The 509,312-nt window shown below is 42.6% G+C and overlaps 3 protein-coding genes across 4 annotated transcripts; 1 reads left to right on the forward strand and 2 right to left on the reverse strand.

Annotated features, from left to right (window-relative positions):
• Nucleotides 1-98,441: 98,441 nt before the first annotated feature.
• On the reverse strand, nucleotides 98,442-127,611 carry TMEM170B (transmembrane protein 170B). Its single transcript, XM_081245743.1, has 3 exons — nucleotides 127,208-127,611; nucleotides 110,905-111,075; nucleotides 98,442-100,666 (listed from the first exon to the last, which is right to left on the reverse strand). The coding sequence occupies exons 1-3, from the start codon at nucleotides 127,524-127,526 to the stop codon at nucleotides 100,536-100,538; spliced, it is 621 nt and encodes a 206-aa protein (XP_081101869.1). The 5' UTR covers nucleotides 127,527-127,611; the 3' UTR covers nucleotides 98,442-100,535.
• A 605-nt stretch (nucleotides 127,612-128,216) lies between these two features.
• NEDD9 (neural precursor cell expressed, developmentally down-regulated 9) lies at nucleotides 128,217-424,870 on the forward strand. 2 transcript variants are annotated; one of them, XM_081245729.1, is made up of 12 exons: nucleotides 128,217-128,368; nucleotides 180,898-181,003; nucleotides 217,976-218,026; nucleotides 222,792-222,918; nucleotides 239,759-240,116; nucleotides 308,115-308,302; nucleotides 397,144-397,590; nucleotides 416,187-416,288; nucleotides 416,775-416,876; nucleotides 417,468-418,694; nucleotides 420,271-420,360; nucleotides 422,551-424,870. In XM_081245729.1, the coding sequence occupies exons 6-12, from the start codon at nucleotides 308,291-308,293 to the stop codon at nucleotides 423,058-423,060; spliced, it is 2,490 nt and encodes an 829-aa protein (XP_081101855.1). In that variant the 5' UTR covers nucleotides 128,217-128,368; nucleotides 180,898-181,003; nucleotides 217,976-218,026; nucleotides 222,792-222,918; nucleotides 239,759-240,116; nucleotides 308,115-308,290; the 3' UTR covers nucleotides 423,061-424,870. The 2 variants fall into 2 exon arrangements, with proteins under 2 accessions (XP_081101855.1, XP_081101854.1); XM_081245728.1 differs by lacking the exons at nucleotides 128,217-128,368; nucleotides 180,898-181,003; nucleotides 217,976-218,026; ... (1 more) ...; nucleotides 239,759-240,116; nucleotides 308,115-308,302 and adding an exon at nucleotides 377,578-377,752.
• A 34,511-nt stretch (nucleotides 424,871-459,381) lies between these two features.
• SMIM13 (small integral membrane protein 13) lies at nucleotides 459,382-479,440 on the reverse strand. Its single transcript, XM_081247626.1, has 2 exons — nucleotides 479,297-479,440; nucleotides 459,382-463,657 (listed from the first exon to the last, which is right to left on the reverse strand). The coding sequence occupies exons 1-2, from the start codon at nucleotides 479,370-479,372 to the stop codon at nucleotides 463,470-463,472; spliced, it is 264 nt and encodes an 87-aa protein (XP_081103752.1). The 5' UTR covers nucleotides 479,373-479,440; the 3' UTR covers nucleotides 459,382-463,469.
• Nucleotides 479,441-509,312: the final 29,872 nt, after the last annotated feature.

Below are 509,312 nucleotides of genomic sequence, written 5' to 3' on the forward strand. Positions count from 1 at the left end.
TCAGGCATAATTTTCTAATTTTATAGAGGAAAAAAATAAGACTCTGAGAAGTCAGGTGATTTGGTTGTAGCCACAGAGTTAAGAAGTAGCTAAACTGGAACATGACATCCAAACTTTTTTTTTTTTTTTTTTTTTTTGCAGTACGCGGGCCTCTCACTGTTGTGGCCTCTCCCGTTGCGGAGCACAGGCTCCGGATGCGCAGGCTCAGCGGCCATGGCTCACGGGCCCAGCCGCTCCACGGCATGTGGGATCTTCCTGGACCGGGGCATGAACCTGTGTCCCCTGCATTGGCAGGCGGACTCTCAACCACTGCGCCACCAGGGAAGCCCCATCCAAACTTTTGACAGTGTTTTTTCAAAGACAAATGGAAACAATAGCAGTAAATATAAACATTCATGAAAATAAATGATTTGACAATTGATGCTACAAGTTCTGATGGAAATAAGAAAGGAAAAATAAAAATGGAGAATTATGACTAACGAGCCTATGGCCTGCTAGGGGAGGCCGTTCTTCAGCTTTGGGAAACAATGCCAACAAAGAACATGAGCTGTCTGTTTGATGTTAGAGAGAATGACATGCATCTGTGACATGACTGCTTTTTTTTTTTCTTTGTTGTGCGGTACGTAGGCCTCTCACTGCTGTGGCCTCTCCCGTTGCGGAGCACAGGCTCCAGACGCGCAGGCTCAGCGGCCATGGCTCATATAAGCAGCAATTGAGAGCAAGTTTCAAAAGTGAATATTCAAAGTGACAAAAGTCTCCAGAAAAGACCAAGAAGGAGCTAGAGAGATCACTGCCAAGGCCCTGTAGTTTTCACCAGCTCTACCCCTCTGTGTGTTCTTTGCTTCCTGTTCTCCCCTTTATAGTTCAGAAACCACCCTGTGTTCCAAGGAACCCTCCTTGGGCAGGATTATCAAAGAGAACTTGAGTTTATGTCAAGCTAACGATGTTATTTCCTTTATCATCATAGTGAAAGGTTACCAGAGAAGCTTTTGAAAGGCAGGATTTAGAAGGATAAAAGGGGTAAGGTTCTCAATGATTTAGTTTGATATTCTACAAATAACAACATTTTGTTGTCTAAGGATATATAAGTAAAAGTTTAATAGGTCTTTGAACCCATGTCTCTGTATGAAAAACCTGAGTGTAGAGAGGGCAGTTTTAAAAAAATATTCAAATGTGTCTGAACACATAATAACATATTTATTAACCTCTTCTAGTTACATGTATACCACATGCAATGAGTAACAATAAAGTTACTGGAAAACCTCTGTGCTAATTTGGACCCTGCCACCATCCAGCTGTGTGATCTTGGAGATATAATTTCACCTATCTAGGCCTCAATTTTCTACTGTAAAAAAAATAAGAAGTTAGAAAATTTGATTCCTAAAAGCACTTCCACCTTTAAAATTTGGTAATTCTTCAATTGGCTAGATAATGTGCAATAGTCAATATTTGGGGAAGACCATCTTTAGATGGAAGGATGTTAGTTCACTTTAATCACAGGTGACCATGACCTTGGTTACATTTTGAATTACATTCAGCTAAGAACATTTTCCAGCCCCTTTCATCATTTTGGGATATTTGTCTACTGTAGAAATACTTATCATAGCCATATATCTAGCTATCTAGATTCCCCCCATGCTAACACACACCAGAAATATAAAGACAGTTAGTGACCAGGTTAACAGAGTGGAAGAGAGGAGTAGCTGAATTAGCAGAGATCTGCAGAAGGAGAGAAAAATAGAAGAAATAGTACACAGCTTTCCCAAATTGACATTATCCATATGCACCACCATTAATTATAATCATCATCTCCTTCTACAGCAAGTATACTGTTTGACCCTATGCCTATGTTTTACTTACTTTTTTTTAGCATTTCTCTTCTCCTTTAGGCTGTTAATTAACTGCAGTGAAAGATTAAAGATCTCCATCCCAGGGTCTTTTTGGCCTGTCTCTGCTCTCTACCATCTTAAAATATTCCCAACACTTTTATGAACAGCGGTACATTTTAGCATAACCAACAAGACAGCCAGCTCTCTTCTTGTCTCTTAACCCCTTGTGTTCAATTTTTACTGCAGAAGAACAAGGCACAGGAATGCTAGACCAGCATCCAAACTCTGTCTGAAATATAAGTGGAGTATCTGGGATATGTGCCCATTTTGTTTTTCCAAACTATGCAAGAGGAATGCATATTCTTGCTAAGACCTTCTTAAAAGCCAACTGTATTCTCTTCCAAAGAGATATGAAAACACATTTTTTAGGGAAAGGAAGAAAGACTTTCCATTTTGTTGTCATTTCTGCTTCACATATTCCTCCAACCAACACAGACTGAACATCCTGTAAAGTCTTTTTCATTGAGGTAACTTCCTCACTTAACAAATGGTATTTCAACTTGATCTATAATTCAAATTTCAATGACGCCCTACGTGTGTACTATCTTACACTATTCTCTTCACAGCCAGAAATCACCTACACATTGCCTTACTCGGTGGGCGTGTGCTTTCACTACCCAGCCTGAGGTCAAGTCACGGTTAAGCACTGCCTCCTTTGTGGAAGTCTCTCCTCCTTTGGATTCGGTGCCTTCTCCTTCTCTTCCCTTCTACCGCTCTGACCACTCCTTCTCTGTCTTTTGGGGGGGGGGGCTTTCTTCCTCCGCCTGCCCTGAAAATGTAGGCGTTCTTCAGAGCTCCATCCCATGGCCCTCCGCTCCACTCGCTCTTCACACCCTTCAGGATTACATCCAAACTCGTGGTTTCACTTACCACCCACTCCATGACTGCTTCTAAATGTATTTCTCCAACAAAGACCTCCCTTCTGGAGTCCACAATTATGTACTGAAATACCTACTAGAAATTACCATTAAGATGTTCCCCAGATACCTCACACTCAGCTGGGCTGTTTTAGTGTGTTCAGACTGCCATAACAAAATACCACAGAATGGGTGGCTTCAACAACAGAAATTTATTTCTCACAGTTCTGGAGGCTGGAAAGTCTAAGATCCAACTGACACCTGATTCAGTTCCCAGTGAGGGCCCTCTTCCTGGCTGGTAGATGGCACCTCTTGCTGTGAGCTCACATGGCTTTTACGTGCGTGCGTGCGTGTGTGTGTGTGTGTGTGTGTGTGTGGAAAGAGAGAGAGAGAGATGTTCTGTCTTCCTCTTCTTTCGAGAGATGTTTTGTCTTCCTCTTCTTTCAAGAGCGCTGATCTCATCACACCCTCATGACCTCATGTAACCCTAATCACATCCCAGAGGCCCCATCTCTAAATACCATCACATTGGGGATGATGGCTTCAACATATGAATTTGGAGGGGACACAGATATTCAGTCCATAACATGGGCCGAAACCAAAGGCCTTCCCCTTCCCGCTTACATATGCTCCACCTCTGCTGTGCCTCATCTCAGTGCAGGACAGCATCACCCATCCAGTTGCCTAACTGGTAACCGGGGGCCACCTTCTAGGTTCTCCAAGCCTGTTTTCTCACCTGTAAAATAAGGATACTAACAGTATCGACTTCACAGAGAATGAGACTAAATAAGTCGATACATGTAAAATGCTAATAAAATACAGGACACAAAGTAAGTTAATGGTAATGTTGCCTATCACACTTTTTCTTAAATTTCTTCTTTTTACTAACCCCACAAAAATGTCTGAGATCTTACCTTACATAATATTCTTTGACTTGCAAACTTTCCCCAGCCCTGGTCTATCTCTACTACCTTGGTTTTGGGCAGTTCACTGCACACATGGTATACTGGAATTGCCTCCTAACTAGGTTTTCTGCATTCTCTCAGCTACCTATCTAATCCTTTCCACACATAGCTATGTGAGTAATCTTTTCAAATTTTGGTTACCATCATCACAGTTCTCTGGTCAGAAGTCTTCAGTGGCACCTCAAATTCAAATTCCTTAGCATTGCCTAAAATTCCCTTCATGGTAGAGCCCCTGCTTAACTCTCTAGCCCCTGTTGGAAGAGACAGTCTACCATGGGTGCTAAGTGTCTCTGCCCTCTGCTGAGGCTGCCAAACTGCAAGACTCATCCATCTCCTGGTCCTGAGCAGCTCCTATAGCTAATCGTTGCATAAGGCAACCACAGCATGACTAGTGTGTAACTGCTCACTCCCTTGGAGAGGGGGACCGGACAGCTGGCTGCTTGCATAAAAAGTGCTGTGCCCCTGGCTCTGGGTTTCTCAGCTGCTATGCAAACACCCACTGAATATGTAGCAACCACCTAGGTCCATCACATCACCCGTGTGGGACACCGAGGGGAAGGGAAACCAATGCAAATATGCTGATGCTCATGATAGGCTTGCTAGACCATTAATAATGAAGTCCTTTGTCTCTGACCCAGTAGCCTTGTGTCACCTGCCAGCATCCACAAGACTGTACCAAGCTAACTTACTAGCTGGCAAATAGGGGGAAATTCCATGTCCTTCACTTTTTGATAGCCCTACCTCCTCCTGTCTCTTGTTCTATCTCTTGTCCTATGCTCCAGTTGTACTGAACTATTTCCTGCCCCTGTGCCTTCAAAGATGCTAGTCTCTCTACCCCAAATCTTATTTCCTTTGTTTTCAACCAGCCAAAAGCACTATTTCCTCCAGGAAGCCTTCCAGACTTTTAGCGTGATTTTGAACCCTTTCTCTCTTCTTCTCAGTGCCCTGTGCAAGCCTCTGCAGAGCTCTTGACACATCGTACTGTGGCTTATTTCACTCATGCAGCTTCTCCACTGGACAGAAAGCTTCTTGAGGGTAAGGGTCATGTTTTATTTGTCTTTGTATGCCTGGTGTCTAGAGACTTGGTATCCTGCAACACTTGGCATATAAATGTTTAATAAATGGTACATGCCTGAATGAATGACTGGACCCTAATAGGCTGAACTCATTCTGAAAGATGAGCTTAGAAATAAATTACCCACTATCTCCCTCTTTGCCCTCCACACATTTCTTTCTCTTTTTACCCTCCCACCACCTTTTTTCCTATTCTAAGCTACACCCTATTCTGTGTGCTTAGCTAGATGCAAACAGACTTAAGTGAGGCAGAAGTATGACTGCAAAGCAGTGAGGTGGATTCCACGCGCCATATGGGAGAATTAATCTCACCCTATATAATCAGTGCCTAAAGAGAGAGACTCAAACTGCCTTCCCTCTCTCAAATTTCCTGAGAGATTGCAAAAATGGATTAAGTAGCAGGGATTAGGTAATGTTTCTATTTTTTAATATTTTAAAATCAATCTCTCTCTCTCTCTCTCACACACACACACACACACACACACACACACACACACACACACACCCTTCTGATGATAAAGAATGGGCCATGGTAAAAAAAAAACAAAACAAAACAAACTGCTTGGCTTCAGACAAATTTGCTACTCTCACAGTGGAAATCTCAACTTTAAATGAGCCCTCTGGGCTTCCCTGGTGGTGCAGTGGCTGGGAATCTGCCTGCTAATGCAGGGGACACGGGTTTGAGCCCTGGTCCGGGAAGATCCCACAGGCCATGGGGCAACTGGGCTCGTGTGCCCCAACTACTGAAGCCTGTGCACCTAGAGCCCATTCTCCAAAATGAGAGAGGCCACCACAGTGAGAAGCCTGTGCACCACAACGAAGAGTAGCCCCCTCTCACCGCAGCTAGAGAAGGCCCGTGTGCAGCAACAAAGACCCAATGCAGCCAAAAATAAATAAATTAAAACAAAAACAAACAAACAAAAAAATGAGCCCTCTTTTCGGGAGACAATCCCCAAGAAGCAACACCATAAACCTAGAAGGTACATCTTGACATGTGTTAAATAAATGCATGAGCTAATAAATAATGTTCATAGTATAAGTGCGTAATCCCATGGAGGCTATTTCAGAAATAAACATCTTCACAGGGAAACTAATAAGATTTTCCTTCCTAGGGAAGGTATATGTCCTCTCCTACTTGCCTAATTACTGTCCTGACTCTCACCATGTCTGTAAGTGTACTAATGATAAACGGCTAGGATTTCATCCTAGTGCACTTGGCTAGTGAGCCAGTTATTAAGCTACTCTCTCTCTACGTCAAACCCATCCTTCCATACTTGGCTTTGTGATTCTGGCACTGACTCTGCAAACTCCATTTCTGCTTTGCCATTCCCTTCAAGTCTGCCTCTTCCATTAGGGCATAACAGAATAACAAGGCACTTGCTCCTTGTTTGTTTACCACTGGTGTCAGTGTCACCCAGCCTCACTTCTTCATAATTCTAAAGAACCTAACTCTCCCATAAATGGCAAAGAGCCCAGCCCCGTGGGGCAGCATCTTCATCGCTTGCTTTCCTGTTCACTTTTGCTCGCAAACAGCACTCATGGCAAACACTCTGCTCTCCTTCTAGTCATGTCATCATGCTTCCTCTTCCCTTTCTTCTCTCCCTTTTTCAGCACTCTGTGAGATCACGGCACTGTCCATTTATAGAACAATTGCTAAAATAGCAACTGAGGTGAGATCAAAAACTAGCAGCCAAGAAATAAATATTTGTGGTTGTGTGTTTAAAAATAACCAATCTGGAATGACATAATTGGAAAAATCCAGATAAAACAACCTTTGCCCTGCTATGAAGTCACAAGTAGCTTTACTGCTGGATGCACTTTTTCCTGATGGTACCACAAATATTTAAAAGCAAAAATAATCTCCTGCATTCCTTAATCTTCCTGCTCTCCAAAACACACTAAGCAATTAAAATTTTTCACTTAGCTGAAATAAAAACTTAAAGCTTCATTAATTTCTTGAAGAGATTATGCAGCTTGGGGGGGGGGATGTGTAAAGAAAAAGGAAAAAGAAAAGCAGCAACAGCGACTGACACTGCTGCCTGAGTTGCTTACCAGGTGAGCACCACCTTGCACTGTGCTCCCCTCCCCCTCACCACCTTTCTGTGTTCTAGAAGGAGATGGAAAACTGATCAACAGCCTTCAGAATGCTGATCAGCAGCCTGGTTGTTGCCCCCAGAGTCGTCTGAGAAATCTACCCTAGGGCTCTTATCAATTGTTCAGGGTTAAACGACTTGAATAAGGATGTCAATAATGTTCTAAGCAACTGTAAATGGCGACTGGTAGAAACGCTAGCTAGAACTTTCCACGGGCAAATGAGAGTCCAGAAAGATCTCAACGAGCAGATCAACAAGATTAATTAGGAAATTCAGGTCCAAACTGATGTGTAAAATAAAGGAAGGTTGGCACATGTGATACAGATGAAGCAGTTTTATTGACTGCAGATTCAATATGAATCATTCATATGACGTGATCATTTATATGATCACACATGATTGCATGTTAGGGACCCCTGCTGTGTGTTCTCTCAGTGCTTTGGGCTGAACCCTATTACAATGCTCATCACACGGTGCTGCAGTTGTCTATCTTCCCATGTACACTGTAAGTTCTCTGAGGGTGGGGACTGTCTTTTTTTCTTTTTCTTTTTAATCCACAAGTCTAGCATAATATATAACCCATTGTGGGAACTTCATGTCAACTCTCAAAATGAAGGGGACAGGGGCTTCCCTGGTGGCGCAGTGGTTGAGAGTCCGCCTGCCGATGCAGGGGACGCGGGTTCGTGCCCCAGTCCGGGAAGATCCCACATGCCGCGGAGCGGCTGGGCCCGTGAGCCACGGCCGTTGAGCCTGCGTGTCCGGAGCCTGTGCCCCGCAACGGGAGAGGACACAGCAGTGAGAGGCCCTCGTACCGCAAAAAAAAAAGAAGAGGTTAAACTATTTCCGTCAGAAAATAAGTCTTATTTTGATGATAGGTTTAAAAAGGGTATTGGTTTTGTTTACGTGGGGAGGATATTGTTTTGTAAATTAAATTAGATAAATCTGCAGCTTCAGGTTTGATGAAAATATATTTTAAAACATGGTAAGAGAAATATTCTTATCAGTAATAAAGTTAACAATTTTTTTTATTTTTCAGCTAGTTCAGGAATTATTGATATCCCGCTGTGTATCCTAATGGCCCACCCATTGAGTTCACTTCACCTTCTAGTGCAAAGGGCCCAAGCCTTTCTGATTCTCAGCTATAAAAATGGGGTTGGGGCAGAAATAAAATCAGTGCAGAAATCTGTATTGTTCTAGCATTATGCCACTCAACGATGGATACAAGAACTAATTCGAGAGAGGAGCACCATTTCAAGAGAAGCATTTTCAATGATATTTTATTTTTTCTGTTTAACGAATTACAATATTGTAAAAGAATTTTATCTTGATCAATTGTGTAACAATAACAATTGCAACAGCTCAATCTACAAGAAAGTTTAAACACAGCCTTATGATCCAGGAAATAAAACATATTTTAAAATTTCAGTTTCTATCTACAATTTTGTCAAGGAGAAGTATGATAGGGTGGTTCAAAAAGAGACTTCCTGGCATGAAAATATATTACATGAAGATAAAGTTCTGTGGGAGAATTGGAATAGAAAGGAGAAAATGGAAAGAAAGAAACTTTCCACAGGAAATTACGCATGCATTTTTCATAATGAATTATGGTTACTGAGTCAAATTGTTATGGTATTCAGATTCCTTTAGATACACTTAAAACAGGTAACCGTTTTATTTTAAAGTGTTAATATCTACAAAATGTCAGAAATTTTATTCTTTGGAACTTTTTAAATCTATGATTTTAATCCTTAAATGTCGATGTTAAACTGTGTGAGGGGCACATAGTTTTTCTAAATTCTTTTAAGGGTTATACAAAAAATAAATTTGCAGACTTATAGGTTGAATTGTGTCTCCCCACCAAATTCATGCATTTAAATCCTAATCCCAGTACTTCAGAATGTGACCTTATTTGAAGATAAGGCCTTTATAGAAGCAATCAAGTTCAAATGAGGTCACTAGGGTGGGCCCAAATCCAATATGACTGGTGTCCTTATAAAAAGGAAAATTTGGACACAGAGATAGACAGGAATGACAATATGAAGAGACACAGGGATAAAACAGCCATCAACAAGCCAAGGAGAAAGGCCTAGAACAGATTTTCCCTAATAACCCTCAGAAGGAACCATCCTTGCTAACACCTTAATTTTGGCTTCTACCCTCCAAAACTGTGAGAAATAAATTTCTGTTGTATAAGCCTTCCCGTCTGTGATACTTTCTTATAGCAGCCCTAGCAAACGATATACAAAGACCACTCTCCTGGAGAAACTCTCTCACTTGTAGACAAGGAGAAATATAAAGGGACGTTACTGCTTCATTCTTTGCATTAGGGGAATGGATAATTAAAATGCGGTATCCCAGCATTCCCTGTTTAGTGCCGGGAATGGGTTCCTGGAAATGGGAATGCAAATCCAGGTCTCTCTGGCATTATCCCTTTGGAGACATGCTCCTGGGTATCTAAAACTGGCAACTGCTCTTCCATTCTTTTCAAATGTCCTAAGGGCATGCATGCTTTGGACCACAGTTTCCTTTAGCTTCTTTCCGTGCAAATATTTGGCAATCTTTGCGGTTGCAGTGGTATTTCTGACGCCCTTCACAATGTCAAAGGACTTCTAGCAGTTCTTCAATTGCAGGCTAATTTTTATCCTTCACATTCTTCTAAATGTGCCCCTTCCCCCTCATCTAGAATTTAAAATCCAGCATGATTCTCTTCCTTTGTTTCTTTGCAACAAGGCTGATTCTATTCCCTATTATGTTAAAGGGCAAAACTGGCAGAATCTAAAATAAAGGACAGCATCAGAAAAACAAGGTGGACTGGCGTGACAGATGGCAGAATAAAGAGACAGACAAGTATGTGATAAAGTGAGTGTGGGGGAAAGACCAAGAGTAGAATCCAGGTTGGGGGTGTATTATAAAAACTTAAAACTTCAACTTTTCTGTATGTTTTCAAATTCTCAAAATATTGGAAAACAATGAAAAAATAAATGGCAGACAGAATGGCTATAGCACAGAGTAAAGAACACAAATTACAGAACATATCTAACTTGGGTGACCAAGGGTGACATCAACTGTGATAACTCATATTGATAACATGTGTGCTTGATATGATGTGATGAAAATGGCACTTTACCTCTGTGATTTTCTTACCACACCCTGTTATCTAGGCCTTCCTCTGTCTCCTGGAGTCTCCTGCTATTTGTTCACTGGGCCGTCTCCCGCAGCCGTTTAACTCGCACTTATTCCTTTAAAAAAAAGGCTTTAGTTGGCCCCCCAAAAGGTTCAGTTCCAAAGTTTTTGGGTTTTTAAAAAATGACATTTTACATTATACTGAAAATTGCCAAGTATTTCCATGTATATGACCTCGTTTGATTGTTACAGAAATCTTAAATACTCCTTTATTGGCTAAGGAAACCAGGACATTGAGGGTAAGCTGAAGGGCATCCCTGACTTGACGCTGGCCATTCTTCCTCTTGTCTACGCAGCATCTGATGACCCTTGTAGCATGTGGAGAATCCTCCGTCTTATAAGGTAAGCATGCCTCTGTTCCCAGCCTCTGCTTCAAAGTACACACTTTTTGTCTGGCTTTTTTCACCCAGCATAATTATTTTGAGATTCAGCTTGTTGCAGGTATCAATAATTAATTCCTTCTTACTGCCGAGTAGTATTCCATTGTATAGGGAGACCACAATTCATCTATTCATCTGCTGACGGGCATTTGGGTTGTTTCTAGGTTTCAGCTATTATAAATAAAGCTGTTTTTTTGTTTGTTTGTTTGTTTGTTTTGCGGTACACGGGCCTCTCACTGTTGTGGCCTCTCCCGTTGTGGAGCACAGGCTCTGGACGTGCAGGCTCAGCGGCCATGGCTCACGGGCCTAGCCGCTCCGCGGCATGTGGGATCCTCCCCAACCGGGGCACGAACCCGTATCCCCTGAATCGGCAGGCAGCCTCCCAACCACTGCGCCACCAGGGAAGCCCAGACTCACATATAAGTCTTTATATGAGCATATGCTTTCGTTTCCTCTGAGTACATACCTAGGGTGGAATGGCTGGATAATATGGTAGGTAATGTTTACCTTAAGAAACTGCAAAGAACTTTCCAAAGTGATTGTACCATTTTACATTCCCGCCAGCAATAAGAGAGTTTCAGTTTCTTCATATTCTCTGCAACACTTGGTATGATAAGTCTTCTTAAATTTTAGCCTTTCTAATAGGTATTAAATATCTCATTGTGGTTTAATTTGTATTTCCCTAATGACTAATGATGTTGAGTATCTTTTCATGTGCTTATTTACTATCCATATATATTCTTTGCTGAAGTATCTGTTCCAATATTTGCCCATTTTTAATTGAGTTGTCTGCTTCCTTATGACTGAGTTTTGAGAGCTCTTTACATATTCAGAATACAAATATTTTCACATTTTCTCCAGCCTGTGACTTGCCATTTTATTATCTTAAGAATTTCTTTTAAAAATCAGAATCTTTTAATTTTGATGAAATTTACTTTATAATTTTTTTCCATTATAAATTGCTTTTAGTATCACATCCAAGAAATCTTTGCCTAACTTAAGGCCTCAAAGATTTTCTCCTATATTAACTTCTAAAAGTTTTAAGTGTTACATTTAGCTCTATGATCCTTTTGGAGTAAATTTTTGTATATGGTGTGAGATATGAAGTTCTTGTGAGTGTGTGTGTGCACACAAGTATTTGGGTATTTGACTGTTCTAGTAGCATTTGCTGAAAATACTATTCTTTCTCCTTTGTACCTCGATAAAAAGTCAGGTGTCTAAATATGTGTAGGTCCATTTCTGGACTCTATTCTGCTTCACTGACACTTTTATCTCTCTTCATGACAATTTTTATCACTCTAGCTTTAAAGTAAGTAAAGACCTTTCTCTTTGCTTATAAAGGCATTTAGTACCATAAATTTCCCTTCAAGTACTACTACAGTGGCATCCTACTAATTTTGATATATTGTGTTTTCATTTTCATTTAGTTTAACACATTTTCTAATTTTTCTTTGACTCATGGTTTACTATTTTATTTCCAAATATTTGCGCAGTTTTCAGATTTCTCTTATTGATTTCTAATTTAACTCTTTTAAGCAAAATAACATACTCTGCATTACCTGAATCCTTTGAAAATTGACACTTATATTATTGCCCAGAATATTGCCTATCTTGGTAGATTCCACATGCATTTTAAAAGAATGCCTATTCTACTGTTGCATAGTGGGTCTTCTAACAACGTTAAATATGTCAAGTGGGTTGATAGTGGCTTTCTCACTTTCTGTATCTTTACTGATTATCTCTCTTCTTGTTCTGTCAAATATTGAGAGTTGGGTATTGAAATCTGCAACTAAAAATGTGGATTTGTCTATTTCTCCTTGCTTTTGCATTTTGAAAATTTGTTACTATTGGCATAAAAGTTTAGGATTATTATGTTCGCTTCATAAATTGACATTTTTCATTAGAAAATGACTTTTTAATTCTTGATTATTCTTTGCTTTGAAATCTACTTTATCTGACATTAACATTGTCACTCTAGCTTTCTTTTAATTGATGTTAGTATGGTATATCTTTTTCCATGATTTTATTTTTCATCTATTTGTATCATTATATTTAATGTGGGTTTCTTGTAGGCAGCAGACAATTGGACAATTTCTGTTTTTAAACTGAGGTATTCAGTTAATGTGATGACTGATATGATTAGGCTTAAAGCCATCATCTTGCTATTTGTTTTCTACCTATTCTTTGTTACACAGCTCCTATTTTTCTGTGTTCTTTTGAATTAATTGAACATTTTTATAATTCTACATTATCTCCTGTGTTGGCATCTTAGCTAGATCTCTTTGTTATTTTAGCAGTACTTTAGCATTTATAGTATATAGTATACATCTTAAACTTATCACTGTCTACTTTTTAGTAATTTAGTCCAGGGCTAATTATTTTCCCTCCTATTGAGGTAAGACCCTTCTAAGCAATCTACTGAATGACCCATTTTCCAGTCAGGCTGAACACAGGAACTATTTGTGGCATTGGATGAGCTCTAGATACTGTTTCCTCTAGCCACCCTTTCACCTTTCAGGAGTTCATTCTCTGGCCTCAGGTAATGTTTGTAACCATGAGTGCTGCTCAGCACTCATCTGAATATTCAAGGGGCCCTTGTGCATATCTCCAGAGTTATCTTTCCGTACAGCCCTCTCCGTTCTGGTACGGCAACCTGAGAACTCTAGCTACCTTGGACTCCCTAGGAGCTCCACCTCCTCAACTCAGGTGTCCAGCTGGCTCCTCCTCCCTGCACTGTAGCCTAGAAACTCTCAAGGCAGCAAGGTGGGGCATTTGTAAGGCTTATCTCCTATTTTCTTTTTATCATCTCTCAGGGATAACTGTCATTCATTGCTTAATGTCCAACATCTTGAAATCCATTGCTTCATATATTTTTTCTAATTTCTTAGTTGCTTCAGGCAGGAGGGCAAATCTTGTCCCTATTACTCCATTTTGGCTCCAAGGAGAACTTCATTCTGCCAATACCCTTCTTTTTTTTTTTTCAGTACGCGGGCCTCTCACTGTTGTGGCCTCTCCCATTGCAGAGCACAGGCTCCAGACGCGCAGGCTCAGTGGCCATGGCTCACGGGCCCAGCCGCTCCATGGCATGTGGGATCTTCCCGGACTGGGGCACAAACCCATGTCCCCTGCATCGGCAGGTGGACTCTCAACGACTGCACCACCAGGGAAACCCCAATACCCTTCTTATCAATTCCTTTCAACTTAAGTATGACAGAGGCACTATCTATTGTTCGCAAATAAGAATTCAAACACATACACATGTACCTCTTGCTTATCTCATATACTCCATTTATTTTCTGGTCCTGTCAGTTTTATCACTTAAACATCTTTTTAATAGTAATAGTGTAAGTTTAGATAGATAGATAGACAGACAGATAGGTAGATAGGTGAGACAAAACTCCTTAAAATGCCTGCAGTGCTCCCCAAGGCCTTGCCCTTCCCCACCCAGCTTCAACCCTGCTTGCCTCTTTCTCTGCCATCCAGCTACAGTAGACTTTTTTCAGAACTCTTGCTCTCTTCTGCCAAAGGCTCTTATTCACGTTGTTCCCCCCACCTACCGCACTATTTCTTACCCCTTTGGGGTGATTCTTTGTCTATTTTGACTCAACATAAGATACCCAGCACCTGGCATAGAGTTGAGCACACAGAAGACACTCCGTATTTTCCAAAAATGAATAAATGAATGAATTAGGTTAAGTTCCTTGACTATGGTGACATGGCAATAAGTTGGGAAACTGGAATTGGGCTTCTGATTCCTGGCCCAGTTATAGGTTTCATGTGGCATTTGAATTAAAAGCTTGAAAGAACTTCTTAACTGCTGTCAGCCTCTCATACCTGTTTTGGAGATGTTAGTAATGATACCCAGCCTGTAAATCTCTTAAAGAGTCAGTCCCTCCATGTCCCATGATTAGTTGCTGGTGCATTTGGCCTAAAGAACTGTTATGCTCTGAGGTTATGTATGGGCGACCCTAGTCTTTAGGAATTTCAGTGGATCCAATCATTGGTCTAAGCATTAGTTTTTGATGATTTAGCTGTGTTCTTTGTGAATTAATGATGACTAATGATAGGGATTTAGAACTGATACCCCAGGTATTTAGCTGTTTTAAATAGCACATTAAACAATGTAACACTTAAAGTTCATGTGCCTTAAAAAGTATTTTATGAAAACCCAGCAGGTGAACTATAAGTGTTGTATTAGTTGCCTTGAGAAGTATTTCATAGCTCCAGAGGTGGAGCCAGAAGCAGATTCTTTTTCCTCTAAATGAACGTGCCCTTCAATAAGAACACAGGCTCATAATGACTGAATAGTATACACATTCCTGTTCCCAAGCTTCTAAGACCCAGTGCCTAAAAGGCAGAAGCATGCAAAACTGAATTTAGCCATGAGTAAAAATCAGATAAAACTCAAATTGAGAGACAGGTCTCAAAAGCATTAAGGTCATGAAAGACAAAGAGACACTGACGAACTGTCCCAGACTGGAGCCGTGACAACTAGAAACAATTGTTGTTGTTGTCTCGGATCCTAGATCTTAGAAAGAACATTAGTGTGACGACTCGTAAAGTTTGAACAAGGTCTGTCAACTAATCAAAGATATTGTGTGTACTGTTTTAATTTTCCTGGTTTTGGTCACTGTACGATGGTTACATTTGTGGAAGCTAGAAAAAGAGCATGTGAAAACTTTGAGGACTATTTTTACCATTTGGTTACAAGACTAAAATTATTTCATGGTAAAGTGTTTCAAACATACCCCAAATGAATTAATAAACAAAAAAACACAAACAGATTACTACATCCAAAGAGAGAGACACAATTTCTATGCAAAGAATGTTATCAATATTTAAAATTTCAGGCAGATTTCAAAGCACAAAACCAAGATGAAGGGAAAAACAGAACTGATTCTCTTGAGCCTAGAGCTCCTCAAGAAAACTCAGTTCTTCTTTAGAGCCACCACCACTGGTCTCACTAGATGCCATAACAGTAGCACAGAACAGACACCTGACCTGTTGCCTCGGGCTGCCCTGCAGATGGGGGCCTGGAAGCCCTAATTCTTATGGGGCCTGTTGGGTATAGGCCTATTTCTTCTCTTTAGAGTTGTCTTACACGTTCTAGTTCCTTTGCCTTTCCATGAACGTTGTAGAAAAATATTGTCTCTATCTACAAAAATTCTTGTTGTAATTTTGATAGGACAAAATTGTACATGTACAAGACACGTACATGTCTTGTTAGATTTACATCAAAGTAATTTATTTTATTTTTTTAGGAATTGTAAATAGTATTGTATTTTTTTTTTTTTTTTTTTGCCGTATGCGGGCCTCTCACTGTTGTGGCCTCTCCCGTTGCGGAGCACAGGCTCCGGACGCGCAGGCTCAGCGGCCATGGCTCACGGGCCCAGCCGCTCCACGGCATGTGGGATCTTCCCAGACCGGGGCACGAACCCGTGTCCCCTGCATCGGCAGGCGGATTCCCAACCACTGCGCCACCAGGGAAGCCCTAGTATTGTATTTTTAATTTCAGGTTCCATGTGTTAATTGCTAGTATATAGAAATACAATAGGTTTCTTATGTTGACCTTGTATCTATACTGAACTCACTAAATAGTTGCAGGAGTTATTTTGTACGTTCCTTGGGATTTCTATGTGGAACAACATGTAATCTGAAAATAGGGACAGTTTTATTTCTTCCTTTCCAATCCATACGCCTTTTAGTTCCTTTTCTTCCTTACTGCACTGGCTAGAGCTTCCAGTTCTATGTTGAACAGCAGTTGTCAGAGTGGATATCCTTGCTTGTCCCCCATCCTAGAAGGAAAAGCTACAGGCTTTTTTATGAACATTCTTTACTAGATTGAGGAAGGTCCGCTCTATCCCTATTTTGCTGATAGTTTTTATCATGAATGGGTATTGGATTTTGTCAAGTACTTATCCTCCACTGATTGATACGATCATGTGGCTTTCCTCCTTAAGCTGTTAACATGGTGGATTACATTGACTAGTTTTCATATTGAACCAGGCTTTCATCACAGAACAAACCCCTGTTGGTCATGGTATATAATTCCTTTAAATTTCATTTACCTTGCTGTTATACAAAAATAATTTTATTCATGCATACTGCCCTAGAATGATCTTTTAAAACATAAATATGACTGTGTAATCACTCTGCTTATATCCTTGCGTTACTTCCAATTTCCAGCTGGAAAAAGATCAAAGCCTCACTCTGGCCCAGGTTGTGGCAAAACCTGGCCCCTGCCTTCCTCACTACCTCACCTTGTGCTGTTTTCTTCTTTTCTTCTGTGCCCCTTCACAGTGTTCTCTCTACCTCCAACACTTCCCCCACCTTTTACCAAATTAACTACTATATACCTTTCAGATCTCAGCTTAGGGTTCCCCCTCTACCCCAAATTGAGTCCAGCTCTTTTTATTTAACCTTCATAGCTTTATATCAATTTCCTCTGCACACCGCTTATATGTGTTATTTAATGTCTTCCTCTCCCACAAGATGTCAAGCTCCACATGGACAGGGACCATTGCCATCTTAGTTTCCATAGTAATCCCCTTACATGGTAAACAGAAGGCATCTAAATACTTGTTGAATGAATGTGTCAAAGAAAGTCTAAGCAGAGGGGTAAGCAAAGGTACACATGTGGGCAGAATAAGTGGGTTCAGGGTCATTGTCCTGGGAGACAAAGCTCAATGGCAGGGTTTTGATCTTCAGATGGAAGAAGGAGTGCTCTGGCTTATAGACAAAGGGGAGCCACTGGCTTCTGGACAGAGAAGGCACCTGAACTTGCTTTTATCAATTGTTATAAACTTACATATGCATTAATATTTAACCTCTTTTCTCCCATATTGATCTCTGTAAGATGATCTTTAAGTAGCAAATATGCTTATTACTAGTTTATGTGTATATATATATATATATATATATATATATATATATAAATTGATTTGATCTGCAGAATCAGCTTTCTGAAACAAAAAGGCAGCTAACAAAACACCTTGGTGATCTCAGAAAGTTAAGAAGATCAGAAAGGATATTCCAAAATTTTGCCAATGACTTTGAAAAGCCGGATCTAAGATCTTTATAAACCTGTTGTGTTCTTTCCCTTAGCCGTATTTGATTCTGATGAAATCTCTTTTCCTCATCTTCTGATTCAACACCTTCCTGAAACTGCTCTCATCTTCTGTTTCACTCCATCCCTTTGTCTCTCCCACATCCTAATCACAGGCCTTCCGCAGTGTTCTGGCCCTCACCTTTGCCTCTCCTCACTTTTTCTGTCCCAGACTGAACATCTCTTCACCCAGCATCCCTGTGGGGATAACTCCCTCACTGGCTACTCTTAATGATTATGACCTCCAGGATCCCGGGCTAGGGGCCAAGTTCTGCAGCGGGTTTCAGGGCCCCTGGATCTCCCCAGTCCTTTTATTCAGAACCCTCCCACAGTCTGCTCCATTGTAATATAGGGCTGGATAAAGAAATCCCTGGGTATGTCATAGGTGGATGGTAAGATTTTATTGCTGTTAATTCCCCATAAAATCTTTTCCTGAAGAAATGGAGAGGAGTCCCAAATACACTGAGTACAGTTCAGCTCTACCTCTGGAAATGAGCTATCTTCTTCTACCCCAAGAGTGAGAGTCCTGAGAAAATGATTCACATTCCCCTACTCCACTGATTCAAGGGAATGTGCATATTGTAATAATTACTCTGTGACTGCAAAATAACATTTCTCATTACCTCCTTAGTGCAAGATTAGCTAAAATAGGTGTGTGTGTGTGTGTGTGTGTGTGTGACTCAGAAACTTTTTTAAAGTTTCCAGCTGCTCTTGTTTGCTCTCTTAAATCTCACCACTGTTTTTCTTTCTAGATGCACAGGTTCCCTATGCACATGTCAGCAACTCCAGAATTTACATTTTTAGCCTTGACTTCTCTCCAGAATTCTACCCCTAAATGTCTATCTGCTTGACAGACCTTCCCACTGGAAAATTAACTGTGAATTCCTTGAAAACAGGAGCAATATCAGATTTAATTTTATATCCTCCATGCCTAGTGCAATGCGTACTACAGAGTAGACACTCACAGATATTAAAAAAATGAATGGATATTATGTAAGACTATGAGATTATGGAATAATGTCTGTGGAAAGCACTTAATAGTCAAATATGTTGCCACTGGTTACTATTTTTTTAAGTAACAAGAATAACAACCAACACTTGCATTACATTTGAAGATATGTTAAGATTGAAGTAATGGATTAATATCTTAAACTTAATTTATCACCATTTTACTCAGTGTGGCTGCAACTTTAGCTCCTACTCCTACAAACTAGTAAAATTACTCTAGTTACTGTCTCTGGAACACATTATCTTTATGTCTTTGCTTCTGTAATCCCTTTCTTCTAAAACTGAATTCCTATTTACTCTTATTTAAGTTTTCTTCGATGATCCATCTAAACTCCCACTTCCTGTATAAAGCATTCACACAGCCTTCAAGCCAACACATCTCTTTTTATCTTCAGAATTCATAAAACTCATGGTCTAACCTCCTAATGGAGAGTCAAGATATAACTATATGTCTAAATTCCAGCTCTAGCACATTCTATGTAAACTTTCTCAGTTACTTAACCTTCCTGAACCTTGCTCCCTGATCTGTGGAGAAGAGATACTAATATCTACTTCTCAAGATTCTTAAGGGTTACATGAAGTAATGTTTATAAAGAACTTAGCTAGCATGTCTTAAGTATTCAATGAAGAGTAGCTATAATGTTATTATATGGCACATACTATTTGCCATCTTGTTTTGTTGTGGACTTTCAATGTATATATTGTAACTCCCTAGATTGGAAGTATTTCTTTGTAATTCTTTTTTTTTTTTTTGTGGTATGCGGGCCTCTCACTGTTGTGGTCTCTCCCATTGCGGAGCACAGGCTCCGGACACGCAGGCTCAGCGGCCATGGCTCACGGGCCCAGCCGCTCTGTGGCATGCGGGATCTTCCCGGACCGGGGCACGAACCCGTGTCCCCTGCATCGGCAGGCAGACTCTCAACCACTGCGCCACCAGGGAAGACCCTCTTTGTAATTCTTTAATCACCAAGAGCTGTGTCTTACTGAAGTGCTTCCTGATTTATTCAATCATGATTGTTATTGTTGTTGTTATTGTTATTATTATACCTCCAGCTTGTATAATACTTTACGGTGTACAAAGCAATTTCATGTACATTATCTCAGTTTATCTTCATAACCATCTAGTGAAATAGGCCAGGCAAATATTGTTAGAACCTATAATTTACTGAATAAGAAATAGACTCAGAGGACTTTCACTTCCATCCAAATTTAATTATCTAGTACTACACTTTTTCTTCCACTGTAAACAAATATAAACCTAGACAAAAATGTGTGAAACAAGTGTTTTTAGTTACTGGAAAATAGGCAGTGCAAAAACTGTAATCACTGAAAGGACAAAAGCAAGTAAGGTGAGCACAACAATTTGGCCAGCTTTCTTCCTGCAGGCAGTTTCTGGACCTTGACACAGGACAAGGGAACCCAAGCAGAGCACGGCAGTCTCAATGAATTGCGAATACAGACATCTGAATCCAGGGAGGCTAAAGTGGTTAGAACATATGGGACAAAGTACTGGAGAAATCAGAGCTACATAGAGAAAATGCTTCAGAGATCTGAATAGGGCTACCCTTGAATTTTTGCTGAATATTAAGTGGTATATATATACATATATATATATATATATATATAGGGTGAATTTCCACAAAGTCAGGCCTAGAACAACTATCATAGATTATAAAGCTGAACAATTTCTACAGTTCATCGTAGCGGTAGGAGCATTTGCATTCCAACCAGCTACACCGAAGAGAACACACTGAACACCAGGACATTAGTATGGGCCCCAGAAGAGCCATACTTTAGAAGTGGAGCTAAATTAACCCTAAAATAACGGCTACCCTCGGGCTGCCTTAATAAAACTTTAAAACAGCCTAAAAAGAACCAAATTGATCCACAAATAACTTAAATACCTGCCAAAACAAAATTCAAACTCATTAAAAGATGAAAAGGGAAAAATCCAGCTCCCAATCAATTCACACCCTCCATCATCCCACCAATAATCCCTGGACAAAGAAGCAGGGAAATGGGACAATCAATCAAGGGGGAAATCAATAAACCAAGACAGGCACAGAAATGACAAAGATGATGAAATTATCAGAAAATAATGTTAATACATCTATTATAAATACGTTCAAGTGTGTAAAGAGAAACACGAATGTCTTGGGGAGAGACACAGAAAATATTAAGAAGAACCAAGTGGGACTTCTAGAGGTGCAAAATTTAATGTCTGAAATTTTTTACTTTTTTATTTTTTGGCTGATAAAACGAGTTAGCATGTTACGTTGCTTGATAAATTGCTGATATACGGGCGCACCTGGGCAGCAGAGGGCCACCTGGGCCACCGGCACCCTGAGCCCCTAGCCGAGCCCCTAGCCCGGCCCCCAGCGCACTGAAGCGGAAGAAAGGGACGCCAGGAACCTCTTCCCAACACAGCAGGACGGCGCAGGCGGTGATACCCGCGAGGCCCCCAGGCCTGTCCTTACCGTGAGAAGGCCGAGCCGTCCTTCACTCCGGGGAAAGTCTCAGCGCGCCGGCTACTCTCCTCAGGATGAGGGGCCCCAGGCCCAGCGACGGGAAACTCGCGGCTGTGCCCACAGAGCCGCCGCCGCCGGTGGACAAAGAACTTAATGAACTCGTAGTCAGAGGCAGGCACATGGTACTCGGCCCGCAGCGCGCGAACGTCTGCAGCGGCGGCCCCAGCTTCGGCGCGGCGTCTGCCTGCGTTTAGGCCCCAGCTCAGGTGTAGGCGCGCGGGTGGCGGCGCCGACGTGGGCTGAGAGGCGCGCGAGGCCTGGGCGAGACGCGGCTGCGCGCGGACACCCGGCAGAGGACCCGCCCGCCTAGGCTCGCACGGTGCCTGTGTCCGCTTCTGTGGAGACACGGTCACTTTATGAAGGCCCAGCGGAGGGCGGGTGAGGAGGCCCCGTCGAGCATGTCTCTCTCCAGCACGTCGAATGGGGCCTGCGCGTCCACAAGCAGAAAGACCCGCTTCTCCGTGTCGGCGTCACCAGGCAGCCCGTGCCCCCAGGTCCCGCTCGGCTCGTGAGGGGGCGGGGCCCGTGGTGGAGCCTCTGGAACTTTGCGCCTGCAGACTCTGCCTGGGGGAAATGCCCCGGTCCTGCGCTGTCTTCAGGACCACCAGGTGCTAGGCGTCATCCCGGAAGTAGGAGGTGGCGGCGGTGTCGTGGATGCGGACCCTGGATGGGATCGCCCCCAGCCCTCCAGGCCGACCCGACATTGGAGGCAGACGGGCTGGTCACAGCATCGTGATCCCGGGCAAGCGGCCGGAGTTGGAGGGCTCTGTTTGGACTGTCAAATGCGGGACCTCCTTCCTTCTGGAGACATCTGGGCATCCTGGCTGGACGTTAACCCACGTGAGTACTCCCCCTCCCCCTCCATATCGGCTCTCTGTCACCTTCTCCTGGGCTTTCTCCTCTCCACTCTTTCCACCTTTTTTTTTTTTTTATGAACTTCCCTAGTAGAGTTCAAAAAATGAGAAAAGATGAGGCCCAAGCAAGTTAAAGATCACCAATATTTAGGAAATTATCAAAGGGAGAAGAGCTTATGGAGAAGCTAGTGAGAAAAAAAACAAACAGGAGAGAGTGGTCTCGTGGAATTCAAGAATTCAGTACAATGTGGTCAACAGGATCAAATATGATTTAAAGAAAAGGAATGAGATCATGTATTATATTTGGTAAAAAGGTCATTGTTGACTTGTGAAGAGCAATTTCATTGGCATGGTGGAAGCAGTGTTGGAAGAGTTACTGAAAAATGGAACGTGAGAATAGGAAATACAGAAAACTTTTTCAAAACGTTTGCCTGCCAGGAAAGAGTTCAAGGGAATTTTGTAGTCAAGGGCTTTTCCCCCTAAAGTACAGGCAAGTCCTAAGTATTTTAAATGTTGATGAGAAGGAGCATGTACGTTCTGAAAAGGAAATGATGACAACTTTTTTATCATTTATCAAGGCCCATGTTAGCTGGACCCAGGACTCAGAGGAACAAGGAGAATCTTAAGTGTCTGGGAAACACTTTTTTTTTTCTTTTATTTATTTTTTTATACAGCAGCTTCTTATTAGTCATCCATTTTACACATATTAGTGTATACATGTCAATCCCAATCTCCCAATTCATCCCACCACCACCACCACCACCCCCATCGCTTTCCCCCCTTGGTGTCCATACGTTTGTTCTCTACACCTGTGTCTCAATTTCTGCCCTGCAGACCGGTTCATCTGTACCATTTTTCTAGGTTCCACATATATCACTCTCCACCGTTTAGCAACACTCACTTAAATGGTGATACAGTTCCAGGCTTCATGCCCTTTTTGCCCGCCTCTTCATGCCTCTTGCCTGTCATCTCATACAGACCCGCCTCAAAATTGAGTGACATTAGATCTAGATGGTATTGATCAAATTGTAATGCATTAACCCTGTCTCAATTCAGTGTTTTGTCCTGGTCATAGAGAGGAGGACTTTTGGCTTTATTATAAAGACAGTTGTTTTTAGAGCTCTTCTATACAAAGTTGAGAGGAATTTGCATGTTTGGTGGTTTATAAAGTTAAAAACTCCACATTTTAGGGGTTCTGTAGTTTTGTCTTTAATGTTATTTTAGGTGTCAGATTTCATCTATTTCTGGGCATAATAAAACCCTTATGCACACAAACAAGATTTTTGGTCACAATTTAAAAAGCTATTCGGGGCTTCCCTGGTGGTCAGGTGGTAAAGAAGCTGCCTTCCAATACAGGAGATGTGGGTTCGATCCCTGGTCAGGGAACTAAGATCCCACAGGCCGCAGGGCAACTAAGCTCGTGCGCCACAACTACAGAACCCACATGCCCAGGAGCCTGCACACCACAACTAGAGAGAAGCCCGCATGCCGCAATGAAGAACCCTCATGCCTCAACAAAGATCCCGCCTGCCGCAACTGAGACCCAATGCAGCCAAAAATAAATTAAATAATAAATAAATCTTAAAAAAAATAAAAATAAAATATAAAAAGCTATTCTTTGATAAGATGATATGTATATATGTATAAATATATAAATACAGGTTTCCCCTCCTATCCAAAAGTAGAGCATTCCTAAGAAACCTTTCATAAGCCAAAATGGTATAAAGCAAGAAGCGATTACCTCAGAACAGATCTTGCTAATGCATACCTAGAGTAAGTCAAGATAAAGTACAGGTGCTCACGGACACAGTTCAAAGCTATGGTGGCTTGATGATGAGATGCTGAATGCAGTTCCCAGGGAAGGAGCTTGGTGATCCACTCTCCCTGCTTGGGCAGTGTACTGCCCCTATAATGGCTTGCTGCAAAACAAATGCCAAATGCTATTTTCACTTTTTGTCTTTTTTTCATAAAACTGAAAATCCTCTTGGATTTCGTTCACTTAGTGTAAACAGATACTCATGTAAGTCTTTAATAATAGCAAAGTGGCATAAAGCAAACTTTTGAAAAGTGTGAGATACCTGTATAAATATTAACATCTATCATGATAAATTATAAATTTTTTCGATGTTAAGAAGTGTGTAGAGTAGTTAAAAAACACCTTCTCTAAAGCAAGTGATGGCTTAATATATGTTTGTCACTAAAACAACTTCCAAGTATCATTAATTTAATTAAGGAAATAGGATGATTTTATACATTTTTATTTTATTTAACAAGATTATATGCATAGTTTTATTTAACAAGATAATACGTCTTTCACTGAAGTCCTCCAACAACCAAATCTAGAAAACTGTGAAAGGATGAGATACTATTTAAATAAGTCAGGCCACTGAACGTTCAACATTGTCTAAATATAATGCAAATGACTAAACAGGATGCAATTTTTCAAGTTCTGAACTCTTCAGTACATAGTATCAGTAGTGTATATATGTCAATCCCAAAAGATAACCAGTGAGAACCTACTGTATAGCACAGGAAACTCTACTCAGTGCTGTGTGGTGACCTAAATGGGAAGGAAATCCAAAAAAGAGTGAATATATGTATATGTACAGCTGATTCACTGTGCTGTAGTAGAAACTAATACAACATTGTAAAGCAGATACTCCAATAAAAATTTTAAAATAAATAAATAAGTAAAGCAAGCAAGCATTGGTGTTATATGTAAATTTCTGATGTAATTGCCTCTTGGGCTTTTAAATACTAAAACTATATGATTGAAAATACCATTTTTATTTATTATTTCCTTAAGATTTTAAGCAAACTGATAAAATGTAAGATTTTAGAAAATAGCCTATTTCAATTAAAGTGACATTTTATTCAAAAAAAACCAAAAACAGAACAAAAGTGTGTGTTTATAGAGCAGGATCCAAAACTGATGAAAAGCTAAAATAGGATAAGCATCTAGAGAATTCACATTCCTAGAGTCAGCTATTATCTCTAATATAAGACTTGGGCCAGGTCTAGAACTATCAAGATCAAGATTGGCTTAACACTAGCTTGTAATTCAGCTAGCACTTGTTAAGGTGGTTCTGCGTAGAAGCCCTAGGGTAGAGGAAGTCATAAGGTATTTGTGTAGGATAGAGTACTTCCAGCTGGTCTCAAAAAGTTCTATTCTTATGTCTTAAAAAATGTTAAATCCACTTGATGGGAATAACAACAAATTAAACAGCACAGAAGAAAAGGTCAGTGCCCTTGAAGACGTAGGTGCAGAAATTATCCAAACTGAGGCACTGAGAAAAAGATTGAAAAAAAAATGAATAGAGCCTTAGTGGCATGTGGGATAATATTAAGAAATCTAACATAGTATAAATGGAGTCCCAGAAAATAAAAAGGGGAAATGGAAATAATAAAGTCATAATGGATAAAACATTTCTAAACTTAATGGAAACCGTAAACTCACAGATACAGGAAGTTCAGTAAACCCTAAGCAGGATGAACACAAAGACAACCATACCAAGGCACATCATAATTGAATTGCTCAAAAGCCAGTGAGAAAAAGAAAACCTTAAAAGCAGCTAGAGGGAAAAATATGACTCATTATACATGGAGAACAAAAATAAGTATTCCCAAAGACTTCTTATCTGAAACAATGTGAGCTAGAAGATATTGGAAGAAAATCTTTGAAGTATTGAAATAAAGAAAAAACTGTCAACATAGAATTTTATATCCAGAAGAAATACCCTTCAAATATGAAGGTAAATTTTTTTTTAGTAAAACAAAAGCTGAGAGAATTTCTCACCAGCAAATCTGTACAATAAGAAATGTTAAAGTTCTTCAGGCAGAAGCAAAATACTAACAAATGGAAACTCATCTCTGTACAAGGCTATGAAAAATGTCACAGATGGTAAATATGTAAGTAAATGTGGGTAAAACTTGTGTATTATAGGTGAAATGACAATATTATTTGAATATATTCTGTGATGATTTTAAGATTCATTTTGTAAATCTTAGAGAAATCACTAAAAAAGGAAAGCAAAGAGATACAGCTAGTAAGCCAATAGAGGAAGTGAAACAGAAAACTAAAAAGTAATTGATGGAGAAGAAGTCAGAAAAAGAGGAAAAGGAGCAAAGAACACATGGGACATACAGAAAACAAATACCAAGATGATAGACTTAAACCTAACTCTATTGATAATTACATTAAATGTGTATAAGTCTAAGCACTCCAACTGAAAGACAGGGATTGTCACAGTGGGTAACAAAGCAAGATCCAACAATTTACAGAAAATCACTTTACTATAAAGATACAGATAGAGTATAAGTAGGAAGAGAGAAATATGTACTATGAAAACACATACACATAAAAATCAGTATTGGAAACCATAATCAACCCTTCTGACTTAATTAACAGTTAAAGAGCACTAGACCTAACAACTACAGAATGCACATTCTTTTCTAGTGCGTGTTGAACATCCACCAAGCCACACAATATACTGGACCATAATGCATATCTCAATGAATTTGAAAGGGTAGAAAACACACTAATACTTTTTGATTAAATTAGATATTAGTAACAAAAGATATCTGGACAACATCCACATATTTGGTCATCAAACAACAAATTACAAAATTTCCAAGAACTGAAAAGGGAAGTTAGAAAATATTTTAGCTGAATTATAATGAAAACACAAATACCAAAATTTGTGGGATGCAGCTAAAGCAGTACTTAAAGGGAAATGTATAGGTTTGAATGCTTAGAGTAGAAAAAGATCTGAAATCGATCTCTACTTCAACATTAATAACTTAGAAAAAGAGAGCATATTAAACTCTAAGTAGAAGGAAGGAATAGTAAAGATAAAAGCAGAAATAACAAAAAATGGATAAACAATAGAAAAAAATCAATAAAAACCAAAAGCTAGTTCTTTCAAAAGAACTATTTCAAAATAAAATTGATAACCTCTACCTAAAGAGAGAAGGTACAAATTACCAATATAAAGAATGCAAAAGCAGGCATCACTAAAGATCTACAGACATTGATAGCATAAAAGGAAAACATTAGGAATGATTTTATGCCCAAAAATTGTCATAAATTGTCAAAACTCACTCAAGAAGAATTAAATAATCATTATAGCTTTATATCTAATAAAGAAGTTGGGGCCGATGGAAAATCATATATCTTGATTATGGTGAACATATCCATTTATCAAACCTTATCAACTGTACACTTAAGATGGGTACACTTATTGTATGTAAATTATACTTCAATAAAGTTGACTTAAAAGGAAGGAAGGGAGGGAGGAAGCTCAGAGGATTTACTCGATTTACTGAAGACCAGGTCCCAAACCAGGGCCCTCTGATTGCCAATACACAGCTTTCCCCACGGGAGCACATTGCCTTGGGATTACCATGGGGGAAATTTAATCATTACACTCTTTGAGATGAGAAAAAGTAATCACGTCTTTTCAGAAATTGCCACTCATCATCTGTTTCTTATCGAATTTCCAAACTTTTAATTCAGTCTGCATTCCGATCTCTGCTCAGGGCAACACACGCATGAACCTGGTGAGTGAGCCCAGACTGGGGTAGACCTGATGGCTGCCCATGGGAGTGAGTTGTGACTAAGTAAGGAGCGTGCTCAGATCCTCTCCTTTGCCTCTCATTGCTCTGTACCACACTCCTCTCCTTCCTCCCAGAGCTGGAGCTAGGACTGTGCTCTCCCAGTTCATGGTCCAAGGCTTTTGCTGCTACACTAGAAGCAATATCTGCTGTGAATGAGTGGTGTTCAGCCCTATACTCACAGTTTATATGGATGTATGTTTAGAGCTATTGGACTGAAATGGACATCTAATTTACTCCACAGCCTCACGGCAGAAAAACCTGCTGCTGCTTTACCCTTCTCCCATTAACATATATATTAACCAGATTAGAAAGCTATCAGCACTCAGTCCTGAGAGCCTGGGTAGTTCATTCAGTGCATTTTACAGTCTCCTGACTGTGCATTTCAGTGAGAGCAAGGAAAGCCGAAAATAAAGAAGGAAAGAGAGTGAATGTAGGACACTGGCAAAGACATGCATGCCAGGATGAGATAGCTTAGGATCTGAGCAACATGGGAGACACCGAGGCATCTAAGAGAATGCACCCAAAATCAGGGGAAAGAAAAACACCTAAACACATGCAGTTGCTGACTCTAATGTTTCCCTTAGAGCATGGGACAGTGCAGTTTGGTGGAAAGTACATGACTTTCAAAACCAGACAAATCTTGGTTGAGTGCTGTTTAGTTTCTGAGTGAACTTGCGCAGGTGACTTAACCTCTTTGAACTTCCACTTCCTCACTATCCAGTGAAAATAAGAAAGTCTTCTTGGTATTATTAGAAGAATTAAAGGGCCATGACACATGCAAAAGCCACGATGCCTATTTCTGTTCCTCCCTTTCTTCTTTTCCTCCATCCCCTCTTCCTACCTCCCTCGATCTATAAAATGGTAGAGATAGAAAAGACCCTAAAATCCTGTACTGCAGCACCCTCCTCATACAGGTAAGAGAAGCAAGAGACTTGCTTGTGTCCCACCGCTGGCCATGGGCAAGGCTGAGATCTCCTGAGTATAGTGTGATCTTTCCACCACGCCATTTGGGGTGGGGGGCACATGTAGCTGAATTAGAAATTCTAAATCCCGATTTCCAAAATGTATACGTGCATGAACTTAAAGGTCCAAATCCAAGGGGCTGTCAAAAAGGATAGCTCTCTTATCTCACGCTTTTCACTCAAGAACCCTGAACTAGACCGTTGCCTATTTTAAAAGCTGCTCTGATGAATAAACCTCCGGTAGACTTTTATAACTCAAGATATAGTTGATGTCTCCCCACAAGCACTGCTGAGTAAATTCTACTTTCTGGAAGGAAGCAGTACCAGGAGTTCCCAAGATGGAGCCCTCAAGCTCCTCAAGGCCCACGACTGTTCAGAAGACCTAGACCTCCTTCAGTCTTTGGGAGGAGAATCCCCTATTTTGTGAGTCTTAGGGGAAATCTGGACTCTGACAGCTGCAACAGAAGGACAAGGGGGCAGATGTTCCTTCTTCCCACCCCTACAACTAGAACTGGGTCACGTGCTATAGACTCTGTCAGTCGGATGTTCCCATCAGACCATGATCCTTAAGAGAGCGATGCTATGATTAGAATTCAAGGCAGCACCAGCAGGGGCAGCAATACAGCATTCATGTGTTCACTACTGTGTCTAGAGCTGTGTTTCTCAATCTTTTTTTCATTATTGCTCTCATAAAGAGATTTTTTGGACCTTTTTTTCCAAATTTCCCCCACCATGTAATTTTAAGACAACAGATATACAGTATATCTGCTTACATACTGTATATATATATATATATATATATATATATATATATATATCCATGCATTATACATAAAGAGTAGAATTTATGTATTTTGCCCCTTCAGGGGTGGTATCACTCCTGTTGAGAATGCGTGGTCTAGAAGGTACGGTGTCCAGCAGGGGCATCCCAACCAGATGTTCCCATGAATCAGTAGTGGCAGTGTATCTTATTCCCTGGCATCTCCGTCCCTCACTCATCTTCATCCATCTGTGAGTTCCCTGGGGTTTTTCCAGTAAGGTCCTGTCTTGGTTTGGATTTGCCTGGAAGCAGATCCTGAGGTAAGAATTCTAGTACAAATAGTTTATTTGGAAGGTGAGCCCAGGAACACCAGCAGGAGAGCTAGGAGGGAGGCAGGGAAAAGGAAGCCACGCAGTTGGGTTCATTACCAAGCCAGTTACCACCGTGGGCAACTGGAGCTCAAGCCCACGGGGTACTCTAGGTGAGAAAGTAAAGAGTACGCCAGAAGCACCCCACCCAAGGGACATGGCAGCTGGAGTGTTTGTCCACCAGTTCCCACCAGTCATTGGCCGAGTGCTGCTGCCGTGGTTGCTCCTTCGCTGCCCTTCTAGTCTGCTGTGCACGGGCAGAGGAGTTCTGGAGGCCAGAGAAAGGCTTGATGTAAAGAACATAAATGCGGGCAGCTAGAAGTCTGGCGTGTGTGCACTGAAGTGAAAAGGGTCAAAGGGACATGGTCAGGGCACTGACATTGAAAGCCAGATGAAAAGCATGAAGTCATGGACTTTAACCAAGGATCTCAATGACTGTGCCAAAAGGATGGGGCCAGGACAGCTGGAAACCAAAGGTGAAGTTGGATCTGAGCTTACTGAATTACCTTATCAGCTTGAACCCGTATCTTCATGATGGCTTTTTGTTTGTTTGTTTTGCATGTGTGTGGACACTGATCAGAAGAGAGCTGGAATGGGCATGTGTGGGAGGGTATAGAGACCTCCAGTTTCCCCAACCCTCAGCCCACTCTTAGCCTTTCTTGTGTCCCTTAGCATCCTCCTCTTCCCTACCTTGATTAGACTCTTCCTGTCTGGCCTGAGAACACACTGCTGCCTTCTCCAGAGGCCAGTAGTTACCTTGGAAGAGGGAGCAGATTCCCTTCATGCTCTATCTCCACCCCATATACAGTGATGCTTGATATTCTGAGACCTGTAGCTGGAGTCAGAGTCCAGCATTTTCCAAGGGAGGAAGGATATTTACAATGTCAAACCCAGTAGGAGATTTGCCCACCAAAAGATTTACAGGACTTTACTCAACTCTATTGGCAAAGTTCTGAAAATGTGTGAGGAAAGGGATCCCGAGGGCTCCTGGTCACGGAGGAAGGAACATCATTTTGATCAAGGTAAATTTGGATGCACTTAGCAATAACTCTGGGTGTAGTGATGCTAGTTGGAGCAGCTGAGAGTGGTTCTTCTGATAGTTTGTTTGCTGGTTAAAGAAGACTTGAGATCAGTTGGGAGTGTAACCTAGGGAAAGTTGAGGTGCCGGAAATGGTGACGTTCAATTAGAGAAAGGAATTCACAGATGTCAAGAGATAGGAATGTGGCTGTAGATTTAGCCCTATAGATGATCTCATCATCAAGGCCTGAGATAGACACCGATAAGGGAAATGCCAGCATCTTTGAAAAGCAGTGTAGTGGCTCTTCTCTGTGGGTTTGGGAGACTGGAAGGAACAGGACTCCTTGATTACAGTGAATGTGAAAAAGTCCCAGGATGGCAAACGGCAAGTAGTTACACTAGAAGAGTCAGATACAAATGGGTATGGTTACTTTAATAGACATTAGGGCTCATTAGAATAGACGGACCTGGTGAGATTTTAGGATATGGTAGATTGGTCATGGAGATTCTGGCCCAGCTTGATGTATGTAACTGAAAAAATTTCAAGTCTTTTGAATCCAGGCTACCACTCTATCTGAAAGCTGGGGCCATTTCATTTTTCTTTAATTTTTATTGGAGTATAGTTGATTTACAATGTTGTGTTAGGTTCAGGTGTACAGCAAAGTGAATCAGTTATACGTATATATATATCCACTCTTTTTCAGATTCTTTTCCCATATAGGCCATTACAAAGTATTGAATAGAGTTCCCTGTGCTATACAGTAGGTCCTTATTAGTTATGTATTTTATATATAGTCGTATGTATATGTCAATCCCAATCTCCCAGTTTATCTCTCCTCCCCTTCCCCTCCTGGTAGCCATAAGTTTGTTTACTACATCTGTGACTATTTCTGTTTTATAAATAAGTTCATTTGTACCATTTTTTTTAGATTCTGCATATAAGCGATATCATATGATATCTGTCTTTCTCTGTCTGACTTACTTCACTCAGTATGACGATCTCTAGGTCCATCCATGTTGTTGCAAATGGCATTACTTCGTTCTTTTTTATGGCTGAGTAATATTCTGTTACACATATATACCACATCTCCTTTACCCATTCCTTTGTCGATGGACACTTAGGTTGCTTCCATGCTGGCTTTTGTAAATAGTGCTGCAGTGCACATTGCAGTGCATGTGCCTTTACTAGTTGTGTTTTTCTCCAGATATATGTCCAGAAGTTGGCTTGCTGGATCATATGGTAGCTCTAAATCCCAGTCAGTTCACAGAGCCACATCCTCTAATGATGGGGGAAAGAGAATGCCTGAGGAATCATGTTCTACTAATATTGCAGGTGTACTCTGTAAATTTTCCTCCTTGCCTTCCCCAAAGGTACTTGTGTCTATTTATATAATTCACTGTAATGGGGAATGTAAAATGCCCAGACTTTTCAGAAATATTAGGTCATTGACTTCAAACCAACAATACTATAAAAGCAGGAAATTAGTGGGGATCAGGCGATTAACAGACTTCTGGAGCGTGGGTGTTGGCCTTTTTTATTTCATGGAGGGAAAATATAATAAACACAGAGAAGAGTGCAGAAATCATGGTGAGTTTTCACCCCTGTAAGAGCATCCATTCTCCCCTTCCATCGCTGAGTTCCTTCCCGACCTGCAGCTCCGTGTCTTAAACTCTGCCTTCTCCCTCCCATCCCAAGGTCTTGAGGTCACTGCTCTCTGGTGTGAACGTTCTTCCCAGCTCCTCCCACCCCTTCACCTCACTAATTCCTCCTCATCCTTCACATCTCAGCTCCAGGCAGGGTCACTTCCCTAAGAAACCTTGACTGCTTTCATTTCCCCTCAAATCTAAGTCAACTTCCTTGGTTCAACAATTCCATGCAATAGTGTTCCTTTCTTTCAAAGCACTTTCCTCAGTTTGTTTCTATACATTCATGTGGGTGACTTGATTAGTATCTGGTTCTTCCACTAAACAATACGTGAGAGAGTAGCATGGACATATATACACTACCAAACGTAAAAGAGACAGCTAGTGGGAAGCAGCCGCATAGCACAGGGAGATCAGCTGGGTGCTTTGTGACCACCTAGAGGGGTGGGATAGGGAGGGTGGGAGGGAGGGAGACGCAAGAGGGAAGAGATATGGGAACATATGTATATGTATAACTGATTCACTTTGTTATAAAGCAGAAACTAACACACCATTGTAAAGCAATTATACTCCAATAAAGATGTAAAAAAAAAAAAAAAGCACCACACGAGCAGAAACCATATGTTTTTCCTCATCACTGTATCCCTGGCTCTTTAGTACAATGTCCAGCATGGTGGGCACTCAATAAATATTTTTCAAATAAATAAATGGTAAATGCATGCACATGCCTTTTTATTTTTAAAGTAAAGTCTTATAAGAATGAAAATTTGACACAACTTGTCCAATATTTTTCAGGATCCTTTGTATGGCAGAACTTTCTTCTGGTGACTCTGAACAGAAGAAGAAAACTATCATCCGCCTCACCACACACACCTGAAAGTGTAAGTGTGTCCCTCCAAAACAGAGCCTGGATCAGTAATGTCACTTTATGATACTCTTTTCTAAATAGGACAAAATTTTAACCAGACTGTAAAAGCTGGGTTGGGGTCTGAAAAAAATAAGATAGTGATAAAAAGGGACAATTGAACCATCCACCATCTCACTGTCCTTTGTTTCAGCATCCTGTGTGCTTGCAGGCCTAGAAGGGGCTGGTGGAAGGGTTTGTAGGCTGAGAGACTGGACTTTAATTGGTCGGCAAAACTCTAATAAAGCTTTGTTTCAAGTCTTTAATTTCACCATACTTCCCTTTTAACAAACTTCAAGGAAATAACTCACCCTGAACTACAGCAGTGTACTGCCAAAGAGCCACCAAATAAGAAATGCACATGTTTCCTGAATTTGAGTGAATGAACCACAACACTCACCTAAAAGGCTTTTTTACTAGCAGGGAGGATGCAAACGAGGTTTTCCTTCACGGTGTTATTTTTCTAATGAAAACATTTGGTGCCACCTGCTGGCAAAATGCACGCTGACTTCTTAGCATTCACAGAATGCAAATACTTTCATTCTCTCAAATGAACTAGATATGAAAAACCCTGATACAACTTATTTGGTAAACTTCTAAGAATATAGAGAATTTACGTTTCTCACTGAAAAAAATTCCCATATGCGATACCTCACCACTTGGGGCAATTTGTGTTCCTGCAGAGGTGTCCTTCTCTAAGTGAAAATGTTCTTTAAAGTAATATATTTTATGCAGAGTTCATTTTTGAGCTAAAAGAAGGAAAAGTGAGAGAAGGAGAAGGAACTGCTCAGAAATTCTTTAGGCCCCTTCCAATCTCTAACATGCTAGGATTCCAAAAGGTTTGAGAATGTTTCTGATACTAACACTTGGCCCAAGCAAACTCACCCTTTCACTTGGAGAAAAGGTTTACATTCCACACCCTTGGGTAAAACATAAATAGACCCAATTAGTCCCTCTGATGTTTTATGAACTGGAAGTGTACTTCTTAACCTACCATTCATTCCTGAGTATGAGAAAAACAAGAAGAGTGATATTTAATGTCTTAACAAACCCATGCCAGGTTACCAATTTTAGCTAGCTGACATAATTAACACAAATTCTGTTTCAGGGAAATCCACCCCTTTATAAATCAACTGTGTTTTAAAATCTCCATATGCACGAGCCATATATTTGAATAACAAGGAGAAAAAAATAATTTTCCTGGAAATGTATAGGTTGATTAGCAGAGACAAGCCCTGTCTGCCTCGTACTCTAGAGGAACATTTATGGTAAAGGCATTATTTAGTGTGCCGGGCGTAGGAAATTTGGTCCCAAGTATCAGCCAGTACAGAAAAACATCTACAAGGCTTAGCAGAGTGGTAGTGTCTCGTGCACTGGGTGGCTCATCACCAGAATTTAAGTCACTGCTTGAGAGAGAACAGCCCCCAGAAACAGCCCAGCGAGAGCCTGAAGTTGCTGAAAGATCTTTTCGTTCAAGCCTCTCTTTTTACAGACAAATAAACGGAGGTCCCAAGAGTTTAGGTGACTTTTCCATGGGCCCTCATCAAGTCAGAGAAGAGCCAGAGATGGACGTGAGGTCTCCTGATTCTGCATTTTCTGCTTCTCCTTCCCCATAATGCTTGTTCTAACCAATGTCCTCCTTTCGGGTGATGCAAAATACAGAGGTGATGGGAGAGGTGGCAAGAGCCACTCTGGAGTATAATAATATACATCACTTAGACTGAATGTCTTTCTCCTTCAAAGAAAGAAAGAAAGCTCTTAATGTAAAGTAAACGGGGAAGGGAGAAAACCCTGTCCCAGCTAGGCAGAGGGCATGCAGCAAAGCAAATGCTGCTGCCCATGTTGTTAAGCATCTACTGTGTGCCCAGGTACTTGTCACACATCGTCTTCAAGTCTCCTAAACACTCTCCAGTATAGCGTGATTATACTGAATAATGTCCTGCTTCAAGAACCTAAGGAGGTGCTGTTTCTAATAAGGGAAATTAATACAGAGAGCTACCCCAGGCAGTGTAACCTCAGTAGCTGTGGAGCTCAGCATTTGCCTTTAAAATGAGAATTACTGACTCTGGGTGAAGACTTCAGTTCAAGCATGAGTCATGCAGCCTAAGAGACCTGGTTTGTTTTTAGCCAAGTGTCGGGTGTGTGTGTTCACCAGCAAAGCATGTCACAGAGGATGTAGATACACACATACACTCATCTGCCTATTACAGCTGCCACAGACGTCTCTCGCCTGACAGAGCAGGGGCTGTTTCCGACCCCTACACATCCTTAAGGAATGTGGTCTTTGTAGAGATCATGGACAGGAAGTGACCCTGAGGACAGTTGCTTGATGTCATTCTTTGGACGTTGTGCCGTCAGCTCCCAAAACTGTCAGGAATGAGGTAGTATCTCCTTCAGGGACCACCGAAGGATTTCAGGAAAGAAACAAGCTGGTAGTCATAGTGCTTCACGTGTGGACCAAATATGGCAGCACCGGTAGGAGGCTGCTTGGTATTGTGATTCAGACAAACTCAGGCTTAAACCGTACAGCTGTGATGTTTCAGGGTAAGACATTGAACAGCATGTTACAACGTCTCAGTTTTCCCATCTGCTTGGTGGGCCTCAGAGCATGATACAAGTAGTCAGTCCCCGGTAAATGCGGCTTCTCGTTCTTTCTCTCTCCAGCTCCCATGATGTGGTTAGAAATTGCTGGTGCCCACCCAAACAGAGGACGGTGGCCTTGCAAAGGGCATACCAGCCCAGCTTCCCCGCCAGCAAGCTTGATGTTTACTACAAAAGTGCTTACATCAGATTCTCAAAAGAGTACATTTCCCCACAGACATGTAAGATTCACTACTATAAATTCTCCCTCGGAGCTCCCAGAACTGTTCCCTCTTCTTCTTGGTAACTGTCATCACTTCAGTCCGAGGCCTCTTCACTTCTCTCCAAATGCTGCAGCATGTCCTCCCTGTCTCCCTGCCTTCAGTCTGCCTCCACCACCCCATTCTCCACGCTGCTGCCAGAGTGAGCTCTCTGACATGTCAGTTGAAGGCATTGGATGTTATTAGTGATCTCCCAGCATCATTTCGCTATCTCCTTTCAAACAAAGCCTGGATTTTATTCAGGGATCCATAACTCCCTTTACCGCCTTGTGTAGAGGAAAGCTGTCCCTCCCTCCATCTCCTTAAGTGTGCCTGATTGGTCTAAGAGTCAGACTATTTGCCGTAGCAGATGGTTTAGTGTTGGTCCACATCTCAATTCTGAGCAGTGATACGTGAAGAAAGGATTTTGGCTGTTCCTTGAAATGTTCATCATCACTCTTATCTGTAGGCCATGAAACGTTCATAACTCTGTCGTGATACAATCCCCCTGCCTTATTCATTGACATGTTTTGGTCCCCACTGAGACTATAAGCACATGGCGTAGACCTTTCCTTATGCTGCTTTTCAGTCCGTTCCTAATGCAATATCGGGCATATAGTGGGCCCTACATAGGTAAAGAGACAAAGATTCTCGTTCACAATTAAAAAAAATATATCCACTTGGTGATTCTGTTTGGCTGCAAACTCTCACCTGTTGTAGCTGTTTTCTAGAACATGACGCCAGGCCAGATTTCAGCCTTCTTTCCTAATTAGGAAATGGTTCCTAAGTGATATACACCAGGAGACCTCTCTACAGGATGTTATGGTCACAACAAACCAAGGTTTTAGGACACCAAAGACAGAGAGACTTTCAACACCCTGTCTTTTCAGCAGAGACAGGATCACGTACTGGCCTGAGTCATCAAAATCAACAAGGCAGGTAGTCAGGAGGGATCCTGGCAACACCTGCAGTAGGATGAAGTGGATTTAAGATATACGGTCTACTCCCCTAATCACCAAAATCATTAAATTAAAAATCCCGCCTGTCCCTACAAAGTCCAAATTAGCAGCCTTGTATATAGACCATTTGCAATTAAGAGCAGTAATTTAGCTTCTGTTCCTGTAATTACAACTTCTCCTGTGTGGACAGACAGATCCCTCATTGTGCCTGGAACAATCACAGCATTCCAAACACAAAGCAAGCCAAAGCAGCATACCCCAGGGCCGCCTCTTTCAACAATCTGTCGCTCAACAGCTCCGTGTTGCAGCCAGCTCGAGGACCCGGTTTCCTGCCATTGTTAGCACATTGAGCCTGGAATTCCATCCAAATGGATTTGACCCCTTTACTAAACAGCAGTGCATATTTCCCTGATTAGTATATTCCTGTGTTTAGACGGGAAGTGGCAGGATTGGGGGAAGTGAAGGGAGAAAGACAAGAAAAATAACAAGAAAAAAAAACAACTTCATTCTATTCATGCTATAATGATAACAACCTGGAACTCTGGCTTCATCCACAAGTGTAATAAAAGTGCTCACCCATACATAAATACACATACATCTATCAAAAACCCTGTGTTATATGTGTGCAATAAAGTAACTGGACTGGGCATGAGCAAGCACACCTGGCTTCATTAATAAACAGTTATTGCTACAGGGCTCTGTTTATTTTAAACAGGAGAATGCAGAAAATTATAAACTATAATCCCTTATGATTGTCCTTTTCTACATGAGTTCTGTTCCCTAAAGATACTATTTCTTCTCATGATGACACTGATTAGGGGACCTTTGGTATTATGCAACTGGAGTGATTCCTAGTTATACAAGACTGCAAGGGCCCTTCTCCACAAAACACTTTCAGACACCACACCCTACTTTTTTGCTGTTTTCTTTAATATTGAAGCATCTATCAATTTTATTGTCCTTTAGGAACTTCCCTGGTGGTCCAGTGGTTAGGACTTGGCGCTATCACTGCCAGGGCCCAGGTTTGATCCCTGAAGATCCCACAAGCCGTGTGGCATGGCCAAATTAAAAAAAAAAAATCGTTGTCCCTTATATCTAGCTGAAACTGCCTCATATAGATCAATACACTATATGTTCTTTAGCACATATTTAATTACCACATGTATAATAAGGTCTATATGTAAATGACCCAAAGACAGAGAAAATATAATTCACCATTTAAAAGCCTATGAAGTTATCAAATTTTAAAACTTATGTGCCTCAAAAGACACCATCAAGAGAGTGAAAAATCAACCCACAGAATGGGAGAAAAGTTTTGTACATCATAGATCTGATAAAGGATTTGAATCTAGAATACACAGTACAGGGAGCTGTTACGACTCAAGACAAATAACAATTAAAAGTGGGAAAGAATCTGAATAGACATTTCTCCAAAGAAGATATACAAATGGCCAAAAAGCACATAAGAGGTACTTAATGTTGCTAGCCATCAGAGAAACACAAATCAAAACTACCGCACATCCTCTAAGATGCCTGTAATAAAGAAGACAGATAACAAACGTTGGTGAGAATGTGGAGAACTTGGAAGCCTCAGACACTGCTAGTGGGAATGTAGAATGGTGCTGATACTTTGGAAAACAATCTGGCGGTTGCTTAAAACAATTAAATGTTGAGTTACCATATGATTCAGCAGTTCTACTCCCAGGTATATACCAAAGAGAAATAAAAACATATATCCACACAAAAACTTTTACATTAATGTGTATAACAGCATTATTCATAGTAGCCCAAAAGTGGAAACAGCCCAGTGTCCAACAACTGATGAATGGATAAATAAAATGCAATAAAGCCATACTACAGAATATTATTCAGCAATAAAACAAAATGAAGCACTGGTACATGCAGCAACAAGAAGCCATCTGCAAAAGACCACATATTTTATGACTTCATTTTATGAAATGTCCAGAACTGACCAGCAACAGAGAAAGTAGATTAACAGTTGTGCAGGACTGAGGGGGCAACATACCTGAATAGAAATTTCTCCAAAGAAAATGCAGAAATGGCCAAATAAGGGTATTTGGGACTGACAGCTAAGAGGTGTGGGGTTTCTTTTTAGGGTAATGAAAACATTCTAAAATTGATTGTGGTGATGGATGCACAACCCAGTGAATATATTAAAGGCAATCTGTACAGTTTAAATGAGTGTGTTAGGTGAATTGTATTTCAATACATTAAAAAAAACAACTGTGAGCTTTCTAAATACTCATAATTTGCTGACAAATTTCATTGAAAGAGCATGAATCTTTGCTGTCTTGTCCTAACATTGACCCTACTCTAAACAGCTAAGTAACCAGGCATGTCCCTTTAGTCTCCGACCTGGGTCCTCACCTTTGAGGTGTGGTGAACAAATGCTTTCTGAGGACCTTCTTACTTCTAATTCTTTCCAAAAACAGTGACATCCCAAACAATTGTGCCGATAAAATGGTCTGACTGTTCTTTGAACTCTCTAAAGTTATAATATTCTTTTCCTTGGTTTTTAAAATTCCACCAAGAACTCCATTGGGTCGTTAAAAATAGTTAATTGTATTTGATTTCAATGAAAGCAAAGTGTTTTAAATTAGCATGATTTGTTTACATGCTGATAACAGCCTTTTTCTGTGTGCTGGGCTGGGGCTGAACTACCAAAATCTGCTTGCTTAGAACCAGGCTCTGGGGGCACCCAGCTGAGGACCTGGGAAGCCCCTTCGTACTCACTCTAAGTAGGACCCACGAGTCCTTCTTGTTTCTCCCATGCTCATTCTTACGTCTCAGGGCCTTACCTATATGGTTTTGAGACTATTAGGTTGCTAGCCCAGCAACACATAGACCTGCAGATTAATCCTTGCCTGTGGGTGAATCATATCATGGTCTAACATTTTTTGGACATGAGTTTTGTTGTTATAGTTTTGCCTTTTTTTTTTTTTTTTACATAATGGTGGTGGCACAGGGTTCTCTGTCTGCTAAGCTGCCGCATAAATCACTGGCCAGATGCCTGCTTGACGCAGTGTAATTCAGCCGAGACTGGCTGCATAGAGGAGGGGACAGGGCCCTTGTCTCCCAAGCCCTCGGGTTTACGGGTGACTCGGCTGCACTGACGTAGAGACTGTTTGCTTTCCCTCTTCCCCATGCCCAGCCCCTTGGCTCTGTTCCAAAGATTCCATATTCCCCATCAAAACAAATGTTTATGTTTTTAAACTACAGGTTCAGTTCAAATCCTATCTTCTTTTTAGAGCCTCCTTGTCTACCTACACTGATCTCCTTTCGCTAAATTCCATTACAATAAGGACCATGAGCACAAAGTGCACAGAATAGGTCACTCGTTATTTAATGCCTGTGAAACGGGCATCTTCAACCAGCTCTTGAGGCCAGAACTGAGTCTAGTGTTTCACCACTCTCCCCCTCAGTGCCTACGTAGTCATAATAGACATTAAATAAACATTTAATTCGTTTTGCTAAACATGGAACTCGGAATACCTACAAAGATGTGGTCCATGCCAATAAGGTGAGACAAGTAAAACGCTCACAGTTCACAGATGTCTGAAAACGGCAGTAGGAAGTTTTCAGAAATACTGTGGTCGTTCCCTACTTATAATCCAGTTAGAACTTTTCTCGAGGTACATTTAAGCATTTTCTAGAAGCAACAAAGTCATCATTTTCCTTCTCTAACTTTTCTGTTGGGATCAGGGAGAGAGGTGGTGCTTCTGCTCATTGTTTCCATTCATTCCATCCAGAGATGAGGTCTCCATCCCTCCATGTCTCCACCTGTCTCCCCTGGTGCTTTAGAGCAGATCTTCACCTATACTCTGAAGACCTCCCCTCAGCTGTCTTCTTATACTTGCCTTTTTACGCCTTCTTCCTCATCTCACTAAATCCTCTTCAACAGTAGCCTTTTTTCCTCACACTCTTTTTGGAGTAATAAAAATGTTCCAAATCTGTGTAGGTAAACTCTACATTGCATATACAATTTGCAACCCTCTGAAAAATAGAATTATTGGAAATGACTTAATTCACTTGGATCATGGACAATTTTTGGAGTTTGGTTTAGTTTGGTTTGGTAGATCACAGTAACCTTCAAAAATATTTGAATGGGCAATAATTAACTTTCCTCTGCAACCTCATTAGCAAGTCATCATGAGAGCAAGTCTCAGGCCAGATCTCATACACAAACAGACACCTATTTGATAAACATTCATTAATAAAGCAGGCTCAGAACAGTTCATCAACTGGTTCTCTAAATCTGACCAAATCCCAACTCTCTGTTCCTTTAGGTACTCTAAACACGTCCTGTAAAATGTTTGCTCATAGCAGATACAGCAGTATTCCTAGGTAAGAGTCAAAACGTTGTCATTGACACCATCTCATCTCTTAAACCAATGACTGGATGTAGGACCAAATAGGGCTCAAGCTAAGAAAATATCCCCAAGGGGACTGGGTCCACTGTTGAGTCGATTCTTAGGTACTGTTCATTCACAGAGAAGGAGCACCTCTGAGCTCTAATTTACACATTTTGAATCCCTTTAAATTCACCAATGAGAAATAATTAACAAGACTCTAGTTTCATCAGTAAAAACCCATTGTTGATACCTAATATAAGAATTATCAAAGCAATGGTAATTGAACAAGGAGGCCTTGTAAAAGATGGGAATGGCCTTTCTGATATAACCCTGGCTGGCCACCTCCTAACTAGGCCTTCTTGATTAGCACCTGAGATTGACCTAAAGTAACACACACAGTTGCCAAGTATTTCTAAGAAACTTGTAGGTATCACAACAAGCCTATAAATTAACATTTTATAAATTGAACCTGTCTTACATGTGACAAAATGCTGGTACTATACCAGGATCACGGTACCTGTGAGCATTTGGAGGGTCTTCTGAATAAGTAATGAAGATGGAAGATGAATGTCCACCTAGTGACATTGCCTGCTGCCCGAAGAAAGGTCTTTTAAGCAATGTTGGAAGCAGAGGGACTACCACTCCCAGCCTGGACTCCCCACTTCACTTGTGGGCCCCATCTCTTACCAAAACGGTTGTGTTTGGTGAACATTTTTCCATACCACTCCAGGTACACACTGAAAAGGCTTGAAGGTCTTAGTTTTGTGGTTCAAGGACCACTTTGAGAATGTAGTGAAAATCTCTTTGATAAAAATGCATGTATGCATGTGCAAAAAGTAAGCTTTAAATACCATTTCAGAGAGTTTACAAACCCCTCACTACCACCACAATCACCACCACCACCATCACCACCATCATCATCACCATCACCACCACCAGTCACCACCATCACTACCACCATCATCACCACCATCATTGCCATCACCACCACCACAGTAACCACCATCACCATCATCATCACCATCACCACCACCACCATCATCACCATCATCATCACCACAATCACCACCATCATCACCACCACCACCGACAGCACCACCACCAGCTTCATCCTCCAATTTTCCAGGAATCCCAGTAAGGTTTTCAATAGATCACCTCTGGTGTTATGACATCAGGAAAACCAGTTCGCCTCCCTGAGCCTCTGAGTTTCATCTTCTCCATAATCTTCTGTCACAGTGCTTCATCCTACTGCATCACAAAACTCTGAGGAGGAAGTGAAGTATCAATTATGGAAGCACATTGGAACTGCAGATTGCTGCGTGAATACATGGTGATTCTCTTAATGAAAGTACAACCCACAGGGAGGATAGGCTTTAGTCCTCTGTGCCTTTCCCTGGACATGTAGGATATTACCTGGCACCAAGTCTGCTCATGCTCTTCTGTGTTTTATCAGAAGCAGACAAGCAGCACTGTTTTCCAGGACTGCCCTTTGCAGTAAGTAAACCTTACCTTGGGTTTCTTCTCCCCTCTCAGAACATTGCCCCATGCTTTTAACCTCTCAGTTTTCCTTCCTCACCCATCCTCACTCAGAGCTGACACAGGGCCCTGAACTGCTGAGTTAATTCACACTGAAGTCATGTGCAGTGTTTACCCCAACAGTATTTCGCATTTTAAAGGCAAGCTGCACTGTTAGGGTTACAGTCAATGCTAAAGAATGAATCTCTAATATTGGGATTCCAATAGCTATTGCACTGGTCTGGGGTAACTAGTTTTTAAGTTAATTGTGTAGGCTATCACATATTCCTCAAAAGCTGAAAGACTAAGTTTGCCATTTGCTTGAAATTTTTAGGGATATAAGATCCTCCTGTATCTAGGCAGGAGTATTTCAAAAGAATAGTGAAGAATTCTACTCATTTTTCTGTAAGAGCACAGCTTTTCCCTAAAAGGAAGGGGAGAATCAGGTCTATGTCAATATTTGTGGTATCATAACCCAAGTTGGATGACATTGGTTATCCCAAGAGCTTCCATTTCCACTAGTCCTGGGGTAAGCTAGCACTCCTGGCCCCCCTGAGCTCATGGCATGTGTTCTGGGTAGGTGTAGGAGGATCACTAAGGGATTGCTCTGGGATGGAAGACCCACGCCCTTACCCCACCTCTTACCTCAAAAGCACTTGAAGATTCAAGGTCAAGAGCCCCATTTACCTGCTCCCACCTGGCCCTTTCCCTCCAGGAGCAAATCTGGACATAGACCCCTCTGTGACAGCTATTGCCTTACTCAATTATTTTGTCTTACGTCAAACCAGCAGCCCGGCCCTTGCTGTGCTTCCTCCCGTGCTGCATTTTCCCCATCCATGACCTCTCCCTGCCCAGGATCCTGCTTGCCTAATCGAGTCCTGGCTTGAATCTGTTTGAGAGCCTCTAGGTCCAACTCATGCCCCTTAACAATTCTAGGCCACCCCAGTCCTGCAGGGCAGAAACAAGGCTCTCGCTGGCTCGGGTTGCCCAATCCTCTAAGCATACAACCAGCTCTGCCCGTTTTTAACCAGAAACTTACATTCCAAAGGAGAAACTTGTATTTCCTGGAAACCAGTGATGATGGTGCAGAGTCTTCTGATGCAATCATGTCATTTAAAGAAAACCTGAGTCTTCATTAATTTCATTTGTCATGTAATCCATACAAGAACCCTGGACCCTGTATTTCCTATCCACCTTCTGTTTCCATCTTCTGTTGCTTCTCTCTCCAAGTTTTAATGGCTTAGCTGGAGTTGAGGCCGTATTTGCTCCTCATGTTTGTTTGAACACTTAGGTTCTGTAAAAATATTTGCCTCCCAACTTCCAAATGACAGATGTCCTAGCTCACTGCTGTTGTGAAGTATCTTGGCAGGGAGAGAATTGGCTTCGTATTTCAAAGAATCCCTTTTCTACTAAAAAGTTTTGGTAGCACCACACAAAAGCACTTATAACCTGCACTCACAAAGTAGAGCCATCAGGACCCTCTTAAAAAGAAAAGGCAATGCTTCATTTTCTCTCAGGCCCCACTAATTAGGTCAGTGACCTCACGCTTAACCTCTCCAGGCCTTGGTTTCCTCATTTGTAAATGGGGGATTTGTTTGATTTTCAAGGTTTCTTCCCGCCATGACCTTCTACGATTCCATCAAAATAGGTCATAGGCAAAGTAAATTGGGCACAGGGATTTTCAGGAGAATATTACGAATCTACAAATAGAGTGTAAGATGGCATCAGTCTCCGTTTGCTAACAACATGGATTTCCATTTGCTCCTGCTGTACTCTTTCCCTGAGTAATTGGAAATAGCCTTGAAGGGTAAAGATTTGATGGGCCTCTAGGACAGCAGGGTTCATTCTCCTGCCTTTAGATTCCAAAGTTCAAAAACTATTGAAGCCACTTCCTCTCACCAGGCAGATCCAGCAGCAGCCATCTCAGTTGGATCCATCTCGATGTCAAATGAAATGAATACGAACACATGTTTTCAAAAATGGGACAAATGTGAGAAGGACCCTAGCTCACCTCATTCATTCCTTGTTTGTTTCACTGGCAAGACAAGCTTCCCCCTTCTGGAATCAAAAGTAGAAGAGAAAATCCATGATCTGTTGCAGCTACCTTTGACATGCGTCCACCCAATCATTTGTTCATTGAGTCAGGGCTGCACTGGGCCCCTTAAGTTCTGAAGGTGAGGATGTAGGCGAGTGGGGGAGACACAGTCAGTCATCTGATGATTTCTCCTGAGCCAGGCTGTGAGTTGACTAACAGAGCTACAACTGCCACTTTGTTCCTACAGCCCCTGACTTCCCAGCACGTTTCTAAGATGTCTCCACATAGGAAAGGGCAACTCAGCGAAAATGTCCCTGATCACTTTAACTGCATCATGAGTCTAATAAAGGCCGAGGGGTGAGCTATAAAGTAGTTAGCTACAGAAACTTGGCCTGTTTCCTGGAGGTTATTTGGCCTTTTCTCTCCCCTAATTCCCTGGATACTGTGTCTGTCACTCTGCTGTTCCTTTGGGCTCTTATTCAAACCCACAGGCTGTGTTTCCATGAACAAGTACTAAATGGAGATCTAAGGTGTCAGTTCCGTGCACCAGTCAAAACAAATTGCCAGTTTTAGCCCTGTCCCCTTACAGAGTTACAGTCACATAGGAATATTTTTGGCTCACAATTCAGTCTTCAGCCTCCACTCCTCCACCTACCTCTTTTCTAATGAAAAACAGTCTGGGGGGGAAAAATGCACATACACAACTAGCTGCATCTTCATTTTGTTTATTGTTTTCTGTGAACAAAAATATAGCTTTTCATTTCCTTCCATTAAGCACATGGTTGTGTGTAAGGGGAATGGCTTGGAAGAGGTATATATGTTCAAGATTTCATAATTCTTTAAAAATATTTGCTGTTATGTTTTAGAATCCTTTCTATCAACTATGGGTTCAGAGAGGTCAGGGAAAATATTCACTGCCAATGATTCAGTTTATAAAGGTCTAGGGAGACATTCCATATGGAGAAAAATAAGACCAAGCAAAGAGGAAAAATGGAAGCTTCCTCTGCCAAAATAGAGAAAGGGCCCTGCAAGAAACCAGGTGACAAGAACATCTCAAAGGAAAAACATTCCCAGGTAGCAAAGGCACATGTACATACACAGACACACACATATACACATATATGTATGGGCACATAAACACACACTTATACACATAGATCTGGACCTAATGGGTGGGTGCAACTATGCTCATGTTTCATGGGCTTCTTTTGTGCTTTGTCCATGATAAACGAGTAAATTGTAAATTCTGCTATAGACACAGAGCTCTGTAAAGGTAAAACAGTGTCTCTGTAGTTGTGTTTTTGTTTTTTGTTTTTTGTTGTTTTATTTTTGCGGTACGCGGACCTCTCACTGTTGTGGCCTCTCCCGTTGCGGAGCACAGGCTCCAGATGCGCAGGCTCAGCGGCCATGGCTCACAGGCCCAGCCGCTCCGCGGCATGGGAGATCTTCCCAGACCGGAGCACGAACCCGTGTCCCCTACATCGGCAGGTGGACTCTCATCTGTAGTTGTTTTTTAAAAGCATGGTAACTCCTGACTGTATCTCTTTTGGCTTTCTACCAGAGATGACTATTCATTTACTCAACAAATATATTTTGTGGTGAACCTCTACCATACTGTAGGCACTGTGCATCCTAGAACACTGGCCTTGACTTAGGGCACTTCTGTCTGGTGAGTGAGATGGTCGCGAAAAGAGATAATTAGAATAAAAATGTTTGGTGTGAAGGAGTGTATACACCACATGTGAAAACATAGATAAAGGATTGACTAACTCTGCATAGAGAAACATTTGTGCTGAGTCTAGGAGAATGAGGAGGGTCTCACTAAGGAAGCAGGAAGGGCATGATGAGCAAAGGGGAGAGCATGGGTAACAAAAGGGGAGAGAAGGAGTGTGGAGTGTTCAGTAGACAGCAGGGGATCCCATGTGGTTGGACTTTACGAGGCGATTCAGATTTTGAAAGTCACTGACCACCACGCTAAGAGATTTTAGCTTTATAGCATAAGCAATATGGCAGCATAAAGGGATCCTCTTTCCCTCTCTTTCTGTCTGTCTGTCTCTCTCCCTCTCTCTCTTCCACCCCTGACAAGCATCACTGTTAATTTAGGGATTTGGTGAGATTTTTGCTGCTGTTGGATAACTTTGGCCACAGTGAGAAGAAAGTTCAGGACGTAGGTAAGGCAGGGAAGTTAGTTAGGAGGCTATTGCAGTACTCCTTGTATAAGAGCTGATGAAAGAAGCCCTGAGTTAGAGAGTGAGAAGAGAGAGGAGGATTCATAGATGTAGGCCGGGAAAGAGCCAGACCATCCTGTGTCCTTCGTCTCCTAGATTCATCTCTCCTGGGGGCATCTGTCTTCTTGGCAGCCCCGTGACTGCAGCGTCCTCCATGACGCTGCTGGGAACAGCTGCCAAGCCCGGTTGCAGAGGGGCGGAAGCGCCCAGCTCTTGCTTTCACTCAGGCCCCTCATAGGATCAGAACTCCTGCCAGGTTCAGAGCATGGGGAACGCGGGTGTCCTTCTCACAGACAACCTTCAATCTGGCTCATTATGAGGATAACACTGGCCGTTTGACTCACCTTTGAAATCAGTTTGAAAAATAAAGAATCCGTTTCCTGGGTTATCAGAAGCAGCTTAGTACTGAGGATGAGACGCGAACCTACTTTTCTGTAGCTCTGTCGTTACACACCAGGATCTCCCTCGCCTTGAGCGCCGTCAATTCACAGTTTCCAACAAGGTGACCCAGTTAGGAACAGATGAGAAGATACCCAGACAGGTTGTCCCACAATTAGAAATAGGACGGCAGTGGGGACGCGGGAGGCTTCTGCGAGAATGAGCGTGAGGTAGGGTTGAGGTTCATCAAACTTGTGAAGGCAGGTTCAGAAAAGGAAGGTGGATGGTGAAAGCCACACGCCCTCACTTCATCCACACACGGATGGTGAGAGCCCTCACCATCCGCAGCAGCCTTCAAACGGGGAAGCACAGTTAATGAGACATCAAGAAGGTTGGCTGACTTCCCATATTTACTTTTTCTTTTAAGCCCCAATCATGGCATATTATTGTTGCTCAGTAAATGCCTTTTGAGTGAATAAGAAGGTTCGACTACACACGCGGTTTTCAAACTGGTCTTTACCAAGGCCTCAGGTTTTCCCAGAGAAGTTATGGGACCTGCGGTAGGGAAAGGTATGCTGGGGCCCAGCAGAGCAGCTTCATCTGTGTTCCTGTGACTGTCTGTATCTTCTCTGATGTCAGGAAAAGTCTCCACAGTAAGACTAGGTGATTGCTGAAATCCTCCCCTTCCTAAAATATCCTTTGGATCCTATGCAGCAGCCAGACCTCAGTGAACTGATTGTCAGTGCTCAGTGTACTCTAGCAAGTCATGGTTAACATAGTTTTAATTCAGTGATGACAAATAAAAACCAGCTCTCTTCCCTCACATTTGGGAGAAAAGGATTTCTAGAAATAGCCCGGTTTAGGAGGAATGAGGCTGCCATCATAGGGTTTGCCCATCTTGCTTTATACATATTATTCTACCTTGTTCTCCAGTTCTTCAGACAGTTGGGGATACAACTAACTGTGGCTTAAGATGACCAGCTCTTGCCTGCTCTCTGGCCGCCACTAGTCCCCCCCAAACATTTCTAGAGAAGCTGGACTTCCAACCCAGAATGACTTCATCACCACCAAGCAATGGGACCCGGATTTTTCTCTTCTTAGGATATCGTGCTAACTCGTTATTTCCGTAATTAGCTTTAATGACCCTCCTCTTCTCTTTCTTTCCAAAAAACACACATTCTCATTCTTGGTGCGGGTGGCAGACCTCCAAGCTTTTGGCAACTCTTTGTTTGACGGAGATCCCAGGGGAGAATTTCAGATGGTCAGCTGAGGGCGCCGAGGATGGCTGTGTGAAGAATGAGGCTTAGATGAGGGGGAGGGGGTTAGGGAGGAGGAATAGAGGGAGAACATAACATTACAGTGGAAAAAGGACTCGGAGAACATTTATTCCAATCCCCACTTCACAGATAGGAAAGCTGAGACCTAGCGAGGTGAAGCAGCTCACAAGGTTGCCATGGTGAGGTCTTGGCATACATCAGCCTATCAAAGCTGGGGCAGGGTTGAAACTGAGACTGTCCTTTGTTGGCTTAGGTGGTGATCTGAACTTTTTGTACTTTTCCAAGTGAAATATGGAGCAGCAGTGTCCAGATTTTTCTGGAAACTACAGTTCATGTCTCAACATATAAGGCATTTAGCTGGTGAGGCCTCTTTTGTAGATACAGCCACATGTTCCTGCTGGCTCTTCCTCAGCTCTCTCTGCCAGGGTGCTCAGGGTCTCCATGGCACCAGTCCAGGGCAGAAGGAGATGGGGAACCCCCTCATGTAGAGAAGGGGCTTCACCAGCACAGCAGACAGCTCCCCGCTCTTCTCCTATGGTCTCCTCCCCGCCACGTGCTTAAGCCTACCACGTTTCACACATGTGATTTTGAACACAAGCTCTCATACACTCATTTGTGAGTCTTAAATTACCAGGACATACAAGCACCGTTCCCTGTTCACTGCCCAGAGGTTCTGTTCCCCCACGGCCTCCGGCCTGGGGTGCGTGCCCAGCCTAGGCTTGCTGAGGGAAGGCAGCAAGACACACTCCCTCAGGCTACAGGGCGGAACTGCTGTACCCGAAGCACTCCAAGAGGAAGAGCCTGAAGGAGCCAGAGCAGTGGGCAGAGAGGGTCCAGGGAGGAGAAGGAAGGACTTTGTCACATGGGGTTAGTTGACACAGTAAGTTCGTAACTGGGTCATACAGAGACAAGCCAGTGAGAGCCTCTGTGATTTCCCCAGAGAATAGAAAGGTGACTTGAGGTCTGGAAATTTAGAAAGAAGAATTTAGAAAGCATGACTACATAAAACTAAAGACATGGGAAGGGAAGGAATGAAGTAATTTGTGTGCTGGGAGCAGAAGGCCTTGACAAGGGACACTGGGGAGCATGTTGTCCAGGGAGCCAAGGGGACCAGTGCCAAGGTGAAGCCTCACGCGGGGGCGACTGCCCAGTGCAGCCCAGTCTCGGAGAGAAGCGCTCGTAAATTCCTCTTAAATTCCCCAGCAGCAAAGGCAGCCATCCTTTCCTTAGGTAACACACTGGACTGCATACGACATAGAAGAAAGAATGACATGGAAAGCTCACAGTACATTGGGCTTTGTATTTATTACAAAGTAATAATCAATACAAGTAATTTATTGTAAAGTAATAAATACAGCATGAACCCATTTTGTTAAAAGTAAGCACACATGTACACACACACATGCACACACACACGCACACAAAACACCCACATTTCCCTAAACCACCTGGGCCTCTGGGAAGAAATGGAGTCACCTTAATGACAGTTACTGAAATTTCTGGCCTTGTGCTCCCTTTGCTAATACGGAACTCCCAGCCCTCTGAAGGCACCTCCAAGTGGTCCTGGAGTCGCTTGCGGGTATCTTTCATCTGGCTCATCACTATGTCTCGGCGCCGGTTCTGCCCTGCTTCAGTGAGGTCTAAGCAGCGTGAGAACAGTGAGGGCAGAGTAAGAGGCAAACCGAGCACGGGTGGGTGGACCCCAGGCCCGGCAGCACCCTCCTCAGTATGAGTGAGTCAGATCATGTCTGGGCCGGTCCTCCTCCCGATGAGCACTCGGCCCACACCTGTTTTGTTCCTCATGCAAACAGGCATCTGGTAAACCCCTCTCACCTAGCTCAGCCAATTCCTCTTAAGCTCAACCTGAGGCCCCAGAAAAATAGACACAGACACAGGCCGGGCCACAAGCTCACACACGTACAAAGACGTCACAGAGAAAACTAGAGAACAGCAGGGAAGGATTGCTTTGTGTGTTTTTTTGGGTGCTGTAGTTTCTTCTCTTGGTTTATATCTCTTCCTAAATTTTTCTCGAGTTCTTTTGAATTACTAATTCAATTTAAATACCTAATAAAAATAAATATAAGCTATTTATAAAACTCCTATGAAAAATGAGTTAAATAGGCAGTCTCTCCTGCATTATGCTTCATTCATTCATTCAACAAACATTGGTTTTTACCTCGTTTGCACTTAATGCTAAGGATTAGAAGGGGACTCAGAGGTGATTTCTGTTCTCAATCTATCACTTATCAAGGAAAGAAAGATACGTTGAAGACATGGGTGAAATAAATTGTGTAAACTCAACCCTGATATTACAATATGATCACAAAAGATTTCTCAGCATCAGTTAATGATCAGTGTGGAACATTATCTCCCCAAAAAAGTTTCCAGCTCAACCAAAGAGTCCCTCAGGGCACAAAGATAATGGGGTTTGACTGTGTGACTGTTTAGGTAAGGAGGCTCAGCTTTTGTTTGTTCACCAGCACACCAGAACCGCTGTCTCCAAATAAATGCTGTCCTTCAAAGTAATCACCATGGAAAGCTGTGCACTCGTTCTAACCATGTTGTTGTTGCTCAGATTATTTTTGGAGCTATTCTTTTGCATCCTTGTTTATAACCAGTTTATCAGCCAGAAAAGTAGTTACTTTTTCTGTGGTCTGCTTTAGAATTCATATTAAAAGAAAGCAGGGGTGGGCTTCCCTGGTGGCGCAGTGGTTGAGAATCCGCCTGCCAGTGCAGGGGACATGGGTTCGTGCCCCGGTCCGGGAAGATCCCACATGCGGCGGAGCGGCTGGGCCCGTGAGCCATGGCCGCTGAGCCTGCGCGTCCGGAGCCTGTGCTCCACAACGGGAGAGGCCACGGCGGTGAGTGGCCCGCGTACCACAAAGGGAAGCAGGGAGAAAAGGTGTTGGGAGTGTCACTGGGGATCAGGACACACAAGATGCCAAATGTAATGGAGAAAACAGCCCAGACGGCGAGCTCTCTGAGGGCAGCCGCAGGGCCTCCCCTGGTGCCTCGCACAGTGCCTGGCAGACAGCTGGAAATTAATAGATACAGCTCGAAAGAAAAAAAATAAAGGCAGGAAGAAATGAGGCAGCATGATGACAATATTATGGTCAAATTGGTGATCCCAATACGTCGTGCTCACCAGGTGTCTGGACCAGCCGGGACTCCTCCCTGTGGAGATGGGCCACCACTATCGAAATTCAAAAGAAAATTCTCCTCTTTTCATCTTCATTTCTAAAGAAGGCACAGCGTCAGGCTTTAACTAAAGATGTTCTCAGTCTCAACGTCAGAACCACATGTTTGACACAGAGGCTAAGGGATGTCAGAATTGTCCTAATAGCCAAAGGATTAGAAGGGGACTCAGAGGATATTTCTGTTCTCAATCTATCACTTATCAAGGAAAGAAAGATACATTGAAGACATGGCTGAAATAAATTGTGTAAACTCAACCCTGATATTAAAATATGATCACAAAAGATTTCTTAGCATCAGTTAATGATCAGTGTGGAACCTTATCTCCCCAAAAAAGTTTCCAGCTCAACCAAAGAGTTCAAAACCAGACATTTCACACTCAGGCCAGAAAGCCCACAGGTCCAGACAGCCTCTTGCGGTGGCTGGAGGCCTTGCTGGCCATGCCTTTCATGCCTGCCCCTCCCTCAGGTTTTGGGGTGGTGTCAGACAGTGACAGCCAGGTCACGGTGCCCTGCCCTCCCGGCAAAGCAGCCACCGGTCTGCGGAGGGGCCCCATGTTGCTCCTGCCTGACTGTCCGTGAATTTAGCTCTCCAGGCTTGGGGCTACCAGCCAGGGCCAGCAGGAGCCCACAGCTCTTTCTGACTTTTTCTCTAAAAGAAAAGGTGTTTCACAATATACCCCTCCCTGGGATGGAGTCAGGAGTGCTGGGAATGGATAAAAGGCAATCGAGATCCACCGCTATATTTCAGTTTCCCCAGAACATGAAAAAGAAATGCATTTCCCCCCCGCCTCCATTCAAATTTGCAGACACCTTAAAATAAAACAATGGCCTGTAAGTACGTCATCCAGTAGCCAGCTGATTTTTGTACCCCAGGAAATCCCTGGAATGATCAAGCCGGTCCTATCTGGCTCCATCAAGGAAATCTTACATGGGCTCAGAAGTCCCCTGAGTGACCCTCTCCACTGAGCCCTCCTTTGGGCATATTATAATTTTTATTAGTAATCAGATCAAATAAAATTATTAATTACATTATTGCCTAATCCTATTAATGGTTTACAATATGACTAGCCCTGTGCTTAAAGTCAATTAGCTCATCTAATCCTCACAGAAATGCTATGGAATGAGGTTTATTCCAATTTTAAAGAAGTAAAAATAAGGTGTGTAGGTGACACCCCAAATAGAGTAACAAATCCACAACATGATGGTGTTACTGATGTGACTATTGCGTATTGTTACCGGTTATTTTTCAGAGTTCCCTGGGAATCGTTATTTTTTTCTCTGTGTGGTGACAGTTGAAAGACAATAATGCCACCTGAGCAGAAAATAAGACCTGCACAGGCACAGGGTATACAGTCGTGATCAGATAAACTTCAGGAACCAGGTTAATCTGACACGTGAGCCAGTCATGGCCAGAGCTTGGCTGCAAGGTACTTGAGTGTGAACTGTATAGGAAGGGAGTAGCCACACGTAAACGTCCCCTACTTAAACGCTGGCCCCTTCCGGCCTCCAGCCTCTCACTTTCCAGCCCAGCTTCCCAATGTTGGCTTCTCTGAGTCTGGCCTGCCTCAGGCTGACTCTGAGGCAGCCTGTGATCTAGAAAGTTGTAAAACCAAAAGAAAGGGATATTTACAGTCCAATTAACTAGGACCTAGCTTATGCCTCACACATAATAGATGCTCAACAAATACTTGCTGAATTACGGACTCTTTGCCAGAAACTTTTATTGGCCAAGTGAGAGCGGCCCCACTCCACCCCACTGTGGTCCTGAGTTGGGCTTCTTCAAAGAGACCCGTGGTGCTGTGGATGTCAGATTATTGCCAAACTGACATCTCCAGCTGGGTCCACCAGAAAAGCCAAGCACGGTGCATGTGGGTCCATGTGCTGACCTCTGCTGGCTTCTCCCACCCCCAGGCCTGATCTCAGGCATGCAGGACTGAAGGGTTTTTTTTTTGCCAGGGTTAGAGGCTTTCAGCGTCCCCCAAAGCTGAGAAGCCGCTCGGGACTGGTCCTGGACATGCACGGAGCAAGCCTTTGTCTCTGCTGCTGCCTGCTGTCCTCTCTGTCCCTAGTCTTCTGGGTGTCCAGTCTCCCATTCCTCTAAATATCCCACTAAAGCATTAATTGATAACTAAGGTAGAATATTTACATTTTAAAAGCAGACTCATATTGGGAAACTCTCACACCCAAAGGAAGACAGTCCTGATGAGGTGATTAGTGAGGATGGGATAGGTGAGGGCAGGAATCCTTGCCTGATTTCCCTAAAAATCATACGCCGGCAGTTATTCCTTGGAACAGCTATTCAAAAGGCTGCTGCTGCTGCCCACACTCTACAAAGGTCGGTGTACAAGGAGGTCCCCATTATAACAGCCTCCACTGAGAGATACCGGGGTGTGTCAGCATCATTTTTTATAAACCATCTGTTTGAGGAGAAGAGAGAGAGGGAGGAGGAGAAAGAGACAGGTGTTCAGCAAATAGTTTCAAGACCTGCTGTTTACCAGCCACTCTGCTGGCCTTGGTCCTGGGCGCAGAGAAGATAAAAGGTTAATGCTGTCAAAGAGCTCATGAAATATAAGCAGATACTGTCAACATCATGTACCAGGTCTTGTGAAACCAATAGGATCAGGGAACACAGGGACAGATAACCCACCCCGAGCCTGGGATTTCAAAAAAGTTTCCCCAGAGAGACTTCACTCACATTAAAAGATCCATGTTTGGCTTGGTTCCCGATCATTTAATGCTGGCGATTTCCCCCACCTGGCTCTCCTCCATCAATACTCTTCATAGAGCAGCTCTCTGTGCGTCAAACCCCTCTAGCTGGAAAGCACCCCAGTTCAGCCATGGAGGACTGACTGCCTATCCTGCCTGGCCCGCGAGCTTCAGACCCATGAAGGAGAGGGATGCCAAGTGTTGTGGGCCAAAGGTGTAAGGGGTAGAAAAAGCAAAAGTTTGCTGAAGCTCAGGAAATGCTTGTCAACAATGTCATCAGACCCAGGTTTTGTGGATCCTGAAGTTCAGACAGTTTAGGGGACCTCTTTAAGAAAAAGAAGTTGAAGAGATTCCTTCCACAAATTGTCAAAAGCCTATTACTTATGAACACATTGCCTGGGTCCTTTGCAGAAAGGAGCACCTTTGCAAATGAGGGACCCCAGAGCTCAAGCTTCACGGACTTCATGGCAAACCCACCTTTGCTCAGAAGCCAAGAAATGGTCTTTCTCCAGAGGAAAGAACTGCGATCCACCCCACCTCCAATAACTTAACCAGCATTGAACTGCAAAGGCAGAGCGGCAGGTTGTCTAGGACAGTGAGAGGACTCCCTCTCCCTGTTCCCATGGGTCTCTAGAAAGATGCCATGCTATTTTTGGAGCACAAACTTTCTTCAGCCTTTCAGTTTGGCCTCTTGAAATTTTCACAGCAAAGCAAATTATAGGACTGGGTGGAAACAAAATAGCTTTCATATTGCTTTTTGTTGTTGTTATTCTAATGAGCCAAGGACAGAGATACTAATTTTTAAACAACATATCAAAAATATTTGCCCTTAATGCTTTTCTTTCTTTCTTTCTTTTTCTTGGAGATTAAAAAGGTTGGAGGTTCAAACACCTTGTATTAATGTCAGGACCATACTTATTTGTTTTCCTCTAACGGACAGCATTGCTTAAGATTAAGAAAAAGGAGTCTCCTGAGCAGGTGGATATTGATAACTCTTATCTTCATCTTTATTATTGTTACTGTGCCTATTACTACTATTAATTAATAATAGCAGCTAGCTCTTTCCCTAGCAGTTCACAAGTGAAATGAATAATGAATGGAATCATCAAATACCCATCTAAGCAGAGTTTAGGAAACAAAGAGTACTGGAAATGCTGGCCCAGTTGAGTTTTTCACTTCAGATCCCTACCCGTGAGGCCTCCCATGATATTCCAGGCCTTGAAGCACCCTTCCTCTTCTAAATTCAGCCCAACGCTTGGAATAGGGCCAAGGCAGCAGGCTAACTCTTTAGCAAAATCCATCCGTCCTTCCCCAACTTTCCTCCTTAAGGAAGCCATCTGCCATGTGACACAATCCTGGCTGGTGATATGCAGGCTGAAGTCACTGGGGAGGAAGAGCCTGCTAAGAGGAAGCTCTTCATTCTGTGGGCCCCTCTACCTTCTTTTTCTCCCTCCTCATCTCCCTGTGGTACAGCCTGGAGGTGCAGCTGCCCTACTGGAAAACAAGGGATGACAAGTATGACGAAGGGCCCTATGTGCGAAGCATAACACAGTGGAAAGACGAAGGTCCCAGTCCCTGGGCCATGGGGAGCCGCCCATCAGCCCTGGCCTGGCCTCCTCAGACTGTTATTATTATTTTGTGAGATGAACAAGTCCTCCTCTCTCGAAGCCACCACCAGTCAATATTTTTGATACTTGTTGCCAAATACATTTCTAATTGATGCAATAGAAAGAAACAACCTGGTCCCCTCTGATTCCATCGTAAATGTATTAGCAAATAATAGAATAAACATAATAGTTCTGTGTTCTCTAGGCTTTAGTCTTCTCTGGGGTAAAATAGGTAACTATCCTTGGCCTCCATCCTCACTGAGCTCCTCTGAGGGCAAAATAATGTACAGGCAGACCTTGGAGATATTGCAGGTTCCATTCCAGACTACCGCAATAAAGTGAGTCACAAATTTTTTGGTTTCCCAGTGTATATAAAACCAGTATCACTGGCATTGGTTTACACTATAGTGTATTGGTTTACACTGTACTGTAGTCCATTAAGTGTGCAATAGCATTACGCCTAAAAAAATATGCATACCTTAATTTAAAAAGTACTTTATTGTTAAAAAATGCTAACCATCATCTGAGCCTTCAGCAAGTCGTAATTTTTTGCAATAGCAACATCAGAGATCACCGATCACAGATCACCATAACAAATACAACAATAATGAAAAAGTTTGCAATATTGCATGAATTACCAACATGTGGCACAGAGACACGAAGTGAGCAGGTGCTGTTGGAAAAACGACACTGAAGACTCACTCAAAGCAGTGTTGCCACGTAAACCTTCAATTTATTTAAAAAAAAAAAGCAGTATCTAAGAAGCACAGAGGAGCGAAGCAGAATAAAACAAGGTATGCTTGTACGTGAGAACACTATGAAAAGTGTTCATTGTACAGCATTAACTGTAGCAGGCACCATGCTAGGAGCCTCGTTTGGGTGCCTGCCTCCCATAGGGTTTTAGGGTCAGCGAACAAGAGGCCCATTTTGTAAGTCTTCCTATTGCTGCACTGGAGAAGGTAAAGGATCAGCTAATAAGACCTATAGAAAGCAGCAATAAAAATTAGAGTGGAGGGTCATAGTGCCCCATTAGCAATGCCAGAAGCAGCACAGATGCATGGATGATCAGGATTTTTCAGGTACAAGCCTCCATTAGCTTGCTGGAGCTTCTGCAACAAATTACCGCAAACTGCGTAGCTTAAGCCAACAGAAATTTATTTCTCACATAGCTCTGGAGGCCAGATGTCTGCAACCAAAGTGTCTAGCAGAGTCTTTGCTTCCTAAGGTTCCAAGGGAGAATCCGTTTCATGCCTTTCTCCCAGTTTCTGGTGGCTTCCAGCAATCCTTGGTTTGTAAGTTGCATTATTCCAGTCTCTTGGTGTTCTCCTCTTTGTGTTTCTATGTCTCCTTCTTTTCTAACTCTTGTAATAACACTCTGCATTGGATTTAGGGACCACCCTAAATCAATTTTATCTCAGTTTGAGCTCTTGACCTTAATTACATTACCTTAATTATCTTAATTACCGTAAGGTACTTATTCCAAATGAGGTCACTTTCTAAAGTTCCACTGGGCATGTCTTTTGGGGGCCACAATATAAACTGCAGTAGTGTCACCTCAATGCTCTTTGACCAGGGTCCTGGGTCACTGGCCCACATTCTTGCAAAAAGGGGAGTCCAAGATCCCGGCTTTGAAAATGAAGACTTTAGTGCCTAGTGCTCTTGGTCCCCTTTGGGAATTAACTTTGCTAAGTGAGTCACCCACCAGAGGTCACTCCTCCTCCTGGAACAGCCACTTCCAGTAGGTGGCTGACTCAGCGTATAAATGCCTGGTCCCTCTTGCCAGCTCAGGACACCGCTGAAGGGCCATCCCTGCTTCAGAGCCCCTCCCACCCTTGGGGTCAGCTGAGACCTGAGGCCTGATGAGGCCGCATTGTTGCCCAGCTTCTGCCTCTGCCCGCACAGGCCTCCATCCTGAGCGGATCAAATCCCTACAGGCAAGTTTCCCCAGTCAAATCTCTACAGGCAAATCTCCATCGCAGAGTCTGCTTCCCTGGAAGCCAACGGGCAGAGCTGTCCTAATTACAAAATGTAAGAAGGAGAAATCTCAGCCTGCACTTAGCAGTCTAAAGTGCTCACATTAAGGCATCCTCATTTTTACAAGAAAATAACTTTTTTCCCTTTTAAACAATCACATTATAAAACAGTTTTGTAAACATAGCGTTAACACCAAGCCAGGTCTTATGTAGCGTCCCCTACTGGCTTAACAAGGGCCTGAAGTGACTTCTTAGCCTACCATGGGTTCTTTTAACTTTTTAACACTTGGCGTAAATGTTAACAACCTATTGTCTGATTTTTATGGACTTTGAAACACTGCTGCCAACCCTCCTGGAAAAGATCTGGTTTTGTCAGCAATTCAGGCATGAATATGAGAATTTGAAAACAAATAAAAAAGATCTAGTAAGCTCATGGGACTCATACTTAAAATAGTTCCCATGTATAAACACTCTCCTCCAACAAAGCCATGTGTGCTCACCCTTCTACAATCATAGGTATATTCATGACCAGATGCATTCTGTTTAGGACTGGAATAATCATGTATAATTTAGATAAAATGACTTTGTGCCAACATCTGTCTGAGTTATGGAGCCATGAATTTGAATTCCATGCCACCCAGGTGGGCTAGGAATTCTGGGTAGTCATAGGAAAGAATTGTAAAGATACTTAAGAATTTTACAAAGAACTGTGTCTTGGAGAAAACTGTATAGTGAGTTCAGTACAAAGGACCTGAGCATCGGCAAGATCAGAGGAGGACTGAGTTTGGCTCAGGGAAATTTCATGAGCTAAGTCCTGAGAAGTCACTGAGTTTCAGTTTGGGCAACTGCAACCCAGAGAAGGCAATCTACAAGAAAGTTCTTGGTCTCAGAATGGAGTGCAGAAAAGATCTCAGAAGGATTTTGTTGTCATAATAAAGAGAACTGGAAACAGCTATGAAAGTTAGATTTTCTAGCCAGTCTTGAGATTTACCTCACGTTACGTTGAATAGCAGAGTGTCTTGGCTGAAGCGGACACAGTGGGCAAGTGGTATGGCGGTGGCAGGCGGGAAAGAACATGAAGAAAATAACTTTCTGTTGTTTAAGCCAGCCAGTCTGTGGTACTTTGTTATGGAGCACTAGCAGACTGGTACACCTTCTCAAGACCAAAGTTTTAAGACACACCTGAGTGTGCTCATGGCGGTGGGACTACATCTATCTGGCTTACCCTGTCTTCCCAGGGCCAAGCCCAGTGCTTGTCCTACAGGATACTCAGTCAGTGTTTGTGGAATAAATGAATGACTCAGGATAAACTTCTCTGGAACTGAAACTTTCCAGGTGGTCTCACTTGGCCAGCCAGTTATATCTGAGTGGCTGCCAGGACTCCTGCTCTGTCCCAAGAGGCTATAAATGCATAGCAGTAGTAACCTGTCAAGGGTAACAACCCTCTGGGGAGAGGAGAGGGCTAACCCTTTGTAGTTGGCTCTCTTCGGCCCTCAGCACAACTGCCTTAGGCAGGTCAGTGCTTAATTAGTATTTCTTTTGATAGTATTGTCGCATGGGCTGGTACCACAAAATCCATGCTTAGTAATACTAGTGCTATCTAAGAATTTTTCCCCTATGTACACATTGCTCCAGGACTGATCCCATTTGATTCCTCCTCCCCATCTATCAATGGTATCCCCAGTCTCCCATGGCTCAGACTCAAGCCCTTGGAGTCAGAGTTGATTCTTCCTAATGCTTGAAGCTCTAAATCCCATCAGGAACAAAATCTTTTCCATTTTGCCTTTCACTTGCCTCTCCTACCTCTCCCTCTCCAGGCTCATCACCATCATAGCCTGGCCCATGCCTTGTGGCAGGGGAATCCTCACTGATCCCCCTTGCAGGCCATTGCATGATGTGTTCTGTGGCCAGACTCACCTTTGTCAAGCCTCAGAAACTCTTTCAAGGGGCCCTGGATAGGCAGTAAAGAAGGTTAATCCTAGTCATTTTATGCCTGGCAGCAGTAGCTAAGAAGTTTGAAGAAGTGGGGAGTGGGAGGCTAGTGAAATTGCTGGAAATATCTGCTACACTAATCTACAACCATTGCTGTGGGGTCTCCTGGAATCAGAAACCCCATTTCCAGATGCTACTATATAAAATGCACATAACCAGATTCACCTTAGCTTGTTGGATACAAGAACTCAGCTTTTACAACCTACCAGAGTTCATATGCAAACTGTTAATTATACGATCTTTCCTGTTTGTTTATTTTTGCAAGAACTGTTATATGATGGGGCGGAGTTAGGGGTTGGGAGGTGGCATGTGGAGGCCAGAGGGACACGGGGAGAGAAGACTGCTCCCAGGAACACAGAGTAATCGCCAAGAACTATAATTCTAACCTTCGCCCTACATGGTTCAGTGGGTTGTGGGCTGGAAGAAGGAAAATGACATCTGTGATGGAGTCCATATGAGATGCTTGACCTCCCCAGCTTCATGCTTCAGCAGGCTCAGTGTGGGGCTGAGGCCAGCAAACAGAGCAGGAAGTACAGAGCAGGGGAATGTTGACAGAAGAAACATTCATATGTTCTCTGGATGCTAATTACCAAAAGCCTATCCTCCTACAGGCTGTTTTGTGGTAAATTTTCTACTTATGTAAATTTTTATAACAAATCAGTCCATTTGGTTTGGTTAGCCATGGAAGGGTGACTTTCTGAACACTGACACAATTAAAACACCTGCCTCTGTCCTGAATTTTTCCTGAGACCACGTTTCTGCATGTGTCACTGAAGTTTCTGTAGCTGAGAGTCCCATAATGGCCCACGGCTGACCCCAGCTCGGGGCCTAGGATCTCCATGCTTGATGTGCAAAGATGGTTTGGAATTAATAAAGGACTTGTGAAAACCAGGCATTGGTTTTCTTGTTAATTGTTACAAGTTTAGGCGGAGGCCAGTCATCCCTGGTATGTCCACCAAAGTCCCTGAATCCTGGAGTTACCGCCTCACTCCACTCCCCTGCCCTCCCCCCAACGAAGCTTTGACCACCCTGTCCCTGTGGATACCCTGAGAGCTGAAGCTTTGAGGGAAAGGCACAGAAAGGCATCTCCAAGAGGATCTGGCTTGGATCATCCGAAAAGAAGGATTCAGAGCTCTACTTATTGAGTCAATTCTGTTTCCTCATCTGGTAAACGGAAAAACATTGTGGCTGATGTAGGACCTCTTCCAGCACACAGATCTATGATTTTAAACTATTGCTCTCTTACGCATTCTTAACCTACTGCTAACACATATTAACATTTATTCATATCATTAATTGACTACCTGTTTTAATTGACTCTGGTACACACACACACACACAAAATGTATGTGTTGGTGAGTGGCGTGCTGGCACGCTGGGTCTTCAGCTGGCGGCAGCTCCATTGCCATCAAACTCTCACCGAGCTATGTGCCAGGAACCCAGCTCAACCCATGGCCCATGAAAGATATCCAGTAAACGTAAATTAAATATGAATGTATTCTATAACAGGGTTTTGAAGTACAACCATTAGGACACTTTACAGTTTCTGTTTTCATCAAAGTTCAGCGGATACAACAGGCTGTTGGCCAATTAAGTGGGCAAAGAAAGTACTGAGTGATACACCAGAAAGCAAGATAAACACTGTTCTCTCTAACGATGCCTGGACTCATCTGCGGATGCCTTAGGTTAGACCAAGTTTACCAACAGCAGAGAGTTTCTGGAAAATCTATAAATATACTTTCTTCAGGGAATGTAACTCTAGTTATTAAAAACCACATGCAGAAACAGCATCTCTACTAACAAGTTCCTGAACACTGACCTAAAACGAAAGATGTGCAAATAACCCATAATACTTGTACAGTCAGTTGTTTCATCTTTAAAACAGGCACCAATGCTTGCTTTTCTGACCAGTTGCACAGATTAAATGAGATAATATGTGCAGAATGCCTAGAACATGCTAGAAGTTCAGTAAGTATGTTTGATGATTATTACATTCTTTTAAGCCTCCACAACCCTTTTTTTGCTTTCTTAGTTTTTCATATTGACTTTATCCCGGTAAAAACACATCCCTAAGGTCTATCAAAAGTATGGTTCTGCCTCCCCCTCTCTGAGGCATTGTTACGTGGTATGATTCCAAGCAGCTCGAGGTATAGGCAATAGGTAAAATTCCACCTTAGCTGGTGGAACACGCTGAAAGGTCACAATTTCAGTATTTTTGTCTTTTAGGCTGTGGTAGACGGAATAAAGGCCCCCTGAAGATGTCCACATCCTAATCCTCAGAACTATGACTATGTGATCTTACCCATGGCAAAAGGGACTTTGCAGATGTTGTGATTAAGTTAAGGATGTAATCACCAAGGTTCTTGTGAGAGAGAGACAGGAGGTCAGAATCAGAGGAGATGTAATGATGGGAGCAGAGGTTAGAGTAATGCGGCTGTGAGCCAGGGAATGCTGGCAGCCCCTGGAAGAGGCAAGGAATGGATTCTCCCCTGGGACGTCCAAGAGGGACCAGCCCTGCTGACACTTGGACTTCAGCCCAGTGAGACACATTTGGACTTCTGATCTCCAGAACTATAAGATAACAAATTGTTGCTCTAGGTCTCTACATTTGTGTTAATTTGTTACAGCAGCAAGAGGAAACAAATATGTAGACAAACTAAGAAACATGGGTCATGAGTCCCAGGAGGGGAACAATCCTTTCTCTCCAAACCCCACATGCAAGAAGAAAAGATCCTTGACATATTACTGTGTCACTTTCTCAGATGAGATTTCTTCAGAGCAGGAAAGTCCTGGTCGCCAACAGGCCCTGAACCCTCCAAGAACATAAAAGAAATATAACTTAAGTCAGGGAATATAAAATGAAGAAGGCAAGCAGTTAGAGGTGTAGTGTGTAAAAAAGTTATAAGCCATCAGGATTGTTGAACTCAGGTGGTACGAGTATAGATGTTTGTTTGTTTGTTAATTTTAGAAAGGTTCAGAGCAATGACATTGTAAGTGGATCACGGAAACTAAGTGAAGGATTTTCCAAGTAAATATTTGAGGAGAATTGGAAAATGATGACCTCAACTGAATTATGGCCTAGTCTTCCACGAAGGAATAAAAGCTCCAGCTTAGAACAGATTAAGGATGTTGTAAAGCAATTGGAAACTATTTGTTAAGAAACAATCCCCTCCTCGCAGGAGTCCTGGAGCTCTTTCATGACCTCATGGGGAGTGTAGCCTGAGTCTCCTAGTCTTTGCTGGCCCCATCCACTGACTGTGAGCCACAATTGTAAACTCCAGGAGGACACAGGTCATTGGCGAGTGTCCTACATATTCTGTGGGGTTGGCAGAGAGACCTGAAGCAAACAGAAAGGAAGGCAGAGGTTGCTGGCCATCTGGCTGACACCCTGGACTACCATTTGGTTTGCATTGTCCTACTTTGCAGAAGTCCCCTGCTGCTTTCTCTTTCAGCAAAATGCTTTTCACACAGAGCTGCTACTTTAAATGGAAGGCTTTTCAGTGGGTCCATCTAATATGTTTTCATTGTGCCAGCTCAGAAAGCATATGGAAAAGGAATCATTAAGAAAGACTTTCATTACATATATATTGTCAAACAGAGAAGCACAGGAGTATCTTGGGTAGGATACAAGTGAAGTTGGTTAACAGTATGTACTTTTGTGGGTGGGATTAGAAAAGCAGTAGGGGGACTTCCATTTATTTGTTCATGTTGTTAAATGGTGATATTAAGGGTGTTTTTCCTTTTTTTTGTTTCATTTCAGCTTTTTTCCCCCAAATACATTTCTTTTCTTAGAAAATAAAATTTTCCTTTTGGCTGAAAAGTAGTAACACAACAGAGCAGGAAACAGGTAAAGTTCTGATTGTGCCCACTGAGTTTCCTGAATTCAGTCCTTTCTTCTTAAAACAGAACTATCCTGGACTAGTGCAGTGAATGGCTGACCTGTCTCATGGACATATAGGACAGTGGACGTATAGGACGTATAGACAATAGCCTCTATTTCAGGAATTCTAGCACAGAGCTTCTCAACCTGAAATGTGCAAGTGAATCACCCCAGGATCTTGTTAAAGTGCAGGTCTGATTTGGTAATTCCAAGGTGGGGCTGAGAGTCTGCATTTCTAACCAGCTCCCAGGGGATGCTGATGCCGCTGGTCCATGAACCTGCTGTGTGTTGCGAGGGCCCAGACCATTGTCAGACCAAGTATCAAGTCATGTGTTCTGATTTAGGGATCAGAACACAGAGCAAACCAGCAAGTGAGAAGCTTCCCAAAGCTTGGACCAAGGAATGCCCAAGATCAGACAGTGGATTCCAAAGCCAGGTAGATAACTGGTGGCTGGAGGCAGTTGCTTGAGGCCCACGGATCTCAACACTGGATGCCTAGGAAGCGCTACCATAGCACAAACTGTCTAGGTTTAAACATCAGCTCTCCATTTCTCTACTGACTTTTACCATAAATGGAAAGGCTTTCCCTGGGAGCTCCCCAGGGATCTTACGCTGCAGTGTGGTCACTGTTGTTATCACCAATATTACAGTAAGGACTGTGATGGTAATAAGCTGGAATGTTTGTTCCAAACGCCAGGATGTTGAGTTCTTTGTGATTACCCTTCAACGAGAACCTCTGGTATTTTGAAACTGACATACTTGTGAAAAAAATTAAATACTAGATGATCAGCCAGGATCTGAGGGAATTTCCCACCCTGAATTGCACATGCCAAAACTAACCAAAACACTTGGTGGTGCTTTCCTTTTTTATTGCTGGCACGCAAGCAATACAAGCATTGAAGTTTATGTGGGAGATACGGTATAACCGCTAACCAACAAAAGATCAAAACAGGCTTTATTCTAGGACTCTCTGTTCTGTGGCTGAGGAGTTCACGAAGGATTTCTACTGGCAGGTCCTTGGAGTGCAAATTGGATTCCTTTAAGCCCCCAGTAGGCTTTTTCCTATAACCAAGACATTAATAAGGACATGGCTGCCTGACATTATCTGTGCCATTGCTTCTCTGCAGTTCCAGCTGTAAAAAGGCATTGCCCATAGCGGGGGTTTCCCTTCTCGCTGAGATGACAGGGGGCCAATCTCTGCCTCCACAGGTCTCTGGCTTCCTTACCAGTCTCTTAGGGCCATTAGGATTCAGAATCATAGAATCCGATTTTTAACAAATTTCGGAAATCATCAAGCATAATCTCTTCAATTTAAAGAGGAGAAACCCAGGGTCAAAAGGAGTGAAGTGCCCAAGCTCATCTAGCCAGTTCGTGGCAGAGCCAGATCCAGAACTCTGTCTTCTGAGTCCAAATCCATGAGTCCACTGCCCTCCCACTGCCCTCAGATCATGGCTCACACTGAGAGGGTGTCCCACCCCGCACATCCCAAAACCCCCTTCAAAGTCAAATCTACCCGCAGGGCATGGACACCATCTCCAGAGTCACTAACCAAGAATCTGAATATCTAAACAGTATCTAATTATCAGATGAACAGTCAAAAAAAAAAAAAACCAAAACCCTCACGGGGTCCAAAAACTGAGTTGACTGCTAACATTGAGTACGTTCATGGATGATTCAGTAGTTCCTAGGTCCTCTTCTGATTCCCAAGGTTATTAGAAAGGTCATTGGGAGGAGGCAGTATTCTAACAATGATTGCATAGTCAGGTTTGATGTCCACATACCTGAGTTTGATTCTTGCTTACTGCCAGCAGGCTTTGAACAAATTCTTCAACTACTCTAGCCATCAATTTTCACATCTTTAAAAAGGAGGTGAAGACTTTTATTTCATAACTTTGTGGAGGAATAAAATGAGATAGACATGACATCGAGTGCATAACACAGTGCCTGAAACATAGTAAGCATTCAAAGATGCGACCTGCTACTCCTCCCTCATCCCCGTCATTACGTATCTGGTTTTCCTTAACGGGACTTCGACCTCCCCACAGGTCTGGTTCATTGAAGTGAACGGCTGACAAATGCTTACAGTTCATTTCAAACGCAGAAGGAAACATGATGCTGGCCCTGGAGGAGCTTTTACTGTCTGCAGAGAAAACAGGAAGATGAGCTAACATGTCGAGGTACTTGGCATGAGGTCTTTCATTTAATCCTCTGGTATCTCTGTAACACACAAGCTATCATGAAGCTCATTTTACACTTGCAGATATGCAGGCCCCAAGACATTACTTTACCCAAGATCACCAATCTACTGAGTGACGGAGCTGACCTTCAGAACTCTTCCCACCTGGAGCCAGGTGCATAGACTTGCCACCTTTCATGCCCTCAGACGCTGATGCCACATCATTTCTTCCAGGGTCCACTCTAGCAAGGAACTGTGTTTCACCGTTCTCTTAGGGAATTTTTTCTAATTTTTTCTTACGGAATTTTGCCCAGGCCGCCATAACAAAGTACCACAGACTTGGTGGCTTGAACAGCAGAAATTTATTCCCTCTTAGTCCTGGAGGCTGAAGTCCAAGATCAAAGTGTTGGCAGGTTTGGTTTCTCCTGAGGCCTCTCTCCTTGGCTTGTAGATGGCTGTCTTCTTGCTGGGTCCTCACATGGTCCTCCTTCAGTCTGAATTTTCTGTGTCCTAATCTCCTCTTCTTATAAGGACACTGGTCATACGGGATTAGGGCCCACCCTAGAGACCTCATTTTAATTTATTTACCTCTTTAAAGACCCTCACTCCAAATACGTCCTGTGATGCTGGGGGGTTAGGACTTCAACATACGAATTTTGGGTGGACACGGTTCAGCCTGTAACACCATCGTTAGCATTACACGTGTGTGTCTCCTCTTAGCTCCTGAAATCCATGGTGTAGAAATGATGGACAAAGGTGAGGGGTGGGGGAAGCAGGGGGTCTAGTCTCTGCTTAGAAAGAGCACAGATTTCTCTTGGAATACCTTTCTATAACCCCTTCTGCCTCCTTGAATGATCTTACTACTACATCATTCCCCGCAGCATGCGTACGCACTTTATACTATTTGTCTCTGCTCAGCACCACCATGTACCCACTCCATAGGCTGTGCTCTGCCCAGAGGTGCTTGGGTCGGGGGTGAATGATAGTTGAATCCAGCCCTGAGTCCACTTTCCAAGGCAGGGGACACAGGACTACATCTTCTTAAGAGTGGGATCTTTTTCTTGACACAAAAAAGCACATTTTTCATCTTTAACATTCATCATTTGTGGCTCAGTGCTAGAATTTCTTCCCTGTCTGTGGGTATGGAGAGAGACAGATAAAGACAGAAAGGGAACAAGTGGGGTGAGAGGGAGAAGGAGCGATGGGAGGGGGAGTATTTGATATCACTCTTTAAAAGTATCTTTGAGGGCAGATTCCTCTTCCTTTACATCTTTGGGTGTTTAATAACTCCTAAAACAGTTACTCAAAGAGAGAGAGAAATTTGCATACATTTATTTTTAGGAAGGTAAACCTGGGCCAGGAATGGCAGTGGAGGTTTCAACTTGAGAGTCTAGGATTTAGATTCCTATCTGTGCTTCCCCATACCTCTAAGATTCTGCCTTTTCTCCTGCTGACCCCTAATATGCCAAGTCAAAATTTTAAGTAAACTCTAAACTCTGTATGTTGTTAGATTCTTCCCATTCATTATCCCTTTCTTCCGTTATTTAGAATCTCAGTAAAGGAAAGGACTGTAAGAGTCTCTCAGAGGCAAGCACACAAAGGAGCTTTAGTCGTCTGCCACTGGCCAGAAGGAAGGGCTGCCTTCCTCTAGAGTCTCACTTAGCATCCTTGTCTCCAAATCCCACCACCATCGCTAGTATCTTTCTTCTTCCTTTGGTCCTACAGCACAAATAAAATGTATTTCTTGCTCACATCATGATGGTGAAGATCAAGTGCTTTCCTGGGCATTTTTGTTCTATGTGGAGACTGGAATCTGGAGAGGAGCTATTGGGAGGAACTGATGTCATGGATGAGGGGACATTGCTGATGCTCTTCATTCCTTTGTGTAGACCCAGCTTTTTATCTGGTATCATTTTCCTTCTGCTTGAAAGATTTCCTTTGATATTTCTAATGGAGCAGGTCTTCCAGTGACAAATTATTTCAAGTCTCAGATGTGTGAAAGAGTCTCTCTTTTACCTTTGTTTTTGAAAGTTAATTTTGCTGGGTATAGAATTTAGGTTGATAGTTGTTTGTTTGTTTTTTCTTTCAGGACTTTAAAATGTTGCTCCACTGTCTTTTAACTTGCGTTGTTTCCAAAGAGAAATCTTCTAAAATTCTTATCTTTGTTCCTTTGTATATAGTGTGTATTTTTTCCTCTGGTTATTTTTAAGATTTTTCTCCTTCTAATGAGTTTTTAAAATTTAAATCTAAATCTAAATTTTTTTTTTCATGGACTTTATCCCCACCACCATTTTTACCCCAGGTTGAATCTGATTATGATATGCCTTGGAGTCATTTTCTTTACATTTTGTCTGCTTGATTTTTGTTGAGTTTCTTGGACCCGTGAGTTTATAGTTTTCTACAATTTTAGGAAATTTTCAGCTATTCTTCAAATATTTTTTTCTGTCCCCACCTTTTACAGCTCCATTTACGCGCAAATAGGGCCACTGGGGGTTGTCCCACAGTTCACTGATACTCTGTTGAAGCCTGTTAGTCTTTTTTTCCTCTGTGTGCTTCATTTTGAACAGTTTCTATTGCTCAAGTCCTCAAATTCACCAGTATTTTCCTCCACAGTGTCTAATCTGCTGTCGGTGCCCTCCAGTGTAATTTTATCTCAGACGTTGTATTTTTATATCAACATAGTTGACTCAAGTCTTTTTTATTTTAAACTAGATTCCATATTTTCCCTCAATATGTTTATTATTTCTTCTATCTTCTTAAATTTATAGATTGTATTTGAAAGGACATGATAGGGTTCCCTGGTCATTTGTGTTTCTTAAAAACATCACTGCCTGCCTTCTGCATTCCAAGTGCATCCTGGTTCCAGTGGGAAGTGCGCCATCCTGGGAAGGAAGTGCCCCTCCTCCTTCCCCGCCCCCACCTGACTCAGCAATAGACGTGCTCACCTTGTGTTTGCTTGGCCTGTTCCCTACGCTCTGTCACCTCATGGGTCCTGTGGAATTCTGTGCTCATGGGGCATCAGGAATGCTACAAGGACCAGTGGACACCCGTATATCCCCTGACTACTCAGGTCACATGCATGCTCTGCGGACCCAATGGACTTCGTTTACAAAACACGAGTTCAAAGAAGATAACATTATTAATGATTTCCGAACGGCAGCAGCAGACTGTTAAAGCAAGTGTGGGTCCCTTCTGTCAACTGCACAGGTCACCGGCTAGCCCTCATCCCCGGGCGACAGAGAGAGGGGAACGCAGGCACACTGAGTACCGTGAGGTGGGAATCACAATTCTGCATCACAACCATGCTTTACCCAGTGGGATGACCAGGGCCAAGGCTCTGAACTCTTCGGCCATCAGAGTCCTTATGAAACGAGTGTCTTATATATGATATTTACAAAGGTCTTATTTCTAAAATGGCATCATCCTGCCAGAGTGAGAGGGCTCCTGAAAGTTCTTTACCGTGCTTGAGCAGGTCTTACTGAAGACCTAGAAAGAATTTGAAGGACACGCCTGCCCCTTTCTTTGGGGTTCCCCTGCTCCCACGGGTGCCACTTAGAAAAGTGAAAAAAACCCACAGCTTTAGAACATATTTGGCAAGAGCAGAATTCTTTCTAGACATTAAGATAAATTCCACACTTATTTTTCCCTTAAATGCTAAAGGTTTTGCAGACTTTCCATAGAGTGGGTCTTAAGCCTGAGTGTAGCCATGGACACACACGCCTTTGGCTTCATCTCAGCGCCCACGTCCGCATGGTGTGGTCACTAAGGCTGCTGTGCCCCTGGACCTGCGGCCTGTCGTGTTCCCTGGTTTCCAGCTGTGTTCCCCGGGCCTGCCTTCACCTCTGTTCTGCACGTTGCTGGTTTTTCCATATCAGGTCTGTGGAAGAACATAAACATTTCTCCTTTTCTGAACGAGACTTCAGTGAGTGTGTGTATGTACGTGTGTGTCTAGCTTCCTAGAAACCAGGGCTGTTTTCTCTTGCCAGGCGCCACAGCGGGCCTTCCTGTGCAGGAGGTCATTTCAGTAAGGACTCGGAGCTTAGTAAACGGAGAAAAGAAGGTCATTCTCAGACAGGATGTTGGGAAGACGCCCTGAATGAGCCTTGCTGGGCAAGAGACGCCAACGGGACCAAGAATGTGGGCCAGTCCCCCAGGAAGTTATTCATGAGCCTGCACTGGATGATAAACAGGCAACCAAAGCCTTTTCTAAACAACAAAAATCACAATGCTCCAAATTCCAGAAAATCCTCAAACAATGACTGGACATTCCTTATCCCCCATTTGCTTATTTGTGCACCAAGTACTTTCAAATAGACCAGAAACTGGAGTCCTGACTTGGGTTTTGGAGCAGGAATGAAGTGTGCGAGAAATGTGCTGGCAGTGACCGTGCCTCCCCAGTGTCATTCCTCCTTTCGGGAGAGCGTGAGTCTCGCTCACTGTGCCAGCCCTGTTGTCCGGAATCCCTTCTGCTTCCAATAGCCACCTTGGGCTGAAGGCCAGCATGAAGCAGCTTTAAGCCTGATCAGCAGGACAGGGTCAAAAGGCAGGGAGATGCTTCTGTGGTTCATGTTACCACGAGATGTAAATTGGTCAGGTTTGAAAGTTCTTCCTGAATACATGAACAGACTATTTGGAGAACTAGAAATTTCCTGTATATCTATCTACCTGACTTGAAAGAGTTATCAAAGCTCCTTGAAAGTACATATTTTTCAATTAAATTGTAATGTACATATGATTATATATGTGTATATATAATTATAAAATAATATTCTGAATATTATTTCATATTCTGAATATTATATTCTGAATATTATTTTATAAATAAATGAAAATATTTGCAGAAAATAAAATGTGTTTCCACAGATAGTGATATATGTTTGTTTATTGGCAAGACCGATTCTTCACAAGAAGGAATAGAAGCACTCGTTTGTCATTTTTCTCACTCGTTCAGTAAAGTTGCACTTGAAAATTTTATTACAATCTTCCCTTCCCCACTCCACCTACACACCAGATGTCCCTTTACCTGCTCTATTTTTTCTACAGTATTTATAACTTCTAATATACCACACAATTTATTGTTTATTGTTTACCATCTGCTTCCACACTCCCTTCCCACCCTTATAACGTAAGCTTTCAAGACAGCCATTTTTGTTGTTGTTTCCTTATGTGTCCCAAGTACACAGAACAGTGATTGGCATACACGAGACACTCAAAATTAAGTTCTGAATGAATGAATGAGTGAATGACTACATCTGCCTTACCTCCAGAAATCAAAAGCATCGGATATTTACACAGAACCAACAAACACTTCTGGTCAGTGTGAATCTAAATGGAAGGCTGGGTAGGTATTGGGGTGGAGGGTACACTCTTGGAGGATGGATGACTCAAACTCACGGGCACGTAATTAAGATGTGACAAAAGAGGTGTCCGGGGGTGGGTATAGAACAAACAGGATAGATTTAAAAAGGATCAATGCAAGAACCTGAAACCACCTGGAACAAAACACAGAAATGAGCCCCCAGAAAGCCTGTGGGAGCCCCACTCTCAGATATCTTTGAAACCAGTTATCTGAAGGGGTCAGTTTCCAGAGTGCCTGCTTGCAGGACACAGGCTGCACAGAAAGAGTCTTTATAAGCTTCCCATGCTCTCTTTTTCTGAGATTCTGTGCATTTCTCAGTCCATCCCAGTGGCAGGAATTCACACCACATCAAACCCCCTGACAATGCCGGCAACACGACTGGCGTGAAAGGGACTCCAGGCTTGGATCAAGGAGAGATAGAAGAGGGTGAGGCTGAGATCAGAAGCCAAGGCGATCAGTCTGGGGAAAGAGCTGGGGGAGGGCTGGCTTTTGCTCTGCTCGCTTGCTCTGGATTCTACCAGACGCACATTAATTCTGCCGGGCTTTCAGCAGGTCTTCCCCTGGCAGCGCTCAGATTATCTCTGATCAACACAATGCATTTTACAGCTCCTTCCACGGCCTGTGATGTAGGGATGGAGGTCTTGAGGAGCCGCAGGGCTCGAGAGCTGGAGCCGGGTCATGAGGTTGAGCCCCTGAGGAGTAAAACAGGGTGGCTTTTGGGTTGAGACCTTAATTCCACCCATTTTACTAAATCCATATCCCGCTCGCCCAGCCCATAACTGATGCAAACTGTGTTATCTAGTGTCTCTTCTCTGCATTCCTTAGGTTGTCTGTTTTAATAAGGCCGGTGAGATCCTTAAACCACCTTTGGGTTCTCTGAATAAGATGTACCTCTGTGGGGTTGTGGACGTGCATTCGTTTCGTGTCACAAGGACGCACGTGAGGGCCTCTTTTGGTGTGGCTGAGCGAGCAGCGCATGCTGTACATGTCATGTCTTCGAGACAGTAATCTCGTTAAGAACGAGGACCATTCTTAATTCAATCATAAATCACCATCCCACCCACAGCAACAAAACTCAATACAGATCTCTTTATAGGCAGAGATAGCTTGGAATTAAACTTGGAATTGAATTTGGGGAGGAGGGTCATTTCTGGCTTTCAAGGCAAACTCAGAATGAGGCAATCCCACTTCCTGTTGGGGGCACTTTCCACCTTGAAAGTGAACAGTAAGCAGGTAGATGACAGTTGTTTAAAGTTTAAACTGTTTTGAGCTTAAACCGTTTTGATCCTGTCATTCAGCCCTGGCAGCTGATGCTGAGGCACTGAGCTTGGGTCAGTACCTGAGGGGGACTTCTGTTTGAAAAAGTTAGCAGCAGCCCAAAGACCCTCCTACAGACCTAATGGCTTAATTCTTACTTTAATCAGAAGGCCGAGGTTTCTTGAAAGGCCTCTTCCTTTCCTTAATTTTTTGACCCACCTGGCTGCACTCATAGCTGATGGTTCTCAGTGCAGTTCGGTGGCTGCCTCTGTCCTGACAGGGCAAGTGGCCAACTGGATCTTAAACCAGCCAGTAAACAAGATGTACTGGAATTGTCGGAGGGTTGGTGGAAGTGCCTGCCAGGGGCAGGAAGCGGACCACGGGTGCAGAGTCGTTAACTCCGAGGTTAACTACCCATTGAAATGCAGTCTAAACCGAGCCCTGACCTTTCTTCAGCAGGTTTTCATTAGCTGCTTGATCTGCAAAGGAATAGAAATAGCGATACTGCACAAGATAAGGGCTGGGGACAGCCTGCCTTGGTTCACTGGGTTCTAGCAAGCTTGCCAAAAAGCTGAAGGGGGTGGGGGAGAGCATCTGCTTTTTAAAAAGAGTCTTAAATTTAAAATTAACGTACCGTATCTTGTTTTAGAAACACACACGCCGCAGCAGCTCTGCTGCCATATTTCTATGTGAACTGTTAGCATGGTTCATGTCAAAGGCCTACCCCACCCTCCCACTGGCCCGGCGACACTGCATTCAACCGGGGCAGCTTCCCAATAAGCCCATTGCCCAAGGCCAGGGTGCCTTGCTCAGAGCAAAAACTCCAAAGCGGTGGCTTCACTCCACTCCATCCGATGGCATTACTCAACGTGGATTTTCAAGTTTCACTTTCACACCGATTCTACCCACGGTTTGTTTTCCTGGGAGGCTCAGGATTTCTTTGCAGATGATTCCCCAGGAGGCCTCCACTGTTTCCCCAGTTCTGATTGCTTTATTTTCAGCCTCTGCACACAGATAACTCTTTTGTTCTGTTCGGAGCCGTCACGCTGACACGGTGTCCTTCCTCCTTTATAATGTCTGTCTTTCTGTGTATTTATCTCTGCAGGCATGTAGCTCCGAAGAAAGAAGAGTCAGCGACGCGTTGATTCCCTGCAGCCTACTTGGCTGTTTATGTCTCTACAAAGCACTCGCCCCCAAAGGAACGTGTACAGCGCTAAACATCCCAGAAAACAAACCATCGCAACATCAGGTAACCGAGTCAGGCACACAGGGAACTCACAGCAAATCTATTTTTTCCTTTGTATGAGAACAAACGGTGCCCAGGAGTGCCCACACTCGAGTGGGAAAAGGCGGGTGTTAGGAGAAACAAGACAAGTGGTGTTGCAATCAGGATTTCTTCCTTTCCCAGAGCTCCTGCACCCGCCCCCAGGGCAGCCAGGCCAAGAACAGGAGAGGATTCTCCAGTGGAAGCTCCAGACGAGACTCCTGAAGGTTCTGCCCTGGAGTTCCTGGAGGTGGTGGTGTGTGTGGAGCTGGAAGTCCTATCTGGCTTCCGATGAGTCCCTTGTAGTTATGCTACCCATTCCAAGTTCCTAAAATAAAGGTGATTAACAGATGATTCCAAAAGGAAACTTCTGGAAGCAGACAAAAATGGGCTGCTTTAGGGTCTGAGGAAGAATGGGGTTTTGTGCTGTTGTATTCTTCCACAGGGCCTTTTACATAGACATGATGAAATTTTAAAAGGCAAGGCACGGTCTAGGTAGTGTAGTCGTGAAAGATGTTGCGTTGAACGACTAACCACAACGGAAATCAAATGAAGGACCAAAGCACTGATTGTCAGCCAGGCGTCCTCCCCTCCCCACACCTCCTTTCCCTCTCTTTCCCACTTTCCCAGCCAACTTAAGTCATCCCGGTGTCTCCAGGGGTTAAGGTTTTTCTCTCAGGGCTAATGTTTTGGGTTGGCCTCAGCCTATCAGTAGAGATGCTATCAGCTAGGAATGCCTGGTAGTGCTCACCTGGGCCCCTGCTACTGCTAGGAGCCCCTGCAGACATTTCCTCCCCCCGCCCCCACCCCGAAGCAGCAGTTGAGACTGGACCAGCCCTTGTGGTTCTTGTTATGGCACACCTCACTGACGACCATCAGGGAACTTTGAAAAGCCAAGGTACATAACTCACGAGTCCTGGGGGCCAACAGCGAGGTCGTGGGGACAGAGAGAGAGAGAGAACACACAGACCTGGGGTTCTGCCTTTATCGGGGTTGAGGGTGAGGTGCCTAGGGTTTCGCGGGTTCACTCTTTATTGGTGAATTTAAAACATGAGTGGGAATTAAAGCACAGGAAGGGGGAAGCACGTGACTCAGATGGCCAGCAGTGTAGGTCACCCAGGGCTTTCTACCAGGGGAGCTTCATGGGCCGGGCGGCCTGGCTCTGATCTAGCTGTGTAGCTGGCAAAGTGTTTATTCCAGATGGATGTCTTTGAAGTGGATGCCTCCGTAATCAAAAGGTTAATGTCATGCACTTACGAAACAATAAAAATGCTGATTGTCTGGCGCTCACACCACAGCTCCCCTGTGAGAAAGTATCACTTCAACCCGAAGGCCAGTCGCTACCACCTGAGCCCCGTCCTGAAGCTGAGCCGCCACCTGTCTTGTGTAGGCAGTCTGCTCACCTCCAGCCAGTGTCCTGCACATTCAGTTCTACCCACAGACGTGACAGGTCGTTCGTCTGGCCACTGTCTTCATCCAGGAGGGCGAATTCTTGATTATTCTGTTGCTTTTCTCTGTCACTTCATGCTCTGCAATCTTAATTAGCTGATAATGTGCTCTGGCCGAGCTCTCCAGGGTAGGATCCAGGGGTGACCCTTATCTATATGTCTCTTAGACAACTCCCAGCTTGGATGGGGGCAGCCCAAGAGTTTGGGAAATTCACAGCCTGGCCCCTAACAACCCAAGTGGGCTGGAACCTCCTCAGGACTTTGAATTTCAGCCAGGATTCTTGAGCCTCAGCCTGAGTAAGGCCTTCAGGATGGAGCTTGATGAGAATGGTCTCAGAAGGGAACCAATATCATTTTCTCTCCTGGCATGAGAGCTTCTCCCCGACCCTGACTCCGCAGGCTCCCTCGCAGAAAGGCTCTGTCCCAGGTGGCAGAGAGACCCCAAGAATCAGCCCTTGGTGTCATTTCTAAACTGTAGTCCAGATTCAGGATCCCATCAGCCTCTCTGGCACTGGTAAAGACATCATTAGCTGCCTGGCCGTTGCTAGTGGAACTCACACAGGAATCCCCAGAGCAGCTCAGCACTGCACGTGTGTTCAGATTAAGTGCAGCAGTGACACGGTCAAGGTCTCGCTCAGCTATAGTCCTGATGCAGTTGAATGTGGCAGCATTTATCTAATGCCTGTTACAGGCAAGATGGTTTGGCCATCACTAAAGGGAGTAAAAAACCAACTGTTCCAGTAATGAAGATTGATACCATACGCAAATAACTACCATAAAGAGCAGAGTGTTTGTGAATAAGAATGTGTGATTACAGACCCAAATAAAGTGCTGTGGGAGCACAAAGAAGGAAGCAGTGACTTCCACTGGGAGGGGGAAGTAAGAAGAGGGAGAGGAGCGAGGCTTCCTTCCTCTGGGCCTTGCAGGCAGCATCTTGAAAGGATTCTTACTGAGTGAGACCAATAAAAAGTCCTTCAGGGTAGCTGTTTGCCCTGGTTGAGGCAAATGGTAGAAGTTCATGACACCAGAGTTGCATATGTTATTTTATGGTGATTTGCCAGTTTTTGAGGAAAGAGTGATATTCAAAATACTTCAGGAAAATATCTAAAAGTGGACGTCTGTGGATTGACTGAATGAGGGTGAGACAGGAGGTCTCGGCAAGAAAAAGAAGGGCTATAAGAACAAGGGATTTTTTTTTAAGATTATTTTATCTTTATTTTATTTATTTTTGGCTGCATCAGGTCTTACGTGCAGGTCTTAGTTGCGACACGCGGGATCTTCGTTGTGGTGCGCAGGCTTCTCTGTAGTTGTGGTGCGGGTTCCAGGCGCGCACGGGCTCTGTAGTTCGAGGCACGTGGGGTCTCTCGTTGAGGCGCACAAGCTCAGTAGTTGTGGCGCACGGGCTTAGTTGCCCCACGGCATGTGGGATCCTAGTTGCCTGCCCAGGGATCAGATCTGCATTCCGTGCATTGTAAGGCAGATTCTTTACCACTGGACCACCAGGGAGGTCCACAAGAGCAAGGCATTTCTGAATGGGGATGACAGAAGGAGAAGAAGGGACAGGTGGTGGAGCCAGTGTGAGGGGGGAGCAAACTAGAGGAGTCAGGTGTGACCTCGTGGAAACTTCGGGAAACAAAACAGGCGTGGCTTTTGCTGACACAGCAGCACTGGAAGAACAGGAAGAGATAATCCGTTCCGTTTGAAACCTGTGCAGTAGGAAGTGTCTGTCACCAGGGGATGCCTAGTAAGGTGGGGATATGATATGCAAGAAGGAATGAGAGGGGAGAGGCGGCGGAAGTCTCCAGACTTTCCCCCAAAACTCGCCCTGCCCTCCAGGCTCCCCCTCCTCACATCTCCTCCTAAACACAGCTTCCTTAGGGAAAGCCTCTCCTCACCCTCCCTACTCACATTCTGATTTAGGTGTCTCGCTGGGTGCTCCCGTAATATCCTGTACCTCCACCTCACAGCACTTACCACGTTTTATTGTGATCGCTGTTTTAATTTTATGGGACAGAACTCGGCCCACAGAAGATGCTTAGTAAATATGTACAGAATAGATGAGAGGAAAGAAGGGAGGGAGAGAGGAGGAAGGAAGGAAGGGTGGGAGGGAGGAAGGGAGTTATGGAGGGTGGGAGGAGGGAGGGAGGGAGGGAGGGAGAGAGGGAGGGAGGGAAGGAGGGAGGAGGGAGGGAGGGAGGGAGGAGGGAAGGGAGGGAGGGAGAGAGGAAGGAAGGAGGGAGGGAGGAAGGAAAATCTGAAGTTCAGAGAAGAGGTAACTCCTAAAAGTGCCAACTTACATGTTATTCACAGATGAAGTCAGAATAAAGGGGAAAAAAGAAAAAAGAGTATATGTGGAGAAAATGGACTCTAAGCCAGGACAGAACCTGCACATTTGGAAAGGAGGAGGATGGGGGGAGGGGACGAGAGGAGGAGAGACACACAGTAAAGGAAACACAGTGAGTTCAAGGGTTAGAGAAGCATCGCGACGGAGAAGGACCACCGCAAGGGGGCACCAGGAGGCTTCAGGCCTCGGCCGGGGGTGTTACAGTGCAGCATGGAGGAGGCGCACAGTGACCACGGGGAAGGAGGGTTTTGGACTCGACCTCCGGGAAGCCTGTGGTGGGAGTCGGGGAGAGAGTGAGGATGGACCCACGCACACCTGGGCTGAGTGAAGGTTCAAAGAGGAAGCACCGGAGTGGGGAGGAGGATGTGACGACGGCTCAGAGGAGAATGGGGCACAGACTAGTCTCCACTCAAGGAGGGACTCTTCATAACCTTTGTGGAGAGAGCCGCCGGACCAGAAAGAGAAGACACATGGTGGAAGAAAGCCAGTGGGTTTGTAGGAGGACTCCAAGTCAAGGTCAGAGGCAAAGGGCGTTGGCCTCGGAGAGGAAGAGGGGGCAGGAAGGAGGGAAGGACAGGCAGGGAGAGCAGGCAGGTGAGAGAAGCGGAGGGCCGCCCTCGGAGGAGCCAAGGTCATTTGCTGAGTGAGGGAGTCAGGGAGGAGGGGCAGCCGAGGCGGGACTGGGTGTCGGGCAGGAGGGAGGGAGGAGGGAGAGAGGGAGGGAAGGAGGGAGGGAGGAGGGAGGAAGGGAGGGAGAGAGGAAGGAAGGAAGGAGGACACGGTGTGGAAATCCCTCTCTGGCTGAATAGGAAAGAATGTTGATGCGCAGGAGGCCTGGACCCCACAGAGCCCTTAAAATAGCAGCGCGTAGGCTCTGGAGGTGCGCTTCTCTCCAGCAGCCCTCAGGTGTCCAGGCGAGAGTGAGCTCGACGAGATTTTCCGGGAAAAGGAAAAGGCTTTGCATCCATTCCAAGAACGGTGCCAAGCAGTGAAGTCAGATGAGCAGAGTAGCTGGGACGACCAAGTCGCTGCCTGCAGGGATGGCCGGCCCACTCTGCCACCTCCGCCTGGTGACCTGTCTAGTTTTCACCCCTGCAGCCTGCTCCCTCTATCCAGCAGTGAGCATCCTGGGAGTCATGACCCCGGTTGTATCTGGGGCCAGCTTTACCGCAAGAAAGAGCAGGGAACTCCCTGCAGGAAGGTACAACTGGGTGTGCACTGGAAATACCTTCCTACTTTGGAATTGCTGCCTATTTCACTGCTGGAGATGAGCCTTTGAAATCACAATGAGGAGACAGACACAGCAAAGAGAGGGGCCATTCATTGTGGTCACCTGTGGACTGGCTTAGACTCGTGCTGACTCCTAAAAGTTAGCCGATATCAGCTGTCCCAGGAAATGAGAGTGGTGCAGGGTCACTGGGACAGGCTATTTCAGAAGATAAGAAAGAGGGCACAAGTGGACAAGTGCTGCAGTGAACTAGACAGCAAGACCCCTTGGGATTTTAGGGTGAAGGGAAGGAAATGGAGATGCGGAGCCTACAGAAAGAGGAGGTAGACTGGAACAAAAGCAAAACAAAACCCTGTATGCTCCGTAAGTTTACTTGGAGTTGACTCTTTGGGGGGCAGTGGAGTATTTTGAGAAAAAAAAAACCTATTATCAGAGAATTTTGCAGAACAGAGAGTGGGATTAGCTCAGTTTCTTCTGTCAAAATAATCCACGCAGGTACAACGGAATAAAGTCAGGGAGTACTGGAGTGAAAACAGAAAATACAAAAATCAAAGGAGGTCTGGATTGGGCATCCAGACCTGCTTGCTTATCCTGCACTCATGTCCCCTTGGGCAGACAGTCAGCAGGTTTCTGCAAGCTCCTCCCTTTCTCCTGAGAACTCAGTTTTATTGAGCACATTACATGTGCTCTCTCATTTAATTATCCCAGCCACCCTGCGAAGCAGGTACTATGGTTCCTCCCATCACACAGATGGGGAAACTGAGGCCCAGAGAAATTTAGTAATTTGTCCAAGGTCACTCATAGAGTAAGTAGCAGAGTCCAGACTCAGATTCAGGCCCATATGACTGAAGTCTGTGCTCTTAACTGGAAGCTTCAGCACCTCCCAGGTGCTGCCTTTTCCTGGAGACAGTAAGGAAAATAAGAAGGAAGAAAGGAGCAAGGAAGGAAGGAAGGAAGGAAGGAAGGAGGGGGAAGGAGGGAGGCTGTATGGGGACATTTTGAGAACTGAGAAAGGGTTCTGCAGACACATTCCAATAGGCAAGGGATGCAGTTATACCAGATGCAAGAGCAAAGCTCCAGTACCAGCCAGTCCAGAAAGATGAGCTTCTGGGCACACAGGCCCCCGAAGTATATACCACAGACTTGGATACTTTTACCCCTGGCTTATCCCCCCACCTTCCTGCCTTCCTTCCAAGTATTACTAACATAACATTCTTTGATAATTTTTCCTTTTAAAGGAGATACTACTCTTACTAAAAGGTCAACCACCTAAAACTACTTTGCTCTGATTTTCCATGAGCTTTTCTGCATGACTTCTTTGCTTCAAGTCTTACCTGGGAGAAACAACTGGAACATTTTCCTCCCACGGAGAGCCGTTTTCCAGGCACTGGTGCCACGGTTTCTCTTCTCCTTGTTCCTTCCCTGCTTTATCCCCTTTGGTCTTATCAGTAACTTTCAGAAGAACCAAAAGAAAGATTTTATTTTTAAAGAGAGAAACATTGCTTTGACATTTAAAGGCAAAGGTCCTACATTCCTTTTTAGTAAATCCCTTTGCAAAAGCAAAGGCAGGGTGCAGTTGCGCGTGAGTTATTGAAATGAGAGTTTTGCTTGGGGCAGGCCCTCCACGTGCCACGGAGCACCTACCTATGGACAGCTCAGCAGCTGTGCGCCAGATAGAGAGCTTTGAGAGGTGCAGGTTTCCCCTGCAATCCACAAGTAGAGCGAGCGTTCTTATGAAACCTTTCGTAAGCTGAAATGGCATAGAGCAAAGAAGAAATGACCTTAAGACACATCTTGCAAATAGATGTACAAAATAAATCGACATTAAGCATCTGTTATTTTTGCTTTTTGCCTTTATTCTTCTTTTTTTTTTTTTTTTTTTTTTTTTTTTTTGCGGTACGCGGGCCTCTCACTGTTGTGGCCTCTCCCGTCGTGGAGCACAGGCTCCGGACGCACAGGCTCAGCGGCCATGGCTCACGGGCCCAGCCGCTCTGTGGCATGTGGGATCTTCCCAGACCGGGGCACGAACCCGTGTCCCCTGCATCGGCAGGCGGACTCTCAACCACTGCGCCACCAGGGAAGCCCTGCCTTTATCCTTAAAATTAAAAATCGTCTTCAAATTTCTTTCAGTTTGCGAAAACAGGTACAGGCATATCTCAGAGATATTCTAGGTTCAGTTCCAGACCATCACAATAAAGCAAGTCACATGGTATTTTTGGTTTCCCAGTGCATGTAAAAGTAATGTTTACACTATACATAGTCTAGTCTATTAAGTGTGCAATAGCATTATGTCTAAAAAACAATGTGCATACCTTAATTTAATAATACTTTCTTGGGACTTCCTGGTGGCGCAGTGGTTAAGAATCTGTCTGCCAATGCAGGTGGCACGGGTGCTGCAACTACTGAAGCCCACATGCCTAGAGCCCGTGCTCCACAACAAGAGAAGCCACCGCAATGAGAAGCTCGTGCACCACAACAAAGAGTAGCCCCCGCTCGCTGCAAGTAGAGAAAGCCCACTTGCAGCAACGGAGACCCAACGCAACCAAGAAAAAAACCTACCTAGGGAGACAAAAGACCTGTATGCAGAAAACTATAAGACACTCGTGAAAGAAATAAAAGATGATACCAACAGATGGAGAGATATACCATGTTCTTGGATTGGAAGAATCAGCATTGTGAAAATGACTATACTGCCCAAAGCAATCTACAGATTCATTGCAATCCCTGTCAAATTACCAATGGCGTATTTTACAGAACTGGAACAAAAAATCTTAAAATTTGTATGGAGACACAAAAGACCCTGAATAGCCAAAGCAATCTTGAGGGAAAAAAACGGAGCTGGAGGAATCAGACTCCTTGACTTCAGGCTATACTACAAAGCTACAGTAATAAGGACAATATGGTACTGGCACAAAAACAGAAATATAGATCAATGGAATAGGATAGAAAGCCCAGAGATAAACCCACGCACCTATGGTCAACTGATCTATGACAAAGGAAGCAAGGATATACAATGGAGAAAAGACAGTCTCTTCAATATGTGTTGCTGGGAAAACTGGACAGCTACACATACAAGAATGAAATTAGAACACTCCCTAACACCATACACAAAAAGAAACTCAAAATGGATTAAAGAACTAAATGTAAGACCGGACACTATAAAACTCTTAGAGGAAAACATAGGAAGAACCCTCTTTGACATAAATCACAGCAAGATCTTTTTTGACCCACCTCCCAGAGTAATGGAAATAGAAACAAAAATAAATGAATGGGACCTAATGAAACTTAAAAAGCTTTTGCACAGCAAAGGAAACTATAAACAAGATGAAAAGACAACCCTCAAAATGGGAGAAAATATTTGCAAATGAATCAACGGACAAAGGATTAATATCCAAAATATATAAACAGCTCATGCAGCTCAACATTAAAAAAACAAACAACCCAATCCAAAAATGGGCAGAAGACCTAAATAGACATTTCTCCAAAGAAGACATACAGAGGGCCAAGGGGCACATGAAAAACTGCTCAACGTCACTAATTATTAGAGAAATGCAAATGAAAACTACAATGAGGGCTTCCTTGGTGGATGCAGTGGTTAAGAATCTGCCTGCCAATGCAGGGGACATGGGTTTCAAGCCCTGGTCCAGGAAGATCCCACATGTTGGTGAGCAACAAAGCCTGTGTGCTACAACTACTGAGCCTGCTCTCTAGAGCCTGTGAGCTACAACTACTGAGCCTGCTCTCTAGAGCCTGTGAGCCACAACTACTGAGCCCATGTGCCACAACTACTGAGGCCTGTGCACCTAGAGCCCGTGCTCTGCAACAAGAGAAGCCACTGTGATGAGAAGCCCGTGCACCACAACAAAGAGTAGCCCCTGCTTGCTGCAAGTAGAAGAAAGCCCGCGTGCAGCAACAAAGACCCAATGCAGCCAAAAAAAAAAAAAAAAACCTACAATGAGATATCACCTCACACCGATTAGAATGGGCATCATCAGAAAATCTACAAACAACAAATGCTGGAGAGGGTGTGGAGAAAAGGGAACCCTCTTGCACTGTTGGTGGGAATGTAAACTGATACAGCCACTATGGAGAACAGTATGGAGGTTCCTTAAAAAACTAAAAATAGAATTACCATATGATCCAGCAATCCCACTACTGGGCATATGCCCAGAGAAAACCATAATTCAAAAAGAGACATGCACCGCAATGTTCATTACAACACTACTTTTAATAGCCAGGACATGGAAGCAACCTAATTGTCCATCAACAGATGAATTGATAAAGAAGATGTGGCACATACATACAATGGAATATTACTCAGCCATAAAAAGAAATGAAATTGAGTTATTTGTAGGGAGGTGGTTGGACCTAGGGTCTGTCATACAGAGTGAAGTAAGTCAGAAAGAGAAAAACAAATATTGTATACTAACGCATTTTTGTGGAATCTAGAAAAATGGTACAGATGAACCCATTTTCAAGGCAGAAATTGAGACACAGATGTAGAGAACAAACGTATGGACACCAAGCGGGGAAAGAGCGGGGGATGGGGAGGGGACGTGGTGGGATGATCTGGGAGACTGGGATTGTCCTATATACACTAATATGTGTAAAATAGATAACTAATAAGAACCTGCTGTATAAATATATTAAAAAATTAATTAATTAAAATTTTAAAAATGAAGTATATGGGAGGATGTGCATAGATTATATGCAAACACTATGCCATTTTACATAAGGGACTTGAGCATTCTCAGATTTTGGTATCCGTGGGAGTCCTGGAGTCAGACCCCAAGGATCCGAAGGACAAATGTATATAATATATGGCCATACTATATATGTGTATTATAAATAAATATATATATATATATATATATATATCTTAACTTTTTATTTGAAATAATTTCAGAGTTACAGGAAAGTTGCTAAAATAGTACAAAGAACTCTCATACTCTCTTTACCCGGGTAAACCAGATTTTAACATTTATCCACATGTGCTTTATCATTCATTCTCTCTTTATATGTAATTATTATTATAATTTATAAATATTAATATAATTTATATAACATTAATATTAATATAATGAGTCGGTTACATACATTATTCCTCTTTACCCCTGAATGTACCAGTGTTTGCCTGAGAACAAAGATACTCTCTTATGTAACCACAGTATAGTTACCACATTCAAGAAATTTAACAGTGATGTGATATTGTTATCTAATCTACAGTTCATAAAATATGGCTATAGTGTATCCCAAAAGTCTTAGTGCAGCTTTAAGCTATTTAATGTTTTAATAAAATGAAAAATGTTCTACCCAGTGCAGATATCATTCATGAGAACCTTCCTACCGATTTATACTAAAAACAAATCATTTGCTCCATAAATTATTTATTGATCTAGCTATTTTTAGTTTGTTTATCACCTAGCACTGAAAGCTTCTAAATACCTGTTTATAAATCCAGGAAGATATTCTGACAATCCTGCTGGTATCACGTTGATTTGAAATATGTGTTATTTTATTACAAATGCAATTAAACAATAGGAAGTTAAAAAGGTAAAATATAGGCTTTAAAGTTTTAGCAGGATTTGGGCTTCTGGGGTACACAAGAATGAAAATGTGGACTAGGAATGTTCTTTATGAAAATTACCCCAGTGCCCATAAGGCTAGGAAATGCACAGTTAACAGCCACACCAGAAGCCAACAGCAAGAGTCACTAACCAGAGTACAGAACCATCTTGTTCCAATGTTCTTCCTTCTTAAAGGGAAGGGGAAAGTGATGTTTTCCACTGGGAGGGTGTGTGTGTGTGTGTGTGTGTGTGTGTGTGTGTGTGTGTTTCTAGTCATTTCATAATAATGTAACACAGAATTGTAGCAATACCACCTACTTACCCTCAGGCATGTTGGATCTTACCTCCCTTTCTTCAGAGATGTCTTACCAAGTCAAGGCTTCCCCCCAGCAATCAATCACACACTCTCTCTCTCTCCTCCTCTTTCTCCCCCTCTCCCTCTGTCACCTTTCCCTCCCTCTCCATTGGCTCTTTTCCTTACGACCTGGAGCCTACTCAAGTCTTTCCCTGGGAGCCAAGTCCAGGTACACCTCACCTGGAGCAGGCTGCAACGGTGGGTGTCGTGCCTGCGGGGAGGTGGAACTGGAAAGTGCAGGGTCAGAGACAAGGGGCCGAATGGACACATGAGGAAGGAGATACCACATGAGGAGAAAGTGAGGCCTTCAGTCCAGAAGGAGAGAGCCTGGGTTGACGGGAGGAAGTTAAAATTAACTTTATAAAATCCCCCATGGAGAGATAGTGTACGGAGAGAAACAATACATCAAAGGACATAAATACATTTCTGGCTAGTAATAGCTATTTGCTAAATGTCTTATTGTCTAAAATAAACTCTCACGCATAAGAGTTTACTTTTACTTATTTTCAGTGCCTCGAGCCCAGGTTGTGTCCTGATAAGAAACATTACAGAGAATTCCCATCCAGCATTCCTTCCCCCAATTAACTAGCTTTAAAAAGAAGAAAGGGAGAAGCTACAAAGGGAATTTTAGTTTTCCAGCTCTAGGCAAAAACTGCCGGGTTGGGGTCAATTGGTTTCACCTCCCTCTGACCGTCTTCTTTGCTTGGGAGGTAACTGGGCAGATTGGGTTTCAAAAAGTCATGCTCCCAGAGCCAGCCCAGGTGGCTTCCTCTGTCTGTTGACGACAGCAGACACTAATGCTAATGAGGAGAATGGAGAGATAAGGGCCTCACCAGCGACCAAATAACGCAACGACTCACGAAGGAAAAAGAGGGTAGCGGCACGGTTCTCTCCGTTGTGGGCAATCAGGGCGGTGTGGACTCAGGGATCCTGCACAAGCAGCTGACCACGCAGCATGCCGGTCACGTTGCTGGGAAACTACAGATCAGAATGATCCCCAAGTGCACGGCTTTACTGAGCACGTCTGCAGCTGTGTTTTATTCCAACAGCACCATCACTTTACAAGTACTGCACTGTTGAAGCCTCACAACAACCTGAGGTAGCGTTTGAAATCATGTCATACGTGCGGAGACTAAGGTTCCGAGAGATCATGTACCTTTCTCGAGCTCATAAGGGGCAGTAATAGGTGGGAACAGATGGAGGATTCTGACTCAAAAGCCCTCGTTCTTTCCCACTAATATCTAGGAAGCTGACACGATGATGTAAAAGCAGCAACAGTACCCCACACGCGCCTTCCGTGAATTTCAGACGGAGGTGTACTTTTCCTTCTCAAAAAGTTTCAGTGGTTTTCCTCTGCCTGTAGGATAAAATTCAAATGTATGTGCCTGGTATCTGGTGTGTGTTTACGTTTCAGTCTTACCTTCCACTGTCTCCCACTTCAGCCTCACCTGTCTGTAACTCGCTTCACACATCCCGATCCCCCCACCTGGGTTTCCGTTGTTCTCCCACCTGGTCTGTCCACGTCCACCCTTTTCCTCTTCATTATGGGCCACCACTTCTGCCTTTAAAAACATCCTTCAAGGCCTGTCCTATTGCCAAATCATCTGTGAAGCTGCCCCTGGACTTCCCAGTCCCCAGGGGTCTCTTCCTTTGCTGAAATGCTGTGACATTTAGCCAGCACCTCTCATGGGACGCTTGCCAGATGCAACCTTGGATTTTATATGAGGGTCCCATTTAATATGACTAACTGGAGCCTGGGCCATGCATAGCAAATGCCATCCAGGGAGCTTGGGCCTCGGAAGTCCCCAAAGGGCGTGTAAGTTAGGAAGCGCCTGACACAGACCTGCCAAACATGACACCACAGGGCTGGGAAGGTACCGGCTATGCAGAGTCCAAGCAAAGGATGAGGAACCAGAGGTCAGCAGACATTGGAGGCCAGAGAGGAGCAACACTGGGAATTAAAAACTCAGGTTAAAACTTAGATATTAAAACCCTGCATCAGATTTAGTGTGATTGAGCCGGAGATCTACCGGGGGATGCCAGGTAGAACTTTTAAAATATGCTTGGCAATGCTTTCTAGGAGTCCACAGAATCAGCAAGCGAGAGATTTCTCTTATCGCGATAGACATTCTTCAGAGAATTCATGGCAATGAAACAAAGCCAAATAGGGTTCCTAACTCAAAGCTTTTCAATGTCTTTAACATGCTTGTGTGAATTGTGAACCTCTAAGACAGGGATGTAGAAGACAAGTTTTATCAAACTCACTTGTCCAGCTAATTCTTTTTCTCAAGAGCCTCTCCCAGTGAAGGCTCTTCAGCACACACTTAATATGTGCTATTTACATTTAGTCTGATCCATGTTTCATTGTGGCTTAAAAAAACAGATAAGCCTGGGAAGTTTTAAAGAGATTGGGCCTTCTTTTACCAAATTTATCATTGTATAAAAAGCCAGGTTTATTGGTAGCTTTGGACAAAAGGATGAGCCCAGACTGGATTAGTAACAGCTAAGATAAACATCAAATTTTTTGAGGTATACGTCATAAAACTGGAACCTCACCAGATGATTTGATACATTTCTCAGGTTGATATTTGATATTTTCCAATATTAAAGGTATTAGCTTGATTGTCCTCATTTTAGCTTATGGGAAAAGTCCTGCTTTAGTGACAGAACCTATTTGAAGGGCTTATCTTGTTAACTTTGGGGACCGTTCTTTTGAAAAAATTCCTGTCTACTTGGTCCCTCTTAATTCTCCATCTACTGTGCGTGTAAAGAAACCCTCTGACTCTTGACCACCTCTGCCCCCTTCTGGACATGGTGAGTGAATACAAGGTTTATATGCATTTGAGGAAGAAACGCTTTAAAATATAAAGAGAGATTTGCAAAGTGGTACAAATTTCAATGTCAGGCAAAAATTCTTTTAGGGTTACTTGTCGGTTTGTTATCTCTGCCTCTTGTCCTTCCATTGTAGATGTGTTGTCATAACGTTGAGCTGGCCTTTGTTTATGGGCACTGTTGTAATCTAAATTTCTGTTCAAGCTTTTAATAGTTTCCCAATACAGTTTCAGATACCACAAACAGATTCCTGATGTCGTGGGTGGATGTGTTTTTTCTTGATCCTGATTCTGAGGTTAATCAGCATGCTGTTCATGTTTTCCATCACAGCCAACAAACCTGCTGCTGGCACACTGCAGGCCTCAGTCTACAGATGTAAAACGCTGCCTCCCATTTCTGTGATACCAAAATTACACTTTTTTCTTTTGGTCTGTTTTGGATTCAAAATGTCCGGGAAGACTTAAATGTTTTGCTTTGACTTGGCAACTTTTCCTGTCCAGATAATTGGTGGTGTGGATAGACCAGTTAAGGTGACACAAGGGTCTCTGAAAATCATGCTGTTTTATTTATGAAAGAAAATATCTGCTCAGTTAAGTGAAATCTTGGCAAACAATTAAATGTGGTGGTACCTCTACTGATAATGAGCATTCTGTCAACACTGTCATGTAACTCTTATGTCTGAAGATGTCCATCACAAGTACGATGTTTCTGATAGAAGAAAACAGGTTAATGCCCCAATAAGATCTTGTGTGAACACATTGGGGCCTTTCTGCATCCTTAAGAGTTAAAAACTCTTAAGCCAAAGCATTGTGGCAGGAGAATGAGCCGATCATGGGTTACCCAGGAAGTGATCAGTTTCCACGGGGATCTCTTCAGGCCTCTAGGCTGCTGCGGCCACTTCAGGTCTGCTCTTATTATTGGCATTTGTCCAAACAGCTGCCCAGTTCTCATGCAAGACCTGTGTTTCACCAGGTAAATCACTTGGATTTTTTTTTAAAAAACAGCAACATTTTTTTCTTTTCCTCCAAAAGTAAGAACAAATTGTGAGGGTAAAATGAGATGACAGGTCTGGCAGTGGTTTGAGAGTGGAAGTTGAATGCCAACATCATTACAAGGACTGCCTTCTCGATAATATAGGCCTTACATAGTTTATCCAGATACTTGTTAAAAAGTACCACAGAAGTTATACTTCAGATTTGGAATGTTCGTCCCTTCTAATTCACCTTGCAAAAAGTCTCCAAGTTAGACAATCTTCAAACAAATCTAAAGATGGATTAAAGCTTAAAACTATAGTAGATATGGCACATGTCAAGTTCAAGATGCCAAACTGGTCCAGGTCTAAAAAAGTTCCAAGAACAACAGACCTATACTGATGTTGTCCCATTGAAAGTTTCAACCTGCCGTTAAGAGAAGACAAAAGCAGTTAATCTATTTCCATGTTTATTGCAGAAGAAATTGTCATAGAGAGATTTAAGTCTAACATGAGCTTTCCTGTGCACAAGGGGTCAGAACCAGGGAGAAGACCCAGGTCTGATACCCTCCCACTCCGTCAACATGCACAGGGCCTTCAAAAGTCTGAAGTCTCTCAAAATTGTTGTTCCCTCAGCCCTACAATGCCTCCCACCCATCTCTGTACCTTCTCATTTTCCACATCAAAGACAACACAAGTGTCTTCTTGTAGCACATCCTGTAGTCACCCACCAATACCAATTCCCACCAAAAAATAAGCAAAAGGGACAGGAGAGGTGTCGTTTTATGAAAATCTGTTGGGTCCCTTCTCTGGTCTCTTAAGTGCCGTTCTGATTGCTTTAAGACCTGGAGTGCGTGTTTGTCTCCGAGGCTATTACAGACCACGCTGTGTACTGAGACTTAAGCTTTTAAGGTCAGACACTCTGGAGCTGAAGAGACCAACACTTCTCTGTGTTTGAACCATTGGCTGTCTCTGCAGAACAATAAACAAAGCCAAGAAGCCCACTTGCAACAGGATATGAGGTGGTGGATGACTGTGTGCACAGCTGACAGGCGAGTCACGACCATCTTTCAGGGGATTTATGTTGGCTGCTTTGGCTTCCTCATCTTGTACATATTTGGTTTAGAGAATGCAAGGAATTTGCTAGCTGAGCAAGTTTATCCACTCTGTTCTCTAACCAGGCTCTTTTTCACTGAGGTCTGTTTCTGAAAAATTCCCTCAGCCAATTTTGCTGCCAAAGCAGCCCATGGTTCAGTGGAACAGTTTAAACCTGAAACAAATCCTCTCTAAAATCCCAGTGTGCACTGTATGGAAACAGACTTTGACATAGAGGTACCTGAACTTATTATCAAAACTCATACGGCAAAGTCCAGAACATCATCATCTTTCTACGTGCACATGACACACGAGAGGAGGGAGCCCATGGGACAGAGTGTTTGCTGAGCCCCCAGGAGGTACTATCCTCATTTACTGATGAGAAAACTGAAGATCACAGAAGTCAAATAACTCGGCCCAAGTTAATATCCTACGTGGCAGAGCAGGACTTCAAAACCAAGTCTCAAGGTGTAAGACTGATTGTGATACGTTGGTATATTCCTTTTATCCCAACAAGTTGACCAACTATGCAATTAAAAATCATTAAAGTATAGACTATTAAAGACCATTATGCATTGAGCTGGAACACAAATTTATGAAGAATACATAAATCAAGGTCCAGATTAATGATTTGCCAAAATCACAAAATTAATGTGGTTTTCTAATTTGTAAATAACCCCTGGACACTGTTTCTTAACCTTCTTTGGAAAATTAGTGATAACATGGAAACTCTTGGTTTTTCTTGTATTTAATTTCCTCACGTGTATTTTTATCCAAAAAAAAAAATAAAATGAATGCATCTTATGGAAATGAGTCCAGAAGTACAGACTGATTTAATTCGGGTTGGTTCATAGATAAGACTGGCCAAGACAAAAGCAAGAGAAAAATAAAACAGAACTACTGCACCATCTAGTGATGAAACTCTTTCTTTGCCAGAAAACCACCTAATGCAATTCCATTTTGCAATTCAATCCCCAACTCTGAGCCTGAAGAATACTCATAAAATTGGCCAAAAGAAAAATGTCTGATAACAATGAATAATGGAAAATTAAAAGCAGATAAACAGGAATAGTGAAGTGGGACAGACTCTTCTGTTAAGATTCTATTGAAGCTGGAGGTGAACCCCAATTCTGCTCCTCAAAGATCTGCCATAGACCCTGTTTACTTTTTTCTTTGTACCCTAAAACTTTAGGTACCATTTTATGAATTAACAAGGGTTCAACTTCAAAACATAGATGACGTAAGTATCCATTTGATAAGTCTGAGATATTCTTCCTCCACAAGAACTCACTCTCCATCAGAAAGCAAGCTCAATGTGAGAACTGAGCATCTTTCTTCTAGATTACCTCTCCCTCTGGTCTTGTTCTAAACAGGTGGCAATAAATCTGAAATTCAATGCTTGCTTTCAATGCTCAGTGAATATCAAAATACCCAAAGATAGCTTTCCTATTACAAATATAAAAATATTACTTCAAGAGCCATAAAGAATAAAATCAAAAGAGAAAATTTCTTTTTAATCTCAAGATTTATATTTTGTTCAAGAACTCTTTAAGACTCATGGTCAGCAAGAAAATATATTTAATAACTTTATCATTCTTACGGTTGAATGAAGAAGTTACCTAGAAAAAAGAAAATACATTTCAATGTAGTAATTACATGAAATATGTCAGTATGTGTGAAAAAAATGTTTACTTCCACTTTCCTTGCACAATTTTTAAAGTTAAGCAAGTTTCTATTCCAGCAGGGTTCGTAACAATTTCGGTGACTGGCTCTGTTGGCCCCAATCTCTTCTCAGGCAGGAGAATTAGTGGAAGCTAGCTGGGTACCTAGTACCTTCCCTTAGGAATCCCTAACAAAAATTCAAAATATGCATAGCTTTGGCAATACAAATTCTGAGTTGATAATTTTGCAAATCCCCATAACGCTGTCTGGTCTTTGTCAAAAATGAGATCTTATCTCATTATAAGAGCTCCCAGAATACTCTATAGTAACCAACATAGCACGGTAGGGAAAACACACAGGTAATAGAGTAAGAAAACCCCGGTTGAGCATTATTAGGTGTGTGACCTTGAGAAGTTCATCACCTTCTCAAACGCTTCATTAGTAAAGTGAAGGATCACCTTCATAATTCTTAGTAATCCCTTTAACCTAAAGGTTACCGTAAGTGTTAAAGAATGCTTATGAGGTGTCTAACAGATACTAAGCACTCAATAAAGGGTAGTCATTTATTAATAAACGCGACAGTAGGCTCTTTAAAACAGTAATTCTTAGAAGTAGATGCTTATGTGGCCTGGCACTGGTCCTTGGTAAAACTATGAACTAGGCCAAGTTTGTCTTTTAAATTCCTTGCTCACCTTTTCAATGCTACCTTCCAAATCCAGTGTAAAACTGGCCCAGAAAACCTGACAAAAGGGTAAGAGGAAACACTTCAGTCTACAGTGAATGAGTTAAAAAGATATGTCGTAAAGAATCAAACACCCCATAAAGCTTTTGAAGACAGGTTTATTTATATATAAGCGCATGAAACTGAATACAGAAACTTTATTAAAATACTGTATATTACAAATTTTTAATCCAATAAATTCTGTGTAATGACATTTAAGTGCTGGATTCACTTTTAACAGTTGTTTTGTGTGTATCAGTAAAGAGTTCACCCTGTATATTACAAAGAGGAGAGACACATGTGGACCTCAGAAATGGTCCTGAGATTAGACAGTGGATGATGTTAATTGTGCATCTTTTCTTTAAAGCAGTGAATTGGAATCTAGATCTTGTCTCTGCAGACCAACTTTCTATAATCAAAAATAACTTGCATATATTTATTGCTGCCCTTTGAAGAAAATGAGTGGTGAGAAATAATTTAAAATAAAGATCAACATTTCTATGCTTACCACAATTAAAATAATTAAAATTCACTGCAAAATTTGTGTTATCCAGGAAATTATGCTATATACACAATGAGATTTGTACATGAATTGGAAATAAAAAATTGCTTATATAAAATTAAAAATCAATAGTATACAATATTTACAGCTTGTTAGGTATTATAAATAAACATACTTTTTAAATAACCCTTCAAAATTAAACTGTATTATGTAAACATGCAGTACACATACTCATACAGTGTGGTTTATAGTCTTAACAGAAGGGGGAAAACTGTGTTCACATAATGTAGGATACTTCATCACATACGCCTTTTTTTTGTTTTTGTTTTTGTTTTTTTTACGCCTTTGTTTTTATGCGTTACCCTTCCAAGGTTTCTTCTTCCTGTCTTTAAGCTTCACAGTACATTAAGTAATTTCTATAGTAAAAAAAAAAAAAAAAAAAAAATCCCTGATGGTAAACGTATTCCTAAAAGTTACATGAAGTGTCTGCCCTTGTACTACAATATAAAGCTCACACTGTTCACGCTAGACTCTCTAATTTACAACAAAACCAAATTTTAAAATTCCACATTTAATTGTCTTGACATTTTCTCTCATTTCAAACTTACTTGGAAAAAGAAAAAACAGACAAATACCACATCATGAAAATGTAATGAAAGCAGTTGTCATCTGTCATAGTCAACGGTGAAATAACTGATTTTTACTAAACCACGAGGACCTAATTCAATTACACCGTTCCTCAGCTCTGAATCCCCAGCAATAGGTGTACCAATCCTGAATCTCGCTAAATTCACTTTGCGAAAGTATCTTAACTTCCAAGGCACTAAGGCATCATTTAGCTTTTAAAAACTGCACTGTGGTTTACTAAATGATTCATCAGTGGTCTGAGAGTTAACACAATTTGAAAGTGAGTTTTTAATACCTATCAGGTAAACTATATTTTTGCTGTGTGAATAAAAACATTTTCATTGATTAACTTTAAGATAAAGTTGATCCCCTCGTTCTAGAATGACTAGAATTGGGAGTTAATATCTTACAGTAGGATGCTATGAATTTTACCTAGCTATAGGACTGAAATGAAAAATACTGTGGAATTTTATATTGGTAGAGCTCGTGTGTGCACGTGTGTTTGAGAGACGTACAGAACTTTTAAAATTCCTCCATCGTAAATGCATCCGATGTCACAAATACCAAGAACGTGTCAACAATTAGACTATCAACTCATCCAGTATTAAAGTAAATCATTTTTGATTACTTTTCAAACAAGTGCCTCTATTTTGCCTTCTATGGAGAAAACTTTAAAATGTTCCTACCCAAAGATACTCATAAATACTTTAATTTAAAAACAAAGGAAACTTTTCACCACCAGTAGTACTGTCAAGTTATCATTCGTTTATACAGGGCTATAAAAAATGATGCTGTTTAGAAATGATCAATATGTGATATGTTTAGGAGAAAAAGTGTTATAGTTAGGGTGATTATGCATTATAGTTCCTCTTCCTATATATTTATGTAACACTGCTTTCCAGTTCAGTTACATACGTAAATACAGTTCCCAAATAGGGACAGTCATGTCACCACTGAGGGGAGGTATATACGGGCACAGGATATAATTTAAAAAAACATGTAGGAGGTCCATGCTCTCTTGACTTGCTTATAGTATTTAATTTTCAGCAATATTATAGCTGCATAACCATAAGGTGTTAAGAACATTCTCTTCTAAACCAGCACTTTGAGTCTATCAACAAATTGTACATATGTTTAAACTTTACCGTATGACATCTGTATGGAAGGGGGAGGAATATTTTTAAGAAACTGCTAAATTAGTTCTCAAAATCAAGAAAGGGTTATTACATAAGTTCAACATATGTGCAATGAATGTAAAGAATGTGAAAATGAGTCCCCTAAGCTCAGGGGAGATGGTTACAGTTCATAGCTTAGTGCTCTCAGAAATTTGGGTGTTTCCACTAATCTAATAATGTATTAACTCGTATATCTCCACATTTACTGAAAATACTTTATATATTAAGCATTACTTCCTCTAAACAAATTCATAGATACATTTTTAGATAACAACTTCAGCAACCTCCTCAAAAACACTGCATTGCCTACACTGAACAGACATCCTTGAGTTAGTAGGCAAACCTACCACCACACGCACAAAAATGTAGTACGATTTCAAAATGCTTTGTGGTAAGTTTAGTCTCACATATAAAGAAACACTGCATTTTGCAAACATGCACTAAATGTACTAAATGTACTCATACAGTGTAGTTTATAGTCTTAACAGAGGGGGAAAGTGTGTTCACATAACGCAGGGTGCTTCATCAAGTGTGTCTGTGTTTTTTCGTGCGTTACCCCTCCAACATTTTTTCCTGTCTTTAAACTTCCCTCTGCTATAAATGCTACCACATGTTAGAAAAAGTTTATCAGTTTTTAATCAAATAATGTCCTTTTTATGCTGTAGAGTCTTCCTCCACGATGTTATAAAAAGGACAGGAAGATAAGGGAAATTACTAGTCAATTTTAACCACTGAGATTCTCACCTGATTATTAAAAGAAACAACCATTTACCCAGTTACCCAAGTGTTGCCAAACTTCTCTGCAATCTAGGTCACTAGAATTTCTTCAGTAACTTTCCACATTCTTCCGTCTTAAAAACAAATGGCAACTCTTTGAAGAGTTCTGATTAAGACTTTCTGAGAGAAACGTGTAATAGTGAGAGTGAAGTAGTTTGAGAACATTTCAGAAAGTCCTCTTAACATCTTGTTACTTCTTGAATTATAAAATGGACATAAATTAAAAACAAAAGTATTTCCTTTTAAGTTAAAAACAAACACACAAGTAGGGCTTAAGCACCTTTGGTCCACGGAAGGAGGGACGTGGCAGACACTGCAGCCCAGTTCTGTTCTCGCCCCGCACGGTGAAGCCACAGGCTGGGGCGGCGGGAGGTACACAGAGGGAGGGGACACCTCTCCACCCCGAAAGCAAGGAGAGTAAGTTGCATGTAGTGGAGATTCAATGAATATTGGCTGAGTAAATCCAAAAGAAGCAAGCAGGATAAGGTAAGGGCTAAATCCCGGCTACTTCTCCCTTCTCCTGTTTTAACTAGTAATAAGCACAGCCTGATACTGAATCCTGCTTGCCCTGGCCATTTCCATCGCCACGAATTCCCAAAAGTGCTCTTAGAAAACTATCTGCTGATTTAAAAAATAAAGAGGTGGAGAGGAGAAGCAACATTATAAGAGAAATTTTTTAGTTTCCGTCTTAAAATATATGTAGGGAAAATGTAGAAATGGAAGAAAACAGTTGAATCTTGCAAAACAATATATTCAATTGGTATTGCAAAGTGTATTTTAAAAAAAATTATAATGACTATTGATCATTTACTGTTAAATACTGAGTCGTCTCTTAGTATCCATAGCGGACTGATTCCAGGACCCGCAATGGATACCAAAATTTGAGGATGCTTATAGAAAATGGCCATTATAGAAAATGGCGTAGTATTTGCATATAACCTATGCATATTCTCCCATATACTTTAAATCATCTATTGATTACTTATAATACCTTATACAATGTAAATGCTATGTAAATGGTGTAAATAGAGTGTAAATGCTATGTGAATAGTTGCCTGTGTGGGGCAAATTTATGTTTTGCTTTTTGGAACTTTCTGGAAATTTTTTCTGAATATTTCAGTCCAAGGTTGGTTGAATCCCTGAATGCGGAACCGCAGATATGGAGAGTTGACTGTACTGCTTCGCCATCATAAACAAAAAGTCAACAAGTGGTGGGAGGGCCTGGATTCAAATCTATGTCACGGTGTTCCATTTGGTTAATAAACTGAGAAAAATCAGAATTGGGGGAAAAAACAGGACTTAAGCTCTCAGCTAGAAGCAAGATATTCTCCCAACTGTTTTAGGATTTAAATCATCTTGGTAGCTCTTGGGGACTCAAGGGCGGGAACCCCATCTTGGTCATCCTTGTACTTACTACAGAAAATGCCAGGTTCAGCACTTTGTACATAGTAGATCCACCAAAAAATGTTTACAAAATTGAATTCGTTGGCGTGTAAGTGCCAGCTTGGGCACATTGATGTGGCAGCCCCGCTCTCCTCATCTTAATTAGAGGTTCTCTAAAGACGTTTTCCAAGAACATTTTAAAAACTATTCCTGTTCCTTACATCACAAATATATGATACACAGGGCAGCTTATTTCTTTATTTCTCACCTAAAGTACAAACAAAACCCTCACATTTTGGGGGGGCAGTAGAAATGTATGCTGCAAATACTAAGAAAGTACATTGGGTTGCAAACTATAACACTGTTCAGTAAACACTAAGATCTAAAGTAAGAATAATTAACCTGCAAACACTGAATATGGCCACCATTTAGGACTCTCCTTATGTTAACTCCCTGTGTTAACTAATTTATAATTAGTTTGGGCATATAGGAGTCTCTTCTCTGAGGAACTGATTTCACTGTCAGCAATATTTTATTAAGCATTTTTAAAAATAACGAAGTGTAAACTGCAGAGGATTTCCCCCTTCCCTCCTGCATTTTTCACAAAGAAAATTTACTGCTAAATCACATGTAAATTTTAAGAAAATTTAACCCAAGTACATCAATAAGGGCTTTTGTTACATCACAAACAAGGATCTCTAGCACTATTAAACCAAGAAAACTCTCCCCAAATTCAAAAATCTCAAAGTTCCTTAAACCTATTTAAAAGATCATTCAACTGAGCAAATGTATCAAACTCTCCACGATAATGTCAAAGTGTTCATTGAACAAAAGCTTTCCAATTAGACTGTATTCATATATAGCAGCTTTATATATATATGTCTATATAATGATATATATGTGTATGTAGATATATATCATTAAATGTTTCTTGTCTCTATAAGAAAACCAATAACATTTTAAAAATCTCATCACAGAAATAGCTATTAAGACATTTCATCAATTCACACTATCAACTGCATTTCAAAACATCGAAATAGTAACAGTTGCACAAAATCCCAATGGAAGCAACTAAAAACAACAAAGAAACCAAAAATTCCCCCAAAAGTTAAAAGCGCGCACACACACACACACACACACACACACACACCTCATAACGTAAAGCAACTTGATAATGAGATAACTGCAGGACACTCTACAAACTGATCCACCTTCTCATACTTCCATTCTAGAGCAGAAACAGGAGTTTCATTCTCTTTGGTCCATGCAGCCATACACTTAATGTGTCCAAGTTATTTTCTGGCTAATTTCAGATTCTGAACCATGTGTTCCATGTTACCTTACCATGGTAACTTTCTGAAACATAAAATAACCATGTGTTAAAATAAATATTCATTTCTACAGATCTCAAACCATTTCAACATGTTACTGGTAATTCCTCCCAAAGAATATGAACACTTTAAATTATTGGCCAAAGAATTTAAAGAATTTAAAGAATAACCAAAGTAAAGGAAGAACACAATTCAAGTCTAACAGAAAAGGAAAAATCAAATTGTCTTGGAAGATTTAGGCCTAAATTTAATTTAGGAAAATGTCAGTAATATAAAGAACACATGAAAACAATTTTAGGCTTGAACATAATAAAAAGAATCAATTTTAAGATTCACTTTAAAGATCTCTAAGAATGCATACTTGCTTCTTGGGTTTTTTAAAAACAAATTTCCAAGCCACAGTGTTATTAAACTCCCCCACCGCCCCAAACTGGCTTCCATACTGGTAAAATACCCCCAACTCCTCATCGGTGAGTTGTTGATACTATTCAGCTTTTTGGTGGAGAAAAGGTGCCGTGGGTAACACAGGTCTTATATTTGAATGGAACCTAATAGAAACTTACATTTTTCCAAATTAGATTATAAAACAGTGAGGCTAGAGTATGCAGATTATTTTTTGGATTGTCCTTAACTTCGTATTTTCTGCAGTTGGCTCTTCCTTTGAGTTACCATATATATAATTGTACCTGGTATTAAAAAAATCTCAGTAGGAGACAAATTCCACCAGGTTCTGTGTTGCCCTTACTTCTTGTACTCTTAAATACAATTACGTATTGCCAAAACCTCTTAAAACCTCTAAGGATTTTTTCATTCTAATAAATGTCATCACAGATTCTAGTAAACTTAAATAACAGCATAAAACAAGAGCTGAACAACTGAAATGAATAACTCAAATATGCATTCAATATTGTATTGATATGCCGAGATTTGTTGCCAAATTTTATAATTATTTACTATATTCCCCATTTTTTTTTTTTTTTTTTTCAGTACGCGGGCCTCTCACTGTTGTGGCCTCTCCCGTTGCGGAGCACAGGCTCTGGATGCGCAGGCTCAGCGGCCATGGCTCACGGGCCCAGCCACTCTGCGGCATGTGGGATCTTCCCGGACCGGGGCACGAACCCGCATCCCCTGCATCGGCAGGCGGACTCTCAACCACTGCGCCACCAGGGAAGCCCCCCAATTTTTACTTAGAGAAATTATAATGCTACCACATACCCAAAGTAAGATAGTTTATTACTCTTCCTATGTGTTTCTTATCTACAAATGAGGCTTCTTGTTTTCATAGCCTAATTTAGGCCACTCTTTAAATATAGTTAATACTCCAGAATGAAAGACTGCTTATGTTTTGTCAAAAATCAAGATATATGCAACAAGTAATATAATCCCACTGAGATACTAGTTGTAAAGATGTTTTCTCCATGAGCTACATGGCAAAAACTTTCTTTAGAAGGGTCAAGAATGCAACGTGCATTTCAGATTTCTTACAAAATTTAAAAGAAAATTTTCAAATTATACTTTTGTGACACACAAGCTACAATCAATGTGTATGACCCATAAAGTTTTTAAATTCATATCAATAGAATGTTTATGTATGAGGGAAACTATTAAAGAGTGTTACTTAAGTGAGTGAAAAGGATGCACCCTATAGATCTACTTTGAGTCCTTAAAAGAGTTCAGCAGTTTTCCATTAAGTATTATGTTTCACGTAGGTAACAATAATGCCTAACTTATATGAAAGCCCTAAATCCCAGAAACGTTCAACGTTAAAAATCAAATAATTTGTCTCATATTAAATGATTCGGTATTCAGCACTCATACGGGATTTAGCATTACAGAACAAAAATCTCACGACACCACCTGAATTCATGTCAAATATGTTCACAGCACTCATCTACATCTACACTTGCAAATTTCACATGATCAATGTTAAAAAAAGAAAAGAGTTTGGCACATATGTCAATTCTTCAAAACGTCCCTGTAACTTAACACAACACTGTTAAGAACGATGATTCAACGCCAGTGTTAACCTGATTGGCAGCTAAACAAGGTGCTTTTTCTCGTAGCTTCACGTAGTGTCATGCGCCTTGCCTGGGACGGAGGCACGTAAGGTGCAGTGCGGTAGTGCAATCACTTAAACACCAGAGGGCAATCTTCCCACACAGCTCAAGACCTTATGTTTTGACCTGCTCCTTCCACATTCTTGTACAATTTCATTCCCACTTGTTAACAATGCCATTTGCAGAGAATCTGTACATCTGCTTCCTTATGTGAAGTAAGACATGCCCACAGAAACCTCAGAGTGTGGCGAGAATCCTTGAAAAGGAGATGATTAATGTCAGTACAGTCTGTCCAACGCCCCACACCAGTGCTTCCAAGGGGGCCATGTTCTTCCCTGCCACTCTGTAAATGCCGGCGACTGCTGCACCTAGATGAGAAAGAGGGAGAGACAAATAACACCTTCATTCATTCTGAGACACGCTACGTGGCTGTAACTTAAAATCTCTTTTCATGTGAGCCAAACAGTAAGTCATCAGTCATTCTCATTTTATAATTTTCTATGAAAGAGTTTCCATGTGATTGGTAAAAGTTACTCTACCATACCACATTTACCCACAAAACTGAATAACAGGTTTCTCTATTCAACTGCAAAATATGTATTTATGGTATATGCTGCTTACTTGCCATAAAATATGTTCATAAAAAATGAGTAATTCATTATTGTAATCTCTCAGCTGGGTGTTAAATCGGCCAGACCTCATCAGCACTTTTATAAACATATGAAACAGTATATTGGTAATTATAAATAATAATACAGAAAACCATATAATTTGATATAATTTCTAAATTATTCAAGAAAAAAGTTAATATTAAAGGAATTTTAATTTATTTCAGTAAAATGAACTAATTCTTAAATGTCGCATAAAAGATCAGAATTCTGACTAATGTACTTCACAATCTACCATATAAAATGGTTTAAGTGTTTTAATAAAGCATACAACTGTAAAGTTATTTGGAGACGAGTATCTTGACATCTAATAAAAGTGGAATATGAACCTGACATCCATCTGTTCTAGGAAAATTTTTTAGATAACCAGCATTTCTGAGAATGAGAGAATCTCAGGAGTTTCAGAGCCCCGAGGCTCGGTTCAACACTTCATCTTATTGCTATAGTATGTATAATGATGTGGTATCTAAGGGGCTGATTTTAAAAGTACATTCAGAAATCATAAAAGGAGGAAACATTTAAACTATGGTTATGCCATCTCACAGGTTGAGATGGCCTTACAACTTTTCTCTAGAAAAAACTGTCTATGTATCCTAGAATGATCAAACAAAAAGAACAGAAATAAATTATTTGAAGACACTGAATTATAATTATTTGAGATAGAAATTCTACTCATAAAAATTAGCTAAGAATTAACTCCAGAGCTCACTTAAATTCAAAATATTATATTTCTCTATAGAAGACATAAATAGGAAAAGCAAATTATTAATTTAAGCCAAGGGCTTTCATATACATATTTTAAAGAAGGAAATTAAAATATATAGTATATTTACAGCATACTGTGTATCTTAACAGGAACTTTATCATCTTAAATATGATACCACTCCTGAGTATTATTACTTAATTTAAAGATGAAAAAAACAGAGGTTCAGAGAGTTTCAATTACTAGCCCAAGGAAATACAGTAAGTACAGAGCTGGAATTTCAATCCAGGTTAGTCTGGCTATAAATTTCCAAATCATTCTGTCATTTCACATTTACACCAAGTGAAAAAGAGAATAAGGAATTCAGAAAATAATAAAGTAACTGATAATTATCTCAATACTAAATAAAACTAGTAGCACCAACATTTACTTAATCAAGTAATAAACTTCACTAGTATAATTAATCATATCCTCAAATTTTAGAATTGGATAACATTCTGAAAATATTTTAAAGATCTTAGCTTTCTTTGTTATCAGAAATTATGTTAAAATAAACCTGAGAAATACTGTCTTTACTTTGGGTTCACCCTAGATTTCCATGACTATCTTCAATTTTAAAAACCACAATTTGGCCTCCATTTCTCCAGCACTAAATTTTCAAAAATGATCCAAAAGGTGAAAAACATAGCAATTACTAGCTCAGGCTGCCTGGGAAGTGCCGTTTTGTTAATTCAAACATCTCATGCTTATACAAAGTTAAGAGCATGGATTTTGGAGCTAGACTTGTGGGTTAAAATCCAAGCTCCACTAATTAGTAGCTGTGTTACACTGAGCAATCACTTAACCTCCCTGTGCCTTATTTCTTCAACTGTAAAATGGGTGGGTTTGAAGATAATACTTGGAAAGTGCTTAAAATAGTGTCTGGTCCCAGTATGTACTCCAAATTTTGGTTAGTAGTTGTTGCAGTAGTAAATGATAAAGGAATTTCCAATCAGTGATTCATCATTCAATAAATGGTGTGGAACAACTGATAGCCACTTGGAAGAAATAAATTTAGGTCCCTACTTCATACCACTCCCCAGAGCAAATTCAGATGGGTTAAAAAACTAGATGTTAAAAGCAAATAAATAAAATGAATTTCACTTTGGAAGGTTTGGTGTTTGAGGAATAATTTACAAAACCACAAATAACCCACTTTTCTTTATACTCTTTCAAGAAACAGACGATAAGATCCTCAACCCTGTAACGTAAGGGGAGAAAAACCACTGTAAAACTCGAGAGTTCCCAAAATCAAGAGAGATATTGATAGTGTTATACAGAAAATAAAACGAACTACGGTTTTCCTCCCAGCCGATCATCAGGAACCAATTTGTAAGTTACAACTTCCCTTCAAAAGCAGCAGATTTACACTAGTTCCCATTGCACTATATAATTTCACAACCCAGAAGCACTAGTCAGAAAAGACTGTTCCAGTGGAACTCTTAATCGATAAGATCTGAAAGAAAACAATTTTGTGTGCCTATTAAATGATTTTGGAAACACTGCTATTAAATATTGAGCAGATATGGAGTATTTATAAAATACATGTAGACTGTTAAAAAACACACACACACAACAAATTCCCAAGTACCACCATCCAACTGAAGAAAAGAACGTTACTATTTCATCTGAGGTTCCAGTGCACTCTCCTCAGTTACATCCCATTCCCTCCCAAATTTGGTTTTTATCATTCCTTTGCTTTTCTTCAGCTTTATTGCCTGCCTATATCCTAAGATATCTATTATTTAGTTTTATAAATAAATGAATTTTATATAAATTGATACTGTAAGTATTTTGGAATCTTTGGCTCAATGTTATATTCAGAAAATTATCCATCTTGTTGTATATAGCAGTAAGTCATACATTTCCACTGTTGTATAGAATTCCAAGTATGAATATACCCCAACTTATTTATCCATTCTACTGTGGATGACATTGTTTCTAGTCCTTAACAGTGACAAACCCTGCTTCTGTGAACATCCTTGTAACATGACCTCTGGCACACATACGCAATCAAGAGTTTCTCTACAATGTGGGTAAAAGTAGAATTGCTCAGTCCTATGTTATGGGCATTTTCAACTTTACTAGGTAATGCCAACTTGTTTGCCAAAGTAATTGTACCAATTTATATCCCAGTTACTCCATATCCTCAGAAGCAGTTAATATCTTAAAAAAAATTTTTTTGTCAATCTGGCAGGTAAGAGATGTTATCTCTGCAGTTAATTTGGGTTTCCCTGATTTTTAATGTCATTGAGCTTTTCTTCACATATTCTTCACATTTGGCCATTAGGGTTTCTACTTCTATGAAATGTTTGTCAAATCTTTTGTCCATTTTTCTAGTGGATTGTCATTTTCTTATTTGATTCATGGGGTTTTTTTAAATATAGTTTGGATATTAATCTTTTTACATTTATATAAGCTAACAAATGTCTTCCCCCAATTTGTGCTTTAGTTTTCACTCCTGTTAAGATGTATTTTGCTGAACAATAGCCAGTTGAAAGAGTACAAATATTGTGATCCTTATTTTCTTGGTGAAGTGTATGCAAGAATGAAGAAGGCAGAAGTGTAATAGGGTGCCTGAAATAAATGAAACATGTTTGGAACTGCCACTGTGAACAGCAGCAGAAGGTATCAATTAGAAATATGTAAAGATCCCAAAAGTATTAAGGGGCTAGAGAAGACTGGCATAGCAAAGATGAAGTGGAGAAAGCAATTCTGCTGAGCTGAGCTGAAGGTAAATAACAGATATAAACCTGCAAGGACAAGGGTGACTAGGAGAAGAGTCACCAGTGGACAGAGATGTCAATATACAGCAACATAAAGTGTCTGCAGAGAGGTGGACCACTGAAAAGTGATTTCATCTGCCCTCCACATTCCTGAGAGAACGCAAATAGAAAGGTTAAGGCAGATTTGGTTCTAATGGTGTTGACTCTCAGTTTGTGTAATCAGATCAGGGGTCAGCAAACTGTGATCCACAGGTCCAGTCTGACTCACCACCTGTTTTTGTACAGCATGTGAGCTAAGAATGGTTTTTACATTTTTAAATGGTTTAAAAAAATCAAAAGAATAGTAATATTTCATGATACATGAAAATTATACGAAATTCAAACTTTAGTGTCCAAAAATAATGTTTTATTGGCATACAGCCATAGTCATTTATGATACTGAACTATCTTTGCATTCCTAGGATAACATTCTTAAAGTAAATGAACCTATACTTTTCCATCCTTCTGTAGTCTTCATCTTGTTTAGCAACAAGATTACTTTGATCCAGCAAACATGCTGTGCACAGTTTTTAATCTTTCCATTTTCTGCAATAATTTGGAAAAAATAGGAACTGTTCCCTGAAAATTTGGTAGAACTCATCTGTAAACCTCATTTGAGTCTGGACTTCTTTTGGGAGGAGGGGTCTTCAACATTCCAATTGTTTAAAAATACTTGTTGTATTATTCATATTTTCTATTTCTTCTTAGGCCAATTTTAGCAACTTATATTTAGGAATATATAGCTGTTTACAAAACTTTCATTTTTTTTTAAACTTTCATTTTTATAATTCTTTATTCTACCTTTATTATTGAGTCTGTAGTTATTTCTTCTATGTTGTTCCATATTTTACTTTTCTGTCTTAACTATTTTAGAGTTACGGCAGCAATCTATTCACCTTATTATCTTTCCAGAAAACCAGTTTTTTGCTTGTTATTAATCTCTCATAAACTCAACTTAAAAAACTTAAATGCATTTCTCTATAAATAAAAAATATATATATATATAATAAAACTAAACAACGTAATTAAAAAAGATACCATGCACAACAACCATAACATAATAAGAGTTTAGGAATTAATAAAAATATACAACCCTCCTATTGAAGAAAACACTTTTAAACTCTAACAAAAGACATAGAAAATGATCTGAACAAATGGAGATATATTACATGTTCCTGGGTGGGATTTAATTTAATATGTCAATTCTTCCCAAATTAACCTCTACAATGAATTAAATCCCCATAAAAATCACAGTTATACTTTTTGAGGAACTCAGTAGACATATTCTAAAATTTATATGAAAGAATAAAGGTTCATGAATAGTTATGTTAACTTTGAGAAAGAAGAGAAATGAGAGGGACCAGCCCTACCAGATATTAAGAAATACTACAAAACAATAGAGACAAAGAAATGAGGCCTTGCTGCAAGAACAGATAAAAAGACTAACAAACCAGAACAGAACTTGAAGGCAGGTCCATGTACCTTGAGAACACAGTACACAAAAAAGGATGAATCAATGGATAGATTTTTTTAGTGATGTGGTAAAAATTGACTTACTACATGGGAGGAAAAAAAAATACACCTGGAATCCTATCTAGTTCCAAACACAAAGATAGACTCTAGACCAGAAGACAAATTATGACCTGAATGTCAGACATCTGTTTTTGTAAATAAAGTTTTATTGGAAAAAGCCATGCCTATTCATTTACCAATGTCTGTGGCTGCTTTTATGCCCTAATGGCAGAGCAGAATAGTAGTGACACAGACCCTCTGGCCTGCAAAGTTTAAAATAGTTACTATCTGGCCTTTTAAGAAAATGTTTGCTCAGTCCTGCTCTAGATAAATTAAAGACTTTAATACAAAGGTAAAACTATAAAATTAACAAAAGAAAATATATCAGAGTATCTTTTGACCTTGGTGTGAAGGAGAACTTCTTAAATAAAATTCTAAATTATAAACCATAGGCAAAAGGACTCTTTAAGCTGATTATATAGAATAAGGATTTCTGCTTAATAAACAACATCATGGATGAAGGTACTGATACAAGACAGGGAAGTTATTTGCAAAGTTCAAAGCCAATAAGACACCAATACATCTAAGAATCATCAATCATTTACTAAAAACAAGAACCCCAAAAGAAAAGCACAGAATTTAAAGAAGCAATTTGTAGAAGAAGAAATCTAAATATATGATAAGAATAGAAAGAGATGTTCAAATTCATTAGTAATCAGAGAAATGCAAATTAAACCAACAAAGAGGTGTCACTTTAGCCCTCAGACTCGCTAAAATTAGACAGCAATACAATGCCAAGCAATGGCTTTATAGAGAAACCCATTTCCTCCCAATTCTGGTATTAACTATCAGTACTAACTAAAATGAAAAATCACTCTATTCTGGAAATAAAAATCTAAGCGGTAGTAAAATATAATAGATATGTATCTATCTTCAGTCAGCCATCATTTGCTGAATACAGATACTTAGCCATCATTTGCTGAATTGAATATACAGCTACGATTGTGCTAGCACTGACAAAATACATTAAGAAAATAAATGCAGTTAAATATCCACATTGGCTAGTTTTCTTAATTCAAGTGTTTGCAGGTCAAAAAATTAGCCAGAAGAAATTTATATGTTTTATTGTTAACCTGGATACAAATTTTTACTTGAAATTGTGTCAGACATATTTGTAAGGATTTTTAAATATAACACTGCAGTTTCCAAAATCATTAGCTTATTTTATTCTTGACTGAATTGAAAGCAGGTAATATATACATACACATCATTAGGGAAGTAGAATCATGTTCTCTTTAAAATTTCACAATAATTTACAGCAGTAAACACACATGTAATACACATACGACTTTTGACTTCCGAACAAGCTGTTCCTTCTTCCTTCCTCCTCTGTTTACGGTTCCACAATTACAGCAGTGGCCCTCGTCAAGAACATCAGCAGTCCCTTTCATGTCTCTTTGTACGCCACCACAGTGAATAACAACTAATTTGGATTTTTCCCTTTGCCACAGTCCTGACACCAACTCCTTTTCCAACCCACTGCCACTAGTCTAGTTCAGATCTAGCCTCAAATTCAGATCCCAGTTAATGCCTCAACTCCTGTTCTTTCCCCTTTTTCCTCCCTTCTTCCCTCCCCCCACTTTCTTCCTTCCTTTCCTCTGTGCTTCCTCCCTCACTACATCCATCTATCCAACCAGTATTTTCTGAGTATCTGTTCCATTCCAGGTACTGTTTTATTGTTGGAGATTCAGCAGTGATGAAGACAGACAAGGTCCCTGCCCTTTCAGAGTTTCTTCTTGGTTCTTTCTTCACATATATTCTACATTCAGCCATAAAATAAATTTTCCTATTGAATTGCTTTGCCCCTTTCCAAGCCCATTCTAAAATATCTAATTGTTTTCCATGACCCACAGAATAAAGTCCAGACTCTGGCTGGCCATCCAAGATCCTTGAGGATCTGGCTCTTTCCAATTGAATTTCCTACTACTCCACTCTGCACATTCGGTGCTTCAGCTACATCTGATTGCTTGTTTTAAACTCTACCTATGGCAAAATGAATGAAGTACCATATGAGAAATTTACAGGTGGAATGCAGCAACAACGAAAACCTAATGCAAGATAACACACAAAAACCAAATAGTAAATGAAGACAGGATGAGAAAATAGACTACTCCCTATTTCCCACAACTATTTTATGACTGTCTTATTTGTGCCACAGGACAAACCCAGAGACATGGGAACAGGGCTCTCCCCTCAAGGCAAGGCATGCTGATCACTCTGGGAAAAGGTGACTGTCGGACACAGAAGGAGGGAGGCCTTGGAGCCATGGAAGAAAAGGACTTCCTCTCATCTCTGGGGCTAAGAACGAACTTAGAAAGGAAGAAGCCCTCGGTGGCGAGTCTTGAAGCAGATCCAGCAGCGACAGCCAGCTACCCTAGCCTCCCAGAAGCCGGCCAGAGTGAACGGCAACAGAAGCTCTGCTGTTCACCTGCAGTGATGAGACCACGCAGCAAAGAGAAGCACCAGTGTCCGGCAAAACCACACGAAGGAAGCGGCTGAGGCCCCTCCAGGCTCAACAGGATGCATCTAAGTTCTGGCTCAACTAGAACAGCAGAACCCCAGGCTGGAGTTGGGGCCTAAGTACAGCGCTAAGAGGAGAAGGTCAGAGGGAGTGAACCTGAGGACTGTAGGACATGCACATGAGGCAGCACAGTAGAAAGCTTGCAAACGGCTGGAGGACACCGTAAAGTGGCTAATTTCTAGTAGGCCAGGGGAGATTTATGTCATAATAATTTGTGTTGAAGAAGGAAGTGCACTATTATGGTCAATTAATCTGCATACGACAGAGGAGGCAAGAATACAAAATGGAGAAATTCAAAAAGTGCTGCTGGGAAAACTGGACCACTACATGTAAAAGAATGAAATTAGAAACTTCTCTAGCACCATATACAAAAATAAACTCAAAATGGATTAAAGACCTAAATGTAAGACTGGATACTATAAAACTCCTACAGGAAAACATAGGCAGAACACTCTTTGACATAAATCGTAGCAAGAGTTTTTTGGATTTTCCTATCTCCTAAAGTAATGGAAGCAAAAGCAAAAACAAACAAATGGGAACTAATTAAACTTAAAGGCTTTCGCAGAGCAAAGGAAACCATAAACAAAATGAAACAACAACCTATGGAATGGGAGAAAATATCTTCAAATGATGCGACCGACAAGGATTGATTTCCAAAATATACAAACAGCTCATACAGCTCAACATCAAAAAAACAAACAACCCAATCAAAAAATGGGCAGAAGACCTAAATAGGTATTTTTCCAAAGAAGATATACAATGGCCAATTAGGCATATGAAAAGATGCTCAACATTGCTAATTATTAGAAAAATACAAATCAAAACTATAATGAGGTATCACCTCACACCAGTCAGAACGGCCATCGTCAAAAAGTCTACAAATAATAAATTCTGGAGAGTGTGTGGAGGAAAGGAAACTCTCCTACACTGTTGGTGGGAATGTACATTGGTACAGCCGTTATGGAGAACAGTATGGAGGTTCTTTAAAACACCAAAAATAGAGTTACCATATGACTCAGCAATTCCATTCCTGAGCATATATCCAGAGGAAACTCTAATTTAAAATGATACATGCACCCCAATGTTCATTATAGCACTATTTACAAGAGCCAATACATGGAAGCAACCTAAGTGTCCATGGACAGATGAACGGATAAAGATGTGGTATATATACACAATGGAATATTACTCAGAATAAAAAAGAATGAAATGATGCCATTTGCAGCAACATGGATGGACCTAGCGATCATCATACTAAGTGAAGTAAGTCAGACAGAAAAAGACAAATATCATATATATCACTTATATGTGGAATCTAAAAAAAATGATACAAATAGACTTATTTACAAAACAGAAACGCACTCACAGATGTAGAAAGTAAAGTTATGCTTACCAAAGGGGAAAGCGGGGGGAAGGGATAAATTTGGAATTTGGTATTAACAGATACACACTACTATATATAAAATAGTTAAACAACAAGGACCTACTGTATGGCACAGGGAACTATACTCAATATCTTGTAATAACCTACAATGGAAAAGAATTTGAAAAAGAATACATATATATGTATAACTGAATCACTTTGCTGTATACCTGAAACACTGTAAACCAAGTATACATCAATAAGAAAATTAAAAACTTTAAAACCCAAGAATTTAAAAGGAAAAAAACATGTAATTGCTACTTCTAAACTTCCAACTGTTCTTAAAATATAAATAAACCGATTTGTCCTGAAATTTATTTAAATGATTAAAAATTAAGACTATGTGAAATAATAATAACTAAAGCTTAAAAATATTTTAAGTATGTCAAAATTAGAATTTATTCCAATTTTAATTTCCTGGTTTTAAAGAAGGCAAATTATCTGTAATATATTTAGAATATACTTTCAAAAAAAGAAAGAAGTGCACTTTTATTTTGTAGTCACAGGCAGATGGCATCAAGGCCTAAGAGCTATATCTTCACTTTTTTTAAATGACAATTATCACTGGCATATTTGTGTGCCTACCTCTCTCCCTTACCACATAGTGAGCTCCTTTAAAGCAGAAACTACATCCACTATAAGATAAATTTTCCCACGAACTGCTTTACCTCTTGACAATTTCTACAAGTTTTTCCATTTCCCCAAAACCTTCCATAATGAGTATTCATACAGCAGAAGTACCAAAACTATCTGTTCAGTAATTAAGTGAACTGATCTTTACCTTCTAGATGAAGTGTGGTTAGTGCCGAAAAATATTCTACATGAAAGATTACACTGTTACATTTACAATAAGAATAAAGTTACCAAAACTGTAAGTGCATATAAAATTATGTGCTTAAAACTAAATCAACTTACTAGTAATCATTGCTCCGGTCACGGAAGCCAGAAATCCGATGCTGACTGCAATGACAGAGATTACTCTCCCCTGCCGATGCCTCTGTAGCATCACGAACATCAACACTCCTGCAGCACCATGGACAAACAGAGAGGAGAAGAGAGCCCAGAGGAAGATCCAGTACCACATCTCTGAAAGGAAAAGCAAAAAAAATATGTTAATAATTCTGTTGAAAAACATCTTAGAAAATCCAGTTTAACAAATAGTGAGCACTCATGGTCTGGAAGAAGGTTAAATGAGATAACATTAAAAACATGCCTAGTACAGTACTTGATACATAGTAGTACTAAATAAATTTTAACAGTTATCATCATCACTAATACTTGATGGGGAAGTCATTCCCTCCATGACTTCAGAAGGTCAAAGCCTCTAATTTCCTCTAAATGTGCCCATCATATAGCTATAATCTATTAATTTCTCTAATAAACCCTCATGTCTGCAAATCTCTTGCAATAAATAAGTTAATTAACTGCTGTTAGATATATAATTTTCTATCTTCTATACTAAGTGCCCAGACATTTTTAAAAACTACCACTTAATTCAAATAATAAGTACAATAAGTACAAAACCTATCTGTTCAATAAATAAATGAACTGATCTTTACCTTCAGAATTCAGAAATAAGTCAGTGATTTTTATCTTTTATGATTTTAAGAATTTCAGGCCATTTCCCTCTTGGCTCTCACCTTTACATACTAAAGAATCAGTCAGGATTTTTTTAATGCTTTGTCTCTCAGGCCATATGCTAGTCCTTAGCAGGAACTCCTCAAGCTCTATCACTCTTTCTTCAATGTAGTCTCAGTTACTTTTCACCGAAGCCTGGTTTACAGACAATTGATGAGCATGCCTTTCATTCTCTCTCTAGCATGCCTTTCATTCTCTCTCTTTTTGGCTGAATGGTGGTTGCCAAGGACTTAGGGGAGAGGGAAATGGGGGACTTCTTATTTTAAAATGGCTACAAACACAAGGGATCTTTGTGGCAATGGAACTGCTCTGTATTTTGACTGTGGTGGTGGATACATATACAAGTGATAAAACTGTACAGAACTAAACACACACACACACACACACACAAATGAGTACAGGTAAACAAGCAACACTTGTGGAATCTGAAAAAGGTTGGTGGGTTCTATCAATGTCAATATCCTGGTTTTGATATTATACAGCAGTTTTCCAAGATGTTCCCATTGGGTAAATGGGGTAAAGGGCACATGGGTTCTCTCTGTATTATTACTTACAACTGCATGTGAATCTACAATTATCTCAAAGTTAAAAGTTTAATTTTTAAGAAGAGAGGATATATAGAAAACAGATTTTTAAAAAAATCAGTTTCAGCCTCCTAAATTCTTTTTTTTTTTATAAATTTATTTATTTTATTTTGGCTGCGTTGGGTCTTCGTTGTTTTTTTTTTTTTTTTTTCTTTTTGCGGTATGCGGGCCTCTCACTGTTGTGGCCTCTCCCATTGCGGAGCACAGGCTCCGGACGCGCAGGCCCAGAGGCCATGGCTCACGGGCCCAGCCGCTCCGCGGCATATGGGATCCTCCCAGACCGGGGCACGAACCCGTATCCCCTGCATCGGCAGGCGGACTCTCAACCACTGCGCCACCAGGGAGGCCCAGCCTCCTAAATTCTTAAGAATTGACACTTAGAATGGACTTACAGTTTGAAATCATTTCAAGGAAGAGACATCTGATATATTTTTCAGTGTTAAAGTACCATGCATGCTTCTCTATGGCATAAGAGAGAGATGCTGGTGATTAAGGAAAAACAGACAAAGCTTGCCTTTTAGAGGTTTTTCTTTTCCAGCTTTCAGAGAAGTAATACTTTCACACTGTCACTCCCAAACAAATAGCTTCAATTTATAAAAAATAAAGACAAAAATGCTTAACTTGCCCTGAAGAATATTTATATTTTAAAAGATACAATTTTCGGGCCTCCCTGGTGGCGCAGTGGTTGAGAGTCCGCCTGCCGATGCAGGGGATACGGGTTCGTGCCCCGGTCTGGGAGGATCCCATATGCCGCGGAGCGGCTGGGCCCGTGAGCCATGGCCGCTGGGCCTGCGCATCCGGAGCCTGTGCTCTGCAACGGGAGAGGCCACAACAGTGAGAGGCCCGCATACCGCAAAAAGAAAAAAAAAAAAAAAAAATAAAAGATACAATTTTCCAGAGTGACCCTAACAAAGCGAGACTATAATACAGCAATAACAGGGTGGGGAGGGATGCTCATCAAGGCGGTTCTGAGATGAGACAGGCACTGGAACAGGCACCTACTCTTTTTTTTTTTTGGTACGCGGGCCTCTCACTGTTGTGGCCTCTCCCGTTGCGGAGCACAGGCTCCGGACGCGCAGGCTCAGTGGCCATGGCTCACGGGCCCAGCCGCTCCGCGGCACGTGGGATCTTCCCGGACCGGGGCACGAACCCGCGTCCCCTGCATCGTCAGGCGGAGTCTCAACCACTGCGCCACCAGGGAAGCCCAGACACCTACTCTTAATAAGAGCTGCCATTTGCCTTGATCCCCAATCCTGCTTCTTACCAGGGCTACCCCCAAAAGCACTTTTATTTGTTGTCCTTATAGTACAGGTAGAGTGAAAATTTTCTTGACTATATGTAACACTAAGAACAGGGATTATCTGACATTATAAGTAAGGTTGTTTGCCTACTGACTATATAGCTATAGTCAGTTTACCTAATAATTAGGAAAATTAAGTCTAATGTCTTATAAATCCCCAAGATATCAAAGAATTATACAACTGAAACAGAATCTCAAATGTCCTCTAATGACCAATCCAGGATTATCCCTCAAGCAGAGTGAGCACAAACAAACTGCCCAAACTTAAATTTTTATGTTTGTTTTTCTTAATCACACTATTTATCATGGAAAAAAAAAACCCTGAATGCTGCTGAGAATATCTACAATTAATTTAGATTTCATGTTGTTACTACTATTTTAAATTACCTGATAGATCAATACAACCATGTCATGAACAGGGCCTCTGAAGACCTGGTTCTACTCCAGATAAACAAGCCTGTCTAAGGTCTGACTCACTATTGGCAAACGCAGGACACCTGGAGAACTGCAGGACCCTAAGAGTAGAGCAAAGACAGATGCCCCAGAGCCCTAGAGAAAGAACAGGTGCTAAGAACGGGAGAGGAGTATGACCACCTTTTCTTAACCTGTGCAGGCTTGTACGGCTAACGTGAACACCCAGAGGCCCAGCTTTCTCTTTCCACCCATATCCCACCTAATCCAAGCTTCTAGCAACTGAGCAACAATAAAAGGATGAAGCCAGAGGGAGACTTTGCTGGTGCTAAACAAAATACAAAATGAGAAATTAAAAATACACTTACAAAACAGAAACCTTGAAGCATGCCGTCCATTCAATTACCGTAATTCACTGAAAGGAGATATTCTGTCTTCATTAAAGCCCTTTCATTATTTTTCCCTGTTCAAGGCTGTCCATAATCTTCATCTTAAACTGAATTTTTGCAGTGTGTTTGTTTACTTTTAGTGGGATAAGAGGCAGAGGAGTAGTGATTTGTTCCCGTCTCCAAACAATTCTAGAAATAGCCCTGATCCCAATCTGTATCTCTCTCAGCCCTGGTTGCCAAGTCACTAAAAATTATCTTCTGTGCTTTTGATTTTAATCTTTGGACAAAATTATTTATGAGAAATGAGTTTCTCTAGATATCTAGAATATATTAACTAAGTAAAAACAAATCAAAGAATGGTACATATTGTATGATCCTTTTTGTTCAAAAGTTATAGGTATAGAGAAACACATAAACAGATTCTAACAATGGCTATCTTTTAAAGATAAGAGAGGAGATGGGTTATATTATTTTATTCTTTACTGATTATTTTTTAGCAACCAGCCTGGTTTTGTTTGTTTTTTACTTTACTGCAGATACACTGTCTTTAAAAGATAGTTTTTCATTCTAGAATTCATCAAAGGAGAACATGCTCTACGAAGCCAATGCTTCTCAACCCAGACTGCTCACAAGAATTACCCACAGAGCAACTAAAACTATCACTTGAGGGGGGACCTAAACAATTTTATTTTCATCAACTCTACCAGATAATCATGACATGCAATAAAGACAGAAATCACCACTCTAGGCTCAGGTTACATAAGAGGTACTTACTAAAAAAATCCCAAAGTCATAAAAACAACAAAACCTATCTCAATAGACAAACACTAGACATAATTTTTAATCCTCTACAGCATATCTAACCCTTCTAACAAAATCATTAGCAAGCAGATACTGAACATTTATATGTATTCAACGTACTCTAAGCCTCGAGGTGAAAATAACATACCAGTAAGACTAAATTTGGGGGCTGTTCATAATTTCTATCTTCTTTATAGAAATGGTCCTCATTATATGTTTAAATAATCTGTGTTCAAATTTGGTTATCTCAAGTTTTTTTTTCATTCCAGCAGATCTAAGGTGTGGCAATCCTCCCCTTAGTTTCCGACACCAGTGACTTCTCAGTTTGGGGATGTGTCCCACACAGGCAGCTTATTAAACTCTCAGGGAGATGATGCATTTATAATTTGAAAAAATCCCCTAGATCAGGGATTGGCAAAGTATGGACCATGAGTCCTATCTGACCACCAACTGTTTCTGTACAGTCTGTGAGCTAAGAATGGTTTTTACATTTTGAAATGGTTGAAGAAAACCCAGAAGAACAATATTTCATGACACATAGAAAGTACAAAGAATTCAAATTTCAGTGTCTATAAAGTTTTCCTGGAACACAGTCATACTCATTCATATTGTCGATGGCTACTTTCATGTTACGATGGCAGAACTGAGTAGTTATGACAGAGGCCACATGGCCCACACAGCTGAAAATATTTACTGCAGTTACTATATATATGCTGAGTATGTTAAATACTGGTCCTCTATAGAAAAAGCTTGCTAACTCCCAGTCTAGATGATTTTGACATATGCTCCAGGGGGTTGGGTTGTCACCCCACACCCCACTGAAAATTACAGTCACAGCACTTTCATATATTATCAAGACCTGGCACTTTGGGTGTTTAACTAATGGTACGTCAATGGCATATATTCTAATACCACAGGTTCTTCAGGGCACAGTATGCAGCTGACGCTATGGGGTACATACACCCATAGTTACACAGAACAAGAGGGAGAAATGTCAAGAAAGATCCCATGAGAATTCGTTGCCACCTGAATTTTTAAAATAAACAGGACTGAACCAAATGATAAACACACTGGAGATGGAATGAGGGTGAGGAATGGGGAGTGGGGCACTCGAAGCTAACGGTTCTCAGCCTTGGCTAGATGTTGGAGTTACTTGGAAGAGCCTAAAAGAAATATCACCCTCAGAAATTCTGACTTAATTGGGCTTCAGAATTTTTTAAAGTTTTGATTCTTATGCACAGCCAAGAATGAAAAACTGCGCTAAGACAAAATGATCTAATCATGGAATTATGTACAACTGAGAATATGCAATTGCAAAACCTCCTGTTTGGCTAAAGCCGAGAAATATGGAGAGAATTGGCTGCAGATTATAGAGGTGTGCTGGAGCAGATTTTGTGGGGAAGGGAGGGTGCTTACAAACCCTAAAGATGTGGACTTTATCCTGAAGCTTGAAGGTTATGAGGAGCCACAAGAGTGAGAGGCCCGCGTACTGCAAAAATAAAAATAAAATAATAATAATCAGTGAATGTAAAAGTAGACAAATAGAAATTATTCAAATTGAAATATAAGAGAAAAAGAGTGGGGGAAAAACAAAGAAGTAGTAGGAGGGAAAAGAGGAACCATCCAAGAGCTATGGAAAAATTTCAAATGGTTTAACATACATGTAATTGGAGTCCCAGATGGAGAAGAAAGAGATAATGGAGAAGAAAAATATTTAAAGAAACAGTGGCTGAAAATTTCTAAAACTAATAAAAGATATCAAACCACAGATCTAAGACTCCCAGAGAATCCTAAGCAAGATAAAGACCTCCCAAAAGAACTAAAAAATAACAAAACAAAAATAAAGCGCACACACACATACCTAGATTCACCACAGTGAAATGACTAAAAAACCAAAGATAAAGGGGAAGTATTGAAGAAGAAATAAGGAAAAAAGAAAGAACAAAAGACATTACACACACAGAGGGACACAGATAAAAAGTACAGCAAACTTCTCATCAGAAGCAACCAAACCAGATGACAAAATACAGTAACACTTTAAAAAACTAAAATGCAAAGCCAGAACCTATATTCAGGAGAAACATTTTTTCAAAACCGGAGGTGAAATGAAGATTTTTTTCCGGAAAAAAAAAAAGAAACTGGAAAAATTAACTGCCAGTAGACCTGTGCTACACAGCATATTAAAGGAAGCTCTTCAAACAGGAGTGTAATACTAGATGGAAACTTAACGTTCCACAAAGAAGTGAGCAACAAAGAAAATTAAAATGAAGGTAAACATAAAAGATATGTTTTCTGGGCTTCCCTGGTGGCGCAGTGGTTGAGAGTCCGCCTGCCGATGCAGGGGACACGGGTTCGTGCCCCGGTCCGGGAAGATCCCACATGCCACAGAGCGGCTGGGCCCGTGAGCCATGGCCGCTGAGCCTGCGCGTCCGGAGCCTGTGCTCCACAGCGGGAGAGGCCATAACAGTGAGGGGCCCGTGTACAGCAAAAAAAAAAAAAAAAAGAATCCGCCTGCCAGTGCAGGGGACACAGGTTCAAGCCCTGGCCTGGGAAGATCCCACATGCTGTGGAGCAACTAAGCCCATGCGCCACAACTACTGAGCCTGAGCTCTAGAGCCCGCGAGCCACAACTACTGAGCCCGTGTGTCACAACTACTGAAGCCCACGCGCCTAGAGCCTGTGCTCCACAACAAAAGAAGCCACCACAACTAGAGAAAGCCCGCACACAGCAACAAAGACCCAACGCAGCCAAAAATAAATAAATAAATAAATAAAAATTTTAAAATGTATTCTTATTTTTAATCATTCTAATATTTTAACCAGATTTAAAAATAAGTTGTTGCGTTTTTTCATTTGAAGCCTCATTTAACATAGAAGTTAAAGCTATTGTAGATATTTTATAGCTGCCTGCTTCCACTTCTTAAAAGAGAGCAAAAACATTAGTTTTTAAATTTAATTGCGACACCTTCAAGAGCTGCTTGAATATACTGCCTCTCTCAAAGCTTACGGCAATACTGTTTATTAGCCACTTAAACCAAATTACCCTTTCACCAGCTAATTATATAAATTTAAACTGTAAATTACAGTACTCATCATTGAATAGAAAAAAAAATTCTTAGAAAAATAAAATTTTAATTTAAAACAATCAGAATATCATTTGCTGTAAAAAAAATCAGGTTAAGGCTATTTTAAATAGTTCAAAATTTGCTTTACATTTAAGCCACGGCACTACCTTCCTAAAAGATGCCGTTCAATTTGTTCTTTCCCATAATCGATTAGTTACTCAGTTATAAAAGTATAAGGGTTGAATGGCAAAATCCAAATCTATTATGAAGTTATAACACAGCAATATACAATAGTTTCAATTTTTATTACTTATATGGCCTTAAGCATCTTAAATTATACATGTCCTACCAAAAAAAGTAACAACATATTTGTTTGAATCAGTCACTGACCTAAAAACTAATCTTTTCAGTGACTGATAAAATGTTACAATCTCATGATACAGTATTTCCAAAGGATCTTTACACTGAACACTCAAGAATGAACTTTTCACATCAATCAGCATAACTTATAATGAAACTCCCAATGTAACAAATTCTTAAAATTAAATCTAAATAAGAGACCAAATGAATGACAGATCAGAAAATAAAAGCACAACTAGGAAAACAAGTAATGCACAAGCACGGTCAGCACAGTCACACCTTTGATATGATGACAGTAATCCTCAGGAATCAGATATGCCACACTGGGGTTAAAAAACAAAAACACAGATAATTTCAGAAGGGGAAGGGATCATCAGATATTGAATCCAGAGTTTCCTAAACCAAGTCTTAAGAAGGCCTAATTCTAAGAACTATTAAATGGTATTCAGAGAACAAAGATTTCCTAGGTCTTAAACCTCACTCTACAAATTAGCATATTAAAGGTCTGAAGCCCCACTTAAAAAAGAAAGCTTCTTAATTTTAAAGACTAAAAAAACAAATTTATATGCAAACGGGTAAACGTTTTTCTTAACTCACAGCAAAATCTCTCAACTTTTTACTTAACTCATTAAAATTTTTAGATCATCTTTCCATTAACAACAATGTGACAATTGTTGTCATTGGATTGTCTTATAGATGCGGAAACCAAAGTCTGGTTAAATATGTGGCTTTTCCCAGGGCATGGAAGCAACCTAAGTGTCCATCGACAGATGAATGGATAAAGAAGATGTGGCACATATATAAAATGGAATATTACTCAGCCATAAAAGGAAATGAAATTGAGTTATTTGTAGTGAGGTGGATGGACCTGTGGAATCTATGGAAAAAAATGGTCATGAAGAACGTAGGGGCAGGACAGGAATAAAGACGGAGACATAGAGAATGGACTTGAGGACGTGGGGAGTGGGAAGGGGAAGCTGGGACGAAGTGAGAGAGTGGCATGGACATATATACACCACCAAATGTAAAATAGATAGCTAGTGGGAAGCAGCCGCATAGCACAGGGAGATCAGCTCGGTGCTTTGTGACCACCTAGAGGGGTGGGATGGGGAGGGTGGGAGGGAGATGCAAGGGGGAGGAGATATGGGGATATATGTATATGTATAGCTGATTCACTTTGTTATAAAGCAGAAACTAACACACCAATGTAAAGCAATTATACTCCAATAAAGATATTTTTAAAAATGTGGCTTTTCTAAAGTACGAGAGCCAATTAATAGCATTCAAGGATAAAACTGTTTACTGACTCATGAATTCAAGGATACTATTGCTTCTTTAGACTCTTTATTTGCATACAAAAATCTAGCAGAACCCAATTTATCCTAGTGGGGGAAGTTCCAATAACTGCACATTATGTAAGTATTTACATAAACATTGTTAATGTTTCGTTCTCCCATATACTTCAGATTAAATATAACTAAACTGTTTAGAATTTTTAAAGTACTACCATTTAATAAGAATTTTTCTCTATAGCTAATAGCTCATATAAATAAACATTTTTAAAAGATAAATTCTAATATTATCCTCTAATGTTAAAAGACAGTCACCTAAAAACACTGGATTATAGCATCCTCTTGGAAATGTCATTTATCTTGAAATTTTAATGTCTTTAGCTACACTAAACACTCCACATTAACTTGCATTATATATCACAACACAGTTACAAATTGATCACAAAAAAGCTTCATTTTTTAAAAATCCAGTGTTCCCAATCCTTGAGCTCTCAGTAATAAAATCACCTTAAGAGCTAGTTTAAAATGTACCTTCCTAGGCCCTGGTCTCAAGGATTCTAATTCCATAGCTGTGGACTGGGTCTATGGACTGTACCCTCAACCAGCCCCAGGTAATTCTGATATGTAGCAAGATTTAGTAACCATATTGGATTAAAGTAATTCATGGTAGGGACTGGAGAGAGGGAGAATTTTATAATGAAAACTTATTAGCGGGACTTCCCTGGTGGCACAGTGGTTAAGAATCCGCCTGCCAATGCAGAGGACACGGGTTCAATCCCTGGTCTAGGAAGATCCCACATGCCGCAGAGCAGCTAAGCCTGTGTGCCACAACTACTGAGCCCACACACCGCAACTAATGAAGCCCGTGTGCCTAGAGCCCACGCACCGCAACAAAGAGTAGCCCCCGCTCGCTGCAACTAGAGAAACCCTGTGTGCAGCAATGAAGACCCAATGCAGCCCCCAAATTAATTAATTATTAATTAATAAAACATATTGGCTACACATAGTTATCCAAGAGCAATATAATACTTTTAAATTTAATCAAGTCCTGGTGGTATTCCTGAACCATCCTCAAAACAGATCACCTCTCCTCTCTCTCCATCATCCCTTAAACAGGTTCTTTCTCTACTCTCTACCTCTTTTGTTGTCTTCAAAGTCCCATTACCTGGTTCTCCTTGAACTCAGCAAGCTGCCGAACTATGACTTAACCTGAAGGTTAGTTCGCCTCAGTACACCATTAACCCCTTATGGACAATGATTGACATTTTCATTTTTGTTTATCAGTGTTTACCCCAGAGACTGGCAAATGCTCATGATCAAGAAATATCCAACAAGATTAATCCTTGAAAATGCTAGATGCTGCTTATTAGTATAGTTCTTCTATATACATTTAATAAAACAATACATTGTATGGCCACTTCAATTATAGTAAGTAAAATGCACGCAAAATGCTTTGTACAGTACCTGACATATAGTAGTTGTTCAATAAATATAGCCATTATTAGAATTATTCATCTGATTCTAATGTAAGTTCAATGCACTGAATTCTCTGGGCTCTCCTCTTACATCTGACCATTCTTAATTCCAGTTTCCTTCCCTGGTTCCAATTCCTCCTCCCCATCTCTGCCTCATCCTTCCTCTTCTGTTTAGAATTCCTTTCTACAGGAAAAATATCCCTAGTTATTCTAACTTCTCTTCCTGAATTATCTTACTTTTCTGGTCCTTTATTCCAATCACTAAACAAAACAAAGATAAATATATTTATATTCTGAGAGTTAACCATTTAAGAATCAAAATCATAGCTTACACAGTCCCAAGACTTATCTGGAAATTGCTTTAGGTTTAAGAAATATCATCTGGACCTTGGACATGGTACCGCCAGAGGATACTGAAATATGATTCAAAGATAATGAGATGGGTATTAGGAAAGTAAAAACCTGAAGATGGCAATTCTAATTTTTGAAAAATTACAGTAGCTTCATTCTCGATAAAACAGGTAAGCCTTCCAAATGGCAAATTCCTATAAAGTACAAATCATACCAGTACTTATTAATTGGCTCAGTACCACAAAAGAGTAAGGGATTTTTCACATGTACTTCAGAAAAAGTAAATTTGGGGTCTGGCACAAATATTGAAGAGTAGCACATTGTCTTTAGGGCTACATTCACAAAACATAAATTTCTATAATTGGACATCTGAAATAACTTTATCTGCATAAACTCACCTCCAATAATAGAGCATTTAGGAGGAGGAACTTAACCTAATGGGACACTAGAATACGTGCAGGGACTGAGAGAAGCATACCTGTTTGGGAGCACCACCAAACGAAATTGCTGGCTATACTAGTATGAGGTGTGAACAATTACAAGTAGGTATACTAGGTACCCAAGTTTTCCCCCTTTCTCTCTTTTTTTTTCTGATAATCACTATTAACACTAAAGTGGCTTAGCAACTATAAAATCTAAAAGGGAAATATAACAGTATGTATGTATATAGTAAAAATAAGCACATATATATTTTGTAAACACACACACACACACACACACACTTGACCTTCATTCCAGTTTGAATTCCCAGCTTCCCGATGTTTATACCAATAGAGAGAGAGGAGCATCTGCGCCCACATTTGCTGCTGACACAGAGAGAGGATGAGCCTGAAGCCAGACTTTGCCTTTTTTCCGAGGAACCAATTATTCCTTTCCCAACCCGAGCCCGGCTCTGTGTTTATCCAGGGGTTTAGGGATCCTGCCTCCTTCTAAGTAAAAAATTCTTCTCTAAACTCTTAGCAGCCAAATTTGGGTGGGAACACAAAGTTGGGAGCCAAAAGAGTTGAAGAAAATAAAAGTAAAGCAAAAGGATACATTTCATTGTAGATCGTTTTTTTGAAGTTAGGTTACCCATAAAACTGAAAGAGTATATACATTCTGACTCTAATTTTAGGTTGTGGTGGGGAAGAGGGATTTAGGACATATTCAGAGAAAGAAAAACTATATGGGAAGGAAGGAAGCCACCTATCTCTCTACCTGAGTGAGCTGAATAAGCATATAACCTATACACAGTTACAAACAATTTAGGAATCCTGAGAATCACACACTGAGGGAAGTGACATACACAAGAGAACTCTGGCAATAGTTATTAAGTGACAAAGATGGGTTCTCCAGGTGTTAATCTCTATATGAAATCCCCACAGTACTACTGTCTTCCAGGAAGGAGAAAAAATAGATTGAACTTGGTAGGATTTCTAAAACTAGATATATAGTAAATATGGATCACTAACTTTTACATAGGCTATGGCAACTTAAAATTTTAGAAAGATTATTACTATTATTATCACTATTCAATAATATCTTACATTGTACAGTATCTTTTATTTCTGGACAAAAATTAGTTCCATTAACCCATTCTTGGGCTCATTTGGGGCAAATACTTACAAAGCTATTCTTAAGTGCCTTAAGATTTATCATCTATCAGACCTACCTGAGTTAAAATCAAATGTAGAATAAAAGCAAAAGGCACAGAACTGAGAGTCAGTGAACAGCAGTTCTAGTCCTGGCTCTGTCATTAAATGACTGTTTGATCCCAGCCATGTATATCTCAATATTTCTAAAAGGAAGTAATCAAACTACATAACTTCTAGCTCTAAAATGTTGGCTAATTCTAATTTCTAGTTGTCATCACTTTTAAAAAATCTATTTCTATCAAAGTAATACATACACAAGACTACTTTCAAGAGATTGGTCTCTGAGATAAAAAGGTCAAAATTCTGCTTCACCTATGGGGTAAGATACAGAGGAATAAATCATACCTGTTAACTGAAAAAAATAAAAGATGAGAGTACATTACCCTTTTATATACTTTGTAATTAACCAGAATTCCTATTAATGAGATTTCTGCAAATCCTTCACAGTCATTTCTTAAGTCTAAATCAGTCTGGTCCTACACTATGCTCCTTTCTATTACCTGTTTCATTTTCAAGTTTATGATGATGACAAAAATGCCTTCTGACTTAATGTGTGTTATCATAATCTGAAAAAAGGTAATAATTTTTCACTTATTAGCTACCAGATCTAAGCAAGTTACTCTTTGCTTCAATGTCTGAACCTGTAAAATAAGGATAAACACTAATCTCTCTCAAGATGGTTGAAAAGATTAAATAAAATACATGAAAGAATGGTAACTGGCACAAAAAAAGCACTTTTGTGTTTTAAAAGTATGACAGTTATCTATATAAATTGCTTAAACACTTTGTGTCCTAGTTAAAAGCATATTCACTCAAACAGATGTAGCTGAAAAATAAGGCAACTAGGATGTTTTAATCATGCAACTGTTAAGTATTGTTTTAAAAGCTCAATTCAGTAAACATGCATTAAGCATATACTACGTGCCAGATACAATACGCTAGGATTCCAGAATTTCATGATTACAACAATGACTCCACCCTCAAAAAGCTCACAGTCTAGAAGAGACAAATAAAAATTATAATGTAATTGAAAAATATAACAACAAAAGCATGTATAAGGAGCAGAAGGAACAAGATGAAGCACTTAATTCATTAATTCATTCTGTTTACAGAGAACAGAGAAGTAGTAGCTAAAGCAGCTTGCAAAGGGGGAAAGAGTAGTTCTGTAGGCAGAGACGGGTTTCAAGCCTAGCTCAGCCATTTCAAGCTATTTGATGTGGGCCAACTTTACCTCTCTGAGCTTCTTTGTAAATCTGCTTTGGAGAGTTACTCTGAAGATTAGAAATAATATATGTAAATTGCCTGATACATAGCAGGCATTCAATAAATAGGAGTTATCTTGTTTTAGAAGTTGTGTGTTTGTTTTTAATAGACTAAGTTCTAAATGGCACTGCAGATGCAAGAGGGAGGGGATATGAGGATATATGTATACATAAAGCTGATCCACTGTGTTATACAGAAGAAACTAACACAACATTGTAAAGCAATTATACTCCAATAAAGATGTTAAAAAATTAATAAACAATTTTAACTTACATCTTAATTATGAAGCTGAAAAAAAAAATGGCACTGTAGGAGGCATCACTTAACTAATGATCAAGCTGCATAGGGGATCGCGAAGGTCACCAGCATGGAGAAGGCCATAATGAACCACATCAGAATGTTACCACTTACGGAGTCTACTTTTTAGCAGTGATGGGGTTCCTAACGTGGTACATTCACCTGCTGGTGAAGCCTATTTCTAATCTATTTTCTCCATTTTTACAGAATTTTGCGTACTCAGACTCTGTTTAAATTTCCTAGAAGAGGTTCCCATGCTCCTCAGTCCCCCCTCAGTCCTGGTTTTGGATGTTCAGCATATCCCATATCCTTTATAAAATGGCAAGTCCAATGAGCAACAGCTGATTATTAAGATTATGTTAGGAGATAATTAGAACTAACCCTGGGTTGAAACTACTATTGTTAGCCTAACGGTTGACCTATGGGAACTGGAAGCCACTATAATGATTCAGAATGTTAAAGTAAATATTTTAAAATATTGTTAAATCTGTCCAAGAGGTAAGTTACATTTACATTTACTCTATGGTTCCCAAAGCTAATTTTCTCTAAATACCCACCGATGAGCTAAGCCAGTCATTAACATATACAAATACACATTCTTAAATCCTTATTTTTCATTTTACTCCAATAAACATAATTCATACAACATTTGAAATATTAACAGTGGATAAACACAAGGAAAGCCATAAGTAAGATAAAGCGGTCTATCTCAAAATTCAATTGAACAATGAAATGGTTCTTATGTCAATGTAGGTTTTCAGAACTAAAAACATGTTCCTGACCTGCAACCATCATGTAAGGTCAGTGTGCTCCAAGCAAAATAACCACAGATTAAAAGTGAGGGCACCATAAATCAATCCAGAATCCATGTTAATCTTATTTATTTATTTATTTATTTATTGCGGTACGTGGGCCTCTCACTGTTGTAGCCTCTCCCGTTGTGGAGCACAGGCTCCGGACGCGCAGGCTCGGCGACCATGGCTCACGGGCCCAGCCGTTCTGTGGCATGTGGGATCTTCCCGGACCGGGGCACGAACCCGTGTGCCCTGCATCGGCAGGCGGACTCTCAACCACTGCGCCACCAGGGAAGCCGCCCCGCCCATGTTAATTTTATATAGCAGTTTCCACATTCAAGGCACACAGCGTCTTTAAACTCAACCTTGTGGTAAATAATCCCAATATTTCTCTATGAATATCTGAACTTCCTGTAATGCCAGATCTTATAATATCTTGTATCCTATCAAGACAGGTTATATTTGTAAAATACTCTCCATAGTCTTAACCAGTTTAACATAATGCATTTTGAAATGCTAATGCTCTATCAAAATTAGCTGTCTTATACATTTTCAAAAATTAAATCCTGAGTATGTTTTTAAGATTTTTCCCTGAGAAGCCCGCACTGAGGAGTCATCAAACTGCAACTGAAATCACTTTCTTGTAAACACTCATCTTTAGCGAGTATTTTTTAAAGTCAGGGTATAATACAAGCATTTCTGCATTAACCAAGCCAGAAGTTTCTCCACAAACCAGACCTACACATTTGATTTTTAAAGTTTATGAGTATTATTGCTCACTTTTACAACCAGAAATTGATGTTAACTACTATAATGTATTAAGTCCAATTCCCTCCTGATAGCCTTGACGTATGAAGGGAAATACACAAAATTATCAAATGTCACAGAAGCAGCAGCTTGGGGCCAGAGGAAGACAGACAGACAAAAGGAAATAGGAGAGGGAGAAGATATATGGTTAAAGCAAAAAGTGCTTAGAATTCACTAGACCTTGACCCAGCCCGTGACCTAATATAATCTACTTAATGAGTCATTTATATCGCAAAAAACACCCAAAATTAACAGTTGAAGCAAATTGATCATTGTGAGCAGGGAATTTAAGTCCTGCATTCGATTTGAGATTTGCAAGAAAGAAATAGAGCTAAACTAGAAAAAGACCTAAAGAGCAAGAAGCGCGCGCGCGCGTGTGCGTGTGCGTGTGTATGGAGGTGGGGAGATAAATAAAGGCTAACTGTACTCAAGTCTCAGCGCTAAAGCTATTCCACGCGTACTACAGAGGCAGGGCGGTCGCCGGCCCTCCCCATGCAGGAAGAGAGGGGAGGCGGGGGTCGTGGATTCTCCCCCAGCGCTTCTGGAGCCGGGGTCTCGGGGGACTGGCGTCGGCGCCCCCAGAACAGGAGCGGAGCAGATCAATTAACACCTTCCTCGCCGGGACTTGGGATCGCGAGCTCCCGAGCGGGGCGCGCACGGGGGTGGGGCGGCGAGGAGCGCTTCCCCTCCGAGGGAGGGAGAAGGGAGGCGAGGGGCGGCACCGCATCCCGGTCCCCACCCCGGGCGCATCAATTACCCGTAAGGTTCCTCAGCACCGTCCCATGGGCCCAGAGGCTCAGGACCTGCTGCACCGACAGGTTGATCATGGAGTGATCGCCCCCCTCCGCCTTCATCTTCCCTGGGGGGAGCCCGCCGCCCTCTCCTCCGGCGCCGGGCGGCGGCGGCGGCGGCTGCGAGGCTCCGGGGGCGGCGGCGGGTGCGCGGCTCCTCCAGGCCGCCGCCGCCGGGGGAGGCTTCGGGTCGCCGGGCTGGTCGCTGCTGCTGCCGCCGACGGGCCTCCGGGGGGTGCCGCTCAGCGCGTCTCCCAGGCAGCCCCCTCCCCGCCGGGGAGACATCGAGGACGGCGGACTGGGGAGGGGAGGGGGCCGGGCGCTCTCCCCGCGCGGCCCCCGAGCGAGGACTCGGGTCGGAGGAGGCCGCTGCCGCTCCCTCTCAGGGGCAGCTCGGAGCCGCGGGGGCCGGGCACGCGAGGAGGCCGAGGTCACGCCGGGAGGTCCGGGGTGATGGGCAGCCGGCAGGTGCAGCCCCCGACGGGGCTCAGCTCATCACCGCGAGAGGACGAGCAGACCCGGGACTCGGAGGAGGCGGAGGAGGAGGAGGAGGAGGCGGCGGCGGCGGCGGCGGCGGCAGCAGTGGCCGCGGCAGCACCTGCCGCCAGCCTGCCAACCCTCCTGCCGCCGACACTCGAGGAACCGCCCCCTCCACCCGCGGCCGCCCCGGGCCGATCGTGCGCGCGCGCACGGGTCCCCACCTCCCCCGGCCTCCCCGGAGCTGCTGCGCATGCTCATTCTCCCCCTTCCCGCGACCCGTCGCCCTTCGACAACCGGCCGGCCCCAAAGCCCTCCTCCTCCTGCTTCTCGCGCGCGCGAGCTCGCGAGGCTGACGGGGCTGAGCCTCGGCCCGCAGTGGGGCGGAGGGAAGCGCGGCCTACGTCACTAGCGCCACCGCCGGGCCTCGCTGCTGACTGGGCGCTCCAGGGGAACCAGCTCCACGCCCTCCCTGCCCCCGGCCCCCCGGCCCCGGGCGCGCGCCCTGGGAGAATCCGGGCGGAGCTGGAGCTCCAGGCTGAGGTGCAGCCGCCACCCTACGTGGCGGGGAGCGAGGTGTCAAACTCCGTCAGGTGGATGCTGTGAGAGTTCACATCTTTGGCTTCGAACGAAATACACTGGATAAAAAGGTTTGGGTACAACTTTTTCTAACAAGTATAAATATCTCAACATTGTAGATTTGTGGGTTTGGGGTTTGGGGTTTTGGGGGGGGGTGAGTCACATGACCTGGGTACGTTAGTACTTGGAGAATATATCCGAAAGCCATTAAAACAGAAACAGACCCACTTTACATCCAGTCCTACCCACAGCAAGAACCTGGGCCTCCCGTGGTTCTGGCATCTGAAATCACCTGCAGTCCCGGGGCTGGGCAGGTGTCCTACACCTCAGGGCCATCCTCGGGGCTACCTCTTTTTTCGTTGCAGTACTCTCTTTACCGAAATTGTAAAAGTCGCCGTTATCTGCCCCCCGCCCAGCTCAGGACTTAAACTAGACCTCTCTCTCTTCCCTTGGTTTGCTGCCTTTCTCCATATCCACCGTTAGCCCGAGGAACTGTCTAAAATTCAGCCACAACAAAGTGAACTCCTCCTTGAAGTCTGAAACCTTTTATCTTGAAAAATAAGAGTTAAGTTTTGGCAGTGACCACATATGCACCAGTCAGCTGCCTCTCCCCATCCTTTTTCAACCGCTTTACTGTCTGAAGAGAAAATCTGCAAAGGACGCCGAAGTTCATGCTGTAGCTAAATCATCAAGTACTTTGGGCAAAACGCAGGAGGGTTGGATCACCTGTAAAGGGTGTTCTTGGGGACCACCTTAAAATATACATATGTATATTTATATACGTATGTATGTGTCAACGGAAAAACTGTACAGCGCGAGAGGTGTCAGTTAAGTTTTATTAGGGGCAGAACGAAGACTGTAGCCGGGGATACAGGCTTTCAGGCAGCTCTGAGCAGCTGCTCTGGGGAGGTGCGGAGGAGGTCAGTATATATGTGACTTTGGTGAAGGGGGCGTATGTGCCCTTAAGCACACATTTTGGCAGAAAGTTGCTGCTGGTCACAAGAAGGTTGGTGCTGGTCACGAGGAGCAGCTGTCTCTGTTAATGATTTTAGTGCTTTTCTAGATGTGAGAAGATGCAAGAAATTGGGCTCATAAATTCTTCTCCTGAGAATACCTAACTGAAGACCTGTTCTGCCAGTTTTTCCTGGAGCACAGGAGGGCCTCATTCCTGAACTCCACCCTGAACTCCTTTCAGGGTTTGGGGAAGGTTAGCGGCTGCAGTGGCTACTGACTTCATTCTTATAGAACCAGAAGGCAAAAAACAATTTTTAGTTGGCATATGTATTGTCTGTTTGATGTCGCAACACAGGAGGAAAGGGAAGAGTCTGCATCACTAATAAGAACTCAGGCAAAACTCATAATGTGGACTTATCGTCTTCTGAGGATTTAGAATTAATGAGATCTTAATTTAAGATTATAAAATAATCAGACTTAAAAGAGGCTTTACCTTTGCCAATTCACTTTATTTTACAGATAGGGGAAACTGATTCTGCAGAATTAAGTGCCTTAGAGAGGTGACGCCACTTCACAGCCCAGTGTCTGAATTCCTAGTCTGCTCATTCTTTCCAGTAGCCACGCCATCTTCCTCACCTCACTATCAACTCCATACCTTTAAGGTTCTGGATGGGGAGATGCAGGTTACCTAATGATTACCAATAAGAGGTTTGACACTATATGATTAGCGGTATTAGAGAATATGACTACATTCAATGAAGGGTTCATATCCAACTCTCTAAGCAGCAGCTGATTAGACTCTCTCATCAGGAACTTTTAATTAGTTTACACGGAATCAGTGGGTTTCTTATTATTACACACTACTGTTTACAACATGGTAGCATGCATTTAAAATATTCAGAACCTGGGACAATGCCTAGCACATGGTGTTCATCAAATATTTGTTGAATGAATAAATGAATAAGCTTCATAGAAAAGTCAGCATTTTTCTTGTTTCACATAATTTTTTGAATGGAACCTAAGTGTTGATTTCTGGAAATGAGAAAGTAAGACACAGCAAGGAAGGCCCAAATCGATAATGCACTTTGATAACCAGTCAATGTTTCCCTTGCTATTCAGCTCAATTCAGTAAGCATTTATTTGGCATCTGTTATCTGTAATAATGTTCTGTGCTAGGCATTATCTACAGGATTTGAAGATTCATAAGGTCTCAGTTCTCTAGGCTAATACCTTGCATTCAACTTGTGTTTGCCTTGATAAAGCTAATGATAAACATAATGATATGTTGGAAGCGTATATTCTTAAGTGAATTGAACATTTCCCAATGGCCAAGGTTAGGAAACCCAAAACTGAAATAATGCAGGTGGAAGTGTGTAATTTCTCTCCTTGCAGGTTTTCAGTATTGAGTTAATACACCAGTCAAGGAATGGTTTACTCACATTCCTGCCAGAAATCAGGGAACACCCCAAATAAATCCTAGAGGTCTCTTTTAGCCCCGTGCCCTTGCACGTGAAATAAATAACAATTCACAAAGAGTTCCTAGTTTATTTCTTACACACAAGTAAGGGAACACCCATAAGTCTTAGGAATCCTATTAATTGTCTAGAGAGGGCCCAGAAGAAAGCTTTCAAAGCCAATTAGAATATAAAATGATATTGATCCTTTGAGAAAAACATTAACTTTGAGGACATCTTTCTCCTTTATTAGCTTCCTTTCTCGCTGTACGGTACTATATCACAGAGTCACATTACATAGGCAACCTAATTTCATCTCGCGACACATTTCAGCAGCTCCAAACTCTGCGTGATGGGGCAGGTTTAAAAGATTCATTATCTGGAAAATATGGTTTGAACACTGGCTGCATCACTTACTAGCTTTAAAATGGGAATAATAATGGTACCTCTTCAGATTTTTGGCGTCATTTAACTAATAGTAATAATCAACACATAGCTCTTTCCTCCTGCCAGACCTTGTGCCAAGTACAACATATTAGCTCATTTAATTTTCACAAGGATGGGTTGAAATTTCATAACACTAATTTAATAGTGTTAAATTTTATAACACTATTAGACAAATTTTTTTTCAAAATCTATACACAAAACCTCACTTCTGCCCAAATCTTGTATCTTCTTCTTATACACGTGCGCGCGCGCACACACACACACACACACACACAAAATGAAAGCACTGTTGGTTTTTTGAAGAAGAATATAAAATTCTGTTGGAAGAAATGACAGAAATAAGAGGAAGAAATGGTCGTGCATATTATTTTAAAATAGGTACTGCACTGAAATTTACTTGTTGAAATGTTTCTCAGAACACCTGTTAAGAGTCAAGAGACATTTCCATCACAGTAAATCAGAAAAACAAGGTATGTCCTATTTTGTCTCTGCAGTAAGATATGGCATACCTAGGGTGCCAGGTCACCATTATGGGGCTGCTGAGGGGTCCAGCCCTGTGCAGAAAAGAGCAGAGAGATGATCCATATTGGCAGTGGGAAATGACGTCCACCCACAGTCATGGAGGGTTAGGAGCATGTTTGAGATGGAAGGACAGGCAGGTAACTGCCCGTGCCACTAGCTCCATTTTCCACCTGATCCTTGTTGTTTTCCCTCCACCTGTGCATACAAACCACCTACCTTCCAATTTCTGCCAGATGCTGCCCAGCCCACTCCCCACTGCCTTGTAGCTCCTTGTTTATTATCCTAAGTCTTTAAAAGAGATAATAGGGGCTTCCCTGGTGGCGCAGTGGTTGAGAGTCCGCCTGCCGATGCAGGGGACACGGGTTCGTGCCCTGGTCCGGGAAGATCCCACATGCCGCGGAGCGGCTGGGCCCGTGAGCCATGGCCGCTGAGCCTGCGCGTCCGGAGCCTGTGCTCCGCAACGGGAGAGGCCACAACAGTGAGAGGCCCCCGTACCGCAAAAAATAAAAAATAAAAAAAATAAAAGAGATAATACATGACATTTGAACTCTAAGAATTCATTCTTTGAGGCCTGAATGTGAGTGTAAAGAAAGACTCTGCTGAAATCACACGCATACAAAATCCTGCATTTGGCAATACAGGAGACTCAGTTTCCCCCCTAAAAACCAGTGTCTGAAATTACCCTGCATCCAGTCTGGTCATATTATGGATGGAAGGCCAAATATAAAACACATAAAATAGTGTGTTGATTAAATGCCACTTGTAGATTCATGATGCATAATCCACACTAAACTCAATTCTTAAAGTACTTACTTGTTGAGCTAGACATCATAAAACATTGTATGCCAAGAACAAAATGGTGAAAATGGTATTTCACTGTATTTTATTAGCGATTTTCTGATTTTAAGTGAGGTGACACATTTTATGTGTGTGTGAAGGAACATATCGATTGCCTTTTCGAGGCACTTCTGCCCATTTTTCTTTTGGGTAATTTATCTTTTAAAAACTTACATGTAGGAGCTTTTAAATATTTAACAAATTAACCATTTGTGATATGTACTGTATACATCTTTTTCAGTTTGTCAGTAGCCTTTTAGCTTTAACAAAGCTCTTTGGTCATGTAGAAATTTCTGATACTTTTGTTGTCAGCCTTTTCTTTTATGGTATCTAAGTCTTCCACCATGCTTTAAAATGTCTTCCCTTCTCAGATTTGATTTTTTTAAGTCTCATGTCTTTTCTAAAAATTTTATGGGTGTCTTTGTTTACACCTGTGGTCCACTTGGAATTTTTTTTAATGTAAAACATTTAGTAGAGATCTAATTTTGTTTTTCCAGATGGCAACTGAATTGTCCCAAAACATTTATTGAAAAATCCATCATTTTCCCACTGACCTAAAACACCAGCTACATCATGTGCAAATTTCTATGTATACTTGGATTTATTTCTGGACTTTCATTTTTGTCCTATCTATCTATTCATGTGTCAGCACCACACTATTTTTATTTTCTTTAACTGTACAATATGCTTCAGGTTGTTCTAAGATAGGTCTTCCTTTTCTATTCATTTTTCAATTTTTTCCTGATTAATCTTGAATGTGTATTATTCTGGAAGAACTTTAAAATCAGTTTCCTAATTCTAAAAATATTACTGGTTATATTTTCACTGAAGTCATGTTACATTTATAAATAAATTTAGGGGATGTTGAGATATTTTAATGTTTTATTTTATTAAGAAATTTGATTTTGAAAAGTTGTTGAATATGTCTCTTTTTAACATCTATGGATATGACAATGTGATTCTTCCTTTGATCCTAAATATATGAGGATTATATTAAAATTTTCCTAATACATTTTCTTTGAGTTTCTAGAGTTGATGCCACTTAGTCATGATCTCTCATTCTTTTAATATGCTACTTAATTCCATGTCTTAATCTTTTATTAGAATTATGTCATCAGTATTGTGAGTGAGATTGATCTGTACATTTCTCTTTAAAATTGTGTTTAATTTAGTTTGTGGGTTTTATTTTTATTTTTTATTTTTGCTGATTAATGTTGTGTTGGCTTTATACAAAATATTTAGAATATTTGGATTTTTCTTTTCCTTCGGTGTTTGGTGAAATTCAACTGTAAAACTGCTGTCAATGCTTTAGGGAAGCAGCTCTTTGTCAATTTTTTTCTAGGTATAAGTATTATAATAATACAAGTATTTAACTTTGAATTTGCCCTGAGCACTGCTTAGGTTGTATCCTGTAGCTTTTGATACATGATGTTCTATTAACATTTTCTGTTGTTATCTTCTAGAAATTCTGCCATCTTACTTTTGATTTCTACTTTGAAGTTATGTAGAAGAGAGATTCTTTTTTAACTTTCAACTTTCAAAGGGAGGCGGTTCTATATTTTTTAGCAGTTCATAGTTTAATTACTGTGTAGCCAAAGAATGTTATTTATACCATTTCCACTTTGAGGGATTTACTGATGTTTTCTTTGTAGCCCAGTATATGATTAATTTGGGGAAGTGAGTACACAGTTAAAGAAGGTGTATTCTCTGTTTTTAGGGAATAGCGAGGTCTATATGAATAAGATCTACCATATTTATTACGTTACTAAAGGTCTTCTATAATCTTACTTATTTTTGTCCACTAGATCTGCTTTAGGCTATACCTTAGGTTTCACTAGACCATGCTACATAACAAAGAAACTTAAAATCTCATTGGTTTAAACAACAAATTTTATTTCTTGCTGGTGTTGCATGAGAGCTGCAGCCCTGTTGCGGTTCCCCTGGGATCTACCTGGATAGTAAATATCTGGGGTAACTGGGAATGAAATGAGAACATCTGGCCCACTGTAAAAGTATAAGTTTGAACTGAAGTTAATAATTTTCATCACTTTTCTTTCATTATACTAATCATATGTGTTAAAAAATAAGAAAAACACCGTTCCTTCCCTTAAAGACCCTAGCATTGGTTTAAGAGAATAAAACATGCATTAGAAACAATAGAAGACACTTAACAACAACCTGTGGCTGAGTATACACTAACATTGTATAATTATGTATATGTAAATGTATGTTTATTATGTATACATGTATAATGTAATGCATAATATGTGTTATTATACATGTATATAGTATACAATAATATTATTTTAATATGTATTATATATAACGTATAGTAATATGTATAATAATATACATATATGTATTGTATATTGCAGGAATAATATATATTATATATTTTACATATGTTACATAATATATGTGTGTAGTCAGTAAATATATTACATATATGTATATATTTATATATGTAATACAATGTGTATACTCAGTTACGGACATATATATTCACTATATATATATATGTATATATATATATATTCCATAAGTGCTGAGGGTATTATAAGAATAAGATAGGATGAATTAGAGCCTTCTTCATAGCCAAGGTCATGTGACCCAGTTCTCAGTTGGGGAAAAGGTTGTATCAAGTAGGGCACTCGGCTCCTTCTCTTAGTTTCTCCATCACTCCTGATGACCAAAGGAATGGAAGACTGTGTCTTAAAATCAAATTAACAGGGGCTTCCCTGGTGGCACAGTCGTTAAGAGTCCGCCTGCCAATGCAGGGGACATGGGTTCGAGCCCTGGTCCAGGAAGATCCTATATGCTGTGGAGCAACTAAGCCCGTGTGCCACAACTACTGAGCCTGCTCTCTAGAGCCCATGAGCCACAACTACTGAGCCTGCGAGCCTAGAGCCCATGCTCCACAACAAGAGAAGCCACCACGATGAGAAGCCCACGCACCGCAACGAAGAGTGGCCCCCACTCACCGCAACTAGAGAAAGCCCGCACGCAGCAACGAAGACCCAACGCAGCCAAAAATAAATTAATTGAATAAATAAATTTAAAAAAATAAATCAAATCAAATTAACAGATGTTGATTGAGCGAGGAGGAAGTTGTGCAATTGTTGAACAGATGTCATCTCTCACGATTAGGCCAAGAGTTCTGCGTAACCAAAAAGTTGTACAACAAAATGCAACTTCCTCTCTGCAACCAGGGCACATTTCTTGCTTCTCAGAGTCTGGCCTCCAAGGGAGCCTCCTCTTTTATTTCAACCTCCTTATATTTGTCCTGGATTTCCAAGCTCAAATAAAGTGCACGTTAGTATTTCACTGTGAAATATGACACAGAATGCAATAGAAGGATGAATAAAGAATTTAATTTACTCCAGCGTGAAGATGAGGCAGTGAAAAATTTGTGTTTCATGTGAACTAAGAGTCCCATTTAAAAAGATCTCATTTTAAGCCAAGTGACTTTTTTTTCATGGAAAGACATTTTATCTTTTTTTTTTTTTTTAAAGTTATTTATTTATTTTTTTGTGGTACGCGGGCCTCTCACTATTGTGGCCTCTCCCGTTGCGGAGCACAGGCTCCGAACGCGCAGAACGCACAGGCTCAGCGGCCATGGCTCACGGGCCCAGCCGCTTCGCGGTATGTGGGATCTTCCCGGACCGGGGCACGAAACCATGTCCCCTGCATCGGCAGGCGGACTCTCAACCACTGCGCCACCAGGGAAGCCCCATTTTATCTTAAATATAGCAGTGCGTACATGTCAATCCCAAACTCCCAATCTACCCCTCCCCCAACCTTTCCCCACAGTAACCGTAAATTCGTTTTCTAGGTCTATGAGTCTGTTTCTGTTTTAAGCAAAGTGACATTTTGTTAATGATCTTTTTTTCTCTCTGTCTGTAATTTCTGGGAAAGTTAAATTGGCGGCAAGTTAAAGATGACCCTTTTTCCCTTTGCTTGTCCTTCTTCCTTTCTGAAAATCTGAACATGATATGAATAGATTATTAGGCATTTTGAAATCATAGTTTATTCCTTTCTGTTCTTTGTAAGCCTTTGAAAAACAAGGCCATTTCCTTCTCATGCATATTGAGGTATAAGAAATAAGGAGGAAAAAATAAAGCCATGTATTTAAATGTACTTAGAAATTGCTGAGTGGACCTCAGTTGGAAATTCACCAGTAAAAATACCATCATTGCTTCAGTGAGTAGCCAGTTAGGGCTTAACTGTTGAAGTATCTGGGGAAAAATTGATATATAATATGTACTTTAAAAAGTTTTGTCAAAAGCCTTGCCTGGTTTGAAGTCATCAAGCATATATGCCAACAAGATTGATACTCTATTTGAAATCAGAATGTTTTCTTTTACATTTGGGTATTTAAGACTATTTTGATAAATATTTGGCACACTTTTTAAAAATGCCCTCAATGGTGCTAATGTTTATAATTTAAGGGTGGACTTGGCATTTGGAAATAGTCAGAAGTTGCTTAGTGTAATGTCAGTTGAGTGGCCAGCCTGGCAAGAAACGTCTTTTGAATAAAAGTGAGGTGTGTCATGAGTGGTGAAACCTTTGTGTAGTTTGGAGCTACCTGGTTTGGAAGAAAATTAAAATGCATCTGAAGTAATGGCAACGCCATTAGAATAACAATCTACCTTCCAGAGTGTCTTCTCTGAAGAATTATATCATTTTGGAACTATAAATGGTAGTAAGTCATTAAAACATGCAATCTATTACTTTATAGTCACATCTCATGAAATCTTTCATTTGCCCTGGATTTGGTCTTTGATGAAGATATATATTATCTCTAAATTCTTTAGTCTGTTCCTCTCTCTGGAGATTTTATTTATTTTCTGTGTTTAAATATGCACACATAGCTCCTATTTAAAAAGAAACAATTGGCCCTGAACCAAGATGGTGGAGTAGAAGGACATGCTCTCACTCCCTCTTGTGAGAACACCAGAATCACAACTAGCTGCTGGACAATCATCGACAGGAAGACACTGGAACTCACCAAAAAAGATATCCGACACCCAAAGACAAAGGAGAAGCCACAGTGAGACGGTAGGTGTGGCGCAATCACAGTAAAATCAAATCCTGTAAATGCTGGATGGGTGACTCACAGACTGGAGAACACTTATACCACAGAAGTCCACCCACTGGAGTGAAGGCTCCAAGCCCCATGTCAGGCTTCCCAACCTGGGGGTCTGGCAATGGAAGGAGGAATTCCTAGAGAATCGACTTTGAAGGCTAGTGGGATTTGATTGCAGGACTTTGACAGGACTGGGGGAAACAGAGACTCCATTCCTGGAGGGCATATACAAAGTCGTGTGCGCATTGGGACCCAGGGGAAGGAGCACTGATCCCAGGGGAGACTGAACCAGACCTACCTGCTAGTGTTGGAGGGCCACCTGCAGAGGCGGGTGGTGGCTGTGGCTCACTGTGGGGACAAGGACACTGGCAGCAGAAGTTCTGGGAAGTACTTCTTGGCATGAGCCCTCCCAGAGTCTGCCATTAGCCCCACCAAAGAGCGCAGGTAGGCTCCAGTGTTGGGTTGCCTCAGGCCAAACAACCAATAGGGAGGGAATGAACCCAGCCGCACCCATCAGTAGTCAAGAAGATTAAAGTTTTACTGAGCTCTACCCACCAGAGAAACAGTCAGCTCTACCCACCACCAGTCCCTCCCATGAGGAAAGTTACACAAGCCTCTTAGATAGCTTCATCTACCAGAGGGAAGACAGCAGAAGCAAGAAGAACTACAGTCCTGCAGCCTGTGGAACAAAAACCACATTCACAGAAAGATAGACAAGATGAAAAGGCAGAGAGCTATGTACCAGATGAAGGAACAAGATAAAACCCCAGAAAAACAACTAAATGAAGTGGAGATAGGCAACCTTCCAGAAAAATAATTCAGAATAATGATAGTGAAGATGATCCAGGACCTCGGAAAAAGAATGGAGGTAAAGATTGAGAAGATGCAAGAAATGTTTAACAAAGACCTAGAAGAATTAAAGAACAAACAAGCAGAGATGAACAATCCAATAACTGAAATGAAAACTACACTAGAAGGAATCAATAGCAGAATAACTGAGGCAGAAGAACAGATAAGCGACCTGGAAGACAGAATGGTGGAATTCACTGCTGTGGAACAGAATAAAGAAAAAAGAACGAAAAGAAATAAAGACAGCCTAAGAGACCACTGGGACAACATTAAATGCAACAACATTCGCATCATGGGGTCCCAGAAGGACAAGAGAGAGAGAAAGGACCAGAGAAAATATTTGAAGAGATTATAGTCGAAAACTTCCCTAACATGGGAAAGGAAATAGCCACCCAAGTCCAGGAAGCACAGAGAATACCATACAGGATAAACCCAAGAAGAAACACACCGAGACATACATTAATCAAATTGGCAAAAATTAAAGACAAAGAAAAATTATTTAAAGCAGCAAGGGAAAAATAACAAATAATATACAAGGGAACTCCCATAAGGTTAACAGCTGATTTCTCAGCAGAAACTCTACAAGCCAGAAGGGAGTGGCATGATATACTTAAAGTGATGAAAGGGAAGAAACTACAACCAAGATTACTCTACCCAGCAAGGATCTCATTCATATTTGATGGAAAAATCAAAAGCTTTACAGACAAGCAAAAGCTAAGAGAATTCAGCACCACAAAACCAGCTCTACAACAAATGCTAAAGGAACTTCTCTAAGTGGGAAACACAAGAGAAGAAAAGGACCTACAAAAACAAACCCAAAACAATTAAGAAAATGGTCATAGGAACGTACATATAGATAATTACCTTAAACGTGAATGGATTAAATGCTCCAACCAAAAGACACAGGCTTGCTGAATGAATACAAAAACAAGACCCATATATATGCTGTCTGCAAGAGACCCACTTCAGACCTAGTGACACATACAGACTGAAAGTGAGGGGATGGAAAAAGATATTCCATGCAAGTGGAAATCAAAAGAAAGCTGGAGGGCTTCCCTGGTGGCGCAGTGGTTGAGAGTCCACCTGCTGATGCAGGGGACACGGGTTCGTGCCCTGGTCTGGGAACATCCCACATGCCGTGGAGTGGCTGGGCCCATGAGCCATGGCCGCTGAGCCTGCGCATCCGTAGCCTGTACTCCGCAATGGGAGAAGCCACAACAGTGAGTGGCCCGCATACCGCAAAAAAAAAAAAAAAAGCTGGAATAGCAATACTCATATCAGGTAAAATAGACTTTAAAATAATGTTACAAGAGACAAGGAAGGACACTACATAATGATCAAGGGATCAATCCAAGAAGAAGATATAACAATTATAAATATATATGCACCCAACATAGGAACACCTCAATATATAAGGCAACTGCTAACAGGTATAAAAGAGGAAATCGACAGTAACACAGTAATAGTGGGGGACTTTAACACCTCACTTACACCAATGGACGGATCATCCAAAATGAAAATAAATAAGGAAACAGAAGCTTTAAATGACACAGTAGACCAGATAGATTTAATTGATATTTATAGGACATTCCATCCAAAAACAGCAGGTTACACTTTCTTCTCAAGTGCACATGGAACATTCTCCAGGATAGATCACATCTTGGGTCATAAATCAAGCCTCAGTAAATTTAAGAAAATTGAAATCATATCAAGCATCTTCTCTGACCACAATGCTATGAGATTAGAAATGAATTACAGGGGAAAAAACATAAAAAACACAAACACATGGAGGCTAAACAATACATTACTAAATAACCAAGAGATCACTGAAGAAATCAAAGAGGAAATCAAAAAATACCTAGAGACAAATGACAATGAAAACACGATGATACAAAACCTATTGGATGCAGCAAAAGCAGTTCTAAGAGGGAATTTTATAGCTATACAAGCCTACCTCAAGAAACAAGGAAAATCTCAAATAATCTAACCTTACACCTAAAGGAACTAGAGAAAGAAGAACAAACAAAACCCAAAGTTAGCAGAAGGAAAGAAATCATAAAGATCAGAGCAGAAATAAATGAAATAGAAACAAAGAAAACAATAGCAAAGATCAATAAAACTAAAAGCTGGTTCTTTGAGAAGATAAACAAAATTGATAAACCATTAGCCAGACTCATCAAGAAAAAGAGGGAGAGGACTCAAATCAATAAAATTAGAAATGAGAAAGGAGAAGTTACAGCAGACACTGCAGAAATACAAAGCATCCTAAGAGACTACTACAAGCAACGCTATGCCAATAAAATGGACCACCTGGAAGAAATGGACAAATTCTTAGAAACGTATAACCTTCCAAGACTGAACCAGGAAGAAATAGAAAATATGAACAGACCAATCACAAGTAATGAAATTGAAACTGTGATTAAAAATCTTCCAACAAACAAAAGTCCAGGACCAGATGGCTTCACAGGTGAATTCTATCAAACATTTAGAGAAGAGCTAACACCCATCCTTCTCAAACTCTTCCAAAAAATTGCAGAGGAAGGAACACTCCCAAACACATTCTATGAGGCCACCATCACCCTGATACCAAAACCAGACAAAGATACTACAAAAAAAGAAAATTACAGACCAATATCACTGATGACTATAGATGCAAAAATCCTCAACAAAATACTAGCAAACAGAATCCAACAGCACATTAAAAGGATCATACACCATGATCAAGTGGGATTTATCCCAGGGATGCAAGAATTCTTCAATATATGCAAATCAATCAATGTGATACACTATATTAACAAATTGAAGAATAAAAACCGTATGATCGTCTCAATAGATGCAGAAAAAGCTTTTGACAAAACTCAACACTGATTTATGATAAAAACTCTCCAGAAAGTGGGCACAGAGGGAACCTACCTCAACATAATACAGGTCATATACGACAGACCCACAGCAAACATCATTCTCAATGGAGAAAAACTGAAAGCATTTCCTCTAAGATCAGGAACAAGACAAGGATGTCAACTCTCACCACTATTATTCAACATAGTTTTGGAAGTCCTAGCCATGACAATCAGAGAAGAAAAAGAAATAAAGGGAATACAAATTGGAAAAGAAGAAGTAAAATTGTCACTGTTTGCAGATGACATGATACTATACATAGAGAATCCTAAAGATGCCACCAGAAAACTACTAGAGCTAATCAATGAATTTGGTAAAGTTTCAGGATACAAAATTAACGCACAGAAATCTCTTGCATTCCTATACACTAATGATGAAAATCTGAAAGAGAAATTAAGGAAACACTCCCATTTACCATTGCAACAAAAAGAATAAAATACCTAGGAATAAACTTACCTAGGGAGACAAAAGACCTTTATGCAGAAAACTATAAGACACTGATGAAAGAAATTAAAGATGATACCAACATATGGAGAGATATACCATGTTCTTGGATTGGAAGAATCGATATTGTGAAAATGACTGTACTACCCAAAGCAATCTACAGATTCAATGCAATCCCTATCAAATTACCAATGGCATTTTTTATGGAACTAGAACAAAAAATCTTAAAATTTGTATGGAGACACAAAAGAACCCGAAGAGCCAAAGCAGTCTTGAGGGAGAAAAACGGAGCTGGAGGAATCAGACTCCTTGACTTCAGACTATACTACAAAACTACAGTAATCAAGGCAGTATGGTACTGGCACAAAAACAGAAACATAGATCAGTGGAACAAGATAGAAAGCCCAGAGATAAACCCATGCACCTATGGTCAACTAATCTATGACAAAAGAGACTAGGATATACAATGGAGAAAATACAGTCTCTTCAATAAGTGGTGTTTGGATAACTGGACAGCTACATGTAAAAGAATAAAATTAGAACACTCCCTAACACCATACACAAAAATAAACTCAAAATGGATGCAAGACCTACATGTAAGACTGGACACTATAAAACTCTTAGAGGAAAACATAGGAAGAACACTCTTTGACATAAATCACAGGAAGATCTTTTTTGATCCACCTCCTAGAGTAATGGAAATAAAAACAAAAATAAACAAATGGGACCTAATGAAACTTAAAAGCTTTTGCACAGCAAAGGAAACCATAAACAAGACAAAAAGACAACCCTGAGAATGGGAGAAAATATTTGCAAACAAATCAACGGACAAAGGATTAATCTCCAAAATATATATAAATAGCTCATGCAGATCAATATTAAAGAAACAAACAACCCAATCCAAAAATGGGCAGAAGACCTAAATAGACATTTCTCCAAAGAAGACATACAGATGGCCAAGAAACACATGAAAAGCTGCTCAGCCTCACTAATTATTAGAGAAATGCAAATCAAAACTACAACGAGGTATCACCTCACACCAGTTAGAATGGGCATCATCAGAATATCTACAAACAACAAATGCTGGAGAGGGTGTGGAGAAAAGGGAACCCTCTTGCACTGTTGGTGAGAATGTAAATTGATACAGCCACTATGGAAAACAGTATGGAGTTTCCTTAAAAAACCAAAAATAGAATTACCATATGATCCAGCAATCCCACTACTGGGCATATACCCAGAGAAAACCATAATTCAAAAAGACATATGCACCCCAATGTTCATTGCAGCACTATTTACAATAGCCAGGTCATGGAAGCAACCTAAATGCCCATCGACAGATTAATGGATAAAGAAGATGTGGTACATATACACAATGGAATATTACTCATCCATAAAAAGGAATGAAGTTGGGTCATTTGTTGAGACACAGATGAATCTAGAGACTGTCATACAGAGTGAAGTAAGTCAGAAAGAGAAAAACAAATATCGTATATTAACGCATATATGTGGAACTTAGAAAAATGGTACAGATGAACCGGTTTGCAGGACAGAAATTGAGGCACAGATGTAGAGAACAAACGTCTGGACACCAAAGGGGGAAAGCCATGGGGGGGTGGGTATGGTGGTGTGATGAATTGGGCGATTGGGATTGACATGTATACACTGATGTGTATAAAATGGATGACTAATAAGAACCTGCTGTATAAAAAAAAAGGTGCCTTCTTGATAAAATGTTTAAAATAAAAATGTAAAAAGAAGCAATAACAACATTTATCTCACCATATGTATGGTTTTTCTAGGACCACTTTTTCCTTTCTTCCACACGAAATTGTTCAAAGAAAAAAATAATATATGACAACATATATCTGAGCTCTTCCAGTGGGGCAGACACTGTGCTAAGCATTTTTTTTTTTTTTTCTTTTTGCGGTACGCGGGCCTCTCACTGTTGTGGCCCCTCCCCCTGCGGAGCACAGGCTCCAGATGCGCAGGCTCGGCGGCCATGGCTCACGGGCCCAGCCGCTCCGCGGCATGTGGGATCCTCCCAAACCGGGGCACGAACCCGTGTCCCCTTCATCGGCAGGCGGACTCCAAACCACTGCGCCACCAGGGAAGCCCGTGTGCTAAGCATTTTTCATATTATATTGCTAACCCTTCCTATAAGTAGAGTGTTAGTATCCTCACTTTAAGGATGAGATTACCAAGAATATTAGTTTACTGGAGCTGCCATAACAAAGTACCACAAAATGGGTGGCTTAAAACAACAGAAATGTTTTTTCTCACAGTTCTGGGGTCTCAAAGTCCAAAATCAGCCCTGTTAGCAGGGCTGTACTCTCTCAGGTTTCTAGGAGAGAATCTGTTCTGTGCCTTTCTCCTAACTTCTGGTGTTGCCAGGCATCCTGAGTTTTCTTTGGCTTGCAGTTGCATATTAATTCCAGTCTCTGCCTCCATCCTCACGTGGTCATCTTTCCTGTGTGTGTCCTTTCCTCTTCTTATAAGGACATCAGTCATATTGGACTAAGGGCCCACCCTACTGTAGTATAACCTCATCTTTACTAGTTACATCTGCAACAACCCTATTTTGAAATAAGGTCACATTCTGAGGTTCTGGGAAGGACATGAATTTGGGGGGATGCTATTCAATCCAGCACGTGGAGACTTGGGTCAACTTCTGTGTGTTAAGTTGCCCAGTCTGGATGGAGCCAGGATTCAGGTAGAGTTGCCATCAGAGCCTGTCCTCCTAACTGCTTCATTATTCTGCACATGTCCACTCGCTCATCACCTCATAGCTCCTTCCCTCCCTTGTCTATGTTATCTGGTTTCCAGTCCCAGATCACTGTTAACTCTTCTCCTAAAGTCCTCATCTTCTCGCTCCTTCACCTTCTTCCAGCACTGGTGATAGCATCCTCCTCCTTAACCACTCTGCTGCCTTATTTCTCTGGCAACACTACCTGAGTCTCACCTACATCCCAGGCCACATGTTCCCTCTTGCACTGGCTCATTTTGTTTGTCCTATGCCCTAAATGTTGGTGGTTCCCAACATTCATTTCTCTGTTCTCTCCTCCACATTCCTTCTTTGATGAATCCTCCCTCATTCTCTTGGCTTCAGCTGTCGCTTCTGTATCATTGACTACGACTGAATCTATGTCCATCTACTTCTTCATGCTGTCCTCTTCTCTAAGTTCCAGCCTCATACCTCCCAACTCCTTTAGACAAGAAGTTCTGCCATCATCTCTGACTCAGATTGCTCAAGATCAGGTAGTTTTCTTTTTTGGAAAGCTCTTATTGGTCCTTCCTATTTGCGATGACACTGCCCTCATTGCCTCATGGAAGGATCACTACAGCAACGCCCTGCTTACCTTGCCAGATGCCAGTCTCCACCCTTCCCAAGCACCTTTCATAACCTTGCCCAGCTAATCCTCCCAAACCAATTTTCATCCTGTCATCCCTCTGCTCAGCAGTTCCCTATGTTCTTCATGTTTAAAATCCTTTGACTTCTCTTTTTTACCATGCTCACCCAGTAGTATTTCCTATGGCTTCCAACGCTAGTAAGGTTAATTGCTCCTCTGCAAACCTGAATGTATTCTCATCTCCATACTTCGGCTTATGTTGTCTACTTAGCCATTTATCCTTTCAAATCCTGTCTCTTCCTTCAGGTCCCAAATCAAGTCAACTCTCTAGGAGGTTCTCTCTGACCATTTCAGCTTCAGTTCATTTCAGTGGAGCCCCAAGAAGGGAATGACAGAAAAGTTGTCATAAATGCAAGATATGCTCTCTCTCTGTATCCTCTGTTCTTAGCTTCTTTGTTTACTTTTTTTTTCCATGTCTCTTTCCCCCATCTCAGAACTTCTAAAAATCAGCATACGCATCACTCTACACAGTCTTGTTTTATTACTCTTGCTCTGTATCTCTTCCCAACTACTTTACCAGGTAAAGGAGGACAAGGGCCACGTGTCTTTTTTATTTTTGTCTATAACACCCATATCACCTAGCAAATGTTGAATATTTATTGAATAATTTTTGTTTGATTCACTTAATTTAATAAAGTTTTACAATAGTTTGAGAGTGTGAAGAAACCAAGTTTCTAAAACTTAATATGTCCTACAGACTGGTTTTCTAAGCTAAAAGTATTTCACCCAAGTTAGAGTCTGCAATATGAATAGTAAAGATAATTTTCTAAATCGTGTGATGAAAAATTAATATCAGGACATTTTAGGGTTGTGTTAATTCTCTGCTATCTTTGGTTTTCTAGACATATCCTTAGAGCTACACTAACCAATAGAAATTATATTGGTAATACTGGAACTTTTTTATTAGCAATGTGAGTGAATTTTCCCTCAGTCACTAAAAATATTTCGTGAAAATTTATGCTTCACCCAAGGCAAATTTCTGAAAACAGAACTCATTGACATTCAGAAGCCAAAAAAACTCAAGTGCTTTATTCTCACACTACTAAAATTATTGACTACCTTGGAAATAATAGTAAGACAAATAAAACTTGATTTCCTTTCTAAGAACAACGCAAAGGAATTAAAATTAAAAACATCTGCAGGAGTCACTGAATATCAAATCCTATGCATTTTCTGACAATGTGCTCTCTCAGATCAGGAAACTATACATAAAAGTTTGACATTGATGTTTCAAAAGAGCAAAGACGATCTAGGTAACTCTACAGTCAGCATCGTAGTGAGTGAGCAGGGAACACTACAAGTTTACATCTAACATGGACCCTCAGATGGAGGGAGTAGATCAGAGAAAGGCCATCATCCATGGGCAAAGCCAAAGGATCTACTGATCATGAATATGTTAGTTGTTTAAGGGATAAAACTTCCCATAGTCCATACTTATTTCTGTATTATTTGGGCCTCTTTAACAAAAACTTGATTCAACAAAAAAAAAAAAGTCAGAAGTTGGTATTACAATGATGGAGGGGTTTCACGGAACCCAAAGGCAGGAACGCAACTGGAGTTCTGGAAGGAAGTGAAACCAGCAATTAACAGCTGGCAGAATCCAGGAAATGCTCTTGGTCCATATCTGCTTCTCCTTTTTGCATTTCCTCCTGTCTTCTTTCTCTTTGAAGACTCCGTTTCTCTGGCCTTCAGTCCACAGTGTGTGCTACAATTGCAGGCAAACTTTCCTCTGGACTTAATTTCGGAATTCCTGTGTGAGAGCGTAATTGGCCCATTTAGTTCAGGATGCCAGAACTTTAACAATCACTTGTGGCCTTAGAACAGATTATCTACTGTAAATTTGGCTGCCTAGAGATTGCTTCTGTGGTTTTTCTGTAACAGGATACTTAAAAATAATTTTGAAATGCTAAGTTTTGTGACCTGCCCTAAATTTCACCAGGGGCAAGAGAACAACTAAACATATGAAATAAATTTAAAGTAACAGTTTAAATTTAAAATAAAATTTGTTCCATGATTGCTTCCCTGAGTCATGCTTGTTCAATAGTACAGTTACATTTTGGAAAGGGGATTGTGAAATGGACAGTTGCCATGGAAGAAGAGTCATTTATGAGTTTGGCAGATACTCCAGAGATAGATGTCTGATGGAAGTGCAGTTTGGATGTAGCTTACAGTTAAAATTTATGTCTTCAGGAAATGCAATTACAAGTGTCATAAAAAGATGTTAAAATGAAAGCTAATATCATCATATTACATGCAAACAAAATCTCAGTCTTGGAGAAAGAAAATTACATGCAAAATAATATTAGGTTAAAAATGCAATATACAATTTTATGACACTATATACAGAAGATTAGAAAAACCAACCCAAAAGGTCAACTTGGGTGATTTCTGGTTTTCTTGTGTAATCATGGATAATTTTGTTTACTTTATACTTTAACATATGAGTTGTCATAAGTGAAAAACTATTGCTTTTAAACCTTAAAAGTGTTATTTTTATAAAAAGAAAAATAACATTTTTGCAGTAGGAATATTATAATAGTGGGAAAAGTGCTTTGATAGGCTAATGTATAAATAGAAAAGAACAACACATCAGATTAGTGTTTTGAACAAGAGTAATGCTGAAGAACATCCAGGTTCCTTTTGAATAAATATTTCCCAGTTGAATATCTAATTATTCCAGTAACTTTCATTAGAAAGATTTTCCTTGTCCCCCAATGTATTGCTTTGGTACCTTTGTTGGAAATTAGTTGATTTTATGAGTGTGAGTCTATTTCTGGGCTCTCTATCCTGTTCCATTGATGCTTCTCAGTCCTTATGCCAGTATCATCACACTGTCTTGATTAATGTAGCCTTAGTAAATTTTGAATTCAGATAGTGTAAATCCTCCAACTTTGTTCTTCTTTTTCAGATTTACTTGCGTCTTCCAATCCATTAACATGGTACATATGTCCATTTATTTTTGGTTTTCCTTAGTTTCTGTCAGCAATGTTTTGTAATTTTTAATGAAGAGGTCTTGCATGTTTTCTTTAGTTTACTTCTAAATTTTTATGTTTTAGTTGCTATTGTAAATGAAAATTTTTAATTTTATTACCATTAAATCAGTAAGTTATAAAAGAACAATTGATTTTAGAATATTGACAATGTATCCTGCAACATTTTAAAATTTGCTTATTAGTTCTAGTAGTTGCTTACAGGTTCCCTAGAATTTTCATACAAACACATTACGCTCTTTACTTCATTTTCTTGCCCTAGTCCACTGGCTGGGGACTCCATTACAACATTAAGTGGAGACATCTTTGCCCTGTGTCCAGTGTGAGAGGAAAAACTCTTATTCTCTCACCACTGAGCATTATATTAACTGGAAGGTTTTCATAAATATCCTTTTTTTTTTTTTTTTCTGGCCATACCGCACAGCATGCGGGATCTTAGTTCCCCACCAGGGATCAAACCCATGCCCCCTGTGGTGGAAGCATGGAGTCTTAACCACTGGACCGCCAGGGAAGTCCCCCATAAATATCCTTATCAGGTGAAGGAAGTTCCCTTCTATTTCTGGTTTACTTAGAATTTTTTGGTTAATATCATGAGAGTTTTTTAAATTTGTCAAGTACTTTTTACACATCTATTGAGAAGATCCTATGATTTTGATCCTTTTATCTGTCAATACAATGAGTAATATCGATTGACTTTTAAATGTGAAACCAACCTTGCATTCCTGGGATAAACTCTACTTTGTCATGGTATATCATTCTTTTAATATATTCCTGGATTCCATTTGTGAATATTTCATTAAGGAGTTTTGCATCTATGGTTATAAAGGATTTTCTTGTAATTTTCTTTAAAAAAATGAAATTTACATTTTATTTAGATTAAAACACATTGTACAAAATTTTTCTCACCAAAATAACAGCAATAATTTCTGTATTATTTTTATATAAGCAAAAAAAATTCCTATTTTTCGCAGGTAATTTTTATAAATCAAAACAAGGCAGGGCTTCCCTGGTGGCGCAGTGGTTGAGAGTCTACCTGCCGATGCAGAGGACACAGGTTCGTGCCCCAGTCTGGGAAGATCCCACATGCCACAGAGCAGCTAGGCCTGTGAGCCATGGCCACTGAGCCTGTGCGTCCGGAGCCTGTGCTCTGCAACGGGAAAGTCCACAACAGTGAGAAGCCCACGTACCGCAAAAAAAAAAAAAAAAAAAGAAAAAGAAAAGATAAAACAAGGCAGTAGGTATGGTCATGGAGAGAAAAAAACAGTCAAATAGATGGTCAGTAGCCTTGGCTTCTGATTCTATCTTGACCATGAAACAAAAGTGTTCAATGTATACCTGCTAGAAGACTATACTCAGCTAAGGTATAAATTCGACAAATGATTGTAAGTAACATCCAGAAGAAGAACCACAGTGGATTGCTTTCTATTTGAACTTCAATTTTCACTTAATGGAGACAAAATCTACACTGCAATCTCTGTTTAGTGATCTCAAAGTTTATTATACTTGTTGGTCATTTCCTTAACTGCCCATTACAGATTTTTAACCACATACTAAAACACCTACTAGTCGATGGTCAGTCCTGAGCTTTATTGCAGTATTTTATGAAATATATTCCTTCTCCCCACACCTCTCCAACATTTATTTCCTCAAAGAACTGGAAACTAATACCTACTAATTTGATTCATGGCAATAATAATGTTCTATTTCAAGTGACTCAACTAAAATTTCCCCGGAGTACCACCAAGAGAGATCACAGAGAAATGAAATGTTCTTTCAATGCTGTGTTCTGAAATGAGAGGTCTTCAGAGAATAAAAGTTCAGACAGCAGCCATTTAACCGGCAGTTTATCAATGTTTAATGCATTCAGTGGAAGGCTCAGAAGCAAATAGTCAGTGATTGAATGGCTGACATACACCTTAGAGCTTTTCTTACAAATATCAACTGTAAGGATAAAACCACTTTTTAAAACTTCTCTTAGGTATTTTCAGTGTTCTTTTTAAAGTACTTGTAGGAAACTCTGGCTTAAATTCATAGTTTGATATATGTGTCTACCATTAAATTAAGATCATATTTTATATCAAGATTTATGTTAAACAAAGTAAAGTTATTTGACCTCTGGTCTATTGAAATATTTCTTAATTATGCTTAAGATGCTTTCATCTAATTTCATTGCTCTCATTCTCAAACTTCATCAAGGAAGAATACACAGGACCTTCAGCCATGCGTAGACATTAAGAAAAAAAATTGAAGTGAGACAGGTAGGGGGCTTTGTACACGGTTAATGGAAGCTCTGTGTCCTTTTCTCTGTGTTTTGTTTGATTCTCCAACAATGAAGGTTGGCAGAGAGTGTGTTGGGAATGGATAAGTCACTTTGGTCCATGTTGGCATGGTGTTGAATGTGAGCTGTTCCAGGACTGGTGCTATAAGAGATAAGCATTTAAGAACTGTGAGGTGCCCATACATTTGTTCTCTATGTCTGTCTCTATTTCTGCTTTGCAACTAAGATCATCTGTACCATTTTTCTAGATTCCACATATATGCATTATTATAAAATATTTGATTTTCTCCTTCTGACTTACTTCACTCTGTATGACACTCTCTAGGTCCATCCACGTCTCTACAAATGACGCGATTTCATTCCTTTTTATGGCTGAGTAATATTCCATTGTACATATGTACCACATCTTCTTTATACATTCCTCTGTTGATGGACATTTAGGTTGCTTCCATGTCCTGGCTATTGTAAATAGTGCTGCTATGAACATTGGGGTGCATGTGTTTTTTTGATTTATGGTTTTCTCTGGGTATATACCCAGTAGTGGGATTGCTGTATGTATGGATACCAATGGGGAAAAGGGTGGGGTGGGAGGAATTAGGAGACTGGGATTGACAAATATACATTATTGATACTATGTATAAAATGGACAACTGATGGGAACATGCTGTATAACACAGGGGAACTCACCTAGTGCACTGTGGTAACCTAAATGGAAGGGAAGTCCAGAAGGGAGGAGAGGGGATATCTGTATGCTTATGGCTGATTCATTCTGTTGTGCAGTGGAGGCTAACACAACATGGTAAAGCAACCATACTCCAATAAAAATTAATTTTAAAAAAACCTAAGAAAATTTAGAAAAAAAAGAACATGTGAGGTGCTATTGTAAGAAAATATCTTTAACGTCCTGAATAATGTGTTTCATTGTTGGGATACTAAGTATTTGTTTATACTAATTCTCAATGGTTAGTTGAGATTATCTTGCTGAGCCCAGAGGAAGTTCCAGGAAATTCCATTTAAATATCAAGTTTGGTGCTGAATCATGGCTTTCTCAAATCAAAATTTACAATAAACATAAATATTTTCCATCTCTTCATAGAGTGCAACTCTGCTGCAAAGAAATATTGGAAATGCGGCCCTGGAAAGTTTTTCCAAAGGCTATTTTAAAAACTAGGATATTTTTATGAACAACAATAATAATTAAAACAAAATCTGTTAATGTACTACAGAGAACAAAAGCTCAACCAACTATAAAGTTATTCTATCTAACATTCGTATCATTATTTATACCATCTAAACACAAAACAAGTATTTACAGGAGTTCTACAAAATTTTCAAAAGCATCATACCCGCCTATTCATTGAGACTGGCAAATTTCCTTCAGTTCATGGGCCTTTTATCCTTCACTGTTCTGAAAGAGGACAGATATTACACTGTTAGGTTCTAAAGTAGTTGGTGATCAACAGGAAAAAGAACAAACATCTTTAATTTCTCCCAAATCAACAGATACTCCCACAACAGACACTGCTTTTGACAACTATGTATTTAAGGCAGAGGAAGAATAGACTGCAGATATTTTGGGGTTGTTTCTCTAAAAGTCTAGTTACCATGAGTTGCGTTTGGGAGAAAGTCCACTAGACATCCTCTAAGCCAGACCACATCAGTGCTCCACGTTTGTCCCCCACTCTTCCATTATCATAGTGTGAAAGTTCATAGCCAGAATTTCTGCATCAACTTCAGAAGGTAGAAAGCTCATATTCCTCTGTCTGGACTGAGATTCACTGATGAACCTCACCAGTACTGGTGATTGATCCTCCCCTGCTATGTCCATCTTATTATCAGTGATAATGGAAGAGGTGAGTCTCCCACTTCCCTGTTTCTCTCCAATGGCACTCTTGCAGTGTCCAGCACCTATTTCTGCTGTGTTTTCAAAAGGGTGGATGTGTAACTGCTACTGTTTCGAAGCACTTTCTCAGAACTGCCTCACCAGAATATCCTCTGCACTCCAGCAGGAGAAAAGATACCTTTAGGGATTTTGTCAGCTTCATGTTAATCCAGACTCGTGCTTTATAAACATCCAACTTCAGATGAAGAGTTTAGCTGCTCCTTGTTTTCATTCCCTGCAAAGTTTAAGGATAAAAATGCCTTCATCCTGTTCTTTACCTTCTTCCTCTGCATTGGAGTGGTGAGGATGGCTATGGTTTCTTTATTTCTGAGTTTGTTCCTGTTCAGAAGTTTTACCACTTCTTTTTCTGTTTGTGTTCTTATTTCATGATCACTCAGTTATTTTTACTAATTTTCAATGTCTCCTTGTGGATTGTTCAGATGACTGGTGAGATCAACTACTGCTGGCATAGCATAATCTCAAAGAACTCCTTTTTAAGTACTCGTTCTACAAACCATAGGTTCTCTTAAAGCATTTGGCAGTAATGTTTGCTTAGCAGATCAGGTGTTTTATCTTCTAAGTCACATATCTTACATTTCTTCACCCACTTCTGGCTTCTGTCCAGATCTTTCAGGAACCTAAAGAAAGTCAGATTGGACTGCATTATCTTCCATGTTCAGTTGGAGGCTGTGCAAAAGTTTGATATTGTTGCCCACCAGCCAGCCAGCCTGCTCTTCCCTCCCCTCCCCCCAATTCAGGGAAGCTTGTCTGCCTGTTGGTAGTGGAGGAAGGAAACTAAGTTAGGTGGGCAGTTTGACATGACTGGTGTTTTAATTTTCTTTTTTTAAAATGTCGGTGTCAGATTTAGTATCAGGGTCATGCTAGCCTCATAAAACACATTGCAAAATGTTTCCTCCTCTTCTGTTTTGGAAAGCATTTGTGTAAGATTGATCTCTTACCTAAATGTTAGCAGAGCTCACCAGTGAAACCATCTGACCCCGATGTTGTATTTGAGAAAAGATTTCAATAACAAATTCAATTTACTTAATAGATATAGGGCCAGGAAAATTTCCTATTTCTTCTGTGTCCGTTTTGGTAAGTTGTTTTATTCAGAAATTTCATCTAGTTGTTGAATTTATTAACATAAATTTGTTTACAATATCTGTAGCATCTGTAGTATATTCACACATTTATTCCTGATATTGGTAATTTTTCTTATTTTTTTCTTTATCAACCTATGTAGGGCTTATCAACTTTGTTATTCTCTCAAAAAGAAAAATAATTTATGTGTTAATTTTCTCTTTCATTTATCTATTTTCTATTTCATTGATTTCTCCTCTTTACTATTTCCTTCATTCTACTTACTCTGGATTTACAGATCTTCCTCAACTTACAATGGGCTTATGTCCCAATAAACCCATTGTGAGTTGAAAATATCCTAAGTCGAAAATGCATTTAATATACCTAATCTACCGAACATCATAGGCTAGCCTAGCCTACATTAAACATGCTCAAAACACTTAACAGTAACCTGCAGTTGAGCAAAATCACGTAACACAAAGCCTATTTTATAATAAAGTGTTGAATATCTCATGTAATTTATTGAATACTGTACTGAAAGTGAAAAACAGAATGGTTGTAAGTGTATCAGTTGTCTACCCTGTGATTGTGGCACTGACTGGAAGCTGCAGCTTGCTACTGCTGTCCAGCATCCCAAGAGAGTATCATACTACATATCGCTAGCCTGGCAAAAGACCAAAATTGAAAATTCAAGTCCTACTGAATGCACATTGCTTTTGCACCATTGTAAAGTTCAAAATTTGTAAGTTGACCCATTATAAGTTGGGGACCGTCTGTACTTTGCTCTACTTTCTCTAGGTCTTACTGTAGACTCTTAGGTCATTGATTTTATACCTTTATCCTTTCCTTATCTAGGCATTTAAAAGCTATAAATTTTCCTTTAGCTGTAGCTCACAAATTTTGATATGCTATATTTTCATTATAATTCAGTTTGAAATATTTTCTAATGTACCTTGTCATTTTTCCTTTACCCATAAATTATTGACAAGTATGTTGTTTAATTTCCAAGTATTTAGGTTTTATCCCTCCTACATATCTTATTGTTGTTGATTTCTAACTAATTGCCTGTGATCGGAAAACATAGTCTATATTATTTCAATCCTTTAAAATATATTAGAACGTGTTTTATGGCCCAGCAAATGGTTTATCTTGGTTAATATGCCATGTGCACTTGAAAAGAATGTTTATCCTGCAATTGTTAGGTGTAGTGTTCTATAAATGTCAATTAGGTTGACAAAAAGGAAGTTTTAGTGTTACTGAGATCTTTTGTCTATTTGTTCTGTCAATTGCTGAGAGAAGACTCCACTGTAATTGTGGATTTGTCTCTTCCTTTAATTATGTTACTTTTTCATCTGATGTATTTGAACCTCTTTTATTAGGCACATACATGTATGATTCTTATGTCTTAATAAATTTATCCTTTTTATTGTTCTAGTTTGTCTCTCTTTATCTCTGGTAATACTCTTTGCCTTGGCATCTGTTATATCTCATGCTAACTACCTATTCCAACCTTCTTAGGTTTTCTGTTTGCATGATTTATCTTTTAATATCATTTACTTTCAACCTGTTTGTATTTTTATATTTAAAGTTCATCTCTTATGGAGAGATTATGTTGGGTCTTATTTTTTTAATCTATTCTGAGAATTTCTGACTACTGTTTGGAGTGTTTAGTCCATTTACACTTAATCCAATTATTGATATGGTTGAGTTTGGACCAACCATTTTACTAGTTGTTTTCCTTTGGTCCCATCATTTTTGTATTTGTTTTTTGATTCTCTGTTCCTACTTTCTTAATTTCTCTTGATTTAATTGAATTTTTTTGAGAATCCCCTTTCAAGGGATTGTGGCGTTTCAGTTATATCATTTTGCATTATTTCAACTGGTTGCTCTAGGAACCACAATATTTACAGTATCCTTAATTTTTCACATTTTTCTTACATTTAATATTGGACCATTTCATACAAAGTGTAATGATCTTTCAAAAAGTATAGATTTTTAAGCTCCTTTCTTTATTTTTTAGTTGTCTATATTTCATCTACAAATTTTATAAATCAAACAATAAAATGTTATAATTATTGCTTAAACAGTCATACATATTTCTAAAAAACTACGGAAAAAATCTTTTATATTTAGCCACACATCTATCATGTTTGGTACTTCACTTTCCTCTGAACATTTGAATGTCCCTTTGGCATCAATTTTTCTCAACTGATGAACTTCTGTGGGTTTTTTGTACTGCAAGTCTGCTGATAAAAAGTTCTCTTAGTTTTCATCTATCTTTATTTTGCTTTCATTCTTGAAGATTATTTTCACTGCACTGAATTGACTTTTTTCTTCTTTCAGCATTTTAGAGATGTCATTCCATTATCTTCTTGTGTCCAGTGTTTCTGACAAAAAAATCATTGTTAAATCATATCATTCCACTGCATGTAATAAATTAATCTGTAGCTAGTCTGCAGTTACTTTCAAGAGTTTCTTTTAAACTATGGCTTTTAGAAGTTTGACTCTGATGTGCCTAGATATGCTTTTCTTTATATTTTTCCTGATTGGGGTTTACTGGACTTGTTAGATGTGTAAATGTATGCCTTTCACCAATTTGGGGAAATTATCACTATCATTTCTTTATATATATTTTTCTCTCTTATTCTAAGACAGCAAGTACACAAATATTAGACCTTTTTACAGTGCCTACATAGCTCACTGACACTTGATTTTCTCCAACCTTTTCTTTCAATTTTTCAACTTAGACACTTTCTATTGATCTATTTTCAAATTTACTTACTCTTTTCTCATTTCAGTCTGTGTCAAGCCACTTTGTAAATTTTTAATTGTAAATACTATATTTTCCATTTATAGAATTTTCAATTGGTTCTTTTTTGTGGTTTCAGTTTCTCTGCTAAGATTTTCTATTTGTTAATCATAAGTGTGTTTTCCTCTAAATCCTTGAGATGGTTATAATAGTTGCTTTAAAATCCTTATCTGCTAATTCTAACATCTGGGTCATCTCAAGGTCAGTTTCCACTTATTGCCTTTCTTTTAGATTTAATTGGCCTATTTGAAATTTACCCTATGTGTATGTAGTTCAGGGATTAACCAGAGATTTTGGCCAAGTTTATATACAGAATCCCCCTCTCCCCACCATGTCTATCACTTTCACCTTTCCAGGATTCCAACCCCCCTCAGGTTCCAGCTGTGTGGTGTCCCCAAACTCTGACCTATGGCTTTCCAAGCCAGTAAGACTATGGATTTCTATTAGAATTTTAGCCACTCAGCAAGCTGAAACTACGGCTTAGCCTCAAACAAAAATCTGTATCAAAACAGGAAAATTACCCTGTGCCATTTACTTCTTTCAAATATAGATTTACTTCGTTTCTTTTAGTTCCTCTGACCGCCTTCAAATTATTATATTTTGTATTTTAGTTAGAGTTTATAGTTGTTCTCTGAGAGTGAGTTGACTGATAGAAGCTACTTTTCCACTACTGGAAATCTATTTGCATTACTTTTTAATTCACTGAGAAATCAGAGATTACTAATTAGTTTTCCCATTACCTCATGTAGCAGTTGCCTGGTGTTGATTGTAAGTAGATTTTCTTCTACTCTACCACTGTAAAATGTTTAATTTATTATTTTCTAAGAGATTCTCTCTTTTTAAAAATTTATTTATTTTATTTATTTTATTTTTGCCTGCATTGGGTCTTCGTTGCTGCTCACGGGCTTTCTCCAGTTGTGGTGAGTGGGGGCTACTCTTCGTTGCAGTGCGCGGGCTTCTCATTGCGGTGGCTTCTCTTGTGGAGCACAGGCTCTAGGCACGCAGGCTTCAGTAGTTGCAGTACGTGGGCTCAGTAGTTGTGGCACACGGACCCTAGAGCACATGGGCTTCAGTAGTTGTGGTGCGCAGGCTCAGTAGTTGTGGCTTGTGGGCTCTAGAGCTCAGGCTCGGTAGTTGTGGCTCATGGGCTTAGTTGCTCCGTGGCATGTGGTATCTTCCTGGACCAGGGATCAAACCCGTGTCCCCTGCATTGGCAGGCAGATTTTTAACCACTGTGCCACCAGGGAAATCCCTTGATTTATTCTTTGATTGATTGGTTGTGTTTATCCCCACATATTTATCAAGGATCTGCTATGTCCTAGGTACTGGATACATAAAAGTGAATAAGGTACAGTCTCTGCCCTCACAGAGCTCAGAGTCTAGTGCTATACTTTTATTACAGTAGTGACTAGAACACATATAGAACATTTCCATCATCCAGAAAGTTCTAATGGACTGTCTTGGTGTAGTGGAAGAGAATGATATGAAAATGCATCACTAAAATATAGTGTGAGAAAGTATAATAGAGTTGTATATAAGGTATGGCAGTTGAGCAGAGGTGATACTACTTACTTGTTATTACAAAGATACAAAGGGGAAATGATTCTTAAGCTGAATTTTTATTGATTAGAAGGATTTGATCAGTCATCCTAGGAAATATAAATAGCGCATCAATAAGCTCTGAAGACTTGAAATAGATAAGGGAACTACAAGAAAACTCCTGACTCTATGTATCTATTTTAGGGTTAGTTTTACTACATAAAACTATTCTGTAGTACTTTCTCACAGGAATTAAAAACATTTACTTAGTTAATTATATTCAAAAGACTATATATTTTGTTTTTTTTAATAAGAAAAAGAAGAGCAACTACAGACATGACTCTGAAGCAACTGCATAATCAAATTTCAATTCATGTAGCCTATCCCTTTGCCAAGATAGTTAGTGATATTGAGGAAATAGCTGTCTGTCAACAGATTTGACTGCCACTGCTTTTAGACAACTGAAAATAGTAAATCTCAGGTGTTAGAATATCAACCAGGAACTCCATAAAAGTTCTTCTCCATTAGGTTTTGGACAGGTAACATATATTTGCTTTTAAATATCTTGTTAAAACTGAAAGTTTTACTGTATAAAAAAAGTGGTAGTAATTTGTATCACCCACCAATTGCAAATGCTGCATGAATGATTAAAAGAGTTTCATGTCTTTGTAAAGAGTTGTAAGAACATAATGATTTATTAGTGTTCCAACTGCTGTCTTTTTTTTTCCTTTTGTGTCTTGACAATTTTTATCATACATTCCTTACTGCTGATTTAGTAGAAGTAGTAAGCAGATCTTAACTTGAAAATTACACAACTCCCTTCTTTAAAGCTGTAGGCTATTTGTTCCAGTTGCCATTTTACTTATTTAGCAAACTTTTATTGATACCTCATTATATGCCAGATATTGTTTGAAACTGGGGGCCCCAAAATGAAGAAGCATAGTCTCTTTCTTTAATGAGTTCATAGTCTAGTGAACATATAGAGAAATATTTGCAGTAAATTTTGTAGTAGAGGGATGTTCAAGTTGCATGTGGTGGGTAGCCTAGGCAGTCTTCATGAAGAGGTTAAATTTCAGTGTGATATTAGGAGTATGTCAATTTTTAAACCTCATTAAATTGAACACTTATAATTTATGCATTTCAATGCATTTAAATTTTACCTGAAAAGACTGTAGAGAGAAATTGAGCTCTAGTTAATAGGATTGCTTTTTACAGGGGTAAGGGTTGGCAATTCTGAGAAGTCCTTCTGTGTATTGTAAGCTTAATTTTTATATATATGAATGATATAGATATAGAAATATGTTCTTAGTGTTAAGCATATTGATTGTGATAAATATACTATTGTTTATAAGGAAAAGTCCTCACAAAAATAATCATTAAAGTATTCAGGGTAAAAGATACAATGACTCCAGCCAGTTCTTAAATAATTCATAAGATATATAAATACAGATATAGGTAGATAAATATATATAAAGAGAGAGAAAGGCAGAGAGACAGAGAGATGATAAAGCAAATGAGGCACATGTAGATAACTGATGAATCTGGATAAAGTTTATTTAGGAGTTTCTCATACTATTTTTGCATCATTTATCTAAATTTTAAATTATAACAAAATTAAAAATTATGGTAAGTTTCACTTATCCTTAAGATATAGAAAACTAGGGACTTCCCTGGTGGTCCAGTGGTTAAGACTGCATGGCCAATGCAGGGGGCGCAGCTTTCATCCTTGGTCTGAGAACTAAGATCCCACATGCTGTGCAGCACGGCCAAAAGATTTAAAATATATATATATATATAGAAAGCTATATTTTAGAAAGAAAACATCACTTCCACAATAATAACAAGAAAGTGCAAGATAAACTATAAAATTATAACTCTTTTTGAACACGTCAGAGAACTAATTTTGCAGGATAGCCAAGAAGTCTGAAATTTAAAGAAGACAGGCCCTTCTAAGGATATAAGCACTGTCACACCTGGGTCAAAGCATGAAAGGAAGAGAAGTTGACGCCATATAAGGAAAATAAAAGAGAAAGAATAGGACAGACAATATTTGAAGTGCTAACGAAAATAACATAAGGAGAAAGACTTCAAAATGCATATCCAGGAAGTACAGGAAACCCCAAGCAGCATAAAAGTGAGAAAAAGACATCCACCTAGACAAATAACAGTTAAACTGCTGGAAACCAAAGATAAAGAGAAAATCTTGAAGGCAGTCCAAATAAAATTACAGCAGATTTCTCATTAGACTATATACAACCCAGAAGATAATGGAGTGACATCTTTAAAATACTGAAAGAAAAAAGAAAAACCTACCAACTCAGAATTCCACATAGATTCCAAGAACTGCCACTTCAGGGAAGTTTTCAGAAGTGCAGTTGTCAGGTGCACACTGGATATCCCCTCCAAAGCCGAAGATGAATCGCTGCATCTTGAAGCCCCACCTCAGAGAAGGAAGCACATTACCTCGTAGGCCTCTTTGAGTTCTGGAGGCAATTCCTTCCACAGCTAAGAACACACTGGGTGGCATGATGGCTACCAGCTTTGAGTGGTGCCTGAAGCAGGACGGGGCTCTGCAGTAGATGCAGACCAGGATGCAGGCCTGTTATCTGTGAAAGGTTAGTCGGGAGGCAGAATATGTTAGGAAGGGTCTCAAGTTGCAGTGTTGCCCAGCAAAAGTCTCAGCCAGCCCAACAGGAGCTCCAGAGCAAAGATTGCCTGGTGGAGGGTTTCCACATTGATCAGAAATGGCTTAGGCCCTGGTACCTCTACTGGGCTCATACACTGGCTCGAGACTGCCTCGTAAAAGCACAGCCTCAGCTCAACTGCTGCGGTGGATCCCAGCGGCACTTCAGTCAAGGCTATCGGCTAATTGTACCTCTCACAGCTCATCTGCTAGTTCTTTCTCGAAGGGACACCTGAGTAGCACCTGTGCGTGATGGCCATACCTGCCCTTTGGAAATAATTCTCTCTCTGCTTTCTACCAAGATGCTGGTGTGTGTGTCTGCGTCTCTGTGTGTCTGCACGCTCGTGCAACTGGCAAAGATTTATTTAACACGTTAAAGAAGGAACTAGCATGATGACAATGATAGTTTAAAGAAGGAGAGGAAGAAATATTATATCTGGTCGGTGAATGAAAAGAATGCTGAAATAAAATTACAAATTAGATGGAAACTGATCAATGTCCTATAAAACAATAAAAGCACAATCTGTAGGATTTACTTTTTCTACTGGACAGGAATAAACTGCAATATATAGATCTTCTATAAGTGAACGTTAACTTCATAGAGCCTGGCCTAATCAATAATCAAACAAAGTTACCTTCCCCTAAAACAGTGGTTCTTAATGGGGCCAAAGTTGCACTCCCCCACCGAGATATTTGACAATGTCTGGAGACATTTTTAGTTATTACAACCGAGGGGAGGGAAGGAGGGGGGGGGATGCTATTGGCATCAAGTGGGTAGAGGCCGGGGATACTGCTAAACAGCCTGCAATACACAGGACAGCTCTTACAACAAGCGATTACCTGGCCCAAAATGTCAGTAGTGCCCAGACTGAAAACCATGTACAGATAACACTTCACATGGCTTATTAGACAGTGCTCCAGTATGACATAGAAAGGACATATGAAGCACAGTTCTGATGTCTCTTGACCTCATTCCCTTAACTGTAAAATTGGGATAATGTTAGTAGCAACCTCATGTAGTTTGGGGGAGAATTAAGTAAAACAATTGTTGATTGTATTTTTACACGAATGGCCACCAAATATATATCCCATCCCAGGTGGGGTTTACGTTCCCTCTCCTTGAGCCTGGGTGGCCCTCTGTAACTGCCTCTTTCAGTGGGGCACAGCAGAGGTGATACTGCATGACTTCTGAGGCTGGGTCATAAAAAGCAGTGCAGCTTCCTCCTGGCCCTCTTCATTGGGATCCAACCTGAAAGAAGTCTGGCTATTCTGGGGAATCAGAGGAGGGTCTACAGAGAGGGCTCTGTAAAGTTAATGTTCACTTATAGAAGATCTATATATTGCAATTTATTCCTGTCCAGTAGAAAAAATAAATCCTACAGATTGTGCTTTTATTGTTTTATAGGACACTGATCAGTTTCCATCTAATTTGTAATCTTATTTCAGCATTCTTTTCATCTACTGACTAGATATAATAGTTCTTCCTCTCCTTCTGTGAACTATCGTTGTCACCGTGCCAGTTCCTTCTTTAATGCACTAAGTTAATCTGTGCGAGTTGCACAGACACACACACACAGACACACACACCAGCATCTTGGTAGAAAGCAGAGAGAGAATTCTTTCCAAAGGGCAGGTACGGCTGTCATGGAGAGACAGGGAGAGGTGCTGGATGTTCCAGCCCCAGCTCTTCCAGTCTCACCAGCTCAGCCACCAGACGTGAACAAATGAGTCTTGGAGATGCCCCAGTCATCATCTGACTGTAGTCTCGTGAGGAACCTCCACCCAGAGCCATCCAACGGAGCTGCTGTGGAATTCCTGGCTTACAGAAACCGTGGGAGATAATAAACGATCATTATTTTAAGCTGCCGTGTTAGTAAGGGACGATGTGTCCCCCTGCCGTGGACAGCCAAAGCACCAATGCTCATCCGGCCCTTAGCGCAACGCTTGGCTCATAGTCCGGGTATGATTGGTCACTTTTTTCCTGTAGTGTTAGTATTTTGTAGTTTTCATTTTTTCATGAGTATTTAATTAGTAATTAGCATTTCATTTGTAGCTTTACTCTGCCTCTATGCCCTAGAGGGCACTCTTACCCGTTGGCAGATGGTCTCAGACATGCAGCTGCAGTTCTCCAACCAAGGCACCAGGGGGAGCCAGCCCCTAATTTTTCACTATCCCTTTCGGAAGGTGAGCTTGACGGAATGGAAAAAGGCTTCAGAACCAACGAATTAGCATACATCAGGAAGACGTTTTCGAAAACCGTCGTAAACACAGTCTAAAAAACAAGAAAGCTTATTTCTGATGAATAACGCTGCCCCCAGACTGGATGTGCAGACAAAGGAGAAGAAAATCCCCACCCACACTTCTTCTTTTCCATTTTAAATGTGGTAGAGCAGGTTGCCTTTTCCTTAATCCCTGAAGAGGAGAAGGGATCTGCAAGCCTATGATTTCTAAACAGCGTTGTACCGAATCTTTACCACATCTAGAAACATGGCAAAAGCAGTCTCTCTGCCGCAGTTAGCTTCTGATGGCGAGAGGGTAATTCTGAATACTGTTTCACAGTGTCCCAAATAATATTTGTACCAATACTTTAACTTACAGATTTTAAAGTTCCCATTTTTTTCTAGGTCTTTATTGTATATACACAGGATTTGATAGTCTAGTGACTGTGAAAATGGACCATGATTATGATTGCAGGAAATTGGGGAACCCAAACCCTTAAAATGAATTGCCTGAACCAAATACATTGAAAGTCTCCCCCTTTTCCAACAAATTCAAAGCAGACTTTACCCATAATCATTCACAGTAACCTGAGAAGGTTGGCAGCCTGCACTGCTGATGATGGTCTGCCTGTCTCCAAGTACCTCTTGAAGGCTGGCCCTCCCCTGAGGTGGCTCAAGTATAGCTGGGGCTTGAATGGAGCAGGGGTTTTGAGAATAAAGAAAGGTTTATGGTGACCTTATCTGATTAGAGCCTTACACTGTGAGGTCAGGACTCTGCAGGCTGGTAGAGTATAAATCAAAGGGGACTAGAGTGGGAGAGAACTGAACTCTGAAGAGCTGATTCTTTGAGGGTGTCCTGTAACTGACTCAACCCCAGCTCTAGCTGACCTACCATCTTGATGATCAAGCACAAGAGATTTGATCAACTCAGATCCTGTTGTTTTGTTTTAATCCCCACCATAGGGATTAAAACAAAGCCAAAACAAACACAAATGTATGGTAAAGGTAGTAGAATGATGTTTTTACCTAACATGTGTCTGTAAATGATGGGATTGCTTTTCGGGTATAACTTATGGCAATGTCTCGTCACTTGGTGTTCAGAGGATGTATATGTAACATATTTATCTATAACACACTAATAATAGCAAACGCTGCCCTCTTTGGCTTAACCACAAATTGTGGACTATGAGAACCTCAGAGTATCTCCAATCTCTCAGCTAGTAATGGAAATTTCTAGAGCGTTTCATACATGCACCCCTAAGAAGCCCTAAAGCTCCCCCAAACCACCTGTAGACCCGAAGTAGCAGATGTGACATACCCAGTGTACTCTTTAGAGGCTGCATGGCTGGGTCCCCAGGTCACTGATTCTGACCGTGAAGAAATGGTGGTGGATGACATTAGGGTGCATCATTTAAAATCCTACGAGAATTCGCAGGACAAGGGAATAACTTTGAGTTGGGAAACTTTAAAGGACTTCATGGAGGACAGCCCCCCAATGAGGAGTAGGGCTGGGCATACAGTGATGGAGTGAAGGGTACTCCGGGCAGGGCTGGGTAAGCTGAGGCATGAAGGCAGAAGTGAGTAGGTATATTTGGGAACAGTTCAGTCTAACTGGAGCATTATATGAAGGAAAACAGCAGCAGAAGGGCCTAGAAAGGATAGATTTAAGTCCTAAATCAAAGTCAGAAATTTTTATCTAGTGAGCTAGGCCAGCTCTATCCAATAGAAACTTGTGCAATGATGAAAATGTTCCAAATACGAGCTGTGCAATATGGTGGCCCCTAGATACATGTGGCTATCAAATACTTGAAATAGGCTAGTGCAACTAATGAACTGAATTTTTAATTTAGTTTAAATTAATTTATTTTTTTAATTTTTATTTTTTTACATTAGGGTTCATTCTTTTTTAAAATGTTAATGGAGTATAGTTGATTTTCAATGTTGTGTTAGTTTCTGCTGTACAGCAAAGTGAATCAGTTTTACATATACATATATCTACTCTTTTATGGATTCTTAATAGTCATATATGGCTAATGACTACCATATCTAGTAGTGCATTTCCAGACAGTGGAGAAAGGACATGATCAGAAGGGTGCTTCGCTTTAAATGACCTGAAAGCCAACTATAAAGTGGATTGTAAGGGAGGTACTCTGAAGATAGAGTCTTATGATGCAACAGAATCAATACGTGGGCCAGTGGGGTTTTTTTAAAAAAGTAAAATAAAAAAGATTTTTTCCAAGAACAAACAAAACAAAACACATAACTGATCCTGTTTAAATGAGGAGGCAGGAATGGTCCCTGTGAGGGGCCACACCACTTTCTTGCCTTCTGTAGGACACCTACAGAAGTCCTTGAGGAATCTCCCTGGGATTTCCAGGAGCTGCTCAGAACTCAGTTTATTAACCACTAAGCCAGGTCAAAGGTAGTGGGGAATTCTACCAGGGTAATAGGGATAAAGAAGAGGAATAAGTGTGAGCAATATCATGGAGGTGGAATCAATAGATCTTAGAGTCTACTTGGGTTTAAGAAGTAAGGCTTAAGTATCTGCACATCTATTTTTTCATTCATCTAAGTCCAAACATTGGTGTTACCTGGAATTCCTCCCCATTACTCAATCATCACAAATATAATAGGTACACAAAAAGAAATGTATTGAATGGAATAGAATTAACACACACAATGCTGCATAGATGTTGAGTGGGGAGAATCAGGATGTATATCCAGGGCCATTGACTCCAAGGCTTTCCCTACAGCTTTTGGTCCACTTTCCATCCCTTGAATAATGCAGTCACAGAAGCCAAGGCAAGAGGCTTTGCAAGTAAGCATGGTCAATCAACAATTTTAAGTGCAGCAGCAAGTTTGAGGAGAAAATGACAAATTGATGTTAAAATTGGAAGGTAATCTCAGAGTTAAGGAAGGTGGGCTCAGAAGTCAGCATGCAAGAATTTCAAGGATTAGGATAGTAGTGGATGAAGGTGAGAAAGTAAAGGCAATGAATACAAACTACTCTTTAGTTTCTTGGTAAATGGAAGGGAAAAGGTGAGATATACTGCGAATAGTTAGCAAGTTGACTGCTGGCTCTACTTTCTACTTTTTTGAAATCTTATAGTACCTAGAACACCTAATGTCATCTCAAAGGAAGTCCTCGGCCATTAGTCACCTTACTTAGAGCCATGTGGTCTCATCATGAGGTTGACAGGACCAGACATAGACAGCTGACAGGAGCCAGCCATTGCTAAGCTAACCAATATCCAATGGGGTGGTTTGGTAGAAGAGGTCTATCCAACAGAGGCTGTGCATGCATACTGACTGCTGACTGGCCAGCCACTCATCCTCTGTGTCAAGGAAGTAGAACTAAAAGACATCAGAGAGACTCAGGGAGCAGTAGAGGTAGAGATAGAATGATCACTTTGTCACCCGAAGTCACTCTGAGTAAAGAACAGCGGATATCTTCCCTGAAGAAACGAGCTGTCTAGAACCTTGGAATTTCATAGTATTTTTAAGTGTTTCATTCTCTGCAAAGCCTTGCTGAGATTCTGTCTTCCTTACTTGCCCTTGTATCCTTATGGAAAAATAAAACAACTCAACAAATGATTTTTAAAAACCCAAGCACAACTCTGTTTCTTGCAATCTGAAAAAACATAACACATAAGTCTGGAAGGCAGAGTAAGGTGGAACTGTTGGCGTCCTTGCAAAAAATAATTCTAGAAAATTCTCACAGTGCCAGGTCCTTAACCAAGAGTCTCCAATGGCCGTAGGCTCAATGGTCCTGTCTTTAGAAAAAGTGCAGAAAATTCATGTTGACCCACCTACTGTCTGGAATGGTGCCCCCTACCCTACTGAGTAGCTTTAACTTAAACAGACTAATACTACAGACAGCCTAAAAGTGCAACCTCAGTTCCTTGCAGCCTATAAAGATAGCAGGCTGAATCTCTCCATGTTAGAAAAGGGAAGATAAGCTAATGAAAAGGCACTATTTGAGAGAGAAAAGAAATCAGAGAACTCTGGAATTGAAAGGTACCCTGGAGACTGTTATGAGCTGAATTGTGTTCCCCCCAAATTCATATGTTCCAACTGCCAGTACCTCAGAACGTAACCGCATTTGGAGACGGGACCTTTAAAGAGGTGATTATGAAGTCATATGGGTTGGCCTTAATCCACTCTGACTGGTGTCCTTATAAGAAGAGAAGATTAGGACACAGACGTGACGTGAGGACACGGGGAGAAGACAGCCACCTGCAAGCCAAGGAGAGAGATTTCAGAAGAAACCAAACCTGCCAACGCCTAGATCTTGGACTTCCAGGTTCTAGAACTGTGAGAGCATACACTCTGTTGTTTAAGCCAGGGGTCCCCAACCCCCGGGCCACGGACAGATACCTGTGCACGGCCTGTTAGGAGCCGGGCTGCACAGCAGGAGGTGAGCAGCGGGCGAGCGAGTGAAGCTTCATCTGCCGCTCCCCCTCCACTCCCCATGGCTCCCCATTGCTCGCATTACTGCCTGAACCAGCCCCCGCCCCCTTGGCCCGTGGAAAAACTGTCTTCCACGAAACTGGTCCCTGGTGCCAAAAGGTTGGTGACCACTGGTTGAAGCCACTCCATCTGTGGTACTTTGTTATGGCAGCCCTATCAAACCATCTAGTCTAACTCTTTCTCTTGACTTCTGAAGAATCTGAGGTCCAGCATCACACAGCTCGTATCAGTGGTAGGTCCAGGCTCCAGGGGTCCTCATTCTCAGCCCAGAGGACGTAACACCAGCCACACCCCTGAATTTGACTTGTGCGCGTTTCCAGAAAGGAGGGAGAAGGATGATGGAAAGAGCAATGACCAGAGTTGGCGTCTAGTCCATTGTATGAAAGGAATGGATGGGAAAATGATTCGCCGGTTTCATAGCATCTCATAAAATCCTATGACTCTTGGGCTACCTTACTGATGACTTTTTGTTGTTTTCTATTCTTATTCCCATTCTTAGCTTTGTTCCTAACTGGGAAAAATGATTGGTTGTAGACATTCCAAAGTGACTTCAGCATGATTTTTAAATACATGAAACCATGTTGGACTAATGGTCCTACACGTAACCAAGGAGATCTTATTCTTTTCTTCGATGTTTACATCTCTGATTTGTTGATTGTATCACAGAACCTCCTTTGATGAGAAAAATCTGGGACAGCTGGGAGATTTGTGGTGGGAGAGTTTAAGTAATTTGTAATTCAACTTTATTTTAGTTTTAGTATCTGTTGTTGTTTTTTAAGCACGTGGACTTTTCAGTTTTTTTTAAGGCAAGGGCCTCAGAATGCCGACTAATTTTCTCTCTCAACCCCGTGTTGGTTTCAGATGACAAGCTTTTAAAAGCACAGCTCTTGTTAGTTTTAGGGAAGCTTAAGACTCATTGTCTTGTCGCCTTCCTGTCCCCTGCTACACTCTTGTTGTTGCCACATCCCAAGATGTTCTAAATCTCTGATTTCCCTGTTTGAGTGGTTGTCTCCCATTTATTTTATTTACAGATGAGGCAAAGCTTTTGAATCTGAATAAGACATGGCTAACTGAGCTTAGTCTGTTGGTATCTCTGGATAATCCTGATGTTACAAAAGGGGGAAATGCCTACAGGCTATTTCTCAGAAAACCCATGTTTTCTCCACACTTCTATAGGTGAATTACAAGCTTCCCTACCTGTTTCCACTGATTGGTGTGATTGATTGGCAGTGCCAGGCATTGTACTGTGAGCCTGGTGGCTGGTGGCCTGGACTGCCTGTCACAAACACCAACATATGAAGCTGAGACTTCTGATCAAGTCTGCACAGACTGTCTGCGATTATTCTGCTCATGGATACTCCAGATCAGAAGCCAGGGGGCCATGGAAACTGTGCTTCACGTTCACTTTCAGCAAATGGAGAGGAAGTAAAAACAGGCCCGATTCATAAGGACTAGTAAGGGATACAAAAGGTAGTGCTTACTTAAAAACAGGATTCAAAACAAACATTCTTTTTTTTTTTTGCGGTACACGGGCCTCTCACTGTTGTGGCCTCTCCCGTTGCAGAGCACAGGCTCCAGACGCGCAGGCTCAGCGGCCATGGCTCACGGGCCCAGCCGCTCCACGGCATGTGGGATCTTCCTGGACCGGGGCACGAACCCATGTCCCCTGCATCGGCAGGCGGACTCTCAACCACTGCGCCACCAGGGAAGCCCCAAAACAAACATTCTAATCAAGGATTTGACTTTGGCACCATAAAGTCGTTGAACTGCCAAAAAAGATGTATTAGGAAACAAAATTCTAGTTTTAATTGGTGTTTTGTTTTGCTTGTTTATTATTTATTTTATTTTTTTTTGCAGTACACGGGCCTCTCACTGTTGTGGCCTCTCCCGTTGTGGAGCACAGGCTCTGGACACGTAGGCTCAGCAGCCATGGCTCATGGGCCCAGCCGCTCCGCGGCATGTGGGATCTTCCCGGACCGGGGCACGAACCCGTGTCCCATGCATTGGCAGGCGGACTCTCAACCACTGCACCACCAGGGAAGCCCTGCTTGTTTATTTTTGACAAAACTATAGAGCACCTTTTAAGTTCTGGTCCCTGAAAAATTTTCTTAGTTATGTGGTTACCAGCAAATCATATGTGAACTAATTAATATTAAGCCTTTCAAATTAGCTTTTTAACAATGATAAACAATTGCATTTTATTCTAATTAAAAATAGAAACTCTTCATACTGAATTTCTTTTATAGTAACTAGGTCCAGATGCAAAACCAATTGCTTCCACTTAATTCCTTATTAATCTACTGCTTTCCCCCCAATAAAGTGAAGTTATAAATTAAAGAAAGAAACTGTATTCCTTGGATTTTATTAACCACAGGTTTTTTGGGGAAGACAAGCAAAATTCTTATTGCTTCTATTTGCAATCACTTAAACCTCCTTGGAGAAGTTTCTTCAGTGCATGGCTCAACTATTTGGAACTCTGGAGAACTTTCAAGGAAAGAGAGCACAAGTGATAAATAGTTTGGAAATGAAGATCAAAACGAAAGCACTGGGAGGACTGGGAATGTTTAGTCTAGAGAAAAGAAGAAGTAGAGTCGTGCTTTTCCTAACTGTCGTAAACAGGACGAGGGTCGTTCTTTTGCACCAAAGAGTTCGGAAGAACAAGTGAATATAGGCAGGAGCAAAGGATTTAACTAACATAATTTATTTTAATTTTTTTTAAAATAATAATGGAATGCTTAGGGACTCAGGAAATTATCCTAGAATCATTTCAGAATACTATTCCACAGATCAATCTGGAGATTAAGAACACAGCAAGACCTACCAAGAGGAGTGGAGAATTAATGTTATTCACATAACAGAGTCAGAAATACTTTCCAATGGTCATTGAAATAATAGTGATGTTTACTTCCAACAGGAATTTAACATTCATCACACATGGATTAAAGGCCTATCCGGCCTCCGGCACTGAAAAATTCTTCATAGCTAACACTTGCAGAAGGCTTGGTCTATGAGCACTGCCCAAAGTGCTTTGCACACAGGAGCTAATTTAATTTTCACAACAGCCGTATGAAGTCGGTGCTATTCTTTTCCTATTTTTGCAAGTGAGGAAACAGAGGCAAAAATAAAAATTAATTATTTGCCCGAAGTCACACCTTGAGGTTATAAAATAAAAGAGCCAAGATTTGAACTTGTATCCTTATAGGTTCTCTGAGAACAAATTCCAGGGTGAGAGTAGACACAGATGAGGCTTACTGGGACAAACACCTATGACGGATAAAGAAGGAAGAGGCAGGAGGAGCGGGCAGGGACAGGCTTCAGACCGAGATGCAGGTGTGATATCTGTGAAAGGCAAGAAGGAAGGAAGGACCGGGTAGCGAGAGCCTCAGGCTCCCGTGCAGATCTGGGAAAGCCTCAGACAGACTGACGGATGGGGAGTCCCTGGGTCAAAGTGGGAGAGTCCCTCATGCAGCATGAATGGTCGAGGTTCATAGCCTCACGTTGCTCAGTCACGGCTGGGGGGAGTCTAAGAGAAGTGTGGTCTGCCACCAGTGCTGCAGGGGATCCGAAGCAGCCACTGGGGGCTGTGCTCCTCTCTCTTGAAGGGAGGTCTGCGTGGGAGACTGTGGAACCCAAGCTGTCTGGCACCAGAGTCCATGCTTTTCCTCATTCTGTTATGCTGCCCTCTCATACCTTGAGGGTGTGCAGTGAAGGATGTAACCCTGTAGCAATGAAAGGCCTCAGCAGGAAAAGGGGGCGCTTTGTTACAAAGATCTGGGGCCTCCACTCACACAGAGCTCAGTGCCAGCAGTGCCCCAAGGTCGTACAGAGCAGTGGCTCTGGTCGTGAAGAGCTGAACAGCAATCTTCCAATCCAAACACACTGTAGTTTTACCCTGAATCAGGCACCTTCGTGTCATAAAAATCTCGTAAAACTTTTCAGCCAATATTTAAATATTTATTCCATACTTACTAAATACGAGGCATTGTGTTACGTGCAGTAGGAAATATTAAGATCTAAAAGCCTGAACCCTTTCATCCAGGGTTTACCCAATAGGGTAAACTAAAAATAACTAAAAATAACCATATATACATGAGAACACGTAAAAAGTGGCACAGATATGGTGCTATGGAAGTTTAGGGAAGAGAGAGATTACTTCCTGCTGGAAAGATTGGGAAAGATTTCATGAAGGACAAAGCAATGGTATTGCTTCCTCAAATGAAAATATGAAATTAGAAGTTTGAAGCTGTCTTTAAAATTTGTATCTGTCTAGCCCACCACCCTCACCCCAAGCACTGGTCTTTAGGAACTGGTGGAAACATATATCGTAGGTTAGAAAATGGGGTTCAGATTATAAGATTGAGAACAGGGATATTCTGGCCATGGTGGAAGGTTGGAGAGAGATCAGAGATGGAAATGGAAACTTAGTGTGACTGTTTATCCCTTTATTTTTTGGTAGCAGTGTCTAATCTTTGAATCCATTCCAAGCTCCTAATTACACTTAAAGAAAGTGCCAAGTTTCATATTCACTGTATCCAAGCTGCACCATAAACGTACAATTTTCTGTGTACCATTTAGTCCCCAAGCAACACATTTCCTTTTGTATATTGTCCTGATGGCTCAATGGGATTTTTCCAGATTCAGATCTCACTCTTATTTATATGGTGGAATCATGATTTAAAAGTACACTATTAATTTGTCAGAAGTTTTTCAATAATTTTTCTAAAACTGTACTTCTTCTGCCTTGCATTTTATTCACTTTTTCTTTTTTGCTTGTTTCCTCAGCTAAGTTAATGTTTAATCGCTCTCTAAACTTAGAGTCATTTCATTTGAGAAAATAAAGTCCTTTTATTTTCTGACATTTCCCAAGGTGGCAGGGCGTCTGGGGTCTGGGGAATGTGTTTCCACCTTTAAGCTGGAGGAAGCTTTGAAAACACTTTAGCAAGTTTTGGATTCTTGTCTGATTAAAAGCTGCCACAAATAATAAGTGGAAGAAACAAAAACAGAAGGTAGATAGGTATGAATATGAGTGTTAAAGATGCTTCTTTATATCCCTGCTCTGTGATTTTAGGAATTATAGAAAACAAATTGCAACCCTTTTACTCAGACTTTATATTTTTATTACAGAAGGCAAAAGATTTGTCTTAGAATACACGTTTGAGACCTGAACATTTCCTAGGTGTGGTAGTGTCTGCTTTCACTTGGGTAGTATAATTAGCTCCGCCACTGAGGGCTGGCTTCACTCCTGTAAGTACCCTCCTTCCTGCATCAGCAGGCTTGCAGCCCTTCTAGATCATTCCCTCTGGAATACTAATCACTTGTCTGTCTCTCATCTTAAAGCAAAACATACAAACAAACAAAAACGTCCTTTAACCCCACATCCCCTTCCAGCTTCTGCCTTTTTCTCTTCTCCCTTTTGTAGCAAAATTCTCAACAGAGTCATCTATGGTTTCTGTATCCACTTCCTCACCCCTGCGGATTTTCCTAAGATGTTCATGTCTACATCCCGGAAAACTTCCATGTTGCCAAATCCAAGACTCTTTTCAAGGTCCTTCTCTGACCCAATCCCTCAGTATCTTTTACCACAGCTGACCACTTCCTTTACTGGAACCTCTCATGTCTTAGTCTGTATTTACCTAGTTTTCCTCATACCTCTCTGGCAGTTCTTTGTATCTTCACTGATGAAGCCTCCTTTTCAGCTTAGTCTCTAATATGTTAGAGGGCCCCCAGGGCAGAGTTCCAGGCCCTCTTCTCTACCTACATTGTCTTTCTAGGGAAATAATCCTTCCTGTCCTAAGGCTTGAGATGTCATTGATATGCCATGACTCCCAGGTTCTCATTCATTCCTGAGCTCTCCTCTGAGCTCCAGACTTGGATATCCAATTCTGTATCCATTACCTCCACTTGGCTCACTAAGAGGTATGGCACATATAGTTAATTTTCTCCTACCCTCCATCCTGTTCCTTCCCAGTCCTCCCAGTCTTTGATAATGGCCTCACTACCTACCCACTCAGGAGTTCAAGCCTTGATTTTTCTTTTTTTTTTTCTAATCCGTCAGTGAGTCTGGTAGCTTCATCTTCAAAATAGATCTCAAATCCATCCACCTCACCTTATCTTCATTGCTATCATGCTAATCCAAACCATGATCATCACTTTGATGACTGCAATTGCCTCTGAATGTCTCCCTACTTCTGCTTCTCCGCCACGAACAATCCACTTCCACACAGCAACCAGAGAGATTTTTTAAAAATATAAATCAGAGCATGTCATTTCCATGCTTTAAACCAACCAGGTATTCCCCTTCCAAAAGCACTTAGATAAAATGCACCTCTGTTCCCCAGTTTGCAAGACTCCAGTTAACTTGGCCCCTACCTAACTCCTTGTCACCTTAAACCATTTTTCTACCTCACTTCCTCTCTCCCAGCCATGTTGGCTGTCTTCTTGCTCCTTCAGTATGCCAAGATGCTCTCCCTCTATCCCTTTGCTTATCTGGCGCCTTCTTATTTGTCTCAATTTATATGTTACTGTTAGCTCCTTAGATCACACCTCCCTGATGACTCCGTTCAAAGGAAGTGCTCTCTCTCATCAGCACACCCAGTTCATTCCCAGTAAAGCCCTCACTACAGGTTGCAATTATAGGCTTGTTTTCTCATTTGCTGTCATTCATCTCCCACAAGAATGTGAGCTCCATAAGAGTAAGGACTTGCTCTGTCTTATTCATACCTGCATCACTGCTGTCTAGAACAATGACTGTCCACAATAGATGTTCAATAAGTATTTGTTGAGTGAATAAATCAGTTTTTAGATTATTCACGCCATTTGGTTTTCCTTGATTGTTTGCCAGTCTACTCCTTGGTAAAGTATCTGAGCATTAGAGCAAGGAACATGTTTCATCTGCAACTTCTGTTCAAAGAGGATATGGAACTTTAATAGATTAGAGGGAGATCCTAAGCTTTTAAGTCTTGGCTTTTCAGCAGTATATCCCTTAACGATGGCAAAAAATCAAAGATTAAGTTATGAGAGCTATCAGAGTTTCACTAGCAAAATTTAATTTTTTCTATTTTCTGTCTGTTTTGTGAATTTTATTTTATCTGAATTTAGAATGTGAGCAAAGCTGTGGAAGGGTTAGGCTTGCTTGTACGTGATTTTCAATCATTGGAATTCTAAAAATGCTACAAAATTAACATTTTTATTTCAAATACATTGATCCCAAGACTATGTGATACTAACTCTTCTTCTTCTCGAGAATTACAAAATAAAGATGCTGATATGGAACTCATTGCAACAATACCTCGAGATATGAACTTGTATCTATGAGACACTGATGTAATGCTATGAGCTCATCATATAAATGGATGCTAAACCATCTGTGTTTTGTGACACTATATCATCAAAAAAATTTTGCGTATAATTCTAAAATAAAAAATAAAACAAATTTTCAACTAACAGGTGTGTTGCTTCAAACATACAACTCAGCAATTCTAAATCCCGACTTGAAACAATGCCTGAAAAGCTGAAGGTCAGGTGAAGATATTACATTTAACACTCTTGAAAATGTCAAAGAAGTACCTCTAAAACGTAGGGAAAAAATGGTAAATTAAATATAAGATGTTGCAGATCAGGATAACAGAGTCAATATAAAATACTTTGTTACTGGAAGAAAAGAAGAAAAAGAGGGAAGAAAGAAGGGCAAGGAAAGGAAGGCAGAGTTTGCTGAAGAGGAGCCATTCCTGAGTTAGTTCAACCACTTGAGCTCGGTCTCTTGGGCTGTGCGATCAAGAAAATGACAGTATTTACCTGCGTGTACTCGGGATTTCCATGTTCTGCAGTGTGCCTCTGCTGTGGAAAGCGTGAAACCGTGATGAGGGCTATCAGGGCAGTCAGAGTTCAGCAAGAGGCTCAAGGTCAGTGTGGACTGGAGAAGCAGGAATTACTCTCTGGACTGAGCTGGACTTCAGCTAAATCTTGTTGGATGCAGTGGATTTTGATAGAGACAGATGTGAGCACTGAGGAGAAAGTGTGAAGAGAGACACATGCACAAAAACAAAATAAAAAAGGTAGAAAAAATAAGTTAGACTTCCCTATCCCTAGGAAAAAGTTTTAAAGGTTATCCTGATTGAAACGGAAACATTTAGCTTAGTCATAGGAAATGAATGGCATGAAGCGGCTGTGGGTTTTAAACTCCAGGCTGCAGGGTGAGAAGGCAGTAAGAGGCTGGAGAAAACCTCAAGCAAGGGCGACATGAAGGAAGTGATGTTTTAGGAAGGGAAAGGATTCATGGCATAAGGCAAGGTGGGTTGCAGGGAGGTAAGCTCGAGGTCTTATCATGATGCCATTTCTGCAATAAGGATAGAAAACGTAATAAATTAAAGATCTGCATTCTGATGATGATCATTTTATTTTATTGAAGTATAGTTGATTTACAGTGTTGTGTTAATTTCTGCTGTACAGCAAAGTGATTCAGTTATATATATATATATTCTTTTTCCTATTCTTTTCCATTATGGTTTGTCACAGGATATTGAATATAGTTCCCTGTGCTAAACAGTAGGACCTTGTTGTTTATCCATCCTATTCAACTAGTTTGCATCTGCTAATCTCAAACTCCCAATCCTTCCCTCCTCACAACCCTCCCCCTTGGCAACCACAAGTCTGTTCTCTATAATCTGTGAGTCTGTTTCTATTTTGTAGATATGTTCATTTGTGTCGTATTTTAGATTCCACAGATAAGTATGGTATTTGTCTTTTTCTTTCTGACTTACTTCACTTAGTATGATCATCTCTAGGCCCATCCATGTTGCTGCAAATTGTATTATTTCATTCTTTTTTATGGCTGAGTAATATTCCACTGTATGTATATGTGTGTGTATATACATATATATACAACACATTATCTTTATCCATTCATCTGTCAATGGACATTTAGGTTGTTTCCATGTCTTGGCTATTGTAAATACTGCTGCTATGAACATAGGGGTGTATATATCTTTTGGAATTATAGTTTTGTCTGGATATATGCCCAGGAGTGGGATTGCTGGATCATATGGCAATTTTAATAGAGATATAGGAGTAATTCCAAGAGGCAGTTTGAAGGTAATGGAAATAGACATTTATCAAGGGTTATGTGCTCTATACTTTACTTAATTCTCACAACAACCCTTCCAAATAGGTATTATTATTCCAATTTAGAGATAACTGAGTTCCAGTAACTTATTAAATAATTTACTCAGGGTCAGACAGTGAAACCAGGTTTGAGAACCAGCAGATTGGATGGGTGGTGGACTGGAGTGAATCAAAGCATTTTCATTTGTTTGTTTTATAAAAGCTGTATTTCTACTTTATTTTATTTTTTTCTCCTAAGTCTGGGAGCCTAACATTCATTTGTATTTGATTGTATATCAAAGACAAGGGCTGAGTAGGTAATGCCCAAAGCTGAGAGTGATGGCCAGACTGGTTTTAGTTTTGCTTCTTCATCCTTAAAACTAGCATTTGGTTTTAGGTGAGTGAAAGATGTTCCTAATAGTAAACAATGGTCTAATAAAGACTTATAATGAGGGATTACCAGCTGGTTAAGGCAAGCAGCCTTCAATAGGTTTGCCCTCAGTGAGTTCCTCTGGGGAGCTGTGACCGAGGAGTCACAAAGCTGAGGCCGCTGGCAAAGGGAGGCTAGCCTGCGTGTCTTCCACCCAATATCCTGGTGCTCAGTGGGACCAGGTCACCCACTTGGGCAGCAATGAAGCAGCATAAAATAAGCTTGCAACACCAGGGTTAGAGAATAAGATGGGCTGAGAGCTGAGGACACAGCACAAGTTTTAGATTCAGATTTTAAAACCTGGAAAACTCTTTTTTCTCTTTTATAAAGAAAAACAGAAGTTCACAGTCTCGTTTCATTACCCACCGGTGCTTTCGAGCCATGAACTTTCCCCCACTTCGGAAACTTCTCTGGAAAATTCATTTCATGCTTGTCTACTCCAGTAAAACCCTTGACTGAACTTGTTACAAAACAGGAGACTTGGCCGAGGGAATGTGAGAAATCACCCGACACGGCAAAGCCAGTTGGCATCCTTGAGAGCTGTGTGCGCTTCCAACTTTTGGTTTACCTGTCTTCTTGGACTGTGACCTCCTCCCAGCAGAGGGGGTGTTCTGATTGTTCCTGTGCCCAGTGACTGAGAGGGGGCAGTCACAGCACATGCATCACGTTCCTTGACACACTGAAGAGTGCCTCTTAGGATGAGGGGGGGCTGTGGATGTCCTGACTTCAGGGCTCTGCCCTCACCAGCGTGTGAGAGGAAGTCTTAGGAGGCTTCTTGGTAACTATCAAATGTCTCTGAAAGCCTCAGCTTGGATTTTTGCTCTTACAAGGTAGTGCCTGCATCATTACCTTATTGCTGCTAATGCTGCTCTTAAACTAATGTGATAAAACACCCCTGTCTCCTCTAGAGCAGATTTTTACCCAAGAATCCTTATACAGATCCTTTGCCAGTCACTTTGCCCTTCTCCAGCACGGTTGTTTCTGAACGTAACTTCTTTTCTTAAGTTCTCACCCAATTCTTACCCCCTTTACTCTCAGAGGGTGATCAAAGTTCTTAAGAAAAGGGAGTATTTTCAATAAGAATTCATTGGGTACCTGCTGTGAGGCAGGAATTATGCTAAGTTTTTGGAGCATAAAGACAAATAAGTTGTGGTCTCTACCTTGGAGGGGCTTATAGCTGGGTAGAGGGAGATAAATAGACAGGAAAACAAGTAAGGGCAGTCAAACCATGTAGGTGAATTAATGCATAGATGTATAGGGCAAAGGGAGAGTAGGGGAAGAGTCATTAATTCCACTTAGAAAGCAGGACAAGCATCACAAAGACCATCTGGGATGAACTTCCTAAATTCCCTTCCCTCTGCTTCCCAAGTCATCTATAGCTATAGATATTCTTACCATCTTTCTTCCTATCTTAGAAGAGGTGTCTACTCTTTTCTAAGGCTGTTCCTTCAAATGGCTCTTAAAAATAAAGTTCATCTTCCAATATAAAAGTGAGGTAAAAGAACTGCAAAAATATGTAAAACAACAACATAGAAAAATTAAGAAAGAGAAAGTATCTCCCATAACCCAGCCGGTTCCTTAACATTGCTGCCGTCATTCATTTTGTGTATTTTAATCTCCTTTCTCGTCCTATGCACATTTTTTTTTTTTTTTTTTTGCGGTACGCGGGCCTCTCACTGTTGTGGCCTCTCCCGTTGCGGAGCACAGGCTCCAGACACGCAGGCTCAGCGGCCATGGCTCACGGGCTCAGCCGCTCCATGGCATGTGGGATCTTCCCGGACCGGGGCACGAACCCATGTCCCCTGCATCGGCAGGTGGACTCTCAACCACGGCGCCACCAGGGAAGCCCCAATGCACATTTTTAAAATAAATTTTATTTTATTTTTATTTTTGGCTGCATTGGATCTTCGTTGCTGTGCGCGGGCTTTCTCTAGTTATGGTTAGAGGGGGCTACTCTTCGTTGCTGTGCACAGGCTTCTCATTGCGATGGCTTCTCTTTGTTGTGGAGAACAGGCCCGAGGCACGCAGGCTTCAGTAGTTGTGGCACTCGGGCTCCGTAGTTGTGGCTTGTGGGCTCTAGAGTGCAGGCTCAGTAGCTGTGGCGCACTGGCTTAGTTGCTCTGCGGCATGTGGGATCCTTCCGGACAAGGGCACAAACCCGTGTCCCCTGCATTGGCAGGCGGATTCTTAATCACTGCACCACCAGGGAAGTCCCTAAACATTTAAATAGGTATAATCATCCCCCTGTAGCCATCTCCATTCCTCTACCCCCCTCCTCTGGGACCTGACTCCTTCCAATTCTACACCTTGACTGTCTTTCCCATTGGAAAGTCCCATTCACTTCCCTACTCACTTAAATCTCACCCATCCTGCAACACTGGAAGCCAAATCACTTCCTTAGCTGAGCTAGAGCTAGACGGTTCTTGCAGATTCTTTAAGGACCCATTCAGGAGATCAAGTCACTTTTCTTGTTGATCCCTTCCTTCTTTCTGCAACTTTTCCCCCTTGACTCCCTTAGTTGTCCATTTTTGAAGTTATTTTGGGTTTTTCCCCTTCTTCTGATAACTCTTTCCTCCTCCATCTCTCCATTAGTTCCTCTCCCTCTGCCTACCCTTTAAAGACTGGCGGTTCCAGGGTCTCACCACTGTCCGTTTCTCATCCCTCACTCCAGACTCTCCTGGGGCCCCTCCTATGATGTCACGTAGTCACTGAGTACTTCCAGACCTGTGTCCCCACCCTAGACTTCTTGCCTGAACCTCAGCCCCACTGGTACCTTACTACTGGGCATCCTTACCCTGGCATCTCCAGCTCAACAGTTACCAACTGGATTCCTCTTCTTATTTCTTAGCTTGGTCAAAAGTATTACCTCCTACTTCATCCACTGTGTCAGGAAAATGGACACCATCTTCATTTCTTCCTTCTTACTTAGGCACGTAAACTCCTCCTACAAGTGTGTCTCAAATCCATCGCTCATTCTCCCTGCCACTTTTAAAAGTCAGACCCTGACTATTTCTTATCTGGTCTATTGGATAGCCTCACTAATGAAGACTCTGTTTTCCATTTCTTTTTACTACACTTTTTCTTCCATGCTATTTCACAAATTACTTTTCTAGAATACAGATTCTTTTTTAAAAAATCATTCCTTAAGGGCTTCCCTGGTGGCGCAGTGGTTGAGAGTCCGCCTGCCGATGCAGGGGATGCAGGTTTGTGCCCCGGTCCGGGAAGATCCCACATGCCGCGGAGCGGCTGGGCCCGTGAGCCATGGCTGCTGAGCCTGCACGTCCGGAGCCTGTGCTCCGCAACGGGAGAGGCCACAACAGTGAGAGGCCTGCGTACCGCAAAAAAAAAAAAAATTAATGAATGAATTTTTAAAAGCATTCCTTAAAATAAAAATTGTTGATGATTGTCTACTGCCTGCACCAAAATTCAAATTTCTTACATAACACTCAAGAGAGTGTGTCCTCGGCCCCCAGAGTCTACTGTTCCCACCCTCCCTTCTTTCCTGCTTGATCCCCATGCATCCTCTGATGTAGCCCCATGTGATTACTGCGTGCTGCCCTGCTTCCCCAAACATGCCATGAATTCTTACACCTCCCAGGACCTACTGTGGTTTCCCCTCTACCTAGAGAAGCCTCATGCATTTGTTGAAATCATATTCATGCTTCTAAGCCCAGCTTAAATGCCACCTTCTCTGTGAAGTCTTCCCAGACCTTGTTTTCTCCTGCCCCCTGGAAAATCAGTGGCTCTCCCCTCCGTGTTCTCATATCAGAGTGGTTCCCAAACCACTAGAATCAACTTTTAAAAGATCCCGTTGCCTGAGCCTTACCTCATATGTTACACCGGAATATTTCAGGGTAAGCTCCGTGCATTTGTAATTTTTGAAATCAGATCTGAGGTGCTCAGAATTTGGCAAGTTCAGATATTTATTCATGAATCAATGCACAGATTATGAAGAGTCATCAAAGAGAACAAGACTTACTTTATTTTGGGATAGCCTGATTCTGGAACAAGGAATTACCTTCCTGATTAGTTAGATTGTCTCCAGGGTCTCTGTCCTTGTACCAGAAACTGAGGTTCTTTGAAAAACCAAAGAAGACAATGGACGAAGTGATCTGCTGTGGTATTTGCATCTTGAGAAAATTACCAAGGTACTTTGGAATAGAGTTCAGACATCCCATCCTGCTGTTCTTTGGTTGTAACATTTTAAATCTCCTCTCTCCCAGGCAAGTGAATGTATCAGGATCTCTCCAGTTCTACCAACGTACCTACAGAGGAGACTAAATGAATCAAAATGAAGTGTTCTCTGCACCACTATACTGGGGTCTGAAGGTAAGTCTGCTGAATACATTAAAAAAAAAAGATAGTATAACATTTGTAAGTGAAATACTCACAATGAAGTTTTTTATGGTTCAGATGGGAAGTAGTGTAACAACTTACAGTTTGTCTTGGAAAATCAAAAAGGTTCTCATTTGAGAACCACTGCAATAAGTTTGCTATTACTGGGATGGACAGGAAATAAGCAAGTTAATAGAAATGTTTTCTTGGAAGTTTAAACTTATTAAATAACATTTAACTATGATTTGTAGGAATTTTTAAATTCTAAAATTCTTTCCTGTGTCACTGAGCCCAGCCATCGTCCTGATCCTCAGGGATGTTAAATGATAAAGTATTTGTATGTTTCATGAGTTGGGTGGTGCCAGAGCTCTCCACTCCTCCCACACACACCTGCACACACCACACACGTGTGTACAGGGACGGATGTCCACGCCCACAACAGCTGGCCTGTCTACAGCCTGGGTCTAGAAGAAACCTGACTTTTTTTTTTTTTTTTTTAATTATTTATTTATTCATTTATTTATTTTTGGCTGTGTTGGGTCTTCGTTTCTGTGCGAGGGCTTTCTCTAGTTGCGGTGAGCAGGGGCCACTCTTCATCGCGGTGCGCAGGCCTCTCACTGTCGCGGCCTCTCTTGTTGCAGAGCACAAGCTCCAGACGCGCAAGCTCAGTAGTTGTGGCACACGGGCCTAGTTGCTCCACGGCATGTGGGATCTTCCCAGACCAGGGCTTGAACCCGTGTCCCCTGCATTAGCAGGCAGATTCTCAACCACTGCACCACCAGGGAAGCCCCAAACCTGACTTTTAAGGTTGCTGTTTTTTTTCTTTTAAATCATGATCTTACTGTTGAATCCAAAACTCAAACAAACATGATATCAGGGAAAGTCACAGCAGGGTAGTTTACGGAGATTAGATTTCTTTAAATTACCAAAACAGTGAGAGCAGGAGGTCCTTAAAATCAACATTTTATAACCTGAGTCATGCTCATGTTTTTGCTCCTTTGCTTAGAAAAACAGTATCGCAGAGTTGACCTAACACTGGCTAGCAGTGCATGGCACAGTTGGAGAGAAGCCTGCAAACACTAAGTAGCATCCGAGGAAGGCTCCTCCTGCCCTTTGGATCTGTGCCAGGCTGAAGTTCTGAGACGCTGGAGAAGAATCCTTTTCTTCACTCACAGAAAAACATTTATATAAGAACAGTGTATTAAATAATATTTTTATTTAAAGGTTTATTTTAAGTTTCACTGTTCTGAACCCTAAAAATGAGCATAGGTGAATAGACCTGCCACCAATCCCCTACTGGCAAAACTGTCTCTTTACTATTCGAAGTTCAGTTGAATACAGTGGTTCTCAGAATGCAGTCCCCAGACCTGCAGCAGCACTCCAGAACTTGTTAGAGAAACAGATCTCAGGCCCCACCCCAGACTTGCTGAATCAGAAACTCTGGAGTGTAGGACCCAGAAATGGGGGCTTTAACTGGCCTTCTAGGTGATTCTGATGCAGGCTCAAGTTGAAGACTACTGGATTCATACAATTCACTCTGTGAAAAACCAACTGGTGTTGAATATAAGCCAACCATATGCCATTGCTTACTGATAACATAGAAAAACCAATAGTCTCTAGAGCACTTGAGCCTTATTCCTAACATTTTTCTCATGTCAAAGAAAAGGGAGTAATGCAGGGATGAAGAAAAAACATGTTTTTCAACCAAGTCCCATTGATGTAAAAGGTGAAAAAATTAATTTAGTGTCACATAAAGATACAAAAAATAAGCCCACTTAGATTATCTTTTTGTTCCTTCCAATAAGAAATAGAACATGTTCAATTTGCCTTTTTTTCCAGTTAACTATGAGGAACAAAAGACAAAGCCAGGAAAAATAACTGTTTTTTATTGTGGTTAATTAAAGGAGAGATACCAGATTCTACAGAAGAGCTTATTTTCTTGAAGGGCAAAGTCTTTCCCTATATTTCCTTATGCACTTAGCACACTCCTTAGTCTGAAATAGGTATCTAATAAATATTCATTAAAATTGACAGAAAAGGCAAATAGGGGAAAAGGAAAAGAAGCAAAAAGAGAAAAATAGAAAAATACCACAGGGAGAAATATAAACCTGAGAGACAGAGAAAAAGATAGAAGCATCTACAAGAGAAGGAAGACACTAGGCAGAAAATAGAAGAAAATGACAGAGGTAAAAAGAAAAGAGATGATACCCTGAGAAACAGAGAACTAACCTGATTTATCAATTATACGAATAAAGCTCATGAACTTCAAATACAATGATGTAGCTACTCAGGCGTGCAACCGTTTCCCTTTTAAAAATTATTTCTGAAACTCTTTGTCCCAAAATGCTGGCCAAGTTTCAAGGACCAAGAAGCAGACTCTTAGGGACACAGGATTCTACCTAAAGAAGGAACACTTTGGGCTTCCCTGGTGGTGCAGTGGTTGGGAGTCCACCTGCTGATGCAGGGGACACAGGTTTGTGTCCCGGTCCGGGAAGATCCCACATGCCGCAGAGCGGCTGGGCCCGTGAGCCATGGCTGCTGGGCCTGCGCGTCCGGAGCCTGTGCTCCGCAGCGGGAGAGGCCACAACGGTGAGAGGCCCGTGTACCGCAGGAAAAAAAAAAAAAAAAAAAAGAAGGAACACCTTTTGTCAAGAAGAGATACTTGGATCTGAGATGAGTTGCTTATGAGACAGCGAGCACCCCGTCACAAGGTATTCAAGCCAAGGAGGACAGGTGACAGATGCTACGAGGAGTGTAAGAGATGCTATATCAAAAGAAAAGGGGGAAGGGGGAGGTTGGTTCTTTTAAAATCTTCAACTTTACTGAGAATATTTCTCAGAGTTTCAACTCATAGCTGCTGTTTCACAGATATGTAAGCATGGGAAACATGGCTCAATGGACCAAAGCCTGTGAATTCTCACCTTGAACCAAAATTCACCTTAACCTCTGAAACAGTCACTACCCTATCTCATGCTTGGTTTCATCTCTGCAGTGAGAATATGACCTCACAGCAGACAGTGCAGATCACTAAGAAAAGTGGTCCTGAGAACCTAAAAAATGCAAATGCTCAGTGATTACCCTTTAGAATTTGTCAATAGTGCTTTATAGCAATAACTGAATAGTTCCAGAACAGTTGTCAGCAGAGTTGGCCTAAGGGAAAAACATGATCTGACTTAAGTGTTGGCAGGAGACATTCTACTCACTCCCAAGGAGGGACCTACTTGTTCAAGAAGCGACATCAGAAATCATGAACTACCGCAGCACACAAAAACAGAGCTGGTGGCCACATCTTAAAAGTCAGAAATGATGATCCAACTCTGGAACATGGTAGTTTTTCCAGTTACTTCTTCCATTCAGGAAAGCACCAGCCCCTCCATACAGCTTAACTGGATACTGGCCTTTCAACTTTTCATCTCAGGCAATAAACAAGAGAGAGCAATGAGGAAAGACAACCCACACTTCCATTGTCATTAGATGTTATACATTCACGTCATTATATAGTTGTTCAAACCCATAGAATGTACAACACCAAAGGTGAACCCTAATGCAAACCTTGGTCTTTGGGTGATAATGATGTGTCAATGTAGCTTCTTCAGCAGTAACAAATGTAGCTCTCTGGTGGAGGAGGCTGATAGTGGGGGAGTCTGAGCATGTGTGGCTTATAGGGGATACCGCCATATCTTCCTCTCAGTTTTGCTGTGAACCTTAAAGTGCTCTAAAATAGTAGAGATAGTGAGAAACTACATGAGACATATATTTGTTTCATATACATGTGTAAAGATGCAAGTATGTCCACATGGGGACATACGCTATCTTTCAATCTCTATGAAGAAACGCCTTCTCTGCTGTCTGGAAAGTCTTCTTCTGAGAGGGGCGGGCCTGGACGTGTGTGCATCTCGTTGGTCCCCTTAGTGCCTCGCTGTATGTCTTCAAAGCAAAGCGTCCTGGGGCAATTTGAAGAAATCTTTCCTTGTGCAGCACTATCTTACCAAGTATGATCGTTCTTGAATCAACTGAGCTAAGTGGACAAATAATATCTTAGCTTCCATGTGAGTATTGTTTTACCAATAAAATAGTGGATTTTATAGCATTTTCTACTAATCAAATTGTTACACCATTAAAAAAAATCAAATCAAGGGAAGAGGCAAGAATTTGATTATAAGGCTCTGAAGACATGATTACACAATTATGGCCTTGGGTCAAGGCTGGGAGGCAGTTCTTTCTGTGCTGGCAATGAAGGCTGATTTATGATGAGTGCTCAAAGTCGTGGTATTCTGGAGCAAAGGGAAGGAGGATACAAGTACAGCCCATTAACTGTGCCCCTGATCCTGGCATTTGGAGTTCCTTCTCCACTTGAAGAAAATACGGGGTTGATTTTTAACAGGACCTACCGTTAGGTATCCAACATAGCATGTCTCTTGTATTTCTGAACAGACTCTGGCAGAATGCAAAAGAGAGAAGAGGCCATCTAATTAAGTACCTTGTCCATAGAAAAATAAAGTGGTAATTAATGTGTTTATGCAGTGCAGGTTGTTATGAAAACACATATCACTTTTTTGAGATCACATTCTTCTCTTGCCTCATAAAAGTTAAGAGAACTAGCATTTATTGAGTACCTACCAGGAGCTAATAATTTTAGAGACATCATTTCCTTAAATGTTGACAACTAAGCCAAGTAGATATTATATTGCTCCCATTTCCAGGTGAGGAAACTAAAGTCAAGAGGATAAAACACTTGGTCAATGTTATCAGACAGTTGATGGGAGAGCTAGGATTCAAAGTTGTGTTCAGTTACAAAACCAGAGTATTTTCTATCACATGTTGTTGCACCATTTTCTAGAATTATCATTTTGGAGTTCTAAGGGAACTTCTTTCATTGCTGGTTGTCAAAAAATAACAATTATAGACATACACACACACACACCTATTCATATATGTGAAAAAATGAGATACAGTGTAGTGTGGTGGTAAAGTGCATGAATTCTGGAGCAAAACTACTGGGGTTTAAATATCTGAAAAGCTGTGTACCTTTGGGCCAGGTGCTTTGCCACTCTCTGACTCATTTCCTATTTGTACAACAGGGATACTGCTAGTGTAATAGTTAAGAATGGTGTTTGGAACATTTTAAGCACATTGCAAGTATTAGCCAATACTGTTGTATCAACAAGGGTAGAACTCTTGAGTAATATTTCTCATTCAGTGCATCTTGCTGGAACAATGAAATTTAGTGCTAAGGAGCTGAAGATTAAAACTGAGATAGGGCTTCCCTGGTGGCGCAGTGGTTGAGAGTCCTGCCAATGCAGGGGACGCGGGTTCGTGCCCCGGTCCGGGAAGATCCCACATGCCGTGGAGTGGCTGGGCCCGTGAGCCATGGCCGCTGAGCCTGCGCGTCCGGAGCCTGTGCTCCGCAATGGGAGAGGCCACAACAGTGAGAGGCCTGTGTACGGCAAAAAAAAAAAAGGAAAAAAAAAAACTGTGATAGATTTATAGACCAATTAGCTTCATTTCTGCTCCATGCCCACTGATTTCCTAACACCCCTCAGCCATGTCAGTGAGGATCATGGGTCAAAAGGACTTCCTGAAATAGAGTGATTTTACACTCTCTACAAAACACCATTTCTTGAGGATCAGACAGTAAGTTAGTCATGAAATGGAATTTGAGCCTTTTACCATTGTAATTAAAAATGCTGATTTCATAGGCCAATGTTTATAGCAGCATTATTTACAACAGCCAAGAGGTAGAAGCAATCCAGGTGTTCATTGGCAGATCAATGGATAATCAAGATGTGGTATATGCATAAATGGAATACTATTCAGCCTTTACAAGGAAGGAAGTTCTAACACATACTATAACATAGGTGAACCTTGAGGACATTATGCTAAGTTAAATAAGCCAATCACAAAAGGACAAATACTGTATGATTCCACTTATGTAAGATACCTAGAGGAGTCACCTTCAGAGACAGAAAATAGAATGGTGGTTTCCAGGGGCTGGGGGAGAGAGGAAATGGGGAGTTATTATTTAATGGGTACAGAATTTCAGTTTTGCAAATGAAGAGAGTTCTGAAGATTGCTTGCACAACAATATGAGTGTACTTAAAACTACTGAACTGTATACTTAAAAATGATTAAGACGGTAAATTTTATGTTCCATGTATTTTACCACATTTAAAAATTGTTTTTAAATACTGATTTCAATCAAACCAACTGTAGCTACCACAGTGGCCACCAGTTAGGGGAAGGGTGTTCCGTTGTTACTGATCTATAAGATCTGATGAAATTGTTAATGCTTTTTCCTGTCAGCAGCCAATCTCAGCGACAGGCTGCAGCTGCTGTCTGTGACCTCCAGTCCAAACAACGGTCCAGGTCACCCACTCTTGGCCTTTGATTCTTTCCTAGGGGAGCTACAAATATGAATGCACGCTTGTATCCCTAGGTGGTCACCCTGTTGAACCCCTTTACGTAAGGGAGAATAAGGGACAGCGCTAAAATCTTCCATATAGGTCAGCTGTGTCATATCACACGGCAGTCAGATGTAATGTTTGTGTTTCCGATGCCATCGGTGGAGCTCTAGGCAACATCCCATGGTCTCTGTGTTTGAACTCTGTGTCTTTGCACGCTATATGAACATCAAGTCTGCATTTGGAACTTGGGCTATTCCCCCCAAGCAGGGTAGGCTTGAGTCCCTTCATTAATCAGGACCACTTAGATTTCTCTGATCAGTGGTTTCAATGTGAGTATTTTAGATTAGATTTGCTGCCTATCGATTCTTTTAAAATGTGTTTGAGTTTCACAAGTATGTGTGAATCTTGGATCTTTTATTATTCCCAGTTGGAAAGGAGGAGTGGGGAGGACAAACATTTCATGTTTCAGCACAAGTTGGAGCCACTTTCAAGTCCAGCATATTAATTAACTAACAAATGATTGTCCTTCATAATGGTCATATAGTATAAATAAGATTCTACTTATTTTACTCATAATTACAATGAATTCTTTCTGCTTCCTCCTCTGACTGCTTCCATACTTCCACATGTGTGTGTAAGGCTGTGTGAGACAAAGTGTGTGTGTGTGGTGTATCTGTTATGTGGCATCCTGAAATTTGAAACAAGGGCAACTCATACTATTGAAAGAGCAGACACTTTTGTTTCTGAGACCTATGACACTCCTACAAGCTTATGTCAAAAAGCCAGCTGTCAAATAGCTTATAGAAAATAAGCTTTACAGAAAATTAAAAGCAACGTGACAGTGTTTCACCCTGAATGTCTCTTGATTCAAACTCTCTTGAAAAGTAGAGGCCAAGTGCCACCTGTTACTGGAAGGAGGCCATATGACCTCCGACCAGACTGCTGCCAGGGAGGTGTGGCCACATCTGTGCTTTCCATCAGCATCCACCTTCTTTGGCCCATGAAGAGACTGGGGCAGAACTTGGTTAAGGAGTGGAAGTTGCTTTCAAAAGACTGAGATGAAAGAACTGGTGGGATCAAATGGTTATAACAATGACTGATTCGCTTCCGCACAATCCTAAGAACTGACCCGTCCTTGACCTTCCAGAATATCAACCTGTCAGGACCGTGGAGAGAAGCCACAGCAAATGGTGAGACCACTGGGTGTGATCTGTGGGTCTTGGTGGTAAAAACAAAGTGACTCTTCCTCTCTTTCAGCCCCCAGACTCTCAGGTGCAGTAGGACACTGTCAGGACTGAGCCTGTGCCCTGAGAGAACTTGGATGGCCCGACTCAGAAACCAGAAGTGGCCTTGGCAGGAACTATCTTAGCAGGGATCACAGACTTTTAAAAGAAGGGGGAGCAAGAGCTTTAAACCAAGTTTCCCTTTACGTTCCGCCAAGGACAGGTGTTTGCTTTGCTCAAAGAGAGATTTCACGCATAGCAAAGAGCAGTAGTGGGATTTTTCGGCTATCATAGCTGGGACTGACTGACACCATCAGGGCATTATCACTCCAGTGGCTTTCTACGAATATGATATTAAACATGTACGTGTGTGTGTGTGTGTGTGTGTGTGTACACAATGCCTGAATCAGGTAAAACCACCACCCACCATTTCCCCAGCATTCTTGGGTATATTTGCAATATTAGGGCAACTCTCTTATCCTCTGGTTATTAAATATTAACACAAGTACTTTATTCACAACATCTCCTTTGATTTTCATTACAATGCTATGAGATAGGCATTATGTCTCCACTATATAGATGGGAAAACTGATGCTTAAAGAAGTTGAAGAACATGCTAAGGTGGCATAGCCAGGAAGTGGCAGAGGTGGGATCTGAGCTGAGGAAGTCCAGAGCTTTGCTCTCAATCCTGCTCCCACAAGATAAGTAGCACACGTTGTATCAGCTGCACAAAGTCACTAAAGAATCCCAGGTGAACATCTGCAAAGCCCATTCACTAATCTTCCTCTCCTTTGCAGAGCTGACCCACAAGCACGAAGTGTGGCATTGCCTCCCCTGCCACCTCGGCCAGTGTCCCTCTGCTTATGCTGATTTCATTCCTTTCCAATATTAACATTGGACCTACCTTCTTTCCATGACCCCGATGGCCAACCCTCCCAACAGCATGTCCTGCATAATAGACTCAGGTGAAAAGTCCTCGCGCATCTTGCCTAGCAGAATTGCTGTCCCTCTGTGGACTTCTCAGGAGGCACCGTCTGTGCAGCCAGAACTAACTGCCCAGCCTCCTCTTTAACCAGGGTTCCCAAATACCACATCCTCTTGACGGCTACACACAAAGGAGGCGAAGTCAGTTTTTTAGCTGCTGATCATCAGCTTACTCTTTCTGCTGTCTCCTGGATTTCTTTATCCTTTCTCTTCTAGCTCTTCAGTTGTCTGGATTCTTTAAGAAGCTGCCCTGTGTTGCTGTGTTCAAGATGATAGATCGATAGATAGTTAGGATCTAAATAGATAGAACAGGGGATGGATAAGTCTTGTTTGTGTATGTATATTATTGATTTGGGTTCCCCCAGAAGCAGACCCTGAGATAAGGATCCACGTGCAGGTAGGAAACACCAGTAGGAGAATAAAGATGTGAGAAACAGGGAAGAGAAGAAAACTAAAGGAGAATAATCAAACAACTTCCCATTGAAGGCAAGCCCCCATTAATTCCCCTGGGGGATTCTGGGAGACTGTAAAACTTGTACTCAAAGTGGATTATTACTATTATCTCAAGCTCCACCCCAAATCTACTGAATCAGAATGTGAATTTTTAACAGTATCCCCTAGTGATAAAGTTTATAGAGTACTGGAGCAGAAAATGTCTCAAAGTTAAACTAACGAAGGGGTAAGAAAGTTGTGACATTTATCCCTCAGCTTCCCCATTTGATACTGGTTTGGGGCCATTTCTGAGGGTATTAATTCTCTGGCACTTCTGGCTTAACCTTTGTATTGTTGGAACAATCAGGCTGCAGTGGCCAGAAAGAAAGTCCTCAGACAGAAAATTAAAGGTATTAGCAGTAAGCAGCTCTTGGCACATACAGCTATAAGTTCAGCTATGATTCAGCTACATATAAATATGATATTAAAGCTGAGATTGAATTGCAATAATAATAACTACCATGACTGTAATACTGATTCAATGTTAACGGTACATTCGGTAGATTGAAATAATAGGATTTCATTTGGGCTTTTATTCTAAATAAAGTAGTTAATTTAACTAGCAGAGAAATACCATTATCACAATTAACTTTAGAAGCACTAAAATAAATATATATATATAGTTTTTCCTCAGTGGTTATTTCAGGCTCTCTCAAGTAGGCCATGAGGGAGGTCAGGAAACGGGCTCCATATTTCATTTACTTATTATAATTCCTAGTATTAACCCTCAGGAGGGCTTGGGAGGCAGGCAACCAGTGTTCTTCACTGCAGTGTCAAACAGTGCACCATACATATTCTGGAGTTCGTTCAAGAGCTGAAATTATAGTGGGAAAAAAAAAGACACTCCTATTATAATGCTAAACACGGTAAAGACATTTGGATGACATCCAGAAAAATCCATCACTGCTCCCAGACACAATAAACTAACTACAATAAAGCAATTTCAAGGAAAATGTTAGTTCTGTTACCCATCACTTGCATTTTAAGGGGGTATTAGGGTATTTCATATCACACATGGAAAAATTCAAAAAAAATTCAAGATGCATCAAAAGTTTCTAAATCAGCTTGGAAAAAAATTAGAATAGTAACCTCTTAGAAACATCAAACTTAAACAAAAATCCTAAATAAGATTTTAATGTTTAAATAATAGGGTTATAGAAAGGTGGGAATCCAAAATTTTTGTTCCTCACAGGATGTATTAATTATGAGCTCGAATTACAAGTTCAACATGAACTTCATTAAATAAAATTTACAATAAAAATGAATGAGCTATATATCCTGTTCTACCTTTTTTGCTCAATACAACACCAAATGAATTTTAAAATACTGTAAACTTACACTTATTATTTATTAACCAAGTACAAAATAGAAAAACCTTTCATTTAGAAAATAAAAAATTAACGCATGGAGTATATTCTTAACATTCTTAAGTAATGAAATCCTAGGGCATATATTCTTATGCCTCCTTCTCTCCCCTGTCTCCCTTCTTTCTGCCCTTTAGCTTCCAGCAGCAAAATCAATTCTGTATCTATTAAATAAGTCTCACCTGAATCCACTGAGCACAGTGTTTTCTGTGCACTTCCTCACACTACGAATTAGCTGCCTTCTTTAGAATAAAGTCTAGTGAAATCCTGCTTTTGCTGACATCTTCTCTTTCTCTGTATGAGTAGCTGCTGCTCCGGCCAAGACACTGAGGAAGATATCCGTGGCTTTAAATCATGTATTTATTTATAGTACGGTTGACAGGCTCACTGGTGTTAGAAAGAAACGTCCTGCCAAATTTGACAGTTCAACTCCTTGCTCTGATCCAAATTTCAGCTTAAAAAGCCCCACAGTGTGGAATGTCAGTTTGGATTGAGGAGGGGGGTATTTTCTTCAAATAAATAAAATGATTTCCCCTTTCCCCGAAGTCTGTGTAGGAAATAACTTGTAGAGGGACCAAGGTACGTCTGCTGAGGGTAGGCTGGGCCCACTCACCAGCAAAGGACTCACTTCTGAGATTAGAGTTAAGAAGAGTGCAAACTGTGATGGGTCTTTGGGATGAGAACATATCTGTGAACACCAAAGGTCCAAAGCCAAATGGGTTGGTATCAAAAACTAACTGGGTTCCGGACCAGTGCTGTCTAATAGAGACAGAGCCACGAAAGCGATTCTAAGTGGTCTGTAGCCCCATTAAAAAAGTAGAAAGAAACAAAGTTCATTTAAATAGTATATTTTTAACCCAATATGTACAAAATGCTATCATTCTTAAGGCTGGTGATATAGGTAAGTGCTTTTTTCATACTAAGTCTTCAAAATCAAGTGTGAATGTTACCCTCACAGCACATTTCAAGGGTCCCAAAGCCACCTGTGACTAGTTGCCACTGTGCTGGCCAGCCCACGTCCAGACAATATGAACCAGATTACTTCTAAAATACTTGCAGGATCTTTAAGAACCAGATCAAAAGCACTAGCTGAAATCATGAAGCCAGACTTTATTCTTATTATTGTGAGGTCTGACCTCTTTCATTTATACTTGGAACTCCAGCTACCTAAGAGACTTTTCTCTAAGGATTATTTTGTCATCCCAAATATTTTGTCATTATTTTGTCATCAATTTCACATACTCTCATTCACCCGAAACACATGTTATGAGCAGCACCCCTCCACCACACATATAACCCTGCAGTAGCCTATCCTCCAACCCTTGGGAATTGCTTTAAATTAGGAAAGTACTTTAATTCTGATTTGCTTTTTAGTACAAAAAGCAGCGTCAGTATGTTTTGTTTAAAAATGTGTTCTGCCTAAGGTACAGAAGAACCCTTATGTCAAAGCTTCATCCAGGTTTTTATGTGGCCAGAGGAAGGACGTCAAGAAGCAAATAGTTGTTATTTGAAAAAGTTATATATGCTAGGGCTCATTTTTTTTTTTTTTTTTTTTTTTTTGCGGTACGCGGGCCTCTCACTGTTGTGGCCTCTCCCATTGCGGAGCACAGGCTCCGGACGCACAGGCTCAGCGGCCATGGCTCACGGGCCCAGCCGCTCCGCGGCACGTGGGATCCTCCCGGACCGGGGCACGAACCCGCGTCCCCTGCATCGGCAGGCGGATTCTCAACCACTGCGCCACCAGGGGAGCCCTAGGGCTCATTTTTAATGTGCTGTGGGCCTCTGGTCAAGTTGTGGAATTAGGAAGGAGACAAAGGCCAACCTGTCACTTCAGTACATCATAATGTATATTGCCATCCCCTTGAGGAGCAGTCTGAGTACAGTTTCCTGTAATTAGAAAAATGTTTCTTATCCTCAGTATGGATCTTGATTGTGATGTTTCTGAAACTTAATGTCTCTTCTGAGACAAGAGTTACTTCTGAGATGACTCAGAAATAATAAGGCATATTTTCACATTGTACTACCAGGGAAATCTCAAAGAGCACTGAACTTGGAGAGCCAACATTTATCCTGGACTGTCTTCAGGAATCCCCCTACCTCCCAGTGAGAGTCTAGCTTAACTTGAGAAATGTTTTGCTGCAAGTGGTTGTCCTAGGAATTGCACTGGTTGAGGTATAGAAATGAGTAGGAAGGGAATTCTAGGACGTAACTGCTACCAGTGAGTAGGGGACAGGTTTCTCCAAGGGGAGATGAGGATTCACATTCTATTGGTTTGAAGAAGGAAGACCTCCTTGCAGAGAGGTAAAACCTGAGGATCAGGAGCCAGGGCTGGGTACTCTGTGTATCTGTGAAGGGTTTAACTTTCTGAGTGATTTTTCTGTTGGACTATTGGAATAGTTTTGTGGAGGACACACTATTCATTTCTCCTCCTATATTCTTTTACGGCTTTTTGATAAAAGTTTTCTGTGATAGAATAAAAGCAGAGTTAGCCACATAATTGTAGGGCAAGTGCAAAATGAAAATGCAGGAACCCTTGTTCAAAAATTATTAAGAAGTTCAACAGAATGTGGTATACACTTATAATGGAATATTAGTCTTAAAAATGAAGGAAGTTCTGAGACATGGTCACTAGCAAGCAGCAGGATACTAAAGACAAAAGAAAAATTTTAAAACAGTCAGAATAAAAAGTAAACTACTTACAAAGGAACAATAATTGACTAACAGCAAAATTCTCATTAGCATTACTAGAGGCCAGAAAACAATAGAGTATTGGGAGAACATAGTTGTCAATCTGGAAGGTCCTATCTAGCTAAATTATTATTCAAGAGTAAAAGTGAAATAAAGACATTTCACACAGGGGCTTCCCTGGTGGCACAGTGGTTGAGAATCCGCCTGCCAATGCAGGGGACAAGGGTTCGATCCCTGGTCCGGGAAGATCCCACATGCTCTAGAGCAACTAAGCTCCTGTGCCACAACTACTGAGCCTGCGCTCTGGAGCCCGTGTGCCGCAACTACTGAAACCAGCATGCCACAACTAGTGAAGCCCGCATGCCTAGAGCCCGTTCTCCACACAAGAGAAGCCACCGCAATGAGAAGCCCACACACTGCAACGAAGAGTAACCCCCACTCACTGCAACTAGAGAAAGCCTGTGTGCAGCAACGAAGACCCAACACAGCCCAAAATATGTAAATAAAATAAATAAATTTATTTAAAAAAAACAATTTCAAACAAATTGAGCCTTAGAGAGTTTATAACTCACGGTCTTTCCATCATTGAAAAAAACTACAAGAGGATGTACATCAGTAGGAAGAAAACTAAACCCAGTAGGAAGGACTGGCACACAAGAAGTATTTTGCAGTTTCTCATTCTATCCCTATGTCTCTTATAACTTTTCATATTTTCTATTTCTTTTTTTTCTCTGTGTTTCATTCTGAATAATTTATTCAAATTTTTCTACTTTACTATTTCTCTATTTATCAAGTTGCTAACAATTTTCTGTGATTGTTAGGATTAAGCTCCAGTAAAGGAATAGAAAAACCCAATATAGCCGTGGCTTTAAAAAAAAAAGGAGAAATTCAATTTTCAGTCAAGATGGAGGAACAGGGCCTGGATTTCTCCTCCTATTTGAGAAAAAAAGAAGAACAAATATAAGAAGCAACAGTTTTTAAGACACTGGACATCAAGTAACAGAGGATAGTGATCCTAATGAGAAACAAATAAGTCCTATAATTGCCCCAGCTTGCTGCCTTTCATTTGGAGGCTGTGTCACTAGGAGAGGGAACACAGGTGGAGCCTGCTGATCTCCTTGAGTTGAGGAGATGGAGCTGAGAGTCTCAGAAGAGCAAGACAGAGTTCACAGGATACAATCCTGAAAAGAGGAGAGCTGCGCGGAGAGAAAAACCCGGAGATCTGCAGCAGGGTCTCCGTCAGGAATCAGTTGAGTAATCATCAGTGTATGTGTATGAGGAAACGATCTGAAGCTAGAGAAAGAACCACCCAAAATGATTAGAGGAAACAGTACCTGAGCTCACACAGGAATAGCGCCCATTCATTTGTTGGTGGACACTTAGGTTGTTTTCATGTCTTGTCTATTGTAAACAATGCTACAGTGAACATGGGGGGGTGCATATATCTTCTCAAGTCAGTGTTTTCTTTTTCTGTGGATAAATACCCAGAAGTGGAATTGCTGGATCATATGGCAGTTCTATTTTTAATTTTTTGAGGAAACCCCATACTGTTTTCCTTAGTGGCTGCACCAGTTTATGTTCCCTCCAACAGTGCACACGAGTTCCCTTTTCTCTGCGACCTCGCCAGCCCTGTTATCTGTTGTCTTTTTGATAATAGCCATTCTGACAGGTGTGAGGTAATATCTCACGGTGGTTCTGATTTGCATTTACATAATGATTGGCAATGTTGATCACCTTTTCATGTACCCTTTGGCCATCTGTATATCTTCTTCGGAAAAATGTCTATTCGTATCCTCTGCCCATTTTTTAATTGGATTGTTTTTTGTTTGTTTGGGGCTTCTTTGCTATTGAGTTGTATGAGTTCTTTATATATTTTGGATATTAGCTCCTTATTAGATATATGAATTGCAAATATTTCCTCTCATTTAGCAGGCTGCATTTTCATTTTGCTGATGGTTTCCTTTTCTCTGCAGAAGCTTTTTAGTTTGATGTAGTCCCATTTGTTTATTTCTACTTTTATTTCCTTTGCTTTTCATGTCAAATCTAAAAAATCATCACCAAGACTGATGTCAGGGAGCTTAGCTTATCGCTTGTGTTTTCTTCTGGGAATTCTGGTTTCAGGTTTTACATGCATGTCTTTAATCCATTGTGAGTTCACTTTGTGTATGGTATAAGATAGGGGTCCACTTTCATTCTTTTGCATGTGGCTGTCTAGTTTTCCCAGTACCATTTATTGAAGACCCAGCTACTTCTTTTTTATTTTTTTAATAAATTTATTTATATTTATTTTTGCCTGCGTTGGGTCTTCGTTGCTGAGCGTGAGCTTTCTCTAGTTGCAGCGAGTGGGGGCTACTCTTCGTTGCGGCGCGCGGGCTTCTCATTGCCGTGGCTTCTCTTGTTTCAGAGCATGGGCTCTAGGTGTGCGGGCTTCAGTAGTTGCGGTGCACAGGCTTAGTTGCTCTGCAGCATGTGGGATCTTCCCGGACCAGGGATCGAACCCTTGTCCCCTGCATTGGCAGGCGGATTCTTAACCACTGCACCACCAGGGAAGCCCAAGACCCAGCTACTTCTTTAAAAGACTTGAAGTAGCTACTAATTACCTAGGAAAATAGCCAAAGATTTATTACCTGACATATATTTTATACCCTTGTGTACTTCCCCAGTTTTCCTTCAATTAGAGGGAGATGATTGAGTGACTTACACTCCACAGTACTACATAATGGGGAAAGAAACCATAGATCTTATATATGGTTTCCACTGTCTAGACTTGCTTGTTTTAGATCCATCTAATGCATGAAGGATAATGGGACATTTTCCAAGACTAGGAAGAGCAACATGTAAGTGGAGCTGACGTCATAGTCCTTCTTGTGTTAGGAAATTTCCCATCATTGTTCCAAGAAAGCAAACACTTGGGAACCACACTGCAGGAAATGAATGGTTTCACATCAATGGTCATTTGCCATGTAGTCTGCAGTGTCATAAAATGTCTTATAATGATGGCATCTCCTACTCGACCTTCCCTTCCTGAGGAAAGTTTGATTCTTTCTAGAGAATAAATTGCTGACTGAGGATTTACATTTTCTCTTGGAGAGAAGTTTTTCTCCATGTTCATGAAAAATTATACTAAGAATAAACGATGCTGAACGTTAGGCTTTAGGTTGATATTTCCAATGCGCTTACTACTTTTGATAGGAATCAGGAAAGTCTTATATGTGTGATGAAGATGCTCTATGCCGAGGACGGGGAGTTTCTGAGTCCATGAGTCTTCAGTATGCTTCTTTGGGCTAGTGAAGAGGACTTTCCATTTACATTTTTAAAAAAAATTTTATTGGACTATAGTTGATTTACAATGTTGTCTTAGTTTTAGGTGTACAGCACAGTAAATCAGTTATACATACACATATATCCACCCTTTTTTAAGAGTCTTTTCCATATAGGCCATTGCAGAGTACTGAGCAGAGGACCTACTGTATAACACAGGGAACTCTACTCATTTACATTTTAAAAATAATAATAAAGGAGACAAGCACCATGCACTTTCATCCAAACAGGCGAGATAAACATCCAATTTTTTCCAGAGTCTAGGTTTTGGAAAATTACAGGCTGCCTGCATTTGAATTCTGTTCTCATTTTTATGCTGCCTGTAGTGGCCTTTCTATATACAGACAACATTTCTTTTCACTTCCCATTAACTATTGTTCAAACTCCCTTGTATGTTTCCCCAGAATCTTCATGATCTGGCCCTTGCTTACCTCTCCAGCTTCACTTTTTATCCTCCATAACACACACATATACACATGCTAACTTCCCTCCAAAAGCTCTATCCCATCCTCCGTGACGGGGCACCACACTCACACACTGCAAAGCAGCCATGTGAAAATTATCTCAGTTCCATGTATGGCTACGTTCCCACCAGCCTCTGGGCCTTTGCCCATGCTTTTTTATTTGCTTAAAATACTGCTTTACACATAGTCTTTGTTTCGGACTTTGCATGTTTGAATACTCCCAAATTCATATGTTTAAACCCTAACCCCCAAATGGATGGTATTAGGAGACAGGGCCTCTGGAAGGTGATTAGGTTATGAGGGTCGAACTTCCATATGGATTTAGTGTCCTCATAAGATGTGGAAGAGAGTAGATCTCTCTCTGTCTCTGCTGTGAGGATACAAAGAGAAGGTCTGTAAACCGGGAAGAAGACCCTCATCAGAACCTGATCATGCTGGTGCCCTGACCTTAGACTTCCAGCCCCCAGTACTGTGAGAAATAAATGTTTATTGTTTAAGCCATCCAGCCTATGATAATTTGTTTTAGCAGCCTGAACTAAGACAGTCTTTAGCTAACTTCCACTGAGCCTCCCTTTCAGCTTAGTAGGCACTTCCTTTGAAAAATTATTGGTTAACGCTACCAGCCAAGATTAGGTCCCCTTATATGTTCTCCTGTCCTCCCTACCATAGTGCTTATTTCACTGTATTTTTGGCATATTTATTTTCTATAGATGGCCACAACTCTATCTCCTGTCCCACACAGTCTTACCTTGTTCTCCTTCATCAAGAGGTTGGGGCCAGAGGTTGGAGGAGTCTGATTCTCCTTCCCTGGGATCTAGGCTGGCCTTAGTAACCAGTAGAAGGTGGTGGAAGTGATGGCCCATGATGTCTAAGGCTGGTTCAGAAAAGGCCCTGAAGCTTTAGTCTGATTTTGTTGAGACACTTGCTCTGGGGGAGGCTAGTTGCCACGTGAGAAGTCTCCCTTAAGATGGTCTCCCTTAAGATAGTCATGGTGGAGATGACTCATGTAGGTGTCCCAGACAATAGCTCCCAGATGACAGCTCAGCAAGGACTGCCCGCCAAGTGAGTGAAGACATCTTCAGATAATTCTAGCCCCCAGCCCTTAAGTCACCCTCAACCATGAGTCTTCTCAGCTGAGGCCCAGACATCATGGAATCCTGTACCCTATTCAAATTCCTAAGCTGCAGAGCGATGAACATAAGAAAGTGGTTGGTTTAAGCTGCTAGATTTGGGGGTGATTTGTTACAGAACACTAGTAAGTGAAACATTATTGTATAAATGAATGTTCACTTATCTAGGCTGTAAGATCCCACACCAGATTCTACAGGCATGAGGGGGCGTCTATATCTGATTTGTTTGCTATTATAACCTTAGCTTTTAGCTCAATGCCTGGCATGTAACATGGTATTTGGTAAATAATCTTAACTAAATAAATAGGTGACTGGATTGGTGCCTTCTTTCTCTGGCTTTGTGTTTATCCACCTCTTTCTCACACCTTAAGTTTGGTCATCTAGTTACTGACAGCTGGTTTGCCCAAGACACTGTTTTTCTTGTCTGTCAAGTTCTATGTTATTGAGTCCTACTGTGTTCCTCTTGACTATTCCTTGTCCCAATGTTTGGGATAACGAAGCAGCCAAGTGAAAGGCCTTGTACCTTGTGGGTCACTAACAAGTCAATAGAAAGCAATTCCTGTCTCGCTTCCCCAGCCTCTCTCTGGCTTTCTTTTCTATCACCTGAATGCCTCATCACAGCCAGAAGAGAGCCTTTATGTTCCCCATCTGTCTTCAGAGCAAACGAGGCTGGACACAGCAAGAAAGGGCTCTCAGGCTCCTGCCTGGATGGGTTGGCTCAGTGCGCTCATCCCTGGCTCCATTCCAGTTCAGTGGAGTCTTGCTCTGGACTATTCGCCCCCGTCCTTTGCAGGCTATAGGACTGGCCCAGCGGTGAGCAGCCGCTGCTGTGCAAACGTGAAAGAGAGGCAGCACTCAAGCCTTTAGCAGCCCATGTTCAGCTCAGGCCACGTGCACGTTGACATTTGATAATGTTTTGATGAAAAAGCTTCTGAGTAGCCCTGCTTTCACCAAAAGGCGACTGGAGTGAAGGGAAGGGTGACTGGAGGCCAGCAACCCTCTGAATCCCATCAACTTGGGGGTAGTCTTCGTGAGGGTGCGGAACCATCCATTAGAAAGATACCGCCTCTGTCTTTCCACACACCCTCTAGGACATGAGGATTGGAGAGCCTGCAGAGTTAACAATCATATCAAAACAGCACGTCATCCGCTCTGGCTCAAGGAGCCTAAGCTGGGAAGGAGGTGGGTGGGGAATTCAGGCACTGGGCTGTATGAGATAACACCTTTGCCTTAGAAAGTCTGTCACCTTCTCCCTCCACCCAAAACGCTTTCCCTGCTCTTACACATGCGTGCACACACACACACACACACACACACACACAAGGCCGGGAGGAGGCCCAGCATCCTGAACCACACCTGGTTCTATGCACGATGGTTGCAGCCTTCTGTGTTGAGTATTTGCTCCAGTTACAGAGAGAATAAAAATAATAAGAAGAAAAATAGGAAGGATAAGAAGAGCAGGCGGAGAGGAGGAAGGGCTATCTTTTACTTGGTATTTGCTGCATGCCATGAACTGTAGTAAGAACTTTTTTGGGTATCATCTCATTTAATCTGAAATAACAACTTACAATATAGGAATACTTTCTAATTTGTAGACGAGGAAACTAATGCTGCTCAAAGAGTTTAAGTAATTTACCCAAGATCACACAGTAAATGTTGGAGCCAGAATTTTTAGCCACATTGGGCTGCCTCTAAATGCCATGTTCTTTCCACCCAGCTAGGCTATAATTGGTTCTATTATCGCCTAAATGTCTCCAAATAGACTACAGGGATGAGTGTTCAAACAGGATCATGACGTGGGGATCACTTTGACTCTGCACAGAATTGGACACCCCAGTGTAACATCTGTCTGAATTCCACTGCCTCTCACATGACTACCTGGACGCCTAAGCACTGCCAGGAATTCCTAACTGACCTGGAGTTCAGTGTCCTGGCCATACCTTGAGGATCAAGAATTCAAGCTATGGGGTTCCAACACAGTGCACTACACCATAGAGAAGACAGTTGAGAAATCCAGTTGATGGCCTTAAGCCATACACTGATTTATGCCCAAGAATGCATTTCTGTTTCTGGCGAAAGGAAAGCAACCCTCTAAGATTTATTCTGGTTGACCACATTAGCTGTTCTGATCACAGCAGCCACTGTGAATTGAGCTGGTTTTGTTAATTCCCCACTATACAGTACATTTACAAGCTCTGTCTGGTTAGGCAACACAGAATCAGTAATTTCTTCGAAGTTTACAGTCAGTGATAAGAAAATGAAAGACTAGAATCAAGTGCTTAGGCTCTGAATCAAGTTACTCAAAGATTACAAGGAATTCCCCAGAATTCAAGGGGAGGAGAGAAAAGCCTATTCCAACAGGCAGCTGCAGATTTGATTCTGATCAAGGGTTTACTCCTTTAGTTTGATTCACTTTGACCTTTGAAGCCTTACTGTGAGCTAGACGTTAAGCTACAGAGCAGAAATAAATGGTCCCACATCCTGAGTTTAACTAGCTCACTATACCTAGTGATTATAGAAAAGAAGTTACATATTTTGACAGATTGCTTTGTCATTTACTGCTCTTTGGTGGGTCAGAAAAGAATTGCTCATAACATATGCATGCTGATTTTTGGTTCTCAAAGTCAGAATATATGGTCCAATATGTAATTATAACAGATGATAACTTACATATAAGTTACGGTGCCAATAAGTGGTATCTACATCCTTCAGTTTTAATATACTTCACGTGACCACTTAATCCTACATTGGAGGGAAAAAAAGAGCTTCTCTCTACCAATCCTACTTTTTAGAATATGATTAAGAAGTTGAATTTTACCTACTTGGCTGAGCAAGTAGGTAATTCAGACCTACTTGGCTGAGCAGCATTTATCCTCAGGATGGAAAACTCCGGACTTCCCAGTGGTGATGGTTTACATTAACTCCAGAAGAAAAAAGGGAAAAGTTAGAGCAAGTGAGAAAGAAATAAACAAAAGGAAACAAAACTTTAGCTCCAGAAGAAAAGACAGGAAGTTCAGGAATTCAGAAAGACGAAAGAAGGCAAAAGAAAAGATAGACCAAACACTGTTAGGAAGAACATTTTTTTAAATCTGAATAGCAGGCCAATTTACTATAATCCTTCATTTCTTGGCTTACATACCCAAAATAGGATGCAACTTAGCTTCAAGTAAATGACATCAAACACCAAAAGCACCAAACAAATGACTCATAACTTAGAAAATCAGTTGAATGAGCTATAAAAATGGATCCAAGTTTATTTTTAGAATTTAATAGAGCGGTTTCGTTTTCCTCTAATAACATATCAGAATATACAGTGGCATTCTCTAGGGTCTAGAAAACATATTTAAAGACATCGTCAATTCTATTTTAACATGGTACTCGTTTAATTTTTTTTTTTTTAGTTAAGTGAGTAGAACATTACAAAAGCACCCACAAAGCTATCTAACCATGGTGCTTGAGAAAGACAAATGAGGAATGATTGTGTACGATAGTAGGATGAATTATAGAACTGGAGCAGTAAAAACGGTATTAGAGATGGTGCTTCTCACCTCAGGACCTTAGTATTTTCACAGTCTTCAAGAGTTCATTGCCAACACCCCCAATTGTGGTCCATTGTAATGGTGGTCACATTCTTTAATGGGCCCTATTTTACTGAGTCTGTGTTTTATTTCTCCACCAGTGCCTTTCTCACTTGACTTTTAGCTTGTAGTCATTCACCACATAAAAATAAGATGATTGGATGAAAATGCAGAATAATAACCATGTAATATGAAATATGCCATAAATGCGGTGTATACATATTATATATTATGGCAAAACCTTGGTAATTGCCTGTCTGGTTTAATTTTCAGCTGAGTAAAGGGAAAAAATTCTGAGGTTGTGCTATCTTTTGCTCTATTATTATTATTATTACAAATATCTGTATTGGTCAGGGAACCACATAAATCCATCACTCCAGCTTTATAGTTTTCAAAGTTTCTGGAATTGGAAGCTAACCTAAGGTAAAACATTTACTCAAGCACAGCTTTCCAGAGTTTTCTTACTTTTCTCATCAGAAATGAATTTCAAGTTAACCTTTAAATAATAAGAAACAAGAGTTTCCTATGCAATTGTGGGGTAGCTAAACCCCAGGGTAGGAATGGGGGCAGGACCCAGGGTGAGGACATCGTGTTCTCACTGATCCTCGTTAGTGATGGCTCTAAACACAAACGGCCTTCTTGGATCTTGGAGTCCTGCTGGGGTCTCTGTATCGAGAAGGTGTCATGATTTGGGGGTGGAGGGTGGGTAGTGATAGTAAAAGCTTGGGCAAAATTCTGGTGTGTACCAATTCCAGCCTCTCATGTTTCTACCCTTTTTAGCCTCTTTTCCTCCAACTTAAAGTCTGAGGAAAGCTTGCCTTAGAGGCACTTCAAGCCTCTGTCATGGCGAATTAATCCTCAGATTTCTGCAAACATCGCATGAATATGCCAGGTGCTAGAGATTCCAGGATAAATTACCCCAATTCAGAGTCTGGTGGAGAAGTTTATACTAGTTTCCTAGGGCTGTCGTTAACAAAGTACCACAAACAGGGTGGCTTCAACGACAGAAATTTATTTCCTCACAGTTCTGGAGTCTGGAACACTGAGATCAAGGTGTCTGCAGAGTTGGTTCCCCCTAAGGGCTGGGAGGGAGAATCTGTTCCATCATTTTCTCCTGCCTCTGGCAGCCCCAGGCATTCCTTGGCTTATTGACAGCATTCTCCCATGTCTTCACATCATCTCCCTTCATGTGTTTCTGTCTCTGTGTCCAAATTTTCCCTTTTTATAAGGGCACCATTCATACTGGATTAGGGCCCAACCTAGTGACCTCATCTTACCTTGATCATCTGCAAAGACCCTATCTCCAAATAAGGTCACATTCACAGGTACTAGGGGTTAGGACTTCAACATCTTTTGAGCAATTTAACCCATGACAGTTGTTCAAATGGGTAAAAATTCTAGAGTCTCTGACCCTCCATACTGATCTTCATCACTTTCTGAGATACTGCATTATGGGCTTCTACAACCCGGTTCCATTACAGACTCCTCTGTTACTTCACTGCTTTTGTCTCAACAATTTCAGCAACACTTGAGGCCCCATTTTGACTTGGAAGTTCCTATCTAACCCCAGGCGGCTCCCTAGTCTTTGCCCAGCACATCTCCCCCAAGTCCTTCCCTGCGCACTGACCCTAATTTGTTTCAAAGACTTAACTCTCTGTTCCAAGGATTTCACTGAAAAACATCTTTCACTCAATAAGCACTTTCTATGCCTATTGCTCTAGGCTCTGCTCCTGGAGCTCAGCACACACACTTGCCTTCAATGAGAAACTCAGTCTAGTGAAGGACATTAAAGAGTAAAACACAGAGGAATAGAGGTTCTGGTAGGAGCCACCACGGGGTGCTATGGGAGTGCTGAATCCAGGCTGGGGTGAAGGAGAAGAGAACAGGGAAGGCTTCATGTCAGAGGGGACACCTGAGCTGAGTCTTGACATACATGCACTAGGATTTATCCAGGTAATTATGTAAAAGCAGAAAAGATAAGCAGTGAGGTGGAAAAGGATACTGGGACAGATAAAAAGATAAAGGAGAGTACATAAAAAGATGCTAATTAAATACTACAATTATTAGGTGAATAAAGAGAAAAGAGGGTAGTGTGCTTAAAAGAGTTGGGTGTGAGCAATTTTCTTTTCAACAAGTACAAACAGCTTGTCTTGGTCAGCTTGGGTTGCTATAACAAAATACCATAGACTGGGCAGCTTAGGCAATAGACATTTATTTCTCACAGTTCTGGAGGCTAGGAAGTTCAAGATCAAGTTGCTGGCATATTTGGTGTCTAGTGGGGCTCTCTTCCTGGCTTGCAGATGGCTGCCATCTCGCTGTGTCCTCATGTGATGGAGAAGTTGTCTCTTCTTGTAAGGGCACTAATCCCATCACAGGAGCTCCACCCTCAGGACCTCATCCAAACCACACTACCTCTTAAGACCCCACTTCCAAATAACGTCTCTTTGGGGATCAGAGATTCAACATATAAATTTGGAGGCACACATTTAGTTCATAGCCTAGCTTTTGCTGATATTAAGAGGAGAAAGGAATGCATGTTGAAGAAGAACTGACTGACAAGTTCTTCTGGCCCACTCCCAAAGCCCATGGACTTGATTGCTGAAAACCATAAGACTCCTCTGTAGTCAGTCAAAAGTATGATCAGTTAGCAGGACTCTAATAATGGTTCATCACTCAGTATAAGCATAGGCCCATCTAAGACAGTCTTTTATTATTTAGCCATACAAACAGAGGCTTCTCCAGAAACCCACAGGTTTGCCCAGCTCAGGGCCACAGAAGGGTGACACAGCTCTTCCCCAGCCCGGGCGTTAGCAATCTCAGCTAGACAGGAGAATTGTTCAGTTTCCTCCCCAGCCAGCATGTGATTCATGGACTCCTGTTGCTCCACCACTCTGGTCACCTGATGTCATGGGGTCCCCCAGAAGCCTATGACCTAATGGCTAATTTAAGACAGGAAGCCTATTCCATTTAGCCTCCTTCACCTCAGCATAGAACTCCTTATGCTCTGACACCTTAAAGTGCACAACCAACCCTCAGGTAAGTGTGAAGGTTCACCAGATTGTCAAGTAAACCACAAAGCTTAAGGAAGATTACATGAGGGCTGAAATTTTTAATAGAGTCTGTAATAAACAAAATATGGTGAGAATATAGATCTCATTGGTTATGTAATCATCAGTGTATTTTTATAAACAAAACTTCAGTGTTCCTTTAAAGTAGTGTAGTTATCAGGAAGGAAATAGCTGATGTCATTTGTTTTTCTTTTAAGGCATCAGGAGTCTTGACTGGGTCTTAAGCTGTAGAAGAATGCCAGTATACGTGCCATTTGCCATCTTTTAGTATGTTGGTGTTGGTGGGAAGGAGGAACTGGTTAGAAAAAGACGCAGTGTACACATGAGAGTGTATGTATCAAAGAACAAGGTCAACAGTGAAGCAATGTGTCTAACCATAATGAGGCTTCTAGGATCCAGATTGTGGGTCACTGAGCAATTGTGTTCCTTTCCTCCGAGTCCCGTCTGTCTTTTTTCAACCCCTCTGCTAGTGGTCTGTGGGCTGAGCTAACTCCCAGTCCTGTGGTAGGCATCACCCAGAGAGGGTCTAAACACACAAATACCCTCGGGGCTTAGCTTCCACCCTGGGGAGGGAGAAGAGAACTGGTATTTCACAGGTCAGGCTCTGGAATTCCAGTCTCTGAGCAGGAAGGGGAGATGTTTACAACCACCGTCTGTCTTGGGGGCCGGGGTGTTCCTCTGAGATATGTTTGATAAAATCGGAATTCTACATTTGATACAGAAAACAATCGCACGCTGTTTTTAATAAGAGTGAAATGTATTCCTCTTCTTTCCACACTCAGCTTTGGTTATTCAGAAGGGTTATTTACAGTGTTGACTCAAACTCTGTATGGCATTGCACAAAAGAAAGAATGACTTCATTGGTTAATCAGTTCAGTAAATTCGACTGAATTCTTACTACCTTCTGGGGGGTACAAGGAAGTGTTACACCCAGTCTTCCTGTACAAAGAACCTACAAGCAGTCTGGGCACCAACAATAGGACAGAAAGCTTTGTGTTTCATCCATCGCTGTATCTCCCACAAGGAGCGTGATGTTTATTTAGTGCATACTAGCTGTTTAACAAATATTTGTCAAATAAATGAATGAGAGCAGCACCACTTGAGCACAGAAAATCCTCTCCAAGTTGAGAAGTGAGCTGTCCTGGCTCAGTTGATTCGGGCAGGCTTCATGAAGAAGGTGGAATTTCAGCAATGCTTTCAGGAAGAGGTAGGACGACAGGAAGAGGTTACTCTTGCAGGTCAGGGGGCAAAGGTGAGTCAAGCCAGGAGAGTGGGAGGCCCAAAGCATTTTCAGGAGGGGAAATGACTGAAGTGCGGAGGCCGGGCAGTGGGAGAACAGCCTGAGAAGGATGGGTTAAGCGTGGGGGTGAGGAGGGCATCTGAAATCACCTCCGAGTTGACTCCCCATGTAGTTGAGGAAGGTGAACCGTGGGTAAAACGGGAAAGATACACAGACAACCCATCCCAGCCGAGCCCAGTGGAGTGATGTTCTGCTCCTTCCTGCCTTAATTTTAACCTTTTAGAAAAAGCAAATTTAAAAAAAACAACCTGACTTCCTGTGTCCTTTCAAGCAAGTCATAAGGATTATTATGGCCCTAGTCAATTCTGACATAAAGGTATGAATAGGAACAAGAACAGATCCCAGACACTCCCAGGAGGCTGCTCTTAGCCATAAACTGCCTTAGGGGGAGAAAGACCTGCCCAGTGTCCCCTCTCCCCGTGGCCATGTTATGCGACAGAAGACTGCAAGGCACCTGGTAAGCCCAGGTCACTGCATTTTAGGACATCCCAACACAAAGGGGTGTGTGTGTGTGGTGTACGTGGTATGTGGTGTGTATGTAGTGTGTGTGGTGTCGTGTGGTGTGTATAGTGATGTGGGGGGCACTGAAAGGGTTTAAGGAAGAGTAAAAGTGACATGGGGTTCAGGCTAAGCCAAGGCCCCGTGTATGGCAATCTCAATGACAGTTACACACACACAGACACACACACATACCAGAAAAACAAATTAGTCAGGAAAGGGAGCAAAAAAAAAAAAAAAAAAAAAAATCCCTCATGAGATTAGATTTCTCCATAAAAGAATTACAGGAAATTGTTTCTACTCCAGGAGAGAGGAATTCTTTCTAGAATTCACTTCACATCAGTGTTTAATCATCTTACTCATCTAAATTGGGCTATCAGCCTCCCCCTGCCACCTCTCTGTGTACCCTCTGCCTTTGTCTCCTCTGGCCTCCTGGCAGGCTGTGATCTCCTGGGGGGTGGGAACTGGTTCATTTACATAGAACATTACTTGGCACAGAGTAGGTGCTCAATGAATTTTTTGACTGTATGGGATCTGGGAGGGGCTTTGAAGTACAGTCTCCTTGGGGGTCTCCATGGTGGGTCACTGAAGGAGGGCTTGCTGATTACACACACACCATGCACACTTACCACCTGCAAAAATAACCACTACTTTTTAACATCATGGGATGTACTTCAATATCCAGGAATAAGCATGTTTTTTGAATACAGCATAACCCATTCCACACTAATACAGTGTAATTCTAGCCTGTGGAATTCATACTTTATATCAATGTACTGAAAAGTGTCAAGTGTCGTCACCCCCCCCCCGGCTCTGCTCATCCTCAGAGGGACTCCAGGCTGCCCCTGGACCCCTGACCCCTGCTTAAGAAACCCCAGATAAGTCAGGACCCGCTAATCATAGACGGCTGCAGGAAGCCCTGCAGAAGCTCTGAAATGCTACTTTTCTGTCCGTTGGGTCACCTCCCTGTCCTAGGGAGGCCTCTCAGAGACCTTCCATCAGAGGAAGAGGGAGTGTGAAGGTTTATGACCCTCTGAACAAGAAGCACACCCCGTAGCCCCTACCTTGTTCGAGGTGGTCGGCGGTGTGGGGAGGGGAGTGAAGGGAGTGGTTTATTCCACTCTTCCAGTTACAAAAACAAATTTCCAGTTACAGAAACAGGACAACACAAACATGTGACAGACATGTAGAGCAAGTAGAATGTGGATCACCGTGAAAGGCCTAGGGCAGAATTCTCCAGGCTCTGGGATTGGAGCCCATGATTTTGGTAGGTGGGCTGGCATGGGGGGCAGGGAGGGGGAGGGAGGGCATTCCTAGCATTCCTGCGGGGAGTCAGGTGAGGTGGGAGCTGGGAGTGGGCACAGTGTGTAGGGTCAGGGCTCCGCATGACCACTTTCTGTCCAGAAGTCAGAGAGAACGAGTACCTTGCAAAGACAGTGTACATGCACATGTGTGCGTGTGCATGTGTACAAGCACACCCATGCATGCGCATATGTGTTTTAGTAGAAATCTTTATTTGCACACCCTGTTTCTTAAATCCTTTTACCTCCCTTTTCTTCATCTGAAACATATAGCCTGTGTATTAGTAATGATAACAATAGCTCACATGCGTAAAAGCACCAACAGCTCCAAAGTGGCTTTTCACATCTCTGTCTCACTTATCACACTGTATTATTAGCTTGCTTGACGTGATCCTACCTCCACCCACTCCTGGAGCTTTCAGGAATGCGTATCAGCTTAACATTGCATTTTTGCAACGCCACTTATTTCAAATGATTGGTAAAGTATTCCTTCTGTGCTTTGAGAAGCAGATAAGATTATGCACTTAACCCTCACTTGCTTTCAGAGGTATGCCTCCTCCAGGAGGGCCCAGGAGGAGAAGCAGGACCGCCCAGGTATCTCTCTTTCCAAAGATGTGGGTTTGGGCTGTGAGTCAGCTGTCGCCACACTGACGCTGCTGTTTCAGCACTAGCTCCCAGCTAGGGCTGGCGATCAGGAGTCTAGGAGAGACCCCACCCCAGACCTTCTTGCCTCCCATCACCACTTCTCACCCCGTCCAAATAAGGACAAAGCACCCTTTAGCAAAGCCAGCTTGATAACCCCAAGCCAGAGGGGGCTGAACCAAACTTTTACCCTTCTGTTTGTTGAAAGCCACATGCTGTGGGGTATCACGAGCCCCTCCCCTTCTCAGCAGCTGTCCCCACTGGGCTGGGGTGCAAAGCCGGCCAATGGCCCCAGCGCGGGGAACAAGGTATTCCTGAAGACTGTGTTGAAATTCGCTGGAAAACCCCTAAGCACATTCTGCTGCCTTAAAGACTCTGGGACCCGTGACAGGCCCAGGTCTTTGCCCAGATTCTTGAAGGAATGTGACTTAAGCCCTGAGGCTTAAACCTCTGTGGTTGAAGTGAAGGTTCTGAATTCTAACAACTGGTCCTGAGTGCTAACAACTTTCTGGGGGAGGCACCACTGGACTCGTGAAACATTTTTTCCCAATAGCCGCCCTTTGTTGAGTGCTTACTGCAGGCCAGGTCCCGAGCTTGCCTGAGCATTTGACATCATCTAATCCGCAGTTGACCTATAAAGTACATATTATTGCTCCATTTCATACCTGAGACACCTGAAAGCCAGAGAACTTGCTGAAGATCTCACAGCTCACAAACCAGAGTGCTGGGATCTCAATCTAGGCTTCCCCAACTCCACTTAACTATTTGAAAGAAGGCAGGATTCTTGCGTGTAAATTCATTCTTTCATTCAGTAAAGCTTTACTGGGCTCCTACTAAGCGCCTGAGGCAGGAAACACACCTGTGAACAAAACAGACAAAGCTAGGGATTTCATGGAGGCTACATGCTAATGAGGAGAGGCAGAAAATTCACAAGTATGTAACATGTTATGTGGTGATAAGTGCCATAGGGAACAATAAGCCATGGCAACTGAGATAGAAAGAGCTGGGGGTGCAGCAGTACTGTTACTCCTTACATAGGAAATGACGCATTCCTGATGCTCAGACAGAAATATGTTTCCCATCATGTCAAGAACAATTTCTGAGTTCCTGGAACCTGTCATATCCAGCTGTGATGACAGCATGATGGTTCCCCAGCCAGCATAAGAGGAATCCCTGCCAAATAGGTGCATCTCAGCTCATTGGAACATTCAGTCAGGATGGAAATGTTACAGCACAGATGGACTGAACAACATGGGTAACGATTCAATTTTGTCCAGAGCCTCATCCCCACTACCTTGATTAGGAACTAATCCCCTCCCCTTCTTTCTTCACAAGGAGCTTTTGAAAACCAACCCCTCACCAATCTGGAAACCATTTAGAGATTCCAAAGAGAAAAGGGCTATGTACCAATGTGATTACTGGTATTGTTCTCATTAAATATAACATGATTGGGAATTACTGGGGGAAACCACTCCCCATGAAGGAAGGGGTTTCAAAATATGTGACAAATTAGCATGTCTCAAGATTGGCCATAAAATCAAGAGGTTGATGAACTATCAATGTTTCTAAGCTGTAGAAATAAACAATCTTATAAAGGAGTGTGATTTCAAGATCTTGAGAGAAAGTAGTCCCATGGTTTAGAAAACAAGTGATTTGACAATGTAACCAAGTATCTTGAAAGGATTACTTTCCCCGGAAGTAACAAGGTTTGTTAATGCCACACAGGGGCAAGGAGTTCTTGCACCCAACAGATCTACCTAGGTGTCTGAGATACCTGAGATGTTAGACTGTAAATAACCTTTCAAAATCATTGTTAGAACACTCAGAAAAACCAAATATCCTATGTCTAGGGGGAATTGAAAATTAATCCTAACTGAAAGAAAATCCATATAAACTCATAAAACTCCATCATACTTTACACTTCTGACTCCTTTCTAATTGTTACTAGCACCTTCAAATGCTTTTTGGTAGTAAATGGAGTTTTAACTTCTTAATTAATTCATTAAGTAATTAACGTAATGACCATTTCAAACCCTATATATCTCATTTCCATCACTCAGAAAAAAACAAAAACTTTGATTTTTCAGAAACCAGTTTTTCAAGATTGAAAGCCTAAATGGTCTTATTTCTGTCGTAAATTTGTACACACAAGACTTTCACTATCTTTCCTGAGTTTAGAAAAAGCAGCTAAGGAAAGTTCTCCAAATATACTAGCATTGTGATGACAAGTATAATATAGAGGACCATACAGCTTTTGCGGCCATCTAAATTTTGCTCTGTGTGTCTTAATTACTTAATGAAATTCTTGGAACAAAAGAAGTTTAAAAAGTCCAAACTGGTGATGGTGGTGATCAGATTTACTATTATTTTATAAATACTTTAAATTTGCACCATCCAATATGGAAGCCACGAGCCACATGTGGCTATTGAGCAATAGAAACGTGGCTCTTCTGAATTGAGATGTGCCGTAAGTACCAAATACATGCTAGATTTCATAGAATTAGTGTGAAAAGAAGAATAATGATATCTCATTAATAATTTCATATTGATTTTATTTTAAAATGATAATATGTTGGATACATTGGGTTAACTAAAATATGAGAGTTCATTTCACCTGTTTTTTAAAAATATTTTTACTGTAGCTGCTAGAAAATGTAAAAGTATATATGTGGCTTGCATTTCATTGCTATTGGACAACACTGCTCTAAAGTTTAAGAAAGCATTAAGAAAGTGTTTATTTCAGTTGGGCTCAAATTATTTTTAAAGCAATTTGGAAATTGTATTTAAGCAAGAATCACCCTAAGCAGGTATTAAGATTATATTTAGTAAGTATATGCTTTTTATACTCAATCCCCCCTTCAAATAAGTGCAATGATAGGTGAAGTATAAATAAAAAAGTAAAATGATATAAGTAGGTTCAAAACACAATAAGCACCTACATGGACTAGGTATGCGTACCAGAAAAGCAAAGCAATCAGTAGCTTATGGCACAAAGATCTGGGCCTGCTTCTGGGGCAGGAAGCAAGCAAAGATATCTGGGAGTTTTGTTCATCTGAGATTACAGTAATTAAAATTACTCAGTATGAAGTGGCAACAGGACTCAAGCTGGAGACTGGGGTGGAACTTCCCCTTATTAAAAAAAAAAACAAAAAACAGTAGTATTATTAGTAGTAATAATAAAGGTTGACAAAAGCTCTGCTAATTGTTGCCTGGGAATATTGCCTCTTTGAATTGGTAGGACATAAAAACAGCCTCATTTCCAGGAACCAAAAGGAGCTAACTTCTGGCTCTATGACCAGATTGACCATAAACCTTAATCTTTGAGGCCATAATCCTTAAGGTATGTAAGCTCCAAACCTGTTAACATAAGACTTGTTTGGTCGGCAAGCCCCAAGAAGCCAAATGGAGGCAATTGTAAAAACTAGAGAGGGATAAGCAGAGAAGGAAAACAACAAAAAGAAAACTTAATTCCTTCTCAAAATGAGCCTAGAAACCATGATACCAAAAACAAAGAAAAGAATGCTAAGACATAGCCAATATAAATCAATATAAAAAAGGGTATACATTTAGCCAAACAAAATTAAAGTACAAGAATAGCCTGACAGAGACTTTCAGGATGATAAAGGAGATAAGTGAAAGAATAACATCCACTAAAAATAGAACACATAATTGACAAGCAAAATCAGGAAGAAATTAAACAAAATAGGTAGATCTAAAAGAAACAATGTAAAAAATTTAAACATGAAAAAAGTATTTCTTGAAAAAAATTTTGATAAACAACTAGACAGTACGGAACCAGGGAATTGGAAGATAGCCCTGAGGGTTTTACTAGACTGCATCACAAAAAGATAAAGAATGAAAAATATGACAAAACAGTTAAAGGTCTTAGAGGATAAATGGAAATGTCTAATTTATTTAATACAATTTCCCAGAAAGGTAGAAAAGTAATATTTGAAGAGAGGTTTGCTAATGTTTTTACAGAACTGAAAAAAGACATGAGTCCTCAGATTCAAAATTAAATCTAAGGACCCAGAGGGATAAATAAATATTAATTACTACAAGGTAACAAATGTAGTGAGACTACAAATCATTGAGAACAAAGGGAGGGGAAAAAATCTTTAAAATAAAGATTATTTTAAGACAGATTACTCACAAAGGTCTGACAAATTGATAGCAAGAGTAGATAGGAGGTGATAAAAGAATAATATCCTCGGGCTTCCCTGGTGGCGCAGTGGTTGAGAATCTGCCTGACAATGCAGGGGACACGGGTTCGAGCCCTGGTGTGGGAAGGTCCCACATGCTGTGGAGCAACTGGGCCCGTGAGCCACAATTACTGAGCCTGTGCGTCTGGAGCCTGTGCTCCACAACAAGAGAGGCCACGATAGTGAGAGGCCCGCACACTGCAATGAAGAGTGGCCCCTGCTTGCCACAGCTAGAGAAAACCCTCGCACAGAAACGAAGACCCAACACAGCCATAAATAAATAAATAAATAAAATTAAAAAGAATAATATCCTCAAAATACTAAGTGAAGTTATCTAAGTCTAGACTTTCATACCCAGACAAACTATCATTAAAAAAAAAACAAAAAGAAGAGAAATAAAGTTGTTAGATTCATAAAGAAAGAGCAAGAGAGTTTACCACCAATTGATGCTTATGAGCACAAATATTAGAGGATATATTTAAGTTAAAAAAAAATGGACCCAGAGGGAGGGTATGGGATACAAGAAATGGTGATAAACATAATATTAATAAAACATGTTGATTAATTTAATAAAATATCAACAATTTTAAAAGCTATTTTAGCATTTTGGGGGGAAAGTTTGAAAACTCCAGGAAGTAGTTTTTTAATGAGTAGTTAAATATGCCCAGAGAGATTGTAACATTCCAAAATTTCTTGAATAAATTTAGACTTTGGAAAAAATATCATGGTCAAAGATTGGAGATGGTAATTAAAGTAATAGAAATAATAAAATTAAAATAAGAGAAATACTTCCAAACCAACAGAGTAGAGAGAAAAGATGTGTGGAGAGTATTTAAAACAACAGCAACAATAACAAAAACAAAAACACAGCAACTGGGACTTCGCTGGTGGCTCAGTGGTTAAGAATCCACCTGCCAATGCAGGGGACATGGGTTCAATCCCTGGTCTGGGAAGATCACACATGCTGTGGAACAACTAAGCCCATGTACCACAACTACTGAGTCTGCGCTCTAGAGCCCGTGAGCCACAGCTACTGAAGCCTGCGTGCCTGGAGCCCATGCTCCACCACAAGAGAAGCCACTGCAATGAGAAGCCCACACACCGCAACAAAGAGTAACTCCCGCTCACCGCAACTAGAGAAAGCCCACGCACAGCAACAAAGACCCAATGCAGTCAAAAATAAATAAATAAAATAAATAAAAATTTTTTTAAAAGACCTTTCTAAAAAAATAAAACTCAGCAACTTTATCCAAAAAGAGCATAGAAGTATATGTATATACACACACACACATATATATATATTTAAATCCAATAAAAATATAGTAAAAAAAAATAAGGAGGTAGAAATGAGTGCAAATATATCAGTGATTGTAACAATGAAAATGGAATGAATTTGATAAATGACAGAGATAAACAGATCGAATTTTTTAATACAGTTATTTGCTATTTATAAGAAACACTAAACAAAATTGCATGATCACACAGAAAGATCAAAAGTTATGGGAAAAGTGGTGTCATTCAATTAATAACCAAAGAAATTTTGTGTAACAATATCAGTATTAGACAAAATAGAATTTCAGGCCCAACACACATTTTTTTTATTAAAAAATAATTTTGGGTACTACATAATAATGAAAATAAAAGTCCATTAAGAGATAGTAAACACAGACACATATTTTTAAAACTTTTACATGTGCTCCTGAATAACTCATGGGGGAAAACAGAAATCACAGTAGACATTGCAAAATATTCATATATTTTATGTATTTGGAAGCTATAATTTTAGGGGCATAGAACTGTATGACAATTACAAAATATTTACAACAGAATAAAAGTATTACTTTAAAAATTGTTAGATGCAGCTAAAATGTTTTTAAAGGTTAATATATAACTTTAAGTAAACTAATTAAAAATTGAAAATGAATGAATTAAATTTGCAACTTAAGCTAGAAAAACAGGGCAAACCTAAAGAAATTTAAAAGAAGAAAAAAAGCAGAAATGAATAATATACTGAAAACAGAAATAGTAGAGACGATGAACAGAATCAATACCTGTTTTTTAAATAGCTTTACCAAAATATAATTCACATACCATAGAGTTCACTCACTCAAAGTGAACAATTCAGTGTTTTTAGTATATTCACATAGTTGTGCAACCATCACCACAAACTAATTTTAGAATATTTTCGTCACCCTCAAAAAACAAACCCTCAGCCCCTCAGCAGTTACTAGGCAATCAACCACTACCAGGTGGTCATCAGAAAACCACTAATCTACTTTCTTTTTCTCTACAATGTAGTAATCAAAGAACTTTCCAGAAGGAAAAGCCCAGGTCCAATGGTATCACTGGTGCATTCTATCAAATGTTTAAAGAAAAATACCGACCCTTCATAAACTTTCCCAAAAACAAAAAGATAAGGGGACACTTTCCAACTCATTATACTAAAGCTAGTAGTATCCTGTTAGCAAAACCAGACAAAGACATCTCAAGAAAAGAAAACTGTATGTGCAAACTCTATGACTTGACAGGAAGTTTTTGCATCACTCCTTTTTGAGAGTCAAATCTGTCATCAGAAGCAAGAAAGTTAGCCATAAAGAATGTGTGATGGATATAAATGCCTAAGATTTCTGAAAAGAAGTCATTTTGATTTGCCCACATTGACATAGGTGGTGATGCCCACGGATGGGACCTCCAGAGATGGGAGCTGGCCTTAGATTCCATTCCTAGTTACAGAAAAGTTTGGAAGCTCCTCCTTTTGGAGGAATTGCGCTAGTTTCCTGACTGAGAGCAAGTTCATCTCATGCACAACTGTTGAATTAAGCAAAGTCAGGATTGATTCATTTCCACCCTCAGCGAATCTTTCCTCATTATCACCCAATATCACCCAGTAACCCCAGCTCTCCCCTCAACTCTAGAGTCACAACTTCTCAGGATCTTCATTTACATTAAAGTCGAAATGAATGATAACAATATAAAGAATGTTTCAATCAGACAATGTGCGTTTTATCAGAGATTTGAGCTTACACATGAAGACTGGAAATTGATTGTTTCTGTCATCAGACAATTTTTTAGGGAATAATTTAAAGGGCAAGGTCATGTGAGTACAGAAGGCCTCTGGATTTTCCTAGCCCCTGAAAGCAATACATATACTAAGAATGTACTTTAACTGTGATGTCAAATTCTAGGTTGCTAGAAACATAAAGAAGGAAGCACTATAAGTATGCCTGTTTGCATAGAGTTCATGAAGTTTGTCCCAGATATACACAGTAGAGGTTCTGTAAGCAAAGTAAACAGGACACACTAAGGAAACATATCTATATCCATGTCATGCTTTCTTGAAGAATTAAATTTGTCTTTCCTTCCAGTGATATATATGACCAAGATGATTGAATACCTCTGTAAATGCAGCTTCAGAAATACAATAAATGACTTTAAAACTCATCAATTTTAGTAACATGGGACCATCAGGCAGACCTTTAAATCCTTTAATGATTTAGATGTGTCTAGTATCTGATAACCAGTCACTTTGAATCATGAGTATTTGGTACTATAATCACCGGGGAATGTATGGCCAAGGCCTCAGAAAGCCCTATTTCCCTCATTTACCTGGGAGATTAAGAGCATCCAAAAGACAGGCATTGTGTTTGCTCCGGGACCATACAGTCCCTTAATTCCCATTGGCACCATCTGGACTAATTCCATCTTAAGACCAAGTAGGTGAAGTCTTCTAATCATTGGCAGATCTCTTATCACTAAGCCAGATCTCTGTAACTACCAGTGGCTTAATCCTTCCCTTGCAATGCCATATAAAGTGTTAGTCCCCCACTTTTTCATTAGAAAAAGGACAGAGGGCTGAAATGTAGGAAATCTGATGGATCATAAGGATGAGCTCATGGGTTAAAAATGGGGACAACTGAAATACTAAATGAATGGTGGAAAGAACTTAAATTTCTATCAATATCTTTAGGTTACAAAAGTAGGGCATATGAAAAAAGGAAGGGGGCTCATAGGAAGGTAAACATGAAGATGGAAGCAGAAAAAAGACATTTCAGCCGAGGAATGCTTCTAAGAGAAGGCACTGGGAGACAGCTCATTTTATTTTACTATGTAATAAAAAGGGAAAAATGGAGATTTTTTTTAAAGGATCAGGCCAAAGGAGTTTTTAGCATGTGTTATGAACTCATTTACAGAGGCACCAACATATTTTAGGGCAAAATTATCTAAAAATAACTTGCTTCATCAGTCTGGGACATTTTTTTCAGTCTTTTGCCAAGAATCCAATTAATGTGTGTTTTTTTTTCTTTCAGGCAATTTTATGTGGCTTTTATACACCAAAGTTGATGTGAATCCTATGATATGTGAGTAGCTAAGATGCTAAGGCTCATAATGCAATTACTTGATTCCCACTGGTACAGGACATTTATAAAGATCAACTAACTCAGTTTAAGCTACTCTTAAAGCTCCCTTCCTCTCTATCCCAGGTTCTACCATATTTCACTTGTGCAGAGAGCTGACACTCAGACTCTCTGCCTCTATGAAGCTGGTAGTGAGTGGGCAAGTGAGGAAAGTCTAGGAAATAGAAGCCAGCCAGGGACGTTCAGCCTTGCTCAGAGCTTATGCATATAACTATGTGGAAATATTTAAATCTAAAGGGTGTAGCTGGCCTATCTTCCTGGGGCATCAGTGAATAATAGAACAATTTAATAGTACTCATGTCAAATATATTAAGGAATAGGATGCACATGAACCTTTAAGGTAAAACACAGTAGACTTCAAAGATATTTCATGATTATTTTTTTTTCTAAGGGGACCACTTTAAGCTGAGCCTCCAACCTCCTGGAAGCTTCACAATATAAAGCATAATTTCAGAAAACAGCTGTGGTGGCATATTCATTTGGGGGAGTATTTCTATCAGTCTAACAAAACATTCAAGACAGATCACCATTAGCTATGGATTTTAATATTGGTACAGACTTTAAAGATAATCTGGTCTAACCAATTATTTTAAAGATGAAATTGAGAACAAAGATAAAAGGTAGAAAAAGTCTTGGATGGGTTTTCCTTTCTTCTAACAGGGTCCAGGACTAAAATTTTCCATGCTCTAAGCTGTTGACCATTCTTTAAATGCATCATTGTGTGTTGGCTTACGATCTCCTTTTGCATGCAATGCCATCTTCCTCTGGAAAAGTTTTACTCTTTCTTCAAAACCCAGCTCACAGTTATCTCCTCAGGGAGACCTTCTTCTACTCACCCAAGCAGAGTTACCTGCTTTCTCTCTGTGCTCTAATAGATCTTTAAATATAATTTGATTTTAGTACCTCTCATCTTTAAAAAAATAAATACAATAAACAATATCCCCCTTTGATCTCCCTCTCCAGTGCCATCCTACCCATTCCTCCCCTTTGCAGCTAGGATTCTCAAAAGAATTGTTTGCAAACTCAGGCTTTCTTTACTTCTTCACCCCCATCTCCTCCTCAATCCACTCCACCTGGCTCCTGACCTCTCACTTCACTAAATTTTTCTTGGTAAAGGCACCAAGGACATCTGTGCTGCCCAATCCCATGGCTGCCTTTCAGTTCTTGTCATATTTGCCCTCTCTGGAACATTCTATGTAGTCAATCACCACCTCTTTAAAACACCCTTAGTATCTGGGACACCACATTCTGCTGGTTTTCCTCCAATGACTTAGGACATTTCTCTCAACCTCCTTGGGAATTCATCGTCCTCTCCTGGATCTTTAGTGTTAGAGTTCGTCAGAGCTTAGACCTCAGTACTCTGTGTCTTTCCTTTCTTTCTTGGTGACCTTGTCCACTCCCTGTCTCAAATGATATATCAACAAGTCTCAACAATATATCTACAGCCAAGATCTCGCTGTATGAGTTCTAGCTAATAAATCCAACTGTATGTATTGCTAGCATTGTCGTGATTATTAGTGATAAAATCCCACCCAAAACTAGCGTAAGATAAAAAACAGACAAACATCCAAAAAAAAAAAAAAAAAGGAAAGAGAGACAGAGAAACAGAAAGAGTCAGAGAGAGAGTGCAAGATTAATAGACACATACTGACTCTTTTTTTTTTTTTTTTTTTTTTTTTGCGGTACGCGGGCCTCTCACTGTTGTGGCCTCTCCCGTTGCGGGGCACAGGCTCCGGATGCGCAGGCTCAGCGGCCATGGCTCACGGGCCCAGCCGCTCCGCGGCATATGGGATCCTCCCAGACCGGGGCACGAACCCGTATCCCCTGCATCGGCAGGCGGACTCTCAACCACTGCGCCACCAGGGAGGCCCATACTGACTCTTAATTCATGTCACCAAACCAGAGTCAGAAGCAAGAGGGCTCTGTTATTCTCAGGATCCTTTCTCTCCGACTCCTGTCTCTCTGCACATTATTTTCATTTTTCTAAGCCAATATAATCCCCATAATCATTAAGAGCTCTGAACACACATCCTCACAGCTCTGCAACCAGAGTGTAAAAACCTCTCTTCTGTCCACTCAGACTAAAAGAAGGAATTTGATTGGTCCACTGATGTTCACATGACTTCTCTATGAATCAATCCCTGTGGCCTGGGAGTCAAGATATTACGATTGCCTTAGATTGGGTCACATGCACACCTCATAATTATGCTAGAGGAAGAATGCTGGGCCAGGCAGTCACACAATATGTATCCATTAAACTGTTTAACATTTCCATTTGGATCTCGCACAGGTATCTCAAGGTGATAGTATCCAAAACCTAACTAGGTTAGGAACCCAATGTTCCTCCAAAACACGTGATTCTCCTCCAGTATTTCCAATCTCAGAAAATGACACCAACGTTTATGGGATTGACCAGAGTTATGCCTGACAACCTCTCTCCTTTACTGTCACCACCACCCACCCACAATCCAGTGATCATGTTGTATTGATTTTACAACCAAGATATATTTTGGATCCATCCACTTTTTTCTGTCTCCAATATCACCCGCCTAGTTCAAGTCAATGTCACCTCATACCTAGATTACTGCAGTGGCCTCCTAATTGGTCTCCTACTGTCCACTCTTGATCTCTTCCCATTCTTTATCTTCAAAGCAGAGTGATTTTCTAAAAATTAAAACCCATCATATCTTGCTCTTAAAATCTTAGAAAAGCTTCTCACTGCTCTCAAGATAAGCACTAAACCCTTAACTTGCCCTCACATCTGGGGATCTCGCCTTAACACCGTGGGGATCCAATCTCTGCTTTTCTTCCTAACCTTGCTCTTTCCACTCTCTCCTTTCCCCCACTCAAAATGTTTCAACCATATTAATCTTTCAGTTTTTCAAAAGTAATCTGAGCTTTATTGAGTTATAGGGCTTTCTCATGAGCCAGGTAAACATATCATGTTTTATGCTCTCTAGACCCTACACTTCTTCACATTACTTATCATAACTCCAATACTTATTTGTGCAAATTTTTAACTGTAAGGTTCATAAGGGCAAGGACAGCATCTGTCTTGTTTGACATATTATGTAACACTTAGAGATATTCAATCAATATTTATTGAATGAATGGTCATCCTACCTTATTATGGTTCTTTATATATCTGTCTTTTCAGCCAAAATATGAATTCATTCTTACATTTCGCAGATATTTATTGAGTTCCCACCTTGTGCTAAATATTGGGGACAGGGTCATGAAGAAGATAGATGGGGGTCCTTTCCTTTGGAAATTTTTAATTTTTTTTACTATGCAGAAAATGTGTTTTTCCTTTCCATCCATATACCTCAATTCCTGGCAGATACCAGCTATGTAATGCTTCCTAAATGAATTAATGAATTAATTAATGGATACTCTGAAGTTGATCATCAACTATTCCCTGTTCTTGACACTGTTCCTAATTTTGTGTGTTTAAAATGACCAAAAGACTCATGGCAGATCAAAATGGGTCACAAGCCATGGGTTTTCTGGCTGGCAGTGAGCGGACCAAATGTAATAATCACCCACTAGGCAAAAGTGAGATAGAAAAGTCCAAGATGGGATATTGGCACAAGGGTGGAAGGAAGGTTCTGGATACATGGCATGTGGGAGCCTTGGGGCAAAAGGATGGGAGAAAAATTATAATGTCAATGGAGTAAGAAAGGAAGAGGAAGGAAAAGGACCAATGGGAGATGAAATATGCCCATTTTTCGTTGAAATTTCTTACTTAATGTCTGTCTCCTACTCTGCATTGTGAACTCTGTGGCAACAGGAACAATGTCTGTCTGGGTTATCAGAGCATCCCCGGTGCCATTCAAAGTGACCGTACTTACTTGATGAATGAATGAATAAATGAATGCTCAGGCAGAGTAGGCTCAGTGTCTCAGAATCACAGGTCCCAGAGCTAATGAGGCCAGGACACCTGTTCCTCTAACTCACATCACTCAGAGAACACACTTCCTGTGACTGGTTCTGGAGCTCACCCTCTCCAGATAAGCAGGAAACCCTTGAGAGGAAGTTCTTACACCTAGATATTCCAACCAGTCACCAGCCGAAGACATCCCCAGACCATAGTAGAGACAAACGGATCATTTATCCCTGAGTTGATAGCTGAAAATTCTCAGAAAAAAAAACAAAAAACACCTCTTTATAGTTAGAGATAAAAAATTTTTAAATGCACTTATGCCTAGAAGGCATAGATAGCATCAGTGTAAATGAGTGAATTATACTAGGTAATTTTTTCAGAAAAGAGGTGGTACTGTAGTGAGGTATACAATATAGGAGGGCTGTAGGTACCTTAAGTGAAGAGAGGATGCCTTTAGGGAGAAAAAGGAGACAAAAATTAAGGGACCTAAAGACCTCAGAGATAAACCTACAGGCAAGTTATACCCAGAGCAGGTATAATTTTATGACTTTACTGTCTCAGTGACATGTGATATCCCATAACAACTAAACATGTGATCTTAAGAATCTGGTGGCCTGGGTTTGAATCACAGCACCGTTGATTTTGGACAAGTCACTTAGAATCTGTAGGGTTCAGTTATTTTATCTGGAAATGAATATATGAATGAGAACCATCTCCTAAGATGTTGAGAGTACTAAATGAAGGAATCCCTGTAAAGCACCTGGCATGCATTATATGCTTGATAAATATTAGTTATTACTAATACTCATATAAATGACTTGGCAGGAGGTGTGTTCACCATTTGGGCTCATCTCTAATACTGGAGATTCCGAGAACCCGAGGAAATGAGGAGGCCCTGAGAGAACCTTCGCGAGATGTGTCCAAGCAGACCCGGGCACACAGTTGGCACTCAGTAAGTGATGACTTTCCTTCCTTCCACTTTTGTCATCTCCCTGTTTCTATGAAGTTGAATGTCAAGGGTGCAGTTCGCCCTGCCCTACCTTGTAGCTTCCCTGTGCCCATGAGACCTTTTCTGGTTTGGAGATGGCTGAACACAGCCCAGCAGCAACACCAAGGGAAAGTGGTCAAAATGCAGATCAGAGTTTTCTTTTTAAAGAAATGCATATTTTAAGGTAACCATCCAGATGCACGGTTCACATGAGAATCTAAACAAGCACAGCTAATGCAAAGTTATAAAACCAGATTATTTTTTCTTCTTCAGCAAAAATTTTAAGAGCCTTCGGGCTCAGGAAGGAGATGGGTGGTTGTTTCCTGGCTCCACGCAAACGCGGGAAGGAAGTGAAGTTGAGTGCCCTGTGCCACCTCCTTCCCCTTTCCCCTTCCCCATTCTACTCCCCAAGCCTTTCGCCCCCAACTCTGGGCACAGAACTGTCCATAGTTTCCCAGCCAAAATTTTCTCTCAAGAAGGATCTGAAACTCATTTACATGAAAATACAAATGAGGACTGCAACTGAGAGCATTACATCAAGGTTTCCCTTTACCTCATAACCCCAGCAAAGATTCACACCAACCCCAGCAAGGAGCAGAGACTTCTTTAGCAAGCTCCAGAAGCTTACTTGTTGCTATTTTCATTGTGGATTCATCCTGGAATCCTGAAATCTCACCACTTAGGTTGTAATCAGCAGAGTTTTAAGAAAAGCAGAAAGGGTTAGAGAGAGCGATTGGTACTTACGAAATGGTAACCACCTTCAGTCTTTTTGACAGAAGGAGGTGGAGACACAGCAAATCAACCTCCCCTGAATTTAAAATTACCTGAAGCATTTATGTACATTTATGTACTGACAACCAGATGCCCTTGAATCTCTCTTTCAATAGGTCCGGGTTAAAACCTCAGAAACTGATTTTTGTAACCAGCATTGTGGGGTTGTAGAAAGGATTAAACGAGGGAGTTAATGGAAGGTCCTAGCTTAAGAGCGTTGAGTACTATTTGAATCTCTCATCTCGCTTCCTGTAGCCTCATTTGGAAGTGTGAGTCTGATTTCCCCAGTTCATGCTGTCCTTAACTCTCAATTGTACACATTTCTGAAGAGCTTCTCTTCTCTGAGCTATTTTATAAGTTGTTGACAGATTCATCTTTCTAAAGTACAGTTCTGAGCATGTCCAAGGAATCCATGTTCCACCGGACCCAACAAACATACGGACAATACAATCTTCACAGAGTAGCAAAAATTATCTTTTAAAAATTGGATTATTTCATTCCCACATTAAAATGAAATGCAAACTCTTTAGCGCAGCTTTCAAATCCCTCACATGACCTGGCCCCTGCTCATCTTCCCTACCCCATCTCATACCACTTCCCTTTGTTCGCTAGGCTCCAGTCACTCTGACCTGCCTCAAGGCCACCACCTTGCTGTTCCTTCTGCCCAGAGTGCTTTTCCCCCAGATCCTTGCAGGACTGACTGGTTCCACTGCGTGGTTACCTCTTGGCTCAACAACTGCTCCCACTAGAGCAGTCCCCCCAGGCTCAATCATGTGAATCCTTTTTATTTTCTTTACAGCACTTCTACAGTCTAAAACGTCCTTGTTTATTTATTGGTTTGCTTACTATGAGCTCCCTAACCCCTCCGGGATGCAAGATCCCCGGTTTCCCTGTTCACAGCGTTATCACAGCTGTTGAGGTAGCAATTGACACATGGTTGACCTTCAATGAGCATTTTGCAATAGAACCATGTTATGCTCTGTTAAAATCCTTGCATGGTTCTACATACTTCTCAGAACTGAGGACACATTCCTTGGCCTGCCAGGGAACAGTCTCCATGGTTTTGCCTAATTCTTTTTTTTTTTTTTTTTAATTTTATTTTTATTTTATTTTGCAGTACGCGGGCCTCTCACTGTTGTGGCCTCTCCCGCTGCGGAGCACAGGCTCCGGACGCGCAGGCCCAGCGGCCATGGCTCACGGGCCCAGCCGCTCCGGGGCACGTGGGATCTTCCCGGACCGGGACACGAACCCGTGTCCCCTGCATCGGCAGGCGGACTCTCAACCACTGCGCCACCAGGGAAGCCCTTGCCTAATTCTTATGCTGAACTATGTCCATGTAGTTCCCTTTTTATTATAACTCTGAACACATTAAATTGAAATGATCTGCATGGGTTTCTTTCTCCTAACCTTTACCCCTCAAAGTGAGGTTTGTGAACTTGTATTGTTGGCATCATCTGGAAATCTCTTAGAACTACAGACTCTGAAGCTTAGCATTAAATCTACTGAATCACCATCTGCATTTTAACAGGAGCCCCAGGCGAACTGTGGCCTTATGCACACCTCCTAGTTACTAAAGGAATAATCAGTCAGCCACCCAATGTGTATCAGCTGAACTACTCACCACTTCCAATTGGATCTCTCACTGATATCTCAAGTTGATAATGTTCAAACTGAACTAATAATGGTCCTTCCAAACCATGATTCTCTTCCAGTGTTCTCAACCTCAGAAAATAAGAAATATTTTCCTACACTAGTTTATGAGTTATTCAAAGGCTTTATTATTCTGCTTTGGAAACGGGGGGCGGGGGGCATGGGAGTGACAGTCACTGAAATAGGGAGCATAGGAGGATTGGCTGGAGGTGGGCAGAGAGAGAACGGCTTTAATTTTCCCATGAGAAAGCTAGGGGACAAATACCAGTAGATAGCTGGATATATGAGTTTGCAGCTCAGGAGCGATACCAGTGTTCAAAAACAGATATGGGAGCCAACACGCAGTAGCCAGTGTTGATTCAGTGACCCTACCACGTTTCCCTAATTCATTCACTCTTCAAGATGACTATCTCACATCCTATCCTTTCTCCTTAAACCTCCATCACCTCCTCCCCAGACTTCAGACCTGGCTGATAACCTTATTTTCTATTTCACAGGAAAAAATAGAAGGGTCAGCATCGGTCATGCACCCACTCACACCCCTATACCTGTAGTCTGGCCTTCCTCTTCAGGAGAAGCTGTTAACAACTTTGTTAGCATTTGTTAAGGAAAGCACAGGGTGTGAGATAGTGAATGATGTTCAGCAAAAGACCACAAGAAACACTGAAATAGGTTCATTACTCATCGGTCCTGGAGGGAGTACTGGGCAGGCCGCCAGGGGCCATGAGGGGAGGTCAAGACAGGGTACAGGCTGTGAGAGTGACAGGTCCTGGGGCATGTGCCTTTATTAAGGTCATGGAGGGAGTGCCTTGAGTTTCCCAGGCTAAGGCCAGATTGGTCAATTGAAACCAAAATGAGTGTGGTTTTGGTAAGCTCCATGGGGTCTTATCTAAGGGGCACACAAAGGGAAGGCCCTGGGAGACAGGGAAGCCTGTTTGATCACGAGGGCTTCTGGGGAAGTCATATCAGGAACTTACATTTGCTTGTGACTCTGTGGGCTATTCTTTAGGCTATGGGCTGGTATGAGGGGCTGGTGTCCATTTAAGGCCCCTGCAGGTCACTTGGCCAAACAACTGGAGTGCTGAGGCAGAAATGCCACGGAGTAGTTTAACTAAACTCTTGACAGAAGCCAACCTCTCCACTATTTCCTATATCCCATCCCCTTACCCTTTTCAAGGACCTCACTCCAACAATTCACTCCTGTTTCCCTGTGTCATAAAATTTTTCCTATTAGATTGTCTATTATTCGAGCATATTAAATCTATCATAAAACCAAACCAAACCAAAAGAAAAAAAAGCCTCCCTTGACCCTCTACTGTCTTTCCACTATCACCCCATTCTTCTGCTTTACAGCAAAGCTCTTGGAGAAGTTGTCTACACTGCAGCCTCCAACTTCTCCCATTCCCTCCCACCCACAACTGAATCTGCTTTGTCAAGGTCATCGGTGGCCTCCGCATCCCCAAATCCATCGGGCAGTTCTCAGCCCCCGTCGTACTTCCTCTTTCAGCAGTTGACACACTTCATGTCCCCCTGGACACTCTTTGCTGGCCTTTCAGGGCGCCACACACTGGCGGCGGTCCTTTGTCTCAGGCCACTTCTCAGTCTCCTCTCCTGGTGACTGTCCTCTCCCAGCCTCTCCATGTCACACGCCCAACGCTCACTAGTCAGTTTGCTTCCCTTTTTCGAAAACACACCCTTGGTGATCTCACCCAGTGTCACTGCTTCAAATGTCACCCTACATGCTGGTGACTCCCAAAGGTCTATCTCCAGACCTCTCCCCTGGTGTCCACATTCATATATCCTACTTCCTTCTCAACAGCTACACAGGGTCTACGAACCGTGTAGAACTTAGCCTGCCCCTAATCTAACTCTCCCCTCCCCACCAGGTCCCCCACAGCCTTCCTTATCTCTGAAAATGACCACTCCTTCTTCCACTTTCCAGAGCCCAAACCTTTGGGCTTAACCTTGGTTTCTTTCCTTCACTCCCACATCTAACAGAAAGTCCTATTGATCTCACTTCAAATTAGAGCCAAAATTCATCCATTTCTCAGCACTGCATTGCTACCTTCCTGATCCAAGCCCTCATCGTCTCTTGCTTTGATTATTGCAGTTGTCTCCTAACAGAAATTCCTGCCTCTGCTCTGGCCTCCAGGGTCTCTTCTTAACAGAGACACCAAAGTGATCCTCTAAGGGTGCAAGTCAAATCCTATCACTCTTCTTAAAATCCAGTGGCTCGGGCTTCCCTGGTGGCACAGTGGTTAAGAATCCGCCTGCCAATGCAGGGGACACGGGTTCGAGCCCTGGTCCGGGAAGATCCCACATGCCGCGGAGCAACTAAGGCCATGTGCCACAACTACTGAGCTCGCATGCTACAACTACCAAAGCCTGTGTGCCCTAGAGCCCATGCTCCACAACAAGAGAAGCCACCACAATGAGAAGCCGCGCACTGCAACGAGGAGTGGGCCCTGCTCTCTGCAGCTAGAGAAAGCCCGAGCGCAGCAACAAAGACCCAACACAGCCAGAAATAAATTTTAAAAATTAAAAAAAAAAAAAAAAAAAACCCATGGCTCTCCATTTCCCTCAAAGGCGAGGCCAAAGCCCTGACATTGCCTGTGAAACCCTTCCCACTGCCCCCTGATCTGCTTCCTTCCTCTTTCCCCTGGATCACTTCATTCTAGCCCCTTGAGGGTTTCTTGACAATGCCAAATTCGATCCCACTGCAGGGCACTTGTGTTCTTTGTTCCCGCTGCCATGCCTCATGTCTTGGTCAATCACACCTTTCAGGTCTGTGTGTAAATGTCTTATCAAAGAAGCATTCCTAGGCACCCTGTAAAGGAGCTGTCTCTCCCTCCTGACCTTCCTTCCCTACGTACCCAGCATGATGTTTTCCATGGCACTTACTTCATCTCTAACAGGAAATGTTTGCTTATTCATTATCTGTCTCTTCATTAGTATGTAAGTTCGCAAGAGCAGGGTTTGGTCTGTTTTATTTATTGCTAGATCTCCAGCATGAAGAACAGTAATGGGCATATAGTACCAGGCATTCAATAAATACTTGTTGAATACATGATTGACTAAAAATGGATGAAAGAAATATGTGTCGTAAATATATAACTAGGAATTGAGGCTATAAGACAGGATGAAATCTCACGTCGGGGATCAACAGGTGAGATTGCAGCAGGGGTGGAGAACACAGTTGTGGGGAAGGCCATAAAGAGGACCTTTTAAGGGAGCATGGAAAGGAGATGCTAGAGAGGAAGGCGGTAAACCCAGATAAAATCGTCACAGAACACAAGGGAAGATAGAGTTCCAAAGGAAAGGGGATTGACAAGAGTAGCAAGGCTGCAGAAAGATAAAGTAATAGGAAAAAATGGAAAGGACCCATTGGAGGTAGCAAAAGCATTTTGGGGACCTTAATGGTTCCTGGCAACTGTGATAGTAATACCTCCCCCAGGAAGCCTCTGTAAATCCTAATATCCCTGTGCTTATCAATCAGAATACAGGCTCATTGGCTTGTCAGTTATCCAGCCATTTAGACTTGAGCAGCCTGAGGGCCTTGAAGAAGGAAATGGCATGTTTTGGGCAATTCCTATGGGCCAGGCACAGTGCTAGGTATTTTGCAAGTACTAATATATTTGATCCTCAGAGCAACCCAGTGAGATAGATATGATTTCCCATTTTACATATTCAGAAATTGAGGTTCCAGGAGGCTAACCCAAGATCTTGTAACTACTAACGGATACTGGAACCTCTGTCTTTTGGACTCCTTATGAAAAACGTGTACGTTGGGGAATGTTTTTCCCGTCCCTCCTATGTCATCTGGAAGTTCCACAGAGGCAGACGTGCTGGTTTCTTACCCAATAGCTAATCCTATCTTCCTGCTGACAGAATTGGATTTTCTTTGTGTATGGGGTAACCCGGTGCTTCAGCAAAGACTGAGCCCTTTCCTAATCCCCGGAGCCAAAATTTGACTAGTCTAAGCAAATTATGGCCATTTCATTTGTCTTGCTGTTGATCAGCTCAGGAACAGGCTTGTGATGCAGTTCTGCCTCCTAAGACGTGAGGGCATTTATGCTGGGGAGTGGGACCCAAAAAAGGGAGTGTCTTCATTTTGGCTTTATTTATTTATGTGTTTATTTGCATTTGGATGTGGTTGAGAAGGTACTACCTAAAGCTATTGTAGCCACTTTGCAACTGTGAGGGAACCAACCACCTGAGAATAAAACTGACATGAAGATATTCATTGATCTACCCCCAGACTTCTTGCTTGGTGAGGCAACAGGTATTTATTGTTCAAGCCACTTTAAGTTCTATTTTTACATTATTTGTAGCCAAAGCATGCAATATACACAATATACTATGTACGTTTTTACCCACTGGTTTATTCCCAGCTCCTAACACAGTGGTAACTGCTCAAAAAAAAATATGTTTTGATTGCCAGCATGAAGAATGTTGTGTATTTCAGAGTAAAGATGAATGAATTCAATGAATTATTACAGGGTATAGAAAACTGAGATGACAACATGCCATTGGCGTTCTCTCTAAAAGCACAAGAGGAGGAGAAAAAAAGAGCACACCACATGGAAAAAACCCTGGTTGTGTGTAACATGGCAGCATCTCAGTACTCTGCCACCAGGGAGAAATATTTATGTTAAGACCTCTGTCTATCAGACGGCCATTTCCTCCCATGTAATTAATTGAAATTTAAAATCAAGTTGTGTCCCCGGTTACCGAGGTCCAGACTAAAGAACAGCCTAGATTGTGTTTTCAGTCAGGAGGTGGCTGTGTTCGAGATTTGTGTTGGCATCTTTGAGCTGCGACCACAGCTCACATTTTTGTGGGAAATATCAGATGAAAGTTTTATGGCAACATTCTTCCATCAGGAAGGGCGGGTGGGGCGGTGGGGGAGACGGGCTTCAGCATGCCCAAGAGAGTTTTTCTCCTTCTGAAACATGTTTAGACTCATTCTTTCCAAATTAATGAGGCCACTTTCCCCTTTCAGAGCAAATGCAGATAGAGAAACAAATGGGTGAAAATTTAGAAACACCAGGGTCCCCTTTCCAAAGCCTCATTTCACAAGGCCCTATGTGGTTTGTGGAAGCAAGTTGAGGTCCTGGTAACTGATAAATACGATATAATTTTAGAACTTTCATAAGCCTGTGTGGCCTTTTTGTTGAAGATCAGCAATTAGGGCCTTAAAGTACTAAAAACAATTACCTAAATCGTTTTCAAAATGTCCATATTCAGTATTAGTTCTGGGCACTGTCTCTTCCTCTTGTTCAGCCCCTGCTTATACTCTTTCATGCAGCTAGATTATTCCAGTTGTGGTTCCCAGATATGGTTCAGCTGCAGTGTATGCAGGGGTGCGTGGGGAAGACATCCTGGCCGAGGCTTTGGAGAAGAGTCTCTTTGTGCCCACTTGCTCATGGCCCTGTTCTGAGGGAAGGGACCCTAAGTGATTTCTTACACACAGATCATCACATTTGACCCCCTGATCCTGGCTGATGGAACCAGGAAGGGGCAGTTGTTTTTGAAGACGGCCATCCGTAAGCTGACCAACAGCCAATGGGATAACCCAGTGGGAGCCCTCTATAGGACAGGGGTGTCCAGTGCCCTGTAGTGGCCAGTGGACTCTATCAGATCCTTTCTCTTAAGAAGTATGAAGGTGACACAGAGAGAAAAATACAAGTGACAGAAGGGTTCAAAAACCAAGAGACTCATGGAGAGGAGACAGTGGGCTAAAGCCATGAATCAGTAGAGTTGAAGATTAAGAAGCTAAGCAGGACCTTGGAGGGAGCTACAAAGGGTATGAGAAGCATTAAGAGACAGGCAGTGGCCTCGTGTGGTGCTGTGGGTGGCCGCTGCTGAGGGTCAGCAAGATCCTGGGGCCTGTGGACTGAGGATGGAGTGCCAGTTCCTGGGAGGCTCGGTCCTACGTTTATGCCAACTCCCTACCGTTGTTCCTCACATGCCTTCATCATATATCTCCATTTGCTGAGAATCTGATTGTGTCAAACTCTTGCAATCTGAAAGAATTTAACTACGAGGTTCAATATTTACAAACTTGGTGATCTTGGGCAAGTCACTTAACCTCCGTGAACATTAGATGTTCAATCTCTACCTGCGATAGGCAGAATAATGACCCCAGCATGTCCATGTCCTAATTCTAGGAATCTAAGAATATGTTACTTTACATGGCAAAAGGGATTTTGCAAGTGTGATGAAGTTAGAGACCTTGAATTGGGCTCCTATATTATCCATGAGAGTCCAAGCTAGTCACGTGGGTTCTTAAAATCAAATAGGAGAACTTTTCCCAGCTGAGGTTGCGGGAGATGTAACTATAGAGGAACAGTCATAGAGGTTCAACATTACTGACTTTGAAGATGAAAGAAGAGGCCAGGAGCCAAGGAATATGGGCAACCTCTAGAAGAGAAAAAGGCAAGGAAACAGACTCTCCCCTAGCCCCTCCAAAAGAATGCAGCCACGCCTATACACTAACTAGCCCAGGAGACCTGTGTGGGACTTCTAACCTACAGAACTGTAAGATGATAAATGTCTTTTGTCTTAAGCCATTAATTCTGTGGTAACGTGTTACTGCAACAATAGTAAACTAATCCACTATAATATCACTCTACATATATATGGGAAAACATTTAAATGAATACACACTCCAGTGTAATATTGGTTATGTCGTCTTTTTGAATTCCTTACTTTGCTGGTTTCAACAATGAGTATATGTTACTTGTGTAATAAAGAAGTTGTTATGTGTACTTTTGGTAAGATTTATTTGGTAAATATTAAGTCCAGCAAACATTTGTTGAAGGTACTTTGTGTAGTCCTGTGGTCATTTAGATACTGCACGTTTTTTAGTCTTTGTTAGGCCTGGTATGGTGCATTGTGACACATCTCAAGGTCATGTTGATGGAGCTCAAAAATCTACTGAAGAAATTTTAAAAGGACATTTTAGAGAACCTGTGGCTTCACAAGTCCATCAGCCTCACCCAAAGTCTGAAAACTCTTCGGCTCATTCACAGCTCACCCAATGTCAATAGGGGAGGACTATTAACTGACATTAGAGTTACCAATACTGGTGATAAGCACAGCAAATGAGACAGCGAGGCTCCTTTGAAGGTACTTCTGAACCACTTAAGGTTAAGAACTTGGCTTTGGTGGGTTAAAATCGCAGAGCATGCCCGAAATACCAGTTCTCACTTGAGCAAGAATTTGTTAGCTCTTATCACGACCAACCATCTTCAGGGCTTTGAATGGCCCTAAACCTAATTTCGCATTTAGACAGGACAATAGGTGCTTTGCATGACCTGATTAGAGAATAATGCAAAGCTGTTTCCCATTAGGTCACTTTGACCTGCGGCCGAGCCAAATTCCCTGGACCTGTCTCCAGCCAAACTACACCCCAGGGGAATGAAGGAACTAGAGCAGATTTTCAGGAGTAGAGATCTTAGCACTTTTCATCATGTCTTTATTCATCAAATGTTTGTTGGATGTTGTAACTGTGTCCCCAAATGTTCGTGTGCATAAGAATTAGCTGGGAGGGTTCCACTCCCCAGAGAAACTGATTCAGCAATTCAAGGGTGGGACCTGGGGATCTATATTCAACCACCTTGTGGGTGATTTTCATACAAGACCTCTACAGACCACTTTGTAACATGTTTAGTTTGGTCTAAACAAAATGAATAAGCAAGAGTTCCTTGCCATCTGGAGCCTTGAAGTCCAAGGAAACAGACACACTATTATGATACTATGTGATGAGCACAATAATAGAAGTTTTGGTGACAGTGAAAGGGGGAAAAGATTCTCTGTCCAGGGGAGTGCAGTGTTGAAGCATGTCACTGAAAAGAGAAGAAGGAATGGCATTCTAGGTAGGGGAACAGCCTTTACAATCCCCAAATCATGAGAAGACATGAAATACTAGGGAAGAGTGAGCAGTGCAGGGTGATGGGAAGGTGAGAGGAACTCTAGGTGTGGATAAGCAGGAGAGACTCGAAGAAGAGAGCATGGATCTCGATTCACCAACTAAGTCATTGCACTTTGTTTTGTAGGCAACAGGGAGTTGGTGGAAGATTTTAAACAGACAGTGACATGAGGAGATTTGAAATTTTTCTATGAGAACATCTAGTATTGTGGAGATGCTCATTCAACTAATGTCTCCTGAGGACCCACCTTGTGCCCTGTCACCGTTAGAAATCGTTGTGACAGCCCAAGCGATGAAAGTCTAAACTACGGTAGCAGCAGTGGCATGTATTGAATTGGTCAACAAGATTTACGATTTAATTCTTTACATAACAGGATTTGGTGACAGGTTAGATGTAAGAAGCAAGGAGGTGTTTGTAATGTTTTAGGGCAGAGAGACTGCTATGGACTAAATGTTTATGTCCCCCCCCCCACAAGATTCTTATCTTGAAGCCTAATCCCCAATGTGATGGCATTAGGAGATTGTCGTTGGGGAGGTACGTAGGTCATGAGGATGGAGCCCTCATGAATGGGATTAGTGTCCTTATAAGAAGAGACAAAGAAGGATCATCTCTCTCCCCCATGTGAGGATACAGCAAGAAGAGAGCCATTTACAAACCAGGACTATGTTGGCACCCTTGGTTTCAGACTTCTGGCCTCCAGAACTGTGAAAAATAAATATTTGGTTGTTTGAACCATCCAGCCCATGGAATTTCGTTAAAGCAGCTAGAACCGACTAAGACAGAGACTGAAGGGATGATAATGACATTCGTGGAGAGTCAGGAGGAGAAGACTTGCCCCAGACCTAAATGCGGGTAGAGGGGCCCATCCAGAGGGAGAAGTAGCGTGAAAATATGTGAGGTCCAGTGGCGGAGCATGAGTAGCAATAAGCGGGGGGGATGTAGTGAACTGTGAAGGAAGTGAACTGAGCTGAGCGGGATCCCCCAGAGAAAGAAAGAGGGGTCTGAGAGGAAAGAAGTGATTAGTCATTTAAAATGCAACAGAGGAAGGCCATTGTGATGTCTTTTGGTTTCACCATTTAGGATGCCATGGGTGACCTTATCAGAGACTACTGCATGCAGAGCTGGGGGTGGGAGCCAGAGGTCAGGATGGAGGGAACGCAGTGAGGAAGAAGGGAGTGGAAGGTGTGGCCATGGGAGCACACAGGGTAGACGAAACAACTCTTTCAGGAAAGCTGAGCATGAAAGGAAGGAGGCAAAGTAAGAAGAAGAGTGGATAGAATTAAGGCACTAAGTATTAAGGGTTCCTGTGAACCTGTGGGTCCAGGGCTTTTCGCTTATACGATAGAAAAAGTTGTGGTGAAAATAGAGGAGGGATAAGTTGGATTTCTTTTTAGAATTTCTATTGTCTTAGAGTAAAATACTTATTTAAAAACTAAAGGGAACAAGTGTGCTGGGGCTTTAAGTACCAGGAATCAGTAAAAAAATATTTCTAAGTCTTCAGAGTAGGAATCTGTCAATACGGGCTTGTGAAATGGAGGCTGCTCTGAGAATCAGGAGGAGGACATGCTCAAGGGAAAGGAAAGCTAAAGAACCAGCCATGGCAGAGCAAAAAGGGGCTGTAAATTATCATGATACTTGGCAGTCCCTCCCTGGGACTGGGTCACTGTCAGGGCAGCAAACCTACCTGGGGAGAGGCATGATTTGACTTGATTTTTTGGTTCAGTGATTGTGGAGGCATAAAGGAACATCCAGAAAAATCACCTTATCAAATGACTAATCAACCTTTGGTATTTGATCTGGGAATCTCTACTCAGGGACAAACCAGTTGGATGCAAATCCACATTTTTGTATATTTAGAAAACAAATGGTCAAAAGTCAGATAGATGGAGGAGTCTAATCTCTTCAACCATCGAAAACAACAGTGTAATTTTATTTTGTATATTCTTATGAATAAGGTGTTGCTTTCAAGTTCCTATTTCGTGTGAAACCAGAACAGCAGTTTGTACAGTTCCCTCAGAAACTGAGCATAATATGATGGTTTCAGTCTTGTGTTCTGTTTGTGCACAAGGGCGCGCTCAAGGGCAAGGTTGCAGTCGTGCACGTTGCACATTGACAGTGGTTACATATATTCGTGTAAATGCCTAGCAAATGTCTTCGAAGAATACATACCAAACAGGTAGCAGGGGTTCCCTTTGGGCAAAGCAGAGGCGAGACCTGAAATTAGGGTTGATGGTTGGAAAGCACTTTAATTTTACCTTCAACGTTAGTTTTTTTACAGTATAAATTTATTAGTTGTATATATAAAAAATTAATTTAAAAATTATGGTGAAATCAACACTGACAAGATTTTGCTAATTATTCTTTGGGAAGTCAAAGGTGGTTATCATTTAGTAGAGGGATAGGTGATCGAGATATAAGTAATGGAGAAATCAGTGCTTGGTGTTTGCCAGGTGCTTAAATGCAATGAATGCCTCCAATAAATCAAAACCCTTTATGTGTGTCATCAGTTCTGTCTTAAAAAGAATTCAGTCTTTCTTCTTTTCGCTCTCCTTGGAACCCATGTTTCTTCAAACAGCTATTCTGTGAGCTAGAAGAATGGTTTCATCTATGAAAATGTCATTTTCCTCCTAATGATAAACATCAAAAATGGTAGCGGGCTTCCCTGGTGGTGCAGTTGTTGAAAGTCCGCCTGCCGGTGGGGACATGGGTTCATGTCCCGGTCCGGGAAGATCCCACATGCCGCGGAGTGGCTGGGCCCGTGAGCCATGGCCGCTGAGCCTGCGCGTCCACAGCCTGTGCTCCGCAACGAGAGAGGCCACAACAGTGAGAGGCCCGCGTACCGCAAAAAAAAAAAAAAAGTAGCTATTACTATTTTTATTAATCCAATGATAATGATTGAAACTATAATTCAAAGGATTGAAGAATGAGCAGAGAGTGAGGATCTGGATGGATGAAAGAGTGAAATTCTGCAGAGATCATGAGGGACGCTGAAAGAGCTCACGTCGGCATCTTACCTCGGCATGGTGTGAGCTCAGGGCTGGGCTCAGGGCTTCTGGAGAGAGAGGAAAGTTTGGAAAGAAGACCTGACAGAAAGTAGGAAATGAGTGAGAAGATTCCTGAGCAGCAGAAGGGCCTCAGTTGAGGTTATTGAGAGAGAGATGCCAGGAAACAATTTGGCCTTTGTTAACTTTTCCCAGTGAGTCTGGGTTGCTCTGAAGCATGAGAGAAAGTAGACTGAACTTCCACTTAGGGCTGGGAATGGGTGAACACCCAGAAGAACAAGAACAAGGAAATCGACATTAACATGTTACTGAAATAGCTTTCCATGGGGTTCTGGCAATGTAAGAGTGCGACACTCTAGGACCTGGTTGATGGACGGGAGAACAGAAGAGATGGAAGACAAAGACGTCCTGTTACAAGAGAGGGAACAGGAGGGTTGTAAGCAGCAAGAGAACAAAAGAGGAAGGTGAATAAGGTTCATTTTGTCATGCCTACTAGACTGTAATTTCTCTTAGGAGCTGATTTTCATTCATTTTTTATTTATCATAGCACTTGTTCAATAAATGCTTTTAATATCGTGAGTGAACCCATTAAGGGGAATCGTGATCTCACTAGATAATCTACCAACTAAGCTATGAGTTTCTTGAGTGCAGGCCCTGAGTCTTGTGAACTGATATATCAAAAATGTGCGGGAAAGATCAGAGGAGTTTGCAGGTCCACAATAGTTATCGAATGGACAAATGAGCTGGAGCTTTTTGAACTCTGATTTCTTCATCTAAAAATGAAAACCACAAGACCAACTCACAGTCCCGAGAAGGGAGGAGGCATACGTTATAACACTAGACAACTCTGCTCGTAAAACGTGCCAGACCAATGCTTGAGCATATTCATTTAAATTCCTTAGTGGGCAGCTGATTCCCCAGGGCTAATACTGTCTTCAGTTGTGGAGGGAAATGAGTCAAGCAAATGGAATCATAAATACACACACACACACGGACACAACTTGGCCATAGACTTTTTAAACTTTTTATCTTCTCAAATTCTCCTCACTTCTTTCTCCTTCACCCCTCAGCCCCCACTTTGTACAGCTGGCCCTGCTTGGACCAAATATCCATGACAGATTCAAAACCGTTGCCTGGAGTTTGGCTACTGCTTAACAGGTAGTTATAAACCATTCTGTGGTGCTGAGATTCCAGCAATCTGAGATGGCATGAAGAAGCTAATTAAAGCAGTCAAGAAGACTGTGTAAATAAAGATGAAAATGTAAACACAGTCTTCATTGGATACAGTGATTACAAATTACACTTGTTTGTTTTTTGTCAGAACCATCTGTGGTTTGTCAGAATTTTGATATGTGGCATAACCTGCCACTAATCAAAAGAAGAAAACAAACCACACACACACACACACACACAAAAGAAGAAGGAAATCTAAGACTGTAAGTAGGAAAACAGACATAGGAAACTTCTATCTTTCCAAGTGGGAAAAATATTCAACTTGTTTTTTGCAAACAAATCTGATCTGTTTTTGGACAAAATCTGAGCTCCTTAGTTTGCCTTGACAGATGTGCCCTCTCTCCATCCCGAAGAGCTCAGCAGTGGGAGGTCCAGGCAGCTCGAAGTGGGGAAAGAAGCCATGAGGATGTAGATGAAATAACAGAATCAAGTTGCCAAACTCAAGGACTTTATTTCAAAGAAGCCCAAGCTTAGTTTTTTAAAAATATCTAGGGTATCATGGACTTATGGAAACAACTAGATAGCATGAATCTTCAAGTTACACTATATAACTGTAACATATTTTTCCTAAAATTTAGCATTTACATTTATACTGCATAAACATCTAATGAAGCAAATACTATGTTACCGAGGGGAAAAGCAGAGGAGTGTTTTGAAACAATGATTTACTGTCTGTACGTCTCTGACCTCTACTGATTTATCATGAATAAATATTCTGCACTATAAAATAAAAACTTAGAACAACTCCACCTCAAGTCTGGACCAGTTCCTGATATATAGCATGTACTCAAGAACAGTTTTTTAAGGAGAGGGAAGAGAATGAAAAAAAAACGGACTACCTTAATGGTATTTGTACCATGAAGTTTGCTAATTCTGTACATGTATAAAGATTAATGTAGATCTTCTTATTGTTGATGTATTTGTAAGTCCCAACGGCACAAGGCATTGAGCTGAGTTCTTGTTTCTTTGTTTAAAGGTAGCATCTGTTTACGGACAGATTATTTCTTAGCATGATTCAGGCCAGCTCGACATTTAAAAATAAATAACGTGGATCTGAGTTTCAGAGAAGTATTACAGGAAATTAAAACTAAACAAAACAAAACAACAAGAAAACAGAAGTCACAAGAGTGCAACAGACAACATGAGCAGAGTGTAAAGATGAGGGGAAGGCCAAGGACAGCCGTGTCCTTGTCTCGGGGATGGAGCAGGCAGGAGCAGAAACATCAGTCACCACCACATCATTTCGGAATATCAGTCATTCAAACCATCTCCCTCTTCCCTCAATCCTCTATGCCCTCAAGTCATTTCCTAGGCACCAGCAAGGGGTGGGAAGTGGGGCAAAAAAGGAAAAAAAAACCCAAGGACTGAAGTTATGTATAATTTGCCACTAATAATAATGGTAAGCACGCATATGCTGTTTACTTATTTATTGTGCCAGGTGCTCTTTGGTTTTTTTTTGTTTGGTTGGTTTTTTTTTTTGCAGTACGTGGGCCTCTCACTGTTGTGGCCTCTCCCGTTGCGGAGCACAGGCTCCAGACGTGCAGGCTCAGCGGCCATGGCTCACGGGCCCAGCCGCTCCACGGCATGTGGGATCCTCCCGGACCGGGGCACGAACCCGTGTCCCCTGCATTGGCAGGCGGACTCTCAACCACTGCGCCACCAGGGAAGCCCGCCAGGTGCTCTTTGAATACATATACTAACTCATTCAATTCTCACAGCAGCCCTTTTATTATTCCCATTTTACAGATGAGGAAGTTGAGGCACGGAAGGATCAAAGGTGTTTAAAGAGTAGAGCCATGATTCAAACCCAGGTGGTCAGTCTCAGAGTACATCCCCTTGTCTGCTACTCAAATGCCCAGCTGGAAGAAGACAAGGGTTTGGGATGAAATACTTTCAGATTCCCTTTCACATAAACAAATCTAGGCTTCTATATCACGTTGTACATAGAAATGATCTGTTTGGGTACCTAGCCCCCAGCACACAGAGTACAGGCTCAATAAATACTTGTCAAATGAAAGGATGTTTCGTGTCAATTTATAGTAGAACTCTTTAGAACATATTGAGCTCATAAAACCACAAAATCCTAAGTTGATTGGTCTTGAAAAACCTAATTTTTGCCTCAGTGCAGCGTAGAAAGGTGCTTGTGCCACTTACAAAGTACATCCCACAGAATTTCATGGTGATCCTAATCTAAAGATCTCTTTCTCAAAATAGCAAACAGTGCCGATCAGAACGAGATGGCTCGCCTGTCCCTAAACAACCAGTGGTCCTCAGTGTATCAGGAGGTCTGACAGAGGAAAAAAAAAAAAAATGCACAGAGAGGAAATGAACTGAGACAACATCACTTCACAGCAACCGGAAGGAAAAACAGCCACAAGGTCACCATTCACAGCCTGCGTGTGCAGTTGCTCCGTGGGGAAATGCTCACAGCTGCCTTCAGAAGCAAGTCTAGTGGCTGCAGCAACACAGAAGCACGGCCACGAGGCAGGACTGAGCTGCCACCTCCTGCCTGCCTGCCCAGAGGGAGGGCAAGGACCCAACCAGAGGATCCCGCAGCAGCCATTCCCCCTGGGTGAGTTCCCAGACACTTGCTGTGGCCTGAGGGGAAGGTGGGGGGCTCACTCAGACTCTGACTTCCTGAGCTGGTGTCAGACAACCAGCTGTGTTCCCTGCTGGGGGCACCCTTATCTGCAGCTGCTGGGAGGGACCCAACAGGCCTCAGGAGGAAAGAGTCTCCCCCTTCAGGTTGACCTGGAGGCACTGCTTTAGTGCAACTTAAAACCTACGTGATTCTAGTTGCATATCTTCCTGGGTAGGTGCTTCCTGGTGTGTAAAGTACCTGGCTCCTCCCACTTCCTACCGGGCCTCGGAGAGCTTACCTGAAATGACCCTGAGCTTTTACTTTTCCTAATTATTTCAGAACCTCTAAGTGTGCGCTGTCACTTACAATTTATGGTGGATTAGAGTCATTTATAAGGTGTTCAGCCTCTATGGGAATGACGGAGGGGCAAGAAATGGTGATGAGAATCAGACTCTGTGTGTGTCCAGGCTCTGCAGAGAATGGGTCATTCGTATCCCCTCTAAGGGGTTGGGGACAAATTACACTGTTCTCTGTGTCCACACTGGGCCACCCGAACAGCTCCACCCTTACTTTTCTCCGTATTTATTAATCCATTTAATGTGTTCATTCATTCAATTGCCTTTCTTCCGCAAAAGACTTGAGGCAACTTTTTATCTTGCTGAAATTACTTCAAAATGAAGTAAACCTCCAGCTTTAAAGAGGAAAAGCCCTTCTAGAAGGGTCAGATGCTATCTCAAGCTGCCAGGAGGTCGGAGAGCAGGCTAGTCCCTGAGCTAGTGACCAGAGGTGAGGGCGGGGGCTCTGGTCTTTCAGCTCCTGCCTGGAGAGCCCCTCCCTTCCCCCCAGCAGCTGGTTTCCCACCCAGAAGTGGGTGTGAAGAACTATCCTCCAGACAGAACCCTGGGAACCAGCCAAGCGGTTTTCCTCCGTGTTTCTGTTTGCTCCAAGTTTGCTTATTTTTAAGGACATTTCTGTTCTAAGAATGGAGCAAAGGGGAGCAGTGGAAAGGGCGGGGTGTGAAATCAGTTTCATGTTAGAGCTCCACCGCTTCTCGTGAATTAGGTCACTAAATTATTGTACAAGTCTCTAGTGAGTATTCACGGTGTGGAAGCCACTTTTAAGTCAAAACTTAAGTAAGATGGAGCAAAACTGACATCGCCCTGCCCCCCAAAAGCTTGTAGTCCGTTGATTAATCATTACCCAAGTGCAATGAGGACCAGGGCACATCACGGGGGAGCCTGATCTGTCTGGGCATCCGCGAGGTTTCCATAGCACAGGGGCCATGACAGCTGGAGAAGAACAGGTATGAACAAGGCAAAGGGCTGGCTAGTGCCAGGTGTAGGGAGCAGCTTACGGCACTCCCTGAGGCGGGAGGCCCGAATTGTCCAGCTAAGTTAAGGCCAGTGTGGCCAGAGGGAAGAGAAGAGTGGCTCAAGTCGAGGCTAGAGAAAGAGGAGCGTTGAAGATGCTGCTTATTCTAAAACTGGTGGAGAAGCTGCTTGGGGTGTCATGGTCTGATCTGCATTTTTAATAAATCCCTGTTGCTACCGTGTGGAGAATGGATGGGACGGGCCACACCTGCTGACAGGGAGACTGGTTAGAAGGCTGAGGAAGTCAGCCAAGCAAGGATGTCAGTGGGAATAAGACAAGACAAGGATGGTAGCAGTAGAGGCGGAACTAGACGGATAAAGAGTCATCGAGAAAGGAAAATCAACAGGACTTGGGGGTAAATAGGAAAGGAGATCCCAGGGGAAGTGTTGAGATGGTCCCCAGTTTTCTGGTTGGGGCATCCTTGTGGATGTTGATGCTGCTCGCCGCTCACAGAGACTAGAGTAGTTGGTGAACGACCAGGCCTGGGGTGAGTGCCGTTCTGGAATGGATGATTTTGGAGGGCCTTGAACACATCCAAAGGCAGATGTCAGCCAGGCAGTTGACATGCTGGTCTAGAGCTCAGAGCAGGGTCCTGGGGATCCTGAACATATAGATGCTGACTGATGCCATGGGTATGGATGAAACATCCTTGAGAGAGAATATCAAGTGAGAAATGAAGGGGGTGGCTTAGGATGGAACCTCAAGAAATCCTAACATTTAAATAGAGGGAGAGGAGAATGAGCTCTCTAAGAAGACTAGGTAGTTTCTTGAAAAGTTAAACACAGAATTACCACATGACACAGCAATTCCACTCCTAGCTATATACCCCAAAGAATTGAAAACAGGGGCTCATGCTTTCATTACCAGCACGATTTCACAATCGCGAAAAAGTAGAAACAGCTTAAATGTCCATCAGCAGATGAATGGATAAATAAATACTGGTATAACCATACGACGGAATATTATTCAGCCACAAAAAGGAATGAAGGTTCTGGGGCTTCCCTGGTGGCGCAGTGGTTGGGAGTCCACCTGCCAATGCAGGGAACACGGGTTCGATGCCTGGTCCAGGAGGATCCCACATGCGGCGGAGCAACTAATCCCATGCGCCACAACTACTGAGCCTGTGCTCTAGAGCCCGCGAGCCACAACTACTGAGCCTGCACGCCACAGCTACTGAAGCCTGCACACCTAGAGCCCGTGCTCCGCAACAGGAGAGGCCACCGCAGTGAGAAGCCCGCACACCACTGCGAAGAGTAGCTCCTGCTCGCCACAACTAGAGAAAGCCTGCACGCAGCAATGAAGACCCAAAGCAGCCAAAAATAAATTAAAAAAAAAAAAAGGAATGAAGGTCTGATACATGCTACAATGTGTATGAACCTCAAAAAACCAGGCCCCCAAAGTGTATGATTCCATTTAAATGAAATGTCCGTAATAGGTAAATCAATAGAAACAGAATGTAGATTGGGGTCTAGGAGCAGGGAAATATGGGGGACAACTGCTTAATGGGTATGGGGCCTCTTTTTGGGGTGACACAAATGTTTTGGAACTAGATAGAGGGGGTGGTTGCACAGCATTGTGAATATATTGAATGTTACTGAATTGTTCCCTTTACATTGGCTAATTTACGTTATGTGAGTTTCACCTCAATATTTTTTTAAAAAAGAAAGGAAAAAGAAGACTAGAAAGGTATAACCAGAGGTGCAGGAGAACACAGACTGTATGACTGGTCAAATGACGTAACTCCTGGTGCCTCTTCCTTTATATGTAAATAAGGGGAAATTAATCGCTATGGGGAAGGGCTGTGGGTAAGGATTAAACGTGGTAACAATTTTTAAAGTATCTAGCAGGGAAGGGGCGTAGTAGAAGCAGTCAGAGTCCTGCCTACATCCTTCAGGCCTCAGCAGGACTGGGCTGACTTCTAACAGCCTGCATCTTTCTCTCATGACCTGAGGGCTTTCTCCAGGCCAGGTAGAGTCACTATAATTGTCCAAAGACAAATGAAAATGTCCAGAAATTAACTCTCTAATGGGCTGTAAATATCCCAGCTCCCTTGGGCCCGAGTGGAATAACTCTAAGGTTGTCTTTCACCTTTTCTCAAAATTTCCACCTGGACTTGTACTTCAGTTGCCCACAGTGGTAGCTCTACGGCTTGGTAATGTGCGCTTTATGGCTTTCCTCTCCTCTTTTCACCCTTCCTCCCTGCAACACACCTCATATCCACTCAAGGGCCCTGGGGGAGGGGGAGGGTCCTTCTCATTCCCTTGTGAGGTCCCACTTGGAGAAAGGACCCAGGTACCAGCACGGGGAAGCTCCTTTAGACTTATCCTGTCCTGTACGAAACTACACCACGTGAAGACACATCCTACTGCAAACCGCCTCCACTTTCTCTCTGCTTCTCTGTCTCCCCATAAACTCATTTGATCAAAAGTTCCAAAGTGTGGGACACAGTATGATAATTTGATATGGTACTTGGTACCCAGATATGGCATTTAATCACATTGAGTCACTAGACTTTGTCATACAGAGAAATCTTTTCCATTTCTCTCTTTTGATCCTCTGTTGTAGGCCTGATCTAAAGACCCCTCTAACCTGTGGCCATTTACCTTTGGCACAAAGCGAAAGTAGACCTCAGGCTATAAGCCATCAGCAGGCAATGGTAGCTAGCTAAAATTTAGTATCATGGTTTCGTCTTCCTGCATTTATTTTTTTAATGACTACCTTCTAGTAACAACAATGTGTTTTTATTTGCGTGAGTGGCATGAAAGTTGTTTTTTTTTAATTTACGTCTTTAATTTTTTTTAAAGTGTCTATTTATTTTTCTGTTTTTGTTTTCTTCCAGTTTTATTGAGATATGGTTGATATATGGCACAGAATAAGTTTAAGGTGTACAACATAACGATTTGACTTACATACATCATGAAATGATTATCATAGTAGAACATTCATCATCTCATATAGATACAACATTAAAGACATTGAAAAAAAGTATGTTTTCCTTGTGACAAAAATTCTTAGGATTTACTCTCTTAAAAACTTTGCTGTATAACGTAGAGCAGTGTTCAATATATTTATCATGTTGCACATGACATCCCTAGTATTTATTTATCTTATAACTGGAAGTTTGTGCCTTTTGACCACTTCCCTCCAATTCACCGTCCCCCACCACCCTAAAAGTGAGTCAGTTTAAAGAAAAGAATCGTGTTACTCATTGTACTGGAGGCACACTTGATATGGAAACCCTGCAGGGCCAGGAATGGCATGGACATCCTCAGAAGGGAGTGTCCAAGCCACCCTGTGTGCTGCAGGCTTTTTGGTCATCAAAATAAGCAACTTCACTGTGACCACAATGGCTCCCAAATGTCCAGGCAGTGATGGGAAAGACTGCTTGAAATCGACACAGCCCCAGGCTCCAATGCAGGGTAGTTCTGCCCTAAGGACAAACCTTAAGTAACTCCGCAGAGGTGAAATAAGGTAACAGGCAGAGATGCCAATGCGTCCACATTCCTTTTCACATTCACTTCAGATTAGAAGCTTTGATTAAAGGAGGTCTATAACTCAACTCTATTTAATTCCTATAGGCAGCTGTTCTCCCCCAAGGCCCTCCCTCCACTTTCCAAGGAAGGTGGTAAACAAGGGTTGATAATCCAGATAAGTTTCATTTTAGAAAAATTTTTAAATAATGTGAAACATTTCATACTACAAAGAGGTACATATAATGTGTACATACATTCCAAATAATAGTAGAAATAAGAAAACAAATACACGTGTACCCACTGCCCACCTTCCCAACCCTTGAAAGGAGCTGCGGTCTTAAGTTTTGTGTTAATCACATTCCGTTACTTTTCAGATTGGCCTCATGTGCCTATATGTATACATATATGCATATGTGTATGTGCAATTTATATATACATTAATTTATACATAGTTTATGTGTATATGCAGTTGATTTCTGCCTGTTTGGGAACTTTAAACACATGTCATCATACCATATGCATTCCTCCATAACTGGCTCTGTGGCTCAACGTTGTTTTGGAGGGTTATCCATGTCGATGTAGATACGGGCTGACAACTCATTTTCAAGGCTGTAGAGCATTCTGTTGTGTAAACAAGTGACAATGTATTTATTGTCTGTATCAGTTGACAGTGCTAGGTCATTGCCAAAGATGAAGACTCGGAGTATGATTGCAGGAAGGCACAATGCTTCCCAAATTTCTCTGTCTCTCATGCACCTCTCTAAACATGTTAGAAACAGGTTTTAACTGGGGATAAAAGGTGAATGAATTAGGCACTTGAGAGCCAAAAGGAATAAGACATCAAAGGAGGAAAGGGGCCCTAAATGGAGGAAAAGAAGAAATAAAAAGGACTCCTGGGTGGAGAAATGTGCTGGTTGTGGGCACATTAAGGACAGCTTTCACTCTCACTGTCCACTTCCCCTACCGCATAAACCCTTGGTGCAAGGATCTGTGTGAAACTTAGTTTTCAAAAGCATCCTCCGCCCAATCAGCAAATGACCACCAGGAGTACTAACCACATTGTTAGATCCTGAAGAGTCCACATTTCATACAAAACTCCTCTGGCGCCTTCCCACTGATGTATTTTTAGATTCATCTTTTCCTCAGAGTATATGGGACTAATTAGCACATAGTCATCAAATGGTACCATGTCCGTGAACCTTTCATAACCTTTGGACTAGTTCCGTGACTCTGAAATTCCCCACCCACAGCTTCACTTGTAAAGAGTGGAAATATTTAGAGGAAGTGATACTATCAGTGGCTCAGCATCACCAAGGCAAGTATTTTCCCCGAAAAACACAGTAGTAAGCCTGTGCCTTCTCACATAACAGCATCGCAGCATGGCTGTAGCAAGTTCTGTGTTCTCTTAGCACCTGTTTCTCTAGAGGGAAAATGTGCAGGGGCTTTACATCCCAAGAGAGACAGAATGTTGAGGAGGTAATGCTCTCTGTCCCTCCACCAGAGTGGAGAAGTTGAGGTCAATGGCTAGTGTCAGGGGTTGTGTCACTGATCTGGCTTCGGTGACTGTAGGGTCTTGGTGGGTGAGGATACATCCTGGTAAATTACATTTACATATGGACTAATTCACTGAAAGAGTAAAAGTCTAAGGGATACTGCAGGGAAACAGAACCAGTAGGCTGTGTGTATATATGTACATATAAAGAGAGATTTATTTTAAAGAAATGACTCGTGCATTCGTGGAAGCTGGCAAGTTCAAAATCTACAGAGTAGACTGGCAGGCTGGAGGCCCAGGGAAGATTTGAGGTTGCGGTTGAGCGCAGAGTCAGTCTGCTGGCAGAACTCTTGCTCAAAGCGGAAGTTGGTCTTTTTTCTCTTAAGGCCTTCATCTGATTAGATGAGGCTCACCCAGAATATGGAGGGTGATCACTTTGCTCTGAGTCTACTGACTTACAAATGTTAATCCTACTTAAGAAAATAACTTCACAGCAACATCTGAAATAATGTTTGACCAAATATCCGGGTATGTTTTTTTAACTTGATTTTTTTTTAACTGAAGTATAGTTGATTTACAATGTTGTTCCAAATTCTGCTGTACAGCAAAGTGACTCAGTTATACACATACAGACATTCTTTTTTTTTAAATTTCTTTTCCATTATGGTTTACCACAGGATATTGAATATAGTTCCCTGTGCTCTACAGTAGGACCTTGTTGTTTATCCATCCTATATATGATAGTTTACATCTGCTCATCCCAAACTCCCGGTCCTTCCCTCTCCCGCCCCTCTCCCCCTTGGCAACCACAAGTCTGTTGTTCTCTATGTCTGTGAGTCTGTTTCTGTTTTGTAGATAGGTTCGTTTGTGCCATATTTTAGGTTCCACATATAAGTGATACCATATGGTATTATATTTGTCTTTCTCTTTCTGGCTTACTTCACTTAGTATGATAATCTCTAGTGGCATCCATGTTGCTTCAAATGACATTATTTCATCCTTTTTATGGCTGAGTAATATTCCACTGTATATACATACCACATCTTCTTTATCCATTCATCTGTTGATGGACATTTAGGTTGTTTCCATGTTTTGGCTATTGTGAATAGCACTGCTTATCCGGGTATCTTAGGCTGACCAAGGTAACACATGAAATTAACCATCACAGATAACATATCTCCTTTTAGAAAATAATTTAACAGTTATTTATTCAACAATTGTCAAGAGCCCCGTTTGGGCCAGGCACTGTGCACGGTGTTGAGGATCTTGTAGTGAAGCCAAGCAGATAAAGTCCCCATCCTCAAGGAGCTCATATGTAGGAAGTGGTCAAGGAATTAAAACCACTTACAGTAGGTTTCATGCCTTCAAGAAGCACTGCAAATATGACTCGAGTCAATCAAATCCAGTTCTCCTTATAATATAGTATTGGATTTAGTGAGGTTGTGTCTTCATGGACCTTATGGTTGACAAGGGACCTCAGATGTGAATTATATGATGACCATAAACACATTTCAACAACTGTACACCACATGCTCTCCATTATACAGCTTTCAAAAGCACATATAATTCAGTTATGAATGGCAGTGAGGATTAACAAATTGCATACAATTGTATTTAAAATAAAATAGCCAAGGTATTTAGTACATAGTTGTTTAATTTTCTCAAAATTTCTTCATTTTTGTGGCAAGACAGATAAAGGAACCACTGAATGAAAGTGTTATGATTTTGGAAGGATTGATTTGGGAAGACTTAAGACCACTAGACGGTATTTGTTTGTTTCTTTGGTTGCTTTAAGTTGTTTACTTTCTTGGTTTCTTTTTTCCTTGCATTTTTGTTTTTTTGCCTGAAGCAAAGATAGGCATTAAATAAGGCATTACTTCATATTGCTTAGAACTGAGAATCCATTTTCTTAAAATGATGAGATTATCTGTGCTGGCTTGCTAAGTGCTGTAGGTGGCCACAGGCATAGGAGTCTCACACACCTGACCTCCACTCTAAGAACATCAGTATTTTATTAGGATATTTGAGCTGCCAAAAGCTAGGGGTAGTAATCCAATCAAAGTTTTAGGTAAGTGCTGGAGAGGGCCCAAGGATGTATAGTACAAAGTGGTGTACCTCAAAGAGTGGAATTTTACTGAAGAAAGCATGGTCAAAATGTGTCACCTATTGTCTCCAACATAAAGCCCCATTCTCAAGAATCTTACATTTGAGTTGAGGAGAGAGCAGACATTTGTAAAACAAAAATCATGTTTAACAACTAGCTAAATGGCCTCCTTGATGTTCCCCCAAAGGCCAAGCATGTGCCCAACTCAGGACTTTTGAACTAGAAGGACCTTCCAGGAGATATGTGCAAGGTTCCTCTCTTTTCTCATTAGGCCCCTCCCTCTCCTCATCAGGCCCCTCCCTTTCCTCATTCAGCTCTTTAGTCACATGTCACCTTATCATGCCACCCTCCCCTTCCATGCTTTATAAAATAGCCCCATCCCCATCTCACACACCCACTCCACTACCTGCACTTATTATCACCTAACATAGGAGTACCTGTGTATTTGCTTATTGTCTGTTTCCTCCCCTGGAATGCCAGCTCCGTGGGTGCAGGACTTGTTTTGTTCACTGTTATATCTCTAGCACTTGGTAGGTGCTCAATAAATATCTGTTGAATGAATGAGTGAATGACCTAGTGAGTGTTAGGAATGAGCCTACTGTGTAGGGGAAGAAAAACCATTCAAGCCAGGAAGCCTGCTCAGCAGAGGTAGACTCAGGACAGTCTTTGTAGAATAGGAAGGATATAGAAAAGCATGAGGAGATTGTGATGGGAAGAAAAAGTGGCCTGAGCAAAGAAGCAAGGCATCTGGGCACCAATGCACTTCTGGGGACCTGTGAGCTGATCCCTTTGACCCAAGTGCAGGTCATGGGAGGGCAGAAGGGGAAGTCATCCCATCCCCTCCCAAGCCCCGGTGGGAACTGCCACCAGACGAGTGGGCAGCAGGCCTGGCAATCCTTTGTGAAAGCAAGAAGCCCACCCTCTTGGGCTGCACACACTGTAGGCAAAACAGACTTTCCACAGGAAAGCAAATTTGAATCTGCTCTAGTATTTTAATCACAGCTTGACTGAAAAACAGAGTTCTACTTAATATAGCAGAGCAAAGGATACTTTTGCCCTGAGCATTTTTTCAGAGAAAATGTTGCTGCCTGTTTGCTTTAGCTATAGGAAAACTTCAGTCATGCTTTTGTGTAATATCTTACTCTAAGCAGGCCTCTGATGCAGGGATTGGCCCTCCTGGGTTCCTGCCAGGATGATTTAGCAGAGAGATATGTCTATTTCATAGTTAAACAAAGTATTGCATACACCAGTTAACATCCCCAACAATAGCATTCCTTGAATACCCAGTTAGAGAAGTGTTGGTCTGTTCTATGTCATATTTTCTCTCTGATGAATAACTTATTTCTTAATAGCATAGATGATCTTCTTGGCCTAACACTCTCAAGTTGAGGTTGAGCTCAACCTAGCACAGGTTTCTTTTCTTTTGAGGCTGAGATGAAATTGTGCATGTTACTGAAAATGTGAACACCATCAGAATGGCCATCAGTGACGTCCTTATTATAATTTGGCAATCTGCACTTTGAAATACTATGTAACTGTTAGAAAAAGAATAAAGATGATCTACACACCAAGACATGAAAAGATGTGAACTAAATTCAAAACAATAAATACAATGGAATGTATAGTATAAGCCCATTTTTAGTGAAATGGTCATTATTATCTATATTGTAAAAAAAAAAAAAAAGTGATCATTGGAATTCAGAAAATGGGCAGATCCAGGAGGGCTGAAGTAACTGGTGGAGTCTTTAAGAGGGCAGCTCTGGAGCCACCCGCTTGGGTTAGAATCCCTCCTCTACTACCCAACCGCTGTGTGCTCTTGAGCAATTTACTTTACCTTTCTGTTTCTCAGTGTCTCATCTGCAGAAAGGAGGTAATAACAGTCCTATCTCACTGGTTGGTTTTGAACGTTCTGAGTCAATACATGGCTTTGAGTGTTCAATATACACCAAGTATCTAAAGCAGTATTTGACACATTAAATACTCAATACTCATTAGCTGGTAGGAGGAAGAGGAGAGAGAATAAGGTTTCAAAAATGAGAAAGAGCCTAAAGAATGAGTGGGGTTTGACAAGAAAAGAGAATTCCAGAAGAGGGGAGTGTGGAAATATATATATAGAAAAGTCTTCTAGGATGAATGGAACAATCCAATTTAATTCAATTCAACCTCCGTAAAGAAAGTCAAAATGGTATATATCTCATTATCTAGGTGACAGACAGGATCACAGAGGTACTATTATTGAAAGGGAATACAAGAAGGATTTTTTAAAGTTAGCTTTCCTTCGTTATCATGTCGACCAACCTGTGTATCAATCATCAGTCAGCAAATATTGATGGAGTCCCTACAGGGTGCTGGGCGCTGAGGGGAACGAGACCAACAGTCCCTGCCAGCATGAAACTTTTTTTCAAGCGAGTTTAAAGTCGGAAAACTACTGGGATCATTTGTTTCATTTGTGTTGATTTGTAAGGTGCCCAAGTGGTCGAGTAGTTACCTCAGAGTGACTCATTAATAAATAGAAAAAAAAAATCATTTTATTACCCTTTTTTTTTGGCCACACCGTGTGACTTGCAGGATCTTAGTTCCTTGACCAGGGATTGAACCCACACTCTCTGCAGTGAAAGCCTGGCGTTCTAATCACTGGACCACCAGGGAATTCCCTGTATTAGCCTTTAAAGCATAGACAACTCTTGATTTTCTGTGCTAATGAGAAATCACAGGAATAAATATAGTTGATAGATTAAATTATGTTTATTTTATCTGTAAGTTAAATAAATCATCATTGTTTGCCTTTTAAGTTCAAAGCCTTCCTCCATCTGTTTGGATTTCTGATTATCCTCCATCCCCATCTCTCCTTCTCAATTTTGCAAATGGCCATGTGGGCCCAGGGGAGATGGGAAAAGCAGCTGCGGTTATCCACGGTAAGTTTTAAGCAGCCCCTAGGTCACTGAACGGGGTGACCTTGGCAAACACCTTATCACTTTCTCCCAGTAAGTAAATGCAAGTGGGTCCCTGAAACACTGAAGCTTTTGCTTACTACCCCTGACCACACTGAAGAGGCCTTGTGAGAGCCAAGATCCTGTCTTGTAAATCTCTGATTGTTCACACAGAAAAGCCAGACGTTTCATAGTTCGGCAGGATTAATTTGCAAGGGATACTGTGTGGAAGATGCCAAAACAGCTAGTAGCTAAATTTAAGAAATTACAGCAATTAGTTGGTCCCAAAAGGTATGGTATCATTCACTCTTAGAATCGCATTGCCAAGGACTGAGCTGGGGAGTTTGGTCTCCAGGGAAGAGTTAAAAAACCAGACAGGAATATTACAAAAATTTCCACTGAAAAATAAGTTCCTTGGGAGACAAGCTGAGAGACTTGCTAATTGCAGCTTACTCCGAGCCTAATGATGGTCAGCTGCATTCTGGGAGCGAACACAGGCTGTTACCATGATGGTGACGGGAGAGGGGACTCCAAGCAGATGGACCGGAATCCAACAGGGCCAAATGAGTCCTTTAGAACAGTAATCCATTTTAGAGTGAATTGCACTGGGAGATGAGTCAAATTTGCTTTCTCCAAGATTCTTACCAACAGGAAAGATTGATAAAACACACTTGTGCCGCTGTGTTTTTCAAAAGTTCAACCATATAATAACTTTAGCAGGCACATCATCCTACACTGCCTAAATTTCAAACATTTCCTTGATGTAGGATGATCACATAGAAAGGAATGTTATTCTTATCCAGCCATTGGTAAGATTTTTGTCTTCCTTAATCCCAGAAACTAAATCACTGGCTACTTCAGAGGCTCTGACCTAAATCTTAATTGATGCCATTGCCTCTTTAGACCACTGTGTGTGATTTCAACCAGACAGACCCAGGAGGAAGGATTAAGGTGGTTGCAATGGGGAAAGGCTAGTATTTTGACCAGTCATGTAGTGAGTTTACTGCAGCACCCTTTCCATTTGTAATCTAGCTCTATAAGGCTCTCCTCCTGAGGTGACCTTCCTTTCCTGATGTCCAGTACAGTGAAAACTAGGTCATTGTCTTATGTTTGGTTTTCCTCTTCAGTCTTGAAGCTGGTTCACATCATTGGATCAAAATGTTAATAGCTAATATTTAGGTGCTAACTTACAATTCCATCAGAACATTGACCCACAACAACCAACTTATTTAGTGTTCAAAGCAGTACCGGGGAGTATTATTATATCCTCCACTCTACAGATAATGAAACTGAAGAGACCATATGAAGTCAGGCAAATGATCATATGACACCTGCTAGAACTGAAACCCCCGTCTTTTAACTAAGTCATTTGCTTAAAGACATTCATCTAATGACTAAGAAACTCCTTGTGGTGGACCCTTACAGCATAGATGCCTTCGGTGTGAAGACACTGATTTTTCTTAGATGAAAAATGCATTTACTTGAAACTAGGAGGCTTTTAATTTTATTTCCATCTCTCCTCTATTGCTTTTAAAGTGCTAACCACCAAAAGCCAAGATTTCCCATGGAAAAATCTGCTGTATTCGTGAAGTGATCCTTGGGTACCACCACCAGTTTTTCTTCCTAAATCCCATTTCCTTTTTCTGGCACTTGTTATGACAAAGTCCTCTTTTCAAATACCTGATATCCATGGTCTCCTTCCAATTTTACTTTTATCAAAATGTGCTTGTAAGGAAGGACTTGATCTCATTGATTTCAGTTGGTGGAACGCCAAGCCATTACCTTCCTGCTAGTTACGTTTTAAGTCATATTCCTTCCTATGAAATAAGAAGTTTGCTTCTCTAGTAAAGGGGATTTGGGGGAGTAGATGGAGATTAGGTTTTAAAACAGGGGCATCTTCCTTTACCCTCCAGATTCTACCATGTAGATATACTGTGCTTTAGCCAACTCCAGCGCTAACTAGGACATCTTGATCCACCAACTAAGCCATCATAGAAACTTGCCATTCATTTGCTGTGATGCAGAGAAAACAGGCATTTAGCAGAAAGTTGTTTCTCTTTGAAAGCAGTGCAAGAATAGGTCTGTGGAATGCTGGGGTCGTTTAGTTTCCTCAATGGAAATAAACAGGATGTTCCTGCATTAATTAGAAGGTTTGAAAGGTAAGAAAGAGTGAGGGCGATTGAGAAGTAATTTCAGCAAACAGAATGTTAAGTATTCTGTTGTAAGACAATGTGTTCCATTTGGGGAACGGTTGGTAGAAAATACGGTTACCATAATGAAGGGGGCTCAGCTAAAACCACCCATCCCTGTCCAGCTCTGCCCAGTTCTTCTAAACACTCAGCCTGCTGTACTAATTCCATCACTGTCAGCACAGTGTCCAGTCTCCAGTGTCCAGTGGACCCTAGGAGACCACAGAAGAGGTGAAGAAAGAGGAGGGAAGGTGTCAAGGCTCCAATTAGCTCGTAAGGAACAAGTATTATAATAAATATTATTCTTAAAAAAAAAAAGAGTGGGATGAGTACCATACCATTCCCCTCCCTTTTTTCTCCTCATAGATGTTTCAACTTCTTGAAGACATTCTACTTGTCATTGAGCTGTGGGAAATGTATGGTAGATTTCCTGATTAGCAGGTGGAAGGCATAGCTGGCTGTTGCATAACAAAATAATAGTAGTTTTATTGAGTATTTAGTATGTTCTAAGCAAACACTCCTCCTTTGATTCACAATCACCCAACGAAGGAGGTATTGCTACTATAATTCTAGAGTCTCCGTAGGGGTTAGAAGCAAGGGCTCTGGAACCAGACTGCCTGGGTTCAAATCCTGGTTGTGCCTGCTGTGTGACCTTAAGACAGATACTTAACCTCTCCATGAATCAGCTTCCTCACCTTTAAAGCTGAGGTAATAACAATGTCACACATCTCTGTCAGGGTCCCCAAGCCCACCCCCGGATTCAATGTCCCGCTAGGATGATTCACAGGATGAATCATCCTAGTGAGACATGATGTATGTACATGTACATACATGTACATCATCCTAGTATGATGTCACAGCATACAATCATACCCACAGCTAAGATCTATTACATCAAGTGGACACAAATTAAAATCAGCAAAAGGTGATTATCGATATGTATGTTCCCATTACCATTTTCTTAATTGTTTTGGGTTTGTTTTTGTAGGTCTTTTCCTTCTCTTGTGTTTCCTGCCTAGAGAAGTTCCTTTAGCATTTGTTGTAAAGCTGGATGGACCTAGAGTCTGTCATACAGAGTGAAGTAAGTCAGAAAGAGAAAAACAAACACCGAATGCTAATACATATATATGGAAGCTAAAAAAAAAAAAAAAGTTCTGAAGAACCTAGGGGCAGGACAGGACTAAAGACACAGACGTAGAGAATGGACCTGAGGATGCAGGAAGGGGAAAGGGGAAGCTGGGATGAAGTGAGAGAGTGGCATGGACATATATACACTACCAAACGTAAAATAGGTAGCTAGTGGGAAGCAGCTGCATAGCACAGGGAGATCAGCTTGGTGTTTTGTGACCACCTAGAGGGGTGGGATAGGGAGGGTAGGAGGGAGATGCAAGAGGGAGGAGATATGGAGATATATGTATATGTATAGCTGATTCACTTCGTTATAAAGCAGAAACTAACACACCAATGTAAAGCAATTATACTCGAATAAAGATGTGAAAAAAAATATCAGCAGAAGGAGAAGTACACAGGGCAAAGTCCGGAGGAAACCAGGCAGAAGCTGCCAAGATTCATCTCCCAGGGAGTCACACAAGACATGCTCGATTCCTCCTGCAATGAGTTATGACTGGTGTGAGGTATTGTCTACCAGGGAAGCTCACTGGAGACTCAGTGCTAGAGTTTTGACTGAGGGCCGGTCACTTGGGTACCCTCTGTGTGGCACATACCAAAATTCCGACCTCCCAGGAGGGAGCAGGTGTTCAGCATGAACCCCATTGTTTGTACAAATGGTTAGGTACAGTGAGTAATTCTTCTCAGGGAATGGTGGGAACCCTCTTGAAACCCAAGTTCCCAGATGCCTGCTCAGGGTCAACCATGTAAGCAAGGCTTTTTAAGGATAGCAGCCTCAGGCCAGCTGTGTTAACTCTTTTTGCACATTGCCTCATTGGATTATTGTGAAATTAGATGAAGTAAAATATATCCACTGCTTACAACAGTGCTTTACACTTAGGAAGCCCTAAAAAAATTTTAGCCATTATTATTAAATGGAAAAAAACTACTGAGGTTTAGAATGACTACAGAGCTAAGAATCTAAATTCACATCTACCTGACTTAAAAACATCCATGCGTTTATTCACTTCATGCAAGCAGAAACAAAAGAGTATTCTTCAGACCTCTGCTAGGAAGGGAGATCCCTCCCTTCTCAGACTTGTAGCTGATGGAGCCTTTAAGTGTAGCTGTTTTGAAGACATAGCTTCCTCCAGCTACAAGTAATATCACACTATGGTGCAGAATCCTCATTGATTAAACCTACTTCTAGAGTGTAGACATGGTCTAGTACTTTAATGCCCTAAATGAGCATATTTTGGATTTACCACAATCTTTCCCTCCTACTCAGTTAGGCATGCTTTGTTGATGTCTCTCATTTTTCAGAATATGTATCTAAATGCCCTAAGAATTTTATTATATAAGATCTAGATAGTGAATCTTCACTTGATACTTGAAATCATCTAATTGTAAATCATTTTTAGGCTTCAAAAACTTCTGACAAAGGCATTTCTCCTGCCCACCTCCTCCCTGTGCAAACCTGTTCATCAATCTCCTTAAATCACAGAATTCCCTCTACTTCATCTTTCGCCAGGTTTTTGTGTCTTTGGCTTTGTCAGTGGGATGGGTAGCAGATGTATCCATCAGCTAGCTGTGAAGGTGCTGTAGACAATCGTGGCACACTTTTATTAGGCTGAACCAAAGGAATCTCTGTAATGAGTTGGAGTCCTTGACTGCAGCTGACTGAGAGGGATCTTTTAGTTAAAAAAAAAAAAAAAAAAAAAAAAGATTTAGAAATGGAATAGGCCTAGCAAAATCCTTTGAATGTTGCATCAGTAGTTTGATTCTAAAAGAGAAACTTTGCAAGGAAAGAAATTTAAGTTAAAAAATAATGCATTATCCATGGCGATTGCAGTATGGTCATACAGTATGATGAAAGGAAGAGTCTTGGAGCAATAATTTATTTCCACATTAGCTTAGTTCATTGTTATGCATCTGCCTCTTCTAATAAATGAAGCTTTTTGTAAACTTCTTAGTCATTTCTGTTCCCCCATAGAGCCTCGTATGGAATTTACACATGGTAACTAGTCAGTAAAGGTCTGTTCCTTTAACATTCAATTCCTAATGTATTGCCATTTAATAAAAGAGATTCACCTTTGGGCTTGGTGGTTTATCACTTAGCCCACGTGTGTAGGTGGGTATTTCCTGCATGGCTATAGTCAACCCAGTGCCAGATTTTTGCACCTACACAAATCTTTTCCTCCAGTGAGAAAAGCAAACTGAGAAGGGAATTAAATGAAAGAATAATGTGACTGGGGTTGTTTAACAGTATAATTTGAGGAATAAATAATGGAGTCTAGAAAAAAATTAAGAAATGAAGCTCATAGAATATGGAGGTCAGAGTATTCGTTGTGGCTCTTGTTACTAGTAGCTGGGCCCAAGGGTGCTACTGAAAGGCTTAAGACATGCAGAGGAGAAGCAAGAGGCAGAACACACAAAAGAGGGAGGGAGAAAAAGAGAAAGACGAAAAGGGAAGAAAGCTAGCATAACACCGTTCATTAAGACCTTATTTTTTTCCTATGCAAATTCCCAAATATTCCTTGAGTATCTGTGCCTCTGCCATTGTTCGGACTAATTTCTCCTCCTGCCCATGTGCCAGGGTCACATTTAGATTTTATACACAAACACACACACACACACAAACATATATCTACAAGAGAAATACCCATTTTCCCCCTAGAGTAACTTAATTCTCCAAATGGAGAGTTAAAACTTAAAAAAAAAAATCCTCAGTTTTATTTATTATCTAACATGATATTTTCCTGTCATCCAGGGAGAGACGTTTCCTGAAACACAAATGTCATGAACACAACATCAAAAAGTTCTGGAACCTTCCAAACCTCCCAGACCAGTTTGCACTAGAGAACAGTTCTTCACTGGCTGGCATTTCTGCCACGGATGGCATCAGACAGGCATTGCCCCTGTCATGCTGCTGACATTATGAAATAGTAGAGTGGTTGCTCCTTCGGTTGTTGACTAGTTAGCTCTGGAGGTGGGACCCACAGTGACTGGGTAATGAATGGCTTTTGCTCATTGCCACAGACTTGGCCATTCAGCTAGGCTGATGTAGAACTGATCTAGAAGGGATTATTTCTCCCATGTATAGACTCTGATCAGAACCAAACCCTCTTATCAGGGAGGAAAGTTAGGAAGGCTCTCTGTTTCCTGCCTGTTTGGACACTCATTTTCTTGAGGGTAACGAGACAGTATAGCAACTAAGCAGCTGTTTGTAAGATCATTATGGTAGCAGGAATCTGAAATAAATAGGAAATCTTTAAATTCTATTATTAGTATTATTACTGTTTTTCTGGGTGCTGTTTCTTATTTCAAGCACTTACATAAAAGTTGCAAAGCCACTTAAACACCATCTGAATGTTCCTGCAGAACTTGGACAGGGTGCTCCCCTATTTAGTGGCTAATAATGGTCAGTGGCTTTCTCTTCCTTTCTTACTTTGTTTGGGGCGTGTCTGGGTTGAGGTCTGGGTTGCAGCCATGCATAGATCTCTGTAGTCCAAGAAACATTCCTTTAACTGGTGAAGATGCGTGGGAAGACAGTGCCAAGGTGCCCACAGCTGTGCCGGCACCAACAGAGAACAAACAGGCCAGAGGATGCAGGGGTCGTTAGGGGTCCTGCACAGCCTGAGCAGAGATTGGAATAGCCATTCTTAGGCTTCCAGAGAGATAATGACAAGTTTACCCACAGGAATAAAAATCATTGCAACCAGAATATGCTTGGGTAATGTCCCAGCAAATCAATTTAAAAATGTAAATGTGACGAGAAGCTAAAGAAAGCCAGGAAGGAGTTAGTGGGTGAAAAATAAACCTACCAGCCTTAGAAAGTGACAAACAAGCAAAATGGAGTCTTTGAGAGAGTCCAGTGGGTGTGGCTGGAGGCCCCAGGATAGAGGCAGCCCTCACTTTATTGTATTCAGCACAAAGCCCCTAAAGCCAAGAGCTGGAAATCCTGTTGTTCCCACTCATGTCCTCAGCTGAGGTCCTATAATACTATCAATATTCCTTAGATAACCAGAAACCTTTCTGACATGCTAAGGGGTGTAGGACACAATATTCTTCAGAAAGTTGGTGGAATAATCACTGTCATTGAGGCCCGTAAAACATTTATCCACGTGTTCATTTATCAACAATTTACAGACTACCATCCTAGGGGGAGATGAGAGAGTAATAATGATAACAAAGATTCAGGAGACCCGACTAGACACTCAGCTGAGCTTACAGTCTGCAACGGTGCTACTCAAGGTAGTTGATGGCCTCCTGGGAGCGTCTTGGAAGGGCAAATTCCCTGTCACCCCAGCCCCACAGAAGCAGAAAGCCTGAGGGTGGGGACCAGTGAACTGTATTTTCACAAGCCCTCCCAGTGCCCGGAAAGTTTAAGCTGAACTGGAACATGGTGTCTCAAACAATGGTATGTCTTAGCCATTGGTGAGGTGTGTGGAAAGTGATTTATTACTAACGATTGTTAACATACCGACATTTGTGAATAATTTATATGTATATGTCACTTGCAAAGAGTTTTAAAAATACAGACCTCTGGCTCCACCCGATTCCACCTGAGTCAGAGCCTCCAGGTGTGGCAGCCAGGAACCTATATCATTTTAAAGTTTCCCAGGTGACTTAGGATCAGCCGGGTGAGGGAACTACTGGTCTATAAGAGCCAATTTGTCCTGTAACAAAAATAAATAAATCATGGAATTCTAGAGGGAGGTCCCTCGGAGAGCAGGTTTCCCTTCCCCCGATGAAATCTCCGACTTTTAAAACATACAGAAGAGAAACCCCGATGACCAAAGCAGAAGAGGTCACTTGGCACCCTGCCCCCTTCTGCAGGGGCCGCTGTGACGCTTTATAAAAACCTGGAGCTCCCCAAAACATGGCATGACTCACCGTCCAGGGACTAAGGGAGTCCAGAGAATGGGGGACTTGCAGTTTTCAAACAGGGAGAGTCCCACTGGACAAACCTGGATGGGTCGGTTGCCCTAGGTCGGAGCCTAGACAAAACCCACACTTCTTGCCTTTGGGATGAAATGATGAGGATGGTGGTGGCGGTGGCGATGATGCCATATTACTGCGAGGATTCAGCTGATCATGTTTTCTTGAACTATGTCTTTATTCCCTAATTCCAGAAGGGTTTAAAGAAATAACACCATCGTTTTGTGTTTTTAAATACTCTAAAATACTCTTGTAACCATTCCTGTGTTTATACCCTCTCTATTTTGCAAGCCCTCAGGTCCAATATGCCGTGTGCATACAGGTTGAATCTTCTGTCTGGCTTCTATATACTTCTGTGGTATGTGCTGTGGTCCTATTGTGTCTTGCTGAGGTCTGCGTATTAGTCAGAACTCTTTAGGTTGCCGGTAAAAGAAACCTAACTGCTAATGGCTTAAGAAAATAAAAGGATAGAGCGTATTGGCTCATGTAACAGAAAAGAGCTTTGGGCACAGCTGGATACAGGGGCTCAGTCTCATCAGGACTGAGTCTCTCTCTCCATTCCTGAACTCACTCAAGCTGACTCTTCCAACAGTAACAAGCTGCCCCCAGCATCTCCGGGAGCACACTGTTCTCTCAGTCACCTGTCTGACTGCATCTCATTCCTGATAGAGTTTGTGTAAAAGCCCCTAGATTGACTCTCTTTGGGCTGACGTGTGCCCTGTGCCCGTTCCTAAGCCAATTCTGTGGCCAGGACAATGGAGAGTTCTGATTGGCCGGCGGTGGGCACATGCCCGTCCCCATCAGATCTGATCATGCCTTCAACAGTGTGTACCCCAGTTTTCTCCTCCGTCCCCACCCCTGAGCTCTAAGTACTATTTTTCCCTGAAACATGAGGCTGTGTGAGCCCAAGGCCATTACCATTCATTCTAACTTTCAAGACGTACACACATCTGGCTGAAGCTCGCAGCAGCCCCAGAACCAAGAGGGCTCCATTAGAATCATGATGAGCCTTTGCTGGGCTCCCAAATATGGAGCTCCTGAAAGCGGGATGCTGGTGACTCACACCCCTTCAGCCCCATCTGGTCCCATGTTTTCCTGCTGGGTCTGTGACATGAGGCTCGATCTTTTCTTCAGCATGTCCCACAGAAAAGGAATAAATAGCCTTAGAGCTCAGTTTCTTCCTTCCTTTCTTCCTGTAATTCATACACAGGCCAACTTAGTTATGTTGAAACCACGGCATCTCATGCTGGCCTGCAAGTTCTAACAAGCTGCTTGCTTTATTCTTTCAGTCTTCTGTTAAGCCAGGAGTAAAGTTGTACCTTGTGGCTAATTTTTAGCCTGTAAACCTCATCTCTTCATAAACTGGAATCTTAGATCAAATCAGCACGAAAATGCCAGCTCCCCAGAGACATCTGAATCATGACCTATTACTCTTCCCGCCCTGATATTCACGTAAGACCCTTCCAGCTCTTACAGAAAGTGGCTGTCTCTTATCCATCAGTAAGGTAGTGTTTTGAGTCTTCTTAAGCAGTTTTCTTCCCCTTCCTCATCAGCCTAAACTTACTCCATTTGATCTATTTTATGTTATACATAATTGCATAATACATCCCTAATTTGGATAAACAACTAGTGAATCCTAAAGGTGGGCTTACGAATGTTTGTTTCACAAATGAATAAACCTCTCAGTCATGTGAACTCAAGCTAGTAACGGAGCCAGTGTGTTTGTTTCCTAGGGCTGCACAACAAAGTACCACAAACTGATTGCCTCGAAATTACAAAAATGTATTCTCTCACAGTTCTGGAGACCAGAAGTCTGAAATCAAGGTGTTGGTGAGGCCGTGAGCTCTCTGAAGTGTCTAGGGGAGGAGCCTTGCTTGTCTCTTCCAGCTTCTGGCAGCCCCAGGTGTTCCAAGGCTCCAGTCTCCCTCCGTCTTCACATTGCCGTCTCCTCACTGTGTGCCTCTAGCTCCACGTGGCTTCGCTTGTCTTCTTATCAGGACAACAGTCATATTGGATTAGAGCCCACCCTGTTGACCTCATCTTCACTTGATTAAATCTGCAGACCCTGTTTCCAAATAAGGTCACATTCAGAGGTACTGGGCCTTAGGAATGCAAAGTACCTTTTTTGGGGAGAGAGTGAGGGACACAATTCAACCTATAACAGGCAAGAGAGAACAAGAGAGAAACAAGGGACAGAAAAAAAAATGACTCTTTGATCTTGGGCAACCCAGAAAGGAGAACCTCATCTCAGAGGCCGTTTGCCTAGAAAGCGCTTGAGACCCCTGCCAGGAGCATCTCAAGATGGAGGGAAAGGGCCTAGTGGTGGATGTGACGGCGAAAAGGGGAAGGATGCCCTGGAGGGCAAGGAGGCAGTGATATACCCATCCAAGAGCCCACTGTGTGTCTGACACAGTTTTATCACAGTGGATCCCCAAATAACTCTACCAAATAATTGCTATTATCCTCACTTAATAGATGGGAAAACTGCAATTCTAAGTCAGTAGATCCAGGGCCCTGAGTAGAAGTACCAGATCATCATCATGAGTACTACTGTTGTTTTTCTTATTAATAACCATCCGTACTCCCATGTCTACTGTGTACCAAGGACGTTACCTAAATTAGCTAAGCTCTTCACAGCTCGAAAGAACAGATATTGCCAGCATTACACACATGAGGAAATTGAAGCTCAGACGGGTTACGTCACTTTCCTGAAGTCACGCAGTTCATCACTAGCTGAGCCAAGATTCAAACTCAGATCTTTCTGACTCTGAAGACTCTTCTTACCATTGTGCCCTGTTGCCTGGGGGAAGGGGGACGTTAAGACTCCCAAATTAACGCTGACCTAGGTTCAGAGAATGAAGCTGCAGGAGGGAGCTGAGTAGTTATACCTGAGGCATAAGGAAGCAAAGCAACATGAAAAGAGCATGTTCCTGGGGAACAGGCAAGAGTGAAGAGGAAGTGGTCGGTGGCAGAATTAGTTACTCCACGAAACAAATGCCAGACGTTGATTGTTATAAAACACAGCCAACTGGGCTCAGTGCTGTGTAAACGTCTATGCTGCCCACCCGGACAGGATTCATCTGCTCCATCGGTGCTTGGATGGCTGTGGTGTAGACCTGCAGTCCCCAACCTTATTGGCACCAGGGGCCGGTTTCGAGGAATACAATTTTTCCTCGGATGGGGCCATTGGGGGAATGATTCAGGCGGTAATGCACGCAATGGGGTTGATGGGGAGCGATGGGGAGTGGAGAGGGAGCGGCAGATGAAGCTTCGCTCGCTCACCCGCCGCTCACCCCCTGCTGTGCGGCCCGGCTCCTAGCAGGCTGCAGACTGATACCGGTCTGCGGTCTGGGGGTTGGGGACCCGTGGTGTAGACAACTCACTTCTCTAGAGGAGAGATAAGAGGAGGAAAGCTGGGGTTTTCAAGCCCCATACTTCTGGGGAGAAACCCTCCTGTGTCCTATGCGAAGCAGCAGAAGGGACTGGGCTTGTTAACGCTGCGGAAGAGGAAAGCCCTGACTCCTCGCCTCATCTCCCTCCGCCCCTGACCTTGAACTGGCGGCTCCCCAGACGTGCGAGAGCTCAGCAACATCCCCTGACCCTGGTCCTCCCTCACTCCTTCACTTCGCCCTCTGGGTCTCCCTTGCTTTCTTCCCACCTCTTTTCCTTTCTGGCCTCTGTACCCTGCACAGGCTGTTAACTCCACTTAGAATGACTTTCCATCCACCCCTTTGATCATCTTCGGGCTCACTCCTTCCTCCAAGACTCCACCTCTCCCCCAAAACCTTTTCTTTTTTTTTTTAAATTAATTAATTAATTTTATTTATTTATTTTTGGCTGCGTTGGGTGTTCGTTGCTGCACGCAGGCTTTCTCTAGTTGCGGTTAGTGAGGGCTACTCTTCATTGCGGTGCGCGGGCTTCTCATTGCGGTGGCTTCTCTTGTTGCGGAGCACAGGCTCTAGGTGCGCGGCCTTCAGTAGTTGTGGCACGTGGGCTCAGTAGTTGTGGTTCGCGGGCTCTAGAGCACAGGCTCAGTAGTTGTGGCGCACGGGCTTAGTTGCTCCGCGGCATGTGAGATCTTCCCGGACGAGGGCTTGAACCCATGTCCCCTGCATTGGCAGGCAGATTCTTAACCACTGTGCCACCAGGGAAGCCCCCCACAAAACCTTTTCTGATTCTCCCAAGCCTGGCTGACATCCCATCCCCTCCACGAGCCGCCGAGGGTACAACTACACTCTGTTTATCCGAGCATCCCAACTGCTTGTCTCCTTGCCTGCCGCCCTCCCTCGGGGTTAGCAATTGGTCGTGTTCAGCATCTTGGTCGTATCCCCTCCAGCCCTCACTATAGCATCTGGCACAGAGCAGGTGCTCAATAAGCACGTTCACTTGCTGGTGACACTGAGGGCGGTCAGGCCTGCCGACATCTGAGTTCCCATCTACCCTGAGAGTCTGTGAGTCTCTATTTCTGCCCCCACAGTTTGTCACAGAGGACAGGAAGTTGCCAAAGCCAGATGATAAGACGTCTGTTTGGGGTTGCCCAGGTCTGCTTGGTCTTTGCAATTTGTAATCAGGGTATTTAAAAGAGAAACTGAACCAAGAGAAAAAACGTGGTTTTGATGAGACAAGAGTTGCAAAATAACTGGTTGTGTATTAGTGACGATGGCATCTAATCCAGCTGTGGCCCTGTCCAAATTATATGAGGCTCTGTGGGGGTCGGCTTTGCGTATGAGCCAAAAGGACAATCGTCAAAACTATGATCTAAGTGTTTCAAAGCCCCTTCTCTCTCAAGGCAGTGCCTCTAGAGGTCAGCCTGAAACCTGAAATTCTCACCTTAAATGATTTCTCCTTAAGTCTGGATAGATAGGAAGAGATTGGACAGAAATGAAAATGTTACCCAAATGGTATAACCCTTGAAGGCACTTTTGGCCATTAAGGGCCAATTGTAAATTAGTTTATTTTTTACTAGATCAAACTGTATTGCCCAGGCTAGCTCCTGAAAAACTGTGAACTGTGAACTTCTCAGTTCAGAAGGTTGGATAAGACCCTGTACACCGTCCGTCATCTCCTTTGAACCTAAAGATACTCTGAGCCAGATAGATTGAGCATTTTTATCACAGATTTACAAGAAAAGAAACTGAGTCTCGGAGTGAAGTGACTTGCCCAAAGTTGCAGCTCATAAAGTGGAAGAGAAGTGGCCGGGCACCCCAGTCTTCATGCCCCAGTGACCCCCTCACGTGCACCTCCTGCCTCTGCTCCTTGGCAGAGAGGTGGGCTGAGGGCTGGGCAAAGCAGGCTGGCTACGCTATGGCCACAGCAGCCCCTTTGCCCAAATGGAGACCCGTGAAAGGCAAAGGAGAAGGGGCTGGGGGGTGGAAAGGCAGAGGTGAGATGGGGCAACCGGGAAGACTGGCTGACCTTTCACAACTCAGCTTCAGGGCAGCCCTGACTCAGTAGCTCTGGGCCGAAGCTGGCTGTTTGGGCTTCCACAGACAGAAGAGGTTTTCACACCCTCTCTCTCGGGGGGGGGGCCCTGAGCACAGACTCAGGGCTGCAGCAGTTACTGGTTGAGTGATCAAAGCAAGTCAGGGAGCCGTGAAAAGCTGAGCGGGTGGCTGCTCCGTCAGCAGCCAGCCTGGATCCTCTCTGCAATGCCAGTGCCCCCCAGCCCTAGCCTCGTCCCCAGCAAGAGTCCACGCCAGCCTCAGACAGAAACTCTGGAGAGAAGTCAAAGAGAGGGCCAAGCCCTCCCTGCCTGCGAGTTCTGGTGTGTGCCTCATAGTAAGATTTATTCTACCCAGCAAAGAGAGGGGACTTTGAACTCACCTGGGGGCCTCTGAGCCTTCTCATGACCACATAACAAAAGTGAACTACAGATATTTGCTTCCTCAACAAAGAGCATTGCTCTTCCGGGTGAGTCGTTAACACCTAACACTGGTCTCTTGTCTTTTAAGGACTGTCCTCATCATTGTATGAAACGGTAGGGCTTCTGAATCAGTACCTAGTGCAGCAAAATGCCTCTACGTAGCATAAGAGATACAAATACTCTATCAACGGGCATGTGTACTCATTCAGTGAGCACTTATGAGTACTTCTGTGTGCCAGACACTGTCCTCGGTGCAGGAGAGGGTAGACAAAGTCCCTGTGGCTCATGGAGCTTATATTCCAAAGATGGGGACACAGATAAGCCAAGTAAATAAACAGAGACACTAGACTGTGCCAGAGAGTGCTAAGTGCCACCAAGAAGCAAAAGTGGGCGATGTGGCCTAGGAGACCCTTCAGATAGAGAGGTCTCAGGAGCTGTGACCCTGGAGGTCAGAGGTCAGAGCCTTCGGCAGAGAGAGTGGGGGCAGAGGTCGTATTTAAGGAGCAGCAAGAGGCCTGTGGGCCGGAGGGCCTGAGCTGGAGAAAGCAGCACAAGGTGAGCTTGGGAGTTGTTTACACCCCCTTCTATCACGTGGAGTCAGCCTTTTGATCTCAGCCTAAAATACCTTTCACTAATGCTGTTATGCGGACTTCCATATATTGGTATTTACAACCAATGCATGATGTTGTGTACTTTCAACTTGGGGATAAGCCCTCTACAGGTGTTTATGGGGTTGAAAAGAAGACTATCCGTCCTCCAGAAAGTCTCTTTGGAAACTTAGTGTAGGAGACAGGGGACTAAGGGCAGATTCAGGCTTGGGCAATCTGAGTTTCCCCTGGAAATGAAGCCGTGACAGCAGGGGAGGAGGCAGGTTCTTGCTCCACAGACTGAGCTAAAGTGCGGCGCGCACACACTCTCACACACACTCACTCACATGCTCTCACACACACTCACACACACACTCTCACACTCACACACTCATTCACATGCTCTCACACACACTCACACACACACACACGTTCTCACACACACTCTCACTCACACTCACACCTGCTACTTTGGTTTCACTTTTCCATCTCTTCCACTGCAGTCCAGCACACCAAGGTAACCAAGATAACATCATAAGTAACTTGAAGCCCCCAGATTCCTTCACACTGCCCCAAACTGTTGAAATAAGTCATAAATGTCATGGTGTCTTGTTGCTAAAGACAAGTTTCCTCGACTTGGTTCAAAGCACCAGTCAGCACATCTTCTCCATCTCCCATCCTCCACTCCCAGCAACTCCCTGTTACATCTTAGATATTCCCTTGGGTGGACTTCTTGTCCCTCTTTCTTCTCTCAGAACCTTTAAGTTTACTTCATTCTCACTCCCATCCCCGCTCCATCCTGCCTCACCCTGGTCCCTCTTTCCAGTCTCCTTATTCCAGACAAGAAGATCTTTTACACAACGCCTTTCTTTTTTGATATCTTCTCTACTTTTACAGGAATGCTCCCAGATTCCTTTTCTTGCCATTGGAAGGGCTGACTCCCGGCATTTATAACTCTAACACTCAGAAGGTCATGGAATCCTTGAGTCTCAGTCTCCAGTTTCTTTAAATACTACCTCTCTAATGGGGTTTGGGGACAGGAGTCGGGGAAAGGAGAGGGATGAAAAAGAAGAAAAGAAAGTTGTTGTTGTTTAATGATAAGAATAAACAAAGGTATCTGGTTTCTGAACTTTGGAGCTGGAGAGGCTGATAGTCACGAGGGAGGGTGGGGAGCGGTCAAGCTGGCTGACAACCAGGGATGATACCCAGCAGAATGTGGCCCCTGGAATGTATGCTATGTAATCTAAGTGCAGTAGACGTCAAAGTGAGGTTGCCGTGTGCCTTGGAGGAGGCGGCAATGAGGGCACGTACTTCAGAGCCATCCAGATGGCTCCGCAGGTACAAATCTTATTTTACCAACTATGACCTGGAATCAACATGCCCTTGCCTGAAACCTGGAATCCAGTTTGCTCTTTTCATTGGAAGGGTGTGACACTTAGGACTGGAGCACAAAGGATGCTGTTGGATATTTTGCACACATGCCCCTTCTAAACGTTCTCCTACTTTGAATGACTTCCCTCTCTTCACGGTAAATATCTTCAATAGGGTGGACCTTCCCATAGGATGGACTAGGTGGATTTTTCTCAATTGTCTGGAATTTGATGCTAAATGAGGGGCCTAACTGTTAGGAGTTGAGGCCACACATATTCTAATATTATATCCATCACAAGTGCTTATCAGTACTTTTTGTCACCAGAGATGTGTCAGGCCTAGGTGTCACGATGTCTATACCTTTAAGAGAGTTTATTCTTTTTTTTTTTTTTCCTGGCTGCACCACGGGCATGCGGGATCTTAGTTCCCTGACCAGGGATCAAACCCATACCCCCTGCAGTGGAAGCACAGAGTCCTAACCACTGGACCACCAGGGAATTCCCAAGAGAGTTTATTCTTACTAATTTTCTAAAAGAACCAAAAAGGGGCCTCCAGGTGCTATTTATCTGCCTTCTCAGGAAGATAAATAGCAGCCTACCCACCTCTGTCTCTTACCAACTACAACCCCACTTCCCTCCCCCTTATTATCCTAACTCCCAAGTTACACCTCTATTTTCTAGTGGGTAAAGTACAAAAAAAAAAAAAAAAAAAAGGCTGAGGTAATATTTATCGTAAACATCCATAGTTCACCTGAGAGCCTGGGTAAAGTATCTCATACGATGTGCCAACGGTTTGTTTATGTATTTAGTCCATGTTACTTTTTTACTCAGGTTCCTTGCCTTTTAACTTTGAGTTAGACTAAAATATAGTGTCTCGAGTTTCATGAGATTTCAGTGTATCTTTATTTTAGCCTCTCTACTCAATCTTACATTTGATAGCAGTAAAGGATTCAGTAATTCATTCACTCATTTATTCATCCATTCAACATTTATTAAGTGTAATGTGCCAACTACTGTTCTTGGCACTGTTCACAGAAATGAAAGAAATGGCCAAAAGTCCTTGCCCACATGGAAGTTACATTCTAGAAGGGAAGATAAAACAAGGTAAATAAAATAACAGTGTGTTAGACAGTGATATGTACTAGGGAGAAAACTGAAAATAAGTAGTATCGGGGTGCAGCTTTAAATAGGAGGGAAAGCCTCCCTGAGACAGTAACTTAAAACAACTTTAACCCACCTTATTAATTTATCTGCTGTAAAATTCACACATTTTAGTGTACAGATTGATGACTTTTGACCAACATATACACCCACTACCCTAATCAAGCTATAGAAAATTCCCATCTCCCCAGAAAGTTTCGCCTCGCTCTTTTATAGTCATTCTCCCAGCCCTACCCCAAGATACCACGGATTTTATTTATATCACGATAGATTCGTTTTTCCTGTTTTACAATGTCACATAAATGGAACATATAGCACAAAGTCTTTTGTATGTGGCTTCTTTTTGTCAGCTTAATCCATGTTATTGCATTTATTAATAGTTACTGCTCTTTATTACTGAGTATTAATCCATTGGATGAATATACCACAATTTGTGTATTTGATTATTTCTCCTCCTTTTCATCCCTTCTGTAATTTCCATCTGGTATTATTTCCCTTTGGACTGGAGGACATCCTTTGGCATGGTCTGCTGGTGATGAATTTTCTCAGATTTTGTTTATCTAAGAATGTCTTTATTTCACCTTCAATTTTGAAGAATATTTTTGTTTCATATAGAATTCTGGGTGGACAGGATTTTTCATGCAATACTCGAAAAATGTCGTTTCATTGTCTTCTAGCCTCTATTGTTTGTGATGAAAAATTAGCAATCATTTTTAACTTTGTTCCCCTGTATATAATTTGTCTTTTTTCTCTGGCTGCTTTCAAAATTTTGTCTTTATGTTCAGTGTTCAGTTGTTTGACTATGATGTTCCTATGTAGGATTTTCTTTATCTTTATTCTTGAGCTTGGATTTGTAAATCATTTTTTTAAAAATCCGGAACTTCTTGGCAACTGTTACTTCAGATATTTTTTTCTGTCCTCACTCTCTTCTCTTTCTGGGACACCAATCACACATGTGTTAAACTGTTTGATACTGTTCTATGGGTCCATGACCCTCTGTTCATTTCTCCTTAATATTCTTTCTCTCTGTGGTAATTTCTACTGATGTGTTTCCAGCTTCACTGAGTCTTCTACCATCTTCACTCCAGGCCCCTCCAGTGAATGACTCACTTCAGGTATTGCACAATTCTAGAATTTCCATGTGATTCTTTTTATGATATCCATTTCTCTATGAAGATCCTTACCTAGTCACTCATTAGGACCTTTTTAAAAAATTAATAAGTATATTTCTAATTTTAATTCTTTGAATATATACTGTAAAACACATATGTCTTAAAGTCTTTATCTTCTGAGTTCAACATTTGGTCCATCTTAGAATCAGGTTTTCTTTTACTTCTTTAATTGTCTACTGTGAATTACACAATCCTGATTTTTGCTTATTTGTGATTTTGGACATCTAGTGATTTCTGAGTGACTGCTGGACATTGTGAATTGTGCATCATAGAGACTCGAGTTCAGCACTGTTCAACAGAACTTCCTGCATGGAGGAAAATACTCTATGTCTGCACCATGCAATATGGTAGCAGCTATTAAACCCTTGAACATGACTGAGGAACTGAATTTTAAATTTCATTAAATTTTTGTTAATTTAAGTTTAAATACTCACATATTTACCCCCAGAACTGCTCAACCTTTATTATATGTGTTTCAGTCTCAACCCCATAACAGCTGATATTTGGTTAAGGCTTGGTTGGTTCTGCCTGGCACGTGCACAGTCCAGCCCTCAGCCATGAGCTCATGAGGGACCGCCCCACACATCTACGTAGACTTTTAAGGCTTTCTTTCTGCACAGATCCCAGCCATTTCAGTTGCCTTGAACCCTGATCCCTGCCTTTTCAGCTCCCCAGGACTACTGTGTTCTGTGCAAATTCAGATCTCCAGGCAGAGAGCTGGACAACAGTGGGGCTCCCCTCATGCTCCCCTCTCCCAAGCACTGAAGTCTTGTGCTGGTTATTTTCCATTGCCTGAAAAGTATCTTACCATGCTTATCTTGTCCAGTTTCCTATATTTACAGGGGATGGGCTAGTCTGGGACCAGTTATTCCATCACAGTCATCAGCCCAAGGAGTTTCCTTTTAAGTAACAATGTGAAGAAGATGAGGAATATTTGGGGGAAGAGAATTTCAGAGAGGAAACTTCAATGGAAAGGGCTGCGAGGCAGAAGCATGCCTGACTTGTTAGTAGAACAGCACAGAAGCCACACAGCTGGAGAATGTGAGCAAAGGAGAGAGAGTAGGAAATGAGGTCAGAGAGGCTGTGGTCAGGGGAGGAGTGGTGGTGGGAGCAGCTATAGTTTAGCTCCATAGGCCATTATAAGGACTCCGGCTTTTACTCTAGTGAAATGGAAAGGCATTGGCAAGTCTGGGGGCCAAGAACTGATTGGAGTTATAACTGGATCACACTGTCGAGAAGAGACCTCTAGGACCAAAGCCAGGAGCTGAATTAGAAGGCCATGAAATAACTGGTTGACAGAGCTTTCAAATTAATTAAACCTCTATATTATGGCTAGATTTTTATCAATTTTGTAGATTTTAGGGCTCGCGAAGAGACAGGTGTCTTAGTGTCTAAGAAGACATCATCTAAAGTCAAAAAGTAGCTGTGTGATTTTAGGCAAGGGGCTTAAAATGTCTCTCTTTATTTCTATGAAATGGAGATAATAATAATAATATCACATAAAGGATATTATGACAATTAAATGAGATAAGGCGTGTAAAGTTATTTAAATGAGGCCTTATGTGTATACAGTGGGTGCTCTATAAATGTTCACTGTGGCTCTCTGATCATCTGAATGTGTGATGGATGGTCCTCTCTTCACCAATGGATACTGACTGACCTTATCTGTCTGAGGGGCACAGCCAGCCAGCTTTTATCCTCCAGGCCTGTGGGCAGCTTAGGAAAGGAAGCCAGCAGGGAAACAATATCTTAAGCAACACTGAGAGAAGCAAGAGCTAAGTAGAGGTGCACAGTTTGCTCTTAGATCAGGAGGGAAAGCTATTCATTAAGACAGGGCAGGTTTTGGAAGCCTCCTGGGGTGTAATCAGACACTGAAGGATGAATGAGACACAGATACTTTTTGAAAAAGAAGGAAATTTATATCCTGCACATGGGCTGCTTGGCCTATTCAAAAATCACAGACCCACTAGGGACGATGTTCCATGCAAGTATGGCTTGTGAAGATCATCTGTATTTGTGGCCATGGCTAATGTTTAAACAGCTTCTTAGATTCAAGGTGAAAATTAATGAGTTGCACTTAGCCATTAGTTCCTTAAGCTCACATCAGAATCAACCATATGAAGTAGCATGTAGTTATTTATATTACAGCTGAATGGCTTTATTAGCTTATTTTAGGAAATTAGGTAACGAATGCAAGTACACTCTTGTTGAACCAGAAGCATTTACCGATTGTCTCTGTGAAAATGTAGGAAAGATTCAAGAAATGCAAGCAGAGAGAAGTCAGGTGAGTCCTGAAATCCCAGTGCAGTAGCATTTGGGAAGTGAATGATGGCCCCATGAGCCGCAGGAAGGTAATGGATACATTACTCAAAGGTTTTGATTAACGCATGTGGTCTCACATTTCATCTGGCCCAACATGTAACTAATTGGTCATTTCTAGCAGAGCCCACGGGAGAAGAAAAACTTGTTGAAACAAGATCTAGTGAGCCAAGATGGGCCAGTCGTACACCAGACATAAGCTGCTGTGCTTTGGAGATACCTGCATAAAACATGAGGAAAGCCAGCTTTCATGGGGTTTAAAGCTTATCTAACAACCTCTGGTGACAAAGAAAGTATCCCTCTCTTTAACGGCATAAGAACCGTGGGCAGGCTCAGCCCTGTCCAGGCTGCAAAGAGAACTTTGGGAATGCTTTCTATTTGTTTTAAGAAAAGCCAGCTGAGAAGTTATTAGGAACAGGCAGAAAATATCTGTCAAAGAAACACAATGCAGTCCTCAAAAAGAATGAGGCATGTTTGTGTATTCTAATAGAGAATTATCTCCAACATTGGAAACTCAGCGATCAAATCAAGGTACAGACAGAAGGATGTTCAGAGTATATGATCATTAATGTAAAAAATGCAATATACATACGCACAGACATAAAAGATGTTGCCTCTGAGGGGGGGAGTTGAGTAGCTGAGAGTAAGCAGGGGATTTATTTATCCTTTCACCTCTAGAATTTATTTCTATATGTACTTAAATTCAGATACGTTGTTTCTCTCAGTTGAAAATATTTAAAAGTTTAGGAAAAAAAATAAATAACACCCATAATGAAATTTTCAAAAGAGGTAGAATAGGTCTTTCCCTTTCCCATTTGCGAAGTGAGCCATAATCATGCTGGACACTGGGACCAAAACGAGCGTTCGTGGAGGTTTAGGATAAAGTGCTCCTCTCTGATATTTCACTCAAGGGTCCCTGAATGTATTCGTTTGCTAGGATTGCTGTAAAAAAAAAAAAAAATACCGTAAACTGAGTGGCTTAAACAACAGAAATTTATGATCTCACAGTTCTGGAGGCTTAAAGTCTGACATCAAGGTGTCAGCAGTTTGGTTCCTACTGAGAGCTCTGAGGAAAATCTATGCCTCTCCCCTAACTCTAGTGGTCTTCTGACAATTCTTGGCATTTCTTGGCTTGTAGAAGCATCACCCCCATCTCTGCCTTCATTTTCATATGGTGTTTTCCCTCTGTGTGTGTGTGTCTGTCTGTCTGTCCAAATTTCCCCCTTCTATAAGGACAATAGTCATATTGGATCAGGGGGCCCACCCTAACGACCTCATTTTAACTCAACTAATTACATCTGCAACAACCTGATTTCCAAATAAGGTCACATCCTGAGGCACTAGGTGTTAGGACTTCAACACATGAATTTAAGGGGGACACGATTCAACCCATAACACCAAGTAACATTCACTTATCCAGAGTTACCTTGCCACAAAGGGGAAGTATATTGAAGTGTGTTTATAAAGCACAGCTAATGGGATGCATCTCATGTCCCAAGTGTATAAAGTAGATAAATGCTGGCATAGTTGAATATCTTAAAATTTTCGAGTGCATTACCATCCTCTGAGGAAAGAGAGGCCCTAAACTTGGTTAACGAAGAATTAACAGAGTCACAGCAATAAATCAGTAGAATTGATTCCCTCAGCCCCCTCCTCCCGTCAACACCAGCTCAGGGTATAGCCTTTCACTAATGTCTATTAAGCACCTCCCTAGTGCCTGACGCTGCTCTGGGAGCTGAGCACAGAGTAGGACAGAGCATCCGCCTTCCCTTCAGGTGGAGAAAAGAGACACACAAAGCAGTAATTATGTGATGTTGTAAGTGTTCATATGGAGATAGGAACAAGAAAAGAGTAACCCTGACTGCAGGCAAGGAGGGCTTCCTGTAAGAGGTGACACTGGGGTTGACTTTCTTTTTTATTTATTTTTGGCTGTGTTGGGTCTTGGTTGCTGCACGCGGGCTTTCTCTAGTTGCGGCAAGCGGGGGCTACTCTTCGTTGCGGTGTGCGGGTTTCTTATTGCAGTGGCTTCTCTTGTTGCGGAGCACGGGCTCTAGGCGCGCGGGCTTCAGTAGTTGTGGCTCGTGGGCTCTAGAGCGCAGGCTCAGTAGTTGTGGCACATGGGCTTCGTTGCTCCTCGGCGTGTGGGATCTTCCCGGACCAGGGCTCGAACCCGTGTCGCCTGCATTGGCAGGCAGATTCTTAACCACTGCGCCACGAGGGAAGTCCCTGGGGTTGACTCTTGAGGGTGGAATCAGAGATAAATGTGGTACATGAGGACAAGGAGAGGCAAGAAGGAAGAGAATGGGGTCCCAGGGGATGCCGTGTTCAAAGAAGGAGAGAGACCCAGACAGCCTTCCAGTGACCTGGGATGGGGACATAAGAGCTGGCGTTGAGCCTCAGGTGCTGATGAACTTCTGAAGCATTTTAAGCTTCAGCCTGAGGGTTTTGGGCTGCCTTATTCTATAGGAAACCCTGGAGGATTTAGGGGAGCTACTTGGTCAGATTTCCTTTACAGGAAGACTTTTCTGAGAGAGAATGAATAAAGATGGGGCAGATTAAAGAGAGGGTGAATACAAGGAGATTTTTGTAGGTGAGGGGAAAAACTGAGCAATAAACTATGGCGGACTAGAGGAGATAGGAAATAATTGTTTTCTCTCATTTGCATGCAGTCGTTTCATTTTCTTAAAATTCTGTATTACTTTTCAGATTGTAAAAGTCAATGCAAGCTCATTGGAAAAAAATTTTCAGTGCCTGTGGAATGAAACAAAATGATCCTTTATTTTTGTAAGCCGATCTCTCCACTGCATATATCACATTTCCCTATTCCATTAAGCGACTTTGTACAACTTGATTTTAATTGATGTGCCGTATTTCTTTAGCCAATGTAGGGGACAGATTTGAAAACTGTTAAAGGATTATAAATAGTATGAAGAGGTGACTGATGAGCTGATGAGGTATGTGGAAAAGGGAGAAAACCAGGAAACCCCAACTTCTGAGCTGAAGCCTCTCGCCCTACAGTTGTCTTCCTGTTTAGGCCTGAACTGGAGGAATGGTCAGAGCAAAAAGACACCCAAAAGGATCCGTGAATACATGTTCTAGTCAATCTCAACAATAGTGAAAATAACCACTCCTCGGGGCATGCAGACACAGCCCCATGTTCAGAAACTGCCAGAGCATTCATTAAAGTAGATTAAATGGCCTGCCCTGAAATCCTCAAAGGATATGGTAGATAAAACAAATGCACTCCTAAACACAGCTGCGGGCCGCCCAAATCGCAGCTGCACCTGATGAGCTACCTCAGAGAGAAGCAAGCTGAGACAGCCTTTTCTGCCAGGAGGCCAAGCCTCTCCAGGCACTGCGGCCCTGCCCGGCCTCTGCACCTGTCACTCACTTGACATCTTCCCCGCATCCTGGGAGGGCACGCTTGTCCTGGCACTCCCTTTCCACAGCGACAGGGGGAGGAGATGGAGCGGCTCTTTCCAAGAGGGGCCTCAGTCCCTGAGAGGCACAATAAGTCCAGTGGAGGCGAATCATAAAGCTAATTCACTTCCAAAGAAATGAAAAGGGGAGGTACTGGCAAACAGACTAATCAGGCGCTTCATGTTACGTGCAGCTTGGTCTCCATTGTCTAATGCAACTCCTACACTTCTGAGCTTCTTTAGAAAAGGTTTATGGTTGAAATATAACTTGTGTCTTTTGACCAGTCAGGAACTGAAAGACATTCCTCTTTTAATCTTATGAATGGAAAGTAATAAATTTCAGTGGCTTTCTTCTTTATGTTCATGGACCAAGCCTCAGAACAAAATACAAATAATCTTCTCCTGTGCCTGAGGTAGATTTTCAAAAGCAAAGGACTTTCCTTCCTCCTTCCCTCCCTCCCTCCCTTCCTTTCTTCTTACCTTCCTTTCTTCCCTCCTTCCTTTTTCTGAAGTGTATGAATTATTTCTGTTCTTACTTTAAGGGAAACTGCGGGGTTTAGAGTATATCTTTATGTGGAGCTGATAGGAAGGTACTCTCATATTAGCATTTATTGCTCTATGGCTCTTCTTTAATTGTTCTCTTAGCAGTTATTCTGCCAAAGGGAAAATATGGGATGCACCTTTGTCAAAAAGCTCTCCATGATTTGCAGTTCACTGAAACTCACTCATTCCCTCATTAAGCATTTATGGACCTGCTACTGCTTTTGTGCCTGGCATCATGCTAGGCATTCAGAAAGTGGGGATGGCTGCAACATAGCAGCCAGTCCCAGCCTCAGGAATCTCACAGTTGAGTTAGGAGGTAATTTCAATACGATGTGATGGGGGCTATAATGAAGTGAAGCACAGAGTGCAGAGGAGAATCTATTGATAGTTCAAGGGTCGTTGAGCTTGGTTTTGCAGAGAATATGCCTATGACTGTGAGGGAAAAGCACGTGCAAGGGTGTGGGGTTACAAGAGAATGTGAAGCATTTGGAGAACTGGAAGTACCTCAATGAGATGGGAGCAAAGACGAGAGGTATAGGTACTCTCCAGGAGACCCCTGGCCCCACCCTGCAGGTAATGGAGAGCCTCCGATAAATTTTAAGGATTTTAAGAAGAGGCATGATAGGGTCAAATGTGCACTCAGTAAAGTGTTTCTTTGAACCTTTGTTCACTGAACCACTATATATGAGTGTCATCATCTTATTAAACTAAAAGCTGAAATTCCCATTGGAAACCCTACCCTACAGTTCTTGTAATGGAAACATGAAGGTAACTCAGGGCTTACAACCCTGGGTTGAAAAAAAGATCAAGGACATTTCATAGATCTTATGGCTTTCCTTTTTCTCTTAGGGCAAAGCACACATAAAAAAGACCCTCAAATGTTGCTCACTGCTACCAAGATTTTCTGTTTTAATCTTACATCTTTCATCCTAAATGCTCATGAAAGACATGTTGCTTTTGGTTCAGACTTGGGCCAGTGACAAAGCTTTTCAAGTTTGTTGACCCAATAATCAGCCATTGCACTCAAAGACTTGGAGTGGATCAGTTTACAAACAGCTCTCAGTGCATCAGAACTACAGCTCCCAACCCCATGGGCCTGGGCTTGCTGCCGCCACCGGGAAGCTCCCACTTCTTCCCAGGGTGGGTACTGTGTTTCTCGGCCTGTTTCAGCACTAACATGTAAAAGCTGCTTGTGTCAAACATGGGTAAATGGCAAACTCACTTAGGAGATTAGCTCACCTCTGTTCCACAGCAGGAGTGGCCAAATGAGATAAACCCCAAAGACTTATGGCAAGACGGATCTAGTGTCCCGTTTTGGAGAACGGCACATGGGTCCTCATGGGAAAGAGATGGAGCCCCTCTCTGTGCTTATCTCAAGAGATGAGCTTTAAACACTATCGTTTTCTCCAGTCAAGAATTCATTATGGGGCTTCCCTGGTGGCACAGTGGTTGAGAATCCGCCTGCCGATGCAGGGGACACGGGTTCGTGCCCCGGTCCGGGAAGATCCCACATGCCGCGGAGCAGCTGGGCCCGTGAGCCATGGCTGCTGAGCCTGCACGTCCGGAGCCTGTGCTCCGCAATGGGAGAGGCCACAACAGTGAGAGGCCCGCGTACCGCAAAAAAAAAAAAAGAATTCATTATGGAACTGTCATTTTTTATTTAAACATCTTTGAGCTCTTTATTTCTGCAGCCCTTGGCATTGAGATAAAAGGCTCTTAAATCACTCCCCCCCACTACTACACTGTATTAAATAATTGCCATGAATGAATATTTGTCCCCCACCCCCCATTCATATATTGAAACCTAATCCTCAACGTGATGGTATTAGGAAGTGTGCCTTTGAGAGGTGTTTAGGTCATGAGGGTAGAGCTCTCATGCATGGGATTAGTGCTCCTTTAAGAGGCCCCAGAGAGGGCTTCCCTGGTGGCTCAGTGGTTGAGAGTCCTCCTGCCGATCCAGGGGACATGGGTTCGTGCCCTGGTCTGGGAGGATCCCAAATGCCGCGGAGCGGCTGGGCCTGTGAGCCATGGCCGCTCAGCCTGTGCGTCCAGAACCTGTGCTCTGCAATGGGAGAGGTCACAACAGTGAGAGGCCTGCGTACTGCAAAAAAAAAAGAAAAAGAAAAGAGACCCCAGAGAACCCCCATGTTCCTTATGCCACATGAGGACACAGCAAGAAGATGGCTGTCTAGGAAACGGGAAGAGGGCTCTCAGCAGATAACAAATCTCCTGATGCCTTGATCTTGGAATTTCCAGCCTCCGGGCCTGTGAGAAATAAATGTCTGTTTATAAGCCACCCAGCCTATGGTGTTTTTGTTGTAGCAGCCTGAACAGACTAAGACAGAAACTGCTACTGAGAAGTGGGGTGCAGCTGTAACAAATACTGTAAAACATGGAGGCATTGGGTAGTAAGGATAATGGGTAGGGGCTGGAAGAATTTTTAGTGTGCTAGAAAAATCCTACCTTGAGATAAATGAACGGTTAAGGGTGATGCTGGTAAGGGCTCAGAAAGCAAAGAGAACTGTAGAGACAGCCTCAGTCTTCTTAGAGAATACTTAAGTAATCATGAAAAGAATGTTAGTAGAAGGATGGACAGAAAAGCCGTTCTGAGAGTTCTCAGAGGAAAACGAGGAACATGTTATTGGAAACTGGAGGAAAGGCCATCCTTGTAATAAACTGGCAAAGGACTTGGCTGGGGCTTCCCTGGTGGCGCAGTGGTTGAGAGCCCTCCTGCCGATGCAGGGGACACGGGTTCATGCTCCGGTCCGGGAAGATCCCACATGCCGCAGAGTGGCTGGGCCCGTGAGCCATGGCCGCTGAGCCTGCGCGTCCGGAGCCTGTGCTCCACAACGGGAGAGGCCACAACAGTGAGAGGCCCGCGTACTGCAAAAAAAAAAAAAAAAAAAAAAAAAGGACTTGGCTGGATTGTGAGTGATGAAATTGGATATGTAGCTGAAGCCATTTCTAAGAAAAGTGCAGAAGGTACAGCTTGGCGTTTCCCAACTGCTTATAGCAAAATTTGAGGGGAGAGAAAAAACTTAAAGATGGAATTAAGCAAAAAGAAAGCAGAACTTCAAGATTTGGAAGATTCTCAGCCTGTCCATAGGGCAAAAAATGAGAACATGAAGAGTATGGCCAAGCGACTGTTTACTAAGGAGCTGAATATGACTCAGCCATCTCAAGCCAAGTGTTGTTCTTCAAGACTATGGAAGAATAACCTTGAAGGCAGTTCAGAGGCCATCACACACCACTCCTATCACTGGCCAGAGTGCAAGGGCCTAGGGAGCAGAGTGATTTCAAAGGGTGGGACCACCTTTCTGGGTCAGGTGAGGCAAGATGCCCCCTCAGTGCTTCAGGTGTGGGTCCCTGCAGGGAGGTCCCCCAGCTTGGGCTGCATCCAGTGGAACCATGGCATGGATAGGGCCCCCTGGGAGAGCCACAAGGCCCCAGAAGAGAACCACGGTGTGGCAGAGCCCTAGTGGAGAGCCACTAATGGGCTGTCCCACTGACATGTGGGATGACATTTCCACCCCAGTGGGCCTGAAAGGGAGAGCTCTAAGCCAAAGAGGAGTGTTCTCAAGCCTTGAGTTTTAATGCTGTTTATCCTGTTAGGTTTTGGACTTACTTGGAACCTGACATTCCTTTCTTCTTCCCTATTTCTGCATAGGAATGGGAAGGTCTATCCTATGCCTGTCCTACCTTTGTATTTTAGAAGCACATAGCTTGTCTGGTTTCAGGGATTCACAGCGGGAGAAGAATGTGCCACGGGTCGACTCACACCTTGAATCTTGCCAGTATCTGATTTAGATGGTATTTAGCTGAGACCTTGGACTTTAGACTTTTGAACTGCTGCTGAAAGAAATTAAGACTTTGAGAGCTACTGGGATGGAATGAAGGCATTTTGTATGCAAAAAGGATATGAATTGCAGGGGGACAGGGACAGAATGCTGTAGACTGAGTGTTTGTGTCCCCACAGCATTCATATATTGAAACCTAATCCCCGATGTGATGGTGTTGGCAGGTGGGGCCTTGGAAGGTTGTTAGGTCATGAGAGCGGAGCCCTCGTGCATGTGATTAACGCCCTTGTAAAAGAGCCCAGAGAGCTCTCTTGTCCCTTCCTCCCTGTGAGGACATGCGTATAGGATGTCTATAAACCAGGAAGTGAGCCCTCAGACACCAAATCTGCTGGAGCCTTGATCTTGGACTTCCCAGCATCTGGAACTATGAGAAATAAATTTCTGCTGCTTATAAGCACCCAGTCCATGGTATTTTGTTTATAGTAATCTGAACAGACTAAGACAGAAATACTTCCTTTTACTGTCCTAAATTTACCTACCTTCCCTGCTGCTCCCCTCTCACCCCTGCCATGTTCAGACAAACCAGCGATTTGTGAAAAAGTCAAAGTTCGCAATTCTGTCTTCTCTCATCCTGTATCTCTCTCACCTTGTGTCTTTCTAAAAAGAAGAATTCTCATCTTTTTGGCTCTCCTTATATCACAGTTCCCAGTCCCTGTCATAATTTTGGTGGACTTACTCTTTCTGTTCAATCCATTGTTCCCCTGGGGAATGACCAAAATCGATGCCACCAGGACCTCCAGTTAGAGCCCTATAGAACATTTAGGAAGAGAGGATTTGTGTTTGGTTTGGTTTAGTTATATTCTTTCCCCATGTCAAGAAACACAGGTAGATGTAGCTTACCAAGTGAGGTTGGTGACGTCCTTCTCTAGAAAATTTTATAGTTGAGTACACAATATTTCATTAAGGAAAGTTTGTACAATAAGCTAGCTATTCAATGAATTACAAAGACTATAAGCCCTTCAACTAAGACCCTAAAGCAGAGCTAGATTAAGAAGGAGGCACTTAGTGCTTAGGGCACAAGCAGAAATCACAACCATACAGCTTTAACGAGGTTATCCAAAATTTCATAATCAGATCAAAGGGAAAAACCATTTTGTGTTTTATTACTGCTTTTATTTGGGCTACATAAGGGAGGGAGCCCCATAATATCTTAGTGGTTGGAGGCTTGGCCTAAAAGCCAAAGGCAGGCGGAGAAGGAGCTGGAAACAGGTTCGCCTTTGTGACACACTTGGTCTCTTCTGCCTCCCTTTGGCTCTAGTCTTCACAGAACGTATATCTGAGTGGGAATTGTGAGTACAGTGGTTCTGCTTCCATGGGTTCTGCTTCCGGTTTCTCTTCCACGGGTTCCCCCCGTCCCCGCCAACCCTGTTCCAGTTTCCCTGGCATCCTCTTCCTCCGGTTCCACAGACCAACCCTATTACACTATTTTACATAAGGGACTTGAGCATCCGCAGATCTCAGTATTCATGGAGGATCCTAGAACCCACGCGCAGCGGATACTAAGGGACGACTGTATATTTGGCTTCTGTTCTCAGCAGAGTTTATGTAATGAAAGTAGGCACAGGTGGCCTTTGCTACCTCTAGCACATGTCACCACCCCCTCAGGTTTCCTCTAGATGCTGCCCCCAAGCCCCCCATCTCATGGTGTCCTCTCCTTCACTTCAGGGCCCCCCAAACATTTTTCAGATGCCTTAGTCATATTAAATTAGCATTGGTTGTTGATAAATTAAAGGTCATCTCCCTCCCAGGGTAATATACCAATATGGGTCAAAGTCTTAGCTAAAGAAGGAGTGTCTAGCTGTGGAATTCTAATTATAAGCCGGTGGAGTGGATAACCCACAAGGCAGGCTATTCCACTGCTTCTAAGCTCCCATTATATGGACCTGCATTGTCCAAAACAGTAGTCACTAGCTGAATGGGATGATTAACATATAATTAATTAAAAGTAAATAAAATAAAAAATTTGGTTCCTTAGTCACACTGACTACATTTCAAGTGCTAAAGAGCCTCATGTGTCTCCCAGTATTGTCTCCCAGTATGTCTCCCAATGTATTGGACAGCACAAATACTAAACATTTCCATGATCACAGAAAGTTCCATCAGACAGTGCAAGTTTAGATAATTACTTTCTTGGCCTCTGCAGAGGTGGTCTCCCCTTACCCCAGTGCAAGGTTTCTCAGTGTTGGCACTACTGATGTTTTGGACTGCATCCTTCTTTGCTGAGGGGGATTGTCTTGTGCACTGTAGGATGTCTGGAAGCATATCTAGCATCCATCCCCTATGGGCTGATAACACTTCCCATCCAGCTGTGATCATCAGAAATGTCTCTAGGGACCTCCCTGGCGGTCCAGTGGTTAAGACTCCACACTTCCATTGCAGGGGGCACAGGCTCGATCTCTGGTTGCAGAGCTAAGATCCCACATGCCGCGTAGCGCGGCCCCCCCAAAAAAAATGTCCCTAGACATTACCAAACGTCCCCCACAGGACTAAACTGCTCCCAGTTGAGAACCACTGCAGTAAAGCTGGCTGACACTTTGGGGGTCATAGAGGACATCTGTAAGCACACTTGTGAGCAAGATAGGCTCAGGGAGTTGTTAGCGCTTAGAGGACAGGGACTCTGCAGGGGGCAAGATGCACATTTCACATGCTCTTGAAACATTACAGATGAGAAGAATTTCAGAGTGATGTTTATAGCCCAGAAAGATATTCTTCCCCTGGTCTTGAGAATTCCCTTGATGCTAAATTGTCATGTATGTCAAAGCTCTACAGAACTGCAGGGAGGGCTGTAAATCAAAGGAAGGCAGAGAAAAGGCCCAGGGGGCAGATTGTGGGGTGAGTAAACTTATCCCAGCACGGGTGAACGGGGTTGTCCCCACTTCAGTCTGAGATTTCCAGCCTGGCGTGCTAAGCCCCCTGTTCCCAAAGTGGCCATTCATGCACTAAATGGCCATAACTGCCTCATCAGCAGCTTGTCAGCTGTAAATTCTAATCCCAGGCCGGGTCTCTCTTCCCAGGACCAAAGTCATGAAGATGTTTGCCCTTGCACAGGTCTTTGACATGTGCTAGGCCACATTTGTATATTTGTCTGAGGGCCCTCTCAAGAGCTTAGTGCCTCCCTCTGACCCAGGAGAGGCTTTATGTGCTGTGCATTCCTCCTGACCATGACGTCATGCTTGTACCTCGCCACTGGAGATTGAATCCAAAGACCGGAGGACTTAAAAGTCTTAAACAAGCAAATGTTTTCCATTATTTAAGATGTTAAGGAAGGCAAATTCTGAAATATTTATGGCCACAGTCTCCTTTGTGGGTCGTCAATGACTTCTTCCCTTTCAGGAGGCATCTTACGGAGAAGGAGCCCTGGCCTTCTCCCCCTGGGGCCACTAAGTCACAGCAAAGCTGAGTCAACCATTCCATGGGAAGACTGGTGCAAAGTTTATTCGCCACACACTTCTAGCTGAAATGAATGAAACCAAACCCAGGAGAAGTCTAAGTTTACCATAGAAGGCAAAGCAGAGACCAAGGACCGCCCTGTTTCCTGCATACATGCATGTTAGATTTAGCTCAAGTTGTTTTTCTGTTTTCAGGGACGATGTCAATCATCTCATAAGTAAATGAAGACAATGATTCAACAGTTCTGTAAACACTGAGAGAAAAAAGAAACCACCCCACAAAATGCTTTGTGTACTTCAGACTAGGGTGGGGTCGAGTTACACGGTGCCTTCTGGTGTCACCTCTGCTCTTTCTTTTTATTCAGGGCCTATCAGAACTAAGTGGCTCCATCTGGAAGTTCTGCCCAATGCCCTGGCACCATAGTAAGCTGTCCAGTGTGATTTGAGGCCTCTTAAGAGGATCTAAATTATTCTTTACCGGTAAGACTTAAAAGCCCATTCTTTTATTAAGTGTTTCTCGGTGGGGGTGCTTTTAACAATTGGGGTGGGAGGACTCTTCACTATGCGAGTGTCTCTGGCTTATAGCAGGGCATTTAGCATCCCCAACTTCTAGGCACAAAATGCTCGTGGTGTCTACCTTCCATCATGGTCACAACCAACCATCCCCTAACACTCATTTCCCAGTAGCACTTGGTGGGCAGCACTGCCCCCACTGAGCACATTGCAAGTGTACTGCTGTAGAATCTAGAATGTTTGCACTGCCCATGGAGTATGTAGGTAGCCAACTTATCCTTTATTTATTTTGCCAGCTGATTCTGCAGACCTCAGATCTGAGACCCACTTTGCCCGATCTGCAGAGGGGTTTGGACCATTGCATTTCTTCCCCTAGAGTGAGATAGTATGGGGTAGGGGGTGGGGGAGACAGGAGAAGAGAATGACCAGCTGCTCAGCTATTCCATTCCTGCTCCCTGTTGATCGCCTAAGGTTGTAAATACACTCTAGGAGAGCTCTCCTAGGTGTGGAGCAAGAGGCCTTAAGTTGGCAGGAAACATGAGGAAAACATGGAGATGGAAGTTAAAGAGGAGGTCCTTCATGGAAGAAGGCTGGGAAGATTGTAGGTTGTCTCTTTCGTGAAAAGAAGTTGAGGCTCAGAGATGCTAAGTGACTTGCTGAAGGTTAGACAGCTAGTTAGTGTCCTGGAACTATGGTGACCATGCCAGACCAGGACAGTCCCCATTAGTCCTGTTGTCCCAGCAGAATTATGAGCAGTAATCTCTCTCAACCTCAAAGGAGTCCCAATTTGGATAATAAATTTTATGATCACCCTACCTAAAACCCAAGTCCCTCTAAACATCAGTTCATCACTTTTCCCACTATACAACCCTTCCTCTTTCTCTTTTTTTGTGGTTCTCAAAACTCTTCCTCCTATTTGAGTCCATTTCTCATGTTTTCATAACTTCGTCATCCTCAAAGTTTGGGTGGCTATAAATGACAACTCCAAGTCCAGATTGCCTGAACTATGGGGCCGTTGGTTCCTAAGTGGACGAGGAAGCAAGACACTCCAGAAACAGGATCACTGGGGCCGCAGGCAAGTCCTCAGCCTTGACCAAGCCTTAGAAAGCCACCCCTGTGCCACATCCTCAGTGCCCAAGGCTAGAGGTGGGTGGGGGGCGAGGAATCTGGTGAGCATCTGTGATTTTATTTTTAATGAATCCAAGATGAATTGAAAAGAAATGCAGTGTGAAACACCACCCATTAGGCTATGAAAGTCCAGTGTGCCCAGATGATTCAAGTATGCTGTTCATATTCTTTGGTAATACTTTGAAATCCTTTGTGAACAATAAAAGTTAAGTATAAGCAAGAAAGTGCTTCTCATAGCAAAATAAAATCCCTTTTCCTTGTCTGCCCCATGGGGCGAAAACTACCAGTGCCGTTAATGGGTATATCAGTACCACTCTCAAGAATTTCTCTGTGTCGTAAACACACAATGCAATTTTGGTAGAGTCCCCCAGCAAGCTATAATCACGAGCTGGGAGGAGGCTGGTTCTGCGGCTGTGCTTGGTTTCTTTATTGCTGTTAATTTGCAACAGAACTAAATACCTGTGTAACGAGAGCTTCTGATACCAGAGCTCAGTGGACTTGGGAGAAACTGGTTAAAATGAAAATTGGTTCCATATAGAGTTGGGAGAGTAAAATGGCTTCTTTTTAAAGTAAGGAATTTTGCTATTCTGATTTTTTTAACACCTTTATTGGAGTATAATTGCTTTAGAATGGTGTGTTAGTTTCTGCTTTATAACAAAGTGAATCAGCTATACCTATACATATATCCCCAGATCTCCTCCCTCTTGCGTCTCCCACCCCCAACTCCCTATCCCACCCCTCTAGGTAGTCACAAGGCACCGAGCTGATCTCCCTGTGCTATGTGGCTGCTTCCCATTAGCTATCTCTTTTACATTTGGTAGTGTATATATGTCCATGCCACTCTCTCAATTCATCTCAGCTTACCCTTCCCCCTCCCCGTGTCCTCAAGTCCATCCTCTACGTCTGCGTCTTTAGTCCTGTCCTGCCCGTAAGTCCTTCAGAACCATTTTTTTTTTAGATTCCATATATATGTGTTAGCATACGGTATTTATTTTTCTCTTTCTGACTTACTTCACTCTGTATGACAGTCTCTAGGTCCATCCGTCTCACTACAAATAACTCAATTTCATTTCTTTTTATGGCTGAGTAATATCCCATTGTATATATGTGCCACATCTTCTTTATCCATTCATCTGTTGATGGACACTTAGGTTGCTTCCATGTCCTAGCTGTTGTAAATAGAGCTGCAATGAACACTGTGATACATGACTCTTTTTGAATTATGGTTTTCTCAGGGTATATGCCCAGTAGTGGGATTGCTGGGTCATATGGTAGTTCTATTTTTAGTTTTTTAAGAAACCTCCATACTGTTCTCCACAGTGGCTGTATCAATTTACATTCCCACCAACAGTGCAAGAGGGTTCCCTTTTCTCCACACCCTCTCCAGCATTTATTGTTTGTAGATTTTTGGATGATGGCCATTCTGACCAGTGTGAGGTGATACCTCATTGTAGTTTTGATTTGCATTTCTCTAATGATTAGTGATGTTGAGCATCCTTTCATGTGTTTGTGGGTCATCTGTATGTCTTCTGTGGAGAAATGTCTATTTAGGTCTTCTGCCCATTTTTGGATTGGGTTGATTGTTTTTTTGATATTGAACTGCATGAGCTGCTTGTAAATTTTGGAGATTAATCCTTTGTCAGTTGCTTCATTTGCAAATATTTTCTCCCAATCTGAGGGTTGTCTTTTTGGCTTGTTTATGGTTTCCTTTGCTGTGCAAAAGCTTTTAAGTTTCATTAGGTCCCATTTGTTTATTTTTGTTTTTATTTCCATTTCTCTAGGAGGTGGGTCAAAAAGGATCTTGCTGTGATTTATGTCATAGAGTGTTCTGCCTCTGTTTTCCTCTAAGAGTTTTATAGTGTCCAGCCTTACATTTAGGTCTTTAATCCATTTTGAGTTTAGTTTTGTGTATGGTGTTAGGGAGTGTTCTAATTTCATTCCTTTACATGTAGCTGTCCAGTTTTCCCAGCACCACTTATTGAAGAGGCTGTCTTTTCTCCATTGTATATTCTTGCCTCCTTTATCAAAAATAAGGTGACCATATGTGTTTGGGTTTATCTCTGGGCTTTCTATCCTGTTCCATTGATCTATATTTCTGTTTTTGTGCCAGTACCATACTGTCTTGATTACTGTAGCTTTGTAGTATAGTTTGAAGTCAGGGAGCCTGATTCCTCCAGCTCCTTTTTTCTTTCTCAAGATTGCTTTGGCTTTTCGGGGTCTTTTGTGTTTCCATACAAATTGTGAAATTTTTTGTTCTAGTTCTGTGAAAAATGCCACTGGTAGTTTGATAGGGATTGCACTGAATGTGTAGATTGCTTTGGATAGTCATTTTCACAATGTGGATTCTTCCAATCCGAGAACATGGTATATCTCTCCATCTGTTTGTGTCATCTTTAATTTCTTTCATCAGTGTCTTATAGTTTTCTGCATACAGGTCTTTTGTCTCCTTAGGTAGGTTCATTCCTAGGTATTTTATTCTTTTTGTTGCAATGGTAAATGCGAGTGTTTCCTTAATTTCTCTTTCAGATTTTCCATCATTAGTGTATAGGAATGCAAGAGATTTCTGTGCATTAGTTTTGTATCCTGCTACTTTACCAAATTCATTGATTAGCTCCAGTAGTTTTCTGGTAGCATCTTTAGGATTCTCTATGTATAGTATCATGTCATCTGCAAACAGTGACAGCTTTACTTCTTCTTTTCCAATTTGGATTCCTTTTATTTCTTTTTCATCCCTGATTGCTGTGGCTAAAACTTCCAAAACTATGTTGAATAATAGTGGTGAGAGTGGACAACCTTGTCTTGTTTCTGATCTTAGAGGAAATGGTTTCAGTTTTTCACCATTGAGAATGATGGTGGCTGTGGGTTTGTCATATATGGCCTTTATTATGTTAAGTTCCCTCTGTGCCTACTTTCTGGCGAGTTTTTATCATAAATGGGTGTTGAATTTTGTCAGAAGCTTTTTCTGCATCTACTGATATGATCATAAGGTTTTTCTCCTTCAATTTGTTAATATGGTTTATTACATTGATTGATTTGCATATATTGAAGAATCCTTGCATTCCTGGGATAAACCCCACTTGATCATGGTGTATGATCCTCTTAATGTGCTGTTGGATTCTGTTTGCTGGTATTTTGTTGAGGATTTTTGCATCTATGTTCATCAGTGATACTGGTCTGCAGTTTTCTTTCTTTGTGACCTCTTTGTCTGGTTTTGGTATCAGGGTGATGGTGGCCTTGTAGAATGAGTTTGGGAGTGTTCCCTCCCTCTGCTATATTTTGGAAGAGTTTGAGAAGGATGGGTGTTAGCTCTTCTCTAAATGTGTGATAGAATTCTCCTGTGAAGCTATCTGGTCCTGGGCTTTTGTTTGTTGGAAAATTTTTTAATCACAGTCTCAATTTCAATGCTTGTGATTGGTTTGTTTATATTTTCTATTTCTTCCTGCTTCAGTCTTGGTGGTTGTGCTATTCTGTTTAATTAAGAGGCCGTTGTACAGACAAGTCTGCCTTCTAATGAGCTCTCTTCCTGACCACCTTGGAAATACCTATTCACCAACTTCATTTATTCCGTGGTGAACAACACAGGCTTTGGTGCTATTTGACTCTGTCCTATGGTTAGGGAGGCTGTGTGATCTTAGGCAAGATCTTACTTAACCTTCCTTGGCCTCAGTTTCCCCAACGGTAAAACAAGGATACTAGTGCCCACCTTACAGATCCTAATCATGTTGCTGTGAGGAGGGAAGACAATAATGCATGTGAAGTGCTCAGTGTAGGGCCTGGTTCATATAGCTGCCATTATGGTTATTTAATCAAATGCTTCTGAGATCAGTTATATAACAAGTGTTGCACCAGGTTGTGGGGCTTCAAAAATGAGTAAGATATGGGGCTTCCCTGGTGGTGCCGTGGTTAAGTCTCCGCCTGCCAATGCAGGGGACACGGGTTCGAGCCCTGGTCCGGGCGGATCCCACATGCCGTGGAGCAACTAAGCCCGTGCACCACAACTACTGAGCCTGCTCTCTAGAGCCCATGAGCCACAACTACTGAAGCCCGCATGCCTAGAGCCCATGATCTGCAGCAAGAGAAGCCACCACAATGAGAAGCCCGCGCACTGCAACAGAGAGTAGCCCCCTCTCGCCGCAACTAGAGACAGCCCGCTCACAGCAATGAAGACCCAACGCAACCAATACATTAATTAATTAATTTGTTTATTTAAAAATAAATAAATTTTTTAAAAAGAATAAGATAAAAATTCTGACTTGAAGTCCTTACATTCTAAGGGGGCGTAGCAACCATATACGCAAATACTTACGTGGGGCTCTGAGGTGGCCGTGGGAAAGAGAGCCTATTGACATTGTGTTGAGTTTTGAAGCATGGATAAAAATTCTCCGGGCAGAGAAGGTGAAAGGGCTTCCCAAGGTTGTTCAGGATAAGTAACCATGTACCTGGATGAGTGGAAAAAGATGATACGACTTTTGTTTTGGTTCCAGACCAATTTTTACAGGATAGATTATGACTCATTTAAACAGATAAAACAAAGCCTGCTGTTTGTACATGTTATTCTCTTTTCCCCCAGCCAAGCAAGCAGAGCTGGGGACACTGTGACGTCAGGCGGCTTGTTAGGTAAATAGAGCACATTTCCCTGAGGTCGGAGCCGTCCGCTCTTCTCTCACTGGGGTCTTGGCCCAGGCCTGCCCAGAACATTGCCTGCAGTAGAGTGACCCATGATGGAGCCCACTCTCCAAAGTACTCTCCAAATTCCCTCTGACCTGCACGGAAAGATGTTTGAATAAAACGTTTCACTGTAAACCTTCAAACTCAACGTTTCTAGAAGACTCCTTTGGGAATGTCCATGGCGTTGGGCTTCCTGCCATCTGCCATTGACACCTCACAAAAAGTGGCCCTGGCAGAGACAGATCACAGAACTGAGGAGGACAGGTGAGTTCGTCCACAGACCCTTGAATGCTTCAGCTGGCTGGGACCCAGATTTCCAGAGACAGGACATGGCATTTCAGGTCAAATGAAAGTGGTCGTTTCAGAACTCTCCCCAGGAAAAACTGGTAAGGAGTGAGGAAGTGGGACCATGGAAAGGCACACTGCCAAGAGCAGGAAAGGAAAGGCACGCTGCCAAGAGCGAAGTTGGATAGAAGGTGACTTAGATCAAACCCACAGGGGAGCTTGGAGCTGGTCCAGGCCACATGACAAGGCTGTCCTGAAGGACGACACAGGAGCTGGGGTTTTTATACCTCCCATTCCATCGGCCATTGGTTCAGTGCTGCTCCCAGGGGACTTCAGTTCCTGGGCACTGCCTGTGCACACAGGCTAATAGATTCCTACAGCCTCACAGCAATCCACTGTGGCTGTAGGAAGAAGAGCATACAGGCAGGGCCGGGTGCAAAATGAAAATGTGGGAGCCCTTTTTTAAAAAGCAGGGCAAAGGTGCCAAATAAAAGGTACTAAAATAAAAGCTTTTTCCTTTCTTCCACAGTCTCCCTCTTGGCTTGTCATCGTTTCTTTTGTTGTTGTTGTTGTTTTTAAATGCCACTATTGAATGCCACTGTAAGTGAAGGAAAATTTAAATTTTAAATCATGAGCATAAATTTTACCCCTTTCATTTCAATATTGTGCGATGCCTGTTTTAAATGCAAATATAAGAGCATTTGAGTATGCCAATCGCCAAAATTACACAATTTGCATATTTCATTCTTACCGTAACAGTGGAAAAGCTGAGCAAAACGGACTCATCTGCTTTTATTTCATTTCTTGATGCAGGCACATTTTACTAAGAGTCCCTACCTTCAGCTTACTGATGAGTAAAGAAGGATTGAAAGGGAAGGGACTATGGGTGGCCTAACCTTTGCCTTTCCTTCTCTGTCATCATTTTCAGCATCAGTCATGTCCCTGGCTAGCGCAGGAAAGTACTGTGAGGAAGAAAGAACATGAGAGGGCTCTTTGCTCATCCATGTTTCTTAGAAACCACTGCCTTCTTTCTGGGTTAGAAGCAAGTCTTGGTTCAGATGGAAAGTGTGGCCCCTTGGTGCTGTCAGCATCCCTCCCGCTCCCCAGCTAACTCCGTTGGAGACAAAACACACTTTCCTTGTACGCGCCTTGAGTCTCTGTGAACTCCCACACATTGAGGGTCCACTGGAATTCGGTGCTCATGGGAGCGTCCGTGAGAGTGGGGCAGCCAGAAGGGACAGACACACGGACTGTGTGTATCTCCTCTGTTCGTGTGCGTGCTCTGTTGCCCCATCAGAATTCACTTACAAAATACAAGTTCAAAGGAAAAACATTTAAGAATTTCAGAGTGACAGTAGAGCATTAAAGTCAGCGTAGGGTCCTTCTGAACATGAAGCCCTGGTGACCACACAGGTCACACACCCCCATGACGCTGGCCCTGCAGGCAGGAAGGCCACATGCGTGAAGATGGTCAAGCGATCCCAGGGGACGTGGATGGAGTCCTGAGAAAGAAACCAAACCGGTAGGCCAGCCCTGCCCACGGGGAGTTTGTGCAGAAGGAGTGTAGGGCACACAAAGAGATTTGTTTCTGGAGCTACAGCCCCAGAACACAAGCCATGCCGGGAAAGAGGCGACAGCAAGAGACAGGGGGCCAAGCAGAGGGAGAAAAGCCAGGGAGCTAGCTGATGAGCACTAACCTGAAAGAACCAGGGAAGATCCTCGAAAGGCAGCCGAGGATCATGGAAGGCAGCAGGATACTGGCAAAGGACTGTCGTAAAACAACCACCATTTGGACCTGATGCCCTCCCCGGCATCCCTCTAAGCCTGTGAGCTCCGCTCCGCGAGCCTGGGCGTGGCTCCTTAGAGGGGCGAACCCCGTTGGACGGCCGGGCTTCCCAGTGCCTTCTTCTTGTTCTACCCTCTTGGTAAAACTAGAGACAATTGCTAGGAGTGGGACGGCCTCCTCCCTCCCCTGCAGAGAAGAACACTTCTGCTTTGCCAAAGCTCTAGGAACACTTTCCCCGATTGTTTCATCATGGAAACAAGCAGGAAACTGGCTACGCTGAACACGTGATACGGAAAGAGGTTAGTGGTGATCCTCCAGCTTGCAGGACCCCGGGTCGCATGGTCCATCTGTGAGACTTTGCAATCCAGCAGCAGAATCCTGTGACTTGGGAGGTGTTTAGCCACCTGGAGGCCTCCTTCCATCACCCGTGACTCAGCCTTCTGCATTAGCTTAGAGCAAGCGTTTCTCAACCTCGGCTCCGTTGACTTTTTTTTTTTTTTTTGCTGTACGCGGGCCTCTCACTGTTGTGGCCTCTCCCGTTGCGGAGCACAGGCTCCCGGACGCGCAGGCTCAGCGGCCATGGCTCACGGGCCCAGCCGCTCCGCGGCATGTGGGATCCTCCCAGACCAGGGCACGAACCCGCGTCCCCTGCATAGGCAGGCGGACTGTCAACCACTGCACCACCAGGGAAGCCCCTGTTAACATTTTGAGCCAGTTAATTCTCCATAATGGGAAACTGGCCTCTGCACTGGAGGATGTTTAGCAGCATCCCTGGCCTCTGCCCGCTAGATGCCATAGCATCCCCCGGTTATGACAATCAAAAATGTCTCCAGACTTTGCCCACTGTTCCCTGGGGGACACAATTGCTCTTTGTGAGAATCAGTGGCTGAGAGCATGTGGGGTTTTTACCCTATGCTCTTAGCTAGGTGTATTATTCCACTTTTATATTAGCCTGGGTCTGCTTGTCTGAAAGCATCTCTTTGTCACACTTTCTTCCTTGTAGCACCATATCCTCCACTCCTGGCTATGTTAGTAAGGCTTTAGTGGGTAGTGAAGCCACTTGGTTTTAAATCTCCGTGCTCTGTGTCCATCCAGAAAAAGTTGAGCCTTTGAAGATTGCTGTAAAATATATACACCCTGAGACCTACAAAGATTTTCATTAGCTCACCATCCCTTTTCTATCTCTCCTGGGGTCCTGGGTGCTAAAATCTAGCAAGAGCTCAGCCTAGTCTTCTGTCTTATTGCATTGAATCCTCAAGGAGAAGAAAAATCAGTCCCATAAAATGGCATACCCATGTTTACAGGTGGGGAAATGAGGCTGGAAAGTAATAAACAACTTGCCCAAGACGATCTAGGTAGTAAGTTGAACTTGGGTGTTTTGGCTGCTAATTGGAGACCCTTTTACTTCTAGTGATGCTTCTCAACTTTAGTGCCTGTAAGAATCACCCAGGGGAGTTTGTGAACAGTGCAGCTTCCCAGGTCTCCCCACAGAGACTCAGTAGGTAGGTCTAGAGCAGGCCCCAAGAATCCGGATTTTAAACCAGTGTCTCCACAGATTCTGATGCAGGTGGACTGTGCATCTCACCTGAGAAACACTGAACTCCTCGTGCTCCGTTAGGCCATGATTTCTGGTGAGCTGCTGGGGAGGGGAGAAGAAGAAAGAGGGACATACAGGAGAAGGCTTGGGAGCGATTAGAAGTATCTGGGTCCCCTCCCACATCCCCGCAGGCTCGGCCAGGTGTCTGCCTGGCAATACTGTGTCCAAAAATCCAGTCCCCACTGGATGCCCCTTGACTTCTCCTGCTTCTCTGCAGCCAAGGAGCATTTGAACGGCAGGCAGTTTCCCCCAGCTCAGGCCTTGGGTGCCAGGGCCCAGGCCACAGTCAGTCTACCTGCCAATAATCCACAAAGCACTTTCATCCGTTTAGCTGAGTTATGGGAATTAGCCCAGGAATATTGCATCTGTTTGTCCACAGATACTTTCAGAAATTCTTGGCCTTCCCAGGAGACTTTTCCTGGAATCTTTGCCTGCCCTGGCTTGATCATGAAAAACCTGGATCAGCCCGGAAGTTGGATGTCTGCTCATTTGAGCTTTCAAATAGTCTGGTAAAGGAAGGGGTCCAAGACATCTTGGTATGATGTGTGTCCAGCAAAAAATATTAGCACAACATAATAAGAATAATATTTGGAGGACTCAGTTCCCATTAGAATTTGGCAAATAAAGCCAGAAGATCTCCTAGGTTCAGATCTAGTTTAAGGGAAAATAATGGCCGATTCAGGTTTGAGTTTCAGAATTGGGTTTCTTCCAGCTCCCTCGAGAGACCAAAGAGAAAACCTGCAGAGAAACACAAAACGCTGCTCATTGTACCTGCTACTTGGTTGCAAGCAATTGTGTGTCTGCCCTAAAAACCCCACTGGGTTCACCACACTTTGAAATCAGTCTCCATGATGTAACACTCCCGACTGTTCGCCCACACTTTGTGCAGGGTTCCGTGTCTCTGAATCATGACTGCAGTGACTGCACTTCTCTGTTTGAACTGTGGCTGCTGGTGGCTTGGCCTTTATTCAGTGAGCTATAGCTTCAGGAAAGGGCCAGTCCTCTCCTGTAGCACTGATCTAGCACAGCTATTGTCTTTAATTGTTCTTCTGTGGGCCCACCTTTTCCAGAAAGCTAAACTGGAAGCTTAGCCTCCAATCCTATGGACTGTTCAGAAGACAGGTTGTCAACTCACCAAGCTGGAACCTGGGGGGACCGAGGTTCAGAGAAGACAGGCCTACCACTTGTGGGCTTTTCACATCTCCTCTGTCCCTGGGAGGAGAGCTGCTGGGACCTGTGTTCACTGTCACCGTGTGTGTTGTAATTGCAGAGCTGGCCGCACATGTAGACGGCGGGTAACCCAAGGTGTACATTCCAAGAGGTCTTCCCATGCAGGAGGGTTTTCTCTTTGATGGAGGAGGAAAGCTGAGCAGTGTTCCATGAGCACGATCTGTGCCTTGAACCAATGAAGGGCAGATAAAGAGCTGACATCTCTGAGGACAGGCTTGCTCCCCTTGTCTGATGGGGGGTCACAGTCAAGACTTGAGCAGGCCCCCTCATAACTGGAAAGATGGTCTCTGCTGTGGGAGTGATGTTTCACCAGAGCCACCCTCTTCCTCTCAGATGAAGCAGCTGAGATGATGGGCTACCACCTTCGAGGCTTGCCAGATACCCTGGCACCTAGAAGGGGCTGCCTTGGACCATATTCTGGTTGCTAGAAGGGGGTTTCTTGACAGAATACACAGTCATTCTGTCTTTTTAAGTCATGAGAGTGGGTGGGCCAGATGAGAAAATTTGGGAAAGCAGCACAAATCCATATTTCCTATTAGAAACACAAAGTCCATCAACTGTGATGGTTGTGAGCTTCACCCATCCGAGTGAAGGGGGTATTTGTGCTTTCTCTGTGGGACCTGGAGCAGTAGCAGAGGCCTGGATGGCGGCCATGTGCTGGGGCAGGAGGTGGCAGAGAAATTAGCAGCGGTTGTCATGCCCATCGGGGCATCTGGTTGGTTCTTAGATGAGTGGGTGTCTGGTTGTCATTTCCTTGGAATAATGGAGACCAATGGGCCTTCCCACTTGTGTCTCAAACCATGGAGGCTGGAGCTTCCACTCGGGCAGGCTAGTCCCTAGGGCCTGGGTTGACGGATTCAGCAAAATATGAATACAGGCCACCAGTTAAGTCTGAATTTCAGATAAACAACAAATAAGTTTTAATGTAGTTTTTAGCATATCACTTTAGTATGCAAAGTATTTGTTGTTTATCTGCAATTCACATTTAACTAGGAGGCCTGTTTCCTACCTGTCAGCTCCACCTTGGGCAACCCCAAGTAAAATCGGAAGTTGTTTCTTCAGACTTTATTATCGGTAATGAAGGTGAGGAATCCTCATTTTCAAGGAAAAGAGCAATTTAAGGTTACTTACCTTAGTGTGGGTTTTGAGTCACTGTTTTCTCTCTGTCTCAGACATGGTAAAATTTTAAGCATGGTTTCTATCGTGGAATATGAGGAATAGGAGATTTTGTCCCCAGGGAAGGAATTTCCAGTCTCATTCCTACAACGCTTCATGGAGCTGTGGGTTCCCCTCATTCACGCACTCTGCTCTTTTCACTTAGCAATCTTTCCATACAGAAAAAACTTATTCATTCCTTTTTACAGCATCATAGTACTCCAATTGTGTGGATTTGTATAATTTGTTTAACCAATTCTATATTAATAGAAATGTAGATTGTTTCTGATATTTTCCTCTTCCCAACAATGCTTTACCAAGTGACATTCTACTGTGTCTTTTTTGCACCTGTATGACTATATGTATATACTTTTTTTTTCTGCACCCATACAATAAATTATCTGTAACATAAATTCCCACAAATGCTCTTGCTGGGTCCACAGGTGTATGCATGTGTAATCCTGTTGGATTCAGACAAGTCACCTGTCATAGATATTGCACTGACCACACCTCCTCCAAAGGTGTAGCATTGCCTGTTGTGACTACTTCCTGAGGCTTTCTTGAGATGAGAAAGAGGCTAGAGAGTATGGGTAGTTATTTAATTAGAACACTGTGTTCCCCAACACACTGTTCCCAGCAGTTACCGTTGAAATTCTTATTTCAACTCAAGAAGGGAATATTTTTATTTTTTAAATTATAGCTAAATAAATTAGGACTCTTTTGGCTGCAAGTAATAAAATACAGTTCAACTCAGCTCAGTGGGGAATAGGATAGTGAGAAAGGAAGGGAGGTGGTCATCGTAAGGACAAGGATATAGCTCATGGTACCAGAGGCAGAAATGCAGCCATGCGCCCAAGTTTGCACTTGGAGAGAGTCTGCGTGAGTGACTCAGTGTGTGTGTGAAGGACTTTGACTCTGAACTTGGGTCAGGCACCCACCCCAGGTCCAGGCAGCTGTGAACACTAAAGCATCATGTTGTCCCAGCTGAAATCTGGAACCTACTACCCTGAGTGAGCAGAGAGACTGGGCAGATATTCCAAATGGCATCGGCTACAACCACAAATAAAATGATTTATCTTCGTCACTTTAATAGTATAACAAAAAGGATTACAAAAATAGAGCAGATATGAAATGAATTCTGAGTGCCCAATAAATCTCTCATGTAAATCACCCCAGTCATTTCTGAGGTTATCATATGGCAGAAATGAGTCAGGTATGAAGTGGACAAATTCTCACCTCTGCTACTGTTTCTATTCAGCATATAGTTTCCTAATAACTGGGTTATCAGAGAAGCTTTTTAGAGTCAAAAAAAATTCTTTTAACATTTTTTAAAACAAAAATTTCTCTTTCATGAGTTTCTAAAAAACAAAACAAAACAAAACAAAAAACCCCACAGATTTCAGGGCTGGCCTGAAGAGCATATTTCAAAGTGATGTGTGATGTCACTTTAGGAAAGTGAGCTGTTTCTTTTTTCAACCTAAAGACAAAATGGCCAGGGAGAAAGCAGCCAAGTCTCTGAGTAATCTTATTGAGGGTTCAATTTTCTAAGTATGACCTTATGCTAGCAACAGCTCCTAAGTAACAAGAAAACAAGCCAAGCTAGGAAGTCTCGCTTCTGCAAGACAAGAGACTCCAAGACAGCAAAGTCTGAAGGTTAATTCTAGTTACATAACAGGAATGAGTCCTCAATGCCATCCGAGATTACAGACAGCTAAAAACGGTCACCTGCTGTCTCCCTACGGTTTTGAAGCACGTAGGCTCTCACGGACTTCATCCACCCTACACCCTCCCTTCACTCTCCCTTCCTTCCTTATTTCCTTTTTTTTCCCTTTTATTTTCCATTCTATGCTGTTTTAGTCAGAGTTCTCCATAGAAACAGAAGCAATAACCTGAAGACATGTATATGTGATTTATTATAAGGAAGTGGCTCATGTAATTAGAGAGATGGGCAGGTCCTAATATCTGCAGGGTGGTTAGGCAAGCTGGAGACCCAGAAGAGCCAGGGATCTAGTTCCAGTCCAAGTCTGATGGCCTGTGAATGAGGAAAACTGATGGTGGAGTCTGAAGCAGGTCCAAAAGCTGACAGGCCCAGGAAGAGCCAGTGTCTTGAGTCAAAAAGCAGAAAAATACCAATGTTCCAGTTCAAAGACATTCAGGCAGGAGGAATTCTCTCAGACTCAGGGAGAGTCAGTCTTTTTGCTCTGTTTAGGCCTTCGAGTGATTGGATAGGGCCCATCACATTAGGGAGGGCAATCTGCTTTACTCAGTCTACTTACTTAAATCATTAAAATTATAATACTTAAATGTTCATCTCATCCAAAAACATTCTTACAGGAACACCCAGAATAGTGTTTGACCAAATATCTGGGCACCCTGTGGCCCAGCCAAGGTGACACATAAAATTAAGCATCACAGTTGCCTTCCTATTCTCTTGTGCACAGGCCACTGCTACATGCTCCTAAGACAGGGATCTTGCATGTCATCTTTTCTGTGTCCCATTTCTCCACTTGTTTTTATGGTAAAGTTTCTAGAAAGGGAAATCTAGACTCACTGTCTGAAACGTCTCACCTCTCACTATGCATCCCAATGGCATTTGCCATCTGTCCCCAACTCTCCATTGAAATTGATTTTCTTAAGAACGTCCATAATCCAACTGTCGAATTCTTTCCTCTCTTGCTTTCTGTAACAGCTCCGCGTCCTGAATTTCCTCTTACCTCTCCAGCCCCTCCCGCTCTGTGGCATTCCCTGGGGGCCCACTGTCTTCCTTTCCTACTTTATAAGCTCCGTGCACTAGTGTCATACTTTCCCTGGCTTTAACTACCAGCTATAAGCGCAGACTCAAAATCTGTGTCTTCAACATTAACCTTACTCTGAATCCCAGACTTGTATGTCACTGCTCATGGATTCTCTCTCCACATGACATTCCCCACATGAAACTGGAACTTAACATGTCATTAAATTCACCATTTTCTCACAGATTTAATTCTTAGTTGCCTCTTTCTCATAAGGATACTATCATCCACCCAATCTCCTAAGCGTCTACCTGGGAGACATTTATAACCAACACTCCCTCTCCGTTGCCTTCTAATTCCAACCAGTTACTGTGCTCTATCTATTCTACTTGCTTAATACCCACCTCCTCACCTCTCCATTGTCTCTGTCGTGGGCTTAAACCGGACCCTCCTCATTTCCCATCTAGACCCTAGCAGAGCTTTGTAATGGATTTCTCTCCACCACCCTTCCAGACGCCTTTTCAATTCATCCACTAGATTCAGTGTGATTTTTGTGACAAGGAAATGTGATCACCTTACTTCTCAGTTAAAACTCTTCAAAGTCTTCCCCATTGTTCTGAGGATGAAGTGTGGAGACAACTCAACAGTCCAGGAGAGAGGCAATGAGCTAAGACAGTGGCAACTGAGATGGAGAGATGGGGAGCAAGGGAGGGGTATGGAGGTCCTAAGGAGCTAGAAAGGACAAGATCCCATTACTGATTAGATGTGGGGAGTGGGAATAACAGAAGCACTAAGGAAAACTCTCCAGTTCTGACCTGGAAAATTGAGTGATCATAGCCTCGTTCTCTAAGCCTGGGAACCAAGACCTTCCTTTCCTCATGGACAACGGCAAGTTGAGTTACCTGGGTGGGGCACGACGTCTGGGGAAACAAGGCCTCAGGAAACCTGTCAGTCTGGGCAGAGATGAGTCAGAACCTAGTAAAGGAGAAGAAATAAAAGATTAATACAAGATGGAGAAGGAGGCAGTTGAAAGTCCTTATAAATAGTCAGCATCTAAGAACTCGACAGGAGTGGAAGGTACAGCAGACAGTGCCTGAAACAGAGGCCTCTTCTGCCAGGAGGTTCCTAAAAGTTTGCTGGCAAAGACCAGGAAAAGAACCAGGGCCATGTGCTCAGCAAGACATTACCTAAGTGCAAAGGGGTTTAAAGGACTTAGAACTCTGACTTCCATTCTCATTTATTTCATGAGCACTGCCGTTCCCTTTTTCTTGGTCAGGGTTTTGGCTGTAGTTTGGAATATCTTGCTGTTTGCGGAACATTTTTAAACATGAATTATCTAGTTGCTATGCCTCCGGGGTGCACATTTAGATGTGCACATGGATGAACTAATAGACAGCTCTTTTCACCTCACTCTCTTTACTGAGTCTTACCAACTTAAAACAAAAGAAAGGCTTATTTTATAGATCTTTGAAACATATCTGAGCATTTCCAATTCACTTAAAAGCCAGTCCCCTCAGGGATCACTCTTAAAGAACCAAGGTCATTTGAAAAATCTATACACCAAGGATATTTAAACTGGTTAAATTGAGCCAAATCACCCAATTTGACTGTTTAGTCAAATTCAAGTATGTCCAATGCATGAAGGTATTAAATCCTCAATAAATTCTTCTTTGGCGTGGCCAGATGAGATAAGTGCTATTTATGTATTGTTTTTACACAAATGGAAAATATATATGTACCGTAATTCAGAAGTTTTCACAGGTAACCTGGTTAGAATTCTGAATGGGAATCAAGAGAAGGCTGATCTTTCTGCCAAAGGGCAGCAACAGAATCTGACTTTCTGCTCTGCGAGCAGGTGGCTGATGGACTGTTTTATGGAGGGTTTGGTTAACTCTGTCTTTCTGTCTTAGTTACCTACCAAAATAAAGTACACGAATCCCAGCATGATAGGAGGACTCTCTCATCAGCTGGCCGGCATCTGAGTAAGGCTCCACAGCCTAGGGAAATGAAATTACTAAGGAAGACAAGTCAATACGTATGCAGTTTCAAGAGGCCTCTGTTTCAGGTATTGTCAGTGGCCAGACAGTAACAGCCAGTATGAGCTGCTGGCTACACTAGTCCTGGGCCCAGAGTTGTCCTCGGAGCCGTAAGGGGGACCCAGCTGGTTTCTGCCCCGGGGCCCTGCTCCTCCTCCTCTTGGTGTCCTCCTCTACGGAACACCACCTGGTCCCCCGATGAGGGTCTTTCAGACCCCTTTACCCATAAATCTGACCCAGGGCGAGCCCCATTCCCTTAGGACACTACCCAGGTGGTGAAAGGGGGACCAGATAACTACACTCAATTTATGATGTTCACTACTGCTAAATGCTTAGCTTCTGTGCCTTTTAATGAAATAGCACTGCATTGTCACCATCGCCTTCAAGGCCTCATCTCAAAGGCACAGCAAGATGGAAACATCACACAGTGTGACAGGGTCAGAGACAGAGGGTCAGAGACAGAGAGAAAGAGAGATACGGTCTTTGGTTAATAATACCTTTCGTCATATCCTACCAATTATATATCCAAGCAATAACCTAAGTAAGACACAGAATTGAGGACACATTTTTGTCTGAGGCCTTCATCTTACACATGAGGAAACTGAGGCTTAGAAATGGCTGAGTTGCCCAAAGCCACACACCTGGGACTAGAGCCCAGGTCTCCTGATTTCAGGCCACTGGTCTTCCTGCCATGAACATCCTACCGCATTGCCAGTTGTGTATGGCCAGATGGAAGATGAAGGTTGCAGAACCTGGCTTATCTTAGTAGCAACCCAGGCCCCTTCCCATCAAGGACCTTAAACATAAGGATCAGACACCAGACTAGGGAAACACCCGATGAGTAATGGGGAAAATGTATACTCAGTGGTCCACTGGCCTCAGTGTGGGAAATAAAATAGGTTGCCGGGAAACCAGGAACTTAGACTGTCCTGAGGGAACCATGAGAGCTGCCTTTCTCAACTGTGAATATCCCGTCCCACAGAAATAACCATCCTTCACACAGAAGCCCTGCCACTTTTACCCATGCCTGTCCCTCTTCTGGATTCCACTCCACCCTCCCCTTCCTTTAGAAAGAAGTTCTTTTTCCTTCCTACCACCAAGAATTCTCACCGAGCTCCAGGGAAAGAGTCTACCTCATCATATGTTCTCATTCAACAAACTTTTATTAAGCACCTACTGTGTACCAGATACTGAGCTGGGTCCTGGGGAAACAAAGATGGAACAGGCACAGTTATTCTTCTCAAGAGCTCATCATCTGAAGGTCCTATTTGTGTACAAGTGCTTGCTTGCACATGGGTCTAATAGCCCCATGTGGACAGCGGGCATATTTCTAAACCCCAAATCCCAACATATGGTCCAAAAAAAGATTGCTTTTCTAATTTACGACTGTTCTATATGAAGGTCTTTAAAAGGCTTAAAAATTAAATTGCTTTCATAAGTTCTTTAACAAATTTCCTTTACTGAAAAGAAATAAATTTTATTAAATCAGGCTTTTTTTTTTTGAGAAAAATCTGTGCTATGTGTTCATCAAACCCATATGTGTTAACTTGTAAAACCCTGTAATCATAGGCTATTGCAGTTGGAAAGGATCTGAGATATCACCTAAGCCAGTAGATTTGAATTTTTTAATTTTATTTTTTAAACAATGAAACACTTTTTAAGCCAAATATTACAAAAAGTTCCCAAACATAAAACAGTTAAAACTGGACCTGCTTTGGTCAAAGAAGAGATGGAGAGCTCAGAGCCCTCTCTCCTAAACTCCCGCTCCCATCCCACCACCTCTGTTCCCACAGATTTTGGAACTGCACTCCACAAAAAGCACTATCCAACTACCCCTCATGTCCCAAATGGGGACACTGAGATCCAAAGAGAGTATGACCTCATTTTAATGAATTACATCTGCACCAACCCTGTTTCCCAACAAGGTCACATTCTGAGATTCTGGGCATGAGGACTTCAACATATGAACTGGGGAGTCGAGGCAGGGGTAGGGGGACACAATTCAATCCATAGCACTGCTTCCTGCCCTGTCTGGATGAAGATCTTTGTCAAGCCAAGGAAGTCCCTGATACCAGGTCCTTAAGGGAGAGATGTGAGTGTATTTGACCATTGCTGGGAAGAAGTCAGGGGAGAGAGTGGGTGCATAGAGAGATGCCCCTGGGAAGATAAGAGAGGATGGCCCTGAGACCAGGCAGAGGGATTAGCTTAAGTAGGAGGGGAGACACTTCCTGTATTATCACAAGGAGGTGGGAAGGAGAAAGGGATGAGTTTGGATGCAAAATGATATACAAATATGGAGGAGGGAAGTCAAGGGAGTTGCTTCAAATGGCCCCACTTTCTTCGTGAAGCAGGAGAGCCTGCCTATTGAGACTGACAGTGGAGTTTGGGGTTGGGGCTCAGTAGATGGGCAGGAAATAGAACCAGAGACTTGAGGAGGGTGGGGAAAGTTTGAAATAGCCCTGTGTATAGTGGACAATAGCCAGCTTTGTCTTGAGTAGGCACCCAGTACATCATTACAGAAGAGGATCTGTTATCGTTGTATTAGAAAAATGGAAGAATGGGAGGTGAGCTGACCAGGGGAACAGAGAAGGCCTGCCTGACAGTAACAAAGGTCCAGATGGTGTTAGTGACCAAAGTTTATAGTGGCACCATCTGCAGGGTGTGAGGTTTTTCCAGCAATGCTCAACAGCTGGGAGACTGATGTAGAGAAAGTAAACAGTTGAGTTGATCCAGAGCTGGGCTTTACCCAGGAGGGTGCATTAAAAGGACAAAGGGGAAAGGAGGCTGAGGATGTTAGCAAGAGGAGGGTGAAGTGAGGAAGCTCAGAGGCCCAGGTAGGTAGAGAAGGAAGTAGGCAGTGAGCAGGCTGTGCCTGTTTCTGCAGACGAGCCTTGCACATGCCCCTTGCTTGCTGTTGACCAGAGCACATGGTCATTGCTGCCTCCTGGAGGGACAGATGCTGCCAGATGTAGCATGCTAGTGAGCTGTGACCAATGGCCTCCTCAGCTGATCTTCCTCCTCTAAGGTGGTCCTGACTGGCCCAAGCTGGGTAATTCAGCAATTTGTACCTAACCACAAGGGTCAGAGCACACTCTGGGGACACACATATCCCTATGAAAGGATGAGGTCGACACCAGCTGCCTATCTGGTGTGTTGGTTCAACCCTACATCAGTTTGCTAATCTCTGTGTTATTTTTAATGCTATATGAGCCAACCCTGTTTATTTGGATCTTATGACTGTGAATCTTCCAAGGCCACAGATCTTCTCTTAATATACATCTACTGACATTATTAGCAGTCAACTCAGAACTCCAAGTTACTAGAATCACTTTAGTATCTTCCAATACGAAATAACTGGGGGGTAGGGAAAGAAACTTTTTAGTGGCATACTGAAAATACTCCTAGTACAGGATGATTAAAACTAAAAACCAGTACCAAACTTTGTCAGGAGCAATGGAAACTCTCATACCCTGCTGCTAAGACTATAAATTGGTGCAACCACTTTGGAAATTTTGGTATTTTCCATTAAAATTGAAGATATGCATATCCATCATCCAACAGTTCCATTCCTAGGTATATGAACAACAGAAATAGATAAAGATCTGCATAGCATGAATTGTTCATAATGGTCTAATACTGGAGACAACTCAGTTGTCCATCAGCATTAAAACGGAAGGATAGCCATACAATAGAACACTATACAGCCATGAAATTGACAAGCTACAGCTATAGGCAACAGCGTTGATGAATTTCACGAACATAATGCCAAGTGGAAGAAGCCAACGTAAATACATACTGTATGATCTGTCTATTCAGAGTTCAAAAACAGGGAAGAGTGACTAATATATAGGAATGCAGACTTCAGTGGGTAAAGTATAAAGAAAAGCAAGGAGGGATTACCATCACAGTCAGGATAGTTGCCTCTAGACAGGCTTACCGCTAACATCTGTGGGGCTTAAATGGAGAACTGCATACCATAGCCCTAAATATTTAAAAGTTGTAAATTAAACTAATAGGCTATTAAATAACAGATGTCCTATCCTCCTACCTTGACAAATGTATCTTCATTGCAACCTGGAAGACCAGGTTGGACCTGAGAATTCTTGGATGGCTTAAAGCTTCTTGCTGGAACGCGTGACAAAAGAAGAGCCAGCCCCCAGACCCTCAGGCCATCCTCTCCTCCCACCCCTGCTCCATCCCATACCTCAAAGGGCCTTGTGCTCAAGCCTGTGTACTCCCTAACTTTCTTTCACAGCATCCTACAAATATCTGCCCCTGGGCCACCCATCAGGAAGGTGGAACTGAGGAAGAGCCCCGGGGAAGACCTGGGAGTGGGCCTGGAATCATTTGGACATGGAATTCCAACGCCCCCGTGCTTGGTGCCTTGTCTGGAAAGGGAGACATGGGTTCCAAGTGGACATGGCCTCTTGACCTCACAGACGCCCCTGTCCCTTTGGAAAGGGGCACTGCTGGAGGAGAACTGAAGCCCCGAAGCACAGGCCCAGCAGAGAGCCCCTGTGTACGGCTTAGGGCAGTACCACTTTTTTTGTTGTTGTTAATAAATGTATTTATTTATTTTTTTATTTTTGGCTGTGTTGGGTCTTCGTTGCTACACGCGGGCTTTCTCTAGTTGCGGTGAGCGGGGGCTACTCTTCTTTGCGGTGCGCGGGTTCTCACTGTGGTGGCTTCTCTTATTGTGGAGCACAGGCTCTAGATGCATGGACTTCAGTAGTTGTGGCTCGCGGGCTCTAGAGTGCTGGCTCAGTAGTTGTGGCGCACGGGCTTAGTTGTTCTGCAGCATGTGGGATCTTCCCGGACCAGGGCTCAAACCCGTGTCCCCTGCAGTGGCAGACATATTCTTTTTTTTTTTTTTCTTAACACACACACACTGTATTTTATTTTATTTTTATTTTATTTTACTTTAAAATTTTTATTTATTTATTTATTTTTGGCTGTGTTGGGTCTTCGTTTCTGTGCGAGGGCTTTCTCTAGTTGCGGCGAGTGGGGGCCACTCTTCATCGCAGTGTGCGGGCCTCTCACTGTCGCGGCCTCTCTTGTTGTGGAGCACGGGCTCCAAATGCGCAGGCTCAGTAGTTGTGGCTCACGGGCCTAGTTGCTCCGCGGCACATGGGATCTTCCCAGACCAGGGCTCCAACCCATGTCCCCTGGCAGGCAGATTCTCAACCACCGCGCCACCAGGGAAGCCCCCTGTATTTTATTTTTACAAGAGATAAATAAACTGACACAAGCATTGTAAATGGATAACCACAACAAAAGCAACAATAATTGCAATTACCAAACACGAAACACACTCAGACTATGTCGTAATATTGACATTCAGTCCAGTGATCCTCCACTGTAACAGCTCCTTTACTTTGCAGTGAAAATTGATTTGTATATTTTTTGCCTTTGAGTCCTTGTGGGATTTTTTTTTTATTCAAACAGAAAGTCACAAAAATTATCATCATCCTCATCAGTTCACTCAGTCCCATGTAATTAATTTTTTTTTCTTCTTGATCTTTTGTTAGCACTTTTATGAATTCATCAGTTTTCCATTAGAGTTCTGAAGGGCAATACCACTTTTAAAGGAAAAAGAGGGCTGTATTAGGAGAGGCACTGGAAAACTTCTGGGGTCCTGGCAGTACTCTATATCTTGACCTAGGGGGGTTTACAGCTACAATAATTTATTAAGCTCTACATTTGTTTTATACAGCTTTCTGTACGTGTGTTATATTTCACAATAAAGAATTAATGAAATCTCTATATATTCTATTCCTGGTGCTGCAGTTTATGGGATCCCCACAGACAGATCAGCTCAGAGTGGTTGCATTTAAGCTCAGGCACCTTGGGCCGTTAAAATGCCTCAAGGTGTGAAGACCTAAGGAGGAAATGGGCAGATGCTGGAAACACAGTAACTCTCACTGCTCATTCTCTCCACTGTCCAGACTGAGATCCTTGAGTGACATGGAAAGATTTAGGGAGAACCATGAGTCATGGCCTGTGTCCTCCTGCCACTGCAAGTGCCTCCGAGGGAAATTCCTTCTCCTCCCTCTTAAACAAGATTACAGATACTGTGTTTATCAAACCGAAATTATAGGAGGCTGTTCCTATCCTAGCAGAAGTGAAAGAAGACCAACTCCCAATTATCCTCTGTTTGGAAAGCAGTTCAAGGAAGACTTCTCTCCATCAAGGCAGCTGGATGGGTTAATTACACAGTTTGCTGAGCTTCTACTATGTCCTAGACGCAACCCTTATTTTTCAGCTCCACATTTTAAAACATTCATTTCGTTTTTATTTTTTCATTCCTGATAGGAAAAACATTTTCCTTTTACAAAGATTCAGATTTCTGATTCTCAAAAAGATTTCCAAGTGCCCCACATGGTTTAAGGATCAGGGTTTTTCTAAGAATATATATTTCAACTACGGTCCATGAAGATACACACACACACACCTCATCCCAAAACTGAACCTTATGGCTGAGAGATGATGAAGGGGAAGTGAAAAACTGGCCAGTACTAACCAACCCAAAGCCCAGGCAATTTTTTTTCCCCAAAAAATCTGATTTCTGAGCTTTGCATCTAAGCTGTTTAAAGGCCACATTGCCTAAGTACCAGTTTTCCTCATTTTGGGGAAACAAGCAAAGCATATGGCTCCAGGGACCTTCACAAACTGCTGCTGAGAAGTGGAGCCAGGCACCTTTGGTGGCTTCAAGATTATCAAAGTAGCAACATATTAGATTAGTTTAAAGGAGGAGGATGAGGTAGTGGGGTAGAGGGGTAGAAACACAAGTTAAATCAACAGCAGGACTAAAGTTGTAGATTACAGACAATGAAGGATCACCCATTTCTACCATTTTGCCCCAGTAGGAAACACCCGACAAACATCTACCCATCACTTAAGACTCCACCCAAAGTTTACCTTCTCCCTCCTTCGTGCCTTCACCAGACCCATTCAGTATTCTACCAGAGTTGCTGCAACATTTTACAGGACTGTACTGTTGGGTGTGCCTTCCTAGACTGTGGGCTCCTTGAGGACGGGACCATACTTTATGCATCTTCAAAGTTCCAGCTAATGCATAGTATGAGCTCCATAAATGTTATCCTTGACTGCATGGATAACTGATGGATTCCATGAATATAGATTTGGCTTTTCCAGCTGCTATGATGCCACCCTTAAGTGAGGAAAAGCATCTCAGCCTCTGCCAGAGTTTACCCACTGTTTTTTGTTTTTGTTTTTGTTTTGTTTACAGGCTGCATTGGGTCTTCATTTCTGCGTGTGGGCTTTCTCTAGTTGCGGCGAGTGGAGGCTGCTCTGTGGCGCACGGGCTTCTCATTGCGGTGGCTTCTCTTGTTGTGGAGCACGGGCTCTAGGCGCATGGGCTTCAGTAGTTGTGGCTCGTGGGTTCTAGAGCGCAGGCTCAGTAGTTGTGGCGCACGGGCTTAGTTGCCCTGCGGCATGTGGGATCTTCCTGGACCAGGGTTCAAACTCGTGTCCCCTGCATTGGCAGGTGGATTCTTAACCACTGCACCACCAGGGAAGTCCCTACCCACTGTTTTTAACTTCTCTTTTCAGGCTCAAGAAGCTGTGAATTCCTTAATGTCATACACTGGCCTGAGAACGTCGTGTATTCTTTAAGCAGAGTTATGAGAACGGAGAACTTGCTCAGCCGACTAAAACACTGGAATTGTCCTTTTCAAGACCCAGAGCTCCAACATTCCTTGGCTTAACAGACAGAAGCACCTGGGAAAATGTGGGCAAGGGTGAGTAGTGATGGAAAAACCAGGCATTTCGTGTGCGTCCAACTCAACTCAGACAAATTCCTTTGAAACAGTAATGCAAATGGCATTCCTTTCCCACCCAGGACTGCAGCTAACACTTGAAATTGAAAGGTTGATTTTAGGCCACCACATTTTGCTCTGTTAAGTGAATCTTTTTACATGGGTATGCTGATGCCCACGGGAAATCCTGTTCCATTCAGAAATCTCAGGGGAAGCAGTCTTGTGGGATAGAGGTAGAATATTCCAGCTAGCATAACTAGTGCCCAAGTCTGGAGGTTACAGTTCTGAACTTCCAGAAGCTGATCACCTAGGTTACCGATTAGCCAGTTCTCTGGTGCCTCCTTTCTCTGTCTGCCAGTCATCTCTGAACCATTCCTTTTCCGCTCAGCCATTCCCCAAGAAAACCACCTTGGCCTGGGGTGGAGGTTAGGGTTAAAAGAGTCAACTCTCCTGTCGGACCAAGGCTTCCTAAAGGTTTCATGGAAGCTAAGTAGGAGAAGTGATGTGTAATTGCACCTATTAATTGCCTTCTATTGGAGACGGGCCGCGGGGCCTCGCGTGGTGACCTTGGGGACAGAACTGGCTTTAGCCTCACTGCTATGTGAGTGTGAGCCACTTACTGGAGGCTTTTGAATCTCTGTTTTCAAATTTATAAAATGGTGATAGAAGGATTGTCTTGAGGATGAAATGAGAAAGTGCACATAAAGTAACTCGTGCTCGACAGAAAGAAAGTTAATTCCCTTATGTGTTGAGATCTGTAATCCGTTGTGTGTGTCACGTGGAGAACTAACCATCAACATAAATCAGAAAGCACCAGGCAGCCCCGTCAATCCAAACAGGGCCCTATTTCATTTACAGAGAAAGGCTGTAAGTTAAGCAAAAGGACAAATGTTTTCTTAAAACATTTTGGTAAGTAATAAAAGGATTTTCCTGGAAGCCTTTAAAAACCAGTAAGATTGTCATATCACTGTAGTGTTTTAAAGTAATGATCCCTTAAAAATTCCTCCTAGTCTTAGGATTCTATGACAAAAATCTGTCACAGAACTGGACATTTTGAGGCTTCAACCAAACCAAAGTATGAATTCAAACTGGAGCAGATTACATTTATTTGTGATTCCTCAGGTCATTCAGTGTGAATATTAACTTCTTAATGGAGAGTGAAACAAAAATCACCTCTTCTCATTTTTTTATACCTACTCAACCAGTTTTACTAAACTGAGACAAAAGCAGAGGAAGGAAAGAAGGAAGGAAGGAAGGAGGGAGGGAGGGAGAGAGGAAGGAAGGAAACAAGGAAGGAAGGAAGGAAGAGGGAGAGAGAGAGGGAGAGAGAGGGAGGGGAGATAGCATTCTCTAAAGCAAGCCAGTATTTCATTTCATTTGAGTCGCTGCAGTGAATATTAGCTCCGTGGTATTTCAAATACATGTTGCTTCTCAACTTTTGGTGCCCTAGACCTGAAAACCGGACAGTGCTACCACCTGGAATCCTCAATTTGCTTTGGAATTATCTATGTTCAGAGTCCAAGGGTCCTCTAAGATCATTAATTCCATCACTTCTGCATAGTTTTTCCCTCCTTACTGAACTTTATTTAAATATTCCATGCACACACACACTTACATGTAACTGTATACTAGACTACGTAGAATGTAACTATTTGACAATTGCTAGTATCTCCTATTAAAAAGGAGCATTTATTCCCAGTTGTCAGTGCTTCCTAAGGCTATATTCCTCCTGCTCTTTGCGGGGCAGTGTGCTGGTTAAACATATGGCTGTGAAGCCATACTGCCAGCTTTGAATCCCAGCCCTGCCACTGACAGTAGGAGGACCTTGAACAGGTTACTTAACCTCTCTGTGCCTCAGTTTCTTCATCTGTAAAGTGGGGGTGAGAATAGCACCTACCTTGAGGGGATGTTTTGGTGATGAAGTATGTAAATAGCTTAAAAGTTGTGTTTCGCACATACCAAGCCCTCCAATGAGACCTGGAGCTCCAGAGCACAGAAGACAAACAAGTCTCTGCAGCTAAAGGAAACCGTAGAGGGGGAAGATGGGAGAAGCAGAGAGTAAGGGAAGGCCTGGAGAGAGAATGGGCCTTTAAGAGTCGAACTTAGGCTGACGTGGCTGTTCTCCTGAGCCCCCTCGGGCTTCGGTTTTCTGGTTCTAGGAGAAGCAACGGAGACACCGTGAGTGCATGGCCAGAAACATCGTTTGGGGAAACCTGTGCTACATTCATAGATACTCTTAAAAGAAAGCCCCTTACAAAAAAGCTCCGCAAATAACAGCAAGCCCCGAGGTAACCATGAAAATGTCAAGCCCTGAGGAGAAAGTGGAGAGCACAGGCCCCACCTGGAGGGCCACCTGGAGGGCCAGCTGAGGGTCACCAGCGGACGACCTTCTTCCGCCATACAGCGGGAATCGGCACGTGTGAAGGCAGCTGGTCTGGCCCGCAGACCCACTGTGCCCTCCCACCTCGGTAGCCTGACCCCAGCCATAATAGGGGTGTTTACACCACAGGAATCTGCAGCTTCTTTTTGTTTCATGTTTAGAAAGCTGGTAGTTAAACGTTCCCCGACGCACTGCTGGGGAAGATACAAAGGCTGGCTCGGAAAAACTGAAAGAAAAATGCCTTAAACTGCAAAGCTTTTTCTTTGGCATTCCTTACCCTTCCCCTCTGTATGAAGGCAGGAAGCTGGCCGTTGGACATGGTCTGTTAGGGTGTACCTAAAGAAGAAAAGCCACACTGACCTCTTGCTTCACAGAGGGCCAGAAAAGTGCTGACTGACGGAACTTGAAAATGGCATCCTTTTCCCATGAAATATAAGTTCACTCCAGGCCCAACACAGGTGTCACACGGAGGACCTATAGGCTTGTGATGACCGTCCTCAAAAGGGAAATGCAACGAAATGCGGTCGTTCACCTACTCCTTTTACACCGCTTTAAAAATATGATTATTTCGACATATTTTAGAGAATATGAAAACTGTCTACTGAGACTTATTACCTTACCTCCTTGCATCTAAAAGACCGTTTAACCTGTTCAGATTTCTGGGTGTTTCTTGAGAGCAAAGATGGAAGAATAGGGACTGAAATGAAGAAGTGCCTCGACATCTGCCTTGATTAGTCTGCTGGGGCTGCCATTACAGAGTTCCGCAGCCCAGGGGATGCAACAGAACTGTATGTTCTCGCCGTTCTGAAGGCAGAAAGTCCAGGGTCAAGCTGTCAGCAGGTGTGGTTTCTTCTCAGGCCTCGCTGCTTGGCTGGTAGTTGGCTGTCTTCTCCCCGTGTCCTCACACGGTCTCCCCTCTGTGTGTGCCTGTGTCCTGACCTCTTCTATAAGGACACCAGTCTTACTGGAGTAGCATCCACTCTAACGACCTCATTTAACTGAATCACCTCTTTAAAGACCTCATCTCCAGACACGGTCCCATTCTGAGATACAGGGAGTTGGGACTTCAACCTATGAATTTGGAGGGGGACATGAGCCCATTAACCGACTAAGCATAAGCATTATTTATCCACAGGGCAGATTTGATTTAACAACCTCACAGGTCGAGTTCCCAGGGAAGCAAACTCTGGATAGATGGAGACTGGTGTGCAGGGGGTTACAGGGAGTGCTCTCAGGAATACATACGAGCAGCAAAGGAAGCAGGATTAAGCAGAGGGAGAGCTGGACCACAGTGCCGTCACAGTAGAGGCCCCAGCTCATCACACAGACCCTCTGGGGGGGCCCTTCAGAGTGGTCTGGAACCAAGGCAAGGCGGTGGACTAGTCACAGGACGTGGGCTGCCCCAGGGAGGAGGCATGACCTGCCTGAGAGGCTGTCTTCGGTTGAGGATGGTCTCAGGAGGGCTCGGTTGAGAGCTGCCAGTGGCCGAGTCTTCAGACATTGACAGAATGATTGCTCGGTCTCAAGTGGGGCTTCTGGTCAGTGCACTGCAGTGTCCACAGCCATACACGTGAACAGAAGTTCCCTAAGTGCATGGAAGAATTTACCGTCATCTTCTTAAGAAATTTCTCATTATGTCTCTCAGTAGGTTAAAAGGTGACCTATTCTGAACCCTAAAACATTGAGCCTAATTCTGGACACGTAGAGAAAGCCAAGCAGGATGGTGAGTGAGTGAGTGGCTTAGTGGGAAAAGGATGGATGCTCTTTGGAGCCAGAAAGATCTGGGTTCAAATCTCTGCCCCACTGTTTACTAACATTTCTTACCCTCTCTCAACCTCCGATTTCTCCTCTGCAAAATGAGGATAATAATACCAACTTTGTTAGACTGTTGAAAGATTTAAATAAAAAATATATACTTAGAGCATGTAGCATAAGGCTTCATACAAAGAAGTCATCCAAAAAGCATTGCTCCCTTCCCTTTCTTTCAGCAGATAGTTAGTGGGTGGTAACTGATTACAAGCCAGAAAGAGAGGTTTGATCTCCTAACTTGAAGGAGGATGTTTCTCAAATTCTGGTGTGATCTAAAGGTGCCTGAGGATACTTCTTTCCGCTGTCCTGACTGTCACCAGTTCTGTCAATGTGGAAATACACATCACATCACAAAGACCTCTCCCCCTTGCATAAATACCAAGTCTATTCCAAAACGAAAACATGCATAAATTATGTCAGTTATACAATCAAACCAATTCTCCTTTTCAAGATGTAGTTTTATTGAGGTATAAATCACTACTATAAGGCAATTTAGTGCAGACAGGAATTTTATTGGGGGATGCAGATCCCATGAGCTCGTCTGGAAAATGGGAAGCATATTCCAAGATGAAGTGTCCTGCAGGTGTAAGAGTCGCTGTGCCTGCAAAGAAGCATGCCTGGACAGAGATTTAACTTTCTCATCTAAATCAAGTCAAATTGAGCTCCCCTGGATGGTATTGTTGAAGGTTTACTGTGTTTGATTATGGATCACAAAGCCCAGAGGCACTGCAGAAATTGCACTGTCAAAGAGACACCTGACTTAGGTCCAGAAAGTAAACAGGAGCCGGAACACAGAAAGTGACCCCTGAGCTTGGACCAGCTTTCTTATCCCTACCAGACGTTTCCCCTGATTTAACACGGGGCCACGTGGTTTCCCACTGTCTTCTGTGGCTTTCTTTTCCCACAGAGAGGCCCCATTTATTCGAAAATATGAAGCTTTGGGGGTTTCTTGAAGATGGTACTTTCGCTCAGTAAAAATAAGTCAAGATGAAAACGCTATCTGTGGGAATCCATTCTGAAAAGAGATTAAACTAAGAACATGGAAAGAACAGTCTGTTTTCCCCAAATGATCAGTAGCCACCCAGACTCAATCACTTTCCATATGACCAAAAAAAAAAAAAAATTCTAGAAGAACACAACAAAAATATCACAATCACTAAGAAGTCTGAGGTGACTCTATATTCACCATCTCCACACAAACATCACGAGTGTGGGAATCAGTGAGCTTTTTGTCCTTAGACCTATTCTGAGTTCTCTTATTAATGAAGGAGGTTTCTGTCGTCATTTTCCCACAATTGTCCTTTATTCTCTTTTTAAAAATATTTCTCCGGGTTTGACCAGGGCCTTGCAACACACACAGAGTCGCCGTTACACCATAAAGAACCATGCATCCCCTATGCTTTAAGTATTATCCACAGCCCTGTCTGTCTTTTCACTGGCTCTTTGAGAGAAGCATCCTTGACAATGACATCCAGGCAAACAGTTGGTTTACATCTAGTGCTTCCTTCCAGTGTTCACATCTCTTTCTGCCTCTGTCCTATACTTGCCATTCCTCAGACACAACAGGGCTGGAAGAACACACTAGTCAGCGTCGTGTTGCAGTGAGCTGCCGTAACAAGTAAACCCTATAATTTTGGTGGTTTAGCACAATACAGTTCAGCCCTCACTCCTGTGATAGTCCGTGGCTTTCTTGGGCAGCTCTCCTCAGGATTCTGGGTTTTCTACCATGTGGCCCCAACATCTCAGGGTCTCTCCCTTCCAGCAGCATAGATAAGAAGAGAGATGGTGTGGGACCTTTTAAGGAGCAGGCCAGGAAAGTGGAGTGAATTGCTTCTACCAGCATGCTACTGGCCCAAAGAAGGCTGAGAACTAAGAAGTGCAAAGATGATAGTAGCGTTTGCCTCAGAGAGTCCTTAAATGCCCCTTGCTTTCAATCCTTTCAAGTGTTTTTTAAGTTGAGGCAACAAAGACCCAGAGAACATAAGCTACACACAGCTAATCAGTGACAGCTCAGTTCAGTGCTGGCCAAAAGGCCTCCTACCCATTCCTGTTGCTTCCAGTTAATGTATAAAAGGGCTCATAGGGCTTCCCTGGTGGCGCAGTGGTTGAGAGTCCGCCTGCTGATGCAGGGGACATGGGTCCGTGCCCCCGGTCCGGGAAGATCCTACATGCCGCGGAGTGGCTGGGCCCATGAGCCATGGCCGCTGAGCCTGCGCATCCGGCGCCTGTGCTCCGCAACGGGAGAGGCCACAACAGTGAGAGGCCTGCGTATCGCCAAAAAAAAAAAAAAAAAAAAAAAAGGGCTCATAAAATCTCAAGATACAGCTGGAGCATTGTTTCTAGAACCTTCTATCCAGGACTCCAGGGTGAGGAAGACTATGACCATCCTGCTCTGAGCCCACAATTCCAGCACAGTCCCCTCAGTCTGAGAGCTGGACAGATGATGTTTCAGGGAGCAAGTGCCAGTCCCAACCCTAATTACAGGAAATGCCTCTTGGCTCCTTAGGGATATAAAATTACTTTGCGGAAAGTCAAGAAAAATAGAAGCAGAATACCATGTAATGCTTTATTCGGAGGCCAAAGTCACCTACTAGGGCTTGTGTTTTGTGCTTGATTCTGTCAAGAGAACTTAAAGGGTGGAGACACAGAGTTTATAGGAAGAGAAATTCTGGATGGTGCCAGCCTGGTTTACAACCATCACATTGTCTTGCGGAAAAGACCCCTTGATGTCCTCCTCACGGTTGAAATCGAACATGAGAAGACACAAAGCCTTCCAAAAAAAACACCTGGAGAAGAATGAGAAAGTGGGCCCAGGGAAGGCTGGTCTCCTTGTCAGGTTCTGAAAGTTGTCTGGAGAGCAGTGCTTCACTCATGGAAAGAACTCCCGTGTGGAAATCTGGGTAAACCTTGGCCACACCTCTGACCATCTGCATGTCTATGGAACACTCAGTTAGTTATATAACTGTTTTTAAAAATTCTGACTTTACCTTCACACAGGTTCTGTATCTGGATATTTTTGCCTGAATTTTAACATTCTCATCTGGAGATCTGACACTGAGGAGTTAAAGGCTACAGATTAGTTCTCTTAGTTTCTCTAAGAATCTTAGTCAAACTATTTAACATTCTGAGGTCTCCCCTCCACCACCATAAGAGCAAGGGAGGGAAAAGAAATAAAAATAATAGCTGCCACTTGGCTGGAAATTATGGTGCTGATTTACTCTAAACATTATCACATAAAATCAAGTAACAATAATAATAAGAATTAGATTTATGGCAGTGCCAATTATATTACTTTAGCCAAAATACAATCACATTTCCAGGTTTACAGATCAGATACTAAAAATAGTACAAAATTTAATTACATGCGCCTTTATTTTACAATCTTTCTACCTCATTCTCTATTTTCTTTCTTTTTTTTTTTTTTTTTGGCTGCATTGGGTCTCCTTTGCTGCACGCAGGCTTTCTCTAGTTGTGGCGAGCGGGGGCTACTCTTCGTTGCAGTGCTCAGGCTTCTCATTGCAGTGGCTTCTCTTGCTGTGGAGCACGGCCTCTAGGCATGTGGGGTTCAATAGTTGCAGCACACGGGCTCAGTAGTTGTGGCACACGGGGTTAGTTTCTCTGCAGCATGTGGGATGTTCCCGGACCAGGGCTCGAACCCATGTCCCCTGCATTGGCAGGTGGATTCTTAACCACTGAGCCACCAGGGAAGTCCCTCGTTCTCTATTTTCCATGCTCACTGCTCCCCTTCTTTAAAAAAAATTATTCTTGTGAGTTGGGGAAATATCATGGCCATCTTATTAAGACAGTGAGGGGATTGGGTTTGTTGGCAAAGCTTGAACTCAAATCAGTGGTCAGTGTGGGGAGCAGGAAAGGTGGAGGCAGGCTAGTTAGGTGTCTTTAAGGAACTTGGAAATAAGGTCGCTTTCAGAGTGAAACTAGTAAAATGCACGGATAAAATGCATACAAACTGGCAAAAACAGGAGGATATAATTAGCCAGCTGTGCAAGTAAGCCAAGAAACTATCCAACTATATATAAAATAGAAGTGTATGGGAGCATCTCAAACTTCAGCCCCACAGATCCTGGGGTACAGTAATGAGGAGGACGTACACGTGATTTTAAGTTAATGAGTAGAAAACTAATTGGCTGCATCTTGCCTGTTTGGATGAAGTGTCAGAGTGTCACAGAAGCCCTCTGGATGGCAGAGCCCATCACCGTGAAGCATCTAGGGAAGACACAGTCTTGGCAGTGTTGACCAAAGCATTGTGGTTCTCTTGATGAAACCATCCCTATTGTGGGCAAAAGTGCCTCAAACCATTGACAGTAACATTCTAAGACCAATTAAGAGCCTTTTTTTTTAATGATTCTGTGGACACCAAGCAACCCTGTTATAATTTGGCCCCTCATGTAGTCAGCCTACTGACAGAGCTGCCTCAAAACTTTCTGGTCTACTTGCCAGTTGTATTTATTATTTTAAATTACTCTAACTATATCTGATGCTGTGAGCCAGTTCCATCTTGAGCATGCCAACAAAATCAGTTTTATGAACCTAACTGACCTTAGACCATGGTATATACGTCAAGGTAAACATCACCTTACGGGGTGCACCTGGGCAGGCAGTAATGTTACCCAGCAACAGCTCAGGCTCACTCTACACTCTTCTGGAACTGCAGCTGAACCAGCCTTGTGCAATTTTGACTGAAGCATAGATAAAGTCAAGATCAAGATGTTCTAATAATATGACTGTCTAGTGGTCTGACAAAACAATTGCCATATTGTAAGCCAGAAACAGTCCACAGAATGAAGGGATGGAAAGCACCTAAACCATTTTGACAGGCTACATGCTGATTTTCAATTACATCTGGGACCCCACCATAGACAGCTTCATCGAAGATACTAAGGTCATTGACACGTAATGTTTTCCAGGTTTTTTCACACCTTATCCAATTGCAGTAATTGTTAGGTGATAAATACAGTGACAGCTCATTACAAAGTTCAGCTTCCAGAAGCTGAAAGGTTAAGTGGCACCTCTCACCTGCTGGGTGGTGGGTTAGCATCTAACCCCTGTCCCTTCTCCCTACTGCTATACAGTAGGTCCTTCTCCATTCTCCACCCCACAACTCTGTCTGGAATCTTGTGCACTCAAGGCTTTAGATTTTACACAAACCTGTTGAAGTGAAAATAAAGTCAAAAGGTTCTACTACCGAACCTCAGGGATATATAGGGCAGTACATAAAGTGCAGAGATGCAGGGGATAAAGAATATGGCCTGAAAACTCGAGAGCATTATCCCTAGTCTCTACAGGTGTTTTATTAGTGTGGGTACCTGTTTCTGTCTGTCTGCCTGTCTGTCTGCCTGTGTGTGTAGGGAGAAGGGTTTGTATACTCTGTGACCTCATGCCAGCTTGTCATACACATATAAACCTATCTCTACAGATGTTAACTACTTGGTGTTTTTAAACAGCTTTATTGAAGTATAATTGACATACAATAAACTACACATAGTTAAACTGTACGTTTCGATAATGCTGACATACACGTACAGCTGTAAAACCGTCACGACAACCAAGCTAATGAACATATCCATCACCCCTCCCCCAATCTCCTCTTGCTTCTTTATAATCCCACCTCTGCCCCGCCCTACTCCCATCCCAGAAAACCACTGGTCTCCCATCTGCCATTGCACATTAGTTTGCAATTCCTAGAAATGTATATAAATGAAGCATACAGTACCTACCCTTTTCTCTGGCTCCCTTTACTCAGCAAAATTAAAATCTTTGCATAGATATGTGTTTTCTTTTCTTTTGGTTAAATAAATACCTAGGAAGGAATGATTAGGTCATATGGTAAGTCTATGCCTAACTTTCTAAGAAATTGGGTTCCAAAGTGGTTGTACCATTTTACAGTCCCATCAGCAGTATATGAGAGTTCCAGTTCCTACAACACTTGCCAACATTTGGTATGGTCATATTTTTCTTCTAATTTTAGCCATTCAAAGAGATGTATAGCGGTATTTTACCATGGTTTTACTTAGCATTTCCCTAATGACAAATGATGTTGAACATCTTTTCATGTGCTTATTTGTCATCTATATGTCTTCTTTTTTTTATTTTACATCTTTATTGGAGTATAATTGCTTTACAGTCGTGTGTTAGTTTCTGCTTTATAACAAAGTGAATCAGTTATACATATACATATGTTCCCATATCTCTTCCCTCTTGCGTCTCCCTCCCTCCCGCCCTCCCTCTCCTACCCCTCTAGGTGGTCACAAAGCACCGAGCTGATCTCCCTGTGCTATGCGGCTGCTTCCCACTAGCTATCTATTTTACGTTTCGTAGTGTATATATGTCCATGCCACTCTCTGACTTTGTCACAGCTTACCCTTCCCCCTCCCCATATCCTCAAGTCCATTCTCTAGTAGGTCTGCGTCTTTATTCCCGTCTTACCCCTAGGTTCTTCATGACATTTTTTTTCTTAAATTCTATATATATGTGTTAGCATACGGTATTTGTCTTTCTCTTTCTGACTTACTTCACTCTGTATGACAGACTCTAGGTCCATCCACCTCATTGCAAATAGCTCAATTTCATTTCTTTTTATGGCTGAGTAATATTCCATTGTATGTATGTGCCACATCTTCTTTATCCATTCATCCGATGATGGACACTTAGGTTGTTTCCATCTCCTGGCTATTGTAAATAGAGCTGCAATGAACATTTTGGTACATGACTCTTTTTGAATTATGGTTTTCTCAGGCTATATGCCCAGTAGTGGGATTGCTGGGTCATATTATATGTCTTCTTTAATAAAATGTCTGTTCATGTATTTTGTCAATTTTTAAAAGGTTGTTTTCTTATTATTGAGTTTTTAGTGTTTCTTATCGATTCTAGATGTAATTATTTTGTCAGATATCTGTATTGTGAACATTTTCTTCCAGGCTTTGGCTTGTCTTTTCATTCTGTTAACATTGTCTTTGGAAGAGCAGACATTTTAAATTTTGATGAAGTCTTATTTATTAATTTGTTCTTTTATGGATTGTGCTTTTGGTGTGGTGTCTAAGAAATCTTTACCTAACCCAAGGTCACAAACATTTTCTCTTACATTTTCTTCCAGAAGTTTTATAGTTTTCAGCTTTACATGTCTCTCTGATCCATTCTGAGTTAATATTTATATGATGGAAGATATAGATTGAAGTTCATTTTTTTATGTGGATATCTAATTGTACCAACACCATTTGTTGGAAAGACCACGTTTCCCCACTAAAGTTTCTTTGCACCTTTATCAAAAATCAGTTGCCTATATATGTATTTGTTCCATTGATCTATTGGTCTATCTTGAGGCTTGAATAGTGTACCTTATAAGCCTTGAGGTCAAGTAGCATTAGTCCTCCAACTTTGTTCCTCTTTTATCTTTTTTTTGTTTTGTTTTTAAAATTTTGTTTTATTTCGTTTTTGCTATTCTAGGTCCTTTGTATTTCCATATGAGATTTAGAATCAGTTTGTCAATTTCTACAAAAAAAAAACCCCACTGAGCTTTTGATTGAGATGATGCTGAGTCTATAAATCAATTTAGGGAGAGTTCACATCTTACCAATAATTAATGTTTTGATCCATGAAGACCTCATATCTCTCCACTTCTTTAGGTCTTCCTTAATTTTCTCAGCAATGTTTTGTAGTTTTCAGTGTACAGAGAACTGTGAACACTTCTCAATCACAAACCATAAGGAAGGATGACCAATTTCTTCAAGACTAACAACTTCAAAGCACCAGAGGCTTAAGCCCCTGTATCGGTTTATGGCAATTCAATGCAGGGACTATAAAGAGGGGATGGTAGTACCTATTTCCTAGAATTGTGATCATTAGATGAGAAGGCACAAGTATGCAGTTTAATATAGCACAGGCTATGGGTCAAACTGCCTGGGTTCAAGTCCCTCACTTACAGCTGAACGAACGATCTTAGGAAATTCACGATCCATCTAGAACTCAGTTTTCTGATCAGCAAAATGCAGAAAATACTAGCACCTTCCTTATAAGTGTCCTCATGAGGGTCAAATGAGCTTGTTAAACACTTAAATTTATGTATTCTTGTCATGTAGTAAGCCACAAATAAATGTTAGCAATGGGTGTTGATTTTATCATTAATAGCACTTAAACAGCATCTGAAACATAGTAAGCACCCAATAAAGGGTAGATTTTATCATTAGCTTATACAGCTAAACTAGGCTACTTGGTTAACACGTTCAGGTATGCCTCCCTTCTGATTTGAATATCACAGGCTGAACTGAATTTTCTGGAAGGAGGTTTGTTCTTAAAAGACCTGACCCTGATACTGAACACAGACTCCCCATTCTACAATATGGATGTTGCATTTCTTTTTCTCTCATTGCTTTTAAAATCCTTAGAAAGCTAACTCCTTCATGAAGACGTATCTGCTTGCTATAGGGTAAAGAAAGGTCCAGGTTACATACTAGACTGGTTTTGTGGTGTGATATGATATCCAAGTCCAGGAACACTCTTTGCACCTCTTGTCACCCAGCACTCCTACCCTCTACCACTGCACACGTGCACACACGTGCGCGTACACACACACATGCACACAGAATCTCCCTCCTGGCTTGCTGACACAAACTGCCCAGTTGGAAACCCATTTCTGTGCTTGATGACTTTGTTCCCTATAAAATCACAAATTACCTTTGAAGGAAAAATAATCATTAACTTATTCAGGTATGTGACAGTGTAAAGTAATAGAAAGAGCCCTGGACCAGAAGAGTAAAGTTTTCTAGCTGCCTTTTTCCCTCTCTGTGTAACCTAAGATTCCACTTAAGCTCTCTGTTATACAATAAAGGGATAATGGATTTGAGCCATTCATTCAGTCAGCAAATCTTACACAGCCAGGTATTGTTTAAAGTGGAGATGTAGCAGTGAACAAAACAAAATTCCTGCTCCCACAGAGCTTATATTCAAGTCAGAGAGACAGATAATAAGCAAACACATATGTAATTGACTGTCAAGGAGTGGGACATTATAAGAATAAAAATAAAGCAGGGTAAAGAGATGGAGAATGAAAAGAAATGATAGTTTGGCGGAGTGTTAAAGAGTGTTAAAGTTCTGTCAGAGTGTTAAAGTTAAGTTCTACAGTTTTAAAGTGTTAAGTTTTGGTAGAGTGTTAAAGTTCTTTCTGAGGCGGTGGTAGTTCAGTGAAGACCTGAAGAAAGTGAGTGGTGTCACTTATAGAGAAAAAACTAGTGGTTACAAGTGGGAAGAGGGAAGGGGGAGGGGCAAGATAGGCGTAGGGGATTCAGAGGCACAAGTTACTCTGTATAAAATAAATACGCTACAAGGATATCTTGTACAGCACGGGGAACAGAGCCAACATTTCGTAATAACTTTAAATGTGTATAATCTATAAAAATTTTGCATCACTATGTTGTACACCTGAAACTAATATAATATTGTAAATCAACTATACTTTAATTAAAAAAATGAGTGAGTTATGTGACATGAGGCTAGCTGGTAGAAGAACATCCCAGACATGGGGAGTGGTCAACGCAAAGGTCATAAGGTAGACATGGGCTCGAGGAAAAGAAAACATGTTCAAGGAGAATAAAAGAGGCCCATTTGGTTGCAGGAAAGAGACAGTTGAAGGGGGGTCTAGGGGCCAAATCATACGGGGCATCGTAGGCCAGCATAGTGACTTTTGAGTGTATTCAGAGTGAGATGGGAAATCATGGGGGGTTGAAGCAGGGGAATAACAAGATCTGACTTATTCTAGAAAAATCACTGGGGCTGGTGTGCCGAGTGCCAACTGTAGGGTGGCCAGAGAACAGCAGGAGGCAGAAGGAGCTGTTGCTATGGTGCAGGACAGAGAGCTCTGTGGCTTAGACTAGCAGTGGTGAAAAGAGGTAATGAAATGGGTGTTTGGAACATTTGTTAAACAGTTAGGTGTAGGGTGTGGGTTACATGTTGTGGAATAAGAAAGGAGTAAAGTATGATTTCGAGACTTTGGCCTGTGCAAAAAGAGGCTGCCATTTACTGAGATATAGAAGCCTGGAGAAGAAGCAGTTTTGAGGGGGCACCCCAAGACTTTGTTTCGGACGCGTGAAGTTGTGGTTGCCCATTAGATGGCCAAGGGGCCGGTCAAGTAGGCGGCTGGATATACAAGGCTGGGCAGCAGGGGAGCAATCAGGGCTAGAGATTCACTTGTGGGGCCATCAGCGTCTGCCTGGTAATGAAATTTATGGCACCGGGTAAGGGCACCCACGTGGTGACTGTTGCTGGAAAAGAGAAGAGTCCCAACAAGAAGAGGAGAATCTAAGAAAAGAGTGAAATGGGATAGCCAGTGGGGCAGAGGAAAAAGCTGGAGAGCACAGTAACACGGAAGCCTGATTTTAAAAGATTTTCAAGGAGGGAGTGAGCAAAGGCTGCTGTGAGGCTTAAGATGACATTTTTAATCTCTACGGTTCATTACTGGATTAAATGAGATGAACAGCCGGAACAGTGTATTAGGGTACTTTGGGCTGCTGGACGAGTACCAGAAATCTCACGTAAAAGTAGCTTAAACAATCAGAACATTTATTATGTCACATGATATAACTCTGGAAGGAGAGTAGTTCTAAGTTTGGTCAATTCATTGACTCAAAGATGGCATCAAGGCCCAAGATCCCTTCATCTTTGGGCTCCACTTTCCTTATGGTAGCAAGAGGGTTGCTGCAGCTCTGGATGTCACAGCCCTCACAGTGTCCAGAGGTGGGGTAAAGGGAAGAGCCTTTTATTGTGTCTCCTTTTTTATGAGTGAGGAAATTTTACTAGCAGCCCCTCTGATGAACTCCCTTTCCAGCTAATGCAGAACACGTCACGCACTCATGCCTAAGCTCATCTTAGCAGGAAGAATGAAATAAATCAATATTCACATCTTGGGGCTGAGGAACAGCCCAGAGTCTCTTGAAGGACATGGCTACTCTGAGGGTGAAAACAGAATTCTGTGAGAAAGAAGGGCTTGTAAGAGGGGTTCTTCGTCCGAGGACTGATACCGTCTGCAGCGCAAGTGCTTGGCATCCCCAACATGCCCGTCTTTCCTCCACAGCGATGACACAAATATTTATGAATAAATATGCATTATCTCTCAGCCAAGCTGAAGAGATTTTTCTCCTCGGAGTGCTGTTCAAGTAACTATTGAAACACTCACCTTTGCCTACCATAGCATCATAGATCTGGGGATCAGAAGAGGCCTTGAAGGTCTACATATCCTCAATATAAAGTCACCATGACTTGCGTATTAGACAAGGTCCCAGCTAGAAATATATGATATATCCAAATTATCCTAATTTAACAGGAACTCAGAGGATTTGATGCCAGAACCAGCTACGAGTGAGGGCTGGGCAGAGCAAACCCACAGGGTGGTATGGCCGCCAGGGCTGGTACTTGAGGCCTCCCTGGCAGGAGGCCAAGCACACTGAAGAGCGGCCACCGAACTAGAGCTGAGCCTTTGTCGGGGGCCCAGCCAGCCCGTAGCAACCTTGCAGGATGAGGGAACACAGGGAATCAACACCCTGACCTCACCTCCTCCCTCCCTCCAACTAGAAGCCAGAGGGCAAGGAAGCCCATCCGTGGAGTCCCTACGGGTGAGAGTCTGGGCCACAGAGAAGGGGAGAGAAGGGTGGAGACGGTTCTGGAAGGGCGAATAGAGGATATCCAGCCTGCCCTGTAAGGGAAGACCAGCCACTCCGAAGCCACTCATTTCACCTTGGGACAGCTCTGACTGCTGGAAAGTTCCCCGTCAACCTGGCGGTCCATACAAAACAGGTCTAACTTCTCGTCTCCATGATGGTGCTTTAGTTAGAGGACAGCAGCCCACACATCTCACAGCCAAGTGCTGGCACGAAAGTCACTGAGACTTTAGCTTAGTCCTTGACCCCAGCATCCAGTGGAAGTTGAAAGTCAGGGTCTACATCTATGGTTCTCAACCAGGGGTGATATTGGCCCCCAGGCAATGTCCGGAGCCATTTTTCATTGTCACGACCTGGGGGAAGGGATGCTACTGGCACCTAGTGGGTAGAGGCCAGGGATGCTTCGAAACATCCTACAACACACAGGACAGTCCCCCACGAGATGATGCGACCCCAAATGTCACCAGTGCCGAGGATGAGACACTCAACAGGAACTGTCTGTGCAAGGCTGTCACTGTAAGACGGTCCCCCGGAGCCCCACCCTCAAGTTCCCCCAGTGTACCTGGGCTGAAGCTTTATTTTCATGGTGAGCTAATAAAAAAAGAGCACTAGGGCCCTGTGAGAGCAGGGAGGGGGGAGAGGCATTAGTGGGGTTAGAGGAGCAGGGGTGAGGCGGGTGAAAGGAGAAGAAGGGCCCTTGCTTGCATTGGAATGGCCACTGTTGCGTTTCCCCTCGGTCAGTACCCCTGCTTCTGAGCTCCCGGTGGGTGGGGAGGGGTGCGGTGAGCGGACCAGCGCCAGCCGCCGGGCAGCGTGCAAACCGTCATCACATCGCACGTTAGCTTTGGGCAGGCAAGCATGTAAACAAGAAGACCAGCCACAAGAAACATAAGAAAGGAATAAAAGTTGGTTGGTCTGCCGTCAGGAACAGATTGTTGGAATATTCCAACCCCAGTCCAAAAGGAACAAGCAACAGTAACAGCTAGGAGACCGCATCCGACCTTCAGATACACGAAGCCCGCGTTTTCCTCGTGCCGACCATTTCCAAGAGGACCGGCCGCTGGCAGCCCCCTCTGTTTTGACGAAGGCCTAGCACCCATGTGAGGACTGAAAAATATAAAAATGTCCACTGTGACCCTGAATCCAGAGCAGGCGAGCTTAGCTTCTGCTAAAGGTCAGCAAGTGTATTTTGATAAACATTTGCTGTCAAACAGCAACTCCTCCTTTATCTGGCATCTATAGATCAATCAGAAATATTGTATTGTAACTGTGTCTTCCAGGTACCTGACTCTACCTTAGTTAAGAATAACCTTACTGATGTAATCGTTGGGGGTAAAAAGTTTTCTAAAAGTTATACATGTCCTTTGCTCCAAGAAACAAAGTATATTGACAATAATTCTACCTTTTAAAGTGACTCGGGACAATTACCATAATGTAGTAATAAGAAAAAAATAAAATGTCTTCAGACTTAGGAGCAGTTTTCCCAGGCACTAAATGAACCCAGACCGTGCTTTATTTTTTATGTGTTTTTTTGGCTCTTGGGCAAACTCTCCATGGTTCCCCTTCATCCTCCATTCGGAGAGCTGCCAGCTGTTACCCTTTACTTCTATCACCAGGCCTGTCCACTTATCATCCCTGCCTTCCAGTAACTGCTGCTGTGGGTTAGGACACTTCTCAGATGCTCAGATTTGGGCAGCATTCTGAAATCCCCCGGGAGCTTAAGAAATTATCCAGCCTGGGTTCCATCTCCAGAGTTGTGAAAGCATTAGTCTAGGGCATGGCCTGGGCATAGGGATAGATGAAAACTCCCCAGATGATTCTGTTGTACTACCAAGGCTAAGAACCACTGTGATGGGAAATTTGATAGCCTATCCTGTCCTAATGAGGCATAAAATGAGAGTGAATTGTGATCTGAGACGTTTGCCTATGAATAAGCTTTAGCAAATGAACTTTTGGGGCATGTATTTTAGAGGTCTTTGGGTCTCACTTTCTCATTTTTAGCTGTGCTCCAGGGAAGTGACTCAAGCTAGAGAAAGGTAGGATGAATCAGTGGTTAAGTACTCAGAGTCTAGAGTTCAAATACCTGGGTTCAAAGTTGACTCTGCCACTTGCTGTGTGACCTTGGGCAAATGTCTTAACCTTTCTGGGCCTTGGCCTCATCAATAAAGTTTGGAAGGATTAAGTGGGTCAGTGCACACAGAGGACTGAGAACGGAGCCTGGCACATAACAACACTCAACATTGTCAGTGTTATCAGTTCAGGGTTTGGCAAGAGACACATGTTAAACACTTCAGATGGTCAAGGTGTTGAGATGGAGTTGTGGGCAGGGTTAAGGGAGCAAACCTGGGGTGTCGTGGCATCCAGAGACTGGCCGCGGTGGGAAGTTGTAAATAGCCTAGTCTGGAAGGGGGAGGGCAGTAATGTTACTAGAATACAGTGGAAGCTGAGGCTGTAGAGAGACATGGCAACTGCCAAAGAGGAGACACAGAAGCAGGGACGGAGCAGGGAAGAAATGCCACGACCTCTCTCTCCTTCCAACCTCTGAATCCAGGGAGAAGCCAGGGGGCAGAGGGGAAGCAGCCCTCAGGGGTCAGCCTCCCAGGGCACAGAGCTGAGCAGAAAAGGGGGGAGAATGAATCTGAGTGGGTAGGGAGGCAAACGGAGAAAAACCAGCACACGTATCTGTTATTATTATTACCTGAGCTGCGAAGTCACCAGAGAAAGTCCCTGTTGCCCTACCTGGATGAACTTGACATGGCATCAGCTGTAGAATCAGAAAGAGAATTGCCCCTCAAACCACACTCATTCTGGGAGAAAGGTGCCATCACTACAGACCTTTCGTGCCAAATTGAGATGGCTACACATGGCTGTGGGCAAAAGTCCAATTTCTAAAAAGTATCCTAAGCTCTTTGGGTGCTTCAGGGCTCAGGGCAAAGCCCCTCCTCCCTATGGACTAGTTCTTGCTCCTGTCTGAGTCCTTTTCTCACTTGCTCACCCTGGTCTGTTTCCCATCCCCTGCACCTGTGCTTCAGAAAACAGAGCTCCTGGCTCTCTCCCTTTGCAAACTGAAACACGTTCCTGAGCCTGACCAGCAGCATACTCTGGAATGTCTTCCTCCGTCTCTTCCCCAGCCCCAAACACCACCTCTTGCTTCTCACTCATGAATGTTGACCTTTTGTCCAATAAAGACTCTAGTCTTCCAACTGCCCACTTTCTACTTAAGTAGCCATCCTCCGATGTGTTTACATTTGACCTACAAAACAGCCCTTGGAGTCTCACTACCTATGAGTACTGAGCTGCTTAAATAGAAGCAGAAGCCCCTATCTGCCAGCGGCTTCTAGGCAGAGTGCTCAGGGTGACTTTCCCCATAGACATCTACGCAGTGTGACAGATTCCTCTCCATGTTTTGCCGCTGCCCCGTATTGCAAATGAAAATGATTAACTTGTAGATTCACGCCTGGGTGCATCTGGAACATTCTGATTCTGTGCTGATACACAGGCTCCGTTGCACTGGAGACCCTGCCATGACCCTGTCCTCATTTGCATCATCATGTTTTCTCCAGATCCTATAACTAGATATTCCTTGACCGGATTTAATTGAACGATTCATCCTCATTACTCCCTTATGTTCAGTCCAAATTCCTTTGGATTCTTGCTTTCCATCACATACACACTGTACTATCATAATAGCCACTGTTTGGCTCTGTTCCCCCTCGGGAGCCTGGCAAATGTTACCATTGGGCTCTTCTGAATAAAGAGAGAAGATGAAACCCCTCCTGTTCCTCTCCCAGGACATAGGTACCTGTAAGCAAAAGCATCACAGGGGTGGTGCCAATGCCCCAAGAAAGAGCTGGATTGAAGTTAAGAGAGGCCTGGTGAGATTTGAGTGGGCAGGATTTTGACCACTGACTCGGGGTCAGAGTGTGCTAGAAACATTAAGAGCAGAAATAGCAGCACTCATAGACACATAGGCCCTAGGTGTTCAATAGATCCTGACCCTTAAGGAGCTTACATTTTAGATAAGGAGGGAGGGCACAGCGCGCACACACACACACACACACACACTACTAATAATGCAGGCTAGCATAGGATGAATGCCAATTAAATAGTATATAAATAATAATGATTGAATTGCATTTTAAATATCTGTAATGGGACTTCCCTGGTGGCACAGTGGTTGAGAGTCCGCCTGCCGATGCAGGGGACACGGGTTCGTGCCCCGGTCCGGAAAGATCCCACATACCACGGAGCGGCTAGGCCCGTGAGCCATGGCCACTGAGCCTGCACGTCCGGAGCCTGTGCTCCACAACGGGAGAGGCCACAACAGTGAGAGGCCTGCGTACCGAAAAAAAAAAAAAAAAAAAAATCTGTAATGTAAGCATTTCCCTTAATCAAGGTTGGTTTTCTACCCAGGTAATTTCCATTTCAAATGGTATAGGTGGGATTTTTACTATACATCTTAATCCATCTCTGTTTTTATATGCATAATTTCAGTGGCTGAAAGATGTCTCCCATTTCCAAATCTAGTTTATTGATTGAAATTTTGAATTCATGTCACATCCACAAATTTACTCAAGATCAGTATCCATCAGTGTCTGAAGACTTGTCTTAAGATGATGTCAAGACAAGAATACTTTAAAGTAGAAATTATCCAAAGTTAACTCCCTGTTTAAGTTGGAGTATGCATTTTATATCTTCAGTTCTCATTGTTTTTCAAGTTGGGCTCTATTTTAGCAAAGCCAGTAGCTCCAAGAGCACTATCCCCCATTTGTCCACCTGTGTCACTAGAAAACACAAGGTCCAGTACTGAGCAATATGAGTGACGTTGAAGCATGTCTCAGCTTTCGGGTCATAGTGATGAATGTTATTACAACTAAATGATGAACTTGTCATGGTGACATCTGCTCCATTTGTTTTGATACTCTGTCTGCATTTTTTTTTTTTTTTTTTTTTTTTTTTTTTGCGGTACGCGGGCCTCTCACTGTTGCGGTCTCTCCCGTTGCAGAGCACAGGCTCTGGACACGCAGGCTCAGCGGCCATGGCTCACGGGCCCAACCGCTCCGCGGCATGTGGGATCTTCCCGGACCAGGGTACGAACCCATGGCTCCTGCATCACTGAGAGGCAGACGGTTGAGAGGCAGGCGGACTCTCAACCACTGCACCACCTCTCACAAGATGCTGTGCTTGCCCGCCATGCACTTGGCGGCCTTCTCCCTGGACCGTGAGCTCCTGGGGAACGTGCAGTGGGTCTTATTCAGCTTGGCCTTCCCAACATGGAATACTGTGTGTGCTTTGTGTCCAGCAGGCCAGGGAGGGGCGGATGAATGAATTGATCGAATAACTGACTAATGGAAAATGGGAAAACATAGGCATGCATTCAAGCTCCTGGAGAACAGGAATAGGTTTAGGAGTAATTGTGGGAAAGGGAGGAGGCGTCCATAAGCTTCCCTGGCAAAGAGGCCCAGAGTGTGGCACCAGCCGTAGCCCCATTTGCACCGAGGGGTTAACTGAGCCAGTGACTGGGGACTGGGGAAGCTCTTCCTGGGCTGGGAAGAGATCTTAGGGGCAAGGCCTTCATCCCCCTTCAGACACATGGCAGAGACGCTCCACGATGACTGGGCAGCCTAGACAAGGACCAGATTACTTAGTCCCTGATACCGCGATTATCATGGTTATCATTCTATCGTTACTCCCATAAAACTTGAAGACCAGATTATGTGTAAAACTAACGTACATTCGAAAGGCTCCTAACAAGGAATAATTCAAATTCTAACCTAGTTCTCAGGTTTGACATAGAAAGAGTTGAAGAATGTGGTCTCAAAAGGACATTTAGATGTGGTTTGAAAACATTTCAAGAAAACTATTAAGGACCATAAGCCCCGTAGCGTTCTGTGATTTCACTGGAGCTTGTGGCTGAATGCCATCATTACATAGGGAGGAAGTGCCATTAACCACTAATGCAGGCAGCCTCTTCTCTTGGCTCAAGTTGGGGAAATGCTACTGAGAAAGGAACAGATGCAGCACAAGTGGTCAGAGCCCTTGAGTGCAGGAATCACATCCATGGAGGTCAGCTGGTCCAGACGGACACTGTCATCTTCCAGGGAACAACCACACGTTGAACGTGCTGAGAACTGCTAACGGGTGCTCTACAGGTTACGGGGTGTCAATCCTGCCTCCAGCTGTGGGATCAATTCCTTGATAACAATGACGTCATACTGAGTCACCGGCAGAATGGAATTTGCCAGCAGGAAAGGAGCAGTGAGTTGATGGCTGACGGGGACCACGTCAAAGGCAGTCCAAGTGGGCAGACAGAGATGAGTATGCACGCCTCAGCCTCGGTGGCTCTGTGTGACACGTGGCACGATGCCGCTTGCCCTCACTTTAAGCAAATTCAACCTTTGGTGTACTCTTTTTTATGGAAACTAAATTAGAGAAGGATTATTCATTTATTAAGTTACTTTTTCATTTCACCAGAGTCTTAAATAATACCTCTGCACTAGTAGTTATAATAATTTTTTTAAATTTCAACATCAATACCCATTTTCAAGAACATAGCTATTGGGACTTCCCTGGTGGTGCAGTGGTTAAGAATCTGCCAGCCAATGCAGGGAACACGGGTTCGATCCCTTTTCCAGGAAGATCCTACATGCCGCGGAGCAACTAAGCCCATGCACCGCAGCTACTGAGCCTGCGCTCTAGAGCCTGTGAGCCACAACTACTGAGCCTGCGTGCCAAAACTACTGAAGCCTGTGCACCTAGAGCCCGTGCTCGTCAACAAGAGAAGCCACCGCAATAAGAAGCTTGGGCAGGTGGGAGGAGCCACAGATTGTGACCAGTGAAGAAAGATGTGAGAATGGAAGGAGTGACTAGATTTCTTATCTTCACACAAGGAGAGATCCGTGAGACATGGGGATGCCGTGTCTCCAGCTTCGGGAGAGGAGGGTAAACTGAGTCCCCAGGCTCAGGGCCATTGGAGGAAGCAGAGGGGGAGCATGTCCTGCTCTGGTTTGCCAGGTCTTCACTGGGCTGTCCTTTGATACGATAGCTATCTTCTGCAGTGGGACCACCTAAGATGAGCTTGGGGAAATGTCTCAATACAAGAACCAGACAGAAATATGCTGTAAGGGAAAGGATGCGTCTTGTTGCTCGTTGTGGTTTTACAATACACGAGCCTGGTTTACACAGCAGTGGTACAGATGCAGCTCTGTATAGTATTGTCATACTTAAACTATGTGCATGTTTACTATTTCCTTACCAGCGACAGCTGGAGAAAACGGCTCAGTGAGGTTGGGGAGGAGGGAAGGAAGACGGAGGGAGAATTAAAACATCGGAACAGATGACCTACAACTTCCCTGATGAATGAAGCTCCAGATTCAGTTGTAATGTAATTGGTGTCAAAGTGTCATGACTCTGCGTTTTTCCTTCCAAACACAGAAAGAGTAAGGGTGGACATAAAACAGGACTAAAAATAAAGCAGATGATGTTCTACCTTTACTTCTTACAATCCCAGGGTGTATTACCCCCTCTCTACACTGGGCCCCTTTTTTTGCAGGTGCAATATTTTAACTGCTTAGAATGCACCTATCAGCCCTTCTCTTGGGGCGCTCGTGTCTCCCAAGAGCTCAGATTGCACCTGCTAACTGTTAAGATCCAGATCCAGCTATACAACCAAATCACGCTGCAACCCGGGACAAGCCCACACTGCCCAAGCAGGGCTTTCTGCCCTGCCGAGGACTCAAAAACAGGGAAAACACATCAGCAAAGGATTCTAAAGTCTTAGGAATATGTCGACCATTAGCACTAATCAATTGCTGTTTCTCAACAGCTTCTCTTGGCTTCTACCATCACCTTGGCTTGGAAGTCTCTCCCACACCCCACCCACCTCCAATTCCCCTCTGTCAGCTAATTCCTCTTTTCTTCCCCAATACTCAGCTAAGGTGTTACCTTCTCCTAGAAGCCTTCCCTGAAATCCTCAAGCAATTCTCTTTCATTGACTCCCCCCTTTGGATTCCTAACTCTCTCTTTGGGTCTGTCTGTCCAGCTAGACTGAAAACCCTTGGGAGGCAGGAGCAATGTTCTTTTCATCTTTGTGTTCCTAAAACCAATCGCCATGGTAGGCACTCAGCTAGTGAATAAATGAGTAACACTAATGTATATCTGTAGCTGCTTAACCTCCTGGAGTTTCAGCTCGTGAATGCAGATATGACATTGCTAGGCATGCTGCTGTTCAGGGTAAGGTTAAGTGCTCAAGACTTTCTCGGCTTTGCAGCTCTCCGGCTGTCCTGAAAGTGTCTGCTCATTTATTTTAGGTAGATAAGTGTTGCTATTATTCCTGGGAGGGTAGGAAATGCCGGGGGCTGGAGATCACTGGAGACTTTTTAAATTAGAACAATGTGAAGATATGTTGGCCTCCCTGGCACATTAAAAGTTGGGGGGGGGGAGGCGGAAACAGCACATACCCTGCATTTGATGATGCTGTAATTATAGCTTCCCTTAAGAGCAGCTAATAACTACCTACTATGTTGTAACCTCAGGGTAATGAACACTGTAGCTTTGCTTGTTAATTGAAGTTGACAGAAGGCTAGAAGGAGCCTTATGGCGCACCTCTTATATCAGGGGAGTATTTTCTCTTTGTTTATCAATGGGGAGTGTTTGTTTACTTTTTATGACTTACTCTAGGCTTGCACCAGAGGAAGTAAAGAGATTATTCTCAGGAAGATCCTTGAGGGAAGAGTCCAGTTATTTGTCATGAGGACCACCTCAGTACTTAGCCCAGCACAAACCAATAATAAGTGATCCATTTTGTCATCATAATATATGGATCCTTGGGAATAAAAACAAACCAAAACAAGTGGGACAGCTACGATTCTCTCAATCTTCTTCCCAAAGTTCTCACCAGCTTACTAAATAGCCTAAGGCATGAGAGAACGTCAGAAACTAATTGTTCAAGTAGTTCCCAGCAGTGAGAATGCCCCATGACCTAATCAAACAGAGAGCAGGACGGAACCATGGGGGCAGAGGTTCCAGAGGCCTATCCTGCTGTCACCAACCCTCCCCCAGCCCCAAACCTTCGCCAGATACCCAGTTTGTAGTGAACGGGTTAGCGTCACTGACTACAGTTAAATTCACACCCTTGGGCTTGCGTTAGATAATCTAAAACTGGAAGGGAACAGCACTTTTGCATGATAAGGAATCTCGGGAATTTGGGCCTTTTCTTTAAGTTCACAAATTCTAATTTCAACTTTCAACTTCGCTGAACTTTCTTATAAACAAGTAAAATTTCTCTTCCTAATTTCAAGCAGATTTAAATATCTCTGAACCTAGGTTAAGGAACTAAGATGAAATGAAAATAAAAATAAATTGAGTCCCTTTTTTCCAAACACTGGAAAATTCTTTATTATCATTAAAAGCCAACAACTTTAACGTAGTCTTATTTTATTTCCTATATCTGCTCTTTTATTCCTCTTGTGTTAGAAAGTGAATGCCTTTTACAAGTATAGTGGTGTTATTGTTTACCTTGATGGATAGGCGTCCAGTATTAAAATTGCTACCTTATAGTTTATAAATCAGAGAATAACTCGATGTCAATTAATTGAAGATCTGTTTTCATTTTCTACCGTGTTACAGCAAACAAAATAGCAACACTTCTATTGTTATGAATTTCCCAGAAAATACGTCCTTTTGTTTTTTCCATTCGCTGTGTTTCAGTTAGAGGTCGAGGAAATAGAGCTGCTAAAAAGGAGCGAACAGCCAGGCAACTAAGCCACTTGCCTCCTGTTCCCAGATAATGCCGCATTCCAGGATTTGCTCCTAGAAGCCAAAATAAATAAATAAGTAAATAAACACACAAACAAATAAATAAATATTCTCTTTGTCCCGGAACTAATCAGACTCTTGGGAACTTACAGATTAGTCAAAGGGGTAAGAAATTGATGTATAACCTATAGAAATCAGATGAGAAAGAATAGGTGGGAAAGTCAGGTGGAGCCCAGGCTAGGCAGCACCCCACAGGTTGGTACTTCTAGAAGCTATTGGGTCGGCCAAAAAGTTCGTTTGGGTTTTTCCATAAGATGGCACGGAAAACCCCAAGCGAACTTTTTGGCCAACCCAAATAGTTATATTCTAGAAGCTTCGTGCTCTGCTTTGGAATCCCAGAAACTTGCTCTTATCTGTGTCCAGGGGTGACATCAACCAAAATGCAGATGTGCTTAGGGAATCCTCTAGAATGCCTAACCTATTCAAAATACCATGGACCAGACCAAGCAATCGTGTGGGCGTGGTTCCTTCCCAGTTCTCAGGTTGTACGGGAAGCTCCCTCCTAACCTGGAGCCACTCGGTTGGTTCATTTTTTGAAATTATTCTCATAAGAAACAGAATGCTGCCATTTCGTGTGATCCCTACCTGAAAACTTACAGAGAAAGCCAAGTAATAGCCAGAAGGGGACATTGGATGTGGATATATTGTCAGCTCAGGAGTTTCTCATCAAATTTTTCAAAGGTTTAGGCCAAGTATCTCTCCAAACCTCAATTCATTTTCCCTAATTCTGTACATATTCCTGATACCTGATTCTGCCGCCCACATGCCCTGCTCTGTAAAGGGGGTGTCCCAAACAGTAGACAAGTCACTGAGAAGGACATCGTACATTAGTAAATTGACATATTGGCTCGTGTCTTCAGTGTGTGGGAGCTCCTGAAAGGTGCCCTAGGATAACTGGAAAATTGAAAAAATAAGATTTCCACTTGAGAGTTAAATTGTACGCTCAGTGTATAGAATACTTCAAAGTATGCTTATTTCTGTATTCTCCCGAGACTCACAAGGATTGTTCGAAGATGCCATGTAAGATTGCCTTTCTCACCAGCTGCCAGGGAAAGGAGCTAGAATGCGGGTGAGGGTGCGACTGGCTGATCCCAGGGCAGGTGCGTTTGCCTGGTACACACACCGGGGCTGATGGAGGGAAGGAGAGGATTGTTCTCCCTCCTCCCCTGATTTCCTTGTACCTGTTACAAAATCAGATAACAAAATGGCCTGCCTGTAGAAATGATTCATAATCAACACAGTGCTATTTAAATGTAATATGTTAATGGTGACAGAAGTCTTTATTGTTGCTAATACAAAATACCTCAGGTTCCAAATATTACAAATGCTTTATACCTTTAATGTTAAACTAACATTTTTTTGAGAGCTAGTCAAGGCCATAGAGGACGGTGATAAATGAATCCAAATCAAGGATAAAATCAGGAACGTTGACCCCTTAGAAAATCTAGTGAAAATCAACACAAAATGTCCAGATTTATCCATGACCAGGAATAGTCATCTTTGAGTTGCTTTGTAAATGTGTGCTAAGGGAGATTTAGGAAATACATGAGTCCCTGTCAAGGAAGTATCATTTTGCAATACTTTTCAATTACATTGCAAAGTGCATGGGGAAAGGCTTGTTTGCAAAAAGGCTGGTAGACCACATGGGGTCTAGAGAAAGGGAGCCGAAGAATGTGTCCAGGGACTTCCCTGTGGTCCAGTGGTTAAGACTCTGCACTTCCACTGCAGGGGGCATAGGGTTCCATCCCTGGTTGGGAAACTAAGATCCCGCAAGCCAAAAAAAAGAATGTGTCCAAGTCCACGTATGGGCAAGGGGCATACACTGAGCCCTAAGGATTTGTCTTAAGCTTCTTCTCTGAAATATGACTGGAGAACACTATCCTCGTGGTCTTAAAACTTTCCAAGTAAGGGGGAAACTTGCAGGGAGATGGGGCTTTATTTTAGATCCAAGAAAGCTCTAAGATTCTCCCACATGTAATATAACTTGTTCCTAAAAATTGTATGCAAAATTCCCAACCTGAGACTTGCTAAGGCCCGACTGCTGTGGTCAAAGGCACTGTCGGGAGAGGCCTCCGAGATCAGTTGCTTCCCTTTTTACGTTTCTCTACTTAAATTCAATCTATTTTTATGGACTATGCTTAGAAATAAACCTTATTATAGGCCTTAGTTATAATATTCAAATATAACGAGTTTACGGAAAATTGAAGAAAGTCGACTCTTCTCCCCCAGATAAGACCTTATCTCAATAGACATGATAATAGCTTTGTTTTTTCTTTTCATACTAGCTCATTAGTGCTACATCTACACCCCCACTTCCCCCTAGGATCTCTGTTATAAATTAATAATATATGCAGCAATCAGCATATTTAGCTGAAAACCAAAGCCTCTAACAGCCCTGGATGCCTAGCTTGCTCTCCAGTACCAAAAGATTCTCTACCATAAAGCCAATTCTACATCTCTTAAGATATATACATTAGAGCCAAGTCAAAGTACAAGTCTTAAGACATTATAAAAAGATATTTGGAGGGCTTCCCTGGTGGCGCAGTGGTTGAGAGTCCGCCTGCCGATGCAGGGGACACGGGTTCGTGCCCCGGTCCGGGAAGATCCCACATGCCGCGGAGCGGCTGGGCCCATGAGCCATGGCCGCTGAGCCTGCGCGTCCGGAGCCTGTGCTCCGCAACGGGAGAGGCCACAACAGTGAGAGGCCCGCGTACCGCAAACAACAACAACAACAACAAAGATATTTGGAAACTACACCCCTGCAACCAAGGAAGTGGTAGCTCTTTATTTTGCAGAGACGTTTGACCTCGTCAAAACTTCAGACCAAGAATCAGCTCATCAGTTCACCTGGCATCTAATAAGCCCAGGAGTCATTTGTTCTTGGCATGATAAAGTCAGATGGCATGTCACAAGCCATTTCCAGGTTGAGTTTTCTTGAAAGACATTTGCAGGAAGTGCTGCCAGAGAAATGACTGTGCCTGAAATAAAATAATTGACATCAAGGAATACTGACTTCAGAAAGAGCTGCTGAAAGCAGCAGCCAGAGACGCTGACATTTTCATATGAGGGCCGTTTATAATCATAAGCCAGACAGGTAATTCCAGCACGTGCAGATTCTCTTTGGCATATGCATGCTGTAAAAGCTGTTGGGCTGACAGCAAAATCCCTACTCCGCTGAAGCCATCTCTGCTCCCATCTGTCCATGCTTTGCTCCTGATTCAAAGTGATGGATGGTCCTTATGGTGAGTGAGGGGAGGGTAGTTTGTTCCCTACATGCTTATACACCAAGACGGGTCCAGTCTTCCTGCATTAACTTCCTGCTTAATGCGGCTGATCCGGACCATCACCCTGTTTCACAGAGACTTCAGGTAGCCTGGCTGGGCTTGAAGCACTGAGACCAGACGCCAGCTCAGTCAAAGCACTCCTGGAAACTACATCTGCCCTTGGTTAGACTTAGACCACTGATTCCAATGGCAATTTTTCATCTGTCAGTGACAAACGAATCAATACTGTAGTCGAAGACTAATTAGAGACCAACACAAAACCGAAAACTTGTTTTTAATAAACGTATTTGGCTAAAAACCCTCGTGTCCAGAAAGAATAAACTCAGCTTCTTAGGGAGCTTTCATCTCCAAAATAGGCGCCTCTGCCTCCGGTGAGTGAATTAATTGCCTCTACAATGGTTTCTTTTCCAAGACTTTAGGGGAGGGTTTCTCAACACTGGCACTATTAACATTTCGGGCCAGGTAGTTCTTTGGTGTGGGTGCTGTCCTATGCATTTCATATGTTTAGCAGCATCCTTAGACCCTACCCACTAGATGCCAGTAGCACTTCCCCACCCCAGTTGTGAAAATCAAAAATGTCCCCAGACATGGCCAAATGTCCCCTGGAGGGGGAGGGAGCAGGGGGGCAGGGGTGGCAAAATCACCCCCAGTTGAGAACCACTGGTTTAGGCCATTATTTAATAAACACATTCCCTCTGTACCCATGACAGCTCTCCCCCAGCTCCTCACTCCCAAGCCCTATAAAAGAATTGCCTCTTGTTCTGTAGAAAGATGACCAGCTTTAGTTTATACAACTTTCCTACCAATATTTCTGGGTCACAAGGACAATACATGAATGGATTCAATTGTTTTCCCAGGATGGAGCTCTTAGGGAAACGTGTTTCCATCCACACATCCTGGAGAACTAAAATTGAAAACTCTAAGTGCAGATTTGTTGAACGAATAAAATAAGTTAAACCCCAGCAAATACGCTCGAAAAATTCAAGTGATAGAGAAAATTTTGAAAAACAACATTTAAAAATCACCTAAAATCTCACCCTGCAGAAATAACCATTACTGATATTTTGTGAATGTTCTTCCAGAACACTCTCCATGGACACAGACAGGTATAAAGCCTGATTCTATACAGCAGTTCTTCTACAAAATGTCAAGGGTTAATTATCCCACGATTCCATATTGAAATTTACAAAAATGAGTTTATACTCGTGCAGTTTTTTTTGTTTTGTTTTGTTTTGCGGTACGCGGGCCTCTCACTGTTGTGGCCTCTCCCGTTGCAGAGCACAGGCTCCGGACGCGCAGGCCCAGCGGCCATGGCTCACGGGCCCAGCCACTCCGCGGCATGTGGGATCTTCCCGGACCGGGGCACAAACCCGTGTCCCCTGCATCGGCAGGCGGACTCTCAACCACTGCGCCACCAGGGAAGCCCTCTCGTGCAGTTTTAAATTAAAAGAGTTATATTTAATTTTCAGATGAGAAAGAAACTGAAAACTGAAGAAACTGACGATTTTCAAATAAATGTTTCTTCAGCTGCTAGAGAGACGGGTTCTTAAAAGGTCTCCCTAAATTAAGAAAATGTTTATGCAAAATTTTAAGAGCTGAAGTAATTATTTTTAAACTTCTCTTTCAACATTAAATGGTATGTACTGACTCTCTAACAGGAAAGATGAGGAAGTTAGCTAACTTATATTTTTCTCCTACCCCTGTTCCTCCTATCCCCAATTTGATTTGTTATATTTACATGTGACCTTTAAGTTCTCTTCCTCAGCCATACTTCCTATAGTTGTTTGGTCTCAGTTCCATTTTAAATGAATCCACAGCCTCTCAGTTCCTGAATTCTTTATTTTGACTCATGTTTTTAAGTTGGCTGGATTGTTTATTGAAGTATAGTTGATTTATAATGCTGTGTTAATTTCTGCTGTACAGCAAAATGATTCCATTATTCATATATATATTATTTTTCATATTCTTTTCCATTACAGTTTATCACAGGATATTGAACATAGTTCCCTGTGCTCTACAGTAGGACCTGTTGTTTATCCATCCTATATGCATAATAGTTTGCATCTGCTTGTCCCAAACTCGCAATCCTCCCCTCCTCCATGCCCCCTCCTCCTTGGCAACCATAAGTCTGTTCTCTACAATGGTGATAATCTCTAGGTCCATCCATGTTGCTGAAAATGGCATTATTTCATTCTTTTTTATGGCTGAGTAATATTCCATTGTATATATATATATATATATATATATATATATATATATCACATCTTCTTTATGGCTGGATTGGTTTTCAAGACAGTTCTTATTTGCAAAAAGGATCCATCGAGGCTGTATTTCTTGAGCTTTTGAATCCTTGATGACAGCTGTCTGCCACTTTCATACTCCAAAGACAACTTGGCTGGAGATTCAATTCTTGAGTGACCATTTCTTGCCCTCAAGCTTCACAGCTGCCACTCCAGGATCGTTGCTGGAGTCGACGGCCAGTTCCCACTGCGGTGACCTCTGAGCCCACTGGATACTGGACGCTGTGGCTCCACAGGGCTCCCTGGTTCCTCCTCTCCAGGACATCACTTACTAAGGCCACACCTTGGCCTGCTCCAATCACCTGAAGGCCATTGCTGCCCTTCAGAAAGTAGAGGTGGTGGGCTACTAGCTCTGGGCAAGTCTCTTCTGGCCTCCCTACCCTGTGCTGTGCTCAGAGCCACCGCTTCCTCCTTCACAAGGACAGGAGCAGAGCCTCCCTCCTCTCCCACTGCCCGCCTTCCACGTGACGGGAACTCTGGTGGCTCCTCTTACCCTTCCTCCCTCTCTTCCCACTGGATCTACAATGCACGGAGCCATCGCTCCCTCCCCTTTCCCTGAATAAGCCACCATTTCTCTCTCCTCCAGTCTTCTTTCTGCTTAATTTTCCCACTTAAGATCTGCAGTTGAGTTCTGCCCGTTGGGCACACCTTGTTATTTTAGTTCTTCTAGTACCCTAGTGGATACCAAAGAGGTCTTCTTATATACTCTTAATATTCCCATTCATTCCAAAATGGTACATATGAAATAACCAAAGACTAATCATCCCATGATTCCATGGCGACATTCTGGTATTGAGTGCTTATCTATCTTTCAAGGCAGGTAAACCTCCAGTTTCTTCAAGTGTCACTCAGCTCACTATCACCTACTGTCTCCCTGTTGCATTTGGACTGCATTTTTTTTTTTTTTTTTTTTTTTTTTGCTGTGTTGGGTCTTCATTTCTGTGCGAGGGCTATCTCTAGTTGTGGCAAGCGGGGGCCACTCTTCATCGAGGTGCGCGGGCCTCTCACTATCGCGGCCTCTCTTGTTGCGGAGCACAGGCTCCAGACGCGCAGGCTCAGTAGTTGTGGCTCACGGGCCTTGTTGCTCCGCGGCATTTGGGATCCTCCCAGACCAGGGTGCGAACCCGTGTCCCCTGCATTAGTGGGCAGACTCTCAACCACTGCACCACCAGGGAAGCCCCAGGACTGCATTTTTAATCTTAGCACATGGAAAGTCCAGACTGTATGAATAGTTATCTTTTTAGATTGTGTCAAAAAGCCTCTTAAAACAGAACACCCTACCCACAGAGGTATTCAGTAAACATTTGCTGATAAAGGGGATGTCTTAAGAATTCTATTAACATGCTCCAGGGCTCAGGAAAAAAGGATGCATGAGGGAATAGCAAAATAAGTGAAACATCAGGATATAGAATTTAACCATAATAATAGTTAACAGGGTGCTTCCCACGTACATGGCGCTGCTTTAAGTTGTTTACAGAAGTGACCTCGTTCCATCTTTACAACGACCCTAGGAGAAAGGTACTATTAGTGTCCCTGTTTTAAAAACAAGGAAACTGAGACATAGAGGAGGTAAGGAATTTGCACACATCATACAACTAGTAAGTGGGGAAGTCTGAACCTGAACCCAGGAGGGCTAAGAGATGCTCTACAGGGATTATTGTGAGGGAAATAGACTGTCCTCCATCTTCACTTTGGTTTGCAAAGATATAGGCTTATTGAACCATGAGTTAAAATTTTGGTTAGGACTAATGAACTTCCTTTCTGTGAAAACAACGGGGCTCCATCCCCAAGAGGTTACAAGCTCTCTGTGTAAGTGTCCCAGACAAATATGACACCTTTCCAGGCTTCCCTGGTGGCGCAGTGGTTGAGAGTCCGCCAGCCGATGCAGGGGACATGGGTTCGTGCCCTGGTCCGGGAAGATGCCACATGCCAAGGAGCAGCTGGGCCCGTGAGCCATGGCCACTGAGCCTGCGCGTCCAGAGCCTGTGCTCCGCAACGGGAGAGGCCACAACAGTGAGAGACCCGCATAGCAAAAAAAAAATAATAATAACACCTTTCCATGTGTGACCTTAACACACACTCTTCCATTCCAACCAAACGATGACCTCATGCTGTCGAAGGCCAGGAATGCAAGTTGAGGAGAAAATAACAGCTTGCTTTCACTTTCCAAGCACAAGCACTGCCAGTCCAAGACGGCTCTCCCCGCCGTGCACTCTACAGCTCAAGAGGGCCATCCATGTGCCAGACAGATTAAACACGTGGGGAATTTGATACAATTACTCCTGGGAGGGGGTTTTTCCACTGCTCTCTAATCCAATGAAGCCTGGGCTGGCAAAGGCAGATGAATTGAGAGAGTGACTAAATAAGCAGAGTCCTTGGAGGTTAGAATACAGTCTGTCTACAAGGGGAAGGCATTTTGCCTTTAGTCTGTCTGGATTTCTAATATCTACTGCAGACTATTAATCATGCCGACCAGACTCTTGAACTTCTTTGAACTGTTTTACATTTAATCAGAATCGCACCCCACCCCCCCAACCCCTGCTCCCCGCAAAAAAGCTACAAAATCCTGCCCTGTTATTTGATTTAAATGATTTTAAACATTTAAACAATGGTTTACCTGGAATACATACCCAACATGGAACATACGCTAAATAGCTTTGAAATGGACTCAAACAAAACCAAAAATGCAATTGCCATGCATATCACGAAATCATGAGAATTAAAAATTAGCCACAGATTTATTGTTCATTTCCTTTAGATTTTCTGTTAAAACATTGGCTATCCTAGATTTCATAGAAATGCTATGGAAAAAAATGGAATAACTTATTTCGATCTAATTTTCTTAGGTGAGGATGTGGCCCAGAGTTTACACTTTAATGTAGGATTCTGTATGTTGCAATGTCACCTGATTTTTATGTGTGACCTTTACATAAAGCAGGTGCCATGATTGACAAAACCACACCTATCTGAAATCCAGGAACATCCCTCCTCCCTGCGCCTCCACACACATATTTTCCGTGTATTTGCTGGGCTTTCACTTCTTTTAGTCTTTTAGCAAATCTATATTATGTTTAACTCAGAGTTTTCTATTTCAGTTTTCTGGGCTCTGTGGATGGAAATGCTTTTCTCTAAGAACCCTATCCTGGGATAACAATTGAAGCCAAATTGGAAATGTGGAGTGGTATGCAGGTTCCAGAATCATCAAATCCCCATTCCAACCACACATAAATTCCTAAACTTGCTTCAAGCAGCGAATCCGGGAAGTGAACAAAGTCTATGTGTTCCTTCTTCTACACTCAGGTCAGGTGGCATGTTTCCACCTTAGGGCAGGGAGGGACTCAAGACCCATATGCTCTTGATTGCACAGTCTGGGAGGGAAAAAAAAGAGCAAACATTTGCCTAGGCCAGAAGAATGTTGCCACAAACCTGTCACCAAGATAGCCGCCAGAATTTTTCAAAGTGCAGAAAAAAGTAAATCTTTAAAGCAAAGCTTCTTTGGTGCTTTCTTTTTGAAACTTACTTGCTCATTTCCTTTTCTGGCCATCTGAAAGCTGGAGCTTCTGCACTAACAACTCACAGCAAATAGAACCTGGTCCAGGGGGCTGCAAGACAAAAGCCTTCAGTAAAACCACAGCCCTTTGCAAATCTAGTCTGGACACATGTTCAGCACCAAACTTCCACATTGGGGAATATTCCAGAACACTTGAGGCTTTTGATTTGTCTATTTCTTTAAAAAGATAATGCTTCAAAGTCAGATGAAGTTGAGGAATTTGGGAGGTGGTTAAGATGAAGGTTTCTTCCAAGAAGATCAGTTCCAAAGTTGACATCCTCAGGGTAAGACAAGAATCTAACAGATCCCAGCAATGACTAGGTGGTGGTCTGTAAGCTTCGCCACTGGGCCACTGTGATATTTCACCGCCCAGATTTCACCCATTTGGGGTTTTGGTGGAGCAAGAATAAGGGGAAGCAGAGAAAATGAGGTAAAAACATGGCAGAAGTTATCAACAACCACCATATATCCTGGGTTCTCCATCACCTGTGTTCATATCATCTCTCCGGTTGTTCCCATAAAAGTAGTCATACTAGCCAGGTAGTATGTCTCCGTTTCTAATTAGGAAAATTAAAATTATAAACTAGGCACAGTTTGTAAACTACAGGATACAGTTTTTTTTTTTTTTTTTTTTTTTTTGCGGTATGCGGGCCTCTCACTGTTGTGGCCTCTCCCATTGCAGAGCACAGGCTCCGGACACGCAGGCTCAGCGGCCATGGCTCACGGGCCCAGCCGCTCCGCGGCATGTGGGATCTTCCCGGACCAGGGCACAAACCCGCGTCCCCTGCATCGTCAGGCGGACTCTCAACCACTGCGCCACCAGGGAAGCCCGTGGGATACAGTTTAACTGCTCCCCGAGGGCAATGACTGTGACATATTTATCTATAGATTCCTAATGCCTTATATGACACATGGCAAATAAAAAGGGCTCTGTATATGTTGAATGAATGAACTGAAAAACAACTAAGCTGATGAAAATCAAGATAAATATGATTTGTGTGTGTGTGTGTGTTTGCTTTAAAAGGCAACCACTGAACTCCTGTCACCATACCATTCAGTCAGCCATCTGATCTGATCTCTCATAGTTCTGATCTTATTGGTGTGGCTCTAAATGTCTTTATCCTAGATGTAAAAGTGGCTATTACTGACATTAATATTTGGTCAGTCTATCTTAAAACAATATCCTAAAGATCTGACTTGTTTTTTTAACTCCAGGGATGGAGAAGGAATACGTTTCAGACCACTCATGTCTGTGTATTATTTTTGCAGGGTGTCACTTTTTGGCTTAGAATAAGAGCATACAAACAGAATTCCATTGTATAAGCAGTCAATTTTGCTAATAATAACACATGCCGAGAGCTCTAAGATTGGATGTTTATACGTACTCATAAAATTGTTCGTGGAGGCACCCCTTTTTAAGGCTGGTCTGGGGGGAGAGGACTAATACTCATCTTCAAAATCTGCCTTTTACATCAAGTTTTCTTAGGGCCCTGCTCTTTCCAAGGATATGATCACATGCTTAATTTATAGAATCTAAACAATGATTTGCCTCTTAAAAAACTTGGGATTCACCATTTCTGCCCCTCTTTCAAGCTGGCCTTTGGAGGTGGAAGATCTTTAAGCTTAGGTTAACTGGAAAATGCTCTGAATAACCAGGTTCCAGGCGGGGAGTGCTTTCCAGGAATACCTTCACTGGCAGAAACAGCCCTCCCTGCAAGGCTATCAGAGTAAAGGCGATGGGAGGAGTCCTCATCCCTCCAGAAGGTCTTATTTCATAAGGCTTCTCAGCTGGCTTGGGGTCACCGGGTGAGGAGAGGCAGGGACACCCACTTCGTGTAGCACAAAGGCCAAGCATGTTTCCCTCCGGACCTGGAAGCCACGTCCGGGTCCGTCACGTGAACTGCCGAGAGCTGGGTCATGTTTCCAAGTCCCCCGCAATCCTGCACGAAGAGACTCCCTGAACCCCCAAGAAAAGCAGCAGCACCAAGCGCTAACAGAGAGACACGATGTGTGTGTTTTCTGGTTTCACATTGCAGCTCCCCTTACGACAGAATAACATCTGCAATGCCAGAGACCTATGAAGTAATAAATAACCTTTCCCCCAGACGCTTACCAGCTTTACTTTGCTTAGAGACACAATGAGCCCTGAACAGTTTATGATTTTGTGCCCTTCCACCTGGAGTGACATCACCCCTTCGGAGGGTGTAATGACCTCACTCAGCTTCACGCTCACTCTAGGAGGGAAGTGTGGCATGGTCACCCATGGGCTGTCACCACTTGCATGGCTTCGAATGGTTCAGAACCTGCAACCTCCAGTCCAGATTCCAGGCGAAGGGCACAGATGGCAAACTGGCTTTCAAAGCAGGTCATATAGCAAAAAAGCGGCTTCAGACCAATAAGTGAGTGACCCAAAAGTTAAATGTAAAAAATGCATTAAAACCCACAAAACCACTTCCCTTCAAATTCTTGATAGCAAACACGTTAGATCATTAAGTAAGCAAAGTTCAGAGAAGAGCATTCACACCTTTTAGTACAGAACACATCTGGGTGCTGGGGCCCAGCTCTCACACTGTTCTCCTGCAAGGAAAATGCTGATATGCAAGCAGTGGGGGCCGGACTAAGCCCCTGAGCCTCCCTGGTGGGCACATACAAGCCTCAGAGCATTCCATAGCTGAAAGGTCCAAGTCTTGTAAACATGTACTTATGCCAGGAAATTGTTGTGTATGCTACAAGATGCTGGGATGAAATCTGAGTTCATCTGCACTCACTTTGGACTTTGGTTTTAGATGATTCATTTAGAAAGAGGTCCATACTTAGGTGCTACAGAAGTGCCACCAGTTACATAGTTGCAACAGAGCCTCTTGTGTCTGCACTTTGCCTCTTTCAGATTACGCCAGCTCTGCAGACTTATCATTTGTGGTTATTAGCAGTTATTCATATCTTGGTGTGAATGAAGGCTGTAAGATTCCGTTTTTAAAGCAGCAGATGGACATAGGACACTTGTCTATGAGCAAGAGACTAATCACTGGAACAGGAGACAGGGAATAAAAAAGATAACCTTCATGGTCCTCAATTAAAACACACACACACACACACACACACACACAAACACACACACATGAAGCATCTATGTTGTGCCTGGAGCCCTGCGGGCTGGGGGAAGGCAGAAATGAAAAGCCTCAGTTCTCATTCTGTTTAGAGTTTTGCCTGAGACCAGCTCCTCTGTTGGCTTGGAACTTTGACTTTGCAAATCTCCTAGTGCTTCTAGGCAGACCTCAGGAGCAAGAGGAACCAAAAAAAAGGAGAAATTAGAACAGAAGAGAAGGGGAAGGAGCAGTGTCTAGAGTGGGGAGAGCGACAGAAAAAAAGCAAAGTTCAGAAAAATGGTCTCTTTGGGAGACAGACCCAGACTAGGAGGCCAGAGACCCAAGGTCTAGTTCCACATTGTCCCCGTGGACTCGTGGGCCCTCAGGAGGCATCCTTCCCTCTCCAGGTCCTAGTTTTCCCATTAGATAAATGAGGAAGGTAGATTCCACCAGGGGTTCTCAACTAAGGGCTATTCTGCTCCCTTGGGGTATTTGTCAATGTCTAGAAACATTTTTGGTTGTCAAAACTGGAGAGAGAGGGCCTCTGCTTAGGACCTGCGAGCGGAAGGGGAGAGGCAGCACGTCCAAAGGAGGGCCTCCGGAGTGTGGAGTTCCAGAGTTTGGAGTATATATAAACCAAAATTGGGACTGACAGCAAGATAAACTGGACATGTGAGGAATTCAGCCTCCCAACTTGGTTGTCCTTGAACAGTATAATAAATCTGAAAAACAGAGACCTTCAAGATGGCGGAGGAGTAAGACGTGGAGATCACCTTCCTCCCCACAAATACATCAGAAATACATCTGCATGTGGAACAACTCCTACAGAACACCTACTGAACTCTGGCAGAAGACCTCAGACTTCCCAAAAGATGATTATCTACTGGGAAAGTTAAAGACAATCAATGAAAAATCATTAGACAAAGAAAAAGAGCTCTTCTGGGTAGCCAGTTATAAAATAAATGTTCTACGGTGGTAATAAGAGATTTGATTTTCTTCTTCCCTGAAAGTTACCTCCAGACAACAAAGAGGATAAGAACTAAGCATGTAAATATCATCTCTAATCCTAAATTATAAGTATTCTCCAATGCAGTTTACATCATCTCGATGTGGGAAGAACAAACACTGGGTTCCTGAACTCAGAGAGCACCGGCAGATCACTTTTCCCAAAGAGGGGATGCAGGTCAACCCAACTATTTCTTGTTGGTATAATAGGAACAGCAGTTCCAGCTGGTAATGAGACTTTCCTGAACCTCACCTGGCGTCATGGAATAGTATACTAATGGAGCGAAGGAGAAAGGATCAGGAAAAGATAAGTCAGATGAAGAATGCTCAACCCCTGCTGCCCCCAAAAAGTTGCAACTGAGCTAACTAAGCAAATAAAAAGTGTAACTACACTTATCACTCTGCATTAAGTAACTCGGTAAAGGAACACGTGTTTCAGTACTGAGGAAAAGAGCACAAGGCAACATAAAAAGGTGAGACAAGAGGCGGCAGTGTTTGGGAAAAGAAATTAGAGAGAAAGGTAAATTATCATAGAAGTGTTCCATGCCGGAAGCAGCTTAACGAGAATAAGAAATGCTAAAAACAATGACAAAGGTGGAAAAGTGGATTTTATAAAATGGGCAAAATGCTTTGGGAAGGATTGTACTGTTTTTTAAAAGGCTTATAGAGAAAATAATCGCTGTTAAACATGATGTTGGAGCGTCAATATTTCTTAATTAGTGTTTCCAATGAAGAGAATGAGAAAATGGAAAAAGAAAACTATACAAACATATAATTTTTTAAAACCTTCCAGGAAAAAATGTGCTTCAAAATACTGAAAAGTTGTATGATGTCCATGGATAAGTTGACAGAATTATTATCAACAGCAAGCTCTATCCTAATTAAAATCCTGGAGGACAAAGGAAAAGAAATAATCCTTTGTCATCTAAACAATCAGGCTGACCATAGGCTTCTGCACAACATAGGCTTCTCTAAGTGACATTAAAATCATGCCTGTAATGTCTTCAGGGGAAGAAAAGTATGATCCAGGAAATAATTAAACTGCAAATATGACACTGGAATGTAAAGACAATATTTTCAAATTAACAAACATTCTTCTAAAAATCGTTTCCAGACAAGGAAGAAATGAATAAGAAAGAAAAATAATATATAAAAATAAAAAGGGGGCTTCCCTGGTGGCGCAGTGGTTGAGAGTCCGCCTGCCAATGCAGGGAACACGGGTTCGTGCCCTGGTCCAGGAGGATCCCACATGCCGCGGAGCGGCTGGGCCCGTGAGCCATGGCCACTGAGCCTGCACGTCCGGAGCCTTCCACAACGGGAGAGGCCACAGCAGTGAGAGGCCTGCATACCACAAAAAAATAATAATAATATAAATAAAAAGGAAAAATAAGCAAGAGTATGTCTGGTGACCAACAAAGCTATTTAATAAATAAGGGATTCCATGTTAAGCTTTTGTAAAACTTTAAGACAAAATGTAAATTTTATGCACCATGGCAAATAAAAATTCTATAACCAAAGAAGATGGAAGGAAAAGAATAAAAGCGTTTGGAGTCAAAAAAAAACAAAAACAAAAACAAAAAACTGGAGAGAGAGGGTGCTTCTGGCATCCCGTGTATAGAGGCCACAGACTCTGCTCAACATTCTGCAGTACACAGAACAGCCTCACAACAGAGGGCTGTCCCGCCCAGAATGTCGACTGTGGCAATGGTGAAACACTCTGGGCTGCCTCATTTGAAGGGTCTATTAAGATCCATGTGGCTTATGGCCCCTCAGAAGAGGATTGGTCTTGAGCCAGGAGTCCAGTGGCCATCCTTTGTATTTTCCCAGGGCCTGAGAACCAACATGACCCATTATACTTAGAAATTTTGCCTTGTTTCCTGGCATTCATGAGCATGTGTCCAACGTACTCAGAGGTTGACGACTGCTACTCAAAGGGAGGTTCAGCCTGCAGAAAATGTGGAAGGTGCACGAACGTGGACCAGTCAGCAAATGTGCCATCCACGGGGAGGCTGCTCTGAGTGTGCAGAACATACAGCTTTACCTAAATCAGTTCATACTTGCTGATCCTAAAACTCTCCTGCAAAGGTCCTTTTGAATCCACAGAGTTTGTAACAAGTATATATATAATATAGAAATTAAATATAAGAGAATATGTTGAAAGAGATGCCACCAACCCTTCTTGGCAATTGTTTGGTGAGTACAGCCAACTCTTAAGAGCAGAGGTGCCCCTGTGGTTTTAGAGTGGGCTGGAGAGGGTCTAGAGTTTGCCAAGAGTTATAGAACCTTTCTGCCCTCCTGCCCCCGGTACACCTGGCAGGAAAGGAACCAATGGAAGAAGAAAAATGTGAGTTCCCTGAAGATGCCACAGGAAGACCCCTGCTCGAGCAGTTGGGGCTCTGCCTTGTCAGGTACTTGGCACAGGAAAGGAGCTTCCAAACTGCCAAGGCCAGTAGGCTTGTCAGTCTGCCTGCACTCTGCTACCCATCTGAGGCCTAAAATATCCCCTTAGCACCCTGTTAAACAGGTATGAGACCACATGCCTTACTACACTTTAGCAATAACCACACATAGCGACATGTGAAATTCTTCTCACTTTGCTGGGCCATCAGGACCCAGATGCTTTGTGATATGCTGATTAGAGGCCTAGTGGTGCTCTTCCCAGATCCCTCTGAAAATGTAGCAAAAAAAATCATCAGGAAAGATGGAGGATACAGGTGTCCCTCAATTCCTGCCCAAATTACTGAAGTCACCTCCTAACTGGTCTCCTCACAGCTATCCGGTTCCCCTCCAATCTCTTCTCACCAGTGTAGTCAGACTGATTCTTTCAAACTCAAAGTGAATTATGTTATACTCCTACTTAAACATATAGAATGGCTCTATAGTGCTCTGGAGATTAAGATGGAATTCTTTAACAGATCCCAAAAGGCCTGGCATGGATCCAACTGCATCCTGCCTCTCAAACATAATATCCCACCATGTTCTCTGTGCTCCAAACACACTGGCTTTCTTTCAGTTCTTTAAAGGCTTCCTGTTTACTTCTGCCACAGGGCCTTTGCACATACTGTTTCATCTGCCTTATGTCCTCCTCCTCCCAGGCCCTCACCACCCCTTGTCGCGTGGTTAATTCTATTCTCCCTTGAGGGCTTAACTCAATCACTGCCTCCATCACAAAGACCTTGTCCCACCTCCCTCACTAGGTCATGGCACCATGTGCCTCATCTTCATAGCTCTTTACACAATTGCCATTATACACTGATGTGTGCATAGATGTTCAACAAGCACCTACTGAACAAGCAAGTGAAAGAATCGTTCCCTCCTGGGTAGAATACTCTCTCTGACCACACATTCTTATTTCTGTCTCTTTAGTGTTTCCATCTTCTTAGCATGGGAAGCTGTTGGCTTGACTCTCCCCACTGAGAGTTTTCCTTTCCTGCCAAGCCCAGTTCACCCACTCTTTCCTCTGTGAAATCCTCTCATCTCCCAGTGCTCACAAAATTTATTTGTCCCTCTCTGTGATCCTGCAGCTCTTTATTTGTATCTTTCAATTTAATTCTTATTAAATTAAATATGTAAAATATATATTTAATTATCAAATATACGGCTTAATTAACATCCATTGTAGACATGTTAGTATCCCCCTTTGAATTCTGAGCTCCTGGAGAAAAGAGACTCAGCCTACATTACTGTTCTGCTAAGTTGTATGTGCTTAATAAATATTTGTTGAACTGAAATGCCCCTCGTTAAAGCTCCAGGGATGGGGATAATCTCAAGTAGCCACTCTCAGATAACACTAATGCCAGTGACATTCTGCCCACTTGAGCTTCTAAGAGAGGATACAGAATGCAGATGGGAAGAGGCACTTTCTTCACAGAGGGTGAGAAACTAGGTATATTGTGCACATTTCTAATTAACAGTAAGTTCCTGTCATCTTTGGGAATTCTCCTCTTGTTCCAGATGGCTGTCAGGGCAGTAACACTATTTCTCTGCATGTACGGTTATCAGGTTTAGCAAATAAACATACAGGACTCCCAGCTTCATTTGAATTTCAGAGAAACAAATATTTTCTTGCGGAAATATGTCCCCAGTATTTCATGGGATATACGTATACTAAAAAGCTATTCATTGTTTACCTGAAATTCAAATGGAACTCATCCTGTATTTTCTCTAACCATCTTCACCACATGCTTTTACCATATGGTTGGAGATGCTGTGATACTAACTGGCAGTTCCAAAGAACAATATGCGTGTGCACACACACACACACACACACACACACACACACACACAAGAATGCCTATGCAAAATGATCACATGGATGTAATTCCTTCTCAGTGTTTACTGGTTTGTCTCTACGGCTGCCATCTCACTGACTGGATCATCACTGTCTTAAAGGGCAGGTGCTGGATCTATTCTGTCATTTGGGTACAGTCCTTAGGGTGATATTGGAGTCATACGTGCCGTTAATTCATACTTGTCTTGCTGCCTATTATGTTCGGGAAGAAGGAACGGGCTTTGTTGATAGTTTTTATAACATTCTCACAGATTTAGAGTTAAATTCCAAAATAATACCATAGTTTCCCATACATAACATTATACGTTAAAAAAAAATAGAAAAGCAGAAATCAGTTTTGAACATTTTAAATAAGTTAACCTGAAAGTTCAGGATTTAACTCACAATCAAATGTGAGTTTGTCCCAGGGCATAGGGCTGTACTGGGAGAAGAAAAAGCGTATATTTCCTGCAGTTTTCCTGGAGACATATGACTTTTCAAGGAGGAGAAAATAAAAGTGAAGAAGGAGACAGAGACTCTGATCAAATTTTCCCTTCAGAAATACCGACTGCTACAGTACACTTGCTCCGTGTAACCTCGATGGAGGTGGCCAGATGCCCACAACCGGGGAGGCTTTGTTTGATTTCATTATATCTTTTCCTCCCTTACAATGCTTCAAGGTGAGACTTTTTTTATTATTATTAACAAGAATTAAAACTCATTTTGATTTGACAAGATTTTTTGAGTTAAAGGACCATGTGCACATGTGAACGTTGCAAAACCAACATAGGACTTTGCCTTGAGAACCTATTAGGACTAAAGTCTATGCATTTTCTTTTGACCATAATCTGATCCTTGTCTAGAGGTTTTTGCAAGAATATGTCCTGACCTCCTTGGGACTCAGCTGTTTGCAAGAATCTTAGATTATTAAGACAAACAGTCTTGTGTCCCTACAGTTTCCTCAGAAGATAATGTTTTATTCCTAGGCAACCATCAGGAAGCGTCAAAAACATCTAGCTCAAGCCCAGTTTTCCAAAAGGATGATTTCTGTGTTGAAATGGAGCAGGGGGAATGCATTCCTATCATTCCTATCATCTCTCTCTGTTCTAACTTTTATTTCTTTTTTTAAAAAAGGATATGTTGACCATAGGATACAAAATCAATTTACACACAAAAACAAACCATGTATTTGAGAGACAGCGCTTTTTCTGGGAAAATAGAACTACACCAGGCTAGGAATGAGTTCCTCTCCAATAGTCACCATTTCTGACTTTGCATATTAAGACAGTGGTGCTTTGCCTGTGCAGAAGGCTCTGTATAATCAAACAGTGGAAGTGACATGGAACAAAGATGTCGATTTCCTAGCGGCTCCTTTCTGATCTCTGCAGTGTTTCTTTGACCATGGAAGGGGTTGCTTTCAGGAAGCCTGGGAAAAGGTCAACCATAACTTCCAGGGTCTTTAACGCCAGTCTCCATGAATCATGTTTTAGTGTGTATCTGTGTGTGCGTGTGTGTGTGTGTGTGTGTTTATACGGAGGGTTTGGGGAAGGGGGGATGTCTGTGTGCATGTGTTAGTTTGTTTTGCTCTCTTTAAAGGAAAGGACAGCCCCCCTTGGACCCACAGAGAGTTCTATTAGCACAGGTTTGCTGGAGGTACTCAAAGCAAGCAGAGATAAATGAGTTAGCACAAGTTAGGGACACAAGAGCTGGTTTGGATATTTCAGTGGGAACTTACTGCTCCTTCACTTGATTGGCACCTTCTTAGAGGCTCCAAAACCCTTTTTTGATTTTTGCATTCATCTGTATTTTCAGCTGCCAGTGGGCCAAAAAGTTCATGACACACTCAGGCTGGTAGAAAATGAGAACAGCAGTTGTTTCTGGAGAGGCTTCCGCTGCCACGGCTGAGAGTCCAAGGACAGACCTGAAATGCAGGTCTAGCCGGGGTAGAGCTACAGCACCCAGGACTGCAGTTCAGGCTCTAATTCTAGTTTGGGGAGAGCAAACTACAGCCTGTGACTGACCCGAGTCAAATAACATAGCCTCAAACCGTGGGGGAGAGCAGAAGCACACGGGTCTGTGGGGAGGTGTTTATGTGACGTCCAAGCAGGAGGTAGGGGGAGAATTCTGCCCTTCAGCCCCCAACACACACACACAGACTCACACACACACACACACACAAACTCAGCCTGAAGCAGCAGAGCCCATGGCAAACATACCCTGGAATGGATCCACAGAGAAAAGAACTGTGTTCTTCAGTTCAACCTTGCCTATTCCCAGTTTTGCTTTGTTTTCCCCTTGTAACTGTCCCTAAATCCCCAAAGTGGTTGAGTGTCTGTCACCGAGACTTTCATGGGTCACTGGAAACAAACCTGTCAGTGGGAGGGACCTGGATTCGAACCGGGAAGCCTGGAGTCAGGCCGAAGTGGCTCGGCTGCCTGGGCAAATCACTTCCACAGAAAATGAGCAGGCCTCAGCCTTTTCCCTCCAAAACTGGGATCCTAACATGGGTCCTGCCCACCTTAGAGGGGAGAGAGAGAACCATGAGAGCTGATGATGCTCCTGGACCTAACTTCTCCACAAGGAAGGCTGTTACTTTCCTCTACAGTATGGACTGAGCTCCTTACTTAACTGCCCGAGACTCCAATATCCCCACCTGGTTAATACCAAACCCTCTGAGACGTCCCTATCATAGGTGCCCAGTTAATAAAGGACAAGAGACCCAGAAAGGCGACTTAAACAAAACCACAGCCACCACCGCAAAACATCTTTAGAGACCCAGAGAGGCGACTTAAACAAAACCACAGCCACCACAGCAAAACATCTTTGTTGTTCCCCCAAACCTTTATCTTACCTGAAATGTTAGAATGGGACTAACTATATTAGTTAAATTTTTTTGTATTAATTTATCTTATTTTTGCTGTGTTGCGTCTTCGTTTCTGTGCGAGGGCTTTCTCTAGTTGTGGCGAGCGGGGACCACTCTTCATCGCGGTGCACGGGCCTCTCACTATCGCGGCCTCTCTTGTTGCGGAGCACAAGCTCCAGATGCGCAGGCTCAGTAGTTGTGGCTCACGGGCCTCGTTGCTCCGCGGCGTGTGGGATCCTCCCAGACCAGGGCTCGAACCCGTGTCCCCTGCATTAGCAGGCAGATTCTCAACCACTGCGCCACCAGGGAAGCCCCATATATGAGTTAAATTTGAATTAATGTTTCCATGTTGAGATACTTAAGATCAAGAGAATGAAATAATAGGCAACCAGTTTTTATAGGGCTTTATTTTTTATAGGATTGCATGTATTCTTTCCACTGTAGGTTATATTTCTTGAAAACCCAAATTAAAAGGCCACTTATCCCATACTCCATCGTTTCCATATGTCTCCTCATAGGAGTGAAATTCTGGAGACATCTCCACAGGTGGAAAATCCAGGCACAGTACCTAGGGAAATTAAAATATGGTACACTGACCCGCGGTTAAAGATTACAGTTAAAGGTAGTAAGGAATTTGCAGGTGTGTGGTTTATTCCCCCTCCCCCCGCCACCCCCCCACCCCACCCCCACCCCACCCCCTGTCTAGTCAGAAGAACCATTTTAATGGTGTTAACCAGGGGGTTCCGCCTGGGGCCTTGTTAAATTGATTTGCAAATGAGAACTTTGAAACTGGGCAGGAGGGTGAAGTTTAAAGGAACCTCAGTGCTCAGAGGAATGGGACAGGGTTGCTGTGCCCAGTTCTAGAATCTCAGAGCTGAAGTCACAGTACATTTCCCACATCCTTTATCCCAAGCAAACAATGGTAGTCAAGCTGAAAGACCGGCGCTGGACTCAGCTAACAGGTCTCTCTGGGATCTGGGGAGGAAGGACCCCTCTGCTGGGTGAAGCACGTGGCGAGTGTCACAGGACTGTCAGCTAAAACCTCCTTGGTAGTTTCGGAATGTGATTCTGGGCACCAAGCAGCCTCTCTCCTCTACTATGGTTAAGGACACCAGGGGATGCTTTCCCTTCCCATCTGTGATGCTGAGGAAAAGGAGAGATGTTGGCAGCCACCCTGAGGAGGAAACCCACGGAGGGTGACATGTGGGGATTCCAGCATGGTTAGCGTACAATGGTCTCATTTTCATGGTGTGTCAAATTAAATTTAGGCTTTGGCTACTATGCTTGTCATGGGGCTCTAACTCATCCAGAGCCAGCATTTCACAAATTTTATGACTTTACAGCCTCTTTGACCTCTAGGGACAATGGCCAGTTGGGAGAAAGAGCAGCGGGGGCTCTTTCCCCTCCTGGCCCCAGTTTTCTCTCCCTCCTGTCCTCTCTGAAACACAAGCTGGACAGATGTCTGGCTCTGCTTTGGCCATACCCATCCATTTGCACACCTCTTCCCATGGAGTGTCGGGAAGAGGGAGGGCTCATGACCCAGACATCTCTGTGGGTTGGGGAAGGCTGGGAAAGACCTGGTCCTGGCAGAAGCCTCTCGGAGCCCCTTCACCAGGACCTCTACACTTACCTCATCCCCCCAGGAGGGCAGACCAGCTGCAGAGGCTGGGAGGAAGCCCACACCAGCAGACAGAGCGTAACCTCTGGGCAGGGGGAGGGAAATGCAGTGTATAACCTGCTGACTCAGTCTGAGTATCTGCCATGAGCAGAGGGCTATCCTGACAGGCAGACAAAGCCTGAGGTGTAAACATTCAGCAATTTCGAGCACTTACTCTACACAGTTACACTATTTACCTAGTAGGTACTCATGGCTGGCACTGTCATCCTCTAATGCCCATTCTCCCCTTCCCTAGGCATGGACTGACCACCCAGAATAAAGACTACATTTCCCTTGCAGCTAACTGTGGCCACGTGACCAAGTCTGGCTAATGGAATGTGAGCAGAGGGTCCATGGGCACCTTTCAGGGAAAAGGCACATTTATTTCACCCCCCTCTTCCTGCTGGCTGGAATGAGCAACCTTGGACCTTGTACTGAAGATAGCAAAGCACAAGACAGGAGAAACTTAAATCTCTGCAGACTTTATGAAGCCCTCAAGTAGCCCTGCAGCCTAACAGAGCAACCTAGACCCTTTCCTGCCCAGACTGGGAGAGTGTTTGTAATACCTGTCTCTGTATTCTGGCTGTTTTCCATAGAACAGCAATTTTTTCATCAGGGTACTTTTCTGGCACCAGTTTGAGGATCTATATAAGCACGATGTTGAAAGGGAATAACAAAGTTACTAAGAGCATGAGATTTGAAGCCTGATGATCCTTGGTTAAACCCTTGCTGTGTGACCCTGGGCAAGGCGTTCACCTCTCTGAGCATCAGGTTCCTCATCTCTGGTATAGGATTCCTAACCCCTACCTGATTGGTTGTTACGGAGATTAGATGATGCATGTAGCTGTATCTGGCATGTGATAAGACCTCTTTGTGGTAAATTACAAAGAGAATAATCTCCACGTCTCAGGGAGAACTTATGTCTCCTCTCTCTCTAAGGACTTCACTCTCCAACTCTCTCTAACGCTCCCTAACTTCTGCTTTTCCTTTCTATATTGGAATACCATTTTTTGGTTGTTATCACTCTACATTCTCTCATAAGTACTAAATGTATCCTTGTGTTCATACAACTGACGCCATCCTTTTAGATGCATACAAAAAATGTCATAGCCAATCTCATGTTTGTGTTAGCCTTTGGAATTTCACTAGAAAGACATGCATGAAGTCAGTTATAAATTGTTATTGCTAGACAGAAATCAGAATGGTGGTTATAGTTGCCAGGGATTTGGGGGGAGAGGTGGGGGAGGAGGGTTGGAGAATGACTGCTGATGGGCGTGGGGTTTCTTTTCGGGGTGACGGAGATGTTCTGGAGTGAGCTAGTGACGATGGTGGTACAATTCTGTGACTATACTAAAAACCACTGAATAGCACACACTAAAATTGTGCATTGCATGTATGTGAATTGCATCTTAATAAATTGCCTGAGTCAGATAGGGGATGCCTACTTCCAAGATCAACTGTTATGCAAACGAGAGGCACTCGCCACCACCCTTAGAGCTTCACAAGTCAGACACAGTGGCGCCAGGACGCCTGTGTTAGATGAGGTGGCACAGACAGTGAGCATAGCACGAATTCAGGAAAAGGACTCATCCACAGAGACTGGAGTGCGTTTCAAGGAGAAGGTGAGACTTAAGCTGAGGATGAGGGAGGAATGGATGAACTTGAAGAGGTGAAATAAGAGACATTCCGAAGAAGAACCCAGAAGGAGTAAGAGATCATGGTGTTGTCTTGACTTTGTTGTTGTTGTTGTTTTAATTTCATTTCTTTCTACGGTGTTTTCAAGGGGAGATAGGAAGGCTGGTCTCCAGGGCAGAGAAGTTGGGAGAGCAAATCCTGGCAGGACAGGGCGGAGTAGACAGGTCTACTCTGATACTAATTCAGCCTTGTCTTGATGTGGGAGGAGCCAGGATGTAGGCATCTGGGGCCCTGGAGCCAGGCAGTCACTTATCACTCTTTCAGATGCCTTTGAACACCTGCATCCGAGGTCCTCTAACCTGACGTGAAGATGGCCTGTTGGGATGAAAACATTTTGACTGGCCTGGCCTTTGCAATTGTTCATTGCAAGAGTTGTCTAAAGTCTGAGGGAAATGAGGGTTCTTTGTTTGAAAGAAGCACAGTGCTGCCAGGCACAGGGGGAATTCCTAGACAGCCATCTTATTTTATGTGGGTGTATAGTGAAAAACCTCTCATGCTTTGTAAGCCGAGCAAAACCGGGGTAAGGCAGGAGCAAAATGAGTATGCACAGGCTTAAATACCACTTTGAAAACTCAGAGCAGACTTCATTGGCTAAACCACAGCACGTCTGGGAGGTTTCAGTGAAGAGGTTGGTTCGAGACCTTGATTTTTCTGTAAAATGCCATGGGGTAGTTGCCAAACTACCATGCCAGGTAAGCTGGTCGAGCTCGGGGCCTGGAAAGCCATACAGAGGTACAGATGGCCATATTCTTATATTCCATTTCACAGGAATATTTTGCAAGTTCCCTCTTTGGGGTGATGGAAGTCTGCGTCTCTGGCATCCTTTTATCCTTTGGCATTAATGTTATTATTATTTTGTTAGCAGTGTAGTATGACTGCTATTTAAATATCTCCCCCCCGTCCCGTCCCCAAGTACTTGTCTGCTGTGAAGAGAAGTGGTTTGGCCTAAAGTGAAAGTTTTTAGAAATCCATTTTCCAGATGGACCTCTCTGTTAAATTTATATATATAAACCAAAAAAGCTAAACCATGTGGAATGCTCCTAAGTGAATATTATTGTTTACTAGACTTCTTATTCCATCTTACGGCATTTTATAATCAAATATCAGCAAGCTCGTAAAGAGGGCTTTTTTTAAGGTCCATAATCTTTCTAACAATAACAAAAGAGCGGTAAATATATTGTACAAGAGTGCGATAGAAAATGTGCTAAAGTATTTCCATAAATCAAACGTAGCACTTTGGCATTGACGCTAAAGTATTAAATTTAGTAAATTAGAACCAGATGATTTTAAAATAGAAACTTACGTAACTTTACGGCATGCTTTTTTTTTCCTACACAAGTTTATCTTCATGAAGTCCCTTTGGCTGCTACCGTAATAGGTATTTAAGAAGTAAGAGCAGCATCTGGGTGTTATACATCTTTGTAATTCCCATGGTGCCTGGCATTCTGTTGGGCAATTAGTTAAGTACTGGTGGACAGATGAATGAGATCTCAGCAGTGATTAACGAGTACAAGTTAATTGGCAAAGGAAATGTAATATAAATATTTATACGGATCTCCAGGTAGACAAAACACTGCTACCCTGCACTTAGCAGTAAAACCATGCCTTGCTTTTCCTTTCACTGTTAAATCTGTGTATCTAAATCAACGAATTTGAAATAAAAGGGTAGATCTGCTTCTCATTTGGGTCACCAAATTCCCAACTGGAGTTTTCCTAATATATAAGTCTCCATTTTATTTCTGCCTTCATAGTAGCCAAGGAATAATGCTCCTTCCTGTCATTTCTCTCTCCTCTCATTCACACACAATTTCACAAGGTAACTGGTAGCTTAAGGACAAGCTGGGAATTCAGTGCAACACATACACTGAGAAGATCCTAAATGTGGTGCCACGGGGGATACAAATGAATAAGGTATAGTCCATGCCCTTTAGGAGAGTACTTTTTTGGCAGAGGCTTAGTCAGGACACTGTAGTTGCAAGTGAAGGAAGCTCAACCCCAACTAGGTTAAGCAGAAAAATGTGCTTATTGCTTTAGAAATTGGGTTAAGATCAGAATTCAGGCATGGCTGGATCCAGAGGCACACACAACAGGATCAGAGTTCTCGCCATTCCTCCACTCCAAGTATCTTTGCTTCTTTAGTGTGTGGCCTCATTCTCTCTTGCTGTGGACACTCTACAGTGAGGAAGAGATGTTCACTGTCAGGCAGACATTTGCATTTATTACCCAAGGAAAGAAGTGTCCTCTCTTTCCTAAGCTTCATTTGTAAAATCTCAGAGAAGATTCCGCACTAGGAACTCTTGTCGGAAGAGCCGGGTGCGAAGCCTCTGCACATAGCCCCCCTGTGAGCAAGTGAAACCCGACTAAGCACAAAAGAAAAAAAGAAGCCATTTCAGAGCTGTGACTATTTTCAAGGCGACTGTTTTTCTCTGTGGAACACTGCCTTTGGGGCAAAACAAGGAAGAAGTAGGTGGTTCTAATGTGCAGAGAAGAAGGACAGCCACTGCAGGCCAGCTTCTCCAACTCTGAAGGCACTCCAGTCGTGTGGCTGACAGGGTCTTGGTGCTGTGGCCAGGTGTCAGACCTGAGCCTCTGAGGTGAGAGAGCCAAGTTCAGGACATTGGTCCACCAGAGACCTCCCGGCCCCACGTAATATCAGTTGGTGAGAGCTCTCCCAGAGATCTAAGTCTCAACGCTAAGACTCAGGTCCACTGAACGACCAGCAAATGCCAGTGCTGGACACCCCATGGCAAGCAACTAGCAAGACAGGAACACAACCCCACCCATTAGCAGAGAGGTTGCCTAAAATCATACTAAGTTCACAGACACCCCAAAACACACCACCGGATGTGGTCCTGCCCACCAGAAAGACAAGATCCAGCCTCACCCACCAGAACACAGGCACCAGTCCCCTCCACCAGGAAGCCTACACAGCCACTGAACCAACCTTACCCACTGGGAGCAGACACCAAAAACAATGGGAACTACAAACCTGCAGCCAGAGAGAAGGAGACCCCAAACACAGTAAGTTAAACAAAATGAGAAGACAGAAATATGCAGCAGATGAAGGAGCAAGGTAAAAACCCACCAGACCAAACAAATGAAGAGAAAATAGGCAGTCTACCTGAAAAAGAACTCAGAGTATTGATAGTAAAGATGATCCAAAATCTTGGAAATAGAATGGAGAAAATACAAGAAACGTGTAACAAGGACCCAGAAGAACTAAAGAGCAAACAAACAATGAGGAACAACACAATAAATGAAATTAAAAATTCTCTAGAAGGAATCAATAGCAGCATAACTGAGGCAGAAGAACGGATAAGTGACCTGGAAGATAAAATAGTGGAAATAACTACCACAGAGCAGAATAAACAAAAAAGAATGAAAAGAATTGAGGACAGTCTCAGAGACTTCTGGGACAACACTAAATGCACCAACATTTGAATTATAGGGGTCCCAGAAGAAGAAGAGAAAAAGAAAGGGACTGAGAAAATATTTGAAGAGATTATACTTGAAAACTTCCCTAATATGGGAAAGGAAATAGTCAATCAAGTCCAGGAAGTGCAGAGAGTCCCATACAGGATAAATCCAAGGAGAAACATGCCAAGACACATATTAATCAAACTATCAAAAATTAAATATAGGGACTTCCCTGGCGGCACAGTGGTTAAGAATCTGCCTGCCAATACAGGGAGCATGGGTTCAAGCCCTGGTCCAGGAGGATCCCACATGCCACGGAGCAACTGAGCCCATGCACCACAAGTACTGAGCCTGCGCTCTAGAGCTCGAGAGCCACAACTACTGAGCCCACGTGCCACAACTACTGAAGCCTGCATGCCTAGAGTCCGTGCTCCACAACAAGAGAAGCCACCGCAATGAGAAGCCTGCACACTGCAAGGAAGAGTAGCCCCTGCTCACTGCAACTAGAGAAAGCCCATGCACAGCAACAAAGACCCAACACAGCCAAAAATAAATAAATAAATAAATAAAATTTTTTAAAAAAATTAAATACAAAGAAAAAATATTAAAAGCAGCAAGGGAAAAGCAACAAATAACACACAAGGGAATCCCCATAAAGTTAACAGCTGATTTTTCAGCAGAAACTGTGCCAGCCAGAAGTGAGTGGCAGGACATATTTAAAGTGATGAAAGGGAAAAACCTTCATCCAAGATTACTCTACCCAGCAAGAATCTCATTCAGATTCAACAGAGAAATTAAAACCTTTACAGACAAGCAAAAGCTAAGAGCATTCAGCACCACCAAACCAGCTTTACAAAAAATGATAAGGAACTTCTCTAGGTAGGAAACACAAGAGAAGGGAAAGACCGACAAACACAAATCCAGAACAATTAAGAAAATGGTAACAGGAACATACATATCGATAATTACCTTAAACGTAAATGGATTAAATGCTCCAACCAAAAGACACAGACTGGCTGAAGGGATATAAAAACAAGACCCCTATATATGCTGTCTACAAGAGACCCACTTCAGACCTAGGGACACATACAGACTGAAAGTGAGGGGATGGAAAAACATATTCCATGCAAATGGAAATCAAAAGAAAGCTGGAGTAGGAATTCTCATATCAGACAAAATAGACTTTGAAATAAAGACTATTACAAGAGACAAAGAAGGACACTACATAATGATCAAGGGATCAATCCAAGGGATCAATCCAAAAAGAAGATTTAACAGTTGTAAATATTTATGCACCCAACATAGGAGCACCTCAGTACATAAGGCAAATACTAACAGCCATAAAAGGGGAAATCGACAGTAACACAATAATAGTAAGGAACTTTAACACCCCACTTTCTCCAATGGACAGATCAACCAAAATGAAAATAAATAAGGAAACACAAGCTTTAAATGATACATTAAACAAAACGGACTTAATTGATATTTATAGGACATTCCATCCAAAAACAACAGAATACACTTTCTTCTCAAGTGCTCATGGAACATTCCCCAGGATCATATCTTGGGTCACAAATCAAGCCGTGGTAAATTTAAGAAAATTGAAATCATATCAAATATCTTTTCCGACCACAACACTATGAGACTAGATATCAATTACAGGAAAAAGTCTGTAAAAAATACAAACACATGGAGGCTAACAATACGCTACTAAATAACCAAGAGATCACTGAGGAAATCAAAAAATACCTATAAACAAATGACAGTGAAAACATGACGGCCCAAACCCTGTGGGATGCAGCAAAAGCGGTTCTAACAGGGAAGTTTATAGCAATACAATACTACCTCAAGAAGCAAGAAAAATCTCAAATAAACAACCTGAAGCAATTAGAGAAAGAAGAACAAAAAGATCCCAAAGTTAGCAGAAGGAAAGAAATAACAAAAATCAGATCAGAAATAAATGAAAAAGAAATGAAGGAAACGATAGCAAAGATCAATAAAACTAAAAGCTGGTTCTTTGAGAAGATAAACAAAATTGATAAACCATTAGCCAGACTCATCAAGAAAAAAAGGAAGAAGACTCAAATCAACAGAATTAGAAATGAAAAAGGAGAAGTAACAACTGACACTGCAGAGATACAAAGGATCATGAGAGATTACTACAAGCAACTCTATGCCAATAAAATGGACAACCTGGAAGAAATGGACAAATTCTTAGAAAAGCACAACCTTCCAAGACTGAATCAGGAAGAAATAGAAAATAAAAACAGACCAATCACAAGCACTGAAATTGAAACTGTGATTAAAAATCTTCCAACAGGGCTTCCCTGGTGGCGCAGTGGTTGAGAGTCTGCCGGCCGATGCAGGGGACTTGGGTTCTTGCCCCAGTCTGGGAAGATCCCACATGCCGTGGAGTGGCTGGGCCTGTGAGCCATGGCTGCTGAGCCTGTGCATCCAGAACCTGTGCTCTGCAACGGGAGAGGCCACAACAGTGAGAGGCCTGCGTACCGCAAAAAAAAAAAAAAAAAAATCTTCCAACAAACAAAAGGCCAGGACCAGGTGGCTTCACAGGCGAATTCTATCAAACATTTAGAGAAGAGCTAACACCTATCCTTCTCAAACTCTTCCAAAATATAGCAGAGGGAGGAACACTCTCAAACTCATTCTATGAGTCCACCATCACCCTGATACCAAACCAGACAAGGATGTAACAAAGAAAGAAAACTACAGGCCAATAGCACTCATGAACATAGATACAAAAATCCTCAACAAAATACTAGCAAACAGAATCCAGCAGCACATTAAAAGGATCATACACCACGATCAAGTGGGGTTTATCCCAGGAATGCAAGGATTCTTCAATATATGCAAATCAATCAACATGATACACCATATTAACAAATAGAAGGAAGAAAACCATATGATCATCTCAATAGATGCAGAAAAAGTTTTTGACAAAATTCAACACCTATTTATCATAAAAACTCTCCAGAAAGTAGACATAGAGGGAACCTACCTCAATATGATAAAGGCCATAGATGACAAACCCACAGCCAACATCATTCTCAATGGTGAAAAACTGAAACCATTTCCACTAAAATCAGGAACAAGACAAGGTTGTCCACTCTCACCACTATTATTCAACATAGTTTTGGACGTTTTAGCCACAGCAGTCAGAGACGAAAAAGAAATAAAAGGAATCCAAGTAGGAAAAGAAGAAGTAAAACTGTCACTGTTTGCAGATGACATGATACTCTACATAGAGAATTCTAAAGATGCTACCAGGAAACTACTAGAACTAATCAATGAATTTGGTAAAGTAGCAGGATACAAAATTAATGCACAGAAATCTCTTGCATTCCTATATACTAAGGATGAAAAATCTGAAAGACAAATTAAGGAAGCACTCCCATTTACCATTACAACCAAAAGAATAAAATACCTAGGACTAAACCTACCTAAGGAGACAAAAGACCTGTATGCAGAAAACTATAAGACACTGATGAAAGAAATTAAAGATGATACCAACAGATGGAGAGATATACCATGTTCTTGGATTGGAAGAATCAAAATTGTGAAAATGACTATACTACCCAAAGCAATCTACAGATTCAATGCAATCCCTATCAAACTACCAGTGCCATTTTTCACAGAACTAGAACAAAAAATTTCACAATTTGTATGGAAACACAAAAGACCCCGAAAAGCCAAAGCAATTTTGAGAAAGAAAAACAGAGCTGGAGGAATCAGGCTCCCTGACTTCAGACTATACTACAAAGCTGCAGTAATCAAGACAGTATGGTACTGGCACAAAAACAGAAATATAGATCAATGGAATAGGATAGAAAGCCCAGAGATAAACCCACGCACATATGGTCACCTTATCTTTGATAAAGGAGGCAAGAATATACAATGGAGAAAAGACACACTCTTCAATAAGTGGTGCTGGGAAAACTGGACAGCTACATGTAAAAGAATGAAATTAGAAAACTTCCTAACACCATACAGAAAAATAAACTCAAAATGGATTAAAGACCTAAATGTAAGGCCAGACACTATAAAACTCTTAGAGGAAAACATAGGCAGACACTCTATGACATAAATCACAGCAAGATCCTTTTTGACCCACCTCCTAGAGAAATGGAAATAAAAACAAAAATAAACAAATGGGACCTATGAAACTTAAAAGCTTTTGCACAGCAAAGCAAACTGTAAGCAATATGAAAAGACAGCCCTCAGAATGGGAGAAAATATTTGCAAACTAAGCAACTGACAGAGGATTAATCTCCAAAATATACAGGCAGCTCATGCAGCTCAGTATCAAAAAAACAAACAACCCAATCCAAAAATGGGCAGAAGACCTAAATAGACATTTCTCCAAAGAAGATACACAGATTGCCAACAAACATATGAAAGGATGCTCAACATCACTAATCTTTAGAGAAATGCAAATCGAAACTACAATGAGGTATCACCTCACACAGGTCAGAATGGCTATCATCCAAAAATCTACAAACAATAAATGCTTGAGAGGGTGTGGAGAAAAGGGAACCCTCTTGCACTGTTGATGGGAATGTAAATTAATACAGCCACTATGGAGAACAGTATGGAGGTTCCTTAAAAAACTAAAAATAGAATTACCATACGACCCAGCAATCCCACTACTGGGCGTATACCCTGAGAAAACCATAATTCAAAAAGAGTCATGTACCACAATGTTCATTGCAGCACTATTTACAATAGCCAGGACATGGAAGCAACCTAAGTGTCCATCAACAGATGAATGGATAAAGGAGATGTGGCACATATATACAATGGAATATTACTCAGCCATAAAAGGAAACGAAATTGAGTTATTTGTAGTGATGTGGACGGAACTAGAGGCTGTCATACAGTGAAGTAAGTCAGAAAGAGAAAAACAAATACCGTATGCTAACACATATATATGGAATCTAAAAAAAAAAAAAAAAAAAGTTCTGAAGAACCTAGGGACAGGACAGGAATAAAGATGCAGACGTAGAGAATGCACTTGAGGACATGGGGAGGGAGAAGGGGAAGCTGGGACAAAGTGAGAGAGAGACATGGACATATATACACTCCCAAATGTAAAATAGATAGCTAGTGGGAAGCAGCCACATAGCACAGGGAGATCAGCTCGGTGCTCTGTGACCACCTAGAGGGGTGGGATAGGGAGGGTGGGAGGGAGATGCAAGAGGGAGGGGATATGGAGATGTATGTATACATACAGCTGATTCACCTTGTTATACAGCAGCAACTAACACAACAATGTAAAGCAGTTATACTCCAATAAAGATGTTAAGAAAAAAATTGTCACTTAAAAAAATCTCAAAGAAGATCTCAGAGTCACCCTCTCTGGGTCACATGCCAATTTCTTGGACCAATCACTGTGGAGAATGTGGGGATACATTCTATGACAGACCAGGCCTGTCTGGTGGTTGGGGATCTCCATTCGTGGATGAATTTATGCCATAAATATTGACATGGCTGATTGGATGTGGGAGGAGGAGGGAAAAAGACACAAAAGATCAATTTGAACTTTTGATTCTAGGCACCTGGGACAATGGTGGCATCATAAATAGAAGTAGAATAGTTAGAAGTAGCCACAGTTTCAGTGGGAAGTTCATATGCCAATTAGCCATGTTTCTCCAAAGAAACAGAACCAACAAGCCAGTAGGATGTGTGTGTGAGCGTGTGTGTGTGTGTGTGTATGCCCAGAGAGAGACTAATTTAAGGAACTGGCTCACATAATTGTGGAGGCTGATGAGTCCAAAATCTGCAGGGCAGGCTGTCAGGCTGTAAACCCAGAGCAGAGGTGATGGTGCAGCTCAGTCTAAAGGCCATCTGGAGCAGAATTCCTTCTCCCTAGAGGGGCGTTAGTCTTTTTCCTCTTAAGGCCTTCAACTGATTAGATAGACCCACCCACATGATGGAGGCTTATCTGCTTTACTCAGAGTCTACAGATTTAAATGTTATTCTCATCTAAAAAATATCTGCACAGCAAGTCGAGACTAGTATTTGACCAAATAACTGGGTACCGTGGCCTAGCCAGGTTGACACATAAAATGAACTGTCACAATATGTGAATATGAGGAGGTGATGAGAAGCCTCTGGAATATTTGGGTGCAGGAGGAAATGAGGATTTGGAACGCAGAACACAGGTCAGGGGATGTGATTGTCATCAGCACAGAAACAAGAGTAGAAGTCATTGGAGAGGATAAGATAGATAAAGGAGGAAATGCAGAAGAAAAAAGGCTAAGGATGCAACCCTGGGGAAAGCCAGCCTGAAAAGAAGACTAAAATGCAGTGGTCCCTTGGGATCCTCGGCAGGACCCCCCCCACGAATACCAAAATCTGAGGATGCTCCATCCACAGGCTCTGCATCTGTGGATTCAGCCAGCACTGGACAGAAAATACTACACCACCTGCGGGTGGTTGAATCGTGGATTTGGAACCCGCGAATACCGAGGGCAGGGCTGCCAAGTGCACCTATTGGTGAGAGAGGCGGGAGTAAGAAGAGCCCAGCGTTGTGGAAGCTGAAGGAGGAGGCCGTTTCAGGACAGGCTGGGGAGGGAGAGAATGTCGCAGGCAAGGGGATGCAAAGGGTCGAGGAAAGCCCACAGCTTGGGCAAAGGAAGACGAGGATCTCAAGCCGTGCTCCTCAAAATGCCATCTGCAGACCCACGCCGGGCTGCACACTGCCCAGGCCCACAGAGGGAGGGAAACTGAGAGTGAGCACTTTGCAATCTGACGGCAATTAGGAGTCATTTTATACCAGATGAATTCAACAATAATAACAACAAACAAGGCTTGTATTTCCTAAGTCTTTTTCATTGCATTTTCCTAGTAATGTATTTTTAAGTGGTGCGTGATGGCTTGGGAATGGAAAACGCTGGTCCTTTACAGTGGAGAGCTTGGGCTGCACTGCCCAGGATGGAGGTGGCTGGAGAGGATGGCAGAGGCAGAGGAGGGGGCGGCCAGGACTGGGCGGCTCGCTGGCAGATGATGGCGAGGAAAAGAGAGAGCAGAGTGCTTGGCGTGGTGCTGGGGGAAGGAGAGCTGTCAGAGGGGAGTCCTGAGGAGCTGGAGAGTGTGGTGGTGGTCCAGGCTCGTCCACCCACGCTTACAAAGCATAAAAATCTAGAGTCCTTCCATGACTCATTTGGCAGCAAAGCCTGACTGGATTGGCCCAAGGTGATGCATAGTCTTCATTTACCCACCGTGGTATGAATATGCACACATCTGCTGAAATCTGAATGAGCCTGCGTGCGGGATGCTGGCCCAGGTCCCACTGGGAGTTTTGTAGCATGCCGTATAGACACGAAATCTGTTTCTAAAAGCTGAAATATTCTGAATTCCACAGCTCATCTGGCCTCCAGGTTTTTGAACAAAGAACCGTGGATCTGTATTTAGGACGAGGAAGGCTGAAACGTTCTTTTAGAGAACAGGATACGAAAGATCAGGTGTGGGAATGGGAGAAGGGAGAGGTGGGGAACTACGTCCCGGGGTGGGTTTGAGAGGGGACGATAAAAGCACAGAGCTGTGGGGTAAGGAGGGAAGATTTCTTTTCCTGGTGAGCTCACTGCACAGGGGTTGGCTTTAGAAGATAGAGAGCGAGTCTGAGGTGGGAAAATCTAAAGGTGGGGAGCACGTAGCCTCCACCTTCTAGGGACAGGAGGGCCGTGGCCTTGCTGCTTCTCCCAACCCTCGACCCTTCCTCTGACCAGAAGCTCCACAGGCTGGTTAGAGCATGAGTCATGAGAACCGCAGGCATCAAAGTTCAAGAAATCTCCCCGCCCTTGTCTACATCCTCGGGTCTAAATCACAGGGTGCCAGGACTTAAGCAAATTAAGGGAACTCGTACTTAACATCTGTAAACCTCAGTGCTGTGAGTGAGTGAGCCTTTAAGTCCTGTGCTTGCTCGTTAGCTGAGCTCCTCTTGGGCTCTCCTTACGGAGAAGAGAGCTGCTCTTTATTTCCCAGCTTCAGTGGGCAGGAAGGAATGCGCCGTCCACACGCGCTCGGCAAGTCAAGGGTGGACGCTGGTGTCTCCACAGCCGCCCAGTCTCCGGCCCACGCTGGAAAGGCATTCCTCCGGCAGACAAAATAAAAGATTGCTGATAGCTGGAGTGCTTTGTTTGCTTTCTAAAATGAATCAAACTCTTCAAAAGCTTGGATTCAGCAGCGCTGGGTGTGCTGCGTTCCCACATCACATTCCTACCGTCTTGCCCTCCCCACTCCGACCCCAGGCCCTGCATTACTCAGATTCCTTCGACTCCCTCATCAGCGCCAGCTGGCGGCCGCCTGGGCTGCTCAGACGGGCCGGATGCCCTGGGACAGGGCCTGCTGGACACTCACTGACTGGCCTCAGCTGATGAGGGCGGTGGGGGACAGAAAGCAGGGGCTCTCGAAGGACTGGGTCAGCGGGCTCTCGTTGGGCCCCAGGCGGGAAAATGCATCTCCAAACCCTAAAGAAATGGTTTACCCTGTGCCTCCAGTTAAGTGACTACTGGGGGTTTGAAACACCGCCCCCCCCTTTTCTTCCACACCCACCTCCACCCTGGAGTCACGCTGGATGCCAGATGGGGAGGGTGACTTTTAGCGGCCCGTGTGTCGGGAGAATGGTAAAGCTCAGGAGCAGATTGGAAACAGAACATCCAGCCCCATCCGGGAATTTAGGGCACGCAGTCCATAAATCTCTCCGCTCATTCCACCTAGATGGTAGCAAAGAGTGGAGAGTGGGAAGGGGATGGCAAAGCTCTAGCATAAAGCGCCGTGATCTCACATCCTACCATCTAGAGGGTGATGCTACGTACGCGACGAGGGGTCAGGAAGACTTTTCAACGTTAAGAATACACAAAGGAAGAACAGAAGTTACCAAGAAGGAAACCATGGCGCCTTTGTCACTGCTTATTGAATACATATTATGTAGCAGTATCACTGTGCTGGACCCTGCCTTCAGAAAAGTAGAGGCCATCTTCCATCCAGTCACGCCACTCCTGTTTATTTGGTCTTGGCAGATCACTTTGACCTTTGTAAAAACCCACAGTCCAAGTTTCTACCAGCAGAAGAGATTCCCATGACAGTTTCATATAACAAATTGTTTATTTGGACAAACTAAAGTGTGCAATAATAGAACACCTCAGGGCTGGAGAAAACAGGAGGGAGCGTTTGCCAGCAGCCTGCACAGTTTTACTGTTAAAAACTCCTTCTACTGAACTGCATTCCTTTGCCCAGCTGGATACATATAAATAGTAGCAATCTAAGCCTTCGCACATTTATGATGATGAATAAACCTAAATCTTTATTACGTGTTTCTAACTTTTCTTATTATTTCACCCCTAAGTTAACTTCCCCAAATCCTTCATATGAAGAAAACACTAAATGCTAAGATGGCGCCTCACAAATGCTTGTCATATTTCACTAGAATTGAGTCGATTTACTCGACATATAATTTAATCTGTTACGTTTTTTAAGTCCTTCGTGGGGGGAAAAGGTAGTAATTAAGTATTCTAAAGTTATAATATCTGTAGTATGTAGGTGTATATATACATATCATCAGAAACTTTACAGCTGCACAAGTTTTTCAAAAATCAAGTCAAGGTATTGCCAACAATCGCCCCATTTACAGGAGTCTTTGTAGCATGTTAGTGACACGGTATTACCTGTATTCCTGCAGGGTTTACCAAGGACTCAGAGGGCCCTAAGACACTCAACGTTAGCACTTCACCCTTGATAAAATTAAAAGCCACCTCGTAGAGTCTGGGATGGATGGCAGAGGGCAGTGGGAAGGGGGAAGAGGGTGGTGGACTTTTAAAAGGATGGTGACAGTGACACACTTCTAAACTTGACTGAGTGAAAAGGGGCAGTCAGACCTTGTAAAGGCTTCATAGTGTGGGAATCCACATGTCATGCGTGAAGGTGAAGAGAGACCTGGAGGAACCACTGCTAATCTCTTTAGAGCCCCACCTCACCCCAGGTGGCTCGTCATCGAGCAAAAACAAGAAATAAGTCGGGGAGGAACCAAAGCAGGAGTAATTCGAGGACCGTGAGTCAACAGCCTTTTTGGTAAACACCACCCTCCAGCTGCAGAAACTTACCTTAAAACAGTGCTTTTAACAACTCTTTCAGAAAACGGATATTCTTCCTAGGACACTGCTGTGAAAAGGGGGGAAGATGGATGGGCTTTGGGTGGCTTTCATGAGGTCTCTTGTGCCAAAATAGGAGTGGAGGGAGAGTGAATGAAAGCTCCACCCCGCACACATAAAGAGGCCTGGAGACTGTTCTGAGCGTCTCCCTAATAACAGACTTCATTCCCAGAGCTTGACCCGCTCAACAGATACACGAGGGCGATTGCCTAGAGTGAGAGGTGTTCTTGCCCTGCCTGCTGAAAAGTGGCTTACTTTTTTCATACTGACATCGATGAAGGCTGGGCGCGTGGACAAGGCATAGGGCTTTGAGAAGACATAGATGCGATGCAGTTACCTACACAGGTGCAGAAGGGGATACGACAGAAGGAAAGACAGGATCCTCTTCTACAAGTTGCTTAAAATCTCACTCTGGGGGAGGCACCCTCACGGGTGAAACAATACAAGGCAATAACTAAGCACTAAATGATATACCACACACAAAACGCTGTATACAGAATCCTATGCGGATCTTTTCTCATGTGTAGATTCCAAGGCCTACAGAATCCAACTTAAAGGGGAGAAGCCGAAGCATCCACAACTGGTTTTTAAAGGAGCTCAGATTTGGGAAGCCCTGACCTAAGCCGTAGGTGATGAAAGACACAAGGGGTGCGGGGGTGGGTAATGGGGTCATCAACAATGGAGAGATTTTCTAGAAAAGGATCCATGCAGGAGATGGGGTGCAAACTGCGGGGAAAACGGGATTTAGGTAAGCAGATGATGAAAGGAAGGCAGTCCAGGCAAGAGGAACCACACACACACACACACACACACACACACACAGGCTTGAAAGTATGAGTGAGTAAGATGTGTGTGTGTGTGTGTGTGTGTGTGTGTGTGTTCACACTGTTAGCCTTAGTCACGACTCCAGAGCAATACATGGTCCCCAGGTAGGCTTAGTCCCACTAGGGTAGAGATGCTAATTTATCAAACTGACAAATGGGGGCTCAGATAATGAAGGCACCCAGAGGAAGCCTGGCAGCCGTGTAGCACACAGGCCCGGGAGCCAGAAAGCCTGGGTTCACATGCCAGACCTGCCACTCCCTGGCCTGGACCTTCGTGCAAGTTGTGGAAACCTCTCCGAGTCTCAGTTTTGTTACGTGTAAAACTAGAACCCTACGACCCACCTCGTTAGGGTTGTTAGATGAATATTAAGAGAAATGATGTTTGTGACAGCCCAGCACAGGGCCTGGTCCCTGAATGAGCCAGTGGACTGAAGGAGAAAACTCTCAGTGGCTCATCTTTGTTTGGGGACGTTTCTGGAGACCTGTAGAATTGAAAAGTTGGTGCCTCGGATTATATTTTTGAAGTAACTTTGTTATAATGAAGATTTTTTTTGAAATTGGTATCAAACTAAAAAAGGTAAAACATGGCTCTAGAGTGGGTATTTCTATGTTGTTTCTCTGTGGCTGTGGCAGAATCTATACTTATCTGAACTCAGGGATGGATACATCTTGCACTCCTCTAGAGCATGAGTCAGCAAACTTGCTCCAGGGAGGGCCAGATAATACATGTTTTCGGCTTTTCAGTTTTTAACCGCCTCTGTCGCAGCTGCTCAAGTCTGCTGTTGCAGCTCACAGGCAACGTGGAGATGAATGGGTGCGCCTGTTCCAATAAAACTTTATTTAGAGACATCTCATGAAATATTATCCTGCTTTAGATTTTGTTCCAACAACTTAAAAATGTAAAGGCTATTCTCAGCTCGTAGGTCATATAAAAACAGGCGGCCCACAAGCCGTAGTTATCTGACTGACCTGTGCCCAAGAGCCAGGACTGGCAACAGGCCTTGACCTGGTTGTGAAGAGGTGCATCCTAGCCCGGGGCTAGTAAATGTAAACGGCACTCCTGCCCTCAACCGGGAGTTTCGCCACTGCCTTCCTAAGCACCAGGCAGAACCTCAAGATTACACGAGTCCTTTGAAGATGCGCTGTCCTCTTGCTCATTCATTCAGAAGGCATTTAAGCTTCTGTAAGGTATAAGCCTGCAGGGCACACAGAGTTTAACAAGATACCAGCTCACCTGGAAGCTGGGGAAACAGACATCAACAAATCATCATGATACAATGTGTCAGAGCCTTATGCTAGGGCCCTGGTCCAAGTACACTAGGGGCAATGCACAGGGAGGGAGGGATTCCTTCTGCAGAACAAGGAGCGATTTTCAGCAGGGTAACTAAAAGGAATGGCTGGAATAAATCAGACAGGAGAGACAGGGGACTGACCTAAAGCACTGTCTGTGGTTAGGATCCAACCTGGCGGCCCCCGGGCAGGGCACCCCCAGAGCAGCAGCTCCATCCCCTCCACCAGGGGCTGGACTGGATGCTTCCCAAGGTTGCTTTCTGCCCTTGCAGGCTCTGACTTACCCCTTCACTCTCAGCGGGCAGCCACGTGGGCAGCCACGTGGGCTCCTCCTAAGTGGTGGATGGAAGAATCTCTTCCCTGTAGCATCCTCTCTGATTTATTGCTGTATACACACCAGTACCCAGTGGCAGCTGGAAAATGGTATGGGTGGCATCTGTGCCATTTCCCTTGCTCCAGCCTGCACGGGCATCTGGGGAGGCTGAGAGAGTGCTGGTGAGCACAGGTTATTAGTGTCCGAGCCCTGGGGTCTTGACCCATTTTATGAGGCTACCCATGGGAGCATTAGGGTGGCTGCATAAACCAATCGACGGTGTTTATATAGCACAGTTTAAACAGTATCTTTTCATCCAGAAGGTCAGGTGATGGAGAGGGGGCTGCTTCTGTATTCATTGAGAGCATTTGTGTTTCCCCAAAGGGTTCTAAAGGAAACATAGTAGATGACACTAATAAAGTAACAGCTATCAGCATTATGTAAGCTGCATTAAGAAAGAGCTCAATATTTTTAAACTAATAATAGTCTATTGTCCCTGAGTGTTTAAACAAACCAAGGGTAAAAACAGAGAAATAGATATATCATTCCCTGCTCAAAACGTTCCCGTGACTTCCTGTCACACTCAGGAGAAAATCCAAACGGCTGCCACCTCCCTCTCTCCCTCTGTCCCATGGGTACCCCTCTCTCCCTCCGTCCCCTGGGTACCCCTCCCTCCCTCCATCCCCTGGGTACCCCTCTCTGGGCATCCTGGACTGCTCACTGTTCTTAAATACACCAAGCTTACTTGTATCTCGGGCCCTTCCCGTGGGTCACTTCCTCTGTCTGGAACATTCTTTCCCCAGATCTTTGAGTGGATCCCTCATGTTGTTCAGATTCCTGCTTCAATATTACCTCCTTAGAGGGGCTTACATGACCACTCGCTCTAAAATAAGACTCTCCTCACCCACCTTGGTCTGTTTTCCTCTAGCAATTTTTCCTGCATAATTTTTCTTCATGGCATCTACCACGCCAAAACTGTACTATATATTTCTTTAATTTTTGTCCTGCACTCCTACTAGACTTTGTGAGGGTAAGACCTTTAACTGGGCTGTTGTTGTATTCTCCCTACCTAGAACAGCCGTGGCACATGGTTGGTTCTGAATTGATATTTGTTAAATTAGAAAGCTGCCCGGTGATAGGATGGCACAGAGATGGAGGGAATCCTCCATCTTTTTCTGAATGCCCACCACACATATAATATCGATAATAGTCTAATAGTGATAATAGTTATAATTAACATGATAATTTAAAATTAATTTATATCATATAACAATAATATTATAATGATATAGGATGTTAATGTTATATGATATAGTAATAAAATAATGTATAATAAATTTAATAGTAAAATAATAATTAATAATGTAATAATACTAATAAGCCATCATTTACTAAGGTCTTACTATCTGCCAAATACTATTAACTTCTATCCACATTAGCTCATTTAGTCCTCATTATAACGCTAGCAGGTTGATATTATTGTCTATTTTACACTTCAGGACACCAAAATTAGGAAGTTAGAAATTTGTTGAGATTCTAACACACGTTTACCTGACTCCAACACCCTCATGCTTTTCTCTATATAACTAACAATACAACGACCCAAACCACCTTGAAATAAACTTCAGGTAGGTTTTCAGGTATATTCTGTACAGGACAGAAACAGGAAAGCAGGAGAGCCACTTGGTGTGAATTAAGCTTTTACCTAGAGAAAGAAAAAGCCCTAGCATATGCTTTGGGAAACTCTTTGAAAGCATTAAAAAGGGGTGAGACAGTGTTCACTATTCAGTGGTGCTCATCAAACAAAACAGAAGGCGGATTCAGCTTTACTGCTTAGGAAGCCAGAGGAATGTTATCTAGATCTCCTGGAGGCCACAAGACTCATCTTACAGATGAGAAGGACTTTGACTTATCCAGACAGACACCAAAAACAATTTCCTGCCAGCTAGACTCTCACATAAGTCTGTGGGACCCTTAGGAAGATCCTTGCAGTGTAATATGTCTCATGCTTAATGTGTATTCAGAAGGACCTTGCAAAATCACTCAGGCTCATTTTCACTCTAAGGCTAAATGAGGGAAAGAGGTCGAGTGGAGGTCCCAAACCTGTGTCAACCTCACTATGACCACCTTGGTGTGTGTGGGGGGGATCCTGTCCAGGGAATAAGTGCCACATTAAACAGTGATCTAAACTCTGAGCCCTGTATCCGGAAACCACTTTTGTAGGACAGCTGCTCTCCTGTTCTTTTTGCTTAGATCATAAAAGTAGACTTTTAAAAAATAAATTTATTTATTTTTTGTTTTCTTCAGTTCTTTTATTTTTGGCTGCATTGGGTCTTCGTTGCTGTGCACAGGCTTTCTCTAGTTGCGGCGAGCGGGGGCTACTCTTCATTGCGGTGCGCAGGCTTCTCACTGCGGTGGCTTCTCTTGTTGCTCTAGGTGCGCGGGCTTCAGTAATTGTGGCTCACGGGCTCTAGAGCGCAGGCTCAGTAGTTGTAGCGCACGGGCTTAGTTGCTTGGCAGCATGTGGGATCTTCCCGGACCAGGGCTCGAACCTGTGTCCCCTGCATTAGCAGGTGGATTCTTAACCACTGCACCACCAAGGAAGCCCTATAAAAGTAGAATTTTAATCCATTGGGAATTGGGAAGGAAAAAAAATCAAACTGATTCTGATCCAACTCAGTCAGGAGAAAAATAAAGGCTGATTTTTCCATCCAAGTCGTGTAGTCTAGTTGGAGTCCTTCCCATTCAGGGACAGCTATTGTCTGCACTCATCGAGTCTCAATCCTGAGGTCCCATGAAAAGGAATTTTCCCCTCACTGCTCCATCCCTCAGAAGAGTTGCTGAAGGTGACCATTTCTGTTCTCTCCTGGGTGATCCTCTCTTTCTATAGAAAGCATGAAGTTGAACCAAATGCTCTGTGCTTCACTGGGAAAAGACTGAGGTTTTTTTAACTAGGCTCGTCAAACAGTGGGCATGTTTTGTTCCCTGGATAATAAGTGTTGGTGGGTTAATGGGTCATCTTCAAGAGAGAGGTCAGAAGGAAAAACTGCAGTGTTCAAAGCTGGAACTAGAAATGCCAGCCATCAAAGAACACAGTACTTGGTGAACAGTGATGATGTATAGGGCGTGTGCACTGGCCAGCCCCATCTAAGAGGTCACAGCTAACCTTTATCCTCAGCAAAACCAGAGAAGGTCTACTGAATGTGGCTGACACTCAACTCTGTGAGGCCCTCGTGAGAAGCCGGCCAGGGAATCCCTGGTGCCTGAGCTACCAAGTTCCTTTTCACTGAGGGAGAATTGTATTCTGGCTCCTTGCAGACTGACATTGCAAGTACTTTGAACATTGAAAAGAACAAAAAAAGCAAACAGCCGCAAGAAAGGGGAGGGGAGGGAGGAGAGAAAGAGAGAGAGAGATATCAGCAGGGGTAGTTAGTAAAAAGGGGCCGGGAGACAGAAAACCTTTTGTTCCCCGAGTTTGTTTCATGTAGAGATTGTGAGGTGAACGGCTTTGAAATGAAATGGGTTTATGAAGGAGTTGCTAGGTCACAGGAAGCGCGGCTGTCAGACTGCTTTCTGAATTCCATTTCTTTAAAATTTGGGTTAAGCTTAAAAAGAATTTATCTCCTTTTCCAGGGGTTTTGGGGGTGGGGGTGGAGTAAGGTTCGGGAAGGTTCCTGACTTTATTTTCCACCCTTTCTGACAATGTAAAAAGAAATGATCACATTACAAGTTCTTTGTCAGTTTTCAGGAGTTAAGGGTGGGCGGAGCGTCCGCATTACCTTGGCCCACTAGCCAATGGCGGGGCGGTATGCAAATGAGCTCCGTGCTCGGCCTGCCTCAATCAAAACAGTGAGCTCAGAGGCTTGGCGGGCGTAGCGGTGTCGGAGCTCCGCGCTGCGCTGACAACTGGCTGCAGCCGGGCCGTTCTCACTTTCATTTAGCCCAGCGCTCGATGGAGGGGCGGACACGCCAGTGCTTAATGCAGTCTAACTAGTGTAGTGTAGGAAAACGCCTCAATTCACCGCTGCCGAGATGAAGTATAAGGTAAGAGAGTGCCTTTTTCAGAACGTTTCCGTGTCTGTGTGTGTGTGTCCGTGTGTGTCCCCGTGTGTCCTCTGCAGGACAGCTCCTCTGCAGGGACCCCTACTGTGCCCAATTGTGTTCTGTTTTGAGATGGGTCTCAGTCACTGGGGTTGGCATACAAGCAGGCAGGCAGAGATCCAGCCTATAAGACCCACGCCGGGAACTCACAGCACACCCGGTCCACCTCCCCTGAAAGTCTGGCGGAGCTGCAGTGGCCACTGTAGATCAAGAGGGTGCCTAACTCCATGCGGAGCGCGCCTTGGCTCGGCACTCCGCGCCCGGGCCTGGCCGCCACTGTCCCGGGAGACGTAGTAAGTGAGGAATCAGAACTGCTGAGCCTCTCAGCCTGGCTCTTCAAGCAGTTTTCAGCCTTTGCTTTAAAGCGTTTGCTTCGGGAAGCAGTTTGCCATATGTACTTTTAGTGGAAGAAGCTCAAAGCCCCAGGTACCCTTATACAGCTGATGATAGAGAATTTTGACATCCATAAATGACATTGGATTCAGAACCAATGAGTACTTGCCATTTCTTGAAAACACTTTCATTGGCGTTTGAATGGACTGAGGGTCTGAAGGCTCCAGCGAGCTTATTGTCCCTGAAACTCATAGTAGTGTCAGAACACTCAGCAGTATATTTTCCCATGCATTTCGCACCTTTGTGTGTTTATTCTCGGCAAAAGGATTATAACTTATTTAGAATATCCCCTTTTGTCTAAGTTGCCCCCATCTAACCAGGCAAGCAGCTTCCAGAGACCCTATTCAGAGCAGACTGCAAGGGATTGGATATGAATTTTGCTTGGAGGATGAATACGTGTGTTTTAGAATAGATTCAGTCCCAGTGCGTTTAAACAAACATGCTGTTATTAAAAGGCGTTTAGGCAAGGTGGTTTATGCTTTGAGATTGGCAATTTGAATCACCTGTCTGACCTTCAAGATTGTGCTAGCTGAGAGCTACTTTGCTTTCTTTCTGAATTACCTAGGTTCTGGCTCATCCTTTTTTAATGTGAGGTTGTAAATACTCAGTTCTGGCTAATAGCCACTGGCTAACCTCAGGGATAAACCTGTTTTTCAAAAGCTATAAATCTTGTTCAGTAGCTCTAAATCTAACTGTTGAAAGTCTCTATTGTGATGCATGAGTTATAGTTCTCCTTGGAAAGGTTAGAACTCTCTGAAGGCAGAGGTATCAGTTAGCACTGTACTATCAGCTTTCCATTTTCTACCTCAATAGGAGAGATCAGGGGAATGGATAATCCTGAAGATTCTTAATATTTTTGCCTTTAGGATGCAACCAGAAACAAATCCTTCTACCTGGCAGGAAAGCTCTCTTTCTTGAAATGGTTCACCCGTATTTCCACAGTTCCCTTATTTAGGACAGTGATAGGATATCATAATGTCCGATCTCCAGATATTACTTAGCCTTCAGTGAATCTTTGCCCCTCTTCTGCCTATCGTGAATGCCTTTAGTTTCATAAAAACCAGCTTGAAGGGGAAAAAAAGAGAAATACGTTCTCACATTTATAAATGGCTGTTTTTAACGTTGAGTGCCGCAATCTGGAAAGTGACGAAGTCTAAAGTCACTTTTATTCAGCGACCTCATCAGGTTTAGTTTTACTTTTGTGGAAAGAAAACATCATGGCAGCTGACGCTGTGAACTGTGATTGCCATTCATGGGGAAAACCTGCCTCTCTGCCGGGTCTTACCAGTGTCGAACACCCTGCCAGGTGTTGTAAATGTAGGATTTTTATTAGCTTGTGCACATCTTCACCAGCAAAACTACTGACTTCCCCAACTAACCAAATGACAGATTGACACCTTGTGGTGACTATAAAAGGAACCAATAGCTGAAGCAATCTACTTTCCCTTTCTTATAAAGCCTATTTTCTCTCAAGTTAATAATGGGCTTTGGGCTTCCCTGGTGGCGCAGTGGTTGGGAGTCCGCCTGCCGATGCAGGGGACACGGGTTCGTGCCCCGGTCTGGGAAGATCCCACATGCCGCGGAGCGGCTGGGCCCGTGAGCCATGGCTGTTGAGCCTGCGCATCCGGAGCCTGTGCTCCGCAACGGGAGAGGCCACAACAGTGAGAGGCCCATGTAACGCAAAAAAAAAAAAAAAAAAAAAAAAAATAATGGGCTTTATTTCAGGAGAGGATTTTGTAATTTTAAGTAGAGGAGGTGGCACAAAGGTAGAGGAGTGATAAATAACAGTTCTTAAGACTCACCACGCCAATGCAGGATTCCATATTTAAATCTCCAATTAACTCCAGGAGGTGGTGTTGATACTTTATACTCATTTTCAAATGTGGAAATTGTGGCAAAGAGAGGCTAAGTAATTTATCCAAAGCCACACAGCTAAAAGGTGGCAGAGCTGGGATTTGAACCAAGGTGATCTGGCTCCAGAACTTGTGATTTTAAACCACTATTAAAGAAAGAACTCTCTGTGACCTCCCTAAAATGTGCTGTGTGACTGGTGTTTTCTTCTCCCAGGAAGTTTAAGACTCTATGTCATCTAGAGTATTCCTGCACATCAAAGTAACGATTATATAAAAGACCTTTCGTGCTTATTGAATAAATCATAAGAACTCAAGAAAAAGTATTCCTGCAGAATAGATTCTTTTTTTTTTTTAAGACAGTAACTCTACAAAGCAAAGTGAAATGCATGTTTGGTAGTGTTGTTTAATTCGAGCCACTTAGGTAGTAAAACCAGATAATTATTAGATTGTAAAATCCTGGAGTCAGGAGTTACCTTTTAGACACTATATTGCTCTAAACGCTATAAATTTAGCACAGTCAGACTTAAAAATGCTCACTGAGAGATTTATAATCCAGCCACTCTTAAGATATTTTTTTATATAAATTTATTTATTTATTTTTTGGCTGTGTTGGGTCATTGTTGCTGTGCTCGGGCTTTCTCTAGTTGTGGTGAGCGGGGGCTACTCCTCCTTGCGGTGCGCGGGCTTCTCATTGCGGTGGCTTCTCTTGTTGTGGAGCATGGGCTCTAGGCACACAGGCTTCAGTACTTGTGGCGCACGGGCTTAGTTGCTCCATGGGCATGTGGAATCTTCCCGGACCAGGGCTCAAACCCGTGTCCCCTGCATTGGCAGGCAGATTCTTAATCACTGAGCCAACAGGGAAGTCCCTAAGGTTTTTTTTTTTTTAACCAGATTATCTGGTTTGGCTACTTCAGGGATCATAACTAGAGAACAACCAAGCCTCCACTCATTTTGAACTTACACACAGCTCCAGCTCAGCCAGCTTGTATTTACGGTAATCTTGAGCATTGTGGAATGCAAGCTATTACTCTGGTGAATTTTTTTTGGTTAGCCTATATCTAGTCTATTTTGATTGCATTGTATGTATTTTTATTTGTTCACAGGAAGGGTGCAGTCACTCTCATATGCACGTAAAGTTCCATTTCTTTTTATAGGATTCCGTCTGAGGTTCTCTGACAGTAAATTGCGGGGGACTTCTTTCATCAGGAATTTTCCCCAAGCTCCTCGGAACATACACAGCATGTTCTGGATACTGGGGTTAGGAGCTATGCCTCAGTGGCCGTGGCTTGCTCAGGGAAGGCTTCCCTCCTGAGGGTCTGGGGGTGGGTTATCGCTGCTGTCTGCCAGGAGGGTAATTGAAGGGTGGGTGCACAGCTGTGTTTGAGCAGAGGCACGAGACCCCACCCACTTTGTGCAGGCCCAGGCCTGGTCAGTGCCCCACGGGCCAGGCCTGTTTGATCTCTAATAGCTGAGCAGCTTCTGTGGCTAGGCCAAATTTCTGTACCCTGTGTGCCTACATTAAAATGCTAAATTACTTATCTGGTTTGCCATTCAGCAAACTCATTCATGAACATTCCGACTGAGCGTTAGAACAGGTAGAGCTTAGAACACAAGTAAGAAAACTACATTTTGAAATTCAGATTCCTGCGTCGTGGATGAACATGGTAAAGTAGGTTAGGGAAACCAGAAGGTGTGTACTATGAAAAGCTTTCTAGGGGACTTTGAAAATATTTTAATTTTCTCAAGGTGGCTTGAGAACATGTGATCAAGTGTCTTTGATTTAGTCAGCATGGTCATTTATAATCTGTATAATTTCTGATTCTTTCCTGGCTTCAACATTTTGGTTTAAAATTTTTTGTTCTCTTCTAAATGATGTGTTTCACACCCTCCAAATGAGGGGCTCCTGCCCCCTGCCTCCTTTTAAAATCTTATGTGAGATCTATGCATCTAAAAGCACCAAAAGATGCTTTGAAAAAATTATTTGGTTACGTATTTATTTCTTAACTGAGCAAACCCATTTTCAGAGCTAAACGATTTACCTATACAGAGATCAGAGTCTTTGTAGAACTGTAGGTGTTCTGAGAACACCGATCTAGCAGGTTGCACAGTAACGAAGATTCCTTCAGCATCCTTTCCTTGCTGGAATATACATCAGTCCTCTTCTGAGAATTCATCAGTGGCTTTCACTCTGCGCCCCCCACTTCTAGAGAAACTTCCTCTCCACTTTTCAAGCCTCTTTGCCAGTTCCGTCCCCTTTCGTGCCCTTATGACCTCATCGTCTCTCATTTTTTTCATTCAAGCATTCTTTATGCTTCTCTAATACCGACTTCTGTAGGGCTTGCCTCCCCACCTACACAGACGTGACACACTTAAAGCACACTCTGTACCTCCTACCTCCCTCGTCTCTTTGGACTCTGCTATGGGAGATCTTGGTCCCTTGCTGCTCCCACTCATTTGCCCCGTCTCTTTGTGCCTACGTGACTTGGTTCGTGTGTCACTTGCCGCGAGTCAAGCCCCCTCATCCATCCACTCTATAAAAGAATCAGAAGACTAAACCTTTGTCTCCCTGACTGTCCTATAATCCCTACGATAGGCTTTCTGTTTCTCACCTCTGCCCTGCTCTGTTAGCACTACCTTATTCATTAACCTCTTTCAATCAAATCACTATCTAAATGATACCTGGTACTCACATAGGTTGCCCACTGGGGCTGTCCAGTTTTAGGGAAGCCCCACTGAATACGAGAGACTCACCCTTTATTTGTATGGAGTCCCTTGACTAAAAAGCATGATCCAGGATCTGTTGTGGCCTTGGGCGTGGGAGGCAGAGGTAGGGACTTGGTCTTCTGTGTTCTTGCAGTAGAGACAAGAGAAGTCTGAGGTTTGGGGAAAGGCATTTCTGTTTCCTGTGACTTGATGCTCTGTAACCATGGGCAAGTTAAGCTCTCTGAGCCTCAGTTTTCTTATCTGTAAAATAGGGTTAGTAACTGCCTCATAGGATTGTTCTAAAGCCTAAGCAAGACATTTTCCATGGTAAGGTATTTACCATGGCTCCTGAATAATGGAAGCAGACAATGCTAGTGGGCCCCGGCTCTCCTTATATAAGTAGGTGCCCAATAGATGTTGAAAGGATAGTGTGGACTCAAGACTTGGTGACAGGATTATGTCAAAACCCCAGTCACTAGGTTAAGATAATCGAGTATTATTGAATATTCCATGGGCCTGGAGATGTCTTGCAGAAATGCAGATGCCAGACATAGGGATTTACCAGTACACCTCTGTCCCCACTTGCTAATATTTTAATGACTTGGTATCTTCATTGTTATTAATAAGATTTGATATTCCTGAAATTGTAGGACCTTGCTCACAGTAGGTACTCAACAAACATTGAACTGAATGTTGAATTACATATAATACTTACACAAATAGCCGTTAAAAGGGTCTCGCTGTATATGGCATGGTGGATTTTGTTTCAAACCCCACTTTTGTTACTTCCTAACAGTATAATTTTAGGCAAGCTACTTCAGGTCTCCATTTCCTCATTTATAAAATGGGAGTAATAGTACCCGTCTCATCAGATAGTTGTAAGGATATAATATATGAAAATCATCTGTTTCTAGTACATAATAGGCATTTTAAAATGGCAGGTATTATATGATGCATTATAAGATACATATAATATATATACCCAGATATATAGGTGCAGAAGCATTATATATATAAAAATGTAAGAGGAAACCTTTGCTACAATTGTTTATCCACAACAAAAATAGTACCGAGGGAAAGACAAAGTCAGAACTGTAAAAAATCAAAGGTGAAGTGCGCAGGAAGTGAGTGGGGCTCAGGGAAACCGTATCCCTGGCCTACTGCCCTCAGCTAGAGTGATGGAGACGTAAAGTAAGAGGTGTTGGTGATCTATTATTAGATCATTTTAGGGTTAGAAAGAAACTTAAACAAATTGGTTTGAAATCCCAGCCCCTGGGACCATGGAATTACTCTGCAGTAACATATAGACTTAATTACCAAGCCTCCTTGCCAAGATAAACAAAACGGTGCCACTGGGAAGAAATCCTCTATTTCCAACTTAAAATGAAGAGAATAGCTACCAGTTACCTAGGCAATGGATGACTGCAAAGAGTATGGGCATGGAAAAGGGACCAAAAAAACCAAAAAAACCCTGTTTATACTTTGTCAGCAACACCCCCTCCGTCTTATTTACTTTGAACATTCCAGTCATCCCCCTGTGGGAATTCTTACTAGTTAATGAGGACTCCGCACGCCTGGGGAACATTACAGTTTAGCTGCAAAAGACTGTCTTCCTGAGGAATCTTCATTTTAAGATAAATGCCTTATTGGTGACCTTTTCCACCCTCCCCTGGGAAGAGTGATTCAGAAGGTGGACAATGTGATCTGGGTGAATTGAGGCATACGCTTTGAGGAAGATGGAACAGGCACTCCAGAAAATATGAGTGGTGATGGTGTGTGACTGTGATTTTTCATGGTTGAGATGGAGGGTAGGACAACTGATCATGGAGATAATGCAATTGCCAGTGCAATGTTTTCAAATACATATACTTGGGCCTCATCATGGACTAGTAAATACAGGTTTATTCTTTTTTTTTTTTTTTGCTGTACATGGGCCTCTCACTGTTGTGGCCTCTCCCATTGCGGAGCACAGACTCTGGACGCACAGGCCCAGCGGCCATGGCTCACGGGCCCAGCCGCTCCGCGGCATGTGGGATCCTCCCAGACCGGGGCACGAACCCGTGTCCCCTGCATCGGCAGGCGGACTCTCAACCACTGCGCCACCAGGGAAGCCCCAGGTTTATTCTTTAAAAAAAAAAAAAAGCTAGTCCCTTTCCCTCAACCTCTTCCCCAATTAATTTAGCAATTAATTGTGCTAAATGGTATTTAGGTAGGTGGTTCATGAGCCTTATTCAAAGGCTGGGTTCACTCACATGGAGACATCTTATTTCTTTGTACATCTTGGTGTGTATGTTGCAAATGAGAATTCCTCCTGATAGTTCTAATATGTCAAGGTAATAGTTATGTTACCAAAAATGTTCCTTATGTGGAATGTTGATGTTTATGATTACCAGAAATAAAGACTGATCAACCATGAATATGTAAAAGCGCAAGCACTGCACCAAAACGTTTGATAGCTCATTTTGAATTTAATTCCTTTCTTTACTCTTTGTGTGTGTGGGCAGGGCGGGGGTGTGTGTGGGAGGGTGTTATTTGTGAAACTCAGTAGAAAGTTGCAACCACCAAAAGGCATAAATGGTTAGGATTTGAACCAGATCTTTCTATTTAAAGCAGTATTTACTTAGTATGATATGTCATTAATATTTTTCCTAATTTATTTTAATTATACTGTCTCTTGTATGAATTAGCCTTAATCTCATTGATTTGTGGTAGTCAGTTTATTGCCCTTAATTTAGCACCTCACTCCCACAGAAGATGGGGCTGACTCAGGACTCAGGCTTCTCTGTCCCCAGGCTCTGTGCTCTACTGAAAGGCTGAGCTGGGATTCCATCCCCCAGCCCCCAATAACCATAACAAGCAACACCAGCCACTGGGAAGTCACGAAAGTGGACTTCTAGACACTCCACCCTTCTAACAGGACATGTCAGTGATCTGTCCATGAGTTTGGTGTTACTGTTTTTTGTTTGTTGTTATTAATCATCCATGATATGACTTAGAGTTAGCAGGAAATGGCTTGAGTGGACCAGCAGCGCTGCAGAACCATCACAACAGCATTGGCAGAGCAAAATTTTGAAGTCTTTTTTCCCTTGAGTGCTCCTCTGGGTTAGAACTTCCATGTTATTCTCTGATTCTCCAATCTTTTCCACTCAGAGCTAAGTTCGATGAGCATCCACTTAAATGGCGGGGAGGGTAAAGGAAGGGGGTGATGGGAACACAGTTAGCCCAGTGGCATTCACCGTGAAGCTGGATGGCTTGACAATCTCACAGAGGCCAGGATGCCTTTGGAATAGATCTTGTTTCCTTATAAAGATCATCTTGTCAATGAGAGAACAGTCCATTGACTAAACCTAAGATTCTTATCAGTACTTATCTTTTTTCCTCCCAAATCCTAAATTCAGCCAAGGCAGATCCATTAGCAAGATATATACTTGGATGCCTATCTTTTATTTTTAGCTTAAAATATATATCATTTCTGTAGGTATGTATCCATGTTTCACAGACCCAAAAATGGGACAGATGGTCTGACAATGGGAAGGATATTTGAAACGGGGACCATCTTGGAAAGTTTAGGAACACATGGTCGTTCTAGACAGTCAACACAAGCTGCTTCAGAGATCAATCAGCCGTTGAAGACATTATCCCTTTTGCCTTATGCCAGCCTTTTATCTAACTTGTTTTCAGCTTCTTATCAGGAAATTATCTAAGAGGCTTTTTTAAAGTGGATTCCAGCAAATTTTTTATATTTACCTGTAAATAATATTTACCACATGACATTTGCTCGTAAATAATGAGGCAGTCCTTTTCTTTCTCCTTGCAGGAGTAGGAATCTTTAGCAATGAAGGAAAGCCCATTTTGAAATACGGACTGTGCAGAGAACACCTGAGAGTGCTAGGCAGCGAGGGGGATTGTGTTTCAGTTGCTCTTGTTGAAACCTGGCAGGATAGCTCCGTGCCTCACAGCCTGCAGCGTCTGTATCAAGCCTCCTACCTCCCTTATTAAGATCTTAATTACAGATGCAGCTTACTTCATTGCTGGAGGGAAAGAATTTAGTTTCTCTGAACTGTGTCTGTTTTTTTGGTGTGGCAGGTGTAATCATGATGAGATCATTTCTGGTTTGTTTTCTTTCCCCGGAGGAATTTTTTTTTTGAGGGGGAGGAGTACAGTTCTTAAGACAGAACTTCATGAGCTCATAATAGTGCAGTAATCATAACTGTGCCTTGATTTTACAGAGACCCTTTCTTCTGAAGATATCAGAGTGTTTTGCACGTATAGTTTCATGACTCCTCGTGATATTATTATAAAGAACATGTTCATTATCCCCATTTTGCAAATGGGGAAACAGAGGCATAAAAGGCAGTGCTTTCATTGTCATTAGTCTTACAAGATGAGGACCAAGATTAGACTCTATTAATTTAACAGTGTCATGTGCATCCCTCTCTCCGGGGTTTCTCCACCCCAGCACTACTGACATTTAGGACTGGATAATTCTTGGTAGTGGAGACTGTCCCTTGCATTGCAGGATGTTTAGCAGCGTCCCTGGCCTCTACCCACTAGATGCCAGTAACACACACACACACAGTGTGACAACCAAAAATGTCTCTGAACCCCTCTAGTGAAGAATCACTGGCATAATCTCCCCTACTTCCTTCTGCTTAAAAAGAATTACCTTCCTGGTTTTATGTAATAGAAACACAAAAATGCAATCATAAGCTGCTTGCCATAATTTTATCATGACCGAGGTTGGGCCTAATGTTAACAGTTCCTAACCAAAAGGAAGCTTCCTCTTCTATGCTTAGCGCGAATTTGTTCAAGTGAATACCACAAAGTACTAAGAAGCCTAGGGTCTCACTAGGTCACGTGTAAACCATCAGACCATCGCGAAGGCAACCTGAATTCTCTGAAGTCTTCCTTTGGCTTTATTTTCCTAATAGTCCGCCTATTATATATAAAATATATAAATATATAAAATAGCTTTCTTCAGGGCCCAGTTCTAAATGCATGTTCCATTAATAATGGGCCTTGAAGAAAACTCTTTTATGCTCATAAACTGCTGTAGCATATGTACATGTAGGAGCTTGTCTATATCCACAGACACTAAACAATTTCCTCAGTTTCATTTTGAGGTTTTCTCCTCCTCCATTTGCTTCTGCCATCTTTCCTCTCTCCTAGCTGAGAAGCTGCAGCTTCTAAAAATTCTTTCTTGGGACTTCCCTGGTGGTGCAGTGGATAGGACTCCACGCTCCCAATGCAGGGGGCCCGGGTTCGATCCCTGGTCAGGGAACTAGATCCCACATGCCTGCCACAACTAAGAGTTCGCATGCTGCAACTAAGGAGCCTGCCTGCTGCAACTAAGACCCGGTGCAACCAAATAAATAAATAAATATTAAAAATTCTTTCTTGAGGCAACTCTGCAGCTGCAGTGCTGACAGTATACGATTGTACACACCCTCTCGGCCAAGTGTGCGAATCCATTTTTTTTTTTTTTTTTTTTTTTTTGCGATACGCAGGCCTCTCACTGCTGTGGCCTCTCCCTTTGCGGAGCACACACTCCGGACGCGCAGGCTCAGCGGCCATGGCTCACGGGCCCAGCCGCTCCGCGGCATGTGGGATCTTCCCGGACTGGGGCACGAACCCGTGTCCCCTGCATCAGCAGGCAGACTCTCAACCACTGCGCCACCAGGGAAGCCCGCGAATCCATTTTTTAAAACTCTTTGAGGACCTCACAAGTTAAGTAGGATAATAGCAATAAGGCACCAAACCTAGTTCAGGGGTCATCTGAACGAGTTCCAGTGAGGGGTAATGTCCAAGTTACATCAGTTGGGTTCTGCCAGGGAGGCAGATGAGGGTTGCTAGTATGTGTACATATTGGCATTCATGGGTTTAGATATAACTTCATACCTTGGGGGTTGCATACCTTGATGTAGGAAGATAAGATATATGGGAATGTAAAAATAGGAAGATCTTTCCCTTCTTTCAGATACTTTATTAGATGTTAGAGCTTGTGTGTTTTGACTATTGAGAAATAATACCGTTTTTGGAATATACTGTAATATCTGTGGCCTAGAGCCTCCTACTTCTTTATAACTTAATTCTCCTTTCACTTCCCCAAGTACCTGGATGTTAGAGGGATTTGTCTAGACAGGCAAATAGAAGTGATTTGATGCTAATACTGTAATGTTGGCTGAAATCCAGGTGGTTGTTTTACCATTAATAAACCTATCTTTTGGGTGAGTGGGTGTCAGGCCTTCATCATTATATGGCGCCTGTCAGATTTATCTAGGGACAGACCCTGAAAAGCGTTTGTGCCTGCCCCGTGTTTTTGATCTTTTGCCAATACGCTGTGCTTAAATCTATCAAAACCAGGCAACCTGGGACAAATGCTTATAAATTCTGAGGCTTAATAGCAGCATTACTAAATTCTAAGATGGAGAAGGTTCTCAGGAAGCATACCCTAGTCCAGTGGAAAACAATCCTAGATTAAGAAGGGAACAAGGGAACCAGGGCTTCCCTGGTGGCGCAGTGGTTGAGAGTCCGCCTGCCGATGCAGGGGACACGGGGTCGTGCCCCGGTCCGGGAAGATCCCACATGCCGCGGAGCGGCTGGGCCCGTGAGCCATGGCCGCTGGGCCTGTGAGTCCGGAGCCTGTGCTCCGCAACGGGAGAGGCCACAATGGTGAGAGGCCCGCGTACCGCAAAAAAAAAAAAAAAAAGAAGGGAACCAGATGCTAGTTCTGGCTCTGCTGCTGATATAATAAGAGACCCTCTGGGCAGTAGAACAAGAAGACTGGGCGAGAGTGATCTCTGGGATCCCTTCATAGTCTAATATTCTAGCCTAGTCGGTCTGGTCAAGCCATGGGTGACTTCTGGTTCTAAGTACCCACAGAAACCTAGGTGTTCACCCACCTTCTTTCAGACCCTCAGGAGTTACTCAAGAAAACCCCAAAGACCACAGAAGAGTGGAGAATTGAGTTCTTAAAGACATATGTATTATTTATGATCAACAGAGTTGTGAGGAAAAGCTAATTTATTTTTCTCACATACTGTTAGCAATCAAAGCCATCCTCCACAAATGGCCAAGAAGTAATAGTAGTTGGCTGTGAAGTCACACATACATGTGTACACGCACACAAAGAGGATGCTATGGCTAATGTTCACAAAGCTGGACCATCTTAGAGGATGTGAGGACTTGGGGCAAAGTAAGTGACATGAATATTTAGAGAGAGTCTAAGATACTCATGTAAGCTTTGTCACTACCATAGGGGTTTAGAAGCACTTTCCAGAAAATGAAAATCATTGGCTGAAATGTGGTCCAGGTGCTAAAGGGCTCTTTGGTGGCATGTGTTGGACACACCTCCCCAGGGGTCAGGAAGTATGACTAGGAACCTCACAGGATGTCACACTGCCTTTCTGTGGCTAGTGCAGATCACATAATGAAAAGTGTGTCAGGTTGCAACGGACAAATATTGCTGAGAAAAAACTTGGATGTGCTCTGCATCATATCTTCTAACTCCTAAACCTAAAAACCTAGTGTCTACTACTTAACAGTCTCCAGAGGATTCAACTCTTAAAAAAATTCAACATTCCAGATATCCAGTGTAAACCAAGTATTCCAAGAATCAAAATCCAGACACTTGTAGATATCCATGTTTCCTGGCTATGGCTGTGTCCTTCTCTGGGGAAATCCCGCATCCCCCTGTATCCTAAAGATGAGGGTAGGAGGAAGCCAAAGGGGTTGGATGGCCCTCAGACTGAAGCTGATTTTTTTTTAATTGAAGTAGAGTTGATTTGCAATATTGTGTTAGTTTCAGATGTACAGCAAAGTGATTTGGTCATACATATATATATATGTATATATCTATATTCTTTTTTTCAATTCTTTTCCATTATAGTTTATTACAAGACACTGTATTCAAAATCTTGTAATAAACTATAATGGAAAAGACCTAAGCTGATTTTTATCGGCAGACAAACATAAAAACACAGGATCCTTTCTTTCTCTTCTCCAGTGTGTCCTGAGGCTGACCTTGCTGATGCTCATCCCTCAGTCACTTCCTTTGGGACCGATTTTCTGGACAATGGCCATTTCCTTCTTTACTGTGTGTGTGTGCGTGTGTGTCCCTGCCAGAGTCCAGGGCTAAAGTTTGGGGGGTTGGGTACAGGAAAGCCACATTGTTGAGAATGTGGCAGCCCTGAGGCTTGGCAGGAGCTCCTGCATGATAAATGTAGAATGAAGTACAATAATAAGAGGAAGCTGGGCCATTGATGACGCTATCAGTCCGGGGGGACGGGTGGTGACACACCAGGCATTGTGTCTCATGTTTCTTCAAACAGCAGCATGAATGGTCATGGAAATTATGTCACACACCTCTCTCTATTTGGAATAGCAGATAGTTTCCCTGGCAATAGGAATAATAAGCTTTCTTGACATTTTGATAGTAGCGGGGGGGAAAAAAAAGGGCAGGGAAGAGCAGGGTGGTGTGGAAATGATCATGTGACCTGGAGCTCTCTTTACTTGCTGTAATACTGCACAGCATCTTCTTCCCAGTCCTTGGGCCTGGGAACCAGGAACCGCAGAACCCGAACGTTCTGGCAAAGCATGAATGGTGCTCGGTCACCTACCTCCCGATGTAGCTTGCTACACTAAAGGGAGAAAAGGCTCTTACAGAGACCATTGTATTTAATCAGACAGGGATGGCTGGCTCCTCTTGGCCTTCCTGTTTGCTCAGTGGTTGTGGCACTAGATGCAGGCTCCCGATCTACGTCATCATCCTGTTTTAACAGGGAGGGACGGGCTCTTTCCTGCTCGCCATCTCCCACATTCTCTGGCCGTGAGACTTAGGTGACTTGGATGTGCCATTGATCTTTCTGGTTCTGTTAGTTCATCTTCCCATGTCCATTTGAAAATTTCAACCGAATATCTTGCTGACATCTCTAGAAAACCATTTCACCCCCTCTGTAGAGAACCAGGAAATCAGGGTCCAGAATCCATTTCAATTTAGCAAACACTTAACGAGTGTGTATTTTGTTTCACACACTGGTTCTGAAAATGCCAAAGAAAGGACAGCTTCCCTGAACTTAAGGAGTTCCCAGTCTTGAATGGGACGGTACAAGTCATACTCTAAGAAATACTATCACAGAGAACTAGGAAGGAAAACAATGAGATAGATTTTGGGAAGAGAACTCTTCTGGTGATGTGGAAGATGAGTTTGGAGGTGGGAAGAGGTTGAACGCGGGAAAACCACTTGGGTAGCAATGGTCATACCTTCCCCCCTCCCCGCCCCCCCCCCCAAAAGTTGCTGAGGACCTGAGCGAGGAGTGGCAGTGAGGAAGAAAAGCCAGGTCCCAGCTGACCGAGGTTCAGGTTGTGAAGTGACTCAGCAGACCTCTGAGGCGGCCTTGGGCGGCCTTATGCGTGCTGTTAACTGAGAGAGATCGGGAGAAAGGGATTTTGCACTTGTTGAGTGAGAAGTGAAGATACTCATTGGGCAACTGGAAATTGGGACTGGAGAGCAGAGGAGATAGCGAGGCTGGAGCTGTGGATCTGAGTGTTACCTGTGTGTTTAGATGCCATCGGCATGGATGAGATGTCCTGTAGAGAGCAAACTCATCGAGACGTGAGATCCCTTTGGAACATGATTGCTAAAGGGACAGGAAAAGAAATTAGTCTGTGAAGGAGGAGAAAGATGAGTGGTCATGAGAACAAGGGAAGAGGGAGGACCGGGGACGTGGAATCATGGAAGCCAAGGACAGTTTCTTCTCAAAGATCGGGGTGGGGTCAATGCTAGAGGCTGCTACAATTAGGATCCCTCAAATAGGATTTGCCACTCTAAATGCGGATTTCCCATCCTAATTAGAACCACAGCTTTTGTAGCACATGCCTCTGACTTTATTCAGTACCGTCCTAATTCTGGAGCTGGAGACAAGGGGCCCGTGTTCTTAGCTCTGTGACCTTCTAGCCAGCTGACTTGGCAAATCATTAACTTCTTGGGCCTCATTTTTTCATTTGTAAAGTGAACGAGTTGAACTGTAATTGTTTGAAGGGCCTCTGGCTTTCAAGTTCTGTGACCCAACTGTTTTGGTGCTTTGCCAAGCTCTAGCTGCATTTCTAACTGCCAGCCTCTGGAGGCTAACCATCCAGCTGGATATAGGATTACATAGCTCTCTTATCTTGCCTTGATGTGTTTCTGGGTTGACCTTTCCTGCCCTGGAGATAAATATCCCAGGGAGGGTGGGAGAAGGAGTAGGTCTTGAATAGACCAACTGCCTCTCCTGGGTTTTTGTAAGATATTCAGATAATCACCTTCTGACTTTGTGGCCTTAAGGAATCACATCTCTGCCCTGGAGGAAAGGGTCCCTCCACCTTGTCCTAGCCCGAGAAATTAACTCTTGATCTGCCTGTGCACTTCTGAACAAGAGGGTTTGTGTTCTGGCTGAAGTTAACTTTGCTGTTATCTCCTTACGGAACTCTTGCCTCGAGGCACCAAGTATTTTCAAAAGCCAAGCTCTTTATCCGTGTTAGTCCGTACTTTCTGATGGATTGTACGCTTCTGGAATCTAATGAGATGTATCCATAATTTGTCCAGTAATGATAATAATATAATATTAATAATGTTATAATAATATAATACTAATAATATTGTGATAATATTAATATAATAATATATCATTATATTAATATAATTAATTATATAATAATTCGATTAGTATTATATATTATATTAATTGCTTAATTATATTAATATAATATATAGTAATATTATTAATTATATTAGTAATATATTATTATTATTATTTTGTCTCAGAATGTCTCTTGAGTGCAACCAATAGTTTCATTATTGTTGTTTATAGGCAAATACTCAACCAGAGGTTGCAGTGACCAGAACTCATTATTAATTCAGAGAAGTACTGCTTCAAGATACAGTTCTCCTGAAGTGTAATTGCGAGCAAGAGAAATATCAGATGTGTATAAAAATATAGATAATAACAACATTAGAATAGAACCAACCTTTGATTGAGAACTGTGGAGGTAATCTGCTAGGAAGCTTAAGATCAAAGCGCCATCAGCACATTAAATAAATAGTCATATCTTCCCGAGTCTTCCGCGATGTTAAAGTACTTGACTTGAATTAACTCACTGAATCCTCACTGCAAACCCATGGCATAGGTATGTTATCCTCATTCTCATTTTACAAATGAGGAAGTTAAGGTGCCAAGGGGAGAAGTAACCTGCCCAAGTCACACAGCCAGGACCCCAAACCCCAGGAACTGATTTATTCCATAGACATGACAAAAAGAATTGTCACCTTCAGAGCTTTACTGTAAAATGGAACAGAGCCCAGTTAGGAGGACATTGTGTAGTAGAGCGAAGGTGGCTTAGAGTCCTGGAAAGAGAACTGAGCCAAGAGACCACAGTTCTCTTCCCATCTCTGACTCCACTGGTGTGGCCTTGGGCAGATGATAAACCGCCCCCCACCCCAGCTCTGTTTCCTCATCTGTAAAACAGGGAGGTCAGGTCCAGGTGTTCTCTGAAGGTCTCAGGAGCCGTAACCTCCTGTGTGGGAGAGTGGCTGGCTGTAGACATTGGCTCCCTGTAGCTGGCACAGATATTAAATAACTTATTCCCATTCACCCGAGGCTGAGAATAACTCTCAGCATGTGAGGTGTCAAGCTGGCACCGGGTGCTTCCACTAGCAGCCATGCCAAGCTCTCTGAATCCCAATCTCTGGGAGTTGGGGGGAGGACAGCTAGTCAGAAATCACCTTGTGATCATCTTGTGCATCCACAAGAGGCTCTCCAGGTTTCCCTGGAGAAGCAGCTCTGCAGGCCTGTCTAGAAACAGTGTGCTGCTTAGCTGGTGGTGGGAAGGTCACTGGAACAGGAGACAAAGAACATCCAGAACAGCCTTCGTACAGGGATTTCTATCTGCCTCCAGTCGGGCATGGTCTGGGGCTCTAGTTCACTGCTTGATGGAGCTCCGTGGACGTGACCCAACTCCGAATGCCTGGAGTTCATGTATGCTGCTGAGGTCTGTGGTCCTTCACCTTCTACTGTTTTCTGTTTCTTTTCTTTCCCTTCTTGGTAGCCAATATAATTGCACAGCTCTCCACCCTCGGTTCCCATAGGACTGGTCCCACCCCTATCACTTATGATTTCACCACAGGGCCTCCTAGCCAGCCATTCCCAGTTGTTGAATGGGCCCCAGAGAAAGGGGTGGAGACCAGAGCCGTCGGCTCACCTCCCGCTCTATCATCACAGTACAACTTGGGTGCAGTAATTTCCTTCTGATCATTTAGGTACAAAGGACCAGCATCTTGTCTTCTTCAACTCGATGACTTTTCTTTCAATAACGGGACACCCAAACGATGGAAGAAGAGAAACAAGAGATTTTAGGATTAGGACACATCCTTAAATGGTTCCTCAAACCAGGATACAGTGCTGTATGGTTTTATCTTTCAGTATGTGGACTTTTACTTGTTAGAAGGAACACAAAGCTTCCTAGAATATAGATACTAAGTAAAACGTTCACCTGGAACACAAAGCCCTCAGTATCCCTTTAGCTTCCCTTACTGCTCACCCGTCCACATCATAGACTTCCTGGATCAGAAAACTGTCAAGAACAAGGACCGCAGCCTTATTCTTTTTTTTTTTTTTTGCGGTACGCGGGCCTCTCACTGTTGTGGCCTCTCCCGTCGCGGAGCACAGGCTCCGGACGCGCAGGCTCAGCGGCCATGGCTCACGGGCCCAGCCACTCCGCGGCATGTGGGATCCTCCCGGACCGGGGCACGAACCCGCATCCCCCGCATCGGCAGGCGGACTCTCAACCACTGCACCACCAGGGAAGCCCTGCAACCTTATTCTTAAAGAGCATCACCAGGCTTCCTGGGCACTGAGCTCTAGGGCTTTATCTCCTTTCCTCACTGACTAAGAGGACTGTGGTTAACAGTAAAATTAGGAGCCCCCCCAGCTGCGGACTAGGGGCAGACCCTCCCATGGCACAGCGCCTCCACAGCAGAGAACCAGCCCACGGTGCAAGACCCGCGGTTACGGGCCGGAGTACAGGGGGAGATGATTAACAGATGTCAGTGATAAAGGAATGAAAAGCATGAAGCTGAAAGATCGAATCCACATTTTTAGAGAAGAAAACCGGGGGCAGAAGTCCAAACAACAACAGCCCCAAGTGCCACGAATGTGTAGTCACAACACACTCCGACCAATCAGCGGTCTTTTCCCCACAAGTGGTCATCATCACAGTGACACCTAGTGCGTCCCAACTTTCTAGCGAAGCACTAGAGAGATCGCTTTGAGTTTTCTGACGGCTTGCTATGAATTTACAACATTCCCCGACTCCTCTGTGTGCTGGGAAGGAGCAGGCATGGGGTGATGGCTGCCATCGTGCTGCGAAACGTGACTGATGCCAAGAAATGAAATCTTTGGAGCCTTTGAAAGGCTTCCAAGAATGTCAGCATGTACTGCCTGCCCGCTCTCTGCTGAATGCCTACTTTGGCTGTCTGCTTAGTACTGAAAGTGCCAGACAGGCCTTCACACAAAGAGAGAAAGTGTTTGGGGCCCATGAAAGGGGAAAGCAGAGCCTTTCCGATGTGAATGGTTAGATTCAAGAAGTAGGAAATAAAGTGGCAGGGTGAGGAGGGGCCCTCAGGAAAGGTAGGAATAAAAGACCAAAGAGGAAGAGATGGTATCTATCTACCTACGCGGGGTAACTTCTTTGTAGCTCCCCGTGATCAAATCTGGAGATGTAGGCTCACCATCACACTACACTCCATGCTGGCTTAGCATGGAAAGATCGCTTGCTTGTGGATTCTCCACGTATCCAAGGACCTCTTGATCAACTGAGAATAAGAATTTTTAAGCCCTGCCAAGTCAGAGATCAGTGTACCTCTGTTTCCATTTTAACACTGAATATCAATGCCATTTGTGCTGCTTGTTATTGGGGATTTTCTTTGACTCATTTTACCTCCAATATATTAACAAAATAAGAGATGTTTGTTGTAGTACATCTGAATATCTTGGAATATTTTATTCCTTTGACTGGGTTTAAGAAAGGAAGAGAAATGTTTTGTAGAATGAACCGTTCTCTAACCCTTAGCCATGCTACTCATAACTCCCTGGGCACAGCATGTACTGCTGGAAGAAAGCACTCTGGCGTTCTGAGCTTTTCCAAGGAGGCGGTCTGATGTCATTGGTGGCAGACACAGTATGTATGGATCTGTCTTCTGTCTGCACCATCTGTTTTTCTCCTTACAGCCTATTGTTCAGATTCTTCTCTTCTCTCCAGGAAGTGTGCCTCTCCATAAGAGCATGGGCTTTAGGTGTTAAAGGGACTGAGCTGCTCTTCTAATATGGGTTCCCTCTGTTCTTTCCTTCCTAGAATCTTATGGCAAGGGCCTTATACGACAACGTCCCAGAGTGTGCTGAGGAGCTGGCCTTTCGCAAGGGAGACATCCTGACTGTCATAGAGCAGAACACAGGAGGACTGGAAGGATGGTGGCTCTGTTCTTTACACGGTCGGCAAGGCATTGTCCCGGGCAACCGGGTGAAGCTTCTGATTGGCCCCATGCAGGAGACCTCCTCCAGTCAGGACCCGCCTACTTCTGGACTGATGCACCAGCCCTTTGGCCAACAGAAGCTCTATCAAATGCCAACCCCCCAGGGCGCCCCTCGAGACACCATCTACCAAGTGCCACCTTCCTACCAAAATCAGGGAATTTACCAAGTACCCACTGGCCATGGTACCCAGGAACAAGATGTGTATCAAGTCCCACCATCAGTGCAGAGAGGCATTGCAGGGGCTAATGGTCCCCACTTAAGTAAAAAGGTGAGTGAACGACAGACTGGATTTTTGTTCTTAATTTTTTCCACTGTGCTCAAAGTGTGTGTGTGTGTGTGTGTGTGTGTGTGTGTGTTCGCACTCCTAAAATAAGAACTTGAAGCTTCCAAGAAGTACATCAAAGTAGTAAGTATACCTTCCAAGAAGTAAGAATATCTAAATGCCCTCACTTGGGTATTATTTTTCCATTCATTGGTCAGCAAAACCTTCTTGAACGGCCACCCTGTGCCAGGTACTGTTGATCCATCGCCATTATGAGTTCCTGAGCCATGCCAGGTCGAGGTGCATCATCAAGTGTCTCTCTCCAAATTTCTGATAGACCTGCTTCTAGACCTGGACTCTGCACTCAGTTTCCAGTCTTTTCTCTTTCTCCCTTGAGTGGTACAAGGCACCACATTTTGCACAAGCACAAGCACCTCATTTTGCCAACCAACTTGTTCTGGAGAGTTGTCAGCTTCAAGGTTGACTCATTTAAAACACATAGACTAGTGAATTTAGAAAAGAGCCATCCTCTTGTCTTTCGAGTCATTCCTATAATAATACCTGAGGTGGTGGGTGAAAATAGTGGGGCTAGGGTATTTAGGAAGGCATCATGTTTAAAAAAAAGAAAAAGAAGGCCCTCTTCAGCACTCTATATAATTCCAAATGCCGTAACAATTTGAGATAAGTAGAAAATCGATTTAATTTCAAGCATCTAGTATATTTTCAATGCTTGTGATACAGTGATGAATTCGAGAGTGAATCTAGCCTCCATGATACTTACGCTGTAGTAAGGAGACATAAGCAGACACTGAATGTCAGGTGGGGAATTGTGCTGTGAAGAAAATAATACCAGTGAACTTGTGGAGGGTAATAGCCAACACAAAGGTGATGCTCCTGGGAGCCTTGCAGGGGAAGGCTTTTCTCTTCAGTTTGCTGGCAAATTCCAAGGGCCTACAATGGGTCCAGTGAGGTTTGGTATTAAGAAGGGACTAATTTAACAGAATAAGAAAAGATCCCTGAATCACAAGAGGAAAGTTGCAGTTGGACGCCAGAAAGAGCTGTTGATGCTTAGAACGTGACGTATACATGTGCCCTGCCTTGCGAAAACCTAATGCAGTGTTTGAATTTACAATCCCAAGTAGATTATAGACTATCTATTTACATGATCATGGAATCCTCTGTTGGAAAAAATAAAGGAGGGGCTGATTTACTGTTGGACTCCTTAAATAACAAAGCCACGAATGTATTTTCAAATCAAATTTTATACAAAACGTGTGTTTTACAAAACACTGCTCAGGAGCACAGGTGTTACATAAGCTGAGTGTATAAACATTAGGAGGAATTCCTCAAGAAGTTAACAGTTTTCCGACTTGTATTGCCTGGGACAGTGATCCCTGTCTGGGGGTCATAGACTGCGCCCGTGACCTTTCAAAGTCCTTCTTACCCCAGGGATTTTAGATTCAAAAGGAGAGTCAAACCAGGCCTCTATCTCCAGAGGGAAAAAGAACAGTTGAAAGGTGTGACTATAAATAAATAACCTCTTATTCTTAGCCCTGGTTGTGTGCATCTTAAAAATAGCCCTCCCTCATCAGAGCTGGTGTGAGGCAGACAGGGGGGCCAGCACCGGAAATGCTTGGCTGAAAGGTGGTGGGGTCTGAGTTTTCATCACAGTTTATTTTGGCAGGAAGGTGACATGTTTTTCTTTTTAGAGTCTACCTTTTTAGTTCCAAGTCTGAAAAGTCTACAACTTCGGTCTTCTTCCCAGGTCATTTGCTGTAACTGTACTTCAGGTTCGTTCCTGGACCCTTGATCCATTTAGAGGGGAGAGAGTTTGACACTCCTTCCCTTGGATGGAGGTTGGAGTGCTGGGGTTACCATCGGGCACTTGAACTCAGTGTTTTTGTTTTTGTTTTTAATTCTGAAATCAGTGGAAGGTTTTACGTTTAGCAAGAGGTAGGTGGTTCCTGTAGGGGGAAGCCAGCTTCCGGAAAGGCGCTCTGCCAGCCCTTCCAGGGGATGCCACAGACCTGGGGGAGGCTTGACCAGAGCTCAGGGGTGGGCAGTGCCCCGAGTGCTGCTCTTCGAGCAGTCGGGGTCTGAGGTGGTAACGTGGTGAGGCGGGAGGGGATGGTCCTGGCTCTTCTCTGCCAAACACCGTGTTCTCTAGGACACCTGACCTCACCCTGAGTCACCTTAGCACCACTGGTTCTCAGGCTGCAGCCTCCATCCTGTCCACTGGACCATTGGCTCACACCCCGTGGGAGTGGGTGCGCCCTCTTCTTTCCTTTCCTCTCCCTCTCTTCCTTCCTTCCTTCTTTTCTCTCTCTCCCCCACCCCCTTTTTTTGCTTTCTTTCTCTCTCCCCCTTTCTTTCTTCCCTCCTTCCTTCCTTCCTTCCTTCCTTCCTTCCTTCCTTTGTAGTGGAGAAGGCTTGGCTGCTAACAGGTGATTTTAACCTTCTGAGTAAAAACAGCTGCTTTCAAAACTTCCATCAACATCTCCCTCGGGGACGTTTCTGACTCAAGACCTGCTCAATGGGTGAGAATCACACTCATGACGTAAGCCAAGGCTCCAAGAGTTAATCTCAGTACAGAGGGGATCCGGCAGGGTTTGTTTTGAGTTCTCATTGTAGTCATTTTGCTGACTTACTAAATAGCCCCATACCCGTTTTCCTCTTTTAATTTCCCATCTGTAAAACGATGGTGAACCCAGAACTGGACATTCCCGGTAGCTAACGTCATAGTCCTTAAAAGCTATTAAAGGAGAGAAAGAGAGAACCATCACTAAAGTGTGGTTCTAAAATTTTAGGGAACATAAGAATCACCCAGAGAGCTAGAGAAGATGAGTTGAGATGCAGATTCCCAGGCCTCCCCCAGATTCTAGCCCTAGGCCTGGGAATCTGCATTTTAGTAAGCTCCTGGGATAGTTCTGGGGGAGGTGGTCCAGGACTGCACTTTGAGAAGCATTGTTACAGGGCCATGAAGGGGGTTGGATATGTTCCAGTCTATGATTCGGGACTTTCCACAGTTAAAGATTCCCTTGATGTTGCTACAGACTGTGGGCTTCAGAAGTTTTATCCACCACAGTTTTTTCTACTGATGAATCACATAGGAAAAAAAAAGACAGTGAATTCTGCCTTGTATCACTCCTACTTTGCTGTCTGGGAAACTCCAGCCCCCACCCACCTTCTTGCATCCCAACCACGTAAAATGAGATTCATCACTTATTAAATCAGTGATTACAGAGAGAAAGAAAATCATATAATCTCCACCCTTTCCTGAAAGAAGAAGACAGCATGAGGATTGTGAAAAAAGCCTGGGCTGTGGGGTGAGGTCGACTCCTGGTTCTGTTTCTTTGGTAGCTGTTAATCCCTTGGCAAGTTACTGAACTTCTTTAGACTTCAGTTTCCTCATCTGTCAAATGGGAAGAATCATAACTATCTCCTAGGGTTGCTGTGAGAATTCAATGAAACACTGTATAGAAAGGACCTGGCACAGAGTTTCGCAAAGCAGGGGCTTAAAATAATTAGTGCCCCTTGCTTTGATTTTCTTTCCTTTCTCAGAGTTTATTTTGAACTGATCAGCCCTGTTTGTGTTAAATACTCTGCACTGAATATGCAACTACTTTATTGCTAACATATATGCTGTTCTCTTTGAGTGTGTAGCTCTCTCTTTGGTTCTCCAGAAATTTTGTACGGGGTGGAAAGAACTCTCAAAGTTATCTGGAAACCATATACACTGACACCTTGACTTAATTTCATTGGTCTTTTTCACTCTGGGTTTTGTGTGCAGGGCCGTTTTATCCATTAGGCATTGTGGGCAGACTGCCAGAGGTCTACGAGAACGTTGGAGCACTGAATAAAAAGTCTCGGCTCCGAACTATGAAACACAAAAACTGCAAAATAGAAATGAATAAACATTTAGACAAACATGCAGGAAACAACACAATGTCAACCTCATTAATTGTTACATTTAGATGTCATAACTATTTCATTACATGTGAAAACAATTTGTAGGTTAGACTTTTCTCTCTTTGCAAAGACTTCTAAATATGCCTGTGATTGCCAAGAGTTCACAGGCATTTCTAAATTAAATGAGTTACTCATAGTCCAATAATTTGAAAAGCTGAATTATATTTTCAAGAAGTGTCCTCGATTTTGTAAAGGCAAAATTGTAGTTAATATGGGACTGTGGTTTGGAGAGGGCGATTTAGACCCAAACTTCAAAAGCAGAAGGTCTACAAAGGTCTAAAAGAGCTTAATTTCTCTACTTCAAAGATCAAAACCTGCCACCTGACTTCATCCATTTTGTGCCTGATCTTCACAGGGAATTATGTGTGTTTCTCTGATTATTCTTTGGACATGTCGCTTTTATTCTAACTGGTGGAATGAGATTTGCTTTGCATCCTTCTGAAGATCAGTTTAGGGCTAAATTATGAATTCCATTAAGGCAGGCAGAGGCCATGGCTGTCTCTTTACTGCTATAGGCCAAGCTCATAGTAAACCATCAGCACACAGATAACAGCCAATGAGTAAATTGAATGCACAGGAGGAAGTGAGAAACGAAGCATTTAATTTGAGTTGACCTTTAAATAAGCTGAAAAGTGGTTCTGATCTTATCACCCTTTCACCATCACACACGAGTCAAATCCCGTGTCCAGCTCATTAGTCTGTTATGACATATGTCAGATTTTACATGGTCATTTTCCCCCAGAAGGGTCTTGGAGAGTGTCACCATCTGTTTTCTGAAATGTTAACTCTCTGTTCACAACAAATGAGCATCCAAAGCATGATGTCACATTCAACTTTTCTGAGGGCCTTTTATGCATTTTGCCAAATTTAGACAACGAGATTAGTTAACACGTCTATAGTCATCTAAAAAGGAGAACCACACTTTTCCCACTGAGGAACAGTGCTTCCTTTACCTATGCTATTATGTATCTACTGCCTTTCCTCATCTGTGCTACCTGTGAACTCCTATTCATACTTTAAAACCCATTTCAATGTTCATCTCCTCTGTGAAGCTTTCTCTGCACCCCAACAGTTTCTCCTGCCTCTGTGGTCCCAAAATATGTTGTAATTTCACTTAATCTCAAGGGAACACACAGGCTTATTAAAACTTTAATGGCCCACATTTATAGTGTGTATGATGGACTGGGCAAGTACTGCTTTGGGGGTGGCACTCAGTAAACTCAAGTAAGATTTATCTAAACCCCATGACATCATCTTTAAAGACCATTTCCTACCTTCCAAGGTGAGACATAGCCAAATATTGGCAGGAAATGATTCAAAGATTTTAACCAGGTCTTCCAGGCCCATTCCTTGAAAGGTAATATAAGAACCATAAATAGTTTATGCTACAATGTTTGTGCCTTCTTAGACACTGAGTCATCATAAATTACACACACATGTGGGCACACACACACCCAAAGCCATTGGTTAGGGAACTGAGGACTTCCCTTATTGGGATGTGAAGCATTGTGAAATCTGGTTGCCCAGAACAACACTCATACCAGCAAACCAACTGCTGTATATTAGCAGTATGATTTGTCTACCAACAAGTAAAAATAGATTAAGAGGAAATGAAAGCTCCCAGAGAAGATAAAGTCTGACTTCACCTCACATTCCTTTGTTCCCTTCCTACACACACACACACACACACACACACACACATACACACACACACACTAAATCATACACACCCTCAAAAATACTGGGGAGAATCAGAGTTTGACAGAGCAGAGGGTACCTCCAGTTTCTTCACTTATAAACTCAATAAAATATGACCCTGTTCCAGAATTATGCATTCCTATATAAAGATAATCCTGATTTAAATGAATTTTTTTCCTCTATACCATGGCTCTTTAGTGTATGCCGAGAAGTGATTGTTCACCTAAAATCTCCACCCTCAAGAGTCGAGATAAAATTTAAATCTTACACAAAATTCGAGGTCCTTGAACATTTCAAGGGCTCTATGACCTCACCTTAAAAAGGAAAAGTATCTCTTCCCAGTTAAGTCACCCACGCCAGTGGAATGAGCAAACCGTAACACCTCCTTAGAAATGAACAAAGGTCTTTTTTGTTTGGTCAATGCCAAGGCCTTCAAACTTGGTGGCAATTGCTTATAAAGCTCATAGATAATGCGTATTTCTAGGAACGATTTAGTAACTTTTTACAAAACTCACGATGAAGCGAACAGAGGTAATCTTCCTTCCTTCCTGAATGATTTCATGCTAAGTGACTGTGCTTATCGGAGAGACTAGGTCAGCATCATACATAGTATGTTGGCTGGCTCAGTAGATAATGCTCTATTTGTGAGGGAGAGAAAAGAATACAGAATTTTGGTGATTTGACAGTAAAACTGAGACTTACTGTTGGTTGAACACGTTTTTAAAAGCAGACTTGTCTGAGTCCCTTGTGCAAAGTGCAGAGCTGGGCGCCTTCTTTTTTTTTTTTTATAAATTTATTTATTTATTTTTGGCTGCATTGGGTCTTCATCGATGAGCGGGCTTTCTCTAGTTGCGGCGAGCGGGGGCTGCTCTTCATTGCGGTGTGCAGGCTTCTCATTGCAGTGGCTTCTCTTGTTGCAGAGCACAGGCTTGAGGCATGTGGGCTTCAGTAGTTGTGGCATGTGGGCTCAGTAGTTGTGGCTCACGGGCTCTAGAGCGCAGGCTCAGTAGTTGTGGCGCACGGGCTTAGTTGCTCCGCGGCATGTGGGATCTTCCCGGACTAGGGATTGAACCCATGTCCCCTGCATTGGCAGGCAGATTCTTAACCACTGCGCCACCAGGGAAGTCCCTGGGCGCCTTCTTAAATAGCTGTGCCGTGAGCCTCGTTGTCCAGGTCCCCATCCAGAGAGGCACCCTGCTCCTGTCTAAGGGGTGCAGGTGCGACTCACTCGGGACGTGTATGTCTCCCTTCAAAGCTGTGATTCCAGCAACGTGTGAAGAGCACCAAGGAGTCCCATCTTTAAAGGGACCCCACAGTAGATCAATTTTTGAAGCCAAAACAAATCCCTTAGCAAGGCCATAATCACATCTGATTTATCTGAATAATTTTTATAATACTTGCTTTTCTTAAAGCATGGTGTGCTTAAACCAGTTATTTCTCAGAATAGTTATGCGTTTTCACGTTTCAACATGTTATTAAGCTACTCACTTCTTTTAAGAATCATTTTAGATCAAAAGTGGGGTGACTCGCAGGGGCCTTTGAGCTTGGTTGCACGTTAGGTGCGTTACGTGCATAATCTCACCTAATCCTCCCAATGGTCTCATTAGGTGTTCGTCACAGCCTCCACTTTACAGGGGAGGAATCTGAGGTCTGAGACGTGAACTTGCTGAGGGACGTACCTCTAGGAAGAGGCAGGATTGATATTTGAGCCCATGTCTGTCTGATTCTGAAGCTAATGACTTATACGTCCCAGCTAATGGTTGATGTTGTCAAGCCCTAAAATAATAGGGCATATTTAAACACTTCATGAGCAATTCCAGCTCACCAGAACCCTGTGTGCTAAAAAGCATCCTGTTGGTCAGAAAGAATGAAAGGCAATGCCAAAGGCTCCCACCTCAGATCCAGAGCGTAGCCTCCATGCTGAGCGAGTCTGAGTTAACGACCAAGGAGATGCCTGCCACCCGGCTGCAGTCACTTGCTCCAGGGCAGGCTGACCCTCAGAAGGCCTGAGCTGGTCATCAAGGTGCTGTAAAGACCGTGGTACCGACGTACCGCTACGTTGGCTTTCTCTGCCATTGGAAACACCATCTTTTCAAACGACTTCACATGGCTCCAAGCGAATAACTTCATTTAACCAGATACAGTCAAATCTCCCAGCACTGGCTTGCCGGTGTGGAAGGGACACCCCCAAAACATAAAATACCCAGATTTCAAGTTTTGCTTCTCAAATAAGGAAGTGACTTTCTTTAGGAGTATTTATTTGTGAAGTTAGAGAAGTATTTATTTGTGAAGTTAATCTGTCTCACTGTGTAGCCTATAAACACTGTGTAGCCAACATGGCACTGGAAGGGGGGGCCCTGATGGGCTGCTGGACCCTGCTCACCGAGGTGCTCCTTCACACCCCTGTGGTCGTCGAGCTGAATAACCTCTGAACTTCAGTCCTCTCAACTGTGAAATGGAGAGTAGGGTTGGATTATCACTTAATGGTCTTGGCTAAAATTTTATGACCCAGACATCCTTATCTGATTCTTTCCCAGAGTCACTTGAAAAGTTTAGTAAAATGACTTGGCCTCAAGATTCTTAGGAAAGAAGAAAAGACACTCAGGCATTGATGTAAATTTCAGTTGACCCCTATGTTTTGGCATATCCTTCTTTTACCTTCCTTTAGGATCCTGTCCACCTTTCTATCTGGAAATCGCAGTCTCCTTTAGAGGATAGAACCATGTCTTAGAGAGCAAGGAGCAGGCAGGAGCACGGGAGAGGGGGATCGGGGGCACTGAGTGGGGGGCCGCAGAGTTTGCAGACTTGGTCCCGTACATGAGGACCCTTCCAGGGAGCGCCCCGTTAAGAACTCTCCTCCCTGCTTTGTTACCAAGAGCTAAGACAGTGTGTCATCCTGGAGCTCGTTTTCTGCCCATTTTCCTCGGTTTCACCCTCTCGGCTTGGGTGAGACCCTCGATGGGACTGATGCCTCTTGAAGCAACAGCCCTGCAGCAGCCTTGGCTCAGCTCCATTCAGAGCTGGCACCAGGTTCTGCCATGTGAGCTGTTTGCTCCATCCTCCATCATGCCGTGCCTCCCAGTTAAGTCACAGCGTCTTTCCTGTCCCTGTTTAGGAGGAGACGATACCCATAGGCCTCTGGGTGCAGAAATTCTCATCCCTTCCCTCTTTCCATAATCGCATAATCGCATCCCTTTAGGGCTGTCTGTGGGCACCTCTCTAAAATCCAATTCAAAATCTAGATTTAGGGCTTCCCTGGTGGCACAGTGGTCAGGAGTCCGCCTGCCAACGCAGGGGACGCAGGTTCGTGCCCCGGTCCGGGAAGATCCCACATGACGCGGAGCGACTGGGCCTGTGAGCCATGGCTGCTGAGCCTGTGCGTCCGGAGCCTGTGCTCCACAACGGGAGAGGCCACAACAGTGAGAAGCCCGTGTACCGCAATAAATAAATAAATAAATAAATAAATAAATAAATAAAAATCTAGATTTAGTGCTTAGTGGTTTGTTGAATTTATTTGGACAAAAAAAAAACCAAAATGCTCATGCCTTTTATAGTTTTCACTCAAAGAACATTTCAGTCCATGAGATATAAAAAAATGCCTGTGCTGTGCCCATCTCTGTCCCGAGCTGTATTCATCTTCATCCAGAGAAACACCTCAAACACTTGCAGAACCCAGAAGTCATTTCCCATCATGTTCTTTCATGTTTAAACGCTTCTAGCCGCTCTTTGGCGCTTGGTCACTCCATAGCTAAATATTGCTTTAGCACTTGCTACACAAAGAGCTTCCTGAAAGCAGCAGGGGAGCCATGCTGGAGGCCTGACAATCGGGGCACTGTTTGTATGGAGTGGTTTGCTGCCCGAACGCTGTGTCAAAGGAAAGTGACCCAAGAGCGCCATTCCACCTCTGAGCTTTCAGTTGTGACTTTTTCCTCATTTGAAAAAAGAGCCTGGCCGTGATTTAGACGTGGCTAGCAAAAGGCTACCTTCTGGCATAAAATCAGACATCAAAATGTCTTTGAAGGAAAGTAAATCACCTCCCAGAATACAGGGGGAGAAATCTGGATGAGCACGAGAGAAGCAGTAGGAAGGGTTAACGGTGCACTGCACGGGGCCCATGAGGGTGTATTTTAAAGGCCGGACTCAGTTTTCATTATATTGTTGCTATAACAAGTAAATAGATGAGCTCACTGCTACACCCAAGTGGGGCAGAAAGAATTTATAGAGAATTAATAAATCCAGTCAGAGAAAAGCAACAAGTAATCTTGGATTTTAAACAGACAAACCTCGATAACTTTGCAGTTTCTGAAAATGGGATCCAAGTTCTAATGAGCAGCCACTGATAATTCTGATGTTTCTTTTCCTAGGGTTTTCTTTAAAGGGAAGGGGTCACACAGTTCATGGGCTTTAAGACAAAGAAGTTATTATAAGATCAAATAAATACTGTGGTGGCTCTGTTAATGCTTTTTAAGGGCGTTTAAGTGAAATAAGTCCTTTCCAACAGGCAGTTTTAGAAATCAAAATACTCTTGTTAATGTACAGGTCCCAGAGATAGTATAAATAAAACTGGGCGTCAAGGAATTAAAGAAAGACAGGAAGCGATGTAATTTTACTTTCCACATATGTCTAGAAAAATGCAAAAGATGGCTGCTAATCAGCGAGGCCTACTTTTGAATTCAGGTGATCTTAGGTGCTGTTAATGGTGAGGTTATAAATCTGTACTGTAATCATTATGGCCCAGTGGCACTTTTTAACTTCTCAACAGTTACCCATTACATTGCCTGAGCACCACCTGGGCTGCCCGGTTCTTGGCTAGGCCTTCGGGCAGAACACCAGGAGCTGGTTACACACATTCCTGCTCTGCCGGCTCCATGGGTAAACTCCACTGGGCCATTATCAAGGCATTATCTAGATATGAGAAGCAAAGCACAGTGTAATTCACACCATTCCTAATGTTGCTTTGGATTGTAGAGACTTAGACACAATTACATCATGGGATACAGAAACTTAAAAGAGTGACAAAAGACTCCTCCTAACCCCTCCAAGTGGGATTTCATGTTACTTTTTAAAATTTTGTTAAAATTATAAAATATTCTATTTTTACGATTTTGAATTTTTTTTTGATACGTACATACATCCAACGTAGAACTATGAAGAATAATAGTAATACACTAGAACAGGACCAATGCCGCCAAAGGAAGTTCCCTGTGCTTCTCCCCATCCCATCTTGGACTCATCCACTCTACCCAATTCTTTCAGTCAAACAGGAGGATTTTTCTGCATCCTTTTTACTGTTTTGTTCTTCTTTCGGGTTGCTGATAGCATGGAAGGAGGGAAAGAGTAAAAACGGGCGAGCGTTGGAGGAGAGAAATGAGAGTTTGTGATAAGTATGTGAGCAGTAGGGCTGGTGCAAGGGAGCACGGAACATGGCGGGACCTGAGACCCTATTAATCGGCTTTCCCAGGGTCGGTGGGTGGGCAAGGAGGATCTGCCTTCATGAATGGTACAGCCTGCTCCCTTCCCACTTCCCCCAGCGCACCCCTGAATGGGCAGCATCTTGCTGAAGCTCTCCTAACCACAGGGCCTCTGTTTCTGCTATGCCCCATCCCAGGCTCCCACCAGCTCAGCTTTTTTTAAAATTTCATTTATTTATTTATTTATTTTTGCTGTGTTGGGTCTTCGTTTCTGTGCGAGGGCTTTCTCTAGTTGTGGCAAGTGGGGGCCACTCTTCATCATGGTGCGCAGGCCTCTCACTATCGCGGCCTCTCTTGTTGCGGAGCACAAGCTCCAGACGCGCAGGCTCAGTAGTTGTGGCTCACGGGCCTAGTTGCTCCGAGGCATGTGGGATCTTCCCAGACCGGGGCTCGAACCCGTGTCCCCTGCATTGGCAGGCAGACTCTCATCCACTGCGCCACCAGGGAAGCCCCCAGCTCAGCTTTAAGGAGGCAAACTGGATGCCCAAGGGAAGCAGCGCCCCCAGGTAGACTTGCTGAGACCTTGGTACACGTGATACCACGTGAACAGAAGTTGTCTTTATAGAAAGTGTTTTGCTTCTAGACACTCCTCATGGGTGGGTGTGTGTCCTACTTCTTGGTGAGACCCTCTTGACAAACCCAGCATGTGCTCTTCCACTGAAAAGAAATGCAGAGGAGAAATTCCGTAAAGTCTCTTGGGTTTGGGACTTTGCTGTCTTTCTCTTGGATAAATATCTTTATCTCTCAGATTATAAAGCACGTTTTCTCCTGGGGTTTTCCCCTGGTGTGTCTTGCGCTGTTATGGTGATAACTGTGACAATGGCAACACTGATATGACCAGAGTAAAATAGTAACCCAAGTAAATACACTGATGATCACCAAGGGCAAAAGTCTCTTGTCATGTACCACTTTAATTTGAAATTCCCATTGCCTCGTAGACCTCACTGGGAGCACTGTATACATTTTTGAAGATTAGTTTCTTTTTCCATGACTTAAATCTAGGAATGATTAAATTTTGTATTCTCCTACGGTTTAATCATGAAACATTCTGAAAGCAAACAGCCTTGAGATCTGTGATCACCAACACAGAAACATCCTCATCCTATTTGGAAGGAAGCAGGAATTGGCTGTTTTGTTCTTGTTTCTGTTGCCTTGTCTCCTGAATTCCTAGTTATCTTTGATTGTGTGTTGGACATTTGTGGTTTTTAAACAATATTTGTAGAAATAATACAAGGCCTGTAAAGCTGTTCAGAGAGAGTAAAAATCCAGAGAGGATTTTACTTCCTCTGCCAGCCTCACAGGCACACATAAATCTAATTTCAGGCTTTGAGGTGTTCTTGCCAAGCCTGATGACTTAAAGCCTAGCTTCAGCCTGTACAAGGGTAGGTTCACTTCCAGCTACTCCTTACTTTTGCATGCGGCCCTTAGAGTCCCAACCCAAACTGCGGGTTGGTTATCAGGGTCCCTACCTTGGTGAGCCCTAGAGTCCAATGTTTCCCTTCCCCCATAGAAGCTGAAAAAACACAATGTAGCCCCTCAGACCTGTTTTAGATCAGCAAATGCCCCCAGAGAAAAAGCAGCCTCAAAATTTGGGCTTCCCTCTATGAATTCCTTCTCCACTTTTCAGTTTTGACCTGGTAATTCTTTACTATCTTTTAACTTTTGGTGTTATCAAGAAGATTTTTCATATATTCTCATCACTTTTTTAAAGCTGTCTTCATTAGGGTGATTGATCTGAATTACGTAGTCCACAGTTTAAGCCCAAAAGTAAAATCTGCTTAACCTAGGTAACAGTTATGATAAAAATAGCTGAGGCTTACGGGTTTTGCTTTGCCAGGTACTTTATGTACTTGATCTCATTTAATACTCCTAATAGCCTCTAAGTATTATTACTTCTGTTTTACTAATGAGGAAACAGGCCAGGACATACCTTGGTCATGTTGTCACAGCTACTAAGGGTAGAGCAAGGATCTAGATCCAGCTCTGCCTGGGTCCAGCTTACGTTCTCAAGCACTCCCCTCGTCAGACCTAATCCTTACAATGAGCCAAAGACCCAGTGTGGCCTTGGCCTTTGGTAGAAGACTTCATGCAACATGGGCCTGTCACATATTTTCAGAACTAGAGAAAGCATGACTCCTGTTCCTTTCTACTGTATTTTTTTTCTGATGTTAAGGTAAAAAGCAGAGTTAGTTTTCATTTCTTTTTGTAAAACTCCCCCATATGTTTCTGGCTTGTGGCTGAGAAGAACGCAGGTGTTTGGGTCACATGCAAGCTCTAGATTGGGGAAAAGGAAACCATCTAGTGGCCCTTCTTTGCCGCCATCCAACCGTGGTTTGCACCAGATAGTGGTGCAGGTGATAATTCTTCCATGGTGTCTGATTTCTCAACTTTATCTAACATTCACCCTGCTTTCTTGGCCACCCCACTTGCCCAGTGCTACCATGCATGGCTGATAAGACATGTCCCTTATCCCATGGGTCCCACTCATCCTAGAGCTGACTTACCTGGAAACCAACCTCATCCTCTATAGGCAGAGCTGTTTAGTGTCCTCTCCGGATCCACACCAGTTTACTTAAGAAAAGCCTTGAGTTTTCCTTTAGTTCTTTAATATATTCAGTCGATACGTTTATCCAAGATCTACTATATTCAAGGCACTGTGCTAGGCCCTGCTGTTTATATACAAATGGAGGAGAAATGGTCTCTGTCTCCACAATGTGAAGAGAAGAGAAGAGATGGTCTGAAACAGTGAAACCTCAAGGGTTAAGCAGTGTGAGAGATGTATATGCACACGCAGAAGGTTCCAAGGACGGAGATATTGTATCTGTCTGAGGAAGGCTTTGTGGGAGAGAGACACTCAGGTTGGCCCTGAAAATTGAATGAAGTTTGCACATGAGGAAAGAAAGATGAGCATCTTGGACAAAGACACAGTGTGAGTGAAGATGCAGCGGCTTGGCATGCAGGGCACCTATGAAAAATGGAGTGGTTCAGTCTTGCCAAAGCATAGAGCTGGTGAAGAGCTTTCAGGTCCTGCCCTCAGACTGAGGAGGCAGGAAGAAATACACAGATGAAAGCAAGGACTGGGCACCCTGGGGGCCAGAGACGTGTCATTTGGCCAAGATGCTCTTTGAAATATTTGAGCCAATTTCCAAAATCAGACATCACATAAAAATCCAGATTTCTTTCTTTTTTTTTTTTTTGCGGTACGCAGGCCTCTCACTGCTGTGGCCTCTCCCGTTGCGGAGCACAGGCTCTGGACGCGCAGGCTCAGCGGCCATGGCTCACGGGCCCAGCCGCTCCGCGGCATGTGGGATCTTCCCGGGCCGGGGCACGAACCCGCGTCCCCTGCATCGGCAGGCGGAATCTCAACCACTGCGCCACCAGGGAAGCCCCCTTCTTTTTTTTTTAAATCATTTAAATTTTATTTATTTTTTACATAGCAGGTTCATATTAGCTATCTATTTTATACATATTAGTGTATACATGTCAATCCCAATCTCCCAATTCATCTCACTACCACTCCCCCCTCCAGTTTCCCCCCTTGGTGTCCATACGTTTCTTCTCTACATCTGTGTCTCTATTTCTGCCCTGCAAACCAGTTCATCTGTACCATTTTTCTAGCTTCCACATATATGCATTAGTATACGATATTTGTTTTACTTACTTCACTGTGTATGACCGTCTCTAGGTCCATCCACGTCTCTACAAATGACCCAATTTCGTTCCTTTTTATGGCTGAGTTAATATTCCATTGTATATATGTGCCACATCTTCTTTATCCATTCATCTGTCCATGGGAATTTAGGTTGCTTCCATGACCTGGCTATTGTGAATAGTGCTGCAGTGAACATTGGGGTGCATGTGTCTTTTTGAATTATGGTTTTCTCTGAGTATATGCCCAGTAGTGGGATTGCTGGGTCCTATGGTAATTCTATTTTTAGTTTTTTAAGGAACCCCCCTCTGACTTCTCATGAAAATTGGAAAGATCTGGCAACACAGGGAGTATTTTTTCAGGATGGTGTTTGGCTGGAGCTGAGGACTGGCTGCCCCCTTTCAAAAGAGGATGAATTCTGTGCCCCCAACACAGGATCCCGGCTTACCTCTCCCTTCACCCGGCCTGCTCAGCCCACAGGCATCTAAGCGTAAGGCTCTGGCTCTGCTACAGGTGCAAACTCAAGCCACCTGAACGTGGAGACACGAATGACCGACCCCGGGCCTCTGTCCCAGGCCTCTGACTCTCACACCTGACGGTTCTCAGCATTCCTAGCCCTCGCTGCTACCCCAGACACAGACTCCCTTTTCAAATTTCAGCACACACGGCTCTCAAAACTATGAGACTCAGAAGTCTTAACAGCATCTCTAAAAAGCTCGTGCTGCCAGAATCTGAGGCTCAAAATGGTGTGACTCAAAGTGTGTGGGGTGGGGTAAGTCATGTTTGTTTGCTTGGTTTTTTTCTACAAGCGGAATTGGTAGAGAGCTAACGTGACCCCAGTCTCCAGGCTTTAGATCCTCCCCGGCCGGGGTCTGGCCTCCGAGGTTTACTCCATGGACTCTTCCCTTTCTAGACGTCTAGAGTCTGCCCTTCTCTGCTTTGTGGCTCTTCTCAAAGTGCCCACCTTCAGACGCTTCCATTACTTGACCAGAACAGTATACTAACGTCCAAGGAAGGTTGGATTCCTCATCTGGACAGAAAATCCATATTTGGAAAATGCACATCCTCTGCAGGGGAACCAGGAAAGTAGTCGGTCATAGAGCCCTGGGGAACCCACGGTTCAGCCCCCTTTGTGGCAACGCTAAAGAACTAAGAGGTCAGTTTGGTAATTCCTAAGGCTAAGCCCTTATTACTATAAATAAATATGCAGAATGAAAGGAATGCAGGAAAGAAAAACAAATGGAGGAAACAAGGAAATGAAAAACCTGACTTGATTTCATTGAGAAAATTAGTTTTTAAGATGCCCTTTGTGTAGCAATTACATCAGTGCCTTGCTGTGCAAATGCCCAGGAGATTTCTTCCCAAATGTACATCCCCTTAGCTAGACCTTGGTGTTCCTCATAGGCTGAGGTTCAGTAATCCTGGGGAAGTAGAAAGGTTTTTGTGGACTATGTCAAGCAGGAAGAAAAGGCCTTATGAACCACAAAACTGGATACTTTGTAAGGTACAGAACAGTCAGCACTTTCCTCTGAGGAGAGAACACACAATTGGCATGAAAGTGACCCAAGCAATGGGGTGAGGAGGAGAAGTAGAGGATGTCCAGCTCCTTGTTCTCTGAGGCGCGTCACAAAGGGGCTCACTATGTGCCCTGCCTGTGTCTGACCAGATGCACAACCCCGGTCCCGTTTCCATGCCATTTGTGGACCGATGCGAATTGGATAGTAACATCAGGATGCTGGCATCGGGGAAGGTTGTATTTTGTTGGTTTTTTCCCCCTGTGGTTTTCACCATCTGTTTCTTTTAATGCATAAACAAGGAAAATGACTGGTTTGGAATGCAAAGTTTTTAAAAAACCAGATGACCACAGGCATCCTCTAAATGAGAAAAAGAGAGCACGCGGGGGGTTCTGTGACATTTGTCAGGAAGTGAGACCTTAAATACTGGGAAGCATTCATGCTCCCTTCCAGGGACAATCTGCAAAGGCAAGGCAGAGCCTGGCTGGCGACCCGCCTTCCTGAGGCTGGGCCTTATGTTTACATGTCACCAAGCGCTATTTTCAGATACTAGCACCACCCCATCTATCTCCCAGCCCCGCTCCCTTTTTTAAACTAAAGATGAAACCCGTCTGCTGGCCTTCAGCACAACCAGCCTTGGTTTTCCATTAGCGTTATTACTAACTGGGCAACCTTGGATAGAATCCACTCTTAGAAACTTGTAGACTGAACAAAAGCTGCGCTGTGAGCAGGTTCTATTAAACAGCCAAAACAGAGAGCTATAAATAGAGGAGCTGATGAGATAGACCAAGAGAAGATACTTCATTTCTCTCCTGGACAATAGTGAGTGAAGAAAAAAATTACATAAGGGCCTTGGGAACACATTGTGTCTTTCTTGAGCAAAGAGCATCCTGCTTTAAAAAGGAAGATTTGCTCTGCACAGTACAGTAGCCACTTTGTAAAGTGGTTCTGTATGTTGCATGCCAACAAACCTTAAAGCAAGAGATTCCTTTTTTAAACCCGAGGCAGTGGAGAGATTGGATGGGATGGTGGCTGCATACTAATCTCTTTTACCTTCATTGCAAGCCATAATCAGCTACAAGCACCAGGGATTTAAAAGCAAATTGAACCCGGGCATTTAGAGCCCCCAGGGAGAAGGGCATTGGTGCGTTTGGCTGAGTTCCACCCATTTCGGGGTAAGACGGATATGAGCATTTTTTGCATAGTTTTGCAGGCAGCCTGACGCCAGAGTTTTCACATTAGAGAAAGGATAAAAGATGATGGTTTCTTAGGGAACAACAAATTCTTCCTAATTTGCAGTGTCTGTTCTCACAAATGTCATGAGCAATACTTAGGTGGGTGCTGTTAGCATTCGGGGACAGGGGTTAGGCAGAAACAAGACCCTAGTCATTTAGAAGCTTTGGGGGGATTAAATATATTTTCAGAGGAGTTTAAGTTCCAGTCGTTTCTCTACCTGTGCTTAGGACACAATGAAGTGTGTAGATATGAAAATGCGAGCCTGTCGGGTGAGCTCTCTTTCATTGACATTGGTTCCAGATGCTCGAGCTGCGATGAGTGTACTTGACTTTTGACATCACTTGGACGTAGGTACCGTCTGGATGTTTGCTTCCCCGGTGGAAATGGGAAAATGATTAGATCTCAACTCTCTTCCTGGTCGGCTCCCAGACTCAGTATTTCATGTGTTTCATTCGTTAAAATGAAAGCTCCTGGAGGCTTCTAAGGGCAGCACTGTGTGAGCCTTCATAAAAGTACTCTAGTGGCCTATGGAATTTTAGTTATAATCATAATAACGTCAGATGAAGAGGCTTCCTGGGGAAGGTATGAGAGGAATTTTAAGTGGCTGAACTCTATTTACAAATAGTTTCAGAGCCTTTTTTTTTTTTTTTTTTCCAAATGCTGTGCTTTTGATGCTCCAAAGGGTTGATCTAGGACTTTCATAATTCAAACATGATTCTCCTTTCAAGTACCTTTTGGGAATTCAGACTTTATCTGACTAACTTTGAGGTGATTTTGTTACCATGAGGAATGGGGACAGAGATATTTCAGGGAATGGTTCTTCACTGGGATTCAAGAGGAATTTAAAAGTTTACCGGCCTGGTGTCTCCTTCCTGGTCTCCTTCCTTTTGTCTCTTCCCTCTTTCTGTGTGTGTGTGTGTGTGTGTGTGTGTGTGTGTTTTGTGGGGTTTTTTTCTTTCTTTCTTTTTAGTCGGGTGAAAGATGAGGGTGGAGTGTCTGATTAGGAGGCTAGGAGATGCCCTCAGGACTCGGCTTGGAATTTTACCCGTGTCTTCCTGTCCACAGGTGATCACACCGATGAGGACAGGCCATGGCTATGTGTACGAGTACCCATCCAGATACCAAAAGGACGTCTATGATGTCCCTCCTTCCCAGACCGCTCACGGGGTGTGTACCAGAAATGTGGTCACTGGGGGAGAGGGCAGCTTTCCTTCAGGGCTACAGAGGAAAGGGAAGTTCACAAAATATGTACATGTCATGTGATGCTTTATTTAGGTTGTCTATCCAGGGGCCAGTTTAGCCAATGGTATTTAAGTTATGTTTTCTGGATTTGCTTTATTAGGGAATCGAGGCTTTGATCTAACAAAGCTTTTATTGCTTATCAATTTATCAGGCAGCCTAAAATTTAAGCTACAATTTAAAATACAGTGTAGACAGTTTACCTAAGATCATTTTTATATTCAATCTAAGTCAAAGAATACAAAATTGAAAGAGAAAAATTCCATCAACCCTTTATTACATAGAATTCAGCCGAAGAGCAAGGGAACACATAACCTGGTAAATAAATCAGTCATTAAAAGCTTAGTACATAAAAAAATGACAAGTATAAGACATTTCCGTGCTGGGTAACCCTGGTGGGGTGTTTCTCTTCAGGTGTACGACATCCCACCGTCGTCTGTGAAAGGCCCCGTGTTCTCAGTTCCAGTGGGAGAGATAAAACCTCAAGGGGTCTATGACATCCCTCCTAACAAAGGGGTAAGTGAGCTACTACAGAGCAGCAAAACACTGTGTGTGTGTGTGTGTGTGTGTGTGTGTGTGTCATGTCTATATAGGGTGTCACCGCTTACTCAGGCCGTATATATATATATATATATATATATATATATATATATATATATATATATGGGTTAACGCATTGGACTCATTCTGCTCAGGAAGTACAGTCATCCTGATTCTACAGATGAGGGAACTGTGTCTCAGAACACTGAAGCAGCTTATGGGGCAGCACACGGCTGACAGGTCCGAGAGAGACTCTGGGCCTCCTGACGCCTGGCCCGGGCTGCTCATGCATCGTCTGCCCTCCCAGCCTGCAGCAGCTGAGGAAGGAGACCCAGGAGGTGCTCAGCGGTGCAGGCCCAGGAGAGCAGTGCAGGCAGGAGGGGTCCACGCAGGGCAGCGTGGAGGCCAGGGGAGGATGTGCTTGTCAAAGGGCGGGGGAGGTGAGGGCAGGGAGACACTTAGGGGTGGAGGGCGAGCGAGAGGGGGGCAGCCCCTGGCCCTCAGTTTCCGCACCGTCACGTGAGCCAACTGAGCGAATAACAGCTTCGCTCTCCACTTGCTTTTCAGGGATACGCCATTCCACCCCCTGCCTGCAGAGATGAGGCCGGGCTTAGGGAGAAAGAGTACGACTTCCCCCCTCCGATGAGACACGCCGGCCGGCCCGACGGCAGACCCGAGGGCGTTTATGACATCCCCCCTGCCGGCACCAAGCCCCTGGGGAAGGACCTTCACACTAAATATAACGGGGACGCCACAGCGGAGCTGGCGCCACGGAGACACCAAAGCATTTCCCTGAGCCAACCGGCCCCGCAGCTGCGCCAGCCGGGGGGCTCCCAGAGCGACGCCTATGATGTCCCTCGGGGGGTCCAGTTTCTGGCACCGCCAGCAGAAACCAGCGGGAAAGCAAACCTCGAAGAGAGAGACGGGGTTTACGACGTGCCGCTGCACAGCCCGCCGGACGCCAAAGGCTCCCAGGATGTGGTGGACGGCATCAACCGGCTGTCCTTCTCCAGCACTGGCAGCACCATGTCCACGTCCTCCACCACCTCGAAGGAATCTTCGCTGTCCGCCTCCCCGTCCCAGGACAGAAGGCTCTTCCTGGATCCGGACACGGCCATCGAGAGGCTCCACCGGCTGCAGCAGGCCCTGGAGATGGGCGTCTCGGGCCTGCTGGCGCTCGTCACCACCGACTGGCGGGGCTACGGGTACATGGAGCGACACGTCAACGAGGTCCGCGCCGCCGTGGACAGGGTGGAGCTGGTCCTCAGGGACTACCTGCACTTCGCCAAGGGGGCCACGGCCAACGCCTCTTGCCTGCCGGAGCCCCCCCTCCACGGCAAGATGAGGCGGGAACTCCAGAGGCTGCAGGACTCCCATCAGATCCTGAGCCAGAGCGGCCATGCCTTGAACGAGTGCGGCTGGTCCCTGAACGCTCTGGCCGCCAGCCAGCCCCACAACAGATGGGATGACCTGGACCGGTTCGTGATGGTGGCAAAGACGCTGCCCGACGATGCCAAGCAGCTGACCGCGACCATCAACACCAACGCAGAGACCCTCTTCAAGCCGGGCCCTGGCAGCTCGCATGGGAAGGGCGGGCCTGAGAGCATCACGAACTCCGCTGAGTGCCCACACGCCGGCTCCCAGGTGCAGCGGCTGCACCCCGGGGACCACAAGGCTCCAGCCCTCAACAAGCCACTGCCCCCAAGCCTGGGCAGGGACCAGCCCCCTGACTGTAGTAGCAGTGACGGCTCTGAACGGAGCTGGATGGATGATTACGACTATGTCCACCTCCAGGTAAAGAAACACACTCCTAAGGCACCTACATGCACACGCGGGGGCCTGCGGCTAATGCCTATAAGGCTGGTAGCTAGACTGCCAGAGCCGAGACCAAGGTTAACGTTCAGAAACATGATGAATGGTTCACAAATTGGAGGCAATGTTGTCCAGTAGGAAGAATACTGGCCTGAGAGTCCTGAGTCCTCTAGGCTTTTCCGTGACACTGTGTCACCAACTTATGTAACCTCATCTCACTGCCTCATTTGCAAAATGAATGAAGCACAGGGTTGGATTGGACCTGATGGATATGCCTCAGGCGAGCCTGAGGAGACTCCCCAAGTAGCTAGTGGGCCCGCAGATAGACATACCAGCTCCACTTCTTCTTTTTTTTTTTTTAGATCAGGTTAATTTTGAGTAGTGTTTTTTTTTTTTTTTTGTCATCTTTATTTATTTATTTTTTTTGCTTTATAACAAATTTAATCAGTTATACATATACATATGTTCCCATATCCCCTCCCTTTTGCGTCTCCCTCCCACCCTCCCTATCCCACCCCTCCAGGCGGTCACAAAGCACCGAGCTGATCTCCCTGTGCTATGCGTCAGCTCCACTTCTGTTTGCACTTCATGATACGGCTCTGCACAATACTTTGAGAAAAAAAGTAGGGTGAAGGGTGTTTCACGGTTAAGGAAAAAGATTTGAAAACCTCTGAATTTCTAAGGTCCCTTCAGCTCTATACTGTGTATGTGTATGTGTGTAGAATTACTCACAGAGAAACCTAACCGCACCATAGGCTTACCTTGAAGAGCACTGGGCATTTGCCAATTGACCTAGAACTTAGCAGCGTATGGAAATCGGGCCGTCACAGTCTGCGTCCTCCAAGGGGAAATCCCACCAGGTGGGCTCGGGATCCTGAGAGCTTGCCCGTTCCCTTCGGGGGATTAAAACATTCTACAAGATCCATTACTTAGAATTTGCTTTACTATCTTATTCTGCCATTCTTTTCACTTGACTGACAGCCGCGAAGTATCCTGAGGATTATGACACACAGTTCCTTTGCGTACAACTGGGGGGCGGGGATCAGAGCCACACCTTGTGCTGAAGAAACGTATGGGGAGAGAGCAGACGGAGGCCTCCCGCCCTGACCCGGCTGGCTGTCCAGCTCTGCCTCTAGGGAAATGCGAAGTTGGTGTAGAGGATGGAAAGAAACTAGAAACACAACGTGGACCACGTTCAGACCCCCGTTAGGAGGTGTATGGGTTTGCATACAACCTATTAGAAAAGAGCCCTGAGAAAAAGTACCACTTAAGGAGGTTTGAAGGGGGCCACGGTTAGCCCTCCAAAAATGGTAAAGTGGAGCGGAGAGCATGGCACCCCACATGCAAGTGGGTTTTAGTTTTTAGTTCTCATCCGCACAGTGACTCTGGAAGTCTGGCCGAGAAGCCCTGCCTGGGGTTCACAGGGCCTAACTGGGCATGCGGGAAATTGCCAAGGCAGTGGAAAATGGAAGAGTATTCACGTGTCTGTCAATGAAATTGTTAGCATAAGCAAATCCTAGTGGTGACGTCATGTTTTCTTTATGTTGGAAAATAATAGGGTAAGGAGGAGTTTGAGAGGCAACAGAAGGAGCTCTTGGAAAAAGAAAATATCATCAAACAGAACAAGATGCAGCTGGAACATCATCAGGTACGTTCAATCAGAACAAAACCTACTTGGTATTGAAAAGATTTCCCACTTAATACGGAAAGTGTAACGTCAGAAGATCATGGTTTTGATCCTCCCAGTACACTTTGGCATAAACAAGCTCCAAGGCACATGATAGGGTATAAGAACAAAGAGAAGGTCTGTGGCCTTAGTAATCTAGCTGGGTGCACCTGGACTATGTCCAAATACAGGTTTTTCCGGGCTAAGCCTGTACATCTAACATATTAAGACTCTTGGGCTAAGGCAGTTGGTCTCAAGGGGTAAGATGCACTCAAGCTGGCCCAAGCAAACGGGTTTTATAGTAAAGCCACAATAGGGGAATCCGAGAACAGAAAATGAAGATAGCCATGTCTTAAAGAACTAGGACTGTCAATGTCCTCTCCTTCCTCTACTAACTAACTTTGTGTCTCTCTAAATTGACTTCCTTGGCCCCTGTTTTCTGGCAGTTTCCTCTGATTACTCATTTGGCTCCCCTGTAACTTTACGGAACCCACAGCTGGACACTCAAAGCCTTTCTTATATATAGTTTTTCATCTCAGCTTCCTCGCTAATAGCCCCTTCTATGGTTTATCAAATTCCCTAAAAAAGAGTCTGGGCCATTATCTATCTGTCTCTATCTATCTCCCTCTGTCTCTATCATCTCTATCTCTATTTCTCCCCTACTACCCAAGCCTATGGCTTGGCTGTTCTTGGTCCAATCTAAGGGGAGGAGGGCAGGATCCAGTGTTTTCAAAATATATCCAAGTCCATTTACTAAGGGCTTTGGGCAAGGCAGTTTCATTCAAAAGTTGGGCATGAGTGGGGCAAATAATGATGGGTATTGCTAATACAAGGGCACAAAAATAACAAGAAATGGATTGAGGATTTATAGGCCTTTTAAGATGAACTGAAATGGCGTGTAGGGACATGAAATGACGCACTGAACTCAGGAAACCAGAGCTCTAATCTGCGCTTTCTGGCCAACCAGTCACATGACCTCAGGCAAGCCACTTAACCTCCCTGAGCTTCGACTATTTCTTTATAAAATGAGAAAGTCCCTCTCCCCTCCGACCTAATGAGATGATATATTTATGAACATACTTGGAAAAGCATAAGCTGAATATCTTGAAGCATCACCCTGTATCTGTTTATGTTTGCTTTGGCATTTGGCCAAGTAAGACTGCAGGGCTTTGGGGAACTTGTTGAAATCCTAGTAATTCCTAAGAAGAAAACAGAGTCTACAGAAAAGGAAAGCTCGCTGTGCACTTCTCAGGGGAGAAGCTGGGTGAGGTTAACCCTGCTCAGACTCAGCCCTTTTTCAGGGCAGAAGACTGAGTCCTAAACTCCGGTCACAGATAGATAGTCCTTGCCTGTAAAAGAGAGCCTCTCCTGACACTTGGTGCAATCGCTGGAGATTATTATCATTGCAGTTTAAATAATACACCAGCTGGGGGCAGTGAGGAGAGAAGGCAGAAAGCTAACACTGAGTCTGAGCTTGTGTGAGGCCCCTTCCTTTCGACCGCTCTGGGGGTCTAAGTGTTCTGATGCACAGCCTGCGTTCAGGTTCCCTTAGAGGAGTTCTCTTCCACAGCGCACATTATTTATATGCAGTAGTCTACCCTGTCGTGCTGGATAATGACATTTATAAATCTGGACAGAAAGAGTAGGAGAAGTAGAACAGGGTCATGGATTGTCATTTATCTAAGTGCCTTGAAGGGACAAAGTCAAGGCTTTCCCCCAGAAGGAGCGAACCGTCAGTGACTGGCCTGACAAAGAGATCCCTGCGTTTCCTTTTCCCTGGCCACCACTCAACATTTAATAAACATTTACCTAGAGTCTCCACTATACCAACCAGTCTTCTAAGCACTTTGCAAATATTAACTCATTTAACCTTCGTAAAGGTGTAGGTAACAGAGCTGGGTTTAAACCCTATGCTGCCTTCCAGCCTGAGGACAGACGAGACCAGTCGTGTCCAATCACAGAAGTCAGAGCTGGAGGATTCCTTAGGGATCCTCTTTGTCAGCCTGTACAGGTCACAACTTAGGAAAGCCAGGCAACTGGACAAGTCTTGGCCTCTAATGAGCACCTCACACTGGGATGAAGATCCCTGCGTTTTAACTGCAAGCCCTGGTTAATTTCCATTTCGGCACACCGCCGCATCCTTAACAAACTCGGCTTTTTCCTTCCCTGCAGCTGAGTCAGTTCCAGTTGTTGGAACAAGAAATCACAAAGCCCGTGGAGAACGACATCTCCAAGTGGAAGCCCTCCCAGAGCCTCCCAAGCACCAGCAGCGGTGTGGGCGCCCAGGACAGGCAGCTGCTGTGCTTCTACTACGACCAGTGTGAGACCCATTACATCTCCCTGCTCAACGCCATTGACGCCCTCTTCAGCTGCCTCAGCTCGGCACAGCCCCCGCGCATCTTCGTGGCGCACAGCAAGTTCGTCATCCTCAGCGCCCACAAACTGGTGTTCATCGGGGACACGCTGACGAGGCAGGTGGCCGCCCAGGACGTGCGCAACAAAGTGATGAACTCCAGCAACCAGCTCTGCGAGCAGCTCAAGACGATAGTGTTGGCGACCAAGACGGCCGCGCTTCATTACCCCAGCACGTCCGCCCTGCAGGAGATGGTCCACCAGGTGACCGACCTGTCCAGGAACGCGCAGCTCTTCAAGCGCTCTTTGCTGGAGATGGCGACATTCTGAGAAGAAGAGCAGCAAAAGAGGGACTGACTTGGGTTACTGAGGAAAACTGGAAATACTCTCTGGTTTTTGTAAATCTTATCTATTTTTGTAGATATTTTATATGAAAATGAAATATTTTAACATTTGATGGGTTAGACGACATTCAGAAATTCAGGGAACTCTAGGGGAACTTTTTTTTTCCTGCGTGGTTCTTGCGTACACATCTAAGCATCTAAGACGTAAACTGTAAACTGTACAGAGTCCTGTCCGTGTGTGTGTGTGTGTGTATGACTGCGTCTTCATGTTCGTTCGTAGATGTTTGTCTGATACATTCCATTGAAAACCATGACTTAAGAAGCACCTTAGCAAGCACCTCCTAATGCTGCATTTTTTTTTTAGAAAACATACCAGCTGGTTGTAATATTGCTCTACATATACTAGCGATTGTTCTTGAGCCTGTCACTCCCAAGTCTGGGAAGCATAGTATATTTGCAGGTGTGCACCTTCCAGTAAGGAGGCATATGCTATGCCTTGTTTTTGGTTTTGAGCCCCCTTCCAACACTGGCTGTCTTGGGCACGTTATTGCAAGATGCCTCACTTCTGGTTGAAAAAGCCCTCCTAGAGAGAAAGTTTCAGCAAGTATATGTTAATCCAAACTCTGACATGTTAGGTGCTGGAGGAGTGACGCATGTACTTAGGGGCCATGTCCCCACTTAGGGTTGTTTCAGCATGGAGAGGACGTGTTTCCACAGGGCTTTTTGATCACTGGCATTTATGAGTGACTTGGCCATGCGATTTTCCAAAGGATGTTTTTAGATTTGCAAAAAATATATTATTTGCAGCAGGAATTCATAAAGACACATGAGACTATGATCATCCACAAAAGGAAGGATGGTCCCATCTGCCAGTTGTAAGTAGGGCCTTTCTGACTCTCAACATTCCCTTAGGTGCTACCCCATTACCTGAGGGCAACTGGCCAGTTCCTTGATCACCTAAACATTAGAGCCACCAGGCCACATCCCACTCTTAAGAGAATCCGATGCTTGATCCTGTACCCTCCCTAAAACATGCACATGCAGACCCAGCACTCAGAGCAGCTATGTGGAGCCCACCTAGGCGTTACAGCTCTGTCTGGCCAATGACCCTGTGCACACTGCCCACCACCGTCTCCCAGCTCGGCACAGCATCCGTCCATTCCATAGTCTGTCCTCTCGTATCTGCTGGGGTTGGCACAGCACAAACACACCACAAGCCATCAGATTCATCACACTTCTTACCCCGGGGGGTAAATGTAGTCACATATTACCAAGTCAAGAAGCAAATTACGATTTATCAGTCCAGTGTTCATTTAATGATGCTATTCCAGCCGATTGGAAAACATTTTGGTTTGCAATATATGCCTTGACTTAATTGAGCTTGCTTGTTTTAAACAACCAAATCATTGGAACAGGAAAGGATTTAGGAGAGAAGGATGCATGATCTAAGTGGGATACAAAATAATCAGTGGAACTTACCCTAGAAGTGCTTTTCAGAACCACCGCCCTTGTAGTTCTTGACGTTCTGCTCTGCCAGAAGAAGCTGTATCGTTACAAGGAAGTGTGCGCGAAGGAGGAAGCAGGTTGCTGAAAATCAACGAGGAAGAGGTTGAAAAGTGTCCTTGTAGATTTCATTGTATAATGTGCATTTCTTAGGAGATAACAGACTTGGGCAAAGTGGTGACGTTTCACGTTTTCCAAACCAAAATGTTCAATCTGTATTACTCTCTTTCCCACATTGTATATACAGGCTATTTTTAAATCATTAAAATTTTAGATGTCTGTTTTCATAGGCATTGGGTTTTCTTTTCCTCTATTTCTTTCCTTGTCTCAACATTAAATATTAGCTTATTTTGGCACTCCTAATATAGAAAGTTAAATTATGGTGATTTTATCAATATTATAGATCTGGATTTTTGAGTAAAATTGAGTGCTATTTTTTCATTTTGCATCATTTAAAGAAAATTCTGGAATTTGTCAACATTACCAAACCCAAATATCTGGAACAAAGCTGCTCTTCACCAGAAAGCCTATATATTTAAATGATGGGTGGAATGATTTCTGCTATCATAATATGGATGTTACTATTCACATGGTTTTAGAATCAAAGGGAATTGCTCGATTCATTCTGGAATGGACATCAAGAAATATTTAAAAGAAAACTATATTTGATGAAAATAAGACATTCGTAACCACATAAATTATTTTTGATGCTTGGCCCACTCTTTCACTCTGGTATCCTACTGAGAGTTACATATAAAGTATCTGAATATACCTTGCATATACCTTTTTCCCACATCTATAAACATTTTCAAAGAAAGTGTCGAGGTACTTCTTGGGTAATGGAAAGTCCGTTGAAAAAATGGCACTAGAACAACTAGATCTCTCCATGGAAAAAGAATGAATATTTACCTTACATCTTACAGAAAAATTAACTCACATGGATCATAGCCCTAAACGTGAAACTTAAAACTCTCATACTTCTAGAAGAAAACACAGGGGAAAAATCTTTGTGATCTAAGGCAGACAAGGGTTCCTAAATAGAACAAAAAAGCATAAATAATTTTAAAAATTGATAAATTAGACTTTATCAAAATTTAAAACTTTTCTAAGAAGACCATTAAGAAAACAAAGTTAACCAACAAACCAGGAGAAAATATTTGTACCACATACCTCAGCCAAGGACATGTATCAGAATAAGGAAACAAATAACTAAATTTTTAAAAATAAATTTATTTACTTATTTTTTGCTGTGTTGGGTCTTCGTTGCTGCCTGGGCTTCTCATTGCAGCGGATTCTCTTGTTGCAGAGCACGGGCTCTAGGCACGCGGGCTCAGTAGTTGTGGCACGTGGGCTCAGTAGTTGTGGTGCATGGGCTCTAGAGTGCAGGCTCAGTAGTTGTGGTGCATGGGCTTAGTTGCTCCGCAGCATGTGGGATCTTCCCAGATCAGGGCTCGAACCCATGTCCCCTGCGTTGGTAGACAGATTCTTAACCACTGTGCCACCAGGGAAGTCCCAATAACTAAATTTTTTAACCGGGCAAAAATTTTGAACAGAAACCTCACAAAAGAAGACATGTGAGGGGACTTCCCTGGTGATGCAATGGATAAGAGTCCATCTGCTAATGCAGGGATCACGGGTTCAATCCCTGGTCCGGGAAGATCCCACATGCCGTGGAGCAACTAATCCCGTGCGCCACAACTACTGAGCCTGCGCTCTAGAGCCCGCAAGACACAACTACTGAGCCCACGCGCCGCAGCTACTGAAGCCCACGTGCCTAGAGCCAGTGCCCCACAAGAAGAGAAGCCACCACAATGAGAAGCCCGCACACCACAACAAAGAGTAGCCCACTCTCACTGCAACTAGAGAAAGCCCGCGTGCAGCAACAAAGAGCCAACGCAGGCAAAAAATACATAAAATTTTAAAAAAATAAAAAGGAGCAGGTAAAATTTAAAAAAAAATGTGAATAGACAATAAGTAAATGAAATACAAACCCACCAAATAGAATCATTAAAGTTAAAAAGATAAGCCATACCAACTGTTGATGAGAAAGGGGAGCAAACAGAGCCCTCATACACTGCTGGGGAGAATGCAAAACAGTACAAACACTTTGGAAGATAGGTTGGCAGTTTTAAAAAGAAAATTAAATGTATGCCTACCATAGGACCTAGGAATTCATCTCCTAGGTATTTACCCAAGAGAAATAAAAGCATATGTCCATATAAGCCTTGTATAAGAATGTTTATAGCAGCTCTATTTGTAATAGCCAAAAGCTAGAAACAACCCAAATGTCTATGTGAATGAAAAACCATTGTTACATATCCACACAATGGAATACTATACAGAAACAAAAAGGGAAAAAAAAGTGAAACAAAAAACAACATGAATGAACCTCTAAATCATTATGATGTGTACAAGAAGCTAGACGAAAAAGAGGACATATAGTATGTTCCATTTATACCGAATTCTAGAAAATGCAAACCACGGTGACAGACAGCAGATCAGTGGTTGCCAGGGAAGAGGAGTGGGGGGAGGAGTACATTACCAAGGGGCTCAGGTAGCCTTTGGGGAATGATGAAAATGTCCATTTTCTTGATTGTGGTGATGGCTTCACGGGTATATGCATGTCAAAACTCATCAAATTGTACACTTGAAATGCATACAGTTTATTCTTTGTCAATTATTATTTTTTTACGTAAATGGTCTAAACAGGACAATTAAAAGTCAGATTCTCAGACAGGATTTTTTTTTTTTAAAGCAAGACTAAATTATATGCTATTTAAAAGATGCCCAATTTAAGTAAAAATAGACAGATAAGTTAAAAACAGAGAGAAATATACCATGCACATTCTAATTTTTAAAAAGAAAAGCTGGAGTGACTATATCAGCTGACAAAGTAGAATTCAGAACTTGGACAAAAAGGGGAATGTCGTCGTGAAAGGGTCAGTTCATAAAGAAGACAAAACATTCTTAAATTCGAATGTACCTAGTCATAAGGTTCAAAATATTATGAAGCAAAAACTGATAGAACTGAAAGGAGAAATGGAAAATCTGTAATTACAGGTGGAGATTTAGATACTATCAGTACTTAATAGAACAAGTAAACAAAAAATGGTAGTAACTGGTAATAATTGGAGTTCTCTGGAACTCCCCTACATTGCTGGTAGGAATGTAAAACAGTACAACCATTTTGGAAGACAGTTTGGCAATTTCTTATAAAGTTAAGTATACACTTAGCATATAACCCAGCAATTCCAAAGGTATTTAGGCAAGAGAAATGAAAATGTATGTTCATTAACAACAAGGGCCTACTGCATAGCAGAGGGAGCTATAGTCAATATCTTGTAATAACCTGAAAAGAATCTGAAAAAGAATATATATATATAACTGAATCACTTTGCTGTACACCTGAAACTAACAACATTGTAAATCAACTGTACTTCAATTAAAAAATTTTTTTAATAAAATATATGTCTACAAAACTAACTGCTTTATTTAGCATAGTCCCAAATGGCATCAGTAGGTGAGTGGATAAATAAATCGTGGTCTCTTCATACAATGGAATACAGTTCAGTGCTAAAAAGGGGGGAACTAGTTACATATGTAACAGCACGAATGGATCAACCTTACAAACATTATGCTGAGAAAAAGCCAGGTAAATAAAGAGTATGTACATATGAAGCTCTAGAAAACACAAATCTAATGTGTAGTAACAAATCACATGAGTGATTTCCTGAAATCAGGATTGGGAATTAGGAATTATCTGGAAAAGAACACAAAGGAACTTTTGGGTGTGATGGATATGTTTTATCTCAGTGCTATATGTATGTTTTATATCAGTGCCGTGTGTGTGTGTATTTGTAATTTTCACTGTCCGATACAGTAGACAATAATTACATGTGGCTATTAAGCTTATGAAATGTGATGAGTACAACTGAGGAACTGTTTTTAATTTTAGTTAATTTAATTTAAATAGCCACACGTGGTGAGTGGCCACTGTTTTGGAACTATATCTAATCTAGATTCCTAAGGTAATTATGTGAATGCAAATATTTGCATAATATACACATAAAGTGGGTGCATTGTATTGTGAGTCATACCTCAATAAAGTTGATCTTTTGGGCGGGGCGGTATGCGGGCCTCTCTCTGTTGTGGCCTCTCCCGTTGCAGAGCACAGGCTCCAGACGCACAGACCCGGCGGCCATGGCTCACGGGCCCAGCCGCTCCGCGGCATGTGGGATCTTCCCCGACCAGGGCACGAACCCGTGTCCCCTGCATCGGCAGGCAGACTCTCAACCACTGCGCCACCACGGAAGCCCCTAAAGTTGATTTTTAAAAGACGTAAAAATATTTCCCAACTAACTCTAACATTCCATTGTTTTCAAATCAATATTAATGTTGATATTAATAATATTGACATTTTTTCAAATCAATTATTATCATCCACCAACTCACAGAAACCCTGGAGGACCCATAGAAAAAGTTCCAATCAGAAAGTTCAGCTTTCTCAAGAGTCCATCCTGGGCTAGGTCATGACCCACCCGAGAGACAAACACGGTTTTCTCCTCCCCTAGTCAGTAAAAGTTGATCTGGGCTTCAGATGTTTCCCCATAAACCACATTTACTTTCTTCATAGTGTTTGAGGAATTATGACAAAGGAAATGTTGCTATTCACCAGAGGACATGAAAAACAAGGATTCGTTTATTCACTGAAAGTTTCCTGCTTGGCTGAACAGAGTTGGCAAATCCGCCCTGTCCATCAAGAAGCGGCAGCTGTCCCGGCCCGAGGAGCCACCCAGCCTCACAGCCTGCGCCTCTGAACCAAAGGGCAGGAGAGAAGGGGGAGCCCTGCTCTCTGCATTTCTTCGTTTGGGACCAAAAGTAAACATGACTCTTAAACAACTCAAATCAGGTGACGGACACATGCCCAGCTGAAAGCTTCAGGAAAAGACTTAGGAGTCCAGCGAGAGAGAAAAATCAAAGTGATCTCGGCTGGGTAGAAAGCACACACCGCGGGCAGGGAGCCTGTGAAGACTATGGACGGATGGAAGGAGGAGAATGGAGACAGCGGTGGGGGGTAGACTGGGGGCAGCAAGAGGGGTGGGGAGAGGCGAAGAGTCGAGAAAGACTCTACTCAGCACTCTGTGATGACCCACACGGGAGAAGAACCTGAAAGAGTGGATACATGTGCATGCATAACTGAATCACTTCGCTGCACGCCCAAAACGAACATAACATTGTAAATCAACTGTACTCCAATGTAACATAAAAATTCAGGGCTTCCCTGGTGGCGCAGTGGTTGAGAGTCCGCCTGCCGATGCAGGGAACACGGGTTCGTGCCCCGGTCCGGGAGGATCCCACCTGCCGCGGAGCGGCTGGGCCCGTGAGCCATGGCCGCTGAGCCTGCGCGTCCGGAGCCTGTGCTCCGCAACGGGAGAGGCCGCAGCAGTGAGAGGCCCGCGTACCGCAAAAAAAAAAAAAAAAACAGTGTCAGTGGAACAAATATCAGCTTCAAGAGATGCATATTCTAAAGCAATATTTTAGGCTCTTTGATATTCCAGGTTCTCAAGATATTTTGAGAAATAAATTGTTGGCGGATATGCTGTCGTCATTTTGGAAAATACCACAGAGGACGTGGTGACACACGGGAGCAGAATAAAGGCTCGATGGAATCTCGCAATAGAGAAACCTGTCTTGTCTACGGTTTCCCAAAACTTTTTTGACCCTAAGATCTGCTTTCTCTCTCAACACTTATGAAAACCTGCTCGAGGATATTCAGATAGTTCGTCTTTGTTTTCCAACCCTCTCAAAAGGCCGAGGCCTGCTAACAAGGCTCGCAGAGTCAGTGTCGGTCCCACCCCTGCTTGTCAAAGTCAAGACCTCGCCCGATGATAGCGCTTTAGAACCAGCAGGCTAAGAGGCCGCATCTTGACCTCTGCCACCCATACCCCTGCATGTACACAAGGCACCTAGAGAAACACACAAACACACTTCATTGTCTCCTCAATCCGTTTCTCATCACCTGAATGTCCCAGAATAAAAAAGGAGAAAGTAAACCAATGATTCATTTGGATGAACTTCCCCCAGATAATCAACTCCTTTGGATGGGTTTTTTTGGTTTTTTTGTAGAAATGCTTTGTGAAGGTCAATCTCATATAAGGAGTTTAAAAATACTGTAGAAGTACTTTTCAGATGGAAAACAAGAAAGTGAAAGAAAAATACATACAGATGGGAAGAGAAATCCTGTCAGAGACAGATTAAGAGGTGCTTAACACGTGGGAAAGCTTCCTGAAAAGTGGCCAATAATGATACAGAGAAACACTTACTTTGTTCTGAAAGCAGCACTCTGAAGTGTGGAAAGTGAGGAGGAGGCTTGTAGATCCTAACAGCTCAGTTTGGAAACTCTTTTGTCAGTCCCAGGAGAAAGGGCAAAGACAGCCTGAATTCAAGAGGAGGAGTGGAGGCTGAAGTGGACAGATGCCAGGTGCGTAGGAGGGGAGTCAACATGATCGGTAAAGAATTGGACGTGGACTTCCCTGGTGGTGCAGTGGTTAAGAATCCACCTGCCAATGCAGGGCACATGGGTTCGAGCCCTGGTCCGGGAAGATCCCACATGCCGCAGAGCAACTAAGCCCGTGTGCCACAACTGCTGAGCCTGAGCTCTAGAGCCCGCGAGCCACAACTACTGAGCCCATGTGACACAACTACTGAAGCCCACGCGCCTAGAGCCCGTGCTCCGCAACAAGAGAAGCCACCACAATGAGAAGCCCGCGCACCGCAGAGCAGCCTCCGCTTGCAGCAATTAGAGAAAGCCCACGCACAGCAATGAAGACCCAATGCAGCCAAAAATAAATAAATTGAAAAAAAAAAAAAAAGAACTGGACGTGGTGTCTGATGGAGAGGGGGCCTGCGGGTTCCTGCTGTGGGCATCTCGATGGATGTGGATCCATTGTGACACCAAGGAAGCACCAAGGTCTCGACATCTCCATGGAACCAGCCTGTGTGAGCTCCACGCTTACTGCACCACCCCTGCCGGGCACCCCGGCGGGGCTTCGTAAAGAGCGAGGGCAAAGGAGCAACACCAGCCAGGAAACCCCGAAGCGTAGGAGCAGGAGGAGGCTACGTTAAGCTCACCTTACTTCTTCCCAGGTCCCGAGCAAATAGGCACAGATTTAGTTTGCGGCTGAAAAAAAAAAGAAAGAAAAACAACCTTGAAAGTGTTTTAATGAGTAGAGGCCAACGTGCAGGGAAGAAACCTCTAACAAGGGGCAGCTGAAAACACTAAGCACTGACTTTTATCTCAGTGTTGACTATTACCCTGACCTCTAAAACAAATTCTCCTGCAGCGGGGGCAGGGGGGCGGGGGAGAGCTGCAGAGGAAGAGCCCATAGCTCTCACAAGGTGATCTAAGGCATCGCCCAACAACAATAATTAAGAAAAAGGGCCCCTTATTTTGTCTCCTCACAGACAATTTTCCAGGGAGACAAGAGTCAGCAAGAAATGTTGTTAAATGAAAACATACCCATAATTTTCTCTGGCCAGCCCATCGGTCAGGACACCATCAGACACCAGACACCACCCAGCCCTCCCCAGCATTTCATCCAAAAGCCATTTATGAGTCTCCTTTATGACCCAGAGAGCATAACGGGGGTTTTTCAGAACTGCCTGGGCCCTTTGTGACCTAAATCCCTATGAAAGAAGTTGAATTCTCTAAGGAGGATGGTTGTGAAGGGGACATTTTAGTCATCTGTAGGAGAAGCTGCATATTCCTGGGTCTTGCCCGAGGTCAAAACACCAAGACAAAGGAGTATTGCAGGTGTATTTTTAGGAGGATGTAAAAATGTAAATTGACAACTGTAGCTAAGGTTGCCCTTGGGCAATTATTCCTACCTGTCTGCCTAGACATCCAATTAACACTAGAAAAGGCCTAAGATTTGACAAAAGAAGGTTGAATAACGCATACCCCTATCTTGTTTGTAAAAGGAAAATCAACAAACAAGAAAACAAAAGGAGTGCGAGGAACATTAAGAAGAGGGCCTGTTGCGGGGAGGCAAGTTTTCTAGAGAAAAGTTACCCAAAAGGAGTGGACTTGTGAGGGTCCCAGGCCGCTGTCCTTGTTGGAAGGGGCCCTCCAAGAGTCTTTTATTTCCCCGCAGGGGCAAATGGCCAGAACCCCGTCACTCCAGGTAACAACGTCTTAATCTGGGCACCACCTAGGATGGTTTTGAAGCTTTTCAGTGTCCAGCATTTTACGGATCTAAAGCAGAGTTCACTTGGGACCCCTCGGATGGCCTCACACGTCACCCCCCTGTGGGCCAGTGGAGAAACAAAAGCCCTAGGAGGACAATTTGGTTTATCTGCCAGATTCCGCCACCAACCTGCCTGTGAAATGGGGCTACGAAGCCAACGTTGCTCTATGTCGTGGACGTAAGCTTTTGAAGTAGTTCCTAGTACTCTACAAACACGCAGCAGTACTATGACTTCTTTGTCTGCACATCTCCCTGTTCTATTGTACGTTTCAGACCTTAGGGCCTCTTGAGTTCATCTTCTCCATCTAATGGCCTGGTTCACACGAGGAGCTCAATTCATGTTTGTTGACTGACTAACCAAATGAATGAATCTAACTCCCTAGATACCCCCCACTAATCCCACATTGGAGGAGCCCTTTGAAACAAAAGGACTTTGCAGGAGCCTTAAAGTAACAAACACTGACATCTCTCCAAAGGGCAGGGTTGCAAGTGTCCATAAGTTACTGTTGTATTTGCTTCACATTATGTAAGTACTTCCCCATCACTTACTTTAGTGCCTTTTTTTTGTTGCCGTTGGATGTCTGTGATTTCTCTGTTGCAAGTTCCTGAGGTTGGAGACTGTGTCTCATAGCTCCCTGTGGGCCAGGCTCCAGTGCACTCCCTTGCAAAGCTGGTGGCACCAGACCTAACCAAACCCTCAGTCCCTGGATTGCGAACCCATGGTTTTGGATAACTGCGATGTTCCCTCACCCCATGTGTTCTCTCCAAACGGCTCGACATTTTTGTTACTTCCCCATCCTGATACTCAGAGCTTTAGCACATCCCAGCATTTATGGACCTTTCAACTATGGCACCTACAAGTAAACATCAATTACAGAGAAAATCGACAAAAGGCTAAATGGAAGAAAAGCTTCATTACCAGTAAGCAAATTACAGGCAGGTGTATCACATTTACGCATTGGGGAGTGTTTTGTTTCTCCTGAGTAACAGACAAGCTTTTTCTCATAGAAATGAGATTTTCTGTAACTAACTGATGTTTTCCTTTTTGCCTTTACTACCAAGAAGGTCAAAGACAAACGCAGTAGCCAGTAACCTAAGGCTTGACCATCTGGGTTCTAAATTTTCTCTTCATCTAATCCTTTCTACTTAACTTATTCCCTGTCCTCTCTTTTTAGCCACTGTCTCTAATATTACACGGGTTCATGTGAAATATTTTGAGCATGTAAGAGCTTGGATGCGTATGGGGTGTGTACCAAAGCATAGATTCTGCTTCTCCTTCTATGAGGCCAAGATGTTCCCCAGTAAGATGGACAGGGCCAGTCCTATTGGGTTTGTAGCCCGTTCTCTCCTATAGAAGCCCACTGCCGGGGGGCTGGCTGGGCAAGTTCTTCTACTGGCTATTTCTCACACCCCAAATCTATCGTTCATTGCAACTTCTCCCAGGCTTGGGTATGAACCCCGACTGGACGTCCATTTCTCCTGCTGTCAGGCTCCCCTCAGGGAACTAAAGCCCTTTCCTGATATCTGGTCTCAGTTATTAATATATTTGACCCTTAAATGTAGCATTAAGGGTTAGAACCCATTCCTGTTTCTTTCAGGAGGCACGCCGGCCACTTTATCATTTCACAGACGCAAGCTGAGTCATCAGTACCTGGAAACAGCCAAGCCCCTGTACTCTTCCTGAGAGCCTCAGCCCTAACAGATCACCCTGTGACACCTGCAAGCCTCACAATCAGAGGGGGGCAGCTTCCAGTTCCAGGCGGACGGAGCGCAAATCCCACGCCCCTCACATTCCCATGGTGGGGAAGAACTGCCTTCCGCCTTGTGACTGGGGCTTCCCAGTGGCAGAGAAACACCCTTGAGTCTCCTCACAGACTGAACATTAGCTGCAAGGGAAAAACAGTAGTTACGCGGTGGAGAAATCAGACCCTTGATGGAGCGGGGTGATCACAGGCAACACCACCAGTGAGGGGCAGACGGGTGGGGTACCTCCTCCAGGAGGGAGACCCTGAGCCGGCTGACACATCCCAGAGGTGACACTGAGCGTCCTCACCCGACCACGACGAGACGGCAACACGCACAAAAGGGAGACAGCCTGTCCTAGTTTTTAAAGGCGAAGGAAGCCTATTCTGCAAAACTGTCAGTGTTTTCACAGCTGGGAAAGATCTTCAGATTAAGGGAGGCAAGAGAGAACCAAGAGCTGGTGGGATACGTGGCACTGCTGGCCTGGACCCCATCCTGGAGGGAAGAATGGAGGACGTTATTGTTGGGTTAATTGTCGACACTGAAACACAGACAGTACCTTAAACAGAAGTACCAAATCCGTGCTAAGCTGCCCAAGGTGGATCAGTACTCTGGTTCTGTAAGAGAATATTCTCATTCCTAGCAGAGGCACTGATGTATTCTAGGGTAAAGGGCCACAACGTAGGCACTGTGTTTCCCAAAAAGAATTTTAAACGTCTCAATAGCAAGTGATTCTCAGTAAAATGTGCTATCCTCCTTCTTAGAACTTTTCTGTAAATTTGGAATTATTTTCAAATGAAAAGATTTTAAAAACAACAACAATAACACTTCAACCTTACCTATAAAAGCTTGGCCTCAGTTATTATTGAGGTAACCTGGGTTTAAACCTTATCTCTGCCTCTTAGCTATGTGGTCTTGAGCTATTACTTTCTGCAAGCCTTGATTTCCCCATCAATAAAATGGGTCTAATGAGAGCAGCTGTGTCGTAGGCTCTTCACAAGGCTTAATATCACAAATGAAAGCACTTTGTTTGTAAAGTTTGTAAAGCACTTAGAACACGTCCTGGCACAAAGTCGGCACCATACGACTCTTTGGTAAATAAACTGCTACAATTCTGAAATTAAAAACACAACAAACACACAAGACAACTTTCTCCAAGCCTAAAAATTCTCTCTTGGGATCCACGGACTGACTCAATTAATATGTCAATGTTTTCATAGATTTAGCACGAACTATGTGTTCATTGTTGGGTTACCAACCAGACAAGTATGCTTCATCGAGCAGGGTTAGAAATGTGGGAAGGCTTAAGTAACTTGTGTAACTGCTTTTGTAAAAGCTGCGGAATATACTACAAATCAGATGTTGACTTAAACAGAGGAAATAAGTACTCGTTACTCGTCTGAACATAACTTTGAATATTATATTGAGTTTCCAAGAAATAAGGGGGGAACATATGATAATATCCCGGATGGCCCCAGTCTTGTTTTAGGATGCTATGTAATTAGAAAATCAGAAACTGCCTTCTCATAGCCATGACTTGTTCAGCCTTCATAGGTAAATGTCTTATTACACACCAAAACCCCGAAGAAGGAAAGGGAAAATTCTCCCATTTAGGGCCTCTGCTATAATTTTTCCTGGAAGACAACAGGGTTGGGGCAACTCAGAGACTTATTTGCAAAGATCCTGAAGACTCTTGCCAGGAAAGCGCTCATGTCCGCAGGGCCCGACGGAGTGCCAACTCCAACCATCCCAGGGCCGCAGGCTTCTCAGGAGGCCACCTGGTTGGTCCCAGAGGTTCCAGGAAAATGACCACCTGTAGCATCCAGGGGGTGGCAGTGCCTCTGACCCAGCAGGTCAGGTGACACCAGCCTGGGGGCGGTAATGAATACTTACTTTGGTGAAGTAATGCATATTCACCTTGGGTTACCCCAGCAATACCTCCAGCTGTGCTAAATTGTATCCCCATCAAGTCATTTCACGTGCGCCTAGAACACACAGGCCCCTCATATCTCACAGAAGTACTATTAGCCTCTGACTTGATAACGCACAGCCCTGCCCCGACGGCCACACTATAAGAAACAGCTTCACTGCTCTGTTGAAGCAGTGACGGGCTTTTTTGTATTCTTTTAAACAAGAAGTTCATTTAAATAACAAGACATTGACTTGAAAGGAAATCTATCTCAGATTCATTTCCTTTAGAGAAATTTATTCCAACTTAAAAACACACTGCCCTACATGTAATGATGATTGTACAAAAAATTATAAAATTGTCCTTTGTTGTACAATGATAAATAAAATATGTTGAAATTCTCCAATCAAATAAAGTAGGCAGGGACTTCCCTGGTGGTGCAGTGGTTAAGAATCCACCCCCCAATGCAGGGGACATGGGTTCAATCCCTGGTCCAGGAGGATCCCACATGCCACGGAGCAACTAAGCCTGTGCGCCACAACTACTGAGCCCGTGTGCCACAACTACTGAAGCCCGCAGCCTAGAGCCCATGCTCTGTAACAAGAGAGGCCACCGCAATGAGAAGCCCGCATACTGCAACGAAGAGTGGCCCCCACTCGCCACAACTAGAGAAAGCCTGCACGCAGCAACAAAGACCCAACGCAGCCAAAAATAATAATAAATAAATTATAAATAAATAAATAAATAAAGTAGGCAAAGGATTTTGTCGTTATTGTTTGTCAGGCAATGAGAGCAAAATAACTTAATGACATAGAAAAATAAAAGTTGAATGAGTTATACTGCCAGTGGGTCTTCTTACACAAAGTCTTTTTTCCACTCGATTTCCTTTTGATGTCAATAGACTATATCCCTGACCATTTAGTAAAAAGTAATAATAATAGTATAATAGATAACATTGAACATATGCCAGTTACTTTATGTACAACAAAAGAAAGGGAGAGGGGAATGACAGAGCAGAGAAAAACGGTGAATACAAGTCAGGATGTGCAGGATCAAACTGCACTTTTCTTGGCACATTTTCTTGCCTATGAGCTCCGGGGTGAAGGAGCACATCGTCTGTATTTTCATCCTTCATTTCCAACTGTGCAAGTGCATCTATTTCATTGATTATCTGCCCATCAAACTGGAATGTAATCTGCCGCAGTGACAAGCCCTGTCATTCACACCAGGTTTTCATTCATCCACGAGCGCTGGATTCCTCTTCATCTTCAACAGAATTACCCACCCGACCTCCTTCAAATTAATTTGTTCACTGTCCCTGTCTTGACCCTTCCTGGGGGTTTGCATCAGCCACGTGAGTGCTTGAGACCCCTCAGCTGCTGCATCACTAAAGAGGGGCCGGGTCTGCACCAGCACACCAGCTGCACAGGAGGGTAGGAGGAGATAGGACACTAGTGATGCTCTCGGGGGGTATTCTATGTTCCATGAGTGTCCCTGCATGAAGACACCCTGAGAATGTCTCTTTTGTCTCACACCTAGAAAAGCTGAGCTTCCCTGTACGGCTATTCTGGTTGTTGGAGGACCCGGGGCTTGGTCCCTGTCCCCTTCTCTTCTCACCAGGGGGTCTCACCGGGTCCCATCAACCTCATCCAAGCTACAGTTGTGTCTCTCTGGACTGGCTCCCCATTTCCACACTGGCTCATCTACGGTGCAGCGACCACACAGAAGACAACCTTTTAAAAACATGAATCACATCCTGGTACCCGCCTGCCCAGCGCCCTCCAGCCCTCCCCTCTGCCCTTTGACTCCAACCTGGACTTGCCAAGCCCGTCGTGATCACTGCTGACCTCTGACCTCCGCTCAGACCGTGCTCGCCCTGACCCTCACGCTCCAACCACAGAGGCCTCCCTTCTGTTTCTCAAATGAGCCCAGGTCATTCCTTTGCCCCAGCTGCCCAGCTGCCGCTCTGCCCCGAGGCTCCCCTCCCAGATGGTCAGCATCAGGTTCTCCATTGTCACCCAGACCTCAGCAGCTTTAACCTCCCGATCTAAGGTCACCTCCCAGCCATCTCGTAGCGCATTCACTTCTCTTAATCCTCCCAGAATCCTGATGAATAGCTTTTTTACTTTCCTCTTTTTTTATTCTGCTGCTTCCCCCTAAACTGTGATCCTGGGCGAAAAGAAATCCTTTCTGTCTCATCCACTGTTGAGATCTCAGAGGCAAAAGTAGTGCCTGGAATAGCCATAAGCCACCAAGCAGGTACTGAATGGGTCCTAAGGATCTCGTAGACTTTGCAACCATCAGGGTTCCTGTCACTGCTATGAACCCAGGACTTTCAGGGTCAAAGGCGGGACTCACTTCTACTACCATCAGGCCTCACAACATGCATTTCAGGGCAGCATGCTTTACTCCGGGCTTCCTTATGTTTCTCACCTAATTTTCCTCTTACCCTGATTTGCTTATCTTAAAAAGTAGTTATAAAGGGCCCAGTGGACCGCTAAGCTCTCCTCAACCCTTAATAACATGTGGTGGTGTGTAAATAAATCCTACAGGTGGCCTTCTACTAACTATGATGAGCTCGAGGAATCAGCCCCCTGCGTGATTTACCAGCCAGAGGTTGGTGAGAGCCAAACCCGAAGCCCTCCCCACGAGTCAGTGCTGGGGAGCGGGGGCAACGGGAAAAATAAAATCCTCACATCACAGCCAATATCAGTTACTGGGCATCAGGACAGCAGACACCAGGCTGCGGGCCCCAGGACCCGCGAAAGTGAGCAGGGCGACCGGACAGTGTGGGAGGAGCTTGCTCAGCTCGTCCCTTCAGCAGAAGGGACACCTTTGTTTTAAAATTGTAAATCAAACTAAACATCTTATTGCTTATAGTATGTCTTTCTTTTTAATTGTGTTTTGGTTTTTTTTTTTCCTTGCAGGAAGCGGGCCTCTCACTGTTGTGGCCTCTCCCGTTACGGAGCACAGGCTCCAGACACGCAGGCTCAGCGGCCATGGCTCACGGGCCCAGCCACTCCGCGGCACGTGGGATCCTCCCGGACCTGGGGCACGAACCCGTGACCCCTGCATCGGCAGGCGGACTCTCAACCACTGCACCACCAGGGAAGCCCTTAATTGTGGTTTTAAAAAAAACATGTTAACATGAAATTTACCGTCTTAACCATTTCTAAGTGTTCAGTTCAGTAGTGTTAAACATGTCCACACTGCTGTGTCACAGCTCTCCAGAACCTTCTGGCCTCCCCTTACTGAGATTGACACCCATTAAACAATGGGTCTCCATTTCCCCCACCTCACAGCCCCTGGCCACCCCCATTCTACTTCCTGTTTCTATTCGTTTGACCACTTTAGATAACTCAAATAAGTGGAATCACACAGTACTAGTCCTTTTCTGTTTTTTTTCACTTAGCATAATGTCCCCAAGGTTCATCCGTGTTGTCACACGTGACAGGCTATGTTTCTTTTTAAAGGCTGAATAATCCTCCATTGTATGCGTATACCATGTTTTGTTTATCCAGTCATCCATCGGCGGACGGCCAGGACAGCCTCCTGGCTATCATCGGATGGAACACTTCTGCTACCAGGTGTCAACAGTCATCCTATTCCTCCAGGCCCCATGTCCAACAAGTGACTGAGAGAGGAATCGAATTTCGCCTCTAATATCACAAATCTGTCCACTTTTCATTACTTCCATGGCTAGTTCCTTAATGCCCGTTACCATAGTATCAGCGTGATCACTGCAAGGGCCTTCTAACTGCTCACCTGGCTCTTTCCCACCCATTCTCCATTCTCAATTCCAGTGTGATTATGCCACCCTAGGGGGCGCTCCAATGCCCTCCTTGGTGCCATTCAAGGCCATCCTTGACGGGAGCCTCACCCCCTGTATCCTGCCCACACTTGCTTCCGCCACTCGTGAAGCCCCTCTGCACACACCGGCCACCTCGCACCTTCCCAACTTTCTCATGCTGCCTCTCCTGCCTGGCACACAGTCACCACGTTTCTTCACTGGCCTAATGCTTCTTCATCACCCAGGAAGTACCTCGGGCGTCTCTCCAATTCCTAAACACAGGCGCTGTCCTCCTGTGCAGCCTCCCAGCATTGGAGTCCCTGATTCACAGTCTTCATTCAGCGTTTCGAGGAATTGTTTCTTCCCCCAGGTTCTCACGGGCATTCTGGGTTCCTCGGTCATGTTCTCAGGGCATAAGGTCATATTCTCCATCCCCTCACCACCTTCTCTTCCATGCTAAGTAGACATTTCACAGCGAAACAGTACGTAGGAACTTCTCAAAGCTCCAGTGTCAAGCTCAAGTAACATAAAAACAAATGCACTTAGAGGGATGTTTAAATTGTGAATTATAGGTACAAAGAAACTATAAACAATTTAAACTGGTGAAGAATTGCTCTGCTGTGTGCCTCTGTTTTATACAAGTCTTCATGCATGAGGGCTGAGTCACAGAACAACAAAGAATGGCCGTTCAGTTCCATGGCAGGAACCACAAACGCTAAGGTCACAGACATCCATTCTGTATCCCGTTTTCAGTAGGGTATGAAAAATTACCCTTTCTGTCTGAGGCTTTCTTTGTGTAAGCTCAAATTTCATTTCAGAAATTCTGAACAGGCTCTTTTCAATTAAAATTAATCACTTTTCCACATTATAAAAAATTTTAAATGTTTCTAAACAAAGTTGGTTGAACTTGGAGAACTGGGTGGTCAAAAAGGAATGAAGGGCTTCCCTGGTGGCGCAGTGGCTGGGAGTCCGCCTGCCGATGCAGGGGACAAGGGTTCGTGCCCCGGTCCGGGAGGATCCCACGTGCCGCGGAGCGGCTGGGCCCGTGAGCCATGGCCGCTGAGCCTGCGCGTCCGGAGCCTGTGCTCCGCGATGGGAGAGGCCACAACAGTGAGAGGCCCGTGTACCGCAAAAAAAAAAAAAAAAAAAAAAAAAAAAAAAGGAATGAAACCTGTCAAATAATATCAATAAGAAAGATTTTGGGTAAGTAGGGTGACATTTTTAAAGGAAAGATGTTCCTTGTTCAAAAAGGAACAAAAATAGTGTTCCTTTTTTGAATAGCAGCTTTAGGAAATGGAATTTGGATTATCCTTGGTTCAAGTAGGAATAAAAGAAGAGAAACACGGTCATTCACGTTTCTTAATGTCTTCATAGAGAGATGTCTTTTTAATTTCCAAGACTAACTACAATCTTCTTTTCTCGCTTGTATATCTAACTTCATATCTTCATGTGAAATCTCTCAGATTGATTCCTTAAATAAGAGATCACAATTCATACAGTACCATAGTTGGAATTTGGAAATAATGCTTTCAATTCTCTTGAGAAGGTATCTATCTACAAATTCACATTTAAATAAAGAACATCAAAAAATATTGGAAACTAAGGAACTAAACAAAACAAACTAATTTTCACTCAAAAATGTAAAAATAAATAAATAAATAAATAAAAATGAAGTGGGAAAAAAGCCTCAGTAGAGATAAAAGCAAAAAGTAATAAATTAGAAAACAATCAAAAAGTAGAATTAATCAGTAAAATCAAGATTTTTGCTTTTAAAAGTCCAACAGAAAAGATAAATCCCTGGCAACTGTGTGCAGGAAAGAAAAGAAAAAAAAAAAAACACATGAATCTGTAACATAAGAAATGAAAAGAGAAATGATTACAGAATAGAGGAAAGACTACTATATATAATTCTGTTAATGTGTTTGAAGACCTGGATGAAGAGGACAGCTCCTAGAAAATTTAAATCATCACAGTAAAATCAGGAAGACGTAGAAATCTGCACGGGAAATAATCCTTAGGGGAAAAACTGAAAAAGTTACAAAGAACTACCCCCAAAATATGACACGAGATTCAGATGGATTTTAAAGAGTCCTATCAAGGAAGATATAAATAATCCTTACATGAGTTAAACTATTCCGGAATACAGAGAAAGATGAAGAGGGTTTTTTTCTAATTTTTAAATTTATTTATTTTTTTATACAACAGGTTTTAATTAGCCATCCATTTTATACACATCAGTGTATACATGTCAATCCCAATCACCCAATTCATCACACCACCATCCCCACCCCGCCCCCTCCGCCGCTTTCCCCCTTGGTGTCCATACGTTTGTTCTCCACATCTGTGTCTCTATTTCTACCCTGCAAACCTGTTCATCTGTGCCATTTTTCTAGGTTCTACTATATGCATTAATATATGATATTTGTTTTTCTCTTTCTGACTTACTTCACTCTGTATGACAGTCTCTAGATCCATCCACATCTCTACAAATGACCCAGTTTCGTTCCTTTTATGGCTGAGTAATATTCCATTGTATATATGTACCACATCTTCTTTATCCATTCGTCTGTCGATGGACATTTAGGTTACTTCCATGACCTGGCTATTGTAAATAGTACTGCAATGAACATTGGGGTGAATGTGTCTTTTTGAATTATGGTTTTCTCTGGGTATATGCCCAGTAGTGGGATTGCTGGGTCGTATGGTAGTCCTATTTTTAGTTTTTTAAGGAACCTCCATACTGTTTTCCATAGTGGCTGTATCAATTTACATTCCCACCAACAGTGCAAGAGGGTTCCTTTTTCTCCACACCCTCTCCAGCACTTGTTGTTTGTAGATTTTCTGATGATGCCCATTCTAACTGGTGTGAGGTGATACCTCATTGTAGTTTTGATTTGCATTTCTCTAATAATTAGTGATGTTGAACAGCTTTTCATGTGCTTCTTGGCCATCTGTATGTGTTCTTTGGAGAAATGTCTGTTTAGGTCTTCTGCCCATTTTTGGATTGGGTTGTTTGTTTTTTTAATATTGAGCTGCATGAGCTGTTTATATATTTTGGAGATTAATTCTTTGTCTGTTGATTCGTTTGCAAATATTTTCTCCCATTCTGAGGGTTTTTTGTCTTGTTTATGGTTTCCTTTGCTGTGCAAAAGTTTTGAAGTTTAATTAGGTCCCATTTGTTTACTTTTGTTTTTATTTCCATTACTCTAGGAGGTGGATCACAAAAGATCTTGCTGTGATTTATGTCAGAGAGTGTTCTTCCTATGTTTTCCTCTAAGAGTTTTATAGTGTCTGGTCTTACATTTAGGTCTCTTATCCATTTTGAGTTTATTTTTGTGTATGGTGTTAGGGAGTGTTCTAATTTCATTCTTTTATATGTAGCTGTCCATTTTTCCCAGCACCACTTATTGAAGAGACTGTCTTTTCTCCATTGTATAGTCTTGCCTCCTTTGTCATAGATTAGTTGACCATAGGTGCGTGGGTTTATCTCTGGGCTTCTATCTTGTTCCATTGATCTATGTTTCTGTTTTTGTGCCAGTACCATATTGTCTTGATTAATGTAGCTTTATAGTATAGTCTGAAGTCAGAGATCTGATTCCTCCAGCTCTGCTTTTTTCCCTCAAGACTGCTTTGGCTATTCGGGATCTTTTGTGTCTCCATACAAATTTTAAGATTTTTTGTTCTAGTTCTGTAAAAACTGCCATTGGTAATTTGATAGGGATTGCATTGAATCTGAAGATTGCTTTGGGTAGTATAGTCATTTTCACACTATTGATTCTCCCAATCCAAGAACATGGTATATCTCTCCATCTGTTGGTACCATTTTTAATTTCTATCATCAGTGTCTTATAGTTTTCTGCATACAGGTCTTTTGTCTCCCTAGGTAGGTTTATTCCTAGGTATTTTATTCTTTTTGTTACAATGGTAAATGGGAGTGTTTCCTTAATTTCTCTTTCAGATTTTTCATCATTAGTGTATAAGAATGCAAGGGATTTCTGTGCATTAATTTTGTACCCTGCAACTTTACCAGATTCATTGATTAGCTCTAGTAGTTTTCTGGTGGCATCTTTAGGATTCTCTATGCATAGTATGATGTCATCTGCAAACAGTGACAGGTTTACTTCTTCTTTTCCAATTTGTATTCCTTTTATTTCTTTTTCTTCCCTGATTGCCATGGCTAGGACTTCCAAAACTATGTTGAGTAGTGGTGGTGAGAGTGGACGTCCTTGTCTTGTTCCTGATCTTAGAGGAAATGCTTTCAGTTTTTCTCCATTGAGAATGATGTTTGCTGTGAGTTTGTCCTATATAGCCTTTATTATGTTGAGGTAGGTTCCCTCTGTGCCCACTTTCTGGAGAGTTTTTATCATAAATGGGTGTTGAATTTTGTCAAAAGCTTTTTCTGCATCTATTGAGATGATCACAAGGTTTTTCTCCTTCAGTTTGTTGATATGGTGTATCACATTGATTGATTTGCATATATTGAACAATCCTTGCATCCCTGGGATAAATCCCACTTGATCATGGTGTATGATCCTTTTAATGTGTTGTTGGATTCTGTTTCCTAGTATTTTGTTGAGGATTTTTGCATCTATAGTCATCAGTGATATTGGTCTGTAATTTTCTTTTTTTGTAGTATCATTGTCTGGTTTTGATATCAGGGTGATGGTGGCCTCAAAGAATGAGTTTGGGAGTGTTCCTTCCTCTGCAATTTTTTTGGAAGAGTTTGAGAAGGATGGGTGTTAGCTCTTCTCTAAATGTTTGATAGAATTCACCCGTGAAGCCATCTGGTCCTGGACTTTTGTTTGTTGGAAGATTTTTAATCACAATTTCAATTTCATTACTTGTGATTGGTCTGTTCATATTTTCTATTTCTTCCTGGTTCAGTCTTGGAAGGTTATACCTTTCTAAGAATTTGTCCATTTCTTCCAGGTGGTCCATTTTATTGGCATAGAGTTGTTTGTAGTAGTCTCTTAGGATGCTTTGTATTTCTGCAGTGTCTGCTGTAACTTCTTTTTCATTTCTAATTTTATTGATTTGAGTCCTCTCCCTCTTTTTCTTTTTTTTTTTTTTTTTTTTTTTGTGGTACGCAGGCCTCTCACTGTTGTGCCTCTCCCGTTGTGGAGCATAGGCTCCAGACGTGCAGGCTCAGCGGCCATGGCTCACGGGCCCAGATGCTCCGCGGCATGTGGGATCTTCCCAGACCGGGGCATGAACCCATGTCCCCTGCATCGGCAGGTGGACTCTCAACCACTGCGCCACCAGGGAAGCCCTCCCTCTTTTTGTTGATGAGTCTGGCTAATGGTTTATCAATTTTGTTTATCTTCTCAAAGAACCAGCTTTTAGTTTTATTGATCTTTGCTACTGTTTTCTTTGTTTCTAATTCATTTATTTCTGCTCTGATCTTTATGATTTCTTTCCTTCTGCTAACTTTGGGTTTTGTTTGTTCTTTTTTCTCTAGTTCCTTTAGGTGTCAGGTTAGATTGTTTATTTGAGATTTTTGTTGTTTCTTGAGGTAGACTTGTATTGCTATAAACTTCCGTCTTAGAACTGCTTTTCCTGCATAGGTTTTGGATCGTCATGTTTTTGTTGTTATTTGTCTCCACGTATTTTTTGATTTTCTCTTTGAGTTTGTCAGTGATCTCTTAGTTACTTAGTAACGTATTGTTTAGCCTCCATGTGTTTGTGTTTTTTACGTTTTTTTCCCTGTAATTGATTTCTAATCTCATAGCATTGTGGTCAGAAAAGATGCTTGATATGATTTCAGTCTTCTTAAATTTACTGAGGCTTGATTTGTGACCCAAGATGTGATCTATCCTGGAGAATGTTCCGTGTGCACTTGAGAAGAAAGTGTAATCTGCTGTTTTGGGATGGAATGTCCTATAAATATCAATTAAATCTATGTGGTCTATTATGTCATTTAAAGCTTGTGTTTCCTTATTAATTTTCTCTTTGGATGATCTGTCCATTGGTGTAAGTGAGGTTTTAGAGTCCCCCACTATTATTGTGTTACTGTCGATTTCCTCTTTTATAGCTGTTAGCAGTTGTCTTATGCATTGAGGTGCTCCTGTGTTGAGTGCATATATATTTATAATTGTTATATCTTCTTCTTGGATTGATCCCTTGATCGTTATGTAGTGTCCTTCCTTGTCTCTTGTAACATTCTTTATTTTAAAATCTATTTTATCTGATATGAGTATTGCTACTCCAGCTTTCTTTTAATTTCCATTTGCATGGAATATCTTTTTCCATCCCCTCACTTTCAGTCTGTGTGTGTCCCTAGGTCTGAAGTGGGTCTCTTGTAGACAGCATATATATGAGTCTTGTTTTTGTATCCATTCAGCAAGCCTGTGTCTTTTGTTTGGAGCATTTAATCCATTCACGTTTAAGTAATTATCAATATGTATGTTCCTATTACCATTTTCTTAATTGTTTTGGGTTTGTTTTTGTACATCCTTTTCTTCTCTGTGTTTCCCACTTAGAGAAGTCCCTTTAGCATTTGTTGTAGAGCTGGTTTGGTGGTGCTGAATTCTCTTAGCTTTTGCTTGTCTGTAAAGCTTTTGATTTCTCCATCGAATATGAATGAGATACTTACCGGGTAGAGTAATCTTGGTTGTAGTTTCTTCCCTTTCATCACTTGAAGTATATCATGCCACTCCCTTCTGGCTTGTAGAGTTTCTATTGAGAAATCAGCTGTTAACCTTATGGGAGTTCCCTTGTATGTTATTTTTCATTTTTCCCTTGCTGCTTTCAATAATTTGTCTTTGTCTTTAATTTTTGCCAATTTGATTACTATGTGTCTCGGTGTATTTCTCCTTGGGTTTATCCTGTATGGAACTCGCTGCGCTTGATGGACTTGGGTGGCTATTTCCTTTCCCACGTTAGGGAAGTTTTCGACTATAATCTCTTCAAATATTTTCTCGGGTCCTTTCTCTCTCTCTTCTTCTTCTCGGACCCCTATAATGCGAATGTTGTTGTGTTTAATGTTGTCCCAGAGGTCTCTTAGGCTGTCGTCATTTCTTTTCATTCTTTTTTCTTTATTGTGTTCCGCAGCAGTGAATTCCACCATTCTTTCTTCCAGGTCACTTATCCGTTCTTCTGCCTCAGTTATTCTGCTATTGATTCCTTCTAGTGTATTTTTCATTTCAGTTATTGTATTGTTCATCTCTGTTTGTTTGCTCTTTAATTCTTCTAGGTCTTTGTTAAACGTTTCTTGCATCTTCTTGATCTTTGCCTCCATTCTTTTTCCGAGGTCCTAGATCATCTTCACTATCATTATTCTGAATTATTTTTCTGGAAGGTTGCCTATCTCCACTTCATTTAGTTGTTTTTCTGGGGTTTTATCTTGTTCCTTCATCTGGCACATAGCTCTCTGCCTTTTCATCTTGTCTGTCTTTCTGTGAATGTGGTTTTTTTCAGATGAAGCGTTTCTAATTTATCTTACAAGGATTGCATAATCTTGATAACAAAACAAAAGAAAAAAAAAGAAAACAGAAATATAGTCTAACCTAATGAAACAGATGCAAAGATTCTAAACAGGATATTAGTAGATTAAAAGAACAACATACCTCAGTGCATTAAGAGAATCTACCACAATCATGATGCAAAACATGAAAACGCCATTTAATATTTCTCCTAATAGAAGTTTACTTGCAACATATGTGATCTATAACCTCTGGTTTTTTTTTCTGGAAATATCTTTATTTTGCCTCCACTTTAGAAGGATATTTTCACTGGGTATAGAATTCTAAATGTCTGTTATCTCCTTTCAGCCTTTTAAAGCTGTCATTTCATTGCTTGGTTTCCATCATTTCTGCTGAGAAGGTAGCTTTTAGTATTATTGTTGCTCCTTTGAAAGTAATGCATCTTTTTTCTCTACTTGCTGTTATGATTTTTCTCTCTTGATTGGATGATGATGAACCAAAGTGTAGTATTTGTTGTCTTTATCCTGCTTGGGGTTCTTAGTAATTTTTGATTCTGTGACTTGGATTTTTTTTTTTTTTTTTTGCGATACGCGGGCCTCTCACTGTTGTGGCCTCTCCCATTGCAGAGCACAGGCTCTGGACGCGCAGGCTCAGCGGCCATGGCTCACGGGCCCAGCCGCTCCGCGGCATGTGGGATCTTCCCGGACGGGGGCACGAACCTGTGTCCCCTGCATCGGCAGGCAGACTCTCAACCACTGCGCCACCAGGGAAGCCCTGTGACTTGGATTTTTTTAATCCCTTTTGGAAAATTCTTGGTTATTATCTCTTCAAATATTGCTTCTGCTACATCCTCTCTTCTTCCCTTCTTGAACCCCAATTTCATTTGCTAGAATGTCTCATGATAGACCAGGTCACACGTCTCTGACACTTCTCTGTATTCTCCATCCTTTTTGTTCTTTGTGCTTCTGTCAGGATATTTTCTACTGCCCTCTCTCCAGCTCACCAGTCCTCTCTTCAGTTGTGTCCAATCTGCTGTTAAACCCCACTTTTGAGTTCAAATTTTGATTACTATATCTTCTTCAGTTCTAGAATTTCTATTTGCTTTTTGACAATATTGATTCCAGTTCTCTACTAAAGTGTTCATTTTTTTTTCATTTATTTTCTTGACCACATTAATTACAATTATTTTTAAATCTGTGCCTGATAACTGCAGTAATCTGGGACACCTGTGAGTATATTTCTATTATGCTTTTTTCCCTTGGCTCTCTTTCTTGGATCCTAGTAATTTTGGATGGGATGCTCATCCCTGTGCCTGAAAGAGGGATCTGGATGAAGTTATTTTCCTCCAGAGAGGATTCACTCTATGGTCCAGCAGGCAGCGAGAGTAGGGGCAGTTTGTCTTAATCCAATCAAGGACTCAGGTGATTCAAGGTTGAGTTGTAGTGAGGCTTGATCGACCCTAATGCACCCGCTCTTAAAGATCCCAACTGAAAGCCTACAGCATTTACAGAGGGCAGCCTCCTGGTCAGTTCCTGATTTCCAGTTTTCATCTCCACAGCAATGTAAGACTGCCAAAAATTCCACTCTATTTTCCAGCTGCTTTTCTTGGCTTCTTAGCCTTTCATTTTATATGACTAAGATTCACCAAGTACTTCAAAGAGAAAACCATCAACTATCAGGCTCACTTCTCTGTACCTCCCTTTTTTTTCTGGAACCTTGGCTTCTGGAATCCTGGCTGGTCTGGGAGCCCCACAGTCCAAGTTTTATTTCCTCAGACCTATAAGGCTGCCGAGAGCTGTGATACTTTTCTGCTTCTATGAGTGTCTCTTTGTCAATGCCAAAAGTCACCAGATGCGAAGAGGAGAAAAGCAGCTTTCAGAATGTTGGGCTCACTTCAGTGAGCTTCTCTTCTCTCTGGTTGCCCCGCGTGGCATGAGGGATCTTAGTTCCCCCACCAGGGATCGAACCCATGCCCCCTGCAGTGGAATCGCGGAGGATTCCACTGGAATCCACTGGACTGCCAGGGAAGTCCTCTGTCTGGTATCTTGAGCCTTCAACTCAGGCTGTTGCAGTGGCTCTCTGAAAACTTCAAACAGATCCATTTTAATTGTATCCATCTTTTTCAGTTGTTCTCAGTGGAAGCAGCAGTTTTCTACTAAATACTCCATCACAGGAAGTGGGAGCTGTCTCCTTGTTTCTTTTTACAACTTCATAGTACTACACTTCATGGATGTACTATAGCTTATTTAACTGACTCTCTACTAAGAGACATTGGGTTGTTCCAGCCTTTTGCTATAACAAATAAGGTCATGGTGAATAGCCTTCTGCATATGTCTTCATATATTTGCAGTTGAATCGTTGAGATAGAATCCTAGAAGTACAATTGCTGGATCAAAGAGTGAATGCATATGCAATTTTGCTAGATATTGCCAATTTCACTTCATAGAAATCATACCATTTTGGGGTCCCACCTGCAGTGTACAAAAGTGCCTGTTTTCACATAGTCTTGCCAAAATTTACACTGTCAAACTTGAGAGTTTCTTTTTTCAATCTGATTGATGAGAGATGGAATCTCAGTAGTTTTGACATGCATTGCTCTTATTGTGACTGAGTGCTATCAGTATACCTTTTCTGTGAACTCTCTATTCATACCTTTGCTTATTTAAAAAAAATCCATTTGTGGATATTTTCTTTTTCAATTTTTAGGAAATCCTTATTACATTAAGTATGTGAGTACTTTGTGATACAAGTTGCAAAATTCTTCCCAATTTGTAATTATCTTGTGACTTTTATTTTGTTGTTGGCAATGTCAAATTTCTTTGTCTAGATTTTTTAAATTAGTTAGAAATTCCCACTTTGGGGTTATAAATATAAAATTTACCCATGTTTTCTTCTAGTATTGTATGTTTTTCTGTTTGTGTTTAATTTTCATTTAGATCTCTAATACATTTATAATTTCTCCTGGAATACTTTGTGAGAAGAAGATCCAATTTCTTCCTTTTTCTTCATAGCTACCCATTGGGCCCAACACTGTTTAAAGTTAATTTTCCCCTCTGATTTCAGTGCCTCTTTTGTCATTACTAAATTTTCCTGGACATTCTATTCTGATCCATTTGTTTATAAGTCTTTTCCTGAGCCAATACCTCACTGCTTTAATTTAGAGGATGTTAAATGTTTTACTAACTCTAATAGGATTAGCCATGCATTAAGTATTCTTTCCAAATATTTCCTGGCTATTCTCGGCTGTTTATTCTTCCATATAAACCTTATAATCAACTTGTCTACTTCCAGAAAAAAACCTGAGGAAATTTTTATTGAGATTGCATTAAATTTATAAAACTAATTTAGAAATAACATCTTTATGATGTTAAGTTTTCCTATTCAATATTAGGGTGGGGTTTTTTTTCAGTTTGTTCAAAGCTATTTTTATCTCTTTCTTGAGTGTTTTGCAGTTTTCCTATTATTTTTGCACATACTAGGTTTCTGTCTAGGTATTTAAAATTTTGTTATTGTATACAGGGTCTTCCCTTCCCTTATACCTTCAAATGGCTTATAATTTATATTTACAAAGGCTAGTAATTTTACTATGCTCATTTTATGTCCTGCTACTTTATTATCTTATAGTTTGTAGTACTTTTCCATGGATTCTTCTGGTTTTTCCAGAGATGCAATTATAAACACAGAGTTTGCCTCTTCCTTTCCAGTTCTTATAAGTCTAATTGTTTTCTCTTGCTTAATTGCATTAGCTAACATTCCAGTGCAATGTTAAATCATTGTAGAGGTAGCAGGCATCCTTGTCTTCCTCCTGACTTGACTCCCTAAAGGTGTTTGACATCTGACAGTCAAATAAGAAGCTGGCTTTTGGACAGATACACACACACACATTTTATTAGGTTTAAAAAAAAAAAGTGTTTCAGGCTTCCCTGGTGGCGCAGTGGTTGAGAGTCCGCCTGCCGATGCAGGCGACACAGGTTCGTGCCCCCGTCTGGGAAGATCCCACATGCCACGGAGTGGCTGGGCCCGTGAGCCATGGCCACTGAGCCTGCACGTCCGGAGCCTGTGCTCCGCAACGGGAGAGGCCACAACAGTGAGAGGCCCGCGTACCGCAAAAAATAAAAAAAAAATAAAAAAATAAAGGCAAGAGGAGGTGACCAGGCAAGGTGATCCGCATTTGCAGCAGCACAGAGCCCGGAGCTCAGCTCCCCCAATGGACCCAAGATACGAGATGGAGACGAAGAGGGTGAGAAAGGCCAAGGCCTTGGGTTTCTTCCTGTGTTTCTGTTTTTGGTCTGGAGAGGAGCTCTAAGAGCTTGTTCTTAGATGTAATCATTAGGGAGTGTGGAATAACTTGACAACACTCAGTGCAAGACTTGTTACGTGTTTTGCTTTGCATTGTTTTGTCTAAACCAAATGAGCAGTGACCCTGCGCCTCTCCACCACGGTTGGTGAGACATTCAGTCTTAGTCACTGCAGGCCAGCCCATCTCCTTCTCTCTCTCCCAAAGGGTCCTACACAACCCAGGAACCTCAGCGAAAGCCTTTGCTCTTCAGTCCATCAGGGCTGCCTTTGAGATGCTCACCATTCAGCCCCGTGAGATCCACTCCCAGCATCACTCCCTGGGCCCACTGTGCTCACAGAAAACCTGGCTGCACTTTGCAAAGCCAGAGCTTAGCCTTCAGATCCCCAGTACCGCAGGTCACCCGTCAGGGGTCTGCCACCTCCCAGGGCTGTGTAAGAACAGGATGAGGGCTCTGCTTTCAGTCCTGGGGAATCCAGCTGCATGCCCCGCGGGTCACTGGCTCACTTGCCCCAAATGTCCCTTCCCTCCCAACCTGTTGCGAGTCCTTCTCCCTATTGGACAATCAGAACCCCAGTGAGGCCAACTTGCTGAGCCCCTCCTGGGGTGACGCAGGGCCAGCGCTACAGGACACAGAGGCCGGCTCACCCTTTCTCCATTAGTTTATCCCACTACAAATGCTCATATAAGTCAGGGCTGCACCTTGTGTTTGTATTTGAACATGTACTTATTTCCCTCTGTGCTGAATGACGTAAGGTGATTGGATGCTTTAAGCAAAAAAGAAATGGTTTCCCTTCTCTAAGCAACAAGGCGGGGGGTCCAGGGTTTGACAGTGTCATGTCCATGGCCAAGCTGCTTTACCTCCTAAAACCTCAATTTCTTTACCTGTAAAGCAAAGATAACGTTTTCCTTGCCCTTTTCACTCTCACAAAGCTTAGGAAGGCAATATATGAAAAAGGACTTGGCAAATCAAAGGCACTTTCTAGCGACACAGAGCCTTCCGGTTCCATGGCATCTCACCCAAGGTGTGGATCCTGCTCTCACACGTGGGCCTTTGGACCAACCATCTTTTCATCTGCCTCTCATGAAACTGACCAGCTTCTAGAGTCATACGCTGGGAGGTGGAGTTCAGATGCTGTCTGTGAGTGCTCCTGTTTCTCTGACTACAAGCCCTCATCAGAGGGACTGTAAATATTGTCATCTGGCCCGCCTCAGCTTTAGATGGAGTGGAAAGATGTCCTGGGTGGCCCAGAACAGTCCTGGTTTATATCTGTGCTGGCCCAGTGATGAATAATCCCCCATCCCCTTCCAGGTTAATCAACGATTTATACGCGCTCACTTAACTGCTTTAAGTAAAGAGGATTAGGTTACATACTTATGATGCAAAACAGGGTGCCCTATAATTACCAAACCCGTCAACGTCCTTTTAAAGGAACACACCCCTGAGAGGAAGAGCAACTAGACTCACTGGCTAATTCTTGAAATCTGTCGCCATCTTGTGGTTAAAAGCTGCTGTTTGACAGGTTATTTGGACCTTTTCAGAAGGGATGGAAGAGTAATGGACACAGAATACACGGAAAGAATCAGGGGCTTGCAAAATAAGCATCTCATTAACATACACTTTTGTGTTTGTTGATTAAAGAAAACAGTAACCATTTTCAGGAGATGCTGATAAGGCAGAACTAAGCCTCTCAGATTAGACTCAGATTCTGACTCAAAGATTGAATATATGCAGCTTGCAGGTTACAATGTCATTTTGATATAAGTTCTACCTTACACTGATATATTGATTAATTCAACAGAGGGGATGATGGCACTTAATCAAATAAATGCACCGAGAAGTGTTTAACTCTTGTCTGGAGGAGAGGAGGGCCAGTCCATGTAGCAAAGGAACTGCCTGGAAAGGGGTCAGGTAGTGTTCAAAGACGCTTCCCTGAGAAAGTGACTGAGCTGAAATCTGATGAATGACTAGGAGAAGGGGGGTGGGGGGGAGGAGCCAGTGCAGGGACCCAGGGACAGGGGTGCTGGTGATCTCCGAGTATGTGTGTAGCTGAGAGGAGGCTCACCTGCTGTAAGTGTAGGTGGTAGGGAGGCCAGTGGTGGGAGAAGGTGCCTGACAAGCTGGTGAATGAAACCCTGCAGCGTGTCCCGGGCGTGTTGAGGATTTTCCACCTTTTCTCTAGGACAGTGGGAAGCCATTCCCACAATATAAGCAAGGAGCCAACAGGGCCATATTTGAGTTTCAAAAAGATCACCCTGGGGCTTCCCTGGTGGCGCAGTGGTTGAGAGTCTGCCTGCCGATGTAGGGGACACGGGTTCGTGCCCCGGTCCGGGAAGATCCCACATGCCCGCGTACTGCAAAAAAAAAAAAAAAGATCACTCTGGCGACAAGGAGGAGGGAAGGCTGGAGAGGGGCTGTCGTGGATTTGAGACAGCCACTATCGCAGGATCCAGGTGGGCATCAGAGCAGTGGGGACTGGGCGCTATTCTACATGTTTGTGCGTGTTCACTTATCCTTACAGAAGCCCTATGAGATAGGTACTACTATTACACCCATTTTACGGATGAAAAATGAGGCACGCACAGGTCGCAATTCCAGAGGCCACCCTCATGACTACTACACTTCATTGCCTACAGAGGGTAATAGGAAAATGGAGGAAAGTAGAGAAGGCTCCAGGAGCTATTTCAGAAGTAAAGTCAACCAGACTTGATGTGTTGAATAAGGGACCTGAAAGACCAGTCAAGAGGGACTTCCCTGGTGGTCCAGTGGCTGAGACTCCGTGCTTCCAATGCAGGGGGCGAGGGCTCGATCCCTGGTGGGGGAACTAAGATCCACATGCCACAGGGCACAGCCAAAAAGTAAAAGAAACAAACAAAAACAAAAAAAGGTCAACAGTGACACCTAGTTTGTCAACTTTACAACGGTCGACAGGGAGGCTGGTATGACCCCAGTATCAGAAGCGGTTGCAGATGCTGGGTGAGACCAATGTTTAAGACAACCAAGAGGGGATACTGAGAAGATCACTGGCTCAAGAGACAGGAATGTGGCTCCACTGGTCAAGAGGTGGCAGCTGAAGACACAAACAGGGCTGCCCGAGGAGACAGGAAGGAAAAGGGGGTGAGAACCTAGCCCCGAGGAACTCTGACATTTCACTGCAGGATAAGCCTGAAATGAGAGGAAGGATTAAAACCAGTAAAGTCAGAATTTAGTATCATTAAAGCCAAAGGAGAAGGTTTCAAGGAGCGAGGAAGACATGAGCAATCACACGAATGCTGTTGGGACGTCAGGCAAAGCTGAGGGCTGGAAAATGTCCTTCAGATTTTGTGCCAGGGGCATGGAGACACCTACCCAGAGAAGTCTGGTGTGACGTGGCAAGGCAGGGGCCACTGGCAGCTGAGGGGACAGAGTAGGGGGGACCTTTCCTTCTTTCAAGATAGACTATATTTATTGAATATGTTTAGATGTTGGAGAGAGCGATCCAGATGACAGAGAGCAATTGAGTGCATAGAAGAAATAACTGACAGTGTTAACTTGCTGAAAAGGTAGAACGGGATCCAAAGCACAAGAGGAGAAATTCGTTTCAGATAGCAGAGGGGTCTGTCCTCTAATGTAGCAGGGAAGGTGAGGGTCGGAAGAGATATAGACAGATATGAAGGCTCCGTGGAAGGGTAAGGAGATGCCAGGCTGAGGCTTCAATTTGCTCTGTGACATGAGATGCACAGTCCCCGCCTGGGTGGGGTACCTAATCAAGAACAGAGGATTAGTATCTTGTATGCTCACATATTTGTCTCACCAGACGACTTCTGTCTAACCCAAATGGTTCCCAAACCTGCTTACTTCAGTTGTCTCTGATATTGCAATTACATAATGAAATGTCACAACTAAATATGTGTGTGAGTAAAGGGTTGCTGTTTCTATGAAAACTTAGTTGAATGTTTCAGAAAAATTTGATAAAGACAAGATGCAAAAAATCCTGTCCATCTAGGGACAAGCAAGGCAACTGTCAAAGATAGAAAAACACTACAGTAAAAATCTTTGCTCTGCAAGACTCTGTTCTCGTTCCGGTTTTAAGAGAACAAAACTGGAGATCGCCGAATTATAAGTCTGGCTTTTGCAAAGAAGATGAGATTGAACTCAATGGATCTATATTCAGTGAAAAAAAAGCCTAGGCCTTACCTCAAAAGACTGTCGGATGAACGTATGTGTTTTTGTGATTCTCGCCATTTCAACTCCTCTCGGTGAACCAAAACCAACTCCTGGACCAAGCCATCATTAGGAGGCTGCCTCGGTTACAAAGGTAAGAAGTAAGGAAAGAGGGGTGGGTGTGAAGCTACGGGTTGCTTACTATATATTAAGAAGTGTGGGGACTTCCCTGGTGGCACAATGGTTAAGAGTCCGCCTGCCAATACAGGGGACACGGGTTCGAGCCCCGGTCCGGGAAGATCCCACATGCCGCGGAGCAACTAAGCCCATACGCCACAACTACTGAGCCTGCGCTCTAGAACCGGCAAGTCACAACTACTGAGCCCGCGAGCCACAACTACTGAGCCCTCGAGCCAAAACTACTGAAGTCCGCGTGCCTAGAGCCCATGCTCCGCAACAAGAGAAGCCACCGCAATGGGAAGCCCGCACACCGCAACGAAGAGTAGCCCCCGCTCGCCGCAACTAGAGAAAGCCCACGCGCAACGAAGACCCAACACAGCCAAAAATAAATAAATAAATAAATTTTAAAAAGTGTGCTCAACAGGTGTTTTTAAAAATTCACTCCTTACAACAGCCCTGAACGTTCTCATTCTCACTCAGCAGACCAGGCAACAGAGAGGTTAAATAAATTGCCAACTATCAAGTTACAGCACCTGGGTAGGAACTCAGTTCGGACCTGTATCCTCAGGGTGGCCATTTCCGTTGGTCTTCCATGCACCTGGACGTATCCCCTCAAACATGCTCCACCCCTGCCCTCCATCAGCCCTCCACCAATGATTCATCCTTGCCCTTCACCTCCCGTAGCTAATCAATCACCAAACCCTGTCCAATTGACTCCCGTCAATATCTAGTCCATTTGTCCCCGCTGTCACCTTGCAGAAATTTCACATCTTCTTTTGCACGGACTTCTGCCGAACTAGGTTGCCCCAATTTCTTAATAATCAGATCTGAGCGGCATCACTCTTTAATATATATCAGTTTAACACTTGCTCTTTCTGCAAGTTCTTTCTTCATTGGCCTCAAGCACATTGCCTTCCAGGTATGTTCCTGGTTCTCAGCAGTCTTTCTCAGTGTCCTTAGTGGCCTCTTTTTCTTTTACCAGCCTCTGAAATATTGATGCTCCTTAGGGGCCATTCCTTGGGTCTCTTCTTATTCTGGCTTCTTCCCTGGCAGATCCTATTTTTGCCAACAGCTTCAACTGCATTCACACGCTGATGATCACTGATGGCCCTCCTACCATTTTCACAACTGTTTAGTGTTTCTGTCCACCCAGTGGCCTGTAAGCACCTCAAATACAAATATGTATGCCCCCAACTGGACTCTCATCTTCCATGTCCCTTCGACCAACCTCAAGCCTACTTCTTCTATACACATCCCTCAACGTTGTCCATCTCAAATGTTGAAATCATCCTTCACTTCTCCGTCACTTGCCTTCACAACCCAGTCTCAAGCCCTGTGGATTCTTCATGTCCTCAAACTTCCCATGGCCGTCACTCCTTTCAAGCCTGCCGCTAGCTTTCTATCACCCTGTTTCCATTGTGTCTCCAAAGGAGACCTCCTCGGGGCAGTCAGCATGAGCTTCCTAAGACGTCTGTACTTTGTCCAGGTGCCTGCAACAACAGCCACTTAGTACATTAAACAAAGCTGTGACATTGCATACAAGGTCTTTGATGACCTAGATCTTTCCTACTTCTCCAGTTTCAAAATGTTGCACCCCATAATCACTCTCCATCCCAGGAATAATCAACTATCTACAGTTCTCCAAACAAGGCATCTTCCCTCAACTCTGACTTGGCACCTGCCCTTTCTCCTGTCCAGAACCCTGGAAAACTCCTGCTCCGCCCTAAGATTCTTAGAGAAGCTTTTGTTGTCCTCAACTCCTTTCTCCTCCCCCATTCCCAGCAAAGTTCTCCATAAACAGCATCATTTTTATAACCAAAGTACTTAATTGTATGTAACAATCATGTCCTGGCTTGGAGAGTTGCCGGGGGCCAGGATGAAGAGAAAGCGTTCTCACAGCTCCTCTTTCATTTTCAGGAAACTCCTTCCTCCTTTTAAGGGCCACCTGACATCCCGGACCTTAAGATCAGTCTTCCAGGTCCCCAACCTGGTCCCCCAGGTCATGGTCATCTTCTCCATCCCAACTCCAGCCATGACGCAGAACTATTAGTGGCCAAGCTGACAGTCCACATGACACCCTAGAACGTGGCACAGTTCTGATTCCCCTTTGCTATGGTTGCTTCACCTCTAAAGTCCTGGTCTCCACCCCAAACTTCCTATTCTATCCACTATATACATATGTCACATGCATTTTATTATCTTCAGTCTCTATCCCTTTCCATTCGCCCCATTTATCAGTGCCTTACTGATCCGACTTCTCTCACAACCCAGCCCAAACCCCACGGCCAGTCTCCAGCAATCTCAAGTGACCGTGCCCTTTGGACACTCCTACCTGACAAAGCCTGACCCTGACACAGTCCACTTTTTCCATTCTACATTCTTGGCAGCCGAGCACTGATGAAGAAAAATCAGGACTTGGCACTCAGCCACTGCAATTCACGGTTTCCTATTGCAAATGGGTTCCAAGGCATCCCTCCATCTTTTCACTTGGCTTTGGCCCATTCCCGCACTCAGTCTTCCTGGTGGTTAATACTAACAAAATGTGAGACATGATCTATGGTAAACAGATTTGCAAAACAATCTTGAAGGTACTGGATAAAGCATGAGAAGAAAAAAGGCTAAACATGAAGTATAAATTAGCTCTAATGCTATGTGCCCTTAGGTTCCAAGTCAATTACTTTCACGGCACTAGGAATACTACTGAGATGTTGTCTTAATTCTTATAGATGTTTAGAGTTTGACAAATGAGGTGAAGGCTGAACCACTGGTAAAAATGGCTGGTTTCCAATCTCTCATGTCCAAGGTACCCTTCACGCTTCTTATTCTTTTTTTTCTTTTTTTTTTTGTGGTACGCGGGCCTCTCACTGTTGTGGCCTCTCCCGTTGCGGAGCACAGGCTCCGGACGCGCAGGCTCAGCGGCCATGGCTCACGGGCCTAGCCGCTCCGCGGCATGTGAGATCCTCCCAGACCGGGGCACAAACCCGTGTCCCCTGCATCGGCAGGCGGACCCCCAACCACTGCGCCACCAGGGAAGCCCTACGCTTCTTATTCTTCATCAATGAAACAAACACAACTTTTGTTTTCATTTAAATTTATTCTGTGTAAAGTGAAGCATCATACAAACCACAGAAGCCTTAGATATAGTGTTGACCAGTTTTAAAACAGTGAATAATCGTTTACACAGACTCCTCATCTCTAATTTTACATCTCGTTATACAAAGGTACTATTAACACACACAGTTCTAATTCCTTATAAACCTATTTGTCAAGCAGCAAGATGACAATACATCATAGCATAGCACAGAATGTTTCCTCTAAGAAACCAGAGCAGCAGTATTTGGTGAATGGTTATGCATAGAACTTAGAGGGGTAAACACTGGTCATAAAACAGGCGACACATGTATATTAACAAATGGAAAATGTAACTTTTTAAATTAATATAAGATAAAATGTTACTCTTTATGCTTTAAGTTAAAAACTATAGAATACTTTAAAAGCAGACAATAATCCTACACTCCATAACAAAATACTATTCCATTAATTGCTAAGAATCCATAACCTCTGAGTACTGCTCATTGGCTTTTTAAAGTCAACCTGAAATATAAAAGCACTTGAAGTTTACCAGTCAAAAGCTAAAGTTACATTGGTTACATGTCACATTAAAACATACCTTTTAAGAAAAACTGACTTTAAAAAATACTGCATTGTTGACTTAAAATAATTTCAAAAACTGTTGCTCTTAAAAGTAAAAAATGTACTACTTTCAAACCTTTCAACACAGTTTGGTTTAAAATGCCCTATTTTGTGAATCCATTACTTAACATATTCCCAACTTTCAGCAAAATAACAGTTCGAAGTTGTTTTTAAATCTGATAACATCTGAAGAAATGGGTCCGCATGTCTATAAATTGGCTATCCACCACAAAACGACGTTATTTATGTTTCCACCATGAAAACATCACTACAAAAATCCACTGGATGAATTCTATTTTTAGCTTTATGTAAATATTAAAAACCTTATTTAACAGTGTCACACAAATACTTGGCGTTTTTTGGCCTTGAAATCAGAGCAATGCTACCAATAAATGTGATACAGGCAATTTTCACAGAAGTTTCAGAAGCAAAAGAAGAAAAAGATTTGGAAATGGTTGGTTAGGAAGGAAAAGCACCCACCAGAATCCTCATTTTAGAATTAATCCTCAAACGATGACGTCCTTGCTCACCATCGCTGTTTGTGAGGACTCAAACAAGACAAATACTTGTGTGTTTAGTGCTCAGGACCCTCTAAACTTTAAAACTGACCACAGACTACTCCGTCTCCTACTAAGAAACTGAAAATGCACTTACGATGAGGTAAGTTCAGCTACAAAAGCACTAAAACAGGAAAAAGAACAAAAACACTGTATCACACAAATAATTCTGTGTTAACAACTATTTCTCCTGCCTCTCTCAGTGGCCTTAGAAATAGGTACTATGGTGAGTGTACGGGGGGGGGGGGGGGGGACGTTTTAAACAAAGGAATTCGTTTGTAGAATTCTCATATTGGCAGCAGTGATTTCACTTTCCTAAGAGTTAAAACATGGTAGAGTGTGAGCTATTAATATGCTTCGGTTACATTTCCCAAGCAAGTTAAGCAGAACATTTCATACAATTCTATTTTAAAAAGACATCCATAAAAGCATAAATATTAATAAATAATACCAACATGTACATCTTTCAGGGATTAATTTGGGGACGACCCTTGCAGATTTTAGGGGTTACATTGGCCATCATTCTGAATACTGACACAAGAGGAAGCTTACCAGCTACTTAAAGTGTGTCAGCAACCATTACCTAAACCTAAGGTACCCACTACAAAGCGGAATCCACAGCTCCAAATATCAGACTGCAAAAGATCTAATTCAAATATCCTCCCAGCACCAAGAAGCATTAAAGTCCTTTCTAACTGATGAGCATTTTAATGTAATATTTAGCTAGTATGAAGCATTAAAATTAATGCTTGAAACTTGTGTCAGTATTTTGTGAATCAATATAGTCACATAAAAAAAGAAAATTGCATCCACTAAGGAAATAAAGACAAAGACTGTGCCCCACTCTCAGCTGCTGGGGACCTCTCCTTAGCAAATATTTAAAAGTAAAGTTATACTCTGTAAATTCCCTTTTAGTACATCCAAAGGGCTACAATGACAGCAGAGGTGTTCACCACCTTAGGGCAGAGCAGATGAACTGTTAATAAACAAACAAAACTATCAGCATGAAGTATGAGGTATCAAACAAAATTACACACCATCATAAAATAGAGGTGATATTCTGTAATGACTAGTTCTTGAGAAACAAAGGTTTAAAACGTAAAAAGAACTTGGATTAATAAAATAACTTGGCTTCGCATTTCATTCTTGTATAAAGCAGGCAACACTAAACGGGAAGGTTCTTTAATCCATATCTCTCTTCCCCAGGAAACAGGCAGTCCAAAGTTCAGTGAAGACAAACATGGGAACCTGGCAAGAATCATTTTACAGTAAAGCAGGCATTTTCACCCACTCTCTATTTTTTCCTCAATACCCAGTACCTCTGAGGTCTTGTCACTGAATTGCTGTTTGTGAAGAAGTATTTTCTCCACAATACATGCCTTGAGCATGAAGTCCTCCCATACAAAAGGAATAACTAATCCTACTCTTCCTAAAGTAGAGGATAGGGCCCAGATTCCCAAGTTACTACTCTAAAATCTTGAATAGGGTGTTCCAAAATGTATCTCACAGAGGATAAGTATTTTAACAACAGTCTAAGAGTCAGAATTAAGGTCCCCAATAAATAATTGCTATCCTAGAAAGAAAAATAAATTTACAGACTATTTTTTTTCCTAACCTAAGATGCCATCAATTGTAAGACGCACCACATGTATCACTAAGAAAACACACAGGCAATTAAACTATGACACAATGCTTCCATATCCTGTAGAACGTCTACTTTTTTAATTTACTCAAACAGCTTTCAGAGTTAAACAGATCTTTATCGCGTCAATCTTGTGCATACATAAAGAAAGTGTATGATGAAATAAGTTGGTTAAGTTATGACTATAACTTCATAGTCTGAGTCTAACTCCTCTGAATCACTCAAATCACAGCCATCGGTGTCTGCATTCTCCCAGACCACAGCACCCATGGCATCATCAAGAGCACAGGCAATGGAGCATCTCTTACAACAGCACTCCAGCACTGCCTGTGGTTTAATATCAGCAGGAAGCTTTGGACAAAATGATGTTTGACGCCTTAACGACAGTCCTGCTCGATGCATGAATCGATCACACCAGCCTCTTGTTGCTTTGAATTTTGTTTCATCTATTCCAAGGGTTTTGGCAATTTCTCCTGCCTTCAGCTGCATCGCCTGGCGTGTGATAGGCAGTCCTTTTGCATGTGTCTCACTGACAAAATGCAGCACAGCTTCGTCTACTTGTGGGTATCTTCCTTTCTTAGGTCCCGTAAAGCATTTTGTTGTCGCTTTACAAGAAAATATGGAATTTCGGTCATTCCTCCAGCGACGGATATTTGCTTCACTAATATCGAATGTACGCCCTGCTGCTCTGTTTCCGTGCTTTTCTGCATACATGATAACTTTTCGTTTCAATGCTGAATCATAGTGTAATCTTTTTGAGGACATTTTTAAAAGCCAGTTAAACCTGACACATTTGATACCAACAACAGGACAGACCTTACGTCCACACAGGCACAGGCAAGGATCATTGCATCGTGACTATTGCCTGGTTGACAGTAATCGTAAAATGCATCCCAGTTTCAGACAAGGTATAATGTGGGGGAAAAAAAAGTACAACATAGAACTAACATTAATAAAATATGGTTTTTCAAGCCTGTAATATTTACCAGATTAACGCCAGTGCAAGAAGATAAGCCCAAGAGTCAAAGAATAAGTATATATGTAGAAGTATATAAGCAAAAATTATCTTTACGATGAAATCTGCAATGGTCTGATTTGGTTGTAATTCCCTTTATTTTGATATGGCTTACATGTAAATCTTTTTTTGAATTGGACTTAAGATCCAAGAATGAATGTTCTTCAATCTTTTAGCAGACTGCAAAGCCAAGTCATTCCAGAGAGAGACTCCCAGTGTCCTTCCTCATTCACTATCAGAGGACCACGGCTCAGGTCAGTGGCCTTCATCAACAGGTGCCCTCCTTTGGCGAGCAGATCTGATCCTGTGTGGAGATGACGAACCATCCTCTTCTGTTTCAGACCCTGAAGGTTCATGATCTCCCTCCTGAGATCCTGTGTCTCCCACCAGTTCCCGAAGAAACTTGAATTTTGATAAAAAAAGATGCCAAACAAAATACCAACCTAAAGAGAGATAAAAACATTAAGAGAAGTTATGACACACAGTATTATCAGTTGGGAACATTTCCGTTAATTGTGGGGGTGGGGCATGTGTGTCACGAAACAGTATGCATAATTTAAATGTGTATGTGATTACAATTTATATAACAAACATTTAGCAAGCATTTACTATGGACATGGCATAAAGATAAACTCTGGGATTCTACAGAATGGCAAAAACAGCTTCTGCCTTTATGGAATTGAGAATTCAAGCTTGGTCCATCTACATCAAATGTATAATGAGATGATGATATCTAAGTAGAGTGTTTATTGTATTAAACTCAAGTTTTTGAGAGCATTTTTCTGGGGAAGAAAGAATACACCTCGTGGGCTTCCCTGGTGGCTCAGTGGTTGAGAGTCCGCCTGCCGATGCAGGGGACACGGGTTTGTGCCCCGGTCCGGGAAGATCCCACATGCCGCGGAGCGGCTGGGCCCGTGAGCCATGGCCGCTGAGCCCGCGCGTGGAGCCTGTGCTCCACAACAGGAGAGGCTACAACAGTGAGAGGCCTGCGTACCGCAAAAAAAAAGAATACACCTCGCTATTTACCTGGACGTTCACACCTCAATGCCAATATTTACTAAAAACAAGTTTGCTTCAATCAGAAAGCAGGACAGTAAATGGCAGGATTTACTAAATCACCTGCACTTTGGTAAAAACTTCTCAGGACCAAACTATTCAGTAAGTTTCTAGAAATAGTAAACTTTCACAGAAAATTAATAAATTTTCTTTAATTACACAATGAAAGATGAAAAGCCAGAGCACCAGTATCTTAAATTCAAGATTTTTAAAAATACAGTGTTTTCAGGTCAAAGCCATTAAAAAGTCTGAATAACTCTCCTAAAAAAAAAATTACTAACCAAGTTTTGCTTGTTTTTGCAAGGAGTTTTAAGTTTTAGACGTCCACTAATATAGAACAAACAGTCAATAAAAGAGAACACAGGAGATAAAACTCCTGAACCCATGACTGGTTGCTCCGAAATGTTAAAGAGTATTTCATAAACAAAACTAATCACTGCTAACAGTTTTCCATGCTAGCGTGTATCCTCGATGCCTTCTACTTTAAAACTCTCTAGTTTCATAGAAAAGCAATGGACCATAGCATATTCTGATGACTAGCATTTTGTGGAAACAAGATCCAACCAGCCTTTCCACCCTAGCATTACAAAGGCCGAGATGAATGGCCACTTAAGGAAGTTTCTAATTTTACTTGTTTCATTCTTATAATCTCTGGGGGGAAAGATGAACATAAAATCCTTGGTACTAAAAAACTAACTTCAGAGATTTAACCCTTTTCTCAAGTTTTTGACTTCCTTTAAGCTTGAGTGCTGACTGAACCACACCACAAATATATTTTAGTCAACTGTGTGAGTAAAGCACCTAACTCTATAAAACAGTATTTTAACGATATTCCAAATCAGCAAGCTCTCTCTTCACTCAAAATTCTTTGTAAAAATAGGCACAGCGAGGTAGAGGAAAGAGCACTGGAGGGGTCAGGAGGCTCCGGCCTGACAGAAGACTGATAAAGCCACTGTGAGGAATAAATAAATAAAGGGCTTAGGTGCCTAGCACCGAGTCCACATTTGGTAAACTGCTCAATCAACAGGAGCTGTGGCTGTCCCTGGGCAGTGGGATCTGAGGTGACTTCTCCTTTGTTGTTGATTAATTATCTTTTTTATTGAGATACAATTCACCTATCATAAAATTCACCATTTTAAAATGTACAATTCAATGGTTTTTAGCACCTTAACAAGGTTGTGCCACCATCACCATTATAAACTCCAAAACATTTTCATCGACCCCCAAAGAAACCCCACACCCATTAGCAGTCCCTTCCCTAGTTCCTCCCTCCCCAGCCCCTGGGAACCATTAATGTACTCTTCTGTCTCTGGATTTGTGTGTTCTGAGCATGGCATACAGACGAAATCACAGTACGTGGTCTCGTGTGCCTGGCTTCTTACACTTAGCATATATTTTCAAGGTTCATCAAACATGTTGTTGCATGTATCACATTATTCCTTTTTATTGTTGAATAATATTCCATTGTAAAGACACATCACATTTAGCTTTAACCATTTACCAATTAACAGACCTGGGTAGTTTCCACGTTTTGGCTGCAATGACCAACTGCACAAGTTTTTGCACTGACGTGTTTTCATTTCTCTTGGGTATACAACCGACCCTCAAACAAGATAGGGGTTAGACCCTCCCCACAGCTGAAAATCCACCTGAAACTTTACAATCCACCCTCCATATCCACGGTTCCACATCCAAGGATTCAACCTCAGATTATGTAGTGGACTGCAGTGTGTATTTAGTGAAAGAAATCCGCATGTTAAGTGGACCCACACTGTTCAAACCCATGTTGTTCAATGGTCCACTATACCTAGGGGTAGAATTGCTGCGTCATATGGTAACTTATGCGTAACCATTTGTGAAATTGCTAGTCTTGTCCAAAGCAGCTGTGCCATTTTACACTCCCATCAACATCGTAAGAGGTTCTCAATTTCTCTTCATCCTCACCAAGACTTTTTTTTTTTTTTTTTTTTTTTTTTTTTGCGGTACGCAGGCCTCTCACTGCCGCGGCCTCTCCCATTGCGGGGCACAGGCTCCGGACGTGCAGGCCCAGCGGCCATGGCTCACGGGCCCAGCCGCTCCACGGCACGTGGGATCCTCCCGGACCGGGGCACGAACCCATGTCCCCCGCATCGGCAGGCGGACTCTCAACCACTGCGCCACCGGGGAAGCCCCTCACCAAGACTTTTTATTGCCCGCCTTTTTTATTATAGTCATCCTAGTGGGTGTGAAGTGGTTTATCATTGTGGCTTTTATTATGGCATTTCCCTAATGACTAAGTATGTTAAACATCATTTTCTTGTGTTTATTGGCAATCTGTAAATCTTCTTTGGAGAAATGTCTATTAAATTCCTCTGCCTACTTTTAAATCAGGTTGTTTGTCTCTTTATTAAGTTGTAAGAGTTCTTTATATATTCTTGATACCAGACGCTGATCAGATATATGATCTGCAAAACATTTTTTTCCCATTCTGTGGGCTGTCTTTTCACTGTCCTGATAACGTTCTTTGAAGTACAATCGTTTTCAATTATGCTGGAGCTTAAATTAACATTTATTCTTTGAGGAAATCCAATTTATCTTGTTTTCGTTGGTTGCTTGTGCTTTTGGTGTCATATCTAGGGAACCGCTGACTAACCCAAAATTATGAAGATGTATGCCTATGCATGCTTCTAAGAGTTTTAGTTTTAGCTCTTACACTAGGTCTTTGATCGATTTTAGTTAACTTTGGTGTGAGAGAGAGATCCAAATTAATCCTTTTGCATGTGGATACCAAGCTGTTCCAGAACTATTTGTTGAAAAGACTGTTCTTCCCTCCATTAAATTGTCTTGGTATCTTTGTCAAAAATCAAATGATCATAAATGTTACAGTTTATTCCTATTCCATTGATCTGTCTGGCCTTATGCCATACCACACCATCTTGATTATAGTAGCTTTGTATTAAGTTTTAAAATCAAGAGTATAAGTTTACCAACTTTGTTCTTTTCAAGACTGTTTTGGCTAAAGTCCCTTGCATTTCTATGTGCATTTTAGAATTATCTTGTCAATTTCTGAAGAAAAAAAAAAAGGCAGCAAGAATTTTTACAGGGATTGTATTAAATCTGTAGGTCAATGTGGGGACCTACACTTTTTTAATAATATTTCTCTGTACATACCAAAAATTTTCCAGAGTGGACATACATGGTTTTGCTAATCAGAAAAATCAGGAGAAAAACAAGTCAGAAACTAAGTAAATCATAACTACTCTGTAGATGTCTATGTTTTAAATATCCCAATACCATTAATTGGCCTAAATTAATGAGCCCGGTTGATTTTAAAGATACTAAGGAAAACCCCTTAGGTTAGTTTTGAGAACACAACCTAAAAGTTAAAAAACCCTCTTTTTCCCAAGGTACTGTGCTAAATAAAGATGATGCACGTGAATTTACCATCAGGGAAATTATAAGCAAGCTCAATCAAAGATGATGATAGTCTTGACCTCATAAAGATCAAAGATCCCAACAGTGGCTACTAGGTATAAAATGACCATAAATTTAGAAAAGTAAAGGGAGGTTAATGGAACTCTTCTGACTGAAAAGAGACTATGGTGAAGGGCTGTCACCAGTGGGGTTCCCACCATAAAATACTCTTGCCCTTGGGGTGGTTAAGAGAAAGTTAAGTCTCCCAGCACAGGAATCTACAAAATAAGGAACTGAAGACTGCTTCAGCAGTCAGTTTGGGGAGATATAAATAAGAGCATTCAGTTAGATCACAAACTTTGTCTTTCTCAGTTTTAATGAAACAAATCCAAAAAAAGATTTTCTTTTAAATCACTGCCAGTGATCAAACAATGCAGGGGACTCAATCTGAAGTCAAAATTCAGAATGCGGTGGCCAATCAGAGAGACTCCAGAGCCTGGAGCAGCAAGTTACCGCCACCAGCTCCGCACCCACCACTCCCTCCCCGCCACACCAGCTCAGCCACCCGACTTCACACCTCCTTAACTGCCACCCCCAAATCTGCAGACAAGCAAACCTGAGAAGAAGCTTATTTTTCCCTATTCTGCCTGCGTGTAAGGTGTGTGAAGGCTGGGGGTGGAGGAGCCTGTGGGTAGTGACACTGCTTCCCACAAAAAATCGTGAGGTAGAGAATTCCCCCTAACACAGATATGGAGCTCATCAGCTGAGCAGCCAAAAACAACACACATCCGCAGTGCCGGGTTGTTCACAATGGCTGCTGTAATGACAGGGTGGGAGAGCAAAGTTAAGAGGGAAACTGTAGTGGTGGTAAGAACTGCAGTGGTATTCGCTAAATTCAGGGACGTTCAACAAGTTATTCCCCGAGTAAAATGATGAAGTTCTTACACAGCTGCAGTCGTGGGAAGATGGTTGGAGGATGCGGGGGAAGGGGATTTCCATCTCACGGTACTTGAGGATGCGGGGGAAGGGGATTTCCATCTCACGGTACTTGGAACTCTTAAGATCTCATGCTTCCCCAACAGACCGCTCATCAAAGAGTGTTAATCGTCTGAAGAAAGGATGATACTAAAAATGCCAGGCAGTGTGAACGGAAAAACAACTACACATGACATTTATTTTGGAAAAAGAACCATTATTAAAACCGCAATAGGTATATACCAGGAAAAGTGTGACTTAGCAAAGAAGAAACTAAAAGAGGTACTACAGTGCCTGCTGCTAATAGTCACTGGCTATGTTAATTAGACATGAAAATAAAAATAGCTAACTTTTTTTTTTAACTTTGGGACAGGTACTCTGAGGAAATGTTTTGCATGTATCGTTTCATGGCCAAATTGTTATTCAATATAAACTGTCCTTCCACTTACATCTGGTATGTCACATTCGTGCAGGTGATTAAAAGGGCCTCACCTATGCATCTACAGTATTTTACCTGCACTGATCTTAAAATACAAAGTCGAAAGTCATATAAATACATAGTTCACCTCCTGTTATTTTAATAAAGCAGCTTTTAATTCAAGTAACAGAAGTCCTAAGACTAAGTTTCACCAAAAAAGGGGGAATTTGTTATTAGCTTATAGGACTGTCTCATAGAGCCTGTGAGAGGGACATAGAGGGACTAGATCTAGGGGGAGGCGCTCATGAACTGAGGTCATCCTCCAGCATTATCTGGTTTCTCTACACCCTTGCCTCATGTCCTTCTAGGCTTCCCTTGAACGTGGCTGCTTTTTCCCAGCTTTCTATGATTTCTTAGCTATCCTCAAAAAACAGCCTAGAATCTCTGACCCAACTTGGGTCAACTGTCAGGCCCAAGACCAGTGTGCATAACCTGGGCAGGTATTGTGAACAGAACTGCGTGGCCTAGCCCTGAGAGCTGCGGGTGATTTTCAAGGCTGGAAGGGAGTGGGCAGGACAACTCTGGGGAAGGAGCTCCTATAAAGATGTCCGCTCTACATTTATTAGGCAACAGGGTCCTGGAGGACAGTCTTTACTTCAGGATCACCCCCCAAAAACCATCCCTGAGCTGGGCAGGCAATTCTTTTGTTGGATGAAGGCTAAACAAAACCTCTGATCTGCTTGGGACCTGCTTCGATTTCTTTAAAACCTTAACACAATCTGACCTCTGATGAACGTCCGCGACGCAAGGGGTCTTCAACCCCTCGAGCAGAGGAACTACTTGGGGTGGAAGTGAGGTAGGATCAGATGAGGTTGGAAGTCACATTCTCCCTTTTAGGGAGAAGAACACATGTAAATATAAAGCTATTTCAACAGCGTTTATTGTCCAATGGAATGACCCTAGTTAAAGATATGTGATTACCACATTGCAGCCATTCCCAGGAGAATCACTCCAACTGGCTACTCTTCATGCTCTGCTAGGGAGCTGTGAGAAGCTACAGATTCCCAACAACTCACCCCAGATACTCCAAATCAATCTCCATGGTTGTGCTTACTCATCTTTTTTAAGCTCTCTAGATGATTCTGATGCACATGTATGTTTCGAAAAGAGAAATGAAGTAAAGAAGAAACATGAGTGCTGTTGCAGATCAATTACGGCAAGTGGCCAAGGAAAAGGAGAAAAGGATAATCAATGGAAGAGCAGCGAAGAGATGGATCAACACCTGACCAGATTGCCTATCTGAGAAGACCCCACTTGAGAAAAGGCAGCAAAAGCTTATTAGTGTTTACTAATGGGACAAAGGGAATATGTAAGGGAGAGCTATAAAGACACTGCCCAGGCTTTGCTGATGAGTGGGCCATGTTGCAGGAGGACAATGGATATGTGAGGAATGATGCAATGGAAGGTCAGAAGTTGGACATAAAGAATGATTCTATCTTTGCTCCAAGGAGTATTGAACTGTGTCTGGTTAACCGAATAGTTTAATATAAATAACAATTTATGTGTTCAGAGTTCATTCTCTAGTATACCATGAATGTATGAGAAAACATGGAACGTTACATATGCAAAATGAAGCATCATCCTCTATCTACATGGTATTGGTTGTAAGACAGCATCAAATAAATAAGAGAGGAACATGTGTGTAGAAGTGTGTATTGGGAGGGGGAAAGGCACCACAGACACAAGGGAAAGAACCACCAGTTCAGATTCATAACTCTGACTTACCATAAGAATAGGCCAGCCTGGGGCTTCCCTGGTGGCGCAGTGGTTGAGAGTCCACCTGCCGATGCAGGGGACACGGGTTCGTGCCCCGGTCCGGGAAGATCCCACATGCCGCGGAGCGGCTGGGCCTGTGAGCCATGGCCGCTGAGCCTGCGCGTCCGGAGCACAGGCTCCGCAACGGGAGAGGCCACAACAGTGAGAGGCCCGCGTACCGCAAAAAAAAAAAAAAAAAAAAAAAGTACAGCTCCTACAGTTCCTCCCACCCAAACCTGATATGCAGACACCAGAAACTCCTTACCTACTCTTATTCTGTGGAGCGTGGGTCTTATACCTTATCCTGAGATTGTAAGAGAAAAATGGGAGGGAGGGGGTGGAGAGGGCAGGGAGAAGGACTGTCCACCATTATATGTACTTAGTCAAAAATTTACACTAATTGTTAAAACAAGTATTGCAGTTTTTCATAGTTTAAAAGGCAAGTCTGTGAGTCAGAAAAACTGGCTGGCAACAAAGGGTGTGTGTCCTGGGATAAGCAAATAAGCACCCAACTTGTGTGTGCCAGTAACTAAGCATTAGTTCACAGGATGGATCTCATGAAACACACTGTATATTGTTTTTCTAGGCAAGATAAATGTGCTGGCAGCAGAAGGGTAGCAATGGCAGATGAACTTGAACGACGGACCATCACTGTCAACACACCACAAACCCAGGGGACAACAGTAATCACAGAGTTCTCAGTTCACTGAAATGCTTTACATTCGATATCTCATTTAATCCTCTCATTAGCCCTCTGAATTAGTGAGACTAGGAATCATTATCCCCGTTTTCTAGATAAGAAATCAAAGGCTCAAAGTGACTCATAACCATTGAAAAGGGCTAGCTCGGCAAAACAGCAATGAACTCAATAAGGGTATCAAATTTCTCATATTTTCATAGTGAAAGTATGGCTAAAACACAAAACACTAATTAGGGAATAAGAATATGATTTCCTACCCAAGATCTTCTTAGTTCAAAAAGCCCAGGTGCAGTAGAACAAAAAATTCTTATCTTTGTGGAATCATTCCTCCCATGGAGTTAATCCCACCTTCATGATGATATCTAAGTGGTTAACTGACTGGCTCAATACCAATCTTGATTTGTATAAAGCTCTCTTCCACTTTCAATCCTATAACCTTATTTTCCGTTTACACAGAAGGCAGCTAAGGTTCACTGCTAAGTAATATGTCCAAGGCCAAGACACAGGCAAAGTGAAAACACAATCATGCTCTCCAACCCTTCCCACCAAGCTCCCTCTACTGCACATCCTTCTGTAAAGACACACTGGGCGGCCCCAGCAGACAAGCCCCCGGAGAAACCATCACTGACCCAACACAACATGGAACCGAAATACCTCCACACCCAAAACCCTGTTACCCAGTAAATGGACGACAGGTTTAAAGTCCCCTTTAAAACCTCTCCTCTTTTTATTTTCCTCTCCTTCCGGTGATCACAACACTCCCATAGATCCAAATATTACCCCTATTATAGAGGATGACCAAATTTTTCATCCATACTTTCTACCCTTCTTAAACCCCAGGAAGGAATCTCTACCTCTGGCTTGAAGACATCTTTAAAAAGTATATTCATTCAACAGCTCCTTCTCCTGAGTTTCACATTTCTGTAATGGGTACTGTATCCTTTCCCCATCTCTCAGGTGGGAAAGAGCGTATTTCAGCCCTACCCTGCTTTACTTCAGTGCTATAGATTCTACCTTAATAACCCTCTCCCACCTATTTCCTTCGTTATATTCCCAGTGCCATTCTCTATCCTACATCAAATCCTTATTATCTGTCAACTGGATTACCATAACTTCTTATAACTCAGAGGCACACTGGAGCCACACTGCTTGGCCATGAATCCTAACTCAGCAGCTCACTCGAAACTTGGGCAAGTTAACCTCTATGTGCCTCAGTTTCCTCCTCTATAAAATAGAGACAACAGCAGCCACTTTCAGAGTCAATGTGGTAATAAAAAGAATTTATGTGTGTAACATTCTAAAAGGAATGCCCGCACATAATAAACACTCGTGAAATGTTATCCACTGTTACCATCTCTTCGGCTCCAATCTCTTCCTCTCCAGGGCAAACGCCACAGACAAGAGGTTACTACCACTGCCACTGAGATTTTTAAGCATCATGAACACATAATTTTTACGTCTTTCTACGATACTCTCTCTTCAGTATAGTGCTCTCTTGGGTGACTGCTTTAGCATTCCATGCTCACTTCCATCCTTCATTGTCTTAATAACTAACTGTCATCCCCCCAAGACATGAGTGTCTTAAGGAAATAAAATGTATGGTTTATCTATGGTTTCCACTATGTCCTCTATGTCTTAGAAGAGTATCTGGCACAGAGCAGGTAGTCCAAACAAACCATTCAACTTCCATCCTCCAACCCCAACCCCCAGCACACACCAAAAGTACCATAAGTTTAAGGGGTTAATGACTTTCACCAATTGATCCATTTCAGAGCTCTTAAGATTTCTACTATGTAACAGAGTAGCTGATAAAAAGAACTGCTGAACAATGTTATCAACCAAGTTGACCTGACATGTACAGAACATTCCACTCAATAACAGCAGAATAAACATTCTTTTCAAGTATATGCAGAACATCCACCAAAACAGACCATTAATTCGTCTCATTAAGTGTAAACCTTCCTAAACTTGATACACTTTTCTCACCATAACAAAATTAAACTAGAAAATGATAAAATGATATATGGGGGGAAAATGTCCTAAATAAGTCATGGTTCAAAGGAGAAATCACAAGTGAAACTAAAAAATATTTTGAACCAAATAAAGTTTTTTTTAAAAAAATCAAAAGTAATACCTGGAAAGGAATTTATATCATTAAATAGCTTTTTTTTTACATAAGAAGGGTCTAAAATCAACAATCTAAGCTTCCACCATAAGAAACTAGAAAAAGTGCAAACTAAAATCAAAATAAGTAGAAGAAACTAAAGATATAAGCATAAGTCAATGAAATAAAACATGGACAAGTAAAGAAATTAAAAAATCAATAAAACCAAAAACCAGATTCTTTGAGAAGATCAATAAAATTTATAAACCTCTAGCCAGACTGATAAACAAGAGAAAAGAACATAAATAAACAATATCAAGAATGAAAGAGAAGACACCACCACGATCCTACAGATATTAAACGATAATGAGAGAACATTAATTCAGATTAAATAGACACGGTGCTTGAAAGACACAAACTGCTACAAAAGCTCACTCAAGAAGAAACAAGTAACTGGAATAGCCCAATATTAGCCCAAATGAAAGATACTGAATTTGCAGTTAAAAGGTTTCCCCAAAAGTCCTGGCCTAAATTAATTCTACCAAACATTTAAGAAAGTATACTAGGGATTATGCTTTATTAATTTTTGGACACTCATGACCTCCATCACAGCACCTGAACATAACAGTTCATTAAATATATTTTATCGAGTAATACAAGGGTTATCCACCTTGAGACAACCTTGGTTTGTACCACATTTAAGGCTGTATTTGTAATAGAAATTTAATAATTTATATTGAGGAATCTGTCTTCATTTCTTCTTCAAATATATGAAGGCCTTCTACATGCTTCTCCTCTATAGGATCCAGGAATAGAGCAGTGAACAAGCCAAAGAACGTCCCTGCCTTCACTGAGCTTACGCCCTAACTGGGAGAAACAAACACATAAAATACAGTCAGCCCTCTGTACCCATGTGTTCCACATCTGCAGATTCAAACCACCACAGACAAAACTGACAAACGTAGACTGAGGAGATGGAAAAAGGTATTCTACGCAAATGGAAATGGATAAAGACGATGAAGTATATATATACAATGGAATATTACTCAGCCATAAAAAAGAATGAAATCTTGCCATTTGCGACAACCTGGATGGATCTAGAGGGTATTGTGCTAGTGCAGTTAAGTCAGAAAGAGAAAGAAAAATACTCCATGATTTCACTTACACATGGAATTTAAAAAACAAAACAACTGAACAAACATAACTAAACAGAAACAGAGTCATAGATACAGAGAACAAACAGGTGGTTGCCATAGGGGAGGAGGTGGGGGGGAGGGAAGGGTAGGGAATATGTAAGGGCGATTAAGAGGTACAAACTTCAGTTGCAAAATAAGTGAGTCACAGGTATGAAATGTACAGAGCGGGGAATAACGTCAAGATTTATGTAATAGGGCTTCCCTGGTGGTACAGTGGTTAAGAATCTGCCTGCCAATGCAGGGGACACAGGTTCGAGCCCTGGTCTGGGAAGATACCACATGCCGCAGAGCAACTAAGCCCATGCGCCACAACTACTGAGCCTGTGCTCTAGAGCCCATGAGCCACAACTACTGGGCCCACATGCCACAACTACTGAAGCCCGTGCACCTAGAGCCCGTGCTCCGCAACAAGAGAAGCCACTGTGATGTGAAGCCCGTGCACCACAATGAAGAGTAGTCCCTGCTCGCCGCAACTAGAGAAAGCCCACGCGCAACACAGACCCAACACAGCCAAAAATAATAAATAAATAAATAGAAATAAATCTATAAACAAAAATAAATCTATTAAAAAATATTTACGGGGCTTTCCCTGGTGGCGCAGTGGTTGAGAATCTGCCTGCTAATGCAGGGGACATGGGTTCAAGCCCTGGTCTGGGAGGATCCCACATGCCGCAGAGCAACTAGGCCCATGAGCCACAACTACTGAACCTGCGCGTCTGGAGCCTGTGCTCCACAACAAGAGAGGCCGCGATAGTGAGAGTCCCACGCGCCGCGATAGTGAGAGTCCCACGCACCGCGATGAAGAGTGGCCCCCGCTTGCCACAACTAGAGAAAGCCCTCGCACAGAAACGAAGACCCAACACAGCAAAAATAAATAAATTAATAAAACTCCTGCCCCCAACATCTTAAAAAAAAAAAATTTACGTAATATCTTTGTATGGTGACAGACGTAACTAGACTTTCACGGTAATCACTTTGAAATGTATAGAAATATCAAACCCCTATGTCCCGTAACAGGAACTAACAGTGTGGTAGGTCAATTATACCTAAAAACAAACTCAGAAAATGAGATCAGATTTGTGGTTGATAGAGGAGGGGTGGGATTGGATGACGGTAAAAACATCCAGTTATAAGAAAAGTAAGAACTAGGGATGTAATGTACAACAAGATAAATAAAAGTAACACTGCTATATGTTCTATATGAAAGTTGTTAAGAAAGTAAGTCCTGAGAGTTCTCATCACTGGAAAAAAAAATTTTTTTTCTACTTCTTTAATTTTTTATCTATATGAGATGATGGATGTTCACTAAACTTACTATGATAATCATTTCTTGATGTATATAAATCAAATTATTATGTTATACACCTTAAATTTATACAGTGCTGTATGTCAATTACATCTCAATAAAACTAGAAGAAAAAAAACTCCAGATGGAGTTGATATTTATAAGGAAAGGAAAGGGCAAAACCAAGGATGACACCCAAGTCCTTGGCTGCTGACAACATATGAGCAGGGAGGGAGAAACAGGTGGTAGAAATCAAAAGTTCTGTTTTAGGTGTGTTTAGTTTGAGATGGTTATTAGATCCTCAAGTGGAGATATTGAGAATAAAAGTCTGATGCACAAACTTGGGGTGCAGGAGAGGAATAAGAGCTGTAGATTTAATTTTAGTCATCAGTTATAGTTACTATTTAAATCTTTAGAACTGGGTAAGATGAGTAAGAGAACAGAAGGAAGGCAAAAATAGAAATACTATATATTTGTATTATAACGTAATGTAACATAAAAATACAATAGAAAATAGCATGCATCTCATGGAGTAATGGCAAGTACTAGTCTGTAAACTTTTTATTTCAGAGACAAGAGAGATAATGGTTAGATAGATGTGGATATAACTAATTGATATATGTAATTTATCTATATATACTTATGAATGTACTGGGAATAATGAAAATTTATTTCCTATCATAGATTGTGATCAAAAAAAGTTAAATTCTAGGGGATGAGAAGCTAGGAAAAGATAAACAATTAACCACTATGGTAGGAAGAACACCATGAAAGTATAGTGTCCAAAAGCCAAGAGAAACGCTTCATGGAAGGAATGCTCACCTGTATAGAATGAGTATGAGGTTACGTATCAATACAATTACAACTCATAAGGCACCACGGACTTGGTAATACGGAGGCCATTTGTTATGAACCTTGACAAGGGCAGTTTCAGTCAACAGTGGGAGTGGAAAATATTTTTAGAATGAATGAGAGGCAAGAAAGTACAATCAACAGAGACAGGAGAAGGTAGACCTCTCTAAGGAACCTGAAATTTGAAAATCATAATTCACTATGTGAAAGAGTCGGTCAGAGTTCTAAAATAAACTAGGTTATGAGTTTCTTGGGGCAGACCCGTGTCATCAATTTTTAATCCCCAATGTGACTATATTTGGAGACAAGGCCTTTAAAAGGTTATTTAAGGTTAAATGAATTGATAAGGGTGGGGCCCGAATCCAGTATGACTGGTGTCCTTATTACATAAGAATAGGACATGGACACACACAGATGAAAGTCCCCGTGAAGACACAGGGAGAAGACCACCATCTACAAGCCAAGGAGAGAAGCCTCAGAGGAAATCAACCCTGCTGACAAAACGATCTTCCACTTCTAGCCTCCAGGCTACAAGGCAATAAATTTCTTCTGTCTCACGTCTGTCGTACATTGTTACGGCAGGCCTAGCACACTAATACAACACCCTAGTTTCTCTCTCAAATCTGGTGGGATCCTTCCCTCCTCTTCCTAAGCCCCAGGGCCCTCCTAGTCAACACATGAAGCTAACACATCATTCACTCGCCCAACAAAAAAGTGCTTGGATTACTTCTTAGAGCTATTAGTCTTGACCATTCCAATCAAAATAAGGCATTCTTTTACTGACCACAGGTCACCTCTCATTCCATAATGTTTTCTGAAACCAAAGGCAGGGTACTTTTAGAAAAATGAGTAAAATTTAAGTCAAATAGCTATTGGGAGCTGAGAGAGCAAGTCTAATGTATGCAGCAATTCGGAATTTCGAGGCCCCAAAGGCAAGTTTGGCAAATATTCTATCTAAGGTGTTGTTACATAGTTTACATGTTACATTCCTATCTCCAGGTAGCTTGCATCTTCAAGTTAGAAAAGAAAGCATATGTTTACCTCCTTCCTCACATCCGAACAAATCACATAGGTCTGGTTTTCCTTACTTCAAGGTTCTTAAACACCTACAGTTAGCCCCAAATCCTGACATTACAAGCAGGAAACTGAGAAAGGCTTTCCAATTGTTTTATCATCAGAAAAGAAAGGCTGTAAGTTAGAAGCTTTAACTCTAGTGCCTTAGTAAAAGCAAGAAAATTAAACATACACATACAAGTATATAAATACAAATATATATACATGTCTATGCACGTGTAAAAGCAAGAAAATTAAAAATATACATACTAGTGTATAAATACAAATATATAAGTCCATACATGTATATGCACGAGTGTCTCCAAACATGGCTGATACTGAGCATTTAGTACATTAATCATGCAATGGATAAGCCCTATAGTATTTTGAATACTGACCAATTACTGCATCAACCTGAACCCCTACTTCAATAGTGTAATTATCAAAAAATACTCACTGACATCTGGTTCGAAACACTTCCCAAATTTTCACACCTGCTCAGCCACTTGGCTAAGAGAGCTGTGGTTATCAGTTACTGTGCGTTAAAAAAAAGAAGTCTACAATTGCGCTAATATTACCTTGAGAGAAAAGTTTCACGTCCTCTCATTCCATTAAGGAAAAAAAAAAAAAAATCACACCAAACAAAACAGCACCACTATTACAGAACTAAGAGTTAGGTTACCTGACCCTGGAAGTTTAGTATAGCCAGTGTTTCTAAGTCCTGCCGCGTCTCAACATTTCTGCTTGGAATTTAGTTTAAGCCTAAACTCCAAGGAAACAAAAAATTTCACGCGTGCTTCAAACCCAACTCTGTCCCTGACCCTGGTTAAACGAAAGTAATGAAACCTCGCTTTATCATCAGAGTCAGAACGTGTCAAAAAAGAAAAAGGAGTAATCAATCACTTCACCTTCGGATACAGGCCAAGGTTAAAATCTGAGCCGACTGCGGTCAGAATGGCCATCAAGACGCTGCCGGTGAAGCAGTACCTGCTTTAACCCCGCGTCAAGATGCCCAGCCCTGGATGCTGTTCTTCCCTCTCCTGGGTGACAGCGGGCCTGTCGTGGATCAGGGCTCACTCCCGAGACGTAAGTGAAAAACAGATGATTTGAAGACACTTGCCCACCCAGGCCTTCTTTTTTTTCTTTTAAACCAGACAAAACAAGCCAGTCGACCAGACGATCGAGCCGGCGTGTGTACCGCGGAGTGTAACTGCCCCGCGCGACGCCGCACTCACCGCACACCATCAGCAGCAGCACGATCAGCAGCGTGGCCACGAACACTAGCAGGGTCAGCCCGACGCTGTGCCACATCTTGGGGGCAGGAGGGCGGCCGGCTCCGGGCGGCTGGGCGGTGGGCGCGGGCGGGCCGGCGGACGGGCGGGCGGCGCGGCCGGGTCTTCAGCGGCCGGCGCCGGGCGCGGCAGGGCGCCGGGGCGGCATGAGCGGCGGACGCCCGGCAGCGCCCCCAGGAGGCGAGGCGGGGAGGGGCGGCGCGGGGGCGGCACCGCGGCCGGCCGGGAGACCCACGGTCCTTCTCGGTCCGGCCGACTGAGCGCGGGCGGGAGGCGGAACGCGGGGCGCCCCTACCTCCTCATCGCTCCGGGGAACTGGGGACGCGGCGCCCGGAGACCCCGGCGGCAGCCGGATGTGCTTCCATGGCGGACGCCGCGCGCCCGCGGAGGGGACAGAGGGCGAGCACTGGAACGCGCGGCGGCCACCCGGCCCTCGTCGTCGCCCGCCCGAGGGTCCCTCGACCCCCACGGCCCGCAGATAACGTCTCCCCGCGACGTCTGCGGCGCTTACCCGCCCCAGGCCCTCTCCCCCAGCGGCAGCTCATCACCCAGCGCCCCCACCGCTCGCCTCCTCTGCGTCGCGGGGGACGCTGGGAGATGAAGTGCAGAGCTCGGTGGAACCTTGAGGAGGCCACCCCCAAACGGACTGCAACTCCCAGAATGCACCTCCCACTCAGCTGCTTTGCTTCTCCCTCCCTCTCCCCCCTGTTCCTTTGGTTTTCCTCAAGCCAGAATCTGTGCCTACCGACTGCTGTTCTCGGAACCCGTGCCCTTGGCTGCCCCTCCTGCGCTGTGCCAAAGCGCCAGAGTGATTTCAAACGCACAGTCGTTTTGTTTAAAGCCGTGACCGACGAAGCACGAAGAGGGAAGAAAGGGGAGGCAGCTGCCTGAAAAACTGGTTGCCTGTGAACCTAGCCCTATTGCTGGGGGCGGAGGTTGGATACTTGGGACTTTTGAGGAAATACCAACGTCCCTGCCAAAGAAAGGGGCCAGAGGCACGGAATCTCCCTATTTCCCGTGTAATAGATGTTGTTCTATGTTTTCATAGCTAATGTATTTCGGAAATGGCCCGCGAGGGACTTAAGGACATCAGCTTTGCCCTTAATTAGCCTGAGTTACGAATTTAATTCAGCAGCTTCCTTGAGACCAAGTGACAGATGACCCACAAGTGAAGATTTTGCCGCACTGGCTTGAACAAACCCCTGCGAAACAGGACGATGTCATAATCTCAAGCACTCTGAAATTAAAACTCCTCAATTCCGCCAGATTACACTCATTCGTTAAAGAGGTGCCCCCCGAAGAAAAGAGGATAACCGTATGTATCCCACTTTTAGAAGGAACCAGCTATAGCCTTCATGTTTTCCTGTAAGTCTGTTGCTCCCTGCCATACCTTTCCATTCTTCTACTGATCCCTTTCCCCTGTCCTCTCGTAAGCAGGTAAGGTAAAGCAGGTAAGGTAAAGCGTCCTCAGAGAAAGAGAACGTAAGAAGCCATTTTTGGCCTAAGCCATTTTGTGATGTAAGCCTGGCCGCAATGCTTGCCTGCCCTAGAACAGTCATAATCTTAAGGGAACAAAAGAACAAAAGACTGACCAGGCAAGAGAAGTAACAATAGCAAAGATAATAAATCAGTTGTAAACTCCCAGTTCTGTTACAATGGTAAAGATTAGCCTGAAGCACTTTCTTGAGCTGTTTTGAAGAATTTAAACGCCCTCGGGTGCTCAACCACCAGATCAACTGGAGCTTAAGGGAGGATGAGGTTGACCTCTTCTGACCCTTGTGACTTCAACCAACTAAAGCTTGGACTCTCTTGACCTCCCAAGCCCCTTCATGAATATGCATGTACCCTTAGCTAAAAACTTCCCCAGTTTTGCTGTTCAGGAAGACACTGCTTTGGGAAAGATCCCCAGTGTTCTCCTTCCTTGCTGCAAGTAATAAATCCTTCCTTCTCCCGCCCTTTGGCTTGGTTGTGTCTTTTGGCTCAGTACTCACCAAGAGGCCAACCCAGTGTGAAATAAAATTCATATTTTATTGGGACTTCCCTGGCGGTCCAGTGGTTAGGACTGCGTGCCCCCGCTGCACTGGGCACGTGTTCGATCCCTGGTTGGGGAACTAGGATCCCACGTGCCACTCGATGTGGCAAAAAAAAAAAAAAAAAAAAGTTTTATGGCAAGACAGAAAAAATTTAAACAAAAGTTTTTCTCTGCTCTTTGGCCTCCTCTCTCCCCACTACTGTGCGCTGGTTATCTGCATTATGCCCAGCCTTCCCCATCGGCAGAAATGCCTACTCAGCCATGAAGAGCAGCATTCTCCTTGCATCAAGACAACTCCTTCTTGATCTTGTGAGGGGTCACATGACCCACCACCATGCTGCTCAGATCTGGATTGTGTAAACTGTCAATAATACGTCATTTAATGTACAGCCTTCTGTCTCAAAAAACTTATATAATTGTGTGGAGATGCTCTTCCTTTTGAGGGTTATAATCCTCAGATCTGGCTCAAATAAAATTTTGGGGTAACACTCTGTCTCCAAAAACAAGCAAACAAAATCCGAGCAGCAATGCCTTGATTTAATAAATAGGCCCTGGCCATACCCAGCTGCTCCATTCTGTGAGCTGTATTCCCTAAGCAGCAGTATTATGGACAAATACTGTATATCAAAATACATTAAGGGATAATGACTTTGCAGAAGATTTAATTCACGGTTCCTATGAAGAGAGAATGAATCTTGTGCTATTATGATACATTACCAAAAAATCTGTTGACGCTTTTTTCAGAGATAGTTCAATTCTATTGCATAAATAAAGCACATTTTATTAAAATCCAGTTAAACAGTTGAAAAGAACAGAGAACTGGAAGAATTTATCTTAAACCTTTGTATCTTCTCTTTCATTCACAAATATTGAATACCTAATAGATGCCACGCACTGTTCTAAGTGCTGAGGATACAGCAGTGAATAAGACAAATGTGTTTACACTCAAGGTGTTTATGTTAGAGTTGGAAGACGCAGACAATAAGCTTAAATAGGGAAACCTTATGAACTGCTAATTTCTATAATGAAAACAAGCAGGACAATGTGCTATAGATAGGGGTATTTTATTTATTTATTTATTTATTTATTTATTTTGGCTGTATTGGGTCTTCGTTGTTGCACGCGGGCTTTCTCTAGTTGTGGCAAGCGGGCGCTACTCTTCGTTGCGGTGCGCGGGCTTCCCATTGCAGTGGCTTCTCTTGTTGCGGAGCACGGACTCTAGGCGTGCGGGCTTCAGTAGTTGTGGCACGTGGGCTCAGTAGTTGTGGCTTGCAGGCTGTAGAGCGCAGGCTCAGTAGTTGTGGCACATGGGCTTAGTTGCTCCGCGGCATGTGGGATCTTCCCAGACCAGCGCTCGAACCTGTGTCCCCTGCATTGGCAGGCAGATTCTTAACCACTGCGCCACCAGGGAAGTCCGATAGAGGTGTTATTTTAGATTGGGAGGGGGGTATCAGGTAAAGCCTACCTGAGAAAGTGACATTTAGTCTGAGACCTGAATAATGACAAGAAGGATCCAGCCATGGAAAGATCTAGAGGAAGAGTGTACCAGGTAACGGGAGCAGCTAGTGCAGAAGCTATTACCCGAAAACTGGATTCACCTTGTGGTGGGTATTGAGCCAAAAGACACAACTAAGCCAAAGAGTGGGAGAAAGAAGGATTTATTACTTGCAGCAAGAAAGGAGAACACTGGGGGTCTTTCCCAAAGCAGTGTCTTCCTGAACAGCAAAATTGGGGAAGTTTTAAACTAAGGTCACATGCATATTCACGAAGGGCTTGGAAGGTCAACAGAGTCCAAGCTTTAGTTGGCTGAAGTCACAAGGGTCAGAAAAGGTCAACCTCATCCTCCCTTGGGCTCCAGTTGTTCTTGTGATTGAGCACGGGAGGGACTTTAAATTCTTCAAAACAGCTCAACAAGAAAGTGCTTTAGGCTAATCTTTACCATTGTAACAGAACTGGGAGTTTACAACTGATTTATTGTCTTTGCTATTGTTACTTCTCTTGCCTGATAACAGTCCTGTGTTTCTGCATTCTTTTGTTCTTACAAAAGCCACAGGGGGCAAACAAATTTTGCTGTTCCTTTAAGCCTTGGTAATGTTTCTCAACCCTAGATGCACAATTTGAATCACCTAGTGTAAGTACCTAGAGAAAGAAAACCAGGCATAGCTTTCTTGACATAAGAGAAGCCATTTTTGGTCTAAGCCATTTGGTGATCTAAGCCTGGCTGCAATGCTTGTTGCCTTGAATAGGTTTCAGTAGTTAATGATCTTAAGGGAACAATGCAGTAAGTGAGAAGTGGAAAGATTTGGGATATGTTTTGGAAGAAGAATCATCAGGGTGAGCCAATGGATTAGCCATGGGGACAGATAAGGAAAAGAAATCAAAAAATGACTCGCAGGTTTGTAACCTGAGCTTCTAGGTGAATGGCAGTGCTATTTCTTGAAATGGGGAAGACAGAATGCTTTAAGAACTCCAGTCTTTTTTTTTTTTTTTTTTTTTTTAATTTTTATTTATTTATTTATTTAGTGTTATGCGGGCCTCTCACTGTTGTGGCCTCTCCCGTTGCGGAGCACAGGCTCCGGACGCTCAGGCTCAGCGGCCATAGCTCACGGGCCCAGCCGCTCTGCGGCATGTGGGATCCTCCCAGACCGGGGCACGAACCCGCGTCCCCTGCATCGGCAGGCGGACTCTCAACCACTGCGCCACCAGGGAGGCCCAAGAACTCCAGTCTTTATGTTAGGGAACCGTTGACCAAAACCGCCCACCTTGGCCAGGCACGATGTCGATGTTAACCGCCTGCCTGAGTTGTCTCAGGACAGGAGGTCCTGATAAAGAATGACTGTGCTGCTGCTGAAACTAATTCAGGAGGGGCCGCAAGGCGGGAGGACATGCCAGCCCATAGTAGGTCTTGTAAAACTCCCCTGGAACAATTTGGGAGGTGCCAAAGGAGGCGGGGTGGGGGGGGAAGATATGTCCTGCCAACCTCCCAGAAACCCTCACGCTGGAACCCATTTTGGCAGATGCTCAGGCCACCAGGAAGGACCCTGAGTCCGAATGACGGGCCAGAGACAACCCGGAAACTAACCCCATGACCATAAACCCCAAGACTGCGAGCCACATGGCAGAGCCATTCCCCTGGGCTCCCTCACCCTGCTGCTCTCCACCCGGGCGCCCCTTCCCAATAAAGTCTTTTGCTTTGTCAGTACGTGTGTCTCCTCAGACAGTTCTTTTCCAAGTGTCAGGCGAGAGCCCACTCTCGGGCCCTGGAAGGGGTCTCCCTTCCTGCAACGTTTTCAAACAAGCCTTAAATAGCTGGGTGAAGGATGTCATGACTGGGGCAAAGTCACACAGCCAGGAACCAACGTCTCCTCACTCAGAAGCCCAAGATCTTTTCCTCTAAGCCATGCTGTAATGTCTTGTCCTTTGCTGTATGAGCATGGATCATTCTCCAGGGATATGTTTCATAAGGGTTTTCAAGAACAAGGTCCTGAGTTTCCCCTTGAGCCACAGTTATTTCTGGAGGCCTCTCCTGACTGTTCTCTGCCCCACACACAGTGCTCCGCTGTCTTTCTACCTCAGTCGTACTTGTCCTGCAGTGTCTGTCCAATCTCCTCCTCAGTAAGACCTCCCAGACTCCTGATCCCTTGTCTAACTCCTGTAAGTCAATGGTTCTCAGCCACACCTGCATACTGAAATCGCCCAGGAAGCTTTAAGATCAGACTCCTGGTTTCATGCCAAGCATATTGAAGGGAGGGAGGGGTTAGAGAGGGTCTGTAATTACTTAACATCCTTCAGGTTTTGATAAAAACTCAGGCTCAAGAAACACTAGGGTAAACTATATATTTAGCAAAAAATTAGGTACCTACTTTGTGATCTTCCTTGGATTGTTTTATTATTTAGTATTTTATATACACAAATACATACTATATATATGTACTCAGTTGGTAATATGTCTGGTCTGTCCATACCCTTTTATCCCTTCTGTCCCTGGTCAGGGGGAGAAGTGACTTATCTAAATTGGTGCATTTAGGAAAAACAAACTGGGTTTGCTGAGCTCAGCTCCTCCCACATTCCTCTTGGGTCTGAGCTGCCTTCTGCATAGGGAGGGCACCCTAGTTCAGCATTGTCTCAACTTAGGGTTTAGTTAACAGGCCAGACTGGCTCTCCCATTATTATATGTTCTCTGACCTAGTCTTTATTATTAATAAGGGTGATATTTGGGCCTCCATATGTCTTATTACATTTTTAAAATTAAGTTTCTTGGAGTATAGTTGATTTACAATGTTGTATTAGTTTTCAAACCGAGTGAGGCCCCGTGGGGCTCCCAGGCATGGAGGCGTTTTTGTCCCCCCGTTTCTTTTTTTTTTTGCGGTACGTGGGCCTCTCACTATCGTGGCCTCTCCCTCTGTGGAGCACAGGCTCCGGACGCGCAGGCTCAGCGGCCATGGCTCACGGCCAGCCGCTCTGCGGCATGTGGGATCCTCCCGGACCGGGGCACGAACCCGCATCCGCTGCATCGGCAGGCGGACTCTCAACCACTGCGCCACCAGGGGAGGCCTATTTATGTATGTATGTATGTATGTATGTATGTATGTATGTATTTAAAAGCAGAGAAATGACTTGATGGAACTGTTGTTTTAAAAATATTGATCTGGCGGCAGAGAGGAGAGATTGGGGAGGAAGAAAGTTTGGAGATGTTAAGAGATCATTGGCACGGTCTAGGATGTGGCCCCTAAACTTTCTTTGATTGTGCTGTTGGTAATGATAGACTAGATTGTAAGGTCGGATCTTAACAAACGGCATCGTGAAACAGAGGAAAGCTTCAAGTGAGCTTTATTAGGGGGCGCTCCCGGGCGAGGTTCACTGGTCGGAGAGAAAGGCGCCAGAGAAGTCGCACCCTGGCGAGGGTTGGGCAAGATTTTATAGGGGAAGAAGGGAAAGGGGTGTGGTGAATCTGGTAGGGCACAGGGTATTCCTTATTTGGTGGTCTCTTCGGGTATCGTGGCACTATCTGGTGCTGGTTGCATCAGTCTTGGGACCGTTAGTCCCGCCCCTCGAAAGGCGGGAAGGCTGGGCCCGGTGGAAAGTCCCCAGGTCAGTTCCTGGAACTGGGTGGTCCAGAGAGTCTGATGCAACCTGTGAATCTGATTGCGTTCCCCTGCCTCGGGCCAGTTGGCCTTACATAGATAAATGGGGCTGACCCTCTGGCTGAATACAACTGCAAATCTGCATTAAAAAAAAAAAATCTGTCAAAAAACTAAGAAGATAATGAGGAATAATTGCTCCGATATAGGGGAGCAGTTGGAAATGGAAATCCAGAAATGCGATCCCGGCATTTAGGGCTCTTTTACGGTGTGTGTGGCGGCGGGGAGCGGGGACTGGAAGGTCTGAAGAGCAGGCTGAGAAGTGCTTCCCAAGCTCTGGGGGCTTTGGGCTCAGGACCCTGGGAGACAACCCACCACATGGGGCTGATACACCGAAAGTTTGCATCACAGGAGAGGGAGGGAATGAAAAATAAACCTGCAGGCTAGGTCAGCTTTGTCTGATCTTGCTGACCCAGAAAAACGCAAATCCTGAAATTGGATTAGGGGAATCCTGGATTACTACAGCCCTGAGGCCTGGCAGAAACAAATTAAGAAACTCAACATCCAAGGCCTCAAATTATTTCTTCAAATAACTTTTCAAACACAATTTCCAGCACATAGCAAACATTTTTTTTTATTGCTTGCCATTCTTAGTTTTAAAAATAAAATTGAGCACACACCTTTAATACATATTTATTCGCTTACAAAAATGAGATAGAGATGAAATAAAATATTTGAGTTTTTAAATTTTATTTTTAACGGTAGGAAAAGGTTTTAACAACACTTTAGTTTTCTACATCTGCTATAATGAAGTATCACAAACTGGGTAGCTTGAAATGACTGAAATGCATTCTCTGACAGTCGTGGCTGTCAGAAATGCAAAATCAAAATGTTGGCAGGGCCATGGCTCCTCTGAAGCTTCAAGGGGAGGATTCTCTTCCAGCTTTTATTTATGTGGCAGCATAAATCCTATCTCTGCCTTCTCCTCATAAGGATACCAGTCATTAATTTAACTAATTATATCTACAACGACCCTATTTCCAGATAACTTCGTGTTGAGGTACTGGAGATGAGGATTTCAACTTTTCCTGGGACACAATTCAACCCATAGTAATTACCATACAGTCTTCATTATTTAAAAAAAAAAAATCTTTTGAAAATGATGAACACTTTGAGAGTCAGCAGCCCCACAGCCTGTTTGGTTTATCTCAATAATTAATTTTACTTTATTTATTTTGGGGGGCCGCGCCTCATGGCATGCAGGATCTTGGTTCCCTGACCAGGGTTTGAACCCACGCCCCCTGCAGTGGAAGCACGGAGTCTTAACCACTAGACCACTAGGGAAGTCCCATAATTAATTTTAATGTTTGTCACAATTGTAAAAGATGCTTCAAAAAATCTGAGATCCAGGGCTTCCCTGGTGGCGCAGTGGTTGAGAGTCCTCCTGCCGATGCACGGGACATGGGTTCGTGCCCCGGTCCAGGAGGATCCCACGTGCCGCAGAGCGGCTGGGCCCGTGGGCCGCGGCCGCTGGGCCTGCGCATCCAGAGCCTGTGCTCCGCGGTGGGAGGGGCCACAGCAGTAAGAGGCCCGCGTACCGCAAAAAAAAAAAAAAAAAAAAAAATCTGAGATCCGAATGAAAGCAGAGCATCTCCAACTGACTTTCTGAGTTGTGATACACATTTTTAAATCCCATCCACTTACTATCCAAAGATTGGCATTTTTCTTCATCTAGTAAATTATTAATACCATCTTTTTAATGTTAGTTTTCTTGGACACTAATTGGAAGATGTTGCATTTTTGTTATTTTTATGAATAGGTTAAAAATCCATGGGAACTCTTTGTGTGGGAAATTTTTAGACAAGTGAAATAATTCTGGTTCCAAGTTTGTGTGCAGATAGGAGACAAAATTGTGTAGTTTGGGACAATTTAGTTGTATAACAGTGGACATGTTTTCAAAATATTCTCTCTATAAGATGTTTCTTTTAAAAGCAACCACTTTCTTGTTTATTGTTAAGACATTTATTTTGAGGAAACAGATTAAATGTGGCTCTTTTTCCAAACTGTCTGCTACGTACTACGTGGCAGTCATTCCATCATTTTGCTGCAGAAAAGTCCAGCAAACTTTGTATTGTTGTCCTCTAGGTGGACACTGTGATCCACCACCCAAAAGCATCCTCCCCGGATGTCGGACAGTGGCTTCGGCTGTAGGGAGTGCTGGTGGCACTTCAGGGATTGCCTGGGGCGACCCCCATCCAAGGGAATGACCCACACAGGAATATAAAGATCTGGCTGTCCGAGCCCAACCTAGGACAACTCAGAAGGAGTATTCCAGCCGAGGGGTCTTCTGCCTGCAATGCAGCTCAGCTTCGCCCTCTGCTCAAGCCTGCTTCTTTCTTCCCCTTCCTTCTACTCTTGTGGAAACCGGAGGCTTGCACTCCTAAGCGTCCTGCAGGCTGTGTCTCAGAATTTTCTTCCCAGGGACCCAAACTGTGACATCATCATTTAAGAGGAAAAAAATGCATAACGTGTCTTTACCATCTTTGCCAAGAGTAAACCAGAAAACTTATGTGTGGTACAAAAGGTTTGCCTGGCCATTGTAATGATGGCCTATTATTTTAAAGTCTTGCTTTTACAAAATGAAGCCCATCAAAAACAAGTCATAGCAAGGAAAGAGCAATGCATAGAGATACTCGGAAAGTGGGGCTCCGACTATGCCCTCAGGATATTTCCTATTATTCTATTTGATATGTGACCATATAACATAAGGACCAAATGAGGATCCCAGTGAATATTACGAAAGTTTACATTTTTTTTTTTTGCGTTATGCGGGCCTCTCACTGTTGTGGCCTCTCCCCTTGCGGAGCGCAGGCTCCGGACGCACAGGCTCAGCGGCCATGGCTCACGGGCCTAGCCGCTCCGCGGCACGTGGGATCCCCCCAGACCGGGGCACGAACCCGTGTCCCCTGCATCGGCAGGCGGACTCTCAACCACTGCGCCACCAGGGAAGCCCCGAAAGTTTACATTTTTACCTTTTAAAATAAACATATATGCTTTCTCATATTGTCTTTTTTTTTTTTTTTTTTTTTTGTGGTACGCTGACCTCTCACTGCTGTGGCCTCTCCCGTTGCGGAGCACAGGCTCTGGACACGCAGGCTCAGCGGCCATGGCTCACGGGCCTAGCCGCTCCGCGGCATGTGCGATCTTCCCAGACCAGGGCACAAACCCGTGTCCCCTGTATCAGCAGGCGGACTCTGAACCACTGCGTCACCAGGGAAGCCCTCTCATATTGTCTTTTTATGTTCTCAGTGTATCAGATTGCATATTCCACTCATCTGGGCCAAAAGCCACAAGAACGGAACCTAGGGTGTGACAAAGGAAGGGCAGGAGGGAGAGCACGACGGACACAGACACACAAGTTGTCTGTGCTGAGGAGGACGTGGAAATAACCAATGCCAACGTCCAAATCATTAGCCTAAAGTGACTGAATGAAAGTCAGGGCCCTGGACAGAAATTTTTGACTTGGGGAATAAGGTAATGTCTGCCTTGCTGGATTTGGACGACAGTGGTTGGACACCTGGATAAAGATGTTCAGCAGTAAGATCTCGCTGGGTGGCTAGAAGTTGTTCAAGAGAGCAGTCAGGGCTCAAGTGGCCATCTGCAAATTTGGGAAGGTGAAAGCTGAAGGACTGAGGAATGTCTAAGAAGAGAGGATGATGAGATCAGAAAAGTATTTTTAAAAGATTGGGCTTGGGGCTTCCCTGGTGGCGCAGTGGTTGAGAGTCTGCCTGCCAATGCAGGGGACACGGGTTCGTGCCCTGGTCCGGGAAGATCCCACATGCCGCGGAGAGGCTGGGCCCATGAGCCACAACTACTGAGCCTGCGCGTCTGGAGCCTGTGCTCCACAACGGGAGAGGCCACAACAGTGAGAGGCCCACGTACCAAAAAAAAAAAAAAAAAAAAGATTGGGCTTGATCTTGAAATAATGACTCTTTATCTCTTTTTTTCTGATTTTGAGTGTGATGCACATTTGTTGAAAAAATTGTCTTCCTGAAAAACTCATTATTTAATACTCCTTGAATGTATTGCTTCTGTGAAATCTTTATTGCACAGGGGTGATTTATCAACCTCTCTATTATGGTATACCTAGATCATGTATTCACATTGATTATGTATTCATCGTTCAGTACTCTCTCAATTTTTTCTGTCTCTCCCACTAAATTGTTTTTTTTCAAGGCGAAGGCCTTGACATTTGTGTTCCCTGCATGCAGATACTTACATGTTAGTCTCTCAGTAATTGCTTCCAAATGCATAAATTAATGGAAAAAAATAAAAAAGACTGGGCTTGAAAAAAAGAAGAAACTTTGAAAAACAAAAGTTAGGCCTAGCAGTGGAGTTGAAGATCTGTTGGAAAAACCTTACGTCTTATAGGGGTTCCAAGTGCATCACCCCAAAATTTGCCACATTCACATATTGATATTTTGAGTTAAAGGCACTTGAGAAACAGCACATGTAAAAAGGTCACTTTGACCTTCCTTTTTCTTCCTGAAAGCAGGAAATAAAATTCTCCTGTGATAGGTGCCCTCCCTGTACCAGAGGAAAAAAGCCTTCTCATCACTGGAGACAGGAAGTCATGGCCGAGAGAAATCCGTGCAAAAAAACTTGGTCAAAATAACCCCTATCTTCCCAGCCACTTCTCTACGATTAACTGCCCTAGTTCAAACCCCTTTGTCTTGTCACGTGTTCACAATTCACTACTGTTTGTCCAACCTAGTGTCTAAGCTTGGACCATAACTGCTTCTTTGGGTCTCTGTTACTCTTGTGAAGGCTCCCATGTACATGTAAAAATTACTAAATAAGATTTGTATGCTTTTTCTCCTGTTCATCTGTCTTATGTCCATTTAATTCTTAGGCCCAGCCAGAGACCCAAGAGAGTAGAGAAGAAGTTTTCTTCACTTACAAGTCTCAAGGCCACCTAGAGGGGGCTTCGGGGATACAGACGTGGGCAAATGAAGTCCATAGGCAAGGGCATGGGGAGGACAGAGGGATGGATAGGAGAGGAGGGGTTCAAGAGACGTCACTAAGAAGGGCAAGCTTTGTGACTAACCAGTTCTTTGTGAGAAGCCAGGGAAAAGAAGGAATTCAACAGCTCCTTTTGGACCTTATTTGGAAAAATATCTCTTTTTTTGGCCATACCCGGCAGCTTGCAGGGTCTTAGTTCCCCAACCAAGAATCAAACCCGCAACCCCTGCAGTGGAAGCGTGGAGCCTTAAGCACTGGGTAGCCAGCGAAGGCCCTGGAAAAATATCTGTGTTCCAAATACACTGTCCTCTGTTCTCATCCTTGCCTCATGGAAACCCACATAAATATGGTGTAAGTCTTAGAAGTGGTTTAGTTCAATTACAGTTAGGCACTGAATACACACCAGTTTCCTATGGCAAATTAAACAGCTAACTATAGCAATAGATTTTTATCTACCCAGATAGCAACAGCTTGTCATGAGCAAGAAGGCACACATGGCTGATACTTATTTCCTTTCTTGGTCTAATTATTCCCATGACAGATAGAATATTTGCTTTTAGACCATATGTATAAAAGTTTATGTTGTAGCTGTTTAGGCTAATTAGCTAGTTTTTTTTAAGAAAGGCTAAACAATTTAGAACTGTAAAAGATAGCTATACTATTATTTTCACAATTTAATAGGTTGAACATTTATAATTGATGTGGTCTTACTTCGTTTGGGCTGCTATAACAAAAACACAGTAGACTGAGTGGCTTAAACAACAAACATTTATTTCCCACAGTTCTGTAGGCAAGGAAGTCTAAGATCAAGGCACCAATAGATTCAGTGTCTGGTGAAGAAACACTTCCTGGTTCACCCTCTTGTTTTGTCCAGAAAAAGAAAGAGAGCTCTCTGGGGTCCCTTTTACAAGGCCACTAATCCCACTGATGAGGGCTCTACCCTCATGACCTAATTACCTTCCAAAGGGGCCATCTCCTAATACCATCATACTGGAAGTTAGGGTTTCAACATATGAAACACAATCATTTAGTCCATAACAGATATCATGTTTCTTTCCTTTAACAGCCCAACCTAGCTTATTTCTTCTGCCTACCAAAAAACTGGGTAATATCAGAGAGGTGGAAAAATTCTCTAAGAGAAAAGAAATTCCTAAATCATGTCATGCTTTCCTTGATGATACAAAGAATGAAGTCTACATCCTTCAGTTTGAACAATAATGCCCTGATTCTTACATTTCTAGGGAAATGTGGTATTTTGCTGGATCTTTATATTCTAGTACAAAATTTAAATTTCTGTTAGAATTTCCCCCCTGGTTTAGTTGTAGGATGTTAATCAGTTGAATAAGTTATTGCAGGTCTATCTGAATCAGGACTAGGGCAAAATGCATTTGGGGACTATTAAAAACACTTTTATTGGACTTAATATTGTAGAGCAAGCCACTACTTTAAAGCCACTGTTTTAAAAGTACTTATCGGGGCTTCCCTGGTGGCGCAGTGGTTGAGAGTCCACCTGCCGATGCAGGGGACATGGGTTCATGCCCTGGTCCGGGAAGATCCCACATGCCACGGAGCGGCTGGGCCCGTGAGCCATGGCCACTGAGCCTGCGCATCCGGAACCTGTGCTCTGCAACAGGAGAGGCCACAACAGTGAGAGGCCCGCATACTGCAAAAAAAAAAAAAAAAAAAGATATAACAATTGTAAATATTTATGCACCCAACATAGGAGCACCTCAATACATAAGGCAAATGCTAACAGCCATAAAAGTGGAAATCGACAGTAACACAATAATAGTAGGGGACTTTAACACCCCACTTTCACCAATGGACAGATCATCCAAAATGAAAATAAATAAGGAAACACAAGCTTTAAATGACACATTAAACAAGATGGACTTAATTGATAATTATAGGACATTCCATCCAAAAACAACATAATACACTTTCTTCTCAAGTGCTCATGGAACATTCTCCAGGATAGACCATATCTTGGGTCATAAATCAAGCTTTGGTAAGTTTAAGAAAATTGAAATCATATCAAGTATTTTTTTCCAACCACAACGCTATGAGACTAGCTATCAATTACAGGAAAAAAAACTGTAAAAATTACAAACACATGGAGGCTAAACAATATGCTACTAAATAACCAAGAGATCACTGAGGAACTCAAAGAGGAACTCAAAAAATACCTAGAAACAAATGACAATGAAAACACGACAACCCAAAACCTATGGGATACAGCAAAAGCAGTTCTAAGAGGGAAGTTTATAGCAATATAATCCTACCTCAAGAAACAAGAAAAATCTCAAATAAACAACCTAAACTTACACCTAAAGCAATTAGAGAAAGAATAACAAAAAAATCCCAGAGTTAGCAGAAGGAAAGAAATCATAAAGATCAGATCAGAAATAAATGAAACCAAAATGAAGGAAACAATAGCAAAGATCAATAAAACTAAAAGCTGGTTCTTTGAGAAGATAAACAAAATTGATAAACCATTAGCCAGACTCATCAAGAAAAAAAGGGAGAAGACTCATATCATCAGAATTAGAAATGAAAAAGGAGAAGTAACAACTGGCACTGCAGAAATACAAAGGATCATGAGAGATTACTACAAGCAACTCTATGACAATAAAATGGACAACCTGGAAGAAATGGACAAATTCTTAGAAAAACACAACCTTCTGAGACTGAATCAGGAAGGAATAGAAAATATAAACAGACCAATCACAAGCACTGAAATTGAAACTGTGATTAAAAACCTTCCAACAAACAAAAGCCCAGTCTTCACAGGTGAATTCTATCAAGCATTTAGAGAAGAGCTAACACGTATCCTTCTCAAACTCTTCCAAAATATAGCAGAGGGAGGAACACTCCCAAACTCATTCTACAAGGCCACCATCACCTTGATACCAAAATCAGACAAAGATGTCACACAAAAAAAGGAACCTACAGGCCAATATCTCTGATGAACACTGATGCAAAAATCGTCAACAAAATACTAGCAAACAGAATCCAACAGCACATTAAAAGGATCATACACCATGATCAAGTGGGGTTTATCCCAGGAATGCAAGGATTCTTCAATGCAAATCAATCAATGTGATGCACCATATTAACAAATTGAAAGAGAAAAACCATATGATCATCTCAGTAGATGCAGAAGAAGCTTTTGACAAAATTCAACACTGATTTATGATAAAAACTCTCCAGAAAGTATGCATAGAGGGAACCTACCTCAACATAATAAAGGCCATATATGACAAACCCACAGCCAACATCATTCTCAATGGTGAAAAACTGAAACCATTTCCTCTAAGATCAGGAATAAGACAAGGTTGTCCACTCTTACCACTATTATTAAACATAGTTTTGGAAGTTTTAGCCACAACAATCAGAGACGAAAAAGAAATAAAAGGAATCCAAATCGGAAAAGAAGAAGTAAAACTGTCACTCTTTGCAGATGACATTATACTATATGTAGAGAAACCTAAAGATGCTACCAGAAAACTACTAGAACTAATCAATGAATTTGGTAGAGTAGCAGGATACAAAATTAATGCACAGAAATCTCTTGCATTCCTATACACTAAGGATGAAAAATCTGAAAGAGAAATTAAGGAAACACTCCCATTTACCATTGCAACAAAAAGAATAAAATACCTAGGAATAGACCTACCTAAGGAGACAAAAGACCTGTATTCAGAAAACTATAAGACACTGATGAAAGAAATTAATGATACAAACAGATGGAGAGACATACCATGTTTTTGGGTTGGAAGAATCAACATTGTGAAAATGACTATACTACCCAAAGCAATCTACAGATTCAATGCAATTCCTATCAAACTACCAATGACATTTTTCACAGAACTAGAACAAGAAATTTCACAATTTGTATGGAAACACAAAAGACCCCGAATAGCCAAAGCAGTCTTGAGAAAGAAAAATGGAGCTGGAGGAATCAGGCTCCCTGACTTCAGACTATACTACAAAGCTACAGTAATCAAGACAGTATGGTACTGGCACAAAAACAGAAATATAGATCAATGAAACAGGATAGAAAGCCTAGAGATAAATGCATGCACATATGGTCACCTTATCTTTGATAAAGGAGGCAAGAGTATACAGTGGAGAAAAGACAGCCTCTTCAATAAGTGGTGCTGAGAAAACTGGGCAGCTACATGTAAAAGAATGAAATTAGAACACTCCCTAACACCATACAGAAAAATAAACTCAAAATGGATTAAAGACCTAAATGTAAGGCTGGACACTATAAAACTCTTAGAGGAAAACATAGGCAGAACACTCTATGACATAAATCACAGCAAGATCCTTTTTGACCCACCTCCTCGAGAAATGGAAATAGAAACAAAAATAAACAAATGAGACCTAATGAAACTTAAAAGCTTTTGCACAGCAAAGGAAACCATAAACGAGCCAAAAAGACAACCCTCAGAATGGGAGAAAATATTTGCAAATGAAGCAACTGACAAAGGATTAATTTCCAAAATTTACAAGCAGCTCCATATAAAAAAAACAAACAACCCAATCCAAAAATGGGCAGAAGACCTAAATAGACATTTCTCCAAAGAAGATATACAGGTTGCCAACAAACACATGAAAGTATGCTCAACATCACTAATCATTAGAGAAATGCAAATCCAAACTACAATGAGGGGGCTTCCCTGGTGGCACAGTTGTTAAGAATCTGCCTGCAAATGCAGGGGACATGGGTTCAATCCCTGGCCCAATAAGATCCAACATGCCATGGAGCAACTAAGCCCACGTGCCACAACTACTGAGCCCGTGCTCTAGAGCCCATGCTCTGCAACAAGAGAAGCCACGACAATGAGAAGCCTGCGCACCGCAATGAAGAGTAGTCCCTGCTTGCCTCAACTAGAGAAAGCCCATGAACAGCAACAAAGACCCAATACAGCCAAAAATAAAAACAAATAAATTAATTAATTTAAAAAAAGTTAAGTGTCCTCCACACTCCAGTCCTACTGTATTTTAAAAAAGAAAAAAATGCTATTTAAAAAAAAAAAGAAAAACTACAATGAGGTATCACCTCACACTGGTCAGAATTGCCATCATCAAAAAATCTACAAACAATAAATGCTGGAGGGGGTGTGGAGAAAAGGGAACACTCTTGCACTGTTGGTGGGAATGTAAATTGATACAGCCACTATGGAGAACAGTATGGAGGTTCCTTTAAAAACTAAAAATAGAACTACCATATGACCCAGCAATCCCACTACTGGGCATATACCCTGAGAAAACCATAATTCAAAAAGAGACATGTACCACAATGTTCATTGCAGCACTATTTACAATAGCCAGGACGTGTAACCAACCTAAATGTCTATCGACAGATGAATAGGTAAAGATGTGGCACATATATACAATGGAACATTACTCAGCCATAAAAAGAAAAGAAATTGAGTTATTTGTAGTGAAGTGGATGGACCTAGAGTCTGTCATACAGAGTGAAGTAAGTCAGAAAGAGAAAAACAAATACCGTATGCTAACATATCTAATATGGAATCTAAAAAAAAAAGGTTCTGATGAACCTAGGGGCAGGACAGGAATAAAGACACAGACATAGAGAATGGACTTGAGGACACGGGGATAGGGAAGGGTAAGCTGGGACGAAGTGAGAGAGTAATATTGACATATATACACTACCAAATGTAAAGTGGATGGCTAGTGGGAAGCAGCTGCATAGCACAGGGAGATCAGCTCGGTGCTGTGACGACCTAGAGGGATGGGATAGGGAGAGTGGGAGGGAGACATAGAGGGAGGAGTTATGAGGATATATGTATACATACAGCTGATTCACCTTGTTATACAGCAGAATCTAACAGAACATTGTAAGGCAATTATACTCCAACAAAGATATTAAAAATAATAGTAACTGGGACCTATAATATAAATTGATCTGGAAGACACAGCAGGTCATTTCTGCCATCCAGCCTACCGTGAATCCCACCTTCCAATAGTCCATCTCACACAGTAAGAAAGACAAATGCATGCTGTAGAAACCTAAATGCAACATAGTCTCATGACATTTTGTTGATGAATAGCGATGAAAAATTAAAAGAAAAAAAGCTGAAAGTGTCCTCGAGTTCAGATTTTTCTAGCTTCAGGTCACCATGCAGTCATGAATTGTGAAAAGCATTTTTTTCTAGATAGATTGCAATAGAAAAAGAAATATTAGAGTACATTTCACACAGTAAAGGTATTGTCTTACTTATGAAAATTTTATTTATGGACAGGATCATAACCTAAAATATATTTCTTACTGTGAATTTCAAACAAAAACTTTGATATCTATGGATCTATTCTAAACCTCCCTTCCTGTGAGACTGGGTCCAAGAGATCCAAACAAGATCAACCCAAAGAGGACCGCACCAAGACACATTGTAATTTAAATGACAAAAATTGAATATTACAAATTTCTGATTTTCACAAAGTGTATTTTTACTTTGTGAATGTGTAAATTATATACACATTAATGACTCCATGTACATTTATATTTTTCTCCCTATGGGATTTGAAGGAGACAAATACCACTGGTAGCTGGTTAGTTTGTCAGAGGCATTTGTTTAAAGGAGAAACTTCTTTTAGTACAGACTATAAATAATACATCCTCCAGAACCTATATTTGAAAAGCACAAGTCAAAAAGATCCCATTGGCCAGAATCACCTGTATTTGTCAGAAATGCACGCAATTTCTCCAGCAGAGGGCGCTAAAATATAAATTCGGCACTTTTGCTAAGTGAAGCTTAGCAAGTTTGTTTAGTTGAATAATAGATTTGCCTATTCAGTCTTGGTTGTCAGGTTCCTATAGAAAATATACGTAAAAAGGGCTAGTCTTGTGGAATATGGGCATAGGAGGTCTTAAGAACCAAAGTTTTTAAAATGTGAAATTTTTAATATTAAATCAAATACAAGGGTAATTTCCTCCATGTTGCCTTGTCAAGATAGAAATGAAAAATTTGGTGCTCAGCAATCCCTTTTTGCTTAACCTCGTCAAGCCAGAGAAACAGATTTCTCTAATAAAGATGTAAAATGAAGTAGTCCTTCCAAGTCCTGGAAAGAAGAGCTTCCTTTCTTCATGGAACAGACCTAGAAGGAATCTCAGGTGGATCTGCCACTAAGCACAGGGTCTGACCACCTCTGGCAGTGATAGCTGTCATACCTCACCAAGAACAATCCAGGGTTGTAATCAGGTTGTAATCGGAGAGGCACAAACCTGGTTATCTTGGGCACTGAGGCTCTCCTGCCAACGTTGAGCTGGCAAGTTGCCTGACCTCAACAAAGCCCGAGGATGCTTTAGGTCAGAAGCAGGCTGATGAGGTAAGTGGCAGCAAGGGTCACAGGGACCATGGCCACTAGTAGTCCAAAGACAATCTGGGCTTTTTTAAAGGGACCAGCAAAGAGATCGTCGGCAGCTAATATGGATGGTCAATACACCCCTACTATTGCCACATCAACCTGGATACTGCCTGGAGTTAGTTCCCATCCACCTGTAGTGCAAGGTGCTGAGTTGTAGAGAAGCTGGAGGGATGCTTTGTGTATTTCCATAAAATCAACAGGGGGAAACAGCGGCCCCAAATAAATGTCATCAGGATGTGGTATTATACTGTAATGCTCGTCATCTTCGCTCCCCATGCACCTGAACTTTATCTTAAACCTAATATCCTCCTCTCCATTCAAGAGCCTTGCAGCTCCCATGCTCCCCCAAAGCTTTTTCAATTTAGAATCTTCTCTGTTCCGCATCGCTTTTCATCGGTAGCTCTTTGAGAGCACACACCACGGTCCCCTTTGCGTTGCGTCTGCCTGTGTATCTGTCTCCCTCCCTTCACACCAGCCTCTGGATTGGGAGCATTTGGAAGGCAGGGATCAAATGTTGTTTATCTGTTGATTCCACCCAGCTCCTACCCAGTTCTGTGTACACGGAGGTACTCAATACATGTCTGTTGGTTTAGATCAACTACATGGACATTTTATGATGGTCAATATCCTTTGTCAACCTAAGCAATCCAAGAATAGTAAAGCCCACAGTCAGAGTGGCATTGATTTCTCCTAATGCATTTAAAACCCCAGAGGTTAAGAACATGGACTTTGGAATCAGAATAATGTGGTTTGGGATCTCAGCTGTTAACTGTGCGTCCCCAGGCAAATTACTTCATCTCTCTAACCCTCAGCTTTCCCTCTGTAAATTGGGGCTGATAATACCTAACTTGCCAGATTGCTTTAAGGAATAAATGAAATAATACATGCAAAGCACTTGCCACATCACCTGGCTCATAAAAAGGCCGTAAAAGGCAGCCATTGTTAGTATCATAAGCGTGACCACAAGCTCTTGTGACTCCAAGCATGGTAATCCTAAACGTCAAAAAGTATGCTGTTTAGGGCTTCCCTGGTGGCGCAGTGGTTGAGAGCCCGCCTGCCGATGCAGCGGACACGGGTTCGTGCCCCGGTCCGGGAAGATCCCACATGCCGTGGAGTGGCTGGTCCCTTGAGCCATGGCCGCTGGGTCTGCACGTCTGGAGCCTATGCTCCACGACGGGAGAGGCCACAACAGTGAGAGGCCCGCGTACCGCAAAAACAAAAAAAAAGTATGCTGTTTAAAAACTGATGAGGGGGCTTCCCTGGTGGCGCAGTGGTTAAGAATCCTCCTGCCAATGCAGGGGACACGGGTTTGAGCCCTGGTCCGAGAAGATGCCACATGTCGCAGAGCAACTAAGCCTGTGCACCACAACTTATGAACTTGCGCTCTAGAGCTCGCGAGTCAAAACTACTGAGCCCACATGCCACAACTACTGAAGCCCTCACGCCTAGAGCCCGTGCTCCACAGCAAGAGAAGCCACAGCAATGAGAAGCCCTTGCACCGCAACAAAGAGTAGCCCCCACTCGCCAGAGCTAGAGAAAGCCCGCACACAGCAACAAAGACCCAACGCAGCCAAAAATAATAAATAAATAAAATTTAAAATGTATATTAAAAAAAAAACTGATGAGGGCTAGAAAGAGAACCTATATACCAAAAGAAAAATCGAAGATGTATCAATCAGTTATAATTTAGGGGACCTTATATAGATACTGATGGACACTAACTGAACACTGGCTTTGTTGGTATTAAGGAATTACTGTTAATTTTTTAAGATGTGACAATGGTACTGCAGTTACACTTTTTAAAAAGAAGAGTCAGGCTTCCCTGGTGACGCAGTTGTTGAGAGTCCGCCTGCTGATGCAGGGGATGCAGGTTCGTGCCCCGGTCCGGGAAGATCCCACATGCTGTGGAGCGGCTGGGCCCGTGAGCCGTGGCCGCTGAGCCTGCGCGTCTGGAGACTGTGCTCCGCAACGGGAGAGGCCGCAGCAGTGAGAGGCCCGCGTACTGCAAAAAAAAAAAAAAAAAAGAAGAGTCATCTTTTAGAGATACATTCACAGATTATAATTTACTATTTCTGGGATTTGCTTCAAAATAAGCTAGGGTGGGACTGGAGGAAGCAAATGAGGGTTTAGGTGAAATGAAATTGGCTGTTAGTTGATAACTGAAGCTGGGTAGTGGGTGCATGGCAATTCCACTCATTTGAAATTAGTTTTCCATAAATATTCAGCTACCTGAATATATTTGTCATGGGTCAGTTTCCCCTTGGGAAGCAGAAGATAGAGAAAATTTCCTGGGACAGCTCTTGGGATCGACCTCTGTGAGGGAGGGAAAGAAGCAGGATGAGGCCATAGGGAAAGGATTCATTGGGTCCTAAAGGGGCTCTGGGGGTGAGATAGCCCTTCAGAGTCATCCTGAATTAGGTCGAGGGAACTGGGCCTTTCTAGTCACACGTGACCACTCACTGGACATGGGCATAACCTGGGCCAAAGAGGGGGTGTGAGTCTCAACAAGTCAGCAAGGCTCTCCAGGCTAGAGTGAGTCCTGAAACACACTCGGCTACCTGAAGCCAGCACTCACAGCAACTGGGGGCGTAGGTGGACGTGAATAATGATAAACGGTGGTCAGTAGCAAGAGAAACAAGCGTCCAAAACTCAAAACCCTTATTTATTCCATCTGAAGTACAATGACTGGATCTTTCATAGCCTTAATCAAGACTGCCTGATAGCGGGTATTTCATTTTTGTACATATTTCAGGAAGTCATGTTTCTCTTTGTTACTCTATCTACCAGCTATAGCTTGAGGAAGACATTTCCGTTACTTGGGAGAAAGGATGCAAGTGGGTGAGGCATGTATGCTCATGTGCTTCTTCACGTTGATAATGGGAGCTTTCTCTTGAAACCTTGAGAGGAAGCTAAAGAAAATAAATAGAAACAGTGAAAATTCCTAGACAATCACATTCAAGGACACATTATCGCAGCCAGTTTTGTTTTCTCCTGAGGCTGAAGGGCGGGCTTCTGATTCCATCTCAGGAGAGAGTCTCAGCTCACCGAGTCCAGACACAATGCTCGGGCCTCTGTGTGCACAAAGGCTTGCGGCCGAAGAGCAATGACTCGATTTCAACAAAGGCTAAAACAATCTTTTCTCTCTTCTGCCACAACACATTTTAACATTTGAATGAAGGAAAAAGTGCAAGATTTTTTTTCCCAACTGAAGAGTAGATCCTGAATATCTGAAGTCTTGGCAAGTGTAATTGCAGAGGAGGTGTAACTATATTTAATGAAACTGATAGTTGAATGTACATAGAAAAATTACTGTTGCTGGTCCAAGCAATCAGCTAGTGGACACCTAATTATCTGGAATTACTAGAAAGTAGGAGAACTAGGGCTATGCAATTTCAAGTTTTTTCACTCTTATTCAGTGGCATATCAGTGGAGGGGAAGAGTTCTATCTGGGTGTGAACAACAAGGGGGTGTATCTTCTTTGGGGAAAGTAGAAACATCTTTAAAATGGACGAAACCTCTCACTTGTTCTCACCATGTGGTGGGGTTTGGAATCTGGGCAGGGATAAGGGAATTTGCTCTGTGTCGAATCAGCTGAGGTCATGCTCTCAACTTCATTTAGCAGGTAGCTGGGCTGGGACGGAAGGTCCAGGAGGGCTTCACTTACACACCTGGTGCTTGGTGTTCCCCCATGTGGCTTTTTTCTCTTCACATGGGGTCTCAGAATTCAGTAGTATGCTTGAGCTTCTGTATACCCAGGTGGCTGACTTCTTCAAGCAAATGCAGAAGCTGCCAGTCCTCTTACAAGCTAGCTAGACTCAGAATGGGCACATGATTACCTCTGCCATATTCATTACTTCTGATTACTTCATTCTGAGAGTCATAAGACGAGCCCAGGTTTAAGGGGAGGGGAATAGACTTCATTCCTTGATGTGTTTACAGGAAACAAAAGGGATCAATGGCATCCATCTTTAGACACATATTTACCTCAGGTAAAGTATTTAAAATCTCACATAAATATGAAGCAAACAAAAACAGAGAATTTATTACCAGAACATCTATACCACAAGAAAAGGTCAAGGAAAGGCAGAGGAATATGATGCTAGACAGAAAGTAGACTCCACACAAAGAAATGAAGATCTCCAGAAACGGTTAAACTGAAAGTAAGATATAAAAGACATTTTTTAATTGAAATATAGTTGATGTACAATATTACATAAGCTACAGGTGTGTTGGGTCTTCGTTGCTGCGCGTGGGCTTTCTCTAGTTGTGGCGAGCGGCGGCTACTCTTTGTTGCGGTGCACGGGCTTCTCATTGCGGTGGCTTCTCTTGTTGTGGAGCACAGGCTTTAGGTGCACGGGCTTCAGTTGTTGCAGCACGCAGTCTCAGTAGTTGTAGCTCGTGGGCTCTAGAGCACAGGCTCAGTAGTTGTGGCGCATGGGCTTAGTTGCTCTGCGGCATGTGGGATCTTCCCAGACCAGGGATCAAATCCAACTCCCTTGCATTGGCAGGCGGATTCTCAACCACTGTACCACCAGGGAAGCCCCTCCCAAAATTGATCTATAGATTCAACACAATCCCAATCAAACTTTCTGCAAGAATTTTCTTTGTGGAACGTTGATAAGCTAATCCTAAAATTTATATGGGAAAGCAAAGGAGCTGGAATAGTGAAAACAATTTTGAAAAAGAGAATGGAAAACTTATAAAACTTGATTTCAAGACTTACTCTAAAGAAACGGTATTCAAGACAGCCTGGTATTGGTGAAAAGATAGACACATAGATCAATGGAACAGAATAGAAAGCCCAGAAATAGATCCACACATATATGGTCAGTTGATTTTTGACAAAGATGCAAAGGCAATTCAAAAGAAAAGAGTATTTTCAACAAATGGTGCTGGAACAATTGGACATTTATATGCCAAAAAAAAAAAAAAAGGAATTTTGACTCATCCCTTGCACCAAATACAAAAACTAACTGAAAATCATATAGACCTAAATGCAAAACATAACACTACAAAATTTCTAGAAGAAAACATAGGGAGAAATCTTTGTGACCTTAGAAAAGCAACGTTTCTTAGATACAACACCAAGAGCACAATTCATTAAAAAAAAAAAGGAAAAGGAAAACTTGGACTTCATTAAAATTAAGACCTCTTTGAAAGGCATTGTTAAGAAAAAAAAAGCCATAGACTACAAGAAAATATTTGCACCATGCACATCTGATAAAGGACTTACAATATATCCAGAATATAGGAAGAACTCTCAAAACTTGATAATAAGAAAACAAACAACCCAATAAAAAAAATGGGTAGACTCTTTACCCAAGAAGGCATACTGGTGGCAAATGCACACATGAAAAGTGCTCAGAAAAACCTGTTGAATGGATGAATGAATAAGTGAATGAGGTTTGGCCTTCCCAGAGTTATCTGCTACTTGATTAACTCTTTTGAATTTATTATGATGATTATTCTAGCAACTAGAACACTTGAAAGTTATTCTAGTACAAACATACATACTAAAGCCAGAGAAAAATAAGTTTTAAGTATCTCTATCTCAGGTCCCTTCTAGCAGGGAGAATAATATTTTTAAAAGTTAGCTACGTTGAGATAAACACAATAAAATATTTCATAGGGCTGCTTCTTACAGTATTTAATAAAATGATGGTATTGTGCAGAGTTCATTTGAGTCAAACAATTTAGTGGGGGCCAATTGGATTCAGTCCATGTCCTCAGCTTTCTAAAGATCTAGCTTAATTCAGGGGTGGATTTAGACTATTCAGATAACACTACAAAAACGACAAATTCTCATAAAAATTCCTCTCTCAGTTAGGCTTTGGATAGATACTCAGTGTCAGTAAATTCAAGATACACCACTAGATAAAAAGAGTGCAGATAGACATCCACCAATGATGCTAACAAGGCCACGTGTCTGAGAAGACCCCCCCCCCACCACAGCTGGGCTGCAGCAAGGGTTTCTACTTTGTTTCAAAGCTAACAGTTTATTTCCTCAGCTCTCCTCATTTGCAGACAGTAGAATTCAAAGTTGCTATTGCCTTCTTTTCTTGAAGACTTTATTAGATGATTAAGAGACCTCTGAGATTATGTCTTCTCCCTTGGTCTCTATTTCACACTTAAAATTTTGATACACAACCTATCTTCTGGCAGAGTAAAGTATCTTCGTCTCGTGAAAACATGTGTTTGTGTGTGTGTGTGTTTTCTATTTGTTTTTTCTCTGTTCCAGAAATGGAGTAAAGGTTATTGACCTATTCCCCAGACATCAGTTTGTTTTAAATTGTTTAAGGGATTCAAACGGTGGTCAGGCCTTGGTACTTATTAGTATGCTCTGAGGACTGTCACAAAACAGCATGCTAAGGTTCCAAGAGACAGTCTGGCTGCTGGATGCAGCTTAGTCTGGATGATAAAATTGTGTATACTCAACAGCAGCAATTTATTTAGCAAGGTCCAAACTATGCACTATTTGCTAGAGAGTGTGGAGGTGAGGCAAAGATTGGGGCAGCTGGGTGAGTCCAAAGTTGCACGATGAAAGAGGCTATCCACCATGACCACTATGTACTAAACTGCTGGCACGGTGTAGGCTTTGAAATGGTCATGACCACATCTTTTCACTATATTGTTTCTATAAATGATATCATTAAATTAGCGTTTGTTCAGGGACTACACTTCCATTAGCCAATGATAATATACTTTCCAAAGACCTTTGTATCTAATGAGATACTCATTAGAATGTCACAGAAACCTTAGGTGGCATGGGGTTAAAAAAAAAAGATGCGGGGCAAGTCTGCCTTAAATATTGATTGAATGCCTACTATGTGACACAAGCTGTAAAGATAGTCTGAATTAACATTTTTTAAATAAAATTTACTTATTTATTTATTTATTTTTGGCTGCATTGGATCTTCATTGCTGTGCATGGGCTTTCTCTAGTTGTGGTGAGCGGGCGCTACTCTATTTTGGTGCGCGGGCTTCTCATTGCAGCGGCTTCTCTTGTTGTGGAGCACGGGCTCTGGGCATGCGGGCTTCAGTAGTTGTGGCACACAGGCTCAGTAGTTGTGGTTTGTGGGCTCAGTAGTTGTGGTGCATGGGTTTAGTTGCTCCGTGGCATGTGGGATCTTCCCGGACCAGGGTTCGAACCCATGTTCCCTGCATTGGCAGGCAGATTCTTAACCACTGTACCACCAGGGAAGTCCATGAATTAACATTATAAGTCAAATTCTGACATAAGCTGAAGTAGTTGTAGAACTAAATTAATTACAAATTACCTTTAATGGAACTAGTTATAGAGTGGTGGACAGACCATATCAAGATTACTGTCATGTACTATTCTATCTAGTTTAGTGAAAGAACCAAAATATTTCATTCAAAAAATTCTTCATGATCCATTCTCCTTCTGAGTTTTGACCTATTTCCTTGAAAAGGACCAATCACATTAAAGCTTTCAGTTAATTTTTTTTTCCTTTTCAGTGCTTAGATAAATACAGTCAAATGGCTGTAAGAGTACAAAGTAATGGCCCCAGCAGGGTTTCTCGAACTGACCAGTAGACATCACTTGAGACTGTTCTGCCAGGGCGAGGATCCCTAGGGAGCTAGGTCCTCAAAGGTAGGGCCCAAGTTTTCCTGTCTCAGAGCATTTTCATTTGCTGTTTTCTTCATCTAGAAGGATTTCCCCTAGATTTTCTCACAGCTTCATAACTGGCTTGTTCTGCCACTGAGATCTCAACTCAGACATCATTGGCTTAGAGGGACCTTTCCTACCATCCAATCTAAAGTGTCTCCTCCTCCACATCACACTCTCATAATAGTGTTTCTTCACAGCACTTCTCTAAACTTATTTTATTGTCTTCTTCCTTCCCATTAAAATAGAAGCTTCACGAAAGAAAAGGACCTATCATGTTCAAGGCCTTATTTATAACATCTAGAGTCAACAGGAATTGGCACACTTTTTTTTGTTAAGGGCCACACAGTAGATACTTGAGGATTTGTAGGCCATGGTCTTTCTGTCACAACTACTCAACTCTGCCGTTGTAGTGTGAAAGCCACCACAGACAATATGTAAACCTATGGACATAGCTGTGTTCTAATAAAACTTTATTTACAAAGAACAGTCAGCTGGCCAGATTCGGCCTGTGGCTGTAGTTTGCCAATCCTTGCTCTAGAATACTGTACTGGAACACAGTACTCGGTAAATATTTTTAAATGAATGAACATAAATCTCTTTTTACCTGGATTGATATGAAGAAATGATTGTCCACTTGTTACTCTACAACAACCAAACAAGTGGTATATACATATATCATTGTCATAAATCCTTAGCCCTGATAATACTGAGTAAAAGATGCCCTAAATTTGTTGGAGGTAATTGAATTGCACGTGTGGCTTCGTCTGGCTTTACTCTTCTTATTTTTCATTTCTAAATTGGTAGTGTTGGACTGCACCTCACAGGCCTGCATGCCTTGTAGTTGCCCAGGCTGGAGACCAAAGAAAGAGCCCGGAAACAGCAACAGAGACATCAAGGTCTTAACAGATAGGGGATCTTACAAATCTGAAACAAAAGGTCCTGGAGAAACTGTACCCTACCATGTACAGCAGATGGCAGGCAGGACACAGCAACAACCTTCATTACCCAGGGGAGAAAGAGGCTACCATTTATAGGGGGAATTGATATCAGGTTGCCTCATCAGTTACCAGGGAAACGGGAAGCTGGGGCAGGGGGCAAGCAAGTAGGCAGTTACTGATTAAGTTTTATAATTAAGAGGATTGGTTAGTCATGTGAGTGAAGCTGGACTGGTGGAGCAGGGGATATAAAGAGAGCAAGGGAACAGCCATCTTGAATGGCCTGACCATACCCATAGGTACAGAGCTTTCTTTACACAAAGTCAGAGTATATGGCCAGGGAAAGAATGTGATTTCCAGAAGCTATTTCTATCATTAGTCTAAAAATACAAATCCTCTGAAGAAAAGCAGATTGATTTAAAGTCACAATAAATTATGAGTGAGTAATCCACATAAGAGAATAATAAAAGGAAGAAAAATCTTGTAAAAGCATCTTGATGGCATATTCAGATATTTTTATTGATAAATAAGTGGAAATTCATTTTATTTCTGGTCAGAATATTAAGGTATGATCCCAGTTCTGTGTTTATAGAGGTAGACCCACTTCATTTTTCTATTTAATGAATTAATTGGTGGGAAAAAATACCCTCTGGCATTTGCATCTCCTATGTTCCTTTATTGTAGTGACAAGAAAAGCCATAAAATAATATTTTAAGTAATAGATAATATATTGGTGACTTTTTAGACCTCCTTCTGGACCTGTGGGTTGATATGTGTTTTTAAATAATAAACGTAAAATAATGATTATCAAGCTAAATGGTAGTGGGAAGTATAGGAATAATTCAAAATTTAAGGGTTCCTTCCATATGTGAACCTGGTGTTCTTTGCCAGGTATAGATGACATCAATAGTATAATTCCTACAAGCAAACAGCAGAATGCTTAGAGGCTGGTTATCACACTTTTTTCCCCTTACTGTTGTTAGAAAAATAGACTAAAGCCTTTCCTAGATGATGGACTTGTGTTCTCAAAACGTGGTCCATGGCCTACCTGCCTGCATCAGCATCATTTGTGATGCTTGTTAAAAATTTGTATTCCTGGTCTTCACCTGAGACCACCTTAATGCTTCCAGGTCGCTGTAGTTGATTAAGTCCTCAGGTGCAATTTATACACAATAATGTCTGAGGGTACGTTGAGAATTCACATTCTACTACATCAGATTAATCACACAGTGAAATTGAGATCCAGTATTTTTCTAGTTCAATATCCAAAGAATGTGGAAGCTACTTTTGTGGATTTAAAAATATAAAATAATGCATGTAAAAGACCTGGTAAATGAGGAGAAAAATATAAAGAAAAATCATTTCATAATACGGCTGGGGGGGAACACTTAATATCAATATTTGGTACCTGGGTGAATTTCCTTCCAGCACACATTCTTAATGCTTAAAATAGGAAAGTCTACCTTTTCACATCTTTCACTTGGGCGAGAAAAATATATTTTTAATTAAAAGCCTAGTATCTAAGATAAGATCCCTTACTTTCTGTTCACAATTAAGTGTTGAATTAACCATTAGTGGACTCAGCTGAGAAGCCCATAGACTAAGATCATCCTCTGTAGGTAGATTCACGTGAGACAAGCAATCTCCTGCTGAGACTGGTCCGCCCCTGACCTCATCCCAAAAGGAACACTATTGCCCCCTACATCTGAAACACCACATCCTGCAAACCTACGTGAGTAGCAGCTAGTCTCTCTTTAACCTGTGCTTGATAAGCCACGGAGCCAGCTAAGAGAAGGACGATGCCCTGGTCCTCTGCAGCCCCACTCCCCCAGCTCCGCGGGCGTCGCAGCCTCCGGGG

This window comes from Mesoplodon bidens (genome assembly GCF_964165515.1).
Source record: "Mesoplodon bidens genome assembly, chromosome: 10".
Taxonomy (NCBI): domain Eukaryota; kingdom Metazoa; phylum Chordata; class Mammalia; order Artiodactyla; family Ziphiidae; genus Mesoplodon; species Mesoplodon bidens.

What these genes read in the sequence shown, in the direction of transcription:
- NEDD9 (XM_081245729.1), top strand. An exon ending in GTCCCCACTTAAGTAAAAAG is followed by an intron (nt 397,591 to 416,186) that starts GTGAGTGAACGA and finishes TCCTGTCCACAG; the next exon opens with GTGATCACACCGATGAGGAC. An exon ending in TGCAGCTGGAACATCATCAG is followed by an intron (nt 420,361 to 422,550) that starts GTACGTTCAATC and finishes CCTTCCCTGCAG; the next exon opens with CTGAGTCAGTTCCAGTTGTT.
- SMIM13 (XM_081247626.1), bottom strand. Translation starts at nt 479,372, where the DNA reads ATGTGGCACAGCGTCGGGCTGACCCTGCTAGTGTTCGTGGCCACGCTG. An exon ending in GCTGCTGCTGATGGTGTGCG is followed by an intron (nt 463,658 to 479,296) that starts GTGAGTGCGGCG and finishes ATCTCTCTTTAG; the next exon opens with GTTGGTATTTTGTTTGGCAT.
- TMEM170B (XM_081245743.1), bottom strand. Translation starts at nt 127,526, where the DNA reads ATGTCTCCCCGGCGGGGAGGGGGCTGCCTGGGAGACGCGCTGAGCGGC. An exon ending in GGTGCTGAGGAACCTTACGG is followed by an intron (nt 111,076 to 127,207) that starts GTAATTGATGCG and finishes TTTTCCTTTCAG; the next exon opens with AGATGTGGTACTGGATCTTC. An exon ending in GACCGGAGCAATGATTACTA is followed by an intron (nt 100,667 to 110,904) that starts GTAAGTTGATTT and finishes TTTCTCATCTAG; the next exon opens with GTGCAGCAGTCGCCGGCATT.